This window comes from Anabrus simplex, chromosome 7 (assembly GCF_040414725.1).
Source record: "Anabrus simplex isolate iqAnaSimp1 chromosome 7, ASM4041472v1, whole genome shotgun sequence".
Classification (NCBI taxonomy): domain Eukaryota; kingdom Metazoa; phylum Arthropoda; class Insecta; order Orthoptera; family Tettigoniidae; genus Anabrus; species Anabrus simplex.
Genome location: NC_090271.1, coordinates 166701272 through 167234261, shown reverse-complemented (window position 1 = coordinate 167234261; position 532990 = coordinate 166701272). Strand labels below are relative to the sequence as shown.

Below are 532990 nucleotides of genomic sequence, written 5' to 3'. Positions count from 1 at the left end.
TACGTAAAAGAACTCCTGCAGGACTAAATTCTGGCACCTCGGTGTCTCTGAAAACCGTCAAAGTAGTTAGTGCGATGTAAAGCAAATAACATTATTATTATTATTATTACTACAACCCCTAAATATAACCATATCAAGAGATCTGTAAGCTTTAATTACAATCATGTTATGTGATTACCTCAATGAAGATTTTCCCTTACATTAACACGAAAGTACTTACAGTGACCCCCTGAGGTATTTCCACTCCATTAACCCTTGAGCGGGTGTGTGGCACACTTTACACATTTAAGAATAGCTGTTTTTATGCTACCAAGATAAACATTTATGAGCTAAATCACACTTTCATTAAGCAATGAAAAATCTTACATTATATGAGCTAAATTATTGTTTAATTAACCAATAATAAAATAAACTCTGATTGTATCACTCTGCTGCTGTGGCTGACATGTTTTCTGGCCCAACACTTTTTGCAAGCACACTCTATACAACAACAATATAAAATGACTTAGGCTATCTATATTGAGGTAGTATTAGTTATTGACAATTTCTTTGATTTGCACAGGTAATTGTCTTGCACATTTTCAAGAACTACTTGACACTTGTGTACATTGTTTAGTGAGTGCTAGAGGTATTTTTTGCTCATTCACATGTCACACACTGTCCTCTCTTCTTGGCAACAGACTCCTCAATTCTTTTAACCCACAGTTCTTTGCATTTCTCGAGGAATGTTGCTATGTTGGTAGGAAGTGAAGGAATTTTAGCTCTTTCCACCAACTGTGCCTTCATAAGAGAAAATATGAAGTTTTTCAAGAAAATCCTTCTCTTTTTTATTTTTTTATTTTATGGATTTGCCTCATTTGGATGAAAATGATTTGAGCATCTGTAGCTTTATCAACTGTTCCAGTATCGTGCATAGTTGAAAGTAGTAAAACTGCCTTGTTTTCTTCTGCTTCTTTTTTCTTCCCAGTACATACAAAACTAACGTCATATTCTGGAAACCAAATACAGAGGAGTGAGAGCCCCTACCTTTCTGAAGCAAAAATTCTTGTGGGATCTTGTATTTGTTTTTATTCAAAGTACCGATGCATGTTAGCCATTTTTTTCAACACAGAGGTGGCTAAGGAATAGCTGGTATATCAGTTACCCATCGTAACATTTCTTTCAGAGCCTCAATATGACTAACAAGCCTTCCTGCAACATCACTGTGAGAATAGGAAGCATCATATGGTCCTGTAAGTTGTTTCCCACAGTACATTTCAGTATTACCTGTGAAGAATGTTTTAATACTGTTATTTGCTTTACGTCCCACTAACTACTTTTACAGTTTTCGGAACTGCTGAGGTGCCAGAATTTAGTCCCACAGGAGTTCTTTTACATGCCAGGAAATCTACCGACATGAGGCTGACGTATTTGAGCACCTTCAAATACCACCAGAATGTGCCAGGATCGAACCTGCCAAGTTGAGGTCAGCGCCTCAACTGTCTGAGCCACTCAGCCTGGCTAAGAATATTTTAACATCTACTAAAACAAAAATATTTATCCCATACTTCACTGGTTTGTTTGGGATATACTGAAGATGAACAGCGACCCGGAAAGCTTACAACTTTTTGTCTACTGCCACAAATTCACCCATACTGTAGGTGTTCTTGCAGTTTACCACAAAGTCATCTAATATTTGCCTTATTGCAGCTAGTTTATCACTTACTCTTCTTTCTGGTCTTGTGCTCTTGTTGTTGAAGGGGATACGTAAAAGAAACAGAAATCTTTTCGAGCTCATCGCAGTTCTCATGATCTCCATACCTGTGCCATTTGGTGTCCATAGTTCAATGACATTAGCGTGGTTTGCTTTCTTAGTCCCGATGAGATACAGCAATACTAACAATGCCATTATTTCACACCTTATGGTTTCTTTAGCATCCCTTACATTTTCTTTCTTGTACTGAATACATAAGTTTGTGTACCTTACTACGTATTTTGTCAATCATTTCCAGGTTAAGTATTGTCCAGAAAGCCTCTCTTTCACTTGTGGCCCCTCTGGCAATAGGTTTAGGCCCAGGAAATAATTTTACAATATTCTGTTGTTTTATTTTTGTGGTCACACCAGCACATATTTTATTCCATTTACATGGTTTATCCCTTCCAGGGTCCGGTTCCATGGCTAAATGGTTAGCATGCTGGCCTTTGGTCACAGCGGTCCTGGGTTCGATTCCTGGTGGAGTTGGGAATTTTAACCATCATTGGTTAATTTCTCTGGCATGGGGGCTGGGTGTATGTGTCGTCTTCATAATTTCATCCTCATCACAATGTGCAGCTTTCAATCAAATTCCATTATCTTCATCAAATTGTCATATGGAAGTGTAACTATGTCATTTCTGTAAGTTGAAGGCTTGCTAAGAATATAAATGCTTTCAGTGAATATTTATACAGCAAGATGTTACCTTTACTCAACCCTCTGTGATTGGGAACTGTAGAAAAAATCCACATTATCTCCTGCCTTTCGTAAGAAGTGATTTAAAGGAGATCCCACAGGATCTCGACTTGGAAACTTGGGTTGGCAACCACGGGACCTCTAGCTGAGACTGGGACTGCCTCTACTTACTCGTTCCTGGCTCCTCACTGTTGTCTTCCATGTGATACCTTCCTCGGACAACTCTTGTTCCTCCAACCCAGACGGTGGTTTGTGGGGCCTAGGAAGTCTTTCATTTTCACACCCTTCGTGGGTCCTTTCTTTCTTTTTCCAGTTTTTTGAGAGTCAGATCACTTCCTTTTTTTTACTCTTATTAGTGTTAACGTGTTCAGTACCTGCTTCTCCGTAGGACACTTGAATGCCTGGACCAGCCATTTTCATGCCTGGCCCTCTTAACATGCATCACTTAATAAAATTTACCATTACTCCTGAGTTATAAATGTTAGAAACATGATACTTTGTGCTTATCTCTAATAGATATTGAGGGTGTGATATCTGGTGTCACAGGTTCATGGGTGGTGAGGAACACCACACTTATTGCAGTACCATATTGTTTCACTTCTAACTTTGCTTTTTATGCACTCTCTACACTTTCTTGAGGGGGTCATCTTACTTTTGACAGGAGGAAATTTAACAAGAATATGCTGCTTCCTTTTTCCATCAAGCCAGAAAATTGGGTCCTTTGTTAGTGTTCATCATGGGGGTGGGGATTTAGAGGTGTTCATACTTGATGAAGATGCATCAGAAGGAAGTGGAGATACTGACCTAATTATTTGCGTATCTTGTATCAGATATCTACAGGCTGTTTGCATGAACAACAGAAATGAGAGGGATATGTTTCTAGTGTTATTTTGATGAAGCCTAAATGCATTGAAGGGGGCACATTGTAAAATTAAAATGAAAACCTTTTTGGGCCATTCAACTGTTTTCCTCATGAATGGATACATTGAAAGATACTGATCAGCAGTATCCACTCCATACATGTGTGGGTTATAATCAACAGTATATTCCAGCTTCATTGCAGGCTTTCCAAATCTAGGTACCTTTTGGTACTTCCGCCATTTCTGCTGAATGCGTTGTTGAAATCGTTGTTATGATCCTCTTGTTCATCCATCAAAGAAGAAGAATCTCACCATCTCTAATAAAAGTTATTTCTCCCCTCTTCAGACTTTTCTGTCGTTCCCTGACTTCTTTAGGGACCCCCCTGTTTTGCCATATTGTTCCACAAACAGTAGTGTTGCACTCACGCAACTCCTTAGCCAAACCTTCACTGTTATAGAAATTATCCATATATACCACATACCCCTGGTCAAGGTAGGGATTCAGTAATTCCAACACTGTGCCTCTGAGTGAAATTCCACTTCCATCATAAATTTTGAGAGTGCAAATATATCCTGAACTAGACTCGCAAACCATCCTGACTAAAATTCCATACTTAGCAAGTTTTCCAGGAGTGTAGTCTGAAATTTCAAATGCCCTCGTCAAACTAACATCCCCTCATCCAATGCAATCCTTTTGCCTGGAGTGTATACGGTTGAAAATTTATTGCTCAATATTTCCAAAATACAGTAGGTCTAACTTCATACAGCCTGTCTGTACTATCAGCACAATGGTTACTGTCACTGAAGTGAAGCTTTTCGGTCCAGTACATTTTTATATCAGGCTTTTAGACTATACCTGTGATGGACATCAACCCAAAAAAATTTCAACTCGGAGACATCAACCGGTTTCCAGGATCACATGATCGAGTTCTTTGTGAAAGGCCGGGGCGCCGCACTTATCAGTTGACTCATGTATAGATTCGTCTGCTCACACACATACTGATAAAATTTGTCATTCATGAAAATACTCGCGTAACTCATAATATCCTGCTCATTTTTTATTTGAACATTTAGACCTGAATTCCCTATAGATGGTGGAACAGGTGGACAATAACTAGGATGATATGTATGTATCAGGCACTTAACTTTCCACTATAATCCTATCGGATTCGGGAATCGGAATTTCCTCGTCACTCTCATTATCTGAATCTATTTCAGGAATAAGTTCATCACCAGAATCATCATTGTGAACAATATCTAACAGTTCTTCTTCTGTAAGAAACTTTGTTTTATAACCCATTATACTACACTCGGTAAGAACGACACGCACTGCATCGGAATCTTAAGTACGAACTTGAGGTGCGAGGAAGTGCTGAGATTTTTCTGCTAAAACAGCTGAGATAAACATGAGCCCACTCAACGTGAGGGTTATCTCAACAAGGTCAACCAACTTCCTGTTACCACTAATAACGCTGACTAAGGTGCAAGAATGCATAGATGATGAATATAAACAGCATTGCTTTGCGCGGAACATTAAACGTCTTACGCTGTCCACAGCCCACAGCATAGGAGCAAGCTTAAACGTCTTACACCGTCCACGGTCTGCAATGAGTTAAGAGTCGATAGTTGCCGAGTTGTACTCTACAGGTTTGGGTTTAGGCAACAATGGTGAATTATGAAGCTGATGCTTTCTGAGCACTGCGGGGTCATGACAGAGAATATGTCTAAAATTCCAACTCTTGTTTCATGCATGATTACTTACTACAACACTTAGCCTATGCCTTGTTTTATGAGCTGTAGGCATACAGACTCAACAGACTGACCATCAGCCTAGTCATAACCAGAAAGGATGCTATGGAAATGAGGAGTGATTTAATTTCTCATTGTTTCCCTAATCGAGCCAGAAGGTGCTCTTTTGTGTCTGTTATTATTGTTTATTATTTTTCCTATAACTTTTAGTGCCAGGAGTGTCGAAGGATATGTTCGGCTCGCCTGGTGCTGGTTTTTATATTTGACGCCCATGGGTGACGTGCATGCCTGGATGTGGGATTATGATGAAAATGAGGTAAGGAGAGAGAGAGAGAGAGAAACTCAGTGTCGGCACATAGCCTACTCCTGTCTAATAATACCAAGCAGTCTGCTCAAGGCTTAAGATCTCCATCAACAGCCTCATATGTCCTCACTCAATGGAGAGGTTTGGAATTGAATCTAGCTTTTGTCACACAATGTAGTGATTAGAAACCATATACCACCCCCTCTCGTAGCCTGTCGGCAAATATTCTGATATTGAATTTCGTCGCTGCTGGGACAAAACCTCCTACATTATGTGCAGCAATGGGTGAAAATGAGATTTTGCTACTAGTGGAAAGCCCAGACCATGCTCTACAATCTGACCAAAACATCCTATGTGACATTTCAAAATTATAGCTGCTATTCCAGAAAATATGACCTCCTTTGTGACACTGCCTTTGGAATACCAGTGAAATCTCCTATGTGCATCGCAGCATACATAGGAGCTTTACCACAACTGCAACTCATTAAAGTTGCAAGTACAAAAGCTCCTATGTGTTCTTGCTATTCACATAGGAGATATTGGGTATATACGACAGTCTATTAAAATGCACTTAGGTGCTTTGTATCGAATAAAATTGCAGAAATTTACCACAAAAAATATGTGGCAAGTGAAATTGGGTCGGGAAATGCACGAATAACAAAGCAAACTACCGTGAGGACTAGGGGATACAGAAGCATTTATAATCTTTTGTTGGTTATATCTTTATTGGTATGAGCTAACAGTGAAAAGGTAAGTAACTATAACAACAGATACATATATTCATGAAGTTTTAGGCGGCAATACACACCACGGTAATTGTTTACATGGGATATCAGCAAGTGGGGTTTCTGATTCTAAATTGTTGCTTTAGTGCATTAACAGTCTGTTATTGTATCACAGTTTTCATTATGTGTGTACTGTACATGGATTATTAGTGTTTCCATGTGGCTTTAAGGGAATTACAATTTCACTTAAGGTAAAATTGCTTTTATTTGTATGTACTTCGTATCAAGTGGAGGATCATGTTCAGCAGTGGGGAAAAAAAAAATAGTTGAAATGGCTCTACAACTGAGACCAAAGCCACTTCTGGACAGAGGTAGGTATAAATTCAATCAATCAATCGATCAATCAATCAATCAATCAATCACTTGAGCACCACTCTGTTTTTCCGAACGGTATCATTATATTGTACAGTGCTTGCATGCAATTGAGCATTAAGCTGAATATCAATTCTAGATTTCCCAAACGTTCTCAGCTCTAACAGTGCAGAAATGTGTCTCTGCGATTTCTCATGCCATTCTCAAGCTGGCATTGTGCAAGTTACTCAGGACCAAACAGTTCGTTCTTTTGCAAAGAGTAAACATGGCCAGCAAAACAGTTTATTAAATTTGGAACGTCCAGCAATCCATTCTGTTTTATTGTATTGTGAAGTTTGAAATGACGATCGTATTCTTGAATTTTGTTTTATGCATCCCTTTAAAGTTGGACATATCTGAAGAATGTTTTCCGGATTGGAAAATTTCTAGTTTCTCACATAAGCTCCTAAAACGAAATGGTTTGTCCAACAGTTGATCAATCGCACAAATTTAGTCTACCATCGCAAATATTACGATAGTTGAAACAAGAAGAAATTATATTTTACTAAATACTTCTACACAGATACACAATTACGCACTCACGACACAGGCTAATTATAAGCACTGCCCACGTTGCATGTTATTAATATGAAAATCATTAGAACGTACGCTCCTACAAACATGCCACATGGTCCACTACAACGCTGGTACCTACTAGTAGGCAAGTTTTTCTCACACTGTACGGCCTACATTTAAGAAAAAAATAATTTTCAATTCTAAAAGGGACTGGATACTCGTAATTTTAAAAAGCTGTTCACTGTTGTCAGTTGTCACTCGCAACAGCTGTTTCAGCAATAAGCCAAATCATAGTAAATGAACGTATCATAAACTCACAAAGCTGCTTCACACTGTTACACCGTGCGATCTAGCTGGACAGCGTTGAGTTGTCGGCTTACCAAGCTCGCTTACTGGCGCAGTTACTACGCATGTGTCACTTTGAATTCTACGCTGGGTGAGCCAAGTGGTAGGTGAGTCGTGCACCCTCACTACTGCAGAAATTTGCACTGCAGAATTTGTTTCTACATACTGCAGTAAACTACACTGCAGCAAATGTGTTATTTAAAAAAACAGTATTGCTAACTGACAAGATAAAATGAATTGTTGCACTTATAGTTGCATTAGAGCTTACTTTGCTTCTCAAGTCCAACGGGTAAGCCCGGCTTACCCTGCATACCCACAATGCACGCTACTGGTATTGTGCAAGTAACATGCTGAGTGTGTGCGTGTGTGTTTTTGTACCATTATTCCAGCAATTATTGTAATTTGAACTATTAATTTGGTAAAAATTTTAAAATAATAAATGAACTATGTAATCTAATGAAAAAAATCTCCTATGTAACATTTTACAAAAACCGAAAACTCCTATGTGCAACATGTAAAACATTATGTTAATTTTTTAATGAATGTCTACATTCTGCAGATGTTTAAACTTCAAATACTTATACTTATGTTTACATGCTATTATATGCATTACATAAAATAAAACAAATGAAGAATTGTTCATAATCTTGGTCATTAACTTCATCTCTTAAAAATGAAAGAGTTTTTTTGTCTCTCCTGTAAAATTTTATGTTTTACACATGGGAGGTTTCTTCCCGACAGTGACAATTTCTTTTACACGAACAGGACTCGAACCGGCTAACCATGATGTTAGACCCTATATACTTGACACCTTAATGATTATCGCCACTATGCGGACTATTATTATTATTATTAACAATAATAGTTCCCTTTACAATGCCTTGATGCTAATATTGGCCAGCGTTTCTAGATATAAGCCTGAAAAATAACATACCATACATAAAAGAGCAATATATTTTCAGGGCTAAATAATTAATGCAGTGAGACTGTTACCATATCTACTCTTTTTTACAATAAAAAATCAATAAAATATGTAAGAATGGGCAAAGTATCAGCAATGTCTTAGATTGTGGTGAAATAGGCAACTTTTAGCAGTAGGTAGCCTAAGTATGTTGGTCCTGTACATGGAAGTTAATATTTTGTATTGTTAAACATCACAGAAATGTTGTCAGAACCAGAAAAAGCAGAATTTTATTTTACTTTTGCATGAACATAATTAAGTAAAGTACCTACTACATAACAGATTTAAGTAAAATTAGAGGAAAAGGTTTAACTTACTTGATTCTTAATATGCAACAGTTACACAATAATAAGGGAACATACTATACCATACATTAACTGATTATTATGATGATGATATGTTAATTACTTATAGCAATATCCACACACACAATATTAATTTAATTTTAACTCCAGGACTTGATTAACATTATCAACTATAAATTGTTATTTGAATGAAACAAACATGGAATCAAACTAGAAAATCAATAAAAATATTGGGAATTTAATGCAGTCATCCTAAAGAACATTTCGTTTGAACAAGTCTCTTTATAATACTGAGGGCATTGTTACACTCTCTGTCTTTCCAATTACTTGAGACAAATTGTTAGTATATGAAAGTTATTGGAACTCATTTTAACAGTAACAAATTCCCAACATTATTTTCTTTGTAGTAATACAAATATTTTCTACTAATATTATATTTTAAAAGAATATGCTATTATATGCATTACATAAAATAAAACAAATGAAAGTATAGTACCTAACGTAATACTACAATCTTAAGAGAAATTATAAATTACATATGGTGCTTTCCTCATTCTGTGAAATAATGACAGTTACTTGAAACCAACAGTAAAGGGAGGAATATGAAACAGCACCATGTCAGACAATAAAGTAATATTTTATTATAAGACTAACTTTTACCAACATATTACATGAAATAGCTCATGTGTGGCATAAAATAAAATCTGAAATAAGCTGATCTTATGCTAGACTTATCATGAATGAAGTAAAAGATAAAGGAAAGAAACATCCAGGTAAGACTGAAGATGATTCATATTCCTTCTAGTGCCACTCATGTTACATGCTTGCAGGCACGCTGGTGGGTGTTTCGCATGAGGACAGTGCCTCCATTGGCACATTATAATAAGTGACGCTGTTTACATAGTATGTAGACAGGCGATACTCTTGATCTGGACGTACTCCGCAGGTCAGGAGGCCATAGGTGCCATCTTCACGGTGGCCTACCGGTAGTGACATCATGAGACGATAGCCACTGGACTCGGATATGGGCCTGTACACCATGTTGGGTTGAGGCTGCGGGGGAACCACGGGTGTTATCGGTGTTGAAATGGCTGGTGGTGGTGGTGGAGATGGTAGTAATACCTGACTCATAGCCGGAAATGACGGAAGACGCTGACAGGCTCCCAGGGGTTGCGCGAATATGTTCGGCAAGGAATTGTACCGCTTGCCTGGAGACCTGGGAACACCGCTACGATGATTCTGGATGGTTCCCTCACCTAATGCCGGAGTTGCAGATCCTTCTCGATAACACCTGTTTCTAGCCGAGGATCGCCGTGAGTTAGCCTCCGACACAGAAGTTGCCATTCACTATTTGACTGCCTCCGTAAGAGCCAGGATGATGGTTTGAGTGCCTAGAAATATACACAAGTACTAGAGAAGAGTAACAAGCAGCATACTTATGTTTAGAGACAGGCTACAAGTGAGATGGATGTACTACCCTATGTGCACTTTAATGTTGAATTTGCTCCTCTTTACATATAAGTGTGAACTGAAATAGATAAGGACAGTGGTCTGAAATACTATTATAAACTTTGACAATAATCTTTTTTTCATGATGGTGATTAATGTGTTGTTTATTTTTCATCTTTATTTTATTCCTTGTATTATACTGAGTAAATTCAAAACTATCACAAATTTGTGTAACAAAGTAGGCTACCACTATCATCAGATTGATTTTACTGGCTAATGTCTTAAGGTGAACAAGGTAGAACAGGCAACCTTCTGTGAGAAGACAGCTCCAGAAGAATAACTATAAGAATAATTTCATCATCATCAATGTCCCACTCCAGTCGCCTGGGTGTGATTAAAAAGAATTTACTTTGTAAAATATTTGTCTACTAACTACATGAAATTTTTAAAATTATAATTCTTCCTTTTTGATGGTTGCCAACTTTATGTGAGGAGACAGCTGCAGAAGAAGAAGAAGAGAACTGATTTTTTTTTAAAGAGGGTTGTCTATAAACTACACAGTACTTATTTATTATAATTTTTCCCTGTTAAAAAATCCTTTTGAAAGAGTTTCAGCTCCTTTTGTACAGCATCAGTGGTGGAGGTAAAGAGTCTGAGCTTAAAAGAAACACTGAAGAAAACAAAGTTAACGGTAATGAGAAAGCAGAAAACCATTAATGCTATTATCACCCTGGACAGAAACATCATTGAATAGGTGTCACATTTTAAGTACACAGGAATGTTGGAATCAAAACCAGAATCATCAATGCAAGAAATTTGTTTCTGAAATTCAAACATCTTCAGTGCAGTTTTGACCTCTGATTCCAAACTCATTGGCATGTCATGAAGTGTTGTGAGTTACCAGTACTGTTGTATGATGTCGAAGGATAGACACCAAAGGCTTTGTCAGGGAACCGACTGCAGGCCTTTGACCTATGGATGTATCATAGGATGTACAAGACCCTATGCATAGACTACATCACCAATGAGGATGTACTCCTTCGTGCTAGGAAATCATGTAAAGTCATAACCGTTACGAAAAGCTTCCGAAATTACAAATACAACCTGATACAACTCATTAATAGAGGGAAACATGGATTTGGGTGGAGAGAATTATCTCGGGCACAGAATCTTCAACAGGTTTGGCAATTCTGATATGGAAAACACAAAATAGGAAAAAAAAAAAGTTACTCCATGATGGTTGCCAGCCATCTGTGAGGAGACAGCTCCAGAAGAAGAATTCTTTGTAAGATAGTTGCCTACTAATTACATATATGGTATTTATTTATGGTATTGTCTATTTATCTATCTTACACCTCCTATATCAAGAATAAAGCTTTATTAAATGAGTATGGATGCCTACCTCACTGATGAAGCTGGAAAGTGAAAATGAATTTATTACAGTAGAAAAGTAGATTGGGAAGAAGGGGAATAGATGACATGAGAGCTTATCTCGAAGATGGTAAAGCAAAGCAAAGTCATCTCCATGCAATCAATGAAGGCCCTGGGAGGGGTGGAAGGTAAAGGCTTCCACTATCCGTAACCTCAACTCTTGGTGGGGTAGAGTGGTCAGCTCTACGCCCGGCCACCTTTGTCCCCAGGAATTAAGCTGGTACTCATTTTTGGTGTAGGCTGAGTGAACCTCAGGGCCATATGTACCTCTGAAAGTGGAAATCTCGTTTTTTTTTTTATTTTTCGACTTCCTGAACCCACATCCTTCCGGGTGAACCGAGCACGCCTTTACCACCTTGGCCAAGCGACTCCTCTACAAAGATGGTAGCAGATGTAAAATCTGTCCTTATCCCTTCGTGCTTTCTTGTTTGGTCTCAACTTCTTTTCCTCTGGTCGCTCTATCTTGGTCAAAGCGCAAAGCGGCAGCGATAGAAAGAAGAGACAAGGACAAGCATGAAAACACATGGCAAGGACAATCTCTCAACTTCATCCACTGCCGTCCCTTCTCATCAGTTCCTGTTTCCTAAATCCATTTTTTTTGCCCATGATGAACTTGTTTCTGCTTCTCAGCTTCACTGAGAGCGGACTTCAGCACTCTCCGAGAGGCCAGAGAGACCATCATAAGAAATTTTCAGTCTCGATGTGGGAAGTGTAAGATGAAAAGAAAGCTGCGTAGCCCGGGAGAAGTCACATTACATTTGGTATGCCACAACTCGCACGCAGTTGAAAAGACCGCACCTATATTGATCTCAGCTAACTCCATGTCACTTCATTTTTTGCATTCCTTAGCATTGACTTTCATGACTTTGTTTCTTGTTTACTTTGTTCTTATTATTAAATAAAATACAAACTTATATGTGTAAAAAAAAACCATCTTTCATGTTAATAATTTTGAAAAGTTAGCACTTCACTTAATAAACTCAATACATTAACACACATATTATAAACATTACCCTACTTTTATAGCATACATAAAGATTACAGATTGATTATCAAAACTTTTAGCAATATCTGTTTGTTTTTGTTTTTTTGTGTGTGAATTTTAATTCACTCCTATATCTTTCATGTTCACTCTGCCACTGCACTCACTACAGGATTGCTTCATTCTGCATCATCTACATTACTTGAGCTTTCCCTGAGACCATCACAGCAAACACATTAACAAACAGTGTGCTCTCAGCAGACAAATGTTCCACACTGTGCACAGATGATCTGCATTTTCTGATTTATTTTTTTGGCGGTAACAGAAGCTGCACCACGAATGCATTATTGTCAGGCGAATCTCTATGATCCTGTATAGTTTCATGTGTATATCTTTAAAATACTTTCTTCTGGTACCTAGCTCCATATTGATTTTCAAAATGATGTAGGCATTGATACCTGTAATGTTCACTAGAGTGTACAATAAAGTGAGACTCCATCAATTGCTCACTCTCACAACATTGTATAATTGTTTCATTTCATCAACTACATCGACACTGCCTGTGGTTAGGTTGTAGAACGTGAGAATTTCAGGTTTGTGAACATCATCTGAGTCTGCGTTGATTCTATCTATTTCGTGCATTTGGGAAGAAGCAACACAACTTTGTTCCTTGTAGGAACATACGAAACCAGCTTCCCTCTTACTTCCTTGAAGAACTGAGGAATTTCTGATTTATTTTTTCAAATAGTTAATCTGTGATCTCTCAAGGGAGTTTTTGCAAGGGAGATGGAAGTGTACTAATTGAGGCATTCAGAAGCCAAGCCGACTAACTCCAATTTCTTTTACAAGTGTGAGTAATAACATGGTTAGGTGGCATCAATGAATATTTGTCAGTAGCCAAAATGACTAACTCCACAGTTAAATGTTTCACCATCAGAATGTGCTATCTGCCCTGGCAATGGAACATTTTACCAGTAGTTTCAGTGGCCAAAGTGATTAACTCCACAGCTCCACGACGGGTGAACCAGTGCACGACAGGCGATGTTTAACTGACACAAGAAATGTTCTTGACTGACTTAAGGTGACCACTTTTTGGTTTCAGTCAAGAAACAGCCTACAATGTATGACCACAGCAGTGAAAGTGACATTTTTTGTAATAACTCAGACTCTGATCCAGACTTTGTACCCAGTTCAGATTTTGATGTAAATTCTGATAATTCTTCATGCCAATTAGGTCAAAAACAAGACGGTTTAAATAATTTAGGCTCTAATGAAGTTCATCAACTGAATAATAATGATGTTTTAGTTGAGCAACACAGTGACTCTGCTCTTTCAGATGTTGATATTAGGCCTAGGCCTAGGTAAACGTACAAGAAACCCTGGTAATTGGAAGAGGGCACTTCAGAAGAAAAAAGAGACTTTCTGGTGTAGAGTATAAAACTAGATCTGGCAACACAGTTACCGCAAAAGTCTTTAGTGATAAACAGTGTAAGTGTGCAAGAAAATGTAACAACAAAATATCAGCAGATGAGAAGGAAACCCTTTTTAAATCATTTTACAGTTTAACTAATCAGACTGAGCAAAACATATTTCTCAATGGGTGTATCAAATCAAGAAGTATTATGAGACGTCGACCTACTGATCAGTCTAGACGTCCAAGAAACCACACTTTTTCATTTTTTCTTCGAATCAAGAACAATGATATTCAGGTGTGTAATACATACTTTTGGCAAACCTTTCAAGTGTCTGATGGCCGAATTCACAAGTGCACCATTAAGGATGCTGTAAGCTGTATGATAGTCAGAAGGGGAAAGTCAACCCCAGGAAATAAAGTTGGCATTTCTGATGTTGTAAACCACATAAACTCATTTCCTGCTTACTTCAGCCACTACACGAGAGCACATAACCCTAATAGAAAATATTTGAATCCTGACCTTACTATAAAGAAAACGTACAATTTATATGTGTTGTGGTGTGGTGAAAACCAAAAAGCTCCTGTTAAAGAAAAAAATGTACTACCATGTATTTTTTACTAACTTCAATCTGCATTTTAAGCCGCTGCTTAAAGACACATGCCAAGTGTGCGACAGTTTCCAAAATAGACTTTTACTGATAAATGAAGATGAGAGGAAGTTCATAGAAACTGAAAAGGAGCTGCATCTAAGAAAGGCGCAAAAGGCGCAAAATCTCTAACACTAAAGGGGAAATGTAAAGTATTTGCTGATGATATCTTAATAACTTACAAAGGACTATGTGAAACGCGAATTATGGAAGACATAAATTGTGACTTGGACAAGTTATCGGACTGGGCTTTATCTAAAAAAATGATCATAAATGTGACTAAAACAAAATACCTAATCTTTCATAAAACAGCCCATAAGATAACAGCGGCTAACACTGTTATCCTAAAGGACCAAGTAATAGAGCGAGTCAACTCAGCTAAGTATCTTGGTATAATATTAGACTCAACACTTTCCTGGAAAAGCCATATTGATTATGTAATCAGCAAAATTACCCCTTTGATAGGAATAATGCACAGATTAAGATACAGTAATTTTTCTCATCAACAATTGAAGTGTATATATTATGCAATGATCCACCCACATCTAACATACGCAAGCTTTATTTGGGGAAGATGTAGGAAAGATTACATTAATAATTTGGAAATCCTACAAAAAAGAGCCATCAAAATCATGTATGGATTCCCCTTCATCAAACCATCACATGAAGTTTTTTCAGAGTCAAATATTCTGCCATTCCATAAACAAATTGCATTTTCATCAGCAGTCTTTATGTATAAGCTAGACAGGAAATTAACCCATTCTACTGTTAACTTCTCCCATTTTAGTGAAATTCATGGATATGAAACTAGAGGATCATTAAGGATATATCCCTCTCATTCTAATTCAGTAAAGTACGGAGTGAAAGGCATAGAATCATCAATGTTTAGGGAATATAATGTGTTGCCTCCTGTTATAAAGAACTGTAAATCGGTTATATGTTTTAAGAAAAAACTGAAGGAATATTACTCTTTTACAGATATCTTAATATAATCTCTATATAACTTGCTTTAATTAATACAATAATATATATATTGTCCATATTTAGTATATTACAGCCATGCAATATCTGAATATACTTCTGAAAAATTATGATCCTAACATGTAAAAAAAAAAGTACTTGTCACTTTACAGAAAAGCCATTGTATATGAAATGTAATTATTGTGTTGCCTTAAAAAAGTATGTACTGTATTGTCCCTATCACGAGCCAGAGGCTCATGGGACCTTTTGTCACCAATAAATAAATAAATAAATAAATAAATAAATAAATAAATAAATAAATAAATAAATAAATAAATAAATAAATAAATAAGGCCAGAGAATGTTTAAAAGAAGACCAGGGCAGGTGCACTACGGATTACTATGTGTTAACGTTTGATCTACAGAAGGCTTTAGCTTTCCCAAAACTGTTAACATCTGTAGCTTATTACAAACGTAACATGTATGTCTACAATTTCGGTGTTCATGTTTTTAATGATAAAAAATGTATGTATGGCCCGAAACTGAGGGTTCGAGAGTTTTGCAGGAAATAAGCTCTTGTCTAACAAAACATCTGACTGTCCATGGCAAGAATGCCAAACATATTGTCATGTACTCTGACTCATGCGAAGGTCGAAACCACAACATCAAAGTTGTTCTCCCTCTTAAAAACCAGGGCGGTAACACTGAAACTATTGACTTAAAGTTCCTTATGCCAGAACATAGTTGTCTTCCGAATGATACAGATTTTTCTTTTATTGAATAAAGAGCAAAAGCTAATAGCAACATCTATTATCTAAGGGATTGGTATGATATCATCCTTGGTTGCAGGAAAACAAACAAATATATCCTCACAGAAACGAACCATGAAAACTTGTATTCAATGGAAAACTTAGAAAAGTGTATCACCAGAAATGCCTTTTGGAAAAATTAATATCCAGAAGAAAAATGGAAACGGACGTCCTTTAGAAAGCCTAGCTAATGTTCCACAAGATCTTCTTTATAGCACATCCAGAACGATCTCCATGGCAACTTCTTGAAGTTTATACCTCCTATTCATCACCACTATTATAAAACTTGCAGACTGCAAGAGATGAACCTGTCAGTGATGACGACTGCATCACGTATGCAGAATAGAGGCAACAAATAATGTTTTATTTGTATTTTAGGCACTTTTTTGCTTTTTAAGTAAAATTACTTACAATAATACTAGTGCCTTTTTCATGTAAAAGGTTTTGTTTGTGCATATTTGTTTAATAAAATGACTTGTATACAAACCACTCAGAATACTGTGTCAATACCTTTCAGTTGGCAATGTGACTAACTCCATAGAAAGTGGCTTCTTTAGGGGGGACAGAGACACTGAAATGCTTTTATATATTTATTAAGTGCTGAAAACATAACCTTAATTGTAAGAATATAAATGTGTGTAATGTAAGTATGCTGAAAAAGAAATTGAGTTCGATACAGATATAGCACATCCAGAACGATCTCCATGGCAACTTCTTGAAGTTTATACCTCCTATTCATCACCACTATTATAAAACTTGCAGACTGCAAGAGATGAACCTGTCAGTGATGACGACTGCATCACGTATGCAGAATAGAGGCAACAAATAATGTTTTATTTGTATTTTAGGCACTTTTTTGCTTTTTAAGTAAAATTACTTACAATAATACTAGTGCCTTTTTCATGTAAAAATATTCAACTGTTTGTACTGAACATTTGCATTTGATGGAGTTAGTTGTCATGACTTCTGAACACCTGAATTATCGGTAGTAATATTAAGCCCACTGTTTGAAATCGGCTGAATCAAATGTTTAACAATATTCTTTGCACTATTGTTCACTTGGAAAGGTTTGGGATTCTCTTTTCGCGTATATACCTCCCTGTTTAGGTATAAAAAGTATGTGCATTGGCTAGACTGAAGATTTTTAGTCCATAGTTCGTGGGCTTACTGAGGATAAATTGGTGGAAGGAACATTTACCCCAGAATGCCTTAAGCATCTCATCGATAGTTACATACTCACTAAGGGAGTAATTATTTCTGCACTGAATAACAAAACCCTCAAAAATGTCTCTGATAGGTGCCATTTTTTCAACCAATTTTCTTCCACTACGATCATCAATATTATCGAACCTTAATGCTCATAGTAGAAACTGAAACTTTCATAATATTAATTGTAATTCTGAAATATTCAATTCCTGTTCCATTGTTTGAGCACAAGTCCTTGAGGTTTGTATGAGAACACTTCATTGTTCCAACCAAGTATAAGAGACCAATCACAACTTTTATTTCTACCAGTGTTGCATCACTAGCATCTCTCTCCCTAGAATAAATTTTGCTGGTTTTTCTTATCAAAATATCTGGGAAGTTAACAATTTCCTCCAAGATGCTGTTATGGAAAAATAGCTCTCAAAATTTCAGTAGAGTAGTGGCATGTCAAGCTTGGCCTGTTGGTCCTGGCAGATGCATTACAATGTTCCTCCTTCTAGCCCTTCCCCTACCAGCACTAGGATTTGGAAAACAAGTCCATCTTGTTTCACCATTTTCACCAATATACACCAGTAACGATTGATCTTATTTGAAATTTACTTGAGAAACTTCATCATCAGATTCTGTGGACTGTTCAGAAGCACTATCATGATCACGAATCTCTATATTATAAGTCTCATAATTTGTTTCTTCAGATAAATTAACATCATCTTCAAAGCCCTCTTCACGAAAGGGTTTTCTAAACAAATCCTGTTCAATATGCAGATGCTCACTCTCCTGCAGCTATTTTTCAACACTGTCCAACAATTTTTGTATGTTATCTTCTCCTGTCAATAAAACCTGTCGCTTTCGAGGTCACACACGGTGTAAATAACCGCAAAAAGCAAATAAGCGGGAACTTACATGCATTGCAAGTGACTAATCTCATGACTAATCTCGGGCATACTGGCAGACGTATATGTGGATCTTTTGGAGCAAAACAAAATAAATACCAAAATAAATGAACTTTGTCTTTGGATCAGGTATGTAGACGACACCTTTGTCATAATAGATAGCCAAAAAAATGATAGCGAAAAAATCCTAAAGTTCTTAAATAATATTGACCCAAATATAAAATTCACAAAATAAGATGAAACTAACAACTCAATAAACTTCCTGGATATTAATGTAACACGAATAGGAGATAGATTCGAATTTCAAATATTTAGAAAACCATCATATGCTCCTCTGACGATAAAAAATGATTCTCTTCACCCAAAATCACATAAACAGGCAGCTTTTTACAGTTTAGTGTATAGAGCTTTCAAAATCCCCCTTTCAGATAGTAACTTAAGAAATAAACTCAATTTTATAAAAGATCTGGCCTCAATTAATGGATATAAAATAAATATGGTCAATCGGATCATCAATAAAGTAAAACAAAAATTAGTAACTAATCTAACTAAGCAGTCCAAATTCGCAACATTTACATTCACCAATCCAGCCATTTTTCAAATAACTAATCCTATCAAAAAACGAGATGTTAATATAGCATACAAGACACAAAATACAAACAGAAACATTTTTTTCAACCACAATAGTATAAATTCTAACAATAACCCTTATCTAAGTTTTGGCATCTATAGATTAACATGTGTAGAATGTAAATGCTCATATGTTGGCCAAACTGGCCGTAGCTTTCTCACAAGATACCTGTAGTATAGTATAGCTGTAATCGCAGACCATCAGCTATACTACACACACCGCAGCGCGAGGTCCAATTTGGTTTCCGCTAAGAACTGAGAATTAATACATCCACGCGCAGTATCCACCTTCTTCTTAACCAGAAATTCAAAAGTAACTTCACGTCCTACAATCAACAACGCAGCCAGTCAACACAGCTTTAATACACCAAATGCTTAATTTCTCTGCTTAAGCTGATCAGTGTCAAGCCGACTCGGCATTAAAAGAGTATCACTTTTTACTCTCCAGACTTTGTACATACTTGTATATATGTTTATATGTGTTATTTTACATTGTATTCTTTAGTACGAGGACTACTGATATCCATGAGTTTATATTTTTACAACACTAAGCACCCCACTTGTACTTTGTTCCAAACTTCTTTGTATATATATTCCTCGTATTATTATTAATTACTACTCACCTGTACCATACTAACATTTCTCATCTCATTACCACACTTCACTTTATAAATTATTACAGTTAAAAATAACATGTTTTAGGATTTGACAAAACTTATGTATGCTTTAATATGGCTGATGATGACCCCTAGGTGGGTCGAAACTAGTTCCATGTAATTTATAATATTGCAAATACATATTAGTATTGAATAGGTGGAAACCTTTGCTGTGTTACTATTCATATGTCATGTGCAGGCGAAAGATCAGACTTTTGGCTGTCATGTGTGATATATATATGGCGTGTGTTCAAGGATATTTTTTTGTTAATGTTCTCCTACAGGTCTTTAAGTACAAGCCATAAGGAAGAAAATCACATGAAAAATGAGGTGTTTGAAGCCCCTGATTTTCCCGGATTTTATCAATGAAAGGATGATTGTGTTGTGTTTGAAATGGCTTGTTAAATAATTCAGAGGCAGCTACGTGTACAAAATGAAAGCTGGCATCAGTGTTCCTCCTGTTCTTTAAAGTAGTCCTGTGATAAAGCTTGCCTTCATTTTGTCCGTGCGGGGGCAAAATTATGTCCGATTCATATTTACATGTGGAATTTTTACCATGGGATGTAGTTAATTTTGTACATCATGAACAACTCACGGGCAGATTTTTGTTTAGGACGTGTGTTGAGATGTCACTGGGAGCTGTAATCATTTTCTGTGTGTTATATATGAAATGTTCGTGGGAGATAGTGAAGTCCATTCATTTTTCTATGTCATTCTTGTGTTATTCAGTTAGGTGCCGCAGAGCACAGATTCGCGGACATATTGTGGAAGTAAGGGTTTTTTGTGTATGTCATGTATAAGAGAGATGTGAACGTGTCAGAGCAAGGTATTTCATGTTTTTTTTTGTTTTTTGCTAGTGGCTTTACGTCGCACAGACACAGATAGGTCTTATGGCGATGATGGGATAGAAAAGGCCTAGAAGTTGGAAGGAAGTGGCCGTGACCTTAATTAAGGTACAGCCCCATCATTTGCCTGGTGTGAAAATGGAAAACCATGGAAAACCATCTTCAGGGTTGCCAACAGTGGGATTCGAACCCACTATCTCCCGGATGCAAGCTCACAGCATGGCCAACTCACCCAGTATTTCATGTTTGGATGAAGAATCAGGCATCTGCGTGTGTCAGTCAAGATTTGGGGTTAAATGAATAATATTAATAATGGCTGTAGTAATATTTATTCTACTGGGGAATGAGGCATGTCACAATTTAGGTCCATGTATGAATTTTTTAAGTCAGGAAGAAGTCATCTAGAAAATTTCAGTGGGGAGGCAAAGTACTAGAGTTTAATCTGATAAGACTTGAGATTTTGTGTTGGAAGGAAAATGTCATATTTATGCCTGGAGTACCGTCATTTCAAAAGCAGAAATGGAGAGAAGTTCGTAATTGTTCGAAGTTGATTCATGTGTGTGAGACTGTGAGACATAGTGTTGTTCTTTTGTGAAGTGATTCTGTGGATGAAGCTAGAAGTGTTGTATTTCTGGTGAAGGAACTTTAATTTCACATTAAAGGGTGTCGATGATCAGTTCCTGGTGGTAACTGAAGGTTACTCAGTTTAATTAACTGTCCATGTCGCTTGTCCTATGTGATCGTCTGCTAGTGGACAGCCTTAACTTAGGAGAATGTCTGGAAATCAGCTCGTGATGTTTAGGCATTCCAGGAATTGGAGCATAACCTGCAGTTGTTTACCGAACCGAATATTAATGCTTCCAGATTGTTGTTGATGTACTGTTAGTGTTGGAAGTGGTTTTGTTAAGCGATAGTCCTTCAGGCAACAAGTAATTTTCTATCATTTGGGGTGACAAAGGGTTCAATACCGGTACCAAAATATCATATCGAATGTGGTACTGCTATGTATCCTTGGTTTTATAGTTTATACATTGGCATGACACCTTACAAGTGCTCGGGGTCCAGCATTACAAAATTCTCAATATCAGTATCAATTAATAGAATGTAATGACTACAATTTAATTTCAAGAAATAAATTATAAGTAAAAGTTACATTTGGTAAGATTACAATTACAAGTAAAAATTACAAAAATAGGTATTTAATTACTTTTACTGATTTACAATATCTATGTCATCCATCTCACTTTTAAGGACCACATCATTTTAAACATTATACTACTTACCTTGGTATTCTTTAAGATTCCTAACTCTCTTACACTTCACATCTCCACCTGGTCAAACAAAAAGGAAACATTCACTTTAACCTTCTCAATCATCTCTGAGGTAAATTATAACCTAGAGCTTTTAACAATAACAATGTAGTGTTTACTATGGATTTAAAAATCTAGTTTTAAAATATACCTCACTGCCTTAAAATCTCTAAGTTCTTTTCAGCGCTATTTAACGTTATCAGTAGAGCACCAAGTTAGCATTTCATCTATTATATGCCATTCTGCCGCCAGACTCATCTTTTCCTCTTCTTCAGTGTGGACATAATATTAATGCTTTGCAGACTGAAACCAACTTTTTCTACTTGTGTGACAGTAAATTAATTATCACAGTGGAGTGCCACTTGCTGTGTGGCTGACCTCAGCTGAAAGAAGTGAAAGTTAATTTAAGATCATGAATTCCATTCCTTCTTATGTTTACAAAATACCTACATTAGTTTCACTGCTTGTGAGAATGAGTCTAATCAATATAATCTCTTTGTGTGGTTTTGGAAGTTGAGGGAGTTAACCACATAAAGTTGGAAAAAGCAAGAGATTATGTGGATAACATTTGTTTTGAAATGGGTTTCATTTCTTATCTCAGTTGCTTACTTCTTCCTCTTCTGACTCATTATCCTCATACCTGAAGAATTGTGGTCCTATGACTTAGTTGCATCTCCTGACTATCCCTCTCCATTTCAGTGAATCTTCTGCTTCCCTGATAGAAGTCTGTAGAGTTATTCTGGTGAAGCATTTAATCTGGTCCAACCATCTAATTGCTGTTCTACTTCTGCTCTGCTTTCCATCTACCTTTCTTTGGACAACTAGTTGCTTTAAGCCCATCTATTTGAAACATCACTTAACAAAATTAATGATCCTACTTCTGGTGAAGTAGTCTTCTTCTTCTACCACTTTTTTCACACCTGTGGGGTTGTGCGTGCTCCTGTATCACACATGTGGATTTAGCTCTCATGCAAACCCTATGTGGAGGGACGTAATCACTATCCCAAGTTTCTGTGGTGGTAGGTAGTGTGGTGTGTTGTCTGAATATGAAGATGAGAGTATAATTGGGACAAACACAACCACCCAGTCACTGAGCCAGAAGAATTAATCAGGTGCAAATAAAATCCCGGCCGGGAATTGAACCGGGACACTCTGAACCGAAGGCCTCAATGCTGACCATTCAGCCAAGAAATGAAATGGTGTATGGCTTTTAGTGCCAGGAGTGTCCGAGGACAAGTTCGGCTCGCCAGATGCAGATCTTTTTGATTCGACTCCCGTAGGCGACCTGCGTTTCGTGATGAGCATGAAATGATGATGAAGATGGCACATACTCCCAGCCCCCGTGTCAGCAAAATTAACCAACCCTGCTGGGAAGAGTTCAAGATGGCGACTACTGTGTGTGAGTCTGTGATATCCGTAGTAGATAATGGTGTAAGATGCAGTGAAAAATGTGGCAAATGCAGAAGAGTAGTTGAAAATGGGATTCTGTGTCGTAAGTGTGATGAATGGTACCATTTTCGTTGTGCAAATATTGTAAATAGGACTGAATTTGAAGAAAGTGAGTGGCTGTGTCCCGAGTGTAAACAAACTGAGAGTGAGGCAGAACAACAAGAAAGAGAGACTTACGAAACTATAATTAAGATTTTAGGAGTGCTACAAGAGGACTTATGCGCTCTGAAACATGAAAATGAAAGCTTAAAGGACAGAATAAAGAAACTGGAAGATAAAGAAGACATTGGAGAAGAAAGATCGCCGTGGACGGAAGTGACGCGTGGCCATTTTAGGCCTAATGTTAAACATATGGGAGAAACTACGTACAACTTAAAACCGGGAAAAAACTCTTTGCAGTGCCAAAATAGATTTCAGTTATTGCAGCAAGTTCCAGAAGAAGACACACCAAGTTTTCCAAATAATTTTAAATCCAGTGAAGGTAAGCTACAGAAGAAGAAAACCAACCGAAATTCAAGATCGCCAAAGATTCATCTCTACGCAGACAGTCAAGGGCGGGGTATGGCAGAAGGCATCAAGGATGAGCTGCAGAATCCAGAGACTGAGGTTTTAGGACTAATAAAACCAGGTGCCAAAACTGAAGACGTCCTTTCAAGTTGTGATCCTGTGTTAGAGAAGGACAATTATGTGGTGATTGTGAGTGGTACAAATGACATTGCTGCAAATGAAGGTGAGGAATTAATTACGACTCTCAGAGGTAAGATTTCCAAACTACCTGACTCAAAAGTAATTGTAGTAAATGTGCCACCCAGGTTTGACCTCTTAGAGGACTCATGTGTGAACAAAGCTGTACATGATGTAAATATAAAAATCAAGAGATTAAGTAAGAGTTTTAGAAAAGTCTATGTAGTAGATACTTTAGATCTTGGCAGGCAAATGTTCACTAGACTTGGGTTACATCTAAATGGTAATGGAAAAGCAACTCTCTGTAGACAAATTGCTACAATTATCAACAGAGATTTGCAAACTAATCTGTACTTAAGAAAACCCATACCACTAAACTGGCACATACAGGGAAACTTGCCAGAAAACCCAGACCCTTAAATCAAGATCTATGTACAAGGATCTGGGTTCCAGGGAAGTTCTCAACTCATGAGTCAAACGTTACCCAATTGCAACAGTCAAGTTTTAGGGAGGAAGGAGGTCTGAGATTGCTCTTGGTAAACTGTCAGAGTGTAGTAAATAAACAATTAAAATTCGGTACATTGATGGAATCTTATGAGACGGATGTGGTGATAGGAGTGGAATCGTGGTTGAGAGAAGGGGTGGGTAATACAGAAGTATTTCCAGAAGGGTATACAGTCTATCGTAGAGACCGAGGAGATAAAAAGGGAGGAGGGGTATTTATTCTGGTGAAGGAAACTTATTGTTCGCATGAATGGTTTACTGATGAAAGGGATGAAATATTAGGGATAAAATTAGTTTGTGATAATATAAAGGAGGAGGAACATATAGGCCTGGAAGAGAGGAAAGAGACATGGAAATATTTGAGAAAATAATAGATTATACTCATAAAAACAATAATGATACGGTAATAATTGGGGGAGATCTAAACTTGCCTGAAGTTGAATGGAATGGAGCTGCAAGTGAAGCCCATGAACAGAAATTGGCAAATAAGTTAATTTGGGAGGGAGGATTTACACAAGTAGTACAAGAACCAACTCGCCTCAATAACTTGCTAGATGTATTCTTGGTTAAACCATGGGAAATTGTTGATAAAACTGAGGTAATTGAAGGAATAGGAGACCATAAGGCTGTAATAATGGATTTGGACTTGTACCAAAAATGCTTAATAAGAGGGTCACAAAAGACAAGAAATTACACAGAAAAACTAAAGTTGATGAATTTGGGACTTACCTTAAATCACAATTCAGTCGTTGGATAAGTGAAGGGAATAATGTGGATACACTTTGGGCTAAATTTAAAGGAATCATTTGGGAAGGAGAGAAGAGATTTGTACCTGTTAAGAAGGGTAAAATGACCTCAGACCCTGTTTATTACACAAGGTAAATAAGAAAATTAAAAAGAAAATGTAGAATAATAAACAGGAAAATCAAAGAAGGTAGGGAGAGTAGAGAAACTAGAAAAAAGCTAATGAGGGAACTGAATAGAGTGAAAGAGGAAGCAAAAGAGAAGTATATGAATGGCATACTTCAAAAGGGTAACGACCACAAAGGGAAATGGAAAAACCTGTATTCATATATTAGGAATCAAAAAGGAAAAGGAATCCAAATTCCTACAATGGTGGGAGAAGGGGGTGAACACTATTTAACAGATACTGAGAAAGCAAACCTCTTTAGTAGGGAATTCCGAGATTCAGTAGAAGATTGTCAGGACTTGGAAACCGTAACAGAAGATAGAGAGGGAGAGACACAGAGGGAAACAAGAAGCTTCTCATTCACAAATGAAGATATTTTCAGAGAAATCCAACTGCTTCAGCAAGGAAAAGCAGCAGGAAGTGATCAAATTACTGGGGAGGTATTAAAGACAATGGGGTGGTATATAGTGCCTTATTTAAAATTTCTCTTTGACTATGTCATAAATAATAGTGTGATACCAAAGGAATGGAAGGAAACTATAATAATACCAATTTATAAAGGAAAGGGTGATAAAAGGAAACCAGAGAACTACAGACCAATCAGCCTGACCAGTATAGTTTGTAAAATACTGGAGAGTTTAATAGCAAAGTACATCAGAGGGATATGTGATGATAAAAATTGGTTCATGAGGAGCCAGTATGGATTTAGAAAGAAATTTTCTTGCAAGGCACAACTGGTGGGATTTCAGCAGGACATATCAGATCAGTTAGATTCAGGAGGCCAGTTAGATTGCATAGCCATAGATCTTTCCAAAGCCTTTGATAGAGTGGAACATGGAATATTATTAAAGAAATTGGAGGGAATAGGATTGGATGTAAGGGTTATACGTTGGATAAGAACATTTCTAAATTCAAGGGTTCAGAAAGTCAAAGTAGGAAATAATATATCACAGGAAGAGAAAGTCTGGAAGGGAATTGCACAGGGTAGTATAATCTGTCCGTTACTTTTCTTAATATATGCAAATGATTTAGGGAACAATATAACATCGAAAATAAGATTGTATGCAGATGACATAATTGTTTATAGGGAAATAAATAACATTGAGGATTGTTCAGAATTACAAAGGGACCTTGACAGTATCCAAGAATGGGTTGAAGAAAATAATATGAAGATTAATGGAGGCAAATCAACTGTTACAACATTTACAAACAGGAGCTTTAAAACTGAATTTGAATATACTTTGGATGAGGTAGTTATCCCAAAAGATGGCAAGTGCAAATACTTAGGTGTGAGATTTGAAAGTAATTTGCACTGGAAGGGTCATGTTGATGACATTGTTGGGAAAGCATACAGATCGTTACATGTCATAATGAGGCTACTTAAAGGATGCAACAAAGAATTAAAAGAAAAAGTTACTTAAGTATGGTTCGTCCATTATTGGAATATGCAAACAGTGTTTGGGATCCTCACCAAGAATACCTAATAAAAGAACTAGATGGTGTGCAGAGGAAAGCAGCAAGGTTTGTAACAGGGGATTTCAGGAGAAAGAGTAGTGTATCAGAAATGTTAAAGGAACTTGGGTGGGAAACTTTAAGTAAGAGAAGGGAGAAAACTAGACTTATAGGATTATATAGAGCCTATACAGGAGAAGAAGCATGGGGAGATATCCGTGAGAGGCTTCGGTTGGAAAATAATTATATTGGTAGAACTGACCACAAGTACAAAATTAGAAGGAATTTTAGCAGAAGCGATTGGGGTAAATTTTCTTTCATTGGGAAGGGCGTGAAGGAGTGGAACAGTTTACCAAGGGTAGTGTTTGATCCTTTTCCAAAATCTGTACAGATATTCAAGAAGAGAATAAACACCAACAGAGATAATAAATTAAATGTTAGAGGGCATTCGACCAGTGCAGGATATTGTAAATAATAAATGTGTGTGATTAAATTAATTCCATCCCCTGGTCTAAGGAGTTTGGACAGCCCAAGTAGGGGACTGCCTGTAGGGGTGAAGTACAGTGGGGACTTCGAGGGCCCTGGGACCGCTACGGTAGCTGTGAAGGCCCTTCAGGAACTCTGAAAAGTGGTGGCAAAAGGGGCTCTGGTTAAGACGCAGCAGGTCGTTATGCTACTTAGGTTCCAAAATGGGTAAAATATAAATATGTAAATAAATTCAGTGTTAATTTTAATCTTATACCAGTTGTATAGTATTATTAGAAGTAATTTCACATACCATACTGTATATGAGTTGACTATGTTTGTAAGATATTATAAGTAGAATTTTGTAAACAATATAAATTTATTAAGGATGATGTGTGTGTTTAATAGAAAAAATTATTAGCGTAAATTGTATAATATTGTATTCTAGGAAAATTTTCTTTAGTGCTTGACAATAATGTATTTTAGTGTACCATTTGCCACCGAGGTAGACACCTCATTTGCAAATAAAGAGATTTTGATTTTGATCTGATTTGATTTGAATCAAACCTGGAACCCCTGTGACCAAAGGCCAGAACGCTAACCATTTAGCCATGGAGCCAGACTCAGCCAAGAAGTCAGACTGAGATATCAATAAAGTATTCTATAAAATAATTCTAAAGAATCAAAAGGGTGTAGAATCCCCTACTTGTCACAAGAGGTGACTAAAAGGGACTCCCCAGGGGCTCTGATACATCAGGTGTTTTATCTGGCCCAGACAATAAGTCTAACTTGCGGTGACCTGTTGTATCATATTTGATACCGTACACTCTGCGCTTTGTATTTGTAAACTTTTTTCTGTTTTCCATTCAAAAGTACAGGTTGCAACACTATTTAAATGTAAAAACTCGGTATAATCCTGGCGTATCAATGTATATCTATACTATTAATAAAAATTAGGGGATGTCTGTTTGTTTCAGATAGGCTTGCAAACTACTGGACCAATAGCACTAAAATTTCGTAAGAATATAGCTTGAAATCCTGAGTCACGCAAGGGATACTTCGATATATTTAACTGTTTTGAATTAGGGATTTTACAGGGGTGTGTCCTAAATTTAGGCAATTATTGCTCTACATCAACTAAAATAACGGGTAAACGGTTGGCCCTATCGAATAATGAAGTACCGAGTGAGTTGGCCGTGCGGTTAGGGTCGTGCAGTTGTGAGCTTGCATTCGGGAGATAGTGGGTTCGAATCCCACCGTCGGCAACCAAGAAGATGGTTTTCCGTCATTTCCCATTCTCACACTAGGCAAATGCTGGGGCTGTACCTTAATTAAGGCCACAGCTGCTATCTTCCCAATCCTAGCCCTTTCCCATCCTTCCATCGCCGAAAACCTTCTATGTGTTACTGCGACGTTAAACAAATAGCAACAAAAAGAAAAAAGTAGTTGTACAAGAAACATCTTCATAACTCTAACAGTTTTCAAGAAAATTCATTTTGTGCATAAGCAGGGGTCATGTGAAGCCACGTTTGTTATCAACCGTGTTAAGTCGTTGTTCGTTTGTTAACAGGCCAGCTGAAGAATGAATGCACCATTCTGCAGAAAGGTTTTTTTTTTTTTTACAAGGTGCTTTACGTCGCACCAACGTAGATAGGTCTTATGGCAATGATGGGATAGGAAAGGGGTAGGAGTGGGAAAGAAGCGGCTGTGGCCTTTATTAAGGTACAGCCCCAGCATTTGCCTGGTGTGAAAATAGCAAACTATGAAAAACCATCTTTAGGGCTGCCGACAATGGGTTTTGTATGGTTGAGAGTGCCAAGCGGGCTTACCATATTTGAGAACTGCTGTGAGCAGTAATTTGTTTATTCAGCCATTTGCCAGTGAGTTTATAATTCACATTCAATCAATCAATACTGATCTGCATTTAGTGCAGTTGCCCATGTGGCAGATTCCCTATCTGTTGTTTTCCTAGCCTTTTCTTAAATGATTTCAAAGAAATTGGAAATTTATTGAACATCTCCCTTGGTTATTCCAATCCCTAATCCCCTTCCTATAAAAGAATATTTGCCCCAGTTTGTCCTCTTGAATTCCAAATTTATCTTCATATTGTGATCTTTCCTACTTTTATAAACGCCACTCAAACTTATTCGTCTACTAATGCCATTCCATCCCATCTCTCCACTGACAGCTCAGAACATACCACTTAGTCGAGCAGCTCGTCTTCTTTCTCCCAATTCTTCCCAACCCAAGCTTTGCAACATTTTTGTAACGCTACTCTTTTGTCGGAAATCACCCAGAACAAATCGAGCTGCTTTTCTTTGGATTTTTTCCAGTTCTTGAATTAGATAATCCTGGTAAGGGTCCCATACACTAGAACCATATTTTAGTCGGGATCTTACCAGAGATTTATATGCCCTCTCCTTTACATCCTTACTACAACCCCTAAACACCCACATAACCATGTGCAGAGATCTGTACCCTTTATTTACATTCCCATTTATGTGATTACCCCAATGAAGATCTTTCCTTATATTAACACCTAGATACTTACAATGAGCCCCAAAAGGAGCTTTCACCCCATCAATGCAGTAATTAAAACTCAGAGGCCTTTTCCTATTTGTGAAACTCACAACCTGACTTTTAACCCCATTTATCAACATACCATTGCCTGCTGTCCACCTCAAAACATTATCGAGGTCATGTTGCAGTTGCTTACAATCTTGTAATTTATGACTCTATTCAGAATAACATCAACCGCGAAAAGCCTTACCTCTGATTCCACTTGTTTACTCATATCATTGATATATATAAGAAAACATAAAGGTCCAATAATACTGCCTTGAGAAATTCCCCTCTTAATTATTACAGGGTCAGATAAAGCTTCACCTACTCTAATTCTCTGAGATCTATTTTCTAGAAATATAGAAACCCATTCAGTCACTCTTTTGTCTAGTCCAATTGCACTCATTTTTGCCAGTAGTCTCCCATGATCCACCCTATCAAATGCTTTAGACAGGTCAATCGCAATGCAGTCCATTTGACCTCCTGAATCCAAGATATCTGCTGTATCTTGCTGGAATCCTACAAGTTGAGCTTCAGTGGAATAACCTTTCCTAAAACCGAACTGCCTTCTATCGAAACTGTTATTAATTTCGCAAACATGTCTTATATAATCAGAAAGAATGCCTTCCCAAAACTCACATACAATGCATGACTAACTTACTGGTCTGTAACTTTCAGCTTTATGTCTATCACCCTTTGCTTTATACACAGGGGCTACTCTAGCGACTCTCCATTCATATGGTATAGCTCCTTCAACCAAACAATAATCAAGTAAGTACAGTACTTCAGATATTGTACTATATCCCAACCCATAGTCTTTAGTATATCCTCAGAAATCTTATCAATTCCAGCTGCTTTTCTAGTTTTCAAATTTTGTATCTTATTGTAAATGTCATTGTTATCATATGTAAATGTTAATACTTCTTCAGCATTAATTTCCTCCTCTCTCTGGATATTATCCTTGTAACCAACAAGCTTTACATACTGCTGACTGAATTCTTCTGCCTTTTGAAGATCCTCACATGCACACTCCCCTTGTTCATTAATTATTCCTGGAATGTCCTCCTTGGAACCTGTTTCTGCCTTAAAATACCTATACATACCCTTCCATTTTTCACTAAAATTTGTATGACTGCCAATTATGCTTGCCATCATGTTATCCTTAGCTGCCATCTTTGCTAGATTCAATTTCCTAGTAAGTTCCTTCAATTTCTCTTTACTTCCACAGCCATTTCTAACTCTATTTCTTTCCAGTCTGCACCTCCTTCTTAGTCTCTTTATTTCTCTTTTATAATAAGGTGGGTCTTTACCATTTCTTACTGCCTTTAAAGGTACAAACCTGTTTTCACATTCCTCAACAATTGCTTTAAACCCATCCCAGAGTCTGTTTACATTTTTATTTACCGTTTTCGACCGATCATAGATACTTTTTAGAAAGTGCCTTATGCCTGCTTTATCAGCCATACGGTACTGCCTAATAGTCCTACTTTTAAGACCTTCCTTTCTATCACATTTATTTTTAACTACAACAAAAACAGCTTCATGATCACTAATACCATCTATTACGGTACTTCAGTTTCTCTATAGAACTCATGTGGTTTCACCAGCACCACAAACAGGAAATTTTTCCCTCTTGTTGGTTCCATCACTTTCTGAAGCAGCTGTCCTTCCCATAATAACTTATTTGCCATTTGTTGGTCATGATTCCTGTCGTTCGCATTTATTTCCCAATTGACATCTGCTAAATTCAGATCTCCCGCTACAATCACATTCCTTTCCATGTCATTTCCCACATAGCTGATTATCTTATCATATAATTCTGAATCCATGTCAGCGCTACCCTCTCCCGGTCTGAACACTCCAAATATATCAAGTTGCCTATTATCTTTAGAAATGAGCCTCACACCTAGAATTTCATGTGTGTCATCTTTAACTTTTTCGTAGCTTACAAATTCTTCTTTCATCAGAATGAATACTCCCCCTCCCACCATTCCTATTCTACCCCTATGATACACACTCCAGTTCCGTGAGAAAATTTCTGCGTCCATTATATCATTTCTCAGCCAAGATTCAACTCCTTTCACAATATCTGGTAAATGTATATCTATTAAATTAATTCTATTCCTTTCTTTACAATACTTCTACAGTTTAACACTAACATTTTTATGTCATCCCTACTTGATTTCCAGTTCCCTGTTCTCTTATCACTGCTCCCTAGGCCAACCCGTTTCCCTGAATGTACTTCCCTATTACCCTTCCAAACAAATTTCCTAACTTATACATACCACTGTGGTTTAAGTGAAGGCCATCTGAGTGCAGATCCCTTTCTCCTACCCAACCATTAGGATCTAGAAATTTCACTCCCAGTTTCCCACATACCCACTCCATAGTCTCATTTAAATTCCCAATCACCCTCCAGTCAGTATCCCTCCTGCACAGTATTCCACTAATAACAATCTCCGCTTCCTTAATCTTTACCCATGTTGCATTTTGCAGACCCCACACATCTCCAACTATGTTGATACTTATATCAGCTTGCCTTATGTTGTTGGTACCAACGTGAAACACTATCACTTCTCCTTCCCGTCCTCCCTTTTTTCTACTTTCTTCAACATCTGCCTCAACCTAATTCCTGGATAATACTCTACCCTGGTTCCCTTTCCTCCACACACTTTGATGATGATGATGCGTGTTGTTTTAAGGGGCCTAACATCGAAGGTCATCGGCCCCTATCCACACACTTTCCCCACATGTCTAATGATGGTATCCCCCATGACCAGAGGCTCAACCCTACTCACCTCATTTGATTCCCTCCCCCCCGGTCAGCCCTATCTTTCCTGACAACTGCAGAAGCTATTTCCTCCTCCCTTTTCTCCTTCCCATGACCCTGTTCCACCTCCTATTCTCTACTCTACATTTCCCTTTCCTACCTTTTTACCTATCTTCCTTCCTGTCTTCTGTGAGAATCCTAATTATCTCCCTCAAACTCTCCAACTCCTCCCTCATACCCCTCAATGCCTTGCCACACCCACAGTTCCTACACTTGTACTCCTTAGCCATTATTTACGGAAAAAATGAAAAGAAAAGGAAAAATAAAATAACTTATTTGCAAAAAGGAAATGAACTGAGGGATATATTGTCTGGGATATTTCATTTCGCATCATTAACCACTAATCCTTGCAAAGAATGGGCACTTTCACTAGTACCGTATGAGATAAACACCCGACCTCCCACCCAAAAAAGCCTGTATTTCCCTAAAATACACAAAACAAATGATGTCTGTGTCTAAATTTCTTCCCTCAAACGCCCCATAGGCCCCCAGGCCAACTTTTGTTCCCTCTAAAAGTTTTCAATTTTTTTTTATTTTTGCAGATGTCATATTTTGTTCTAATAAACAATAAACACTAAAATAAAAGATTTTAAAATGTCTACATTTTGCTTTAGATCTCTAGAGAATAAAGACCAAATATGCCTCAAGCCCGTAGGTCTATGTAAATACTTTGTTCGCAGAACGAATCCGTGATAGTTCGATTTATCGTCCATATGCGCATACGCGGTTGGCAAATAGTTTTAAACGTGACGAGCTAATTTCTACTACGAACGAAAGTGGTTGAAAACGTCAGCTGTTTTGAAAATGAAATGTCGTATGGCTTTTAGTGCCGGGATATCCCAGGACGGGTTCGGCTCGCCAGGTGCAGGTCTTTCTATTTGACTCCCGTAGGCGACCTGCGTGTCGTGATGGGGATGAAATGATGATGGAGACAACACATACACCCAGCCCCCGTGACGTAGGAATTAACCAATTGAGGTTAAAATCCCCGACCCGGTCGGGAATCGAACCCGGGACCCTCTGAACCGAAGGCCAGTACGCTGACCGTTCAGCCAACGAGTCGGACAGCTGTTTTGATCTAACGTGCTGTGTACTCTGTGAGCTTTAGAAATGAATTAGGATTTTATTCGTAACTTCAAATTTAAAAATGGATGAATACGGTAAGATAACAACGTGAATGACTAAATAGTAGCCTATTAGTTGAAAGTCTGAAATATATACTTAGACATACATTTGCCTGTACTACTCGTGTACTACGAACAAAGCTTATACTAGCCAGTATGTACCCACCGTTGACAGGTTATTTTCTGTATTTACAGTAGTACCGTCATCTAGTTGTGATGAGTGGTAGTAGAAAAAAGCACACCTCAAATACGAAAATATAATCCACGATAAAAACGTGCTATGAGATAAAAATCTGAAGGGTACCGGTATAGAAAAAATTATGTTCAAAAAATATATATTATATACAAATTACGGTAGGTGTACAAAAGTCGAAAGTAGGCTCAGTTCAACGTCTCTCTGTTACATCGCGGGGAAATGTCTAAAAAGAATTTCTCAAATCTCGTTATTTAGCTGAGGGATAGATGGTGTGCAGGCAATGCGATTAGTTTAGAGTGAAAGTAGCAATATCAAGGGGATCAAATCAGGAAATGTCACATTTCTCCGTTGGTATTAGCAGGTTTGTGCGAGCTAATCATCGAACGGATAGGCTACTGACGCGGGTTTCAGCGATGTGTAGAGAATTTGTCGGGAAGGTTTGGATGTATAAAATAATCTACGACAAAAGGGATCGAGTAGTGGTAATTATAGGAAATAAAATCAAATAAGAGATGGCTATCCCCTAGTATGTGTGCAGTGATTATTGAGCATGAAAGGTTCTAAAAGAAACGTCCGCGACGGTATTTACCTATCTGGAAAAAGTGAGTCCCTACTGCCGACGGTTTCAACGGATGGGTCCATGCCAACCCAAAAATCTGTGATTTTCACACTTCGAGAAAATATAAATTCATAAAAGATTAACGACGATAGAAAATATAATATCACCACGATGAGAAAGTACCGGTAATATAATTTCACTTTCCTTCCCTCGAGATTATCTATCCATCTCCTTAAAGCAGAATGTCTGTATGACCGTCTGTTACTTATACAAATCCGTACCGTTCCGCCAATCTGAACCAAATTTTGTATACTTACCTTTTAGGACCCTGCGGGTAACCCCATCTACAACAAATGTTAACATCCCTGTCCAATCCCTAGATTTAGGCCCTTTGGCACATTAACATAGGCTAATATAGCCGAAATATCCGATTTGTCGTACAAGGACGAGACAAAGCTCAATTTCAACCAATCAGTCACTATTGATCTGCATTTAGGGCAGTCGCCCACGTGGCAGATTCCCTATCTGTTGTTTTCCTAGCCGTTTCTTCAATGATTTCAAAGAAATTGGAAATGTATTGAACATCTCCCTTGGTAAGTTATTCCAATCCCCAACTCCCCTAACGCCCCAATTTGCCCTAGTGAGTTCCAACTTTATCTTCATACTAACATGTGCCCGCCGCTTCGCCCACGTTTACTAATTAAACCGCGTTAGATGTCTCTAAACCGTTTATTAAAAAGTAAAAGAAAAATATATTTATTAAAACACATCATTTTCTCTTTTAATATTAGTCTTTTTCTATTATTTTACTATTTCATCCCTTTTTCACCCCCACCATTAGGGATATCTTACCTCATAGTTTTCTTTCCCAAAGAGTCATATGTGTATCATGTTTGGTTCAAAGCTATGCTGGAACATACACACGTATATCCATAATCTCGGTCATTTTGGATATTCTTTCTTCACCCCTCCTAACCCCCATATCGATTGGGAATGAACTTTGACTTAAACGGCATCGAGTGTGTTGCAGTTCCTCTCAACTACTTCAAATATTATATATCACCACTCATATGGGTCATTTTCAAGTTTTTACATTTCACCCCGTTCCTTTAGGGGTGCTAGAGGTTTCTTGCCCCTACAGTAATTTTTCCAGGTAGTACTGTAAGTTGTATGTGTAACCGGTATCAAGTTTGGTTGATTTTTTTTGCTATTTGCTTTACGTCGCACCGACACAGATATGTCTTACGGCGACAATGGGATAGGAAAGGCCTAGGAATTGGAAGGAAGCGGCCGTGGCCTTAATTAAGGTACAGCCCCGGCATTTGCCTGGTGTGAAAATGGGAAACCACGGAAAACCATCTTCAGGGCTGCCGACAGTGGGGCTCGAACCCACGATCTCCCGATTACTGGATACTGGCCGCACTTAGGCGACTGCAGCTATCGAGCTCGGTCAGTTTGGTTGAAAGTCATGCTGAAACATTTACACATTCACCCATAATATCTGCAGTAACATTGTAGTTACAATCAATAAGCTATAAGTACTGACTAAACCTTCTTTCTAAGTTATAACTTTGAAAGTTTCTTGACAGTAAATAATTTGCTTTCACAGTTCCAAACGAAACTTTTTGAGTAGGGTCTAACTCTTTTTCCCTTTAGTACAAATAATAATAATAATAATAATAATAATAATAATAATAATAATAATAATAATAATAATAATAATAATAATAATAATTGCTTTACGTCCAACTAACTACTTTTACGGTTTTTGGAGACGCCAAGGTGCCGGAATTTATCCCCTCAGAAGTTCTACGGACACCTACAACGAATGGACAGCAACAGGCTTACCAAAAAGATCTTCTCTTTGGTTAAAAGCAACAAGACTGGAAGCTTCTTAATGAAGTACAGAAGGACTTGGATTCGGCTGGGATTTCAGATATTGATATAGAAGATCGTTCCAAATTTTGTGCTATGGTACAGTCTTGGACCCCACCACCTAGAGTCCCTAGAAGTCGGAAGCCCCTTTCACAGGAGAGAAAGGAGAAATTATCAGCAGGGCTCAAGAGGTATTGGGATCGAAGAAGAGCATCGAGGAAGAACTAGTCATCAGCGCTCCTTAGTGGGCTTAAATAATAATTATTATTTCTTGATTGTTAAGCTTTGATTTATTTAATCTGTACGTGTACAGGGTACTTTTGAAAAATTATTTCAAGTAATTGGGAACTGTAAATACTCAAATTTGCGGTATATTGGAACATTTAAGAACGATTTTTAAACATACTGGCAAAACGTATTATTATTTTTTAAAGTAGGATTGCAATATTTACTAAAGCACACAAACAAAATAATAAAAATAATAGTTTTATGCAATACCTTAGTGGTTTTCATGTGAAAATGTTATATTAAAACGTAAACGTGTTTGTGATAAGTGGGGCCTCGGCACACGGATTTGCAGTAGGCTACAGCGCCTGGCAGACTAGAGTCCGCTGACGTCACACGCTCCTGGCCGGTTGCGATTGAACACCTACCGTCTCTTTTTAGCTACCGTGCCGCCGACAACAATATTCACTCAGCGAAGGCCTATGCATATGTGTGCGTATCGAAACATAGACTAAATACTAGTAGCAACGAGAAATGATATGTTCAAAATGTCCTAAGTGGGTCAATACTCTCTTTAAATGCTTTCCGTTACACTTTATATTTTGCTGTTACGATACTCCTTGATATTTTATTTCAGCACGTGTAGCTGATTGAGATGAAGATATCTTCTCCAGTTTCAAACTAATCGTTATAGCAGTCATTATGTAGCCCTACTAATGAACACCTTTGGGCATACATTCCAGCGCAGTGTTTTGTTTCACCGTGATCAATATTAATGTAGTCAGTAATGAGAAGTCATTATTCTCTATGTTGAGAGATTTAAAGATAACGTCGGTGTTGAATGGCTTAGAGAAATATTGCCAACGAGATCCATACATCATAATTTCAAGGTGAATCTGAAGAAATCAGGATGAATATGAAGTAGCAGGTGTGATGCGGCGAAGTTCCTCGAACGACTCAAAATTATTTATTTCCTAATCCAATATTGTCTCTAATCTAATTTCATTTCTAAATTTTCCACAAGATTCAGTTAGAAAATAGTTATTTATTATCACTGTAAGGGAAAACTTTTAAATATTTGTCTTGCTTTATCACTATTATAAGATCCAAAAGAAAGCAGCACGATTTGTTCTAGGTGATTTCCGACGAAAGAGTTGCGTGCTGAAAATATAGCAAATTGTGGGCAGGGAAGACTTGGAAGTAAGGAGACGTGTTGCTCGACCAAACTGAACGTTTCGAGCTATCAGTGGAGATATGGCTTGGAATGACATTTAGTAGACGAATGAATTTGAGCGGAGATTTATGAGTAAAAATATCATAAAATGAAGGTAAATTTGAACTTCAAGAGGATACATTGGGGTGAATATTCGTTTATAGGGAAAATGACAGATAGAGAATCTGCCAACTGGGCGACTGCCCTAAATGCAGATCAGTACGGTAATGATGTGAATTTCTAACTTCAGTGAATGCATTTACTGATGCGTGATTCTTAGTATCATTTTGCGAAGAGTGTGCATTTATCGTAATCTTCGTGTTGCTCTGAATGTCCTGAATATAGGTGAAGTCACTGAAGAGGACACGGCCCATTTTCTCTCAGCCTCCGCTTGACAGATAGGCAGAGCGTTGCTAAGTTGCTACCGTCGGCTCTGAGTAGAATGCATTTACGAAGCGAGTCCTAGGGAGTCTTCCAATTTCAAACCTTTCATAGTATTTCCCTGTTGTTCAAAGGTCAGACCTCTTCCATTTCCCATGTTATTTAGTTTTAAGAAAGAATGATTGCCTAGTTGTCATTTTCCTTAAAACAATAATCACTGCAGTGCTAAGGGGGTGCTAACCACCGTAGCAACATTTGGACATTGTTGGGCAAAACAGTTAATATCTCTGGAATCTTATAATTGATTTGCATTGCATGTTTACCATATAGAGTGCATTTATGAGGCAATTAGAAGCTTAATTTGCAAAGTTATAGGCCGATCTTAAGGTCTTTCTTTAATATATTTTTTCCGCGTGGTCGCAACATTGACTTATGGTACTACACTGACTTAGAAAAATGTCATGGGATAGCCACATAATAGCGTGCGGGGCCTCCTCTTTCCCTGCGAACTGCAGTGAGACGCCGTGGAAGTGAGTCGACAAGTCCCTGGTAGTCCTCTGGACGCAGCTGACACCAAATCGTTTGCAGAGCGGCCGCCAATGCTGGTCTGTTCGTGGGTGCAGGATCCATGGCACGGACATCCCAGATATGCTCGGTAAGGTTGATATCGGGGCTCCTGGGTGGCCATGACAGTCGTTGGACCTCCGCTGCATGTTCCTGGAACCATTCCCGGGCGACGTGGGAGCGATGTGGCGGCGCGTTATCATCTCGAAACACCGCAGAACTGTCTGGGCGCTGGAAGGCCAAAAATGGGTGGAGATGGTCTCCGAGCAGCTCAACATACGCCTACCATTCAAAGTCTCTTCCAGAACAACTAGGGGGCCCATTCCATACCAGGAAAATGCACCCCAGACCATAACAGAGACACCAGCGCCTTGGACCACACCTTCAAGGCAGGCGTGATCCATCGCTTCATGTGGTCTGCGCCATACACGGTGCCTCTCATCGGCAGGGTGCAGTTGAAATCGTGATTCGTCCGACTACATCACGTTACGTCATTGTTCCAGTGTCCATGCCTGGTGACTGGCGACAAATGCGCGTCGTTGTGCCCGATGGTGTAGGGTTAACAGTGGCACCCGCATGCGGCGCCGGCTCCCATACCCCATAGAACCCATGTTCCTAAGAATTGTCTACTGAGAGACGTGTCTAGCACGGCCTGTGTTGAATTGAGCCGTGATTTGTTGCACGGTTGCCCGTCTGTCACTATTGACAATCCGTCTCAGATGTCGCCGGTCACGGTCATCGAGGGTGGCTGGACGGCCGGTCGTTCGTCTGTTGAGGACGGTGACACCCGCATTCAACCATTCACGATACACCTTGGACACGGTTGATCGTGTGAAGCCGAATTCCTGCACCACTTCCGAAATCTCACTTCCCATCCGTCGGGCACCGACAACCATACCCCGTTCGAACGGTGTCAGCTCACGACGACGTTCCATGTTACACCTGTCACATGCACAGCCACTGCTCACAAGGTCTCCTGTACAACTGCCGCTGGTACAGGGGGTGTGTGGTGCGCTATCCCATGACATTTGCTCAGTCAGTGTATATTACAAATGATACAGCCATGATACAGATCACAAATATTTGCTTGCTATATCCTTAGGGTGCGGGAAGTAATCTTATCGATCAGAATGAGTTGTTCCTTAATCAATATTTTTTAAAGAATATATTTTTGTTGATTCTTACGGTATTTTATTTTCTGAGTGGAAACGTTTTATTCTACTTGTATATTTTTAGTTCAGACTGATACGTGACCATGAAAGAACTCGTGCTGAAAATTTCTTGTTTAATGAACTGATACTTCCGGAGAAAATGCACCTTTTGTACCACCACTACTAAATGGAAACAGGGGGTAAATTATATAATGTATCGTGTAGATGGAATCACTTAAGGTCATACATTATTATTATTATTATTATTATTATTATTATTATTTAACCTTGTCAGTTTTACATTGAAACTAAACCTGTTCCCCCCTGTGGCTAGGAGCGGTAGAATCCATTCACAGATTCCCCTGCTTGTTGTAAGAGACGAGTAAAAGGGGACCCCAAGGGGATCTAAATTGGGAATGGGGTTGATGGCCTAGATGTTAGAACCCTTAAAGGAACCATCATAATCAAACAGGAAGCTTGGGTTGGGGACCATGGACCCTTAGCTGAGTCTGATATTTTTTCCACATATTTGTCCAAGTCTTCACTTTCAGCTTGCCTATCCGACCTGCCTTAGTCAACTCTGCTTTTATTCCGAACCCAACGGTATTAGGTTTGCGAGGCCTAGGGATTCCTTCATGCTCACGCCCTTCGTGGCACTTTCTTTTGCGACACCTTCATTCATCGAAGGATCGGACCTCTTGCATTTTTTTCCTTTGTTTACAGTAGCGTTAAGAGAGGATGTGTCTAGTTATACTTCCTATTAAAACAATAATCACCGGGCGAGTTGGCCGTGCGTGTAGAGGCGCGCGGCTGTGAGCTTGCATCCGGGAGATAGTAGGTTCGAATCCCACTATCGGCAGCCCTGAAAATGGTTTTCCGTGGTTTCCCATTTTCACACCAGGCGAATGCTGGGGCTGTACCTTAATTAAGGCCACGGCCGCTTCCTTCCAACTCCTAGGCCTTTCCTATCCCATCGTCGCCATAAGACCTATCTGTGTCGGTGCGACGTAAAGCCCATAGCAAAAAGAAAAACAATAATCACCATCAAAGTAGCCTGCCTGGTGACCATGATCATCAAGGCGTCAAGCCTATATGATCTGACAGCATGGTTAGCCGGCTCGAGTCCCGTTAGTGGAAAAAAAATATCACCATCAGAATGTTGCCCGTCACATCTCTTAGTGTTCTTCGACAGGAGTTGGCTATGTGCCGACACCGGGTGTCACCCTCTCCCTAACTCACGATCATCATCATCTCATCACACCCAGACGCGCAGGTCGCCCGTTGGCATCAAATAGAAAGACATGCACCAGACGAGCGGAACATGCCCTCGGACACTTCCAGCATTAAAAGCCATACGCTAAATAAACATAATAAATCAACCACCAAACTAAATCTTTAGTTCCTACATGACTTTTCAAAAACCTCACTAGCATTGACCAGGGCTCGATCAGCAGCCTTCTTGATGACGAGGTAAAAGGCGAAAGATTTATGTGATTTGAAGGGAGTCCAGAGTGGTCCGAGTACGCCCGGTACTGTTGAGAATTGTGGCTACGAGGTCCATATCCAAACTTGCAAAATACAAATGGTCAACCAATTAAACCTTCATGGTTTTACTGGACGTGTCCAATTTTGTGAATCCTTGCTGGAAGTGATAAACACGAAGGAACAGTCAGTTTCTGAATGAACTAATGACAGACAAGGCTGTCCACTTGAATGGGTTAATGAATAAACAGTAGATACTTCAGATACTGGGCAGCAGAAAATCCACGCCGTTTGTATCCAAGACCTTTGTGTAGCGACGAAGTCACAGTATGGTGTGGAAACAGTGTGCCTGATGCAGTAAGTTCCTACATCTTTCGGGTCAGTTATTGACAGTATCTATGATCGTCCCATTACGTGAATTTTTGTAAGTTGAACTTCATCACTGTTGTACTGATACTTGTTTGATATGGTTTTAACAGGATGATCTCACCACCCACACAGCAAGTAACTCCATCCAGGCTATAAGATAAATTTTTCCGGAATATGTTATTTCTCGCGGCGGTCCCCTAACCCGCCTAGGCAACAGCCTTAGTGGTGATGACTGGTGGTGGTAGTTGAATTATTGTTTACAGAGAAAGTAGACCTACAACTGGGCAAACGCCGAAAATATTTCGAAACATCAAGCTAGGCTGGCCAGCATTTACTGTAAGAGGCACTCAGCAATCTTCAGATCTGGATAAAACAGCTGGACACACAGCTGAAGGACGTCCTAGAGAGAACAGCTACCTTGAAATGGTAGTGGTGGTGGTGGTGATTATTGTTTTAAGAGGAAGTACAACTTGGCAACCATCCTCTATATAACACTAATCAGAAAGAAAAAAATAGAAGGGATCCGACACTTCGAAAATGAAGGTATCGGCCAAAGAAAGACAAGGGCCACGAAGGGCGTGAAAATGAAAGACCCCCTAGCCCTCGCAAACCTAATAGCGTCGGGGTCGGAAAAGAACAAGAGTTGACCAAGGGAGGTCAGATAGGATAGATGAAAGTGAGGAGCCTAGCACAAGTAAGTGGAAGCAATGCCAGGACTCAGCTAAGGGCCCCGTGGTCGAAAACCCAAGCTCCAAAGTTCAGAGCCCCTGGGGACCCTTTTAGTCGCCTCTTACGACAGGCAGGGGATACCATGGGTGTTATTCTACCGCCCCCACCCACAGGGGGATGAAATGGTAGTGAGCCGGTCATGTCGTTCGAATAAAAGACGATGATGATGATGATGATGATTGTTGTTTTAAAGGGCCTAACATCGAAGGTCATCGGCCCCTAATGGAACGAGATGGGTGACACGATATATGATAGTTAAAATTTTAAAATGAGTCCACTGAGTAGAGTTAAAAAAATTGTGATGAAGAAAATGAGTATGAGATTAAAACAATCAGTGGATCTAATTCGTAATGCCTTATTTTCTAATAAAATAAGAGAAAATACAGGAAACAAAGGAATAAGGCATTGCCTGGTAGTACAGATATACACTGACTGAGCAAATGTTATGGGATAGCGGAGCACTGGTGCGCAGGTGTGTTGTCTGCGCACCACACGCCCCCTGTGCCAGCGGCAGTTGTATAGCAGACCTTGTGAGCAATGGCTATGCATGTGACAGGTGTAACATGGAACGTCGTCGTGAGCTGACACCGTTCGAACGGGGTATGGTGGTCGGTGCCCGACGGATAGGAAGTGCGATCTCGGAAGTGGTGCGGGAATTCGGCTTCACACGATCAACCGTGTCCAGGGTGTATCGTAAATGGTTGAATGCGGGTGTCACCGTCCACAACAGACGAACGACCGGCCGTCCAGCCACCCTCGATGACCGTGACCGGCGACATCTGAGACGGATTGTCAATAGTGACAGACGGGCAACCATGCAACAAATCGCGGCTCAATTCAACACAGGCCGTGCTAGACACGTCTCCCAGTGGACAATCTATAGGAACATGGGTTCTATGGGGTATGGGAGCCGGCGCCGCACACGGGTGCCACTGGTAACCCAACGTCATAGCGCACAACGACGTGCATTTGTCGCCAGTCACCAGGCATGCACACTGGAACAATGGCGTAACGTGATATGGTCGGACGAATCAGGATTTCGACTGCACCATGCCGATGGGGGGCACCGTGTATGGCGGAGACCACATGAAGCGATGGATCACGCCTGCCTCGAAGGTATGGTCCAGGGCGCTGGTGTCTCTGTTATGGTCTGGGGTGCATTTTCCTGGTATGGAATGGGCCCCCTAGTTGTTCTGGAAGAGACTTTGAATGGTACGCGTATGTTGAGCTGCTCGGAGACCATCTCCACCCATTTTTTGGCCTTTCAGCGCCCAGGCGGTTCTGCGGTGTTTCAAGATGATAACCCGCCGCCACATCGCTCCCACGTCGCCCGGGAATGGTTCCAGGAACATGCAGCGGAGGTCCAACGACTGCAATGGCCACCCAGGAGCCCCGATATGAACCCTATCTAGCATATCTGGGATGTCCTGGAACGCAGGCTCCGTGCCATGGATCCTGCACCCACGAACAGACCAGCATTGGCGGCCGCTCTGCAAACGATTTGGTGTCAGCTGCGTCCAGAGGACTACCAGGGACTTGTCGACTCACTTCCACGGCGTCTCACTGCAGTTCGCAGGGCCAGAGGAGGCCCCACACGCTACTAGGTGACTATCCTATGACATTTGCTAAGTCGGTGTCCGACTCGTTGGCTGAATGGTCAGCGTATTGGCCTTCGGTTCAGAGGGTCCCGGGTTCTATTCCCGGCTGGGTCGGGGATTTTAACCTTAATTTGTTTATTCCAATGGCACGGGGGCTGGGTATATGTGGTGTCTTCATCATCATTTCATCCTCATCACGACGCGCAGGTCGCCGAACCCGGCCTGGGATATCCCGGCACTAAAAGCCATACGACATTTCATTTTGCTAAGTCGGTGTAGGCCTATATACCGTACATAATTTACGTTAGACGTTAAAATAACACATTAAAATACGCAACACAAACTACTGTAAAATGAAGTCAATGGGATAAAAGCGCAATTGACACAAAAACTCTAGGACAAAGGATATCATTACACACGATAAAACAGACCAATATCCCTCATAAAGCGGATAACGAGGTCTGCTGACTGCTCGTCATCACGCAAGATAACGGAGATTGTACTTGGGAGCTTAAGACTACGGCGCAGATCGACCAGGTCCACACACTCCGTAAGGATGTGTACCACGGTAAGATGATCACCGCAAGTACACACCAGAGGGGGTTCTCCTTTCAGTAGATGGAAGTGAGTCAGGATACCGTGGCCGATCCGAAGACGACATAATACCACTGCTTCCCTCCGAGAGGCCCGATGGGAAGTTCTCCCCACTCCGTAGTACCCTTAACCGCTCTCAGCTTATTTTGAAGAGGGTTGGCCTGCCACTCCATCTCCCAATGGGACATAACCAGATGTTTGAGCTGAGAGCGAATATCACTTGTTGGAACCTTGAAAGGCAAGGGGGGCAGTGTTACTGCCTCTTTGGCAGCCTTATCAGCTAACTCGTTTCCCTCTACACCCATCTGGCTTGGGAGCCACAAAATAAAAGACGACAGATGGACGAAGCTGCTGTTGGAGTGGAATAAGACCTGACCACCTGGCCGATGGGATAGCGATATTCCGAAGATCGCTGAAGTTCACTGGCAGAAAGAGCTTCTTCTCTTTCTGTGGGTTTTAACGTTGTACTAAAACATAGGTTTCTGGTGACGCGAGGATGGAAGGTACAGTAGTGTCAGTGGTCTTCCAGCATTTTTATGATGTGAAAATGAATGATCCCATAGGCCTCGCGAACTAAATATCGCCGAGGTTGGATGAGAACAAGAGTAGTCCTAGGAAACTCAGATAGTAAAGATGAAAGCAAGGAGTCAGGCACAGGTAAGAGGAAGAGATGTGAGACTCAGTTAGGGGAACCATGGTCACCCATCCACGTTCCCAAGTTGAGAGATCCCAGAATGATTACCTATAGTCGCCTATTACGACAGGCAGGGGATATCGTGAATACACTGTGTTCTATCACCCGCACCCATCTGATGCGACTTCTTCCTGATGAGTTACCTGAAGGGAAAATATCAAGAACGATCTCGAACAACCGGGGACGCCGGCTTTTGAAAATTAGTGAGGTGCTCTAACAGTCCAAGTGGCTGCGCGGTTTGGGTCAAGTAACTATCAGCTTGCATTCAGGAGCTAGACATAGATACTGTCGACAGCCCTGAAGATGGTTTTCCGTTGTTTCCCATTTTCACACCAGGCTGTACCTCAAGTAAGGCCGCGATGGCTTCCTTCCCCACTCCTAGCACTTTCGCCATCGTCGCCGCAAGACCTATGTATCGGCGCCGGTGTGGCGTAAAGCAAATTGTAAAAGTTCACAGTCGAAAAAGGAAAGGCCCCGGATAATATCGAAATTTAAACTACATGAAAATGCAGTTTTAGGTGTTTTTGAAGAACAATACTCGATGGAAAACATAAACGATTGTTTTATTAGCCGCTTTTTCAACAATAATGAATGAGTAAAAGTAAATTCCACAAACGACATAAAATCCACATAAAAGGTAAAGTTGTGTTTTAATCACGAAAAAAGTAAGACATTTTATATGTTAAATATATATGAATTAAAAGGAAGGAAGCTAAAGAAATACAAATTATGTATCTAAAATCTTAAGGTAAAAATATAATAGTCTAGTTTTCTTGTAGAATGATACCAAAGAGAGTTTTAAAAAAAAGCAAATTTGGCGTTTATTGTTAGTATCTTTTTTCTATTTGCTTTACGTCGCACCGTCACAGATGGGTCTTATGGCGACGATGGGATACGAAAGGCTTAGGAATGGGAAGGAAGCGGCCGTGGCCTTAATTAAGGTACATCCCCAGCATTTGCCTGGTGTGAAAATGGGAAACCACGGAAAACCATCTTCAGGGCTGCCGACAGTGAGGTCGAACCCACTATCTTCCGGATGCAAGCTCACAGCTGTGCGCCCCTAACCGCATGGCCAACTCGCCCGGTATATATAATAATAAAAGAGAAACTGAAAGTCTTAAGTCTTTAGTAAAAAATATAAAATCTTTACTGAATTTCTAATTCTCACTCATAAAGAGAGTGTTCCTAAGAACATTCGATCGTTTGATGAAAAATGTTCGTCACAGTTTTGATGTTTAGTTTTTTATCTCTTGATTATGAACGTGCATGATTCATTGTTCAATTTTCCTTGCGTCATGCTACTGCACAGATAAGTGTTTAATCTTCTCAAGAACGTTGTGATGTAAAACCGGATATAGTATTAGCAAACTACCTCTGGAATCAGTGCCTCCTTATGAAGTTTTGGATGAATCAGATCTAATTAACAACTCAAGATTTGTAGATCAACATTGGGTATAAAACATAATTAATTCCACAGCACGTGCTGAGGAAAGAGCATAAAGCGCCTCTGAGATTTGTGCCAAGCCTCCTGGACCTCAATGAAGTTGTACTATACTTTTAAAACGAGCATAACACAGAATGTTTTGCTTTGTACAATATTTTTAACTCAGATGCCCAGTATACGATTTCAAATCAGTATTGTAATCCATTTTGAGAGACGGCTCTCAAATTTCCCACGACCATTACCTCTCCTTCCGGGGTCCTACTGATTTTATAGCTATTTTAGCGTACCGGTGTCCTGTGATAAGAACAATTATGCAATCTAACCAACATGGATTTCGGAAGTCAAAATATAAATTTAAGTTTTAAGTTTTCCTGTTGGTTTTTTTTTTTTTTTTTTACCAATTGGCTCAGACGGTTGAGGCGCTGGCCTTCTGAGCCCAACTTGGCAGGTTTGATCGTGGCTCACTCCGGTGGTATTCGAAGGTGCTCAAATACGTCAGCTTATTGTCGGTAGATTTACTGGCACGTAAAAGAACACCTGTGAGACAACATTCCAGCACCTCGGTGTCTCCGAAATTCGTCAAAATTAGTTAGTGGGACGTTTAAAAGTAACATTAAAACATTATTAATTCTAGGTTCTTCGTAAAATATAACACAGCAGAGAAATTATCATATTCTCTTCATTTTAGTGCTTTTGTATTTTATTTTTCTTTCGGGTTTTCCTTTTAAGTTTTGCTGTGGCGTGATTGAAAACATTTTAAAAGGAATTAAGTCCAATAACAAGCAAACAATGAAGAATACTGAGTTCAATTTAGCCTAGGATTACCATTCGTCCCGTTTCTTTCTGGGACAATCCCTTTTTTGATAGAATGTCCCGGTGTCCCGACTTTTTTCAAATGTCCCGCTTTTTATGTTTTATAAGTATCTCCTAAAATAAGTTCATTAGACTTACGGAATTTATTCCATCTTAAATATGCAGCACTCTTGGTGACGAATCTTTGACGAGAAGATGGTAATTCTAATACCGATGCTCTTTTCGTTTCTCTTTTGCAGATCGGTTGCTACTCAGTGTTGCACGTAGTTTGTATCATGCCGAAAAGTAAGTGCGGAGTTAACAATAGTATTAGAAGATAATTTCCCTTCATTAAAGGGTTAGCAGACGACAACGTGGGATTTACATTATACAGTACAGTGCTAAATGTTTCATTTCACATAGAGGTCGGTCAGACGTAGTCAACCACGTGAGTACGTTAACCCTTCGAGTCCCAACAGTACAGAAAATGAAAAATGGCATTTTTGTCTCCTTAAAGGTTTGAAATACCATTAAAATAAGACATACAAGGAATGTTTTCAAAATGCAACAAGTAGGAAGTCCCCATTTTTTCATGGTACGGTACTCTGAAGTACCCTCAGTCCACTAGTGATTGGAAACACAATCTAGCAGTTGTACTTGTAAGTACCGTCAGTCCTCTAGTTACCCCTTCTATTCAAGTACATCAAAACTGCTGAAGGTCAAACATTTTTCTAAAAGTATTCTCAAAATGAATGTGAATAAATACTAGTAGTATAAAATTCACAAACCATTGTAATATGAACATAATAAAGAAGAAGTAAAATGGAAAGCAAACAATCCGTCTCATAAAAATGCCAATTGGGAATGTTCAAAGTGTTCTACACGTCTACTTGGTAATATTCCGCAAAGGAGTTCATCTTCACGTTGACACCTTGCAGTGGCTGCATTGAAAACTTGGACGTGACTGGACCTTCTTCTCACTGCACACCTCACATCGCTCACAACCCTCCATAAATTTAGGCCGATGAATACCCCCTAGTTCCCATTCTGGCATCTTTTGGGACAGACTACTCTGTCTTCCTTCTTTTTCCAGGCAGGGATGGAGATGACCCACGTGTTGTCAAGGAATTCGTCTTGCTTTTGGGCTTTTTCATTGACAAAAGTCCTTGTGTCACCATCCTTTAAAACTTGACTGTTGTTTTACTAAAAATTTCACAGTAAATTACGTAGGCATTTACAAATATATCAAGAAAACCCCGGAACAGCCTCATCCACCATTTCTTCGACTTCCTGTCAACATCATACAGATCTTTGAAATGGTTGGCAAGGTCAACTCCTCCCATACACTGATGTAGTCATATACAACTACGGGGCATGCTGCAATCGGTTTGGATCCATCTTTCCCAGTTCGTTGCACGTAAGTTTGGGTGAAAAATGTACAGATTTATTGTCCTGTCACTTAAAGAAGCCCAAACCAATATTAGAAAATCTGTAATCATACTCTCTTCTTATCAGGCTCTTCTCAGTTAGGACAACCCTGCCTGTCAGGTCTTATTGTGCCACATGCCAAGGTCTTTTATAGTTTCAACCTTTCTAAAAGTCGAAGAGAGGTAAAGTAACTATTAAAAAAATACAATTTTCTTCTTGCACCACAGAAGTTTTGTCAGAAATAAAACCGCCCTCCCACCTAACCTGTGCTCTCCAAACTCATCAGGATCCTCATTCTTCCCTTGATACGTTTAAATGCAAGAATGAATTCCTTCTGGTCAGCTACACACCAGAGTTTGTAACCCCGCTTGATGGGCTTGGCAGGATTGTACTGCTTTAGGGAATTGCGTCCTTTGAATAGAACAACAGACTCCTCCACGTGTACTTCCCGAGTCCCTTCATATACAGATTAAAACTTCTTATTACTATGAAAGGTCTTATTTTGTGCAGCCTGTCTGGCTTCTTTTTTCGATACTGCACTGTTATCATTCACATGAATATATGTATGATCTCTTGAAATCTTGCCCTCGTCAATGCATCTGCAACTAAATCCACACCAAGGTCTCTAGCAGATGACCAATTTTTTGGTAATATGGTACTCTGTGTTAACCCATCATAAAATTAAGAACAATAAACGCTAAGAGCACACTGTCCTCATCTTTTCTGTCCAGACCACGTGTTTTGCACAAGGTCTTTTCATCACTATTGCAATCACTCACATCAATAATGCTCCAGTATGTGTTATAACAACCAATAAATTGCTAATATCATCCACTGATAAGTTCTTACGTTTACTCATGATATCCTGTTTTGCAGTTCATGTATAATTAACGCAATACAAATAAAACACAGCCTGTAACAATCATACCTAATCAACCAACGACATTAAAGATATATAGACTGCTAAACAATCTCGTTACAGCGCCCCTGTTTGAAGCACAGCGAACTAACTTTTGCCTACAACTGTCATGGCGGCTGCCACATCTTGGTTTTGACAGTTAGCACTTATCAGTTCAATGAATTGATGAGATTATATGTTATTGCAAATTAAAGATATATTTAAGAATAAACACGACATTTTCGAACATGCTTAATGTTGCATTGATGTTATAATGAAATAAGCGCAGTGAATATGGTGAGCATTTGCTTGTTTAAAACGAGAATTACGTATGTAGAAGAATGGATAATTCGGCGTCATGCACTAACAATAAAGTCATTCACTACAGAGAGACATGTTATACGTACAGCAGTTCACTGAGGATTTCACACGCGTAGATAAAGATACCCTGCCTTTTCATGACATACCTTCAGTGTCATTCTGGTATAATTTTTGAATTTTGCTTCTTTGTCTGGTTTGTTACGTTTTATGCTTTTTGCTACTTATGGCTACTTTCTAAGAACTGCTGTGCGACATGTAGCACAGACGTCCGTTGGTTGCGGTGTACAATATCTCTACGGCATATTGTAGAGATATGGAGTAACCCCAGATTCTAAAGTTGAGAACACCTGACCCCTGGTTGAGTGTAGCATTCCTTCCACGTACGGTATCCTACCAGGTTTACCACTTTAATATTTCTACCGGACCTCTCTTGGTCAAACTTCGCCTGACTTCATTCGACTGAATTCATAGCCTACGTTGGCTGAATGGTCAGCGTACTCGCCTTCGGTTCAGAGGGTCCCGGGTTCAATTCGCGGCCGGGTCGGAGATTTTAACCTTCGTTGGTTAATTCCAATGGCCCGGGGGCTGGGTGTTTGTGCTGTCCCCAACATACCTGCAACTCACACACCACACATAACACGCAGTTATCTACATATGGCAGGTGACGCCCACCCTCACCGGAGGGTCTGCCTTACAAGGGCTGCACTCGGCTAGAAATAGCCACACGAAATTATTATTATTGTAGCCTACATTTATTTATTTATTTATTTATTTATTTATTTTAACCTTGCACACCTTCTCAAAGACCGTACTACATCACACAACAACTTCTGCAGAGCCTTTCTATGGCAGATTCAGAGGAAATAAGCATATGTTTTGCCTACAAGTGTCATGGCTGTCAGTGGTTCAAGTAGATTCAAAGATGGCCATCAGATTAGCAGTCTATATTTTTAATGTCGTTGAATTTACCATGTCTCACACAATAATATATATAATATTTTTTACATATTTCTGCCTTCCATCAACTAAAGGGAAGTAAAATGTCAGTGCTTGGATACCAGATGAAAGTTTGAGTAACACAAGTCAATTTAATGCTTCTCTCTGGTGTCATTATTAAGAATCACACAACCTAAGACACACTAATGTCTTCTGTAGATACTGGAGAGTACACACAGAATATAACACAACTGTCCTTGCCTACTATAGTTTTTATATAGCACTAAATATGAGCCGGTACTTGAAAATACCGACATGACACAAAGGGGTAAAGCACAAAAGTGATGTTCAAAATAAAGCTTCCAACATATGGATAAAGCATTATGTGACTGCGAAAACTGAAAGTAAAATGGAAAAACAGTTATAACTGGCAGCACAGGAAGCAACCTCCGCTGTGTTCGGTTACCGTATAGCTTTAAGTCCATGGACCGAGTGAGTTGGCCGTGCAGTTAAGGGTGCGCAGCTGTGAGCTTACACTCGGGAGATAGAAGGTTCGAACCCCACTGTCGGCAGGCCTGAAGATGGTTTTCCGTGGTTTCCCATTTTCACGGCTTCCTTCCCACTCCTAGTCCTTTCCTATCCCATCGTCGCCATAAGACCTATCTGTGTCGGTGCGACGTAAAACAACTTGTAAAAAATTGCAGTGATGAATTCAGATGTTCTCAAAGTCCAAGGCAACAATCACAAATGTCATTGCGCTATTTTCGGCAAATCAAATCAATGAAGAGCTAAAAGAAGTACGCTTCATATCAATGTTAATTTACTCGTCCAACTATTTGGATAAAAAGTTGGTGCCTCTTATCGTGAGAGGTGGTGGTGGTGATTATTGTTTAAGACAAAGTATTACGGGGAAAAAATCCTTTATTAACATTAAGCAGGGGTAAAAAATGGAAAGGGTCTGACATATCGAAAAATGAAGATATCGGCCAAAGAAAAAAAGGGGCACGAAGGGCGTGAAAATTAAGAGACTTCCTAGGCCTCACAATCCTAATACCGTCGGGGTCGTAAAAAACAAGAGTTGACCAAGGGAGGTCAATAAGATAGATGAAAGTTAGGAGTTTGGCAAAAGTAAGTGGAAGCATGACAGGACTTACCTAAGGACCTCGTAGTTGCCAACCCACGTTCCCAAGTTAAAAGCACCTGTGGCCCCTTTTAGCATCTCTTACGGCAGGCAGGGAATACCGTATGTGTTATTCTACCGACCCCATCCACAGGGGAGGGTGTTCTTGTGGTGAGATATTATTATCCGGAAAATAGTGTGAGAGTGAAGGTGTTGGACTTCGTAAATGTAGCTGGTAAAACTTCAGAAATTCTGTTTTCTTACGTTTTTGATATACAGAAGTTAAATCTCCATCAGAAGGTTATTGCTATATCAGCATACAACGCAAATACGAACTTTGTTGGAACGAAGAGGAAGGGAAAGAATAATTTGTTTTCTGAAAAGCAAGAAAAACGGCGAATGATTTAATTAGCATCGGTTGTCCTACACCTGTGATCCATAATGTGTGCATACTGCTGTGGACTTCTATCGATTGTTCAATATACGTATAATAAACAAGATTTATAAGCATTTCTACATTTCTTGTGTTAGAGTTGAAGAACTGAAATCCTTTTGTGAATTCACCTAAATAGAGTCTAATACTAATCGGAAAGGAAAATATAAGAGATCAACAAAAAGAAGGGAAGGCGGTGATGGTGGTTGTGATCATTGTTTTAAAGGGAAGTACAAATTGGTAACCATCCTCATAGGAAGAAAAATGTAAGAGGTCCAACACTTCGAAGAATGAAGATATCGGCGAAGGAAAGAGAATGTGACGGTCCATCGTCCCTCCCGGGGCGAACCTTCCTTTTATAGGCTTTGAAGGCTCGCGTGTACTGAAGTCAGCACATCCCGGGAGGGAGCGTCCGCCTGGTTCTTCGCGGAGGCGACGGGCCGCCACGAGAGGGTAGTCCCTCTTCGTGCGCATATCTTTATTAAAGAAATATACATGGCAAGAATGTACGGAGTAGCATGCAGCACAGCTCCGCGGCCCGAACTCAAAGTGTATCAGGCCAGGAGCTGCCTGTGAACCAAGAAGTGTGCTAAGAAGTGATGAGCTCCAAGGATTGTCGCCGCCGTCTCTGCCACGTTGATCCGGGTGGACTCGGCGAAAGCCTAAGCCCAGGCCTAATTAAACCGTTGAGCCACCGCCGCTATGGACCAGGGTGTGGCATACGTGGAGATCTGCATAGGGTGATGACCAGTCTGCATAGAACGTGGAGTTACAACGAAGTCAGGGGTGAGCAGACGTCGGACCCAGAAGAATTCGCCTGCTAACACATGCTTGGGCAGGAAACTATGCCATCCCATGACCCATCCGAGCCATGGGAAGTACCCAGCCGCCTGTTGGAGCTGATATTGGGAGAGTGTTGGCAGCACGTGCACGAGAGAGAGGGCACGCTGCCTGGTGGCATGATGCACGGTGATCTCTTGGCTGGCAATATCCATGGTCACCCCAAGGTAGGTGAGAATGGGAGTCGGGTGCAGGACCGACTTGGCGTGATTAATGGTAATACAAAGGATCACCGTGAGATACAGCTCGATATGCTGCATCGTGTCAGAAATGAGCTCGGGACTGTGGATTAGCCAGTCGTCCAGATAGAGGATCATCTGGACGCCGAACTCCTGGGTCAGAAGTTCCTGCAACGGCCCAGCGTTGCATGATGGATGGGGCCAGACTATGCCCCATCGGCAAGCGGGCCTAGCGATACCAGCGCCCCCGATAAAGAATACCATAAGGGTGTCGAGTATGCTGACTAATGGGTATCCGATAGAATCCTGATCGCAAGTCAAGCTTGCAAGCCAGGTGATGGGGCGGAATAGAAGCTAACACCTGCGCTGGGCCACGGAGAGAAAGGTAAGAAAATGAAAGGCTTCCTACGCCTCGCAAATCAAACAAGAAGAGTTAAAGGGAAATCCGATTGGAAAGATGAAGGCGATGAGCCTGGCACAAATGGAAGGAATATGAGATTCGGCTAGGGGCCTCAGAGTGGTCAACCTACGCTCCCAAGTTGAGATCCCCTTTTACGACAGGCAGGTGATATCGTTGATGCATTCTATCGCTCCGACCCTCGGGGGAACATATTTTTGTTAAAGTTGGTGACAAGTAATCCGAATGTTTATAGACAAATGAAGGATAACGACCAAAGTGTTTAAGTTATACTACGAAATGGTTCTTGATTTAGATTAGACATGTTAATAACTTAGTTTGCACAGCAAATTAATTATATTTGTTATTACTCGCCGTTAACTCAGTAAGTCTGGTTTTGCAGAGGTTCGATGTAAAGTATACTGGTGAGGAATGTGTATCCTACGTATTAATCTGGAAGGAACGAGGGACAAAACTGTCAAGAACTATTCGGATATAGCAACAGCATATGCCAAAAACAGTATATGAATTGAATGTTTTCCTATCGGACTACTCCTTACAAATTAAAGTCTAGACACCATCATGGCTGACAGCAGAGTTAAACTGTGAATGAATGAGTTCAAAATTATTTTGGCCATGCAGAGTTGCCACACGTCTCGGAATTGAGCTTAATGGACCGTGTCCCGGGCCGTAAAAGAAATATTCCAGAATTCGGAGAATGTTATACTGTATGGAGTAATAAATAACTCAGAGGATTGTGAGCAACTGCAAAAAGACACGTCAAAGATGTCAGATGGACAGAAGGCAGGTATGATGGTAAACGAAGTGAAAAGTCAGGTTGTAAGTTTCGCTAAGGGAAAAGTCCTCTCACTTTTAATTACTTTGTTGATGAAGTGAAAGTTCCTCATGGGGACCACTGCAGATCTTCATTGCTGTAATCTTCGAATCGTTATTATTTTATTCATCGTACAGCTTTTAGTGCCGGTATGTCCGAGGAGATATTTGGCTCACCTGGTGCAGGTCTTTTATTTGTTCCCTCCAGCTGTCGTTGGTGTGGGGGCTTGTGAGATCGTTGATCCCGAGAGCTGTGGATTGGAATTCCCCGAATTGCCTGACATGCCTCTGTGGTTTTTTCTTCATTTCTGTTTCTCCCTTTCCTACCCGCCCCTCCCCGCTCGTGGGTGGGAGCGAAAGAATAACACCCACGGCACCCTCTGCCTGTCGTAAGAGGCAACTAAAAGAGGCCCCAGGGGCTCTGAACTTGTGAGCGTGGGCTGGCTACCACGGGGCCCTTAACAGACTGCTGGCATTGCTTCCACTTACTTGTGACAGGCTCCTCACTTTCATCTAGCCTACCCGGCCTCCCTTGGTCAACTCTTCTTTTCCGATCCGGGCGGTATTAGAGCATCCGAGGCCTAGAGAGTCTTTTATTTTCACGCCCTTGCTTTTCTTTGACCGATACATTCATTTTTCGAAATGTTGGATGGCTTCCATTGTTCTCTCTGATTAGTGTTGTATAGAGGATGGATGCCCAATTGTTCTTCCTCTTAAAACAATAATCACTACCACCACCTTTCCTATACTATACTCCATTTTAATTTCTCTGACTGTCTAGCCAGCCTATCTGCCACCACTCTAATTCTTGATGCCCATGGGTGAGCTGCGCCTTTGGGATGTGGGATGGAAATGATGAGAAAGGCAGAGGGTGAAACCCGCTGTCGGTACATAGCCTACTTCCGTCAAATAACACCAAAGGGTCTAAGGCATTAAGGTCTCCATCGGACGGACGAGTCACCATCAGCAGCGGCATATGCCCTCAGACACTGCGGGGAGGCTTGGAATTGAATCCAGGCTTCTGGCATATAATCTAATGATTAGAAATTGTATACCATCACCTCTCCTACTTTTTTCTTACAATTTGTTTTACGTCGCACCGACACAGGTCTTATGGCGACGAAGGGACAGGAAAGGGGTAGGAGTGTGAAGGAAGCGGCCTTAATTAACGTACAGCTCCAGCATTTGCCGGATGTGAAAATAGGAAACCACGGAAAACCATCTTCAGGGCTGCCAACAGTGGGGTTCGAACCCACTATCTTCCGGATGCAAGCTCACAGCTGCGCGGCCCTAACCGCACGGCCAACTCGCCCAGTCTCTCCTATTCTGCCGGCCAAAATTCCAATGGTGAATTTTTTTCCCAACAACGTGACTCCAACTGCTTATCCACGATGCCAAACCATATAGACTTAACGATTGTGGCTTCCTTCATATGGTTATGAGTACGGCCGGATGTTACTGAAATCTCATATTGCTCCGTAGTATAGACATTCGCTTTGCGATATAACGAAAGATAATTACGCGTTTTTATTTGGCATTGTTTTGCATTTTTGTACGATTTGAGCTGATAAATCATTATTTCACCTATTCACTATTTCATGCATGTATAAAAACATAACAACATATATTTTTCTTACATATAGTTGAAGTTGTTAAATATGTTTCATGGCCAAACAAACCAGCAATTGTTAGTAACTAAGAAAGGGTAAGGAAAGTGTTTAGACATACGAGTCTTGTGTTGCCGATATATGTGCAGGAACACAATACGGAACTCTGATAGTTAGCAGAAAGTAGCCTATTTCCTAACGTGTCACAAGCACAAAAAATACACCAGCCTTCGCACCCGCCCCTGCAGGCAGTCATTTAGTCTGGCGCACATCAAGGCCAAGAAAACAATCGAAAAGAGACGGGTTTGGAAACAGTAGTTAACTTTCCGTTTCAGTACAGAATTTATCCTCCCAAGTGTTTACTGTAATACTGGGCAAGAAAAATGTCAAAAATGAAACCGCTGTAATGTATATTGTTAAATCAGCTAGAAAATTAATTTGGAAGAAACGTGTTTACGACGGGGTGGCGTATTTTATTGTGCAGTAGGCCTAAATTAGCAGATAATTTATTTCTGTAAAAACACGATCTGTGCAGTGAATAGAACGGGGATAAACCACTGTTACCCAGTCACCAGAGTTCAGTTTGGTCAAATACTTTTATGTCATTTTGCATTTACTTTGTAGCATTTTTCCGTGAATAAAAGGACATTTTATTGATCACTTTCAGTGACTTTTTGGTCATCAAAATCAGCCCCCTAGTAATAATAATTTCGTGTGGCTATTTCTAGCCGAGTGCAGCCCTTGTAAGGCAGACCCTCCGATGAGGGTGGGCGGTATCTGCCATGTGTAGGTAACTGCGTGTGATTGTGGTGGAGGATAGTGTTATGTGTGGTGTGTGAGTTGCAGGGATGTTGGGGACAGCACAAACACCCAGCCCCCGGGCCATTGGAATTAACCCATGAAGGTTAAAATCCCCGACCCGGCCGGGAATCGAACCCGGGACCCTCTGAACCGAAGGCCTGTACGCTGACCATTCAGCCAACGAGTAGGACCGCCCCCTAGTTATGAGGGTATTTAAGATTTGTAGCAAGGTTGTAAAAGAGAGGACGTATAAGTCACTGGTAAGACCTCAATTAGTGTATGGTTCCAGGGTATGGGATCCTCACCAGGATTATTTGATTCGAGAACTGGAAAAAGTCCCAAGGAAAGCAGCGCGATTTATTCTGGGTGATTTCCGACAAAAGAGTAGTTGTGTCGGAACTATTGCAATCTTTGGGCTGGGAAGTCTTGGGAGTAGGGTGAAAAGCTGTTCGACTATGTAAGCGGTATGTTCCGAGCTGTCAGTGGATTGATAAAGAGGAATTACATTAGTGCACGAAAAAGCGTGAATGGAGTAGTTAAAAGTTGGAAATATCATAAAACGAAGATACAGATCGAATTCAAGAGGGCAAGTTGGGGCACATCTTCGTTTTTGCTAGCGGCTTTACGTCGCACCGACACAGATAGGTCTTCTGGCATATAATCTAATGATTAGAAATTGTATACCATCACCTCTCCTACTTTTTTTCTTGCAATTTGTTTTACGTCGCACCGACACAGGTCTTATGGCGACGAAGGGACAGGAAAGGGGTAGGAGTGTGAAGGAAGCGGCCTTAATTAAGGTACAGCTCCAGCATTTGCCTGGTGTGAAAATGGGAAACCACGGAAAACCATCTTCAGGGCTGCCGATAGTGGGATTCGAACCTACTATCTCCCGAATGCAAGCTCACAGCCGCGCGCCTCTACGCGCACGGCCAACTCGCCCGGTAGAAGAGGAATTAGGGATTGGAATAATATATCAGGGAAGATGTTCGATCATTTTTCTACTTCTTTAAAATCATTTAAGAAAAGACCGGGCAAACAACTGATAGGGAGTCTGCCACATGGACGATAGCAGGTCAGTGGTGATTGACTGATTGTTGTTAATTGAGGTGTACTGGGGTCCCTTCTGTTGCCATTTATTTCGGCTAGGTGTCGATTTTAGTGTTAAATGTAGAATCATTGTCAATGTTACTGTATTTTATGACTACATGGGATAAAATATATTCAAAAAAGATCGAATATTGAGTGCACGCACACTGCGTCACGGAGTGGGAAATATCATCACAGCATTATAGTTTTTACTCAGCGATGTGCGATACTTAGTGTTATTGAAAAGAAAAAGAAAGAAAGAAAAATCATGTTTCTACTACTCGCAAACATACAGTACATAAAACATTATAGTGAGTTTTTCCAATACCAAAATAACTTTTCGAGTTCAGGCCTATACATTATCACAATTATACTACTTTTCAGAACTGTGTTTTTTTAAAGTCATAATTTATCAAGCTCTGTGTGTGCACTGTTCAAAAATCCCTAGTTATCTCACGCCTATCTCATAAAAGAATTGACCATATTTCATGTTTCTAAATAAACATCGGTTTGCGGTTCGGATTGCTATTTCTTTTTTTGCTATTTGCTTTACGTCGCACCGACACAGATAGGTCTTACGGCGACGATGGGATAGGAAAGGCCTAGGAAGTGGAAGGAAGCGGCCGTGGCCTTAATTAAGGTACAGCTTCGATATTTGCCTGGTGTGAAAATGGGAAACCACGGAAAACCATCTTAAGGGCTCGAACCCACTATCTCCCGATTACTTGATACTGGCCACACTTAAGCGACTGCAGCTATCGAGCTCGGTAGTTCGGATTGGTACCCGTTAGCATGCTGGCCTTTGGTCCATAGGGTCCCGGCTTCGACTTCCGGCCGGATCGAGGATTTTAAACTTCATTGGTTATTTCCTCTAGTGTTTGTGCCGTCTTCAACATTAGATTTCATCGTAGGTTGTGCCCCATCCTCATAGACACGCAGGTCGCCCATGGGTGACAACTCGAAAGACCTACGCTAGGGCCACAAGCTAATTCAATTCAGTAGCCTACAGACTATGAATATTCCAAACACTGTCATGATTTTAGTATTGTTAAGAAGTATATACCATATTTATTGAACTTCACAGGTTTCCACCCGATGCATGGTTCAAATTTGGTATAGCTTTATATAAGAAATTGTACGTTTTTCCCAAGTCAAACTTCTCACTTTCGCATTTATCTCTCGGAGATAAGTGCAAGGTACAGGGTATCGTAGGCCAATAAAAAGCAAAGGGGTGGAAGGTAAATGCTTCCACTATTCGTAACCTCGGCACGTGATGGGGGTAGAGTGGTTGGCTCTACGCCCGGCCGCCTTTGCCCCCAGGAATTAACCTGGTACTCATTTTTGGTGTAGGCTGAGTGAACCTCAGGGCCATATGCACCTCTAGAAGTGGAAATCTCGTTTCTTAAATTTGACGATTTCCTGACGGGGATTCGCACCCACGTCCTCCCGGGCGAACCGAGCACGCCTTTATCGCCTCGGCCAGGCAGCCCCTATCGCAGGCCAATGCTGCCCGTTAATGTTATATTACTTTTTCTTTTTCAACTCATTGAAAATACGCATTAAAACCGTTGGCCCGGAATTGGCATTTCAAAATGTGACAATCCTGTTGCCATGGTATGTGAGCCATTTATGGGGTCTGGCCAAGTGTTGACGGTGGTGATTATTGTAAGAGGAAGCACAACTGGGCAACCATCCTCTGTTAACACAAATTAAAAGAAAAAGGGAAGAGATCTGATTCTTCGATGAATTAAGACATTGGCAAAAGAAATGAAAGGGCCACAAAAGGCATTCAAGTGAAAGACTTCCTAGGCCTCGCAAATCTGATTCCATCGGGGTCCGAAGAGATAAGAGTTGAGCAAGGGAGAGTGGTGGTGGTGGTGATTATTGTTTTAAGAGGAAGTACAACTAGGCAACCATCCTCTATATAACACTAATCAGAGAGAAAAAATGGAAGGGGTCCGACACTTCGAAAAATGATGGTATCGGCCAAAGGAAGACAAGGGCCACGAAGGGCGTGAAAATGAAAGACACCCTAGCCCTCGCAAACCTAATAGCGTCGGGGTCGGAAAAGAACAAGATTTGACCAAGGGAGGTCGGATAGGACAGATGAAAGTGAGGAGCCTGGCACAAGTAAGTGGAAGCAATGCCAGGACTCAGCTAAGGGCTCCGTGGTCACCAACCCACGCTCCAAAGTTCAGAGCCCCTGGGGCCCCTTTTAGTCGCCTTTTACGACAGACAGGGGATACCGTGGGTGTTATTCTACTGCCCCCACCCACAGGGCGTAAAGAGCAAGGGAGATCGGATAGGAAAGACTGAAGAGCCTGACACACGTAAGTGAAACTAATGCCATACACAGCTAGGAGCCCCGTGCTCGCCAACCCAAGCATTCAAGTAAAGAACTAGGAGTCGCCGGGGAAACTGAGGGTACATTCTATCCCCAACTAATGGAGCGAGAAAGAGTGGTGGTGGTGATTATTGTTTTAAGAGGAAGTACATCTGAGCAACCATCCCCTATTAACACTAATCAGAGGAGAAACGGAAGAGGTCCAACACTTCGAAGAATGAAGGTATCGGCTACAGAAAGACAGGGGCCACGAAGGGCGTGAAAATGAAAGACTCCCTAGGCTTCGAATGCTCTAACAACGTCGGTATAGGAAGAAAACAAGAGTTGACCAAGGGAGTTCGGATAGAACAGATGAAAGTGAGGAGCTTGGCACAAGTAGTAGAAGCTATGCCAGGGCCCCGTTGTCGCCAACCCACTCTCCCAAGTTGAGACCCTGAGGCCCCTTTTAGTCACCTCTTACGACAGACAAAGTTATACCGTAGATGTTATTCTACCGCCCCCCACCCACAGGTGGTAAGAAGAATTCACTGAAAGATATCAGACAGAACTTGATTATCGTTTAAAGAGGAAAAGATTGGACAGGAAAGTTGCAAGAGGAGGTGTTTAGCTCAGTGGAAGCAATGTCATCTCTCACAAGTTGTAGGCCTAATTCCTTGGAAAAGGTTACGACCACTTTTCAGATCCTCTTACAAAAAAAGAAATGACAATCTTCCACGCGACAGGCACGAAATATGTGCAAATGTCAACATTAAGTAAATATTTCATTTTCCTGTTAATGAATTACTTTTTCTCTCTTTAGCATTATAGGTTCTTTTAATAACAGCGCTTTGGAGATTTCCAGTCTAGACGAGACAACCATTTTAATTATAGACTTTTATTCTATTGAGCGTTCATGTTCAAGCCTCTATTAATTAACCAAGCAACTCCATAATTCTCCTTTTGCAACTAGGACTGTGGCCTCGTTTAATTCACACCCCTTATTATTAAAAATTGAGCGTAGCCATCGTCGCCTTGATCTCCCTCTACTTCTCTTTCCATCCAATGCCAAGCCCATTGTTCTCCAAGGTAACCTACACTCCTCCGTCCGCCTCACATGATCCCACCATCGAAGCCAGTATACAGCTTCACCATCCAATTTATTACTAACTTAGTCTATCTCCTTATTCCGAGTACCCTCCTACCATTGTACATGTCTGTTACTTCCAACTTATAAATGAGAGATCCTGAGTCTACCTAGCTTTCATTACCGGATACCAAAGTCTATCTGAAAATAGACCTGTGCAGTTTCGACCGAAAGCTGACTTCTTTCTTATAGAATGCCGTTGATGGCAACTGCGAGCTCATTGCATTAGCTTTACTGCACTTTAATTCAGTTTCACTCAGTATGATACTATAGTGGGAGAGTATACATCCTAAATACTTAAAATGATCCGCCTGTTCCAATTTTATATTCCCGACCTGACATTCAATCCTCTTAGGTTTGATTACTGCATTTGTTCACATCTTCTTACTCTTCACTTTATTTTGCACAGCTAACAAATCACAATCTTGAGCGAAGTGGTGGGGATTGTTGCTTGCAGTGGCACAATAACGGACTGGAGGGAAAAATGTCATTCTGATAAAGTGCCCATGACAAGTCTGAAAGCTCCGCCGAGAATTTCCATTACTTCAGGCCAGCTAATGACATAACTAGCATTTAAGGTTAGAGGTTCAGTTCATTTAACAGTAGTTCTGAAAAGTCACGAATGCTGACGATGAGTGACTGATGTCCCAACCCGTTCCCCCAGGAACATTTGTTATTATAGACTGCGTGATTCATTGCTACTGGTATGAAAATGTCTTGGAAAGACAATTCTGCGTCTAGATTTAAGACAAGTGTACAGTGGACTCTTGATAGATCTCCAAGTTGGCTCTGTATTGATTTGGTATAAGATCTCCCGCATACGTTACAGAGTCTGACGTGTTACTATTACAGTAACTGGAGTATGCTGCACCAAAAGCATAAGAATCTGTTATTTAAAGTTCGCTGAACAAATTACTAGGTTTCTGAGTAATGATATCTAGCTATTGAACATTATTATTATCACAACCTTATAAACAAGATAAGATACATAATTATTATGAACGCTACAATGGCAGACAAAAGAACTTCACTGGCCAGAGTATTTTACATAAACACAACAGTATTTTGTTATTATGTACTTTCCATGTGACAACACTCGATATTTCGCCAGATAAAGAATTTAGACAGAGGATTCTATGCGCCTTATAGTTAAAAATCTACAAGTCTTCAAATAGTAAGCATGGGCTCGAATGTGAAACTCTTCAAACAACCAAACGACCTCACAGCATAAGATCCAAAAGCTTCAAATAGTAAAAATAAAAGAATACAAACCACGATCGTAGTCTCCTCACGATTGATAATTAGTTTAATTTGTCGATAACGTCAGTAAAAAGGTGATGGATTTCTCAATCTGCTATTATGTTGTTAAAAACATAAACAAGGAATACAACGGAGCATTGTCGCCATACTCTATTCTCGTGAAAACAGTGTTGCCAATTCATCAGGTGATCCAAGGTCAACATCAACATTGTAGCGTATAATCAGAGAAGTTTTCCCAAGTATGTGTGGAAGTATTGTTGAACATAAACAGCTGCATGAGAAAGTACGTGACGGAATATGCTTATCTGTAAAAGGGTACCACTCAATAAGGATTTATATGCTTCAGTTGGCCATAAAATATCAACTTCAAAATTAGAAATAATTAAAGTGATGCGATCCAGAAAACCATGCCCTATAACGCTAAAATCATTTTTCTGTTTTTTGTTCCTTACAACAAGAAACAAGAAAGCTGAGAGATAAGCTAGGCGGCCTCGGAAACACGCCGCACTGAGCTATTTATAGTCACTCAAAAAAGAATGAGCTCATAGTATTTTATGCTCATCGGACGCAATATTTTATCAGACTTGATTTTAACTATTATAAAAATACACGTTGTATCTAGGCCTATAGGTTCAATTGTTTATGAGAAAAGTGCACCCGAGATAAACTTACAAAAAAACAACACGCTCATTCTTTATTTGTATGACTACATACATTATGACGAAAAACACAACTATTAAAACGTATAGAATGAAATCTTATACTTATCACCATGAATCAAGCATTGCTCCCGTGCAAAGCCGAAGTGGGTCGCTAGTACAGGGGTTTCAAATTAAAACGCTGCCGCTCTCAGAGACCTCTTAGTGAGCGAGCTCCACCCGGTCGACGACATAGTGAGTGGCCTCGGGGTGCATATTGTAGTTTATCTGCCATCAGTCAGCACTCGGGCCACTTAGTGGCCGATGGCCATTGTGTCGACCGAGAGGTCACTATGAGGTGGTGGAGGTTGGTGATTATTGTTTTAAGAGGAAGTACAACTAGGCAACCATCCTTTATCTAACATTAATCAGGGAGAACAAAAATTGAAGAGATCCGACACGTCGAAAATGAAGATATCGGTCAAAGAAAGACAAGGGCCACGAAGGGCGTGAACATGAGAGACCCCGTGGGCCTTACAACCTAATACCATCGGGGTAGGAAAAGAACAAGAATTGACCAAGGGAGGTCGGATAGGATAGATGAAGGTGAGGAGCCTGACACAAGTAAGTCGAAGCAATACCAGGACTAAGCTAAGGGTCCCGTGGTCGCCAACCCACTCTCCCAAGTTCAGATCCCCTGGGGCCCCTTTTAGTCACCTCTTACGACAGGTAGGGGATACCGTGGATGTCATTCTACCACTCCACCCACGGGAGGGGGTCACTATGAGGCTTCGGAGGCCGGCAGCGTTTTAATTTGAAAGCCCTGTACATAAAACATTGCGTATTGCATGTATTAAGGTGAAAACATTACCTTGCTGAGACTTGCTAATGTTTACTGTAGTAGCCTAACTAAATTCATTGTAATTAATTTATTATATTAGATCAATTAGAATATTTTATAAAACACTAAGATCAGTTAGAGAAGTTGAAGACGAGTCTGCATCAGGTGGATCAGTTGTAGAGTAACGACCTTCGAATTGTAAGATCGTGGGTTCGAACCTCGGCACAGTTATTCGTATTTTTGGAGGGCGAATAAAAGGATTTTCGGCAACTTATGCCGTACAATGTTGGCATGAAAATAATCTCTGGTGACACGTTTGGCGTTCACTCGACAAAATAAATTTAAACAGCCTAGATACCCCAACAGAGAACCGGTTTCTCTGTCATCTGGTAGAGTAAAATGGAACACGAAATTGACGCGCGTCGTCATCGTCACGAGGTATTCAGTCTTGCGACTAGTTTGCCTCTATGATTTTTTTTTATTTTATTGACTCGGTCTTGGGCATCACTTTTCTCGTCTTCATAGCTTCGTTATTCGGCGTTCTCAAGGAAGGTCTTCGCGAAGATCTGTCTTGATCTTCCTCGGAGGCGCTTGCCTTGTTATTTTACCTTCCATGACTTTACTCATCAAACCGCCACGACGAAGTCTATGGCCTATTCAAATGAGCTGTCACATCCTAATTCGACTCCTAAGCTCCCTCATCTCTTGTACAGTACCTCAACATTGGTAATCTTCTTTGTCTAATTTGTGCACTCGGCGATAACACATCATCTCGAATGCTTCCAGCCTCTTGACATGTTATTTTTACTGAGCGTCCAGGTTTTAGCCGAGTACAACGCAACTGGCCAAACGTTTGCCTTCGTTATCCGCTTATGTAGGCTGGCTTCAACTATAGTTCAATCCAAATCGCGTCAGATTAAAAGTGTCTGCACACGTTACCTGAAGCCATGCATTATTATTGATTTTTCTTCTAGTGGCGCGGAAGGTTGGCGACCATCATGGAAAACGTTTTCCTATTTTGTGTTTTTTTTAAAATCAGAGTTGCCATATCGTGGATGTCTATTATTATTATTATTATTATTATTATTATTTATTCACAACGATGTGCCCAACTAAGGAGCGCACTTGATTTTATTTACCAGACGAATTTCCTTTCTTCTCCTCCCAGAATCCCTTCATTTTCTCGCTGTGTTTTTCTTCCGTTCATGAAAGGGTGGTTCTTATTTTCCGGTTTTCGGCAAAATGATGTTTGCTCAGCAACGTTCTAAAGCTAGGTCTGTCCCATATAAGTTTCTTAGGTCACGCTCGATTTGATTCATCCTGGTATTCTTGGATGCTGCCCTTTGAACCTTCCATTGTGCTAGTCGCTGCCGCCAAAGAAATCTGTATGGTATTCTGTTCTTATCCAGACGGCAGACGTGGCCAAACTACCCAAGTCTCCTCAGCTGGATTACTTCTTCAATAGCTTTTTCATTTTTAGAAGTTACTTTACGTCGCACCGACACAGATAGGTCTTATGACGACGATGGGATACGAAAAGGCTAGGAGTGGGAAGGAAGCGGTCGTGGCCTTCATTAAGGTACCTACAGCCCCAGCATTTGCCTGGTGTGAAAATAGGAAACTACGGAAAACCATCCTCAGGGCTGCCGACAGTGGGGTTCGAACACACTATCTCCGAAATGCAAGCTCACAGCTGCGCACCCCCTAACCGCATGGCCAACTCACTCGGTCAAATAAAAACGCCTTTCCTCATAATGGAATCAGTTATCATACTGAAGTGATGGGAAGACATCACCTTGATGAGCTCCTGATTCGATATCAAACTCTATTTTATAGTTCGTTTCGAAATCTCGCGCTGCAAAATCAATTATTGTACGAACCCTGTAGGATATAAATAAACTTTTGTGGCACAGGCTCAGCTTTCAGAGTTCACCACAATGCTGGCCAGTGTACGCTATCGAACGCCAATTTGAAATCTGTGAAGACGGCTACCATTCTTTTCCTACATCGGATTCTTTCTTCCATTATTTGCCGGGTAGAAAATATTTGGTCAAACACGCAAGACTTGGCCTTAAATCTGCCTCTTTCTCGAGACCCATTTGTCCTCGATGTTCCGTGAGCCTTGCTTGTTGTATTTTCATAGACATCTTCCAAAGAATGAAAAGAAGACAAATTCTACGGTAGTTTTTACATTCCCGGCTATAACTTTGCTTCATGATTGGCACAATTATGGCGTTCTGAGTGACAGACGAACGTCATGATTCTGTATAATCGTTCCAGCAAGAGGTCTCCTCCAGCCTTGATCTCTTCAGAAACTGATCTGGTTAACTCCTGTTGCTCTTTTTTTCCGACAAAAGTCCCACTTGGAAATGGCATATAGAACAGGCCCTGCAACGAGCGTGGTAAAGAGTGGCTTGTCGGAGGCCGCTAATTTATAATTTAAAAATATCTCTAATAACGTCAAGAGAAATTTATACTTAGCGTGCATCAGACCCATTCTGTATACGGTTGCGAGGCCTGGGGCTATATTCCAAAAACTCCATTTGGTAGAATTAAATCGTGCCAAAACAAAATTTTACGCAGAATGTCAAAAGCCCCGTTGCTGAGATCGAATAGAGAGATAAAAAGACAACTTCAAATCCCTACTATTGGATATCAGATCCGCAAGATAGCTGAGATGACCAAGTTCAGAATACTCTCAACCCAGTCTAACGAACGAGGCATCCCCATTCTTAAACAGGTCATAAGGACCAAGAAGCCCACACTTGTCTGAAATACAGAGGCCTTTGGCTCACTTATGATCTGGTTTCAGCACCATTTCGGTCTATTCCAAATTCACAAATAATTGAACACAGATCGCTGAATGAACATCAAAATTTAACTCTGAAATCGCCCGTTTGTTAAGAAGGTAGTTTCCCACTACCCATATTAAATCTAACTGAAAGTTTCCAGATTAGTGATGAGGGGGTTTCTCCTCTGGCTAGTGGGCTTTTTAGTCCACTGTCAGATCGCTTTTCGCCCATTAGAGTAAAAGAACAGTGACTTTCCGACTCATCAGTCATTCTCCCAAAAAAGATGAGTTTTCGGCCTGGGACTCTCCATTTACTCTACCACAGAAACAAGAAAACCTGCTGCTTTTTCATTTTTCAGCGACTTTATGGCATACCTGATTTCATCAGCAGAATATTCCTTTTCTGTCAAAATATTATGGTTCTTCCACGGTCTCTTGGCAATCATAACTGTTGCTCTTGAAAGTACTGATTACATCGTTGCAGGCGTTCACTAGTTCACCACAAGAACAACACATCCATTTTCTTGATGTTTTCATTGATTGACTCATTTTTTCCACCCAGTCTTCGCAACGTCTGGTAAAGTGCTCGATACTCATGTCTGGAAGTCGCTTCCTCAAGATACAATGCCACGTTGTTCCAATATGCCTCCCTCTCGGCCTTCAGCTTCCTCTTAGCCTGCTTATTAAGTTCTCAATACTTTTGTAGTCAACAAGCTTCATCTGTTTTCGTCTTTTAATAAGGTCACAACATTCGTCAGAAAACCATGGCTGAGTTCGACGATGAGAAGTTGAGCATAGTGGGATAGCATATTCCAGAATGGATGGATTCTGATGTGAAGTTTCTTACCGCATATGCATCATCTAATCGATCTAGTGAAGCAAATTTTTTGGACAGTGCAACCTCGAACTTTCGCTCAACTTAACAGTCTATCAGACGTGTCCAGTACAATTTGGTTGACGGAGAAACTCTTCGCTCTGCCTGTCGGAGAAGCAGTTGCAGTCTCGCACGCACACTCGTGAGGGTGATAAGGAAAAAAGGGTAACGTTTGGGAGTAGATTTTGTCCAACCCTGAGGATGAAGGAGTAACAGGCAAGGCAACATCACATGCGTTCGTCTTCCACGAGGTGTGGCTTGTGACATTACGCGCACAGAGGTCACTCCCAACTCCATGTTCTAGGGAACTGATTATGTTTCTGTGGTTAAACATTCTGGCTATACTGGCTTTTTCTAATCAAGGAAAACAATTCATTAACTGAAATTTAATTGTGAAGAAATGTGCATGATATAATCTCGCCACAAAATGTATGGTATTTCTGTGTTCGATCAGTGTTGAAAATAATGCCATAGGAACGGTTTTTCAAACACACTTGCGTCTCTAATGATCATAATCATTTAGTGGTAGGTTATTTTTAATTTGGTTATTGAGGATAATATATGATAATAATAGCGCCTTTTAGAAGGCCAACTGTAACGTGAACCTTGAACTGTGTATCATAAGAAGTTTCGAACTTTATCTTCAGACGTCTCTACTGTCGACTTATGTGCCCCCTCTGGTGGGAGGATGGACATTTAATTTTCAAAAGAATTTTTGTATTTCGAGGTTTTCTAAACTGAAATGTTTGTAGATTGTCTTTTGTGTTCTAAGGTTACGAGCACTTCTGTCACTTCATTCTTCACCAAATGATTAGCCAATCAGAAATTTTGGATATTTATTAAATTAGTCAGTCAGAATTAAGGGGGTGTATAGGGCTTCGGCGTAGAGAGTTCTGGAACCTTCCCCTCCGCTATAAAAGCTGGGGGGAAAGGGCTTTTGGGCCATGTGGTCTTCTTCATCGCTCCGGTCTACAGTGCACAAATAGTAGAGGCAGGGCAAAGCCTTGCCCGCCGTTGGAAGGCCCACCAGCTCAAGGTAATGGCAGACATCATTTAAATATGTAATAGTCTCTGGAAACTGACTTGAGGGGAAGGTTGCAACATTCGTTCTTAATGTAATGTAAGTTTAACATCATCCTTTAAATGTACATTTTCTAGCAAGTCTAAGGAATTTATTCAAATCCTTGCGGGGGAAAATGTCACGTAGGGAATAAAGAGTGTTCACCCTATTTTACCGCCTGTTGCAATTTCTTGATGGATGCAGTATTTTTGTATCCGTCTCTTAACACAGGCCACAGCAAAGTGTAGCTTCCCCCGAAGTCCCAGTCTCATCCATGGCTGTGACAATATGGAAGCTGCTGGGGGTATGGGTGGTGCTGAGTAATGGCATTTGGAGCACGACTAGTGTCGAGTGTTATGAAAGGTGTTGCTCATTGGATCAGTCGTGCTGCAGTAGCACCTTCTGGACCAGTGAGGAAAGCAATGGCAAACTACCTCACTCCTCATCTTGCCTAGTACGCCTCATTTGGGCTCTGGCATTGGTTTTTGCGGTTTCCTTATAACTGCATAGCCTTTGGTGGTGCTATTTGAGGATCCAACCAGCCTCTGGGCTGATGACCTAACAGATAGACCCTATTTTAATTCCCATTCAGCTTGGTATTGGGGTGACTACGATTTTGTAAAACTTTAAAGTTCTATCTCTTCGTTTGGAACTTAATATTTTCACCATCTAGTCACTCTCTGTAGTACAGGCTTAGCCTCTGTAACTTCGGGCCATACGCCTAGATAGGGTTTTAAGAGTTTTCTAGTGTATTTCCAAAATGAGTGCAAGTGTTTCCTTCTCCTAGCAATTTCTTTATGATTGTTTTCTCAAACCTTTTCTTTTGACTACTAAGGCCATTTAGAATGGGCACTCTTTGCCCGTGTTTACATATTTTTTATTACTCATAGTCTATTGTGGATCAGACTGTCGAGCAGGAAAGACAGGGAACTCTGTTTTCTAGATTTATCTAGTATTTGGAAAAGAGAATTGTGCCTTGCAGAGCCTGGAATGTTGTAAATTTTGGAGCTCAGTCTCCTAGAGGGTAACTGTGAGGAGCAAAGGTGCTCTTTGAAAATAGTGTAACTTTAAGCTACAAGCCAATTTTGTAACTAAGTTTCGACTATGAGTCAATGTCGTGACCAGAGCTGACGAGCTCTGCATTCAGCTGTTATTTGGTGTTATTTGCCAAGTTTAAAGTCAGGAAAAAAGAAATGAAAGGAATACAATTTCTGATTTTAGAGTTTTAAACTATAATTTGATATTTTCTCTGTCCAACAATTCAAGCCCGCACCTTCTTACACCTCTGCGTTCCACGATATCCCCGTAATAACAACAACAACAACAACAATAATAATAATAATAATAATAATAATAATAATAATAATAATAATTCACACTATGGCAAATGAAGTCAGCAGTTATTTAAAATTCAACGGCTTTATAAAGGTGAAAAATGTTCATAATACGAAGGAATATTTTATACCACATGGCAGTTCGTGAAAAAAGAAAAGGAGAAGAAAAGAAAAGACTGACCTACTTAGCACGTTTTCCCCTGTGAATAAATTCTGGACCTGTAATGTTTTTTAGCAATATAGAATAGCACTTAGCTGTCCAACTCACTGGCTGAATGGTCGGCATTGAGGCCTTCGGTTCAGAAGGTCCCGGGTTCTATCCCCGGCCGGGTCGGGGATTTTAATCGCGTGTGATTAATTCCTCTGTCTCGGGGACTGGGTGTTTGTGTTTGTCCCAACACTTTCATATTCCCTTCATATAGGGTTGGCGTCAGGAAGGGCATCCGGTCGTAACACAGGGCCAAATTCACTAGAGTAGTGGAGCAAGTGAGATCCTAAAACAATGGGTGCTGAATCAGCGCTGCGTCAGCATTTTCCCACGAGGTCATTGACCACTGGCAAGGTCATTAACCCCTAGCACCACGTGCTTTTATTAACCAACACAAGCACGTGTGAGGTGTGGATTTTGAATAGGAGAGCAAGTCTAACCTCACAGACGCCGTCTTGGAGAAGCGTAACCTCACTCCACATGCTGTTGTTTACCAACAAGACCACGTGCTCTTGATTACTAACATAAGCACGGTGAGGCGCAGATTTTGAATAAGAGAGCAAGCCTAACCTCACAGCCGCTATCTTGGAGGGGCTTAACTATTCAATTGACATCTCTGGCGTAGTTTTTTACAGTTATATGTCTCCCCTCCTCACGGGCGATATTTTGGAGCGGCCTAACTACACAGTCGCCATCTAGAGCCCTGTTTTACGGTTAGATACCCTTCCCGTCGCCATGTTGGAGGGCCTAACTACACTTGGGTCCTAACCTCACTTTTACGGCTAGATGCCCTTCCCAACGCACCAGTCGCCATTTTGGAGGGGCTTAACCCCACTTCTATGGCCAGATGCCCTTCCAGACGCTGTATTGGTGGAGCCTAACCTCACAGGGTGGCCAGATGCCCTTCCCGACACCATCTTGCCAGATCCCCTTCCCGACGCCATCTTGGAAGGACCGAACCTCACAGGGTTTAGTTTACGGCCAGATGCCCTTCCCGACGTCATCTTGCCAGATGCCCTTCCCGACACTATCTTGGAGGGGCCTAAACTTACAAGGCCCAGTTTTACAGGCAGATGACTTTCCCGACGCCATATTGGAGATGCCTAACCTCACATATCCCAGCTTTACGGCTATATGCCCTTCCCAACGCTATCTTGGAGGCGTCTAACCTGACAGGGCCTAGTTTTATGGCCAGATGCCATTCCCGACGTCAAGGGGTAGTTCTATGGTCAGACGCCCTTCCCGACGCCATCTTGGAGGTGTCTAACTACACCGTAGCTATCTTGACCTATTTTACGGTCAGATGCCCTTTCCGTCATCATTCTGGAGGGGGACGCTTTACGTTTCCATCCGACGGACAACCAACCAGATAGAGAGGGTAGAAATGCATTAGATAAAACACTATTCCTACTGTAAAATTCAGGAAGTTGGAGATTGCTCCTTTTGATACAAATAGCCCCAATTGAGTTATATTGACACATACACACAATTGAAAACTTACTATGTTACGGTGAATGGCTCGGACGGCGCTTGCCTTCTCGTCGCAAAACTGTTCGGATTCAATCCTGGTTTCAGCTGTGTACATGGAGGTAGGGTAGAGGACCGGAAATGTATTTGTGCAGTAAGAGCAAGGTGATCTGACAATTTTTTGAACGCATACAACATATATATATATGGTGTTTAGAACATACAGTACATTGTCTGTTGTTAACTTACCTTGTTCATAAAAATAAAATGATTTAACCCTTTTAGTCACTACTTACGACAGGCAGGGGATACCGTGAAGAAATCTCTTACCTGGCTATGAATCGAGCATAGTCACAAAAAGATTACTGAATAAACAGAAATCGTAAATTTAGTAATTACAATTGATGCGCTAACTGACAGTATGTTGTTGACATGCACGCAATCTAGATTGAGCCAAATAAGTGTACATGAGACAACACTATTATTATTTTTTAATATTATTATTTTCGCCACGGTAGTATAGTAGTTAATGTGATTATCTATCATGGCCAACCCACGCACCAAAGTTGAGTGTCCCTGGGTCCCTTTTAGTCACCTTTTACGTCAGGCAGGGGAGAGCGTAACGCGCTATTGGTTTTTGATGTTTAGAACACCGAATTTTAATTGTAACATTTCGAGCTTATAGATTTGAACTCTATAGACTTTTAATTGTCTACTGTAATGTTGGCATCACTTAAAGATTAAAAACTGCGTTCAGAACCGAAAAACCTCAGCGTCATAATCGTTAAAGCGTCAAATCTCTCTGGTCTTTCGTTGGTAGAAAAAACCTACAGAAGTCATAGATAAACGGAGATAGTAGGTTCGAACCCACTGTCAAAATGCCAAGCAATTGCTGGGGGCTGTATTACTGAGCTTATGAATTTATTATCCCTAAGGCCTAGGAATGGGAAGGAAGCGGCTGTAGCGCTGTTTGGTAAAAGCTGGATTGTTTGGCACTGACACTACTGGAGTTTCTCGATAAATTGAAGTATTATACTTCTCTTAAGGAAAATGTCAGTCTCCTAGACAGCTTATGGCTGCACAGGGAGGTTCATAAAGGGCAATGGCGAATCATTTCACAGGTATGTGTATTTCAAATTAATTTTCGTGCGAATATAATAATAATTTGTGTGACACTTATCATAATGTGGATTTGCCTACTTGTGCTGACTTCGCGGTTTCTTTCCTGTTGGCGTGAATGGGAAATATAAGGGAAGACATTTTTCTTTCACTGAATGGCAATGTATATGAAAGCGAATATATAGAAAATCCAGTGAAAGAGTATACGAATATAGGCCTGTGTATACATCGTGTTGGCAGATCATGAATGATCCCAATGTTAGAAGTAGGTTTACCAGGCGAGTGGGCCGTGCGGTTTGGGGCGCGCAGCTTTGACCTTGCATCCGGGAGATAGTGGGTTCGAGCCCCACTGCCGGCAGTGCTGAAGATGTTTTTCCGTGGTTTCCGATTTTCGCACCAGCCAAATGCTGGTGCAGTACCAAGGCGACGGCCGCTTCCTTTCAATTCCTAGGTCTTTCCTATCCCATCGTCGCCATAGGACCTATCTATGTCGGTGCGACGTAAAGCAATTTTTTTTAAAGAAAGAGAAGTAGGTTAACAAAGACAATTTTGTTTCGTAACCAATAGGCTGATACACTGTTATTATTCATTGTAATCAGAAAGTAATGCTGATTTCTCAGCATATTTCTTACAGCGCTGATTATATTGACGGGTATAAAATTGGCTCCTCATGGCCATGATTACTCAGTGTTTAGAGGTTAACCTGATGTATTTATTTCCCTTTCTTGTAATACCACTGATGTGCAAGATACCGAGCAAGTGGTTGCGGGATTTGGGCCGCGTAGCTGTGAGCTACCATTCGAGAGATACTGGGTTCGAACTCCACTGTCGGTAGCCCTGAAGATGGTTTTCCGTGGTTTCCCATTTTTACACCAGGCAAATGCTGGGGCTGTATCCTAATGAAGTCCACAGCCGCTCCCTTCCCACTCCTAGACCTTTGCTGTCCCATCGTCGCCATAAGACCTATCTGTGTCGGTGCGACGTAAAGCAAATTGCAAACAAACAAAGTATTATTGTGAAGATTTTTCCAGTTCTCTTCAATCATATCATTTACCACTCTCACTTTCCATTAAAGGAAGTCATTATGCCAACTTAAAATCTTAGAGAAAATCAAACATTTCACGAAAAGCTAAATAAAAAAACCTCCATAATAGACTGAAACCACAACCAAGTGTCATATTTCCACTTGTAATCACATTTAGAAAACAGCGATGACAATGATGACGATAACAATAACGTCCCACTAATTGTTTTTATGGTTTTCGGAGACGCCGAGGTGCCGAAATTTTGTCCCACGAAAGTTCTTTTGCTTGCTGGCATATTTCCGACACGAGGCTAACATATTTGAGCAAATTATCACCGGACTGAGGTAGGATCGAACCTGCCAACTTGGGCTCAGAAAGCCAGCGCCTTAAGCGTTGATAACTATATTTTATCTACTTTGCTCCAAAATCTCACCAACGCTTTAGGATTAAAAACTCGCTCATTCGCTTCGTACAAGAGGGGATGTTTTCGGTTGTTGAGCGGAATTATGCCGAAGTCCTGTCCATTTATTACATTTACACGACAGATAGCGAAATATATGTATCCCCATTCTAAAAATATGTTGTTAGAAGACTTAATATGAACAGTACATTGATTGTGTTTACTTAACTGCAATTGAACACCGTTCTCTCTTATCAAGCATTTGTCCTGTATTTCTTCTTTTTGGGCTTTCTTTCTACTGGAGAGAAACGTTGGAAGGATACTGCAGTCTCTGAGAATATTTATATGTAAGAATTTAAAACCATATCAATATCCACACCGTTTTAAAAGTCCCCTATTTACATTGATGAGTACAGCGGAGCGAGCTTTTTGCCAAACAACTAAGATTTCAACATGCTCCGCTCGCTGCAGTGGTTCTCTCGCAGACGCAAGGTCTGTCTAGGGAGGTCAAGTCACGAATGCTACTTATGGAGCCGCCATATTGGGTCTTTAAGCGAGCGTAACCAAAGGCAAGTGTATTCGAATTTAGAGGATTTCGGTACCGTACATTGAAATAAAAACAAAATAACAACTATTTTTCATAAATAATTTAATTGGGCATCTACTAGTCATGTATATATAAGTGTATAACACTTAAATGATATGAATTCACAGCTATTTGAATAGGAAAATAATTAACAGAGCCTGAAAGTCTTTTTTTTTTCTTTTTTGAGAAACAAGAATCAACAGAAAAGCCCATGTTCTTCTCTTTTACTTCCTTACAACTTGGTCTTACTGTGTTTCTTATTAATATAATCTGTCAAATACGAAATCTTATTGACAGACACATAGAAATCTGTACAGTACCTGTGTCATATTATGATTACCGGTACATGAAATACTGAACTTGAAGTACTGTATTTAAAGTACTAAACGACGGTTGTAATAAATTACCTTTAGCGTTTTCTTTATTAAGAAATTAATTTCCGATACTGCGTTTCTAAAAGGTTACTCCAGTAGGGCCTATGTTGACAAACACTGAATGCATCTTGAGTTGAGTGCATTAAATTATGTATGGTAACTGTTGATATCCATTCATGTGGTATTTCTTTGGGTTCTAAGGCAAAAATATTCTGCACATATGAACAAGTATGATGTTCTTAGCTACACTTAACTAGTTTATTGATAACCCATGCAGCTATATAGTACAAAGTGGTGGTGGTGGTGATTATTGTTTTAGGAGGAAGTACAACTGGACAACCATCCTCTCTAAACACTAATCAGAAGAAAACAAATGGAAGGGGACCAACACTTCGAAAAATGAAGGTACCGGCAAAAGAAAGATGAAGGCCGCAAAGTGCGTGGAAATGAAAAACTTCCTAGGCCTCGAATGCGCTAATGCCGTCGCGGTCGGAAAAGAACAAGTGTTGACCAGGGGAGGTCGGATGGGCTAGAATAGTGAAAGCAATGTCAAGACTCAGCTAAGGGCCTTGTAGTCACAACCCAAAATAGATTTCTCCCCGTGGGTGGGGGCAATAGAACAACACCCACGGTCTTCCCTGCCTGTCATCAGAGGCGACTGAAAGGGGCGTCAGACGCTCCTAACCAGGGAGCGTGGGTTGGCGACCACGGGGCTCTTAGCTGAGTCCTAATTATTATGCAAATAATAATAATAATAATAATAATAATAATAATAATAATAATAATAATAATAATAATAATAATAATAATAATAATAATAATAATAATAATAATAATAATAATAATGGTTAAGAAAATTAAAGCCATTGGTAGACATGATTCCATAAGAAATAGAAATTCAGTCATTATTAAATTGAGTTAATCTAAGTTAGGCTATTTTAGGGATTACATTAGGATATTATGTTAGGCTACGGTACATTAAATTACGGTAGTTGGTTAGTGCGAGTGAAGCGAGTGTTGTGATCTTTAAGTATTTGTCCAGCCATATAATGTACCCTATAGAGCATTTAAGATGAATGGAATTTTGCTGTAAATAATAACTACAGTACAGTATAAGACTGCTATTATTAATAAAATTGTTGTAATGATGGCTAGCTGGACATAAATTGTTGGTTTGAAGTGATAGGCCTATTGTTTGTTGTGATTATAATTGGTAAATGAACAGGAACAAGCATTTCAAATATCTGTGAAACATTTCTACGTTCAAAACAAGCAAGAAAAGTAACAGGAAAAGTGTAATAGTAGTTTTCTACTGTCTGTAGTTTACATGAAAAGGAATGGAATGAAATGGCGTTTGACTTTTAGTGCCAAGAGCGTCTGAGGACAAGTTCGGCTCGCAAGGTGCAGGTCTTTTGATCTGACTCCCGTAGGCGACCTGCGCGTCGTGATGAGGATGAAATGAAGATGACGGCACATACACCCAGCTCCCGTGCCAGCGAAATTGACCAATTATGGTTAAAATTCCTGAACCTGCCGAGAATCGAACCTGGGACCCCTGTGACCAAAGGCCAGCACACTAACCATTTAGCTATGGAGCCGGACACATGAAAAGGAAATTTTCATAAACATCAATACTACTATTACACTTTTCCTGTTACTTTTCTTGCTTGTTTTGAAAGATAATTCTCTTCCTTTGGGAGGTTTCCTATTATATGTCAGAGACTTAGGTGGATTAAGGACGTTGGAAATTATTGGGATAAAATTCCACTTGAGTAGTTTCCGTCCATCTGCCCTCTTTAGTTCAAATTGCGATTCTTCAAAATGATGCTAGAATGAATACATAATAAGACCTATACATATAAAACGTTCATATAAACATACTATTATTCAGGAATAATTCGAATGTATAACTTCACTAACCTCTTACAAAAAGCAATTATCTGTACAGTAGGTTGCCATTTGTCACGCCTACAGTTTTGTATCCACTGAGCTCTCCTTTGCTTATCTCTCGGGAAGCGAAACACTCTGATTCCGTCAGTTGTCTTATTTTGACAATGTGGTGCGGCGCAGTAGCCCGTTTTCCTTCAAAATACAAGTAACAACTCACATCATTACATCGGGCACGCCCACATAACAACGATATTTGAGACCCAATATGGCCGCCACCGCAAAGCATTGTGGTAGCGTGACCAGACCTCCCTAGACAGACCTTGCGCAGACGGTGGCGCCGCTGCTACCTCTAGTGTATTGTTTACTAACTCTATGGGTAAAATGAGTGTTCAACAATCTTATGCCGTGCGGTTTCTAGCCTTTTTTCCCCAGTTTCCTAGTTCTGGTCACCACGATCCTCATTTTTCAGCCGGGGTTGGACTGTCCTTGGCGGAGTTCTTCACCTTCTACAGAAGAAATTCGTACTTCTTCTTCTTATTCTTGTGCTGTCTCATCACAGGTTGCGACCGTTATGAAAGGAGTCTTACCTTTTTTGTGTTTTCCACATCAGAGTTGTCTTGGCGAAACGAACCACTGTCAGATGTTGCGCACCCCTGCGCTCACGTCCTCGTTTTCCTTCTGTAATCAGTTGTATGAGGCTGTATTTGTCATTTCGGAATATGCAACCGAAATAGGCCGATTTCTTGCGTTTGGCAAAGGTTAAGACTTCAGATAATTTCCCGGCATAAAAGAGTAACGGAGTATCTCCTCGTTTGTGACATGCTCTATCCGTGGGATCTTGAACATCGCGATAGATCCTCGTTTCAACGGCCTGCAGTGGGTTCACTGGTTTTTTTTAATTTCCTTTACGTCGCACCGACACAGATAGGTCTTATGGCGACGATGGGACAGGGAAGGTCTAGGAGTGGGAAGGAAGCGGCCGTGGCCTTAATTAAGGTACAGCCCCAGCATTTGCCTGGTGTGAAAATGGGAAACCACGGAAAACCATCTTTAGGGCTGCCGACAGTGGGATTCGAACCTACTATCTCCCGAATACTGGATACCTTTAGTGTCCATCCTTCGGCAACATAAAGCAAGTTCGGTGACACATAACGCTTCACGACACGTCAACGAGTTTCGAATTGGACGTCACGCTTGCATACAAAATGTTTTAATTTCAGAAACGCATTTATTGCCCTGCCTATTCTGGTTTTTTAAATTCTGAATTTCATTGTTGTGCTAACCAGGCTTGTAGTAGGTAGTTAAAATGCGACACATTTCAGTGATGTTTCCGTCCAGGATTGGTGATTGCTTGCTTATTACCATGAATGCCACGTGCTCAAAATGTAACGTAAACTTACACATCTTTGAAACTCATGAAGAACACAATTTCTACTGTAGTGACCGAACCTTTCCGAGAGGTGCAGTCAAAGATCACATTTCATGTGGTTACAACATATTATGTATTTTCAAACAGTATGGCTATATAAAGCTCAAACATATGCCTGTCCAGAAATCTCAGAACTTTCCTGACAACGTAATATGTTCTCATTGTATAAAATTAGCTTCGCTGATAGAGTTTTGTCGCAAACTTTACAAACTAATTGAGCTCAGAAGTTACGAAAGACAATTTATTATTGCTTCCTCGTCTGTGAATATCTACGATGATGATATGACTAATACCAGAAATGCTGTATTGTCTAACACAGGCTGGAAAAGGCCGCATTGCCTTTGTTTACCGAGCAATCCATACGTTATCTATCCGGTCGACATTTCACTGTGTTCGTTTCGTGGTTGCAATTTTATTATTGAAACATGATCTTAAAAATAATGTCCCATAACCGGTTGACTGGGAAAGCAATATTCAAGAGGCAATTGCTTGTGCTGATAAGATGGTACAAATCTTTGAGTAAATTGATTTCTTATATGTAGTGCTGTATCTTATTATTACTTTAGTTTATCTTGTTCTAAAACGGCACCATTATACAAGGAGGATTCAGGGTTCGAATTAACGAGTGGATTTTCCCCGACTCGTCAATGAAGAATTCCTTTCCTGCCAGAGAAAAGTAGTTGCCCTATTTTATGATTTATCACCGTGAGTACAAACATTTATTCACCTATGAATCACCTGCATAAGGTGCATTCAATGTAAATCATGGAGGATTAATGAGCGCTTATGAACTACGCGTACGACAATCAATCAATCAATCAATCAATCAATCAATCAATCAATCAATCAATCAATCAATCAATCAATCAATCAATCAATCAATCAGTACTGATCTGCATTTAGGGCAGTCGCCCAGGTGGCAGATTCCCTATCTGTCGTTTTCCTAACCTTTTCTTAAATGATTTCAAGACACTGGAAATTTATTGAACATCTCCCTTGGTAAGTTATTCCAATCCCTAACTCCCCTTCCTATAAATGAATATTTGCCCGAATTTGTCCTCTTGAATTCCAACATTACCTCCACATTGCGATCTTTCCTACTTTTAAAGACGCCACTCAAACTTATTTGTCTACTAATGTCATTCCACGCCATCTCTCCGCTGACAGCTCGGAACACACCACTTCGTCGAGCAGCTCGTCTTCTTTCTCCCAATTCTTTCCAGCCCAAACTTGGCAACATTTTTGTAACGCTACTCTTTTGTCGGAAATCACCCAGAACAAATCGAGTTGCTTTTCTTTGGATTTTTCCAGTTCTTGAATCAGGTAATCCTGGTGATGGTCCCATACACTGGAACCATACTCTAGTTGGGGTCTTACCAGAGACTTATATGCCCTCTCCTTTACATCCTTATGCCTTTGCTGGCGAGATGAAGTGTTTACAGTGCACTATGTCTTCTGGTATGGGCTAGAATAAATTTGTTACTTTCATTGCCCCGTCTCAGTCTCATCCTTGGCTTTGACAATATGAAAGTGACTGAGGTATGAGCGATGCTAGTAATGCCATTCCTTATGCAGCCAGTCCCTGTTATGAATGGTGTGAAAATATCGCTCGTAGGGTCAGTTTGTGCATGCATTTCAGTGGGCTTGGCAGACTGATATGTAATAGCAACTTCTGGCTCGGTGAGGAAAGCAACGGGAAACTACCTCACTCCTCATTTCCCTAGTATGCCTCTTCAGTGATGCCTAGGCTGTTTATGACAGCTGTTGGCGGAGCTGTAGAGGATCAAACCAGCCTTCGGGCTGAATACCCATCATACATTTACATCCTTACTACAACCCACAAATACCCTCATAACCATGTGCAGAGATCTGTATCCTTTATTTACAAAGTGCAACGATGGAAATCACGCTTTTAACATTCTATAAGGTTCATATTACTGCTGTATGCCCATAACTGCTTTATCTAAACACTTCTTACGTGTCAGTAATGCTAGATCTAAATCTAAATGTGTGCTAGTCTTAGCTGCTCAGTAGTCGTTGTCAGTCCAGTTTCTCTAGAGAAAGTGGATCAGTGAATATTAGGATTAATTCGTCATTTAAAAAGTGTTTCAATAACAGAACCGAATGATGTATCGGAGTCTCAAGCTGTAAGTAATAGGCTTCCTTTTCATTGGATAGAAATTCCAGCAGTGTTCGTCGAAATGAAACGTGCAGTAGGCCCTAACAGAGGACATTGAGTGATTTAAGTGCGGTGGCCTAATCGAGGGGAATGAACAGAAGAAGCGAGGTTTCATCAAACAGAATCACGGAGTTGAAATGCTTATACATTTAGAAATTAAAAATCACGGTATTCTTAAAGAAAGTACAATGCGGATTCAGAACATTTGCATTGATAAAAATAGATTTTCTTTACTGTTATTCATCAAACTGACTGGTATTATTACACTTATTTTTACAGGAGTTTGAATATAACTTTAAGTATATTACAATAATATGTAACTCTCCCTTGTCAAAAGTATGATCCGAACACTGAGTCAATGCAGATTTACCTTCGGAGGATTTAAGAGTAGGCCCATCAGAAAATACCACTGGGAAAGAACGTAGTTCATTGACACAGAATGAAGTCTGGTAGTCAGTACGTTGACTTGTGTAGAAATAGCTAGTAAAATGCTGAAGTTTATGAGATATGTCAACACTAGGAAATCCACTAGCTCATTAAGGGTCGTTAGAGTGGTACTTAAAAGGGCCAGCAACATATTCAACAACAGTCTTGTCATGAAGATACCGGTAGTAGTGGTGGTAGTCGTGGTGGTGGCGGTGTACGTTCCTCCAGCCGTGTCTGAAATCACAGGTAAAGTCCCTTCGGTACTTTTTAGAGAACTGTAAATTTGTTGGATAGCGAACCTTAGTTTCGAGGACACCTAAGAAAGAGAACCGTTTAGAAAACACTCATTAGAAGGCTTCATTGTTAGAATGTTAAATGTCCTATAATGGCGAGGAGAACAACTGTGGCAGTGATATTACGATAGCGGAAGTGGAAAGGATGGTAAATAAACTACAGTACATTTTCATAAAAAAATAGGAATATATTCAATTATTTATGTATTTGTCTGCCTTAGTGGCAAAGTTAGGATTCATGGTCCTCTCTTACACTTTAACCTCTTAGATCAGAACATGAAATATAGCCGGAAGGCAGGGATGAAATGGCTTCATATATTGATAGGATTAGCAGGAAATGAGAATAATTGCACCTATCTGTAAGCAGGGAACAGAAAGGATTATACAAAAAAATATTGAGGTATTTCATTGATCGGTGCTCACGGGTATTTTGGAGAAGAGGGTGCGATGAGTGATGGAGAATAAGTTGGATGAAAGCCTGTATGGTTTCAGACCACAGAGGGACTGTCAGGACCAGATAGTAAATCAACAATGTTGTGAGAGGAGTAAACAGTTATGTTTATGTTTCGTAGATCTAGAGAAGGCATATGCCAGAGTATCAAAGGAAGGTATACTGTTAATATATATTGTGGGATTAGTGGTAGGTTATTACAGGCAAAGGTAACATAGCATTATGTTGACAATTGTACGTATAGGCTAAACATGCTTCGGTTGTGGGGTCGTCTGGGGCGAATGCAGGAGAATAGGCTATCTAAGAGATTAATAGACTCGGACATGGAGGGTAAGAAAGGTAGAGGGAGATCAAGACGACGACGGTTAGACTCAGTTTTTAATGATTTAATGATACGAGACGTGGGACTAAACGAAACCACAAAGCTAGGTGACAATAGAAGCTTGTGGAAGCGTATAGTTAATCCACAGAGACTTGCAGACTAAACGCTGAAAAGAATAACAGTCTGTAATGAAGATGTACAGTGACGGTATGTATGTACATTTCCTGACAATGACATAATTGCATACTTGACGTTGAATTTATGCCTGCACTAGTCTAAAAAATAAATTGTATGGACTCAAAGAGTATATCTTGTTTTAGAATCTCTGTTTTTGCGACTATTTGTTAAGTATGATAGTTGACGCAGGCCTACGATTTAAAAACAGGACGTCCTCTATACGAGAACGTTAACCGGTTCAGCTCTTGCCCCACTGACAAGAGAAAGTTCTGTCAGAGGCCCCTTCCCCAGTCTAATTTCTTTAACAAAATAGAAGTTTTACTTTCAATTGTTATTTATTTTAAAGTACGTTTCTGTTTATAATATTTAGTAGCTTTTAACTCACCAGGCCTTTTCATAGCGTAGACTTTGGCTTTTAGTTCCGGAAGTGTCCGAGGACATTTCGGCTTGCCAGTTCCGTAGCTGCTTTTCCCGGTACACCTCCTGGGGGTGAGCTACATGTAGCGCTGTGTCAGTGAGTGAAGTTGTAATTGTATGGGGCTATGCATGGGAAGGAAGCAGCTGTGGTCTTGAGTAACGTACCACCCAGGGATTTGCTTGGAGTTGAAATGACAAACCACGGAAAACATTTCGAGGATGGTTGACGGGGGGATTCGAACCCACCTGTCTCCCGAGTACAGAGCTGGCAGTGCAGCAACTCACTGAGCCAACTTGATCGGTACTAGGCATATTCAAGTATCAGCATATTAGGCCTACACTTAAAAAAAAAAAAAAAAAAAAAAAGACTTTTAGTTGTCCAATATAAATGTAGTCAAATGAAACAATATTCAAGTAACATTCAACTACTCTCTGGCGTGATCGAGCAATCAGTAAAAACACAAAGAAACGTATGTTTTGTGTCTTAGTATTTTCAGTCTTCTTCTATGGTTGTGAATCATGGACAATGAAGGCCAAGGACTAAAAGCGTATCGACACATATGAAATGTGGTGCTGGCGGAGGATGTTACGAATACCTTGGACGGAGAAAAGATCTAACTCCTCCATAATCGAAGAGCTTGGTATCTCGAATCGACTTTCCACTCTTGTTAGACGGAGAGTCCTGGAGATCTTTGGACATATATTAAGGAGAGAAAATAGTCTTTAAGAACTAGTTGTTCAAAGAAAAGTAAATGGTAGACTATACGGCCGCGTGGAAGAACTCCCAGAAGACCAGCTTAAAGACGCGACTCACGCACCTCTTCGAGTAACAATCCGGAAAGCGGAAGACCGCAGACAATGGCAATTGCTGGTAGACATCGTAAAAAGTTAAGCAGGAGATCACGATACTCAGACATGAGTTATGAGGCTGAGAATGATAATACAACTATTATATTTTTATACAATATAAAGAAAATCAAATATTTAAATGTACAAGTTCAAAGTTATTCATCAAATGCTGTTCTCTTTACCTGTAGGTACTTATTTTTATCTGATGTGTTTTTTAATTTCGCTGGCACGGGGGCTGGGCATATGTGTCTTCATCATTATTTCATCACCACGACGCGCAGGTCGCCTACGGGAGTCAAATCAAAAGACCTGCACCTGGCGAGCCGGACATATCCTCGGACACTTCTGTCATTAAAAGCCATACGCCATTTCATTTCTACTGTAATTTAATTTAATCGGACCAGGTTTAAGAAAAATATGCTGCACCCCCCCCCCTCTCCAATATTTAAATATATAAGTTCAAAGTTATCCATCAAATGCTCTTCTCTTTACCTGTAGGTACTTATTTTTATCTGATGTGTATTTCTACTGTAATTTAATTTAATTAGACCATGTTTAATTTTTATCTGTAAAAAAGTATGCTGCCCCCCCCCCCCCACCGCGGGGATCAGGCTCGTTAGTAGGATCCAGGCACGGCAGACCCTATGAAGTCACTTTCTAGTACGATAAAAATCGTAGGCTATTTAGATAATATCATCCTTGTTTTTCACACTAACGACTTCTTCTACAGTAGTGCTGTATCCTCACAGAATTTTGTGACCATCATGGAGTAATATTTCCTATTTTGTGTCCCGTATCAGAGTTGTCGCATCGTGGATGTTGAGGTTCCGCGATCAGGATAATTCCACCCACCTCTACCTTTCCCTTCTACTATGTATCTTCCCTTCTATGATCTTTTGTATCCGGCTGAATGTGCCATTTCGGAAATTTTGACCGAAATAGGCTGTTTTCCTGCGTTTTGCTGGGATTAAGGTGTCACATGATTTCCCGGCATGATAGTGTACCTTCAACATTCTGCGATACATCCACATTTCAAGGGCCTGTACTCATGGGCGCCCATATGGCAGTTTGTATGGGGGGGGGGGGGGCTAGACCTGGGGGTATGTAGTATTTTTGGAAGATGAATGGCGGTAGAATTACACCCACGGTATCCCCATCCTGTTGGATAATAATGTTATTTGTTTTACGTCCCACTAACTACTTTTTAAGGTCTTCGGAGACGCCGAGGTGCCGGAATTTAGTCCCCGCAGGAGTTCTTTTACGTGCCAGTAAATCTACCGACACGGGGCTGTCGTATTTGAGCACCTTCAAATACCATCGGACTGAGCCAGGATCGAACCTGCCAAGTTGGGGTTAGAAGGCCAGCGCCTTAACCGTCTGAGCCACTCAGCCCGGCCCATCCTGTTGGGCGGGGGGGGGGGGGGGCAGTTACCACTTCTACGTAATACCGACTTTAAAATCATTTTCTTGAAAGAAAAACACCTGACTACATTAGATTTTTGCCTTTCTCTGAGAGCTAGAGGGGGGCCGCGGCCCCCCTTGCCCCGGGCATGGGCGCCCGTTACTTGGTTCAATTTAGAGTCTATCCTTCGACACTGTAAAGCTACAGCGGTAACATGCAACAATTGGGATTAAAGGAAGACAAAAAGAAATTCATTGAGCTTATAAAGTTTCATTTTAGAAGTATTTTCTAGGTGGACAATGCCTTTGCTGGCGAGATGTAGTGTTTACAGTGCACTATGTCTTCTGGTATGGGCTATATCAAATTTGTTACTTTCAATGACCTGTCTCAGTCTCATCCTTGGCTTTGACAATATGAAAGTGACTGAGGTATGAGTGATGCTAGTACCTAATACCATTCCTTATGCAGCCAGTCCCTGTTATGAATGGTGTGAAAATATCGCTCATAGGGTTGGTTGGTGCATGTATTTCAGTGGGCTTGGCAGACTGATATGTAATAGCAACGGCTGGCTCGGTGAGGAAAGCAACGGGAAACTACCTCACTCCTCGTTTCTCTGGTACGCCTCTTCAGTGACGCCTAGGCTATTTATGACAGCTGTTGGCGGAGCTGCAGAGGATCAAACCAGCCTTCGGGCTGATTACCCAACATACATTCTAGGTGGATATTTCTTTCAAGGTATACTGTTATCGCTCAAAACTTTGCTCTTGATACAATTTAAGTCCTGTTTGGTCATCTGTCTCGAGTGAGTGTATGTGTGTAAGTTGTCTTTTTAACGTGTATCATTTTAGTGTCTGTGTGGTGTCCAACACCATTCTGTTCCCTATCAAGCAGGTTATAATGAGTCTTATGAGGCTAGTCAACTCTGTTCCAGACCCTATGAATAGCTCTAAAATTACTAACATAGTTGGAATCGAACACAAGAGTCTCCTAATGAGTAGTCTTTTGTTACAATCACTTCACAAAACAGTGGTGTCGAGCTTGGCGTCCTCATGAACTTAAGGTAATTTCCAGAACCTGAAACGTTTTCGCTACCAAAAATTGGAACCAATAGCGACTCTAGTGTAAAAATAAAAAAGCATCATCTGTAGAACTAGCGACCCGGCTTGGCAATCTTTAATTTATGAGGCAGGCCTTGTATTCACAGTCGAGAGCACGGAATCCTGCCAACATAGAAACAGAGGTTTATATTGGCAGTGGAACGTTACAACGGCTGTTCTAACAATTCCCTTGTGTTCATTGGTATCCTACCCGTAAGCCGCTTTTAGACAGTGCGTCCTTTGGTGCCTCTCCGCATACAACACCGCATGCTTCAAGTTGCAAGAATTGCATGTATCTTGCCCTGTGCCTTTTTCAGCTTAAACGTGCTGACGAGAGGCGCATTCAGTAATACAGGAAAATACGTTTTGAATCACCTCAATGTGTGGGTGTCACTGCGCTGCCACTTCTATCATAATTATTGAACTCCAAACAAAACGAGATCGAAAACGATGGAGGTCAGTATCCTAGAAGTGGTCGGAATTGCTAGCTGGACAAAATAACATTAAACTCATACTGATTTTCTTATTATAGCACATAGAAGAAAGTATTTTGTTTGATGTGATTGTGTTTCCTATTGGAGGAGATTCATACTTATCTGCGGATCGAATTTTCCGGCGTATAGGAAAGGACTATAGGAATTATGAACATCTGATAAGTCTTAGCAGATTACAATAACATTCTAAACATTTTGGTAAAAGTAGACTTATTCAACTTTGTTTCAAATGTGACACTGATTTATGTGGGTGTTTTTTTTTTTTTTTGTTAGTGCTTTAACGTAGCACTAAAATCGAAGGTCGCCTGTCAACTGGCGGCCCCGGGTTCGATTCCCGGCTGGGTCAGGGGTTTTTAATTGTAAATGGTTAATATCCCTGTCCTGGGGACAGGGTGTTTGTGTCGTCCTTAACGTTCCTTTCCTCACATTCAACACTCTACACTTCCTCCACTCCAATTACACGCAGGTTCATATCACATGCTGCAAGTACGGGTAAAAGATCTCTATAGGCCGACGCCCCACATCAAAGGTTTTCGGCGACGCAAGCATCGAAAGGGCTAGACTTACGTGTGAAACCACGGAAAACTATCTTCAGGGCTGCCGACGGTGAGATTTTTTTTTTTTGTTAGTTGCTTTACGTCGCTCCGACACAGATAGGAGATGAGAGAGGGAAGGCCTAGGAATGGGAAGGAAGCGGCCGTGGCCTTAATTAAGGTACAGCCCCAGCATTTGCCTGGTGTGAAAATGGGAAACCACGGAAAACCATCTTCAGGGCTGCCGACAGTGAGGTTCGAACCCACTATCTCCCGGATGCGAGCTCACAGCTGCGCGCTCCTAACCGCACGGCCAACTCGCCCGGTGGCGGTGAGATTTGAACCCACCGTCTTCCGATTACAAAGCTCACAGCTACGCGACCCTAAACGCATGGCCAACTCGCTCGGTTTTTATAATATAGGAGAACATGTGATGCGTCTGAAGAACCGATCTAAAAAGGAGGAAGGCAATGAAACAAAGTTTTCGCAGTACTTGATAATGCGCTAGGTATCCAAATCGAGAAATAATGGCTACAAGTGATCATACCAAACCCCATGGCGCAACAGGCCCAAAGAGCCCGGGCCTACCAAGCGACCGGTATTCAGCCCGAACGTCTGCAGATTACGCTATATTTTTGCTAGTTGCTTTACGTCGCACCGACACAGATAGGTCTTATGGCGACAATGGGACAGGAAAGGGCTAGGAGTGGGAAGGAAGCGGCCGTGGCCTTAATTAATGTACAGCCCCAGCATTTGCCTGGTGTGAAAATGGGAAACCACGGAAAACCATTTTCAGGGCTGCCGACAGTGGGGTTCGAACCTACTATCTCCCGAATACTGGATACTGGCCGCACTTAAGCGACTGCAGCTATCGAGCTCGGTCTGCAGATTACGAGGTGTTGTGTGGTCGGTACGCCGAATTCTCTCGGCCGTTATTCTTGGCTTTCTAGACCGGGGCCGCTATCTCACTGTCAGACAGCTCCTCAACTGTAATCACGTAAACTGTGTGGACCTCGAACCAGCCCTTAGACCAGATAAAAATCGCTGTCCTGGCCGGGAATCGAACCCACTACCCCTACACCGCGGGGCCGGCGCTACAAGTGTAATCAATACTCAGTATATTTTTTGCTGATGTTGAAGTTCATTGTAGTGAAACACAGACATGTGTAACTTATTTCTACTGTTACTTCTGTGAGCATTCATTCATAAATGTGCAATTAATTAGGTGGATTTTGAAAATAAACCTTTGTGCCCGAACCGGAAAACTGGCATTTCCGTAATTTTAGTTAGTGTCTTATAAACCAATATCTACTGGATACAGTTAAAACAGTCCCAATTAAAAATATAATAAAATAAAATATGGTTTTGTTCCTCCTGTAAAGTTACTAAAAATGTGCGAGGTGGAGTTTGGAAGAAAGCTCTTCAATTGTTTCTAATGGACAGGACGAGCTACTTTACTTCTGGAAACAGGAAACACTTGCTACATTGATTTAATTATGATAGTGCAAACAAGAGAGCATTTTCTTTATTTCAGTTAGCATGACATTACACTCACTCATTGGCTCCGCTATACTAGGTGAGGTGAGGTGAAAACCTGCAATCTTGGAACATGAAAATAGGTGCAATGAATAAGATATAAAAATTATTTTTACAATGTGATGTCAATAGGGAAGAAACCTAAGAGAATTGAATGTCAGATTGCAATTACAAAACTGGAACATGTAGATCATTCCAAGTACTGTAATTAGAATGTGTATTCTCCCAGGAAAGTATTATAGTAAGTGATAATGAATCAAGGTGCAGTGAAGCTAATGCAGTGAGCTCACAGTTTCGATCAATGGTATTCTATAAGAAGGAAGTCGGCTCCTGGATGAAACTGTCTGCAGAGCAACTTTGCTTTATTGGAATGAAAGCTGGGTGGACTCAAGATATATCATTTGTAAGTTAGAAGTAACAACATGAAAGTAGCGAGAATGATTGCAGGCACAAAAAAAGTAGGAACAATTGCGAGAAGGTACTCGAAATGAGGAGTTAAAGGCTAAGTTAGGATTGAACTCGATTGATGATGCTGTACACATAAATCGAATTTGGTGGTGGGGTCATGTGAGGTGAATATAGGAGGCTAGGTTACCTAGAAGAATAATGGACTCGGTAATGGAAGGTAAGAGAAGTAGTGGGAGACCAAGACGATGATGGTTATACTCAGTTTCTAATTATTTAAAGATAATAGGTAGTAAACTAAATGAGACAACAGTGCTAGTTACAAATAGAGGAGTGTGGAGGTGTTTTGTAAATTCAGACAGGCTTGCAGACTGAACGCTGAAAGGCATAACAGTGTATAATTATTTTGTATGTATGTATAGTATAGGGTCTCCCATATAAACTAAGACTGTCCAAGTGGCATCTTTTACTCTCCGATACGTAAGTTGCAGTATTGGAGGCGTGCGCATAGTTCTTGACCTTGCAAGCAACAGTCGCCAGTCTGAATCTCAGAGACTTAACATAGTGAGACAGTTATCATTGCAATACCGTATTTTTGCATGTAAAAGTTATTTTAAATAGGCCTACGAGTCAGCTCGACAGGTACGCAATACATTTGTTCAGCAATTTCCTGGTGAGTCCAGCTCCATGGCTAAACGGTTAACGTGCTGGCCTTTGGTCACAGGGGCCCCGGATTTGATTCCCGGCAGGGTCGGGAATTCGAACCATAATTGGTCAATTTCTCTGGCGCGAGGGCTGGGTGTATGTGTCATCTTCATCATTTCATCCTCATCACGACGCGCAGCTCGTCTACGGGCGTCAAATCAAAAGACCTGCACCTGGTGAGCCGAACATGTCCTTGGACACTCCCGGCACTAAAAGCCATATGCCATTACATTTCATTTTTTCCCTGGTGAAGTGCCACCTTCACAAGCACAGATTCACGTAACTGTTAATAAATTTGAAACTACTGGGTCAGTGCTCAATAAAAAACATGCGCGTATACAAACAGTTTTAACAGAGGAAAAGCTAGATGACATTCGTGCGAATCTTGAACGATCATCGAATAAATCACTCACAAAATTACCACAAGTAGGGGTTTCGCAGAGGTACAAAGCTGCTACACATTAAACCGTACAGGTTTACACGGACCTATTGTTTAAAACCTGTTGATCCAGCCACAAGAGTAAAATACTGAGAGTGGTATCTTGCATCATTGAATGATCGTCTATTTGACCCACAGTTTGTGTTCTTTTCGGATGAGGCCTGGTTTCATCTTAATGGTCATGTGGACAGTCATAACTCTCGCTATTGGTGTGCAGAAAATCCTAATGGTGCTTATGAAGTTCCTCATTATGACAGGAAGATTGGTGTTTGGTGTGCTTCGTCTGGTGTGAAAATGGGAAACCACGGAAAATCATCTTCAGGGCTGCCGACAGTGAGGTTCGAACCCTTATTTATTTGTTTATTTATTTATTTATTTATTTATTTATTCACGAAGCACAAGATACAGCTACACTGAGCAAATTTCACTTGCACTGTCAACAGATGCTGTTTTGCATCTATACGTTTATTAGGCTGATGACGACAGAAATCACTAGCTTCTACGTGAACAGAGACTGGACGTGCGAGGTAGCTAAATTACCTAGTTGCTGATTTCTCACCACGGTGACCACAGTTTGAGTCCCGACCAGTGTTTGTAAGGGTTTTCAAATGTGATTTCCACATACAACTTGGAAGTCCCGGAAGTAATGTTACGCGCCATCCCTGTGGTAGCTCCTTTCGGTATTTCTTGGAAGGCATTAGTGAGTCAGATGACCGGGGATCTCCCAGCCGGCCTGTAGGACGGGGTCGGTCTTTCCGGGTATTTTTCTCGTTGGCTGGTTTACCTGCGAGTTTCTGGTAGATGCGACGAGAATGTTCCACCTCTAGCCACATCATTCGAACTATAAAAAGGGAGGTGGAAAATCAGTGTTGGTGCTGGACTCAGAGTCAATGTTGGATTTCGTGGTGGAGTCAGCGTGAGACTCAACGTGTTGGGGTTCGGTGGTTGGGCTGAAAACGACAGAGGTGTTGGCTGTCACTAATGTCCCACCGAGGTCTGAACGAGGAGCTGTAGTTGTTGTGTCGGATGTCAAGCGAGCTGCAAACGACATACAGGACAGAAGACTGTGTACTGCCGCAGAGTATTGTGTGTGTGTGTTTCCGTGGATTGAGGACCACCATGAGTCAGCGATTGAAGCAGTCATCATGAGTGTGAGGGTAATTGGACCTGTGTTACTATTTGCTGTTGAATACTACTGAGCTGTTGCTGTTTAATTGTTCACTGCATGTGGCTGTGTGAATTAGTAGACTGTCCCTGGAGTCGAACCAAGGAATAGTCCTCGTGTGTTGTATAGCCAGTGGCACAGTGTTCAAACCCAGCGGTCTGCACACAGCTGCTGTATGGGCCCGGACCACCTGCTGTGTAAAAAAGAAGAGAGAGACTTGTAAATAGAAAGCAATTAGTGAATGTAGTCATTCATGGCTGAATAGAATTGTGCATACTGTATGTATATAAAAATTCAAGATTAGTGGTATTATTCATATGACGATAAAATACCTACTTCAGCCGATGTCTCACACCATCTGTTAGTGAGGGCATTTTCTACCTGCTGCCAGGTTCTTTTTTTAGATGGTCCCTAACGTGGGAGCAGACGTCATTCGCAGCCTCCCTTAAAATGGAGTACAGACGCTGCCCAGTGGATGGCCGTGGAATTTTCTCCACTGAGCGTCCACTACCCTTTTGAAAGAGCTCTGGGAATGCATTCCTTCTGATTATATGAAACGTATTAGCAAAATTACTAACTGGTTTGATAGGAGGCAGTTCGGGATTAGGAAAGGTTATTCCACTGAGGCTCAACTTGTAGGATTCCAGCAAGATATAGCAGATATTTTAGATTCAGGAGGTCAAATGAACATTATCGCTACTGAACTATCCAAGGCTTTTGGTAGGGTAGATCATGGGAGACTACTGAATAAAATGAGGGATACTTGAATAGATAAAAGTGTGGTTGAATGGGTGACTAAAATTCTAGAACACAAAACTCAAAAAATTATAATGGGTGAAGCATTAGCTGCTCCTGTGACGATTAAGAGGGGGCTCCGAAAGCCAGTATTACTGGACCTTCATGTTTACTTATATATAAAAATGATATAAGTAAAGAACTGGAATCACAGATATCTTCAGTAGCGGCGATTGGCGGGGTGAGGGGGGGCAGTCGCTCCCACTTTGTGGAGAAAACATTACATTTTTATTCCATTTTAGCTGACTGAAACCAGAAATTATTAAAAAAGGCGATTTGTACAAGCCCTTTTGTCTAATCAGCTAATTGTCTTCTTTATTTTTTTAATTATCAACAAAATTATTAGACGAAATAGGCACAAAATATCGTTTGTCCTGGCTAACCGATGTATATAGCGTCACAGCAAGTTGTGGAGACTTTGCATGTCCTGTGAAGAAGGGTAGCAGGTACATATACATACATTACTTTTATAGACCCTTATGCCTTTCAGTGTTCAGTCTGCAAGCCTCTGTGAATTGACTAAACATCGCCACAATCTTCCATTTGTAACTAGTGCTGTGACCTCATTTAGTTCTATACCTCTTATCTTTAAATCATTACAAACTGAGTCTAACCATCATCATTTTGGTCTCCCTCTACTTCTCTTACCATCCATAACAGAACCCATTGTTCTCCTAGGTAACCTATCCTCCTCCATTAGCCTCACATGACCCCAACACTGAAGCCAGTTCATGCGTTCAGCTTCATCCATCCAGTTCTTTCCTAACTTAGCCTTTATCTCCTCATTCTGAGTACCCTCCTGCCATTATTCCCACCGGTTTTACCAGCTATTATTCTTACTACCTTCATGTCTGCTACTTCTAACTTATGAATAAGATAACCTAAGTCAACCCAGATTTCGCTCCTGTAAAGCAAAGTTGGTCTGAAAACAGACTGATGTAAAAACAGTTTCGTCCAGGAGCTGACTTCCTTCTTACAGAACACTGTTGATTGCAACTGCGAGCTCACTGCATTAGCCTTACTACACCTTGATTTAATCTCACTTACTATATTACCATCCTGGGAGAACACACATCCCAAATACTTGAAATTATCTACCTGTTCCAGCTTTGTATCACCAATCTGACATTCAATTATGTTGAATTTCTTATATACTTACATCAATTTAGTCTTCAAAAGGCTAATTTTCATAGGCTTACCATACTCATTGCACCTATTTCCAAGTTCAAAGATATTAGACTGCAAGCTTTCGGCAGAATCTGCCATTAAGACCAAGTCATCAGCAAAGGTAAGACTGCTTACAACATTTCCACCTAACTGAATCTCTCCCTGCCACTTTATACCTTTCAGAAGATGATCCATGTAAACTACGAACAGCAAAGGTGAAAGATTACAGCCTTGTCTAACCCCTGTAAGTATCCTGAACCAAGAACTCATTCTGCCATCAATTCTCACTGCAGCCCAATTGTCAACATAAATGTCTACTCCTCTCGTAGCATTTTTCAGTTATCTGGAGCATACTGAAAATCTGATCCTGACAGCCCCTCTGTGGTCTGAAACCACACTGGTTTTCATCCAACTTCCTCTCAACCACTGATCGCACCCTCCCTTCCAAGATGCCGGTGAATACTTTACCTGGTACACTAATCAATGAGATACCTCGATAGTTGTTGCAATCCTTCCTGTTCCCTTGCATATAGATAGGTGCAATTACTGGTTTTGTCCAATCTCAAGAGATCTTACTAACATTCCATGCTAATCTTACTACACTATGAAGCCATTTCATCCCTGGCTTCCAAATATACTTCACCATTTCCGGCCTAATTTAATCTATTCCTGCTGCTCTATGACACTGGAGTTTATTTACCATCCTTTCCACTTCCTCAAGTGTAATTTCACCAACATTTTCCTCCTCCCCATGAGCTTGGTTGTTCGCAACACCACCAGGAAAATTTCCTTTTACGTTGAGAAGATCTTCAAAATACCTAGATTGTAGTGGCTCATCCCCCGACTTAACATACCGATTTTCATGCAATTCTCATCAGCCGTTTTCTCGTGATGCGTTTACATACATACATACATACATACATACATACATACATACATACATACATACATACAGACAGACAGACAGACAGACAGACAGACAGACAGACAGACAGACAGACAGACAGACAGACAGACAGACAGACAGACAGACAGACAGACAGACAGACAGACAGACAGACAGACAGACAGACAGACAGACAGACAGACAGACAGACAGACAGACAGACAGACAGACAGACAGACAGACAGACAGACAGACAGACAGACATTACGGAAGAGTAAAAAGTGCATTTCCTGGATCTGGTACCTCTAGCCTCCCATGTGTAGCAGTGGATGGCCTTATGCTTGAAGAATGTATTCGTAGCTGCTAAACCCATAATAGCACAGAAGTCCAGCAAACACTTCCTATTCCCATTAGCTTTCATATCTTCCCCACAATTACCAATCACCCTTTCGTATCTTTCAGTTCTATTTCAAACTCTTGCATTGAAATCACTCATTAGCACTATCCTATCCTTGCTGTTGACCTTGACCACAATGTCACTCTCACATGGTGAGCACACTGAGACAATTCTCGTCCTAATTCCTCCAACTGCCAAATCTACCCTCATCATTTGCTCGTTTTTGTGCCTAGAAGAAACTATGTTGTGTGCAATAGTATTCCTGATAAACAGTCCTAGCCCATATTCTGCCCTTCCCTTTTTATTAACCATCAAGTTCATTTTATTATCTCCTATCTCTTCCTCGTTATCTCCCCTTACCCGAATATCACTTATTCCTAGCACATCCAGATGCATTCTCTCTCTTCTATTTTCTTTCTGCCATAAGCCCCATTAGTATTGATACTCCCCATCGAATTCCACTTTGTTCGCCAAGTTGTTTCCAAGGAGTCCCTCGCCTGTCAAATGGGAGGGGGACTTTGTTATTCCCACAGGTCAGAAGCTTGCTTAAAAGTTTCTGAGGTTGGTAAATTCATGAAGCAGGGTGCTACCCTACTTACATATAATCCAAGTGAGGATCTCTCCTCTAATGGGTTAGGGACCACCGGTGGATTGTATAGCCCTAGCCGTCTGAGCACAAGGAAGGCCATGACTCGGAATATGTCCGAGATGCCCACTCCCATTCCATAGCAACTGATATCCCGACTTTCAGGATCACTTACTAGGCCACTCAGCCGTTGCCCATGGTTCACGAACTAGGATGTGACTACAGTAACCCACACCATGAACCATATACAGTATATATATTTTGCCAACGTCATGGGCGCTGAGGTATAAATTTAAAAAGAACTATATTTACCGCACTTAAGTTGGTAAACTGTCAACTTTTACCTCTCTGTCGAATTTCACTCAGAGAGCATCAAAAAACGTACCATTTTGTAGCAGTCTTCCAGTTTTGATGTATATACGCCCCCTCCTCCCCAACTACTATATCCCACAAACCCGGGTACTGTTTGTCGTCTTTACAATTTTTGCCCCTGCACTTTTAATTCCCAATAGCCGCCACTGGATCTCTTTGCGGGTGATGTTACACTCTAGATTCTTAGAGAGTAATAAATGTGAACTGGAAAAGATCCAAAGGAAAGCAGCACGATTGTGAGTGACTACAAAAAGACTTTGAGAATATTGTGAGATGGACAGCAGACAATGGTATGATGGCAAACGGGATGAAAAGTTTGGTTGTAAGTTTTATCAAGATAAGTTCTCTCAGCTTTAATTATCACTGTGTTAGGGATCACTGTAAGTACTTGGTGTAATACAAGGAAGTATCTTTATTGTTTATTGAGGTAATCACATTAATGAGGTTGTAAATGAAGGCTACAGATATCTTCATATAGTTATGAGGTCATTTAGGGGTTGTTGTAAGGATGTAAATGAGAGAGTGGAGAAGTCTCTGGTAAGACCCTAATTAGATTATGGCCAATGTACGGCTCTGGTAAGACCCTAATTAGATTATGGCCAATGTACGGCACCTTCACCAGGATTACTTGATACATGAACTGGAAAAGATCTTTAGGAAAACAGTATGATTTGTTCTGGGTGAGTTCTGACAAAAGTGTTGCAAACTTCGGGCTCAGAAGACTGGGGCGTAAGGAGATGAACAGCTCGACTAAGAGGAATGTTCCAAGCTCTCAGCAAAAAACCAGCATGAAGTGACAATTGTAGACGAATAAGCTTGTGTGGAGCTAAAAGATAATAATATGAAGAAGATCGGATTGGAATATTTTATCGAGGGGAACGTTCAATAAGTTTCCAAGTTCTTAGAAATCATTTAAGAGAAGACTATGTAAACAACTGATTAGCCACCTTCTCCAGCATCGTGCCGGTTTTTATCATGAGTTCTCACGCAGCTCTTGTTACTGTCAAAAAGAAGGAAGGAAAGAAAGCGTCCTATGTTTCATTCACATCCTATGTTGAAAGATCGTTTGGGAAAAGGACTGTTCTATAAACTATTTCATGACTTATCTGATGATTTTAGTTACTACGGAGAGGTCTATACTGTAGTGTCGTTCATACACAGCCGCATTTTAAAAATTATTGGTTGATTCACTTCAACCCTCATTTTAAAAATAAAATCAAGAGCGATGCAACAAGATGCCTTAAATATTGTTCCACCACGTCTTAATTAATAATCATATATATATTGGTAAAATCTCCATTATATTCTGTTTAGTCTGCCAGGCCTTTTCCCAATCAGTTGTGGTCAGCCAGCACCTTACGTGGATCTAACCTAATTTTATGGAGTGATGCATTCACTACTGCACGTATCTGTGATGGTTAGTAGTGCGGTGTGTTGTGTGTATACACAAACAAAAGAACCCAGTCTCCGAAGCAGTGGCGTTAACCATACGTAATTAAAAGCCCCAACTGAGGAAATGGCTGTGGAGTTTGAGTCAAGTAGCTATCATCTTGTGTTCGGGAGATAGTGGGTTAGAACTCCACCATCGGTAGCTCTTGACATGGTTTTCCGTTGTTTCCCATTTTCACATCAGGCAATGCTGGGGCTGTATCTTAAATAAGGTCACGGTTGCTTCATTCCCACTCTTAGCTCTTTCGCCATAAGACTTATCTGTGTTGGTGCTACCTAAAGGAAATCGTAAAAAAAAAAAAAAAAAAAAAGGACTCGACGAGAAATCTCACTCAGGATCCTCTGGAGCGAAGGATGTTGTGCTGAACATTTAGCTAATTGAGTCCGACGACAAAATGTCAATTATATTGAAGACTTAAAAAAAGTGAGGTCACTTGTATTTGTAAAACTTTACTTACAGAGCTCGTTTCTTTCCTGGGATGTTCTTCCTCAAATTCTCTGAAGAACTGTGTCATTACTTCAGACCATGCATTTCTCCTCTCAATTTTATTACTACATTCGTCACAGTTTAAGTTCCAGTGCCGGCCCCCCAGTGTAAGGGTAGTGCGCCAGCCTCTTACCCGGAGGCCCCGGGTTCGATTCCCGGTCAGGTCATTGATTTTTACCTGCATCTGAGGGCTGGTTGGAGGTCCACTCAGCCTACATGCTTACAATTGAGGAGCTGTATGATAGTGAGATGGCCGCGGTCTAGAAAATGATAACAGCCGAGAGGATTCATTGTGCTGACTACACGACACCTTGTAATCTGCAGGCCTTCAGGCTGAGCAGCGGTCGCTTGGTAGGCCATGACCCTTCAGGGCTGTTGGACCATGGGGTTTGGTTTGGTTTGGTTTGGTTTGGTATGCTTTGGTTTGGTTTTTAAGTTCCAGATGGACGCTGCTCAATTTGTATAATTAAACATTCCGTGTTTATTTGGTCCACTTGTTTACATAGATCATTCATACTGAATGTAATATACGGTACTTGTTTAGTGCAGTTTACAGTATTCTGAAACGGAATACGTAACGAGAAATGCACGGTGACACTGAGGAGTGTTCTGAATGGAACATAGCACAACTGAAGGCGAGTAGCTGGGCTACACAGCATAGACGACTAGATCCCTCATTGCACTCCTTATACCGGCCTTGACAATCGCTTGTGAAGCCCAGCATAAAGCTGTAATTGGAAAGTTTCACCATAATGCCACTGGAGCACTGGCCTCCTAGTCACTGACAGGAAGCAGAATACCGCAAATTGCCGCATTTCCAGTTTTATTTATATTGTTTTGCTGCCGTAAATGTTGGCAGTGTGTTCGCAATGAGGTGCTTGTTGGCTTGATAATTTGAGCTGATAGTTGTGCGCTAGTGAGTTAAATTTTTTATTGCGTAGTATGGTGATTATATTTTTTGAATTGTGTTTACAACTCTTGGAATTTGTGACATTATTGTGCGCCTTTCTGTACTTCGAGCAGAAATTTTCTGCAAACAAGAACAAATGTAACTTCTCACTGTAACTTCATCCTAAATAAGAATTTTAATGTATGCGCTAATTTGTTTTTCTAATGGTGTAATGATTTGCTTTTCTTTAACTGTGTTTGGAAATATTCAAATATGTATTGCTGTGTGCCTTTTTGTATTTTGAACAGGGAAAAAAAGAGCAAAGGGACACTATCATTTCAAAAATTCTCTGTAGATCAGGACAAAACTACGGAGTGGCTCAAAGCAGTTAGCACTTTCATCTTAGATTTCCATTTCTATTTCGGGTATTTATCTTCTTTCTTTCTTAATCTGTTTACCCCTCCTGGGTGGGCTTTTCCCTCAGACTCAGCGAGGGATCCCACCCCTACCACTTCAAGGGTAGTGTCCTGGAGCGTGAGACTTCGAGTCAGGGATACAACTGGGAAGGATGACCAGTACCTCACACAGGTGGTCCAATAATGTCACAAATTTCCAATTACAACGTTAATAAAGAGACTTCAATCCAAACTTCCCTTACGACTCTACACAAGAGACTACAGCCGTTCCTTCCTGCTAACATTTAACACAGCAACTTATCTTCAAGCACTCTTCTTCTCTCATGCTTCCAGAAAACTACAGTTTTATCATTTCACATTTATTACAAACCCCACTTGATGTGATTATTATAGTGACATTCAATCTGTTTAAGATCCAAAAGTTTCCTCTAGTGTATAAACTCACGACTACTTGTATTTTAAACTTCATTAAGGCCTCATTTCAAGAATTTCTTAACTACATTCAAGAAAGTGTATAATTTTACGAATATTTGTATTTTAGACTTTATTAAGGCCTGATATTAAGAATTTCATTACTATTGTCAACCATTTCACACATTTCCAACATTTCCTTCACATTCATATGCAAGTTAATTACAATCAGGTACCTGATTAATCAACTTTCAGTTTGAGATTAAGGCTGAAGATGCCCATAATTAAAGGGCAAAACATGTCCCTATAATTTTATTTAATTCATTATCTTTTTTATGTATTGAACAGGTGGAATAAATAAATTTTAATATTTATTTGACTTCATTGTACTTTTCAATACGGACCTAAACATGAGAATTATAACATGTAAGTGGTATGTTCGGAGCTGTCAGTGGAGAGATGACGTGGGAGGACATCAGTAGACGAATAAGGAAAACAACAGATAGGGAATCTGCCACCTGGGCGACTGCCCTAAATGCAGATCAGTAGTGATTGATTGATTTCTTTAACATTTAAACACTGACAATTAAGAACCATTACTGTGAAGCCAACGTATGAAGTGTTGTTACCTGAGCAATGAACATTATACAATGTATTTACTGAAAATACATTCCTCTCACTGAATTAAAAAAAAAAAATTCTTTTTCTTGCTATTTGTTTTACGTTGCACCGACACAGATAGGTCTTATGGCGACTGTGGGATAGGAGATGGCTAGGAGTGGGATGGAATCGGTCGTGGTCTTAATTAAGGTAGAGCCTGATGTGAAAATGGGAAACCATGGAAAACCATCTTCAGGGCTGCCGACAGTGGGGTTCGAATTCACTATCTCCCGGATGCAAGCTCACAGCTGCACGCCCCTAACCGCACAGCCAACTCGCCCGGTATTTAAAATTCTAATGAAAGACATGAATGAAATGTAATCTGAAACTGTATATATTGAAATTTAAATCTAAACATCCTTAAGTCAAAATAGCGGTACTTATGTTATCCATACAATGAATATAGAAAAAAGTAGGATTTTTGTGTTATGTCCAGCCCCCTTCCTGCGAGCAGCACTTGAAGAATTTTAAAATTCTAATTGAACAATGACTCTTAATCTCAAGATTAAAATCAGTAGACAAAAGTCTTGGGGTAAGTTCTGCTATGTATCTACAGTAAATGCCATGATAATAAAAGCGATTACTATTATTCCTCACATTAAGGAACGTCAGTTAGACTACGCTATCTTTCCGCAGTTTCATTTCACAATGTTATTTTGGCACATATCAATGAAAGTAGCCTTTAGGATTAATCATTTTAACAGTATTAGTCAATGTAACATACTCCATTATTCCCTAAATTAAGATAAATCGGCGATCAGAGTCAATATCAGATCGTCAGCTGGACTACTCCATCTCTCCGCAGTTTCATTTCACAACATTATTTTGGCAAATATCAACGAAAGTAAAGATGAATCATTTTTAACAGTATTAACCTATGTAACATACTCCATAACTCTAAATTACGATAAATCGGCAATCAAAGTCAATATCTTTTCCATATAGAAGTATGGATTTCTACCACAAATAGATAGGCTGCCAGCACCATATGTCGAGCTGTGTAACTACTCTGATTACAGTACGCGAACCCGATTGTCAAGGCCGGTAAGGAGCTAGTTAGAGCGACGCATCAAGTTGGAATGTAATATACGGTACTTGTTTAGTACAGTTTACCGTTTTCTGAAATGGAATACATAACAAGAAATGCACAGTGACAATGGAGAGTGTTCTGAATGGAACGTAGCAACTGAAGGCGAGTAGCTGGGCTACACAGTTGCCTAATGTGAAGACCTCACACCAGCTGACGCCAGCCGGGCTTGCGGAATCTGCCTCGGCTGCCGGTAGCGGGAGTCAGCTACTGCAAGGTCGGTCGCTGGACTTCTTTCTGTAGCTTGGCTACTCAGTAACGGGTAGCCTAGTGTTAGGGGCTCCATTTAAAACAATGTTTCCCAAGCACGAACGGCTGGCAGCCGATTCTAGTCGCCTAGTATGAAGCGGCCCTCAGTGGAATTACATTAGTGGATGAATAAGGCGTGGTGCTTTTAAAAGTAAAGAAAATCATAATCAAGAGGAGAAATGGGGGCAAATATACATTTACAGGAATATTACTGTAGGGATGGGAATAATTTATTAAGGGAAATGTTCAATAAACTTACAGTTCTTTGAAATCATTTGAGAAAAGTCTAGGTAAACAGTTGGTAGGGAATCTGCCACCTGGGCGACAATATTAAAGGCCGATCATTGATGATTTGATTTACTGATTGATAGTAGGGTGTTTTGGAGAGTTCTGCTGCCGCTACCACCACCACTCGCCCCTGGGAGAGGCCTGATCCGGTGGGTGACATAGCAGCGTGGAGCAGGCTGCTAGCTAAGAGTGTGCCGTTAACCTTATTTGGCTAAGAGCACACTCTTAACCTCACATGACCTTGCGCTGGCTATGTGTCCAGGCTTAACTTTAAAGACCAAAGTTCGATGCCAAAAGTGCAAGCTTACCCTAACAGCCAACGTGATTATGGCAAAGAGGGCAAGCTTAACCTAACAGGCATGACGTGTCTAGACTTAACCTCGCAGTCCCGGGTTCGAACCCAGGCCTAAGGGCGGTAACCCTACAGACTTAAGTTCAATGCCTAGGCTAACCACATAACAGTGTAAGCTTCAATTTACATGATGTTAATGGCTAAGAGTGTAGGCTTAACCTTATGCTGACCAGGCATTAACCTAACCGGTTGGCCTTTCCTACACCCTGGCTAAAAGTGCAAAAGTGCAGGCTTAATCCTCCGCTGACCACATGTCAACCTAACTTAACCTCCCTGGACTTGAAGCTGAACTTGGGACAAGATGGCGGCTATAAGGCTTAATACTATGCTTATGCATAGGGGTGTACCATTGGAAAGCGACTTAAGGGGGCTTGGAACAAGGTGGCGGCTACCAGGCTTAATACGTATGTTTTATTCATAGGGGCGTAATGTCGGAAGATGACTTTGGGGGCTCAGAGCTGAACTAGGAACAAGATGGCTGCACACAGGACAAGGGAGATGGTGTAAGGCTTAATACATGTGCTTTATTCGTAGGGGCCATAACGTTGGAAGGTGTAACATTGGAAAGCAACAAGGGAGCTTGGAGCTGAACTTGGAACAAGATGGCAGCTATAAGACTTAATATGTATGCTTTATTCATAGGGGCATAATGTCAGAAGGTGACTTCAGGGGCTCAGAGCTGTATCAGGAACAAGATGGTGGCTGCACATGGGAGTAGGTAAAAGTGTGACTGAATGGGTGGCTATATTTCTAGAAAATAGAACTCAGAGAATTAGAGTAGGTGAAGTTTTATCTGACCCTGTAAATACATTATAAGACCATTTCAAGGCAAATAAAAATAAAATAAAACAAAGAAAAACACAATAAAACCAATATACCGGTAATGCTGTAATAACTGATGCACTCTTAGTGTTCATATTACGAGATAAGGAACACATCTGTAAATACTTCCATATCAATAATAGTTGTATTTAAATAAACTACTTCTTACAAAAAGACAAAACATTGGGTGGGAGAAATCCACAGACTTGACCCTTTATGTGCAAACAACTGTGCAACCACAGACATGTAAAAAATACGCCTTGTTGAGAATGTTTTGTCTTATGTATCAAAGCAAAGTTTCATTGAAATTGACCATATCTGTTCAGATACAAGCTCTCAAATGGCTGGTAACAAGTGGAAAGTTTTCTCATTATTTCTTAGCAAAGCTCCTATACCTGGCCTGGAGATCCCAAGCAGCTGGAAATCATATGCGACCTCTTACAGTCCATGGATTTCCCCAGTGAGTTCCATTGTACTGGCTGGTGCAGGTCAGCTGTAACAGTGTCCAGTGCTACAGAAATTAATAAAACCAAACAAAACCTCATGATGCTGCAGCCCTGAACGTCCTTGGCCTACCAAGTTGCTGCTGCTCAGGCTCTTGCAGTAGCCTGGACAGATCCATGCCACTGAATAAAGCAGTGTCACCTAATTGACAAGTTAGGGCATGCAACTTTTTGATAGTGTACTCCCACAAATACGTTAAAAATGCTTTTGTAAACACTTGTCTTATGAATTCCTCTGTAAGAGGTAGGCCTACAGTACATCTCAACAATTTACTCAGCGGAATATTTAACCATGAAGGTAATTTAATGAAGCTTGCTTGACTATGCATTTTAATGATAGCGTATATCTAGTCGACACGTATCACTCGCATATAGGGCAAAACTCTACTAAGCCAAGAGGGAGCAATTTCTGTTTGGAGCAGGCAATATGCACTTCCACCAGCACTCAGTCCTAAGCTCTAGGATAGATGTGGTGGTGATGATTATTATTTTAAGATGAAGTACTACTAGGCAACCATCCTGTCTTAACACTAATCACAGGAAAACTGGACGAGGCCTGACGCTTCTAAGAATGAAGATATCGGATAAAGAAAGGGACACGAACGGCCTGAAAGTGAAAGTCTCCCTACGCCTCGCAAACCTGATTATGTCGGGGTCATAAAAGAACAAGGAGTTGACCAAAGGAGGTCAGATAGCAAAGATGAAAATGAGAAGCCTGACACAAGTAAGTGGAAGGAATGCCAGAATCAGGTAGGGGAACCACGATCACCAACCCATGCTTCAAACTGAAAGCTGCTGGTCCCTTCTTGTAGCCTCTTATGACAGACAGGGGATGCTGTGGGTGTATTCCACTGCCTCCTCCCATAGGGGGATCTTGGATAGAGGGCGCTGTATTTGAGGGTTGATTTGAATACATTTGGGGTGCTTAGCTGAGCTCGGTTCACTTGTGAGGAAGAACATAAATGAAGCATCAAGACTTCTAGATAGGCACTTGGTCCTGGAGTTCATTCAACCTGCTAGAGAAATTAATAAAACCAAACAAAACCTCATGACGCTGCAGCCCTGAAGGACCTTGGCCTACCAAGTTACTGCTGCTCAGGTTGAAGACCTGCAGATTATGAGGTGATGTGTGGTCAGCGTAGACTCGGTGGACCTTGAACCATCCCTCAGATCCACATGAAAATCTCGACCCTGGCCAGCAACTGAACCTAGGCCCCAAATGCGAGAAGAAAGCATGCTAACCATAGACCATGGAGCCATCTCAGAAATGAACACCAGGTTAATTTCTTCTTTTGAGTTCATCCTGTGTACCCACATCTTTTGCCATCTGTTTTCTGTTTTCTAATTTCTCTAGCAGGTTGAATGAACTCCAGGACCAAGTGCCTGTCTAGAAGTCTCTTTCCTTTTCCAATCCGTCTCCTATTTCTTCTTCTTATTCTTCTTCTACTCCTTCGTACACAGCCATTTTCAAACAGATGGCCTTTTTCGTCATCAATCCATGCTTGTCTCTCTATTGCTCCCTTCTTCCCACACTGACATGTGATTGTGGTTTTCCTGTTATGTATTCCTTTTCATGTTACTCTCTCCCGTGCAGTTAGGGGCGTGTGGCTGTGAGCTTGCATCCAGGAGACAGTGGGTTCGAATCCCACTCTCAGCAGGCCTGAAGATGGTTTTCCGTGGTTTCCCATTTTCACACCAGGCAAATGCTGGGACTGTACCTTAATTAAGGCCACGGCCGCTTCCTTCCAACTCCTAGGCCTTTCCTATCCAGTCGTCGCCATAAGACCTATCTGTGTTGGTGCGACGTAAAGCCATTAGCATGTTACTCTCTCTGTATTTAAGATTTAATTAATTAAATTGTGAAGATAAGAGATGTGCTGGTACACATGAAAAATAACAGAACAAACAAACAAACAAACAAAATCATGTATACTGTTACTTACTGTACTAACTATGAACACCTTATGAAGTCTCTGATGTAGCCTCAATTTGTGCTGAAACGTATATGAACAATGAATTAGAATCAATTTACAAATGCATAAAATGATTTTTTTTTGGAAAGTTACTCATGAAATTCAGCTATCACATTAAAAGTTTTATTCATACAGATATAATGATGTAGTATTCTGAATCCTGCATGTTTACTTCTTACAGAGTGGCCAGTATGTGAGTTAGGAGGAACATACAGTGTAGCTCACAAGATCTACTGTGACAAGTATTTTACATGCCGGCAAGGCAAGCCCTACCTTGAGCAGTGTGTAGAGGGCCAAGGGTTTGTGCCCTACACAGGGTGCAAACCACTGTCGTTTGTAGACTGTGCTGGACGGATCAAACTACGTAAGTATTGGTTGATCACCATCAATCATCATCATCAAAGACTATTTAATCACTCCTCTCTGTGGCCAAAGGTCTCCCTATCTTCCTCCAGTCTCCTCTATTTTGCTCTATTTTGTGTGGTTCTCTTTTAGGAATTGATCATTACTACCTTATGAATGCGAGACATGTTTTGCCTTTCATAGAAGGCATCTTCAATCACTGTACCTCCTCAAGGTTAAATTAGGCACCTGATTTATTATTAAACTATAATTACTAAGATTTAATATTAACATATTTACACTAGGAGCAGTCTAAGGAAAAATAATATAATATTCTGTATTAATGTGTATAACAACAATATCAGCCATTGGCTGTTGATTACTAGTTGTGACAAAGGTACGTATACAGTGCTTAGCAGCAGTGGTCTGATTTGAAAATTTAAATATTAGATTATTTGGAATGTTAGGAAAAATATTCCAGCAATTTGAGAGGATGTTAAACGAGACATTATTCATAAGTAAAGTCGTAAAACATTGGAAAAATTATCTGGTTGAAGTCTTAGGTTCAAGAATTTTGGCTTGCAATAAGTAATTGGTGATTGAACTTCGGCAAAAAAGGAAAAAGAATACAGTATTTGGTATTAATGTGTATAACAACAATATCAGCCATTGGCTGTTGATAACTAGTTGTGACAGAAGTACATATACAGTGCTTGTGGTATGTTCCGAGCTGTCAGTGGAGAGATGGTGTGAAATGACATTAGTGGACGAATAAGTTTGAGTGGTGTCTTTAAAGGTAGGAAAGATCACAATCTATATATATAAAATAAAAGTTTTGTCTGTACATTGCTCAGAATTTAAAAAGGAAGGTATTTCTGTATCAGTCGAGTCCACAGCAACAAGGAAATGCACTTTTTAAATTTCTGTAATTTCTGTCTGTCTGTCTGTCTGTCTGTCTGTCTGTATGTATGCATGCATGCATGTATGTACACACATCACAAGAAAATGGATGAAGAGAATTTAATGAAAATCGGTATGCAAAGTCGAGTAATAAGTCACTACAATCTAGGCTATAAATAACTTTATTCACGCTGAGTGAAATGGTAGTTTAGGGGAAGGCCTAAAATTTAATTCTCAAATATTTATTTTATTAGTGGTCTATCTTAATGAAAATTGGTATGCAAAGTCAGGGAATAAGTCGCTATAATCTAGGCTATAAATAATTGTATTCACGCTGAGTGAAATGGTAGTTTACGGGAAGGCCTAAAATTTAATTCTCGAATATTTACGTTATTATTCTTCATATCTTAATGAAAATTGGTATGCAAAGTCATGGAATAAGTTGCTATAATCTAGGTCATAAATAATTGTATTCACACTGAGTGAAATGGTAGTTTATGGGAAGGCCTGAAAGTTAATTCTTATATACAGTATTTATATTATTAGTGCTCGTATCTTAACGAAATTTGGTAGGCATAGTCAGGGAATAACTCACTACAATCTAGGTCATATATAGTTGTATTCACGCTGACAGAAATGGTAGTTTAGAGGAAGGCCTAAAATTTAATTCTCAAATATTTATGTTATTAGTGGTCCTATCTTAACGAAAATCAGTATACAAAGTCGGGGAATAAGTCGTTATAATCTAGGCCATAAATAATTTTATTCACAATGAGTGAAATGGTATTTTATTGGAAAGCCTAAAATTTAATTCTCAAACATTCATGTTATTAGTAGTCATATCAATATAAATACATCACTAAAGTTATATAGTATATAATTTCCGATCATTTATGTCTTATGCATTGTTACCATATTGTCTATTATCACAGATATATTCACAAATTTGAATTTTTGCTACTAAGTCCATGTCAGCGCCGAGTCACGACAAAATGGGTAAACAGAATTTAATGAAAATCGGTGTGTAAAGTCTGAGAATAAAGAACTACAGTCTATGCTATAAATCATTTTATAAAACACCCTAATATCACAAAGTCGAGAGAAAACTAAATGTGAAGGCCTACAATATAAAAAGCTAATAAAATTGATCAACAATAACATTACACTGACCATTGTTTGTTATGATGTGCTTTGTGTCTTCTGTTGCCACTCATATCCAATAGCTAGGATTACTGCTGCATACAGAGCATATTTTTTTAAATTTGCTTTAAGTCGCACCGACACAGGTAGGTCTTATGGTGACGATGGGATAGGGAAGTGCTAGGAGTGTGAAGGAAGTGGCCTTGGCCTTAATTAAGGTACAGCCAAAACATTTGCCTGGTGTGAAAATGGGAAAGCATGGAATACCATCTTCAGGGTTGCCGACAGGGGGGTTCAAATCCACTATTTCCCAGATGCAAGCTCACAGCGGCGCGCCCCTAACCACACGGCCAACTCGCCTGGTCGTACTGAATGTAACAGCCTTCCTGAATATTGGCGGGAAGTAGCTGGGAGTTAGATAACTTTCTTCTTTAGCATGTCATTCCTCTGTTTCATACTTTTTCTGATACTACTGGTGCATAACACACTGGTTCATCAAAGCATTCAAGCTATTCAATACCTACTCTGAGGCACTGATTGGAATAAGCAGAGTGCATATTTAATGGAATAAAGGCAGAGGAGTGTTCACTGCTGTCTGCGGCCTGGTCACTCCAGCTCTGGAACTTCGGACTATTAGATCAGCGCCATAGTACTGTTCGTTAAAAGTGAGAAAATGTGTGGTTTGTCATTTGATCGAGCATTTTATATGATAACATTGCTTTTAATCGCTACTTTCCTACAGACGTTTTTGTAATGTCCTATGATGACTTCAGTTAGGAAAACCACAAAGTCAGTCTTTCTGAAAATCCCATAGCGATCCCTGACCTGGCCGGGAATCAAACCCGGGCCTTCAGGTAAGAGGCAGGCACGCTACCCCTACACTGCGGGGCTGACACTGGAGGTAATACTGGTCAAAATAAGAAGAAGGAAAAATAAACTGGAAAATTGGAAGACGAGTTAAAAAACAGAAAGTTTCCGGGTAAATTGGAAGGGTTGGCAGGTATGCATTAATGATTTCTGGAATGTCCTTTCTGGAACCTGTTTCTGCTTAAAGTTCCTATACATACCCTTCCATTTTTTACTAAAATTCATATGATTACCATTATTTGTCATACTTTCTATCATTCACATTACCTATCCAGTTAACATTTGGTACGGTATATTGAGATCACCTGCTACAATCAAATTCCTTTATGTCTTGTTTCTCATATAGCTGATTACCTTATCAAATAATTCTGCATCAGCCTCACCCCTTCCAGGTATGTACACTCCAAAAACATCAAACAGCCTATTATCTTTAGAGATGAGCCTTACACCTAGAATTTCATATTTCTCATAACTTAAATTATTCTTTCACCAGTATGAATACTTCCACTGGTATCAAATCTATCATGTCTCTGTGATCAACACTCCATTTCTGAGAGAAAATTTCCATATTCAGGAAACTTTGCATCATTCTGCTGCTGACAAACCTCCGGCTTTCCCAACTTCAGAGTGAGAAGCCAGGTGACTAGTGATAAAATATGCCAGCAATTAGTTGCTTCTGAGAACTGTACCGGAATGAATGTGTGACTGTTGCTTGTGTATTATTATGTATATTGTTTGCATATTAAGTAATCAATTGGAAAATGAAGTATTCGGTGAACAGCAAATTTATTTGGTGGAATTCTTCTTCTTTCCTGGCCATATATGTACCCATAAAACTGGAACTCCCAAGCTCACTGAGGGTCGGCTCGTCTGACTCGGAGACAGTATGTCCGACGTTCTTGCACCAGATCTAATGGCACTTCACTTTTCCTTAAGGCAGTCTCAGCAGTTAGTTTCCATGTTGCCTTAGGGTGTCCCCTTCCTCTCTTTGGCTCTTTGATGGCAAGAGCTTGCTGTACTAGATGGTGTTCATTTCTTCTTCTGACGTGACCAAAACAGTGGAGGTGTTTTTCCTCCATCTTGTCGTTGATGGGCAAAACTTTAAAAGATCTTTGCACATGCTCAATGCGCACTTTGTCATGCAGAGTGATGTCTGCTGACCATTGCAGCATCCGTATCTCTGTGACATGCATTCGCTGGTCATGCCATTTTCTGTCTTGCCCAACATTCGGAACCGTACATTTATTTGGTGGTATATATTAAAAAAAAAAAGAAAGATAACTATAGAAGGTGCATCTCATTCAGAAGTTTATTCATATATATTCCGACATTAGCATTCCTACAGAATCTTGCGTTTTGAAGTTGGCGAGAAAGGGGTGTATAACAGGTTCAGTTTGTGATGTACAGAGAAAAGGGAAAGAGGCATGTTTTAACTAAAGATAAATTTTGGGAGTAGTTAGAAGCAAGCCCTAGAAAATCAATTAACCCCTTAACTGGGTTTGACACCTAAAGGCGTTAGTAGCTATCAAACATGTATTGGGTTTGTCGCTTTTGGGCGTTCTTGTAATTCTTATAATGGGTTAGCCGTCTACAGGCGTGTGACTATTCTTAATTACTTCTGCCATCTACTAGCATATTTTAAAACTAACTTCCTTTATGCTAGATATGATTATTGCTGCTTTATTCATTTATATTCTGTGATCATGGAGTTCTCTTATGAAACTCTCATCATCCCACTGCTAGATAACCCATTACCAAAGGAGAAGGGATTCAACATCTGTAAGAAGATGCATGGGCGCTCTAACATTGATAGCAATTAATGGGCAGATAGCATTACATTTAGACCAAATTCTCCTCATTGGTGCCATGAAGCATGTCTACAAGCAAATTATCAATTTCTTTTCAGAAACGTATAATCTCAAATCAGTTACTGTGACTGAACTGATGATAACAGCCAGAGGGAGGGACCATCCCTAAATTTTTACTGACGTCTAAAAGCAGTTTGGTCTTATTAAAGGCTTTATTTATTTATTATTATTACAAGTTGCTTTACGCCGCACCGACAAAGATAGGTCTTATGGCGACGATGGGACAGGAAGGGGCTAGGAGTGGGAAGGAAGTGGCCATGGCCTTAATTAAGGTACAGCCCCAGCATTTGCCTGTTGTGAAAATGGGAAACCATGGAAAATCATCTTCAGGGCTGCCGACAGTGGGGTTCGAACCCATTATCTCCCGAATACTGGATACTGGCCGCATTTAAGCGACTGCAGCTATCGAGCTCGGTATTAAATGCTTCATAAATATACCTGTCATAACAGTGCTTAAAGGTTCCATTTATACATTTAGGAACCCTGTTTATGGGCCTTAACATATGTCACTGTAGGTCAATTTTACCAAGATCTGTTTAAGATTTCTGAATACCAATATGTAATTTTACAGAGTAGTTAATTAATAGGACATATTTTAAGGCACCTAGGACTTGTTCAGTTGTTTATTATTATTATTTTTCTTTTTACTATTTGCTTTACATAACACGACACAGACAGGTCTTACGGCGATGATGGGATAGGAAAGGGTTAGGAGTGGGAAGAAAGCAGCCACGGCTTTAATTAAGGTACAGCCCCAGCATTTGCCTGGTGTGAAAATGGGAAACCATGGAAAACCATCTTCAGGGCTGCTAACAGTGGGGTTTGAACACACTATTTCCTCCTGGATGCAAGCTCACAGCTGTGTGACACTAACCACACAACCAGCTCGCCCGGTTAGTTGGTTTTTTGAGGGAAGTATAAGCAGTAAGAATGATAGGGTAGACCAAGGTATGAATATGACAAGCAGATTAGAACAGATGTAGGATGCAGTATTTACATAGATATAAAAAGGTTAGCACAAGATAGGGTGGCATGAAGAACTGCATCAAATCCATCGAGAGAGGGAGAGAGAGAGAGAGAGAGAGAGAGAGAGAGAGAGAGAGAGAGAGAGGGAGGGGTAGGTCATCCCCCCTCCCAGGTTTTCTGTTAGGATTTTCCTTTCCCTAGATTGACTGCTTTCACTATAGCTAATGAGTTCTGTCTTCTCCATCCCGAGGGTGTTTGTAGCAACTCCTAACATGGAGTACAGAGCCTCATGTGTTTCAACATAATTTCCTACACTGAAGGATCATCTGCTGTTGACTCCCTTAGGGTGTCAGGTTATTTCCTGCTAGCCAGCTCTTGGCGCTGAGTCGCTGCCTGTACAGTCCATTCTATTACCCTAGTAGGAGGATAGTTTGGCCAGATGTCTATAATGACTTAGGTTGCAAAACATGGACCCTGAAGAAACATGACAGGTAAAAGATTGGGTTGTCTTTGGGGTTGGCAATGTCTGTTAAGAGTACCATGGACAGTCAGAATTAGTAATAAGGAAATCTAGGACCATGTCAAACCAAAAATCTTCTTGGAAGGGAGTATAGTGAGACAAAAATTATCCTTATTTGGCCATGCAATCAGAAGTTCCTCCTTGGAAATGAATATCATGCTTGGAATGAGGATGGCAAAAGAGGAGCTGGAAGGCCAAAATTATGTTGGTTAGATACTGGCATAATGATCACTGAACAAAAAGAATCTCTTCGGAAGAGAGCTGAATGGAGACACATGATCCAGAGAAGGGGGGAGAGAGAGAGAGAGAGAGAGAGGGATGAGGGGGTTCTTTTTGCCATAATGGCAACCTGAAATTACAGTGGGAAGATATTTTATAAAATTCTTCACTTGGAGCAACACATTACTTAAAAATAAAATATTGAGACCATTTCTTGACAAAATAATTAAGGAAAGTACTGGACTGTTGTTAAAACACATATTATTAAAGTTTTAAAGTCTTTTGAATAGATTTAGAATGTCTGTTATTGGGTGTTATGAAGTGTAAGTTTTGTTCCTCCTCTTCTTCTTCTTCATTTGCCTTTTCTATTCAGGATGTTGGCGGTCATCATGGTTACTGTTTTGTCAAGTGGAATTTTTAAGTGTTGAGCAAAGTTCAAATTGTACAATTCTCTCAGATACACCAACCAAGAAATTCTTCTACCAGATTCTCTTCTCCCTTTTAGTTTTCCTTGTATTATGACTTGTAAGATCTGATATTTTTGCTCAGTAAGTTTTGTACATTAAATTTTAAAAATAAAAATATAAATCTATCATCTAGATCTTAGGTTTACTGTCTGTCTGTTAAGGAGAGCCTGTCAAGCAGCCAGGGCGCTGTCCATATCTCTATGGCCTGTTCCCTGATCCAAATGGATGTTACACATTCATAGACTGCTATGATGGTGTCGCAGCAGTCAAGGACTGTCCTCCAACTCTGGTGTTTGATAGCTATCAGAAGATATGCCGATTTCCAACAGACCAAGAGAAGATCACGTGCCATCCAGCTGTCAGTAATGCAGTTACAGGTATGTTGTAGGTTGCCGTAAGAACATTGGAAGTAGACCACGGTATGAATATATGACAAGATTACAGCAGATGCAGGATGTAGTAGTTACATAGAAATGAAAATATTAGCACAGGATAGGGTGGAATGGAGAGCTGCATCAAATCAGTCTCTGGACTGATGACTCAAACAACAACAACAACAACAACAACAACAACAACAATAATTACAACAACAAATAGTTTGGTATTCTTTCATCCGTACAATATTTTGACACAATATTTTGACAGAATATGGTATCAGGGTAGGTAGTTAGGCCAGTGCTGTTGTGACCTTTCTCTTTGAGTAATTTCATTCCTTGCACTTTGAGGAGTTTTTAGGCATATAAAAATGAAATTTCAATATGTTTGGGGTGTGATCTTAGCAGTGTATTGTTTGACCTTGTTATTCATGTACTTGATGACTCTGGTATTAGGTTACAATCAGTGACATACAAGAAACCACCAATGATAACCCCAAACAACAAATTCCTCTGGGCACAATTTTCTCATATATGTTTTTCAGGTTTACATATTTACATAAAATAAGTTACATTAAATGATAAGTAAAAATAGTAAGTAACAATTTAACTCAGTATATACTGTAGCTGCCCTGGGCATTGACAGAGTACTAAGTATAAAATCCTGCTTCACAAATATGTCACGGGTGGAGATGTTATGGATGAAGAACTTCGGAGAATCAAACCCAGGCATCAAAGTCCCGTCCTCCCTACTTTCATTCAGAGCAACAGCTATGCTTGAGAGCAAATGGGTCATGGTTCTGTCAGGTAAAATAAAATGGGCATGTAACATAAATATCTTGAAAGTAGGGCACCATAGTAAGAGGAATACATTAATCTAAGAAATGATAAGAATGGATTTTTACCAAATTCAAAACACAATTTTGTTCACTGAGAGATCATTGGTAAAAAATTCTATGCACACATGAGATGTCAAACAATTGCCCGCATGGCAAATTTTAAAATCTACTACACTTAACTTATCGCATGGGTAACATGAGTTACAGTACACTTGTAATTTAAATACCCTTGATAAGTCCACTGTCACACATAAAGCGGATGACGAGATCAGCAGTAGTCGCGTCATCGGCTAGTATGCGTTCGAGTGTTTCCTGCAGGCCGAGGCTCCGTCTTAGGCCAGAGAGATCGGCGCACTCTGTGAGGATGTGGGCCACGGTGAATTCGGCACCACAAGAACACACTGGGGGGTCTTCCCTCTTTAGGAGATAAGAGTGCGTGGATCGTAAATGACCTATCCTCAGCCTGCACAGTACTATGGCCTCTCTCCGTGAAGGTCGGAAAGAGGACCGCCACACAGTAGTTGTCTTCTTAATTGCTCTCAGCTTGTTGGGAGTTCGGATATCTAGCCACTCCGATTCCCAGAACGCCAAGATGGTTCGACGTAGCTGAGAACAAATATCCTTAGCAGGTACATTGACAGGTCTTGGAGGTAAAAGTGCAGCTTCCTTTGCTGCTTCATCCGCAAGTTCGTTTCCCGCAATCCCAACGTGGCTTGGAAGCCACGCGAAAGTAATTCTGGTGCTAGCATCGCTTAACCTGGCTAGAAGGTCCTGTATCTGCTGCACCAGTGGGTGTTGCGAGAAACAGGTTTCAATAGACTGCAGAGAGCTTAACGAATCGGTACACAACAGAAAGTGGCTTCTTTCGTCACGCAGTGAAAACTGCAGAGCCTCTAAGATGGCATAAAGCTCTGCAGTATACACGCTACATACTTTAGAAAGCGAGATCTTCGTACTCATATCATCAATGACAAAAGAGCAACCAACATTATCTCCGATTTTAGAACCATCCGTGAAGATAAGTCTCGCAGCCGGATATTGGTGAACAAAGTCCTGGAAATACCTCCGATAAACGGAGGAATCCATGTTCACCTTGGGTCCACGGAGCAGATCTAGATGTATATCCGGTCACGGAACCAACCACGGAGGTACCTCGCTAAGAGTTCGTTCAAGACAACCACCGATATCAATATTCAAATCATGACACAAGTTATCAATCCGAAACCCAACCGGCCGTGTGGCATTCGGCCGGTCTTGGCACCGCTGGTGGTATTGGGTGCGATAGATGCATTGATAGCTTGGATGTAGCGGCATTTCACGAATTTTGGCAGCGTACGTTAGGAGTAACTGCTGCCTCCTTATCCGTAAAGGTGGAACTCCCGCTTCAGCGAGCAGGCTGGGAATGGGGCTAGTACGGAAAGCACCCGTTGCCAGCCTTACTCCACTATGGTGAATACTGTCTAAAAGGCTCTGCGTAGATTTTGATGTTGAGCCATAAGCCGCACTTCCATAGTCAATTCGGGAGAGGACCGTCGCCGTGTAAAATCGTAGCAGTACCGCACGGTCAGCCACCCACGAAGTGCCGCTGAGAAACTTAAGCATGTTAAGTCTCTTCATACAGGCAACCTTTAACTGACGGATGTGGGGCTGCCACGTAAGTCTCTTATCAAAATGGAGACCCAGGAATTTGCAAGTGTCAACCACTGGTAAGACACTGTTTCACAAGCGGAGCTCTGGTTCCGGATGCACAGGCCGACGTCGACAGAAGTGTACAACTGAGGTTTTCGCTGCTGAAAATCGAGAACCATGTTGCAGGGCCCATCTGTCGACTCGGTTAATAGCTTGCTGTAGCTGTCTCTCTGCAAATGCCACCCTTCCGGAGCTGTAATGTAGAGCTAAGTCGTCTACATACAGCGATGGAACGACTGCGGGCCCAGCAGCGGCAATTATGCCGTTGATGGCGATTGCGAACAGCGTGACACTCAGTACCGATCCCTGAGGTACTCCATTTTCCTGAACGTAACATTGAGAAAATGCATTCCCTACTCGGACTCGTAAGAGGCGGAGGGACATGAAGTTCCCAATAAACGTTGGCAAATTTCCCCGAAATCCCCACTGGTGTAGAGTGGAGAGAATCCCATATCGCCAGGTAGTATCGTAAGCTTTTTCCAGGTCAAAAAACACGGCGACTAGGTGTTCCTTCCAGAGAAAGGCCTCCTGAATGGCGCTCTCCAGTCTGACCAGATGATCAGTGGCAGACCGATGAGAGCAAAAACCACACTGGTAGTTAGACAAGAGGCCCTCCCTTTCCATGGCCCACACAAGACGCCGGTTAACCATCCTTTCAAATAGCTTACATAGGCCAAATGTAAGGCATATTGGCCTATAACTATCCAGAAGTTTTGGATCTTTACCTGGCTTGGGAATTGGTATTACAATTCCCTCACGCCATTGAGATGGAAACACTCCCTCACTCCATATTCTGTTGAATAGGGTGAGGATATCCTTGAGACATCTGTCACTCAAATGCTTAAGCATTTGAAGCATTTGATTATGGATTTTGTCCGGTCCAGGAGCCGTATTTCTGCATAGCGCAAGTGCACTTCGCAACTCCCACTCCATGAAGGGCACGTTGTAGGGATGCGAAGCACTAGAGGCAAAAGAGAGATGGTGGGCCTCTGCTTCGCGCTTAATTGGAAGAAATGCAGGGTCGTATCTCCTAGAGCTGGACGTATCTGCGAAATGTGACGCGATGTGGTCTGCAATGACTGAAGGAATCGTAACTATATCTCCATTAATGGAGATTCCGGGTACTGAGGGCACATTCTGTACTCCGACAATACGGCGGAGTTTTGTCCACACTTGTGATGACGGAGTATGTGCCGTGATGGATGACACATACTTTTCCCACGTAGCTTTCTTACTTTCTCGAATCAAAAAACGGGCCTTCGCACGCAGACGCTTAAATGCGATATGATTGGCCATCGTAGGATTCCGACGATAATGCTTAAAAGCCCGTTGGCGATCACGTATGGCTGCTGCAATTTCGTCCGTCCACCATGGGACCTGTTTCCGGCGACGAATACCGGACAAGGAAGGAATTGTTTCCTCTGCAGCAGCCAAAATTCCAGTAGTAATGGAAGAGACGGTGTCGTCAACAGACTCCAGCATATCATCAGCCATCACTGCGCGTTTTGTAAATTCTGGCCAATTTGCCCGCCGAAGTAACCAGCGCTTGGGTACTTCGGACTGTCTTTGATTCAAGAGAGACAGAATTATCGGGAAGTGGTCACTATCACAGAGGTCGTCGTGAACTTGCCACTGTAGCAGGGGAACTAGCGCACGGCTACACAAAGTGACATCCACATGTGAGAATGTGCCATGCGCGCTACTGAAATGTGTCGGTTCCCCTGTATTGAGCACACAAAGATCAAATAGGTTGATCATTCGCTCGAGCTTCCTCCCCCTAGAACAGGAAGACGGAGAACCCCATAGTGTGTTACGGGCGTTCACATCCCCCAGCATGAGAAAAGGAGGAGGCAACTGAGCGATCAAATCTTGTAGTGCGTGCTTATCAAGGTTATAATCCGGTGGAAAGTACACGTTGCAAACCGTTGTCATTACTGGCAACAGAGTGCGAACTGCAACTGCATCTAGCTGAGTACGGAGCGGTACTTCTTCGCTGAAGATGTCGGAGCGAACTAGGGTACAAACGCCCCCAGTTGCCGCGCCATCCACAGCTACTCTGTCTTTGGAATAAAGACGATATCCTCTCATAGTCGTGTCGTGTCCAGGTCTCAAACGAGATTCCTGTAGACAGACTATGGAGGCCGCATAGACGGATCTCAGTTGACGTAACTCAGCTAGGCGGCAGTGGTAACTACTGCAGTTCCACTGCAATAGTGCCATTGTGTGGATTGGTAGTGTTGCGAAATTAGGACAATTGCTTGCCCTTCTTTTTGTCAACTACCTGCCATTTTCTACCGTTGTTGTCGGTATTGTCGTCACCATCCACGACAATGAGTGGTTCAGTCTCCATTGTCTCCGAAGAAGAAGGAGGCGCGGTGACTGGACCCTCCGCGGACGGTGATCTCATTGGTCTGGAACAGTGGGCCTTCTTCCTGGGAGAACTAGGTTCTCCAGAAAGTGATCGAACAAGAGGGCATCGGGGCCTCTCGCTCTTGCCCACCATTTCTCTCGTTTTGGGAGGAGAGCCGGCATGTGGCTTGCCGGATTTCTTCGGTGATCCTGTGGACCCCGACTGAGTTGGAGAAGGCTTCTTCTCCAATTTTTTGAGGGAGCTCTGTGGCTTCACCTTCTCCTCCTTTATGATCTGGGCATTGGAAGGAGGGCTGGACTTTCCAGCCCTGTTTGGGGAAGTCTTTCCCCCCGCCCTGTTGGGGGAGGACTTCCCAGCCGAACGTTCCTGGGAAGGGCGACAGTAACGCTCTTTTCGGTGCTTCATATGCTGAATCTCCAGTTTCTTTAGTTACTGAATTTTGTTGCTGGCTTTGACTTTTCAATGCATTTTCAGTACCGGTGTTCTGTACAAAACTCTGTGGAGTGATCCGTACGTTTGCGACCTTTTCCGCGAATGAGATGGAGAACTCCGGAGCAGCCATGGACTTGAACTTCCTCCGGGCGTCTGGATAAGATAGCTTATCCAGCGTTTTTATCTCCTGGATCTTCTTCTCCCGCTTGAATGTGGGGCACTCCTTGGAGATTGGAGCATGCGTACCCGGGCAGTTGACGCACACAGGTGGTGGTGTGCATTCAACCCCAGCATGCTCGCACTTCCCACACATTTTGCAGGTCGTCGAACCTGTACATCGCAATGAGGTGTGGCCAAACGTTTGACAGTTATAACACCTCATTGGTGCCGGAATGTACGGACGAACAGTCAGACGATACATAGCTACTTTTATTCGTTCAGGTATGGTCTCAGCGTCGAAGGTAAGGATGAAAGCGCCCGTATCGAGTAGCTTATCACCCACACGCCTCTTCAACCTCTTCACGTCGGTTACACCCCGACGTGCTAGGTACCGGATCATTGTATCATCGGAAGACTTAACCAAATCCCTGTGGAATATAACTCCCTTGCAGGAGTTAAGGGTTTGGTGCTTCTCGATTTTCACCTCTACCTTACCGAATAACTTGGCTTTAAGTAGCCGTCTGGACTGTTCAGCCGTAGATGTCTTGATAAGTACGGATCCATCTCGGAGCTTGCGCATCTCGTCGACTTCACCAGCAACAATTTCTTCGATGGAATTGCTTATCATAAAAGGACATTCGTCAAGGAAACTTTTACCATCGACCCTGGAAGCAACCAGGAATCAAGGAAGACGTTCGTCACTCATGTAGTCTACAGGAACTGGAGTATACCGCTTACGTTTTTTACCAATATTTGACGCTGTTTTTGGAAGGGTGCCACCCTTTGTAAAAGAAGGAAGAGAAAGAGGTTCCGTCTTTTGTCCCACGAGTACTCACGGAAATATGAGGTCGACCTCCGGCAGAGCCAAGGAGATTTACCGGAGGCAAGGCTATATACTCCAGAGGGCGCCCGGTATCTGGAGGGGGTCGCTCGGAACTACTCTCCTACTCTCCCAGTAGCCATGCATCACCTCGCCACGACCCGAAACTTGTGATTGGGGGAGGATAAAACCTCCATACTAACGTATTTTTTAATTTTTTTTTGCTTTTTTTATTATTTTGTTTTTATTTTTATTTTTAAATGTCTAACCTAATCTACCCGAGGCAGAGAGGGTGGCCAGACAGGAAGAGGAATGAAATTAAAGATGGTGAGAATAGAAGGATAGAAATAGTGATGAAGAATAAAGAGCACAGACACCTCTCAAGCAACTCGGGGGACACCTTGTTAGTCTGGCCCTACACCGAGGCCTATCCAGCATGGGTAACCCTGAGCTGGCACAGCCCTCGGGATCAACAAGCACACAAGCCCCCACACCGACTTCAAGGTCATGGTATCCCTAGAGGGGGGATGTCTATAACCATGCAAGATTTTAATTTGTGAAGCACCTGGACAGTTAATAATCACAACTTAAGAAGATCCTACCAGCTGATTTAAAATGGAAATACATAGTCAGCTAAATTACTATTATTATTTTTTTTGCTATTGGCTTTACGTCGCACCGACATAGACAGGTCTTACGGTGACGATGGGATGGGAAAGAGCTAGGAGTGGGAAGGGAGCGGCCGTGGCCTTAATTAAGGTACAGCCCCAGCATTTGCCTGGTATGAAAATGGGAAACCACAGAAATCCATCTTCAGGGCTGCCGACAGTGGGATTCAAACCCACTATCTCCCAGATGCAAGCTCACAGCTGCGCGCCCCTAACCGCACGGCCAACTTGCCCGGTGCCAAATTATTTAAATCCACCCATCTACAGGGGCTTCACTAAACACACATAACAACTTATAGGACAGTAAACACTAATTCATGCATATTCCTGGGGATAGCTTTGGTGATTAACCACTAATCACCCAGAAGACAAGAAAAATAAAGCTAATAAAACAACTGTACCCCTTTGAGAATAGCATATCTTGCTATCTACACACTACACATGAAATCAAAATGCATGCTGCTGAATTTATCTACAAAGTTAGATTATCATATTAATGCAACCTTTGACAGATTTTCATGCTAAGACATCATTGGAATGTACTTATCATTTTGGTGCATAACCTGCTGTCATCTGGTGATACCCATATGGATTTAGTTATCCATGACCACCATCTCGCTGGTAGAAAGACCTGGGCTCATCTGGCTCCGCGTTGACTCCATGATGTACTGGAAACTGCCACCTCTAAGCCTCACACTGTCCTTCCACTCAGGAATACCGCTGGCCCATAGGCGCTATCTTGCAGCTGTAGGTACTGGGTTCAAGGGGCTCTCACATACATGTGAAACAGAGGTAAGTCAAGTTATTTGAGGTACTGTTTATCTGACTTCAAGATAAATGCAGCAATGGTAGTAACCACTCATAGGCTCAAGATGGTCTACCACAAGTTGCGATTAATGTCCCTGAAGATCGCCACTCATGCGCCGTTCGTTACAGATAGCAATACTTGAGAATTTTCCTATCCTCAAGCTGAATGTCGCTCTTGACTTATTCATTCCTGGCTAATATGACTACATTTATTTGGTAGTGTTTATAGTATCTGATAATTTCACACGGGCTAACTATAGCACACTGATCTTTAGCTCTCCATACTCACTGTCTTACTACACAGTGATGATTACAGATAGCTGTGTCAGAAGGCATGGTTAATTTACAAGGTTTCAACTTAAGAACTGTATATTACCATCACTTCCCTGCCTAATGAAAATCATTTATTTAGGTTGTATAGAATATCACAATAATATCTTGTATTCACTCTATCAACAAGAATAGTACCGATCACATGACCTTGATGTAAATATCACATACACTGTGACGTGAACCACACAAAAACTGATATAGAATAAGCCTCAATGTGCAGGGTGAAACGCCTTATATAGTCGACTAGCGGACTTCGCTATGGAGAGGGAACGCCCCTCCCACTTCAACATATTCGCTCCGCTAATAGTCATCTTCCATAGTCGAACAGATGCTCAATTTGTAGTTCTTTACATCCTCTATCTACTGAACTATATTCATTCAGATCAGATCGCACGTTTCATGGTAATTACGAATGCGTCCTTTGGATTTTAAGGGTGCTGGGTGTGGATAACGGGGACTCCCTGCTCTCTGTTAAGAAAACCCCCAAAGGCCATCTGGTCTTCGTTACTGCGATGCTGTCTCAAGTGGCGTCATTAAGAATGCGTCGAGAAGTAAATAATATTTTTACATCACTAAATACTGCAAATTATGAGTTCATTGATCCCTTTCATGTAGTTTTCCTAGGCTTGTGACGAATTATCATTATTATTATTATTAGTGAGCCCGCAAAATTTGTGGGTTGGTATCTAGGAAATAGGCAGAGAAGTGATGGTAATATACAGTTCTTACGGTGAAACCCTGTAAATTAACCATGCCTCCTGACACAGGCAGCATTTTAAGTCTAGCACCATATCGCTAGCTCTCTTGCACTATAGAGAGGGTAATACCAAGGTCACGCGGTACTTGAGCTTCTCACTCTCGTTACGCGTAATTAGGACTCCTGCCTCTGAACTCGCGTAGTGTCGTTTGTATCCCGGACAGGGCAAAAATGCTATTTGCAACCAAATATCCCATAAACTGATACGGAAAATGGCACACATATCTTACTAGGCTTCCCGACATGTCTAATAATGTGGTAATGAAGAGAAAATATCCAATGGCTTAAAAATATATTTACTTTATAGGGGATTTGTTGGCTTAAGCTTTACAATAAAATTCTCTTATTCACACCTTATATCTGTGATCATATTCCAAAATGCCCCATAGTCACATTCAGGCACTCATTAAACCGCAAAAATATTCTCACTCACTATGAACCACATCAATACCCACCGCTTTCCGGCTCTTTTCCCTAAGAACACATTCATTGTAAGGCCTACCCAGCACCACTTTCACCAGTAGCATCACCAACAAGTCTTACCCCATATAAGGTCATCATGACTGCACTTCAGTGCAGACTCTGTCTGGCTTTCTACACTGGCTTAACTTCCAACACTCTAGCCAAACAAACATGCAGCCACAACAGTAACTGAAAAACCCGTAACACCCCATTAACACCCGCTACCATCAAACCATATTTGACTATTATTCCACATTTAAAGCCCTTAAGGACATTAACCCCTCACTTCCTACACTCTGAGGTTTAGGGAAGCACCTGACCTTTCAGATAACCACACTTTTTTCCCATTCTCTTGTCTTGCCTATTTCCCTTTGCTTCACAACAGCATCTGCCAGTCAACAATGACCACGACCATTCTTATTGTATCCTCCACTGACGAAGGCTGTAGCTGAAAGTTTTGGACCTACGTCATTCTTTTGGGTGTACTCTATGCACGTGTTCTTACACACTAATTCGCTACTCTCCATCTCTTTCCTATATGTATATAGAATAAAATATTTGAGTTATTGATGAGAAACTTAAGCTAGCTGTTTCTTAGTGGTGGTGGTGGTGATTGTTGTTTTACGAAGAAGCACAGCTGGGCAACCATCCTCTGTTAATACTAATCAGAGAGAAGAAATGGAAGGGTACAAAACTTCAAAAAATGAAGGTATCGGCCAAAGAAAGACGAGGGCAATGAAAATGAAAGATTACCTAAGCCTCGCGGCCTAATAACTTAGGAAAAGAACAAGAGTTGACCAAGTGAGGTCGGATAGGATAGATGGAAGTGAGGAACCTGGCACAAGTAAGTGGAAACAATGCAAGGACTCAGCTAAGGGCCCCATGGTTACCAAACCACGCTCCCAAGTTAAGATTCCCTGGGGCCCTTTTCAGTTGTTAAGAAGCAGACAGGGGATACTGTGGATGTTATTCTACTGCCTCCACGCACAGAGGGATGTTGTTTCTTACACAAAAACTTGATTCATGATAACATTTTAGACAAACACATTTCCTGTTCAACTAATATAAGTCTCTCATATTTCTTTGTCTCCATTGTTTTCCTCTACACTGTCTACCTGGTGGCTGTGATCGTTAAGGCATAAAGTCTATATGATCTGACACCATGGTTAGCTGTTTGAGTTCCGTTGGTAGAAAAAAATGTTCACCATCAGAATGTTAGTCGGTAGGGTATGAGGGATGGTGCTATACAATTTCTAATCACTAGATTGTGTGCCAAAAGCCTGGATGTGTTCATACGGACTGAGGGCATATGATGCTGTTGATGGAGATTTGACTTTACATAGACACCTGGTAGCACTTTGCAAATTAAAAAAAGTCTTATAGTGTCCCCCTTTCCAATACAAAAATCCATCTATATAAGATGGGATAATGTCTATGTTTTTATTTGCATATACATGTAATATTTTAGCTTCTACTACAGATGGCCTTTAGATAGGCTGAAACATCATCATCCCATCTGATATAGATGGATTTTTGTACTGAAAAGGAAAACAGTATAAGACTTTTTATTTTGTAAAGTGAAATGAAATGGCGTATGGCTTTTAGTACCGGGAGATCCCAGGATGGGTTCGGCTCTCCAGGTGCAGGTCATTTGATTTGACTCCGATAGGCGTCCTGCACGTCGTGATAAGGATGAAATGATGATGAAGACAACACATACACCCAGCCCCCGTGCCAGGGAAATTAACCAATGATGGTTAAAATTACCAGTCCGAACCCGGGAGCCCTGTGACCAAAGGCCAGCACGCCAACCATTTAGCCATGGACCTGGACATTTGTAAAGTGATAATAAATAAATAAATAAATAAATAAATAAATAAATAAATAAATAAATAAATAAATAAATAAATAAATAAATGAATGAATGAATTAATCTTCTATACTGCTTTGATTACTCTTATGCTTGACATTGGTTTGTTTTGATTTGTGTTACTGTCTAATTCTATCATTGAATCATAATAACATTTTATTCCATGTCATCAGAAATGCATCCAGTCTGATCTTAGGTCAAAAAGAAAGCAAAATATCACAATAATGAATAGAGCACAAGCCAAATTAATGATCCCAAAATGTGCCAGAATACGGATGAAATGGCTTATGCAGGATCGAGTTACCTACATTCTTGTCAACTTGTACACTGCCTGACAAAAACTGAAGCACCCAGAAGGGGAGACGAAATGAAATGAAACTTCGCATCTTGAGAGGGTATTTGATGTTATTTCAGTGATTTCAACGTCTACGAAAAACTTGGCAGTACAAACCCACTTATCATTATGATGTTGCAGCCCCTCTTGTCTGGATTCATGCATTGATTCAGTTGGGAAGGGTGTCAATAAGCCATTGTATCCTTTCCTGAGGCAAGATGGCCCACAACTGTGTAACTGGACCTTGAAATCCTGGATACCTGGCAATGCAATAGAATTGACGTCTGAGCTGGTCCGACGCATGTTCTATCGGTGACAGATCTGGGAATCTTGCTGGCCACGGGAGTACCTCAATATCAGGCAGACAGTGGATAGAGACAAGTGCCATGTGTGGACGAACATTGTCCTGTTAAAAATGGCACCACAATACTGTCGCATGACATGTACCACTGAAGATGCAGGATGTCCACGACATACTATTGTGCTGTCAGAGTTCTCTCAATCACTACCAGACGTGACTTGAAGTCATACCCGATGGCTCGCCACACCATGATGCCAGGAGTAACACTGCTGTGCCTCTCCAAAACATTGGAAGAATGGGACCTCTCCCCAGGTCGCTGCCATACTCCGGGGTAGTGCAGAACCGTGATTCATCACTGAACACAATGCGATGCCAATCATCAGCAGTCCATGCTTCCTGGTCATTGTACCACTCCAAACGCAGCCATTTGTGTTGTGGTATTAACGGCAGCCTATGCATGGGACGGTTAATTCCCTAGTCATGCTGCTGCTAGTCTCAGACCAATGGTGCGAGATGACACAGAATATTGCATGGAGACCATTACTTGTTCTCGGATGGCAGGTGAAGATGTGAAGAGGTTACAATGTGCTTGATGCACAATACGGTGATCCTCCCTTGTGGTGGTCAGATGTAGTCGACCGGAACCTTGACGACAAGTATGCCTGCCCTCACATTCCCATGCAGTTCAACATCGGGCCACTGTGACATATGACATATGAATGCCCCACAAAACTGGATATTGTACAATTCGACCAGCCGGCCCATAGCAATCCACAACGAGGCCCCTTTCAAACCCTGTCAGGAGCTGATAATGCTGTCTCACACAAGTACGTGGCATCTCCGTGTTCTTCACAGTGATCACTCAACATATGACGCTGTTCATGCCTCTTATATACCCTAACAGGCCTGGTAACAATGCTAAACATGAACAACACTAATGCACTCTGGTAGCTGTTCTACCTGTCACAGATAACTGCAACTCGATAATCATTTACCTACTAGCCGAAGGTGTATAAATGTACGAAGTTATGTCATCTGATTATTTCTTCTGGGTGCTTCAATTTTTTTTGTCAGACATTGTACATTACTGTGCTGAAGGAACTCACTACAAAGGATAATGTGCAGTGAAAATAGTAGACTGAAAACCACTGCAGCACATTGTTTGTAACATTGTGTCAATTCTCATTAGTATAAGTTTGCTTGGCTTGTTAAGCAGAGTCCTGGTTGGGGAAGGGAGAGAGATCAAATTCAAAGCCAACTCAAAGAAGTTTATGTATTGCATGTGATTTTATATGGTCATACAATGAACACATAATAGTATAAACATAATTACAGCATTGGGAGAGGAAGAAATAGAAAAGGAGACAAGGATAAACATGATACTAAGATAAACATAACATAAAAATGACAGAGACAATATCCACATTTTTATGCAGCACTGTCTTCAAAACGATAGGCTCTCTAAACCTCTGACAAGAAGAAACATATATAGAAGAATTGGGATTGATGAGGAGAGAGCCTGTCTATCAAATAGGTAAGCTCTCTGAACCTCTGGAGATTGTCCTTGTCCTTCTGTGTCTCTTTTCCTATTGCTCCTTTTTCCAGTGCTGACCTATCCTTGTGTTTATCTAATTGTGTGTTCGTATACTTCATGTTTCTACTTTTCTATTTATGACTAAATTCATCACCCGTTTGCACCTTTCCATTATTTAAGAAATAAACGTACCATCTGCACACCAATAGAGTGACAGCCTTTTCAAGACAATGTTGTTACTTTGTTACAGGCTTCAGATGTCCTATTGATGATCCATTCAAGTATGGTGACCACTCAAGACACCCATATCCTGGAAACTGCACTCAGTTCATCATGTGCCTGCGGGATGGTTCAATAAAGATTGGTAGTTGTGGTCCTACAACATCTTATAGCCCGGTGACAGAGAACTGTGAAAATGCTTCGTCTGTGCAAGGATGTGGCCTCTTGCAATAAAACACAATTTTTTAACAGTGACTATTAGCAAAATTGATCCAAAATTAATTTCTACTTGCTGATATCAATACAAATAAAACATAAATAAAAACAACTTCACTACTACCTTATAAAACCTCATTCATGTAAAATTGTTGTTACCAATATGTATACATATTTTTTACAATTTACTTTTTGTCTCGCCATTGATAGGTCTTATGACAATGATGGGATGGAAAAGGGCTAGGAGTGGGAAAGAATCGACTCTGGCCTTGATTAAGGTACAGGTGTGAAAATGGGAAACATCATTACGTGATGGGAGTCAACATTATTTAAATAAAACTTCTTATAGAACTTACAAGAAAGTATATTTCTGTAAGTCTCAGTATATTTTTGGCTCATATTATATACTCTTCTTGATCTTCAATATTGACTAGCACTGATAAGAAAACTGGAGATTCACCTGAAATGATCTTTGTACAATTGAACAAATATTTGAACCCAGCGTAGAATCTATTTCTAATTATCCATACTAAGGAACAGCCTTGACATTAAAAAATCTGAAGTTAAAAATATCTTCCCAAAGTAACTTTTACGGTTTTCTTCGAAGTTTTTCTACATACTTGTCAAGACCTTTCCTTCTTATTTAATACTAGCTGATGTACCCATGTTTCGCTACGGGATCCTCAGAAAGACTGTCTTTGTGGTTTTTATAATTGAAGTCAACATAGGTCATTACAATAAACGTCAATAGGAATGTAGCGATTAAAAGCAGTGTTATCATATAAAATACTCGATCAGATGAAAAACAGCACATTTTCTCACCTTTAACGATCATTACTACGGTGCCTATATAACAGTCCAAATTCCCAATGCTGGAATGACCAGGCCGCAGACGGCCGTGAACACTCTTCTGCCATTGTTTATGTAAGTGAGCACACTGCTTATTCAAATCAGTGCCACAGAGTAGGGATTGAATAGCTCGAATGCTATGATGAACCAGTGTGTTACGTACCAGCAGTATCAGAAAATTTATGAACCACAGGAATGGCATGCTAAAGAAGAAAGGTCTCTAACTTCCCAGCTACTTCCCACCAATATTCAGGTAGGCTGTTATACTCTGTACGACCGGGCGAGTTGGCATTGCGGTTGGGGGTGCGCGAATGTGAGCTTGCATCTGGGTAATAGTGGATGTGAACCCCACTGTCGACAGTCCTGAAGATGGGTTTCCGTAGTTTCCCATTTTCACACCAGGCAAATGCAGGGGCTAAACCTTAATCAAGGCCACGGCCGCTTCCTTCTTACTCCTAGCCCATTCCTAACCCATCGTCACCATAAGACCTATCTGTGTCGGTGCGACGTAAAGCAAATTAACACGTTCCGTGCGGTTCGGGTCACCATGTGCCCCGAAATATGTTACTCTTATCCGTCGGTGCGAACTTCCCAGAATTGCGAAGTAAGTAACTACGTCCTAGTTACGAATTTCCGTTAACTAATGGCAACATAGTGTTCCAATTGAAGCAAAGGATCGAGGCATACTGCTAGTTTTGATCGGCCCACCGGTGACCCGAAAGAAGTTTTTTTCATCTTCCATTCATATCGCTTCGGGTCACCCTGAGTCCCGATTGTTGTCTGACCTAAATTTTTACGCGGGAATCGCTTGGCGCGGTTACGGTGAATGAAGAATAGAGTGTTGCTGCCCGCAGATAGTAGATTGTTGTTTAAGGAGTACCACCCTTCTGATATCTGCTTTCTACATTGCTCTTAGGAAAGCCAATAGAGGTTATTGGAATAGTTATTGACATATTTACTATCTTCCGTATATAATATTTACAAGCAATTTCAAGTCCTTTTTTAGGTATGGAGCTTTCACATTCTGACACTCCGGTGGCACGGAAAAGAAAGAGGGTTAGGACAGCACTGGGGTGGGCCTATATTACGTTCCGTGCGGTTCGGGTCACCATGTGCCCCGAAACATGTTACTCTTATCCGTCGGTGCGAATTTCCCATAATTGCGAAGTAAGTAACTACGTCCTAGTTACGAATTTCTGTTAACTAATGGCAACATAGTGTTCCAATTGAAGTGAAGGATCGAGGCATACTGCTAGTTTTGATCGGCCCACCGGTGACCCACGGTATCCCCTGCATGTTGTAAGAGGCGACTAAAAGGGGCGACCAAGGGATGATTGTCTTGGAACCATGAAACTACTTGTGATTCGTAACACCACGCAGGGTGCATCATGGGTTGCTTTTACTTGCCCGTAGTACCACTATATTAGGTACCAAGTAGGTTTGTGATTAGTAGCACACAGGAGCACCGTGCGGTCGGCTTTTGCAGTACCTTTGATTAGTACCACCATATGAGCAGGACCATGGGATGATAGCTATCATGGTTCTACCTTGCCTATGATTAGTACCCACTATATGAGGAACACCACGGGATAGGGGAAGGTCCCTGTGGTTAGTACTCTTATGTGATGAACACCATAGGTTTGCGTTGCCTGTAAATGGCGCCGCAAAGTGAGAAAAACATAGGTCTGTATTATATGTCGAATTTCATAACCTTTGAGTTGTACCATAATGTGTGCAATACCGCGAGTCTCTGCTACTTTTGATTAGTACCGCAACAGGACAAATACCATGGCTCTACTTTCCTAGCGATCAGTACCGTTATGAGGGGCCGATAACTTGGATTTTGGACCCCCTTTAGACTGCAAGCATCATCGATTCAGTGTTATGCTGTAGCAGCAGTCCCTTGGTCAGTAATCCTATTCTTTTACGTCAGTTTGTGTGAATGTAAAGCATTGTGGGTCGCATCCACTGATTGTTTTAAATTCATTCATTCATTCTCATGCTTTGAATTCTGGTCAGTGGAGAATTTTAGACTTTTAATTTGTCATTCCATTTCGTCTCATTTGGTACCATTAGGGGCCAATGACCTCGATGTTCATCATCATCATCATCATCATCTAAAGGCTTCGCCTTGTCGCTGCAACCATTGATCTCTTCTCTCTGCGATCCTTTTCATCTCTCCATAACCTTGGCATCCCATCATCTCAACTACCTCTTCAATGATCTTCTTCCGTGGTTTCCCTCTGCCTTTCTTTCCCATCACCTTGCCTTCGAACAAGTTCTTTATGTTAGGCCCCTTTAAACAACAACAATCATCATCATCATCCTTGTTCCCCAACTTTACATACCGATTTTCATACAGTTCTGTTCACCCATTTTCTCGTGACTCGGTGCTGATATGGACTTCTGTCTGTCTGTTAGGTCATCAGCCCAGAGGCTGGTTGGATCCTCAAATAGCACCACCAAAGGTTATGCGGTTATAAGGAAACCGCAAAAACCAATGGCAGCACCAAAATGAGGCGTACTAGGCAAGACGAGGAGTGAGGTAGTTTGCCATTGCTTTCCTCACTGGGTGAGAAAGTGCTATTACAGCACGACTGACCCTATGAGCAACACCTTTCATAACACTCAGATGCACTAGTCGTGCTCTGAATGTCATTACTCAGCACCGCCCATACCCCACCAGCTTCCATATTGCCACAGCCATGGATGAGACTGGGACTTCGGTGAAAGCTACACTTTACTCTGGCCTGTGCCAAGAGATGGATACAAAAATACTGTATCCATCAAGAAATGGTGGCAGCAGGCAAGATATGGACTTAAGCAACAAAAATCCAAATTCATGAATATCTCTGTTATCATAGCCGGTATGGTAAAAATGTATAAGACATAAATGTTCGGAAATTCATTACTATATAACTTTAGTTATGTAGTATTTATCGACAGGACCGCTAATAACATAAACATGTAAGAATAAAATTTTAGGCCTTTCCCTAAACTACCATTTCACTCAGTGTGAATAAAATTATTTATAGCCTAGATTGTAGTGGCCCACTAATAACATAAATATTTGGGAATTAAATTTTAGGCCTTCCCCTAAACTGGCATTTCACTCAGCGTGAATAAAATTATTTATGGCCTAGATTATAGCGACTTATTCCCCGACTTTGCATTAAGTTAGGACCACTAATAACATAAATATTTGAAAATTAAATTTTAGGCCTTCCCCTAAGCTACCATTTCTATCAGCGTGAATAAAATTATTTATGGCCTAGATTGTAGCGACTTATTCCCCGAATTTGCTTACCGATTTTCATTAAATTCTCTTTAGCCGTTTTCTAGTGATGCATGTACATACATACATACAGACAGAAATTACGGAAAATTTAAAAGTGCATTTCCTTGTTACTGTGGACATGACCAATATAGAAATACCATCCTTTTTAAATTCTGAGCAATGTACAGACAAAACTCTTATTTTATATATATAGATACATACTTTCATGTTTGGAACAGAATATATTTTTTCTTCAATCAATCAATCAATCAATCAATCAATCAATCAATCAATCAATCAATCAATCAATCAATCAATCAATCAATCAATCAATCAATCAATCAATCACCATTGATCTGCATTTAAGTTTGCCATCCAGGTGGCAGATTCCCTATCAGTTGTTTACCTAGCGCAGTGATAAATTCCAATATAGTTGGGTATGTGTGCGATCTGGTTAATGCAGCAAGGGAGAAGTTTAAGGGAGTAGAGATGGTTATCAGTGGAATACCATGTCAGAGGGATGCTGACTGGAAGGTGATCAGGGATTTAAATGAAACTGTGGAGTGAGCATGTGGGGAACTGGGAGTGAGATTTGTAGACCCTAATGGGTGGATAGATAGAGATCTGTACTTCATTATTCTTGTACTTTCTTCATGTACAAGGCTTGTTAAAACCAAAAAACAAAACAAAACTGAATTTAGAAAATAATTCTTTAAGGGGTTTACCTGCAGCCAAGTTAGTTTTGGCTTCTTCAAAAATCTCCTCTCCTCTATTAATAAAATGTTCCCAATGCCATCCCCTCTTACGGAAGCAGTCCTAGTACACTGTTTGGGGCACTGCGAGCAGGTCCATCTGTGATATCAGTTTGATCTCTTCAACTGACTGAAATTGTCCTCTTGGGGTGAATTTCAGTGTGAGGAATAGAAAAATGTTGGCCTGGCTTAGTCAGGTGGATGGAGAACCACAGTAGTTGTCTTCATGTTCGTAAAAGAATCATAAATCAATTGCGATGAGCGATGTGTAAGTTGGCACATTTGTCATGGTGGAGGCTCAATGAATTTTGTTTCTCCACAAGGCTGGTCTTTTCTCTCAAATTTCTCAAGACTTCCAGATAATACTAACAACACACCGTTTGACCCCCAGGTAGGAATTCATGGTGCATAACACCATTAATATCAAGAAAAGACTGTCAACAATATTTTCACATCCGTCGCGCAGCTTCTACATTCCTTTCACTTCACCAGCAACATCTTCAACTGAATTACTAATAAGGCAAGGAATTTAATTTAAAAAGCTCTGCCCATCGACCCTGGAAGCTATCAGTAATCGAGGGAGGTTATCGTCATTTGCACTCCCAGGAGCTGTGGGAGTATATCTTCTCCTCTTCTTACCTTTAACAGACTCCATTTGAAGGCCGGCAGCCTTAGATGAGTTAACACCAAAAAGACCAGATTCCATGCATGATCCCAAAAGTAGCTAGGGAAACATTCAGTCAACCCATGTACCGAGTTAAGACTTAATACTCCAGAGGATGCTTGGTATCTGGAGGTGAGCCACTAGGAACTATTCTCCCAGTAGCCACGTATCATCTTGCCATGACCCGAAACTTATGATTGGGGAGGGGAAATCTGCATACAAACTTTTACTACCCGAGGCAGAGAGGCTGCTAGACAGTAAGAGAATTAAAAAATTCAGGAAGTTAGAACAGGAAGGAAAGAAAAAAAAATGAAGAAAAGAAAAAAGAGCAGACACACCTTTCAGACAATGGGGGACAACCTTGTTAGTCAGGCTCTACATCGAGGCCAATCCAGCATGGGTAACCCTGAGCTGGCACAGACCTCGGGATCAACTAGTATATAAGCCCCCACACCAACGTCAAGGTCACGGTGTCCCTAGTGGGGGACAGACTAGATGACCAGCGGAAATTATAATATTTAAAGGGATTGGCTGAGAATATTAAATGTGTGGCACTGGGAAGAAAATGTGGGTCATAAAATAATGAGAATGAGACAGTAAACTTAAATATATGAAATTCAAATCATACACGAGATGGCATAATTTTAAATTACAGGTAGTTCAAAATGACAACTATGGAAAGGATGTGGAACTGGCGTGGAAACCCTATTGAGGTCCGTGGGATCATAGGACGTTATGGGGAAGAAAAAGTTCTCGATATTCACCCTCGACTAATATATTACTAATGAGCAAGATGATATAAGATACAAAAATCAAATTAAACAAAAACAAACAAATGGCATAGCAGATGAAATTTACGAACACTTGAATCAAAGGACATTTAAATGAACCTGTAAAGCAAGAACCACAAACTTTTCAAACTCTTTGGACAATAGGAGATAAAACTTTAACATAGAACTGACACAGAATGACCGGAGGCAAACTCAAAGGAAATAAAAATCTTCATGTGACATAGAATGTCGCTATTCAAGAAAGAAAAGTCCCAAATACATTTTGTTACAAAATACTGGACAAGGAAATATAATTGCCTCCAAATTAGAAAATGTGAGTGTCGAGAATAAACTCCACCACGCTAAAGGAAAATTTACTGAACCACGAAAGTTACATTAAATAAGATAAAAGCCAAAACACAAGTATGAATAGTGCGTACCCCTGGAGACTGGAGCCCCAAAAAGGGATGGACACTATAAGCGTCCAGCCGCTGAGCAGCTAAGTCGCAAAGAAGTCTGCTCTCTTCGCTGGTCAAAAATAAAAGATGCGAACCACAACCTTGGCTCTGGCAAAGTCACCAGAAGTCGGAAATCGTGCAATCAGGAGATAACCAATTAGAGCACGGGAATATACTCGCGACTCTCACATTCACCAATAGAAAAGGTCGTTATTCCGACCAATGAAAATACACTTCGATTTTAATCCCGTAAGTTCTCGAATGTTGCTGATGCAATTCAAATTGCATCAGCTAAAAACTACACATGGCAGTACACCCTGCCACAAAAGTTAGTTACCAATATTAAATGCACTGTTGCTCAATATTACAAAACTCCTTCAATCAAACATTAGTCAAAATCAAATTTCAAATTCTTCATACACCGAAACTTCTTCATAATTATTAGTTCATAGTGTCTCTCCTCTTTACATTTCCAAATTTAGATAACAATATACATAACAAAGATTTTAATGATGTAGATATTCTTCCTTAATGTCTTTTCTCGAGGCTTCCAAAATTAAATTAAATATACTTGAGGGTCTTGATAGCTTCCCCATTTGCCATCCCAACACAAGTCACAAAGTGGTAAACTCCTGAGTGTTCATTAGTTGTTTTTTCTGCTGTGCTGTTTCCTGTTTCTCTTCTGGAAGCGCACTGCAGCGTGGCTTCATTCTGATTTTTGGGATCCTGTAGAGCAGACACGTTGTCTAGGAGATGTGTGCTCATGGGGAGTTCTAGCTTCTCTTCGGGTAAGCAACTTGTAACTTTTCTGATGTAACTTCAATTAACTTGGTTTCCAGTTTATACTAGGCACAAAAGTTTACCCATTGATTTTATTAACCTAAAGGTTATAAAAGAAATGTCAATGATGGAGTAATATGTGTATTACAACCATAATTTGTAAGAGGCAAGCTTTATCCAACAGTTTTCGAATCTTTAAATTAACGTGTCCATTAAGCTTGTCCTCCGTTATTATGTTAAATTCTTTTTAATATATTCAACGGAATCTGTATTTTCCTCAGTGAAGGTTGTTTCTTCAATTTTTACACTTTGCTGCTATCTTCGACTAACTAGATCGATTGTGACTTTCCTTTAAATACTGATCCAGTCTGTGCAGTGGAACAATCTGCAATTGTTTTCTTTAAATTTAACTTTCGGCATCATGATTTTATAAACCTAACTAATTTATATTTAAGCATCAAGACTAGCACTATGTAAGGAAGTACTAAAAATGTCCTATAAATCATTGTTCATGTTTTGGTTTGAAGACTATGTAAGTAAATTCTCAAGTATTGCAGATTATATTCATCACAATGTTCCAATTTTAGGACTAGCGTTATGTAAGTGTTCTCTTTTTCTTTTTTCTATTCTTTTGATTTCATAATAAATAAGTGTTAACTAAGTTAATCTTTAATTGAGGTTCAGTCCACAAAAGTCCTTCCTTCCATACCTCTTAGGGACCCTCCCACTTTCCACATCCTTGTCATTAGTTTTTGTTTTGGTCATTGATTTTTTCATTTGAATAATTTTATCTCAAAACTTTATATATCGTTAACTCGTGCATGGTTACAATTATGAAGACTCGGAACACAGATTTTGCTTCATTGGTCCAATTTTACCAAACACACCTTCTGTTTACCTAACCTGCCATGATAGTCAGCATACATCCATCTCTGTTACACACTTTCACCAAATATTGCAATGGTGGGCAATAGCTGTGACTTGCTAGATGTTGTAGCACTTCTTGGGTGCAAGTCTTGGCCTCCAATGTACTACACTAACCCAGTAGGTATTACAAAGTTTAATTCCTCTCGAGATGATGCATTCTGAAATAATATGCTGAATAGATTGGATAAATGACTCACATTTACAACTTTTCATCTATCACAAAAAAATTGGTGCACATCAACATGTATACTGTTAGGTAATTACAGTACAATCTAATGCACACATAAATGTTATCCTTTGATCAAAATATTTGTTTCTCTGATACATGTGTGTACTACTTCTTTTCTTTCTTCTCTAGTCTGACACAATGATATAAGGAAGATTTCTGTGAGAGCTTTCAGTTATCAGTATATAAGATTAGTACTTTGTTGGAAGACATTCATTCACTTTAATAGCTTGCTTGTTGTTTAAAGAGGCATAACTTCTAGGCCATCGACCACACTTCAAGAGCAGTAGAAAGAACTGCCCAAGCAAGGGACAGTAAGTTTTATCTTAGAAAACAAACCTTTGAGCTGACAATTGAAAGAATATGCTTGAAACCTTTATATAGAAGTTAGGAAATGGGAAAGGAATTCTTCAGTATTCTACTTTATTAATAATAACAATGACGAAACACGCTGTACATATTTAATGATATTATTTAACCAACATGAGCAAATGTAATTACAAAAATATACATACAAATAGCTTTCATACACTGATTTCTGGTGCAGGTACTGCATAACTGATAAATCAGCCATGAACTTCACAAGTAGAATGTTCAAAATCATTCTTCTTCCGTACTCAAAATTTAACTTCCCTCATTTTTTCAAAAAAATCTCTTTTTTTCTAGGTGTCACCATCAAAACCAAACATTAAAAATAAATCTAAGTAGGAAGGTCTTATAATAATTGTATATCAATGAACTGCAAACTCTAACATTGTGATGGAAAACTGAGAATAAACAGATTATGTCTTCACAGATAATGATGATGATAGACATGATAACTTTTTATGTTGAAAGAACATAATTTCTTTAAATTTCACTCAAAAGGCCTTTGAATTGCTTCTCTCTCACATAACCATAATAATGACTACAATAAAACAGCTTAGAGTCTGTGCATTTGAATAAAAGATTTTTAATGATTCCTTATATCTCTTACAAGAAGGCTTCCAAACAATACCTGTTACAGAAAAACTGAAAGAAATAGGCATTCTCAATGAGGATCCATAACTAATATTTGATGTAAAAATAACTTTTCACATCAACAGAACAATACAACCATTGCAGATAAAAACATATATAAATGTATTTCATGTGGCTTCTGTGTGCCAAATTCAGATTCTCTTAAATTATGAAAACTGATGTTCAAAACAAGTAGGATTTTCAACATGAATTAAAATGTATTAAATTCTGTCACACAGTGAACATTGAAATACATTTTTAACAGATGCTAATATGATGAATAATCTATTCATAAGCTAGCATTTTACATCTCGGCTTATCGTTATCCTAACTCCAAAGTTTGATATAAATTAAAACAGAAATTAAATCCTTCGTCAGTACAGGTATCTAAAAAAGTGTCTTTCCAAGAATAACAACAAAAATGTAGCACATAAAGAACAAAGGACATTTTAAAACTTTTATCAAATCACTATGCAGAGGAAAACATACCGAGGTATTCTATAAATTTTGACGATAACAACAAAGTACTTCCTCAACGTCGTCATTCAAATCAAACCAAATCTCTCTCTAATCCTCCAATAATCTTCTAAACATTTATGCTGCTTAAGCCATACACATATCCCCCCCCCCCCTCCCTTAATCTATAGATTTAAAGAGCTAAATCTTTGACATCACAAGTTCCATTAGCTTCTTCAAAAAAATTTAATATCTTTCAGAATATTTTTCAACTTTCATCACCAACAAATGCCTTGGGTAAATGTAATAATTTTCATAATCAGTTCCAGAGAAGGAATTATATCATAAACTATTCAACTGATTCTAGAAAGTTATATCACTTGTACTTTAAAACTCAACCAAGTACTGTAATTCATTACTTCAATGATGTTTCTGAAAGTAACATCGTACAGTACAGCACACCAGTCCTGTGACATAATGGGAGGAAATTAAACCTAGCGAGTTAATGCTGACAACCAGACAGAATCTATTAAACGTGGTTTTGTGAATTACATGACATTTCTGTACGAAAATGAATTGAAAATTCAGATACTTGCAGTATTCTTACTCAACATTCTCAGTTTTCGAAATAGCCACAATGCCATTTTCACGACAACTGAACTGCTTAACTTTTTCATTTGATGATGAATGAAGCTGAGTTTTCTGAGGAAATAATATATGAATACATCAAATGTTGTTTACAAACAAAAATATTTAAAACATCTCTTGCAAAGTAAACAGTTTATCATACATATTTTGCCTGGAAGATTTGTTCCAAATAATTACAGATCCTCGTGCAGGCATCCGTTCTTATTGCAAGTGATGCCCCATTTCCTACAATGTCCCTCTTTCCTGAGAGGATAACATTCCTTGACAGTTTCCCCATAATTAGCTGTTTCTTGATCCCTGCATAAGTTCTTGGCATAAGCCATCCTTTTCCTGCCTGAACCCCACAATTTGCTTACAAGAGAGGCAGTTATCCCTAGGTCTAGACCATTAATAGCAATATTTTCAGCAAGGTCATCCGTTTCTGTGGTGTTCAGTTTAGTATCAGATTTTATGATTTCAACAATGTCTGTGAGAGTGTATGGAATGTTAACCTTTTCATTGTGCTCCTTACAACAATGGCTATGATGAAGATCAAATATATCTGATATGCTTTCCTGAAGTAAATCTCTTCGAAAAGTGTTCTCACCTATAGTTTCATCCTCAACCTTAGACATGTTATGAGGTATCAGGAGGTCATCTTCTATCTCATAGCTATACTTGAGCATCAAACAGTAATCTTCACTCCAATAAATGTAGTATGTTAACAAATCAAGACCTTCACTAGAGACATCACTTGTAGACACAACAGAGAGATCTTCATACTGACTGTTGTTATCAGATAGCAACCAGTGATCTATAGTAGCCCCATAATTGTTCTTGGGAGTGCAGTAGGCATTTTTAATCTGAGAAATGTCCTCGGGAAGGAAGCAGCAATCTTTAATCTGACAACTGTCTGCAAAGAGGAAGCAGTGACTGTCATTTTGATGACTGTCCTTGGGTCGAACTTGGTGGTGTTCAGTTGGATAACAGTTCTTGTAATGCAAAGAAGGATCTTCAGTAAGATACTTGTTCTTTGTAAGGAAGTACCTCCCTTCTGTTTTCTTAGAGAGTAAGCTGTCTTTCACACAATCAAGAGACTCCTCAGAAAGTGAGCAGATATCATCTTCATCATCATTTTCATCATTCTTGGGAAGCAAGAAGTTTTCTTCAGTCTTTGCATTATTCTTGGAAGCAAAGCTGCTATCTCTAGTCTTTGTATGTTCCTTAGAAATCAAGCAGTTATCTTCAGTCTTTGCAGGTTTCTTGGGAACCAAGAAGTTTTCTCCAGTCTTTGAATGTTTCTTGGGAACTAAACGGTTATCTCCAGACTTTGCATGTTTCTTGGAAAGCAAGCAGGTATTTTCAGACTGGCAAATGCTCTTAGAAAGCAAGCTGTGATTGACAGTCAGGCAGCTATTCTTGGAGAGCGTGCAACAATCTTCAACCTTGTAACTTTTCTTGGGCATCAGATAATGATCTTCGGGCAGAGTATTGCTTGTGGGAAGTGAGCAGTGATCCTCTCTCTTGTATATTTTTCCAGGGAATAGCCAGTGATCTTCAGTCTGGTAACTGTTTTTAGGAAGAAGGAAGCGGCTATCTTCAGGTTGGTAACTAATCTTGGGAAACAAACAGAGATCATCAATCAGGAAACTGTTCTTAGGCAGAGAACAATGCTCCTCACTTCGAGAAGCAATCTCTCTGTCCTTTGTTTGGTACCTAGAAGGCTTCCAGACTGTTCCAGTGTTCTTCTGGGCAACAGCTGCATAAGACAGACGGACTGGTTGCTTTTTTTCACACTCAACAGCAATCTCAGCTCCAAAGATTACTTCAAGTGACAGAGGCTTGTCTGGAAATAAAGACCTGAGATCTACTTTTCTCCACATCTTCTTCCTTGATTTAGATTTGCTTCCTTTGTTTCCAAAGTGGCAACTATCTATATCCTTTTCAGAGCTTTCCAAATCCACCTTTGCTGCTTGGGCTTTGATTTCACTCACTGGAGACTCACCTTGAGACTTCACACTCATAACCCTGCCAGTTGTATCATTGGAAATTTGCTTGAGTATGGGATATCCATCAGACCTTTCACCTGAAACCAGTGTTGTAACCTGAAATGAAAAACAAATTTCCAGTGGTATAATTTCATTTACACGAGTACAAATGATGACATAACATAACAGATAAATGAGAAATACCACTCCCCCACTCATTCATTCGCTCGCTCACTCACCCACTCTGCATGGATATTTCTCTCAGGTCATAAGCAAGAGCTAAAAAACCCTTAAAAAATTCAAACTATAAGAGGTAAAATTACGGCAGTAAAAACATAAATAATGGACAAGGTTTCAGAGTTATAGGCTACTATAATAGTTCATTTTTATGCCACTTGGTAGTGTTAATTTCTCTTGTTATGACTTTCTTTGCATTGTGGCAGACTAGGATGACCAACTCTGCCGCATTTTAGATAATTTTATTTAGATCCTCCTGACTCCCGTATTACAAGATTAGAATCAATATTACAAAATTGATATTACATATTATTATTCCTGCCAAACATATTCTGATAGTCTCTCATTATTGAGTATCGACAGTTTAAACTTACAGATAAATATACGAAAACAACCTACAACTGACAAAGTCTAGGCTACACTAGTTGATAGTGGAATATTCCTTTCTGGACTGTGGTATTTTGCATTCTTCTTCCTTATTGTCAAAGCTGTGTGTGACGTGTACTCAGTTCATCCTCATGATTTCTTGTATGAAATTGAATCTATCAAGAGCAGTGACAGTGAAAATGAATGAAACAATGCAAAAACTCCTCTGAATAAGAAAATACTTGTGCACTTATTTGAGAATGGGAAGAACAGTACTGATGCGTTCTAACCAAAATGTACACGGCTTATTGCATACTTTGTAAATGTGAGTTCAGCACTGTCCATGAGGTGAAACTGACTGTACACAACTTTCTTCCACAGAAGGACATAAAAAAAAGTTGAGAGATGTGAAGACGTCTTCAAATTTACATCAATTTTTCAGGAATAGCAAGGACTTAAATATATATTTTTTAACATTGCACTAACACATTTGAAGGTTTTCGGCAACAAAGGACTTAACTGACACAGATAGGTCTTATGGCGACGATGAGATAGAAAAGAGCTAGGAGTGGGAAGGAAGCAGTTGGGGCCTTAATTAAGGTACAGCTCCAGCAGCTACAGAAGTTTGAATTATCAAATTAAATTAGTAAAAACAAAAGCCAAACAAAGGCAGAGGCCAATGTGAAAAATGTTCTAGTACCAAACAGGTGTGCAAGATCTCATCGATATATTGTAGGATCCAGCAAAATCAAGCAACTCTTCCTCCACTGTAGTTGATGCCTTCAACCACAAAAATAAGATGTTTCCACCGGTTATGAGGTACTTTGACCCTTTTCCCGGCAATAAAAATAGACTCCTGGAATTCAATGAACAAGATGATGGACAGCTAATGCTATCCATAGTTTAATCAAGTCTTCACTTGACACAACAGGTTAGATCTAGAACATGTAACTTCACATTGTAATCCTAATGTGATTATAGGAAACATAATTGTGTATCAAACTACTTCAAGAAGATAATACGCACTTAAAGCAAATTGGTCAAACCACTTGTTGCATTATGCTACAAAACGTATGTCTGATGGATTAGATGTGGATACTCAAATGATCATCCTAAAAATTTATGAACATTTATTAGTACTGGCAAAAGGAAGAGCAGAATTGAAGTTGTTCTTTAATTTTGTTGATGCAGAATATTGGAGATAGTTTGTTATGTGCCCATTCATTGGCTATCCCTAACATCAGCTGTAGATGGATCACATACCACCGGATTGAGCCAGAATCAAACCTGCCAAGTTGGGGTCAGAAGGTCAGCGCCTCAACAGCCTGAGCTATTCAGCCTGGCGAAATTGCTTTTCTTAGCATCATGTAATGTTACAATGTAATGCAATGCTTGGATAGAAACATTCATCAGAGGACAGAGAACAGATTTTTTGTACTGACTCTGAAATTAAAAAAAACATTTTGAATAAAACCCTTCAGAACTGTGTTAGAGATAATTTTGTTAATTTCTACCGTTATCTGCAAAAGTACATTTCAAAGAATTTTGAGTTATCAAATGCATATCCTATACACTGTCTTTTGACATTAAATTTAACTCTTTCCTGCAGGTTGCATGGTAAAGCGTACTGGGGTCGCACATTGTTTCCCGTGGGCTGCGTAGTAGAGCGTACTCAACTTTCAAACCGACTTCCTCTGCCATCTGTCTGCTAAACATAGAACTTTTTGGAACCAGTGAATTTCGTACGCTTCTTAGATACAACTGCCATGAATGGAATGCTAAAATAAAGTGTTTTTGTACACATTTTCTAAGACAGAACAGACAGCTGACTGAATGTAAACACATTGCAGCAACGTGGCTGCACATAACCAGTTGAGTGAAGAGGATATTTGTTACAAATTAGATTAATATGTTGACGAATGCAATGGCAGTGAATTTGAAGTTGTAGGTATGATAATAAAAATGGTGTGCGAAGCAGTTGGGATAGAAGATGAAGCTGAGGAAATTGAAATATGGTATACTGGACAGAATGGGAAATACTTTCAGGTACAGTCTCTCTTTAAAATATTAGGCCTACTTGGACAAAAAATAATTATCAGTTTTAATCCTCCAGTTTATTTCGGACTATGGGCCCCTACAAAATTAAATAATATTCCAACTAATGTCAATTTATCTTCCAATCCCATAATTTATAATTTGTACGTCTGAGGGGGAGTATGATTTGGTATCTGACGGATCACGAAAATGAAATAAATGGGGAGAATCCTGTGTTCTCTACATTACCAAGAAAATAAGAGCCCCATAAGGTCGAGCAATTCAGACTGACTTTGAGAACAAGCAATTTAACATCAATGCACACCATGTTGGATGCTTCTTGATGTCATCATCATAAGTCGTGTAACTCATTGCTGAGTGTCGTGACCCCATTTGACTTCACACAATACTCTTGATTAAGCGGCGCCAACTCTGACGATGTTCAGCTTCTCTTAAAGCCTGCTGAAGAGCCAGACCGGTGGTACGCAGAACTCGATCAATCCATCTGTTCGATGTCCTTCCTCGTAGTCTTCTGCCGACAACTTTGCCTTTCATGATACACTTCTCCAGATTTTCACTATCCCTTCTTACAATATGTCCGAAGAATTGGACGATTTTCCTTATGACACGAGAAGAGAGACGTTCGGAGATATTCAGTTCTTGAATAATAGATGCATTAGTTCTTCTTTCCGTCCAAGGTACACAGAGAATTCATGGCTTGGCCATGTGGAAAGAATGGAGGAAGATCGAATGCCAAGAAAAATAGTTAAATCCCGAATAAATAAAAGACGGTGACAAGGAAGGCCCTGTAATAGATGGAGCAATGAAGTTGAAGCCGACCTGAGGGCAATGAACATCTGTCCATGGAGACCAGCCACTCAGGATCGAAGTAGATGGCGGGACCTACCGTAGAAGAGGCCAAGGCTCACACAGGGCTGTAGCGCTGGATAAGTAAGTAAGTAAGTAAGTAAGTAAGTAAGTAAAGTAATAACAATTAATATTTAGTAATTTAGCATTATTAATTAAGCTGGTAATCAGTCTTTGTATTGGTGTTCAATATTTAGTTACCTGTGTTAAGTTAAACGTTTCATATGCTTTTACTTTAAATTTCAAGTTTATGTCTCGTACTTGTCAACCAGTGCAAAACTGGTATTTACTGTTTTTTTTCAAAATGGCGTCCAGTAATGACGACATAGTGTTTTATTCTCCGAGTAAATTAACCGTAAAATGTGACGAAAAGTGCGGAAAATGTCGAAGATTAGTGAAAAATGGAATGTTGTGTGATTCATGTGATCGATGGTGGCATTATAAGTGCAAAAAATTGCCCTAGAGACGTAAAAACTAATGAAAATATTGATTGGACTTGTGAGCAGTGTTTTCGGAATGTTGTTGTTGGGGACGGCGTTGACGAAGCATCAAAAACAGTCGATGAGGAATATAAAAGTGCATTAGAAATTATAAACATTCTAAAAAAAAAAAAAAAAGACAACCGGGCAAGTTGGCCGTGCGCGTAGAGGCGCGCGGCTGTGAGCTTGCATCCGGGAGATAGTAGGTTCGAATCCCACTATCGGTAGCCCTGAAAATGGTTTTCCGTGGTTTCCCATTTTCACACCAGGCAAATGCTGGGGCTGTACCTTAATTAAGGCCACGGCCGCTTCCTTCCAACTCCTAGGCCTTTCCTATCCCATCGTCGCCATAAGACCTATCTGTGTCGGTGCGACGTAAAGCCCCTAGCAAAAAAAAAAAGACAATGAGACATTTAAAGTTGAAAATCAAGAATTAAAAGAAAGACTGCGATCGCTAGAATTTGGGACTGACCATTCTTCGAGTGATATACCGGTACAAGTAACAAACTCGAGCACGTGCTGTCAAGCAGTTCGTGGATGGCCGGCTAAGAAGAAATCTACAACTGAATTTCCGGAAATAAACATCAGAAATAGGTTTTCTGCCCTAAATAATTTAATTCTGGAAGAAAGTGATCGCGCGCGTGAAACCAAATCATCGCGGTCCGCTGCCGTTGCCGTGCCGAATTTAAAATTTAGGCCTAGAATTCAGATTCAAGACCCAGTTAGGCCTAAATCAGCGAAGGTAGCTGTGTTTGGTGATAGCCAAGGAAGGGGAATTGCGGGAGTGATTAACGACGAGAATATAGCAGCAACCGGAGAAATATATCCAGGAGCTTCTATCAGCAGTGTTGTGGAAAACGTAGAAGCAGCAACTAGGAAATTCGGGAGCGGCGATGCAGTGCTTATCATCGGTGGGACGAACGACGACGCCAAGAATGTAAGATCACAACTTAAACATTACACTAGGGAAGCTGACCCACACTAACGTTTTTGTAGTGAACGTGCCCCTCAGGCATGATTTGAGTAGAGACTCGTGTGTGAACATTGAACTGGACAAGGTCAATACAGATATTGTTAAAATTTGTAAACATTTTCGGAATACTCAGGTTATTGAATGCAGCAGTTTTGAGAGATACTGTTATACAAAACATGGCCTCCATCTAAACAATTCAGGTAAACAAAAGATAGCAAATATTGTTCTAGATTTTATTGATCTTAAGATATGTACTGTAAAACAGGCAACTCCCTTGACTTATAATACTGACCAGGAAAACTAGTAGAAAGAGCCAGCTGTACTTCAAGCTAGCTCAGTCAACTAGAAAAAGAAACTCAGGATAGTAAGGAATTTCAAGTTACCCAATTGCAACAGTCAAGTTTTAGGGAAGAAGGGGGTCTGAGTTTGCTCTTGGTAAACTGTCAAAGTGTAGTAAATAAACAATTAAAATTCGGTACATTGATGGAATCTTATGAGACTGATGTGGTGATAGGAGTGGAATCGTGGTTGAAAGAAGAGGTGGGTAACAGAGAAGTATTTCCAGAAGGGTACACAGTCTATCGTAGAGACCGAGGAGATAAAAAGGGAGGGGGGGGTGTTTATTCTGGTGAAGGAAACTTATTGTTCACATGAATGGTTTACCGATGAAAGGGATGAAATATTAGGGATAAAATTAGTTTGTGATAATATGAAGGAGGTGGGAATTATAGGAACATACAGGCCTGGAAGAGAGGAAAGAGACATGGAAATCTTTGAGAAAATAATAGATTATACTCGTAAAAACAATAATAATGATATGGTAATAATTGGGGGAGATCTGAAGTTGAATGGAATGGAGTTGCAAGTGAAGCCCATGAAAAGAAACTGGCAAATAAGTTCATTTGGGAGGGAGGATTTACACAAGTAGTACAAGAACCGACTCGTCTCAATAACTTACTAGATGTATTCATGGTTAAACCATGGGAAATTGTTGATAAAACTGAGGTAATTGAAGGAATAGGAGACCATAAGGCTGTAATAATGGATGTAGGACTTGTACAAAAAAGGCTTAATAAGAGGGTTACACAAGACAAGAAATTGTACAGAAAAACTAAAGTTGATGAATTTGGGACTTACCTTAAATCACAATTCAGTTGTTGGATAAGTGAAGGGAGTAACATGGATACACTTTGGGCTAAATTTAAAGGAATCATTTGGGAACGAGAGAAGAGATTTGTACCTGTTAAGAAGGGTAAAATGATCTCAGACCCTGTTTATTATACAAGGGAAATAAGAAAATTAAAAAGAAAATGTAGAATAGTAAACAGGAAAATCAAAGAGGGTAGGGAGAGTAGAGAAACTAGTAAACAGCTAATAAGGGAACTGTATAGAGTGAAAAAGGAAGCAAAAGAGAATTATATGAACGACATACCGGTACTTCAAGAGGGTAATGATCACAAAGGGAAATGGAAAAAGCTGTATTCATATATCAGGAATCAAAAAGGAAAAGGAATCCAAATTCCTACAATGGTGGGAGAAGGGGGTGAACACTATTTAACAGATACTGAGAAAGCAAACCTATTTAGTAGGGAATTTAGAGATTCAGTAGATGATTGTCAAGAGTTGGAAACCGAAACAGAAGATAGAGAGGGAGAGAGACAGAGGGAAACAAGAAGCTTCTCATTCACAAACGAAGATATTTTCAGAGAAATCCAATTGCTTCAGCAAGGAAAAGCAGCAGGAAGTGATCAAATTACTGGGGAGGTATTAAAGACAACGGGGTGGTACATAGTGCCTTATTTAAAATTTCTCTTTGACTATGTCATAAATAATAGTGTAATACCAAAGGAATGGAAGGAATCTATAATAATATCAATTTATAAAGGAAAGGGTGATAAAAGGAAACCAGAGAACTACAGCCTGAGCAGTATAGTTTGTAAAATACTGGAGAGGTTAATATCGTAGTACATCAGAGGGATATGTGATGATAAAAATTGGTTCATGAGGAGCCAGTATGGATTTAGAAAGGAATTTTCTTGTGAGGCACAACTAGTGGGATTTCAGCAGGACATATCAGATCAGTTGGATTCAGGAGGTCAGTTAGATTGCATAGCCATAGATCTTTCCAAAGCCTTTGATGGAGTGGAACATGGAATATTATTAAAGAAATTGGAGGGAATAGGATTGGACGTAAGGGTTACACGTTGGATAAAAACATTTCTAAATTCAAGGGTTCAGAAAGTCAAAGTAGGAAATAATGTATCTCAGGAAGAGAAAGTTTGGAAGGGAATTGCACAGGGTAGTATAATCGGTCCATTACTTTTCTTAATATACGCAAATGATTTAGGGAACAATATAACATCAAAAATAAGATTGTATGCAGATGACATAATTGTTTATAGGGAAATAAATAACATTGAGGATTGTTCAGAATTACAAAGGGACCTTGAAAGTATCCAACAATGGGCTGAAGAAAATAATATGAAGGTTAATGGAGGCAAATCAACTGTTACAACTTTTACAAACAGGAGCTTTAAAACTGAATTTGAATATACTTTGGATGAGGTAGTTATCCCAAAAGATGGCAAGTGCAAATACTTAGGTGTGAGATTTGAAAGTAATTTGCACTGGAAGGGTCATGTTGATGACATTGTTGGGAAAGTATACAGATCGTTACATGTCATAATGAGGCTACTTAAAGGATGTAACAAAGAATTAAAAGAAAGAAGTTACTTGAGTATGGTTCGTCCATTATTGGAATATGCAAACAGTGTTTGGTATCCTCACCAAGAATACCTAATAAAAGAAATAGATAGTGTGCAGAGGAAAGCAGCAAGATTTGTAACAGGGGATTTCAGGAGAAAGAGTAGTGTATCAGAAATGTTAAAGGAACTTGGGTGGGAAACTTTAAGTAAGAGAAGGGAGAAAACTAGACTTATAGGATTATATAGAGCCTATACAGGAGAAGAAGCATGGGGAGATATCCGTGAGAGGCTTCAGTTGGAAAATAATTATATCGGCAGGACTGACCACAAATATAAAATGAGAAGGAATCTTAGCAGAAGCGATTGGGGTAAATTTTCATTCATTGGGAAGGGTGTGAAGGAGTGGAACAGTTTACCAGGGGTAGTGTTTGATCCTTTTCCAAAATCTGTACAGATATTCAAGAAGAGAATAAACAGCAACAGAGAAAATAAATGAAGTGTTAGAGGGCATTCGACCAGTGCAGGTTATTGTAAATAAAATAAAAAATGTGTGTGAATAAATTAATTCCATCCCCTGGTCTAAGGAGTTTGGACAGCCAAAGTAGGGGACTGCCTGTAGGGGTGAAGTACAGTGGGGACTTCGAGGGCCCTGGGACTGCTACGGTATCTGTGAAGGCCCTTCAGGAACTCTGAAAAGTGGTGGCAAAAGGGGCTCTGGTTAAGACGCAGCAGGTCGTTATGCTACTTAGGATCCAGAACGGGTTTAAAAAAAAAAAAAGTAAATAAATAAATAAATGCAATGTAACTATTAATCTTATACCAGTTGTATAGTATCATTTGAAATAATTCCACATACTGTATATCAGTTGACTATATTTGTCAGTAGTACAGGAGATATTATAAGTAGAATTTTGTAAACAATATAAATTTATTAAGGATGAGCTGTGTGTTTAATAGAAAACATTGTCAGCGTAAATTGTGTAATATTGTATAATAGGAAAATTTTCTTCTCTTGTTAATTTAATATTTAGTGCTTGACAATAATGTATTTTAGTGTACCATTTGCCACTGAGGTAGACACCTCATCTGCAAATAAAGAGATTTTGATTTGACATCAACTTTCATTCACAGTTCGTTCAATCTTATTATCATTAAAACTTCTCTGCACGGGTTAGACGATAACATGTAAATAATTACACCTACATCTATTGTTATTGCTTTATATCCTGAACTGTGAGCACTGCTTATACTGCACATCCTCAATTTTCATTCACTATTCGTCCAATCTTATTACCATGCATAATAATTTTACCCGAGTTGCACGAAGATATACTATAATTAGGTCTTTCTATCTAGTGTCATTGCTTCTGACTTAGTCACTACTTGCACTTAACCTCCATTTACATCCACGTTAGTTCAATCTTATTATCACACAGAATATTTAAGAATATTAAAGAGTCCTTTACAAAAAGGGAAACATTTGATAATTACTCATATCAGCAATGTTGCACACTGTCTCATTTTTAATTCTTCTGTATAAGTAAGAAAACTTCTTGGGATGGGCTGCTAGGTCCCTGGCAAGCTACTTCAAACTGCAAAACACCATTTTTCTACGATTCCAAACATTTGGTATGAGTACCAAAGCACCACCCTATAAACTGTTACGGTATTAAAAAGCAGCTGTGTTTAATTGTATTTTAAAAGATGTTGTGTATCACTTTATTTTATTTCAAAAACATCAAGAAAGGACAAGAGTCATTGTTTTCATTTTGATTTTGTTCTATTTGATTTTGTTCTATTTGATTTTGTAAAATATGTTCATTTGTTTTGCCTTGAAAAATCGACTGAGGACCAAGAAGAACTTTTGGAAAATTGTTTTATACAGTAAAATTTGTCTTACCATTTTATTTTCTGTATGTCAAGAACAGCGTTTTATATTTAGGATTATTTAATTATTCTGCATCTCCACTAAATTAATCTGGTTATTGTGTCAAATTTTATAATGTAAATAACAGTGTAATTAGCATATAAGGCAATAACTTTTGAGGCAAGGTGTGCCACATGTAAGTGGTCTTTTCCAGTCGTTTCTTTATATCTGGTAATATGTTGGTTAAGCAGAAAAGATTGTTTCAGAACTGTTTTGTGATAGTCCAAAATAACAAAGTTTCTTATTGGCCAGTTCATTAACATTTTTCATTGATGAATGTGGAGATCTGGAGTGTTGTTATTGGCTACTTGTGATCGCTCGATTTCCGGTTTCGGGCTTCTCGCGAGAGCGAAGGCAACTGTCCGTGTCTTTGAATTCCGATCGCCTTTGCGTCTGTCCCGCCTTGGGACTCCAACCTTCTGGGGGTCCCCAGTCTCTCATGGTAAGCACTATGTTATTGCTTTTTGTTTAATTTATATTCATTCTTGTGTTTCGGCCTTTTCTTATTTATGTAACTTTTGGTGGTAATGTAATTTTCTTTAGCGTAATGGAGTTTTCCTCTAGTCTTCCACATTCACCAATTTTGGGGTTTTCTGAATGACTGTACTTTGACAGTCATAGCATCCTTGTTGGAGGCAACTCTTCTTTTGTTCTACATTTGTAACCTATGTAAATTGTAATTAATGTAAATTTAATGTCTTCGAGTTCGCCTCTGGTTATCCTGCCTCAACTTCTGTGTTAAAGCTTGAAGAGCTGTAATATTCTATTGTATGTCAGTATGTATATTATTTCAGGGTACTTAAGTTTTATTTCTTATATTACTTGCTGACTTTTCTTATTTTGTTATACTTTAATTTCTTTAATATATATTTGTTTTTTGAGGATGTTTGCGGTGTGTCTCCCTTTCCTCACAATGAGGTACGATCTCATGGCCTAGTAGGGTTCCTTCCACGTTTCCACAATCCTTCTGTAGTTGTTGTTTGTTAGACCTGTAAGTCAAAGTTGTCGCAACGCGAACTTGTCGTAAATTTGATTTTTATTTCATATAGTTTTAATTTCATATTATTTCTATTTTCCCCTTTATTATTATTATTATAAAGTGTAGACGCAATGAGTGCTGTATAAGTTACAAGTAATAGGACAACAATAAGAAAGCAAACTGATTTTAATATAAATTTGAATAATGGACAGCATGTAATAAGAAGAAAATAAGTAAGACAATTGATTTTTATAATAGATATTTATTTTAAAATCAACTGATTCAAATGATAGAGTTTTATTATAAAATCAACTGACCACTCCAATTTAAATCATTGCACCCTGGTTGATCATCATCATCATCATCACATCATCATCATTTCTTCGCTCCAGCAAGCCGGGTGCGGTTGTGTATGAGCCTCCTTCAGTTTGTTCTATCCATCCACAGATTCTGCTCATATATGCGACATCAGTTCACATCTCTAATTTCAACGTCCTTCATTATCTGTTTTTCCCAGACATCACGAGGTCTTCCTCTTGGTCTCTTCCCGGGAACATTGTGGTCAAAGTATATTCGAGGAGTCCTGTGAGGGTTCATTCTTTTCATGTGACCATACCATTGCAATCTCTTCACTTCTAGTCTCCAGCAAGCTTCTTTCCAATCCAAGCTGTTGTCGGATATCCACATTCCTTATTTTATCCATTTTTGTTTTTTGTAGACAAGAACGGAGAAACTTCATTTCTGTTGCCTGAAGAGGACTCTTTGTTGGTCCAGTAAGTGTTGCTGCTTCCAGGCCATACCTCAGTATAGGTACTAGATATATTTTGTACAAGCTGATCTTGGAAACTAGCGGAACTGTTTCATCCCAAAGTATTTGACATCTGTTACTAATCTCTTGATGTATGGTATTGTCTGATGACAGAACCCTACCTAAATACTGGAAGTTGTCTAAAATATCTATCTCCTCATCTCCAATTCTTAGATGAACAGTTGGAGAGTTTCTACTCATCACTAAGCCAACTGTCTTCGTTTTGCTGATTTTGAGACCTAAGGTTGTAAAAGCTTCATGCCAGAGATCTAGTCTAGTTTGTACTTCCGCTTCTGTCTCATCCCATACCATTACATCAACAACAAAAACCAGGGCATTAGTTGTTGGATCCTTTCTCTTAACCACTTTTAAAACTTCACCCATTATGATTATGAAGAGAAGTGGTAAAAGACAACTTCCATGCTGGACTCCACTCTTCGTTTCAAACCAACCTGACCTTCCATCCTGGACCTGGACACAACACTTGGTTTCATCCAGTTGAAAGTGTTCAAAATGTACGTATTGAATGCGGTGATCAGATTTTACTAGAATTATATAGTGAGAATATCACTGATTTTGAAGATGCTCCAGACAATGTTAATGAAGTAAATTTTGTTGAAGAAGATGATGTGGTAGAAGATATATTTTCTTCCGATGCTTCAGAAAAGTAAATCCCAGGATCAGATAGAGAAAAGAAGGAAGCAGAAAAAAGAAAGAACAAGTTATGCTAAAGAGCTCTCAGATTGGTATTCATGTATTGAAAAGGTTCCATTTCACTTATTCATGTGAACTTTAAATAAATGAACTGCATTTCTTTTGTGGGTACATAGTACCCCAGTGTACTATGATACCGAAATATAGGTGTATGGTTCCACGGTTAAATAAACTTAATACATTCATTGCTGAAGAAAGTCAAACAATGCCACAACATGTACTATTAAATGTAATTCATCAGATTATAACTTGTTCAGTATTGAATTGTGGAAGAAATATACTACCGGTATTCCATTTAAGGGAATAAATTATGTTATTAATCAAAGTCAATACAGGATTGATATGAAATTAATCCATTGTAGAATATTTGTAACTGGGTCATCTGTCTTGAAAGCTGAGTACAGTAATGGAGTTCCACAAGAAATTAGGTGATCTCCAAATTGTTGTTGCAGAACGGTACGCGACGCTTCTGTTGTGTTAGCTGTAGCTCCATCTTGCTGCATCCGTTTTTGTTGGAGGGATAAGTTTTTGACATGACAAAAGAACATGCAAATCCTGCATGAATGGGGTAGTAATGATGTCTTTGTAGATCATCTGGTCCACTCTCTTCAGATTCGAGGCAGCATCCTCGATGAAGTTAAGGGCCCGATATTCCATGACTGGACATGCTTTGGAACTGAAACACCTGTTGGAAAAGTCATACTTGATTCTCATTTATGCTAATGGTTCTTAGGTACTCTGCTGTCCATTTTTCATTGACATAAGACTGATCCTGTATGATCTAACTTTTCAACGACAGCTAACATTTTTCGGTCATTTGGCGCCTTCTTATTAAATTTGAAACACTTGAAATTTATATGCTCTTGATTAATCCACTCTCACACATAAAACAAATGATGAGATTAGCAATATTCTAGTCATCGGTTAGTATGAGTTTGAGTGTCTTCTGAAGGTTGAGGTTCTGTCTTAGGCTAGGGAGGTTGGCACACAATGTGATGATATGGACCAGGGTGAATTCAGCACAACAAGAACACACTGGTTGGTGACCTAGTTCCCTCTTTAGCAAGTAAGAGTGTGTTCATCTTCCATGACCTTTTCTTAGCCTGCAAAAAATTATGGCCTCTCTTTGTGAAAGCTGGAAAGAGGACCACCACATGGCAGTTGTCTTCTTAATTGCTCTCAGCTTATTGGAAGTTCAAATAGCTAGCCACTCTGATTCCCAGGATACCCAGATGGTTCGATATACCTGAAAACGAATATCCCTAGCAGGTATGTTCATAGATCTAGGTGGTAAATGTGCAAATAGTTTGTGGTTGGCATCTCAACTGTGGTCCAGCCAATTTATGCAACAGGTTATTTCAAGTGGGAACTTCTATTCTGCAATTCAAGCAGTGCTTCTTAAATGTGAAGGTATACGAGAATTACTCCCAGATATTTAAGAGCGCCATGGGTCTGTAGTTCAATACCTGACCATGCTAGTTTGAGCTTACAATGTGATTTCTTATTTTGCAGGTGAAAGGCAGACACATTGGTCTTTGCAGGGTTAGGTGATTTGTACAGTAATAGCTTGACAGGCTTTCAAGGAAAGTAGATTTCTTTCCACTGTTTCAAACTCTGTGCCCTGTGTGGCCAGGGCAAGATCACTGGCATATAAGAAGCTTCTGGTAACTGAAAATACTGTTTGGTGATTTTATAGATTTTTTTTTTTTTTTTTTTTTTTTTTGCTATTTGCTTTACGTTGCACCGACACAGATAAGTCTTATGGTGACGATGGAATAGGAAAGGCCTGGGAATTGGAAGGAAGCGGCCGTGGCCTTAATTAAGGTACAGCCCCAGCATTTGCCCGGTGTGAAAAAGGGAAATCACGGAAAACCATCTTCAGGACTGTGGACAGTGGGATTCGAACCCACTATCTCCCGGATGCAAGCTCACAGCCGCGCGCCTCTAACCGCAAAGCCAACTCGCCCGGTTTTTATAGATGTTGACAAGGACTGGAGCCAAAGTACTTTCTTGAGGTAGACCATTTCTCAGCACCTTCCATCGGCTACGCTGCCCTTGGAAGTCAACGATAAACCTATGATTCTGGAGAAGAGCAGCGATGAACTTGGCTAACCCTATGTCCCTTTTCAGATCATCGATCTTGTCTAGAAGAAGTTGATGGTTTGATGGTTGACAGTATTGTACTCTGCTGATAGATCAACAATTGTGGTGGCTATTGTTGTAGGGATTTATCCACCCTGTATCCGTAGAGAAGTAGCTGCGAACACGGAGAGGACTAGATTAAAACAAGAAAGTGTTCATCTATTGCATGGCCATGTCTTCCCATTTCATAGATTGAAGTCCAGGAAAAGTTTCCTGCAAACATCATGGGAACTAATTGGATCACCTGAAATGGCAGGAGTACAGCTGTGGAAAATCTAGATCCCTAAAATCCCAGGACAGATGACTAGTGGAATGTGAAGAAGTGCTGCTACTAACCCAGCAGAACACAGTTACAGTTCACACTCCATTGCCAGTAATGACAATGGTGTGAAACGTGTACTTTCCAATAGACTATGATCTTCACGTACATGAATTAATTTGATTGTTCAGTTACCTCCTTCTTGCCTTTTGCTTGGAGACATGAAGGCCCGTAATTTCCTCTGGGGCTCTCCGTCTTCCTGCGCTTCCTGTGCAGCCGTGCATTACTTCTTGTGATGGTGGCAAGTACACGATGATCTCTGTAATAATGACCATTTCATGATACTTCTCACACTCTTGAATCAAACTCAGTCCATGCAGGGGTGAGTGGCTCAGACAGTTGAGGCGCTGGCTTTCTGACCCCAACTTGGCAGGTTCGATCCTGGCACAGTCCGGTGGTGCTTGAAGATGCTCAGATACATCAGCATCTCACTGAAGATGTTCAAATTGACTAGGGTACAAATGCCCCCAGTTCCCCACCATCCATAGATACTCAGTCCTTGGAGTAAAAACGGAATCCTCTCATAGTAGAGTTGTGTCCTGGTCTTAGACAGGATTCATGTAAACAGGCTATGGTGGCCGCATTGACAGACATCAATAGACGTAATTCAACTAGGCAAAAGTACCACTGTGTGGATGAGTAGCACAACAAAATTAGGACAACTGCTTGTCCTTCTTTCATCCAGCTACCTGCCATTTCTGCCATCATTGTCATCATCATCACGGTGATGAGTGGTTCAGTTATCCTCAAAAGACTGGTCATTGACTGAGGACTCTGTGGATAGTGAGCTCACTTTTTTTTTTTAAATAATTGGCTTTATGTCACACTGACACAGATAGGTCTTGTGGCAACCATGGGATAGGAAAGGGTTAGGAGTTGGAAGAGAGCGGTGTGAAAATGGGAAACCATGGAAAACCATCTTCAAGGCTGTCGTCGTTGCCAGTTACGTGTTTCTGAGTTTACAGATTTCCTGGCTAGTAGCTCACTTCACTTCACAGCAGTTTGTGTTTAAACTTCTGGTGACTTACAGGCCAATTCTTGCGTAGAACACACGTCCACACATCGCACAGCTGAGGGACGTGGGAGATCTTGGCTGGGTTTGGTGAAGTTTGCGTTCCTGTCGCTTAATAACTTCTCAAGGCTGTAAATGTAATTTAAGAGCTGTTCAGTCCGTCGAACACACTAGTTAAATATAAATATTACACTCTAACATACCTGTAAAAAACCACATTATTAAACAAAGAATAAAAATACACACTATTAAACAAAGAATGACATGTTTAAGAGTGGTTTTCTTTGCAGGTACGTTAAGTGTAATATTTATAATTGAGAGTGATCGACAGACTGAAAAGTTTTAAAGTTAGATTTAATTGAGTCAACACTGGAAAGTATGGCTTCCTTCTTACGAAATTACAAAATCTTCAGGGCTTATTATTACATGTGATAAATATCATTTTGATCCGTATTGATATTTGATTGGAATAATAATTATAAATTAACTTATTGTTGTTATTCCAATCTTCAGGATTGTCGACAATGCGGTTCAAAGCCACTATCTCTCAAATGCAAGCTCACAGCTGTGCACCCCTAACCTCACGGCCAACTTGCTCGGTAGTGAGCCCGATGATCTGGAATGGTGAGCATTCTTTCTCTTACAATCTGTTTTATGTTGCACCAACATATCTTCAGGGCTGCCAACAGGGGGGGTGTGAGCCTTCTTCCTGGGAGAACTAGTTTCCTCAGAAAGTGATCAAGCAAGTGGTCATCAAGACTCCTCACTCTTGCCACTGTTTTCGCACTCTTTAGAGGAGGGTTGCAGATAATTTACCAGGCCTTTTTTGGGATGCAGTAACTCCCGATCATGTTAGAGAAGGATTCTCCTACGATATTTTAGGGGAATATTGAGGCTTCCCATTCTCCTCCTTTTTCAATGCATACCGAAAAAAAAAAGTTACATTTAACTGAGTCGACACCGGAAAGTATGGCTTCCTTCTTAACAAATTAAGAAATCTTCAGGGCTGCCGACAGTGGGGTTCAAAGCCATTATCTCCCAAATACAAGCTCACAGCCTGGCAAATTTGCTCGGTAGTGAGCTCATCGATCCGGAACGGTAAGCCCTTCCCACATGCTTTGGTAATAACGTACTTACTGATGGCTGAACCCATTCTGTAGAGTTGAGAGTAATTTTCTGGAAAATTGTTGGTATTATTGGATGGCTTGCTTGTGGTGCAGAAGGTACAAAACTTGAAGAAGATAGGCCTTTTCAAAGGAGACAAGAGAATTCCAGAGGAACCATGGATTTGAACTTCCTCCATGGCTTTGGATAAGAAAGTTTATCCAGAGTCTTAATCTGCTGTATCTCTTTCTCCTCCTTACATATAGGGCAGTCATTGGAGTGAGGGGCATGCTCACCAGTGCAGTTAAAGCACACGGGTGGGGGTGTGCATTCCACATCGGCATGCCGCTGTTTTTCATATGCCCCACATGTTGCTGATCCCTGACAGCACGGTGAGGTGTGGCCAAACCGCTGGCAGTTGTAGCACCTCACAGGAGAAGGAAAGTACGGATGAACGTTTAGGCAGTACAAGGTTACCTTAATACATTCGGGCAGCGTCTTTGAATCAAAAGTTGAGACAAAAGCTCCCGTGACATAGCGATCATCACAGATCCACCCTGTGATGCTTAATGTCAGAAATACCTCAACGAGCAAGACTCTGGATAAGTTTGTCATCCGAGGCTTTGATCACGTCTCTATGAAAATTAACTTCTTCACAGGAGTTAAGGAAAATGTGCTTTTCAATCTTAGCAGGCACTGGTTCGAACATTGTGGCTTCAAAGAGCTTCCTACTCTGCTCAAGTGTTGCAGTCTTAAAAGTACGAATCATCCCACAATTTCTGCATTTAATATATTTCACCAACAAGACATTCCACAGTATTACTGATCAAGAAGGGGATTTCTGGAAGAAAGCTCTGTCCATCAGCCCTGGTTGCAACCAAAAATCAAAGCAGATGATCTTTAGATACTTCTTTGTTGTTCAAGTAAACTCTGTTGAAACTTTTATGTTTCTTTACACCACTTCTGAAAGATGAAGTTTGAAGGGTGGCACCCTTAGAAGAAGAATTAAAATTGCTTGGTTCAGTTTTTGGCGCTGCGAGCTGCTAGGGAAATATGAGGTCAGCCCTCAGCAGAGCCCCGCATGCCAAGATAAGGCTTAATACTGCAGAGAGTGGGCGGTATCTGGAGATGGGCCGCTAGCGACTACTCCTCCCAGTAGTCACACATCACCTTGCCATGACCCAAAATTTGTGAGTGGGGGAGAATGAAAAGAAAAAATAAACACCACACACACCCAATCTCTTTCTCTAAAAACAAACATACTAACTACCCAAGACAGAGAGTCAGAGAAGTGAAATTTAAGGAGGTGAGGAATGGAAATGGTAGAAGAAGGAATGAAGAAAGAGAGTACAAAGGCCTCACAGGCAACTTGAGGGAAAGCTTGTTAGTTTGGCCCTACTTCTAAGCCAATGCAGCAAAGATAACCCTGAATCTTGCACAGGCCTCGGGATCAACGAGTGCACAAGCCCCCCTCCCCCACATCGACGTCAAGGACATAGTGTCCCTAGAGGAGAGGGGGAGCCAGAAAGCCAGCGCTCTACCGCCTGAGCTACTCAGCCTCATTACCATGAAGGATCCTAGATTCAATCTGCCTAGAAAGCTGTACGCTAGGCTGAAGAGAATTCGGATGAGTCATTGTATATGAACTGATGTGTTCAACTAGTAAAGCAAGCTGCCATCCCCGAGTGCGACTGTGGTGCAGAGTGACAACTATTCAACATACTCTATCTAGGTGTTCCCCCCGGGTTTGACATGACAACCCTGAAGATTTTGTCAACGTGACACTTGACTCAATGGATTACCAAAGGAACTTTAATCTTAATATATGAATTGTGTATATATATTTATGGATATATCTGTGCCATACACTAAACAGTAACAATCCCACTATATTGCAAGACATGTTTGAAATTTGATTGTAATGTAGAACTAAGACCAACAATAGCTATGATGATCAATTTCTAAACTGGATCACTGAACACTATTTCATTACTAAAGAAAACAACAATATGCGACAGTTTGACAATCCATTATTCATACCTTAGGAGAATCTGCCATTGCTCAAACTGATACCAGTGTTTGCCAACAATCAAACAGCACAGTGCAGCAGAAAGATATAACACCAACTACAGCAAGATAGAACTGATCAAGTTATGTTCAGGAAGTTGCAATCACCTATGACTCATCTAGATCAGGTAGCTGTACTGAGAAGAGAGAAGTTTCAAATTACACTGTTGTACATCGACAGACAATGATTTCACCAAATACTGCATACAGTTTTCAATTTCTCATTTAACAGCAATACAAATAACAGATACAAACAAGAAAGAATGTAGACTGTTCATTAAACTATAGACTGCAAGCACAAAACATACCTTATCTAGTATGTAAGTAATTTTATATGATTATAGTGAATTCAGTATTCAAGTCAGTTTCCTGTTTTCCTCCTCACCTTACCTAATACATTTCTAGCTTTACTGAAATCTTCAGTTTTTGCCAATATTTGCCCCTTGATCTTTCAGTTTCTTAGCTAACAATATTGTATACAGGCTACATCAGTGCTTCAGTAGCTGAGTGTTTTTTATTAGCCCTGAAAAGGGCCTAGAATTATTTATTTATCATATGACTTTAGTGCTGGGAGTGTCCAAAGACATGTTCAGCTCGCCTGGTGGAGTCTTTTTATTTGATGCCCATGGGCAATCTGCACGTCTGTATGTGGGATGATGATAATGAGGTAGGAAGAGTATGAAACCTGGTGTCGGCATGAAGTCTTCTGTCAAATAACACCAAGCGGTCTGCTCAAAGCTTTACATCCTCATCTGATGGACGAATCACCTTCAACAGTGTCACATGCCCTCACTCCATATATGAATACTGTGGAGAGGTTTGGAATTTAATCCAGGCTTTTGGCATGCAATCTAGTGATTAGAAATTGTATACCACCACCCTGCCGGCCAACATTCTGACGGTGACAATTTTTTCAATCCAGGGGAGTTGAAGGAAGCATGACCAACAAATGGCAAAGCTAATATGGGAAGGACAGCTGATTCAGAAAGTATTGGAACCAACTAGAGGGAAAAATATCCTGGATGTGGTGCTGGTAAAACCAGATGAGCTCTATAGAGAAACCAAAGTAATAGATGGCATTAGTGATCATGAAGCTGTTTTTGTCGTAGTTAAAAAAAAAAAATGTGTTAGAAAGGAAGGTCTTAAAAGTAGGATTATTAGGCAGTACCATAATAGGCAACTTGATGTCTTTGGAGTGTACAGACAGGGAAAGGGTAGCGCTGACACGGATTCAGAATTATTTGATAAGATAATCAGCTATGTGGGAAGTGACATGGGAAGGAATGTGATTGTAGCGGGGGATCTGAATTTACCAAATGTCGATTGGGAAGGAAATGCGAATGACAGGAAGCATGACCAACAAATGGGAAATAAGTTAATATGGTAAGGACAGCTGATTCAGAAAGTGCTGGAACCAACGAGAGGGAAAAATATCCCGGATGTGGTGCTGGTAAAACCAGATGAGCTCTATAGAGAACCCAAAGTAATAGATGGCATTAGTTACCATGAAGCTGTTTTTGTCATAGTTAAAAATAATATGTATTAGAAAGGAAGGTCTTAAAAGTCGGACTATTAGGCAGTACCATATGGCCGATAAAGCAGGCATGAGGCAATTTTTAAAATAATTATGATCGGTGGAAAACGGTAAATAAAAATGTAAACAGACTCTGGGATGGGTTTAAAGCAATTGTTGAGGAATGTGAAAACAGGTTTGTACCTTTAAAGGTGGTAAGAAATGGTAAAGACCCACCTTATTATAATAGAGAAATAAAGAGACTAAGAAGGAGGTGCAGACTGGAAAGAAATAGAGTTAGAAATGGCTGTGGAAGTAAGGAGAAATTGAAGGAACTTACTAGGAAATGAATCTAGCAGAGACGGCAGCTAAGGATAACATGATGGCAAGCATAATTATTGGCAGTCATACAAATTTTAGTGATAAATGGAAGGGTATGTATAGGTATTTTAAGGCAGAAACAGGTTCCAAGAAGGACATTCCAGGAATAATTAATGAACAAGGGGAGTGTGTATGTGAGGATCTTCAAAAGGCAGAAGTATTCAGTCAGCAGTATGTAAAGATTGTTGGTTACAAGGATAATGTCCAGATAGAGGAGGAGACTATTGTTAAAGAAGTATTAAAATTTACATATGAAAACAATGACATTTACAATAAGATACAAAAGTTGAAAATTATCATTTAATTTTCACTGATAGAGACAAAAAAAAGCAACTGATAGTGTTCAGGCATCATAATCACAAAAAAACAGTGTTTCATTACAGTACGGCAGTGGGTTAATCAGTTGGAATGTTACACCTTCCCAAGACACTGGGCAGTACACTGTTAACACTGTAAGCTTCTTAGAAAGCACACAGTCCAGTGACAGTGTATATGCCTGCCTAGGGATTCAACATTTTAAAAATTAAGTTCCTATTGGAAACCATTCTTTGGTTATAAGTTTCTAAGCAGCATGATAAGTAGTGTATTTGAAATTCACTTCCATAACATATTTCTAATATAGCAGTGGATGGTTTTTTGTCGCACTAACCACTTTTTTGGTCTTCGGAGATGCTGAAGGGCCAGAAGTTTGTCCTACAGGAGTTCCTTCACATGATGATAAATTTACCAACACAAGGCTGACGTGTTTCAGCACCTTCAAATACTACCAGCATTATACTTTCTGAGCCACTCAGCCCAGCAGCACTCAAAGCCCAAGGAGGAATCAAAGTACAATTACGCATACCACCTGCCAAGACCTCTATGACATCACGTTTAGATTTGACTGTCATGACTACTGTGAGTTTGATCTATGAAACTCGATACAGTAGCTGTCATGTGAAAATCATTACAGAAATAGCAACAAACAATTTTGTTGATGCCTATTGGACCATTAGGAAATTACTAGGAATAAGATGTGCTGAAGTTGTTAAAATTCTATTAATAACAATCTATATAAAAATTATTATTTTACCATAAATCATACAAAGGAACGTCTAGTGAAATGTTTCTTACAACGAGATTATTTATAATATTAAAAAATGAAAATAATATATGGTATATAATTTTTCTTTCCTCACTTATTCAATCAATCTGTTGATCTATACAAGACTCATATACAAAATACTTAATGATGATGGTAACAACTCGTTTGAATAATAATCAAAATCCTAATATAATTATAACAGAATAGGCATGGGAAACAGATAGAGAACAGTGATTTACCCAGTAAACGTGCTCAGAGAGAGCACACAGAAAAGTCCAAAATGTTTGACTTCACTAATGAAGGCTGCATCAAATTTTCTTATACTTCAACACATTTTTTACATCTAGATTTGTTTTCTTGGTAAGTTACTGTTTTTAATCTGTTTCGTATACAGGCATATTGGACAATGTCGTTAGACAATTCTGGGAGCTAGAGTCTATCGGGATACAAGAAAAGGCCACCAGAGCACCCCTGGTGAAAAGTAAGCTAATCCTTCAGGACTACAATGAAAGTTACTGCATTAAAGATGGAAGGAGAGTAGAGTCACTTCCTAGGAAGAAGAATGTTCTGTTTTCAAGTATTCTCCCCTCAGCAAGAAAACAGTTTCAGGTCCTAGAGATGAGACTAAAGAGAGAGGGAGATTTTCATGACATGTATCACTTTGCTAAAGACCAGGTAGAGAGCGTGCCTGCAAACGATTCATCTGAAAATGTGTCCTACTTGCCACATCATGCCGTGAAGAAGAAAAATGGTGATGTTACTAAGTTGAGGATTGAATTTGATGCATCATCGAATGGAAAGGGGTCACCGACCTTAAAAGATGCCCTAGAAACTGGACCAAACTTACTGCCCGAATTTCTTTCTGCCATGTTACGTCTTCGGCAGTATCCTAATGCAATCATTTCAGATGGAAGCCAAGCATTTCTTCAACTTTATCTAAATGAGAAAAACCACAACTTAACTAGATTTCTGGCGTATTGCATAAATTCAGATGACCCCGAAGACTATCAGATGATGGAAGATATCATGGCGTTCCATTTTAAAAGTCTTCCCTTCAGCCTCGCAAGCAGCCCATTGCTATTATCTGCCACCTTAATGGAACTAGCTTCACTTAATTAGGAAACTTACCCATTAGCGACAGCTCTTATGGACAAATCAACCTTCATGGATGATTTCAAAGCCAGCCTAGAAGATAATAATGAAGTGATCACAACCTAGTATGAGTTCTGAAACTAATAAAACTCCCCTTTCAAAATGGGCTAAGAACCACTTAAGGAGATATGGAAGGCAGAGGAAAAAAAAAAAAAAAACAACTATTGTACTTGGGAGTTAGTTGGGATACCGATAGCAAAATACTATGATCCCTTAGGTCTACTAGCACCTGTATGCATCATGAAAAACATCTTTCGAGACAATTGGTGCCGGGGACTTGCATGGAAAAAAATTCTCCCACCAGATTTGGTGCAAAGATGGCAACGTTGGTTGTCAGAACTGCTCCACTTATCATCAACATATGTTTCCCGATGAATTGGCATTTCCAAAACAAAAAACAACACGAGATACATTTATTTTGAAACGGAAGTGAGAAGGCATATGGTGCTGCACTATATTTGAGGTCAGAGTTTGATATGTTATCTTTCGTATGCCTTCTTTGCAGCAAGGCACGACTAGCACCTGTGAGGAAAGTAACGATTCCCAGATTAGAACTGCTTGCTGCTCTAAGTGGTACAAGTCTCCTCTACTACTTCTGTATGGAGACTGATCTCAGTATAAAAAAGGCCACGCTATGGAGCGACAGTAAAATAACGGTTGGTTGGATTTGCAGTGACCCAAAAAGATGGAAACCTTTCGTTGCTAACAGGGTTAATGAAATCTTAAGCTACACATTCCCTAATCAATGGCGATATTGCTCCGGTGACACTAATCCTGCAGACTAGCTCTCGTGGGGACTGTCGAAAAAATGATTTACACTCAAATGATACTTGGTGCCATGGTCCTTCTTGGCTCATTGGTGAACACACATCATGGAAATTGGAAAACCCGTCAGATGTAACATCCCTATCAGATGCGAAGAAACCAACTAAGCAAATTCTACTAATCACTTCGCGTGAATCACTGCTAGACACAATACAATTCAATTCATATTGGAAACTGATACGTGTTACTTGTTGGCTTCTATGTTTTATCAGTGTGATGAAGGAAAGAGTACGATACTCCAAGTATCTCACAGAAATAGAAATAAATACTGCTCGACTTTACTGTATACATCATACTCAAAAAGAATGTTTCGATATGGAACTCACAGCCTTGAAGGGAATAGATGTTGATTCCCATAGGGAATCTGAAATATTTGTCCCGAATGAGTAAATTTATAATACCAATATAAATGGTCCCGTTATTGGACATTATAAATTTTCCAGCTCATTCCTGGTTGCCAGCGTTTCACTCCAGTGTGCTAAGTTAGGCTCATCAGTTGGTAAATAGCACACCCATCAAGACACATGGCTAGTGCATACCGTGGAGGGCACTGCATAGGCTACTTGAAGCCGCCGGCAATGCCAATGCACTATGAGAGACTTGGTCTCAATACCAAAATATGATGCCTGCCTGGCCATCAGATGTTATAGATGTTGATTCCCATAGGGAACCTGAAATATTTGTCCCGAATGAGTAAATTTATAATATCAGTATAAATGGTCTGTTAATGGAGATTATAAATTTTTCAGCTAACTCATTCTTGGTTGCCAGCGTTTTGCTCCAGTGTGCTAAGTTGGGCTCATCAGTTGGTAAATAGCACACCCACCAAGACACATGGCTAGTGCATACCGTGGAGGCCACTGCGTAGGCTACTTGAAGCCACCGGTAGTGCCAATGCACTATGAGAGACTTTGTCTCATTAAAAGAAAAATGATGTCTGCCTGGCCATCACATGATATAGATGCTGATTCCCATAGGGAACCTGAAATATTTGTCCTGAATGAGTAAATTTATAATACCAATATAATTGATTGATAAATGCATATTTTAACAGTTTATTTAGTCAGTTCACACCTGGACTTCTCTGAAACATAAGCCGCACGGAGCCAGGTCAAGCGTGGGGCAGCGGAAAAATCTAACAGAGATGGCTGTGTGTGCAGATGCGTTGTCGTGGTGGACGAACCAGTCTCCTGTCTTCCACAAATAGGGTCTTTTTTCGACGAACACTGTTGCGCAGTCTTCTTAAAACTTTCCAATAAAAAGTTTGCGTGTTGTTCATTTAAACTTGCTATAATAAAAAAAGAAACAAGAACAAAACAGCGCTAGAAAAAACAATCACTGCAGATGAACAGAACAAGCCAGGTCGAACAACACAGGCGGCACCGAATTGGCAATGAGTTGCGCCATACATGCCTAGCGGCAGAAATGCATACTAAACAAGCTTCGCCCACGGCAAAGTTATTCCGGTTATTTCTGGGTAACCCCTTGTATACTAATAAGCAGGGCTCAGATTTTTAGGTAAATAAATATATTTTAAATGTAAATGTGTTTTAGGTCATTTTTCACTAAATACATAAATTCTTATGAAAATAAATTCAACAAAATCTTATATCACATTAAATCAACACACAAATGTAATGTGCACAAAAATTGATGAGACATTTCATATAATTCATTGAAAAATGCATATTTTGACAGTTTACAGAGTTGGGTCATACTCTGGACTCCCCTAAGATGAGTTAATACTCATACTTCTGATTGTCAATGGAATTTAACAGTTGCGATGACACACTTGTATGCTGGTTGCTTGCCTATGATGGTGCAATGATCACATGATACTAGTGATTCTGATGGCTTCACTTTTCCATTCTTCTTGCCTTGGTTGTTCAGCTGCTGGGTGCAGGCAGTTACAATTTATTGTGTTGACTTACATGTGGTTCGGAAATGGAAAAATGAAGCGTAGTGACTTTGTTCATTTACGTCAATAACTAAATGAATTCAAGGATGTATTTTTTTAAATAATTTGCTTTACGTCGCACCGACACAGATAGGTCTTATGATGACAATCGGACAGGAAAGGCCTAGGAGTGGGAAGGAAGTCGCCGTGGCCTTAATTAAGGTACAGCCCCAGTATTTGCCTGGTGTGAAAATGGGAAACCATAGAAAACCATCTTCAGGGCTACCAACAGTGGGGTTCGAACCCACTATCTCCCGGATGCAAGCTCACAGCTGCGTGGCCCTAACCACATGGCGAATTCGCCTGGTCAAGGATGTATTCACAACTGATGGCAAAATGCCAGTACTTATCTGCAAGGCATCTGAAAAACATATAGTTGCAAATTAATGTTCGCAACATTTCAGTGAATATAAGCATACGGCAGCAGTTTCAACGAATTGACCAACCAGACAATCTCTCTTTTTGGAGAATCTTCTTCTTCTTCTTCTTCTTCTTCTTCTTCTTCTTCTTCTTCTTCTTCTTCTTGTTCTTCAGAACCGTCAACATTTGAGAAATATTGAATAGATAAGTGGAAGGTGTTTATTTCACTCTCAAAAATAAAAAATCCTGAACTCAGAAATATTCTTTCAAAATGTAAACAAATAGATCCTCCAGATGAGTCAACATTATAAAAATACTACTTGCCTAAGTACTATGAGGAAACATTAAATAAAATGAGAAAGTTGTGTGAATGTGGTGGTGGTGATTACTGTTTTAAAGAGCAAGAACAACTGGGCAACCATAATCTATAAACACTAATCAAAATGAAGATGAAAGAGTGATGAAGGGCATGAAAATGAAGACTCTGTAGGCCTCGGAAATCTAACACCGTTGGGGTCAGAAAAGAACAAGAGTTGACCCAGGGAGATCGGACAGGAAGGATGAAAGGAGCAGCGTAACACAAGTAAGTGTAAGCAATGCCAGTTTCAGCTAATGGACCCAAGGTTGCCAACCCAGGCTCCCTTTCAGTAACCTTTTATGGCAGGCAGGGGATACCGTGAATGTATTCTACCACCCCATCCACATGGGGTAGTTGCAGGAGAATGAAAGCAACAGGTGACATCAGTGGAAGAAAAATAATGTGAATGATGTAATTGGTATTCTGAAAGACAATGAAGCAATGTCGAAGAAATATTTTCTTTTAGCATGAAAGGAAATGTTTGGAGTGAATCACTCAACTGTAGCCTGTGTTTTCAATGTTGTTATGCATATTCTCTGACCAGGAGGTGTGAAATATGCCAATGTGTTGTTACTACTTACTAACACCGCTCCATATTTTCTGATTAAAACAGGAGAGGGACTAGGAGTAAGCTACCCTCAAAGGATTCACATTACGTGCTTGCTCTGCACAGTCCATGAAATAATTTATGTACTTTATCCAAACAAGATAAGCTGACTGATAGTCGAAAGAAGGTTTTTGTGACATCATAATGTAGAACAGAGCTTTTTAAAAAGAAATCACTGATTATTTCACTACCTCCTACTTCAATCACATGATTTGGTACTTCATTAAGCAACAAATTTTGAAATGGTTTATTCTGTGATAAATGAACTTTATGGAGAAGATGCATCTTCTATTGTAATTCTGCAGGACACATTTCAGACTTCAAGTGACATAACCACACTTAAAGCTGATTTGGCTTTTGTAGTCGAAAGTTGTGTTTTCTCTTGCAGTGCATTACAAAGTTGGAAATATCTGAACAATTGCTGACAGAAACAACAAGAGAAAATCAACAACACTAAAAGTAAGCTCCATGAAATCAGTACCGGTAGTTCAAAAACGAAAAAACATTAGAGAGAAATTCCAGTTTTGTTTAAATGAATAAACGAGTACAAGTGATATGTAAAATCGCACATAAAAGGGGACAATGTGGAAAACTTTGAAGAGATAGAACATATGAGTGTTGGTGATAATGCAAGTTACAAATATGCAAGACTAACATCATGAGATGCTGAACATGCATTTTCAAGGTACAAGTGAGAGTACTGTGATAACTGTCATAGCTTTAAGATGCTCAATTTAAGCTCAGTGTTTGTGATTCACTACAACAGCATTTTGCTCACTGACTAGAGAACTTAGGTTAAGAACTAGTTTTAGCTTAAATAACCCGGTCTCGAAAGCCCAGAATAACGACCGAGAGGATGCGTCGTGCTGACCACATGACTCCTCGTAATCTGCAGGCTTTCAGGCTGAGCAGCGGTTGCTGCGCAGGCCAAAGCCCTTTCAAGGGCGTTAAGTGCCGTGGGGTTTGGAGTTTTTAGCTTAAATAATTTAAAGAAAATATTTTGATTCTTTTGAAACGTATTTTGGACTTTTCATGCACATAATAAATAGCTTTTAATTGTTAAGCACTTAGAAGTCCAAGTTCTACCAATAAAAATGATGTTGAATGTAGGCATTGAGGTTACTGTGAATAGTGCATATACAGGGCAAGCAAGTTGTACAGAAGAAGAACAAGAATTTAAGAAAATGATGGAAGAAGTAATGAGAATTGTATGAATAAAATTATAATTGTCTTGGCTTTTGGGTGAAATTTCACCTTATTTTCCTGACACGGCATAAGCCCAAAAGCCAATACAGTATCATGTCTATAAGTACGGGCCATGAAAGCATCAAGGGCAAAAACGTGATGGAATCTACAAATGAAAAACAGGTGTCAGGGTGATGAAGATGATGCCACACCTGGACACTGGTTTTGTTGTACATCATATGATGGTTGATCACAAATTATTATTCACTTCACTTAATGGTAAGGCCTCCTCGTCATCCTTCAGGTTCTGCAATAGAGCATAAACAATAGTGAACTTCTATGCAAATGATACAAACAGGAAAGATTTAGAAATGGTTGTACACTACTGAAACATTCTAGAAGAAACGCTAGACAAGATCACACAACATACCACCACACTCATGGGTGATTTCAAGGCACAAGTTGGCAAAGAGAAAAAAATATCATAGGAAAGTTGGCCACTACCAAGTTCGTAAGAGAACAAACAGAAATGGAGAACACTGAGCAAGTGGCTGCATGGTTAGGTTCACGTACCTATCAGCTTGTATTCGGGACATAGTGGGTTCGAAACCCACTGTCGGCAGCCCTGAAGTTGGTTTTCCATGGTTTCTCATTTTCACACCAGGCAAATTCTGGGGCTGTATCTTAATTAAGAGCACAGTCACTTCCTTCCTACTCCTAGCCCTTTCCTATCCCACTGTCGCCGTAAGACCTATCTGCGTCGGTGCGATGTAAAGCAAACTTAGGAACGGAGAACACCCCATAGACCTTTGTGCCAAATGTGATTTGGTCCTAAAGACAACAGCCTTCAAACACTTACCTAGGAAGTATAAAACCTATGCTATCCCATGCTAGATGAATTTCACATAGATCATGTGGCCAACAGAAAAGAGGCAACACATGGAGATACAGAATGACAAAGTATTACGAGGAGCTAACTTACAAGGAGACACTATGCTTGTCTCATGTAGGATTTGGTTAATTTTTTGTAAGGTTTTAGAGCATGGTCAAAAGCGTTACAGGTCAAAGTATTAAGACGCAACTCTCTCCCCCTCCCCAATTTTGGGGAAAAATTGACTTTAAAATTTTGCTTCAGTTTAAATAGACTAAAAATTACACATACAGTATGTGTTAGAGTATGCTTAGTGCTTGTGGTGTCCTGGAAGTACTAAGCATATTATAAAACATACAACATTTAGTCTATTTAAACCAAACCAAAATTTTAGAAACAACATTTCTTGAAAAATGCAGGGAGGGGAGTGGCATCTTAATATTTTGACCTGTAACTCTTCTGACCATGCTCTAAAACCCCACCAAAAATGAACCGAATCCCAGATGACACGTGCGTAGTGTCTCCTTGTTGGACTGACCTCTCCCTAGTAAAAACCAACTTACAACCATTGAGAAGATCATCCAATACCACAAAGAGCTCTAAGATACCCAAGTTCAACATCCTATGACTACATGATGAGGACTGATTTCAAGACAGCCCTAAGCAAAAGCACGCAGAAACAAGAGTGGCCCATTCTACAAAAGGCTCTATTGGATTCTGCACAAAAAACCATCCTTGCCTCATCCAACAAAGGCTAGCATCCTTGGTGGACCTCAACATGTGACCAACCTATAGCAGAAAGGCACAAAGCCTGGGTCAGATGGTAACCAGAGCAAAGATTGGTCCAATTACTAGGTCTTTCTAACACAAAGAAAAGTAACTGCCAACACTATCTGCAAAACCAAGACCTCAGAATGTGACCAACCTATAGCAGAAAGGCACAAAGCCTGGGTCAGATGGTAACCAGAGCAAAGATGAGTCCAATTACTAGGCCTTTCTAACCCAAAGAGAAATAACTGCCAACACTATCCGCAAAACCAAGAGGAACTACAACAGGGAGAGAAAAACTTCAAGAACAACAACTCAAGGGACCTCTACAGGGAACTCAAGAATTAGACGTTGCAGTGCGTGGCCCCCACCGTTCATCTTTGTAGATCTGATAGAAGGCTTCAATTCAACAATAAGGATTGCACCATTACCCTTGCAGGGCATTTCCAAAAGCTCCTCAATGCAGAAGAACCTAAAGACAGACTCACCTTCCATGAGCCCCCTGCTAGGAATCCAGACTTAATACCACCAACCAAGGAAAGAGACAGAGGATATTATCAAGAACCTCAGGGACAACAAGACCTCGGGTCAAGGTGCCAGTAGCGGAGATGTGGAAAAATGCAAATGAATGATCTCTACAGAGCATCCAACAGATCATACAGGAGATAAGGGTCACAGAGACCTTACCAGAAGGGTGGACCTCAGCTGTGACCCATCATCTACACAAGAAAGGTAATAAGACTGACCTCAACAATTACAGATAAATCTCTCTAATATCTGTCACATACAAGATCCTCTCTAAAGCCCTGCAAACTAGAGTCACCAATCAATTGGACTCCTACCTAGGAGAATATCAGGCTGGTTTCCACACTGGTACATCCTGTGCAGAGAAAATATAAAACCTCAAAGACCCATGCTTGCACATCAGAGTCGTAGTTATAGTGAACTTAGTGGATTTCCAGAAGGCATATGATTCAATAGACAGATACTTTTCTGCACCTTATGCCTAGATGAGAAGACCTCCAGACTAATTCAGGCTACTTTGAGAAACACCACCTCCAAAGTCAAGTTCAGAGGTGAACTCTCTGAAAGCTTCCCCATCCAAACGGGAGTGAGAGAATGTGACAGACTCTCTTGCAGCCTATTCAATTGTATACTAAAGAAGATTATTAGGGAAAGGACTACCATCAAGAACTGGACTACAGATTAGATACAGGAAAAATAACCTCAATTTATAATGCCTAGACTTTGCTGACAACCTTACCTTGATAACCAAAAACATACAGGATGCTACTCACCAACTACAGAGCCTTTACAACACTGCAGCTAAGACTGGTCTGAGGGTCAGTATATAAAGAAACTGAGTTCATGATTAACATTAAAGGAGCCCCATCTACAATCCCACAAGAAGGCACAACCATTCGTGAATTCCTGCAGTAAAGTACGTAGGAGAGTGAATATCAGCCAATGAGAGGGAAACACTCGTAACAGACACCAAATGTGCCAAGTTGGAGTGGGTGCACCACTCCTGCAAGAGCATTATTGACACATATAAATACCTTTCCAAAAATCTTAAACATGATAACTCAGTAATAAGACCCTCTGTGCTCTACTTCTCTGAATGCCTCTTGATGACCAGGAAGGGCCTAAGCAAGAGAAGAGAAAATCTTTAGGATATTAGGACCCATAAGAGAAAAGGATGACACCTATAGGTTCAGACACAACAATGAATTCTATGATCAGCAGGAAGACATAATCATATCCATGAGGAACATGTGACTAGCCTTCTAAGGCCACTTGACCTGCATGGACCCCTGCAGGTTCACCAACAAGATCTTCAGGACATGAGGTAGATGGAAAGCCTCCAAGAACAAATGGATCACCACAGTGAAATCAGACCTGAAACAATTAGAAATTCCACTAAACACCATACAAGACTGATCCCAAATCTGATGGAACCCTATGCAGGGTGTGTTCCCAGTGTCCCTCACCAGCAAGGAGAACACGGGGACCACCAGACTGAAGTGGACAAAGGAGAGGAAACTGGCACACAGCCAGAAAATGGAAGCTTTCTGGGCCAAGAAGAAACAGCAGACCCATGTAAAGAGTAAAAAAAATGAGCCCCATGGTCCTAAGAACACCCCCCCCCTCCCTAAGTGATCTACTTCTTTTTCAGGTAGTTTATAAATGTGTTTGTTCATAAATTAGTTTTTACAGACTGAAAACCTAACATTTATAAAATAAAGTAGTTGTGCACTAAATATCCAAAGCCAGGCTTAAGGAACAAGATCTCGGAAGTGAGTGTTTCAAGGGAGTTAAAAAATGTCCAGTTACGATGGGAATATAATGCAAAGGTTATATGATCCTGTGTGGTAGATATACTTGGAGAAACGCCAGGAAAGCAAGATACTGAAAACAAATGTAAGAGTTATTTTGAAGAACTGCTGAATGAAGAACATGGAAGGAGGTATACAGGCGATGAGTCAATCAACTAAGGGGTGACCGGAGATAACGAGGAGAGGAGATAAATGAAGAATGGAAAAGCAGCTGGTCTAGATGGGATCACAGTTGAGATGTGGAAGGTACTAAGTGGAGGGCATTGAACTACTGTGCGACCTGATGAGAAAAATTGACTAGCAAGAAGAAATTCACAATGAATGGAGGAACAGCAAAATAATAACTTTTGAAACTGTCATTGTAAACTCATTCTTAAAAAATTCACCAGAATATTTTATATTATATAAAAGTGAAGGGAAACATCCCAGATTGATTACATTCTTTAGACAGCTTGAATTAAGAAGGTTCAGAGCTGCAATGACATGCCTGGAGATAATGTGGCACCACAATGTAATTTATTATGCTTTGGGATGCAAATCAAAGAAATTAAGGTGAAAACAAATGAGATCCAGATTTAAGGAACAAGTTCTCCTAAGTGTCTGGAAAATGCAAAGGCATGCCCAAAATTGCAGAAGAACTTACATATCACACTATCAAGTTATATGTGAGAATTATAGATGGAAGAGAGAAGAACAATTTGGCCTTATGTGGCAGGAGCTCAACACACCCAATATTTGGACTGAGGCAAACTATGGAAAAGTTTTGGGGAAAGAACAGACCTCCAACTCGTGAAAAATGATTTGGAAAGTGCCTATAATACGAGTGCTGAGACAACAGGTGTGGAAAAGTCTTAGGCAAAGGAATTTCCCAGAGAAATATTTCAGATCAGTGCAGGAAATGTACACATATGCGAGAGTGAACATCTGCAGAAGTACTGGAGAAAGAGAAACCTCTGAAAGAATAGTTGGATTGCACCAGGAATTTCCTTTGAGTTTGTCAATAAAATAATGGATGTGATAACAGAGAAAGTGAGATAAGTGACATCATGGTGTATGACGATGTGCAGTTTTAAGATAATAAGGAATGAGTTTTAAAGAAACTGGAACAATGGGCCTCAGCACTGGAAGAGAGAGGATTAAAGATCAGCAGTACAAACACAAATTACCTGTGGCATGCTGGAAAAGAAGGTGGAGAAAATCTGCAACTGAAAGTTGAAGGCATCGAGAGAATGGGCCACTTCAGATACCTGGAGTCAGTCTTAGAAGAAACTGAAATTGGAAAAGAATAGGAACTCACTAGCAGAATTTAGGCAGGCTGGAAGAACTGGAAGGAGACAGCAGGGGTACTGCATTACAGAAAACCAGCCAGTCTTAAACAAGAAGGGTACAAGACAGTGGTGAGCCTCTGAATAAGGAACAAATCAATAGAATGAGTGTGGCAGAAATGAAGATGTTAAGATGGATGTTTGGAGTCACCAGACTGGACTGAGACCAAATTTTATACACCACATTATAAGATGTTGACCCTAACAACATAGCCATACTGAAATATCAGACCTAACTGATCTCTGAAATTAATCAACATGGGGGTTTGTGACTATATGTTGTGGCTGGGAATGAAAGAAGAAAGGTCAGCCAACTGCAAGAAAATTCTGAATCAGTATAGTTTTCTGACGTCAAAACATGTGTCTATAAGGTAGAACAATCTTTTCCTTAACAATATTGAAATAACAAGAATCATAGCATAGGTTAAGATGAATCTCTGTAATTTATGCAAAATTTGAATAGACCCTAAGATTTTTGTTGGTAACATTTTAAGCCATCTCTTTTCAGTTTCACTCCGTTAATTTTTAACTGTTAGGTTCTTCAGTCTACCGAAACAAATTCTGAGTAAATTTATGAACTACAGTACCTGAAAAAGAAAAACATATGGGAACAGTATTACACAGTCGAACTTGCCCTAACGGACACCTTTATTCAGCGGACACCTACCTATGTGGACATTTTTCCACAAAAATGACTTTATTTTACATAAGACACATGTTAAATAGCCTCATTTCAGTGGACACCTTGAATTCTGGACATCGCCATTAGTCTTGTCCACTTGTCTTAAGTGGACACTTTGCATGTTCAAGGACACTTTCTTTCAGTGGTATATTGTACGGGCTACTGGCGGTAGCCTAAGAAAAAATGCAAAATTTGAATAGACCCTAAGATTTTTGTTGCTAACATTTTAAGCCATCTCTTTTCAGTTTCACTCAGTTAATTTTATTTATTATTATTATTATTATTATTATTATTATTATTATTATATTATTTATATTACAGTTTCAACAGAGCAATAAAAAAATCATGAAATTCATGCGCATTCTCCTTTATCGAAAGAAATGATTGTTTGTGGATAGTGAATGTGGCAACACAGTAGAAACCGTGACTGCAGACCAGCAGCCTTACGCCCCTCTCCCCCTCCCTTCTCATCCATACTCGTTCACAGCAGGCTCAGCACTGAAAGAGAGCCAGTTGCCACTACAGCTAGCAGTTTCTTACCTAGTTAAAAGCGTTTAAAAAAAACAAACAGCCTACAATAAATATATACTTTCGATTTATGATCTGTTTAAGTGTGTATATGCTGAAGAAATGTATAATTTTACTTATAGCATCTTGTTTTGTCTTGCTTTGGTTTTGTGAGATGATGGAACAAACACCTGTAGGGGCTTTAAATGCCAATGACTGTATGACAGAGAGTTTGTTAAAAGTCTCTTTCAACCGTCGCCCATACAGTGGCAAAGCTCAAATTATGAATATGACAAGACCTATGTCTGAACAGCAATTGTGTGCTGATGTAAAAAAAAAAACCAGCATGACTATGCACGTCATTTCACATCACCAGAGTATTCCATGATAGATGGAATTGGTTGTCAGGTAATTCTAAGCTGTTTAAACTGTAGTGCTGGCCATGCTGTTATTAAGTCGTGAAGATAGTCATAAAAATATGAACTCTTTGGCAGTTCAAAAATATGATACTTCGAAAGCTCACATTTGCAGTAGCATGGACTTTGCAAACTTTGGTAATACAAGAATAGATTTCTAACTACGATAAAAAACATGCTCTGCTCACTGCCCAACATAATGTTCCTGTAAAACAAATTGTAAAATTTGACTACGTATTCGATTTATGGAAAAAGCAGTCCATAAAATTCCTTCTGCCATATAAGAAAACAGACTAAACCAAGTGATTCTTGAAGTAGTAATATTGGCAACATTAAACTGTAACAATACCAGCAACCTTAGCATCTGTAGAATGTCATAATGCTGTTCAACACAGACACACGAACGTTTATGCGATTTGGCATTAATATCAACTTAAAAGTATTTTCTTCAGAAACTTTGCAAGTGACCCGACTACAACTTCAATGATGATATCATCAAGGCATTTTCATCCCAAACCAGATATCTTGATTTCATATTTTTAAAAATTAGATTTATGAAAATGTAATTTAATGTTTTGTATATTACTAGACTGATTGCTAGCCCAGATCTTCAGACCAGTATATGCCACTGCTTTCTTTACACAGGGCTGTCATACTTTATCTTAAAAATCATTCTGAAAACATACGGGAATTCCTTTTGAATGTTCGTACTATTTTGTTTCCAAGGATAACGGAAGGAAACGTACATAGGAACGCTGAAGTATCCGTGAAGTTAATTGTTCTGTACAGGACACTTTTAAAACCTTTCGTTAGGGTCGTTTTGTGTTCTAATTAGTGTACTTTCTGAGAATTCTAGTTGTACGGATATGCCACTAGTATCTGTTTACTCACAAGTTACTGATGGATTTTCCAGCGTATCTTGCATCATTCTATTCATAACTCAGACTGCTGCTGATAAGGTCGAGGTAAGGTAATTCAGTAAAATTTGACAAGGAAGAGACTTTATGATTAATGAGGTAGAAATACCATAGCATTTCAACCACCCAGTAAACATTAGTAGGAGGGACAAGCATGTTTAGATGTCGAGACAAGAAATAATATAGTGTGAAAAGACTTTGTGTGAAAAGTTGCCTGAAAAATTAAACTCGGGGAAAACACAATTGTGAAGAATAAAAATGATATTTTAAGTGAGTGGGAGGAAAACAACCGGTCTACAAGCCAAGTATAACGACCGAGGGGATTAGTTGTGCTGACCACATGTCACCTCATAATCTGCAGGCCTTCGAGCTGAGCAGCGGTCACTCGGTAAGCCATGGCCCTTTGCGGCTGTTGCGCCATGGGCTTTGGTTCTGGGAGGAAAACAGGAATCGAGGAATGAAAAGAAAGTGGGAGTTAATTCCTGCAGAAATAAGCACTGTGGTAAATGAGTGGTTCAAATGTATTTGACAAAAAAACTGAGTTGTAAAAAAAAGTGCGAGAAATCGCAAATAACCTGAAAGTTGAGGTTAACTGAATTTGCGTCACGCTCGATCATCATTCCCTTTTCGACAATGTCGCAGTAAAATGTGCTAAATATTTACACCCAGCTGAATGATTACTTCCTGAAGCTGTAATGCTAGGGGCTTTACGTCGCACCAACACAGATAGGTCTTATGGCGACGATGGGATAGGAAAGGCCTAGGAGTTGGAAGGAAGCGGCCGTGGCCTTAATTAAGGTACAGCCCCAGCATTTGCCTGGTGTGAAAATGGGAAACCACGGAAAACCATTTTCAGGGCTGCCGATAGTGGGATTCGAACCTACTATCTCCCGGATGCAAGCTCACAGCCGCGCGAAGCTGTAATGAATGTAAAGGCTGTAAAAATCACTTGTAATATATCCCAGGTAAATATTTACTTAGAAATTATTTAGAATAATCAAAGTAAAGATGTATGCTTGTATTTAAGGTGGATGTTCTTTGCCGTTAAAATGTTCGATTAATTTTTACAACCTTCTTTTAGCGGACACATCTCGTAACGGACATTTTCCCACGGAACCGACAGTGTCTACCGAAGAGAGGTTCGACTGTACTTCTGTCTTAAGTTGTTTCTTTTTCAGGTATAATACTGTTACGATATGTTTTTCTTTTCCAGGTAGTTTGTAAATTTATTACTCAAAATTAGTTTCGGCAGACTGAAGAACTTAACACTAAAAAAGGGCCCTAAGAGGCATAAATGCAATAAAATGCGTAAAAATAATATACAAAAAATATAACATGGGATCGTTTTGGTTCTAGACTTTTCCTAACCCAATCCCCTTCTGCCTTGACCGTAAAATTGAAAGGTGAACTTATTCACGAGAATTCGCGAAAGGGTGATTTACACGACACACTTTTAGCAGGCTGAATTTTGTTATTCGACAGAGTTATTCATTCCTTCATTTATGGTAACAGAATCGTTGAAATTTATGAAATATTTGAATTTTCAAAATAAATTACAAACACCAGGCGTCAGAGGAGAGATTTGATAAGTCATTACCACTAGTCTGTTAATAAAACGCAAATTATATTTAGTGTAACACTAATTAAAACTACTTATGCCTGCCAATTAGACATAGACAGATAGTACTACTGACAGGTGAATATGACAGAATGTCTCCTGCAATGATAGATATCCTGTCATTCACTTAAAATGAGCAGCCAATCAAATTACCAACAACTTTGATTTCGTAAGAACCACGGGTCGATCAGTTGGCAAATTTAATATGGAACGTTGTGTCAATAGTCTATGTTGACCTACGAAAACGATCGTTGTTTTCAAAGGGCCTTTCTCAAAGGTCATCAGCCGCTGCGAAAACGCAAGAAGAATGCGTTAAAATATGACTTACTTTACAATAATTTACTCTTTTACCAGTTGCGAGGTCCTGAAAATGCATAACTTATACATCAACTACTACTTAGGCTATACTATATGGATTACGTACATTCCTCCGCTTCGGTGGTACAGTTGCTTACGTCCGTAGCATTCTTTAAACCACACGCGCCGCCTGGGTGGTACTAAATGAACAGCAGTGATACAGCAGTCAGTCTAACTCACCATCTCCCGATTCTTTTCACAACTTCTTAAAGACAAACACTGGATTTTCTATCTACATTTTACTCGTTCCCTTGTACAGAGGATTTAAAACTAGTTAACTGTATTCCAGGACAGGACTCAAGTAATGAAGTAATGGCAAGTAATGCTAATACACCAGAGTGATAAATGCTGGAGTGGTTTCTAGTCAAACGAATGCAAGACATTTATGTGGCAATTGCAACCCCTACGATAATGAGGGTGGTGAATACTGTTTTAAGGGGAAGTACAACTAGGCAACCATCCTCCATCTTACAATAATCCTTCTCTGGTAACATGCGAATATCCTAAGAGAGAGTCACTGTAATCGAATTTGCTTTCAACATAACATTTACAACAACCCGCAAAAGGCAGTGTCACGCACTTCGCACTCACTTGACTATACAATGAGAATTGCTCCCGCCATCAGAACTATAATACCCGTAACAAGAGAAGGTTACGTACGACCATACACCACCACAAAACACGCACTTGTGATTTTTACAGGAATACCACAACTTTACTGTTCACTCTATGGCAGCCATTTTACATTCCTTAAACAACCTGCATTAATAAACAATAACAGCTGATTCAGACAAATGATAAATGTTCTATCAGGCTATGATTTTACGTACCATAGTGCTCTTCTTAAAAGTAGGCTTATTTGCTTGAAGATTCAACGCTTCACCACTGTTAAAAGAAAACGAGAGGAAATCTTCAAGACAACCACACCGCTTTAGATACGAACAGCCAACTGCCATAAAAAGCGTAGTTGTGGTGTTTCTTTGAATATGAATTCTGTTAAATTCAAGACAAGAAAATTCTCAACTGCTGAATCATCTTTTACGGAGAATATGTGGCCACGGTCCCCTTAGCGCAGCAAAAGCACACTTGGCGAAACTAGGCGCACATTTCGTCTACTCAGTGAGGAACTTTCTTTCGATATTTAACGAGGAAAGACAGGCTTAGGGTATTCAATTTCACTACAGTTAGACTGATATTTGGGAATACAACAGTCTAAGTAATGAAGAATTAAAAATATATAGCACTAACATAGTCATCGTACCTCCGTCATTGTTAAGAAAAGGTTTCCAGCATGATGTCCATTCCTAGTATATTTTAAGTTTTCTTTCTCCGTTAAACGAATGAAAAGTACGGGAATAATTCTGCGGGTTATTAATAGCAATTTATCAGTCACTTTATCACCAGAACGACTAAAGAAACTAACATGGACGAAGTGCTTACAGACGGGGTACTCAAAAGCACAGCCATTGGCTGGGGCCTACCCCGCCAATACAGTGTTACTAACATAAGGACCGCCCCCATTCAGCTTTTAATAATAATAATAATAATAATAATAATAATAATAATAATAATAATAATAATAATAATAATAATAATAATAATAATACTTTTTGTTACAAATTCTTCCTTCACCTACAGGCTACCCGAAGATAAAGAATATGCAATACATTGAATATTGATTAAAAAAGAAATAGTTTGTAAAGAACTCGAAACATTATTAATTATAATAACTAAGGTTCGGATGTTAAGGGAAGGTCAGGGTATTTCATTCCTGAGCTCATTTTACCCGAATCTGAAACATAACTGTGAATGTTGGGTCTCTGAACCCGTTGAAAGCCATTTTAAATTGCATATACATGCATATTTCGCCTATTTTTACTTCTTTTGTTTTGCTCAATTTAGTGATATAATAATGTCATATTCAGTTAAATTTTGAGCACTTTTTTGCATTGAGGCGTCGTTAAAAAAACAAGGTACTTGCTATCTGCGCCAATTATGAAGCACAAGATTTCAAAGTATTACTGTGGTAGATGTATTTTTCTTTATTTTTCCCGAAACAGGTAGGTAGGAGGTTTGGAAGACGTGATTCCGAGGAAGAAATGCTGTACGAACGTACGCCGACAGATACCAAAAAGCATGCGGATACTTCAGTTTTGTTTTATCGGGCGAGTTGGCCGTGCGGTTAGGGGCGTGCAGCTGTGAGCTCGCATCCGGGAGATAGTGGGTTCGAATCCCACTGTCGGCAGCCCTGAAGATGGTTTTCAATGGTTTCCCATTTTTACACTAGGCAAATGCTGGCTGGGGCTGTACCTTAATTAGGGCCACGGCCGCTTCCTTCCCATTCCTAGGCCTTTCATGTCCCATCGTCGCCGTAAGACCTATTTGTGTCGGTGTTAGTAATACTATGATACTTGCTACCCATTCCTAAAATGCTGAAGTCATATTTTACCCTTTTGTAGGTCATATTTAGCTAGGTTTTAGGGCATATTTGCTTGCATATTTTGTATTTCTTAAGGTCATAAACTTCCGAACCTTAATAATAACAAAACCATTCTTTCATTTTGATAATGGCATTGCTGGGTCAAATAGAACCACGATAAACTACTGTTATCACAAAAAGGCTGAGTCAATGTACTACTTTATATCCGCATACTTTTGCGGTAATTCAAACAGTTATGTTAAGGAATGACCAAAGTTCTCAAACATGTACCTTAGAGCAAGGTACGATATTTACAACTAAAGGGTCATACCTACTCAGCTATAGTTAGGTTCTTGTGAGTGTTTGTTTGCTTCTTAATTACTGCATCTGTATGGACGTAATTACGGGGGAGGGCGGGGTGTCCAGAACACATTCGAAATTCCCTCTGCCTTTCAGAATGTTCAATTTATTTACGAATATTTCACGTCATAAATTGAAGTCCTTAGAGTCCACTAGAGTTGCTGTTTAAGCAAAACCATAATGACGTACAACATAAATATAACATAAACATTGAATTTATAGAGTAATTTAGAAATTTAGTTTAAACTTCTACTGAACCCCGCAATGTCCTGGACACAAGCTGGATAGCTTGTTATTTTGGCAGGTAGGAATGCAGGTCAGTAAGGAGGAGCTGGCAAGGAATAGAGAAAGTGCCGTACTGATAAATTTACTGAGAATATGCACACACAGTCTAACCATATGTTAGCAGTTACAGTGTTAGTTATTTTAAACCATTTTCAACAACTACAGCATAATAATAGTAATAGTGAAATGAAAAATAATTTTTATAACAAGAATTTTTACAACAAGAAATGCTTATCTAAAAATCTTAAAATAGGCTAAGGCACTACAATACGGTGTTGAAACCAGAATGTCTTTACACAAGTGAATGTCTTGTTTTGAGCTATAGTTTAGATAAACTGGAAATACTAGAAAGACGAATCATGAGATAAATCTTAGAACCAATGAAAACAACAGAACAGTGGAAAATAAGTAATAAAGAAATATACCACAACATAGAACGGATAACAGATTGACAAAACAGACACTCAAGTACCGTTGGGAGAAAAAGTCAACAATGAGCTGGATACAAGGGGTCAAGAAAGAAATAATATTAATTCGGCGGTGATTTTTTTGACTCCTTCACGCATCCGTGAATTTACGATAGCACTAAATGTGATTTTAAAAAGTTGTTCCGATTAAGCAAATGTTATAAGAATTATCAACCCATCGCCAAATGATCCCGGATCCTTCCGAAACAATTATCATTACCATTCCTATCCTCTGCCTCTGTGGATCCGTGGTAGAGTGTCGGCCTCCGGATCCCAAGACAGCGAGTTCAAACCCGGCAGAGGTAGTCGGATTTTTGAAGGGCGGAAAATAGTTCATTCGATACTCCATGTCGTACGATGTCGGCATGTAAAAGATCTCTGGTGACACATTTGGTGTTTACCCGACAAAATTAATTAAATCTCAGCCATAGACGCCCAAGAGAGATCCGGTTTACTCTGTCTGCCATCTAGTGGGCCTAGAGTAAAACGGAACGTCGAAATTGACGAGCAGACAGCCAGATGGCGTCAAATCGAAATGTCTGCACACGGTAGCTGAGGCCATACGATTAAATAAATAAAATTCCTATCCTATCTCTACGATACACCCTCCAGTTCCGTGAGAAAATTTCTGCATCCATTATATCATTTCTCAGCCATGATTCAACTCCTATTACAATATCTGGTAAGTATATATTATCTATTAAATTACTTAATTCTATTCCTTTCTTTACAATACTTCTACAGTTGAGCACTAACAGTTTTATGTCATCCCTACTTGATTTCGAGTTCCCTGTTCCCTTAACACCGCTCCCTAGCGCACCCTGTTTCCCTGAATGTACCTCCCTATAACCCTTCTAAACAAATTTCCTAACTTATACGTACCACTGCGGTTTAAGTGAAGGCTATCTGAGCGCAGATTCCTATCTCCCTATCGATTTTTGACGAATGAGTTTCCTGAATTTTATTTTTAGCTATCTCAATCGGAAGCCATATTTTGGTTATGCTAGCCCGGGAGGGCAATGTAGAAGTGGAGATGCAATTCTCCCCTAGTACGTCGGCACTGCATTGTGGTTATCACATGTATGGCTTGCAGTGGTGTCGCTACCGGCGTGCTAGCCAGCCAGTGTCTTGGAAAAGGTGCGGTATCCAACTGATGAGCCCATGCAGCACTCTGGGCGGAACACTGGTAACTTTTGACGCCTTTTGACGATTGAGTTTCCTGAATTTTATTTTTAGCTATCTCAATCGGAAGCCATATTTTGGTTATACTTTCAAATTCGTCACACTTCACGTTTAAAACACTTCTCACGCGGTCTCGTTTTACTCTGATGGTAACACGACCGGTGGTGGTGGACAATTCTTTTTGTGCAATGTAAACACTTGAAACAGACACACACCGGCGAATTCGGATATTATAGTTTTGCGATACAGTAAAACCTCGTTAATTCGAAGTCTTTGGAACGCAGAAATCGGGCTTCCAATTACGTTATTTCGAATTAACCGTCAACTTGTAATTCAGAAATGCCAACCCTCGCCGCGTCACAAAACATTCTAACACCCATTACTACATGTAATTAACATTGATTCACTTTCAAATGCCATGAAAAAAAAAAGAAAACTATTTCCAAAATGTATTCAACAAGGTGCATTTACGGTGTTGGATAAATCACTGGCAAACATAACATCACGCAACAAAAGAAAAATAATTATTCACAGGTGAGGACAAATCTATGCTGGCTCCCCTGTGGAAGTGGATTCATTGGATTACTGTAGGCCTACTGTATGTATTTTGGATGCCTTGTACTTGCACGGAAAGTATCCGATACCATTAAAACATTGTGGTTTGTCGAACTTTCCTACGACAAGGGGAGGAAGCAGGAAGCCTCTCGCATCTTGTTCTCCTTCTTCCTCCTCTTCTTTGTATTTGATGGACTTCGCTCGCGCGTTACGTCCAGCCACCAGTTTTATATATAATAAAAGGGAAGTTTCGTGAATAAATGAGGGTGGGACAAGTTTATGAGTGGATTAAGCCTGTAGGAAATCTCTCTCTCGCTTCAGTTTGCACTGCACTACAGTACAGTGACTACTTGTACGATTTCCCGCCATGGCACTTATCTCGTGTAACAAAGTATTCTATTTTCCCATTAATGCATTAATACGCGCAATCGCCTTGATTCACAGTTTAAACCTTTCAAATGCCACGAAAAAAAACCATTTCCGAAATGTATCCAACACGGTGAATTTACATTATTCAAATAATGCACTTGGATAAACCAGTGGCAAAAATGACCTCACGCAACGTGAGAAAAAAAAAAAAACCACGATTCAAGGACGAGGACAAATTATGTTGGCTCACGTGTGCAAGTGCCTTTTTGTTTTGTTTACTATACTGTTTGCATTTTTAGATGCCTTGTACTTGTACGAAAAACGCTCGATGCCCTTAAAACATCGTGGCTTATCGAACTTTCCTATGACGAGAGGAGGAAGTCTTTCGCTTCTGTCTGCATTGCAACACAGTACAGTACCACAAGTCCGTTTCGGCTCGGCATTAAAAAAGAAAGATGCAGTTTCATCGGCATTGACAATAGTGTTCGGTGCGTACGAATTGATTATAATTATGAGCCACGGATTTTCGCCAACTGTCGGCATCGCCAGTTTTCACGGATTCTGCTTCTCTGCACACTGCCTGCTACGCGATATTGTGGCGTTCCTTAAAACGCTGAATACAAAAGAAACACACCACAGACACACCGAATTGAATGAAAGTGCAGAAAGCTACCCCTGCACGTTCCGGAAGACGCGTTCTATCGTGACACGGAGAAATTTTGAATTTAAATTGCTCTATAAAATACTATCTTTTAACATGTACAGGCAGTTTAGATTTAAAAGTCTGAATTGTTTTCCGTTTAAATTTGACATATGAGGACAGTTTTCTTATATCTGCGAGTGCACAAAGCATAACTGTTCACTCAACATCGAAAACTAGGTGAGCTAGGAGCGTGCTGCCAACATTGAAGCAAATAAAACCCACACACCAATTTCATGTCTCGAAATGTTTTAAAATATATGCGGGGATTATTCGCGTAAATACGATTTTGATATTATAAATTAAACATCAAGTTAGCTGCTCCCTAAACTTCGTAACACACGAATGTGAGGTGAACAATTAAAACGTAAGAGAATGTATAAGTATGTCGAATACCGTTGACTTCAGTAGCCTTCTGTTCTCATGACAGCGAGATAGAGGTTTATTATTATTATTATTATTATTATTATTATTATTATTATTATTATTACTATTACTGTTACTCGGCCCCTATCTCAAATAGTTATCTTAAGATCTGTTTATCCACGTGATCGCTTCTGGAGTTGCTGCGTGTACGCCTCCAGGTCTTCCAGGAAATGCATAACTTACAGTGGGCATTCCTGCACGATAATGGTGACGGTCTGCATTTCAGCACCGCAGTCACAAGGAAAGTCTATACAACCCCAATGACGTACTACTGAGGCAGTCCTGCCGGCAATACACATGATTTTATTCAGCTTGGACCAAACAACCAGACAATAAAGCCAGCTGGTTTTATGTTGGTACCAGAGACGTGTTTGCGAAATTGATTATTGATTCGATATAAGGCAGTTCGGATTTAGGAAAGGTTAATCTTCTGAAGCTCAACTTGTAGGACTTCAACAAGATATAGCAGACATCTTACATTCAGGAGTTCGAATGGACTGTATCTATCTATCTATCTGACCTATCTAAGGGGTTAGATAGTGTAGATCATGGGAGACTAGTGGAAAAAATGAGTGCAACTGGAATAAACAAAATAGTGTTAATATGAGGAAATGTTCAGCTACGCTGTAAATGATAAATACACACATTAACTGGTTTAGAAAAGATCTACTGAACCATGCATAGCTAGAGGAAGGTCTGGTCTCCTTCCCTCTCCACTTTACTTTATCGAAAGCTTTACACCCTTATTCAAAATTTTATTACTTTTCTTCAACCTGCATTGAAGGTAACAACTGATGTACAGGCCACAGACGATCGAGATTATAGGAATAATGTAAACGTTATTTTGGTATTGCTAATACATTTTCTTATTGCATTTCAGAATCAGTAGTTAACAAAGATGGATATATTAGTGATTAACTTCGAATTATGCAGGTTACAGGATCGAAAGGGGGGTTCATCGAAAGGGGGGTAGCAGCCTTTCGGTAGTTGCAAGGGCGGCAGTCTAGATGATTGACTGATACGGCCTTGTAATAATACTCAACATGGCTTAGCTGTGTTGATACTGCTACACGGCTGAAAGCAACGGGAAACTACAGCCGTAACTAACTCCCGAGGACATGCAGCTCTCTCTGTATGAATGATGTACTGATGATGGCTTCTTCCCGGGTAAAATATTCCGGAGGTAAACTAGTCCCCCATTCGGATCTCCGGGTGGGGACTACACGAGAGGGGGCGATCATCAGGAAGATGGATACTGACATTCTGCGAGTCGGAGCGTGGAATGTTAGAAGTTTGAATCGTTCTGGTAGGCTAGAGAATCTGAAAAGGGAGATGGATAGGCTAAAGTTAGATGTAGTTGGCATAAGTGAAGTACGTTGGCAGGAAGAACAAGATTTTTGGTCAGGCGACTACCGAATTATCAACACAAAATCAAACAGAGGAAATGCAGGAGTTGGTTTAATAATGAATAAGAAAATAGGACAGCGGGTAAGCTACTACGACCAGCATAGTGAAAGAATTATTGTCGTCAAGATAGACACCAGACCAATGCCCACCACAATAGTGCAGGTCTATATGCCTACTAGTTCAGCGGATGATGAAGAAATCGAAAGAATATATGAGGAGATAGAAGATTTAATACAATATGTAAAAGGTGACGAGAATCTAATTGTGATGGGAGACTGGAATGCAGTGGTAGGCCAAGGAAGAGAAGGTAGTACAGTAGGAGAATTTGGATTGGGACAAAGGAACGAAAGAGGAACTCGGCTGGTTGAATTCTGCACTGATCATAATTTAGTCCTTGCCAATACTTGGTTCAAACACCACAAACGACGGCTGTATACGTGGACGAGACCTGGAGACACTGGAAGGTATCAAATAGACTTCATTATGATTAGGCAGAGATTCAGAAACCAGGTGTTGGATTGCAAAACTTTACCAGGAGCAGACGTGGACTCTGACCACAACTTGTTGGTCATGAAATGCCATCTGAAGTTGAAGAAATTGAAGAAAGGAAAGAATGCAAAAAGATGGGATCTAGACAAGTTGAAAGAAAAGAGTGTGAGGGATTGTTTCAAGGAACATGTTGCACAAGGACTAAATGAAAAGGCTGAAGGAAAGACTGTAGAGGAAGAGTGGGGAGTCATGAAAAATGAAGTCAATAGGGCTGCTGAAGAAATGTTAGGAAGGAAGAAAAGATCAACTAAGAATCAGTGGATAACTCAGGAGATACTAGACCTGATTGATGAATGACGAAAATACAAGAATGCTAGAAATGAAGAGGGCAGAAAAGAATACAGGCGATTAAAGAATCAAGTGGATAGAAAGTGCAAGATAGCTAAGGAAGAATGGCTGAAGGAGAAGTGCAAGGATGTCGAAGGCTGTATGATCCTGGGAAAGGTAGATGCTGCATACAGGAAAATCAAGGAAACCTTTGGAGAAAGGAAATCTAGGTGTATGAATATTAAGAGCTCAGATGGAAAACCACTTCTAGGGAAAGAAGACAAAGCAGAAAGATGGCAGGAGCATATCCAACAGTTGTATCAAGGTAAAGATGTAGATAATTTGGTTCTGGAACATGAAGAGGATGTTGATGCTGATGAAATGGGAGACCCAATTTTGAGGTCAGAGTTTGACAGAGCTGTGAGTGACCTAAATAGGAACAAGGCACCTGGAATTGATGACATTCCCTCTGAATTACTGACTGCCTTAGGAGAAACCAGCATGGCAAGGTTATTTCATTTAGTGTGCAAGATGTATGAGACAGGAGAAGTCCCATCCGATTTTCAGAAGAATGTTGTTATACCTATTCCCAAGAAAGCCGGTGCTGACAGGTGTGAAAACTACCGCACCATTAGTTTAGTATCTCATGCCTGCAAAATTTTAACACGTATTATTTACAGAAGAATGGAAAAACAAGTTGAAGCTGAGTTGGAAGAAGATCAATTTGGCTTCAGAAGAAATGTAGGAACACGTGAAGCAATCCTGACTTTACGTCTGATCTTAGAGGATCGAATCAAGAAGGACAAGCCCACGTACATGGCATTCGTAGATCTAGAAAAGGCATTCGATAATGTTGATTGGACCAAGCTATTTATGATTCTGAAGATGATGGGGATCAGATACCGAGAACGAAGAATTATCTACAATCTGTATAAAAATCAGTCTGCAGTGATAAGAATCGAGGCCTTTGAAAAAGAAGCAGCAATCCAGAAAGGAGTGAGGCAAGGCTGCAGTTTGTCCCCTCTCCTTTTCAATGTTTACATAGAACAGGCAGTAAGGGAAATCAAAGAGAAATTTGGAAAGGGAATCACAGTCCAAGGAGAAGAAATCAAAACCTTGAGATTTGCCGATGATATTGTTATTTTATCTGAGACTGCAGAAGATCTCGAGAAGTTGCTGAATGGTATGGATGAAGTCTTGGGTAAGGAGTACAAGATGAAAATAAATAAGTCCAAAACAAAAGTAATGGAGTGCAGTCGAACGAAGGCAGGTGATGCGGGAAATATTAGATTAGGAAATGAAGTCTTAAAGGAAGTAGATGAATATTGTTACTTGGGTAGTAAAATAACTAACGATGGCAGAAGTAAGGAGGACATAAAATGCAGACTAGCACAAGCAAGGAAGAGCTTTCTTAAGAAAAGAAATTTGCTCACTTCAAACATTGATATCGGAATTAGAAAGATGTTTTTGAAGACGTTCGTGTGGAGCGTGGCATTGTATGGAAGTGAAACATGGACAATAACTGGCTCAGAAAGAAAGAGAATAGAAGCTTTTGAAATGTGGTGTTACAGAAGAATGCTGAAGGTGAGATGGATAGATCGAATCACGAATGAAGAGATACTGAATCGAATTGGTGAGAGGAGATCTATTTGGCTAAATTTGACGAGAAGAAGAGTTAGAATGATAGGACACATCTTAAGACACCCAGGACTTGTTCAGTTGGTTTTTGAAGGAAGTGTAGGGGGTAAGAACGGTAGGGGTAGGCCAAGGTATGAATATGACAAGCAGATTAGAGCAGACGTAGGATGCAATAGTTACGTAGAAATGAAAAGGTTAGCACAGGATAGGGTGGCATGGAGAGCTGCATCAAACCAGTCTATGGACTGATGACTCAAACAACAACAACATGAGGAAAGATCTTCCCTGAGCTAATCGCATAAACGGGATTATAAATAAAGGATCCAGATCTATGCACATAGTTATGAGGGTATTTACGAGTTTCAGTAAGGATGTAAAGGAGAGGGCACGTGCGACTCTAGTAAGACCCCAACTAGAGTATGGTTACAGTGTATGGGACCCTCACCAGGATTACTTGATTCGAGAACTGGAAAAAAAATCCAAAGAATAGCAGCTCCACTTGTTCTGGATGATTGCCGACAAAAGAGTAGCGTTACGAGAATGTTGCAAAGTTTGGGTTGGGAAGACATGGAAGAAATGAGACGAGCTACTCGACTAAGTGGTAAGTTCCGAGCTGTCAGTGGAGAGATGGTGTGAAATGTCAGTAGTAGACAAATAAGTTTGAGTGGCGCTTTAAACGTAGGGATGATCACAATCTATATATATATAAAATAAGAGTTTTGTCTGTACATTGCTCAGAATTTAAAAATAATGGTATTTCTGTATCGGTCATGTCCATAGTAACAAGAAAATGCACTTTTTACTTTTCCGTAATTTCTGTCTGTCTGTCTGTATGTACACGCATCACGAGAAAACGGTTGAAGAGAATTTAATGAAAATCGGTATGTGAAGTCGGGGGATGAGCCTCTACAATCTAGGCTATAGATCATTTTACTCACGCTGAGTGAAATGGTAGTTTAGGGGAAGGCCTAAAATTGAAGTCTCAGCTATTTATGTTATTAGTGGTCTAATGAAAATCGGTATGTGAAGTCGGGGGATGAGCCTCTACAATCTAGGCTATAAATAATTTTACTCACGCTGAGTGAAATGGTAGTTTAGGGGAAGGCCTAAAATTGAATTCTCAACTATTTATGTTATTAGTGGTCGTATTTTAAAGAAAATGGGTATGCAAAGTTGGGGAATAAGTTGCTACAATCTAGGCTATCAATAATTGTATTCACGCTGAGAAAAATGGTAGTTTAGGGGAAGGCCTAAAATTTAATTCTCAAATATTGTTGTTATTGGTAGTCCTATCTTGATGAAAATCGGTATGCTAAGTCTAGGCTGTAAATTATTTTATTCACGCTGAGTGAAATGGTAGTTTAGGGAAAGGCCTAAAATGTAATTCTCAAATATTTCTTATTAGAGGTGTAATCGATGAATGCTACATAACTAAGGTTATATAGTATTAAATTTCCTATTATTCATGTCTAATACATTGTTACCGTACTGGCTATGATCACAAACATATTCATGAATTTGGATTTTTGTTACTAAGTCCATATCAGCGCCGAGTAACGAGAAAATGGGTACACAGTAGGCCCTATTTAATGAAAATCGCTACGTAAGTCGTAGAACAAGAAACTACAGTTTACGGTATAAAATATTTTACAAATCACAGAGTCGAAAGAAAACTAAATGTGAAAGCTCCTAACATTGATCAACAATAACATTACATTGACCATTGTTTGTTGTGATGTGCTTTGTCTTTTCTGTTGCCCCTCATCTCCGGTAGATAGGACTACTGCTGCGTACAGAGTATTTTTTATTTGATTTACGTCGCACCGACATAGATAGGTTTTATGGCGACGATGGGATAGGAAAGGGCTAGGAGTGCCTTAGGCCTTAATTAAGGTACAGGCCCAGCATTTGATTGGTATGAAAGTGGGTAACCATGGAATACCATCTTCAGCGCTGTCGACAATGGGGTTCGAATCCACTATCTCTCGGATGCAAGCTCACAGCTGCGCACCGCTAACCACACGGTCAACTTGCCCAGTCGTACAGAGTGTAACAGCCTGCCTGAATATTGATGGGAAGTAGCTGGGGAGTTAGACAACTTTCTTCTTTGGCATGCCATTCCCCTGGTTTATAAATTTTCTGATACTACTGGTAAGTAACACACTGGATCATCATAGCATTCGGGCTATTCAATCCCTACTCTGAGGCACTGATTGGAATGAACAGTGTGCATAATTAGCGGAATAATGGCAGATGAGTGTTCATGGCAATCTGCGGCCTGGTCATCCCAGCTCTGGAACTTTGGGCTATTAGACTGGCACCGCAATCTAACCGCAACACTGTTCGGTAAAAGTGATAAAACATGCGGCTTTCCATTTGATCGTGTATTTTATATGATAGCACTGCTTTTAATCGCTACATTCATACTTACGTTTTTGTGATGACTTATGTTGATTTCAGTTAGGAAAACCACAAAGTCAGTCTTTCTGAGAATCCCGTAGCGAAGCACGGGTACATCAGCTAGTATGAAGATAAAGTTGGAATTCAAGAGGAGAGGCAAATTTTCGTTTATAGGAAGAGGAGTTAGGGATTGGAATAATTTACCAAGGGAGAAGTTCAATGAAAATCCACAGCCTGTTTCCAGTCATTCGACCGCGTCAGGAATGGAAGGGATGATGCCCTCATCTAGCGGCGATGATAGGAATTGTGCCGGTTGCCGGAGCCTCAATAAATTTCCAAATTCTTTGCAATTATTTAAGACAAGACTAGATAAACAACAGGTAGGGAATCCACTACCTGAGCGACTGCCCTAAAAGCAGATCAGTGGTGATTAATTGATGGTGAATGAGGCCGCGGAGACTTCGACCGTTCCTTCTCTCCAGGCATTGATTTCTGAGGCTGAAATGAGACATGAGATTCGAAGCTGTTCTCCAAGCTGGTTTTCGAGACTTCAATCTAGTTATAGTGGGCTGTATTATGTCCTGGCATATAGCCATAAGCGGGCAAGAGCTTCCTGTCTCCTGATGTGAGGAGATGCAATGTTGCTAGGTATTGGTAGCCATTGGACTGAGGTGGAAAGGAGCGTGCAAGAGATGGCACGCATTGTCTGTCCGACCTTCTGGCAATGTGAACTATCCAACTACACACCTGCACAGTATTCAGCCGGAGAATAAACGAGGGTCAGGGCAGTTATTTTTAAGGCGTTGGCGTCAGCACCTCTTTAGCTAGCCTGCTCAATAAATTATTGCAGCCATTTAATTTCGCAGCCGTTGTTTTCCAGGTGACTTCAATAAGTCAAGGATCATCAGCACAAATACATTTTTGGATATAGTTTCGGGCAGATCATGGACATACATGTTGTTGTTGTTGTTGTTGAGGATGATTATGATGCTTATTGTTTAAAGGGCTTAAAATCTAGGTCATCAGCCTCTAATGGTACAGACATGAAATGAAATATAATAACTAAAATTTTAAAATGTATCCACTGACTAGAATTTAAAACAAATGATGAAAAAATGATTAAGAATTTAAAATAATCAGTGGATCTAATTCGCAAACAATAAAAAATAAAAAAGATAGCAAACTCATTTTTATACACGATAAAACAGGCCACTATCCCTCATAAAATGGATGACGAGGTCCGCTGACTGCTCGCCATCTCGTAGGATGACGGGGATGGTACTGGAAGTTTTAAACTACGGCGCAGATCAGCCAGGTTCACGCATTCCGTAAGGACATGTACCACAATGAGATGACTGGGATAAGTACACACTGGGAGGGCTTCCCCCTTCAGTAAGTAGGTGTGCGTCGCTATACCGCGGCCGATCCGAAGACGACATAATACCACTGATTCTCTCCGAGAAACCCGAAGGGAAGTCTTCCATACCTTCGTAGTTCCTTTTATCGTTCTCAACTTATTTGGAAGACGAGTGGCCATCTCCCAATGGCACATAACCAAATGTCTCAGCTGAGAACGAATATCACTGGCTGGAACCATGTAAGACAACGGGGACAATGTGACCTCCTCGTTGGCAGCCCTATCTGCTAACTTGTTTCCTGCTAAATCCATGTGGCTTGGAAGCCACAAGAACGTGATTCTGGTACTAGCACTTCAACACCCGGCCAGCAGGTCCTGGATCCGCTGCATCAGACGGTGCCGAGGGAAACATGCATCAATAGATTGTAACAAACTCAAGGAGTCGGTACACAGCAGAAAGTGCCAGTGTTCATTGGACAGCGCGTACCGCAGAGCTTCAAGGATAGTATAGAGCTCTGCTGTGTACACATTACAAGTTTGGGGTAGAGGAAAACGAAACCTCTTATCATCGACAACGAACGCACAGCCTACTTTCGCTTCTGCCCTCGAACCATCAGTGTAATCAGCTACAGAATCTGAATACCGGTCGTCGTATTAACCACGGAGATACTTTACTGTACTTGGTCGTCTGACAAGACAAGAAACCGAAGGCATATCAATCTGTGACTGCTATTGAAGCGTATACCAACCGGCAACATTGTTCGAGGATAAGCAGCGTATAGCCGACGGTTTCCATTGTGGAATACGCAGGGATATGACAATGTTTTGACGCCTCAGGTGTAAAGGCCGCTCAGCAGATTCGGTGAGCGGGCTAGCAATGGGGCTTGTACGGAATGCTCCCGTTGCTAACGTAACTCCGCTGTAGTGGATGCTATTCAGTTTCACAAGGATGCTTTGCCTTCCTGATTCATATGCTGCACTGCCGAAGTCTAATCTGAATAAAATGTGTGCCCTACAAAATCGTAGGAGGACCGTGCGGTCTGATCCTTCCCCCCCCCCTCCCCAAATAGTGCCGCTAAGAAACTCCAAATATTCAGTTTCTTAGCGCATTTGACTTTTAATTGACGAACGTGTGTGTTCCACGATAATTTACTATCGGAAGGGAGCCTAAGAAATCGGTGTCAACTACAGGAAGAGCGACATCCCCTAAATAAAGATAAGGGTGGGAGTGAAAAGTGCGTTTCCAGCAAAGTGAACAATAGAGGTCTTTGCAGTTGAAAACCGAAAGCCAGGTGCCACTCTGCTAAGCTGGCCATACACGGAAAGATTTTTTGGCAGGCCTCGCCTTTGCGGCCAGATCCGACAGACCGCCTGCCAGGCGTGACCTTCACAGACCCGGCCTGCTGCTCGCCACCAACTGTGACACCCAGCCTGTCGTATTGTGCAACATGATCTGTCAACATTCCAGACCTTCCCGTTAATGGGATGATTTGTGTGTTCTCGGCAGGCCAAGTCTCATCCGCTGGCCTTTCAAACTAGTTTGAAATCCTTGCCGGTCGGGCCTGCCGTACTTAGAACTGTGCGATGGACATCGAAGCCGACAGTGTCCAGAGAAAAAGAAAATTTGCTGTTGCGCTACACTGAGGACGATCTTGATCTTTTGTGGACCATAATACCTACGTAGTGCAATAATTATTAATTATTAACCGATAAATCATGGCCTCTTATTTTCTATAAAACTATAGAACTATATACTTGGAAGCTGCTGGGGTATAGGTGGTGCTGAGTAATGGCATTCAGAGTACAAACAGTGCGTCTAAGTGTTATGAAAGGTGTTGCTCATAGGGTCAGTCGTGCAGCAATAGCACTGCCTGGCCCAGTGAGGAAAGCAATGGCAAACTACCTCACTTCTCGTCTTGCCTAGTACGCCTCATTTTGGTACTGCCATTGGTTTTTGCGGTTTTCATAAAACTGCATAGCCTTTGGTGGTACTATTTGAGGATCCAACCGGCCTCTGGGCTGATGACCTAACAGACAGACTTAGTTTCAAGTGTACTCGACAGTAGCAGTCAGAAATTTTTCGTATCGTAATCTGTTTACCCTCCAAGGTCGGTTTTTCCCTCGGGCGCAGAGAGGGATCCCACCTCTACCGCCTCAAGGGCAGTGTACTGGAGCTTCAGACTCTGGGTCAGAGGATACAACTGGGGAAGATGACCAGTACCTCGCCCACACGGCCTCACCTGCTATGCTGAATAGGGGCCTTGTGGGGGATGGGAAGATTGGAAGGGATAGACAAGGAAGTGGGAAGGAAGCGGCCGTAGCCTTAAGTTAGGTACCATCCCGGCATTTGCCTGGAGGAGAAGTGGGAAACCACGCAAAACCACTTCCAGGATGGCTGAGGTGGGAATCGAACCCACCTCTACTCAGTTGACCTCCCGAGGCTGTGTGGACCCCGTTCCAGCCCTCGTACCACTTTTCAAATTTCGTGCCAGAGCCGGGAATCGAACCCAGGCCTCCGGGGGTGGCAGCTAATCACACTAACCACTACACCACGGAGGCGGGTCTGTAATTTTTACTCACCATAATGTTGGTTCATAGACGTCATCTGCTCCCGCTCCACTTTTCTCAGAGGATTCGATTTTCTTAGTTTCTTTTCGGAAGCTGCTTCTTCAATTCTGAATTTTCTTCTTCACAAAACTATGATCTGCGTTAGGAAAGGTTTCCGCACGCATTCAACTAGATCATTGTATGCCCTACTTCTTAAATTTGTATTCATGTACGCCTCATGTTTTAAATACCAGAGACACGGCCGCTCTCTGTACATTTCAATAAATTTCTCTAGCAGTGCCTTTGTCCACTCCATGCGTTCCTTACAAGAGGCTTAATCTGTGAGGCGAGGTCTTTCCGTTGAGGTGCTGACAACAGATATGGCCTGTAGCAGATTACGCCTCAAACTGACGTTGCTCACTAACGAGCAGCCCTAGCCTGTCGGTACGCGTCACAAAAGACCTCGCCTGTCAGAATTCCTTTCCGTGTATGGCCAGATAATAGCTTGCTGTAACTGTCGCTCTGCGACTGTCATACCTTGTGATACTGCAGAGCAAAATCGTCTACATACAGCGATGGTATTACTGCTAAACTGCATTCGCAAACAGAGTGGCACGGAGAACCGATCCTTGTGGGACTCTTATTTCCCTGAACACGATACTGTGGAATAAGTCCTCCCTACCTGGACATGGAATAGACGGAGGGACAAACAATTCGCAATAAGAACCGGAAAGTTACCCCGGAATCTACACTGATGCAGGACTGAAAGGATTCCATATCGCCGTGTGGTGTCTTAGGCCTTTTCTGTGTCAAACAAAATAGCAACCAAATGCTGTTTCCGGAGACATGTGTCCTGAATAGAACTCTCCAGGCGTACCAAATGGACAGTGGTTGAGTGGGCGGCTCGAAAAACACTTTGGTACTCGGACAAAAATCCTCCTTTCTCCAAACACCACACAAGACGGCGATTCACCATCCTCTCAACTAGTTTATACAGACAGTGAGACAAACAGGTCTGTAACTTTCTGAATACTTGGGATTTTTGTTAGGTTTGAGGAATGGAATTACTATTCCCTCTCGCCACTGTGACGAAACCCACCCTCTGTCCAGATTCGGTTGAACACCCCAAGAAGATATAAGAGGCTATCCTCGTTGAGATGTTTCAACATCTGGTTATGGGCATTATTTGGTCCGGAAGCCGCCAAGTGCCAAGGCGCTGTGGAGTTCCCACTCCGTAGCGGGCATGTTATAGTCTTCTGAAGATACACTGGCAAAACTTAGATGACGACGTTCAACCTCCCAACTCAGAGCCGGGAAATCAGGATGGTAATTCCCGGAACCAGACAAATCAGCGAAATTCCTTTTTTAGATGGCTGGCAACCGTGGATGGATCAGTGACGACACTGCCTGCAATATAAATTCACGGTACTGAGGATGAACCTTATACACCCGCAATGCGTCTAAGTTTCGTCCACACTTGAGATGACGGTGCATGTGACGTCATCGACGACATAAGTCTGTCCCCTGACGCTTTCTTACTCTGTCGAATAAGAACTTACGCCTTAGCGCGAATTTCTTTAATTATTACCAAATTGGCCACAGTAGGCTGCCTACGATAGCGTTTATGAACGCAACGTCGTTCTTCTATAGCTACTGCAATGTCTTCGTTTCACTAAAAAACGAGTTTTCGTCGACGAGTCAAAAATGGAATGGACTCCTCAACAGCAGCAAGAGTAGCTTCTGTTTCAATGACGTAAGAATAATAGAGAAATAGTTACTGTCATAGAGATTGTGTACAGCCCACAGAAGCAAGGGAACGAGCGCACGGCTGCAGAGACTAACGTGAATGCAGGAGAACGTAACGTGCGCTACGCTGAAATGTGTTGTTTTATTAAAAATGCATAAATCCAGCACTCCTATTAACTGTTGAAAGAGGCATAGTTTCACCTATACCAATAATAAGATTTAAGAAATCGCCAACATTTTTAAGAAGCATAAGGTCAACATTGCCTTTAAAACAGTTAACAATAACATTAATCTCTTTTACAACCGTCATAAAATCAACAACACTATGAACAAATACAATAAATCAGGTCAATAGGATTTCAAATGTAATGCCTAGTTTCTTTTAGTTGTAATTTCAGAGTTTTATATTATCATTAAAATTATTGCAGCAAGTCTCACCCTTAAAATTTAATATTTAAAGAATATATTTTGTTCAGTATCAAATACAATTGTTTTATTTCCATGGTAGATCAGGTAACCTCAAATTTCAGTTGGGAAACCAAACTTCAATGTCCTTTCCCCAGAACCTATATGTTATGCTGCCAAAGTAAGCTTATTACCTCACCCCTAGATATATTCAAGATTCTCATTCTGTTATCGTTACATTTATTTGTAGCTGGCGCCCATCAACAATTGTAGTGTAAGTAATCAGGTAAGTACTAAGTGAGACTACAGAGTCTGACGATGGAATATTTTATATTTTATATTTTAACTTTTTTCATTCTAAATTAGTGAGCAAGCACAGCCTGTCTCACATTAGCACACACAGCAGTGGTCGTCACAAGTCACAAATCGATTACTGGATGGTGAAGAGGAAGGATCCACAGCTAGTAATGGATACCATCACAAAACATTGCTCTTCAGCACAGACTACTTGTTCTTGAATTTCAGCTTCACTTTCGCCCACCTGTCCAACATGTCACCACCACAGAACGCATCAAGTGGTGGAAGTTTCGTGATAAACCAAAAGTTCTAATGTTCACCATCTGTCTGCTAGTGAAAACTGACCACCTTGTGAAGGATAAATGCAATGTGATCCCTGCACAAATTAGAGCGAGTGTGAAATAAATAAAAGGAATGACAATAGCAGGAAAGCATTTCGTGGATAAACCGGTCTGGGGTGGAATGATGAGGTTCAGCATGCAGTGAAGTCCAAGACCGCCAACAAGAACCAATATCGATCTGGTCCGCAATAGGGAACTCAAATCTGTCACCAAATGAACAGTAGCAACTAGTGAGGACAGTTACTTTCATGACCTCTTTGAATGATTAGATCAACCTGGAGGAGCCAATAGTATCTATAGGATCACCATATGTCGTCAACGATCCGTTGAAGATATTGGTCATGTCATCCGCATCAAGGACAAACATGGACAGCTCGCTTGAAACCCAATGGATATACATAGATGCTGATGTGAACACTTTAATGTAATTTGTAATGAGGAATTTTCACATCCTACTATCCCCACAACCAATCCAGTGCAGTGCGCAGTTCCACCCATCACGCCTGCCGAGGTTGCAGTTGCCATCTGTGCAATGAAAAACAGCAAAGCAATTGGACCTGATGACATTCCTGTTGAAGTTTGGATGGAGATGGGGCAATGTGGGACTGAATTTCTAGCAAACATCTTCAACAAATTGCGCCGTTCCCGGCTCCCTGGACGCATAATATCCAAGCTAGCTTAATTATGACTTTTCCAACTAAATAGTTCTATAATTTGGGTGGTGAGTTCCGAATCAGAGAAAGATATACATACGGAGCCAAATAAGACTTAAATCACCTATAGAAACGACTTTCATATGTTGCTTATTCTAATTCTTATGCTATCAAGATGTTACCACTCTCATTTACTTAAATCTAGGTCTCTATACTACGAACACATTGAAAGAACTGTTTAACATTTTACATATTTGTTTATTATACAAATGTTTCAATCCAGAATTCGAATATCGAGCTATCCTCCACAAGAAAAATCTGGTAAAGGAAACTGTATGATCGACTGTTCACTTGGCCTATTTCTAGGGAACATGGACTTAACCTCATAAGTCTACCTATTTCTCCATTCAATATTTAATTAATCATTTCCTTTTCTCTTCTAATTGCTCTATATCATTCCTTCATTCAGCACTTCCACATTCTGGGTAGAAAGAAGAATCGAAGAAAGGGCGGTATCGTGCAAAAATATATGTAAGCAATGTTTATGGAGAATCTACCGGTATTTGGCACATCCGGCGCCCACTATACATTCTAAAGTAAAAGTTGTTTGATTTCGTCATCATCTGTAATAGATCTACTGGAATCCACTACATTAAGTGCTCAGGTCATGCTTGCCCACAAAATCAGGGACAGAATACAGTGTATGGTAAGGTATTAAGTTCCGCATAAGCCATTATTAAGTTGAATACCATTATGCTCCAGCTCATAATTATCAAATTAAAAATCATAAGTCCAAAAGAAAATGTCAAATTCTCCCTCTTAGGCCCTTAAAGCAATAATCAAATTGGAATAAAGCGTTCAATTAATGGATTGAAACGAAGTCAAATATGTTTGAATACTTAAATTAGTGAAATATTTCCTAACATAGGTAATTAAAGATTCGTATAAGTAATTGAAAACTTACTTGGACAACTAAAGAAAAACTTATCTGTATAGTTAGTAACTTATCTGGGTAACAAAAAAAAATTATTTTGTTTGGGTGCACCCTAGCAAAGGAAAAGAAAAATATTTACAACATGAGTTCCAATAAGCAAAAATATAGACTGAGGGTGTCTTCTTCATGGTATCCAGGACGCATTTTGAGACTTATAACCATATCTCATGAATTGGAATTTTTCCCTACTATATATCAGGTTTTGAATTAACTGTTAGCTCTCCCTCGGAGCTCATATTCATTTACTGCCATAGAATCATCCTATCCTTCTCAACATACTAATAAATACCTATGGGTACTAACCTGGGAGAGAGTTCCCTAATGCTTCCATACATAATTAAGTCACAATGTTGGATATGGAATAATGAACACTGAATATTGAATGTTGAATATTAATGCTTCTTTATTTACGTCATTTTATTCTGCGTGAAGTCCGACAAGTCCCCCTTTCAAATCAATGTAGTTCTCATAAAAAGTTCAATCAGAACCAATAAGATACATAAACCATTTAAAGATCCAAATCCTCTCGTCATTTTAAGCTTAACATAGGTGCGATATTATACTTGTTAATGACTACTCTACTAGTCTCGTCTGAAATATGCTATCTAGAGTGGTGCATGGTGTGAAGACTTGACCGTTGAATATCATCCCTACATTTCCATTCAATCATCAGTGATAGGATGTCGCCTAAGAAGTTACTACGTTCCTCTTGTCTGAGAATAGATTGGTATTAGAAAACATTTGTGACAGCACATGTGTTTAGTTCGTCCTCCTAACTGAGATTTTGTTGACACTACCAAGTGTGCGTTCTAACCAACAGATGTCACTCCGATCTCATTTGTATTTCTTTATGCTTGCTCGTAAGATAAACAGTACATGAAATTGCTACATGTTCATTTTCCTAATTAGCAAAACTCTACATGAAAACCATTAAGTGCATAGCCACGTCACCGTGCTCATCCTCGCGAAGAATCAATAACTATCATTATTCTCGATCATCAATCACGTATCAACTTCTCTTAAAATATTATTATTATACTTTCAAAACCATAATCTGTCTCCTTACTAACACGGGTTCACTTCTTACAATCGTGGCCCTTATTATTTCAATTACGGTTCATGGCCACATTTCCAGATACTATGACCTTCATTCAGTCATAACCACCATTTATCATAAACAGATTTGTCTATCTAGCAAGCATATCCTACTGCTGGTTCCTAACTTGACATTCATTGACTATAACCAATGTACACACGTATCTATATCGCTCTTTTACATATCATACAACTTACTGTCACCTTGACTAACTCAGAATTTCACACTACATGGATCACATTTCGAACGTAGGCTTTCATCACTGAGTGACTACCTATCTAAGGATTTGCCATGCATATCTGAAGATTACCTATCCACCTTTATTCTAACTTATCACACCACTCTTGTCGTTTAATCACTTCGCACGGAACAAATTAATAACTCATACTACACTTACAGTTGAACATAAACATTATTACACTGATTTAAAAGTAAGACTTATCTGAATTCAGCAGCTCCAGTCGCCGTCATATGTCCAGCTGACAGGACATATTGAAACGTCGCTTCTTATTTCCCTGGGTGGACGGGAAATATTCGCATATTCCTCCTCTGGGCTCAATCATCTCGGTCGGCAACGTCATCCTGCGGCACCCATTTGGGCAGTCTGGCTTATCATCTCCTTAGAGCATCTTGTTCATCTGTGGTCTAGTTGGAATAGAATAACATATAAGATTAATTAGCATTTCCATTGTGAATAACTGTGAGAAACTGTCTAATGCGAAGATTGTTCCCTTTGAAAGAGTTGATTTACTTGTCGAATATTCTCCTTAGGGTGATGTAATTTTATAATTTGAAATGATTAATTCCCCTTCTTCACTCAATTTCGAGTTGTTGTAGGATTCCCTTTTTGTAACTCTTCACTTCGGTAATATCGTGAAGTACGTCAGCAGGAACTGCAGTGACGTAAGCTTGTTGCTGTTATTTTCCTCTCTTCACGTCTCTTGGAGTTCGCTGAATGAAATTATTAGTCTCCCACTCAATTCACAATGTAGCTTCTAAATATTCATTCTTTATCCCGCTGAGCTGATTTCTTGTTGTACCGTCCTTAAAATTCTGGTGCAGTTACTTCCGTCTTCAACTCGTATATTTTTAGGTAGTAATCCAACTTCGTTTTTCTAAATTTTTTTTTCATAATTGTTAGTAACAATATTCCCGTTCGATCCTTTTCACTGCCTTCTGGATCTTAATTCTTCTTCTCTCCCACTTGATGTGAGTACTCTCGCCTTCACATGCGGTATGATCAGACCTTTCGGCGTTAATTATTCCAAGATACATGGGTTCCATCTTTGTTCTACTTACGGTCGTAACTTCTCATAACAGTGAAATGGCACAAAATGCATCAAAGACAATGACATACCATCCACCTGGAAGCCCAATATCGCCATGCCTATCTGGAAAGGCAAGGGTGATGTTACTATGTGCACCACCTGCCCAACCACAAAAATCATTGAGCGGGTGAATAACGCATGCCTAGAAGAACCATTACTTTCATCAAACTAATGTGGTTTCATTAAGGACCACAGTACAACAGATGCTATTTATGCTGCCCAGTTGCTGGCAGAGGCACAGCGAGAAGAACGGTCCATATAGCCTACCTAGATTTAGGCATTCAACCGGGTCTGCCGTGAATTTATCAGGTACTAGCAGGCTTTGCTCGCGTGGATTTTGTAATTTGTTAAAAGTAATCGTTCCTCGGTACTGTACTAAGACATTATCTGAAAATCCCTAAAGAATAAATGCTCACCAAAACACTGAGTTTCATTTACCACAGAAACTCTTCGCAAATCACGTTTGTGATACTGCCTATTGGGGATAAGATGACCATGCGACATAGAACTGTAGTGAGAAACAGTCTTCTCTCAAGTCGAAAACAAACAAAAAAACATGTTTCTTCATTTTTAAAAGAGATCAAAATACCTATTCCCACGTCTATAACATTTTCAGAATTTGAGATATAGGTATCCCCATAAAAATAATTCAACCCCTTTATCTGTCCTTCCCCCATCCTCACCCCTCCTAAGTGGATTTCCGAAAACAAAACAAAAATACATGTTCCGTTATTTTTAAAGAAGATTCCAAATACCAATTTTCACGCATGTATCACGTTACGTTTTTGACATATACTGTAGATATACCAGTACTCATTTAATTCGCCTGCTTTTTCAATTCTTTTCACCTCTTAAGTGGATTTTCCAAAATCAGAAAAATACTTGTTTGTTTATTTTTAAAGGAGATTCCAAATACCAATTTTCATGTCTGTAACATCTTCAGTTTTTTAGATATAAGTATCCTCACAAAAGGTATTCTCAACGCCTATTCTCCCTTTTAATACTCCCCTTAAGGGAATTTTCCAGAAACAAAAATATGTGTTTCTTTATTTTTAAAGGAGATTATAAATACAAATTTTTACATCTGTAAACTTTTAAATTTTTGAGATATAAATATGCTCATTGAAACAATTCCCCCCCGATTTTCACCTACTTAGAGACGGAATATCCTCCCTTAGTGAGAACCTACACTCTAATATAAATGTATCCCCAAAATTCCATTTCGTTCTGTACAGTAGTTTAGGCTCGGTGATGATGAATCAGTCAGTCAGGACATGTTATTTTACATATATAAGTTTAGATTATTATTACATCTATAATTTTGTCACAGATCAACTCAGCAACCTTTAAAACTATGGATCGACACTAATATTGGTCTTTTTCGATAATCTAGAATCCTTGATTTAACGTTGCCATGGTTACGGCGGATCACTTCTTCAGCTGATTCCTAGAGCTGGGGTACTGAGGTGCCAATACCTCAAAAACAGTTAGTTTTAGGGCCTAAAAAAAAAAAAAATTAAAAAAAAAAAGTTTTCGGATCCTGTAGGGACATACCGAGGTTTGTTCCTCGCTTTGCGAGGCTTCAAATGAACTCTGTCTCGTCCTTGTATGACAGATTTGATATTTCGCCTATATTAGCCTACTGTGATGTGCCAAAGGGCCTAAATCTAGGGAATGGTGAGGACTTAACATGTCAAACCACTACCATAAGAAAGTATGAAATTTTTAACACAAAATCAGTGCAGTAGTTTTTGAGTCTATAGAATACGAACAAACAAACGTTCATTTTTATATATAAGATTTGCTCCACACTCATGGTGTTCAAGAGCAATATGGCTGTTGGGCTCAGCTCCTCTACCACACCTCTACAAGCTCCGTCACTATGGAGCTGGCATCTCAACGCCATTTGATATTCGAGTGGGAGTTTATTAAGGATCCGCCCTGTCACCATTACTGTACATCCTTTGCATGGACACAGTAACTGCGGACCTGTAAACACTTCATCCATGGACCCTTTTCTATGCTGGCTAGCGACTCAAGGAAGAGGCTTAATGAATTGGTTACCCAATGGAAAACAAGGCTAGAAACATATGGACTGCGGCTAAACCTCGCAAAATCAGAATACCTGGTGTTCAGCATCCAGACAAATGGAACAATTTGGTTGATAACATCTCACTAGCAAAGATATCTACGTTCCGTTACGTTGACTCCACGTAAAAGTTGACGGTGTCACTTGTAGACACTCAAGCACAAGTTAAGAGCGCCTGGTTGAAGTAGCACTAGTAATACTGTATTGGGTGGAATGTTTGCAAAAAACAAAAAGATACGAGCAGATCCTGGATATAATGGAGATGCGCATGCTTACATGGACGCTGGGAGTCACGTGACCAGACCACACTAAGATCTACGAGGTCAGGAGCACTTTTAGAGTTGCCCCAATTCCCGATAAAATGAGAGGCAAGATTGAGGTGGTCAGAGCTGAATCGCGAAGCGAGCACTTAAACTTAGCCCAGATATACAATTGTCTCAAGGCTAACCTGGAAAGTGGTGGATGAACTGTCTGAGGTGTTTATCTTGTGGATACCAGGCACAATGGAGGGCGAATTACAAGAAGGCAGACTCCAAATAAGATGGGAAGAAGGAGAAGATAAATTGACTACATCTGCCAGTTTTGAACTTGTGATCTTAGGATCCAGTGGCAGACACTCAACCAATAATCTAGTGAAATATTGGGTAGGGTGAATAAGTCTCAACTAACATCGAGGAAAAGGAACTTGCCGGTTGTGACGATAATTAATGAACACTAGAATGGAAAACCAGAGAAAGCCTGTCCATCCTCCCCTTTATCCAGCACATGGAGTCACCAGGTTTGAATCCAGGGCTAGTGATGTCTAAATGTTTTAAACATGAAGGGCCATTAGAATGTGATGAAAATTAAAAAATCAAAACACTCACTTTATTGGCCACACTGGACCACTTCAGTCATCCCTTTGAAGGTTGTACTGCTTGGGTCTTGTGATCTGCCCAGTACTTTTTCATTCATTGTGATTGTAATTTTCTCAATTTGTCTGAAATTGTTATAGCTTCTATGTGTCTCTCCTGCTGAAAATTTTTGAGTCTTAAGAAGGGTATTAATTTTATTTTTTGTTCTTTGCATCTGCTATTTTGAGTCCACAAGTGCTTTGAGATCTTGCTGAATTTCGTGGCTCCATTGTCCTTCAATCTTCTTTCCAGGATTTCTCATCACTAGTTGTAAAATCCAGTTTCCTAGCAGTCGCAAGATGTGAAAGATATATGAGATTCTTTTCTTCTTCATTGTAATAGTTATTGAGCCAATCTCTCGATAGTTTCATTAGGAAGGATTCTCCAGACTACTTCGACCTGGTATTTTTAAATTTTTATTTATGCAAGTTCTGATGATTCTTCTTTCAGTATAGAGGAGATGATTAATTCTTTTGTTTTTAATTTTCATTAATATAGGCAGTGTGTGCTACAATGTGCCAATGGTAATAACTAGGGCTCAGATGTTTAAGACCTAAAAATAGCCCAAATAAGCAAGCAAATATGACCTCAAAAGTGACCTAATAGGACCTCAAAAGTGATTAAATATGACGTAAAAATTACAAAATATGTCTTGAAAATATTGGCGAGAGTGTTTTGAAGATTCCGTTTTACACTCTTGCCAACTATTCTATATGATTGTTGTACTGGATTTCAATACTTGCATGAATTTCTAAGCTAGCAATTTCTAAACGAATAATTGCGCTTGATATAATTCGAAAGTTCGACTATATACCGTATATATGCCAGACTTTCTAACAAACTGTTGGAAAACAATTCCTGTCCAATCTTGATAGAAGAGGCAGAGTATTCCACTTGTATTAACTGCAGATGTGATACCGAGAAGCAGTTTTGTGAACACTAGTTCACATTCGGTAAGTTGAAGATAAGTTGAAGATGATTTTGCACAGCTACAGCTGTCATCAAGCCGCCAAAATATGACCAAAATATGACGCTTCTACGAAAATAGCTCAAAATATGACCTTATGACAATAAATGGCCAAAATATGCATTTATATGACAAATAAAAATCACTTAATTGTGATGATAACCATCTGATTTGCACCAACATACAATCAGGCAAGAAAATAGAGGCAAAGAAAAATATGACTTTTCCTAAACATCTGAGCCCTAGTAATAACAGCTAATGGTAACACAAAAACTAAGAAAACAGACACGCACAGTTTGGTTTATATATTTTCACCGAAATGGCGGAACCAGAATCATGGAGCACAGCTAATTGTGACCATAGTTTGTTACGTATATCATTTCAGTTTGTAAAGCCACAATGTGTGACCTGTTGATATGTAAATTATATATTCAATACAAATCACATAGAGATAGTTACTTGTATATTGTCATATCACCTAGACAGTGACGCTCTTAATTTTTAAAAATTTTGGTACATTTAAAATTTGTTGTTTTTCCATCGGACTATTTAGGGGGAGGGGGGATTTACCCCATTCCACCCCCTCACCCTCCTGTGGATCTACTCCCTGGCTGGAGTAATGAGTTAAAGAGCAATGACCTAAACATCAGCAAGACAGATACAATGGTGATGGAGGTGTAAAAGGAAGGAGGCAAACCATTGTTAGGCTTAATGAAGCAAAACTGGACAGCGTCTCAGACTTCAAGTACTTTGGCAGGCAAAACAAGGGGTGAACAACTGAATCAACAAGACAATACAATTCTACTATCAAGTAAGGTGGCTTCAGTGGGATGAACATGTATCCCTGCAAACAAAGATGATACTCTAGAAGTCATTATATACAGATAATCACATACAGATTTGAAACCACCACAATGACCATAGGGATACCAGTATTGGCAAGTAAAGTGTTTTTAAAAAAGATATACATAAACTCCCTCAGGCAGTTTAAATGAAGTTCCTTGCACCATGGTACACAAGACCAAGAAGAACACAATCAGAAATGAGAAGACTGCTTCTCAGCAAGATCCAAGAATTGAGGCTGAAGTGGTACGTGAAGAGTATGCTGGCGAACATAACTACGTGTACATGTCCCCTCCATCTCATCCTTGTACAACTCTTCTTCCACTAACTTGTTCCAATCATATCCTCTCTGCAGTACATTTTTCTTCACTCAATCAAGCCACTTTCTTCTTGGTTTTCCCACAGGTCAACTTCCTTTCACCTTTAAATTCATTTGGTATCACCAACATGTATTCTAATATTCCAGTTAGAGAGACCCTTGACATAATCAAGAAAAACTTAGTACAAAAAACTGAGCATCCAAGAAATTGAGGGATTCAGGTCAATTCTGGACTTAACTCTTAATAACAATTACTTCTCATTTAATAACATAGTATACCAGCAGAAAGGACTCCTATTTAGGAGCTCCAGCTTCTGACATCCTCACCGAAATTCACATGGACCATTTAGAAAACAATAAAATACTAATAATCAATAATAATAATAATTATATGGCCTCAGCTACCATGTGCAGGCATTTCAATGACGCCACCTGGCTGTCTGCTCATCAATTTCGATGTTCCGTTTTACTCCAGGCCTACTAGATGGCAGAAAGAGTAAGCCGAAACTCTCTTGGATGTCTACGGCTGAGATTTAATGACTTTTGTTGGGTAAACACCAAATGTGTCACCAGAGATCTTTTACATGCCAACATCTTGTGACATGGAGTGTGAATGGACTTTTTTCTACCTTTCAAAAATCAGACTATCTCTGTCAGGTTTGAACCCGCTATCTTGGCATCCGGAGGCCGACACACTACCACTGATCCACAGGGGCAGCTTAATCAAATACTAAATGATGCTAAAGGAAATGTTGCATGGCTGAGATACTGAGATACCAAAGTTTCACTGTTCAGTTAAATCTTGTCCCACACTACAATAGGGTACAGCGGTTAGGACGAACAATAGAGCAAGAAGGAGCAAGGAATGTAGGAATGTGACTACACCACGCAATGGCAGTAGGCCCTCCCTCCTATGCTAGCTGTCAGAACGCTTCTTTCCATGGCTCTTGTAATTCGTATCCTGCAATGATATCTAGTGTGTAATATTATGTAATCAAGTAGCTGCCAGTGCTCTGAATTAGGGTGTTGCCATGTTGTTTTGAATTTATTATTTTGCTTAAGAGAGTATTTTTGTAATGATAAATATCGTTGTCTAGATGATGCTTCCTGCTGAGAGTGCAAGATCTCTACCCACCTGGGCAGTAAAGTCTCCAAAAAGTTGAATTTCATCAAAGTGAGTTATATTCGTTAAGACTTCATCGTGTCTTCTTTCTGATCAAAATAGAACACAATAATCATATGGCCTCAGCTACTGTGGGCAAGCATTTTAATTTGACATCATTTAGGCTACCTGCAGGTCAATTTTGACATCAGGAGCCTCTCACTTATTCTGGAAAGGGAATTTATCAAGGTGATCACCAAATTAGTTCTTTATTGCAAATCCAACTCTGTGAATACGGGGTTCATTTCCATATTTCCCCTTAGAAAAGAAGGTGCTGCAACGTCAATGCTAAATATTTTCAATGCAAGAACCACAATAAAATTGCCATCTAATGTTAAGACTGAATGTCAGAGTCCATCAGATATATGCAATGGAACCCTCCCAACTACCATGACGAAACAGCTCTTATGGACCTTGGCCTATCAAGTGACTGCTGCTCAGCCTGGAGGCCTGTACGTTATGAGATGATGCGTGTTAGTGCAATGAATTCTCTCAGGCGTTATTCTCGGCTTTCTAGACTGGAGCCGATATCTCAACGTGAATCAAGGAATTTGATTTGGATCCACCTAGTCAATATTAAATATAGTGTATAAAATAAACAATGTTTATTTCACACCTTACATGTTTCAAGAATCATAATTCTCTCCTTCAGCAAAAAGAATGTCTTCCAAAATACAATGACTTGATTATAATGCAAACTTAATAAGATGTTCCAACCATTATCAAAACATTATACAAAAACAAACAAATCAGCACAGATACAGTATAATAAAATGTCTACACTAACTAAAGGGTCCACTCAGATAACACTATGACAACAGGAATGAGAACAAAAAGTTTTAAGGAGTCTTGACTTACATATATCAATTGAAACTGATGTTCATTGGAGACAGTTGACTAGTCGGTGTACTAAGATCAGGCATCTTAGGTCGAGGTCGTGAGATAGATGCCAGTCCTTCTTCTGCCTATGAAACAAAATAGAACTTCATCTAACTATGTATATTAAGACAGATAAACTTTTGAAATCCTCTGCTCCCTCCCACCACTTGAGGAAAATCCAATACTTTGCTACAACAAAACACACGTACTCAAAAATACACTCAAAATAGACAGGTGGGTGCCTCTACAAAACAAATGAGGTATAATTAATATGAACCCAAAACACTGCACACACATACACTGTGGACACTTCCTGGATGATGACTACTCCCAATATTAGCATGGTATTCAGAATCACATGGACTGACCTTACGAGACCTTACACTACAATAATTACACTACCCACTACCCACAATTAAGCAACATTGGCTGTGGTACAACATGGAAGGGTGACTGCTTACATACGGCACGGTACTTGTTTGGAGCAGTAATATGACTCACCAAATAATTAAAATTACAATAATCACTCAGATACTGCGGTGCAGACCCAAACTAGTTGGCAGGAGGAAACAATAATATTTTCCATACTCAAATATCAGAAGAGGAGCACACCATGTACTAGGCCCAGAAATAAAACACCACCTCCTATCCTCCCTTCAGAAAGGCACAGGAGAGGTAAGTCATGGTGCCCACAGTACTGGCAAGTTTGGCAATTTGAAGCCTGATAATGTTAGAACATAATAATTAAGTGCAAACATGATAAGCATTGTTTTTCTGTCTACAAATCTATTTACCAGGTGTATGCATAAGTCTTTTCCGGTTTCACTGAGAGGTGGCGTTAGCAAACAGTATGCAGCATATGAATTTGACACGTCAGTTTGTTCGTCAGACATTAACGTACCAACAAACACAAGTTGAGTCCGTCAAACTAGAGGTGTGATGGTCCAGAAATAATGTGTCACTGCTGCAGTGACACGACTGGGGCAGTGACACGTTGCCGGTCCAGTGACAAACCGGTCCAACCACAGATGGAGCTGAGGAGCATGGCATAGCATGCAGAGCGCAGTGACACACTGCCGGTCCAGTGACGAACCGGTCCAGCAACAGATGGAGCTGAGGAGCATGGCTCCACGGTGACACGCTACCGGTCCAATGACAACCAGTACAAGCACAAATGGAGCTGAGGAACATAGCATAGTAGGCTTACGTAGTCAGCAGTTGCATGATTTGCTCTGTTCTTCGATTATGTCATGATCACGCCTCTCTTATCTGTTTCGATAATGGCACACTAGTGGTAGGTTGAAAGTATCGAAAATATTTTTTATCTTCAATTAATAAATACATACATAATAATGTTATTTGTTTTACGTCCCAATAAGTACATTGCGCAGAATATCACTACAGAACCGTAGAAAAATATATTAAAACAAGGATCACCATACCTGCAATATTAGCCGTCAGAATAAAAAGAAGGATGGCAGTAATGGCAGAGTTTAAATCTAATAAATACCCATCTATAGCTCAGAAAAGCAACTCCGATCGGCGAGGAGTCCATTTTATATTCCTCTCTCTCAACCATAACAAACATCGGAGTCAAAGAGATAAAGTTACAGTCTCGCCTGAAAGAATGACCCTCCGTGTCCACAACTGAGGGTGCTGCCCTCTCTAGTACAACCTTGGAAATAGTTGTCAATCAATGTTAAGCCGCAAGAGGCCTTTAGCAATAATAGAATGGTGACTTTTATGAAACTGCCATTCAAAAATGGCTCACATGTTCTAATTGATGGAGCGTGTTCACCATGTGTTTCTACCCGCAAAGGTTCTTTTTCAGGAACAAAACGTCGACACGATCACCGAACGATATAACACGTGCTAATGTTTGGCGTAGATGTGTGTCTGTACTGGCGTACCGGTACACGTCACCTATTCTCCTAATGGAGCAGTGACAACCTGCAAAAACTTATGCATATATCTGGTATAAACTTCCTAGAGTCCAATTTCTACATACGTCTTCATTACAGACTGTTATGCCTTCCAGCATTCAGTCTGCAAGCTTCTGTGAATTAACTGAACACCACAACAAACCCATTATTTACAACTATATCTATGGCCTGGTTCAGTTCCACACCTCTTATCATTAAATTATTACAGAATGAGCCTAACCTTGATGTCCTCCTGCTTCTCTTACCTTATTGGTTTTACAGCGTACCGACTCAAACATGTCTTATGATGATGATGGGATAGGGCAGGCCTAGGACTTAAAAGGAAGTGACTGTGACCTTAATTAAGGAACAGTCCTAGCACTTGTCAAGTGAAAATATGGGAAACCACAGAAAACTATATTCAGGACCCTGACAGTGGAGTTCGAACCCACCATCACCTGAATGCAAGGTAACAGTTTCATGGGCCGAAACGTGTAGCCAACTCGCTCAGTGAGTCAATTAATCTTCTAGGTAACCTATCCTCCATTTGCCTCACAAGACTCCACAACCAAAGCTGTTTCATGCATACTGCTTCATCCATTAAGTGAATTCCTAACCTAGCCCTTATCTCCCCATTCAGGTTAACCCTGTCATTGCTCCCACATCCGTGTATTAGTAATCATTCTCACTGCCTCCAATTCTGTTACATCAAACTTGTGAGTAAGATATAAGTCCATCCAGCTTTCACTCCCACCAGCAGTCTGTTGACCATATCAGGTCTCCCTGATGCTGGCTATCAATATGGTAAGTTCACATTTGTTTAAGAAATCTATTCTGCAGACTGAACTCCTGTCCAGTCCTTGATATTGTGCAGCCAAGATATTCTCATCTTTTCAGGTCTACAGTGATCATCCACTCAACTCTAAAGTACGACTTGTAGCAACTTTGAATAAATAAATGTCCAATGTAAAATGAGATATTTTCCAACATTTCACTGTTCTTAGAAGCTCATGCATTGCATTAGCTTGTAGCAAAACTCTATTATTTGAAACTTTGTCAACCCAGAATATTCAAAGCATTCTTCAATACACCCACATTTCAAATGCCTGCAGCTGGCTAATTATGCAAAACTTGAGTATCCATGTCTATCCTCCATATAAAAGCACTGACCACATGTAGCACTTAACCATTCTACAGCTCAGCTTGAAGTTGAGGATGTCACTGCAAAGGAGTGACCTCATTCTATGGAATGTAGACTGGGCTATTTCAATGCAAACATTTATTTCTCCACCAGGATCAACATCTTCAATAATGATGATGACCTCTTAAACTTGTTCTCTCCATTTAGTTTCAGACACACACTATAATTCATTTAATAGTTGAAGACCATTCATTTGGTTTACTGGTGTTGATAATGAGATTCGTAGCTTCTTCACCTGCAGAAACTGTTTGAAAGTAACTATAGTAGATCTTCAATATACAGTTGAACCTGACTTACACGTATATCAAAGGGAAGAGAAACAACTACTTGTAACTGAGAATTACTTAGAAATCAGACTTACACAATACATCACATATTTACTGAAAAACCAATGGAATAGACCTACATGTGTAAATCCTTGCAAATAATAAATACATTTACTGAAAAACTAAATCCTTGCAAATAATAAATACATTAAGACAGAAAATATTATTTTGAACTTGGTCCAGCCTTAAAGAAATCAGATAGTTTGGCTTGTTTCACTTTTCTTGCATTAAGAGTATAAACCTCCTTTAGCAAACTTAATAATGAATTCAAAGCATTTTCACTACAATATTTCGCACTGATGTAACGCCTACACACATCGATTGCATTTAACACTTCACTCAGTTGAGGTGTTTCGAGATTCTCAAGTCGTTATCTCAATCTCCATCACTGTTACTAGCGCTTGTAGCTGGTCCATCACCACTGCGTTGTTGGCATACATCAGCAATAATCTCTTCATCCAGTAGTTCTCCACATACAGCCAGATTAACATCAAAATGCACAAAAGTATTGAATTCTACACCCTCCGGTAGCTTTACCTCACTGCCAGACAAAACTTCGTCCCCATAACCATCACTGGAGGCAGCCTGTTCTAGTAAAACACCAGCTTTGTTGAAACAGTTGCTGATTGTGGAGGATGACACCTGCTTCCAGGCAGCCGAAATAAAGTCTATGGTTTGTAGCAAATTAATGAAGAGAGGTTCATTTCCTGCATTAGTCAGTGTTATCAAATGTTGAACCAGCATTTTTCTATAATGCACTTTGAAATTTGTAATGATGCCCAAATCAAGCGGTTGTAGAACACTGGTACAGTTAGGAGGGAAGAATTCCACTCGGACACTCTCCAGAACGATTTGAGGTGGATGTGCTGGACATCGATCCATAACAAGAAGGATCTTTTTCTGTTTCTTTTTCATTTTAATGTCCAGTTTTTCAACCACTGTTCCATTAGAAGCATAGTCATCCAAGAATTTCTGTTGGATTCATATTCCGTAGATTTGTTTTCGTACCCTTAAAACACATCGGATTCTTCGATTTTCCTATCACAAGTGGAGGAAGTTTGTCAGGTCCATCTGCATTGGTGGCGAGAAGTACTGTTACACGAATTTTAGTTTTCTTCCCTCCATGGCATGAGTCACCTTTTTCAGCTAATGTTTTACTGGGAAGGAGATTGTAGAATAGGCCGGTCTCATCACAACTGTAGATGTTTGAAGGCTGATAATCTTTTACGATACCCGGCAGAACCTCTTCTTTCCAGTGTTGCACCGCGACGTCGTCCACAGCTTTTGAGTCACCGCAAATTGCTTCCCCCGTGATTCCATGACGATCTTTAAATCCTTGCAATCATCCTGATGAAGCCTTGAGATCAACAGTGATACTCATCTTTTTAGCTAAATCTATCGCCTTTGCCTTCAGCATGTCACCACTAACTGGTAGAGCTGCAGTCCGTTTTTGCTGGAACCATGTGAAAAGTGCTTTCTCCAAACCTACGTATCTTCCTTCTTGCTGATGGCTGCGCTTTACTGATTTTGAACCCAGTTTGAAGAACTCATCCAAAATAGCGTTTCTTTTACTGATGACTGTACATAGTGTTGTATAAGCAATCCCTAAGTCTAAAGCAATTTCAGTTTTTGTTTTGTGTGGATTAGTGTCCACTTCTCATATAAATTCTACTTTTTCATCTAGGGTATAACTTTTCCTTATTCTGTTCTCCATGGCTAATCAAAAGTAACTGAATGACAAAACTACTGTTCAACAGTAAACACCAGATACCGGCACCATGGACATTTTACTTCTCTGTTGTTCCCATGAAAGAAATTCTCATATTCAAACAAATTTACTGTATTTTCTTTTGTTTCCGCACCGAAACCGCCCACTTTGCTTGTAATGTAACTTAATCTTTGGCGGCATTGCGAAGGTCAAAAACGACGAAGGTTGAGGAGGAGCGAGATGGAGAGCAAAGGGGACTCGCTTGGTTGGCCTTTGTTAAGCTGCCAATAAGTAAGTGTCAATCATGTCATTCAGCAAAACTCTTTGTGTTCTGTTTCAGCACCAAAACCAGACCGCTCTACTTCTGCCTACGCAATTACGCAAAACTCAGTTATATTTCACCGACACTTAATACTTATAACAGCGAATTACATATAAACAGATTACCTATAAAAAAAGGTTTAATTAACATGCCTTTAAATTACATTTTGCCGGGACCTAAAGAAAATTACGTACAAATACGAATTACGCAGAACAGAGTTACGTATAAAGCAGGTTCAACTGTAGTTGGCTAATAGAACAGTGTCATCTGCCCGTCTGATTGTGCTGATATGCACTTCATTGATCTTAATCCTAATTTATTTCTAATTCATATAAAGCTTCCTTGAACACTCTGTCAGAATGAAAGTTAAATAATAGTGGGGAAAGAATACATTCCCGTTTGACTCTCCTTTGGATTTCAATGTCTAATGATGTCAGTCCTTTGTCACCAGTACAGGTTCCTGATTATTTGCACATCTCTGATGATAATACCAGTTACCTTAACACATTGGTGACAGGCTCTGAACAGAGGCTGCTACCACCCTGTTGACTGGATAGTTCAAGCCTGTGAGAATAAAATTATACTGTTGCATTCAAACTACAGCCACTTGAAAAGTATTCAAGATATCAAATTCAAACTTGGATCATGTAATCATCAATTTGTTTAGTAGCCCTGTTCAGCGTGGTATCTTTCAAAAGAGTACCTTTTGCAGCTCCATCTGATAAACCTTTCTCAGCATGGTGTAGTTTGAAACATACTGATCTGCCCTGTCTACATCTTTTAGGTACTTACTGTATTCAAGTATCCAAGTAGGTTTCTTTACGGATATTTCTGTTCAGTGATAGTCGTTCATAATTTAAAATATCCAATTCATTGTCACTTGGTATATCTGATAACCAGTCTGCACCCAATTTATCACAAATATCTGTATCCATTAGTAAGGAATAGCTCAAATTTTCTGATATTATTTTGTTGCAGCAACGGCTGCCTTACACTCTATATTCCACGTTTGAAACTTACACCTCACCACCAAGATTGTAGCAGCGATCAAGCAAACACAAGAATTCTCATAGCCTGTCCCCGACTGATTGGTGGGAAACTACGAGAATTCTCGGGGCCTGTCATCCATGTGTTAAGTATGTCTACTGTTGTGGTGCATGTTATCCAATCAAATATTTCTCATACCTGATAAGGCATGCAAAAACATCTTTATGCAAGTCTCAGCATTTTTTTAATAGGATGTTTATACCAAACAGGGCTTCCCCTGTGCCCAAACCTTTTCTGAATACAAATATTTGAAATGATCTACTTGTTCCTTGAACACACTTCTCAGAATGAAGGTTAAACAATAGTAAAGAAAGAATAGGTTCCTGTTCCACTGAAGCTGAGGATGTCATTGCACAGGAATGACCTCATTCTATGGACTATATACTGGACTATTTCAATGCGAGCCTTAGAATCATGGTCTTCTGTAATGGTGGTTTGTTTTCTTGAGTTGACATTCAATCCTCTTAAGTGATATCAGTGGGGAAGAAACCTAAAGTCCTATTTCCAAGCTACAAGATATTACATTGCAGGCTTTCAGTATGGTCAACAATTACAAAGTCATTGGCAGCGGCTAAACTGCTTATTACATTGCCATCAAACTGGATTCCTCCCTATCATTTATATACTTTTTAGTACATGATCCATGTATACTATGAACAACACAGGTGAAAGATTACAACTTTGTCTAACACAAGTTAACTAGTCTGAACAAAAGAACTCATTCTATCATAGTGTGTGGGACGTAGTTGATCCCTCCAAATAAGTGATAAAAATAAGTGATCTGTGTATTTATGCATCACTGTGTAGATTTGATGTAGAACAAGATTTCAACTGTCACTGAGACTGTCACCAATTAGCCTAGCGAACCCAAAAACTGTGAATTCAACACTAATCTTGATCATTTTTGGACATTTTCTTTCTTGCCCCTTCCCTCCCCCCGTGCTTCACTCATGCTGATGGAGGCTGAACTTCAATTTAAACTGCATTTAGAGGGTACAATTCATTTCACCGAACAAGAAAAGAATGGAGTCAAAACTAATATTGGTTGTTTTCGATGATTTTTATATGTTAATCCCTCCCAACTCCCAACCATTGGGGTGCTAGGGGTGTCTTACCCTCACCGTTTTTTTCTCCAGATAGTAAGTTATACGTGTACCATGTTTGGTTGAGAGCTATGCTGGAACACACAGTCCAAGTTCAACCACCAATGTCATGGGGAGAAAAATAAAATGTAAATGCCCAAAATGACAGAGATTATGTATGTGCATATGTACCAGCACTTTGTGGATAGATAATTTTTATAATTCACCTCTTTTGGCTCATTAGTTAAAATCATTGAAAACTGACTGTAAGAACTTTGCATCTCAACAGAACGAACGTCCTGAAATATGTGATCAACACAAAACTAAAGGAGGAGGAACTGACAGCTTGGCATTCCGACCAGGTTTCTATCCTAAAGAAAGATGTCACAATTATTTCTACATTCCACAGAGCAGAAACTGGCACAACGAAAACGAAGCAAGGTCAGGAAAAAGAAAAGCCTGTTTTAGTTGTCAACTGTAATGATCACATGGGTGAGTCGATCTGAAAGACCAGATTCTTCATGGCTATCTTTTAGAGAGGAAAAAGATGACCAAGTGGTACATCAAGTCACTCAGGAGGTTAATGAATGTTGCAATTCTAAACACAATGATCATTTGCCAGAGAATTCACCCAAAGCTAGAATAGATCATTTGAAATTTAGAGTGGATATCGTCCAGGCACTGATTGTGGAACATTGAGGTTCATTTGAAGGAAAAGTGCCTGGATGTCGTAATTCTTCGGATAAAAATGTGCCCTGTCTCACTGAAAGGCATTTCCCTGAGAGAATCCCACCAACTGAGGGAAAGAGTAGGTCAACCAAACGATGTGTCGTTTGCTACAAACAGAAAATTCGGAGAGAGACAGTGTTTTGGTGTCCAGACTGTGAAGCAGGTCTCTGCATTGAAGGATGCTTCAAGATGTTCCACACCAAACTCAACTATTAAGGTAAGATACCGTCATATTTTCCAAAAGAATGGAGTTTTCTAAACATGCTAAACATACATGTGAAAGGTTAACATTGATGCTTTCATGGCCCGTACTTGTAGACAAGATATGGGCTTTTGGGCTTATGCAGTGTCAAGAAAACAAGGTGAAACTCTTAAAACGGTAAAACAATCCTAAATTCAAACCCTCCTTGGGAACAGTAAAGATTTTCTTCTGAAGACGCGGAGCACAAGTTCTCTGTAAAACGTAAAGAGTTTTGCCTTGTTTTCTTGGCACAGCATAAGCCCAAAAGTCCATATCATGTCTTCATGCATGTGAAAGTTATTGAAATCCGTAAAATAGTACCAAAGTTGTGTTGCTTTGAATAAAGCCTTGCACGAGTCTGAGTAATTTTAAACACCACACTCAGAACTCCCGCAGCACAGAGATGACCAGGCATTTAAATCCACTGCACTGAGGGGTTAAGAGGTAATACAGATCCTAAAAGTAGACATTCAAAATGTAGCCAGGAAGCACATGGAGCAATTTCACATCAAGACACGTTATCTGACCTATTTATAACGAATGCTGTGGACCAGCACGGGTGCTCCAGTTACTATCATTAAGCAATTTTTGTCTACCTTGTGCCTCCAGATATGCCAAATTAGCCCAATATATCTAGACTTTGAGAGTTGCTCTTAATACTGAGAAAGACTACGGTATACATTTTGAATCGTAAAGCGAGGTTTGAAAATTAAATGTATCTTTAGCAACTATATGGTATTGTAACAATTATCCACCTTAAATCTGTTAATCCATGATCCCCACACTGCTAGACACGGCTTCTTCACTTCACACTGGCTTTGAACTTCCTGCCTGGATATGATACCATTTGCACAAATGAAAATCTACACATAATGGCCGCTAACAGCATACTAAGTGTCTGCAACTTTCTGAACCTTCATCTGGTGGTCCTGACATCACGCTATATACTCGCTGCTAAACATCTGGAACACTCCATTGATGTGTGCTTTGTTCATTGGTGGTCACATATTTTTTCTCCACCTTACCAATATAGTATTTTAAAGACCTGCTATTGATTTCAAAATCATTTACCACTTTCAGCGGCTTAAGATCATGGACGGTTGGAGACCAGCACATTATTCATGGCAGGCAAGGCATGCATTTCAATCACTGAGGTATCTTACGCCTGTTTCTTCTTTAGCCACCACCATGGACTTGTGTAAAACTTCCTATGTTTTCTGGTCCAGTCATGGATCCATCACCAGCTTAATGTAACTTTTCTTTGCTATATAAATTGTGAGTTTATGGCTTTGTGGATTATCACCTTGGGAATTGCAGTGGAACTCTAGAACTGTGTTTTATTAATCTCGGACTGCTCAACTTTCCGCCTTAATGTTTTCATGAATTTATTCTGTCAAAAGTGCCTTACGTGTGAGAACCTTCTGGCAGGACTATGTTGACACGAGTGCTCTGACTTGCTCAGTAGATGGTTTATGTTCTGCATGAACACTTACCAGGAACTCTCATGGATGCATGAATGGGCTTAGCACCTCGAACTGTATAACTGAGTGAACTGTGAACTTAATCCTCATATTGAGAAAAAAATTTAGCCATCTTAAGGAATGTGTGAATCGTTCTTTGTTCTTATCCTCTCAATGAAATTACTTCAATCCCAGTTAGCTGGTCTTTTTCGTGCGGCCTTATCTTATATTCTATGAACTTAGTGTTGTGGTTTTTTTTATGGATGTTTTAGGGTTAGGTTAATTTTAAGATATTTTCTTGAAACTAATCATTTCAGTTCTCTTTGAAGGTACTTAGGTCCTTTTATATTCTCCCCCTTTGCCCCTCCATGAATACCTTAAGTAGATTGTATGTTGGATGAAGTGTTTATGGGCAGTGTTTTATGTTTTTCCTATGATATTACCAATAAAAAGTGTTATAAAATTTGTTCAGAATGTCACTGATTGCTGGTCGTCATAGCCTTTTTATGCAATCTAGGTCTCTCCTTGTATTAGGTGCCCTAGGTCCATACTGGTGTACGTTAGAAGTCTGCTATGGTGAGAATCTCGCTGTAACAACAGTTTTTTTATGTCCGCTGAAAATTCCTATATTAAAATGTTTATTATCCTTCGGTTACAACAAAAATTCTTTCAACGATGCAACCATTATTACGAGTGATTTGGGGTGCATTATTTTTTCCGTTATTAATATTTATGCATTCCAGCGATTATACTGAATGTGACTGATCATCTTCAGTATTGATTTCTCGCTACATAAATATTTTGGTGACCTATTTCTTGTATTACAATTTGTTTTAAGTCTTTGTTCCTTTTTGGAAGATACATTATGAGGAAGTTTTATCTAAGGGCTTTCAAACTATATATGCTCTTAGGTGTTTACGTTATCTGCAGAGTGATATTTCATCCCAACTTTGTTTACTCCGCTTCGATCCACTTAATATTTATGTAAACATCTTTTCCTGCTTCGATGCACCCATGATAGATAGCAAATCTTGTTGGACAAGCGCTTGGACATTTTATAGTCTCCTTTATAGGGTGGATTCTTGATTTGTTTTCTGCCCCTTATTATCCCTTTACAATGTCCGACTCGTTGGCTGAATGGTCAGCATACTGGCCTTCGGTTCAGAGAGTCCCGGGTTTGATTCCCGGCCGGGTCGGGGATTTTAACCTTAATTGGTTAATTCCAATGGCCCGGGGGCTGGGTGTTTGTGCTGTCCCCAACATCCCAGCAACTCACACACCACACATACCACTATCCTCCACCACAATAACACGCAGTTACCTACAAATGGCAGATGCCGCCCACCCTCATCGGAGGGTCTGCCTTACAAGGGCTGCACTCGGCTAGAATTAGCCACACAAAATTATTATTATATCCCTATACAATTTGATGCACCACATCATAAGATTTATACATTTCAAGTGAAACCCCTTGTGATTCGAGTTAGTTATTTCCCTCTTCTTACCACACAATTAAATAAATAAATAAATAAATAAATAAATAAATAAATAAATAAATAAATAAATAAATAAATAAATAAATAAATAAATAAATAAATAAATAAATAAATGATTGATTGACTGACTGACTGATTAATCTTCTCTTGTCACCACATTACATAACCCATTCTTTTATATTAGATTACAGTATGTCCTTATGATGTAGGACCTGCCAATAAATTTGCTTCCCAAACTGTTAGTCACACCACGTTCTCACTCATCCATAATGGTGATGCTAGTGAAGGAATATAAGGCTATCAATATGAGATTCACATTTCTGATGACAGACATCATCTCAATTGAAAATGAGAATTTGCTGAAAATTAGTTCAACCACCCCTGTGTAATGGTGTTTAGCTCCTGGTAGCTACTTAATGCTTACATGCAGGTGGTAGTATGCAAGCCATAGTGCCAAGGGATTGATTGCCACCTCCCGATTAATTATCTGAAATGCAGCTCCCATTCAGTTTACCAGTAGATGGTAGAACCAGCCCATAGAAGAATACAAGAGTTCAATAGTATCCAAAGAGTTAATTTACTTTCATCAGCCTGTACACAGCAAGATATTAGAGTGGCTAGGCTTCATTCAAGATGATGAGTTTAAGGTGTGGAACAAGTACAGAAGAATGAGCAATGAGACCATTGGTAACTCAAAATTTTGGCTTGGAGGCAACTAACATCCACTGCCATGTCTCTTAGACCTGTTTTCTTCCAAGCTGCAGGGCTTCATATCTTAGGTCAATCAGCATATTGAAGACTGTAAGAGGTTGGTCTCCTCTCCAAAAGGCCTGTTCAATGTTTTGCAAGGCACTATGCGAACCGAGCGCATTAAAGGAACTGGGCACTTGCTTATCAAGATTGGACCAATCAACAATAGTGAAATGAGATGTTCTATGATGAAATGAACGCTATTAACAAGCAATGAATTCTACCATCATCTGCCCATTTTTTTTTTTTTTTTTCTGGACTGCCTTTCTTCTTCATTCTACGACCATCCAGCCACTATTCAGGTGATGCATTCTTCAAAGCCTCAGTGACGTCACTACGATTATTCTACGATGTTCTTCAGGCTTCTAGTGTCCGACTCGTTGGTTGAATGGTCAGTGTACTGGCCTTCGGTTCAGAGGGTCCTGGGTTCGATTGCCGGCTGAGTTGGGGATTTTAATCGCTTCTGATTAATTCTTCTGGCTCGGGGAGCGGGTGTTTGTGTCCGTCCCAACACTCTCCTCTTCATATTCATGCAACATATCACACTACCAACCAACACAGAAACACGCAATAGTGATTAAATCCCTCCATGTAGGGTTGGTGTCAGGAAGGTCATCTGGCTGAAAAACAGGGCCAAATCCAGATGTGCGATACAGTTCGTACCTGCGACCTGACAGGTGTGGGAAAAAGCGGTAGGAAAAGAAGAAGAAGTTCTTCAGGCTTCTAGTGTGTTCTTCTGCAGCTTTGCGCATGTGTATGTGTGTTTTCTCTACGCCACGCCTCCTCTCTCCAATGGCTATTTATTTGGTCTTGAGCCAAGTGTTCACCGGAGACAATTTCCTTGGCCTGTTGGAGAGAGAGCTGCTGCATTTCAGTGCCTAACGTATTTGTACGAGTCTTACTATGTTGGTGTACATAAACTTTCTTCGGTAAGAAGCGATCATGAAGTATGAACATTTTTGGAACTATTATTATTCCCATGGAGAGTTTGATTTTCCTTGTCTTGGAATTGAGTGCCTTGTCTTTTATCTTGAAATGGAATTTCATTTTGAACAAAGTGTTGTCCCTGGACAGACATGTTCGTGAAATTAGTCTACTACATTACCTAACTTTGAACTGAACTACCGGTTTTATGGATGATTATCCGAGTAAGATCGAGTATTCCAATGCAGCATTCTTCACGTTTGTATCCATTTCTTGTTCAAGTGCTATTTCTCTTTTATCAATATTATTTGCCCTTGGTGTATTCTGAGTATCTTTCATAAGTTACTATATATTATAATTGTTTCTCATGTAAAAATTCACAGTTGGGATGGCCTGAAGATACTGGAGTGTAAAGTTGTCAGTGTGATAACACACTCTGTCATATTGCCTGGATTTTGTGACCGGATCCACTGCCTCTCATTTCTGACACCTCCTCAGTCTGACAAGTCTGGGTGAAATCTGATCTAGCCCTCAGTCCAAATCCCTGGACTGGCAAGGAAACGAACTTGGGATCTAAGAGTAAGAGGCAGGCATGTTACCCCTACATCTCAGGATTGGCACTATTAACATTTCAAGACATGCTTAATAATATAGCCAGGGGCTGTTACCGATGAGAACATGGACTGTAAATGAATGCTTCATGATAAAATAGTCTACTGGAAGTTTACCTGCATCTCTCCCTCATCCTCTTCACTTCGTTTCTGAGCAATGGTCTTCAGCAAGGCTTTCCCTTCTTCTTTCGTCTGGAAGATAAGAAAAGACATTCTTAAGGTACACTACAGTACTACTTGAAAATAAAAATTTGGGCATAAAACAAGCAGGGATAGAATCATATCTACTACCCTTAATAAACTCAGTACCTGCAAATTTATAGAAAACTAAAAAAGATTTTGTGGTTTCAAGCTTGATTCTCAAAAAATCAGAATGACAAAATTATAGAGGAGACTTGCTCATTTCATCTTACACTACCTTCAACATTTCATGAAAATTAAACTGATAACCTCTTACTTACACCAAACATTTCTCTGCTTTGCAAAAATAGGAGGCTATGAAAGAGGATAAGAATACAAAGATGGAAGAACACAACTGCAGCTTAGTGTGGGCAGATGAAGCAATAAAAATGAGAGACAAGGAAAAACATGAAAACACAGAACTCCAAATCTTCACATATAGTTAACCTCACAACTGGAATCTTCCTTCAGCAAATCCTGTTCTTCCTGACCTATATTTCTTCTCATCCAGCTTTGTGTCAACACATTTACTGGTATATAAAAACATTCCAGTGGGAAAACTGGGACAGTACTTTGGGGTTTTGAGAACCATGAAAGTATTTAGTGGGACCAATAACATTATTATTATTATTGTTATTATCATCCTCATCGTCTTATTTTCAATTCCCAATGTGCTTATTTCTACTTCTCACCTAAGTAGTACTTGGGAGTATTCTTGATTTTTTTTACAACTTGCTTTACACTGCACCGAACTAATGCTGAAAGAATGTGTGGTCTAAGATAACATCTGGAACATATGCCTATATGTTAAATACTACAAAAGAAGTTGACTAAAACTTGCAAACAACTGTAATCCACTTTAGTATATTCTCTCCTGGGTCAACACAATACAAAATAGTTTTCTTATGTCTACTTTTGGAACATTCACACAGTGATAATGGCTGATCATCTGAGCAGCTTTATCTTCATGAGCCAACATTCTGCTCATAGAGTGTGATGAGATGGACAATGTTGTGATAGATCCTCTTGTGTATAGTTGTTGTTCTTGACATGGGGAACTTCCACAATCCTTGCTCTATGGAATTGTTTCTTTCCTCTTTGTTCCCTCCTTTTTTTCCCCCCACTTCATTCAGACTGCATTAATCCTCGTATTCCCCTTTTGAAGAAGTTATGTCAGCAATCACAAACCTTAGATTTTTAAACTCCATCACCCATAGCAGATTCTTGCCATAAAATTCACTCATTCCAGTTTCTAGTGAGTCTGATGTTATAAATTTTGTCTTCTATTTGCTGAATCACAGGGCAATATAATGCAGGTTGATCATTCCATTCCTGGGTTTAGCATTGAAGATCAGGCTTGTTTTCGGGCAGTCTTCATCTCGAGGGTGAAGAGATGTGATGTTACAGCCGAGCCCTGGTGGATACGACTATAAAATACTGTAATAATTTGGACACTGTATTGAAAAAAAATAAAATGCAGTATCCTCATGATACTGTCAAAGTAGTAGTCAAATAATGCAATGTTGTATGGAATCAAAGGCCTTGCCATGGTCCAGTAAAGTAAACTGGAATGGCTTGTTCTCTGAACAATGTTTCTTACTTAGAAATCATGTACTGAAGCATGATTGTATCTTTTGCTAGTGGCTTTACATCGCACTGACACAGATAGGTCTTATGGCGACGATGGGATAGGAAAGGCCTAGGAGTTGGAAGGAAGCGGCCATGGCCTTAATTAATGTACAGCCCCAGCATTTGCCTGGTGTGAAAATGGGAAACCATGAAAAACCATCTTTAGGGCTGCCGACAGTGGGATTCAAACCCACTATCTCCTGGATGAAAGCTCACAGCCGCATGGCCAACTCGCCCAGTCATGATTGTATCAGCCAGCTCTAATGTTTCACGATTCTAGTTATTCCCCTGTAATTCTGAAGATCCTGCAAATCTATTTGTCAAGAATGAACTCAAAGACATTCATCGGAATGCTCAGAAATTAGATTAGGTTAGTTATTATAATGATCTGTTGGAGTTCTCTTCTTTTTGAAGATGGTTAAATACGGTATGTTATCTGTCAATCTGAGTTCATACCTCAATACCAAATTGCTTGAAAGAAAATGAAAACCAGAATGCAGCATCCTTTTTTAAAATCTTCTTTTCAAGGTCTCATCTAGACCAGTGTTTTCCTCTCGCTTAATTTGTTTCAGGGCAGTCATGACTTCACCAACACTGATTTGATCCATGGATCCTTCAACCGGATTGACTTATGGAACTGGCGAGTGTAGGAATAACTTAACTAGGTCATCTTAAAGTCATTGCGCAATGATTCTTTCGCTTTTCTCCAACTATCAAACTGTCGTTTTGTCACTGATGTGGCAGAAATACTGTACGTTTCCATTCCTGTGATGTCTTGATTTGACTAATCACTACAAGTTCTACTTGTCTACATGCCTTTTGAATTTTCCACAGTGACTTGTAAAGATTATTTGAGTAATTAAAAATAACCAATAGGCTACAAGACAATGTATGAGACAAAGAACACTTTAGTTACTAGCTTGAAATGTAAATTTAATTCCCTATGATGGCTGTTACAAGTTGGGGTGAGTGTAAGAAAGCATATTTACAGCTCCTGATTTCTCATCAACAATTTCTATTGTTTTACAGCAGCAGAATATCTGAACTCGCTGTAGTTACTGTATCGTTATATATACTAGTGATCCAACCAGGCTTTGCACAGTAGTAATTTTGAATTTATGATGATAGGCCTAATAAGATTTCCTTGTAGACATTATCGTAGATGTTTTTCCTCCTGTACATAGCTTAACAAGGCATTCTTCCAACGTCCTTCTGCCCGCCTGCCTGTTACCTTGCCCCTTCCTCCGAGTGGATATTTAAGCTATTCCTGCCATTTTCTTTTTTTACGGTATTTGCTTTACGTCGCACCGACACAGATAGGTCTTATGGCAACAATGGGATACGGAAGGCCTAGGAGTGGGAAGGAAACGGCCGTGGCCTTAAGGTACAGCCCCAGCAGTTGTTTTCTTCTTCTGCTCTCTTCATTAGTGACAATCTTGGTCAAGCTGGCACCATCATCTACGGTACTAGTCTCATTAAGGCCTTAGAATTCAGTCCTGAACAGTACTGCAAATTACTCGGTCATGGGCATCGTCTTTGTCCTTGACTTCGTCGCCCATAATTTTTTCTTGCTTTAGGAGATAATATTTCTTGTTTCTGATGATACATCATTATTTTATTTTCTTGATTGTGCTGATTTTTTCTCAATCGTCCTTCATGTGCTTCAGTACCTCTGCTTTGGAGACATGATCAGTCCACAAAATCCACAACATCCTTCGAAAGATCATCATTTCAAAGGCTTCCTATCTCTTTAGGGCATTGATTTGAGTGTCCATGTCTCAGCATTGTAGACAGGGAATGAATAAATGGAACATTTGACAAAAGTTGTATCTTACATCACACTGAGGTTTATGCAGCACAGCAAGTTCCTACAAAAAGCTTGTCCAAGCCATTTTTGTTCGCACAAAGATCTCCAAGTCTGGATCTAGATCTTCAGAGATCCAGCTTTCTAGGTATTTAAAGTGTTCGATTTGTCTGCCATAGATATTCAAGTGAATCTGTGTTTCTCGAGTTCTACGCATGGCCATAACTTTTGTCTTTTCAGTGTTAATTCTGAGTCCAAGTGCATTACCATAAGTCACCACCTTGTCTATCTGGCATTGTAGACCCTCAGGACTGTCAGCAAAGGTGACAATGTCATCTGCGTACTTTAAGTTACGCATCAGCTTACCTCTTCCCGTGCACGTTATATGATCTGGTCAAAATATGTTAAACAAAACAACAATGGTGGGGATAACACACAAACAGCCCTGCCCACTCCCTAATTTATAAGTTACCTGTGTCTCACAGTGTTCAATCCTTAGTGAAGCCTCTTGACGTTTATGAAGATTGCTGATGGAAGTCAGGTCTTCATTATCTATCTCTTCAATGTACAACATTTGCATAAGATAAGAATGTTTGACGCAGTCAAAAGTGCGAGCATAATCTATAAAGTAAATGTCCATACCTTTGTTTGGTCTCAGGAATTTTTCAAAAGTGTCAGTAAACTGGATAAGGCCTCTCATGTTGTATCAAAACCCTTACAGAAACCAAACTGCTCATCGCCTAGGTCTATTTCACGCTTCTTCTAGATTCTGTTAACAGTTTGAGAATTCGGTTCAAAAGACTAATTAGTTGGAACTGGTTACATTTGTTGACATTTGGTTTCTAGGGGATCGGTATGAAAACTGACGTTAGCTGCTTTTTCAGACTATTGGCGGACTTGTATATACTGTTGAATACGTTCACCAGTAAGTCAATATTGTTTTAATTAATCAGTTTTAGGATTTCAGGTGTTGAAAATATAACCCAACTTAACAAGCAGCCTTTGATATTGGTTACATTATTCATATTTGAATACACTGAGTATTGACATAAAACTTCCACACCGTTTGGTGAAATATAGTATCAATGTGAAACTTTTCTAGCAAACTGTAGTAGTAACAAGGCTGTTTATTATTGTTGTGCATTGTCTAATGAAACAACAAGATATTACTGACACCCTAAATGACATTTCAGACAATGAATCAGAGGGGGAGCCTTTGAACATTACATCTGATGAAGAAATACATCAACTTCCAGATTTGTCATCCAAAGACTATTCTATCCTGGTAGAAAATTTATTTGAATGCTAGTACTTCAGATATGTATCAATATTTACTTAATAGCTTTTATTCTACTCTATGCTGTTGCAATGGTGTTCTGTACTAAAATCCCCAAGGTCCCGGTTTCGATTACGGTTCCGGCAGTAAAATTTGCTGTCATAGAAGTGTCTGTAACAGGACCGCACCTTCCTTGTGATGCCGATGGTTCAATATAAGATGAGATAAAAGGAATTAACCATCCTGTCTCCACAAACTCTTGGTTTAGTATATCTCCTTGAGATTCCAGCCCGTCTTCAGGCTGAAGGCACAACATACAAAAGATGTTAAAAAATAAACCAAACTTTTGAAATAGAATGCCAACCGGCAGAGGGAGCATGCTGTGGCTATTGAACATATGTAGCGGCAGATTTGGACAACAAACTGTCATTTGCCGCATTTCGCTCTGACCATTAGTTGGCGAGCTACAGCCACTGAAGTGAGTATGTGCACAAGCTGTTCGTTGGATTAATGCCAAAGTGAAAATAAAAGAGCTTGAAGAGAGTGTGCGCATATGTGTGTGTGTGTGTGTGTGTGTGTGTGTGCATGAAATGTTGCTACAAACTTGGCAATATTTTCACAGACATCATAACATCACAAGCAATAAGTTTCATATTGATCCATATAGAAATACAAATTACAAACTAGAAAGCGAAAAAGCTAAAAATGGTTCCATCTATTCTCCGGACCACCTTTTGAGCAGACTAAAGCGGAAGTGAGTGTATGCACCAGGGGATGGAGCAGGCGACAGGGGCAGCGTCTACGGTGTTGTCACATGGTAGGTAAGGGGGCTAGGGGGCGTGCTAGTCAGCGTGAGTTTTGGTAAAGGTGCCGTCAATGCGGAGCTGCCGTGTTTACTTACTCAGTGGATGTCTTGAACACGTAGGTGCAATTCCAATCATAGTCTATTTAAAACAGTAGTGAGAGAATTTTATTAGTGTATGTACGTATTGAGTACTAATTCATAATTTTTGTAGTCTCTTTTGTAGGTTTCTGCTCAATCATTATTGGATATTATTATGCAATGGAACTGAACAAAAATTCACGAGACTGTTATCAGTTGAAGGAGAAACGCAATATTTTTACATCCAGCGAGAAAAAACATAATTCTGTCTGTTTATAAGCATTTCCGAGTGAAAACTACTGATGGTGGGATTACTACTGTTCATGAAGCAACAGCGAGACAGGCAGCAGAAGCAGTGGGAGCTCCATATACAACCGTGCTCAAGGTAAAAGCTGGTTATAAAACCGGAAATGGGCAGGGGACACCTCGGAAGCAAAGAAGAACAGAAAGGAAAGTAACTCGTCTTCAGAAGTATGATTCCTTTACTCGAGCAGCAACAAGGAGAAAAATCCACATCTCGTACAGGGAGAACGATCTACTGATATTAAATAAAGTGGTATCAATTGTTAATGAGGACAAGGAACTTCCAAAGTTCTCTAAAACAACCATGCGGAGGCTACTTTTAGATATGGGGGTTAAATACATAAAGCGAAGGAGAGAATCATTGCTAATCGACAGGTAAGACACTGTTGCTTGGCGTCATTGGTATTTACGCACTAGTTCAACAATGATAAAGGTGTTCTAATTTATTCCACCTATTCAATACTTATATTTTCACGTATAGTTGTTACATAATTAAATTATTAGTTACATGGGACATGTTTCACCCTCAATTAAGGGCATCTTCAGCCTAAATACAATAATCAAAAATACAACTAAATTAAAAGTGGAAGTTAAATACAATCATCAAAAATACAACTAAAATAAAAAGTGGAAGTTAAAAGTTTAGTCTGTTATTAAAATTAGGAACAATAAAATTGTGAAAAATGATAAAATAAAAAGATGCTAATGGAAAACTGTCTTATGATTAAACTATAATCTTGTCGGAGACTAAAACTTCTATTAAAGTTCTAATTAAAACAGTTCATATAAAATATTGGAAAATCAAAGTGGTAGTAATAAAAAGCCAACGACATGAGGGCGTGTACACAAGCATAAACTTGATTGTCATGAATACAATCTTTTCAAGGCCGCAGATGAAATTCCTAGTAAGTAAGGCAGAAGCGTCTATTGAAAAATTGTAAGAGGCCGTTAGCACCGGTAGGTAATAAAATGGCTGAATCCTTGCCAGAAAATGTCAACAGATGCAGAAATAAGTTTTCTGTAAGAGAAGGAAAAGAAGAAATAAGAAATTGAACGTAAGGAGAGAATTCAGTCTTACATAATTTTGAAACAGATGAGGACTTACATGTAAGTGGAAGTTGTTATTTGTTAACTACTGTTGAGTTGGTTGCTGCCCGTCTGTTGGCTCTAAGTCTGGTGTTATAACTGTGCTGCAGAGGCGGTAGCGAACTCGGAGGGGAAGGAATAGGGGAGTGCGGAAGGGAAGAGAGGATGGGTGGAGTCAAATGTGACGAGGCTGACAAAGGGGCGGAGTCAACTGCATTGCTGGAAGTAGGCCTAATATCTGTAGGTATGGGAGGAGTATTAGGGTTTGAAGAATTAAATATATTAGGTATCCTAAATTTATTCGAACTAACTGTAATAATTTCGGCATTAATTCATGTAACATACTTTTATTGTCCGTGGTTTCATTGAGATTCTTTTGCTTATTGTACGTCTGATCTAAATAGATGTATAAACTTTCTAATTCATTCAGCATTCTTCCTTTTTGTATGTTTCTAATTATCGTTAAGTCTTTCTCAATGGATTCAAATCTGTGGCCAGTCTCCCTCATATGCAAACTCATCGCTGAGTATTTCCTATGTTTTTCCGCGTTAACATGTTCCATGTATCTTGTCATAAAATTTCTCCCAGTCTGTCCAACATATGAAAAATTACACTGAGTACATTTAAGTCTGTATACTCCCGATCCTAAATAACGATTCTTATCATAATTAACTTTTTTATGATTAAAGAATATGGACTGGTTAGTATTAGTAGTTTTAAAAGCTATATTAAAATTATGTTTCTTGAATACGCTAGTAATCTGGTGTATAGCTGGATTATTAAAAGTGAATGTAGCATACTCAGTTTTTTTGGTCTTTTCTGGTATCAGATTCGTAGATAATTTGTTCTTAATTTTATTGATTAATTTGTTGATCATTTCTATTTTGAAACCATTTTGTTTAGCGAGGTATCTAATATAATTTAATTCTTTCTTCAAATTCATGGGAGATAGAGGGATTCTAAATGCTCTATAAATTAGACTGTGAAAAGATGCTTGTTTATGTGAACTCGGGTGTAAAGAAGAATTGTTTATAGTTGTAGATGATTGTGTCGGTTTTCTAAATATTTGGAAATCATAAGTGTTAACCTTACGCGTAACTGTTATATCTAGAAAATTCAATGAGTTATCGACTTCGTCCTCTTTCGTGAATTTCAAATTAGGTTCGATTTCATTTAATTTATTTAAGATTTCTTGACTATTAGTGACATCTTTGTTTATGATTACAAATGTATCATCTACATATCTCAACCATAAATCTATTCCTTTAATTTTTGCTATTATTTCATTGTGTTCGATTGAATCCATAAATATGTCGGCAAGGATGCCCGATATTGGGTCACCCATTGCTAATCCATCCTGTTTATAAATATTATTGTTAAATGTGAAGTAGTTATTGTCTAATACGAACTTTAACAATCTAGTGAATTCTTCTACTTCCATTTTACTAAGATTACTGTGTTTACAAATATTATCATGAATGATATTAACAGTTTTATCTGTCGGAATATTCGGGAACATATTCACTACGTCATACGAACACATCATCTGGTTTGGAAGTACGCCAAATCCAAGCAAAATGTCACACAAGTCAATGGAATTCCTTAATGGTTGTTTATTATTAAAAGTGTAATGTCTTTTCAAAAAATTGTGAATGTATTTGGAGACTTTACACGTGAGAGAATTACGGCAATTGATAATCGGACGAATCGGAATATCTTTTTTATGTATTTTGGGCATATCTCTAGTTTCCGGGAGCCTAGGATTCATATTGACAAGTTTTAATTGTTCTTGTTCAGTAAAGAGAGATGTGGATCTTTTAAGTAAGGCTTTTAAGTTGCGTTGAATTTTAGTTAGCGGATTTTTTGTTACTAATGTGTATTTGTTATTATCAAAAAAATTCTTCAGTTTTCTTGATATATGTATCTTTATCCATCAAAACGATCGCACCCCCCTTGTCAGCCTTGGTTACTATAATATTGTTATCTTCAATTTTCGATTTCATGTTTTTTATTGTTTTCTGTTGTTTGGGATCAAAATTGGAATAAATTTCTTTAGCCAGTCTGGGTAATTTCTTCTTTAACTCCAATCTTACTTCATCTTGTACATCGCGTGGGAGTTTTGATATGTTCACCTCCGCTTCTGCAACTGTGTTAATGATATCTATTTCTCTATCTTTATTAGGCCAATTGTATTTTGGACCCCTTTTAAGTAGGTCATTCTCTCCTTCCGTAAATTTTACCTTGGTCAAGTTAACTACCGTGGGAGTAACATTGTCCGATGGGCCCTTAATTTGTTCTTGTTTCGTTTGTTTACTACGACGTATTTGTGTGTCTATTAAATGATTCAATTTCTTATTCAATGTATCCTGTTTCTTACTTACTGAACAAGAACAATTAAAACTTGTCAATATGAATCCTAGGCTCCCGGAAACTAGAGCTATGCCCAAAATACATAAAAAAGATATTCCGATTCGTCCGATTATCAATTGCCGTAATTCTCCCACGTATAAAGTCTCCAAATACATTCACAATTTTTTGAAAAGACATTACACTTTTAATAATAAACAACCATTAAGGAATTCCATTGACTTGTGTGACATTTTGCTTGGATTTGGCGTACTTCCAAACCAGATGATGTGTTCGTATGACGTAGTGAATATGTTCCCGAATATTCCGACAGATAAAACTGTTAATATCATTCATGATAATATTTGTAAACACAGTAATCTTAGTAAAATGGAAGTAGAAGAATTCACTAGATTGTTAAAGTTCGTATTAGACAATAACTACTTCACATTTAACAATAATATTTATAAACAGGATGGATTAGCAATGGGTGACCCAATATCGGGCATCCTTGCCGACATATTTATGGATTCAATCGAACACAATGAAATAATAGCAAAAATTAAAGGAATAGATTTATGGTTGAGATATGTAGATGATACATTTGTAATCATAAACAAAGATGTCACTAATAGTCAAGAAATCTTAAATAAATTAAATGAAATCGAACCTAATTTGAAATTCACGAAAGAGGACGAAGTCGATAACTCATTGAATTTTCTAGATATAACAGTTACGCATAAGGTTAACACTTATGATTTCCAAATATTTAGAAAACCGACACAATCATCTACAACTATAAACAATTCCTCTTTACACCCGAGTTCACATAAACAAGCATCTTTTCACAGTCTAATTTATAGAGCATTTAGAATCCCTCTATCTCCCATGAATTTGAAGAAAGAATTAAATTATATTAGATACCTCGCTAAACAAAATGGTTTCAAAATAGAAATGATCAACAAATTAATCAATAAAATTAAGAACAAATTATCTACGAATCTGATACCAGAAAAGACCAAAAAAACTGAGTATGCTACATTCACTTTTAATAATCCAGCTATACACCAGATTACTAGCGTATTCAAGAAACATAATTTTAATATAGCTTTTAAAACTACTAATACTAACCAGTCCATATTCTTTAATCATAAAAAAGTTAATTATGATAAGAATCGTTATTTAGGATCGGGAGTATACAGACTTAAATGTACTCAGTGTAATTTTTCATATGTTGGACAGACTGGGAGAAATTTTATGACAAGATACATGGAACATGTTAACGCGGAAAAACATAGGAAATACTCAGCGATGAGTTTGCATATGAGGGAGACTGGCCACAGATTTGAATCCATTGAGAAAGACTTAACGATAATTAGAAACATACAAAAAGGAAGAATGCTGAATGAATTAGAAAGTTTATACATCTATTTAGATCAGACGTACAATAAGCAAAAGAATCTCAATGAAACCACGGACAATAAAAGTATGTTACATGAATTAATGCCGAAATTATTAAAGTCAGTTAGTTCGAATAAATTTAGGATACCTAATATATTTAATTCTTCAAACCCTAATACTCCTCCCATACCTACAGATATTAGGCCTACTTCCAGCAATGCAGTTGACTCCGCCCCTTTGTCAGCCTCGTCACATTTGACTCCACCCATCCTCTCCTCCCTTCCGCACTCCCCTATTCCTTCCCCTCCGAGTTTGCTACCGCCTCTGCAGCACAGTTATAACACCAGACTTAGAGCCAACAGACGGGCAGCAACCAACTCAACAGTAGTTAACAAATAACAACTTCCACTTACATGTAAGTCCTCATCTGTTTCAAAATTATGTAAGACTGAATTCTCTCCTTACGTTCAATTTCTTATTTCTTCTTTTCCTTCTCTTACAGAAAACTTATTTCTGCATCTGTTGACATTTTCTGGCAAGGATTCAGCCATTTTATTACCTACCGGTGCTAACGGCCTCTTACAATTTTTCAATAGACGCTTCTGCCTTACTTACTAGGAATTTCATCTGCGGCCTTGAAAAGATTGTATTCATGACAATCAAGTTTATGCTTGTGTACACGCCCTCATGTCGTTGGCTTTTTATTACTACCACTTTGATTTTCCAATATTTTATATGAACTGTTTTAATTAGAACTTTAATAGAAGTTTTAGTCTCCGACAAGATTATAGTTTAATCATAAGACAGTTTTCCATTAGCATCTTTTTATTTTATCATTTTTCACAATTTTATTGTTCCTAATTTTAATAACAGACTAAACTTTTAACTTCCACTTTTTATTTTAGTTGTATTTTTGATGATTGTATTTAACTTCCACTTTTAATTTAGTTGTATTTTTGATTATTGTATTTAGGCTGAAGATGCCCTTAATTGAGGGTGAAACATGTCCCATGTAACTAATAATTTAATTATGTAACAACTATACGTGAAAATATAAGTATTGAATAGGTGGAATAAATTAGAACACCTTTATCATTTTTGAACTGTTAAATTTTCAATACAGACCTAAAATGAGGTTTATAACATGTAATTTACGCACTATTCGCAAAGTAAGCACCAAGGGAAAAGCCGTAGTGTACACAGATGAGACATGGGCAAACGCCGGCCACACTAAGTCCAGGGTTTGGGTTGATACATCTATTAAGACAGCCACGAGAGTGTGCCCATAAAAAGTGCCATGAAACCTGTTATTCAGGCTTGGTTGACAGATAAAACTATTACTTGGGAACCCTGTATGAAAAAACTTGAACTTGTGGAAATACTCAATAAAATTCGAGCAAATTATTATGCCAAGTATCGCATTGACAATCTGGCAGCAGCTGGAGGTCACGAGGTATTATGTCTCTCTCCATATCACTGCGAGCTAAATCCCATAGAACTTGTGTGGAGCCAAGTGAAGGGATGCATTGTGGCTAACAACAAACATTACAAGCTTCCAGAAGTGGAGCAATTAATGCGAGAGGGAATACGTAAAGTGACTTCGGAACAACGGTGAAATTATGTAGAACACGTGAAACTGACGAAGAATTGCATGTGGGAAGCTGATGGCCTCATAGAACGTCTTCACGACAAGATTGTGATCAATCTCAATGATGACAGCTCCAGCTCCAGTGATGGTACCTCGTGTGCTGACCCCGACTCTGATTACAACTCGGGCGTGCAGCCCTCGATAGCGATACACATTAATTACTGCGGCACAAGGTAAGCTGACGCTGAAACCTCCTGCATGATAATACAATAATATTTTTTATAAAAATATATTTGTAATAATTAATTTATTGAAACTGTTCTGGACAAAGCAGAGGTAGGACAGGTTTTTGCCTGTATCCCGAACTTCCCCTGTCAGTTTCAAGTTAATTCCAGTATGAGTAGATAATTATCTTCATCAATCGCCCCTGAGTAGCGTGACAGACCTCTCCAGCAGGCTCATTTCAAATACTTCGAGCTAGATAGGGCATCATTCCATTTCTGGTCCAGTCTTCAAATGGAATATTTTAGATAATAATAGTGAATGATAAATAATAAAATAATGTTATATATTGATGGTGATGATGATGATAATAATAATAATAATAATAATAATAATAATAATAATAATAATGTCCGGCTCCGTGGCTAAATGGTTAGCGTGCTGGCCTTTGGCCACAGGGGTCCTGGGTTTGATTCCCGGCCAGGTCGGGAATTTTAACCATCATTGGTTAATTTCCCTGGCAAGGGGGCTGGGTGTATGTGTTGTCATCATCATTTCATCACCACCACCACCACCACCACCACCACCACCACCACCACCACCACCACCACCACGAAGCGCAGGTTGCCTACGGGCGTCAAATCAAAAGACCTGCACCTGGCGAGCTGAACCAGTCCTGGGATCTCCCGGCACTAAAAGCCATACGCCATTTCATTTAATAATAATAATAATAATAATAATAATAATAATAATAATAATAATAATAATAATAATATCATGAATATAATGCTTACTGCGTATGTCAAAAGAATTCGTTCGCAATGCTTTATGTATGAAAATGTAGTTAGAATATTAAAAACGTAATTCAGTAAATTAATTGTTTAAAGTGCTGGAGTACAACTTTGAATCGTGGGCCGGTTCATTTGGCAACTACGGCGAGTGTGATGAGGCAATGACGTTACTTCCACTTTAGTCTGTTCAAAAGGTGGTCTGGAGAATAGCCAATACTTTATTCCTGCACTAAATTGGGACTAGTTTCAATCTTCCCATGAGATCATCTTCAACCAAAAATTATAAAAAAATTGACAAGTTATGATATAGAAACATGAATTTTAAAAGAAGGTTATACAACAAAATTAAAATTGATAGTCTTAGCTATACATCGTCGAATCAAAATTACGAGTATTTCACAATTCTGCTAAAATATTAGGTGGAAGTTTCACTTTCTTGGGGTTGTGGTTTGAAATAATTTAGTACAGAATCATATAAATGAATATTTGCTTCATGATACATAGCTTATGGAATTGGCTGTTGCTCATTCAGAGTAGAATTAAAATTACATTGCAGTACTGCTAAAACATTAGGTGAACTTTCACTTTCCTAGGCTTGTGGTTTAAAATAATTTAGTACAGAATCACATTGAAATTGACTTTGGTATATTGTTGTATATATTGGTACCTCTGACACAAATAAATAATACAGAATCACATGAATGAAAAATTTTGCATCGTAATACATAGCTTATGGAATGCAACTGTTGCTCATTTAGAATAGAATGAAACTATGCGGCATGCCATTAGGGACGTCTTAATATGTTGGAAGAAAGTACAAAATCGAGTGAGGTTTGTTTTCCAATTTGGATCACATTCATAAATTTGTCCCTAGTTGTGAAGCCCAAGATATGTTGCAGGTGCCGTGATACAAACCACATTCATATGTTTCTATATCGTGTCTTGTCAATTTTGTAAAATTTTTGGCTGATCTCATGGGAAGATCGAAACTAGTCCCAATTTAATGTAGGAATAAAGTATTGGCTATTCTCCAGACCACCTTTTGAACAGACTAAAGTGGAAGTAACGTCATTGCCTCGTCACACTTGCCATAGTTGCCAAATGAAGCGGCACGCGATTCAAAGTTGTACTCCAGCACTTTAAAATGTAGCTCTTCTATATACTATATAAAATAGGAGTTTTGATGATGCTTGATGATGATGCTTGTTGTTTTAAGGGGCCTAAGATCGAAGGTCATCGGCCCCAAATAGGAGTTTGTCTGTAGATTTCTCAGAATTTAAAAAGAATGGTATTTCTGTATCGGTCATGTCCACAGTATCAAGGAAATGCACTTTTTACTTTTCAGTAATTCTTGTCTGTATGTATGTACGTACGTATTTACACACATCACAAGAAAACGGCCAAGGAGAATTTAATGAAAATCAGTACGTAAAGTCAGGGAATGAGCCACTACAATCTAGACCATAAATAATTTTATTCACGCTGAGTTAAATGGTATTTTGGGAGAAGGCCTAAAATGTAATTCTCAAATATTTATGTTATCGATAAATACTACATAACTAAAGTTATATATCGATCATTTATGTCTTATACATTTTTACTGTACCGGCTATGATAACAGAGATATTCATGAATTTGTATTTTTGTTGCTAAGTCCGTATCAACACCAAGCCACGAGAAAATGGGTAAACAGAATTTAATGAAAATCAGTATATGGAAACAGGGAATAAGAAATTACCGTCTAAGCTGTAAACAATTTTATTCACCCAGGATGAAATGGTAGTTTAGGGGAAGATGACTAAAACTTATTTTTTAAATATCCATGTTATTGGTCCTATTGAAAAGTACTACATAACAAAAGTTCATAATTTCCGATCATTTATGTTTTATTTAGTTTTACCGTTCTGACTTTGATAAGAGTGGTATTTCAGAGTCAGAAGAAAACTAAATGTGAAGGCCTACAATATCGAAAGCTAATAAAATTAATCAACAATAACATTACTGTACATTGACCGTTGTTTGTTGTGATATTCTTTCCCCTTATGCTGCCACTCATCTCCGATAGATGGGATTACTACTGTCTACCGAGTATAACATCCTGCCTGAATATTGGTGGGAAATAGCTGGGGAGTTAGATAACTTTCTACTTCAGCATGCGATTCCTCTGGTTCATACATTTTCTGATACTGCTGGTACGTAATACACTGGTTCATCACAGTAATCCAGCTATTCGATCCCTACTCTGACGCGCTGATTGGATAATCAATGAGCACACTTAACAGAATAATGGCACATGCTCACTTATGACCTGGTCTAGAATTACAATATCGGCCTATTCCAAATTATAGCACCACAATTCATTAAATAATTAAAAATTCAACCCTGAAAAGAGCCGTTTCTTAAGAAAAGCTCCTTCCTTTTCACTTTTATTAAATTCTACGTTAATTTTATTCCAAATCAGCAGCGAAGAGGGAGTTTCTCTTCTGGCTTGGAGGAAAATATGCCTCCAAGTCAGATAGTTTTTTTCCCCACCAGTGTAGTGAATTGAGATTTTCTGACTCATCACGTAGTCCTATTAAACAGATGAGTAAAAGGAAAATAGACTTTGCCGTGGGACTCTACACTATTCGCCCCCGCCCCCTTCATCCCCCGAAACTAATGTGCGTTCACGGCTTATGACTGTCTGCGTCCCGGTCATTCCAGCTCTGGAACTTTGGACTCTTAGATCGGCAGCATAGTAGTGTAAATACTCTAATATTTAGGCCCTATTGAAATTTGTTATAAAATAATACAAATATTTATTTGTTTTCCACCTATTCAAAGCATAAAATGTTTTTGTTGTTAGGATTTTAACCCTGACATAATACTACAGGTGGGACATGTTTTGCTCGTCTACCGAGCATCCTCAGCCATTACAATGTCTCAAGGTTAAGTTTATCATTCTCTATATGCAATTTTTTATTTTACGAAATAAAAATATCACACGAGAACACATTTACTTATGTCTAGCGACCTGAAAAATTAGCATCTATTTGTTTCAAAATTAGCATCTATTTTTCCAAAATTAGCATCCATTTACAAAGTTAAAATAATTGCACGGTATTATTAATTTTAACGATTCCGAGTTTATGAAGTGCAATTATTGTCCTCGGTTCACACACAATACAAATTCATTGTTCAAACGAAACCACTGTCAGTACTTCGGCATTGCTTTTTTTCAAATAGTTTGTCTGTAACCACTGTGTTGTAATGAGAAAACATGCACTAGCTATCTACATTGTTCGTTGGGGTCCACAACAACTCAAGACACTGTCTGAACTGCAGTTAATGCAAGCATGACATCACATTCTTCACTTTCTTTCATCTGGGTTTGAATTGCATGTTTCAGAGAACAGTAACCAGACCAGATATCGTTTTGTGAGAGATCTGTTACTCCAAACAATTTCTCAAGCTCATCTATTTTATCAGTGTTATTCAAAATTATATTTTTTGGATACAAAGCTTGAGAAATTGACACAAAATGCTTATGGTTGGGGTCCTTAGCTTTCAATGTGGCTAGCTTGCACTGTGAAGAATGAGCAGCTTTGACAAATGTATCTCTACATGCAGCCTGCTGTAGAGGAGTGAGCTTAATCAAAGCATCATTAGTTGCCGCAGAAAAATTCCTCTCACAAATTAAGGTAAAACTAGCGTCAAGGTATGCAGTTTGGGGTAAAGGAGATGAGAGGTAGGATACAGAGATCCTTCAGGTTCAGTAAGGAGGTCAACCAATCCAGCTGCATGATCTGTGACACAAACCATGTGCGAGTAAAGCCTATTTACTTCTCAGTCACTCAGATCAGTCAGGTACTTAATACCACAGCTGTTGATGTCTTTCATGTCAGACATCTTGAAAAATGTAACAACATCAGTAAAGTAAACTATTCCATCGGGTTATGACAGGTGCAGGAAAAAGCTTTGCTTCCTTTGAAGCACCAATGTTAAGGATTGTAAATAATTATATTTTCGCTTTCTTAAAAATGCAGACTTTACCATCGCAACCACATGATTTAAATCTGTCATCAATGTGACCCAACTATCGCCAACCAAGCTGATCTTATGTGTCCAGCACTGTACATGCATTAAATGATCCCCTATGACCACACTTAATGTTTCATAATGCCGAGTCATGTCACTAACAAACACTTTAACTGCATCATATGGTACACTATAATTGCGCAGAGCTTCTAAAACAGCACGTTTTTAACATTTGTAACATTTCCTGCATCAAGATAGTTCACGAAACAACGTGCAGCTCTCTTTTCGATCTGGCTGGGACTTGGAATATGATGATAAAAACCCAACGGCCCATTCTATCTGTAGTTTCATCACAGAGTATGTTGAACTTCTTCCCCATGAGAGCCTCTGCTGTTCTTTTCTGGAGGTCAGATGCAACTTCTAGAAAGGAAGAAAGAAAGACCTCAAATTATAACAAAATAATTTAAAATTAGTGGATCAATTGGGTACGGGTAAGATAGTTCGATATAGAAATCGCACTCAAATTCGGTATCCTTCAATTTTGCACATTGTTTCGATGTCATAATACCTGAACCGTACCCGATCAATGAAATTGAAACTTACCCGGTAAATATACTTCACAAAGAGTTCTCACACATGGCAGCTCTTCATTTGAAAACTCAGTAATCCAGGCTTTTAGCTCTTTGCTTTCCAGCTTTTCCAGAGTTATATTTGCTTTGGCAAATACTTCAACTGTGCATTTCGAGAAGTTATCTCTGGTAATTTTTTGTCTTTTACAACTATCTGTGTAAGCACAGAAGATTGCTTTCCTTGAGACGTACTAGCAGCAGGGATTGAACTTCCATCATCGTGTTGCTTACCCACGTGCTTTTCAGATTTAACATGTTTCACAATGCTATCCTTTTTTTCCCACCCAACTCGGCAATTACAATACTTGTAAAACACCGTCACTGAATATGTGGCATATAAACAATCCTTTACATATTGCTGAGCCCTTTCGTGCGTAGTTTTTGTCGTGCGCCCCATAACCTAAACAACTGCCCGACTTTCTACTCTTCAATAGTTTCAATTTTGAACAACAGGGAAACAACGCTGCGTCTATCTTGTTATTTCCATGACACTTGATTTACATTTCGATAATAATCGATACAGATCTTATTCCCCTTGCTACTCCCATAGTAAATATTGATTAAAGTCAGCAAACAGCAATCAATCGGCTATTTTTCTTCATCGATCAGAACGGTCGAAAGATTTATGCATCAAATTTTGAGTATTTCTGACAATTTTGCCGAAATACGTTGTTTTCGCCAGTAAAATAGCACATTTTTGCAGAATTAGCACCAAAATCGCATATTCATACTAATTTCGCATTTTGGGCGACAATTTGCATTTTGTCGCACTTCTATTTATGTGTAAAAATTATTTTATTCCACATTAGAATTACTGTAGGCTTGGATTCAGTACAAGATTCAAAAATTTGCATTTATCGCAAATGCGATTTTTTCAGGTCCCTACTTGTCTAAATAACTTTATTGTCATTACGAAACTTAATCTAGTCTCATCGATCTCTCTTTTTAAACACCAATGTGCTAACTTTTTTATTCCTCTCCTTAAACAATCTACAAAGAATATATACAGGATTCATCACCAGAGACCTAATGGTGATGTATCTTGATGCCATATTGGAAGTCTGCGTGTCCATGCGTCCGTTGTTAAGTTAAGTAGGATAAGCATAGGGACGTTATACGTCCAGGGATACAATACATTAATATACTAACGTAATACTTTCGACTCATCGTGAAACTTGAAAACACGATTATTGAAGGTTTTATCATAATTAACACATCTGTCCTACGACAATTTTTAAGAAAAGGCTAGGAAAATAACAGATAGGGAATCTGCCACCTGGCGACTGCCCTAAATGTAGATCAGTAGCAATTGATTGATTGAATTTCACTATACTGAAAAAACAAGAGATAATATGATCTGCCTTGTAAAACATACACACACACGCGCGCGCGCGCGTACGCACACTCTTACTCTCTCTCTCTCTCTCTCTCTCTCTCTCTCTCTCTCTCTCTCTCTCTCTCTCCACCCCACCCCCCCACCCCCCCTCTGTGTTTAATACATATTTATTCACACATGTTTCTGAGAAAACATCATTCTCATTTTCATTTTCAGCGAAAAAGTATTTACCAAAATTCAGTGACTTGATTATGACAAATTAATTAGATGTTCAACTATTTCTTACAACAAACAATTGAGATACATCTATTACATCTTCAAAGATCTTAAGGAAATAAAAGGTTTCACTCAGATAACACTAAACAATTATTCTTCAGTACCGGTATGTTATAGTTGTTGCTAATTAAAATAATGCTTGTTTTTGACGCAATATTTTTCTAGGACTGTGAATGTAGATTACCTATGGTTAGCAATGTATTTCAGGCAAAAAGGAACTACAACAGTAGGGTTGTGACCTTGTAACTCTTATTGTAAGAGTGTTCGAAACCTTGACAGAGAGAAAGGTCGTGCATTCATTATTATTTAGTTTTCTCTTTTCTTTCTTTAATATATATAGTGAGATTGTCACTGTAAGTAGTCAATATGGACTACTATAGGCTATTAATATGGTCAAGTTTATAGATCTTGTTTCATGTCACACATGTTCAGTTTTCTCTGCTAGCATTTGGAAACTTGAGTCAAGAGAATGGCCACTGTCTGATCACCTTCCCATTGCTTTGTATTGTATGATATTTGAGCGATAAGCATTCCATTGCTAACAAATACTGTTTTGTCTCATTAAATTCTATTGTGGTAGTCTTCACTTCTAATGTCATACAGACATCAGTAAACTCAAAAAGTTCTATTAGTTTTAAAACTTGATTTCTATTCCACTCAGACAGTATGAATCAATCAATCAATCATCAATCAATCAATCAATCAATCAATCAATCACTCACTCACTCACTCACTACTGATCTGCATTTAGGGCAGCCTCCCAGGTGGCAGATTCCCTATCTGTTGTTTTCCTAGCTTTTTCTTAAATGATTGCAAAGAGATTGGAAATTTATTGAACATCACCCTCGGTAAGTTATTACAATCCCTAACTCCCCTTCCTATAAACGAATATTTGCCCCAATTTGTCCTGTAGAATTCCAACATTATCTTCATATTGTGATATTTCCTACTTTTAAAGACACTACTGAAATTTATTCGTATACTGATGTCATTCCACGCCATCTCTCCACTGACAGCTTGGAACGTACCACTTAGTTGAGCAGCTTGTCTCCTTTCTCCCAAGTGTTCCCAACTCAAAACTTTGCAACATTTTTGTAATGCTACTCTTTTGTCGGAAATCACCCAGAACAAATCGAGCTGCTTTTCATTGGATTTTTTCCAGTTCTTGAATCAAGTAATCCTGGTGAGGGTCCCATACACTGGAACCATACTCTAGTTGGGGTCTTACCAGAGACTTATATGTCCTCTCCTTTACATCCTTACTACAACCCCTAAATACCCTCATAACCATGTGCATTCATCCTGTAATAATCAAGAAAACTTTTAACAGCTGATCTATGAATCACGTTTGAGTGCCATTGGTTCAGGTCGTGTCATTTTGGCTAAGGTTAAGTGAATGCTTCAGCTTGGCACAGTAACACAGACAAGAGCTCATATCAGTTTAGTAGCATGTGTAGTCTCTACAGTGTCATCAAAGATTACCTACTTCTATTCATTGTTACAATAGCTTGCCTACCTCGTCGCCATAAGACCTATCTGTGTCGGTGCGACGTAAAGCCCCTAGCAAAAAAAAAAGATAGCTTGCCTTATAGTATTGTTGGCAAACTTTAACTCTGCATTATCTTCAGGTTTCCAATGAAGAGTAAATAAGTGTGGCAAATAACAAAACAATGAAAAACCTGAAGCATGTGGATTCAGTGTGGAAGTGAGATGTTTTTCCATCATCCTTAAATATGACTTTTAGTAAATGTAAACTGATTGAAACAGTTTCTCAAGAAGGGAGAAGGGCTAAGAAAAAACCTAATCACCAGCGTCAGTTTTCAGAATTAGTAGTACCATATTTACTCGTGTATTAGACCCCCGCCCTGTCTTTTTGAGATGAAGAAAATGAAAAGAAAAAAAAAAAAAAAAAAAAGAAAAAAAAATCTTGCATACAAGACCCCCAACGTAATTTGTCAGAGTAGAACAACGATTCCGCTTTGAATTGGGTGCAAGTCTTATTGCAGCTCTGACGACATCGCACAAGTTTGTGAATTGTTTCACCCGTATGACCCACGCAATTAAAACATGCGTCGAAGTCATGCTGTACATCTGTGTTTCGTAGTTAAGAATGTCTGCCTCCGTAGCATAGGCCTACTGCAGCTCTGATGACACTGCACAAATAGGTGAATAGTTTCGTGTCTGAGCCGCACATTACAAGCATACATCACTCATGCTATATGTTTGTGTTTTATAGTTAAGAATGTCCGCCAGCGTAATGGCTAGCACACTTAGCTGCCGTTCTCGGAAGTCTGAGTTCAATTCCTGGTACCATACTGCCAGAGATTGATGAACGGCAGGCAGGTTGATACATGGTAAAATGGTACATGTAACTCCCCTCCACTGGGCCGTGTCTAAAAAGAGCTGCAACACCTCGGGATAAGGAAATGAGTTTACTTTAGTTGAGAAATTTTCACGGTTGTTGCCAAAATCTAGCAGGTGAGATCATTAACAAAGTGATCGTTTAATATCTCGAAACTCGGGCCAATATACAGTAGGTATTTGTTTTGGAGAGAAGTAAATTTAAAACGTGATAAAAACTATCCAATCATAACAATTGTTTTACTTGTCAACGTACCTAACAAATAATAATAATATTTCCACCTAATCAATACTTTATTTTGTCTCAATAATATACAGGACCTCCTCATAGGAGGTTGAAACCGGTCCTGTAATTGTGTATATTGAACATCAATACGGACATGAAACTAATAAATTATAATACTAGGGTATGCGTTAATAAAAATATGAAGAAAACGAATACAAAGTTAAACATTATGGTAATAAAATGCATTACCGCCACACCTGTAGATATCAAAAAATGCGGCAAACTTTCCATTTATTTATTTTTATTCTTTCCGTCATGGAACTTTTGCCACTATCTGGGTGATGGCATACCTAACCTAAACCATGCGGTCTCTCTTATCTCATTTACAGCTGTTTAGGTAAATGCTGATGTGATAAATGTAGAGAACAATCATGAAATATACTTAAGAATTAGTTATCAAAAGACTGCTTCCAGTCACTATGTATTACATTTCGAAGTACAACTTGTAACATACGCTAGTTATCAGCTGGTGGTTTGGCACGTTTTCTACAGCACGGCTTTATTTGGAAGGAGTGGTTTCTGATACACACACACCAACTGGGAATATCAGATACCATCTCCAGGAACTATTTGGGAAAAGATTCACACTATTTGGACTCTATATAGTAATCGGGAATGAAACTATTTTTAAAAGGTTCAAAAAGACGGTACCTCGAATGCTCTCAATTGCAGTACATGGCTGACAAGGTGGCAGTGAAGATGACATCACAGGGAAGTTGGCGGCGCAAGATGAGAATTCAAATGAAAGCAGTGATCAGATTTACAGCGTGGTAGGCTTACTGCTCATCAACCACTGCCAATTCAAGTTGGCCGTGGATCAACTGACAGACACAAATGACTGGCTATTAAATTGTTTTGTATCAATATTGCATAATACGATAATACAATACCCTTATCTCTTTTCTCTACGGGATTGAGTATGAAGTGGGATGAATCTTCGTAGCGAGTTTTTACGACCGCATGCCCTTCCTGACGTCAACCTCATCAGAGGAATTAATGAGATGAAACAAATGACATGATATGAGTAAAAAAACTTACTAAATTTACTTTATACGTAGGCCTAAAATTCGTGTTCAGCATTTATTGTCTTTTTACATTTAGAAATAGTGCCTTGCAACGAAAACAGCCAGTATAACTCAAATACATTCATAAATTTGTTAAAGAATAGTGTAGAATGTTTATATGTACATGTAGGCTCTTGATAGCCTAGAAGTCATGTGTTCAATGCACAAAATTTGAGGTTATCGCATATTGGACCCTCCTTTACTTTTCTTGGCTGTGAAAGTGGGGGGAAAAAGAGGTCTAGCATGCGAGTAAATAGGGTCATTCTTTTAAACTGGTTTATACAAGTGTGAACTTTAAACATGCTGTTAGACAGTACTACCACGATATTTAGCATAGGAGATGGAACTTGATTTTTAAAGCATTCAGTGGCTGGATTGATAGATAGAATTGACAAGACTTATTTTATAGATGTGTGCGAGGTGAGCTACTGTCCTGAATAACTACACTGCCCAAAACTACTGAAACGTGGAAAACTACAAGGCTTACATCAATTAAGAAAGACAATATTTTTAATGCAAATGGAAGGGGGATATTTTTTCATCTTCAGCCTGATAAAACCCTAGATTTTAAGGGCATGAAGTATAACGATGATAAACTTATCAAGAAAGGCTTACAGTTCTATGTACTGTGATTAAAGTGGAATTGGGAAATTGTAACCACTGGTTAATGGAAAAGCAGGCAATCTGCTATGCTTCAAGCACGTGTAATCTTTTCCATGCAAGTACAATTCCAACACAAAAACATAGATAACATTTTCAGTATTTGAAAATTTCATACTTGCATGGAACGCAGGGCTTGGTGAAAAAAAAAAAAAAAAAAAAAAAAAAAAAAAAAAAAAAAAAACCAGAAAAATTGCACTCTTCATTCATCAGTGTGTTGCTTATCTCCCAAATGTTTCTAATTTGAGAAACATAAAAATATGTTCCTCCCAGCACAAACTGCACAAGCAAGCTACAGTCATTAAATCAAGGAATAATATGGTGCATGAAGCACAAGTATCATAAGAGGCTGGTACAGAGAAGATTGGCTGCACTGGAATCAACTATGAGAAAAATCACTGTCTTAAGCCGCATACACACCAGCAAACAAAATGCCGAACCGAGTGGTATGCCGAGCGATATGGCATGCATTTCAGCGATTCTACAATAAAACTCCGATCCACTGACAGTCGGTATTTCAACAAACCATCAAAGTAATTTGAACTCACATGTGTGGACGGGTTCACAATGTCAGTATGCTTTTGAGTGTAGGACAGGGCAGTCAATACTAATTACCTTTACTTTTAACTGCGAGTGATATTTTTATGTCTTCAGTTCTTTAGTTCACAGTGCAAAGCAGAGATCAAAATAATTAATGGTTAAACTGAGAGAACTCTGTAGGAGTGTGAAAAGTATCTGGAATTGGGAACATAAGGACTACAGTATTTCCATAAAATTAAAAACAATGATTCTTGGCACGAAACAGCGACAGAAATATTGGTCAAAGCATCGTATGAGATACGAATCGATGAATGCAACAAGAAGATGGAATATCTTCTGACTTCGAAAAGAGTGGGCAAAACAGAAAAGAAATCTAGGAACCGGAATGGGTACGTACAAACGTGAATGTTGCAAGTAATAAATTTCATGTTGGTTCCATATTGACTTCTAAAACCACCCAGTCAATACTAATACATAGTCCAATTTAACTAAAATCGAACATTCTCAAAACATATTTCAGTTCAAGGTTTTAAAAATAATTCTATAACCTTGAATAGTAGGCCCTACTCTTTCTTTATTTTGTAATTACCATCATTTACAGTAGAACCTCTACTTAACGTTTTTACAGGGACCTAATTCTTTTAACCTTAAAAGGGGGTTTATCTTAAATCAAGGTTTCGGTAAAAACACACCTTTTCCAGGGAGCTTTGCCAGTATTAACATAAATTGTACCATCATACTTTATTTACACAGTGACAGCAATAAAACAAGGAGATATATACCCTACACACTGTACTGTAGTTACGGTTTGTGCTTCATTTTGACAGATTTTTGTCGGTGAATGCGAAACTGCTTCAGTCTAAGATTGTTCTTATAACGTTATACATGATAAAATTCGGGAAAGATACCAAACTCACACAAGAACACCTTAAAATCGGTATGAAACAGCAATTGGTTTGTTTAAACATTTTCGCGGATGTTTTCGAAGCAGTGGCTTACTCATTAGCATGTATTTTCTAATTCCAATAGTCTGAACATGCATATTCAGTATCATTCTTATAAACTGTAATAGCATCACTCCAGAGGCTTGTGGCAAACATTTCCATTTTCTTACGTCAAAAGGCGTCACCTAACCTAGGTTTACTGCACACGTATTATGAAAACATATTTCAAACTCCCTATAGAATAATTATAACATTTTCAGTACAAATTTACATGGGAACAGCCTTTCTGAAATTTAACAAGATGAGAAAGTACATAGCCTAACCTCTGAAATTTTATGCACACCGCTGTATCTTGAGAAGAAGTATCACATTCTTATTTTATTTCAGTACATAGTATTAAAATTAAACAATCGTTTACTTCAGCCTTTATTTCAAAGGAGTTAACAACTGCTGTCATTGCACTTATTGCAAAAACATGTTATCCCGATGTTTGTTTATACCAGTCAGAGTTGTGAGGAGACCTCAGGCTCGCTCAAGAGCGACTTGCTCGCATGTAGTGAGAAATCTATACGGAAGATGATCGATCACATTCAATATAAACGTTTGAGTAGTGAGCATGAATACTGATAACGAATAAAAACTAACATGCCCAAATGTTTATCGTAATAACGGATGAATCAGTAAAAGGGTTCTCACCGTAACCAAAGGATAATGAACAGATTAATATGGGAATTTTTGAAAATTATAATAACACTGTCATTAAAACAGGGGTTCTCCTCTATTGCAGCGACTGCGGTCGGATGTGCATCCAAGTCCGACATTTCTCTTTAGCCCTATGTGCCTGCACTCTAAATTCCTCTTCTTCCATGAATGATCCTTAGCAAGCTTATGATGTTTTTTCTAGGTTCTTAATGTCCCATAACCAAAACGAATATAAATAAATATTTTCATTTTCAACATTTCCTTAATGCTAAATGTGGGTTTTGCTCTATTGTAAATTACATTAATTACATTACATTAAATTACATTAATTACATTAAATTACATTAAATCGAATATTGCCCTTACGGAATAATTTTCAGAACTGGAAATTTCTTCTGTTAAATGCGGATTTACGCTAAATTGAGGTTACGCAAAATCGGGGTTATACTGTAGTCGGTTAACTAATACAATAACAATATAAATCAAATGGCAATAATTTGGGCAAAGATTTTCTCTTTAAGGGTCAGACGAGATTCACACATCGATATGGTTTGCATTTGATAGCCTGCTATTTCCTCTTCATACAGGACTCCATTCTCATAAAATTATGGATCTGTCCACTCATTCCTTATGCTCTCGAGTGATTTAATAATGAACTGCCTCCAAACACTCATCTACTTGCATATAATTGAGTCTGCCACCATCTTCTTTGTTTCTTAACAATACATTTCTTCTTCGCTGCTAGATCAATATAAATACTCTATGTGTTACAGCTTCCAGGAACATGTCCATTTGATGCAATGGCTTGGTTGAACTAAACAGAAAACAGACAAACCATGCACTGAACTTATCTCAAACGTCTGTCCTTGGTTCACTGTTCCGTTTACCGTACCGCCCGTTGTTTTGTACATTGGTGTGTACACGACGTTATATGCCATGCATTTCATTAAGGCTGCCTGGGATTCTGTGGAGCGAAACACCATTCAGAACTGCTTCAATTAGTGTTTCTTTCCCTTTTATTGGATCTGCCTAGTCAATACCTAAATATACAATCACAAATTGTTGTCTAAATTCATTTTAATACTACATCTTTCAAGAACCTTCAATTTTCTTCATCAGCTCAAATTCCAAACACTCTTAACATTTCGAGACCTTTAAAATTACATTATAATCAAGAAATGTGCTTAAAATATATTCTAAAAATTATGGGTATAAGATTCTTAGGCTTCACAGTGAGTCACAAATTTGATGAATGACTTGTGATGATTTTATAGAGAGATATAATACTGCAGTTGTAATGTCCCATATTTGATTATAAATCACAAATTTAAATGTAAAAAACACAGGTAAGTTAGTTCTGTTCACAAACTCTGAATCGCCAGTTTGATATACAGATACAACGTGATGATCCTTAGGAAAGTTCTATTGGTTATCTATATTACATCTGTGTTTGGCTTCACACTTTAAAACAAACATGTCTATTAATTTAGTTGGAAAATATCCATCCTATCCATGTTTAAATCATATTGTGCCTCAAAATTCCATTATCGTTGATGTAATATACTGACCAATTTGCCTAATGACCTCGTTTGTGCTAATAACACAAATCATATGGTCATAGCTACCGTGTGCAGGCATTTTTTTGAGTTGACACCATCTAGGCTGCCTGTAGATCAATTTCGATGTTCTGTTTTACTGTATCAGATGGCAGAAGAAGAGTACCACCGATTCACAGAGTGAGTTCCCTCACCTGTGATGATCACTTGAACATAAAAATGTGAGGATATATTAACTATTTTATTCCAGTCTTTACGATGTTCGAATCATTAACTGAACAGTACGCAATGAGGTCTTCGGTTCAGAGAGTCACAGTTTAGATTCCCAGCAAGGTCGGGGATTTAAATCGCATCTCATTAATTCTTCTGGCTCATGGACTGGGTGTTTGTGTTTGTCCTAGGCCTTCCCCCCTTACATTTATATGTTAAGAAAATAGCAGGAATGAGTGCTTACCGCCTCTGGTCACTCGGAGGATGGTCTTTCAAGAATCCGAACAGAGGTCACGCTTCTATTCTTACAAGGCTTCACCAGACCTGCCCTATGACAATGATGATCAGGGACCTGATGAAGCCTAGTTTTAATCTGTATTATAAGTTCACAGTGGTGATACCCACAAGGGAGGTGTGGGCTACGGATGCTGGGGCCCGTCTTAGGTCTGGGGGCTGTACATGGTACACAGATGGCTCGCGGACAGAGACGGGCGCAGGCGCTGGGGTCTGGGAGCTAAGACAAGGCTCTCCCTTCCCATAGGTAAATATGCTACTGTTTTTCAGGCCACAGTATATGTGACACTGGCCTGTGCTGTATATATATGGAACATGCCTGGACATAGAAGTTGCATCACCATTTGCAGTGATAGCCAGGCAGCGTTAAAAGCACTATGCGCAGTTAGAACAACATCAAAAATAGTATGGGAGTGCCAAAGAATGTTAGATCAACAGTGTGAATTTAGCTCAGTTACCCTATTATGGGTCCCTGGGCACACAGGAATCATTGGAAATGAAAAAGCTGACAAACTAGCAAAACAAGGCTCAAAAGGTCCTTTCATAGGACCAGAGCCCTTCCTAGGAGAGTCACTCCGAAGTGTGAAACTGGTAATATCCCAGTGGATGAACCAGTCTCACCTAGACATTTGGAAGAGGTTAACCATAGCAAGGCAGGCACGTGAACTTATCAAAGGGCCTAGCCAAAGTTATAAAAAGGTCCTGATAAATTTGAATAGGACCAGAACGTGAATGGTAGTTGGACTGTTAACAGGTCACAATACCTTACAGAGACACCTACACATCATGAAAATCAGTCAGGATCCGATGTGTAGAAGATGCGGTAGGGAGGAAGAGACCTCCGTGCATGTGTTGTGCCAGTGCGAGGCTCTTGCAAGCACTAGACATCAATATCTTGGTTCACATTTTGTGAGCCTGGAAGACATCAGGAATACAACATACGGACACTGGTATCCTTTATAGGAGCACTAGGGCTGGACTAGGCAAACCCGTTTAAGGGACACACAGGGTCTTCACAGACCTACGTGTGGAGCCCTGAGAAGGCAGGGCTCACCCATTCCTTATCTATCTATCTAACTATCTTGTCCCAACAATTTCCTCTTCATATTCAGACAATGCACTACACTACCAACCACTACAGAAGCATGCAATTGTGATCACATCCTTCCATATAGGTTTGGTGTCAGGAAGGGTATCCGACTGTAAAATAGGGCCAAATCCGCATGTGCGACAGAGTTTGCACCTGCGACCCCATAGATGTGGGAAAAGCGCTATTAGAAGAAGATTCTAGTCTTTACAATGACCAGGAATGTATCATACATTTTGTTCAGGAAGCAAGGATACTATGTTCAAACGTTTTCAGTTAGAGGAAGGTTGTTTTGTATAGTTCTGACAATCAGAAACTGCACTACAACTGTTATGCTCACCTCTTCATACTCCAGGCACTTTTGAGCATAGGGGTAAGCATCGTCCAGCTGCCCCCGCTTAACGTAGTAGTTAGCCAAGTATCTGAAGGCTTGACTCAACTCACTCTTGTCTCCAACTTGCCGAGTATCACAATCTGTCACATACTCTGTGTATGCCAGTGCTGCAGGCTCGCTCTCATTCTGCTTGTCATACAACCTGTGAGAATAAGAACAACTGAAATCTCCACTTCTCTCCAAGAAATATAAACTACAAAAACTCCAATAACAGACAAAATACTAAAAGAATGTGATATATCGATATATCTGTATGTGGGTCAAACCTTTACCCCATTTCTCTATTTGGTTGAGTAAGAAGTGAGATGAATCTTTATAGTAAGTTTTTATGATTGGATGCCCTTCCCGACATTAAGCTCATCAGAGGAGTTAATAAGAATGATGAAAGAATGACGTGATATATGATAGTAAGAAGGGAGAGGGTGAAACTCGATGCCAGTAGATAGCCTACACCTTTTGAATAGCAACAAGGGGTCTGGTCAAGACTTAACGTTCCCATGCGATGGATGAATCACCACCCACAGCCTCATGTATTCTCATCTCACATGAACACTGCCAAGAGGTCTGGAATTGAATCCAGGCTTTTGGCACACAATCTAGTGATTAGAATATGTATACCACCATCCGTCCTACCCTGCCGGCCAACATTCTGATGGTGAAGTTTTTCTCGACCAATAGGACTCAACCTAGCTATTCAAGGTAACAGACCACATAGTCTTGATGCCGTAACAATCATGGTCACCAGGAAGGCTATGCACGGGTAGTCTGATAAGGAAAAAACAAAACATATACAGTGTATCACAGGAAAAGATGTTGGCCATATTAAGGTATTATGGGATCAGGGGTAGATTGTTACAGGTAATCAAAAGGCATTTATGTTGACAACTGGGCTAGACTGAGAGTTGGTGAGTTTTTGGCTGACAGTAGTCAGAAGGGCAAGGCAAAATCATAATCTTTCACCCTTATTGACCGTAGTGGTGGTGATTGCTTTTAACAGGAAGTAAAACATGGCAACCATCCTCTCATGCCAAATTAAAGGGAAACAAAAATAAACTTAAATTATACATTCAACAAACAACAAACATAAATGACCTTAAAAAGAAAAAATGGACATAAACACATCAAAAGGGAATGCAAGTTCCCCAAGTAACAGAAGACTAGAAATTTATATGTGCTTGATTAATTCACTCTCACACGAAGTGAACGATGAGATCAGCAGTATTCTTGTCATCAGTATGAGTTCAAGTGTTTCCTACGGGCAGAGGTTCTATCTTACGGTACGTTTATGCTGCAGCTTCACTGCTGGCACATCGCCAAGCCTCGCTGCTCGATGTTAGGTGATGATGAAACAAACCAATGGATCTCAATCGGTGCTTTTACCCTGGAGCCCAGCTTTAGCTGCGCTGCTGGCTGCTATCCTCGCCACATTAATGGTCTCAAACACGTTTGATTTTTGAGCCTGGCACATCATCAGCTATCCTGTAACTTGGACTGTAATTGGTTCTTTCAAGGTCACCCGCTCTCCCAATCTTCTTCTCTTCGCATTCTATACACGTTCAGTGATCACTTGCTCGCTTCCTATCTGAACCTGTCTTTGAACGCAATGTGATTTGGAACCAGTGGCATGCGGATCATCATGAAAGGTTCATATGGGATAAAAGGAGTGACGAGATGGCGTGCAGCCAGTAGATCTCGCTCCCTGTTTTATGAAGGATAGTGGCCTGTTTTATCGTGTTTAAAAGTGAAGTTTCCATTGTTTTTAATTTTTCTTTTATCCTATTCATTATCTATCTTTGTGTATTTTTAATTTGAATTAAATATATTATTTTACTTCTATCACAGTGCCTTATTCAATTTTATTACATTTAATTCTTTTTAATTTTAGAGGAAAATAAGTCATTGCGAATTAGATCCACTGCTTATTTTAAATTCGTAATATTTTTCCCCATCATTATCATTTTTCTAATCCTAGTCAGTGGGTTAATTATAACTTTTAATCCATTTCGTCTCATCTCGTACCACCAGGGGCCGATGACCTAGATGTTAGCTCACTTTAAACAACAAGCATCATCAAACTATGGAATGAAGTGGCAAAAGAATGCGGAAGGATTACATCAAATTTGTTCTTTTATTCTTACAAGCATCTGTTTTTTATGGTAATTTCAACAGTTTTTTTTCAAACTGTAAATAAATTTACTGGGCGAGTTGGCCGTGCGGTTAGGGCCACGCAGTTGTGAGCTTGCATCTGGGAGATAGTGGGTTCGTACCCCATTATCGGCAGCCCTGAAAATAGTTTTCCGTGGTTTCCCATTTTCACACCAGGCAAATGCTGGGGCTGCACCTTAATTAAGGCCACGGCCAATAACTTCCGACTCCTAGCCCTTTCCTGTCCCATCGTCGCCATAAGACCTATCTGTGTCGGTGGGACGTAAAAGAAGTTAAAAAATATGTGAATATATTTTGTTTAGGAGACCCAACTAAAGTCAAAATGAGATACTCCATTACGTTATTAAAAAGTACACTATTAAATTACGAAATGAAGCATTTGTTACTTCATTCTTCAATCAACTCCCGCAGTAGAAATGCACTGAAAAATCCAGGCGAGGCATTTTACACTTTTGATTACACATTCAGTACACCAAATTATTGTAAGATACACTCGCCAACAGAACTGCGACTCACTCCTTAAAAATATCTTCAAATTCATTCCTCACTTCAGCTGGAGCTGCATTATTTCTCCTCGACGGGGTAGCCCTTGGAAGTACGCCTTCGTAATATAAGTGTTCAGCCCTTCTATATCTATAATCAAATTATGCAAAATACAAACAGCCTTAACTATCAGTTCTGCTGTCTTGAATTATCGACTACACCTGAGAGCTGCCAGCAGCGAGCGCGCTGGACTGCAGCAGGGTGAAAGCTCCATGGCGAGCAGCCTGGTTACAGCCAACAGCGAGGGGCTAGGGCAAGCATCCATGTGACAGCAGCGAAGCTGCAGAGTAAACATACCCTTAGGCATTCTGCAGGGAATTGATCCACAGTGAATTTATTATTTTTTTTACGTCGCACTGACACAGATAGGTCTAATGGCGACGATGGGATAAGAAAGGGCTAGGAGTGGGAAAGAAGTGATCGTGGCCTTAAGAATTTGCCTCGCGTGAAAATGGAAAACCACAGAAAACTATCTTCCAATATAATGTTAAAAAACAATGCGTTAGTTTCAAAGTTGGCAATCTCCATGTAGCTTTGAGTTGCAGGAATGGCCATCTCCATGTTGGCCAATTAGAAGTGAGCTAGATGTTATGTGACTGATTGTTTATGACTGACTCCATTCGTGCGTGTGGAATATTTTTTGGTGTTTATCATTTAAAGTTACTATAATTTAATTAGCTTTACACAAATTCTGGACCATACACATGTTAGAAATAGAAATATAGATACCAGTGTAGAGCCTATTTTGCCGAGAAAAGCAAGGAAGGGAAAATGGGACCAACACATGGAAAAGGAATGCAGCGGAGAAACTGAGGTTAATTTCGTACATTATAAATGCAATGTTTTACTGTGTGTGGTTTATTTTTTAATCGGTGCAGAAAGGCTTTTAAAATATTAAGCCTACACAAACCTATCAATTTTGTGAGTAGCTGTGATAGAAGTTTGGTATTTTTGTGTACTCTTCTTCACTCCTGCTGATTTTTTCAAAGTGTGGGCATTATAACAAATCCTACTGCTGCACAATAGTAAAAATGGGCGAGATTGCAGACTTCCATAAGAAGTTTTATGCCACACCGGACAAACAGATGTAAGACGCATTCTTGACAAGATGTTGCTCATGTGTTGCATGCAAAGGAAGGCATCCAAAAAATGAAATACCAACTCCTAAGACGTTCACTGTGAAGTGTCATTTTAGGAATAGCCTAAACGAACTTATACCTGTCTGTCAAGCAGCATTCCTGAACATACTACACATAACTAAACACAGACTGCAATTTGTAATGAAAACTGTATGGCTATACAGGGAATTCACCCGAAGGAAGAAGAGGAGGAGATTGCATCAGCCACAAGTATCTCGCTTAGAAGGAATCTGCGATGAACTTTTTAACAATATTTATATTTGTTGAAGCTTATTACACAAGGTCAGCAAGAAGCATCATGCAATTTTTACCCTCCGACTCGACCATTCATAAGATGGCAAGAATGTACAATCAGGAAACCCAAGACAAGAATTTTGAAGTCATAGAATCTTATTTTCGGACTGCCTTCAATAAAAATTTCAATTTGGGTTTTGGATCCCCTTGCACAGATGTATGTTCAACCTGCTTGTCTCTGGATGAAAAAATATCGCATGAAGTAGATCCACTGAAGAAAAGTAACATTCTAATTGGGAGCGTGCAAGTGACTACTAGTACTAAAGGTGGCAGAACAGAGAGGTAGCGAGCAGGCCATGCTGGTATAACTAACGCACAACTGTGCTGCTCATTCACGGAAGGATTTGTTATTAGTCAGTATAACAGTATATTGTAACATGAAATTTACACGGAGGCAATATGGAATGTCGTCGTTGTGCTAAACGATACTGTCATGTAATGAACTGCTATAATTCACAAAGTTATAGCGATCCCAGCATACTCAAAAAGTTTTTCGCATTCAATACGAACAAGGAAAGACAAAAATGGATATTGGCAATGAACCAAATGGAATAAGTATAGTTAAATAATACCAGAAGTATAATTCAAACATAATTGACACCTTGCGAATGACAGTGGTATAAGTCAGTATTAAAGCAGGTGTTAATAACATCTAACGAGTTCCTGGTCCTTGCTTATTACAATGCTAAATTCATATCATACGATAATTAATTTTGTGCTGATTCCAAATTTCACACTTCCTGTAAATAAATCCAAATTCTTTCCTGCGAAAAATATTTTGAAACTTCATCAGTTTTAATTCTATTTAGTAATTTTTGCCAGGCTAAGTGGCTCAGACAGTTCAGGCACTGATCTTCTGAACCCAAGTTGGCAGGTTCGATCCTGGCTCAGTCCAGTGGTATATGAAAATGCTCAAATACGTCAGCCCCGTGTCGATAGATTTATCAGCACGTAAAAGAACTCCCACGGGACGAAATTCCGGTCCCTTGGTGTCTCCGATGACCATAAAAGTAGTGAGCGAGACGTAAAACCAATAACATTATTAGTAAAAATGTTTTGAAGTACATCAAATTTTGACACCTAGGATGTAAAGAATAACCTTCTTGTAAAATTACAACTTTGTAGTCATACGGTTTTGGAGGGATGAATATTTTGTTTCCGGAGCTAACCTCAGGTAATCCCTTAAGGGTGGAATGTTTTAAAATATTTCCTATTTTACATCTAGGATTTACAAGTATATACCGCCATGTGGAATTTCTTCTTTGTACGTAAACACTTTTGGAGGTAGGAGTATGTTTGTTTTTGGGTCTTAACCTCCATTTAACACACTTGGGGATTAATCCTTTTTAATAATAATAATATTATTGACTTTATGCCCCACTAACTAATTTTTCGGTTTTCGGAGACGCTGAGGTGCCGGAATTTAGTCCCATGGAAGTTCCTTTATGTGCCACTAAATCTACCAACATGAGGCTGACATATCTGAGCACCTTCAAATACCACCGGACTGAGCCAGGATCAAACCTGCCAAGTTCGGGTCAGAAGGCCAGCGCCTCAACCACTTGAGCCACTCAGTCCAGCTTATCTTTTTTTCACACCAGGTAAATGCTGAGGCTGTACCATAATTAAGGCCACGGTCGTTTTCTTCCCGATTCTAGCCCTTCGGAGAAGGTGAGGGAATTGGGGGCCATAGCCTATATAGGAACTGTCCTGGCATTTGCCTCAGTGCAGGAGAATGGAACCATTCTCAGGACAGCCGACAGTGGGGACCAGCTCCTCTCCATCTCACAAATACAGAGGCGTAGAGCCACGGGAGAGCCGCAGCCAACCCTCCTCTGTTCAGCTGGTGGGGTCGGAGTGCAGAGCCATCGAACCATGGACCAGCCAAGGCCACCTATAGACCGAAGCCCACTCTGCATCCGCTGACGCCTAGCCCTTTCCTATCTCATCATCGTCAATAAGAGCTACCTATGTCGATGCAACATAAATAAATTGGAAAAAAAAATTGTGTTATTTAACATGTATAATATAGTTTGAATTAGCATGCTCTTTCGTGGTATTTTTTAATTCACTTTTGGGTATTATATTCACTACATTAAGTCCATCATAAATTTAAATGTCCCTCAATGATTTATTGCTCCTTGCTCACTATTTGAATTAACAACTTGCAGCGCTAGCCTGCGCGGTAACTCATGGAAGTCCACTAGAGCGCCCTGAACCTTGTGACTTGCACATTCCCCATTAATAAATTAGTTCATAAATTGATGGCAAGAGCCTTTTATTCATTACTTCGAGAGAAGAAAAATACTACACTTACTTTGAGTTTTGACTGTCAGAAGAAACAAGTACCGTACTACCAAATTTACCTGATCAATCTGCATATTTCAGCTGTCAGCTGTACATCTACAACCTGTGCTTTGTACAAGGGTCATCAAGAGAGAAGCGGACTAAGGATAGGACTTTCATGCATACATGGGCAGAGAACAAATATCACAAGGCCTCCAATGAAATTGCTTTTGCTATCTATCACAGACTCAGCCAAACTGACAACACAGGAATACAAACACTGCGACTAATGTGTGACGGGTGCAGGGGCAAAATACAACCTTTGCTAGATGGTTTCTAAATGCTCCCAACACACTGTCATCAATTGAGGTGATATACAGTAGAACCTCGTTTACCCGGATCAACTGGGACTAGGGCCGATCCAAATTAACGAAAATCCAGGTTATCTAGAGAATAACGGAAAAACGATTTAAAAAAAATGTACATCTCCAAAATATTTTTAATGGAGCTTAGAAATTATCAGCACACTTTCACCTAAAAACACATACTCTGTATGTACTGTAATAGCCTATGTATTTGTACTGTAAACAATATAGTTAAAACTAGTCAGTAGTAAAAAAGGCAGTGAGCTTCTGCTGTCTCAGTTTAGTGTATCAAATATGAGCAGCGTGATCTCCCATCCGCTTTAACATTAGAAGTTCATTTGGGAATGTTATGGCTTGACTCTCGAAATAAACCAGCAATTTCTCCAAGTTTGCTAATGTTTCTGCACGTGTCATAACAACAGCTGGTTCAACAACACTGTCTGAATCTGAATCCACTTCATTTTCATTTTCAGTAACACTGCATGATGCTATAATGTGTTCCTCGGTAATGGGTTTATAACCTCCGCCATTGTTGATTTGCAAGCAATATCGGAACAGCCAACAATACTTTTTTAAATTTATATAAAATCTTCTTCCACACTTACTTTTTCCTTCTTCTTCAATCTTGTTTTCTGGCAAGTCACACACACCAGACCACAACATTTCCATGACTTTATCAGTTTCTCTTCCAACCTCGTCCCAAACTTCCGCAATAATATAAATAACAGTCTTTACGTTAAAATATTTCAGCACCTCTACCACACCATGCTCTCCTTCGTTCTCTACCAGTTGACTTACCATTTGCCTTTTGTACACTTTTTTAAATTCTTTCTAGAACTCCTTGGTCCATCGGTTGAACAAGAGAAGTTACATTAGGTGGTAAAAAGTCACTGAAATATCATCTTTGACTAGTTCAATGACAGACAGATGCGAAGGTGCATTGTCAATCAGCAAAACCGCCTTGTTGGGAAGGCTGCAGTTCGTCAAATATCTTTTTACTGACGATACAAAATTCTGGAAAAACCATTGTTTGAAAATGTCACTAACCATCCAAGCACTTTTTTGTGAGCTGTACATGACAGGCAATGAATCTCGTTTCACATTTTTCAATACACGAGCGTTTTTAGACTTCCCAATTATAAGGAGAGGAAGTTTGTGCTTTCTTGATGGATTAGTGCAAGCCATTGTGGTGAGGCGATCTTCCCCTTTTTATACCCTTCACTGAATCTTGTACTTTTGAGGCTAGCATTTTACTCGGCAACATCTGGTAAAATAAACTGGATTCATTGGTATTGTAAACTTGACCTGCCATCAATTCTTCCTTTTTAATAAAGTCTTCAAACTCTTTTTTAAATTTTTCTGCCACTTCAACATCACCTGACAAGCATTCCCCAATGATTGTAAGTTGACACACTCCATGCCGTTTCTTCCATCTGTCAAACCATTCCTGGCTAGCTGTAAAACTTAGATGTCCATAGGGCAACTTTTTGTTCAAACTCAATGCTTTCTGTTGGAAGATGGGTCCAGAAATCGGCAAACCACGTTCTCTTTCAGCACAAAACCAGGCAAACATCGCTTCATCCAGAGTTTCTACTTTAGCAGTTTTTGCTTTACACTGATTATGCAAACTGTCCTTAGAAAACATGTTGAAACAAAAGTCTTCAACGCATTTTCTGTTCTTTTTCCAATCAGATACGGTCAATGTTCCTACTCCAAACTCAGCAGCTATGTTCTTTAACGATTCTCCCTTATCAATTCTTGTCAATGCTTCCATCCTTTTTTCCATAGTCACAACAATGTTTTTACGTTTTGTCGCCATCGCAGACAAGCAAATGAAACAGCACAACAATACTGTACCTTGAGCGTGATGCTAGGAAATCTAGTGAACACTACCGAGATTGCAGTGCATCTGAAGAACATTGTTCCTTGGTCAATGTCAAGTGAGAGGCGCGGGTTGGGGAAGGAGAGGGTTGAGTCACCAGTCTGCTGCATAGCAACAGTAGGTGGGGTGAGTGCAATGAACTTGTCTACTGGCAAGAGAATTCAACTAAAGTACCTACTGAGAATAGCTAATTATCGTCTATAAAACAAGTCTTCATTTACTATGCTAAACAACATAATTTCTTTTTCAAAACTGGTCCGGGTTAATGAGGTTTTACTGTACCTGGTAACAGGGCATTCCTTTTGACGAGTGATCAGGTTTTTGGTAGAATCGAGCAAGTTTTGAAGAAACAGGAAACAATCATAATCCCAAAGATGTTTTCAAACAATTTGGGACCGTCATTGAAATGGGAAACGATTTTGAAACTGCTGGCTGGAAAACCAGAGGCATATGATGTGTTGAAAAGTACTGGTGCCTGGCATCGACAAGTTGTTTGGCTAAACATTATGGCAATCAGTTGCAAAGGTTTGACATCTGCCAATTTTACACAACTTTGCTGGAAACAATGAGGAATGACATATGTGGGTCGACCTTTGCATAACATTTCATTTATGACAAGACTTTTTATTTATTTGAGATTCTTACAGTTCTAAGTCGAACTCAATACTTTCAAAGTTCTAACTTGAGTGAAAAGAATTATATTGTGTTAAGTGTCATTCTAAGTGTGACTTCAAGATTTTGAAATTGTGATTATTTGAAGTTTTATTCTCCAGATACTTTTTGGGGCATCATAAGTTCCATATTAAGAGTGTTTATATGTGCACTGACTTAATAAAGGTATGTATATTTACGATTGTCTGTTCTCATATTTCGTTGAAGATGAACGCTTACCAACGTAGAAACTAGTTCCAAGTAAATGTTATAATTTACTGGCTGATATACCCGTGCTTTGCTATGGAATTCTACATTGTATACAGAATTGTACGTTAGCTAGTGTACACGTTGTGAGCAAGACTGTATTAAATTGCATAGCTCTTAACGTTACCCTAGAAACGCGACGGAAGAATCACCGAACACCTTTTCTTATATGAAGACTGCGTTAGGGAATACTCATTGTAATGGTAGGCCCACTTGCCTACCATCAGTCACAATCAGGTTGGAGAATTTCATTATAATAGCAGACACTCACTCACTCACTCTCACTCTCCATCCTCAGAAAGACTGTTTAAGTGGTTTTTCCCAACTGAAATGAACACACAGTAGGTCAGTAAAATGACGTCAGTAGGAATGGCGCGAGTAAAAGCAATCATTTCACATGAAATACTCGATAAATGAAAAACAACACATTTTCTCACTTTCAAACAATAATACGCTGCCGCTCTAACAGTCTAAAGTTCGAGAGCTAGAATGACCAGGCCGCAAACAGCCGTGATCTGTGAACACTCTTAAGTCTTTTTTCAGTGGGGGGGTGTCGTATAGTGGAGAGTCGCAGGGCAAAAACTATGCCCATTTACTAATATGTTTCCTAGGAGTACCCGATGAGTCGGAAAATCTCAATTCACTACACTGGCCGTGGAAAAATCTATCTGACTTGGAGGCAAATTTTTCCTCCAATCCAGAGGAGAAACCCCCTCTTCGCTGCTAATTTAGAATAAAATGAATGTAGAATTTAATAAGAGTGAAGAGGAAGAAGCTCTTTTTAAGAAATGGCTGTTTTCAGGGTTGAATTTTGAGTTATTTAGTGAATTGTTTGTGCTATAATTTGGAATATGCCTAAATTGTAATTCTAGACCAGGTCATCATACTACTGTAGTAGTAGTAGTAGTAGTAGTAGTAGTAGTAGTAGTAGTACAAAACAAAAGTTATAGAGAATACAATATAGGGCCTTTTATGTTTTATTCAGTTTTACTGTAACGACTATGATAAGAGTGATATTTCAAAGTACGAAGTACTACTACTAGTACTACTACTAGTAGTAGTAGTAGTAGTAGTAGTAGTAGTAGTAAGAGAGGCTCTGCCTTAAGTGTGCACACTGCTCATTCAAAATAGCGTGTCAGAGTAGGGGTCGAATAGCTGGAATACTATGATGAACCAGTGTGTTACGTACCAGCGGTATCATAAAATGTATGAACCAGAAGAATGACATGCTAAAGAAGAAAGTTTTCTAACTCCTCAGCTATTTCCCACCAATATTCAGTCAGGCTGATATGCTTGGTACACAGCAGTAATCCCATCTACCCGAGTTGAGCTGCAGCATAAGAGACAAAGAACATCACAACAAACAATGGTCAATGTAATGTTATTGTTGATCAATGTTATGGTCTTTCAATATTGTAGGCCTTCACATTTAGTTTTCTTCGTACTTTGAAATATCAATCTTATCATAGACGTTACAGTAAAACTGAATAAAACATAAAAGGCTCTATATTGTATTCTCTATAACTTTTGTTATGTAGTCCTTTCCGACAGGACCAATAACATAGGTACCCGTATTTAAAAATTAAATTTGAGGTGCCTTCCTTTAAACTACAATTTCATCCAGGGTGAATACAACTGTTTATAACTTAGACTGTAGTTTTTTATTCCCCGACTCTATATACCGACTTTCATGAAATTCTGTTGACACATTTTCTCGTAGCTCGGTGTCGATATGGACTTGGCAACAAGAATACAAATTCATGAATGTATGTGTTATCAAAGCCTGTACAGTAACAATGTATGGCATAAATGAACGGAAATTTAATTCTATATAACTTTAGTTACGTAGTATTTATCGATATGACCACAAATAATATAAATATTTGAGAATTAAATTGTAGGCCTTCCCCTAAACTACCATTTTACTCAGCGTGAGTAAAATGATTTATAGCCTAGATTGTAGTGGCTCACCCCCCCCCCCCGACTTCACATACCGATTTTCATTCAATTCTCTTCAGCCGTTTTCTCGTGATCCGTGTACATACATACAGACAGACATTACGGAAAAGTAAAAAAATGGACTTCCTTGTTACTATGGACATGACCGATACAGAAATGCCATTCTTTTCAAATTCTGAGCAATGTACAGACAAAACTCTTATTTTATATATACTGTATATATATAGATATATATATAGATTTGGTTTAATATTAGTATTGAAAAGGTGGATTTTAAATTTTACCTATCTATTCTTCCCGGTTCAATGCAGACTTAAAAATGAAATTCTTAAATTTAAAGGACATTATGTCGATAATGGTGTCTTACTCAGGCGCATAAGGAGAGAACAAATGTTGGTGCGCACAATCAAGAAAAGAAAGACAGACCTTGGGAATATTATGAGGAATGATTAGTACAACCTATTACAATTGATCATCCAGGATAAAGTTGATGGTTATCGAGGTGGCGGTTGAAGGAAGCACTTTTGGCCGAGGAACTTACGGGGCTGGACAGGACCAGATTTGAGTATACTGGTGATGACAGCCGAAAATTGTGCAGACTTCGCTGTCACCAGTAATGGAGAAGGCACTACAAGAAGAAGAATGTGTAAAGTTATGGATCTTTTAACTGAGACAGAGTCATAATTGTGACAATTCAATTTGGGTAGATAATCTTCTGAATTGAAAGACCGATATGTGGAAGTGTATTTATTTATTTATTTATTTATTTATTTATTTCAGAATGGGAATGGTTAAGTTCTTACACATTTTTTACTACGATCTTCAAATGAAAAGCTGTGGTGGAAATGTTGAATTAGAACTTGCCAGGTATTCGAGATACATGCAAATTTAAGACCATGAGTAGGTTATACTTACGGCAGGATTATGAGACATGAATAGTAATGTAACTGGGACACATTTCTTCAGTGACTGATAAAAGGTTTACCGGTATATATGTGGATTGCATATAATGTCATTTTTAAGAGTTTCTGTTACACAGATAGAGTCTTCGAATAACAACAACAACAACAACAACAATAATAATAATAATAATAATAATAATAATAATAATAATAATAATAATTACAACAACAATAATAAAGGATCATTCTTGAGTCTACAAGGATATAATATAAATGCAGAGTCCTCAAACAACAGTAAATGGTTACAAAAGGGCTCTTTGATGATATAGTATATGGAGTAATATCTTCTAATAATAGACTGTGGTTAGCTGGTTCGAATCCCATTGGTCGAAAAAATGTTCACCATCAGAATGTTGGCTGGCAGGGTAATCACTGGATTGCATGCCAAAAGCCTGGATTAAATTCCAAACCTCTCTGCAGTGCTCATATGGAGTGAGGGCATATGATGCTGTTGATGGTGATTCGTCCGTCAGATAGAGACATTAATTTGTAATAACAAAGTTTTAATTCTAATCAACCTGTTGAATACATTATAATGTATTATACATACATTATTAAAACATGAGATTAGCCACTTGCAATGGAGACATTAAGTATTGAGCAGACCCCTTGGTGCTATACAACAGGAGTAGGCTATGTGCCGGCAGCGGGTCTCATCCTCTCCCATCTTATTATCATATATCACGTCATTCATTTAATCTCAGTAACTCCTCTGATGAGGTTGACATCAGAAAGGGCATCCGGTCATAAAAACCTGCCACGACAGATTCGTCTCACCTCAAACCTGACCCTGTAGAGAGAAAGGACAAGGGTTGGACAAACAACATTTGAGAGAGGCTAGTGAATTCTGGAAAACATATGAATGTTTGAATTAATAAGGGAATGTATGATGATAGATGAACAGATAGGATCTTCGTACACGGAATGTGAATGTAGGTAGCACAGATTCTTCTACTGAATTATGTGCAGTATATCGCGATGTTTATTGTTACAAGTGTCATTGGATATACTCATTAAGTGGTCGTATGCCGAACTCATCTCAGTGATTTAAGTCTGCTTATTGATTAAACATGCTGTTCCGTGTTTCATCTTTTGAGGAAGGCACATTAGTATTGAGCATAGACGTTTAGTGAGTGCATGCTGGTGATAGAAACCGCAGCTTATATTTGTGCTACAGGATACCCGAGATCATGATGCACAAACGGATCTTCAAAATTGTACTAAGTCAATATTGAATCTATTACTTGTACATTATTACAGGAAGTGCATCTTTGGTAAATTAGAAAGCACGTGATTTGAATGTCCATTCCTTATTGTGTGCTTCTCCGACTCCATGGGTAAATGGTTAGTGTGCTGGCCTTTGGTCACAGGGATCCTGTGTTCGATACTTGGAAGGGTCAGAAATGTTAACCAAAATTGGTTAATTTTGCTGGCATGGGGGATGGGTGTATGTGTCGTCTTCATCATAATTATTTCATCCTCATCACGACACGCAGATCGCCTACATGCGCCAAATCAGAAGACCTGCATCTGGAGAGCTGAACTTGTCCTCGGACACTCACGGCGCTAAAAGCTACACGCAATTTCCATTTCACTGTGTGTTTCATATCTGAGCATTTGCAGTCCACATCTTTTTCAGATTGAATGCTGTGTACGAGGCACATTCTGTGTGTGTATATTTTAGTTGTCAATTTAGTGAGCTTTATTTTGGTGACAGCGTTGAATCATACTGTGTCTAGACTTGCCGTCAGCTGTCATGGTACTGTTTTGCTTACGTGTATTACTGAATTCATCAGATTTTAGTAGGCAATTGAAATGAAATGATGTGCGGCCTCCAGAGAGGCCTGGTGCAGATCTTTTGATTTGACTCCCATAGGCGACCTGCACATCATGATGAGGATGAAATGATGATGAAGATGGCACATACACTCAGTCCCCGTGCCAGGGGAATTAACCAATTATGGTTAGAATTTCCGACCCTGCCGGTAATTGAACCCCGGATGCCTGTGACCAAAGGCCATCCTGCTAACCACTTAGCCGTGTAGCTGGACAGTAGGCATTTTACATTCATGTTATGCTTTAGCCGACTATGTTATTTTATTCCTTGACCTTGCAAAGAGCAACTGCATTAAATGACCGATTTATACCCGTGTTATTTTTCACATAATAAAGCAAGAAATTATTAATAGTAATAATGTTATTGGCTTTATGTCCCACTCATTACTTTTTCGGTTTTCGGAGGCGCCGAGGCACCAGAATTTAGTCCTGCAGGAGTCCTTTTACGTGCCAGTAAATCTACTGACATGAGGCTGACGTATTTGAGCACCTTCAAATACCACAGGACTGAGCTAGGATCGAACCTGCCAAGTTGGGGTCAGAAGGCCGGCACCTCAATAGTCTGAGCCACTCAGCCCGGCAAAGAAATTATTAATAACAGAAATACATATTGTACCTTGTAAGAAGAATGAATGTATGAATGGTGGGTGTACTGATGATGGCTTCCTCCCAGGTAAAATATTCCGGAGTTAAACTAGTCCACCATTCGGATCTCCGGGTGGGGACTACAGAAGAGGGGGGCAATCATCAGGAGGACTGACATTCTGCGAGTCGGGGCGTGGAATGTTAGAAGTTTGAATCGTTGTGGTAGGTTAGAGAATCTGAAAAGAGAGGTGGATAGACTAAAGTTAGATGTAGTTGGTATAAGTGAAGTAAGTTGGCAGGAAGAACAGGATTTTTGGTCAGGCGACTTCTGAATTATCAACACAAAATCAAACAGGGGAAATGCAGCAGTTGGTTTAATAATGAATAAGAAAATAGGGCAGCGGGTAAGTTACTTCAGCCAGCATAGTGAAAGAATTATTGTCATGAAGATAGACACCAAACCAATGGCCACCACAATAGTGCAAGTCTATATGTCTACTAGTTCAGCAGATGATGAGGAAATCGTAAGTATATAAGAAGAGATAGAAGATTTAATACAATATGTAAAAGGTGATGAGAATCTAATTGTGATGGGAGACTGGAATGCAGTGGTAGTCCAAGGAAGAGAAGGTAGGAGCATTTGGATTGGGACAAAGGAACAAAAGAGGAAGTCGGCTGGTTGAATTCTGCACTGATCATAATTTAGTCCTTGCCAATACTTGGTTAAAACACAGCAAACGATGGATGTATTCATGGACGAGACCTGGAGACACTGGAAGGTATCAAATAGACTTCATTATATTTAAGCAGAGATTCAGAAACCAGGTGTTGGATAGCAAAACTTTCCCAGGAGCAGACATGGACTCTGACCACAACTTATTGGTCATAAAATGCCATCTGCAGTTGAAGAAATTGAAGAAAGTAAGGAATTCAAGGAGATGGGATCTAGACAAGTTGAAAGAAAAGAGTGTGAGGGATTGTTTCAAGGAACATGTTGCACGAAGACTAAATGAAAAGGCTGAAGGAAACACAATAGAGGAAGAGTGGATAGTCATGAAAAATGAAGTCAGTAGGGCTGCTGAAGAAATGTTACGAAGGAAGAAAAGATCAACTAAGAATCAGTGGATAACTCAGGAGATACTAGACCTGATTAATGAATGACAAAAATACAAGAATGCTAGAAATAAAAAGGGCAGAAAAGAATACAGGTGATTAAAGAATGAAGTGGATAGAAAGTGCAAGGTAGCTAAGGAAGAATGGCCGAAGGAGAAGTGCAAGGATGACGAAGGTTGTACGGTCCTAGGAAAGGTAGAAACTGCATACAGGAAAATCAAGGAAATCTTTGGAGAAAGGGAATCTAAGTGTATGAATATTAAGTGCTCAGACAGAAAACAACTTGTAGGGAAAGAAGACAAAGCAGAAAGATGGCAGGAACATATCCAACAGTTGTATCAGGGTAAAGATGTAGATAATTTGGTTCTGGAACAAGAAGAGGCTGTTGATGAAATGGGAGACCCAACTTTGAGATCAGAATTTGACAGAGCTGTGAGAGACCTAAATATGAACAAGGCACCTGGAATTGACGATATTTCCTCTGAATTACAGACTGCCCTAGGAGAAACCAGCATGGCTTGGTTATTCCATTTAGTGTGTAAGATGTATGAGACAGGACAAGTGCCATCAGATTTTCAGCAGAATGTTGTTATACCTATTCCCAAGAAAGCCGGTTCTAACAAGTGTGAAAACTACCACACCATTAGTTTAGTATCTCATGCCTGCAAAATTTTAACACGTATTATTTTCAGAAAAATTGAAAAACGAGTTGACGTTGAGTTGGGGAAAGACAATTTGGCTTCAAAAGAAATGTAGGAACACGTGAAGTAATCTCATTTTGGTTCCGTATTGAAGATGACGTATATCACAAATATCTATATATATATATAAAATAAGAGTTTTGTCTGTACATTGCTCACAATTAGAAAAAAATGGTATTTCTGTATCAGTCATGTCCACAGTAACAAGGAAATGCACTTTTTACGTTTCCGTAATTTCTGTCTGTCTGTCTGTCTGTCTGTCTGTCTGTCTGTCTGTCTGTCTGTATGTATGTATGTGCACGCATAGAGAAAAAAGCTGAAGATAATTTCATGAAAGTCGGTATGTAAAGTCGGGGGATGAGCCACTACAATCTAAGATATAAATAATTTTATTCACGCTGAGTGAAATGGTAGTTTAGGGGAAGGCTTAAAATTCAATTCTTAAATTTTTATATTATTAGTGGCCCTATCGATAAATATTACATAACTAAAATTACATAGAATTAAATTTCCGATCATTTATGTCTTATACATTTTTACCCTACCAACTATGATAACACAGATATTCATGAATTTCAATTTTTGTCGCTAAGTCTACATGAACGCCGAGCCACGAGAAAATGGGTTAACAGAATTTAATAAAAATCAGTATATAGTCTTGGAAGAAGAAACAGAAACAATCAAATCAAAATTTTCTTTCATAACGTCTCTTAAAAACCGGCAGCGCCACATCACAATATCACTTCTCTCCATTAACACTCGCCGACCGTTTAATTTCTTGTAACGGAATCCCAGTTCCTTTACCACAACATTCAGTGAAGTCTTGCTTCTATTAAACAGTTTGCTTCCCTTCAGAGACTCACGTAGCTTCGCAAGAGTAGGGTGGTCTTTTCTGCGGAAGTAGTCATAAATATGACGACGAATGGCATCTTTCTCCAAACTGTCCAAGTTCGTCACTGGTTTGGCCCGATTCATTTTCTTACCCGGCGTTTCAAACTTAGAGGATCCAGGAGATTGTTCCTCAGCCTGGTATTTCTCCTTTCCAACTGCCACTACTGTGTATTTACTTACTTTGGTAGCGTCGGCAGTTCTCTGTACAGCTTGTGCTAAAGGAAGAAATGTAGCACCGTTCTCCTTTTCTTTCTCAAAGTACTCGCGCACGTTGGACACAATTTCACGGGCCTGGCTTCTCAAGGGCGTGCCTTGTCCCACACCTCTCAATTTCTTGCCACTTGTCTTTCCCGAACTACACTGAGACATGGTAAACACGACGAACTAAGTACACTGATACATGGACATCAATAAAACTACAGCTATTTAATAATTAAACCTATACTGTACTTATGCTATGCTAAACTGTAAACTACGCTATACTATACTATTCTAGAGAGATAAAACTTATATGAAAAAACACTAATTACTGGAGGAAAATGCTGATGATGATGCTTGTTGTTTTAAGGGGCCTAACATCAAAGGTCATCGGCCCCTAATGGTACGAAATGAAAGAACAAAAATTGCAAAGGCATCCACTGACCAAAATAAAAATAAAATATGGCATGAAGAATGAATGGATGGACAGGAACCCAACAAAACACAAAACAAACAAACAAAAACCAGTGGATCGGACTCAATACAGATCGAAAATAACATTATTACCAACCAAGGAACCACTTATAAAGCACAATGATGCTTGGTGTCTAAAAGGGGTGCAAAATCCACGTCTAAGGCCCCACAGAATGGTACATGTCGCGAGTAAAATAGAACCATGGTATGTGTCATGTTGGGGTATTAATCAGAAGTAGCAAAGACTCACAGTGTTCCACAAAAGATGGTACTACTCACAAGTATTGCAATACGTACAAGTAACGCAGACCTATGGTGTGTCTCACACAATGGCCCAACTCAGAGTCAACGCAAACCGAGAAGGTTCCCCACCTAGGTGTACTAAACACGGGCGCCGGTATTCCCGTGGTGTTCCTCACATAGTGGGTACTAATCACAGGCAACGCAGACCCACGGTGCTGCTCATATAGTGGTACAACTCACAGGCTACGCCCAGACCCGCGCTGTTGCACACATGGGTACGAGGCACGCGTACTGGAATCCACCAGGCCAGGCTTTAACTGCTACTAATCACAAACCTATTTCGTACCGAATTTAGTGGTACTACTCGCAAGTACAGGCAACCTATGGTGTTCCCCGCGTGATGGTACGATTCAAAATTAGTTTCATGGTTCTAATTCAGTCAGCCCTTGGTCGCCCCTTTTAGTCGCCTCTAACGACAGGCAGGGGATACCGCGGGTGTATTCTACATGTGCGTCCCCCACCCGCAGGGGGTAGTGTGTTTGGTCCACGAGAGGTATTTTATTTCCCTCAAGTCCGCCGGCAAGCCGGTTAGGACCCCCCTATCCGCCACCTGGGACGCGCCACGTGGGAGTTGCACCTCTCCCCCTGCTACGCCTGCGTGGCAGGTTCGTGGGGAGGAAAATGCAAAAGATCGTGAAACTACCGAATACCATACACGTTGAGCGAGATAGGTTAACCACGTGGTGAATGTAAATATCAGACTTGGCAACTAAGTTTCGAGATCGTGCTCTGCCGATATAAATCGATATAAATGGCAGGTTGGGATTGGTTGGATGTCTATGCTTCGGTACACAACCACCAGGCAGAGCCAAAATCGGCCTAAATGTCAATTTAGAAGTAGAGCCATGCGGAGTATACCTCATCAATCTCCACTTCTTCTGTAGACAGCTATCCTCTTATACGGTCCGGACAGTAGGTCCTCTTTCCAATCTGCTGTAGTTCCTACACCTTAATCATAGATAATTTCCTGGTTGTTATCTTTGATACATTAATTTCTTTCAGATCTGCTACTAACAACCGGTGGTCGCTATTGAGGTTCTCACTTGGAATCACCTTGACATCAGTCAAAAGTCTACTTTTTCTTTATCTGTAATGACATAGTCAATGACATTCTTGCTGTGTCCATCCTAGCTGTATCGGGTAATCTTGTGACTGACTCTTGTTGAACCAACTATGTTATACTACCAAACAGTTTCTTATGTGAAGTCTAGGAATGTTCTCCTCTGAATTCCTTCTCCCATGCCTGTGTGGTCCCATCACTTTCTCATAGTTATTCCTGTCTGTCCCGAGCTGTGCACTGAGGTCCCCGATGATGACTGCCCTCTCTTCACTGATGGTCTCTTCTAGATCTTCAAGAAATTTGTTCTTTTCATCTCGACTGCAACCTGCCTAAGGGACATACATTTGCATCAGTGTCAGCTTCTTTTTCCCTAGGTGACTGTTGCCTTTATAATCCTCTCACTGGTGTACTGGATCTCTGTAATACCATCTAATTATTTTGTTGATAGAAATCCTACTCCATTTCTCATCTCTCTGTTGTAACCAGTCCAGTGAAGGGTATAGTTCTTCTCCAACTCCTTCTTCCCTTTACCTTTCCATTTAGTTTCACTCAGTCCTAGGATTAATATTTTCCTTCTCTCCATGATGTCTGCTAAATCTTCACATTTCCCAGTCAAACTCAGTACACTGATTGTATTTATTCAAGTGTGTTGTCTTCTCCAAATTTGTTGTACAATCGCAAGGCCTGGCCTATCAACAGGCTGTAAGCCATCATACCTGGCATTGGGTCTGTGGGTGTTGTTGTCTGCTCTGAGTTCTTTTTTGCAATACCAATATAAATGGTCCGCTATTAACATTACAAATTTTCCAGCTAACTCATTCCCGCTTGCCAGCGTTGGAAAATTTATAATGTCCAATAGCAGACCATTTATATTGGTATTATAAATATACTCATTCAGGATGAATATTTCAGGTTCCCTATGGGAATCAACATCTATATCATTTTTTTTTTTTTATCCGAGGCTATCCTACTTGCACAGAGTCACAGTGAGGATCTCTCCTCTAATGGATTACGGACCACCGGTGAATCATATAGGCCGGAGCACACAGAGGGCCATGAGTCGGGATATGTCCGAGATGCCCATTCCCATTTCATAGCAACTGGTATCCCGACTCTCAGAACAACTTACTAGGCCAATCAGCCATTGCCCATGGTTCACGAAAAAGGACACGACTACAGTAACCCACAATACGATTGATATATTTAAAATAGAAATCATAAATCTTGTGTATAAGCTCTGAAAGTGAGGACATGACTTTCCCCGTGTTTTATAGGTAGCATAAAATGCTGAATAATTCTGAGAAGATTGAGAATGCTATGAACAAATCAGTTGCAGATGACATTTCGGATGATGAAGGTATGATGCTCATTAATGCAGTGACAGTGGAGGTGATGAGGAAATTATTGCATTTATTGTTGCTTGCAGGCATTAAAAACAAATCTACTTTAGAAATGTATTGACCTACTTCAGATTTTTAAATAATTTTTTTTTTTTGCTAGTTGCTTTACGTCGCACCGACACAGATAGTCTTATGGCGACGATGGGACAGGAAAGGCCTAGGAATGGGAAGGAAGCGGCTGTGGCCTTAATTAAGTTACAGCCCCAGCATTTGCCTGGTGTGAAAATGGGAAACCATGGTAAACCATCTTCAGGGCTGCCGACAGTGGTATTCGAACCCACTATCTCACGGATGCGAGCTCACAGCTGCGCGCTCCTAACCGCACGGCCAACTCGCCCGGTAATTCTTGATTTTGATATACAGAAATATCTATGCGACGATTACGTGGTGAAATTTTATGAAGTGCTGAACAGTTTATATATAAATACAGGTGCAATTATTACACAATGGTGACAACTGCGTAATGAAATATGTTCCATAAGAATAAATCTAAATTACAACTAGCCACTTCTCAACTCGACACTCAACATACTCCTTTAAAATTACTCCTCGAGTTTTCATTGTTAATGTCACAGGTTTTTGTCCAAATCGAGTAAAATTAGTTTATTTTAACAGGGTAAAATATCTGATACATAAAATATTCATCTTTAATTAAAACTGGAAGTAAGCAGTTTAAAACTACTACAATAACGGTGTTTGAAACAAGGAAATATTTCCAAGATAACAAGAGAAAAACTAAATTATTTAAAAGAAAAGAAGAAGTACATGTTTTTTTTACTATTAATCCAATCTAGTTACTCACTTGGCCAGTTTTAGAAGTGCCGTCCCTTCAATGTCTCCAACACTGCGAGCTCTAAAGTAACACTTAAGAGCATCGTTAATTTTGTCCATCTTCTCGTAAGTCTCTCCAAGGGCTATAAGCATGCGGCTATCATTGGGTCGCAGTTGCTGGGCCTGTTTGTAATAGTACAAACTGTAGAAGTTCATTTTAAGTATTTCATAGGTCTGTCCTAATCCATACCATGCTCGGTAATCTCGTCTATTTACCTCTGAAACAGTAAAGGTACAATCCATTAGGTAAGATGTAAGCTGACTTAACAACCAGGTTATAATCCATACAGATCTGAAATATAAATAAATAGGATTTTTGTTGGTACATGGCTCAGAATTAAAAAACAAATGGTAGTTCTGTATAGGTCATGTCTACAGTGACAAGGAAGTGCACTTTTTAATTTTCCATCATCTCAGTATATGTATGTATGTATGTATGTATGTATGTATGTATGTATGTATATAGCGAGAAAATGGCTGAAGAGAATTTAATGTTCACTGGTATGTAAAATTGGGGAATAAGGCACTACACCTTAGGCTATAAATAATTTTATTCACGCTGAGAGATGGTAGTTTAGGGGAAGGCCTAAAATTTAATTTTTAAATACAATACAAAAATTATAGAGAATGCAGTTTTTGATCATTTATGTCTTATACAGTTTTCCATACCAGCTACGATAATAGAATTCATGAATTGAATCTTTTGTTGCTTACTCCATATCAATCCCAAATATCGCTAACATGGAAATATTGTTCAATCGCATTAACTGACAATGGTTTTTGTCATGATTGTCTTAAGGTGTAAAACCGCATGGTCATCAGTCTATACTGAGAAGGAAAATTGAGAAGATGATTACAAGACTGAGAAGATAATCATAAAGGAACGATTGCTTGAATAATAAGACAACAGGCTGTCATGAAAGAAGGACTTCCTTTTACATCAAATGCCCTAATATCACAGAGTCAGAAGAAAAATAAATGTGAAGGCTTACAATATCGAAAGGTCATACAAATGATCAACAGTAACATTAGAATGACCATTGTTTGTTGTGATGTGCTTTGTCCCTTCTGCTGCCACTCCTCTCCGATAGATGGGTTTATTATTACAAGATATTAAAATGATTCTGTATTGACGGTTTTCACTTTACAAAGGAAAGGAATGATTGCGTCATCCTATTCAATAAATTTATATCAATCTTTAGATGGAGTAATTCTAATCAGACATGTTTCGGCTCACTTTTGAGCCATCTTCAGTGAGAATGTCAAAAACTAAATGACTAATGTTAAAAGAATGTTATTAAAAAAACAATGAGAAAGAATGTATAAAAATATGTGCAACGTGATGAAGTTCATACAATGTGAGGTAGCAGAAAGGTTAAGAACCTCTTAGTCTGAAAATTCAGTATGTCACACATTTTCAATGAAGATGACTCAAAAGTGAGCTGAAACAAGTCTGATTAGAATTACTCCATCTAAAGATAGATATATATATATGTACTGAATAGGAGGATGCAATAAATCCTTTTCTTTGTAAACATGGGTTTGTTGTTATGTTCTAAATAAAACAGCCTGCCTGAATACTGGCAGGAGGTAGCAGGGGAGTTAGATAACTTTCTTTTTTTAGCATGTCATTTCTCTGGTTCATAAATGTTCTGATAATTACTGGAACGTAACGCACTGACTCATCATAACACTGCAGCTATTCGATCCCTACTCTGGGATGCTGATATGAATGAGGAGTGTGTGCACTTAACGGAATGCGGCAGAGAAGTGTTCACGGCTGTCCGCAGCCTGGTCATTCCAGCTCTGGAACTTGGCACTGAGAGAAAACCAGCACAATGCTGTTCATTAAAAGCGAGAAACTGTGCTGTTTTCCATCTGATTGAGCATTTCAAATGATAGCATTGCTTTTAACTGCAACATTCCAGTCAGTTTATATTGATTTAATTTTTTTTCTTACATTACAGATAGGTCTTATGGCGATGATAGGATAGGGAAGGGCTAGGATTGGGAAGGAAGTGGCTGTGGCCCCAGCATTTGTCTGGCGAGAAGATGGGAAACCACGGAAGACCATCTTCAGAGCTGTCGACAGTAGGGGTCGAACCCACTATCTCTTGAATGCAAGCACACAGCTCCACACCCCTAACCGCAAAGCCAACTCGCTCGGTAACATTGTATTCTGATAAGAATACTGACATCATTGTAATGAACATACCTAGGATTTTTAGGTACTAACATTTTTATTTCAGGTGCCTAAAATAGGCTCTCAAAAGTGAAATAAATAGGTTCCAAAATACATTTTAGGCAGATTCAATTTTATATATTTTAAGACATTTATCAATTAAAATGCCATTATTATAATTATGCTAAATTGATGATAACTCTTTAGGGGGGAGTGGATACATAAAATAAATTTCACTCCCCTCTTTGCTACAAACGTCATAGAATACTGTAGACATGATATTGTATAGGCTTTTGGGCTTGTGCCGTGTCAAGAAAATAAGGTGAAATTCTCAACGTTTCGCGAAAAACTGTACTCTGCGTCCGAGACAAAATAACACTAGTAAAGAGGCAGGGAAGGGAACTACCTACGTAAATTCTTAATGGCTGGCAACCAGGTATTACTTAATTGATAGCTGGTGTCCTTTTGAAATTGTTAGGATTCTGCGTATTTCCACAGCTTCCCGTATAATCCTGGACCTGTAGTGTCTAGTGTGGGTAAGAGCTCGAGCATCTTGGAACATGAGATCATGAACCGACGATAGAGCATGCTCAGGTATTGCCGATTTGTCAGGTTGGTTGAGACAAATATTACGTTCATGTTATTTGACACGGGCCCCAATGGACCGGCATGTTTGGCCGATGTATACTTTACCGCACGTACAGGGAATTTCGTATTTTAGTGGCACCACTAAAATTGCTCACAGTCTGAGTAAGACCAAGGACAAATTGTCCCCACTTTTACATCCAAATTCGTACGTTCCTCGTCGCCAGATGTTTCATTCCAGGCTTATGTCTATGTCTTACACCTGTCATATGTTACGCAAACACATTATGTGAACCGCTTAGTCTGGTTGTGATGGTTCCGTCAGCTTCTGCTTCCAACGCTAGCGTTGTGCCACGTCCTGGGTGCCACCTGGTGGTGAATGAACGTACCATTTCCACTTCTATTTCTATTATAACGTTCCAAATTCAAAAGTGTCATTGTTTAAGAAGCCTTTCTCATGGACAGTCGAGAATTCTTCTGAGGACGCAAAGCACAGTTTTCTGCGAAACGTTAAGAATTTCACCTTATTTTCTTGACATGGCACAAGCCCAAAAGCCTATATAATATCATGTCTATAAGCACGGGCCGTGAAAGCATTAATGGCAATGTCATAGAATACTATTTTACCTTCCGATGTTTAGTGGGGAAGCTCCTGTAACCTTTGAATTAAAGACGACTTGGAAGCTGACACTTTCTTATTTTCAGCAGGTGAATGGAAATTTATGACACAGATTAGGCTCACGTACAGTGGGAGGTCCTTAAGGACTTCCGGATGTACGGTGTACAGCTTCCCGATGTTAAGATTTTGTATGAAAAGTATTTCAAGTATATACTGTTCAAGATACTTAAAACAAATTGGCAAATATATTAGTTTCTCGGAATAAACTGAAAGTTTTTTAATCGATTTAGGGATAAAAATAGGAATTATAGGAATGTAGGCAAATATAAATTCTAACAATAATTTAGGCATTTTTAGGCACTATAGAATAACCGTTTTTAACCTTATAAATACATGAAATGTGTAAATACAACTTCATTTAAGTAATTTCTTAAGGAACAAAATAGGCTTTTGCCTAAAATCCAAGGTCTAGTAATGACTTATGTCGAGTTCAGTTTAATATTTGTCTACGTTTGTTACAGCATCTCTGGAAAATGGATGGGTGATTTTAATGAAACAAGGTATTTCAATTATTAAAAAAAAAAAAAGGTTGAGAAGGATCTTAGTTATAAGTTGTCCAAAAATTTTATCAGGAGGGGGTGCTACACAAGGGGCCTGAAGAGTAAAACTAAATGTATCTCTCTTATGGTTAGTTGGTTTCACACAAAAATAGCTCATGGTGAATTACTGTTCTATGTGAATTACTGTTCTATATCTTTTCCCAGTAATATTTGTCTGTCTGTCTGTCTGTCTGTTACAGCATCAGAGGAAAAAAGATGGGTTTATTTTTTAATGAAACTTAGAATTACAGTTTCAAAATAGGTCAGGTAGAATCTTAGTTACAAGTTGTCCAAAAATGTTACCGGGAGTGGGTCCTTCAGAAGGGGCCTAAAGAATAAAACTTGATGTATCTCTCCTTATGGTTGATTTTAGACAAAAATATCATATGGTTAATTTTGCTCTATACATTTTCCCAACACAGTGAAAAATAAGGCAGCCATATGAAGGTCCACGAACTGGTAACTTCCTTGTAGATTGGGAAGAGGTCGCTAACGGAAATCAATACAAAAATCACTTGAAAAAATTGTTTTGAAGAACTCCAGGTCCATAAAATTGTCAGGATTTTATTTTTTGTTCATGGCATTGATCTCCGCAGATCTTTTGCCACTACTTCCACAATATATAGGAACCTGCGTGTAAGTGTAATTGCAGAAGAGTAGAGTGTTGAATGTGAGAAAAGGAACGTTAAGGACGACTCAAAACACCCAATCCCCAGGCCAGGGATATTAATCATTTACAATTTAAAACTCCTGACCTGGGTGGAAATCGAACCCGGGGCCGCCAAGTGACAGGCGGACGTGTTGCCCCCTACACCGCGGGGCCGGACAAATTGTCAGGAATATCTATTTTCAAATCTGTTTGCCCAGTAAATTGTAGTTTATCAGGGATAGAATGAGAATCTACAAATTTGGGGGAATTTATGGTAACATAAAGTCCCGTCACCACCACCTGTTGTTGGTAAAACAATACCGCCACTGTCGTCATGAACACGATTGATATTTTCATCATCACTAGGTTCACTTCAACTCTTACTTTGACTAAATAAATCATTATTGATACAATTCTGTTTCAATATCAACATTTAACAGAGAACGTGAAGCACTGCATAATGAGGAAGCCATAGTGTAAACAAATTGCAGCTGGCATCATTCTTTTGTCTCTAGTTCAGCCATGCAAGGAGAATAAATACTTAGAGCAGCGCTATTGCAAAGAGAATATCTTTGTGATTCCAGTGATGTGGAACAGACGCCGTTTGCATTATTTTTTGCCAACAATCGAAGCAATTAAGGCAAAACTGTACAAGCCCAGGTACGTATTTGGACTGACACCGTGCAGCGGTAATGGGGAGCCTGAGTATGTACTTGGGCAGAGAGCGAAGGAGTTAAAGGCTTTGTACACCAGTCAATATTCTTTCAAATACTAACCCGATACTTGACTTTCTTTTATACTGGAAGGAAGAGATCAAGTCAAGATCAGCAATAATGGGGGAAAAAAAAAAAAAAAGTGAAAATGCAAAGGGCCCCAGAGAACAAGAAAGTAAGTACGTCAAAATAAGCTGCTGAGAGCGAGAAGCATGCCCACTTATGTGCCTCAGAATCTGAAGAACAATGTCAGGGGTGTGATCATGCAAATGCTAAGCGATTGTCCCGTCAATGACACATATTAGTAAATATATAAATACTGTATGCAGAATATAGTCCTTATTTTAGCATGGATGCTATAAATGGTATTCAGAGGGTAACAAGGAAATTAGCAGAATTAATTGGAAAATCAGATTTTATTCTCAAAATAGGTTTTGTTGTATCTTGTTATGTGGTTTCTCTTTTCACAATAATATATAGGCCTAACATAAAATGAGGTGATTCCATGTGAATCAGGGGCTGCCTGACCGAGGCGGTAAAGGCGTGCTCGTTTCGCCCGGAAGGACGTGGGTTCGAATCCCCATCAGGAAGTCGTAGAATTTAAGAAATGATATTTCCACTTCCGGAGGTGCATATGGCCCTCAGGTTCACTCAGCCTACACCAAAAATGAGTACCAGGTTAATTCCTGGGGGCAAAGGCAGCCAGGCGTAGAGCTAACCACTCTACCCCATCACGTGCCGAGGTTAACAATGGTGGAAGCCTTTACCTTCCACTCCTCCAAGGGCCTTCATGGCCTGTACGGAGGTGACTTTGCTTTGCTTTTGATTCCATGTGAATCTGATCATTGTTTTGGTCTATAACAATGGTAAGTAGCAGCGCACAGCACCAACAACTGCCATTGTCAGCAGATGTTTCTAATGTATGCTGCACTTGTAAAGATATAAGTCTGATAACTGATGCTGTCAACAAGTACCTCAGTGGCAGAATTGTTATGACATCTTTACTCTAACATGAACATCTTAAATTCTACTCATCATTTATATGTCCCTTCTTAACACCGTTTTGAAACTATCCATATTTAATTACAATATGCAACTTTGCAGAATGAATCAATCATGCGAGTATACATGGAGGTTCTGAGACCAACTAGAAAAATTAATATCATAACATAACTATTCAAACAATTTGTGCTTCTTTTTTTTTTTTTTTTTTTTGCGCCTCGGGTGTATGTTCCATTTTCCAGAGAGACAAAGTAAACATTAATATCAACAACTTCCTTTCTGAAATAGGTCATTTTATATGTTATCTTCAACGCTGTCAAATAGTATAACTCTCTTTTTCTAGGAATTTTTACGATGGTATAATTATTTACTTTTAATCCTGCACACTCTTCTTCCTCCTCCATCACTTTCATTTGCCTCATGCTCCAGTTGATCTTGGTTAGATGATACAGAGGGAGAACACATGGCAAATAAATAAAGTCATACATCAGTGTTCTCCCCAGGAGCCTCCATAGCTCAGGCGGCAGAACGTCGGCTTCTCACCGCTGGGTTCCCTGGTTCAAATCCCGGTCACTCCATGTGAGATTTGTGCTGGACAAAGTGGAAGTGGGACAGGTTTTTCTCTGGGCTCTGGTCTTCCCTGTCATCTTTCATTTCAACAACACTCTCCAATATAATTTCATTCCATCTGTCATTCATTAATCATTGCCCCAGAGGAGTACAACAGGCTTCGGCAGCCAGCACATTTCCCATCCTCGCCGCTAGATGGGGGCTTCATTCATTCTATTCCTGACCTGGTCAAATGACTGGAAGCAGGCTGTGGATTTTCATTTTCATCAGTGTTCTCCCCAGAAATTTTCGCCAGCCGGGTGGTAGGAATGAGTAGGCAGGTGGGGAATACGAGCACAGAATAACATAGAGTCGTCAATACGCTGCGAGAGTTGAAGCCAGTGGACACGCGCAGCCACCATATTTGTTGTACCAAAACATTGGAGACTAGCTGCTATATACGAATACAATAACTACTGTATATTGTATTTATTGTACATTTGGTGTTGCGTCGTGTGGATGAGAGAATAGGCTGTGCCATCAAACTTTACCATATATTTCCTTTTTCAGATAGTTTATAAATTTATTTATTCAAAATTAGTTTTGGCAGAATGAAGAACCTAACAATTATAAATTAACTAAATCAAAACTGAAAAGAGATGGTTTCAGATATCACAAACAAGAATGTTTAGAAGGCTGAAGTTTTCACCAAATATGGGATAAAAGAAAAATACAATGAAGACAATCATACTACGACAGTTTAGTGAAAAATAGCCTTCTATCAGGGCAATGAATGAATCTTCACCATTCTGGTGTATGCAATGAAATTACCTCCATCTATAACCTTGAGAAAGAGCTCTTCCCGCCAAGTTTGGGTAGAGACATCTCACAAATTTTGATTGTGAATATAATTTCATTGTAGGTGTTTCAATGGTAGAGATATGATATGGGCCAGGTGGAATTTTGCATGCTCAGTTCTTTCTCAATAACATGTCTCTCATACCATGAGGTAAAATTGTCATATTAGTGCAGGTACATTAACATCAACTCCTGCAGTAATTCTGACGGTTGAGCCTATGTAAATTTTATTCATAAAACACATTAATATGAGCATTTCAAATTTTCTATTGTTTTTCACATTGTAATTTCAGCTGTCGAAGGGTTATATACCAGTCTACATGTACTGATACTTCCTAAATATTTGTGTATAATGGATGTTCTAAAAATTAAAAAAATACATGTGATACTATATCTTAAAAACTGAAAATGGTCTGTTGAGAGCATAGATGTTACACTTCATGGAAGAGAAAACACTAGTTTTGCTTCACTGTAGATAGGTGCTGTATGTTGTACGCACTAAACTTTTTTCCAGGTAACTGATGAGAGTTCACTTTTAAATTTTTGAAACTTTCATCTATGACATACTATGTCACCCTTTCAGTATCATGGAAATTTATGAATTTCTTAAAGCAAATAATCAAATGGGCATATCTGCATAAATATTTAAACATTTAAAAAATATCTGAAATTCCTTGCATATTATTGAACTAATATTTTGTCACTGCTATTATTTTACTGATATATACACTCCGGGAAAATGAAAAAAAAAAAACACCTTGAAGCAAGTGAATAAGGCCTGCGATACTTGCACAGGACACTACGAGAGGGCAGTAAATGCAATGGTCAAACACGCAGCACTGCGGACACACCAGGAACTGCATTATCAGCCGTGAAATGTTACAAGCTGCGAAGCAGTTGTCACGCTTGAGCTAGTGGCAGCCATTTTGCTGTGGCATGTGTAGATCCGTCTGTGTCTGCAACATCGTTAGCATGCCGCGACAGCGTGTACACGAACCGTTTGTGCAACTGACACACTTTGAACGAGAGCGTATAGTGGGCCTACGGGAGGCTGGGCAGTCATACCGCAGAATTACACAACATGTGCGTCGAGGTCTCCACAGTGCATCCATGCTGTCACCAGTGGTCAGCAGAAGGTGCACATGCCCGTCGGCCTGGATCCGGAGAGGGGTGATGCACAGATACAAGTCAAGACCGTCGCATCTTACGAAGTCTCATATTGGACCGCACAATGACTTCACAACAAATTAGGGACACTGTTTCTCCGGGGATATTAGCGAGCACCATTCGCAATTGTCTCCGTGAAGCAGGGCCACAATCCTGCATGGTGTTATGGCGTCTTCCACTCACGCCCCACCATCGTGCAGCCCGCCTCCAGTGGTGTTACGATAGGCACTTATGGAAGGACGAATGGAGACGTGTCGTCATCAGCGATGAGAGTTGTGTCTGCATTGGTGCCAATGATGGTCGTACGCATGTGTGGCGTCGTGCAGATGAGCGCCAACGTCTGGAGCGTATACGACAGACACACACAGGGCCAACAACCGTCATCATGGTGTGGGGAACCCTGTCCTACAATGACTGTTCGCTTTTGGTGATCATCGAGGGAACACTGAAATGTGCACGGTGCATCCAAACCATCATTAAACCTATTGTTCTACCGTTCATGCACCAACAAGGTGATGTGTTTTCCAACAGGACAATGTACATCCACATGTATCCCGTGCCACCGAATGTGGTCTACAAGGTGTACGTCAACTAACCTGGCCTGCACGATCCCCATATCTGTCCCCCATTGGGCACGCCTGGGACTGGATGAAACATCATCTTGCGCGGTCTGCGCGAATAGCAGGAAATATGGCCCAACTGAGGCACCAGGTGGAAACTGCATGGCAGGCCATTCCTCCAGACTACATTCGTCACCTCTACACGATCATCTGTATGGCTGCAAAGGGAGGGTATACACAGTACTAGTGCTGATATTGCGCACATCCCGTCAACTGTACTCAGATGCATATGGCTCTGTTAGTGTGATCGTGTGTTGTATACGTCCTCATGAGTGTGTCAATAAAAGTTGTCAACGAATTCATGGAGCTCTTTTTTTATTTTCCCAGAGTGTATATTCAAGAAAAATACTTTTTTCAAATTGAAGATGATGTGTTGGAAAATGTGTGTATATTTATTTGATTTGATACGGTACATTCTAGTCTTATATTCCATGCATGTCCATCCCTTGTCCCATTTCTCGTAAGGGGTCAGGTATGAAGCAAGATGACCCTTTGTTGAGAAGTTTTACAACCAGATGCCCTTCCCGATGTCAACCTCATCAGATGAGATGAAATGAATGACATGATATATGATAACAGGAAAGGAGAGGGTGAAACCCGGTGTTGGCACATAGCCTATTCCTGTGGAATAGCACCAAGGCTCTGCTCAAGGCTTTACGTCTCCATTCAATGGATGAAAAACCACCAACAGCCTCATATGCCCTCACTCCATATGAGTACTGCAGAGAGGTTTGGAATTTAATCCAGGCTTTTGCCATGCAATCTAGTTGTTTGAAATTGTATACCATCACCTCTCCTACCCTGCCAGTGAACATTCTGATGGTGAAATTTGTTTCGACGAATAGGATTTGAACTGGCTAACCACAGTGTCAGACCATATCAGTGTTCTCCCCAGAAATTTTCGTCAGCCGGTGGCAGGAATGAGCAGCCGGGCAGGGAATACTTGTAAAAAATGAATACGATAAAATTTCAATTTATTCTCTCAGGACATTAACACATTGTGGACAGGAGATGAGTTTCGGTAAATATAGACATACTATTATCCAAGCTATGCTCTCTGCATATCGGCCCGATAGCCCTTAATTTCTTGAAGTCGTACCTTACAAATCGTCGCCAGTGCGTAGTGGTAAACAATCAAAGATCCCAATGGGGTGAAAAATCATCCGGTGTCCCTCAAGGGTCTGTTCTAGGGCCCTTACTGTTCGTCTTGCATATTAATGACATATCTTCCACACTTCAGTGTTGCAACTACCACTTATATGCTGATGATATGCAGATATACAAACACACCACTACAAACAATTTACATGAAACAGTTCAGCATATTAATTCGGATATTGAATGGCTTACCACATATGCTAAAAACAACCACTTACTCCTAAATCCTCCTACAACACAAAGTATTATCATAGGAAACTCTAAATTATTACATGTAATAAAATAAGCAATATCAATCCTCCTCCAATCATAATCAATGACATTGCTGTACCATACCTTAAAAATGTAACTAATCTTGGAATCTCCATCAATGAGAATCTGACCTGGAGTGGACACGTAACAAATGTATGTAGAAAGGTTCATGCAGCTCTATATCCCCTGAAACGTCACAAGAATTCTTTTCCTCAAAAACTTAAATTAAAATTAATCCAAGCACTACTATTCCCAACTTTAGACTACAGTGATACGGTACTAGTCAATCTAAATGCTGAACAAGCTTTGAAACTTCAGCGAGCACAAAACTCATGCATACGATATGCCTTCCAACTGCGACATGATGCTCATGTTACACCATATTTCAAAACATTGGGATGGCCATGCATAAATGAACGAAGGAATTTTCACCTAATGACAATTGTTTACCAAGTGCTCTCGACGAACACTCCTACTTACCTCTCTTCTAATTTTAGTTTCCTTTCCTCATTCCATGAAATTAGTACCCGTTCTGGTTCCCTACTTGAAATTCCACTAAGTCGAATGAATTCCTACAATCATTCCTTTTTAGTTACTGCATCGAGACTCTGGAATACACTCCCAATGGACATTCGGCACCTTACTTTGCCTCATAAATTCAAATCTGCCTGCCGAAAGATTTTCCTGGGAACATAAAACTGAGTTGTGTGAGTCATTGTGTGTATGTTGTGTGAATGGGTTTTCTTCATTTATTATTATTATTATTATTATTATTATTATTATTATTATTATTATTATTATTATTATTATTATTGTCACATTAATTGCTGTATTGATATGTAGGCCTAACTTAGTCTTAGAATTATCTGTTTGTAGTATTATTTCTTTTTAAAATTTCTATGTCTTACTTGTATGTTTATATTTTTAAATTTTATTGTTTATAGTGGTTAAGTGTAAGAGAGGGCCGTGAGCCCTAACTTTGCCACAAATGTAAATAAATAAATAAATAAATAAATAAATAAATAAATAAATAAATAAATAAATAAATAAATAAATAAATAAATAAATAAATAAATAAATAAATAAATAAATAAATAAATAAATAAATAAATAAATAAATAAATAAATAAATAAATAAATAAATAAATAAATAAATAAATAAATAAACAAACCTTAGTTTGTTCGTTATGTGCGTTTTGACTGGTTCAACTTGGACTCGTGATCATTCAATGAACTCTATTTTAACTCCTGCTTTACGTCATTCGAAGGAACTCCATCCTCACAATAATCAATTCACGCTTCACACATTGATGTATATTTTAATGTCCACAATGTCTACTGTCATACTTTAACAACCTCATGATTGTTTTTAATTTCACAGATTGCCATCATTAATGCATTCCACGACAAATACTCGTTTTGAACTTGCAAATATTTTGTTGCAACCTAAGTCTAATGTTATTATACTATGTTGATCGTTGATTATCACTTTTTTATTATGACATGGTTACTCTTTTGATGTGAGGATACTATTTTGATCATTTTTAAGCTCAGGACCCTGACCTAGTCTGTGTCCATTAACGGCAGATGATGTTCACTATTTCGAATGAAATATGTCCCATTATTTGAGACACTTCATGATTATACGATAATTCAATGAGTGTATTGTAATGTATTGAATAGGTGGTTGTAAATAAAAGAATTTTACAATTTTAATATATCATCTTCAATACAGTTCCATTATGAGATTAATACTCGTTGGCTGAATGGTCAGCGTACTGGCCTTCGGTTCAGAGGGTCCCGGGTTCGATTCCCGGCCGGGTCGGGGATTTTAACCTTCATTGGTTAATTCCAGTGGCCTGGGGGCTAGGTATTTGTGCTGTCCCCAAAATCTCTGCAACTCACACACCACACATAACACTGTCCTCCACCACAATTACACGCAGTTACCTACACATGCCAGATGCCACCCACCCTCGTCGGAGGGTCTGCCTTACAAGGGCTGCACTCGGCTAGAAATAGCCATACGAAATTATTATTATTATGAGATTAATTACATGTAACTAAGTTTACTTGTCTTGGTATTCTTGAAAACATATTAAAGTTGGTGTCAAAATGTAGTGAAAATGGCAGATTAACTGTGTTCTGAGCTTTGATGAAATGCACATATACAGCAAGGTTGTTTATGATGTTGGCATGGATCAAATTCTCGGACCCCATTTGAAAGTTCAGGTAGCACTAGTCAAAGGACTGAGCGCTCAATGGAAACAGCCTGCATATTTTGATTTCGATAAGGCTATAGAGCGATCATTACTTTTCAAGACCATCACTGCTACAGAATCCTCATGAATTAGCCATTGTTTCTGATTTAGAAGGCTGCAGGACACTGTAGTAGGAACTCAAAATATCACCACAGAACACATACTTTATTAATCCCGCAGACTCTGAAAGGAAGTTATGGGTTTTGCTGACATTCCTCGCTATAACAAACTTTTAAGGAACCACTTACTGGATGAAGTACTCATATTGGAAAACGGTATGTGAAGTCAAGTCATCTTGCGTTTATTGCACTGTAAGCAGATACAAACAAAAGTATATACTGTATGTTTATGAACAGCTTATATAAACAGCTATTAGAACGAAGGCTATGGTACCATAATTCATTAACAGTATTGTAGTATGATGTGGTAATAACAGGAATCATGCCAGATCAGAAAGCATTGTACCTGGTTTACAAAAGCGCTGCTCAGTGCTGTCTAGCTCATTACATTGCTTCAGCGAGGTAACACATTCCAGGCCGCAGTTAGCCAGCCCTTATTATAACATCCTGAGGTGGATATACAGTTGGGGAAATATCAGGCATTTTTCCAATAGAGACGTTCATGTCCAGAACAAATTTTCATCCTCAAATCATTGATCAAGATTAGGACAATGAAGTAGAAAAGGACGAGTATGATCTTTGTGAATTTCAAGAAGGTCTATGATTCAGTGGACCATGAGACTTCTGTAAAAAAATTTGGGATTTCAGAATCGATAATAAATTCCTTATTTTGATCCAACAGATCCTAACAGACACACATTAACAAGCCCTGGCGTGAGCTGTCGGAAACATTCAAATTAAAACAGGAAAGACAGGCAGATGGCCTCTCCCCACTCCCTTTTCAATTGTGTTCCGGAGAAAGTCTTCAGATAAGGGAGAAAAGAGTTGGCAACAAATGATATCTAAAGCTTGATGATGAAGATGCTTGTTGTTTAAAGGGGCCTAACATCTAGGTCATCGGCCCCTAATGGTACAATATAAGACAAAATGGAATGACAAATTAAAAATCCAAAATCCTCCACTGACCAGAATTCAAAATGTGAGGACGAAGAATGAATGGGTGGATATGAATTTAAAACAATCAGTGGATCCGACCCGCAATGTCTCACATTCACAGAAACTGACGTGAAACAATAGCATTACTGACCAAGGGACTGCGTCTATAGCATAATACTGAATTGATGATGCTTTTAGTCGAAAGGGGTCCAAAATCCAAGTCATTGGTCCATCATAATGGTACTTATCGCTAGGAAAGTAGAACCATGGTATTTGTCAAAAGTAGCGTAGACTCGCGGCATTCCACACAGTATGGTACTACTCACAGGTAATGAAATTCGCACATGGAATACAGACCTATGGTGTTTCGCACATTGCGGCACCATTTACAGGCAACGCAAACCTATGATGTTCATCACATACGTGTACTAACCACAGGGATCTGCACTATCTTGCGGTGTTCCTCATATAGTGAGTACTAATCATAGGCAAGCCAGAACCATGGTGTCGCTCCTAAAGTGGTACTAATCACAGGTACTGTAGAAGCCTGCAATGCACTCTGTTGCTACTAATCACAAACTTATTTGGTACCTAACATAGTGGTACTACATGCAAGTAAAAGCGACCATGGTGTTCCTCGTGTGGTGGTACTAATTACAAGTAGTTTCATGGTTCTAATACAATCTTCCCTTGGTCACCCCTTTTAGTCACTTCTTATGACAGGAAGGGGATACCGTGGGTGTATTTTCTGTCTGTGTCCCCCACCCACAGGGGGTTGTGTGTTTGGTCTGCGAGAGGTATTTTATTTCCCTCAAGTCCGCCAGCAAGCTGGTTAGGAACCCCCCCCCCCCGTCCCCCATCCACCACCTGGGAGTATCGCCTCTCCCCCTGCTACGCCAGCATAGTAGGTTCATAGTGATATCCAAAGTGGAGTAAGAGTAGGCTACAAAAACTGGTATCACATTAGATTGCCTGGCCATTGTTGATTCTTGAAGGCAACCTCCCGACAACAGTGAAACAAACAGAAGTACTACAAGATGTACCTACTGCGACTGGTGCAAGGATCTCATTTGAAAAGACAATGTACATGCACTCAGCTAAAACGGACCCTATCCGCAAACTTGGAACAATGTATGGAAGTATCCAGAGGGCTGAGAAATGTAAGTACCTCGGTGGGATCTTTACTGCCAATGGCAATGATGGAAGAATCACTCAGAGAAAGAGCAAGGAGGATGCAAATGGCCTTTTAACTGAGCCATGATACCTACAAGTCCAGATTAATCTCCTTCCAGGCAAAACTTAAGCACTACTGCACAGTAATCAGACAACAATGACTCTACACTGCAAAGACACTAGCCAAAATAGACAATCTCACAATTAAAAGAAAAGGAAGTTTCTCAAGAAAATTCAAAGACCCAATAAAGTGTTGGAGGGTTTTACATTCCATCTCAGACCCAATATGGAATTATGAATATACAGAAAATTACCACCAAAACTAGATACAGGAAGATGACCTTTTATAGACACCTAAAGAGAATGAACTTGGATAAATGGGTGCATAGAATACCAACTCTTCAGGAAAAATGGAAAACTCATTCCTGTTGACTTAAAGAAGTGTGTAAAGATCTAAAGGAAAAAGGAATAAACCCCGAAGAAATTCAAGACAGAACCATTGTAAGGAAGAAAGTTGAAGATTTGAGGGAGAATAAAGAGAAACATCTTGCTAAACTGTGCAACATATCAGCAGAAAAGCGACAGTAGAGAGGCCTGAGATTGAAGAACCTTTGGCTACAATGTAAAGAAAAAGGTGTAAGCCTTCTAATAATAATACTTTATTAACGGAAATACAATTTTACATAACAGTAGAGAAGAATAAACAAAACAAAACACACTAAAAAGAAAGTTCAATGGACTATAAGTAGAAAAACATGTACAGATATATACACAGGTTATATTACAAGTAAGCACAGGAAAGTAATAGTCAGTTCTGGAGATTATGTAAGTGATTTCTAAATTTTGACAATGAGCAGTTAAATATATCAATATCCACTTTGTTTAGAGATCTTGACATTTGTTCAATTGGCCCATCGAATGCGTAGTTAGTTCTAAGCCAATTTGTAGACAATGTATTCTTGAACCTTGTGTGTCTGTCTGGTACATGTACGTTTATTTTTGCAAGGAGTTGTGGACAATTCACCAAGAAATGAAGCAATTTAAAAATGAAGAGTGTATCCAATAATTCACGGCATTGTGACAGGCTATGCAGATTTAAGGACTGTTGTAGGGATGTATAATCAAGAATCAAGAATCCTGCTCTAAATGAATATAGACGAAGAAATTTATGTTGTACTGAATCTAATCTATGGATAGAGGTCTGATGTGAAGGGTTCCAAACAGGTGTACAGTATTCTAGTATAGGGCGTACCATAGACACATACAGCAAACGATAGGTAGCTAAGTTTGAAAATTCTCTAGAATATCTAGTAATGCAACCCAATCTTTGAAATGCTTTCTTACAAATATTTTCAATATGTTCATTAAACGATAGGTTATAACTGAATAAAACACAAAGGTCATTAACTTGTGAAACAGGAGTTAGAATGTTATTACTAAATTTGTATTGAAATGATATTTTCTTCCTGTTTTTAAAAAAATGATATTATTTTACATTTCTCATGATTAGGTTTCAACCCATTTTGAATACAGTACTTTTCCAGATGATGTAAATCTTCTTGAAGTTTTAAACAATCAAGTGGACAATTAATTTGCATAAAATTTTTTGCATCGTCAGCAAACAAAAGCAATTCAGAATTCTTAAGTATATTTTAAATGTCATTTATGTAGAGAGTAAAAAGTAGGGGTGCAAGGTGAGATCCTTGAGGAACTCCACTGGTAACAATAATAGGCGCAGAAATATGATTCCTTATTTTAACAATCTGCAGGCGATTTTTAAGATACAATTCAAACCATGAGAGGAGAGGCCCATTAATTCCATAGCCCGTTAGTTTTTGCAGCAAGATATCGTGGTCGACAGTGTCAAAAACTTTTGAGAAGTCTGTATAAACGCAGTCCACTTGGGAGTGGTTCTCTATTGCATCCAAGAGGAACTGACAGAATAAAAGAAGATTGCTACAGGTTGACCGTCCTGAAAAGAATCCATGTTGCTCATCAATGATGATGATTCTAAAGAGAGGTGTGAGTTTGTCAAGAATTATTGAGTCAAAAATTCTGGAAATATGAGAAGAAATTAGAACTGGTCTATATTGTTTTGTCAGTTTTATCACCATTTTTTAAAACTGGACTAACAAATCCTTTCTTCCATTCCACTCGAAAAACACCTTGGTTTAATGATAAGTTGAACAGATAAAAGAGTGCTTCACATAAAATAAATGACCAGTATTTGAGCAGGTAAGTTGAAACACCATCAGGTCCTACAGTTTTCTTTAATTCCAGAGATATCAGTTTGTTGTTAATTTCTGCCTTACTAATGTTTATAACTGATAGATTGACAGAGAAAGGATAATCATATGACTTACTACTACTATTCTGAGAAGAAGAATAAACAGATGAAAAGTGGTTAGCAAAAAGATTGGCAATATTTTCTCCAGTATCTGCTGTAACTTCATTAAGATGCATTGTTGAAGGAATATTATTACATGACCTTTTAGAACTTAGATATTGCCAGAATTTCTGTGGATTGGAAGTAATACTTCGGTCACAGTTGGAGACATACATTGTATAGCAAGATTTAGATTCAGACTTACATTCATTTCTTGATTTCGAGAAATGCTGATAATCACTATTGAGGCCTGATATTTTGTATCGCTTGTGTACATTCTTCTTTTCAATAATCAGTGACTTCAATTTATGATTAAACCACTTTGAAAATTTGGGAGTCTTAAAATTCCGTATAGGGATGTAAAGTTCCATGCCATAATGTAGTACTGAATAGAAGGTTTCTACTGCTTTATCAATTGATACATTTTGAAACAGGTCTTTTTGGGACACCCTTCTGAAAGAAAAATAGCATTTAGCTTGTGTAGCTGTAGCCCACAGTTGGCTGTATCAATGTTTGTTTTTTTCTCTCCTTTAGAGACCACGTCAAGTAACTACTGTATAAGGCATTTCTGGAAGCCCTTTTGGCAGCCCAATATCATTACTTTCTTTCTCTGGCCGCCTGTCTTCTCTCTTCTGTCCAGCCGCTGTTCTGATTTTGCTCATCATTGTAGCCCTTAAAGTTGATAATTACTGATCTGTATTTTGATTCGTTAGAGATGTCCTGATTCAGTCCCATAATTTTGAGGTCCTTCCTTTCTTCCTTGAACCATTTATCTGAGACGTTGGGTCTAATGTCCAATAAATTAAAAATCTGCTTTGTTAGTCGGGTTGCATCCATCCTGAACAGTTGTCCGTAGAACTTCAGTTGCTGTTTCCTTAATGACTCCATCAATGTAATAATAATAATAATAATAATAATAATAATATGAAGAAGATGAAGAAGAAGTAGTGACAAGTGCTAACTGTCATCATAAGAGGCCAAAACAATATGTTAAAATAATAACATCATAACATTCTTTTAATTTTTACAAATTCTTAATAAATGCCGGAAAGCATTTCAACTATTGAATTTCATTTTGGCTCTGTATTGACATCATCATCATCATCAGTCAACCGCCTCCAGCTTCCCAGGTGCGGTGTACTTGGTTTCAATCCACTCCTCTATGTCCTAGATCTTGTTTGACTTACTCGATACATCTCCTTCGAGGTCTGCCTCTAGGACTTTTGCCGAGTAAGGTTTCCACCAACCATTCCTTAGCTACTGAGCAAGAATCAATTCTCATTACATGCCCATACCATTTCAATCTTGATCTGATTATGGTATCACATAACAATTCTCTCTCTTGGCGAATCCCCTCGTTGCGGACCTTATCTCTGCCGGTTTATTGTAGTAATGTCCGGAGGAATTTCATTTCTGCAGCTTAGAGTCTACTTTTATCTCTGCCTGTGATAACACGAGTTTCAAGGTCATAGCTTGTTATGGGCAAGAAGTAAGCTTGATAAAGTGTTTGTTTGGCTAGTATTGGAATCTGGCTGTCCCAGAGAAGGCTTCTAACCTGATAGTAAAGGACAGCTCCTCTTTGAAATCTGTTTGCGATTTCAGCATTTGATCGGTTATCTTCAGTCAGGACACTACCGAGGTACTGGAAGTGGTTAACTTCTTGCAATTTCTGTCCGTCTACTGTGATATTTGCTCCTGACTTTTGCCTGTTGATTGTCATAACAACTGTTTTCCTAAGGCGGATTTTAAGTCCAAATTCCTTAAAATGACAATTCCATGCATTAATCTTTCCTTGAACTTCTTTCTCATTACCTCCCCAAATCACCACATCATCTGCAAATACCTTGAATGCACTGTTCTTGCTGTGGTGTTTTACTCTTTTCATTATCTCATCCATCACTGTGATAAATAGTAGAGGTGACAAAGTGCTGCCTTGTTGCACTCTTTTACTTGTTACAAACCAGTTGGAATAGCCATTTCCTATCCTTGCACAGCTCTGGCAGTGTTTGTACAACATTTTTACTTTACTGATGAGAGATAATGGAACGTTTCTCCTTCTGAAGCAATTCAAAAGTTTATACCTCAGTATGATGTCATAGGCTTATTCTAGGTCCAGAAAGACAAAGATGACATGTTGTCCCTTTTCCCAATGTTTTTCCACTATCATCCTAACAACAAAAATGAGATCTGTTGTTGATCTGTTACTTCGTAACCTGTATTGTTCTTTCTCAAGCTGTGGTTCGATTATCTTTTAAATTTTTTTCTGTCACTTTCTCTATCAACTTAAGTCCATGAGACAGGAGTGTGATTTCTCTATAATTGCCACATATCCCTCAATTTCCTTTCTTGAATAGGGGGATACACAACCCTTAGTCCAGTCAGTCGGGATTTTTTCTTCATTCCACACAGCATTCATCAATCTAAATAGCCACTGAAGTCCATGAGTTCCAGCAGCTTTAATCATGTCTGAGCTCACTGCATCAAGGCCAGATGATCTGCCTTTGCTCATACTGTTCAGAGCATTTTCAATCTCAAACCAAGTAAATGGCGATTCACTTTTTCCAGCCTTGTTCCCAGTATTCAATTCCTAATCTTCTTGAGGATTTTTGTTGGGTCTATTCCTTTATACAAGCAACAAAAATATCTTCTCATCTCTTCCCGAATGTCTTCCTCTCTCCATGTTATAATTCCATCATCTCTTTCCAATGCTTTAATTGGTACATGAATAGTTCTTTTGTTTTTCACAATTCTGTACAGAAGTTTATTTCCTTTACTGTCTTCTACTAATGCGTCAGTAAATTCAAGCCAGTTTTTCTCTTTCTCAGATTTAATTACTCTCTTTGCTCTTAGTTTCAGGTCTCTATACTTCTGTTCTAGTTTTCTCAGTTTTACGTAATCCTTATCTGCGCCTTTTGGATTCTCTTTATCTCTTTCACGTCTTGCCATATTCCTATCTTTACCTTTTATGGCTTGCTGAACAGAATCATTCCACCAAGAAGTTTCCTTTTCTTTTGGTATACAACTTGCTTTTCCTACAATATCAACAGATGAGCTGACAAGTATTTTCTTGAATCGAGGTGCATTGCTTTTCTCTTTTTTCTATCTCATCTGTTGGGAGCTGGTCACCAATCCTTCTTTGATATTCTTCCTTTTTTTCTTCTTTTTTTTTTTTTTTTTTTCAGGTTCATCCAATTTCCACACCCTTATTTTGGGTTTTTGCCTGGTCTTCACATTTTCCACTGGAATGTTTCTAAAGGTCGCCATCAGCAATCTGTGGTCACTGGCCAACCTTTCTAATGGCAATATTTTCACATCGGTGATAAACGAACCGGCTTCCTTATCAGAGATAATATAATCGATTAAAGATTTCTGCTGTACATCCCAGCGGTATCTTGTTACTTTATTGCTGGATCACTTCTAGAAAAAGGTGTTCTTAATTGTGAGGTTATTTCTTAAACAGAAGTCCAGCAGATCTTCACCTTCTTGGTTCCTGTTTCCAAAGCCATTTGGAACAAACACATTTTCATACCCTGTTCTTCAACACCAACTTTGGCATTCAAATCTCCCATCACAATGATAATATTCCCTTCAATATGCTCCTCCAGTTCATCCAGGAATGTGTCTTTCTCCTCTTGGGTACATCCAGATTGAGAGGCAGAGTCCTGCAGCCAGACCCACCGCACAGCACTTCAAACCCACGGGTTCTGGCAGCTCAGCCCGTGCAGTGCTATTCTCTTCTGACGCGGCAGCGTACTGGCCCACAGCACTGGGATCATATAGCCCACCGCAGTCCACCGCACTGGGCGGGCCCAGTAGAATAACCGTGAGTACTTCTCCACAATAACATGTGCGCCGTGCACATCACACTACTATTCGGATCATTCTCTCTATGGATTCCCGTACGCTAATAACATATTTTAAAGTAGGCTAATCGCATTTGGAAATTAAACGATAGAGATTTCTCCTGCACTGTAATAATAATAATAATAATAATAATAATAATAATAATAATAATAATAATAATAATTGTACCGGGCGGTACACCTCTACACCATTTATTTAAAAGTTGCGCCAGTTGAAACTCCTCTTCTGGAGGAAGGTTGAACTTTATCTATTCTATTAATTCTCTACTTTCTCAGAAGATGTCACCACGTGGAAAATTTTGAGTTTTTGAACTGTGTCACTTTTGATGTGTTTTTGTTTCGCTTGAAGTAAGAAGTGTGACCTTTCTCTTCTAGAGGACACTACTGAAGATCAACAATAGTGCAACCTAGTGCGGAGTCAAAGAACTATTTTGTTGAAGAAATTTTTATTTCAAATGTTTGTTCTTTGTTAAATTTCTTTCTGCCATTGTTTATGTTGGCTGTATACCCCTCTCTTTCCCCTTGTTTTGCATGTAGCCAATCCCGAATTTCTTAAATTAATTTCTATCCAATCAGATGTATCTTCCCCCAACTTGAATCGATTGTGGGATCCTATCCAATAAAAACATTGTGGGCGGGTGTTTTCTTTCCCCTAACGCCTAGAAACTTCCGCGAGAGTATATAAACTGCTGATTTTAGGGTCTCCGGGCCACTTCTGTTCCATCTTTCAGTGTATTAAGTACATAGCAGGAGGCGGGAAGCGCCTCTTTCTTCTTCAGCCGTTCAACACCAGGTAATGGCCTATTAATAACTTCTTTTCTTGCTAGGTCGGCAGTTTAACACTCGCGGCGGGTTCGAAGCATTTCCATCATGTAACCTTTTCCTAAAATGTAATTACTCTTTTCATCTTTTCTTGTAAAGCTACATATTGGGATAGAGAGTGCTAACCCTCTCGAGCTCCCACTCACATTTGTTTTGAGGTGAACTTATTTTCTCAAACTATTCTTCGTTTATGTAATGTAAAGCGTTCTTCTCTAAGTCACCTCTGTAGTATGGGATTAGCCCTTGCGTTAGCGGCCCAGAGCCAGATTAGGTTTTAAAAACAAAGTGTATTAGGAGTGCAAGATCGCCTCCTCTCAAATTGTTATTTTAGAGGTCATGTAATCAACCTTCTTTTCATGTAATAGACCTCCGTAGGTTGGGTATTTTACCCCTGTGAATACGTCCTTAGAAGGACAGCTTGAAGGTAGAGTTTGGTGTGGCCTTGTGATAGGCTTACAATTTTGAGAGCGGATCGCTCTTTGAAATTTGTTTCTGTATGCCTCGTGCAGGCTTTATGTGTAATGTTTGGAGCCAGTGCTCCTGGGCATGAATGGGGTTTTCTGCCCCTTGGCTAAAACTATTTTTTTGGAGTAAGGCGGGGCTGATTGCCCAAGAGTTATGAAGTAAGGGCACTGAGCCCGAATCCAATAATATTGTACCTACATTTTTGCTACTCTGTACCTGTTATGATTGTTATCTCTTGTTTTTGAAAAGAAAATATAACCTAGTTAAATTTTAAATTAATTTTACATTGCACGTTAATTTCGTAGCTTGAAACCCATTCACACCCGCACCTTCTTTCACCTCTACCTACCACGGATATCTCCGTAACAAGTGGTAGCAGAGCGTGGTTGAATGGGTCTCAATTTAGCCCCTTTTGACGGCTAAACATTGCTTTGATTCGAACTCTAATAATTTTCTCAGTTGCTGGAATTTTTTGAGTTTTTCAAAATTGTTCTGTCATCATGCCCGGCCCTCGCGATGTTCTCCTCCTTAACTACTTGCGCAAAGAGGAGTTGATATACGAGTTAACTATCAGAAATGTTCAATCTGGAGGCACGGTTGCAATAGACACTAATAAGCTTAGAGAGTCCCTTGATTTGCCCATTTCCATCCCCAATTTGGGAGAGAAAGAAATTGACGACTCTCTTTCCACGATCACGGAGAATATTACTGGGCTAGCTTCCGTAGTTAGTTTTTTTGATGAAAATGATCCGTCTCCTAACCAAATTAAGCGTGTGCAAGGCAGATTATATCACTTTTCAAATAGAGTTAATGATCTGTTGTCTCTGAAGGTGAATGACGTTCAGAGGAAGCAAGCTAATACGCTCTTTGAAACTATTTCTGAATTGTCTAATAAGGTCACTCAATTGCTAACCGGCGAAGTTCCCCCCAAATCTGATCAGCCCACCATTGTGAATGTAAGTAGTGAGGAAGAACCTGCTAAGGGAGAAGGCAATAGGATAACCGTTGCTGCTCAAACTATCTCTGCCCCATCGAACAACGAATCTGAACGCCGTGCGTCATTGAGTAACATCCGCTCTGAATTAACTTCTTTGCCATTGAAACCTTTAACGACTATGTCACCTGGGTTCAGCAGCTTGCCTCATCCATTGGCAATGTTGCTTAGGGGTATCTCTAAGTTTTCCGTAAACACCACCAGTGACGTAATTTCATTTTTAAGATTTCTAGTGGAATTTCAGGATCATGCCCTTGTGTTTTCTCTCTCCCCATGTCAAATTTTGCAAATTATCTATCCTTATGCTATTGGTGTTCTATCTGACAAAATAGTTAGAGCCATTGCCGAGCAATCATCTATTGAGGATTTCCATGCCCATTTGCTAGCTAACTTCATCCCGGCTAGGGCCAGGTCCTCCCTTATTCAGAAGTACTATTATCGTGTACAGCGTTTGGATGAAAACTTGGCTGATTTCATACAGGACATTAAGTTTTATACTAGGGTGTTTGCTCTTCACTTCCCTGAGGATCAAATTGTACAGGCTATTGTAGAAGGTATTTCGCCATCCTACAGGTCATATTTGTGTTTCGCGGCGTGCCCGCAAACCTTCTCTGAACTGGAAGCATTAGCCGTCTCTGCGGAAGGAGTTAGGTATGCCGATTCCTTGCGCGTGGCAAAAGAACCCCCGCCTTCTTTTAGTAACACTCGGCCTCCACCTCGCCGACCAGTCAATCCCCGTAAATGTTATGCGTGCGGGTCGCCTGACCATCTGCGGAATAAGTGTCCTCTGATCAAATCAAGTGGGACAAGGAATGGAGCAGGGTCATCACAAGGCTGTTTTAAGTGTGGGGCCTTCTCACATATCGCCAAGAATTGCCCAAACTCAAATAGCACCCCCTCCTGCTCAACTTCTGGTGCAAATTCCATCTATGCCAATAATAAAAAGTGACTAGTGGCTTCGGTTGAGTCGACTAATCCATCTTCCCGAGACTCAGCCCCTAGTAAACAGATTGTAAATGCAGAGAACGATCAGCCTTCAAGTTCATCTTTTGAATGCCCTAAAGAATGTCTTAGGATTGCGGCGGATACCCCCGCACCTGTTCCTTTTCTTAAGATTGAGGTAAATAACGAGCCTATAACAGCTCTCTTAGATTCAGGCAGTGTTTGTTCCATTATTTCGGCTGATTGGTATTCTAAATTGAAATCTGTTTGTAAACTCCCTGACTATGACTCATCTCCTGTTAAATATGTTTCGGCTAATTCATCTCCATTAGAAATTCTAGGTTCCTTACATGTCAAAATTCGGGTTTTTAAATTTACATGGAAGATCAAATTGTTTGTGGCCAAGCGTTTGTCTTGCCCCATCATATTGGGAGCGGACTTCATTTCTCACACTGGTCTTGTGCTCGATCTCCAGAGTAGGTCGTGCACATTCAAATTTGCGTCCAATTGTAGAATTCCCTTGTTAAAGTGTAATTCTGTATCATGTTCATCTATTTCGCCTACCCAGGATGAGATGTTGTTAGACCTTAGACATCTACCTGAGGAGCAGGCTGATAGTATTCGGAAACTGTGTCAGTCGTTTCCCGAGGTGTTCTCTGATACTCTTGGTGTTACTGACCTTATTGAATACAAAATTGAGGTTACGGATTCGATTCCTGTCCGTTTTCCACCGTATAGGCTATCTCCACCTAAAATGAAGGCTCTGAAAGAAATCATCGATCAGATGTTGAAGGATGGTATTATTAGGCCCTCTAAGTCAGCGTATTCTTCGCCTATTTTTCTAGTCCCGAAACCCCAAGGAGGCTTCAGGCCTGTCATTGATTACAGGGCTCTCAATCGGAAGGTGGTGTTGCAATCTGTGCCCCTTCCCGACCTTCATTCTTGCTTTTCATGGTTTCGTAAGGCCAAGTTCTTCACCATCTTGGACTTGAATCAGGCCTATAATCAAATTCCCCTTGCCGAAGAGTCTAAACATCTTACAGCGTTTGCCACGGACTGGAACTTATACGAATACAACCGCGTGCCTTTCGGGCTCCCCACGGGGGCAGCTGTGCTCACTAGGCTACTAGATAGGGTCTTTTCTGACATCAAATTTGAGTACTTATATCACTACTTGGATGATGTCGTCGTATTTTCCGAAACCTTTGAAGAACATCTAGATCATCTGCGAGAAGTTCTCAATCGCCTTCGTAAGGCTGGGTTAACTGTTAAGTTGTCCAAGGTTGCCTTTGCTAAGCCCTCTATGTCATTCCTAGGGCATATTGTGTCACCTGATGGTGTAGCTGTCGATCATTCTAGAACACAGGCCATCCGTGATTTTAAACCTCCTAAGGACATCAAAGGTATCGCTAGATTCATTGGTATGGTGAATTTCTTCAGGAAGTTTATTCCTAACTTCGCTAATAGAGCGGCGCCCTTAAACCTTCTTCGTAGGAAAGGCATCAAATTCGAGTGGGGACCGTCTCAACAAGCCGCTTTTGAAGACCTTAAATTAGCTCTCTGTAATGCCCCTGTACTTGCTATGCCGGATTTCTCGAAGAAATTCATCGTCCAAACCGACGCGTCGTCGTCGGCGGTAGCTGCAGTCCTTCTTCAAGAGACTGAACTAGGGAGGCGCCCCATCGCCTATGCATCTAGGTCTCTCTCGGCTCAAGAAGCAAAGTACTCCATATATGAGCTTGAAGGTTTGGCAGTTTTATTTGCCTTAGAAAAGTTCCGTCTCTATCTGGAACATGTCAAATTCGACTTGGAGACAGATAATCAAGCCTTAAGCTGGGTCTTAGGTAGGCCGCGTCGTACTGGTCGTATAGCCCGTTGGGCCATCCGTATTTCCGCCTTCCAATTCGATGTCAGGCATATCAGAGGTACCGAAAATGTTGTGGCTGATGGACTCAGCCGTATGTTTTCAAACGAGGTCGAGACCCATGAACCGGTCGACAGTTCATCACCTTCCGAGTCCATACTATCTGAGGTTAATGCCATCCTAACAGATGCTCCCATGCTCTTTAGGGATATCGAGAAATACCAACGTGAAGATCCGACGCTGGGTCCGATAATGGAAACCCTTTCTTCTGGGGAACATGTCGTCCCTTATGTTCTGAGGAATGGTGTTTTATGTTGCCCATCGAGGCATGATAAGATGATGAAGGTTGTCGTGCCAGCGGTTCTTGTGCCTATGATCTTCAAGTATTATCATGAGACCCCATTAGGAGGGCATCTTGGAATCTTTAAAACCCGTGAAAAAATTCGTGAAATGTTCATTTGGAAAGGTATGGACGGTGAAATCCGTGAACTTGTAAAAGCTTGTAAATCTTGTTTGCTTAGTAAACCCACCATGTCCACCAAGGTAGGCCTTTTGTCTTCGCATCAAGCGTCGCGCCCCATGGAACGCCTGTATATCGATTATGTAGGACCCTTCCCCCAGTCAAAGGGTAATGCTAACAAGTTCATCTTTGTGTGCGTAGATGGCTTTACTAGATTTTCTTGGTTATTTCCGACTAAGCTGGCTACCGCTCAGTCCACCATTACTTGCCTAAATTCTATTTTTGCTTCTTTTGGTCCGTGCCAATATATTGTATCTGATAATGCTAAGGCGTTCACATCAAATTTATTTCGTAAATTCTGCTATGACTTGTCCATCTCTCATGTAACTACTTCTGCTTATTACCCTCAACCATCTCTGGCTGAACGGGTTAACCGTAATCTCAGGTCCGCACTCATTGCCTATCATCATGAAGATCCTTCCAGGTGGGACACGTCCCTGCATTGGATTGCTTTTGCTTTGAATTCGGCGGTTCATGAATCTCACAAGTTTACTCCAACTTCTTTGATGTTCAAGTTTGTTCCCAACTCGCCGCTCTCTAACCTCTGGTCTTTGAATGACATTCTCCCCGAGACAATAGATCCGGATAACATTAAAGATCTTTGGAAGAAGGCTAAAGCCAATCTTAAAGTGTCTCATGAAAAGGTTAGGGAAAGGTATGATCGTGGACGGAGACCCACCACTTTGAAGGTAGGTGACCAGGTTATGGTCAAAAATTTTGTTCCCGCGGGCAAGCTTGCCCCCAGATTTCATGGGCCTTGTATCATTCTCGATTTTCTTACGCCGGTTACCTTATTGCTAAGTAATCCAGCCACCGAGAGGATATTTAGAGATCACCTGTCCCAGGTGAAACCGGTGTAATTTTGTGTTAACTTGCTTCATATTATTTTGAAAGGATATGAAGGTTATATTTTTTTTGAGTTTCACTTTTAAGGCATTCTGCCCCTTCTGTAATATTTTGGTTTTAGATGTAAGCCTTTTGTAAAACCCACCCCGATCCGTTAAACTGCCATCCTGTTCTTGCCACGGCCATTACCACGCTCCCGTCTCCTGCTCCACCTTACACTGTGGCTTCATAATAGTAAATGCCATGGATATCTACACGCCGCTGGCCCCTCAACCTCTCCACAAGCCTGTACCCTCAAAGAAGATGATAGTCCAACACAATTCTGCCGCCTAGCTTTAATGTTTCAGCGCCCCCGCAGCCGCGCAGCGCCGTGCAGCGACTGGGGAGGGGGATGGGCCCCCTCCTCTCCAGCGAGGACGACAGGTGCACGGCGAGCCGGAGCTCTCCTCCCGGCCAAGGCTGACGTGCGGCGCACGACCTGCTACATGCCCGCAGCCTGTATCTGTTCACTGCGGGCGCGGCGTTCTTCAACACCTCTGCTCCCCTCATAGTGCGGGCGAGCGGTATCTCAGGGTACTTGAGGGGTCCGAGCGGCCTCCGTTGGACGCAAGCCGCAACGGCCGGTCTGGCCATCCGACTCAATCTACATCAACTACATGGACAGTCACCATAAGCAATAACTACACTTCGGAATTCCACAACAATATTTGGTGGACATTGCAAAATTTTTCTTCAACTTTAAGTATTAAAAGTTTATCTTCAGAAATTCAAATTCTACAAACATAAAGACTTTCATTCACCTGCAACAACAATATTTTGAAACTGAATTAAGAAATCTTGTAAATGCTTCTGCTATCTATCTTCGTATCAACATCATTACTTGGACTTTGTTTCAAACTGATTTCATGTGTAACCCCTGGAGGAACTTTTGGGGGGGGAGGTCTGTACCGGGCGGTACACCTCTACACCATTTATTTAAAAGTTGCGCCAGTTGAAACTCCTCTTCTGGAGGAAGGTTGAACTTTATCTATTCTATTAATTCTCTACTTTCTCAGAAGATGTCACCACGTGGAAAATTTTGAGTTTTTGAACTGTGTCACTTTTGATGTGTTTTTGTTTCGCTTGAAGTAAGAAGTGTGACCTTTCTCTTCTAGAGGACACTACTGAAGATCAACAATAGTGCAACCTAGTGCGGAGTCAAAGAACTATTTTGTTGAAGAAATTTTTATTTCAAATGTTTGTTCTTTGTTAAATTTCTTTCTGCCATTGTTTATGTTGGCTGTATACCCCTCTCTTTCCCCTTGTTTTGCATGTAGCCAATCCCGAATTTCTTAAATTAATTTCTATCCAATCAGATGTATCTTCCCCCAACTTGAATCGATTGTGGGATCCTATCCAATAAAAACATTGTGGGCGGGTGTTTTCTTTCCCCTAACGCCTAGAAACTTCCGCGAGAGTATATAAACTGCTGATTTTAGGGTCTCCGGGCCACTTCTGTTCCATCTTTCAGTGTATTAAGTACATAGCAGGAGGCGGGAAGCGCCTCTTTCTTCTTCAGCCGTTCAACACCAGGTAATGGCCTATTAATAACTTCTTTTCTTGCTAGGTCGGCAGTTTAACACTCGCGGCGGGTTCGAAGCATTTCCATCATGTAACCTTTTCCTAAAATGTAATTACTCTTTTCATCTTTTCTTGTAAAGCTACATATTGGGATAGAGAGTGCTAACCCTCTCGAGCTCCCACTCACATTTGTTTTGAGGTGAACTTATTTTCTCAAACTATTCTTCGTTTATGTAATGTAAAGCGTTCTTCTCTAAGTCACCTCTGTAGTATGGGATTAGCCCTTGCGTTAGCGGCCCAGAGCCAGATTAGGTTTTAAAAACAAAGTGTATTAGGAGTGCAAGATCGCCTCCTCTCAAATTGTTATTTTAGAGGTCATGTAATCAACCTTCTTTTCATGTAATAGACCTCCGTAGGTTGGGTATTTTACCCCTGTGAATACGTCCTTAGAAGGACAGCTTGAAGGTAGAGTTTGGTGTGGCCTTGTGATAGGCTTACAATTTTGAGAGCGGATCGCTCTTTGAAATTTGTTTCTGTATGCCTCGTGCAGGCTTTATGTGTAATGTTTGGAGCCAGTGCTCCTGGGCATGAATGGGGTTTTCTGCCCCTTGGCTAAAACTATTTTTTTGGAGTAAGGCGGGGCTGATTGCCCAAGAGTTATGAAGTAAGGGCACTGAGCCCGAATCCAATAATATTGTACCTACATTTTTGCTACTCTGTACCTGTTATGATTGTTATCTCTTGTTTTTGAAAAGAAAATATAACCTAGTTAAATTTTAAATTAATTTTACATTGCACGTTAATTTCGTAGCTTGAAACCCATTCACACCCGCACCTTCTTTCACCTCTACCTACCACGGATATCTCCGTAACAATAATAATAATAATAATAATAATAATAATAATAATAATAATAATAATAATTGAAAACAAACAGAAACTTTATTATAAACTAATATTCGTCTGCAACGGACACCAAGTCAACTGAAAATGAATCTAAATAACACGAAGCATATTCATAAGACTTCATTCGCGTTTACCTCTAAATAAAATACAAACAGAAATGACGTGCAATAAGCCAACAACACAAACAAACCTGAACATAGCTTTTACTTAGTGTGTGTAGTTTATTGGTCATTGTTAATTGTGGTGGAATGGAATTACTGTGAATGAAAAGAAGAGCATCAGCAATCGTCTGGTTGTAGAAGAGAATGAAGCCCGCTGAACTGAAATTCATCTCTGAAGCTGAACTTGATGCATGCATACATATTACTTTCTTAGCGATCTGGTGAAATTTTGAATAGTTTTGTCCATTTGTTCTCCAATAGGACGCTATATCCATCTTCTTCCATTCCACAATTTTGCTTTAAATATCTTTCCAGCTCATCTGTTGGAATAGGAGCATCATGAACGTCAGTCCACGAAGAAAACTTCATTACTTTGGCAGGTTGTGGCATAGTGGTGGAGTGTGATGACACGGAAGCATTAGAATGCTCGTCATTCAAGCACACATCGTTCAACGTAAGTTTTTTATCTAATCATAAAAAGACAAAATCAGTCCGACTCCTTTAATCTATACTAATATAATAAAGATAATAATAATGCTATTTGCTTTTACGTCCAACTAACTACTTTTTTGGCCACCGGAGACGCCGAGGTGCCGGAATTCAGTCCCGCAGGAGTTCTTTTACGTACCAGTAAATCTACCGACATGAGGCTTACGTATTTGAGCACCTTCAAATATCACCGGACTGAGCCAGGATCGAACCTGCCAAGCTGGGGTCAGAAGGCCAGCGCCTCTACCGTCGGAGGCACTCAGCCCAGCATATAATAAAGAGAGAGTGCGAATTTTGTTAGTTTGTGTATATCTGGAGGGTAATCTCAGAAACTACTGGACTGATTCTAAAAACCCTTTTTTAAAATGTAAATATAACTTACATTATCCCTGAGAGACATGGGTTGTATTTTATTTTCAAAATAATTCAAGGTGGGGGGCGACGGGGGGAGATATCAAAATACTAGGCTAATATAGGCGAAATATCGAATTTGTCGTGCAAAGACAAGCCCCTTGACCCAAAGAACAAATCTTGGTAAGCCTTATGGACCCGAAAACCATGTTTTAAGGTCCTAAAACCGACTGTTATGGAGATATTGGCGCCACACTACCCTGCTCTCGGAATTGGATAAGGAAATGAACTGCCGTAACCATGGCAACGCCAGTTCCAGGATTTGACAGCAGCGAGATTATGCGTGTACGTTTGAGCATAGCTGCCAACTAAAATTTGTACACATAATCCCTGAGCATATCTACAATATATCTCGAAAACTTAACATGTTACAGACATGAAGTGGTATTTATAATCTCTTTTAAAAATAAATAGACATGTATTATTTTGTTTTCGGAAAAGACACTTAAGGGGGGGGGGGGGGGGGGGAGGAGGACTGAAATGTGGGCTGGCATGAATTCTTAAGATGAGAATATCTACAGTATATCTCAAACACTTAACACGTTACAGATGTGAAAATTGATATTTTTAACATTTAAAAAATAAAAAAAACAAGTATTATTTTGTTTTTTTGAAAAACCACTGAACGTGGTGGTAAAATTAAAATGTAAATATAACTTACATTATCCCTGAGGTGAGGGTTGAATTAATTTTATTAGGGTACTGATATCTCAAAAACTGAAGTTGTTACAGACGTAAAAAATTGGTATTTAGAGTCTCCTTTAAGAAGAAAGAAATATGTATTCTTTTGGTTTTGGAAAATCCACTTAAGGGGGGATGAAAGGACTGAAATATTAGTTGAATTATTTGTATGAGGATACTTATATCTAAAAAACCTAAAGATGTTGCAGACGTGAAAATGGGTATTTGAAATCACCTTTGAAAATAAAAAACACTCATTTTTGGGGGTAAAATTAACTTCGGATTGGGGGGGAGGGGCGGCGTTGAAATCGGTGTTGAATTCCTTTCATGAGGATACAAATATCTCAAGAATTGAAGATGTTACAGTCGTGATAATTGGTATTTGCAGCTCTTTTATAAATAAACACGTATTTTTTTGTTTTCGGAAAAACCACTTAAGGGACTGAAAAGAACTGAAAAAGCAGGTGAAAGCAGGTACCGGTATATCTACATTGTATGTCAAAAACTTTACATATTACAGACATGGAACTTGGTACTTGGAATGTCCTTCAAAAATAAATAAACATGTCACTCATTTTTGTTTTCGGAAAATCCACGTAGGTGGGGGTGGAGGAAGGGCTGATAAAGGGGTTGAATTCTTTTTATGCGGATACTTATATCTCAAAACCTGAAGATGTTACAGTTGTGGAAATATGTATTTGTAATCTCCTTTAAAAATAAAGAAACTTTTTTTTTTACTTGAGAGAAGATGTTCTCATGTGTACAGTTCTATGTCGCATGGTCATCTCAGCCCCAAAAGGCAATACCGCACACTTGGTTTACAAAGAGTTTCTGGGGTAAATGAAACTCAATTTTTCAGTGAGGTTTTATACTTCAGGGATTTTCAGATAATGTCTTAGTACAGTACCATGGAACGATTACTTTTATCAAATTACGAAATTTATGCGAGAAGCCGCAGGTAATTGTTAGTGTAGATAAAATTCATTGCAGATCATACAGCACACAAAATTAACGTCTTTCCCATCACCCTCAACTGCAGGCATGAATACCAACCAAATACGACTTTTAACTTTAGGATCCGGTTCAGAAGTTTTGTATTGTACGGTTTTTAGTTTGTTTGTTCCTTCTTTTTTTTTTTTTTTACTTCACAATTTTTTGCCACGGTTTCCTTTCTTTAGGAACTATAGTCCACATTCGTTTCCGATAACAGGATAGACGGAGAAGTCACACTGAAAGTCACAGCAAATTTGATCGGCTCCACTCGACCGTAATGCAATGTGCTCCGCTGACACGCAGTACACTGTACACATTGAAGCAGTCAGCCCATAGAACTACCACAGCGCTGTACTTGGCTCACCGCGTACAAATGACAGAGCGCTGGCCCAGACCGGCCCGTGCGATGACATCACAGGCTTCTTATGTTCGAGCCTTTCAAAGCCCATTGCAGCCTACTGCCAAAGCAGCTCATTGGCTGGGCCTCTCTGCAGGACTCTGTTGAGAGGTATATATTTGGATTATGGTTAGGACCTCTTTCCTTATTTTCCATCTTAGTTTAATTATTCTATCATTGACATGTTCAACATCCGACACTATGTCAATGTTCTTACTGATGACAAATGCTACGCCATTACGGGGTTCCTTTTCGTGTCCATGCCAACAGATCTTATTACCCTTCCTCAATGATTTTACACCTTTCCCTTTCCATTTTGTCTCACTCAATCCTAGAATATCAAACTTTCTCCTTTCCATGAGGTCCACTAGTTCTTCATATTTTCCTGTCAGTGTTATAATATTCAATGTTCCAATTTTTGTATTATTCTTTCTCATGTAGATTTGACCCTTAGCATATCTTTGCTGATTATCATCGGGCTGCCAGCCGTCATACCTGCAGAAGTATGTGAGGATGCTGTCATATTTGGGACTTTAATTCCACTGCATCCGAGGCTCTTTTAAGTTTAGAAAGCGGACACAATTACTCTCCTGTTGACTTGCTGGGCCTAATACAAAAGATTGTTTTTTTCTGTCAGGGCAATCTCCCTTAGCCTTTAGCAGTCCCCTGCAATATCTACAAGGCAGCACCTTTTTAGTGAATTTATGTGGCATATCCTCCACAAAGGTTTCACTCAACCTCCTAAGGAGATCTCCTCTGCCCATAGTCGTTGGTTCATCCTTAGTTTACCAGATTTGGTATTAGCCACCTGACCCTTGGCCAGACAGTCGTAGGTTGCACCGTCTACTGTCACACATGGTAGCGGATTACTCCTGACCTGACTGACTTCTGTATTAACATGTAACGTTAAAAAATTTAATTCTTTTTCTCTTTAAAGAATTGAATCTTTCTAATGCCAGAAAGTAAGATACTGGTCCTATAGGAGTATTCTAACATGCCTTAGAGCAACAACACAGAGTAGTCACATTTAATCACCCTCAAATGCCTCCAACCTACTTTGGAATGAAATTCCCTATCATGGGAACAGAAGGACCACGACTGACTATGTCACTAAGGTTGGTATATTGAGATATTTTAGTAACTGAAAAAAAGAGAGGGGAAAAAAAAAGCAGTGAGCTGTAATTGAAATTTTTCAAACTATTACCGAGTATCTAAATTAACTCACCTATGGCCTGTCGGTAACTCTGTATTGCAGCATTTGTGTTCTTCATTTCCATAAACTCATGACCCATCAGAGTCCAAGCAGATAAATACTGAGGATTCAACTTGAGAGCACGCTGAAAATATAGCACAGCCTTCTGATGCTCTGATCGTAAGCTGTAATAATTACCTGAAAACAAGAGCAAGGCAAGCAAATTATTAAAAAGGAATTCTATGGTCATTCAAAACATACATCATTTGCCTACATGTTAGAGGGCAGCTATAGCATCTATGTGGATGGAGCCCTACCTAGGATGAAATCTAATGTTAAAGAAAAAACAAACGCCCAGTTCAGAAGCCAGAGGAATTAACCAATGAAGGCTAAAATCTTCAACTTAGCCAGGAATCAAATCTGGGACCTCTTGAACCAAAGTCCAGCGTGCTAATTAGTTAGCCACACAGGCAGACTCATATGTCCTTATATGAAATAATAATGTCTTGTTCTCATTATCTCTCCCTTCAGTTGTTACAGTTTCTTCTATTATCTCTGCAATTACTTAACGGTAAAAAATCACTTGTCAAAAAAAGAAAAAATGTGTAAATAAACTCTTCCCTTGATTTTATGCTTAATAAGGGCACCTGAACATGAAATCTGGATATTTTAAGGCTCATTTTGTAGGTACATATCTAAGAAATTATTTATTCTCAGACTACCAAACCCTTGCTCATTTTAAAATAATAAACTAGGGCAAAATACATCTAAAGATAACTATGGCATTACATCACAAATATGCATTCTTACAGGAGAAATAAAAGAATATTTTTCAATGTTGGTTCCATATACCCATCTTCTAAGCCTTCATGTACTTTGCTCGACCAAGTGGGGCGCACATACAATAGGATTGAGGACATTTGCTTTGGCTCTCAGCTTCTCTGCAGCAGAATACGCAAGCCCTGTGTGGTCCAATTCGGTTCATACAAAGAAGAAGGATATAGTTTTGAATAAAACCTGTAGAGTAGTTGCAGGATGCCCGAAAGCAAAACTTTACTGCCTGGCTGGGATCACACCGGTGATATTCGGACGGAAGTGGCACCAAGATATGAGAGGACAAAGGCGGAGAACAACAGGAGTCACCCACTATTTGGACTTGACCACCTCCTAAAATATTAAAATTAAAAAAGAGCTGCCTCAGCACCTCTACCACTTTAAACCAATCACCAGCAACAGAGTGCCAAGACCTATGGCAAAGTAGAACACAATACCTTTCAGAGTGGATGGTACCTCTTGAATCGCCAGCTTCTGGACATCAGCTCACCTGGGCTATTTGGAGGTCACTTAATCGTTAGAGGAGTGGTATTGGAAGATTTAGGGACAATCTCAACTGGTGAGAGTATTTAGAAAAACAGATAGAACTTTGTAATCATGAGGAAATACAAACTGCCCCAAGCATGTACAACTGTCAAATATGCCCAGTCCAATGTATACTTCAAGATCTCGTACAAGCAACCAAAGAGGGAATGGCCGTCACTGATTATTGGATGAACTCGGTATGACCGCACAAGTACATCTGTAAAATACCATGCCTTTTGTGCAATTGTAATGTGTATGTTATGTTTATGTATACAGTAGAACCTTGATTCTCCATTTTCAAAAAGTACGACACGGGAAAACGGAATATCCGGTAACGAATAAACTATCAACAATTTGGCTAAACATCACAAAAATGAAATATGTAGGCCTATAATTATAATTTTACAAACACTCCTACACCAAACCAAACTACAGCCCCAATTGGCGTTCGCCTAACATGCGAACGCTGCTCAGTCCGAAGCCCTGCAGATTACGAGATGAGCATGGTCAGTGTGATGAATACTCTAGGCCCTTATTCCTAGCTCTCTAGACAGGGGTCGCCATCTCACCATCATATAGCCCCTCAATTAAAGGTAATCGTAGGCTCAGTGGACATGGAACAAGCCCTCATTTCCAGGTAAAAATGCCTGATTTGACTGGATATCCAACCCAGGCCCTCCAGGTGAGAGGCAGGCAAGTTCGATAGCAGGGCAAACTTCAAACATTAATTTCCAGTACGTGATATAAAAATCTCAAAACTTTACATTCAGTTTTACTGGGAAACTGCATCAGTTTCGCGTGAAAACTTCTTTCAGTTCAGCAGCTTTGATGAGCCAAACTCTTCAAAAAATCAAATAACATCAAATCAAACAACAATCGACCACAAGTAGTGTTTAATTTTCTAATGTAATAAAATAAAGCACATTAGAAACAAAAACGCCGATCAGGGTGGTGAAATCCCTTTTTTTCCATTGTCACCGGTACACTGTTCGTAGTCAGTTTCTGGAAATCTTGTATCACGTAAATTAGACCTACATTGACTTTTAAAGGTAATGTTAAACTCAAGAATATGGTTTTGAATGTAAGTATTGACTCGAAAGTTTTCGAATGAAATATATTCAATGCTATATAGACATTGACATAGGCTTTTGGGCTTGTGCCATGTCAAGAAAATAATGTGAAATTCTTTACATTTTGCAGAGAACTTTGCTCTATGCCATAAGAAGAAAATCTTGACTGTCCACGAGAAAGGCTTCAACAACAGTGAGGTTTGAATTTAGACGTTAACCAATAGAAGTGAAAATGGTACGTTCATTTCGTCACCAGATGACTCCCGGGACGCGCTACATCGCCAGCGTTTGAAGTGGAAGCTGATGGAACCATCAGAATCAGTCTGAGAGGTTCACATAACATAACAGGTGTACGTACATATGAAGGAATGACATTGACACAAGCCTGAAATGAAACATCCGGCGATGAGAAACGTACAAATTTGGAAAAACCGAAACAAAATAACAATAGTGAAGGGACAGGGAAGGGAACTACCTACGTAAATCCTTCATGGCTGGCAACCAGGTATTACTTAACCAATAGCCAGTGTCCCTGTTGAAATTGTTAGGATTTCTACACATTTCCACAGCATCTTGTATAACCCTGGTCCTGTTGAGTGTAGTGTGAGTAAGAGCTCAAGCATATTGGAACATGACGCCATGACCCAACGATAGAGCGTGCTCAGCTATTGCTGATTTGTCTGGCTGGTTGAGACGAATATTACAATCATGTTCCTTGATACGAGTATCAACTTTTACTTACAGATATTTAACAAAAAGCAACAAGATATCTACATTCCTACTATACAAATATACAAGTCTATTATACAATCACAGATAGAGCAACAATATTCGAGAGCTAGATGATGCTTGCCCAGTATTGGGTGACGTCAATAGCGTTGGGGGAGGCTGCAATCAAGTCTTTCATAGTGCACATTGAAGGACATAAAACACACCGACATAGATGTTGGATTGTCTGCTGCTCTGCGCAATCACAAAGTGATGAATCGTTTGAGAAGCCCCACTTCCGCAAATTTACTTTTGTTCTGCCGACTTCCGTACGGAGTCTGTTAAGGGCTTTCCATACTGTCCACTTCTCCTGGTGTCCACATGGAAGACTTTCCTTCAGCTCTATCCAGTTGGAAAGGTGGTGGATTCTTTCTTTTCACATTGTAACTCTAGCATTCTCTGCTTTCCCCTCAAGGTTAACTGATGTGCGGAGAAAACTTTTTCTAGATTTTAGCCTCTGTGTGGCTGGGTGGTATCCGTAGAGAGGATGTGCTTCTGAAGAAGATGACTGGAGCCTTTCTTTGTTAGCTGCTACCTCCCTACGAATCTCACTGGGAGCAATACCAGCTAAAAGCTGGACCTTCTCAATGGGTGTAGGTTTCAAGCATCCAGTAATGATCCTGCAGCTTTCGTTTAAAGCGATGTCGACCTGCTTCGTATGAGCTGACCTGTACCAAACCGGGGAGGCATATTCTCCTGCAGAATAGCAGAGAGCTAGAGCTGATGTTCTAATTGTTTGTGGTTGTGTTCCCCAACTTGTTCCTGATAACTTTCGCAGAATGTTGTTTCTGGCAGCTATCTTTTGTTTCAGGTTTTGGCAATGTTTCTTATATGTTTTTTTTTTTTTTTGCTAGGGGCTTTACGTCGCGCCGACACAGATAGGTCTTATGGCGACGATGGGATAGGAAAGGTCTAGGAGTTGGAAGGAAGCGGCCGTGGCCTTAATTAAGGTACAGCCCCAGCATTTGCCTGGTGTGAAAATGGGAAACCACGGAAAACCATTTTCAGGGCTGCCGATAGTGGGATTCGAACCTACTATCTCCCGGATGCAAGCTCACAGCCGCGCGCCTCTACGCGCACGGCCAACTCGCCCGGTTCTTATATGTTAATGTGCGATCCAGCATAACTCCCAGGTACTTTGGTGTAAAGCAATGTTCCAGTAAGTTTCCCTTCCATAGTACTTTGAGTTTCTGAGAGGCCTGTGCATGCCGCAGATGGAATGCACAAATTTGAGTCTTAGCTGGATTTGGTTTGAGTTGGTTTTTCTCATAATAGGTACCTAGCTCTTCTAATGCAGCAGTTAAAGAGATCTCTGCTTCATCAAAGGTATCAGTTTGAGTAGTAAGTGCAAGGTCATCGGCATAGATAAAGCTTTTAGTATTTTCTGGTAATGGCTGGTCATTAGTATAGATGTTGAAAAGAATAGAAGCCAGTACACTGCCTTGAGGTAGTCCATTCCTTTGATTCCTCCATCTGCTTCGGCGTCCTTGGAATTCGACAAAAAAGCGACGATTTTCCAGGAAAGTAGCTATCATCTTGGTTACCTTGATGTCTGTAATCATTCTATAAAGTTTGTGTAATAATATCCTGTGATTTACTGTATCGCAGGCGGCTGAGAGGTCCACAAAAGCCACACCAGTAATCTTCATTTCAAACCCGTCCTCGATGTGCTGGGTTAGATGTAAAACCTGTGCTGTGCAACTCTTTCCTGGGCGGAAGCCACATTCCTGAGGGATTAGGACTTGGTCTACTACTCCCATTAAGCGATTGAGCAACATTCTTTCCATTATTTTGTATAGGTGGCAGAGTAAGGAGATTGGTCTGAAATTTTTGGGGTTCGAAGGTTCCTTTCCAGGTTTCAGAAATGCGATCACCTTGGATTTTCTCCATATTTTTGGAATTTTTAGGGAAGTAAAGCAGTTGTTGAAGAATTTTAAAAGCCATGCCTGTGTGGTTGAACTGAAGTGTTTTATTTGTTCTATTGTGATATCATCTAATCCTGCCGCTTTTCCATTTTGGGTACATTGAATCGCTTTCTGTAATTCCGTTATTTCAAATGGCCGGGATAGGTTACTGGACTTCATTAACTCGCTTTTTAGGATATTATGTTCCATCTTCCTTATTGGGTGATTTGTTTTCCCATTGATGACAAGGTGATTTGCGATTTGGTTTGCCGTAACATCTGCATGGACTGGTCCCTTGGTTGGATCGTTGCTAAGTCGTTTGAGAAGCTTCCAAGCCTTTCGGCTATCCCTCGACATGTCTGTTTCCTCCATAAGTTTGATCCAAGCATCTTTCTTTGCCTCTGCAATTGAGGTAAGCAGTTTCCTTCCAGCTGAGATAGTGTCTTCACTTAGCGGATCTTCCTGAAACAGTGAAATATGTGTGTTCATTTGGGCAGCTGTGTCTGAAGTTAGACCTTGTATATAGTTAACTCTGCATCCTCGTGATATGGAAGCGCGGGAAGCTTTCTTCACAGCTTCAACAAACTGATCATAAAACTCTGGTGTTGGGTGGATATCTGATATTGTTTTATCAAGGGTTGAGCTGAACTTCTCCCAGTCTGCTTTTTTGAAATTATATCTCCTTCGAAACAGAACCTTTATTGGTTGAATTGCAGAGAAAAGTTGACACATTATGGGCCGATGCTGGGTATTTGGAATGGGACTACACACTGATTTCACACATTGCTGTGCCACGTGTTCACTCACAAATATCAGGTCTGGGTTGAAGCCTCGTCGCCATCTACTGCTGTTAAAGGATGGAGGTAGTTTGGGGTCATGAATAAGTTGTAATTGGTAATCATCAGCCCATTCTAACACAGCTTCTCCATTATTATCATCATCTATATATCCCCATGCACTGGTATGTCTGTTGAAGTCTCCAACGACAAAGATTGTCTTTTGCTTGAAGTAGTTATCTGGAATTTTAAAGGAGAAATCTACATTTGGTGGTTTGTAGACACCCGAAATGGTGCAGTTACTGAGTTCCACAGTTATTATCTCGATTTGATTTTCATTGGTGGCTGCAACAGACAAAATTTGTAAATTTGGTTTGGCAAAAACAGTGCTGCCATACTGTCTGTGGGGAATCTCAGCCACAAGTCTCATTCCCGCTATTTTTGGTTGCAGTAGTTACTCGTCCCTGTAAGTTTCCTGAAGGCATAATATATCACATTTGTAAGTTTGACAAAGCTGGTGTAACATTCCTTCTTTAGATGGAGATAAACCTTCAATATTTACAGATATAATGGTTACTGTTGGTCTTGATAAAGACCGTTCTGAATATTGCGATTGGGTCATATTGACTGGTAGATACTTCTGGAATGCTGACGTTCAGTTCAGTACTGGAATTTTAATCCAGGTACCTATGCAGGGGCACCACGAGCAGGAATCAGCTTCACCCTGTACCTTACCGCAAGTACAGAGAATTTCGTAAAACCCAGTATGTAAAAGTGGGGACAATTTGTCCTGGGTTTTACAAAGATTGTAAACAATTTTAGTGACAGTGCCAAACACGGTCATTGCGGAGGACCTTGGCAATTCGATCTGTGGTGTTATGAATGTAAGGAAGGAAGGAAGGCAGTTCCCTTCACTTCTTCCTTCTGTGAGCTTTGCTTGGTCTTTTCTCTAGGATGCAGGGTTCTATGAATCTGCAAATCCCTGTAAACATTACCCTTGAACGTGACTTTGAGTGTGTCCATCTTAACCTGGATAATTGATGGCTCACAAATTTGTCTCGCCCTCTTCGTGAGTTTAAAGATAAAAATTTCATGATGTTCCGTACTGAACTGTATCACAATTAAACTGAAATAACAAATAACGTAGTTCAACCTATTCAATACAAGTAAATAAGAAATGTAGTGTTACATTCTTATTTAATTATAAGCGGAAGCGGTACCGGTTCCGACCACCAATCTGGGTCATCATCAGCTGAATAAAAATACAAAAACAATGCATAGGAAAACAAGAAATTAAAGGATGAGTCTTTCACAAAAACAGTTGAAGAAGCAATATAAGATAATGGGGATTAGCACTGCGCGATTTTAAATTGTAAAATCTAGAAGAAGTAGGAGGTCAGTCACTTATATGAAGTAAAGCGCAATCTGCTGAAGAGTAGCACAACACACTCAATGTTCGGCACTGTGCTTCAAAATGTTTACGAGAAGAGGTGAAAGGTTAAGTGAGCCAGCCTGCATATAATATCAGGCACGAAGTCACAACACAATTTACTAAATATGAAGTCCCAAAATTGTGTAAAAGTTGAAGACGAGTCACTTGATTGAAGCAAGATGCTAGCTCCTGAAGATCAGCGCAACATACTCGATGTCCGGCACTGTGCTTTCAAATGCGGACGAAACTTGGTGAATAGCTTAATGATCACACCTGTAATTGTTTCGGTTGCGAAAATGTATGTATATAATACAATTTAATATAACTGAAGTATGTAACTAGAATCTTGTACATTCTTTAGAACAGTTGACGTAAAAAACAATTGTGAAGAGAAAATTGGTAAAAAGCGCAATACCGGAAACAAATGAAAACGCATATCCACAGTGCACTACTTCTTGAAGATAAGAATTCAGGTTGTAATTGAGGTAGTCCAAGGCAGCGCAAGGCATGAGTTTAAATTTGAATGTTGCAAAGACCCAAAACGCAAGTGGCACTATAGTATACTAGTATACAGTTCAATTTGGAAAGTAGGTGGTTGTTGTTGTTGTTTTTTTATCAAGAGGGGAGGTGAAAAGAAATGATAGGATAAGTTAATAAAGGAGAAGGATTAGTAAAAAAGAGAAGATTAAAAGGATTGGAAGTTAAAAAAGGATGGGAAAGGATAGGATAGGGAAATAAAAGGATGGGTAGTTTAGGGTGGGTTAACAGGGAGGTAGAAAATGTGGGTAGGAACTGTGTAAGGCATGGAAAATTGAATTCGGATTTAGAAATTTAGTATTTTTGAGAAGAAGAATTAGGAAGTCAAATAGAATATTTTTCAGAAATGTCGCTTAAATTGAAATTAGGGTTGAAGTATTGGCCAAGGTGAATAAAACAATTTTCAGTAGTGTTTAGATGGGGAGGAGGAGGCCTTTGTTAATGATTTTAAGTATTTTTATGTCCTTTTCAATATTGGTGAAATTATGTTTGGAGTCTTGTATGTGTTGTCCTACAGCAGAGAATCTGTTGTATTTAATGGCGTTGATATGTTCGGAGTATCTGATGTTAAAGTTGCGGCCAGTTTGTCCGATGTACGAGCAGCTGCAGTTGTTACATTTGAATCTGTATACTCCAGATTTAGAAAAAGCATTAGATTTATTTAGTGATTTAGAGTTGTGTAATATATCAATATTTCTGTTATTGGTTCTAAAACAAATTTTCATGTTGTGTTTTTTAAGAACATTAGTTATTTTATAAGCATCTTGAGTGAAAGTAAAAATAGAAAATGCAGTGGGTTTGGTTTTGTCTTTTGATAACGTAGTTTTAGGATGGTGTTTGAATTTGTTGATGATACGGTTTATGAAAAAGTTGTTAAAGCCATTAAATTTAGTGATAGTACGCATGGTGTTCAATTCGTTATTTAAATCTGTTTTAGACATAAGGGTGTTGAAGGCACGAAAATTTCACCAATATTGAAAAAGACATAAAAATACTTGAAATCATTAACAAAGGCCCCCTTCTACACAGTACTGAATATTTTTTTATTCACCTTGACCAATACTTCAAACCTAACTTCAATTTAAACGACATTTCGAGAAAAACCCAATATTCTATTCGACTTCCTAATTCTTGTTGCAAGTGATAAAAATCATTGTTATCCGTATTGAAGATACTGAATGTAGGATGCTAAATTGTTTATTTTGTCACCTATTCAATACATATAAAATATTTTACATTTAGGAATTTATTTTAATTCCGCTTGAGACATGTTTCGCCCTTCATTGAGGACATCATCATCAAATTACCTTCTCAAGGCAAAAATCAGGTACCTAATTAGCATTTAACTGATGATGCCCTCAATGAAGGGCGAAACATGTCTCAAGCGGAATTAAAATAAATTCCTAAATGTAAAATATTTTATATGTATTGAATAGGTGACAAAATAAACCATTTAGCATCCTACATTCCTAATTCTTCTTCTCAAAAATACTAAATTTCTAAACCTGAATTCAATTTTCCATGCCTTACACAGTTCCTACCCACGTTTTCTACCTCCAATAACCCACCCTAAACTACCCCACCTTTATTTCTCTATCCTACCCTTTCCCATCCTCTTTTAACTTCCAGTCCTTTAAATCTTCTCTTATTTACTAATCCTACTCCTTTAATAACTTATCCTATCTTCTCGTTTCACATCTCCTCTTGATTAAAAAAAAAAGAAAAAACTACTTTCCGAATTGAACTGTATACTAGTATACTATAATGCCACCTGCAGTTTGGGTCTTTGCAACATTCAAATTTGAACTCGTGCCTTGCGCTGCCTTGGACTGCACTGTGGATATGCGTTTTTCATTTGTTTCCGGTATTGCGCTTTTTACCAATTTTCTCTTCACAATTGTTTTTTACGTCAACTGTTCTAAAGAATGTACAAGATCCTAGGTACATACTTCAATTATATTAAATTGTATTATATATATACATTTTCGCAATCGAAACAATTACAGGCGTGATCATTAAGCTATTCACCGAGTTTCGTCGGCATTTGAAAGCACAGTGCCGGACATTGAGTGTGTTGCGCTGATCTTCAGGAGCTAGCATCTTGCTTCAATCAAGTGACTCGTCTTCGACTTTTACACAATTTTGGGACTTGATATTTAGTAAATTGTGTTGTGACTTCGCGTCTGATTGTATATGCAGGCTGGTTCACTTACCTGTTCACCTCTTCTTGTAAACATTTTGAGGCACAGTGCCGAACATTGAGTGTGTTGTGCTACTCTTCAGAAGATTGCACCTTACTTCATTTAAGAGACTGACCTTCTACTTCTTCTAGATTTTACAATTTAAAATCGCGCAGTGCTAATCCCCATTATCTTATATTGCTTCCTCAACTATTTCTGTGTAAGACTCACCCTTTAATTTCTTGTTTTCCTATGCATTGTTTTTGTATTTTTATTCAGCTGATGATGACCCAGATTGGTTGTCGAAACCGGTACCGTTTCCGCTTATAATTAAATAAGAATATAACACTAAATTTTTTATTTACTTGTATTGAATAGGTTGAACTACGTTATTTGTTATTTCTCTTCGTGAGTGTTGTGAAAATGCCTTGTTTTTGTGCTGGATGGTGGTGAGAATCTGCATGAAGATAGCGATTTGTATGGGTAGGCTTACAATAGACAGTATGTCCTAAGGATCATTAAAAGTAATAAACTTCATTGTTAGGTTCCGTATTGAGTTGAGACTATGCTTAAAGTAATACAAAATTTTAATATTCCACCTACTCAATACTAAAAGATCATGTGATGTTTTTTACAAAAACATTACAATGACATTAAAAGGTACTAGTTTCGGTCCACTGTGGACCATCATCAGCCTAGCCAAATTACAACAGTAAAAGACATGGTGATAAAAATAGTATGGGGAAATGAGAGGATCTAAAAGGATGGGATGGTGGTGGAATGACAGATAAAAGTGAAAAAACCGTATTTGCGATAATGATAAAAGTAACAGAAGTGTTCACAATGACAAGTAAAATCTTGTGAAGTCACAGTAAAAACTCTTGATGAGATAGTCAGGTTGGCAGTTGCTCCTATGTTGCACGATTGACATATAACTACGTATATGCTTCTAGAAAGTTGTAGATGCAAGTTCCACTTTTGCGAAGAGGGAAGAATTGTCCAATGAGACTAGCACCAGATTAAAATTGACAAAGTTGAACCTGTTCTATGGTGGAATTAAATTAACGAAATAACTGAGAAACCCAATATTTTATTTGACCTTTTCATTACTTATTACAGAAAAAACAAATCGGTCGTTCAAAATTCCTTCTTTAAGTCAATTAAGGGTCCCCTGACAGTACAAACACCTTCACTTCCTCTCCCGTCCACCCCGCCTTGAACCTTCCCATCCCTCCCACCCTCCACCACTTACGTCATTCCTCCCCTCCGTATTCACCTACCCCTTTCCTGCTGATCTACTCCGCGCCATGCTCACTCCGTAAGTTGCATTCAATCCAGCAAGTTTGTTCCACGCAGCGCAAGGTGAGTCATCGTTTATATTTTCCGGTGCCTCGCTTGTTCTCCATTCGATTACCCGCGTTAATACTATCTTCTTTCCCCAGGTTCATTGGGGTCCCGATTGATCTGAGACTTCTGTTCAACATAGAAAGCCTTTAATTCCACCATAGAACAGGTTCAACTTTGTCAATTTTAATCTGGTGCTAGTCTCATTGGACAATTCTTCCCTCTACGCAAAAGTGGAACTTGCATCTACAACTTTCTAGAAGCATATACGTAGTTATATGTCAATCGTGCAACATAGGAGCAACTGCCAACCTGACTATCTCATCAAGAGTTTTTACTGTGACTTCACAAGATTTTACTTGTCATTGTGAACACTTCTGTTACTTTTATCATTATTCGCAAATACGGTTTTTTCACTTTTATCTGTCATTCCACCACCATCCCATCCTTTTAGATCCTCTCATTTCCCCATACTATTTTTATCACTATGTCTTTTACTGTTGTAATTTGGCTAGGCTGATGATGGTCCACAGTGGACCGAAACTAGTACCTTTTAATGTCATTGTAATGTTTTTGTAAAAAACATCACATGATCTTTTAGTATTGAGTAGGTGGAATATTAAAATTTTGTATTACTTTAAGCATGTCCTAAGGAGCCGTCCAATTTCTTTCTTACTAGAACATCCAAGAAAGGAAGGCATCCATCCAACTCCATCTCCATAGTGAATTTAATTGAAGGATGTTGCTTATTTAGGTGGTTTAGAAATAGATGAAGTTTCTCAGGACATAACACCACAGATTGAATTGCCAAGATCCTCCGCAAACACAACAAAAAAACCGTGTTTGGCACCATCACTAAAATTGCTCACAATCTGGGTAAAACCAAGGACAAATTGTCCCCAATTTTACATCCTGCGTTTTACGAAATTCCTTTTACTTGCGGTAAGGTATACATTAGCCAAACATGCCGGTCAATTGGTACTCGCATCGAGGAACATGACCGTAATATTCGTCTCAACCAGCCAGACAAATCTGCAATAGCTGAGCATGCTCCATTGTCGGGTCATGATGTCATGTTCCAAGATGTTCGAGCTCTTACTCACACTACACTCTACAGGTCCAGGATTATACAGGAAGCTATGGAAATATGTAGAAATCCTAGCAATTTCAACAGGGACACTGGCTATCCATGAAGTAATACCTGGTTGCCAGCCATTAAGGATTTACGTAGCTAGTAGTTACCTTCCCTGTCCCTTCAATATTGTTATTTCATTTCGTTTTTTTCCAAATTCGTTCCTCATCGCCAGATGTTTCATTCCAGGCTTGTGTCAATGTCATTTCTTCATATGTGCGCATACATGTTGTGTTATGTGAACCTTTCAGATTGATTCTGATGATTCCATCAGCTTCTGCTTTGAACGCTAGTGCTGTACCGCATCCGGGGATCCATCTGGTGATGAGCGAACGTACCATTTCCACTTCTATTGGGTAACGTCTAAATTCAAACCTCATTGTTTTACAAGCCTTTCTCGTGGACAGTCTAGATTCTCTTTTGATGGCGCAGAGCAAAGTTCTTTGCGAAACGTAAAGCATTTCACTTTATTTTCTTGACACGGCATAAGCCCAAAAGCCTATATCATGCCTATAAGTACGGGCCCTGAAACATCAATGGCAACATTAAAAACCTCTATGGGGAGGATACTTTTAAGAAGGCTTCAAAATTCAGCAAATTAAGGAGGAAGAAGTCTATTCATTTTTCTTTATGCTTTCTGCTGAGATGCAGGGATCATATCATTCCCAACTGTGTAAAACTGAAGCACACGTTAAATACTCCGAAGGCCGGGAGAAATATATCAATGTACTAGCAAGGATCTTGTGATCGAGAGAGTTGTTTTGTTTACACACGCTGTTAAGCAACACTGTTTCACAGGAATTGTGGTTGTCTTTCGATCGCATTACTGCTAAACAAATTCAACCAGGTGTCATTCAGACAGAAATCTAAGTTCCTCCGACTAGCTCAGAAACAGGCGGTCTCTCGCATGAACCCAGATGCTAGTAAAAATGTCGTCAATCTTTCCAAGAAATCCTAGGACGAGAACCAAATGGCAGTTCTAGCTAGGGGTCTTAACTTCACTGTCGCTCCCTCTAAAATTCGCACAGAAGAGTTAATTACATCCGTTTAGGCAGCCATCCACAAACTACTTATGGATGAGGCTGAGGAGTTAAGACAGAAACGTGTGAGACTCATAAGGTCCGCTGTTGTACTCGCACCCAATTTAACAAGAGGCGAGAGCAGAGCTCTGAAGGAACTTACAGATGATTCTGAACTGACCGTTCTCTCAGCTGATAAGGGTAATGCGACAGTGTTTATGGACACTGACGAGTATAAGAATAAGATCTCGGCTATATTGTCAGTGCCTGTTTACAGACTGAGCTCACGTGACCCTACCACTCGTGTGTCCACCGTCACCATGAAGCTCTTAAGGCAATCTTCAATTCCAAAGGAGGCTAAACATCTGTCCCCGGGGGACGCAGTGCCACCTAGATTATATGGACTTCCTAAAATCCATAAAAAAAGATGTTCCCCTCACACCTATTGTTGGTACGATGGGTTCTCCTACGTATGCTCTGGCTAAATACCTAAGCAAGCTGCACCAGCCACACATAGGACGTACTGAATCATACGCCAGGAACTCTCTGTATTTCGTCAACAAGCTGTCAACCATAACTCTTCAACCTAATGCACTTTTGGTTAGTTTCGATGTGGAGTACTTGTTCACTAAAGTGCCGGCTGACTCGGTCATGTCTCTCATGAAGTACCTGTTCCCTGAGGACATTACTAAGCTATTTTACCACTGAATGACTTCCAGCTATTTCTTGTGGGGTGGGAATTTTTATGAACAGACGGACGGAGTGGCAATGGGAAGTCCACTTCCGCCCGTAGTGGCTAATTTCTTTAAGGAGCATTTTGAGGAGGAGGCTATTGCTTCAGCGCCATCAAACCTATGATTTGGTGGAGGTATATTAATGATACATTTGTGGTCTAGAGAGAAAGTCCTGAGAAACTTCATCTAATTCTAAACTACCTAAACCAGCAATATCCTTCAATTAAATTCACTATGGAGATGGAGTCGGACGGATGCCTTCGTTTCTTGGATGTTCTAGTAAGAAAGAAATTGGATGGCTCCTTAGAACATCCTGTCTATCGTAAGCCTATCCACACAAATTGCTATCTTCATGCAGATTCTCACCACCATGTTCCATGTTTCCAAGATGCTCGAGCAATTACTCACACTAGATACTACAGGTCCAGGATTATAAGGGAAGCTGCGGAAATACGTAGAAATCCTAACAATTTCAACAGGCATCCATGAAGTAATACCTGGTTGCCAGCGATTAAGAATTTACGTAGGTAGTTTCCTTCCCAGTCCCTTCACTATTGTTATTTCATTTCGGTTGATTCCAAATTCGTACGTTCCTCATCGCCAGATGTTTCATTCCAGGCTTGTGTCAATGCCATTCCATCAAATGTGCGTATACCTGTTATGTTATATGAACCTCTCAGACTGATTCTGATAGTTCCGTCAGCTTTCGCTTCGAACGCCAAAGCTGTACCGCGTCGGGGGAGCCATCTGGTGACGAATGAACGTACGATTTCCACTTTTATTGGGATGTTATTATTATTATTATTATTATTATCATCATCATCATTAACATCGTATGGGATTTGCAAGCATAATGTGTAAAAATATACAATGAACATATAAATTAAAATATAGAAGTATTTAAACTAGAATGTCCAGCTTCGACAACCAGTCCACTGTACTTGGCGTCAATTCATGCACAGCCCGTGAACCGTCCTTAAATGCTGACAGTGGACAGCTATCAACAACATGAATCCATGTCTGCTTCTCAGCACCACACTCACATGCAGCACTTTCACAACATCCCCACTTTTTCATCATATGTTGGCACCTGCTGTAGCCTGTTCTGAAACAGTCGAGTTTTGACCACTCATGTCAAGGAAGATCAAAACCTGGCACTTTCTTTGTTGGGTCTTTAATCAGAAAGGCGTTGGTGGGTGGACATTGTTCCCATCGCTGTCTCCATTCTGCTGTTACACTGAATTTTTCATAGGAGTGTAGATCAAGTCCAGAGTGGATTACGGGATTTTAACCTCATCACAGGTGGTTCTCGTAAGGCATTGAATAAGAGTGAGTTCCTGTGTGCAAAGGTCTTCTTGAGCAACTGTACTTTCGCTGCTTTTCTACTCAGATCTGGAGGAGCAATGTTTGCTAAAACAGGAAGCCACTGAGTAGGAGTGGACCTCACTGTACCATTAATAACTCTCATGGTTTCATTGAGCTGTACGTCAGTCTTGCTCGAATGTAAGCTGTTTTCCCACACAGGAGCGCAGTACTCACTAGCCGAGTATGCTAGAGAAAGTGAAGCAATGTGAAGAATGTTTGCATCTACACCCCAGTTGCTGCCCGCTAGTTTACAAAGCAGATTTACTCTTGTACAGAGCTTACTTGACAGATTCAAACAATGCAGTTTCAACGACAAAGATCGATCCAGTGTGACACCCAGATATTTTGGGAAGGAGTTGTGGGAGACTTTTGTTCCGTTAAAAACCACATGTAGCTTCTGATTAGCTTCCATGTTATGCAAGTGGAATGCTGTTACTTCTGTTTTACTAGGATTTGGCTGGAGTCTCCATTTGTGAAAATAGTCACACATGGTAGTTAGGTCCTCCGTAAGTACATCCTCACAGTGTGCCAAATCCGTACTCTGAATAACTGAAGCTAGATCTTCTGCAAACTGTACCTTCTTTGAAGTTGATCTTGGCAGGTTATGGATGTAATGACTGAATAGAATGGGAGATAATACTGACCCTTGGGATAAACCATTATTTAGAGATCTCCACCTGCTTCTTGCACCGTTCAGAAATACAGCAAGTCGATGGTTGGATAACATGTCGTTTAGTAAGCGTGCTAGCTTCTGACAAGGGTTGACTTGAACAAACTTGAGCAACAGTCCCTCTCTCCAGACAGTGTCATAGGCTGATGTAAGGTTGAATAAAGCTGCAGCAGTTTTCAGTCTTTTCTCGAATCCTGCTTCAATCTGTGTTGTCAGTGTTAACACCTGATCACAACAACTACAATTCTTTCTGAAACCCCGTTGTTCGACTGGGATGACTCTTCCTATTGCTTCCTGGATACAGTTAAGTATCATTCTTTCGAGCATCTTGTAGATTATGCTAAGGAGTGAAATTAGTCAATAATGTGAAGCATCAGTTCTTTCCTTTCCTGGTTTCAAGACTGCAATTACTTTGGCTTGTTTTAACAACTTAGGTAATTTACCAGTTCGTAGAATTTCATCGAAGAAGTTGACTAGCCAATGTTTTGTACCAGGGTCTATGGCTTTCAGAAACTCAGATCATCAAAATTTCAGAAATTACGGTTATTCGTGACCATGAGCTCAGATGGAAAGTATGCTTGCTGTACAAGTCAGTATGAGTGGGAAATGCTACAAAAAAAAAAAAAAAAAAAAAAAAAAAAAAAAAAAAAAAAAAAAAAAAAAAAAAAAAAAAAAATTGCGGTTTTCATAATATTTTAACACATAAAAGTAAAATTCCCAGTCGTATATTGGGACCAAAACAGTAAGAGGCAATTCCAAAACTTCCCATAGCTTTATGCATGTAAGGTTGAATGTCTGTTCTGGCCTCCATACCAAGTGCGGTACGGACCATGAAGCTGATTTTATGTAAAACATAATCGTATACGATAATATTAAAATAATAAATTTGTGTTAAGAAGCAGCAGTTTCGATTCCTGCCTGAAAGGCCAGTCACAGTGCCCTGAGGGAAGTGCTGAAAACCTCTTTGGTGGTACAATCGAAAAAAGTAAAAAAAATTAACTTCTAAACCTGTAATGTAGACGTTCTACAGTACAAGTACGAACATATGACAAAACTCGTTCCGTCTTCAAGTAGAGCTGTCAAAATGCGCTCTTTCTCCTCCCAATTGTTGCGGCCACTCTCTGCTTCATGATTTTGAGGATTCTCTAAACAATACCACCCAAATCCGATGCTAAGATGATCCCTTATGCAAGTTCACAACCGATCACTTTTCCAGTACAGTACTACTTGTCCTAAGTATCGCAAAGACAGGATGTTAACACCAAGATCCATAAGTATGCTGTTGCCGTACTTTCGTGAGATACAGTTTCTTGAAAAACCCTTCATCAAGGTCTTAGTGTTGATGGGACTCAAATTTCTGGACGGTTGATCCGGAAAATAATTTCTTTGATGAACGGATATGGCGGGATTTTACAACATGATTTAATTCGGATGCACACAGTACTACGTAATTTGAACAAATAATCCGGGAAAACATAGTTTCCAGGAACGTAAAACTGAGGCTCTACTGTATTTGTATTGTATCAATGTTATGACATGAATTATTAACAACATGATAAACTGTATTTGTGTTTCAGAGCAAGCTGGAACCTGTAAATTACCCTTACAATTTATGCAATTTCCAAATAGCTTGTGTGAACGAAATAAATGATCTTGGTGTGACACTTTCAAACTGCTACGGTCTTTCATTCAAGAAACATTTAGACAAGATTTCTAGGAAAGGGTTTTAATTACTTGGCTTTCTGAAAAGAAACTGTGGCAAATTTGTTTCTCCTATGGCTTTCTGAAAAGAAACTGTGGCGAATTTGTTTCTCCTAGAACTCTAATAACTTTGTTTTGCACTCTAATCAGGCCATCGCTAGAATACTGTTGCGAAGTGTGGCTACCTTCTCAGCTGTATTTAATACAGAACTTGGAAAGAGTCCAAATAAGGTTCATGAAATGGATCAGCTACAAGGGTTTGGGTATTTCTCTCTCTTCGTCCAATTACGAGTCTTTGTGTGAGACTATGAGCATGAGGACATTGCACTCACGCTGCAGATGTGCCAATGCCCTCTTTCTTTATAAGCGTCTGACGAATGGACTGGATAGCTCAACATTACCGGAGCTGATTCCATTACATGTTCCTCGTCACAATACTAGGCAAAGGAATATTTTTCATCAGCCTAAAGTGAGAACTGTGGCTCGGGCTAACTCATGGCTTGTGAGGGCACTAACATCACTGAATGTGGTGGGTGAATCAGTGGACCTTTTTCACACACCCCCGTCTAAAATCAGATGTGCCCTAATGACTTCATGAATATAAGGCCCTATCTGTAAGATATGTAAATGTTACTAGATGTAGTTTAATAATATCAATTATTTAAGGAGATTTAGTTTTATTCATTTACTTATTTTATTTATTTATTTATTTATTTAAGGTGTTGTAAACATGCATATATAAAGGTCTCTAGATTTAGTTTGAACATGGTTATTATTTTTGGAAATTAGTGTTATTTATTTAAGGTATATTTGTAGTATATTATGTTTTATTGAATTATCTTTAATTTGGAAACAACCTGTTGATGATAAATAAATCTATTCTATTAGTGTTGTCTATAAAATTGTTACTTTTATAAGTGTCAGGTATCGGCTGCCTCTAGATGCACGTCTTGCCTGCCGGCTTCGTCTGGCGTCAACGGCTAGTGATGTTTAATAAAGACACGGAAGTTAAAGATCAACGAGCTTTGTAAGCTGTGTTGTGGCCATTCCGCCCTTGCATTTTACATGCACACACCTCACAATTTCATCTTCGACTTCTTTAAAGCATTTTTTCGCAGGCCACTGAATGCACTTTTTTTGTGCAGTACGCATTTTTAAAGCTACTGTGTCTTCAAGCTAACGCAGAACATTGGCTTTAGTTATGCCGTATTTTCTTGCGGCTGAACATTTATTCTTCATTTCCGCGTGTGTAACAATTAAATTGAAACAACCGTTAACTTAAAATTGGCATCATAATACAGACGAGAACCCGCTGAAAATCTGCCGGCAATACCTGTTCTGTGTGTCTCTGCAACACAACGATCCATCACGAAAATATTCCTGTTGTCTATAAAACTGTTACTTTTATTAAGCTTCAGCTACAGTAGACGCGTTATAACTGTGCCACTGAGTAATCGTGGCCTTGTTAAGAATTCTGAGGGTCGCATCCTTGCTATCCCAAGCTGAATTACATTTCCTGCACGGATGGGGCTCAGAAGTACATTATGATCGACCTTGCAATCAGCTCTAGGGAGTAATGTTTTGATGCCAATCTGCGGATTTGAGAAACATTTTTATAGAGGCTAGTAGAATGTAATTCACTCTTCTCTTTTTTCTGAGAACCAGTGACACTACACAGAAGCACTGTACAACTGGCTACTGAGGCTAGTGATGTATGCTGAAGACGCAGATGGACATTGATTGTCAAAGAATTTAATGCGCGCGTGTGTGCAGCGGGTGGAGGGAAGCAGCAGGGATACCGTGGTAGCAGCTAGTGGTGCTCATTACTGTTAGGTCGTGAATGCAAGACGAACGTTGATTTATCACATGCGATTCTGAGAAAAAACGTCACCTTGGATTCGAAGAAATACAGTAAGTGGAAGGAATGCCAGGATTCAGCTAATGGCCCCATAGTTACCAACCCAAGCTCCCAAGTTAAGAGATCCCGGGGCCCCTTTTAGTTGCCTCTTATGAGAGGTAGGGGATTATTATAATCTATAAATTTCATTTTTGTTCCGTACTGAAGTGCTATTTGACATGTAATATAACTTATTGATATAATGTATTGAAAATTGTCAATTTATTTCTTAAAATATACAGTTAGGGGGTATTGTGGATGTCTTCTACTGCTGCCACCCACAGGGGGTACTCATTTACAAGTTAGGTAGATTATTAAAGATAAAAGCACTAAGTATAAATGACATGTAATACAATACAAACAGATAATAATAATAATAATAATAATAATAATAATAATAATAATAATAATAATAATTGTCACCGGTCGGTGGGACGGAGAATTGGAATTACAGTGTGTTTAGAAATATAAATTTTAAAGTTTTTGTGTGGCTTATCTGAAGGATTTCATTTTTGTTTGTAATATTTTGAGAAATGAAGAAATTGAACTCTGGACTCTGCTGGAATATTTTTTTTATGTAACTGAAATATATTTGTAAATTTTTTTAAATATGGAAACATCACGATAATATGGAACTGTAAATGAACATTGCAAGATACGAGAATTGTTTTCACGATAATATGGAACTGTAAATGAACATTGCGAGATACGAGAATTGTTTTCGAAGTGATTTTTTTTGTATGTAAATTTTATGTAATTTATAATTTAAATTAATGTCAGCAAGGGTGTAACTTGTCCAAAGGTTGATTTGATGTTTGTAATGTGATTTAAAGATGTAAAAGGTTATTTAAATTGAGTCACCCTGTACCACACGTGTGGTTTCCTATGATGAAATTTTGGTGTTGTAATCGTAATGTTTCAGAACTTGTGCAATTGTTAACGATGTTAAAATGACCATATATGAACACGAGAGTTCCTATTGGCAAAAAGGTCCACGAATCTAGGGTAAGTTTGATTTTATTGGTTGATTGTAATCGGGCCATATCCGGTCTTCCTACCGGCTTTGGAAAAATGATGCGTGAGCTCGGCGTCAATTTCCATCCGACCGCCCAAGCGAGCGTTCGCGCTCGAGGGCTTCCCTTGGGAACTCCTGCCTTTCCGAAGTAAGTGTTATTTCAGTGTTTTTGCAATGTTATTCTCAATGTTTTCTGGTTTCGTTTTATTTAGTTTAATTCCTTTTGTGTTTCATTATTTCTTTGCTTAATGTCATTTTAAAAGTTTAATTTAATGTGTCCGAGTTTACCCTAGGTTCCAATTGCCGTAGTTTCAATTCTTTCATCCATTAGATACTTTCGCTTTAAACTATACCTTTAATGTAGCATCACCTTCATTGTTAAATCAAATTTTATGTTAAGTTACTTAAGTATGTCTTGTTTCCATGTCATGGAACTGTATTTTGTAAGACTTTGTCATTTTTAATATAGTTGAGCTAGAGGGTGTTTCTTGCAAGTCTTTTCTCCCCCATAACGTCATACGTTCCCATGGACCTCATAGATAGGGCTTCCCAGCACGTTCCACTATCCTGTCTTAGTTGTCATTTTTAGGCCTGTAAGTGTTCCCTGAATTTGGTTTATATGAATTCTCCGCCACTGCGTCATTTTCCTATCTCATTATCATTATTTTATTACTTTATTATTATCATTATTATTTCTATATTATTGTTATTATTATTATGGTAACTGTAGTTGTTCCCAAAGTACGGTTACATTTGTTATCAGAGCGTGTGTTATGTAAGGAGCGAAGACTTACAATGATCATTCTCGGCTAACTTTTATGAAATTAATTTTAGATCTTAAGTTTAAATATAGGCCACGTGTTTTTCGTTCCGCGATGTGCAGTCTTGTGTTACTGTGTTTCTCTTAATTAATGGTTGAAGGAAATGGTGCGTCACTATTTGTAACAAGATTCTTTCGGTTTCGTTAATTTTAATAAATTTTCTTGTGTGGCAAGGTTTCGCTTGACCACGTGTTTTGTAGTAAAATGATATCTTCACATTTCGTGTGCTATATTCGCCTTCCGAAAGTCTTCTTTGATAAATTTCAATATGTTTGATTATGTCTAGTTTTCTTCCATTTGTGTTCCGATTGTAACATTTGTGTAATTTCCGGTTGTTTTAAACTGCGTCGTAATATCGTGTTAAGTTTTGTCTCGATACTGTAATTGGTACTGTACTCCCGTGTTTGAATTCGTGTTATCTCTTGAACAGCTGAAGTGTGTTGAAAACAGCTGAGCGTTTGACCCACTGCGAAGTGCACACCCTACATCCTTAATAAAGTTATCGAGTGTCGCGTTCTGCTTGTTTTCCTTCTAGACCACGTAAATTGTAGTGTGAATTGTCAGAGTGATCATTGTGTTCTGGTCAAATTTTAGCACGGAGTTTTAGCTTTTTTGTAATTTCTCTTTTGGTAAATTTTCGGCAACAATTTTGAGGTTATGTTGTAAAGTTTTGTATATTTCTTAGTGTTTTCCTGTTCGTAAATATCGTGTTTCGGCAAATTATTTTCTGAATTTTGTTTCTTGTCGCCTGGAATGTTATATTTAGTACTATTCTACGTGTGTGATCTTCTAAAGTAATTTTACGTTGTATTTTAGCTCAGTATATATTTAAATTTCCGGTCATGTGTTGTTTTTGGTCTTCTGCTGGATCTGGGTTCGTTTCCAAGTAGGTATGGGACTATTTTGGTGATTGTTTCCCAACTAGCTGCTAAATTCGAAAGTTTCCTAGTTTGTTTGGTGCTTTTCCATCATGTAAGTGTCTGTTTCCTTGTCACGTATATTTATTTACCCGTGTATTCCTATATTTGCTAGGGAGGGTTCTATGAGGACTTGGATAGGCTCATAGGGTGACACGTATTCACCATATCTTTAGACCAGGTAATGCTGAGGCTTATTTTGGGCAAATTTGACGGGCATGACATTAAACTGCGTCTACCGAGTGATCACCGGTATAAGTGGTCCCCCTCTACCAAGTGCCAACGGCCTCCCCGGAGGGCGGACGAGCAGGTAGAGGTCCAGGGCACCCTCTTGTCCTTGGGGTGGGAAACTGCCCCTAAAGGCGGAAGAGCCACTTGATGGCCAACGGCATAGGATCAGGAAGGCAAGGGGAAACCACCTGATTATCATCCCATGAGCGCATCATGCAGAGTCAAGAAATGAATATTGGTATGCTGCGCGACCCGAGTAGCGATCGGCGTCAGTTTGGGTCCGGGCCGAACGATGTGAAATGTGCGACCGGACGTGCAGAGGTGAACGATCAGGCCTCGCACGGTAAATCTGCTACTGATCGACCAAATACAGACCAACTTCGCAAAGGTAAAGCAATAGCTACATGGAATGTGAGAGGGTTACTTCAGACAGGAAAACTTCGCATTGTAGAAACAGAACTAAAGAAACACCAAATAGACATTTGTGGACTGTCAGAAACTCACTGGAAAGGATGTGGGCATTTTGAAACAGATGACCATGTAGTATACATCGCCGGGGCAAATGATACAGGTCAGAATGGCGTCGCGTTTCTTGTTGATAAGCGGATATCCAAATATGTTGAGGAATACAGACCTATCAATGGAAGAATACTGACCCTCACTCTCAACACTAAACCATATAAACTACACCTGATCCAGGTATATCTACCCACCACCGCTGCAGACGACCAAGAAATCGAAGACTTCTATGCAGACATGGAAAATACAATAGCATCACTTAAACCAAAAGGTATTACCGTCATATTGGGAGACTTCAATGCAAAAGTAGGAACCACCTCGATGGACAACCACTTGCGAGAAACTATAGGACAGTATGGCCTGGGTGCACGTAATGAGCGAGGCAACCGGTTGATACAGTTTGCAAGCGAAAACAATCTTTCCATTATGAATACCATGTTTAAACACCACAAACGCCGTCTCTTTACGTGGACCTCTCCGAATGGGCATGTTAAGAACCAAATTGATTACATCCTTGTCGATAAAAGATGGAGAACCTCCTTCCGTAATATGAAAACAAAACCTAGTGCCGAATGCGGATCGGATCATCGTTTACTCTGGGCCTACCTCAGAATCAAACTGAGCAAACCAGTTGTCAAAATAAACTCGAAAAAGTTAGCGGCCCCTGAGCCAGTTGCTTTCCAAGAAACACTACGAAGCACTGGGCCACCTGACCTAGAGGGAAATTGTGACATGGCTTGGAAGAGAATTGAAAAATGGATCACAGACGCAGCGAGCAAGGTCCCAAAAATGAACACTATAGTGAAGCGACAACACTGGATGACTGACGAAACTTTGGCACTAGTTGAAATGAGACTTAACATCCGGCTCACAGTTACAGATCCAGAACAACAAGGACGACTAATGAAAAAACTGAACAGTGATATCAAACATGCTTGTAGAAGAGACAAGAATGAACACATTAAGAAACTGTGTGCAGAACTAGAGGCGCATGCGACCAAAAATCACAGCACAGAACTGTACGACAAGGTAAAATACTTAGCACGAGAGTTTATGCCGAAGACTCAGATTATTAAAGATGACCAGGGGAATATCATCACAAATGCAGCGGGCATTGCCAAAGTATGGAGAGAATACTGCATCAAGCTGTTCACTGATGACCCACAACCAATGCCAGGTCACCAGAACCCAACAGACTTTGAACCAATGATCCTTAGAGAAGAAGTGGAACATGCAATAAAAAAGCTCCGGAACAGGAAAGCACCAGGCCAAGATGGAATCACTGCTGAAATCCTAAAGAACATGGGTGACCTAGGTGTCGACATCCTGCACAAGTTATGTAAGAAGATATGGACATCTGGAAATTGGCCGGACCAGTGGTGCCACTCCGTCTTCGTACCACTGTTCAAGAAAGGTTCTCCACTTGACTGTGCAAATTATCGAACGATAGCCCTCATCTCCCATGCAAGTAAAATCATGCTCACGGTGCTGAACGAGAGGCTGAAGACCTTCTTACTTCCACAAATCTCAGAGGAACAAACCGGGTTTGTTCCAGGCAAAGGAACTCGTGAGCAGATCCTAAACATCCGGCAGCTCATAGAGAAGACAAGGGAATATAATATCAAGATGTTCCTGTGCTTCGTGGACTACAAGAAAGCCTTCGACAAGGTAAAATGGTCAAAGCTCTGGGCTATACTCACTGAGATGGGGACGCCAAGACATTTAGTGTACCTGATCCAACAATTGTACTCTTCGAACACTGCGACAGTGAAAGTTAATGGCGACCTCTCAGACGTCCTTTCTACTTGTGCTGGTGTGCGACAAGGTTGCATTCTTTCCCCCCTCTTATTTAATGTATACAGTGAGTATATTATGAGGGAGATCCTCGAGGACTGGAGTGACGGCATCACAGTTGGTGGCAGGAGAATTAACAACCTCAGATATGCAGATGACACCGTGATTATTGCAACAGATGATCATGAATTAGAAACCATCATGCGGAGGCTAGACGAGCGAAGCAGAGAATATGGTCTTGAAATCAACAATAAAAAGACCAAAGTGATGATTGTAGACCGTTTTAATAACAACAGACCTGCCATCACAAGAATTGCGGATTATGAGGTTGTCAGTCGCTTCGAATATCTAGGATCTATTGTCACAAATACTGGAGACTGTGAACCTGAGATCCGCAAGCGCATTGCAATTGCGAGAAATTCAACAGCAAAACTTACTCGCATCTGGAAGGACACCTCCATCACTTCCAAGACAAAGCTCACCCTCATGCGAACTCTGATCTTCCCTATCGCGACCTATGCAGCAGAAACTTGGACGATGAAGACGGCGGATCGCCGCAGGATTGATGCTCTAGAAATGTGGTGCTATAGGAGACTACTGCGAATACCATGGACAGCACACCGTACTAATGAATCGATCCTGCAACAGCTCGGCATCAGAACAAGACTGTCGACCCTTATCAACCAAAAACAACTCGGATATTTTGGTCATATTGCCAGAAGGCAGGAGGCAATGGAAATATTTATCATAGAGGGAAAAGTCGAAGGCCGAAGACCTAGAGGACGTGCGCCATTACGATGGATGGACCAGATCAAGAACTTAACCAGGATGAGCTTACAGCAAGCAAGTCACCATGCCCAAAGCAGAGACTCCTGGAGGAAGATCACCAAAAGGATTGTCGCGTGATGCCACTACACCCTTACGAAGGGTTGGACTAAGAGAGAGACGAATCTACACTTGTGCTCGTGACATGTTGGAAATCTAGTGTATCTGGTATGAGATTCCTCGTAATCTTTTTCTTGGTATTAGGTGCCTAGATGGAAAATGATGTCCCTTGTTATTGTAGAGTGATTGCTAGGAAGATTTTCTGCAAATGTTCATTTTGGTGTCCTTATGCTGAGCAATAAATTGTTGTTAAATTCATAGTAGGTCTGCAGATGGCCAAGATTTAACGTGCTGTTAGTTTAAATTTGTTACTAGTGAAATTTTGAAGGTATCGTGATTTAGCTAAGCCATTCAGTTAATTTTTCTGCTTGTTTTCTTTTGTTCGATTTTATTGATATTAAAAATTTCTTGCATTACGGGTTCGTGTCTTCTAAATTTATGTACTCAATTTGTAGAAGTATGGGATTCTCTAAACTGAGTACGGTTCGAAATTGGGTAGCCATGCTGCATCTGTCCTACCATTTTCGTGTAGTTGTATTGGGTGCCTTGGGTAGGCTCGTGTGTGTGTGTGTGTGTGTGTGTACTGAGACTTAGGGTTTTAGGTGCTGAGAGGCCATTCCTCTTTTGGAGTACGATATTGGCCTTAAGAGTCCCATTGTCGTGTGGTAAGTTCAAGCGTACTTGAGGTCATGTTCTGATGTTCTGTCCTTTTATTTTGTGGGTACTTCTTGATGTGTCATCGCACGGGTGTTTTTGTGTGTGTGTGTGTGTGTGTGTGTGTGTGTATGTGTACTGTGTTCTTGTGATGTGAGGTGAACTCAGTATTGAGGTCGTCCGTGCCTTTTACCATTCGTTGGTTATGCTGATTCAGGGATCGTCGCACTTGTTTTGGTGGTTTGATGTTGTCTGTGTGTATGTCGAAGGACAGATAAGCTTGGTAGTCTTGTGTGTCGTGCGGTTATCTGGTAATCTCTGGTATGAAGGTTGTTCTTGTACCTTTTTATTTCTTATATCAGTGAGTTGGATGTCTGCATGTGCACTCTTGCATCGCTTTTGTTTTTCATATTTGAGTTCCTGTTGATAAAGTAATATGATTTTCATTTGGTATTCCTGGCTTTATTGCGCCTTAATTTGACTGGTGTGACACGTAATACGTAATGTGTGTTTATCTATGTAAAAATTTCATGAGTAGATGACATGGTAATAAATAGTAACTTACTAACGTCAATTCATTGAAAGTGGTTGCAAGCCAACGTAATTAATTATTTCACGGTTTTGAGTTCCCTTGTAACATTCTAATCTTCCTTTTATTTGTTTCGTTCTGTTCCTTAATGTTGGGTGATTAAGAATGCACACAGTAACTTAATTTGGTAGTTATAAGGAATTAGTTGTAAGCAAATTTTAATTAATTGGTGCGTACCATTTTACGGGTTCTATAGTTAATAATTTAGTTAAGTCACTTTAGTTGTAATGGGAAGGGTAATTTATAATCATATTAGATATAATTTAATGTAATGTCTGTTGGGGTAAGTTTAGAAGTTTATTCATGATTAGTTAGGGATTTTATAATGTTTTTGGCACTAGGGGAAACTCTGGCAAATTTTCTTTTAGTTTTTTTAATTTTCCTAAATTTTGAAATTCTGAAATAGCACTTGCCAGGAGGGCTGGGGTTTCCCAGAAACATGAGAGGGAATCTCCCTAAGGAGGCTTGTTATTGTTAATGAAAAAAACACAAAAAACCCACCCTCGAAACTCAAGGCTGCTTTTAAAGTCATCAATAGTTCAGGCCAGTGGCCTAAGTTCTTCAGTTCAAAATTTCTGCTGCGTATGTTTATGTTCCAGTTACTGCTATGCCACTGACTTTTCGACCTGGGATATCTATTTGGAGTTTGCAACGCACCTATTGGCCACTAATGTCTGATGGTGGAATGGAAAGCTGTTTAATGGTGGCAGTAGTCTGTGCTGTGCCACCTACCTTCGCCAGTTATGGACCTGTTCACTAAGTTGGGTGGGCTGTGCTGAGGCTGTAAGTGAGCAATGGTTGGACTGCAATAGGGATGGAGACGTTGGCAACGGCCATGGTCAGCGACTTCGTTTGACAGCGATACCAACGCTCTACTGGTTTTTGCCTGTAAGGACGTTCCTGAAGAGAACGAAGATAAAAAGGCGCTGTGGTGCAATTTGTGGCGTTGAGAGAATCTTCAAATCTCCATTAGGCCTCCCATTTTAAGTTCATTTAAATTTTGTTATTTTGGGTAAAAAATTTTTTTGTCGAGCTGAGCTCGACTTTGGGAGGAGGAGAATGTCACCGGTCGGCGGGACGGAGAATTGGAATTACAGTGTGTTTAGAAATATAAATTTTAAAGTTTTTGTGTGGCTTATCTGAAGGATTTCATTTTTGTTTGTAATATTTTGAGAAATGAAGAAATTGAACTCTGGACTCTGCTGGAATATTTTTTTTATGTAACTGAAATATTTTTGTAAATTTTTTAAAATATGGAAACATCACGATAATATGGAACTGTAAATGAACATTGCAAAATACGAGAATTGTTTTCACGATAATATGGAACTGTAAATGAACATTGCGAGATACGAGAATTGTTTTCGAAGAGATTTTTTTTGTATGTAAATTTTATGTAATTTATAATTTAAATTAATGTCAGCAAGGGTGTAACTTGTCCAAAGGTTGATTTGATGTTTGTAATGTGATTTAAAGATGTAAAAGGTTATTTAAATTGAATCACCCTGTACCACACGTGTGGTTTCCTATGATGAAATTTTGGTGTTGTAATCGTAATGTTCCAGAACTTGTGCAATTGTTAACGATGTTAAAATGACCATATATGGACACGAGAGTTCCTATTGGCAAAAAGGTCCACGAATCTAGGGTAAGTTTGATTTTATTGGTTGATTGTAATCTGGCCATATCCGGTCTTCCTACCGGCTTTGGAAAAATGATGCGTGAGCTCGGCGTCAATTTCCATCCGACCGCCCAAGCGAGCGTTCGCGCTCGAAGGCTTCCCTTGGGAACTCCTGCCTTTCCGAAGTAAGTGTTATTTCAGTGTTTTTGCAATGTTATTCTCAATGTTTTCTGGTTTCGTTTCATTTAGTTTAATTCCTTTTGTGTTTCATTATTTCTTTGCTTAATGTCATTTTAAAAGTTTAATTTAATGTGTCCGAGTTTACCCTAGGTTCCAATTGCCGTAGTTTCAATTCTTTCATCCATTAGATACTTTCGCTTTAAACTATACCTTTAATGTAGCATCACCTTCATTGTTAAATCAAATTTTATGTTGTTACTTAAGTATGTCTTGTTTCTGTGTCGTGGAACTGTATTTTGTAAAACTTTGTCATTTTTAATATAGTTGAGCTAGAGGGTGTTTCTTGTAAGTCTTTTCTCCCCCATAACGTCATACGTTCCCATGGACCTCATAGATAGGGCTTCCCAGCACGTTCCACTATCCTGTCTTAGTTGTCATTTTTAGGCCGGTAAGTGTTCCCTGTATTTGGTTTATATGAATTCTCCGCCACTGCGTCATTTTCCTATCTCATTATCATTATTTTATTACTTTATTATTATCATTATTATTTCTATATTATTGTTATTATTATTATTATGGTAACCGTAATTGTCCCGAACAGCGGTTACAATAATAATAATCAGCATCATCATAATCATCATCATCAACGTCCCACTCCAGTCGCCCAGGTGTGGTTAACAAGCCTCCTCCACTCCTTTGTCCTTCCACTTTTCCTGCTCCATTCACTTCCACTACACAACATATCAGGTTCCTCTTCTGAATGGAAAATATTCCTTTTCTTTGCAGTCAAAGTTTTAGATTCATTATTTCCTTTCATATTAGACAAGTTAGGTTGGGGATCATATTTGTCAGGAGTAGCTGTTAGGATTGTTCATTTCCCTTTTGTTCTTCCCCTGGTGCTCCCTGGTTTCCTCTCTTCAGCTGTGGGGAAGAGCCTAATAATTTGAAGTGATATGAGAGGACATCTGTTTTGATCAAGAGAAGATCAAGATCTGTAGACAACTTCAGATTATTGGGTCTAGATCTATTAATACTGAGTTGGATTCAGCTGAATACAGACTAAGAACAAGATAATGTTTCAAAATAGCATCTAAAAGAACGTAGTGTACCTTGGAACATCCTCCAAGGTACAATAGGTGTGCGTATTCCAAGGTACATGATGTAGCCATTTCAGAAAAAAACATGAATTTTTTTTTTATAGGTTAGGTAGGACAAAAATGTAACCTGTGTATAAGTTAGCCCATTTACATACTAACTTAGTGTAAATATTGAAGGAATCTCTTTTACACTGACTGACAGTGACAATGCAACACCAAGGAGGAGTGGTTCGAAAGGGATGAAAGTTGGAGAAGAAAGAGAGACGGCACGGATGAAAAATTGATGTTTATTTCAAACCGATATGCAGGTTACACAATGCACACGGCATCGACTCAGCAGGATGTAGGACCACCGCGAGCGGCGATGCACGCAGAAACACGTCGAGGTACAGAGTCAATAAGAGTGCGGATGGTGTCCTGAGGGATGGTTCTCCATTCTCTGTCAACCATTTGCCACAGTTGGTCGTCCGTACGAGGCTGGGGCAGAGTTTGCAAACGGCGTCCAATGAGATCCCACACGTGTTCGATTGGTGAGAGATCCGGAGAGTACGCTGGCCACGGAAGCATCTGTACACCTCGCAGAGCCTGTTGGGAGATGCGAGCAGTGTGTGGGTGGGCATTATCCTGCTGAAACAGAGCATTGGGCAGCCCCTGAAGGTACGGGAGTGCCACCGGCCGCAGCACATGCTGCACCTAGCGGTGGGCATTTAACGTGCCTTGAATATGCACTAGAGGTGACGTGGAATCATACGCAATAGCGCCCCAAACCATGATGCCGCGTTGTCTAGCGGTAGGGCGCTCCACAGTTACTGCCGGATTTGACCTTTCTCCACGCCGACGCCACACTCGTCTGCGGTGACTATCACTGACAGAACAGAAGCGTGACTCATCGGAGAACACGACGTTCCGCCATTCCCTCATCCAAGTCGCTCTAGCCCGGCATCATGCCAGGCGTGCACGTCTATGCTGTGGAGTCAATGGTAGTCTTCTGAGCGGACGCCGGGAGTGCAGGCCTCCTTCAACCAATCGACGGGAAATTGTTCTGGTCGATATTGGAACAACCAGGGTGTCTTGCACATGCTGAAGAATGGCGGTTGACGTGGCGTGCGGGGCTGCCACCGCTTGGCGGCGGATGCGCCGATCCTCGCGTGCTGACGTCACTCGGGCTGCGCCTGGACCCCTCGCACGTGCCACATGTCCCTGCGCCACGCCACAGGCGCTGCACCGTGGACACATCCCTATGGGTATCGGCTGCGATTTGACGAAGCGACCAACCTGCCCTTCTCAGCCCGATCACCATACCCCTCGTAAAGTCGTCTGTCTGCTGGAAATGCCTCCGTTGACGGCGGCCTGGCATTCTTAGCTATACACGTATCCTGTGGCACACGACAACACGTTCTACAATGACTGTCGGCTGAGAAATCACGGTACGAAGTGGGCCATTCGCCAACGCCGTGTCCCATTTATCGTTCGCTATGTGCGCAGCACAGCGGCGCATTTTACATCATGAGCATACCTCAGTGACGTCAGTCTACCCTGCAATTGGCATAAAGTTCTGACCACTCCTTCTTGGTGTTGCATTTGCTCTGTCAGTCAGTGTACATGTGAGAACTACTAATGTGCCAATTTGAAATCACTTTTAAAATACTTTCAAGTACCAAAATGCTTTACACTTAAATAACTTGGAACAGAAACCACAATGGATGCCACCAGACAAACTGTGCTGCCCAGGGTGGCAAAGTAATGAAATCAACTCAACTGATCCAAAGAATGTTTACTAAGATCAAATATAATGCAACTGTTCCAAGGTACAACACTCTCCCGTACTCTTATGTCGAAAATCACTCAGCACAAATCGAGCTGCGTTTCTTCAAATTCTTTCCAGTTCTCGAATCAAGTACTCCTGGTGAGGGTCTCGTACACTGGAACCATACTCTAGTTGGGGTCTTACGGAGACTTATATGCCCTATCGTTTACATCCTTACAACACCACCTAAATACCCTCATAACCATGTGCAGAGATCTGTACCCTTTATTTACAATCATATTTATGTGATTAACCTAATGAAGACCTTACCTTATATTAAGACCTAGGTATTTACAGTGATGCCCAAAGGAACTTTCACCCCATTAACGCAGTAATTTAAACTGAGAGGACTTTTCTTATTTGTGAAACTCACAATCTGACTTTTAACCCTGTTTATCATCATACCATTGCCTGCTGTCCATCTTACAACATTATCAAGGTCACGTTGCAGTTGCTCACAATCTTGTAACTTATTTATTACTCAATACGGAACAACATTCTGCAAAAGCCTTATCTGTGATTAAACTTCTTTACTCATATAATTTATATACATATAAGAAAACATAGAGGTCATATAATACTGCCTTGAGGAATTCCCCTCTTAATTATTAGAGGGTCAGATAAAACTTTCCCTACTCTAATTCTCTGAGATCTATTTTCTAGAAATATAGCAACCCATTCAGTCACTCTTTTGTCTAGTCCTATTGCACTCATTTTTGTCAGCAGTCTCCCATGATCCACCCTATCAAATGCTTTAGTCAGGTCAATTGCGATACAGTCTATTCAACCTCCTGAATTCACAATATCTGCTATATCTTGCTGGAATCCTACAAGTTGAGCTTCAGTGGAATAGTGTTTCCTAAACCCCAACTGATTTTTATCGAATCAGTAATTAATTTCGCGAACATGTCTAATATAATCAGAAAGAATGTTTTCCCAAAGCTTACATGCAACGCATGTCCAACTTACTGGCCTGTAATTTTCAGCTTTATGTCTATCACCCTTTCCTTTATACACAGGGGCTACTACAGCAACTCTCCATTCATTTGGTATAGCTCCTTCCTGCAAACAATAATCAAATAAGTACTTCAGATATGGTACTATATCCCAACCCACTGTCTTTAGTATATCCCCAGAAATCTTAACAATTCAGGTGCTTTTCTGGTTTTCAACTTTTGTATCTTATTGTAAATGTCATTGTTACCATATTTAAATTTGAATACTTGTTTAGCATTAGTCACCTCCTCTATCTGGATATTATCCTAGTAACCAACAATCTTTACATACTGCTGACTGAATACTTCTGCCTTTTGAAGATCCTCAGATACACACTCCCCTTGTTCATTAATGATTCCTGGAATGTCCTTCCTGGAACCTTTTTCTGATTTAAAGTACCTATACATACCCTTCCTTTTTTCACTAAAATTTGTATGACCGCCAATTATGTCCTCAGCTGACTTCTTTGCTAAATTCAATTTCCTAGTTTCCTTCAATTTCTCCTTACTTCCTCAGCCATTTCTAACTCTATTTCTTCCCAATATGAACCTCCTTCTTAGTTTCTTTATTTCTCTATTATAATAAGGTGGGTTTTTACCGTTCCTTACCACCTTTTAAGATACGAACCTGTTTTCACATTTCTCAACAATTACTTAAAACCCATCCCAGCTCAAGGAGTACTGGAAAACCAGAAAAGCTCAGAAGTGTTAACCACGATCCCAAGAAACCAAAACGACTTTAAAAAATGCTGGATTAATTTTTCTCTAAATGCTCATGATCTTTACAAATGATAGGTTGTCATAATACTGACAGAAAGAAAGAAGATCTTTAATGTGCTAGTAAACTTACTGATACAGGTCAGTCATGTTCAAGCACCTCAAACTCCAATTCAAGGACCTTAGATGAAAGAGACAATTTTCTAACCAGCAGTATCACACAGTGAGAAACTTAAAATCTATGGTGAATGGAAATTATTGTCATACGTACCAATGACACAACAAGTCTCAACACGGAACCTGTCTATTTCGCACACCTTTTGAGCCAGATGCGCTAATTCGACACGCATCTCTCTCACATATAGAAGGTTAGAGTATGTATCCAGATTATCAAGTCGATATGGGTCAACTTCTTGTAGTCTACGAAATGTTGCAATTGCCATGTCCACATCTGCAACAGCACATAATGCTATTGATAAATCTGCCGGTAACAATAACTCCTTTGCATAGATATGAATACATGCCAACCTTACAAAACCAAAAATTAGGAGATTTTGATATGAAAATCAAGAAAAAGCAGGAGATACAATTGGTTAAAACTGCTTATTATACATGTCTTGTACAATACAGTAGTATTATGGTATATAACACTTATAGTCTCAAGACTAGACTGTTGCTATAAGAGGCTACAAGGCTAAAAATTACACATCTCTATTCCCTCAAAGGAAGTATCTGAGTGAGATGATCGGTCTCTGATAAGCCTTCCGAAAATAGTATGAACACATGCTCCACATATGTGAATTAGTCATGCAGTTAGATGCCATTACTTAGCAAATGCATAGATTAATATATTGCATCATGTGCCCACATGATTATGCAAACCAAGTAATAAATTAAAATTCACCAGAATTGTCTCCAAATGGTTCCTAAAATCTCTAGAAAAGTCACTAGTCACTATCTTTGAAATTCTGTCACTAAATTACTAAAATAGACTCCAAATCAAGCGACTACTAGACTGATGTGTTAAAATTATAAGATCCTTTTATTTACAACTACCTACTAAATACAATACAATACACTCATTGAATTATGAAATAATCATGAAGTGTCTTAAATAATGGGACATGTTTCGTTTGGCATAGCGAACATCATCAGCCATTATTGTACAAAGACTAGGTCAGGGCCCTGAGCTTAAAAATGATCAAATAGTGTCCTCATATTAAATGAATAACAATGTCGTAATAAAAAGTGATAATATAACATTAGACTTAGATTGTAACAATATGTACTGATTAACACAGAGAATTTGTCGTGGAATGCATTGAACGATGGTAAACTGTGAAGTTAAAAACAATCATGGGGGTGTTAAAGTAAAACAATAGATATTGTGGACATTAAAATATACGTCAATGCGTGAAGCGTGAAATAATTATTGAGGATGGAGTTCGTTCAAATTATGTAAAAACAAGAGTTGAAATAGAGTTCATTGAATATTAAGAGTCCAAATTGAACCAGTCAAAAGGCGCATAACGACGAAACTAAGGTTGACATGTGATGTGAACTCCGCGAGAGTTCACTATACTGAACAAAACATGTCCCATTATTTAAGACACTTCATGATTAATTCATAATTCAATGAGTGTATTGTATTGTACTGAGTAGGTGGTTGTAAATAAAAGGATCTTATAATTTTAATATATTATCTTCAATAGGGTTCTATTATGAGATTAATTACATGTAGACTGATGTGAATGAACAAAAACATGGCACGCAAGAACGTGAGATTTACAATCGATATGCGCATCGCAATATACAGGTTTCAATAAACATCGCACATTTGCACTTTTTTCTCGTATTAATAAACATTGATATTTCATTTGAAAGCAGCCAATGAGCGAAGGACTTCCAGCCACTGGCGGAAAATGCTGAAATAGCAGAATTTTAAAACAAATGTTTGAAGTTCACCAAAAAATAAGCTAAAATCGGGAGAAATAATAGAATAATTGGAAGGCGGGAAAAACTGTCGAAAATCGGGAGTCTCCCACCTAAATCGGGAAAGTTGGCAGGTATGGATATGGATTACATTGTAGAATATTTGTCAAAAAAGCAATTGTTAATGTTAAATATTTAAAATAAACAATAAAAAGACAGATGAAGTAAGATCCCAAAATTGCGGGTTCAAACCTGGTAGAAGCAGTCCGATTTTTGAAGGGCGGAAAAAAAGTCCATTCGACACTCCATGTCATATGATATCAGCATGGAAAAGATCTCTGGTGACACATCTGGTGTTTACCCAACAAAATTCATTAAATCTCAGCCATAGACACCGAAGAGAATTTCGGTTTACTCGGTATGTCATCTAGTAGGCCTAGAGTAAAACGGAACGTCGCAATTGACGAGTAGACAGCCAGATGGCGTCAAATTGAAATGTCTGTCAATCTTACAGACCATGAAGCTAATTTTATGTAATGATGAATAGAGTCGTTCAGACCAAGGAATCACTACAAAGTACTCTTGCAATAATGAACAATAATCCTGTGGAAGTTTTAAACAATGAAGACTGGTACATAATCGTCAATCTTATGTTAATTTTAAGGACACTTCCTCCAAAGCATTACTTTGTCAATTCATATATTTTTCATCTAAACAGTGTTATGTGGCTGAAGATGTTGATAATATATGAAACATGTACCACTTTTAACCATTAAATTGCCTTAGGCAATCACTGTATCGACTAGGTGGAAAATAAATAAATACTTAGTTGTGAATCTATTGAAGTGCGATACGGACCATGAAGCTAATTTTATATAATGATGAATAGAGTCGTTGAGACCAAGGAACCACTACAAAGTACTCTTGCAATAATGAACAATAATCCTGTGGAAGTTTTAAACAATGAAGACTGGTACATAATTGAGAAATCAGTTGAAATTCTACGATGCTTCGATGAAATGACGAGGTAAGTCAGCAGTGAAAAGCACGTTGCCCTTTCAAAAATTGGATTGATGTGTAGGAACCTTCGAACTCATTACCAACAGCTGCGAGAGATGGAATATGACAGTCCGGCCATTTCTCGACTCCTTGGCAAGATATATGAAGAACTGACAAGTAAAATTTGCAACAAGTACCACAATATAAATATATTGTGGGAAGCAACACTTTTAGATCCAAGATTTAAGACATATGGTTTTATGAAGGATGAAAGCAAACTTAAAGAAATAAAGGAAAAACTTATTAATGATGCTGCTACCGTTACTGGCACTGCACACCAACAGACAGCTGTTAACACATCAGGTGGAACACAAGAGCCCTCATCAAATGAGAATCAGGCATATGGGTCTACAGTATCATTTTCGAGCATACTACGAAAAAACTTCGATGCAGCCGTTGAAGAGCTCGTTCAAGCGCCAACTGTTAATCCAAAAGCAGCAAGTATCATACAGATGGACATGTATTTAAATATGCCTCTTCTGCATAGACTAGAGAATCCTCTTCAATGGTGGAATGACAACAAAGATACCTTGCCAGCCCTCTATGACTTAATGAAGAAGAGACTTTGCATTATAGCGACATCAGTTCCCTGTGAACCAGTGTTCTCAAAGCAGGGACAGACCATCACAGAAAACCGTACACGTCTAAAATGTGACAAATTTTCTAAAAACATGTTCCTGAATGCAAATATGCCGTGAACTTTTTTGAGCACCATTTTAAGTGTAGTATTGGAAGATTAACATTTGTCGGTAGTTTCATTTAATTTTTATTTTCGTGTTCTCCTTGTACAGTATATAGTGTTTGATTTTTATTTTTGTGTTCTCCTTGTACAGTATACAGTGTTTAATTTTTATTTTGGTGTTCTACTTGTACAGTATATAGTGTTTAATTTTTATTTTGGTGTTCTCCTTGTACAGTATATAGTATTTCATTTTTATTTTGGTGTTCTCCCTGTACAGTACAATATAGTGTTTAATTTTTATTTTCGTGTTCTCCTTGTATAGTATTTAATTTTTATTTTCATGTTCTCTATGTACAGTATAGAGTGTTTAATTTTCTAATTTCCATTTTTCCTTGTACAGTATATACTGTTTAATTTGTATTTTAGTGTTCTGCTTGAATATTGTGTACGTAAATAGATACTGGTACTGACGAATATTTCTTCAATTGTGCAAGTATATGCTTAATTAGTGAAAATAACATTGTGACATTTGTAAAGACATCTACTGCCAGTGTAATTATGACAGGTGTATTTCAGAATGAGTGAAAACATTCTTATCCATAAAAACAACATTTTAGACATGATATTTCTGGGTGCATATTTCAGATTTCCGACTGGTTTCTCATGTGCCGTGAAGTTTTATCCTGGCCCTAATTACAATACCGACCGATACACTCAACTGGTGAAAGTATCCTTGGATTAGTTACTTTTAAACACCTGTACTACCACTGTAACCATGTTATCTGTATTTCGTATTGACCGAAAAAATCTTAACCGAAACACAGCCTTTAAACGTGATTATTGGGTGCAAATTTCAGTGTTCCGACTGTTCGTTCACGTTCCGTGCAGCTTTATGCTGGCCATGGCCATAACTACACACAGCACGTTCGATACAGGCATATTCCCGCTGGCGCGGAGCATGTAATGTTGCCTCTCGAAGTTCTCTCTACTGTGCAGTTACAGTCTCGTGTCCCATGTACCCACTGCACACAGCCAAGGCCAACTAGTCTATCTAGTGCGGCCTTCAACACAGCACATTCGGTACAGGCACATTCCAGCAGATGCGGAGCATGTCATGTTGCTTCTCGAAGCTCTCTCTCTCTCTCTCTCTCTCTCTCTACTAAGCAGTTACAGTCCCGTGTCACGTGTGGCAGCACTCTGTACCAAAACACTCCACTTCAAGCTCCTAATGTTGCGGAACTACTAAATGTTCCGGTCTGTCCAACCCTAGTATGATGGAATTCAATCCAAAATAAGAACAAGTGTAGGACCCACAAGAAGCTTCCATGTGTGCTAGATGACCGGAGGATTGAGAAAAGGACGAAGGGAAAGGTTTTCAATTTGGTTGTGAGGCCAGCCATGATTAATGGTAGTTAAACATGAAGAAAGTCCATGAGAATTATGATGATGATGCTTGTTGTCTAAAGGTGTTTAAAGGGGCCCAACATCTAAGGTCATCGGCTCCTAATGGTATGAGATAGACGACATGATATAATAATTAAAATTTTAAAATGTATCCACTGACTAGAATTTAAAATAAATGAAGATGAACAATGACTGTGAGTTTAAAATGATCAGTGAATCTAATTCGCAATGCCTTATTTTCGGTAAAATGATAGATAATGGATTATGGTAGAGTAAGACATTGCCTTAAAATGCAATAATATATCTTGCATATTAATATTTTTAAAAACGCATTAATATACAAACACAAACTAAAACAGAGTCAAATTAATAAAACGTAGTGAACAATAATACAAAACAGTATGTTTATTGCGATAAAACAAACCACTATCCCTCATAAAATGGATGACGAGTTCTGCTGACTGCTCGTCATCTCGCAGGATGAGGGAGATGGTGCTCGGGAGTTTCAGACTACTACACAGATCGACCAGGTACATGTACATGTACTCCGTCAGGATGTGTACCACGGTCAGATGATTGCCTCAAGTACACACCGAAGGGGGTTCTCCTTTCAGTAAATAGGAGTGCGTGGTTGATCCGAAGAAGATATAATACTACTGCTTCCCTCCAAGAAGCCTGAAGGGAAGTCGCCCATACCTTTGTTGTACCTTTTATCGCTCTCACCTTATTTGGAAGTGAAGTGGCCTGCCACAGCAAAGTCCATGAGAAAAGCTAAATGTGGTGGAAATGACAATGTTCAGGTAGATGTTAGGAAAGACAAGCCTAGACAGAATATGAACGAGATGATTGTATGCGTTATAGAAGTATCAAGAAAGATACAAGAGAAAAGACTGCTATGGTTTGGACATATCGTGAAATAAGAGGACTGTGTGGGTGGTGGGATGACAAGCAAGAGGGAGGCCAAAGAAGAGATGGAAGGACTGTGCAGCAGAGGACATGAGGGAGAAGGCACTTTGTGAGGTGGATGCACTCAATATGAAGAAATGGAAGAGTGAAGTCAGGAACAGTTACCCCTAAATAAGAACAGGGAAAAGCTGAGGAGGAAGAAGATGTTTGGTAAATTTCCAACTTCTTTGATATCACTTAAGAAAAGACTAGGTAAACTAATAGGGAACCTGGCACCTGGGCAAAAGCCCTAAATACAGATCAGTGGTGGGTGACTGACTGTTGTGATATCAATATTTGTCCTTAGTCCTTTTTGTTTCCTTTTTTTTCTTAGGTTATGATAATATTGTGCCCGTTCGCATCTCGTAGACCAGTTACAAAATGGCGGCGTAGGAAGGTATGGCCCATGCGATCTACTAAGGCAATGAACTTCTTATTAATACAGCGTATAGGAGGCTATGTACGTCACGGAACGGACTTGATTTGGAAGACACTGCAGAACAGTAGAGACTCATTTTGAATTGTTTTAAAAAAAATATAGCAGCGGAAGGATTGTTTAAGAATATACTCAAAAAATTGCATCCGGAGAAGTAAGACGCAGATACGAGCGAAGCTACACATTTGAAGAATATTCTAAACTACTAAGGAGGGTATTAACTATTTACAAACGGCGATAGCATACGATTAAGTAATTCACCGGTGTATGCTAAGAAAAGAGGCGAAAAATTATATAAATAAATAATTTGTGGTGAGATACGACTGACTTGGATTCGTGAGCAGCCACTCTACGATTGAAGGAAAAGGAACTCACCATTTTACAATATTGATTATTTCATACGAGAAGATAGTTACTACTGTGGCAGTAAACTTAATAACTATTTACGGAGAAATTTTTCCAACCAAAGAAAACTTCGTCGTTTACTATAAATAATAGAAATATGGAATATATCATGACTGATTGCTCCGGAAAAGGAATTTTCTTCGTTGTCTACAGATTCGAAATGATGACTGTCTGCTAAATCAACATGATGGACTGAACTGGGGATATGTACCATCGAGCCAGAGGACCAGCTGATGATGATTGGACCGGCCAACCAGTGGACATGATGACGTGGATGAGCACCGGCCAGCCAAAAGACCGGACGATAACGAGTGAACCGGCGAGCCATGTGACCAGCTGATGACCAGAAACATGCAATCCAACCAGAGATCCAGATCCGATCGGAGGGTCTAACTGCAACCGAGGGATGAAGCAACAACCAGACCAAACGTAGCAACTGACGTGCTAAGTCCATACATTTCATTAGTAGAGTAGTTTCTTGTAATCTGCACCCTCAAACTAACTCGGCATGTGCTGAATATTTGGTGATATTTATGAATTAATTAAGAACGCGTGTGTAATATAAAGTGAAGTGTGAGATATTTAAGGCTATAAGATAAGATGGAAGTGTAGAATTAGAATGCTATTATGACATATACAGGCTACCGCACTTGCATACATACAGTGGAAACTAGTTTGGATAAAAGAAAGAAGTGTTACTTGTGAAGACCTAGTAGCAATGAGTCTATTTAACTAGTGAAATTTCGATTAATCTCGCTTACCTGTACATAGATTACGTCACGAAATTACCTGCGCGATACGATGAATGTTGTCAAGTTAAGTATTCCTTTCTTCATAGAAAGAGGGCATTGAACTCGTACTACTGTTTTTAAGATAAAGGTTATTAACTGCGTATTTTACAAGGCAATTCTAGAATGTTTAGCATATAGTTTTGGGTGTAATGGCTATATGCATACGGCAATATGTATGCCGATGTTATGTTAATGTATGTTGGAATCGCGTTGAAATGTGATTATTTATTGGAGTATATTGATGAATAGTGAAGCATAGAGGTTTGTATATGTTCTACGGAAAGAGTAAGAATTGCCATTCGATGAGGAAACGTGTGTTAGAATTACAAGGTGAGTTTCTGTGCCATATTGGAGAGAATATGTCAAAGTGTGAACATCGCGCAGATGACCATTTTAAGGTAAGATTGACATGTATTATGGTAGAATTGTGTATCGTGACAGTTGTATTTATGTCTGACATTGGTGAATAACGGGTACTGAGTATAAGAGAGTGCTTTAATATACGGTTCAATAGCTTCACGACTAGTATACATCGGATATTCTTTAGTGCGGTGACGTTACAGTATAATACGTAATAATTTCATTCTATACTATCCATACGAGTTGAGTAGCTCGTATACATATGTGATATTGAGAAAGAGCAGATTGCTATAGCACATTGAGCCGTTAATAGAGGAGTGTGTGGATTGGAAACTACTTGAATAGATAGATATATATTTTTTTTTTTTCATGCAGTAGTGATTTCAATTGGAGTATTTTAAATATGAAGAATATTATAATGGTTAGTTAGGAGCCATATGTCGTAGGCTTTAGGGAGGTATTGTCTTAGCCCGTAAGTTGTTACTTGTGCATACCCGAAATATGTGACCAAATAATCAGAGTTCAGATCTATGAGTGATTATAATTTATGAATGGAAAAGTTGGTGAACACTTTTACGATTTAATTCTCATGCAAGAGTTTGTTTGGGAAATACTTACGTGAAGATATGAGCAGATTTACATTTACAATCTAACTTTTCCCCATGTAATTTTATTACGTTTCAAGTTAACAAACCATTCATTTTATCTCAGCGAGATGACTTAAATGTTGTGAGAATAATTTAAATAATTAACGTGACAGTATTCATAACGTGTATTTTTTACTGATACCGTGATTGCTCAGTGATCTCTTGAATATATTTGGAGAAAATGAAATACTTTTCGGAACATGGCTACGAATATTGAGATATATATTAATATGAATTTGAACATTAATTAAGAAAGAATGAAAATATTTTAAGCCTTAATTATTTTATTTTATTTGAGCCAGCGCTGACTCTAATCCTTCATGTTTAAATATTACTCAAATAATACTACCCAGATTTCACTTTATCTTACATTGAACATTATTTATTAAATAAATAATCTTATATTTTTCTTTTAGTAAGTGACTGTGTCTTAATTTCTGTTTGGGTAACGGCTAGTTTGTAAGTTAGTTAATAAGTTTTGTAGATATAAGCGATTGATTTGTTCTACAAGCGGAAAGAGATTCCTTTGAAGTTATCGGCCACAGGTTCGTACTTGTGCGTGTAGGTACTCCCGTGATGCGTATCCCAGCGGACTGATTTCCATCCGAAACCACGTAAAATAACTATATATAAAATCACAGATTTTATGAGCGGAAAAAGGATACCCTGAGAAGAAATCAAGAGCTACCGGGATAACTTGGCACTGACCGCTACATGAGCGGGTGCAATATTAATGCTATCTACTCAACATCCTCTGAATTATTATAGGTTTTAAGAGAAGCAAGGATGTCAGAATTTTTCTTTGTTGTCAGAAACCAATGACTGGAGATGTCACACTGAAACACCTTCAAATATCATCAGCCTCAGCCATCTTGGTAAAAGAAAGACTGGTTAACTGACAGTGTCCCTGCATTCCAAACAGGGGACCAATGCTTTACAAAAAGTCTAATAAACTGACAATCAGGCTTAGTGCAAAAAATTTCAGTATTCAGTCCAAGGAATGCTGACACCCTGAATCGCCTCAGCCTATTATCTGAAATGGACACTTCACCAACTTGCTAGCACCTTCCGTAGACAAATTAATAAAATGAATCTAGTGCTACTATAATTAGAATGTTCAAAGTGACACTGTTCCATATTGTTATACTCCTGATAGATTTGTTAACAAGAACAATACAGATATTTTTAAAAAAATACTGGACCTCTTCTGTTGTGGAATGCAATGGCTGTTTGAGCCAATATGTAATTGCTCTTCTCAAAGCCATTCTGACGCAGCATCCAATAAATCTCTAGAGCTTCATCATTCAACTGCTGATCTAGATAAGTGTGGCCCAGGAAGAAGTGTTTCATCCAATGGTCTGGCAACATCAAGGAGCTTAGCTGTAACAAATATGGCAAATTTTAGTCAAATATTATCTGAAGTCGAAGATTTTAAAATGATGCTTGTAGTTTTATGTGACTGTTCATACCCAGATCATAACTATGAGAGCTCTAGTTTTATGAGGAATCCAACCACAGGAAAATATTTCATTTCAAAAAACCCCTGCATGCACTGATTGTGACACAAACTGCAGAAAGAAGAAGAAGAAAAGCTAACTCATGGCACACAGAGCCCCTTACAGGCCAATCATTGCTGACCAGCCAGATAGTCTGTTAATATTACTGAGTCGTATGGTTAACATGATTTACTCCCCAGCCATGCTGCTCTCATAACCATGTCTGACAGTCCAGGATTACTATCCTTGTCTTTCCCTACATCGTAGGGCTGGTGGGCTATCACACCCATCCTCACTGCTTTTTTTCTTTCTTTTTTTTTTTTTTTTTTGCTAGTTGCTTTACGTCGCACCAACACAGAAGATAGGTCTTATGGCGACGATGGGACAGGAAAGGGCTAGGAGTGGGAAGGAAGCGGCCGTGGCCTTAATTAAGGTACAGCCCCAGCACTTGCCTGGTGTGAAAATGGGAAACCACGGAAAACCATTTTCAGGGCTGCCGATAGTGGGATTCGAACCTACTATCTCCCGAATACTGGATACTGACCGCACTTAAGCGACTGCAGCTATCGAGCTCAGTCATCCTCACTGTAACCAACTATGATTTACAGTGAGTGAGGTTAGTTCACATAGTTCCTCTCTACTTACTATGATGGACCAAAATATGAATTTCTTTTTCCGGTAATGAAAAGCTACTTGAAACCGATCAATTGTCCCAATCAAACGTTCATGATTTCTAATTATTTAATAAAGACCAATAATAAAGCTGTGACAATTTAACATTCCTTCAACTAATATTAGTAGTCAGAGGTCTCAAGAGGATCAGAATTCAGCTCTGAAAAGGAGTTCTAGCTTTTGTTTGCCGCACATACATGTAAACTACCAATACTGATCCAGTCGTATTTAAGCACTCGTGAAAAGTGCCTCAGTCCACATCTCAAGTCACGCAGTCCATCAAGACAGCTTAAACTCAAGCTATATAACAAATTACTGTATTTCTCCGAATCCAAGACAATGAATTTTTTCTCAGATTTTCATGTGAAAAATCAAGGGTCGTCTTGCATTTGCGATGTAACAGTAATAAATACTACCGGCAGCTACCACAGTAACCACAATGCTTCCCTCCACCGCCCACGTACGCATAAAACTCAACCTTCTTCGTCCACGGCTTTATTAAGGTGGGGCCACACAGAACACTACGTACACGATGCACGCTATGAACGCAATGGTCGCTATGCGAACAGAAAAATAACTTCCTTTGTTGACAATGTGAATGGCCACACAGAGTTTCATGCACTGCGTTCGTTCTCTTCACTATGTTAGCAGCGTCGCCAAACATGTCCTCGGACACTCCCAGCACTAAAAGCCGTGCATTAAATACCCACTTCCTTTTACGCTTACATACGGAAAGTAACAACAATAGCTCATCGTCGGAGTCATCACTGCTCACCCATGGCACACTATCTGCCAACATCTCGGCCCAGACTGATGTGTCTCATACAAAATATAGCTTTCTGTGTGGCCACATGGGGTAGCGACTGTAGCATTCAACCTGTATGCAGCATTCATAGTGAACATAGCGTAGCATTCTCTATGGCCTCAGCTTTAATCTATATATCACTAGCTGCAGCTGTCAATTGTACAGTGCCTCTGCGCGACGTCACTGGTTTTCGTAAAATAGTGAAGACAGAATGACATTCTACTAGCCTCTACAAAAGGCGTTTCTCAAACCCGCAAAATGGCATCAAAATATTAGGCCTACTCTTTTGAGCTAATTGCAAGATTGAACATAATATATCATACTTCCCAGCTGCATAGGAAATGTCGTTCTAATTGGAATAGCAAGGATGCGAGTCTTAGAATTCTTAGAAAGGCCACGGTTACTCAGTGACAGAGTTATAACGTATCTACTGTGCCTGATGCTTAGTAAAAGCAACAGTTTTATACACAACAGGAATATTTTTGCAATGGATCACCGTATTGTAGAGATATGTAGAGCAGACTTTCAATAGTCCTCGTCAATATTATGATGCCAATTTTAAGTTAATAATTATTAAACACGCGGAAATGAAGAATAATTGTGCAGCTGCAAGAAAATACGGCATAATTAAAGCCAATGATCGGTGTTAGCATGAAGCCAAAGATAGCTTAATAAATGTATTCAGTGGCACGCAACAAGGTCGCTATACAGAAGTCGAAGATGAAATTGTAAGATGTGTGCAAAAAAAAAACGCACGGGAGGAATGGCTACATCACAGCGCACAAAACTCATTCACCTTCTACGTCCTCATCGATAATATACTGTACATCGCTAGCCGCTGAAGCCGGAAAGTGAGATGTGCGTCCAGCGGTGGCCAGTTGTACCTGACACTTAGTAAGAGTTTTATAGACGGCAGGAATTCTTCTGTGATGGATCGTTGTATTGTAGAGACTTGTGGAACAAGTATTGCCAGCAAATTTTCAAGGAATTCTCTTTGATATTATGATGCAAATTTTAAATTGAAAATCTAACTTCTGAGAACAGGATCCTGCTGTATGTTATATGGCTGATTCCAGAGAATTGTCAACCCAAGAAGGAAAATAGTAAAGTTTCAAATAAAACTCAACAATTGGCTTTTATGATAGAAAAAAACATTAAATTTCATTAATTTTATGGTATGTATTCATTTATTGATGTCTTTCAATTTTTAATTCTGTGGTTAAATGAACCTTTTATGTGCAGGTTAAATTAATTTGATATATCTCAATGCTTTAGGAATTACTGTTTATTATGATGAAAAGGTATTAAAATAATTATTGTAAATGTTAATTTTGATACTCTTTCTCTTCATAGTAAAGTACTTATTTAGGTTATTAACAGTTTATATAAGGTATAATAAGGCGACAAATTTATTGCTGCAGGCCGTGTAAACACGCGACGAAAAAGGTATAAAAGTTTCTGTAGACGAAAAGTGGATGGCTTAATTTAAATAAAATTTGGTATGCAAAGCCAATACTGTACACTCTTTCAAACTGCTATATCATTCGTTTAAAATTTCAAATGGATTCATACGAAACTGACAGTAAAATACGTCGCGTGTTTACGATGTTCTCGCGAGTGCGTGGCCGGGGAGTTCCCTGTCGCATGGAGCCATGTGTACAGGAATGCTGGAGACGAAATTGAGTAGTACCAGTGGCAAAGTGATGATGAAAATCACGTATCCCGAATTCAAGAATGTGGCACACTTCAAGAGTGTTTTAATAAACTAATAAAATCGTGTCCCTTGTTTATGAAACACAAAGCAAAATGATTGAAGTGCAGAAAAAACAAACGACTGAAAATTCAATGGTTTTGCAAGTGGATTTTGCGGAGAATTTCACTATTCTTCCACAAGATGAAATTCAGAGTTGTTACTGGCATTACCGACAAATTACGATATTTACTCCTGTTGCGCGATTTGTGCGAAGAAATCATGCTTCATATGCGATTATGTCTGACCATATGGAGCATGACAAATATGCCACGCACTCATTTTTAAGCAGAGTATTAAGAGACATCAAGAAATCAAGGAAAAACAACCAGAAATCACAAGCGTGATTTTCTGGACGGGGCGGCGAACCAGTTCAAGCAAAGGTTCATGTTCACAACGCTAACGATTTTTAAGGAAAGTTTTGGAATGAATGTAACTTGGATTTTTTTTTTTTGGCGTCTGGTCACAGGAAAGATGACCTTACAAGTAACTAATCTCATTTTGTTCCATACTGAAGATACAATAAGTAAAACTCTTTCAAGATAAAAATTATTGTGTCCACCGATTCAATACAAATATATATTTTTAGTGATTAAATTCTACATGAATTATTGAATAGGTGGACACAATTTTAATCTTGAAAGAGTTTTACTTAAAGGTGACCTTGACGGTGTTGGCGGAACACTAAAACTTAATTTGACTGTTGCTCTATGTGCAAACAGAGACCATGTAAACGTCCACGATGTCGTGAAAGTAGCAAAAAGAAATTCAGCAAACTAAAGTTCCTTCTGAAGATGTTGAAAGGAGTAAACCCCTTCTGAAAAGCCACTTCGCCTATAACTGTGCAGTACCAGGAACACATGATTTTCACTATGTGCAGTCATTAAAAAAATAGATAGTTCAGGCAAGAAAATATTATTATTCAGAAACAACTGCCACGCACTCTCTACATCCAGACTACAAGATCGAAGCAGATGACAAAAATCCACCCCATGATATGACTTTTGAAGTAGAAGAGACTACGTCCTTGGAAAATACAGCGGAAAGAAAAATTCAAAGTACCATAGCTGAAAGTGATGATGTTTATTTTGTAACCAATTTTTGCAAGTGCAACGACGAAGCTAAACTTGGTTTGTAAACCACCGACGAAAGACGAGAAAATTACCAGTGCCTTGTTTTACTCGTGGAAAATGGTATTTTGATGAGTCTATACCAGAAGCAGAATGAACATACAGTAAATTGTCTTTTCATTTTATATTTTTTTCCTGATCAAGCATTCATTCTAACTGTAGGCTACATACCGGTAAGCGCTGAATGACCGGATATTTTTAAATATTTTAGTTCATTTTACATTCACTGTTATTAGTGTTAAATAAATGCATGACAATTCATAAAAACAGTTTGGTAGGCCACATGTCCGTACCAGTAGTTATATATCTTCTTCTTATTATTATTTATTGGGAGGAAGGAAGCTTGTAGTTTTACGTAACCACCAATCACACTATCATAAGCGATGGAACATCATATTTTACGTGAAATCCAAACCACCGGACGTGACTTTCATGTCAAAAATCACAGATGCATTAATCGGGACTCGAACCCAGTCCGGCTTGATGGTTGCAAGCAGTTTAACCTCTGCGCCATCTCACCCCTTATTTATTATTATTTGCTGCGATATTAAATATACATTTTATCATTCAGTGATTGTGTTTGATGCAAAGTTAAAGATTTATTACCCCCTCATGCCATTTCGCCATAGCGCAGATTTGCAAGTGTAATCCCAGATTCTAGAGCTTTGCATGAACTGTCAGATTCCTGGTATTTATAAGCTAACTTGTGCTCAATGTAAAAAAACTTACGTAGGACAATCTGGAAGGAACTTCTTAATTAGATATGAAGAACACGTCAATGCTGAAAAATACAAAAGATTCTCTGCCATGGGATCCCATATGAAAGAGTCCAACCACAAATTCAACAATATCAAACAGGACCTTCAAATTATCTGTATGATAAATAAAGGAAACCTAATGAACAACCTTGAAAACATCCACATCATTCTTGATAAATTAGAAAACGGTGAAGAGAATCTTAACGAAAACAACGAGCAAAAAAACAACTTATACAAGAACATTAGTAAATACTTGGAATGGGTAGACATAAAACAGACAAGACGGACAAGAGATCAGACTGTGTCACATCGTTACTTCACCAGGTCGCGCTCAAAGACAAACCCTCTAGACAGCACAGAATAAACATCTTTTCCAAACAAGAACGAGAGGCAAGATGTCCTGTTCTGATGACCTCCATTTTTTAACAAAGGAATCTCCAAAGAGCTTTTATTATATGTGCTTATTGTCCTAATGTTTTTTTCTTCTCAAGTCTTTCTTTAGACAGCTTTAGAGGACCACTAAGTGGTCGAAACATGTCCTGTAAGTGCTAATTTATATTCAATTATGCCTGAGGCAATAATAAAGTATCGATTAGGTGGTTATTTTACTAACTTCTTGATTATATTCATCGATACGGTCATGAAATGGACAACTTGTAATGGCATGTCAAGTCTAATCCGAAACCAAAAACCAAACCCCAAACCCCATGGCACTACAGCCCTTCCAGGGCCTTGGCATACGAAGCGACCGCTGCTCAGCCCAAAGGCCTGCAGATTATGAGGTGTCATGTGGTGAGCACGACGAATTCTCTCGGCCATTATTCTTGGCTTTCTAGACCGGGGCCGCTATCTCACCGTCAGATAGCTCCTCAATTCTAATCACGTAGGCTGAGTGGACCTCGAACCCGCCCTCAGGTCCAGGTAAAAATCCCTGACCTGGTCGGGAATAGAACCCGGAGCCTCCGGGTAAGAGGCAGGCACGCTACCCCTACACTACAGGGTCGGCTCTATTGTCTAATACATTACATAATATTAAGCTTCATATTGCCTGTTATTTCAGAACTTTCGCATTCGTATTGCCCAATAATTCCAATTGGAATCACTTTTCCATTTTCCTTATTTTTCCAAAAAATGCAAGGATTTTGACACACAAACTTTATTCATACCTACTTAAAGGGGAATTTCAAGAAAATTTTTTTTTCCTCGGTCAAATAAATTTGGGCTGGAGAGGATTAAAACTCCATCCCATGTAAACACCGATCGCTACGTTTAAAAGTTTATAAAATCGTCTACATCAGGTTTATAACAATGAAACTTGTGGGGATTATTAAGCATCATCTAGACGTTATTAGACATAAATCTCAATTTGTTTAGGTGGTAAGTTTCATATATATGTTAAAAAGAAATGTACAAATGTAAACATGCGATGCCATTGACCATAGAAACATCTTTAAACCATCTAATGATGCAACACCACAGCCTCCAGCAACCATTTAACCCAGTTATGAACAGTGTGTGAACAGACATGAAGTTCTGAGTATGTGCAAAGAGTGCAAGCGTGTAATAAGATTGGGAATGTCAACTGAACAATACCAATGTGCTACACGGAGGTGGCATCTATATACATATACAAAATAAGAGTTTTGTCTGTACATTGCTCAGAATTTGAAAAGAATGGTATTTCTGTATCGGTCATGTCCACAGTAACAAGGAAATGCACTTTTTTTCTTTTCGGCAATTTCTGTCTGTCTGTACACACTGGAAGAATACCACGAGAAGACAGCTGAAGAGAATTTAATTTAGAATTATGTATACAATGTAGAATTCCGTAGTGAAGCACGGGTACATCAGCTAGTTGTAGGATAAAAGTGAAGTATGTAAAAAAAAATCAACAGTTCCTGTAATATAATGCAGGTGGTACTAACATCAGTTGTGGTGCTATTAGTGATCAGGGGCATTGAATTAAACCCTGGTGGACTGTCTTGGGAGGACATCGAGAAGTTCAAGGAGAACATGAAGGATGTATGCCAGGTGGGTGAGACCAAGGCATTATTAATGGATTAGAATAAGGAAATTATGGATATGAAAACCTACTTAAAAACTGAATTAAATTAAATGAAGTAAATAACCAACTTCTGGGCTTGTAAGTAAGGGTAAGGAAGCTTGAATTAAAGGAATAGACATGAGATAGAGAAGGTAGGAGGAGAAATATAATCACACTGTCAAACCGGCACCACCCTCTAGGTCCCCGGTACAACCTAGGGATGATGGGTTTATAACCTTACCCACCAGAGTGAGAGGAGAAGAGAGAGGGAAAAAGAGCGAGAGAGAGAGAAAATTTTTTTTTTTTTTTTTTTTGCAAGTAGCTTTACGTCGCACCGACACAGATAGGTCTTATGGCGACGATGGGATAGGAAAGGCCTAGGAGTTGGAAGGAAGCGGCCGTGGCCTTAATTAAGGTACAGCCCCAGCATTTGCCTGGTGTGAAAATGGGAAACCACGGAAAACCATTTTCAGGGCTGCCGATAGTGGGAGAAAAAAGAGCGAGAGAGAGAGACAGAGAGAGACCCTGGTGAGAAGGTTGCTAGCGTGTCCGCCCCAAAATAGAAGTTTAAGCGAACACGAGGGAGAACAATGGGCACAAGTAAAACAACCAAACAAAGGTCCAAGCACAATAAAATAACATGAAACCTTAGAAATTACCCAAAGGATAAAGTTAGCACACTTACTGAAAGCAGTGGAGGAAGACGACTTAAGGCCGTGGAAGCAAATACTCAAGAAAATTGGTGACAGTGCTCCACCGAACGTGGCGAATGAAAACCAACACTTTAATGGAATCAAAAGAACTTTAACTGAAAAGTAAATTGGAGGTAACAAATTAAATCTTTAAGCTGAGAAAACCTAGGTTTATTATAAGAGGAAAAACCATAATCAGTAAATAAATCCAACGTAAAGCTGAAAAGGGTGAAATGTAAATAACAGTTAAAGATAATAAAATTAATCAGAAAATACCTGGTATAGTTTGGAAATAATTAACACATTAGTAATCAACAATTAAGAAAAGTAGATATTCTTTAACAAATAATAAATTATTATTATTATTATTATGAAAACAACAAAATAAGAAAAGAAAGGGTTGACCTCCATACCTTAATGTTTGGTTAAAATAAAATGTGATTTGAAAACAACAGCAAACAAGTCGACCTCCTTACATTTTGATCACGGATAATTAATTAATTAAAAATACCATACTCAGTTAACAAGGTTTTCAGTTAAATTAATGGTCAACGCGGCCGCTTCTCATGATTACCATAATTAATTTGTTCAATTTCCACCGAGGACAGTTTCCAAGATATATAGAAATTTTACATAGAAATTACACAACCACCCGGACCATGAAAAGGGTAAAACAACATTAAAGTGTGGCCAAAATTAATTAATGAACTTTTAAAAACAGCAAACGATACACACAACACAAAAATATATAATTCAAGATCCACACAGGATCCATGCGCCTGACAACAACATCAAAATCCCGACAACAATTACCCACACAAAACCGTTGCCAAGGTAACAACCAAACAAAAGCAACGCCTCCAAAAAAGCAAGGAGGAAAACAGGCTAGAGAAAATAATTCACAGAAAACCCCGGGGGGGGGGGGGAAGAAAACATACCCAACAAAGGGGAAAACAAATCACAGGAATGCAAACAGAAACCCCGAGGAAAGCTAAACCCGCTATCTTGGAGACTGTACCTTGGTTCACAAGGAAAGTTACAAGTTAAGGTGCAAAAAAACTTTTATTTTAATTTTAAATTAAATATCCCAATTCAGTTCACTGTGGACCTTCCACGTTAGTGTGATTAGTTGCCGAAACTGATTTTCAGACTTTCATAACCGCACATGCCAATAAGTACCAATTTAACGACGAAGTTCAAATCGTTATTATTATTATTATTATTATTATTATTATTATTATAATATTTCCTGAAATCGTCGAAAATACCAAAATCCTCTTCTGGACGGGGCTTAAGATGTTTCAAACGCTGGTACATACCTTTGGTGGTGAAGAAGTTTTGAGAAATCCAAACCTGGCCATTGTTGATGAAGGAAGCCACCACGAGGCCAGTAAACAAGACCTTGTTAGCAAGAATCCAGGAGAAATATAGTTGCAAAAATATAATCCAAGCAAATGGTAGGAGGTCTCCAACTAGTCCAACAGGGGTATAACCCTGTTAATCAGGTATTTACGGTGGTTTTAAGATAATCCACCACTGCATGGCGTAACACACACACACACTCCCGTCCATGATGGCTGCCAGAAGCGAACTAACTCTCGCGTCAGGAAGCGAGGTGGAGGCAAGTCTCCTTGGTAGCAGGCGGACGCATGCGCAGTTATGCGCAGCCATACACGAAGTCAGAACGATGGCGCGCTGCGTACAGTAACTTAAAAAGGTATATTGGCGAAAAGCCGATTGACACAAATTTCCCATGGTACAAGACCAGTCCAAAAAGGTTATAAAGGGAGGCTCACACTACTTAATACTGTCTCAACTGGACTGGAATATTCTAATAAGGAGAAGTTAAACAATACACTAGACAAAATAACTTTGTGAAAGTTGACTGTAGCACGAGTGACACTGATAAACATTTCAGAATTGGGAAGAACACTGGAAGAATACCAGTAAAAGATTCTATGGTGTTGAGCATAGTAAAGACCCGGAAAATCTTGGAAAATGTGCGTTACATGAAATTAACTAAACTATGGATCAAGAAAGAATTGGATCACGAAGAAATGAAAAACATAAGAATGGAACATTTTCACTTAAGGAAAGCGTGGCCTGGACTCAGTTCCACACCTCTCCGTAGTGCTCATATGGAGTGAGGACATGTGACGTCGCTCATGGTGATTCACCCATCGAATGGAGACATTAAGAAGGTTATATTTCTTTGACTTCATAACAACTTCCTACTAAAGTCGGATAAATGCTTGCCAGCTACTACACTCACACTGTCTTGGAAATAATAAAATAACAAATTAAATTTGCAACAGTAAATTTAATAATTAAACTACCTATCCAACACCACCCCCGCATGCATGCCATCTACAAGTGATATCCAGTTTTCCAATTTATTTTATATCTTAACAAAATTGGTGGCATTGATTACGTAGATAAACTTTACTTTATTAACTGTAATACCATTTTAAAACACAAGAGATTCTCTCGCATTTTTTCAGGGAATGGGGCCACACTAAATGCCATCCGAACATCATCATTTCTGATGTGGTCCAGTCAGCGAAGCATCTCCATGACATGCAACTGTTGTTCATGACTCCTTGTGACTGTCCAACACTCAGTTCCATACAGCGCCACTGGTCTGATGATCGTTCTATAGCTTTTGGATTTACCGGGCAAGTTGGCCGTTCGGTTAGAGGCACACGGCTGTGAGCTTGCATCCGGGAGATAGTGGATTCAAATCCCACTGTCAGCAGCCCTGAAGATGGTTTTCCGTAGTTTCCCCATTCTCACACCAAGCAAATGCTGGGGCTGTACCTTAATTAAGGCCACGAGCACTTCCTTCAAACTCCTAGGCCTTTCCTATCCCATCGTCGCCATAAGACCTATCTGTGTCGGTGCAATATAAAGCCACTAGCAAAGATTTTGGATTTCACACACATTGGCACCCTCCAATCAAAAAGAAATCCTGTGACTTGGTGCCACTTCATCCAGGCTGCGCTGATTCTGCTTTGAATATCTGGGAGCAAGCCACCACCGGTTGGATATATTATCCCAAGTATAAATTGAGGTGTGTTGAGAATCTCAATGCCATTGATGTTAATTCATCTATCATTTTGTAAACGTGGAAGATTGGAGGAGAATTCACAGCAGAAACAATCCACCACATCATACAAGAAATCTGGAAAACTGAAGAGTCCCAAAATACTGGAAATGTGCTCTCATGCACCCACTTCATAAGAAAGGTAACCAGACAGTCATGAAAAAGTACAGAGGGGTCTCTCTATTCCAATCACACATACACGATACTCTCCAAAGTCCTGCTGAACAGAGTTGAAGAGCAAACAGACCACCTCGTTGGTGAATACCAAGCTGGCTTTAGAAATGGGAGGTTAGGTGCAGAATAGATATTCAACCTCAGAAGCAATCTGAAAACAAGAGCTTTGAGAAGCCAGAACACTATGATAATATTTGTTGACTTCAGGAAGGCAAACTACTCACGTGATACACTAACTTTATTCAACGCCCTAGACACCATCTTATTCGTCGTGCTGAACACGCAACACCTCATAATCTACAGGCCTTTGCACTGAGCAGCGGTTGCTTGGTAGGCCATGACCCTTCAGGGCTGTTGCGCCATAGGTTTTGGTTTTAGACACCATCTTGAAAATAAGTTCTTCACAGAAATCTCTGGTCCCTCTGAAGTGAAGACAGAAATCGGACAAGAAGATAGCCTATCACAGATCCTCTTCAACATCATTCTGGAGAAAATCATGAGAACCTGGGAGAAAGGTTTTTAAGTGGGATGAAAAAGGGAATACACCTTGGGAGGAAAGGACAGAACCTGGAAGTTACATCTTTAGCTTTTGTTGATGATCTTATCATCCTGGTCAATATCCGAAAACATAGCTGAAAAATGCTGGATGGTCTTCATGATATCGTTGAGAAAACCAGTCTTAAATTCTTCTATGAGAAGACAGAGTCCATGGAATACAGACACCAAGGAGGAAGAGACATGGAAGTAAAAGGTAGGACCATCAAAAGAACAGAGAAGTTCAAATATCTGGGGGAATGGATAAAACCAATTGGGCTGGATAAAGAGGTAAATAAGGCACGGGCTAGAAAAATGGAACTAGTCTACAGACTAACTCATAACAGTTCCAAGCGAGCAATACCTACGAGGCTAAATTCGGGTAGTACAACACAGTAGTAAAACCAGAAGGTCTGTGTATGGGTCAGAGTGGTTAACACTGAATAAGAAAGGGGAACTGCAGGAGATCCAGCAGGGGGGGGGGGGGGGGGAGGGTAAGAGGAATGGAAAATCTTGAAGAAAATTCTAGGACCATAGAAAGACACTGATGGGATAACAAAGAAAAGAAAAATATCACTGTCTCAATGCAGAAAGGAGGGTTGAAATTCTATGGACATCTAGCGAGAATGGAGGAGAAGCGATTGATAAAGAAGATCTTTAGGTATATTGTAGAACTAAAAGCTACATAGAAATGGGTGGAAGAGGTCAAGAAAGATGCTGAGAAAATTGGATTTGCAGCAGAGATCAACAACAGAAAGGGGTTCAGAAGCAGAATTGATAGCATCAAAACATTTGCAGAGAAACCCCCAAAATGTAGACCCAAATTTATAATATCTGAGGAACAGAGAAAAATAAGAAGTGAAAGAATGAAGAGGTTCTGAAGAAGAAGAAGAAAAATAGGAGACTGACCAAGTTTTACACGGTCCATAATTGACCAAATATAACAGATATCTATTTCCATAGGGAACCTGAAATATTTGTCCCGCATAAGTAAATTTATAATAGCAATAAAATTGGTCTGTTATTGGACATTATAAATTTTTCAGCTAACTCATTCCTGTTGCCAGTGTTTCACCCCAGTGTGCCAATTTGGGCTCATCAATTGGTAACTAGCACACTTAACAAGACGCATTGGCTAGTGCATACTGTGGAGGCCACTGCGTACGCTACTTAGAGCCCCAACAGTGCCAATGCATTATGAGAGACTTTGTCTCATTTTCAAAATTTGATGCTTGCTAGGTCACCAGATGTTACAGAAATCGACTCCCATAGGGAACCTTGAAAAAGTCTAATAGTGCATTGGCACTGCCAGTGGCTCAAGTAGCCTATGCAGTGGCCTCCACACTGGATAAAATGGCGGTTAGAGTAGACACGCGCAAATTTAGTGCTGCTGCAGTTTGTGTTGTTTGTGTGGTAATAATCAGAGCTGTTGTGCTTTACAGTTCTCTGTATGGTTCTATTCGAGTTAAGGAATCAGTGTGTGTATGTGGAAAAGTGAGTTCTCCTTTTACATGGCTACTAGCAGAGAAAAACTACTACATTCCGGCATTCTCTCTGACTGGATGTGCCATTTTCGAGACATATAGGCACATCCCTACTCTCTCTGAGCTGAATGAGCCTAGGCCTGGTCGCTCAGCGATTAGGGGTTTGCTTTGTCTCCTACTACTGGTGGGAGATATCCATTTAAAACCCGGTCCCACCACTCGTGAATTGAAGACAGATCTAAACATCTACTGTACTGTCAGAACGTGCAAAGTCTAAATAATAAGCTGTCTGACTGTGAACTATCCCTGCCAGACTTAAGAGAAGTTGACATGATCGGACATGGCTCTCGTGTGCTAGTGACAGTGAACTAGCACTCAGCGCTAATTACAGCATATTTTGCCGAGATCACGCTACTCTGGGTGGTGGAGTAATGCTAGCAGTGAACAGTGTGTTACCGTGTGAATGAAGGACAGATCTCGAACAGAACTGTCAGTTAGTGTGGGTGGAGCTACTCTTTCCTCGATGCCCTGTACTTGTGGGATGTTACTATAGACCACCAAACAGCCGATTCTGTGACCTTGAACAGTGAATGGACTCAGTCGTTGCAGCTCTCCCTCACGGTGAAGTAATTTTAATGGGTGACTTTAACTTGTCTATAAAGTGGTCTTCTCCAACTACTGGACTGTCAGCTAACAACTGTGACACATATTTTATAGACAGTTTTATTAATGCCCTCTCGGACTGAAACAGTTTAATATGTACATAACCCGTAGACCCAACACCCTGGAACTCATGCTCTCATTCTTACAACTTAAAACAATAAACCCAGGCAAAAACCTTTTCCTCTGCGACCACCAGTCTCTCGATGCTACATTCCTCTTACCCCACACCTCCTCAAAGCCTCACAGCAGGATATCCTCCCGCCCTACCTACATCTGGCGCCGTACCGACTAGCCTGCAATGTGTTGTGCCCTGGAATGCCTTCCCTGGAGCCTTCTCGAAATAGCTGATATCAAATCGGCTCTTGACCTGCTGTACGACTCGCTGCAAGCTGCAATTAAAGAGTTCATACCTGCACAACGGGCTACTACCAGCAAATATCAACAATGGTTATCACAAGAGACCAGACTGATACCATTTAATAAGAAGAAAGCTTGGCGCCTGTGGAAAGACTTCCCTAACCCACACACTCACAATACCTTAGTTAAAATCCACCGCCACGTGAGGTTTATAGTCAGAAAATACTACGCAACTCACGTAGACACTGTCACTGAAAACGTCCGCAGCAATCCCAAACGCTACTGGAGTCTCATCAACACAAGGATAAGGACGGAGCGGATTCCTGTCAGTGTGAAATACGACAATGCAACAGCAGACGGCGCCAATCGCAATGAACTGTTCAACAGGTATTTCTTCTCCAACTTCTCCCCTCCTTTACAAAAGCGACTGCTCCCTCCCGTAGGTACAGTTTCAAACAGAACCCTATCAAGCATAACTGCCACACCAAGTGAAGTTCATAACTTTCTTCAAACTCTTCGTACCAACAAAGCTACCGGTCCCGACACTATAGGTCCTCGTTTTCTAAAAAATACTACCAGCACCCTTTGTTTTGCCGTGGGCTATTTCCCTACTACCTGGAAACAGGCAAATATTTTTCCACTTCTCAAATCAGGCAACAAATGTAATGTTTCATCTTACCGACCAATTTCTATTCTCCCCACACTATCCTTTATCTCTGAAAAAATTATGCACCAGTGTCTCCTCACATTCACCTTGCCCTATATCCCAACAAGTCAGCATGGTTTTCAACCAGGTGGCTCTAGTCTAACAAACCTGGCCATTCTGCATAGCTTTCCATTATATGTCATTGCAGCTGAATCACAGCTGAATATCTGCGACGTAGGCATTTCGAAAGCTTTCGATTCTGTAGACCATACTCTGCTCCTCCATAAACTCTCTGAACGATATAATATACATGGCAGTCTTCTCACCCTTCTTGCTAGCTTTCTACATAACTGCTGGCAGAGTGTGGTAATATCAGGCCCTTCATCCTCATGGTCACCAGTCACCTCTGGTGTCCCAAAAGGCAGTGCTCTTGGCCTCTTGCTGTTTTCCTTGTTTATGGATGATCTGTCATCCAAACTCAACGAAACAGAAAATACCCTACGTTTTGCTGACAACTGCAAGAAATTTAGGGAGATCAGGAATCCAGCAGATGCAGCTCTGCTACAGTCCTCACTCAACGCTCTCTCGAACTGGTGTTGTACTCAGAAACTTATCCCCAATCCACAAAAATGCAGCCACATGACCATAACACAACGTAAATCTCCTCTATCGACATCATATTACCTAATCAACAAGCCCATTACTGTAGTTATGCAACAGCGTGACTACGGTGTAATATTCAATACAAAATTACATTTTAAGAACCACATAGAAACATATACAACCAAGGCTATAAAATTATTAGACATTCTCTACTGCTTCTCAAAAATTTCTGATCCCACTGCTCTTTGTCACAATCATTCAACCTCTCTTGAACTACTGCTCTCCGATTTAGACAACAGCTTTTCCCTCCAATATTAATCAGTTAGACAGAGCAATATCCTTCTTTGCTGATTTTGTTAGGAACAGAAACCCCAAGCTCAGAAATCTGTCTACGCAGCAGGTATTAAGGGCAATAAATGTGTCACTGCTGCACATCAGGCGACAGGTAGCTGACCTAAGTTTCCTCCACGGGATCTTAAATGGGCATTAACGCTCGGAACATCTTGTCTCACTCTTCTCTCTCTGTGTTCCTTCCCGCTTCACCTGAAGCAAAGACCTTTTCCACGTTCCCCAAACTCAGCACTCAATAGTTCAACTATCCTTCCTAATCAGTCTCCCAACTCTCTTTAACAATATTAATAAGAGACAAGAGCTTGGTATAGCATCAAGTAAAAGTATATTCGGGAAGGGTGTAAACAGTCTCCTAAGAACAAGTTGACTGTGAAGAGGTTATACTGCCATTTTGACCCACGACGACTTGGCTATGAACATGGACATTCTCATGGTTTTCGATTCGGATAGTCGTTATTAGTAGGCCGTGTACGTGATATTGTTATCTTTGGGTATGTTTGTTATATTTTATCATGAAAGTTTACATTTGTTAATTAGTCTGTTGACAGTGCAAGTGAAATTTGCTCAGTGTAGCTGTATCTTGTGCTTCGTGAATAAATAAAATAAGTATGCACTAGCCATGCGTCTTGGTAGGTGTGCTAGTTACCAAGTGATGAGCCCAAATTGGCACACTGGGGCGAAACGTTGGCAACAAGAACTAGTTAGCTGGAAAATTTATGATATCCAATAATGGACCAGGCCAAATTCGGTGTTATGTATTGTCAAACCTCACGCTTGTTGGCATAGCAACAGGACTATTGTCGCGGCCACCAAATTAGGAGGGTCAGAGAAATTACGCTGTTACCAAGGTTATGTAGCAACTGGTGAATAAATGTCTAAGTGAACACATAATTTCGGAGTGCGAGGCAAGTTGTTCTCTCTCAAGATCCTCAGGTTACTTCATATAATGCTTCAAAACAAATTATACCAAAAGCTTCAGTAAAGACTGCTAATTTCAATAGTATAATTATTTTCCATGTAAACCACTTTAAATAATTATTAAAAATAAAATCTTGAACGAGTAAATTTAAACTCGCAGAATCATGTATTGAAAATTTCAGTAAGCGGCCAAATTTTTATTTCTTCAGCCAATAAAATTTTGTCTGCAGGAAAAATGTAAACAATCGCCTGACTTATATTTTTTATCTGAAACATATTTCTGTGAGTCTTGTAATTTTCCTGGAAAATGGCCTGGAAAGTGATCATGTAAATGTCGCTAGCTGAGGCAGTTTTGGGCGAACGCGCCAGCACAGGCTGCAGCACGCCGTAAATACTTTCAGATTACATATTAATCTGTATCAGTATTATTACATTATAACTTTAAATATTTGAATACGGAATATTGTACTTAGTAATATAGAAAAAAGAACTACTTTAAAGAATAGGTTTACATTAATGTACAATGAATTAAGAATCAGTTTCTAGCTTCAAGGCAGTCTAAGATTTCTTAGTCACCGTCATCACTCATCTCACTATCTGTCGAGTCGTCATTTACACTGAGGATGAATGGCTCCATTCCTTCGTCCCTTACTATTTCCTTGGCCCAATCGTCTGTTTGAAGATTTTCCGTGCAATTGACGCACTTTTCCCAATCTGCAGCAGTCACACGGTCGATGGCTTCTGACGTGAGTTTTTCTACGTCCTTTATTTTGAATGTCTTGTTCCTCTTTGCCACATCTCTCTTGATTTGAGCCCAAATCAATTCACATTCACTATACATCTTTAACTGCACCATCGGTGCGAGCTCAACAGCTCCATGACTTACTCGGGTAAGGTGGCATGGAGCGGATGGGCTTCAACTAGACAGCACTGCACAATCAGCGTTGCCAATCCATGCTCACAGGTAAGCAACTCTCGACCATCTGTCGCTTCGCCGTTCCCATATCTGACGACAGCGCAGTTTTCCTCACCCGCCTAATTTGGTGGCCGCGACAATAATAGCATTGCAGGTTAAATATTTTTAATATGATTTAATATTTCACTGCAAATTAAAAACTATTTTTGTTGTATGATTAAATTATCTTCTTCCCATGAAGGGTTGAAGCAAGTTGCATCAACAGCTTACATACATTATACTAACTGTTTTCTGTTGTGAATGAAATCTTGTGTACCATTCATGGTTGAACATGTGTGGTGTGAGAATAACATGGATCACCAATGAGCATTGAAACACGAGATCACAGTCCTCCATTATGTTCCTCACTCTGCTCTTCCCGCCTCCCCAAAGCGCTAAGCAGACTCGTTTCAAAGGTATCTTGCTACGAGTTGATGATACCTGTCTTAGAAGGTGTGAAGATACTTTTGGAGTGAAGAACTTGTGGACAGTTGCCAAGAGCAGGGAAGCTTGGAGGAAAGTTCTATGGGAACCTGAGGCCCACACTGGGTGGTACAGCTACTGGCGATGATAATGATATTAATTTTAAGTATACTTCAAAGAAGTCGTACAATTTGTAGTACTAACAATATCCATAATAAGGGAGTAATAAATATGTACCTTGACTCTGTCTGTTATGAGAGCTGCCAGCTCAAGCCAGGCTCCCCAGTGAAGAGGTTCCTTTGTTACAGCCTCCACCAGTACATCAACAGCTTCTCGTAATAAGTTGAGCCTGACAAGCACGATACCATACAGATAAAGACCATAGCCATCTAGATCTCTTAGCAAATAGTCACGTTTCAGCTCAGACATTAAGAGTCGGAGGTTCGAGATATAAATTGGATCTGGAGTTGTGGTATCTTTCATGTCATCAAGTTTCTTCTTCTCCCATGAGAGGTAACAGGAATACAGGTGCAGGAACCTATTACGGGGTGCTTGACATGAGTCTGTGAAGTAGGCACACCTGAAAGTACAGCATACAGTGTAAAAAACACATCTCTCATCCACAGGAATAAAAATTTAGAGGATTAATAACATATACTTAGTTGCCACTTAGCAGCTCATGTATACCATCTACAGAACTGCCAATTTTTGATGTGGGAAATCAGTAATCAGGGTATTCATAAAATAAAGGGAAACAATGACATGGGCACCACATATTTTCACTTTAAAAAAATACTAAACCAACAAGAAAAGTTCACATTTAAATTTGAAACATACAGCACTGTCTGGTACCATCTTTAGTTTCTCAATGAGTGGTGACAATGTATTTGTATTTAATGAGGACATGAATTCAGTTTGATTTTTCTTACAATGCTATGACCACTTTCATTCTTTAAATTTGCAACTTTACCTCAACAAACATCAATCCAAGTACATTTTTTTTTTTGCTATTTGCTTTACATCGCACCGACACAGATAGGTCTTATGGCAACAATGGGCTAGGAAAGGCCTAGGAGTGGAAAGGAAGCAGCCAGGGCCTTAATTAAGGAACAGCCCCAGCATTAGCCTGGTGTGAAAATAGGAAACCACGGAAAACCATCCTCAGGGCTGCTAACAGTGGGGTTCGAACCCACTATCTCCCGGATGCACAAGTACAATTTAAAATGTCATAAAATATCACATTGGTAAGTTGCAAATTCTAAATCAAATTTATCATGTCTGAATTTGCTATAATTTTGAGAAATCTATTGATCAAATATTCTATGGATAAAAATAACACATTTTGTCTCAGATTTAAATTAGCAGCCTCTGCATGTCTCAAAAATTCATCATCATGAGGAAACTTTATCACAATGTAATCACAAGCTGCAACGTAAAATGATCTTTGACTTACTTATTTCCTGTTGCTCCCTCTGGAGCATAGGGCCTTGGAGAAATTTCTCCACACAGTACGGTTCCTGGTCATTCTCTTCACTTTGCTCCAGGTCTTGCCAACCACTGCGATTTCCTTTTCGATCGTCCTCTTCCAGGTCTTCTTTGGCCGACCTCGCTTTCTGGTGCCTTGAGGGTTCCAGTCCAGCACCACCCTCTCAACAGCTCCATCCGGCTTCCTTAATGTGTGCCCGATCCAGCGCCATTTCCTGTCCTTGATCTGGATGTCAATCGGCTGCTGACTGGTCATGGTCCAAAGATCTTCATTAGAGATTATTTGTTATGCGACGCAGACATCTATTTATGAACACCTGTAGCTGGTTATTGATCTGTTTTGTAACTTTCCATGTTTCACAGTTGTATAAAAGAATCGACTTTACATTGCTGTTGAAGAGGCGAAGCTTAGTCTTCCTTGAGATATTTCTATTCTTCCACACGGGATAGAGCTGGACAAACGCACCATTTGCCTTCCGGATACGGCTTCAAACATCCTCTGCTCCCCCATCCGTTGTAACTATACTTCCAAGGTAGAGAAAGGACTCAACTCGCTCAATTTCCTTTCCATTTACTGTCAAGCTCATCTAACAGAGGAATATTGAGTTTGTGACCAATTTTTATAGGACCTTTTTCCTTCGTTTATTGTTTGCTGCCTCCTCTGTAAATATTGGAACTTATTTCAAGGATACCCTGTATGCCTGGCTGTCTTTGCTTTCAGAAATTAATCTGGTTCACAGTTTTGGTGTGGGCTGAGTGAACCTCAGGGCCATTTGTATGCTGATGATGATAAAGCTTGTTGTTTAAAGGGATCATCGGCCCCTAATGGTACGAAATGAGACTAAATGGAATGACAATTTAAAAGTCCAATATTCATCCAATGATGATGAAGAATGAATGAATGAATATGAATTTAAAACAATCAGTGATTCTAACCTGCATGTCTCACCTTTCCAGAAAATATTACTGACCAAGGTACTGCTTCCAAAGCAAAATCCTGAATCGGTGATGCTTGTTGTCTAAAGGGGTTCAAAATCCAGGTGAACAGTCCCTCATAATGGTATTTATCGCTAGTAAAGTAGAACCATGGTATTTTTCAAGTTGCGGTACTAATCGAAAGTAGTGTAAACTCACAATGTTCGTACAGGTAACGCAGACCTATGGTGTTTCTCTCATAATAGCGCCACTTGTAGGCAATGCAAACCCATGAGGCTCCTCACATAGCTGTACAAATCACAGGGACTTGTACTATCCCGTGGTGTTCCTCACATAATGGGCACAAATCACAGGAAATGCAGACCAATGGTGTCGCTCATATAGTGGTACTAATCACAGGCAACAGCCAGAACCGCGGTGTTTCTCACATAATGGTACTAATCACACGCAACGCAAGCCCATGATGTTCTTCATACAGAGGTACTAACATAATGGTACTAATCACACGCAATACAAGCCTGTGATATTCTGCATACAGAGGTACTAATCATAGGTACTGGAAACACACAGTGAACCGCTCTTTGCCGCTACTAATCACAAACCTATTTTGTACCTAACATAGTGGTACTACTCACAAGTACAGGCGACCCATGGTGTTCCCCACGTGATGGCACTAATCACAAGTAGTTTCATGGTTCTAATTCAATCATCCCTTGGTCGCCCCTTTTTGTCGCCTCTTACGGCAGGCAGGGGATACCGTGGATGTATTCTTCGTCTGCGTCCCCCACCCACAGGGGGTAAAACATATGTATACCAGACAATGTTGCAGAAATAATGATAACATTAAAATACATATAATAACAAAAATTATGGTAATGATCTTCTTGTCATAATACTGCATGATGTCTTTTAAGTTGACTTAGGACCTCAGGCAAAGAAGTAAATCTGGAAATGATAGCCAGAATTAGGGAAGAATAAACATACAGAAAGGAAATTAAAAAGGAGAAAAATTATTTATGAGACTCGCCTCTATAATGAAACGTACAGTATATCTAATGTCCGATGTAGAACAAGCACTGACTTGCATATTATGACAAGAAGATCATAACCATAATTTTTGTTATTGTATGTATTTTTATGTTATAATTATTAATGCAACATTGTCTTTGTCAGGTATACATATGTTTCAGTTATCACATAATCTGTTAATGTTTATTTGGCTGAAGATGGTCACTAAGTGGCTGAAACTAGTCCCAAGACTGATGTAATATTATTTACTCGATATATTGTATTGAAAATACATAATATATATTGTCAATTTATTTCTTATGACTTGCAGCAGCAGCAAAGTGGTCAGCATCTGTTCACCAGAGGTGCGGTTGGAAATTCATTTTCTGGAACTCGCCATTCCAGTCCTAAGAACTGGACCTTGGTCCAAACTTGTGATAATCAAGTATCATGAGGCATATTAGAAATCACACTTTTACTCCGGTTGGTAACCAATCCACTGCTGTCAAGAACAGTACGAACAGCTTGTCGGATTCTGGGGAGTCTGGACTGACACACAGAGGGAGTCAGAGACCTCTGGTCAACTTCACCCAAATAACAAAACCTTTTTTTTTCGGAACACTAAACGTAAATACTCTCATACGAGCAGGAAAATTGTATGAACTAGAACAAACCTTAAACGAACAAGAAATACAGTTACTGGCACTACAAGAAACAAGACTGACTGGTGAAAAAGCAATGGATTTTGGGAACTACAGACTCTTCAAAAGTAAACAGACAAATGAATTCTCAAAAACACACAACTTTTAGGAGTCACTTTTGCAATCAAGAAAAACATCCCTTGCTCGCCCCTTTTTGTCGCCTCTTACGACAGGCAGAGGATACCGTGGATGTATTCTTCGTCTGCGTCCCCCACCCACAGCAAGACATTGATCAGCCTGTAAATGATAGACTAATGACAATCACCGTAAGGTGTGCAAATAAAACATAGACACTGATTACTGCACACATGCCAATCAATGAGCACAATAAAACAGACCGCAAAAACGTAGACAAATCCTGGGAAACTCTACAAGAAATAGTATCCAAAATATCCACAAACCACCTCCTCGAAATCTTACTAGGCTACTTCAATACACAATTAGTGACCACGCTCCAAACTCTTATCCAAACCACAGAGAAATGATAAATGTCCAAGTCAGAAAGGGTGCAAATATAGACTCAGATCATTACCTGGCAGGAGTCAAACTACAGTTGAAACCTCAGAGATAAAATAAAAATAAAAAAATAATAAACACACCAACACAAACCACTAATCCCAAAATTTGCCCCTACAAGGATCCAACCATCTCTCACAGAAGAATTAGGGAGAAATGAGGCAAAAAAATTGGCAACAACTCAAAAGCAAACTGATTACAACAGCACAAACACTAATTCCTCTGCAGAAAAGGAAGAGACACCGTTGGTGGAATGAGGAATGTGAACAAGCAATCCAATCTTGACAGAAGGCATACAACAACTGGAACAGCAAAAGGATGGAGAATAACTACAAAACATTCCTGGCAGTGAGGAAAGAGACAGCTCAATTGATCAGAGAGACCAGAAGGAAATTTGAAAAGGATCAATTACTTGAAATTGAGAAATGCTTTGAAAGAAACAATACAAAAAAATTTCTGTAAGAACTTCAAAACTAAGCTTGCGGGATATCAACAACAAAGTCTCCGCTTCAAGAAAGAAAATGGACAGTTTGTGCTAAACAACCAATAAAATTGCCAGGAACTCACCAGATATTTTAAAGAATTACTGAAAGATTTTCGCCACAAGAACCTGAAGATACTCCTCCAAATTCATTACCCCCACATGAAGAAGAAATCACAAGACAGATCACAAGACTTAAAATTTAAAAAGAAGCATTGGGTGAAGTTGGAATCATAGCGGAAGTCCTCAAATCAGCAGGCCCAAACTCCATAAAAGAAATCAAAAAAATCAAGCAATACATTTGAAAAACAGAGCAAATCACAGAAGACTGGAAAAATGCATTAATCCACCCACTACACAAGAAGGGAGACAGAACAGATGTAAACAACTACAGAGGAATCTCACTGGTTTTGGCTGCACACAAAATTCTATCTTCAATGTCTTCTTGATGGAGCACAACAACTAGAAACACAAATCGGAGAATATCAGGCAGGATTCAGACCAGGCCGATCGTGACCAGAGCAATTCTTGAACCTAAAGCTAATCCTAAGACATCAGAGAATTTGTACCAAAAATTTAGTCTGCACATATGTTGATTTCAAAAAAGCCTATGATTCAATTGATTGCAAATCACTCTTCCAAATATTAAAAGAACAAGGTTTAGGCATGAAAACACTTGCAATCATAAAACAGACACTGAGAGACATGAAGTACACGGTCAAATTGATGAGGAAAACCTCAAATCCCTTTGAAATCAAAACAGAGTAAGACAAGGAGATGAAATTTCACCTTTATTCTTCAACTGCATCCTTAAAAAAGTGATACAAGAACGGCGCAAACAGAAATTGGTCCTCAAAATTCACCAGTCAATCACTTTAGGCAGAGGAAAACTAGCATTAGAGTGCCTGGCATTTGCGGACAACCAAGCAATATTAACACGTCGTCACACACCCCCTTATTTTTACATGACAGCACGCCGCACGGCAATTTGCTCACGCATGTTATATATTGTTGTTCTGATTTTAAAATGAAGAAAACAATCATAAAACTTTAACAACATTGTAAGAAAGATAATTTACTTACCAAAACATCATATTTAGAATTATAAATCATTATTAATCATTTAAAATATTGTACAACACCAGAACACGCTATGTTAGCAAACTGCCGCAATTCCAAGGCTGTGACCTGACATCAAAGCATGCCCCGTTAGCAAATTGCCGTATACTATATTTTAGGCATTTTCAAATAAGATGCATTAACACAAGTCCAGTTTAATTAGTAAAATATGAAATATAAACAAATATGATCGATATAAGAAACATCGTAAGCATATTACTTCTGTCTAACAGCAGCCAGTCTAGTCATTTTCAGCTGGATCCTTCTGTTGGGTTGAGCATCTTGAGCACGTTGACACTGAATGTTCTCAGCAGATGGGAATGTTACATGCGCAACACAAACCTTTGTTCTATTTTTTCTTTTGGGGCAGATACCACAGATAGCATATTGACCTGGTTGCAGGGGCCTCGCATATGGTTGTTGCTGTCTCACTTTAAAAATTTCCTTGAGTCTGTCTGTCATTGGTCTAGGGATAGGAAATTCTGTTGCAGTTCTTCGTTCTGCATTATCAACAAGAAGTTGACGAGCAAGATTGAATAGGAAGTCCTTTCTTGCATTTGTAGCAAGTCCGTCATTGTTTTGATTGTTTGCTTTCCAAATAACATATGCATTTATTCCTCCAACATTAAGTTCAAAATAAAACATTGTGAGTGGCCATCAGTTTGAGATCCTAGCCACACTGTACTCTCTTTGCATACCGTCACACACATCAACCCCACATTTGTGTCCATTATAAAAAGTGATTATGGAAGGTTTATATTCTTCGCCACTTTCTTCCTCGATGTCATCACTGTCATGCAGAGTGGAAAGCAAGAGCACCAGCTTCTTAGGCTTTGACTTGTAGGAAACTAAAGTTTCAGTCTGATTAAAGGCAAATATCGAACTCTTTACTGGTCTTCGATTGTCTTTGTTTCCAGTGACGAGTTCCACAGGTATTTCCCTTTTGTTTTTCCTAATGGTCCCAAAAAGTGTAAGTCGTTTTTCTAAGAGATCATGCATGACAGGTATTGAGGTAAAGAAATTGTCGCAGGTTACGTTTCGTCCAGTATTCTGTACCCCTGAGACCAGTCTGTTCACCAACGCACGGGTTGAGTTGTCTAAATAGTAAGGTCCTGGATGCTAATTTCGTATATACACTTCCAGTTTGGACGTGTAAAATGTTTTTGAGTCTGTTACAGCCCACACCTTAATACCAAACTTTCCAGGTTTTTTGGGCATATAAACCCTAAGACTGCACCTTTCACGATAGTTTTGAAGCATTTCATCAATTGACACATAAGCAGAGTGGCTGTAGTTTTCCTGGCAATGGCGACAAAAATCCTCAAAAAATTCCTGTAGGCAGTAGAACCTATCTTGTGATTGTCGTTGTTGCCTATCTTCACTGCTAACATTGTCAAAACGAAAGTTTTGTAATAGAAACTTGAATCTAATCACTCACATACTGAGCCTGCTAATTTCTACCCCTAATCCGTCTGCTCTCCATAGATCTAGGGTGTTTTGTTTTGATGATTGACAAACACCAGCTATATAAAGCAATCCAACCAGTGCTTTCATTTCAGTAACATCAGTTTCCCTAGCATCCCTAGTGCGACTGTACCTATTTTGAATTTGTCTTATTTTTATATTGGTATACTTAACCAGTTTCTCCATTATGTAGTCAGGAAAAAATAAGCTCCAACACTCTGATTCAGTCTTTGCCTCTTTCGGCCCTCTTACTGGACCCAGAAGTTGTGTGACGAGGTTATGCCTTCTGGTTCTGGATTGTTTCCTCTGTGGCATGTTTGACCATATGGTTGGATTTGGTTTGTCCCTACCAATGTAGGTTGGATTGATAAGAACAGGTTCACGATGTTCACATTCTTGCTGAGCGCCTACTGAAAGGTTCAGTGCCTCTTTGTTGGACGGTGGGGTGTGTTGTTCGTTACAAACCTCACACGGTTGCATTATTTCTTCTGAAACACTCTCCTCTGAGTCACTATTAACACGCTCTAAAATATCTGTTTCATCAACATCACTATAATCAGAAGTATCTTCACCTAATTCACTTGAATGACATTCTGGAACACTGTCCACTAAATCTCTCACTGTAGCTTGTCGTACGTCGTACGGATCCATTTCCAGGTAATGGCGCAAACAATAAAACAGAAATATTACAACTGTATCATATTAAATATACGCGAGAACTCACCCGTTAGCAATATGCTCACTTATGTTTGTACGCGATAGCACGCACGTTAGCAATCTGCTCACACAACGTGACATCACCAACACAAGTGTGAACTGACGTAGAGAGGAGGCAGTGAGGAACTGAATTGGGCTATGGTCATTATACATAGATATGGGGGGAGGAATACCTGACTGCCCGCTCATTCTTGGAGACAACAAAGGAAGATATTAGCATTATTGTTCATACGCGGCAAACTGTTGATGATGTGTTAACCCAAGACATTTCAACAGCCCAAAATCAGATTGAACTCCTGAAATAAACTGCGGAAAAAGGTGGCTTTCAGATATCTTTTGAAAAGACATAATACATGACCTACAACAAACATGAACCAAAATGCATGGAGACAAAATATGGCAAAATTAAATGAGTATTACAATTTAAATATCTTGGTGAAACAATTCAAGAAAATAGACTCGAAACAAATTAGATGCCAAAAGATGGAAACTGCATATCGACTAACCCAAAATACCTATAACAAAAAATGTATCACGAAGCACACAAAACTAAAATATTACAATACAGTCATTAAACCAGAATGTCTTTATGGATCAGAGATGCTAATTTTGAACAGGAAAGCAGACACTGAAAACACTGAAAAAATAAATAAATGCAAAACTCACCAACAGACAATACCAACTTAGAGGCAGACAGGCAATCAAACAATAACACAAATATTCACAGTGACATTAGAGAACACAGGGTAAGATTTTATAGGCGTATTAAAAGAATGCATCCAGACAGACTTACCAAACAAGTAGTTGAATTCTATGAAAACAGGAGTAAAGCTAAAACAGACACAATGAAATGGATTGGCAAAATCAAAACTGATTTGAAACAGGCAGGAATTACACCAGCAGATGTCCAAAACAAGGTGATCTTCAGATCCAAAGTTCACTAATGGTAAGTTGACCAAGAGGAAAAAACCAAAGAAGAAGATTGGCAACAATCTTGTCTGAAGCCAGAAAGGGAGCCCACAGTAAACGAATGAAAGAAATATGGGCAGAGAGAAATGCAAATGCACACCTGTAAGTACTTAGTGTAGTCCTAATGAATAATAATAATAATAATAATAATAATAATAATAATAATAATAATAATAATAATAATAATAATAATAATAATAATAATAATAATAATAATAATGTATCACATCTGACACAATAAAAATTGAATGTGGTATATTTCAAGGAGATTCGTTAAGTCCACTGTGGTTTTTCCTTGCAATGAATCCCCTATACAATCTTCTAAAACTACTGGTTTTGGATTTGATACTAAATATAACAATAGGAAAAAAAAGAATATATGGATGATCTGAAAGTACATGCCTACAACGAAACACAAATGAACGCCCTGCTGAATATAATAGACTCCTACTCATCTGATGTGTGAATGACGTTGGGAGTAAAGAAGTGTAAGCTGCTAACAATTGAACGTGGTCGGTACGCAAACTCCCAACCATGTGAGTTTCATACTGGATCTTTAATTGAGGGAATGACACAAACAGAGACCTACAACTGCGGAGCACAAGAAAATCAAACAGGAACTCACTGACAAATATACATCGATGTTGCATCAGATTTTGCGTAGCAACCTACAAGCCAAGAACAAAATTAAGGCAATAAACATGTACGCTATTCCACCTCTTGTTTATTCGTTCAGAATTCTGAAATGGTCTGCTACAGAAATAGACAGCATACATAGAAAAACGAAAACTTTGCTCACCACCTATAGATTATATTATCCAAATTCATGCATGAAAAGGGTCACACTTCCACGAAAATTGGGGGACCAAGGAGTACTGGATCTTCAAGTCATGCTCCTGAATCAGGTAAAGAACCTAACAAGATACTTCCATAAAAAGCAAGAAAACAGCCTTCTCCATAAAGCTGTAGTATAGCTGACAAGTACACTGTAGACTGTACTGTATCCATATAATACCTCTAACATTCATACAAATCAACAAGTATGCCTGCAGGAGAAAAGAACTCCACGGAAAATACTACAGCAATCTAAACCAACAAAGCATAGACAAGAATGCGCCATGCGTGTGATTACAAAGTGGGCGCTTATTTGGGGAGACAAAGGAATTTGCAGTTGCTACACAAAATCAAGTAATAGCCGCAAACAATTACAAAAAGTACATCATCAAAGACACCAGCATACTCTCCGACAAATGCAGATAATGCACTGTTCATCTCGAGACCATCGACCATATTACTGCAGGCTGCCCAGTACTTGCCTGTGTAGAATACATAAGACGTCACAATCATGTCTCGGGAATTATATACCAGGCACTTGTTCAGGAAAACCAATTAACTCAGGAGCATATCCCTTATTACAAGTACCATCCAATACCACTCCTGGAGAACAGGTTGATTAAGCTTTATTGGGACACTGCTGTAGTGACAGATAAAACAGTCAACCATAACAGACCAGCCATCAGACAGGTAAACAAGAAAACTGGGACAACTTTCATTATTGACATCGCAATTCTGAATGACACCAACATCGACAGGAAGTACCATGAAAAATATCTACAAATACAAAGAACTTGCAGAAGAGATCAAGAAGATCTGGAAGATCTGGAAGATGAAACTGGTACGGATAGTCCCTGTGATTCTTTCACTCAACAGCCTCATTCCACACACACTTCACAAGAGTCTGCAAGAACTGGGTCTTCCACCGAACATCTTCAAAATTATGCAATATTCTGTCCTCCTGTCAATATGCAACATTGTGCGATAGTTCCTCTTGCAAGAATGAACGTCTAGAGTTTTGTATGTACCTGTACATCAATGTTTGTATTATGTGTAAATACTTTAATTATGGTAACGCACTTGGTGCATCCCTTGCCCCGTTACTACCCATATTTCCTGTGGAGAAGTGTATGTATTATAATAATAATAATAATAATAATAATAATAATAATAATAATAATAATAATAATAATAATAATAATAATAATAGCAATAAGAACAAGTGTATGGCCTCAGCTGTGTGCAGATTTTTAATTTGATGCAATCTAGGCTGCCCACGCATCAGTTTTGACGTTTCATTTTACTCTACTAGAAGACAGGGTAAACAGGTTCTCTCTTTGGAGTACTATTGGTGAGTTGTAATTTATTTTGTTGGGTAAACACCAAACGTGTCACCAGAGATCTTTTACATTTCAACATCATATAACATGGAATGTTGAATGGATTTTTTAACACTCTTCAAAAATCCGACAAACTGCCGGGTATGAACCTGCAATCTTGGGATCCGGACGCCAACACTCTAATGTTGATCCACAGAAGGAGCTAGAATAGATGGTAAGATAGTGGAAACAATTGAAACAGCCAAAATACAACAATTACAAATCTCTCTGGTATATGTACATACCTATCATATTCTTTAAGATCAAAGTAACTCTTGGCCAATAAATATGCATCTGTTTCATCAGGTTCTTCTTTACATGTAGTTTGAACTATTTCTGATGGACTAATTTTAACATCTTGAAGTGAATAGTTCAATTCAGATAACCTGAAACAAAGGAAAACAAATTAATTACTGGCAACTACTGAAACCAGTACATTCTTGCAAATGTTAAAAATAGATTTAGGTCAATAAAATATATCCCAATTCTATAGCTTAATAAAGATGTACACCCAAAGTCTATATACATTCCACCAGACTGTAACAGATGAGGGAACAAGATTAATACATTCCCTTCAATTCTATTTATACAGAAGCTATATTTCAAAAGAAAGTAAGCTAGCTTACGTCAGGCCCTGCGGCGTAGGGGGTAACGCGTTCGCCTGACACCCGGCGGCTCCGGGTTCGATTCCCGGCCGGGTCAGGGGTTTTTAATTGTAAATGATTAATATCTCTGGCCTGGGGACTGGGTATTTGTGTTGTCCTTAACGTTCCTTTCCTCACATTCAACATTCTACACTTCCACAATTCCAATTACACGCAGGTAGGGGCAAAAGATCTCTATAGGTTGATGCCCCGAACAAATAGCATTTTAAAAAAAGCTAGTTTATAGTCTTACATAACTGCAGACATACTACAAGCCAAAGGATCTCAAGTTTTATGTGGATGTGAACACAGAGTATGGCTTTTATTAATGAAGTGATCCCTGTTTCTTCATTTGAGTTCCCAAGATATTATATTTCTAGTTTTTTTTGGGCGAGGTAAATACAAAATTTACAAATATACCCTCTTTTATATAACAAGAGAAATAAAATTAATAAAATAACTACGTCCATACTCACAGCTTACCATGTGAACCCCTTACTTTAATTTCAAACTGCTCAACACTATGTCCCTTGTTCACTACAGATACAGCAAGTCAGAAGTTCAAACTTTGGCACTATGACACCTCCTGCTGGTATTGATGATCAGCACTCTACATCCAAACATGAGCCATTATGGGAGTGGATCATGATACTACCATGCTCACCATAAGCACAACATTAGAAATATTTTAGACATTCAAAACCGACTTTCAACCTTTTAGGTCGTGTTACGTACATTTAGTACGTGTTGAAGAGATGTTAAGTACAGAACAAAAATGGCCAACCAGACACCAGTGGGATCCGAACCCACAACCTCCCGATTTCGCGTCGGTTTGGCCATTTTTGTTCTGTACTTAACATCTCTTCAACACGTACTAAATGTATGTAACACGACCTAAAAGGTTGAAAGTCGGTTTCGATTACAATGCGGTCGTGAAAATTCAATATTCATTTTTGACATTGTTTCAAAATATTATTAACCGAGCAGGTGGCTGCATGGTTTACATCACGTACCTATTAACTTACATTTGGGAGATAGTGGGTTTGAAGCCCACTCTCGGCAGCCCTGAAGATGGTTTTCTGTGGTTTACCATTTTCACACCTGGCAAATACTGGGGCTGTACCTTAATTAAGGCAATGGTTGCTTCCTTCCTTCTCCTAGCCCTTTCCAATCCCATTGCCATAAGACCTATCTGTGTCAGTGCGATGTTAAGAAAATTGTTAATAAACAAAACTGATCGACGTTGAGGTTCATTGCCTGCACAGGGTAGCTCAGGCCATGAAGCCATTTGATTATCATTATCATCATTATTATTACCAAGTGATGGTGGTGGTGATGGTGATTATTGTTTTAAGAGGAAGTACAACTAGTCAACCATCCTCTATATAACACTAATCAGAAGGAAAAATGGAAGGGATCCGACACTTCGAAAAATGAAGATATCAGCCAAAGGAAAACAAGGGCCACGAAGGGCATGAAAATGAAAGACTCCCTAGCCCTCGCAAACCTAATAGCGTTGGGGTCGGAAAAAACAAGAGATGACCAAGGGAGGTTGGATAGGATAGATAAAAGTGAGGAGCCTGGCACAAGTAAGTGGAAGGAATACCAGGACTCAGCTAAGGGCCCCGTGGTCGCCAATCCACGCTCCAAAGTTCAGAGCCTGAGGCCCCTTTTAGTCGCCTCTTACGACAGGCAGGGGATACCGTGGGTGTTATTCTACCGCCCCCACCCACAGGGGGGTTACCAAGTGATGGGAAATTAACCTTCGAGAAGTTGCATAGTAAAAGGCATATTACCTGAATGAAAATATGCGATGTAAAGTAAATTGTAAAAATATGATCAATGTTGAGGTTCATTGCCTGCACAGGGCAGCTGAGGCCATATGATTATCATTATTATTATTATTATTATCATCATCATCAAGTTAAGTGAAAATAACCCTTGAAAGGCTGCATAAAGTTCGACCAGGCACTTAAAACTTTCAACTTGCTTGTAAATGGCATATTACATGAAATATAATATTCTAGGGTCTCAAATGAAATAATGCTATACTTAGGAAAGTGCACACTGAACACACACGATAGTCCATTGAGAATACCAATAAGAAACACAAAAGGAATATCCATCTCAACTAGACGCACAAATCTACAACAGCCATGCATCAATGATGCAGAGTGACACACAGCACAGCACTCCCAGCCCACTTGCTTTGGCAGCCCAGTTCTCCAAGCATAGCCACTTTCCAGCCTGTAACACTGGGCTTCTCAGCCCACCACACAGCACACGCTACCAAATGACCTCAATGCACTTTTATGCAGACTGCTCCCTATGCACACTGCTTTATGCTCACTAGTGCATTCTCCTGGACATGTATTTTAAAATCTGATGAACTCAGGTTGAAAATAAACACCAATCCTGAACTCTACTAACAATTTCAAAAACAGACAGAACTTTCATACAACATCATTTTACAGTTCCAGTTTCCCGGGTACTGTTGCCGAGCCTCTTCCTCTCTATCTTATTGAGATACGTTCTGTTGTTAATGACGTCCTCAAGTGTCCTTCCCCGATCTGCAATATCCATCTTTATGACGTCCATCCAGTGGGTTCATGGTCTTTTCACGTCTCTCTAATTTAACATTCCTTTCTAACCATGTCACTCCTTAACTTGTCCAGTTTTGATTTTTCAAATGTGGATCTCAGGAACTTCATCTCAGATGCCTGCAACCCTGATGAGTCCTCCTTAGTAATGGTGCAGGTTTTGACATCATAGGTTTAAGATTGGTATAAGTACTGATTGAACATCACCAGCTTTGATTTGGCTGGTACTTTGGAATCCCAGAGGAGTGTTCATACACACTGGTAAAAGTGAGAGCTCTTCTGCACTTTGTTTGCCACCTCCTTTGTAGCTCGTGTGTCTCAGATATTACACAGCCGAGGTATGTAAAGTTTTCCACACTTTCCAGTAGATAGTTTCCTAGCATGACATATGCTAGATGCCTCTCTCTGTTTATTGGCATCACTACTGGTTTGGGTTTGCTTATCTTGAGACTGAATTCCTGGAACTTAACCTTCAATTCATTGAGGTTCAACTGTTTTTGTTCCTCAGTTTCTCCCCAGATCATAATGTCACCAGCAAAAGCCATTGCATTTAGTTCATCTGAGGTTTTCTTGATTTCTTCATTATATCATCCATGATGGTGATAAACAATAATGGGAATAATGCACTGCCTTGCTGGACTCTATTTTTGGTCTGGAACCAGGATGAATGTCCGTCTCCCGATCGCACACAGCTGGTACAATGCTCATACAGCATCTGAACTTCTCTCACCAGTCCCTCTGGTACATTCCTTTTTCTCAGGCATTCCCATATCTTCTCTCTTGCAATGCTGTAATATGCCTTCTCAATATCAAGGAAAACCATAAAAAGATCTTTGCTCTTTTCCTAATACTTCTCCACTAACATACAGACACTGAAGATTAGAACTGTTATGAACCTATTAGGCCTGAAGCCATAGTGTTCCTCTTCTAACTGTGTTCTCTAAGATTTTTTGAAGAATCTTAAGCCCATGAGAATGGAGTGTTATTCCCCAGTAGTTGGAGCACTTTTGGTGATTTCCTTTCTTAAACTGAGGGATAATGACACGCTTGCTCCAATCAGCAGGTATCTTGTCATCCTTATAAACTTCATTGCGCACTCTGTGCAGCCATTGTAAACCCTGGACTCCCGCTGCTTTAATCACGTCCGTGCTGACTTCATCGATTCCTGGGGATCTCCCTTGTGGCATCTTCTTAAGGACTACTTCTATTTCATTATATACTGTAATTAATCTAAATTTCACATGAAAGAAAACATTTTTGACAACCCTTACTCATTGTAAACAATAGAAATATATTTATGTGAAAAGGAAAGAGGGTTTCAGTCAAGGTACAGTCACTAAAAAAAGGAATGAGATCATGGTATTGTATGGTCCTTCCTATTATTTATTTTACATCGCACTGACACAGGCAGACCCTACAGTGATGATGGGATAGGACAGGGGTTAGATTAGGAAAGAAGGGACTGTAGTCTTAATTAAGTATTTGCATGGTGTGGAAATTGGAAACCTTGGAAAACCATCTTCAGGTCTGTCAACAGTGGGTTCAAACCCATTATCTCCCAAATGCAAACTAACAGCTACATGCCCCAAACCATGTAGCCAAAGTCACTTGATAGAAGTGTAATTAGTTTGTTCATCAAGTTATATCAATTTCATCAATCTGATCATGATTTCCATCTCACTAAACTTTTTGCACAAAGCTGAATATTGACAATGTACAGATTCTAGCATTGTTAATCGAGTGCTGCAGTGAGTATCTTTGATCGTTCCAACAGATTTTTTCAAGGGCAATAACTAGGTCACTTTACTTAGCGTAAGTAACAAGTTCATTCATCTAAATCATAAAAATATCAATCTGAGAGCAACTGCCAGACAACAATGGGGTATTAAATGGAATTCATAACTCTTTACTGAGCAGGTGACAGACACAATTCAGCCTCATATAGTGACGCAGAGCAGTGGTAACTTTGGCACCTTGATTGGTTGTGAAAGACACTTGTTTCAAAAAGATAATAATCATCGTGGGTTGATGACCACGGTGCCCTTAGCTAAGTCCTGATATTGCTTCCACTTACTTGCGCGAGGCTCCTCACTTTCATCTATCCTATCTAACCTCCCTTGGTCAACTTTTGCTCTTTTCTGATCCTGACGCTATTAGGTTTGTAAGGACTAGGGAATCTTTCATTTTCATGCCCTTCGTGGCCCTTGTCTTCCTTTGGCCAATACCCTCATTTTTCAAAGTGTCGGTCCCTTCCATTTTCTCTCTCTGAATAGTGTTATCTAGTTGTACTTCCTCTTAAAACAATAATCACCACCTCCACCTTTATATCCCACTAACTACTTTTACGGCTTTTGGAGGCGCCAAGATGCCAGACTTTAGTCCCGCAGGAATTCTTTTACATGCCAGTAAATCTACGGACACGAGGCTGACATATTTGAGCACCTTCAAATACCACCGGACTGAGCCAGGATGGAACCTGCCAAGTTGGGTCAGAAGGCCAGCGCCTCAACCGTCCGAGCCACTCAGCCCGGCATTTCAAAAAGGCCTCTAGGACAATATTCTAATATTATCTCCTAATATTGTCTGTTTTAGATTTTTCTGGAAACAAGGTTGTGAACAGGATGTGACATTTGAGGTCCCAATCAACAAAACAAGAAACAGATGATGCTAAGTAATGGTTCTTCCTTGTAGTACAAGTCCACATATTCATGGTCGCTGAGTACTCACCAACGGTCATGCAATCTGAAACCTCCAGGGTAATTTCATCTCTTAATCTTAAAGCATTTTACAGCAAGTGTTGGGACACTGTTTTTGACGAGGTATAAAACTTTGGTTGATACTTTTCCACAGGTAACTCCAGTTTCGGTCAACATCTGCACAAGATCCAGAAATTGTTCACCTCTAACTGTCCTATATGACATTATGTCTCACACATTTAACAACAACCAAATGCCACACAATTTTAAGAAGACTTTTTCTCATACACAAAGTGCTTTGTTGATGAAAACGCACGGATGACAAGAAATATGTGACATCCCAGAGGAACCTACAGCATGTACATAGTTTGTTGCAGACCCTATGACAAAGAAAATTTAGGTTTTGTCAACTGCCACCGACCACAAGCTGAAACACCTACCAAACAGGACTTCATAGGTTCAGATCTGGCTTAGCTGTCTTGCATTGCCCAGAGACTAGGTTTTTTCCCTTTCTTCTCTTTTCCTGGACAAGAATCATTATAAGCACTAATCTCCAAGGAAAACGTTAATGGACAAAGCTGAACAGTCAACCATAGTACAGCTCACATATTAACACACGCAGATGTATTCACAATCTGATGAGCCACATTCTACCACACTACTTGGACCAACACTAAACCACAGTTCCAACCAGCCAGCCACTCATAGACAATACAGCACAGTCCAGCCTATGCAATGACACAACGGGCTGATTTTGTCCAAGAGTAGTGAGGCTCAGTGCAGTGCGGCTGTGGCCCATTCATGGGCCGCTGTGCAATATTCTGCCATGTACATCCTCTCTTTGGATCATAATGTCAAGTTACAAGATGTTCAGGCTTTTACCCACACAGGATAATCAATCTAGGATCTCACGATAGGCAGTAGAAACTTACAAAAATCCCAGTAATTTTAACAGAAACACTGACTACAAATGAAGCAGTTAACTGTTTGCCAATATTACAGATCTGGGTAGGTAGTTAGTTCTCTTCCCTGTCCTTCACTGATTCCAACTTCTTCCTTCAAAATTCATCCTGCAATTTAAAAGGTGTTAGGTCTCTCCTCAGTACAAGACAGTTGATTCAATGTGTCTGCACACACAATATGATGAAGTACATTTGATACAAGGTGATCAGACATATGCTTTACTCTGGTCTATGATGTATTTACTATACAATACTAGTACAACAATTTAAGTTCATTACTCATCAAATTATGATAGTAGGTGTTGAAACTGCCCACCTTCAATCCCCACACAGTTTTGACACCTCATTAGGAAATTATTAATCACCGCTGCAGTTCATGTAGAGGAATCCCAGCCATTTCCTGATTAATATGTTTTGTGTGTGGGTTAGTCTTATACATGGCATTTTTAAATTTACCTCAGACATAATAATCACAGGAAGATATACTGCAGGACTGAGAGGGCCACAAATCCCTACTAACAACTATGTTCCATGGAAACACTTGGTGAATTTCTCTCATGAAATTATTTGCAGTGTTTTCAGAAACAGAGTCCTGTTGAAAACTGCTAAATTATGCTCCCTGTTGGTTAGTTCTCTGAAAAAGGGGGTTGGTATGATATTCACATAAGTAGCAGAATCAACCGTATTCTCAAAACAAAAATTGGTCCAATGATTATTTCACCCTGATAACATACAATACACCAATTTTTGCTTCATGGAGGGGCACTTCATGTACAAAGGTAGGTTCAACAGCACTCCTGTAACAACTGTTTTGTTTCCACACAATCATGGAGGTGAAAACAGGCCTTGTGTGAAAAGAATATTAAATATGGGTCTATTTGTCCACTGCATACATTTTCTAGACTCTACTCACAAAATATGGACTTCGCAGTTATTTTATGTGGCTTTTAAATATAATAATTTAGTAGCCATTTGCACACAACCATATGAAATTCACACTTGTGCAAGACAACAAAATGACTTTTTTAGGCGAATTTTCCAAACGACCAACCTATGACCAATGTCATCTAGCTGTCTTTGGTGATGGCCCTACACTGCTTCTTTGGTTTCATAGGCTTGATATTTCCAGCTTCCTTAAGTTTATTACATAAATTATGGACTGTTCTACAACTTGGAATATCTACACCCAGGAATCATTCTTGAAACCAACTCTGAACTTCACAAGCTGAGTAAACACATATGAATAGTACATTCGTAAAAAATCTGTACAATCATGGAAGACCCTAACTTATAGGAAAAACTTGTTGAAATTATTATAACAACAACAACAAAAAGCAGGCATATGTTCAAAGTAGTTTATTCACAATTTCTTGGAAATATTTAGGCCAACATCTACATGATGATGATTCTTCTTGTTTAAAGAGACCTAAAATCTAGGTCATCAGCTCTCACAACCATCTACAGGGAAGGAAAGAACTCATCTTAACCCCACATAATAATATACGTTGTTTCTTGAAACACTTACAAAAAAGGGAAATTTGATTGATCCACCTTTTTTCAAAACATAATATGTTGTTAATATAATCACAACATTTGTTATTCAAAACCAGTTTCGGTGTCTATGGACACCATCATGAGCTGAAACAGGTTGCATGAACAAAGATATACAAGTATGTAGAACATATAATAGACCCTTAGTAATAAGTGACATTAATAGGATGAAGTAAAAATACAATGCTTAAAAGAACATAAATAAATTATGTGCTTATTGGTCAAAGTATAAAATGAAAGGGAACATATTAACAAATGTTTAAAGACTTGATCACTTTGGAATGGTTAAAAAGTCTCAAGCGTAGCACTGCTAAACACTAGGTGAAAATAAAACACGGACATCTAAAAACTGACATAGGATGCAGTCCTTCCACAGAGTATTGATAATAAAGTAACATAAGTAGGTTTGATGGTGCCTTGCAACATCAACTCATAAAAAGAAGCCGTCAGTTATGAGGAACTCAAAGAAGTGGATCATATTGCAGGCAAAGAGAAAGTGATAATATGGCCAGAAAGTTCTCGATCCAATTTGGAACCTGAAGTATGAAAAGAAAGTTAAGAGTTAAAATGAGATATTGGAAATAGGGCAAAACCTATAAAGTAGGAGACTCACCTCAAACGGCCTGATGTATGTGCGGAGAGTGGCAAGAAGCAAGTGCTAGAGTTTGCTAGAAGCACAGAACATCGTTAAGGGAGGGAATGGGGTAGGTCAGGAAGGGGGAGAGGAGGGGTGATGGAGGGGACGGAGTCAGGTGGGCGTGGTAGGGAAGGATAACGTGATAACGTGTGACGTATAATCTGAAAAAACAAGCTATTTTTAGGGAGTTTAATACTGTTGAGACTGAAACAAGAGAATCAAATAAAATTCTGGGCTTTTCAGAAATGTCATTCAAGTTGAGATTAGGATTGAAGTATTGGTCTAGATGTATGTAACAGGCTTCCGTGATATCTAGTAAGGGGCCTTTGCACAACGTGTCTAATATTGTTAAATCTTGATCTAATCCATTAAATTTGAGTTTATAATCTTGTATGTGCTGACCAACTGCGGAAAACCTATTGTATTTAATTGCATTGAGATGTTCGGCATGTTCCTGCCAGTTTGTCCTATATATGAACTGTTACAGTCACCGCACTGAAAACAGTAAACTCCTGACTTAGTAAAAGGGTCCGATTTGTTGACCAGGTTGGAATTGTGGAGAATATCCATATTTCTGTTGTTGATGCGGAAAGTAATATTGACGTTATGTTTCTTGAATAGGTTGGTAACGCTGTAGATATTTTGATTGAATGTAAAAGTTGAGAATAACTTAGGCCTGGGATTATCTTTCATTAAGTTAGATTTAGAGCGATGTCTGAATTTGTTGATAATACATTCGATGAAACTTTCATTATAACCATTAAACCTGGCTATCACACGTATAGTTCTTCATTTAGGTCTGCTCTCGACATTGGAATTTTGAATGCGCGATCAACTAAGCTATTGTAAGTAGCACATTTGTGGGAATAGGGACGCACGGAATCTTGTTTTATTGTTGAGGTTGCATGGGTAGGTTTTCTGTATATTTTATAAAAGAATGAAGAAGGGAGTCTGGTGATCGTTATATCTTCCCTTTCATTTTATACTTTGACCAACAAGCACATAACTTGTTTATATTCTTTTAAGCATTGTATTTTTACTTCATCCTATTAATGTCATTTATTACTAAGGGTCTATTATATGTACTACATACTTGCATATCTTTGTTCATGCAACCTGTTTCAGCTCATGATGGTGTCCATAGACACCAAAACTGGTACTGAATAAAAAATGTTGTGATTATATTAACAACATATTATGTATTGAAAAAAGGTGGATCAATCAAATTTCCCTTTAATGAATGTTATCTCCTTTCAATATGGACCAGATATGAAGTTTTTAATCTTGAAACACTAATGATCGTATGGGAGCACAACAAAGCACAGAAAAATTAGTAAATATTTTGTTGAGTTGTTGTTCAGTTGTAGATTACCATGGGAGATACAAGCAGCTACTCTGCTGAAGAGCAATTAGTGGCAAGGAGAATATATGAGTAAATGAGACTCTACAAGGGTCAAACAATGCCACATATCATAAGTTTCAGATATAGTTTCAGAAGACATATCCACGGAAAGCAATGCTACTGCATTGGGAGAAAAGTGTGTTCCTTCTTGGCTCAGCTAAAGACAGGTCACTGAGTGGATGAAAAGAATCATGCTTGGAAAGACATGAAGTGGTAAGCCTCTCCTTTAAGCATTCTCCCTGTTCAAGGAGACAAGCTGCTCGACTAAGTGGTATGTTGATAAAGATGTTGATTCCCACAGGGAACCTGGCAACCGGGAATGAGTTGGCTGGGAGATTTATAATGTCCATTAACGGACCAACTATCTTCTTATTCTATTCTCTTCTTCATCCATTCCCTTTTCCAGATTCTCTCTGGGTAGGATAGTGTACCAAAGCCCTCCACCTTACTTGATCTTTCCACCATTCCTCTTCTAGTACTTTATTACTATCGACTCCTATATTTGCAATACAGTCCACAACAGAGCTCCTCCATCTCATTCTAGGATGTCCCTTAGGCCTCCTTCCAGTCCCTGTATCCATGAATGTTCTCTTTGGTATTCTCTCTCCTGGCATTCTCATCATGTGTCCAAACCATTTTAACTTTGCTCTATGAATGTCTTCTTGAAGTTTACACACTCCAATGCTTCGCCGTTTATCTGTCCCTTTGCTTATTTTCTAACATGTTTGAGGAACACGTCACGCATCTTCACGAGTTCTTCACTAGACTGAAGAAACATGGGTTCACTGTCAACTCTGAGAATGTGTTCTAGGCAGATCATGTTCTTAGGGCACATTGTCTCCAGCTCTGGCATCTCCGCAAATCCTGAAAGAGTGAAGAGTATTCACAAGTTTCCCAGGCCTAAATATCTCTGACGTATCCGCAGGTTCCTTGGCATGGTGGGATTTTACAGTAGATTCATCCCCCATATTTCCGATATTTCAGCTCCGTAAAACATGTTAAAGAAAAAGAACACTCGTTTCTGTTGAGGTGATGCTCAAGAAAACGCTTTTTGTAGACTTAAAGATGCTCTTTGTCAAGCTCCCATGTTGCACAATCCTGATTTTAACGTTGACTTTGTTCTTCAATGCGATGCCATGTGACAATGCTGTCTCTGCCGTACTAAATCAGAGGTTAGAGGATAACAGTTTGGCCCCCATCGCACACTTCAGTAAGAGGTTGCACGACTCTGAAGTCAGATATTCTACGTACGAAAAGGAATGCTTAGCTGTCGTCCTAGGCGTTGAAAACTTCTACTCGTATCTAGAACATTGTCATTTTTGGGTTCACACGGATAACCAAGCACTGTCCTGGATGAGCGCTAATGTCAAAAAACTAGGAAGTTCGGCCTGTTGGATTCTTCGCTTATCATCTTAAATTTCACCGTGGTACATGTAAGAGGAGAAGACAATATTATTGCTGATTGCTTATCACGTATGTTTGAAGGCATAGAAACACCTGATTGTGACATCGGATGTAGTCCTGACGCTCATCTTCCCGTCTGTACTCTTCAAAATTACCCCTTTAGCTTTACTGATCTGGCTGAATTTCAAAAGAAGGGTGATGAATGTGTTCATATAATGGATAGAATCTCTAGGAATGAACAGGATTGGGAATCTTTCAAGATGAAGAAAGGTATGTTATGTCATAAGAGTCCTCGAAACAAAACTTCAAAGATATTCGTTCCCCATGCCTTTTAAGACCAATGATTTTAAACTATTATCATGTTTCTCATTTGGGTGCTCATCTTGGGCAACTTATAACCTTCCATAAAATCGCTAGGATCTAGAAATCCAAGTACTGTGTTGCTGTTAGTAACGTGGGAGTCTAAAATAACAACGCGTCATCTACAAAGCGTGTCCAGTGTTGAATGCCATTGATCTTGCCAATGATGTGAGAATGCTCTAAATGATCAATGTAGATATCTGCAAGGATTCCTGAAGCTGGTGACCCCATGGGTAGACTCAACTCCATTGACCCACATATAAAATTCACCATAGAGTCAGAAAACAATAAAGCCCCTAATTACCTGGACTTAACCATTATGCGCAACAGCAACAACACGTTATCCTTCAATATATACAGGAAACCCACCCATACCATCAATACCATCCATCAGACTTCTGTGCACCCAGACATACATAAAAAAGCAGCTTACAATAGCATGATTCTCAGAGCATTAACTGTCCCTTTATCTCGCAAGAATTACAAAAAAGAAATTAATACCATTTACAATATTGCAGAACACAATGGTTTCAGTAGAACCTTCATCAGCAGAATCATCAACATATATAAAAGCAGACCCAAGACTACCCTAGAAAAAGATTCCCCTCCTAAAAAAAAGTCTTCCACATTCACTTTCAATAATAGTAACATTTACCAAATTTCTAATATTTTTAAGAAACACAACATCAAAATAGCTTATAGAACCTCCCACACCAACTCCAAACTCATTTTCAATCTACACACTGTCAACAATAACTATAACAACATTAACAACAAATATTTGAACTCTGGAGTTTACAAATTAAAATGCCAATCCTGTAATTCCAGCTATATTGGACGAACAGGCCACAATTTTGTCATAAGATACGCCGAACATCGCAACGCTCTCAAATATAATCGTTTCTCAGCTATGAGTGAACATCATAAAGCATCCAGCCACGAATACACTTCAATAGATAGAGACCTCAAGATCTTGCATTATGAGCAAAAAGGCACCTTGCTCAACATTTTCGAGAGCATCCACATCGATTTAGATCAATTTATGAACCTCTCTCACAATTTAAATGAAGTCAGCATCCATAACACAAACAAACCCCACCTCCATCTTTCCAACTCACCACCACTACCCCCTCCTCACACCAGCCCTGGACCACCCCTTCCCCCTCCGCTCCTTCCATCCTAGCAAACACAGTCGAACCAACAATAGACTCGATCACGCGAATGAGACCGTTACTTTGAGAAGGCTAGGCCATTTGAGAGGACAACCACCTGTTAAACACCGTAAGTTTATGCTTTCTTCACACCCATTCTACACTTTTTACTTATCACCCCACGTTTCTCACACAACCTCATTTTTCCATTACAGATTAGAACTTCATTGACGGTTTCCACTAGATCACTTACAGTTTACTATGCATCTGTCTTCTACCTAACACAGCTTCTCAATTTTATATCGCGGCCCTTCCGACCCTTTATAATAAGGCAAGACACCAGCGAACATTATGAAACAATCATCAAGAAAGGGACCGCTAGATTGAGAAGATATTGAGAATGCTGCTGTTTCTAAAGCTGTAAATTTCATTGGTGTTTTTTTTTTTTTTTTTTCTTGTCACAGGCTTTTCGCCTGCACGTTATATCAGGCTTGGTTTCTCAAAAACGTTTGCTCCCGCTCCCCTCCTCACCATTTTAATGTGATGGGTTTCTACAAGGATGATTTTCGACAGTGATTTCAACCTGTTTTGTTATCGTTACTAAACAATATTTTGTAAACTATGAGGTCCACAACCTCACCATGTGCTACTATTGTTCATTTCCATCTGCATCATTTGTTTTTTCATTCCTTTGTTTTCTTAGGTTAACACAGTTTTTAGTTTCAATTATTATCATACCCGATGCATTTACTGAACGTATTCCAAAATGGCGCCTACGGAAGGTAGAGACCAGCCAAGGCAAAGGAATGTATAGCAGAGTATCGATATTTATGTATGTTAGAAGGCCATGACTGATTAAACCTACCACTATGAAGGCAATGTACAACAGAGTAGAATCGATTGGATTGTTTTTTAAAAAAAATAAGAAGGATCGAACGGATTATTATAAAAACTTACTTAAAAAATTGACTTCGTAATGACAAGACGTGCTGAACATAGCTCTCAAGAATTAAGCAAGATTGATAGTTTCTAATGAGAATTTAAGTTGAGAAGACGGTAATATTGAAGGAAACGAAGTGCTAAACCTTGAAATACAGTAAAGAGGATATAAACCCTGGAAATTCGGAAAAGTTCGTCCGGATACTTATACGCTAATCGTCTTGAAGCAAAAGGTTGACCGAGACGCGAGAGCTGGAGATTGAACTACAACAGGAGAAAATAATAGCAACGATATCGTAAATAAAGAGGCGATCATTGAAAAATTATACTTCACAAAGGAAAATAAGCTAACTTTGAATATACGATTAGACGAAGCAAATAATCCTCTACTGGCCTCAACGAATAAGAAAATATTTCTGCATGGGAAGGCTAGCAAATATATATATACAGTTATCAACGATAAATACTAAGACTTCACAGAACCATGATGAATACATATGTTTCAGAATTGATGTATATTATCTACAGTATTCCTGAGGAAATGATGGCTTGCTAAATCGGCATAGACCAACCTGGAGAGAGATGTCGTCCTGGCAGTTAAAACCACCCGACCCGAGAGGAGGAGATCACTCAACCCGAGCTACCAGAGATGAGGGATCCGTCCAGTTGTCGATCCAAGGACTGTGACCAGACCGTGGAGCAGTTGAAGAAGAGCAACTAAGGCCCGAGATATTGAATGGCGAGCTAAGTAATCGTAATAAGTAGTATAATTTCTTATGTAGAGTATTACCAGTATATGCAATAGAACTGAATAGCCTAAGCATGAAATAATTAAGTGTGCAGTTAATATAAGGAAGTGCAGTGTGAAATATTTAAGAAGGTATTAACATATATTAAGTCAGTGTGAACTTAAGACTATATCTCGTGACATAATGGTTACGTATTTACTATATTATCTTATCCAGAGGAGTGAGAATACGATTTAAAAAGTGACATAATGTAACAGATATTTTCAAAGAATCCCGGTTAGCTAAAAAGATCCATGAATGATATAGTACCATCCGAACCCAGATTACGTCATAGAGGGACGCATGTTGAATTGTTTAATTTAAGTTACCATACTCTTTGCTGAATGATTATATTGGAAGAGTAGATACCGTATTTGGAGTTATGTGTTGAATTGTACGATAAATCGTGTTGTAAGAAATGAATTCTGCGCTAAAAGAATGTCACGTCTCGTTATATTTAATGAATATTGGAGGTTAAACGCGTTAATTGTAGATGTTGAATAAGTTAAATATAGGTTGAAATGAAGATTATAGATGAAATAATGGAAGTGTATATGGTGCTTTAATGAAATATTGCACAGATTAATAAGAAATGAGACGTATATGATATAAATAATGTGCGATATGAGGGCACAAGTAAAGCAACTACGGAAAGGAAATATGCCCCAGGGAAGAACAATAGCAAGGTATGGATAGTAAAATTATATATATTTAGATGAAGTTTGAGAGTGGTTTGACAGTAGTAACAACTGGTGATGGGTAGATTTATGCATGATTATGTCGTATTCTGAATGAATGTTGATTGCATGGAAGATGAAACTAGTATGTAACCAGTATGATAATATAATATTGAGATATCGTAATGAAGGCACTTGCATATATATATATGATAAATGCTTATTGGCTGTGTGCATATTGAGCTGGAATACGTTACATAAGAAATTATCTAGCTAGAATAGGGAAATAATATGAGATTTACATAGGATATCATCGATGTTTTTAATTTGAAATACTATAAGAGCGAATATTAAGCTAGGAGCCGTATGTTAAATGGCAATCGGACCAAGAAACTTAGCACGTCATTCGATTTCTCATTTTCTTCACTTTATTCAGCACCAACGAACTCAGATAATTTTTAATTTGATTCAGATCACTGATATTAGAATTCAGGACACTTTTATTGAAGTTCAGATCATTCCTACAATAATATGAATACTGTAATGGTAACATTTTTGATGATGGTGAATAGTTCATACCGCAAGTGATAGAATTATTTATTGAAATACTGAACTTTGACTGTGGTCAGAAGATTATGATATATTTGTGTACATAAATGACCAAACTTAAGTTTTGATAGGAAGATGAAACAGAATGTGAATTCATTTCAGGAATACTCAACCCAGAGTGTTCTGATATGCAAATTTAGACTAGAAATAAGCCAGCGCTGACTTAATTGATTCAGGAGTTAAAATACTTGTTTATTAGGTTAATGATTGGAAGTTCACGAACTATTTTTGACATTTAACCATTTCTTTCGCGATTCTCAGTAATTTAATAAATATGTTTCTTGATTATGTTTTATATAATTGAATGAGTTCTCACTTGTAGTGATAGACTGTAGTTGTATTTAGTGAGTAAGGTACCCGATAAGCGGATATGCCTTAGGAAATGTTGATTGAAGTATACGTATGCGGAGTTCACAATTGAGCGTTGAATTACAGAATTTGAACTGCGTAGGGTGTCATTATTTCTCTTTGGACGCACGTTAAACGGAGTTATAGAAAAATTAACCATTTTTCTGGAAACATGGATACCCTGAGACGTTTATCTGACTAGTTGGGAAAATAACTGTGGTCACCCTGACCCGAAGGGTGCATTATTTTAAATTAACACCTTTTCACTGAATTTTGTCGCAGTGAGTTGTTTTTTGCTCCGCATATTGATGTAAATATTGTACATTTGTGCTAATTTTGTTTCCGTCTAGGCTCTCTTTTGTTTGTTTTTTCATTTGCTCCTTCATTATGTTTTTTTTAGCATTTTTTCAACTTATATTATGTAAATTATTTCAAACTCCCCTCATTTTTCACTGAAGATGGCTCAAACGAGCCGAAACATGTTTGAATTTGTTTACTCCGTCTAATGACAGAATATTTATTGTATTGAATTAGGAGGATATTCTCATTTTTCACCTTTGTATAGTGAAAACCGTCAATACAGAATGATTCTAATATCTTGTAAGAGGTGAATAATGACATTCCGGATGATTTTGAAGTCCACGTTCAGCCCCCACTGGCATGAAGATGAGAAGGGGTGGAAAAGAAAATGACCAAAATTACGGATGTATGTGCGTTTCGTCCAGCATAGCCTTCATACAAAATTTGTAAACATATGACTTACTATCTGAAAACAATACTATTGGAGTAAAACACTCCTAGCACTCTTAAGGGAGGTGGTGAAATATAAAAATAAACGAAAATGACTTGTCGAATACATTTTTTTACGAGGTCGCTGAGTTGAACTGTGACACTTTGGATGGTTAAGTCATATTTCAGCCACAATCAGTCTGGAAGTTGAGAAGAGATGAAAATTAATGTAAAAATAACCGAGATTATGGATGTATGTGGGTATGTTCCTGAATAGCGCTCAACATAACTTGGTACACATTATGACTTACCATCTGGAAAAAAATACTATGGAGATGAAACATCACAACCCAAGCCAAAGGTGGGGAATGGGAGGGGGTAACATGTAAAAATAATGGAAAATAATCAATATCAATGTCGAATCCATTGTTTATGTGTCATTGAGATGAATTGTGATGCTCTGGATACAGTTTTAAGTCCATGTTCAACCTCCACTGAGACAGGTTGAGAGGGAATTAAAAGTAAATAGTCTAAAATGACCGAGATTAGTGTTGAATCCAAGGTTTTTGGGGGTCGCAAGGCTGATTGATGACAGTCTCAATGACAGTTGAAATAGTGTGTACATCATATCTATAGCACGATGGGTAAACACATATAGTTATCACTTTTTTTTTATAGGATCACATACTTCCCAATCAAATCGAGCTTCAACAAATCAAAGTTACGCTCCAAAATTTAAAAATCTAAAACTTGAAATCAAACACATCTAAATAACTCTACACAATAGATCATAAAATCTACATCTCAAAAAAGATTTCTATAAAATTTACTTCACACATAACTGATAGGCCTAATACAAATCTTAAAGGTAAACATTCAAAAACTATCCAGGCAACGCCGGGTACTACAGCTAGTCAACAATACACAATGACAACTGGTTTTTTTTTTCCTAGTTGCTTTACGTCGCACCGACACAGATAGGTCTTATGGCGACGATGGGACAGGAAAGGCCACTATCTCCTGGATGCGAGCCCACGGCTGCACGCTCCTAACCGCACAGCCAACTCGACCGGTGGCAAATGTTTAGATGCCAACAAATGACAACTTGCACCATAAAAATTACTCCAACGTATGATGATCAACAGAAACACCAACTTTAACAAAAGAGTCGTCCTGAAATACAGTTTTAGAAAGCTGTTGTTTTCAGGACTGCAAAATTCAAGTCTTTTTTGCTTATAATACATAAAAAACCATTTATCATATCAGACTCACTTCAGAATGAAATCGCCCTACGAATTATACGCAGGGGTATGGTGACTTCTCACCCACTCTGCATAATGAATGCAGCATCTCTGCAGCTACAGGGTGCAATATCTTCCTTAAAATCTAATTTCTTCATTCCCATCCAAATTTCAGAAAGGTTTCATCAGCAAAAATCTGAAATGGAAATGAAGGAAGTGGCCCTTCAATAAGCATGTGAACTATATTGTTGGCTTCTTGCGAGAGTTCTAGGCATAGCTATACAAGGAAGTGTTCCAGAAAAAGGTCCTAAAACTGTAATCTTATATTGATTTATTTAATTTCCTTCTTTTCTTTTTAACCATACAAATGTTACACCAGTATTGTTGCTTATTCTGCACATCTTTTTTTATGATAATAATAATAATGAGAAGAAGAGTCGCAGCATCTTGGAAATCTTGAACAGTCACGAAAGCTGAAACCCATATCTAAGACTTTTTTGGTAACGTTCAACATAAACAGTCTAATACAAACTGGTAAGGTGAAACAGCTGACCAATGCCCTCCACAAAAATAAAATCACAGTAATGGCCCTACAAGAAACTCGTTTCACTGATGAAGATATGTTTGAGTCTGAACGGTATTGGTTCTTCAAGAACAAATCCCATAAGAGGGTAATGAAAAACACCCATATCTTCAGTACAGCCTTTGCTGTCATCACCAGAATCCTTAGGTCAGTCTCAAATTTTGAAGCTGTTAATGATAGGTGATGCCTATTATCCCTGCATTGTGTAAACAAAACATATACGTTAGTCATTGCACATGCTCCAACTAATGAACAAAATAAAAAAAAGACCTGGAAGACAGACAGATTCTGGAACCTCCTGGATGCCAGATTAGCAAAAATCTCGAAACACCACGTCAAGATCTTAATGAGCAATTTTAATTCACAGGTAGGATGTGAACGGGAATACAGGAAAGTTGTTGGACTCTACCAGCACATTTATTTATTTAGCGTATGGCCCATACAATCAAGTTTAGTACAGAAATAAATTATATACATATTTACATACAAGAAAACAATGAACAAGAAAAGACTCCTTACAACTGAATGTCAAGATCATTGACCCACTGTATTGCTTCTGGAGTTGCCATCAGAAAATCCACTTTGCTGCCTGTGTATGTCCGCGTTTCACACTCTGAAAATATGGTGTATGGTCTGTCGTGCAGCTCCGCAGTCACATGCGGGTGTCGGCAACTTGTTCCATTTAAACAGCATGTCTCTGCATCTGCCATGGCCTGTTCTTATTCTGACCCAGCACACAAAAAAACCAACAACATACCTGCCAATTTTACAAAACCAAATTCAGGAGATTTTGATATTAAAATCAGGAAAAATCAGGAGATACAAGTGGTCAAAACTGCTTATTCCACAGGTCTTGCGCAATACAGTACTATGATATGTTTATAACACTTATTGTCTCAAAGCCCAACTGTTGCAATAACGAGACTACAAGGCTAAAAATTACTCATCTCTATTACCTCACAGGAAGTATGTGCGTGACATGATCGGTCTCTGATAACCCTTATCAGGCTGAAGATGCCCTTAATTGAGGGCGAAACATGTCCCATGTAACTAAGAATCTAATTATGTAACCACTATAAGTGATAAGTATTGAATAGGTGGAACAAATTAAAACACCTTTATTATTGTTGAACTCTGATAACCCTTCCGAAAATAGTATGAACTCATGCTCCACATGTGTGAATTGGTCATGCACTTAAATGCCATTACTTAGCAAATACATAGATAATAATATATTGCATCAAGTGCCCGCGTGATTATGCGAAGCGCAATGCTATTTCTATCAAATAACTACCTGTTGTACCCATGCTTCGCTAAGGAATTCTCAGAAAGACTGTCCTTATAGTTTTTGCAACTGAAGTCAACATAGGTCACTACAAAGACATCAGTATGAATGTCACGATTAAAAGTAATGCTGTCATATGAAATATTCGATAAAATGAAAACCAGCACATTTCCTCACTTTTAAAGAAAAGTACTACAGTGTCGATCTAACAGTTCAAAGTTCTAGAGCTAGAATGACCAGGCCGCAGACAGCCGCAAACACTCCTCCTCTGTCATTATTCCATTTAAGATGTTTGATGTTTAAAGGGACCTAACTGATGAGCCCAACTTAGCACATGAGGGCAAAATGCTGGCAACCAAGAATGAGTTAGCTGGAAAATTTATAATGTCCAATAACAGACCATTATATTGGTATTATAAATTTACTCATTCAGGACAAATATTTCATGTTCCCTATGGGAATGAACAGCTATATCATCTGATGGCCAGGCAGGCATCAATTTTTGGAAGTGAGACATAGTCTCTCATAGTGCATTGGCACTGCTGGTGGCTTCAAGTAGCCTATGCAGTGGCCTCCACGGTATGCACTAGCTTTGCGTCTTGGTAGGTGTGCTAAGTACTAACTGATGAGCCCAACTTAGCACACGAGGGCGAAACGCTGGCAACCAAGAATGAGTTAGCTGGAAATTTATAATGTCCAATAACGGACCATTATATTGGCGTTATAAATTTACTCATTTCATATTTCATGTTCCCCATGGGAATCAACATCTATAAGACCTTAGGGGATCATTTGAATGCCTGGAAAAAGTATTACACCTCGGAAAAAAGAAGACGATTGGAAAATATACAAAACACAACAAGCACAAACAACAAAAATAATATGCAGTGAGAAAAAAGTATAAAAAGGAACTAATGGACAAGACTGAACAAGACTTTCATGGAGGTGAGACCCTTGAATACTTCAGGAATTTTAAAAAGAATGTACAAGGATACAAGGCACCTTCCCTTTGCTTTCTAAGGAAAGATGGAACTCTTGCAACATCAAATGAAGAAAACTGCGAAATCTTAGCGAAGAATTTTAACAACCTTCTTAACTGTGAAAAACCAGCCAATCCCATCAAAACAAACCAGTGAGCCCAAACCTGCCATCTTCTCCACCAAATAGCGAGGAAATCAAATGCCACATAAAGAGACTGACAAATAACAAGGCTCCTGGTGAAGACTCCATGATTGCAGAACTGTAGAAACATGCCCCAGAAGAAGCAATTAACATCCTACACCAAACCACTGTAGATATACGGGAAAAAGGACAACTACCCGAGGGGTGGAAGCTAGCTTTGATCCATCCTTTACAAAAGAAAGGAAATATAAGAGATGTGAAAAATTACCGTGGTATTTCTCTTCTGTCAGTAGCCTACAAGATCCTGTCACTATCCATCCTTGAAAGACTAGAACAGAAAGTTGAATATAAACGCGGGGAATACCAAGCAGGTTTTCGGAAAGGCCGATCAAGTGCAGAACAAATCCTTAACCTAAAAACCGTAATAAGATACCATACGCTGAGAGGTCGAACCTATGTATCGACATTTGTAGACTTCATGAAAGCATATGACTCTATTGACCGTGATGTGTTGCTTAACATATTTGCAGAAATGGGAATCGATGAGAAACTGCTGGCAACAAGGGCAACGCTAACTAATACTAAATCCAAAGTAAAATCCCAAGGATGTTTCTCTGAACCCTTTGAGATCAAGACGGGTGTTCAACAGGGAGATGGGCTGTCACCTCTTTTGTTCAACTGTGTACTTGAGATGGAATTACAGGAGTGGCAACAGACGTTAAAAGAAAGAAACCTTTACAAACTCTTGATTAGGACAAAGAAAAACGGAGTGGAAATAGATTGCTTAGCGTTTGCTGATGATGAAGTGCTGATGACAGAAAATTTCGAAAGCGCAACAGAACAGATCAATGTATTGAAAGAAGTAGCAGGACAAACAGGATTATAAATTTCCTTTCAAATGACAGAAGTAATGTCGAACATCAAAGATGATACAGCACAACTAAACACCAAATATTAAACGATAAACTGCGTTAATAAATTGAAATACCTGGGGAATGGATCCAGCAAAATGGACTTGACAAAGAGGCCATGGCAGCAAGAATCAAGAAAATGGAAGTCACTTTCCAAACCACCTGTAACATATACAACAAAAAGTGCTTTTCTCTAAAACAAAAATTCGTCACTACATCACTATTATCAAACCAGTATCGCTGCATGCACCTGAATGTGGCAAAAGATCTCCATAGGTCGATGCCACGAACAAATATCATGTTTAATAATAATGCATAAAAGCAGAGTTCACTTCTACGGTCATTTACGATGGATGATCGACTCTCAATGGACGAAACGTGCCATGGTACGTTAATATCAAGAAATATGTTAAAGAACTGGGCATAGTAGCAGAAGATGCACAAGACAAAAATCTTTTCAGAGCAGCCATCAAGACTTTTCGGGACAAAAAACGGGCAACTGGTGCAAAGTGGACAGAAAAACGTCATGCTAAACACAATGAGCTAATGAAGATGATGTGGATCAAACCAAAAATGAACAAATCCCAGAACGTAAAGTGAGGCTTATCGTAGTCCCTACTTGGCCGATTAGCGAAGTTGAATGAATAATATTAAAGATTTTAAATCCCACTAACAACTATTGATGGTTTTCCGATACGCCGAGGTGCCAGAATTTTGTCCCGCAGGAGTTCTTTAGATGCCAGTAAATCTAGACACGAGGCTGACGCATTAGAGCACCTTCAAATACCACCAGACTGAGCCAAGATCAAACCTGCCAAGTTCAGGTCAGAAGGCCAGCGTCTCTGAGCTGACACGTCACATCCTTTTAATTTAAACGGGTCCTTTGGAATGCTGCACATATAGAGACATTTAACTTATGAAAGTTTGTTTGTCCAACCCTTGCCCCGTTTCTCTATCGGGTCGAGTATGAGGTGAGATGAATCTGTCGTGGCAGAATTTTATGACTAGATGCCTTTCCTGACGTCAACCTCATCAGAAGAGTTAAAGAGATGAAATGAATGACATGATAAATGATAGTTGGGAGAGGGTGAAGCCTGGTGCCAGCACATAGACTACACCTGTCAAATAGCATAAAGGGGTCTGCTCAAGGTTCAACGTCCCCATTCGACAGACGAATCACCAGCAACAGATTCATATGCCCTCACTCCATATGAGCAATGCAGAGAGGTTTGGAATTTAATCCAGGCTTTTGGCACGCAATCAATTGATTAGAAATTGTATACCACCAGCTCCCCTAAACTGCTGGCCAACATTCTGATAGTAAAATTGTTTTCCGACCAACAGGACTCGAACCGGCTAACTGTTTAGACTTCAGCGCCTTAACGATCATGGTCACCAGGCGGGCTACACTGCACTTACGAAAGTAAAATTACAAAAAAATACAAATACAGCAAACTTTTGATTATCCGGGTAATTGCGGATCCGAGACAGCAAGGGTACAATTTACAAACTTCATCATATGGATCCGTATTAATATAGTTTAAATTACGAACTAGTGTTAAGTTTAATGGTCCACCCAATCAATACACTTCAAATATTTGTATCCTAGCTGTGGGGTCTTTATTAACTCTGGAAAATGACTCGTCGGAAAAAAACTTTTCTGTCTTTTCAATGTAATCTTTTCTATCCAATATGGCCACACAATTACCTTTATCAGCCTTAGTCACGATAACATCCGTGTCTTTTATTTTATTCCTAAGATCCTTGTTACATTTTACCTTGTCTAATGGAATATTGGTTTTAAGCTGACTAACCGAGGGAGTCTTTTCTACCTAAGTTCGTCTTGAGAGTCCACAGGAAGTTTATATTAGATTCTGCTTCGGTGATAGTTGTAATTGTACCGGGCGGTACACCTCCACGCCGCTAGTTCAAATATTGCGCCAATTTAAACTCCTCTACAGGAGAAGTTTGGAACCTTGAAAACTGAATTCTACTATTTCTTAAAAGATGTCACAACGGTAAATGGTGTAATTTTGAAATTTTCTGAACTGTGTCTATTTCGACGTGTTTTGTTTACTATCTAGCAAGAAGTGTGGACGTCCTCTTCTAGATGTCACTGTCTAAGAACTATAATTATGCACCCTAGTGCGAAGTGAAGGAACTGTTTTTTGAAGAAATTTGGTATTCATAAGTTTGTTCTTTGTTAAATTTCTTTCATTCATTTTTTGGGTTGGCAGTATAATCCTTCTCTTTCCGCCAGTTTTGAATTTAACCAATCAGTAATTTCTGTAATTGATTTTCCTCCAATCATAGCTTTCTTCCTCAGGTTTCCATGTGTAATTCCTAGTCTATCAATAAAGTTGAAGGGGTGTGTCTATTCATTCTTGAAAGGTCTCAAATTTTCCACGAGGGTATAAAAACTGCTGATTTTCTTGTCTCCGGGCCACTTCATCGACAACTTGCTTAGTGTGTGATTATGTAGCAGGGGGCGGGAAGCGCCTCTTTCTTCGGGCAGCAGTTCATCAACAAGGTAATGGCCTGTTAACATCTTTATTTCTTGCTAGCTCAGCAGTTTTAACCCGCGGGGGAAGGTTCGAATCCTTTTCAATGTAAACCTTACTATATTCATGTAAATTAACCGCAATTTGGGATAGAGAGTGCTTAACCCTCTCGAGCTCCCACTCATGTTGTTTTGAGGTGACTACGTTTTCATACCCGATTTTCTTCTCTTCTTAGTGTAATAAATTATTCTTCTACGAGTCACCTCCCTAGTATGGGATTAGCCCCTGTATAACTGGCCGAGTGCCACCTAGGTTTTAAGAAGTTTCATGTAGGAGTGCAAGCTACGCCTCCAGTCAATTTGGTTTTTTGGGCCATTTAATTAACCCAGAGTTTGTTTTCTTCATGTGAAGGCCCTGTAGGTTGGGTACAAGATACCCCTGTTTCACTGTATGTGTGCCTTAAGGGCAGTTAGGAATGAAGATTGTTGTAGCCTTTGATAGGCTTGTAAAATTGAGAGCGGGTCTGCTCTTTTTCTCTTAACACATGGGTGACGGGCCCTGAGAAATCTCGTAGTACGCTCGCCAGCGGCAGGTGACGGGCCCCGAGAAATCTCGGTTTTATTCACGACATTGTTTTCGGTCTTCCCGTGACATCTCTCGACCATATATTGAACTATTTCGAACTTGCACATTGAGTAGAATAAATCGTAGATGTATATCTGCCACTTTTCTTTTATTCACGGCCTCTTTTATTCTTTGATTTAGTTTCGAAACGTCGACTTTCTTTCTGCCGGTTCAGTCAATGACAAGATGGAGTGCCCGCAAAATACGGTGTTAGCTGACGACGATAAGAATTATATGCCGATGGTCGTTCAAATGGATATAGTGATAATGAATTAGTGGAAACTGAATGTGAGAGCGATAGTGTAAGTGATATTCAAGGCTCTACACGCCGTAATTTACCTAGTGTGCTTATTTATTCAAGTGACTCAGACGACGACAACGATGTAAACATTAATGATGTGTTGTTGAATTAACACGCATTCGCTTGCTTATCTTAGATATGTTGAGGTACTACTAGGGGTATTGGTTGAGTACTCATACCAACTTTAAAGATAAAATCTTGACTGGTTTAATATTTACGTACATTTTTATAATCAAGTGCACCCTAGTATGCTTAGTAGAAAGATGTCCGGTCCACAGGGTATGTGACAAGCTCAAGCATCCGGTCAGCAATGTGTTAACATTGTAATTAGGAGCAAGTGCTCCTCGTACTTAGGGGTTTTCTGCCCTTCAGCTAAGGTGGTTGTGAGCTGAGAGCTCAGGAATTAAACTTGGGGCTCGAAGCCCAAATCTTGTAACGACTGTAATCTGTAAATTCTTAAATTTTTGATCTGCTACTTGGTACCTGTTACACCTTTGTTATTTGTTGTCATTTGTTGATTTTGGAAAAGAAAATATAACCTTTGTTAAAGTTTTAAATTAACTTTAATTCTGTAGTTGAGACCTATTCCCGCCCACACCTTCTTTCACCTCTAACTACCACGGATAACTCCGTAACAAGTGGTAGCAGAGCGCGGTTGAATGGGTCTCATTTTAGCCCCTGTTGACGGCTAAATATTGCATTTAATTCGAACTCTAACAATTTTCTCCGTTGCTGGAAATTTTTCTTTTCTAAATTTGTAAATCATTCGTCATCATGTCCGGCTCTCGCGATGTCCTCCATCCCTTCTATTTGTGTAAGGAGGAATTAATTTATGAATTATCTATTAGAGACGTTCAATCTGGAGGCACGGTTGCGGTGGATGCCAACAAACTTAAAGATTCCCTCACTTTGGCAATTAACTCCCCAACTTTGGGAGAGAAAGAGATTGACGACGCTCTCTCCACGATCAATGACAATGTTACTGAACTAGCATCCGTAGTTTGTTTTTTTGAAGAAGGGATTCCATCACCTAACCAACTTAAACGTGTGCAAGCTCGATTATTCCATTTTTATAATAGGCTTCATGATCTATTGTCTCTCAAATTGAGTGACATTCAGGGAAAGGAGGCTAGTGTCCTCATTGAAAACATTTCTAATTTGTCCAGTACTGTTGGTCAATTGTTATCGGGGGTAACGGCTCCCAAGACTGACCCGCCCATGGCGGTAAACACTGTCAGTGAGGAAAATTCTTCCAAAGGGGAAGAAAATGGAACATCTGCAGTTACTCAAAAGACACCTGCCCCTCTAGAAACCGAGCCTGATCGTCGGCCCTCAATTCCGCCCTTCTTTTAGAATAATGCTCCCTCCGAGCCTCCGTCACCCTCTAGGCAGTTCCCTACTATGTCACCAGGCTTCAGTAGTTTGCCTCATCCATTATCAATGTTACTTAGGGGTATTTCCAAGTTTTCGGTTAACTCTACCAGAGAGGTAATTTCATTTTTGAGATTTTTGGTCGAGTTCCAAGATCATGCCCTAGTATTTTCCCTCTCTGCTTCCCAAATTCTTCAAATTATTTATCCGTATGCCATAGGTGTCCTCTCAGACAAAATAGTTAGGGCAATTGCTGAACAGTCATCTAATGAAGACTCTCACGCCCACCTTCTCGCAAACTTCATTCCGGCTCGAGCTAGGTCATCTCTTATTCAAAAGCACTATTATCGTGTACAGCGTCTGGACGAAAGCCTGGCCGACTTCATCCAGGATATCAAATTCTATACCAGGGTGTTTGCTCTTCATTTTCCAGAAGATCAAATTGTTCATGCTATTGTGGAAGGAATATCACCATCCTATAGATCATATTTGTGTTTTGCGGCGCGCCCGCAAACCTTTTCTGAGCTTGAAACATTGGCCGTATCAGCCAAAGGGGTTAGATATGCTGATACATTACGTGTCGCGAGGGAGCCACCTCCGTCATCAAGTACCTTTCGGTCTACTCCTCGCCGAACCGTCACAACCCGTAAATGTTATGCTTGCGGGTCGCCTGACCATCTTCGCAATAAATGTCCATTGATCAAATCTAGTAGGACAAATAATGGAGCAGGTTCATCCCAAGGCTGCTTTAAATGCGGCGCGTTTTCACATATTGCCAAGAACTGCCCTAATGCTAGCAGCACTCCCTCCTGCTCAACTTCGGGTGCAACTTCCACCAACAATCAAAAATGACTAGTGGCTCCGGCTGAGTCGGTAGATTCATCCTTTCAAGGCTCAGCACAAATTAAATCTGATGAAAATGCAGGAAAAAGTCAGAACAATTTTACATTACCATTTGAATGTCCCAGAGAATGTCTTAGGATTGCGGCGGATTCACCCGTACCGGTTCCATTCCTCAAAATTGAATTAAATAATGAACCTGTAACAGCTCTGTTAGATTCTGGTAGTGTGTGTTCCATTATTTTGGATGAATGGTATTTGAAATTGAAATCTGTTTGTAAACTTCCTGACTATTGCTCGTCTTTGGTTCAATATGTTTCGGCTAATTCTTCTCCATTAGAAATTTTAGGTTCCTTAAATGCCAAAATTCGTATTTCTAAATTTACTTGGAAGGTTAAACTATTGGTGGCAAAGCACTTGTCTTGCCCCATTATATTGGGAGCAGACTTCATGTCCTATACTGGTCTAGTGCTCGATCTTCAGAGCAAGTCGTGCACTTTCAAATTTGACAGTATTTCCAAAACCCCTTTGCTAAAATGTAGTTCGGTGTCATATTCATCTATTTCGCCTACCCAGGATGAGATGTTGTTAGATCTTAGACATCTACCTGAGGAGCAGGCTGATAGTATTCGTAAGCTGTGTCAGTCGTTTCCAGAGGTTTTCTCGGATACTCTTGGTGTTACTGACCTTATTGAATACAAGATTGAGGTTACGGATTCCATCCCCGTTAGATTTCCACCTTATAGGCTATCTCCGCCTAAAATGCAGGCTCTGAAGGAGATCATCGATCAGATGTTGAAGGATGGCATTATTCGGCCCTCTAAGTTGGCGTATTCATCGCCTATTTTCCTTGTTCCGAAACCGCAAGGTGGCTTCAGGCCCGTGATTGATTATAGGGCTCAATCGGAAGGTGGTGTTACAATCTGTGCCCCTTCCCGACCTTCATTCTTGTTTTTCATGGTTTCGTAAAGCTAAGTTCTTCACCATCTTAGACCTCAATCAGGCTTATAACCAGATTCTGCTAGCAGAGGAATCCAAACACCTGACAGCTTTTGGCACAGATTGGAACTTGTACGAATACAACCGCGTGCCTTTTGGACTCCCCACGGGAGCAGCTGTACTCACTAGACTGCTAGATAGGGTCTTCTCCGACATCAAGTTTGAGTACTTGTACCACTGTCTTGATGATGTCGTCGTATTTTCGGGGACCTTCGAAGAACAGCTAGATCATCTGAGAGAAGTTCTCAATCGCCTTCGTAAGGCTGGGTTAACTGTGAAGTTGTCCAAGGTCGCCTTCGCTAAGCCTTCCATGTCATTCCTAGGGCATATTGTGTCGCCCGATGTTGCATTGGTATGGTGAATTTCTTCAGGAAATGTATTCCTAATTTCGCTAATAGAGCGGCGCCCTTGAACTTACTTCGTAGGAAAGGCATCAAATTTGAGTGGGGACCTTCCCAACAAGCCACTTTTGAAGATCTTAAATTAGCTCTGTGTAATGCCCCTGTTCTTGCCATGCCCGATTTCTCGAAGAAATTCATTGTCCAAACCGACGCGTCGTCGTCGGCAGGGGCTGCGGTCCATCTTCAAGAGACCGAACTAGGGAGGCGACCCATCGCCTATGCATCTAGGACTCTTTCGGCTCAAGAAGTCAAGTATTCCATCTATGAACTTGAGGGTTTGCGCTAGAAAAGTTCCGCCTTTATCTGGAACATGTCAAGTTCGACTTGGAGACTGATAACCAAGCCTTAAGTTGGGTCTTAGGTAGGCCGCATCGTACTGGTCGTATAGCCCGGTGGGCCATCCGAATTTCTGCCTTCCAATTTGACGTTAGGCATATCAGAGGTACTGAAAATGTTGCGGCAGACGGACTAAGCTGCATGTTTTCCAATGATGTAGAGACCCATGAACTGGTCAATAGTTCTTCACCTCCCAAGTCCAAACGACCTGAGGTTAATGCCATTTTAACTGATGCTCCTATGTTGTTTAGGGATCTTGAGAAATATCAACGTGAAGATCCGACGCTGGCCCCTATCATGGAAACTCTTTTTTCTGGGGAACATGTTGTCCCTTATGTGCTGAGGAATGGTGTTTTATGTTGCCCGTCGAGGCATGATATTAAGATGAAGGTGGTGGTTCCAGCCATTCTTGTGCCCATGATCTTCAAGTACTATCATGAGACCCATTAGGGGGGCATTTAGGTATCTTCAAAACTAGAGAAAAGATCCGGGAGATGTTCATTTGGAAAGGTATGGACGGTGAAATTCGTGAACTAGTTAAAGCTTGTAAAACTTGTTGGATTAGTAAACCCTCCATGTCCACTAAGCAAGGGCTTTTGTCTTCTCATCAAGCGTCGCGCCCCATGGAACGTCTTTACATCGATTACGTAGGACCCTTCCCCCAGTCAAAGGGGAATGCCAACAAGTTCATCCTTGTGTGTGTAGATGGCTTCACTAGATTTTCTTGGTTATTTCCGACTAAGCTGGCTACCGCTCAGTCCACTATTTCCTGTTTAAATTCCATTTTTGCTTCTTTTGGTCCATGTCAATATATTGTGTCGGATAATGCTAAAGCTTTCACATCCAATCTCTTTCGTAAATTCTGTTTTGATTTGTCCATCTCTCATGTGACTACTACTACTTATTATCCTCAACCATCTCTAGCTGAACGGGTCAATCGTAATCTGAGGTCGGCTCTTATTGCCTATCATCACGACGATCATTCTAGGTGGGACACGTCCCTGCATTGGTTAGCTTTCGCCTTGAATTCGGCGGTTCATGAATCTCATAAATTTACTCCAGCTTCTTTGATGTTCAAGTTTGTTCCCAACACGCCGCTCTCTAACCTTTGGTCTCTTAGTGATATTCTACCCGAGACAATAGATCCTGATAACATTAAAGATCTTTGGAAGAAGGCTAAGGCCAATCTTAAAGTGTCTCATGAAAAGGTTAGGGAAAGATATGATCGTGGACGGAGACCCATCCATTTGAAGGTAGGCCACCAGGTTATGGTCAAGAATTTTGTTCCCGCGGGCAAGCTTGTCCCCAGATTTCATGGGCCGTGCGTCATTTTAGATTTCCTTACCCCGGTGACGTTGTTACTAAGCAATCCAGCCACCGAGAGGATATTTAGGGTTCACCTGTCGCAGGTGAAACCTGTGTAATTTCCATGCTAACTTATTCCTTATAATTTTTTAAGAATCCTGAAGGTTATATTTTTAATTTCATTTTAAGGCCTTCTGCCCCTATTTTTTTACATTTGGTTGAATCTGCCTTGTATAAATTGTGTGAAACCTTCCCTGAGGTTACTCTGCTGTCCTCTCCGTAAGGCCATTACCAAGCTCCCGTCTCCTGCTAAACCACACCAGTGGCTAATTAAAATGAAATAAAAACTTCCACGCCGCTGGCCCCTCAGCCTCACCACAAAGACTGTACCCTAAAACCATTATGGTCCAATAAAATTCTGCCGCCGAGATCTTAATGTTTCAGTGCCCCCGAAGCCGTGCGGCGCCGTACCACCACTGAGACGGGGTACGGGCCCGCTCCACTCCAGTGAGGTCAACCAGTGTACGGCGAGTCGGAGTCCTCCTTCCGGCCAAGGCTGATGTGCGGCACACCACCTGCAAACTGCCCGCGGACTGTAAACAATCGTCGCGTGTGCGGCGTGCTTCACCACCACTACCCCTCTCATAGTAGCGGGAGAGGTCTATCTCAGAGTACTTGAGGGGTCCGAGCGGCCTCCTCTGAACACAAGCAGCGGCGGCTGGTCTGGCCGTCAAACTTAATCAACAGCTAAAGTTCTTCTTCAGCTACATGGACACCTTATTGCTACAATTAATGATTTTTTGCTTCAAATCAACCTTTGGTGAACTTAAGAAAGTTTTTTTCTTTCGAGAATTAAAGTGTTTTTTGAATTCAACTCCTACAAACAGAGAGACCTTTCATCAAAATCTACTACAAAAGTTTAAAAACTGGACTTAATCTAGTCACACCCACCAATATCAAATCTATTAAGAGATCTCTGACTACTGAAAAATTGGTATTTTCTCTGCTAAATTTTTCTTCATCCAATCTGCAAAAGACTTGGACTTTGTTTTAAAACAAATATTTTTGTTTTCTTCGGTGTCACCCCTTGGAAGGACTTTTTGGGAGGGGGAGGTCTGTACCGGGCGGTACACCTCCACGCCACTAGTTCAAATATTGCGCCAATTTAAATTCCTCTACAGGAGAAGTTTGGAACCTTGAAAACTGAACTAATTCTACTATTTCTTAAAAGATGTCACAACGGTAAATGGTGTAATTTTGAAATTTTCTGAACTGTGTCTATTCCGACATGTTTTGTTTACTATCTAGCAAGAAGTGTGGACGTCCTCTTCTAGATGTCACTGTCTAAGAACTATAATTATGCACCCTAGTGCGAAGTGAAGGAACTGTTTTTTGAAGAAATTTGGTATTCATAAGTTTGTTCTTTGTTAAATTTCTTTCATTCATTTTTTGGGTTGGCAGTATAACCCTTCTCTTTCCGCCAGTTTTGAATTTAACCAATCAGTAATTTCTGTAATTAATTTTCCTCCAATCACAGCTTTCTTCCTCAGGTTTCCATGTGTAATTCCTAGTCTACCAATAAAGTTGAAGGGGTGTGTCTATTCATTCTTGAAAGGTCTCAAATTTTCCACGAGGGTATAAAAACTGCTGATTTTCTTGTCTCCGGGCCACTTCATCGACAACTTGCTTAGTGTGTGATTATGTAGCAGGGGGCGGGAAGCGCCTCTTTCTTCGGGCAGCAGTTCATCAACAAGGTAATGGCCTGTTAACATCTTTATTTCTTGCTAGCTCAGCAGTTTTAACCCGCGGGGGAAGGTTCGAATCCTTTTCAATGTAAACCTTACTATATTCATGTAAATTAACCGCAATTTGGGATAGAGAGTGCTTAACCCTCTCGAGCTCCCACTCATGTTGTTTTGAGGTGACTACGTTTTCATACCCGATTTTCTTCTCTTCTTAGTGTAATAAATTATTCTTCTACGAGTCACCTCCCTAGTATGGGATTAGCCCCTGTATAACTGGCCGAGTGCCACCTAGGTTTTAAGAAGTTTCATGTAGGAGTGCAAGCTACGCCTCCAGTCAATTTGGTTTTTTGGGCCATTTAATTAACCCAGAGTTTGTTTTCTTCATGTGAAGGCCCTGTAGGTTGGGTACAAGATACCCCTGTTTCACTGTATGTGTGCCTTAAGGGCAGTTAGGAATGAAGGTTGTTGTAGCCTTTGATAGGCTTGTAAAATTGAGAGCGGGTCTGTTCTTTTTCTCTTAACATTGTAATTAGGAGCAAGTGCTCCTTGTACTTAGGGGTTTTCTGCCCTTCAGCTATGGTGGTTGTGAGCTGAAAGCTCAGGAATTAAACTTGGGGCTCGAAGCCCAAATCTTGTAACGACTGTAATCTGTAAATTCTTAAATTGTTGATCTGCTACTTGGTACCTGTTACACCTTTGTTATTTGTTGTCATTTGTTGATTTTGGAAAAGAAAATATAACCTTTGTTAACGTTTTAACTTAACTTTAATTCTGTAGTTGAGACCTATTCCCGCCCGCACCTTCTTTCACCTCAAACTACCACGGATAACTCCGTAACAGTAATGATGTCATCATCTCTGTTAGAAGTTGGCCAATTAAATTTAGGTCCTCTATTAAGAGTGTCTATTTCTTGGTCTGTGAAATGGATTCCAGAGAGGTTTTAGACCAAATTGACTGAACTTAACTTCTCTTGAACCGTTAACTGATTGATTACGGATTTTCTATTATTGTTGAAGTGTACTGATTGGGTGGACCATTAAAGCTAACACTAGTTCTTAATTTTAACTGCATGGGTAACCGATGAAAACAGATAATCCATATAACTTACACGTGTTCTTACCAGAAACTGTGCATTTACTGTATTTAAAACTGCATACTACATATTACGTTTGAAAGCCCACTGCAATACTTACCTGTAACTCCCCAGAAACTGACTACTTATTCACACAACTAGCTGATGTACCCGTGCTTCGCTACGGGATTCTCAGAAAGACTGACTTTGTGGTTTTCCTAACTGAAATCAACATAGGTCATTACAAAAATGTAAGTATGAATGTAGCGATTAAAAGCAATGCTATCATATAAAATACTCGATCAAATGGAAAGCCGCACGTTTTATCACTTTTAACGAACAGTGCTGCGGTTAGATTGCGGTGCCAATCTAATAGTCCAAAGTTCCAGAGCTGGGATGACCAGGCCGCAGATTGCCATGAACACTCATCTGTCATTATACCGCTAAATATGCACACTGTACATTCCAATCAGTACCTCAGAGTAAGGATTGAATAGCCCGAATGCTATGATGTTCCAGTGTGTTACGTACCAGTAGTATCAGAAAATTTATAAACTAGGGGAATGGCATGCTAAAGAAGAAAGTTATCGAGAGATAGTGGATTCGAACCCCATTGTCGGCAGCGCTGAAGATGGTATTCCGTGGTTTCCCACTTTCACACCAGTCAAATGTTGGGCCTGTACCTTAATTAAGGCCTAAGTCACTCCTAGCCCTTTCCTATCCCATCGTCGCCATAAAACCTCTCTATGCCGGTGTGACGGAAATCAAATAAAAAATACTCTGTACGCAGCAGTAATCCTATCTACCGGAAATGAGGGGCAACAGAAGACACAAAGCACATCACGACAAACAATGGTCAATGTAATGTTATTGTTGATCAGTGTTATGAGCTTTCTATATTGTAGGCCTACATATTTAGTTTTCTTTCGACTCTGTGTTTTGTAAAATATTTTATACTGTAAACTGTAGTTTCTTATTCTCCGACTTTACATACCGATTTTCATTAAATACTGTTTACCCATTTTCTCGTTACTCGGCGCTGATATGGACTTAGTAACAAAAATTCAAATTCATGAATATCTTGGTGATCATAGCCAGTACGGTAACAATGTATAAGACATGAATAATAGGAAATTTAATACTATATAACCTTAGTTATCTAGCATTCATCGACTACACTTCTAATAAGAAATATTTGAGAATTACATTTTAGGCTTTCCCCTAACTACCATTTCACTCAGCGTGAATAAAATAATTTACAGCCTAGACTATAGCGACTTATTTCCTGACTTTGCATACCGATTTTCATCAAGATAGGACTACTAATAACAACAATATTTGAGAATTAAATTTTAGGCCTTCCCCTAAACTACCATTTTTCTCAGCGTGAATACAATTATTGACAGCCTAGATTGTAGCAATTTATTCCCCAACTTTGCATACCCATTTTCTTTAAAATACGACCACTAATAACATAAATAGTTGAGAATTCAATTTTAGGCCTTACCCTAAACTACCATTTCACTCAGCGTGAGTAAAATGATTTATAGCCTAGATTGTAGCGGCTCATCCCCCGACTTCACATACCGATTTTCATTAGACCACTAATAACATAAATAGTTGAGAATTCAATTTTAGGCCTTCCCCTAAACTACCATTTCACTCAGCGTGAGTAAAATGATTTATAGCCTAGATTGTAGCGGCTCATCCCCCGACTTCACATACCGATTTTCATTAGACCACTAATAACATAAATAGTTGAGAATTCAATTTTAGGCCTTCCCCTAAACTACCATTTCACTCAGCGTGAGTAAAATGATTTATAGCCTAGATTGTAGAGGCTCATCCCCCGACTTCACATACCGATTTTCATTAAATTCTCTTCAACCGTTTTCTCGTGATGCGTGTACATACATACAGACAGACAGACAGACAGACAGAAATTACGGAAAAGTAAAAAGTGCATTTTCTTGTTACTATGGACATGACCGATACAGAAATACCATTATTTTCAAATTCTGAGCAATGTACAGACAAAACTCTTATTTTATATATATAGATTACATTTTAAAAACACTATTTCGTATGACCTGCTTTCAGTTCACTTTCAGGAAATAGTTGTCTAACTTTTTTTCTGTTTCTGTTTTCCATTCACAATACAAATACTTGCTTCACGCAGATAGGTCTTATGGCGACGATGGGACAGAAAAGGGCTAGGAGTGGGAAGGAAGTGGCCGTGGCTTTAATTAAGGTACAGTCCCAGCAATTGCCTGGTGTGAAAATGGGAACCACGGAAAACAATTTTCAGGGCTGCCGACAGTGGGGTTTGAACCCACTATCTCCCGAATACTGGATACCGGCTGCACTTAAGCAAATGCAGCTATCGAGCTCGGTACAACAAAAATATGATACAGGTTAACACTCGCTGTCAATGATTAATTTTAGAGGCTACTTACCGAGATTTCGATGGCGGGTAAAAAAAAGTACGATCACCAATGCATTCCTCCTGCTGATGTTTAAGAGTATGCTTTCACATCGTATAAACACAGAACAAGAATTCTAAAGCAAACAAAGAACCGTCCCAGAACCAAAAAAAAAGTTCTTTTGCTTTCGGTTTTAGGGGCGTCGGAAATTATCTACTTTTAGCTCCAAGGGAAATGGTTTGACAAAGATATAGACAGAAAATAGGCCGCGAACATGTTATGAGGTTAGAGTCACGGCATTCTTATGAAGATAAAATGGGAAACAATAGAAAATATTTCAAGGATGGCCAATGGTGGGAATGGTGTCAACAGCATCTTCCGGCTGTAAAACATGAGTCACAATCACAATAGAGCATTCTAAACAAAACATTTGTACAAGAGAATACAGTATTTCAAGCTTTGTTCTTTATTTTTGTAATCGGCAAAGATGTACAGATAATTTGCAAACCGGATGATCCACACCCGGCTAAGTAGAGTGTTTGCCGTACTTACAAAGAAACATGCTATGTGGCTGCCTAAATAGCTGGTAGTTAAATGCTAGCAGATATTGGATTTCAGATTCAGGACACCCAAAAATCAATAATGACGCCGTGCTACCCAATACTCACTACATTCAGCTGAGCACGGAATGACCGTCATTTGTTTACTTTTCTCATGGCCTTCTCGCTGACGATGTGAATACGTGCTCAAGCGGTCAACAATGCTGCCAACAGATTAGTCAGGAACTAAGACTAGTGGCAAAACCATTGGACTGTGACCAAGCAAACGGGGTCCAGGTTAGGGTCGTTTAACAGCTTTTAGGTATCTAACATTCTGTAGGGCGATAGGAACACACTGCATGTTGGACAGTGACGAAAAGCTGAATTAATTTATAATTCGGGTCAGTGACAAAGCGACTGGTCTTGGATTGGTTAGGTCCGGCTAGTGACAAAACCACTGATCTGCGTTGGTTAGGTCTGGTTAGTGACAAAACTATTGGGCTGTGAGCAAGCAGCACAATTTGTTCTAGGTGATATCTGATGAGTGTTAAGAAAACGTTGCAAACTTTGGGCTGGAAAGGCTTGGGAATAAGGAGACGAGGTGTTCAACCAAACAAAATGTTCCAAGCTATCAGAGGAGATATGGCGATGAATAACATTAGTAGACAAATAATCTTGAGGTGGTGGTGGTAATTATTGTTTTAAGAAGAAGTATAACCAGGCAACCATCCTCTATATAACACTAATCAGAGAAAAAAGTGGAAGGGGTCCGACACTTTGAAAAATGAAAGGCATCGGCCAAAGTAAGACAAGGGCCACGAAGGGCATGAAAATGAAAGACTCCCTAGGCCTCCATACATAATACCATCGGGATTGGAAAAGAACAATATTTGTCCAAGGGCGGTCAGATAGGATAGATGAAAGTGAGGAGCCTGGCACAAGTAAGTGAAAGCAATGCCAGGACTCAGCTGAGGGCCCTGTGGTCGCCAAAAAACGCTTCAAAGCCAGAGGCCCCTTTTAGTTGCCTCTTACGACAGGCAGGGGATACCGTGGGTGTTAATCTACCACCCCCACCCACAGGGGGATGAATAATCTTGACTGAAACTTTTAAAAGTAAGAAAGATCATAATAAGTTGGAAGTCAAGATGACAAACTGGAGCAAATATTCATTTATACAATGAGAAAAGGGACTGGGTTAATTTATCAAGGGAAATGTAAGTGGAAGCAATGCCAGGACTCAGCTGACGGCCCTGTGGTCGCCAACCTACGCTCCAAAGTCAGAGCCCATGAGGTCCCTTTTAGTCGCCTCTTACGACAGGCAGGGGATACCGTGGGTGTTATTCTACCGCCCCCACCCACAGGGGGATGATTAATCTTGAGTGAAACTTTTAAAAGTAGGAAAGATCATAATAAGTTGGAAGTCAAGAAGACAAACTGGTGCAAATATTCATTTATACAATGAGAAAAGGGACTGGGATAATTTATCAAGGGAAATGTCCAATAAATTGCCAAGTTCTTTGGTAAAATTTCAGAAAATATTAGGTAAACAACCGATTCAGAATCTGCCACCTGGGCGACAGCCCTAAATTCAGATCATTGATGATAATGGGTTTGAACCCCACCATCGGCAGCCCTGAAGATGGTTTTTCGTGGTTTCCGATTTTCACACCAGACCACTACCTTCCCAATCCTTGTGCCACCGAAAACCTTCACTGTGTTAATGCAAAGTTAAACCACTAGCAGAACGAAAAACGTGAGGGTTTGGCCCAGTTTTTTGAACGGCCGCCCTTCCTAGCGCCAACCCAATAAAAGGGCTGTAATCACTATTGCATGTTTCTGTGGCTATTAGAAGATGTGTAGGCTACTGAGACGAATACAAACATCTAGTCCCTAAGGTATGGAAATTAATGATACACAGTTAAGATCCCCAAACCAGCTGGGAATCATATCTATTCTTTATGATCCTGCAGATGCGGACAAACAGGCCATAATTTTGCAACAAGGTAAACTGAACATTGCAATGCTCTTAAATATAATCGCTTTTCAGCTCTGAGTGAACATCATATAGAATCTAATCACGAATACACGATGATTGATCAAGATCTGAAGATCCTACATTACGAACAAAAAAGGCCCTTGCTTAGTATTCTTGAGAGCATCCATATCAAAACTGACCAATTCAGGACCCTTCTCACAATTTACATGAGATTAACGATTAACGAAAAGAATACATTACTTGAAACGTTCATTCTATTTATTTGCCAATAATTTTATAATAAGAACAAACCCCGCTTGCAGCTCATCAACACAAACCGCCCCTCCCCTCCCTTTCCCCACCTGCATAGCGCCTCCCTTCCTCACTCCCTCCACTCTTTCCTCTATCCATACCAATATAGCTGAACAAGCGATACACACGTCTAGTGGAAATAAGACCTCCAGACCAACAAGGTCAGGCCCTTCCAGAGGGCAACAACTCGATAAGTAAGTCACACGTTTACTTGTTCCTGTCTCTTAGCTTCAGCTTTCCACAAACATTCATTCACCTTCTTTCCATTACAGATCATATCTGGACTTCATAAGATCAACATGTTGATGATTTCCACTAATTAAGTCACAAAACACTGTATCAGGCCTGTTTTTTTTTTTTTTTTTCCACATATTCTACGTTCACTGGCTTCTGTTGCCCTCCAGATCATGTGCATACATGACATATTGAAGATAAACTGTTCCCACTTTACAATGAAGATTTTATCCTCGTTTTAGAGTGATATAAGAAAAATTTTTAGACTTAGAGGTTTCCAACCTCGCTATAACCCTGCTTGTTATAGATATATTAATCATGTTCTACTCGGATTTAACACATTCCTTCACATTGTTTTTAGTGCTACTTTTTCAACATTAATTCATCTAACATTTTAATATATTTCACTAAAGATGGCTCAAAGATGAGCTGAAACATGTTTGGTTAAAAAAAATAATCATTCCATCCAAAGATAGACATGTATTGAAAAGGAGGAAGTAATAAAAGCTTTTCATTGTAAAGAGTAAAAAGACTGCCGGGCTGAGTGGCTCAGACCCCAATTTGGCAGGTTCGATCCTGGCTCAGTCCGGTGGTATTTGAAGGTGCTCAAATACGACAGCCCCGTGTCGGTAGATTTACTGGCACGTAAAAGAACTCCTGCGGGACTAAATTCCGGCACCTCGGCATCCCCGAAGACCCTAAAAGTAGTTAGTGGGACGAAAAACAAATAGCATTATTAAAAATTATTAGTAAAAAGACTAACTGAACCTATCTGTGGTTTTTGGTGGATCACAACCTAACCTGCAACTTTAATTGGTTTTGGTGGACAAGTTAATGGTCTTGTCACTAGCCAATATTGTCGCAGGGGATACTCGAGGCCTGCTGGCCGCTTCGCTGCCTTGACCTCGGGGCTTACGCACCCAGATCCCCCTTTGCTTAACCCCAGCCTTGTAACTAGCTAGATCTAACCTATCCACACCAAAGGTCTTGACAATAGCTGGACCTAATCAATCTAGACCAACGATTTGGTCACTTGCTGGACGTATCTCATATTCTTTCAAGTTGTTACTAGCCATGGTCATGGCTTTGTTATGTCATGTTATCCACGCTATGAACCACTCTTTTACACACCTGTTATTAACGTTTTACCCTATCAAGATACTAGGTTGTCAATCTCCCTTCAAATTATCCGCCATTAGTATAAATCTCAACCTCCCAATGCGTCACCCATGACGTCACACAAACGCACGGCTGACAACTGCGGAGGCCATGCCAGCGCACCCTACACTTTTACAAAAAAATAGTTTTGTTCCGAAACTTTCAGTTTCAGATCTATACGACACACTCTACCAGGAATAAATCCCTTAATTAAGCAATGGCTGATTAGATAGAAAGTCAGTGAAATTTGGTTTGTCGGTACTCAACATATTCAAATCAAATATAGTGCAATGACAACCACCACACGCCAAGACTGTATCTATCTCCACACTTTTCTTATTTTCACCAAACGTGGTAAATCTGTGGCCATACACAATGCGAGCTCTATCAGAGACAACATGAAAATGGCCTTGTTCACAGATGGCCAACATCAACAACAAAAAAATGTATGCATTTTCCAGCTTAAAGCCCTTGTTTTTAATTTCTTTAAATAAAAATACTTTTGGGGCAGGTTGGTGGGTCCCTGGCAAGCATCAAGGAGGGATCCCTCATTTCTACTATTTTAGGTATTGTAAAACATTTTTCTACGACTGCAAACATGCAGGATGAATACCACAGCTTCAACAAGATCATTACAGTAATATGAATTGGCACCCACTACCCAAGAGTTCAGTATCAGTAAAGATGTCCATCAATTTTGCTTTGATTAAGTTTCAAGCAAGTTTAAAGCTTTGGCTGACCCGATATTGTGATTAGCCATAAATTTTATACGGAACCTGAATAATAGGGACGAAGTTTTCACTTCAAAAACTCCACATACATGGACAGGGATTCCAACCACAACAGTCTCTGTGCGAAGCCAGCGACGATATAAATCTGATTTGTATGTAAGATGGCTAGATGTCATGAGCCAAAGATTATGCAGTTGCAGAACAGTCACATAACCAACAAGCCTGATTGTTAATGACAGTACAAGTTACTTTAGTCTTGTCTACAGAAGAAATTTTGTAAAAACCTATTTTCAAAGGTTTGAAATTTAGGAGTATAGTACAATTTTCATATATATTTTCTTGCTGATTCTTGGAAGTAATGCAACCTAGAAAAAGGCACAGAATATATCTAAGCACGATGCACCCGAGAATATGTTAAACCTTATCATACATTCATTATCGACCGGTAAGTTCGTCTTAAAATATTGGCGTTCAAAAAATTAATTCGTAATATGCAAATGATAGTTATAGTAAGAAACTTACCACTTTGTACTATTCATCAATCCTCTCTGAGAACATTCCCGAATAGCTATATGCAATTCAACTTTGATTTTTTTCAGATCGAAGCTGAACGAATCCCCAGACATCTTGCGGATGGATAATACAAGATGAACCGCAATAATTCCTAAATTCAAAATGCAATCAACAAATACACTCAACTATGACATTAATTCATTCCAAATCTTCCTCCTTGTTTCCAAACATATCAAGGAATAACAAATCCATAGAAGTTTTACTCAATCTGAATGCGCTAATTTCTTAGAATCCATTTTCCCTAATGGCGCATTCTCAATAATTGTTTATTTCCCTTGTATTCCAAACTTACCTTCCCTTCATTTTAGAAAATTATGATAATTACACTTTATTGAATTGTGGCAAATTTTAATTTTATATATATATATGAATATCATATACTCTACACGTTTTATAAATAGTCCTTGATTTATTCGATTTAATTTTATGGAAATTCCGTGATTGTTATGTATAGAAACACGTGGGGAACAACAATAACAACGAAATGTCAACATAGGGCAACTTAACCTAATAACGTAACGTTAACTTAAGATTCTTTGTATCTTGAATCGTCAATCCCTTATTATAACTCGATGAACTGTTATGCTTATAAGCCTTACCTGCGTTGAAGGCAGTATTTCCGATAAAAGAATAGCATCTTCGTTCCGAAAGTTATTTAATTGATCCATATGAAACTTTTATCGTGGGTGAGTGATCGAGCTATGTTTACCTGTTCATATAATGGAGATAAATGTACCGAGAGAAAGTGCTCAGTTAGTGAATGGGTTAAAGAATGAATGAATGAATGAATGAATTAACTGATCTAAGTAGGCACAGATGTAACTTGTATAATTATCTCATTGTGCTTTTCGGTTTCTTACGGCCATTGGCTGCATTAAATCATTGCTTTTATATGCACCTGTCATGTAATCTCTATACAACTATATTGTAATCTGAATCTTCTCTTATCTAGGGAGCGAACTCATATAGCCAACTTGGCCATGGTCTAAAATCTGAGCAATGTGTTGTACCATTGGAAGTAGAAAGTGGGGATACTTCCTTAAAGCCTTCGTTCATTGTGACAATCACTGGTGGTGGAGGGCACAGTTTGGTCCTTGATAGATATGGACAAGTTTTTGGTTGTGGCTGGAATGCAAGAGGGCAACTGGGATCTTCTGTCAATTTAGATATTTTAACATTTAAACAGTTGGAGTTCCTGAAAGATTATGATGTTCAACAAATATTTTGTGGATGGGAGTCGAGTCTGGCAATAACCCATTCCAGAGAAGTATTTGCTTGGGGTTCCAATGCATATTGTGAGATAGGTACAAATAAAAACAAGGTGAGTTTATTCATGATTCAGTCTAACCTAGAATGTAAAAAATGTTTTGACTGCTGTTTAATTCAGTATAGCCTTTATGGGTCTTTTAGTCCATGTATCTACTGTTTTTATCTTGATCTCTATCCAGAATGTTGCTGTAATTTGTTGTGTGTCATTTTATTCAGTCAGTTTTGAATTTGCTGTACTATTCTTGGCAGTTTATTTACCACTGGATGGTGTGTTGGTGCATTATGCATGTTGTGAATCAAAAATGTTTTATGATACCTGAATTAGTAGACAGGAGAGGTCCTTCCTTTATGTTTGCCAGGGATCCCACTATTACAGATGTATACATCTCACTGTCAAGTTTGAAAAACAGGAAAGGATCTGGACCAGATGGGATTTTTAGTTAACAACTAAAGGCATCAAGCATTATAAACCTCTTGAACCTGTGCCTGCGAATAGGAGACATTCCAACCGCATGGAAAACATCCACAATTAAGTTATTGAGATAAATCGCATGACCCGAATTCGTACTGGGGGATTGTCCTCAAGAACAAACTGTTGAAGCTCCTCACAAAATTGATGACAAAAAGACTTGCTACAGAAATTGATAACAAAGTACCTGAAGAACAATCCGGCTTCAGAAAAGAAAGAAGTATGACGCAAGCAATACAAAATCTACTGGACAACATCGGAAATGCTTTTGACTGCCCCAAGGGAAGTTTCATGCAGTATTTATAGACTTTTCAAATGCCTTTGACCGACTTCACAGAAGTATCATTTCCTCAAAACTAGAGTTGTTGGTGGAGGACAATCAAGTACTCTTTGTCCTGGTACTGAGCATGCTGAGGAACAACAGAATCATAATGGGTGGTGTGAATAAAAATGAGTCTAAACGAGCGAGCGTGTCCTCTCTGAGTGCCTGAGTGTCTCCCTGCCGATTAGCTTCCACCCAGCATTTGCAGTGAGTAAAAATGTAGAGCGGAAGTACAGCGTAAACTCAAGTGTCTGGAGCAGCCACTCAGTGTCACCGATCAAGGTCGCACACATGCCATGTATATAACACCTTAGACTGTGATAACACTTCGATGACTTCCGGATAGTTCAGTGCTTAACATGGCAGACAACAGTGTGGAATTCCAGTCCGCTTTTATCTCCATTTTAAAGGAACATAGGCTACAATTATGTTGTTTTTTTTGTTTGTTTGTTGTTGTTGCTATTGGCTTTATGTCACATCGACACAGATAGGTCTTATGGCAACGATGGAACAGGAAAGGGCTAGGACTGGGAAAGAAGCGGCCGTGGCCTTAATTAAGGTACAGCCCCGGCATTTCCCTGGTGTGAGAATGGGAAACCACGGAAAACCATCTTTAGGGCTGCCGACAGTAGGGTTCAAACCCACTATCTCCCGAATACTGGACACTGGCCGCACTTAAGCGACTGCAGCCATCAAGCTCAGTCAATTATGTTTTCAAAGTCACAGTTACCAGATAAGAAGCACAAGAAAACAAGTGCAATAAATGCAGTTCAGTGTGAACTATACATTTCTGTCCAAAAACTATCTGACTCATTGGCTGAATGGTCAGCATTGAGCCCTTCAGTTCAGAGGGTCCCGGCTGGATCGGGAATTTTAATCGCCTCTGATTAATTCTTCTGGCCCGGGGACTGGGTGTTTGTGTTTGTCCCAACACTTTCCTCTTCTTATTCACACAACACACTACGCAATCAACCACCACAGAAACACGCAATAGTGATTACATCCCTCCATCTAAGGTTGGTGTCAAGATGGGCATCCGGCCGTAAAACAGGGCCAAGTCCACATATGTGTGACACAGTTTGCATCCGCGACCCTACAGAGGTGGGTAAAGTTGTAGAAGAAGGAGAATAATTTCTGTCCAACAGCTGTTGGTAAAAATTACAAAACATGAAAACAAGACTGAAATATAAAGCGTACGGGTAACAAATGCATATCATTAAAATAATGGGAGAGGTGGCTGATGAATCTGATGCGGGGGGGAGAATAACCCTACCATGGGCCCCCTGAAAGGTAGGAAACCATAGCCTGAATATTACGACATTAATAAACTGAGGAAAATGATATAACATAAATAACAAAAATTCATTATGATAAAAATAATATATATTAACAATTGAATGTAGTTTTTAAGGAGCCAGATCTGCAGGACCAGACGAGTTGGCCGTGCGGTTAAGGGCGTGCAGCTGTGAGCTTGCATCCGGAAGATAGTGGGTTTGATCCCCACTGTCGCCAGCCCTGAAGGTGGTTCTCTGTGGTTTCCCATTTGCACAGTAGGCAAATGCTGGGGGGTTGTACCTCAATTAAGGCCACGGCCACTCCCTTCCTACTCGTACGCCATTCCTATCCCATCATCGCCATAAGACCTATCTGTGTTGGCACGACGTAAAGCAAGTTGTAAGATCTTTGGAAGTTGTCATCCCTTCGACTTCCAACAGAGGCGTCATAACTCTGCAAACATCGGAGTTCCTCCAAATTCGGGAGTCATAGACAGAGACAGGCCGCGATACATCTACACTGGTTGAATTCTTCCTTTTCAATGCAAGTGGCCTGTACATTAATATCTGAATGTAGTCTTTCCCATGAACATATGGCTTTTGAATTTGTACACGAGTACAGTCTACAGTTCCGACAGCATAAGGGAAGCTAAAACGTTCTTGCCACGTAGCCCATGCTTCCTGCATCTAAGTAACATTTTTTGGAATTTTATCTAATAATCTGCTCTCATTCCTGTTCATGTCAAAACCTGCAAAAATGTTTTTGACACAGTGCTCCGAGATGTCTTCATCTCCACTCTGAATCCCAGGGTCATCAACACAATGCAAGAAGATTTACATGTTTTTTTTACATTTGTTAGTGCACCACCTCTTGTTTCTTTGGAGTTCACAAGAAATGCTCCGCAAACCATTCAGCATGTTTCTTGAAAATCCACAACCTTTTTCCAGTCATCTGACTGGGTCACGAATGGAACTAATGAAGCCCCCATCTAGCGGCGAGGATAGGAATTTTGCCGGCTGCCAAAGCCTGTCGCACTCCTTTGGCGTAATGATTAGTGACTGACAGATGAAATGAAATGATATTGGAGAGCGTTGCTGGAATGAAAGATGACAGCAAAACCTGGAGTACCCGGAGAAAAACCTGTCCCGCCTCCGCTTTGTCCTGCACAAATCTCACATGGAGTGACCGAGATTTGAACCACCGAACCCTAAGGTGAAAGGCCGGCGCGCTGCCACCTGAGCCATGGAGGCTCTTCAGCGTGCTCCTTACTGGACCTTTTTATAACTCTCTGTAATCAAGTTGAGATGATTCTCTCTGAAGTTAATATAATTTTCTTTCCTGATTAACCACCACCATAATCTCTGCCATGCCACTGAACTTGACACTATCATTTGGAGTCACCTACTGAATTAGCTCAAGGAAACATGAGCAGGCGCTTAACGAAAAGAGCGCCTGCTTTATCTTTATTCACCAGAAATGGAGCGCCCACCGCTGCTCGAGCAACTGAAGTGTGTGCTCAAGGTCAGTGGTCTGATGTGAGTGACTGCTACCGACAGGCGGTTTTTATTCACCTCATTGCGATTGCCTGCTCTAAATTTGCGAGTAAAGAGTGGGTGCTCATTTTTATTCACACCACCCAATGTATCAGTCTCAAAATAAATCATGCAGACCAATGATGTACTACTGGGTGATCTACTCAGTCTTTTGCTGTTGTAGTCACTTTATGACATAGCTTGAGTAATAAGAGAAGAAGCAAAAGAGGTAAAGATGTATGCTGATGACATGGTTATCGGTTCTCATAACATCAAAGATCTACAAGCGGCAGTAGATGCATTGGAGAATCAGGAAGGGTGGAAGAATATCCCCTCATGAGAAAGTGATCTTTAGGCAAGTGCCTTTACATACTGTCAGTGATTTCAAATACCTTGGTTTGACCCTTCAGACGACAATAAAATTATTGGACCCCACATAAGACTGAGCGCAGCAGCAGGAACAAGGGCAAACTTCAACAGCAAATCCATAAGCAGACTATCCCTGAAAACTGCAATTACATTATTCGAGGAAACAATAATCCCTATTCTTACCCATCGGATAGAGATTATCTGGAAAATATTATGTAAGAGCAACCTGATTTAAATGGAAAAAGTTAAGGCGCATTTTTTAAAAGCAAGCCTTGCGTGTCGAGATACACACACTCAAGACTAGTGTATGAACTTGCAGGGGAGCCATTCGTAATTGAAGATCTAAGAATCATATTTCCCCTTCCTTCTATGGAGAACTGGAAGAAGCTATCTGAAGAAAGAAAAATGAAAAGAACGCAGATCTGGCCTGAATTTTACACGACAGAAACCATGAAGAATAAGGCATGGACAGATGCAAACCAAGACCTACTACATTTTATCAGTTCCTTGGCAGTGCATGGTTATCATCAGCAAGTCAAAACTTTTCCACAAACCCGAATCCAACTGTGTCTTTGAACTATGTGATCGACTTTGTGGCCGCTACCACATTGTCAAGTGTACACAACAAGAGAAACCCGTACCGGTACTAGCGTTTTGCTCTAATTTACAGCATTTGAACTTTTTTTTAATTTTTTTCTTTTTTAAATGTTTCCTTGTGTTTGTAGTTCTTCTATTCTACTTGGTAATTTCTTGTAGACTTTGATGCCCATATAATAAAGACATTTCCCTAGTAAAATCTGTGGGATAAGGATTTTAGTATAATACAGACTTTTTTGCTTGCTTGTTGTTTAAAGGGGCCTAACATCTAGATCAATCAATCACTACTGATCTGCATTTAGGGCAATCGCCCAGGTGCCAGATTCCCTATCTGTTGTTTTCCTAGCCTTTTCTTAAATGATTGCAAAGAAATTGGAAATTTATTGAACATCTCCCTTGGTAAGTTATTCCAATCCCATCTCTCCACTGACAGCTCGGAACATACCACTTAAACTGTATATAGGATAATATTTTTTGTTTATTTCCACCTATTCAATACATTACAAGATGTTGGCATTTACTTTAAAACATTATTCAGATGAGACATGTTTCGCCTCCTACTGTGAGGCATCCTCAGTCATTATCAAAAACCTTATTATTTTACCAGGCATATGGTTAAAGATATTCAAAAATGTGTTTGATGATTATAAGAGAGGTAAGATTTACGTCTGTTATAAACATGTTCATGGAGTAACTAAAAATCTAATATATTGATAAAAACATATGTAGTTCTTTGTTGAATAGGACTTGTTTGATTGTACTATAGTAAAAGAAGGTGGCTTGAAGCCGTAGTCATTAATAGATGTCTAATACATAGTGGAAGGCATATGAAATCAGTTCAATGAGAATATATAATACAATCAATTGATACATAAAAACTGGTAGATTCATAAGCAGTACATTTAAAAATGAAGGCGTCATGTGACTATAAATGACAGTTGATGGCTTAAAGCCGTGGTCAAAGTTTGAAGTATAGGTCAAATAACTGCTAATATATGGTAAAAAGATATAAGTCAAAATATAAAGCTTAGTATAAAAAAATATATGAAGGAAAAACATTCCAATTGCTTGACAAAAGTTACTTGACGTTGGCATGCATTTATCCGTGATATTTATTGGTCAACAGTTCGTAGGTTATATTTATTCGGCAAGATTGCGTTGACAAGACGTTCACCAGATGTTTATAGTTGGCCCAATTTGTATTAAGTCATCAAGAAAGTTGCAGAGATGATGATGGGTGGAAATTCTCAACGTTGGTATGGTTTTTTTGACGTGAAGGTTAAAGAGATGTTGTGTTCTTCTTCGATGACAATATATTTTATAAAACGTTGATTTTAATAATGTATACTATTGAAGAGTATTATAGAAGTTTGATGAGGCTGTTGAATTATTGTTGTTATAGATTGGTTCTGAAATGAAGAAAAAACTGTAGTTAATTTTGACGAGAATGAAAGAAAACATGGGAAGGTTTTGTTTAAGTGTTGTTAGTGAGAAAATGTTGGTGCTTACCTATGGCGTTGTAGGCCCGTTTGACAAGCTGTGTGAGGCGCTATTAGGATACTAATGGTCACTAACGGTTTTTACTCCTTGTGTTGTACGTATGTCGTCTGGCCAGAGGGGGCGGAGTTGTAGGCTTGTGATTCGTGAACGGGGGGAGTTGTGAATAGTAGGGGAAGCGGAGGGGCGTGTATCATTTATTGGTTTATGAATGGCGCGTGGAGGGGAATTAAGTAAGATGGGAGGGGGGTATGATGTATTTGTTGATATTGTTTTGAAAATATTAAAAAACTTTTTGTCCTGAAGGTTTACATTATTGAATAATGTTACTATTTGTTCATATAAAGGGCTTCTATTGTCTATTGGATCATTTAAATTCTTATTAGCATTGAATTTTTGGTCCAAAAATATGTATAAATTTTCGAATTCGGTCATAAGTCTACCTTTTTTTATTGTTTTTAAAATTTGAAGGTCCTGTTCAATTGTGGTAAAGTTGTGCCCCGTTTCTTTCATGTGATTGCTCATTGCTGAGTGTTTATTATGTTTCTGAGCATTTAAATGTTCTGTGTACCTAGTTATGAAGCTTCTTCCTGTTTGTCCGATGTATGAGCTGAGGCACTCATTACATTTTAATCTATAGATACCGGAGCCTGAGTATTTATTATTTTCTGAATTTATTGTATTATGGTTGAAGAACATTTTTTGGTTTGAATTTTAGGTTTTGAAAGCTATTTTGATCTCTTGATTTTTTAAGGTGTTGGTTACTTAGTGTATGATTGGGTTGGTGTATGTAAAGGTTGCGAACTTTGATTTTTCATTTTTTATTGGGGAGAGGTTTGCGGATAGTTTCAATTTAACTTTATTAATTTGTTTGTCTATGATAGAGGGATTATATCCATTAAAAGTGGCTATTTCTTTTATTGTATTTATTTCTTTTTTAGAATTGGTCGCTGAGAGGGGAATTTTTAGAGCTCTGTACACCATACTATAAAATGAGGACTGTTTGTGTGATTGTGGATGAAGGGAACTTTGTTTAATAGTTAAAGGTGTGAATGAGGGTTTTCTGTAAATTTGGAAATCAAACTTATTGGAAGTTCTTGTTATTGTGATGTCAAGAAAATTAATTGATTTGTGGTTCTCGTCCTCTTTAGTGAATTTAATATTGTTATCCAGATGATTTAAATAAGTTAATATGTTTTCACTATTGTTGAGATTTTTGTCAATTATTACTAGCGTGTCATCAACATAACGTAGCCAGAGATTTAATCCATTGATGTTATTTATTATGATAGAGGGATTATATCCATATAAAATATATTGTCATCGAAGAGGAACACAACATCTCTCCAACCTTCACGTCAAAAAAACCATACCAACGTCGAGAATTTCCACCCATCATCATCTCTGCAACTTTCTTGATGATTTAATACAAATTAGGCCAACTATAAACATCTGGTGAACTTCTTGTCAACGCAATCTTGCAGAATAAATATAACCTGCGAACTGTTGACCAATAAATATCACGGACAAATGCATGCCAACGTCAAGTAACTTTTGTCAAGCAATTGGAATGTTTTTCCTTCATATATTTTTTTATACTAAGCTTTATATTTTGACTTATATCTTTTTACCATATATTAGCAGTTATTTGACCTATACTTCAAACTTTGACCACGGCTTTAAGCCATCAACTGTCATTTATAGTCACATGACGCCTTCATTTTTAAATGTACTGCTTATGAATCTACCCGTTTTTATGTATCAATTGATTGTATTATATATTCTCATTGAACTGATTTCATATGCCTTCCACTATGTATTAGACATCTATTAATGACTACGGCTTTAAGACGTCCTAATCAACAAAGAACTACATATGTGTTTATCATTTTATTAGATCTTTAGTTATTTCATTGAACATTTTATATGTACTACCTATGAATCCACTAGTTTTTAGTATCATTTGAATGTAATATATATTCTCATAGAACTGATATTTTATGCCTTCCACTATGTATTAGACATCTATTAATGACTACGGCTTCAAGCCACCTTCTTTTACTATAGTACAATCAAACAAGTCCTATTCAACAAAGAACTACATATGTTTTTATCAATATATTAGATTTTTAGTTACTCCATGAACATGTTTATAACAGACGTAAATCTTACCTCTCTTATAATCATCAAACACATTTTTGAATATCTTTAACCATATGCCTGGTAAAATAATAAGGTTTTTGATAATGACTGAGGATGCCTCACAGTAGGAGGCGAAACATGTCTCATCTGAATAATGTTTTAAAGTAAATGCCAACATCTTGTAATGTATTGAATAGATGGAAATAAACAAAAAATATTATCCTATATACAGTTTATGAAACTTTCAATACGGACGAAAAATGATTTTCATCACTTGTAATAATAAAGCCAACCAGGCTAATAAAAACAAGTATCTAAACCTTAAAACAAAAATTAGCAAGATCTCAAAAGATATTCAATTCCTAAAAGAATGTGTAATATCCAATCTAGTGCCGAAATTTCTAAAATCGACTCAAAGGAAAAACATTCCAAAACATAAATCTAACGATATTCAAAACAAAATCAACAACCTTTGGCTCAAAAATGAGATAAAACTATTGTATAGAAAGAAATCCTTATTAAATACACAACTTTATCGCGAACATTTGATTATCGTGCAATCGTTATCACCGCTAGAATGGATTTCTTATCAACAACACATTACATATAAAATACAGAGTGCATTGAACAAAAAACAAGAAACACTAAATCGTAAATTGACACACTTAAAAGAAGAAAAAGCAAAATCAACAAACCGGAACAGTAATATAAAAATATCCCCCTCTCCATGGAACAATATTCCAACTACAATTAATCTATCTGACGTCACCTTCACAGATAAAGAAACACGTTTATTCAACCAAGGCTTAAAACATAATTGGCCCAACCCACATAAAGCAGAAGATATAATCACTACAATAGCCGAAGCTGAAACAAACATAAATAAACAAATTCCAACAGACAAACAAAACGACATAAGATACAAAATTAAAAAGAAATTATCTGCCCTTGTAAAAGAAAGTTTTAACAAAAATAACTCGTCCTCACTAAAACAGATCCAAGAATTAAGAAAAAAAGTGGACACTAATAACATAATAATAACTAAAGCCGACAAAGGCAATACTGTAGTCTTAATGAAAAAACAAGATTACATTCATAAAACAGAGGAGTTCTTCTCTAATGAGACCTACACAATAATCTCAAAGGATCCCACTACAAAAACTCAACGTAATCTAAAAACACTTTTAAAAAACTCTTCATTTTTATTTAATGAACATGAATACCAAAGTCTCATTAATATGAACCCCAAACTACCCACCGTCAGATCACTACCGAAGGTACATAAAAAGGACGTTCCCATTCGACCAATCATAAACAGCCAAAATAGCCCGACATATAAAACCTCACAATTCCTCCAGAAATTTCTCAAAAAACATTTCAAATTCCATAACAAACACCCCAAAAATTCAATAGAACTATGTGAAACTCTCAAAAAATTTAACTTAAAACCTAATCACACAATGTGCTCTTTCGACGTCATTAACATGTATTCAAACATTCCCGCTAAAAAAACTATAGAAATAATTTAAAAAATCTTTCCAAACATAGCAATTTAAGCAAAATAGAAATAGAAGAATTCTTAAAAGTACTAAACTTCGTCTTACAAAACAACTTTTTCACTTTCAACAATAAAATATACAAACAGGAAGGCCTAGCCATGGGAGACCCTTTATCCGGAATACTTGCTGAAATTTATATGGAAAACCTCGAAAACAGCAAAATAATAAATAACATCAATGGATTAAATCTCTGGCTACGTTATGTTGATGACACGCTAGTAATAATTGACAAAAATCTCAACAATAGTGAAAACATATTAACTTATTTAAATAATCTGGATAACAATATTAAATTCACTAAAGAGGTCGAGAACCACAAATCAGTTAATTTTCTTGACATCACAATAACAAGAACTTCCAATAAGTTTGATTTCCAAATTTACAGAAAACCCTCATTCACACCTTTAACTATTAAACAAAGTTCCCTTCGTCCACAATCACACAAACAGTCCTCATTTTATAGTATGGTGTACAGAGCTCTAAAAATTCCCCTCTCAGCGACCAATTTTAAAAAAGAAATAAATACAATAAAAGAAATAGCCACTTTTAATGGATATAATCCCTCTATCATAGACAAACTAATTAATAAAGTCAAATTGAAACTATCCACAAACCTCTCCCCAATAAAAAATGAAAAATCAAAGTTCGCAACCTTTACATACACCAACCCAATCATACACTAAGTAACCAACACCTTAAAAAATCAAGAGATCAAAATAGCTTTCAAAACCCAAAATTCAAACCAAAAAATGTTCTTCAACCATAATACAATAAATTCAGAAAATAATAAATACTCAGGCTCCGGTATCTATAGATTAAAATGTAATGAGTGCCTCAGCTCATACATCGGACAAACAGGAAGAAGCTTCATAACTAGGTACACAGAACATTTCAATGCTCAGAAGCATAATAAACACTCAGCAATGATTAATCACATGAAAGAAACGGGGCACAACTTTACCACAATTGAACATGACCTTCAAATTTTAAAAACAATAAAAAAAAGGTAGACTTATGACCGAATTCGAAAATTTATACATATTTTTGGACCAAAAATTCAATGCTAATAAGAATTTAAATGATCCAATAGACAATAGAAGCCCTTTATATGACCAAATAGTAACATTATTCAATAATGTAAACCTTCAGGACAAATTTTAATATTTTCAAAACAGTATCAACAAATACATCATACCCCCCTCCCCCTCCCATCTTACTTAATTCCCCTCCACGCGCCATTCATAAACCAATAAATGATACACGCCCCTCCGCTTCCCCTACTATTCACAACTCCCCCCCCCGTTCACGAATCACAAGCCTACAACTCCGCCCCCTCCTACCCATCCCCCTCTGGCCAGACGACATAGGTACAACACAAGGAGTAAAAACCGTTAGTGACCATTAGTATCCTAATAGCGCCTCACACAGCTTGTCAAACGGGCCTACAACGCCATAGGTAAGCACCAACATTTTCTCACTAACAACACTTAAACAAAACCTTCCCATGTTTTCTTTCATTCTCGTCAAAATTAACTACAGTTTTTTCTTCATTTCAGAACCAATCTATAACAACAATAATTCAACAGCCTCATCAAACTTCCATAATACTCTTCAATAGTATACATTATTAAAATCAACGTTTTATAAAATATATTGTCATCGAAGAAGAACACAACATCTCTCCAACCTTCACGTCAAAAAAACCATACCAACGTTGAGAATTTCCACCCATCATCATCTCTGCAACTTTCTTGATGACTTAATACAAACTGGGCCAACTATAAACATCTGGTGAACTTCTTGTCAACGCAATCTTGCCGAATAAATATAACCTACGAACTGTTGACCAATAAATATCACGGACAAATGCATGCCAACGTCAAGTAACTTTTGTCAAGCAATTGGAATGTTTTTCCTTCATATATTTTTTAATACTAAGCTTTATATTTTGACTTATATCTTTTTACCATATATTAGCAGTTATTTGACCTATATTTCAAACTTTGACCACGGCTTTAAGCCATCAACTGTCATTTATAGTCACATGACGCCTTCATTTTTAAATGTACTGCTTATGAATCTACCAGTTTTTATGTATCAATTGATTGTATTATATATTCTCATTGAACTGATTTCATATGCCTTCCACTATGTATTAGACATCTATTAATGACTACGGCTTCAAGCCACCTTCTTTTACTATAGTACAATCAAACAAGTCCTATTCAACAAAGAACTACATATGTTTTTATCAATATATTAGATTTTTAGTTACTCCATGAACATGTTTATAACAGACGTAAATCTTACCTCTCTTATAATCATCAAACACATTTTTGAATATCTTTAACCATATGCCTGGTAAAATAATAAGGTTTTTGATAATGACTGAGGATGCCTCACAGTAGGAGGCGAAACATGTCTCATCTGAATAATGTTTTAAAGTAAATGCCAACATCTTGTAATGTATTGAATAGGTGGAAATAAACAAAAAATATTATCCTATATACAGTTTATGAAACTTTCAATACGGACGAAAAATGATTTTCATCACTTGTAATAACATATCACTTAGTCGAGCAGCTCTTCTCCTTTCTCCCAAGTCTTCCCAGCCCAAACTTCGCAACATTTTTGTAACGCTACTCTTTTGTCGGAAATCACCCACAATCATCGGCCCAGGGAATTTTTTCTAGTAAAGTATGTGGGATGGGAATTTTAGTACCATATGTGTTTATTTTTGGTATCATAATTATGATTTGCTTACATGCTCCCATAGTGTTCAGTATTCTTCTGGTCAACATGATTCAGAAGTTCATAGAGGAAAATTCGAGGTAGTGTTAGTGTTTTCGGTGAGCAACATAAGGATGTAGGCTACTTGAATCCTGAAATCCTGAAAATATCATTATATGTAAGTTTTTTCTTAAATTTTTAGAAGTTTTAAGTATTCTGGTGTATTATCCCATAATATAAGAACTGACTGAAAGTACATAATTTTACCATTTATTTAAAAAAACTCTGATTTCATACTTGTTACTTTTACTGTCCATACCATGTTAAAACAAACTGTTTTCTGTTGTTTAGTAACAATGGTAACATGATCATTCCATGTAAGATATTCTCTGACATATAAATAGATGGTTTCAAAAGAAAAGCAGTAAGAAGATAACCAGGTATAGCTGGAATAACAAAATCAGAACCCCGATAGATTTCATTTTGGTCAAGAAAGGGAATGGAAAAATGTTGGTAGATGTTACAGCACCCCACCCCCCAGGTGAATCTTTTGAAGGAGATAACAGAGTTGTGGTAGCAAAATTAACCCCCAAGTACCGAGGTCTGGGCACCGAGACCGCTTCTGCATTGTTGACTTTAAATATCTCGAAACTCCAGTATTGCAACAGGCCCTAACTTTATTGTTACGTTCTGATAATAAGCCCCACCCCAGTAGTATGACTGTAACAGTTTCAAGGGTTACACACAGTCATGATTGATCTTCTGGAAGTGGCCTATATAATGGACCTTGGTATTTATGTTAACATTGGGTATGAAGTGAAATGTCTCAGCAATCAGCCATGATTCATCTCATGCAAGAAGCGTGTGAGACCGGATATCAGTGTTTACTTTATCATTGGGTGGGAAGTTCATAATTTTAGTGATACCGTAACTCTTCATGAAGGGGACTTATGCAGTGAACAGTCATGCAGGCACTAGTGTCACAAATAAGACTACTTTGAATACCTCCAGAACATGTGTTACAAGTGAAGGCTTTACTGAAGTTCTGCAGGAATGGCTTAAAGAGGACTGTAGTGACGGAGGCAATCGTGAAGACAATATTGCTATTTATAGCGATCATAGTTCGGACTCCAAAAATAGTTAAAATAATGAGGAAGTGGCAGGTAGTGCAGTGAATGATGAGATAGAAGCAAATAGTATGAGTGAATCTTCTGACAAAGGTAATGATTACATAGTTCAACCTTGTTATTATTATGGGAAAAATTTATATAAATGATCATCAAAACTCTGCTTCCCCAAGCAGTCTTAGACACTGAAACATAATCCCAGCTTTACAACGTACAGCTCAGATTGGTAGGTGATCCCACATCTGTATGGAATCTTTTAATAACGGATTGTGATCTCGGTATCTTTCTGTTATGGGAAAGTGTAAAACTCACCAGACAGAGAGAAGCAAATTCAAATCACAAACAGACTTGAGAAATGTAGATATGCTGGAGCTGAAAGCCATGATGACAGAAGTGAACACAAAGCAGCAATTTCTGAGGTATTTGACTCATTTGTCAAGAACTGTTGGAGTGCGTTCATTGTTGGGTCCTCTGCATGTATTGACGAGATGAGTTTCGGTAGGGAGGTGTAGATTCAGGATGTATGTGCCTAGTAAGCCATCCAAGTAAGTACTAAAATTGATGGGTCTTATAGGAATAACTATTTCTACTGCTTCAACTGTGGTATGGGGCAAAATGCTGGCAACCAGGAATGAGTTAGCTGAAAAATTAATGTTCAATAGTGGACCAACTATATAAGACGTACAGACACAAGTTGATTTGTGGAGTGAAGATTGGTGCTGTGAAAAGCAAGACTTTGATCGTGACAAAAGGTAACAGAGCAGCCTGGGGAGTGATAAGAATAGGAAATGAATCTCTCAAAATGGTAAAAGCTTTTAAGTATTTGGGCAGCACAATTTGGTTGGGGAAATCAGTTTAAGAGTACAACAATTGACAAGTTTATACCCATGTGTGAGAGTTGTATGGAACAAGGATATGCCAGTGAAATGCAGGAAGACTTTAAACTCATACTATTTTAGACCTCTATTGACCTATGCATCAGCAGTGTGGATTGTAACTAAGTGAAATCAAAGTAAGGTCCAGACTTGCAGGAGCATACAGTGAGAGACAAGACGAGATAGAATATGGAAGGAGGAAGTAAGGAGAAGAGTAGGAGTTTGTAAACTTCACGGAGAGATTGACATATCAAAGCTGAAATGGTTTGGACACATGATGACAATGCCAGGGGAGAGAATTCCAAAGAGAACATACATGAATACGACTGTAAAGAGGCCTCGAGGACGGCCTGGAATGAGATATGGAGGAGCTGTGTAATGGACTGTATTGAAATTAGATAAGTCGATAGCAGTATATTGCTAGACGAGGAGGAGTGGTGGAAATTTCAAGCACTACCCTCCCAGAGAGATTCTGGAAAAGGGAATGGATGAATAAGAAAATATAAACCTAATATTTTGGAGGATTATGCCCTCACTATATTTATGTTGAACTGTTTTATATCCTGTTGCCTAGAATGTTTTAAATTGTATTTATTTTCTAGGCTTCCAAAATTGTTGTTGCTTATTTGAGCGTTATTATTATCAGCATACATTATTTACAGAAAGGGCCCAAGGACTGAACCTTGCCACCTACTATAATATCACTCCACTTTCATTGTACATCATCTTTTTTTTTTTTCAAGTAAAATTTTTTGCTTTTGGACACTTGAGTAAGATTCAACCATTTTAAGTTAATTCCTTTTACACCATAAAACTGAATTTTTGCAATAATATCTAATGACTCACACATGAAATGCTTTGGGTATGCTGCACATTAAGCCTGCTGTGGAATGTCCTTCATATAGTACTGTAGGTTAGTAGGTTAGGAGACTTGATTTATAGTGTCAACTAGAGTAGTAAATGTGAAGGATTTCTTTTTAAAGCCATGTTGAGAAATTGTTTATTTGTAATGCCTCTGTTCTTAACATGATGGCAAACAACACTGAACTACTTTTTCAACTATGTTTGAGAAACTACATGATACAGATACCAGTCAGACATTTTTGAATTCCAGTGGTCCACATTTATGAAGAGACTTTACAACTGTATAGTTCACTGTTTCTGGAAATACTCCTTTTTTAAACAGCTGGTTTATAATAATTGCTAGAGGTCAAAAATTTAGTCACTGATTTGTTTTAGTGCAAAAGATGGTACTGGGTGAGTTGGTGTGCCGTTAAGAGCGCGCAGCTGTGAGCTTGCATCTGGGAGATAGTTGAATCAGGCTCTCGACAGCCCTAAAGATGGTTTTCTCTGGTTTCCCATTTTCACACCAGGGAAAATTAATTAAGGCCACAGCTGCTTCCTTCACACTCCTAGGACTTTCCTATCCCATCATTGCCATAAGACCTATCTGTGTCAGTGCAACGTAAAGCAAATTGTAAAAAAAGTAAAAGATGGTACTTCATCCCATCCAAGGGATTCATTTGGTTTTAAGGACTCCATCACTTCCTTGACTTATTTATAATTTATGGTTTCACTTCTAAAGGAATTTTCTAATTGCATAATTTCATTTTCATTTTCTTTATCTGCTATTTGTTTTACGTCGCATCAACGCAGATAGGTCTTATGGTGACAATGGGATAGGAACGGCCTAGGAATGGGTAGGAAGCGGAGGTGGCCTTAATTAAGGTACAGCCCCAGCATTTGCTTGGTGTGAAAATGGGAAACCACGGAAAACTATCTTCAGGGCTGCCAACAGTGGGGTTCGAACCCACTATCTCCTGGATGCAAGCTCACAGCTCCGCGCTCCTAACCGCACAGCATTTTATTTATTTATTTAAGGCACTCTGTATATAAGGTGGTACCTGACGAGAATTTCTTGTTAAATTTGAAGAATGGTTATATTAAAAAGTTCTGCCATTTTATTTTTGTTAGTTATAATTCTTTCTGTGGTTCATGGTGTGGGTTACTGTAGTCACATTCTAGTTCGTGAACCATGGGCAATGGCTGAGTGGTCTAGTAAGTGGTCCTGAGAGTCGGGATACCAGTTGCTATGGAATGGGAGTGGGCATCTCAGACATATTCTGAGTCATGGCCCTCCTTGTGCTCAGGCGGCTAGGACTGTACAATCCACTGGTGGTCCATAACCCGTTAGAGGAGAGATCCTCACTTGGACTATGTGCAAGTAGGGTAGCATCCTGCTTCATGAATTTACCAAGCTCAGAACATTTTAAGCAAGCCTCGGACCTATGGGAGTAACGGAGTCCCACTCCCATTTGACAGGTGAGGGACTCCTTGGAAACAACTTAGCAAACAAAGTGGAATTCGATGGGGAGCTATCAATATTAATGGGGCTTATGGTAGAAAGAAAGTAGAAATGGCTGAGTCAGCTAAGAGGATGCATCTCGATGTACTAGGAGTAAGTGATATTTGGGTAAAGGGAGATAACGAGGAAGAGATAGGAGATTATAAAGTGTACTTGACGGGTGTTAGAAAGGGAAGGGCAGAGTCGTAGGGCTGTTTATCAGGAATACAATTGCACGCAACATAGTTTATGTTAAGCACGTAAATGAGCGAATGATGTGGGTAGATTTGTCAGTACCGAGCTTGATAGCTGCAGTCGCTTAAGTGCGGCCAGTATCCAGTAATCGGGAGATAGTGGGTTCGAGTCCCACTGTCGGCAGCCTTGAAGATGGTTTTCCGTGGTTTCCCATTTTCACACCAGGCAAATGCCGGGGCTGTACCATAATTAAGGCCACGGCTGCTTCCTTCCAACTCCTAGGCCTTTCCTATCCCATCACCGCCATAAGACCTATCTGTGTCAGTGCGACGTAAAGCAAATAGAAAAAAAAAAAAGATTTGTCAGTTGGAGGAATTAGGACAAGAATTGTCTCAGTGTATTCACCATGTGAGAGTGCAGGTGAGGATGATGTTGACAAGTTTTATGAAGCATTGAGTGACTTCATGGTCAGGGCCAACAGCAAGGATAGAATAGTGCTAACGGGCGATTTCAATGCAAGAGTTGGGGATAGAACTGAAGGATACGAAAGGCAGATTGGTAAATGTGGAGAAGATATGGAAGCTAATGGGAATGAGAAGCGTTTGCTGGACTTCTGTGCTAGTATGGGTTTAGCAGTTACAAATACATTCTTCAAGCATAAGGCTATTCATCGCTACACATGGGAAGCTAGGGGTACCAGAACCATAATAGACTATATCCTAACCGACTTCGAATTCAGGAAATCTGTTAGGAATGTACAAGTTTTCTGGGGATTTTTCGATGATACAGACCACTATCTGATCTGTAGTGAACTAAGTATCTCTAGGTCTAGGGTAGAGAAAGTGAAATCTGTTTGCAAACAGATAAGGGTAGAAAATCTCCAGGACATGGAAATCAGACAGAAGTACATGGATATGATTAGTGAGAAGTTTCGAGCAGTAGACAGTAAGCAGGTTCAGGATATAGAAAGAGAATGTGTGGCATACAGGGATGCTGTAGTAAAAACAGCAAGGGAATACCTAGGAACAACCGTGTGCAAACGTGGGAAAAGGCGAACATCTTGGTGGAATGATGAAGTGAGAGCAGCTTGTAAACGTAAAAAGAAGGCTTATCAGAAATGTCTCCAAACAAGAGCTTAGGCAGACAGGGATTTGTACGTAGATGAAAGAAACAGAGCGAAACAAATAGTTGTTGAATCCAAAAAGAAGTTGTGGGAAGACTTTGGTAATAACCTGGAAAAGCTAGGGCAAGCAGCAGGGAAACCTTTCTGGACAGTAATAAAGAATCTTAGGAAGGGAGGGAAAAATGAAATGAACATTGTTTTGAGTAATTCAGGTGAACTCATAATAGATCCCAGGGAATCACTGGAGAGGTGGAGGGAATATTTTGAACATCTTTTCAACGTGAAAGGAAATCTTCCTGGTGGTGTTGCGAACAGCCAAGCTCATCTGGAGGAGGAAAATGATGTTGGTGAAATTACGCTTGAGGAAGTGGAAAGGATGGTAAATAAACTCCACTGTCATAAAGCAGCAGGAATAGTTGAAATTAGACCTGAAATGGTGAAGTATAGTGGTAAAGCAGGGATGAAATAGCTTCCTAGAGTAGTAAGATTAACATGGAGGGTTGGTAAGGTACTTCAGATTGGACAAAAGCAGTAATTGCACCTATCTATAAGCAAGGGAACAGGAAGGATTGCAACAACTATCGAGGTATCTCATTGATTAGCGTACCAGGCAAAGTATTCACTGGCATCTTGGAAGGGAGGGTGCGATCAGTCGTTGAGAGGAAGTTGGATGAAAACCAGTGTGGTTCCAGACCACAGAGAGGCTGTCAGGATCAGATTTTCAGTATGCGCCAGGTAATTGAAAAATGCTACGAGAGTAATAGGCAGTTGTGTTTATGTTTCGTAGATCTAGAGAAGGCATATGACAGGGTACCAAGGGAAAAGATGTTCGCCATACTGGGGGACTATGGAATTAAAAGTAGATTATTAAAATCAATCAAAAGCATTTATGTTGACAATTGGGCTTCAATGAGAATTGATGGCAGAATGAGTTCTTGGTTCAAGGTACTTACAGGGATTAGGCAAGGCTGTAATCTTTCACCTTTGCTGTTTGTAGTTTACATGGATCATCTGCTGAAAGGTATAAAATGGCAGGGAGGGTTTCAGTTAGGTGGAAATGTAGTAAGCAGTCTGGCCTATGCTGACGATTTGGTCTTAATGGCAGATTGTGCCGTAAGCCTGCATTCTAATATCTTGGAACTTGAAAATAGGTGCAATGAGTATGGTATGAAAATTAGCCTTTCAAGGACTAAATTGATGTCAGTGGGTAAGAAATTCAACAGAATTGAATGTCAGATTGGTGATACAAAACTAGAACAGGTTGATAATTTCAACTATTTAGGTTGTGTGTTCTCCCAGGATGGTAATTTAGTAAGTGAGATTGAATCAAGGTGTAGTAAAGCTAATGCAGTGAGCTCGCAGTAACGATCAACAGTATTCTGTAAGAAGGAAGTCAGCTCCCAGACGAAACTATCTTGACATCGGTCTGTTTTCAGACCAACTTTACTTTACGGGAGCGAAAGCTGGGTGGACTCGGGATATCTTATTCGTAAGTTAGAAGTAACAGACATGAAGGTAGAGAGAATGATTACTGGTACAAACAGGTGGGAAAAATTGCAGGAGGGTGTTTGGAATGAGGAGATAAAGTTAATTTAGGAATGAACTCAATGAATGAAGCTGTATGCATAAACCGGCTTTGGTGGTGGGGTCATTTGCAGCGAATGGAGGAGGGTAGGTTACCTAGGAGAATAATGGACTCTGTTATGGAGGATAAGAGAAGTAGAGGTTAGACCAAGACGATGATGGTTAGACTCAGTTTCTGACAATTTAAAGATAACAGGTATAGAACTAAATTAGGCCACAGCACTAGTTGCAAATAGAGGATTGTGGCGATGTTTAGTACATTCACAGAGGCTTGCAGACTGAATGCTGAAAGGCATAACAGTCTATAATGATAATGTATTGTAACCATAAAAGTTTGTTTCGATGGCTAGCTGAACACAAGACTCGGCCCAGGGATGAGTGGCCCTTATCTGAATTGTTACAGAGGAGAGGGAAGTAAGATAAGTATAATGGAACGCTAATTATTTTAAAAAGTTTATTCATGAAATAAAGTCAGATTTTAACATCACCTCAGCACAGCAGTTACAATGAGTACTTCTCCTTGGGGCTGAATTGGTCCTGATACATTGCGGGTCGCAATGTCTGCTCATGGCACCACCATCTTCCGAGCCAGTCTCGAATATCTCAGAGGTCTGGATGGTCTAGGAGCACTCAGAGTCTTGGTTGTAACGTGGCACTGGGGCATGAAATGGACTCAAAGTCTGCACAAATGAGATAATAGTTAGTAGAGATCTGCACTCAATTGTCTTCACAGTGGGATTTCACTTAGTTAGACAAACACAGACATTGCTGATAGATTAAATTGAACTCAGAATCAAACTTGTGATGTATTAATCACGTAAAACAAAAGTCACCTTATTAAAGTTAAGTGTGAGAATATTGTTCAAATAACGATGTAGAAAACAAGGTATCCCGTTTTAATACTTCACACAACATCAAATGAAAAAGAATAAGTTCCATGAATTTAGTCCCGTTCACTATCGAAAATGGCAAAAGAAAACACTGTCCTTCCTGGAACCGTCCTGGGTTTGACGCAAGTCTTATTGGAATAATTATGGAAAAACATATCAGATGTAAGGCTTTTCAGTCGTTTGCTCTATTAACCAGCGTTTTGTCTTTTGTCTGACACTAGACTCATCAGAGTAGGATGTGTCAGACCCTACCCACTGACGCTGGGGTGTATGCAGGTGAACTTATCAGAAGCCCTTATAAGAGGCATAGTCTGATAACTGCATATGGGAGATAAATCTCCACAATGGAATTGTTGCCCGCCTAGCAATTCTGAATGAAAAATTCTAAATTCCCATGGAGGGAATTAGATCTTTTTCACCAATAGAGCATGTCAAAAACATATCAGATGTAAGGCTTTTCAGGCGTTTGCTTTAAAGCCTTACATCTGATATGTTTTTGACATGCTCTATTGGTGAAAAATATCTAATTCCCTCCATGGGAATTTAGAATTTTCCATAATTATGGAATGTTAAATGCACCAGATCGTTTAAATATTGTATTGAGTTTATGCTCACTTAAGAATCTGGACACTTGTAAAAGAGAATCAAAGTTTGACAACACTGTTAAATATGATTAGTTATATCAGTCGTTTGTAACATAGACATACAGTTTGAAAAATGTTCTAACACCTTTCGTATAACAACTATGCAGTGTGATGCTTCACTACCGTAAATTCAATAACCTGAACAGTCTGAAAATATTGGATTATATTCCACTACTAGCACAGTTTATCATTTATTAAGATCAAATAGAAAATCATGGACAGTTTGACGTCTCACTGACAATCACGTTTCAACACTTTCAGTATTCAGTGTAAAGTTAGTCACTTTCATTCAAATGCGAACATCAAATTATATTAGCGTAACATTGTATTGGTGAAAGAATGTAAGTTTCAGTTACACTGTTCTCGTAAATGATAATGCTCCTCAACTGTTCACATTTCCTCAAAGGCGCAGTTTCTGTCATCACACACGCGACACTGAAAATATTCTAAGTCTTGCAGTGCGTCGTAATACGCGGACTTAAACTTTCGCAGAGAGTCGAACAGACGACTTACATTGTAACTGCAGAATACCCAACAGCTGGCCGTCCAATCTTGACTGTGGTACAAGGTGAACTGGCTTGACAAGCGAAATGCCTGCCTTTTTATTCAGTATCCCCAAGAAATTGTAATGGTTAATATCTTCCGTAATTTTCAACAGATCTCCTTGAAACTTGGGAATCCTGATTATAAAAAATTAGGCTACACGGTGATGTAGTTCATTTCTTCATATCTTAATTCGTTTAGAAGAAATTAATGATGGAAAAGAATAGAACATTCCGTCATCTGACGTAATACAACCTTGACCAAGTTCTCCAGTTGTGACGTCTCACTTCCCCGCTGCTCACAGCTGACATGATCGCAGGGGAAGCGTGCTCGGCGGGTAACATAACTCCACACACATCGGGGACTTTAACTTAGAACCATGTTATGGGTGTAGTATGTATGTATAATTCTTTCTTCAGTGAGTGTGTTTGGTATTTGTTCCCGTCATCATAGTATGACCCAAAATGCCTTGAATAGCTTATTCCTGGACAAATATTAGAAAGTAACAACAAGTGTCAAATCAAGTCATATATTCTTGTCCTTATTCCTGGACAAAATAAACAACAGATTTATAGCCTAGGTGTGAATATGCCCTATGTCCTCATTTGATTAGTATTTTATTGTAATTAGAATATACTGTCATTGAACTTCTGAACCTCTTTTGTTACAGGTGAAGTACTCGACTGAACCTATCTACATTCCAGTCCCTGACATACAGAGCATATCATGTGGACTGAGACACACAGTGTTTGTTTCAGGTGCCGGACAGGTGTATGTGTGTGGGACTGGTAGGAAAGGTCAGCTGGGACTGTCTGCTAAAGATGGTAGTATACAAAGTGAGGCGGATAAACCCATTATTGGTAAGATTCAGTTGTGTGGGTTTTTTTTAATGTGTAAGAATGTAAACACTGAACACACCTTGAAAACCTGGGTGGAAGTAATAGAGGTCTCAGAGGTTACCGAGGCATGCTACTCTAATGCTTTGCATGATATTAAAGTATACAGGATAATTAATAAGTCCCTCCAGGGTTTTGAAACTTTGATAGTGCAATAATAATGTCTGATACAGCAAAACAACTCCTATCAACACAAACTTACGTAACTTATAGATGCTCAAAATGTACAGCCTTGGTAATACAGCAGAAAACAATCCTGTATACCCGTTCCTATCACATGTCCCAACATCTCACAGTCAATACCAACGAATGCATGTGTGATCCTTTCTCACAGTTTTGCAAAATTATGTGGCACAGGCAACATGTATACACGATCTTTGATGTAAACCCATACAAAAAATCAAATGGGATTAAGTGAGGTGACCATGGAGGCCATGAAACTAGGAAGTAATCTCAAGTAGCACACCCTATCCAGTGACGTGCAATTTCAACATTGAGATGATCACAGTTGCAGCTGAAAATGTGGTGGAGCCCTACCCTGTTGCAAAATGTCCTCTCTATCTTCCTATAATTGTGGCACTTTGTCAGCATGGGTAGATATACTGTATCAATAATAGTTCCTTCTGCAAAGAAAATGACACATAGACCTTTGATGAAGAAACTGCACAAAACACATTCACTTTAGGTGAAATGCGGATCTCTGTAATGGTTCGATGTGCCAGACATATGAAAAGTGGGTTCGTCACTAAAAATCTGTTTCTCAACAAAACCATTGTCTTCTAGCTGCTCTTGAAAATTGACACAAAATTGCAAATGGCCATAAAGATTACAAGGTCTGCAAGAGCTGCAGCCAGTATGGTTTCCTTCATAAACATTGAATAGAATTCGCCAGGCAATTGACTGAGACATCTGTAATTCCTGACTTGCACTCCTGGCATAGGCTTCTCTCACATGTTCTGCAGTCTCAGCCAATGGTCCTGCCCAGGTTATTCATTTAGCATTGCACAGGCTACCAGTCTCCTTGTATGTCTTCAACTACACATGAATTGTGTAGTTTATAAATGTATTACTCAAAATTAGTTTCGGCAGACTGAAGAGCCTAACAGTTATAGATTAACTGAGTCAAAACTGGCAAGAAATTACAAATCAGAAGTTGTCTTACCATTGTCAGTTTATTATACATAGGTACTCCCATTTCACAGCAATTTGTACTTTTTTATATGCTTTCTTTTATTGGTTCCAATTGTATATCCTGGATGTCATTGTTTTCTATGAAATGAAATGGCTTATGGCTTTTAGTGCTGGGTGTTTCCAAGGATATGTTTGGCTTGCCAGGTGCAGGTCTTTTGATTCAACGCCCATAGGCGACCTGCGTATTGTGTTGTGATGAGGATGAAATGAAGACGATGCATACACCCAGCCCCTGTGCTAGCGAAATTAACCAACGATGGTTAACGTTTCTGACCCTGCCGGGAATCGAACCTGGGACCCCTGTGACTGAAGGCCAGCACACTAACCATTTAGCCATGGAGCCTGACATTGTTCTCTATTATTAGCAACCTTTTGCTAACAAGTTTGTGTTTTTTCTAATATACTTTTCCTTAATTTGCTTAACTTATGTATCTGCTGATTAAGGCTTAAGGTTCAGTTGCGTATTGCTACTCAAACTGTGTTAAGCTCTTGCAGCTTTCAAACTGATGATGGAGTCCATGCTGGAAGGGTTCACGCATGATGCCTGCCTGATCTACCTACATGACATCATTGTGACAGGAGCACCTGAAAAACCTCCAGAGACTTCAAGGTGCTCGCCTAAAACTGGACCCTGAGAAGTGCCAGCAGTTCCACCAAGAGATGTGCTACCTATGGTACATTGTGTCATTGGAGGAAGTAGCCACTGACCTGGAAAATCTAGAAACCGGTTGAGACTGGCCTGTGCCAAAAGACAACATCTCAAAGCCACTCTCTCAGCTCACAGAAAAGAAGAAGCCGTTCTGTTGGACACCAGAGACAGAGGCCACACACATTGGAGTCACTTAACCTTTTCACTCCCACGCCCGAGTTAACTCGTACATCCGAGTGTCTTCCGCTGTCCCAACCACGAGTTAACTCATATTTCAAATGCCCCTCTCTCTCCCGGTGCTGAATTTGGTCGTATGTTCCAGTTCTGTCGCTGAACGTGAGATGGCATCATCTGACAATGCTCAGAGAAGAATACAGCTATCTCGATACATCGCAAGCGCCGTATATTTAGTCTCGACCTTTACACTATACTTTGACAGCTGTCTTGAGTCATCCAACATGGCTGCATCCACAAGCACTAGTAAACAAAGTTTGACGGAAAGTGATATTTTAGATGTTTTAGGTAATGATGACGAGTCTGAGTATAACGAGGATAGTGTGGATGATATATTAGTGAATGATTCTGTGGAAAGTGATAGTAGGAGTGATTTATCTGAAGGTGGGGAGGAGGAGGAATTAGAAATAGAACTTGATCACATGGTACAGAAATGACCGAGGTTATTGCCACCACATACAATTTCTCGTAGAACCTGGATAAATGACGCAAATTTTACACCAATAAAACATGATTTTGACCCAACCTAGTCTGGCATTAGGGACGAACTTAACCTCAACGAACATTCTACCGAATACGAAATATTCATTACGTTATTCACATAGGACAAATAAGACAAGCCATAAGAGGAAGGAAACTAGATATGAATGTGTCAAGTGTAGTGCTTCACGTTGTGTACACCCCTGCATGGAAATTTACCCCACAGTAGTGAAGTTTCGATGAAAATGTGAAGGGATAATGTTTTAATTTCATTTTTGGTCATAAAACTTTGTAAATAGTTGTATATATAAAATAAATATTAGCTTATTTCAGCTAGTGTAAAATTATCCAAAATAACCCGGGATGGGGCATGCATAAGCAGAAAGATCCTTTGGAGTGAAAAGGTTAAGGAGTACCATAGGTAGCATATCTGTTGCTGGAATTGTTGGCACTTCTCAGGGTTCAGTTTTAGGTGAGCACCTTGAAGTCTCTGTACCTGTTTTGGGTTATCTCAAGCCTGGAGAGAAGTTCATTATCAGCACCAACACCAGCACTGTGGGACTGATGGGGTGCTATCCCAGATCCAGAATGGAAAGGAAAATATGATGGCACACTACAGCATGGCATTAGCCAGTGCCAAGAGGAAGTACTTCTGCATTACCTTCCTTGAACTACTGGCCATTGTCAAGATGCTGGAGCACTTCCACAAATACCTGTTTAGATAGCTGTACCATCTTGAGCATCCACACTGACCATTCTACCTTGACGTGGCTTGTGAACTTGAAAAATCTGGAGGGACAGACTTTTTCGGTGGGTGCAATGCCTTCAGGAATATGACTTCACTGCCGGACACCGACTGGGAAGGAAACACTGCAATGCAACTTCCTGTCCAGGAGACCCTGTCCTGAGAACTGCATCCACTGTCAGAAGTGTTGAGAGGCAGGCAGATAAAGTGGACATCTGAGAGATGAGAGCTGTTGCCACATTTAGGAAACAGTTCCAGCAACAGAGAAGGAGAGAGAAAGTAAAAAATCTGGAAGAGGAAGTGTCGAAACTGAAGAAAGAAGCAGAAACCAGCAACAAGGAACGCATGAAGAAATGTGTATTTATATATGGTGTGCAGGAAGACAAGAAAGAAAACAAAGTGGACATAATTTATAAAGTGGTAGAAATTATACAGAACAGAATGAAAATTAATTTCAGTGAAGTGGACATCAATGACGCAGAAAAGATAGACAAAGTGCGAGGATACAGACAATAAAAGTGAAGCTGTTATCTACCTTGATGGCTGACATAGTGCTAAGAAACGCCATTTACAAGGGGAGAAAATTTGGGTCAAAAGAGACATGGGAAGAGAAGGGAGTGAGAATTTGAAAATTTTAAAGACATTTAATGAGAGTCAGACATCAAGGGCTGAGGGTGCACATAAGGGGCCAACAGCTGGTAGTATCCAGTGGCAGATTGGTACGAGTTTGGCCAGTGACGAAACTGCAAGTAATGGAAGAGAAGCTCAAGCAGGAAGAAGACATGGTGACAAGGCAAGAGGGAAGGCAGGTTGCAGATCGAGCGGTGGAACGAGACAAGGTAAGAGTCGAGCTCAACGCAGGGGTCAGTGGCCTGTGCAGTGCGGGAACAGAAACGAGGATTCAAGAGGTGGTGGTGGAGGGAAATTCTCAAGAAACGGCAAGTACAGAGTGCAGTGGACACGTGCATAACAAAGGTGAAGGTTCGAGGGACGAAATGAAAGGAAGAGAAGCTATGAACAAAGGGAGAAGTCTGAGTTTAAGAGACCTATGGGGTAAGAAAAAAGGTAAGGAGGGCAAAGAGCATCCCCAAATGTCCAGAAAAGAGGGAATGGAGGTAGAAGTAGAGAGGGACATAGTAACAAGAAGTAAAAATAAGGGAGGAAATGGAGAAGTACGGGAGGGCAAGTTATAACTAGATTGGAATAGGGTTTGTAAATATTGAAGGATTGTTAAGTAAATCAGGTAATAAGGAGGTCAAAAAAGTAGTGGAAAGCTTTGACATTGTGGCGCTCATAGAGACGTGGTTAGAAATAGGAAAGGAGGTAACATGGAGGGGGCTTGTGGTCAAGTATAAGTCCAAGAGAAAAGAGTGCAATAAGGGTAGAACGCCAGGGGAGATGGTGTTAATAAAGGAAGAGATTAGTGAATTAATAGAGGACATTGAGAACGAGTTGGAAGCAGTGGTCTGGCTTAGGTTTAATATGGGGAGGGAAAATGGGAGACTAAAGAACGTATGCTTGGCTTTTACATACTGTCACCCCAAGAGTTCCTTATATGTTAATGATAAATTTTTTGAGGATTTATTATTGGAAACTAGTATCATAAGTGGGAAATTTGAAGAAGATGGAATGTTGCTATTTGTGACTGGAATGCTAGGATAGGTGAGCAGAGCCCAATGTTCAGCAAAGAGGATGAGATGAAAATGAGGGGAGGAAGATGAAGTGAAGATAAAGAAAGAATTACGGAGTAAAACAATTGTGCACAGCAGGAAAATTCTACATTCTGAATGGTTGGTGTGATGAGGATAGGGAAGGGAAATTGATGTATATTACAGCTCAGGGAGGAAGCATTACTGATTTAGTAATTAGCTCTAAGATATGTTAGGGAGAATCAAACGGATGAAGGTAGGAGACTGGGTTGTATCCCATCATGCACCGTCCTGAGTGTTGATAGAAAGAAGTGTGGGAGAGGTAAGTGATGAAGAGAAAAAGAGGAGTATTGAGAAGGTTAAAAGTTACATTAAATATAAATGGACAGAAAATACAAAACGGGAATTAGATGCCCTTATGGAAAAAAAGCTACAATTAATTAGATGTGGTTGGGAAGTAGCTTTGAGTGAAGACAACATTGACAGAGAGTTCGGATTAATTGAATACTCAGTTAAAAGGGTAGCTCAAACAGACAGAGGCAAGAGAAGAAAGACTAGAGGGAGAAAGGGTGGTATAACAAGGAGTGCGAAGAATTAAGGAAAATAGTCATGAAAGTGCAGAAAGAGAAGTTTTCTGTAAATTAAGGAAAGAATACAAACTTAAAATTGTTGAGAGGAAGAAATTATGGATGAAGGAAGAAACAGAGTTAATAAATAGGGAGTGTAGGGTGATTCAACCCGAGAGAGTATGGGATAGAATAAACAAAATTAATAAGGGAGGGAAGAGATTTGATAAACCGAGCAATGATTACAATCAGTGGGTGAACTACTACTGCGAATTATTAGGAGTGAAGGACATATGGAATTATGTAGAGGGAGAAAAGGTGTTATGGAGAGATATAGAGGTAACGATATATGAATTTGATAAAGAAATTTCAAAAGAGGAAGTACTAGAAGTGATGGGTAAACTTAAGGGTAGGTCGGCAGGGAGAAGTAATGGTATCAACAACTTGTTTTGGAAAGAAATAGGTAAATACAGGCAGATTATAGAGGGCATAGTAAAATTATTTAACAGGATCTTCGACAGCGGTAAATTTCCAAAAAAGTGGGAAGCAGATTATATGCCCAATCATTAAGATGAAAGATAACAAAAATCCCCCGAGTAATTATAGAGGGATAACTGTACTGGACTCCTTAAGCTAGAATTATACAGGCATTCTAGCAAATAGATTGAGGGACTGAGCAGTAGAGAATTCGGTATTGTCACTTTTTCAGGGTGGTTTTAGGAAGGGTAGAAGGACAACAGATAATATAATGACAGTGAAGATGATCCTAGAAAAGTACCTGAACAGGGAAAGAGGTAAAATATACTTAGCTGCCATAGATTTTGAAAAAGCATTCGATACAGTGAGTAGAAGAGCATTAATAAAAAAATTAGGAAGGTTGGGGGTGGCAAGAAAGATTATCCGAGCGATTGAGGCCCTATATCAGAATGTTTATTGTTGCATTAAACTGGAAGAAAATATAATAAGTAGTCTGATAGATTGCAAGATGGGATTAAAACAGGGATGCAAGATCGCCGATTCTGTTTTTATTATTCATAAGCGACATATTGCAAGGGCACGGAGGAAATAACTAGGCAGTGAAGGTAGTAAACGAGTTACAAATCCCAGCATTAGTTTTGACTGATGATGTGATTCTACTGACCTTAACGGGGGGGGGGAATGCAGAGGAGTTTGAATACAGTCTCAGAATATGCCAGGAAGTGGTCCCTGAAAATTAATGGAAATAAATCAAAGGTGATAGTAATGCGCAAGAATAGGGGAAGAAAGAATGAAGTGAAATGGGTGGTTCAGGGGAAGAGGATCGAACAAGTAGATAAGTTAGAATATCTAGGAGTGATTATAAACAGAAGAGGTGGATGGGAAGATCAAATAAAGAGAGCAAATTGGAAGTGGATTGCAGCCCTCTCATTTTCTTAAATTCTAGAGATGAAGTTCCTGGGGATAAATGATAAAATATCAAGGTTAGTGTTAAGTAGAGTACTGTATGAGGCTGAATTATGGGGTCTTGAGGAAAAAAGAGATATACTACATCAAATTATTTGTAAATTTATCAAGGCAGTAATGCGACTCCCACAATGCACAGCGAATGCTGGGGTGATATTAATGTGTAGGGAATATATCAAATTGGAATGTGTAAGGAGAGTTCTTAACTATTGGATGCATTTAAAAAGAGGGGAGGGGGTGAAGTGCTGCAAGCAGCTTACCAACAACAACTGAAAAGTATGTATGCTGAGAGCTGGCTATCAAAATTTAAATTTCTTAGTAAGAAGCAAAAAAATATTATGGACACTATGTTAAGGAAATGCCATGTAATATCTCCCAGTTGTATAAGGTACAGTAGTGACTTTCTTTTAGAGAGTTTATTACTTACAATAAAATCACTTAAAGGATATATGCACTGTCTGCAGCATAATCTGTTACCTCTTCCCTCATAAAACGATTTGAGGAAACTCTGCCAAGGACTTAAATTTCCTTACGGTGTAAAACCTCATTGTATAAGTGCTATTTCAGATTATTTTTAGGACTAAATAAAACCTAATCCCATGGCACTACAGCCCTGAAGGGCCTTGACCTACCAAGCGACCACTGCTCTGCCCGAAGGCCTGCAAATTGCAAAATTTCATGAGGTCAGCACGACAAATCCTCTTGGCCATTATTCTTGGCTTTCTAGACTTGGGCCGCCATCTCACCGTCAGATAGCTCCTCAGTTCTAATCACGTAGGCTGAGTGAACCTTGAACCAACCCTCAGATCCACGTAAAAATCCCTGACCTGGCCGGAATCGAACCTGGGGCCTCCGAGTAAGAGGCAGACACTCTACCCCTACACCACGGAGCCGGCTTAGTAAGAAACAGACGTGAATAAATGGCATGGAGCAGTTATATTCAATGAGGTTAAAATACGAGAAAAGATCTGATTTAATGGTTCTGCACTGAAAGTAGATAGTTTGGTCAATTTTAGGTGAAAGAAATCAGATGGTAAATCATGCATTAGTTTTTATGGTTGTACGGTATTTACAGAAGTCGGTGTAACCTATCGCCATTTGTGCAAGCAGAAATGCTACTCCAGGATATATCCTTGATAAAATTCTCATTCAGGTTACACTGCAACTAGAGAACTCTGGAGCGAGAATGGTAGGTTTCATGTGTGGTGATAGTCAGTCAAATGAGAAAGCCTGGAAATATTTAGGAATTAATGAGAAGGGAAATCAAGCACAATGTGATATTTTGAATCCATCAGATGTAAAATGGAAAATCTGGGCTCTTGCAGCTTTTTTTGCATACATTGAAATGTATAAGAAACTTTTTCCATGATAAAGTAGGACTATCATACAATAGCAAAAATATGAATTGTGACTTTTATAGGGAACTGTTTAAGGAAGATCTCTTTGCATATGCAGGACTTAGGGCTTCTCCCAAGCTGACAAGAGCTCATTTAGATCCTTCCTCCTTTCAAAGAATGAATGGCATGCTATCATTCCAACTATTCAGCAATAAATTTCCCAAAGAACTAATATTTTGTCGAGAAATAGGACTGACAGGATTTGTAGGAAGTAAGGACACTGAGGCATTTATAAGTGACTTGAACAATATTTCTGATCCACTCAATGCATTCATACCTTCCAAGGCTCTCTATAAAAGCTCATCACCCCACAGAACTGTCTTCACTTTCCTTCAAACCCTAACATCTGCAGACATGTGTGCCTCATCCAGGACCATGGAATTCTTGATGGTAACACTTCAAAGTACATTAGAAATGAGCGAGTGGCTCTGAAAAAAGAGGTTATGCATATGTATTGACAGGAAAGCACACTAAGGATCCCTAGGAGCGACACTTTGGAATCATGCATTCACTCAGTTCGGATGACCAGGCACTATCACCTGAAGGAAACTGTGAGCCGAAAAGGAAATTAGTGCTGACATTTGGGTGTTGTATACGAGTATTTGCGTATCAGCGTAACCTCCATTAACACAGCTGACCAGGTAGAATTGGTGTTAGGCTCCACTAGCGCCACTCTGCGGTAGCTCACTTGAACTCTGTATTTGAATTAGTTTAATTTACTAATGTCAATAATGCTGTGATATGGAGTTTATCTCTCTGCCCGGTTAGTCCCCTGGGATGCTGCTACATTTCAGTAAACAGCATAGACTCATGCAATGGGTTATACTTTGAAACTTGTATTAAACAATAATATTATCAGTTCTGTGCAGATAACTTTCCTAATTTTAGTTATACTTTTAATAGTTCCAGGTGTGAATAAAGTGCAGAGTATCGCCTGTGGCCAGCATCATACCGTCGCCGTGACTGATTCTGGCCAGTTGTATGTTTGGGGTGATAACAGGCATGGACAGTTAGGACTGGATCCAGTATCATATCCTGTTATTCTCAGCCCTGTAGAGATCCAGCCCTTCTCAAAAGAAATGCTACCCACAGGATGTAAAGTTTATTGTGGTTGGTCTCATACAGTTTTGGTCACAGGTAAGTCCTTGTCTTCCTTTGTTATTGTTACTGACAGAGTTAATGGGATGGATTGTTGTTTAGTTTAGTTGAAGTATGGACAGTCACTTGGGTATGTGCAGGATCACATTATCGATAACCGAGTGAGTTGGCCATGCACTTAGGGTTACGTAGCTGTGGACTTGCAGTTTGGAGATGGTGGGTCTGAATCCCAACGTTGGCAGCCCTGTAGATGGTTTTAGGTGGTTTTCCATTTTCACACCAGGAAAATGCTGCTGCACTTGAATTATCAAGGTCACGGCCGCTACCTTCCCAATCCTAGGCTCCCTTCCTTGCATCAATGAAAACCTTCAAAAGGTTAGTGTGACATTAAACCTTTAGCGAGAAAGAACATTATCCATATTTAAATTATAGTGGTAGAGAGAGAGAATATTGTAAATTGGAGGTGTTCATTGCTACAGAAAATTAGAAAATTCAGTCGGGAAGTTATGCCAATATTATATCTAGCTAAAAGATGGCCTGTTACAAATTTGACCTTTATGAAATACTGATGATGTGGTGATGTTAATAAATATAATGGCTTCCAACAGACTTACATTTGTGAGTTTATTTGTTTTTGGACACTAATCTCAAGAATCACTCAGCCAAATTCAGTAATTTTTTCACCATTAGAAAACATATTTCTTCTTAATTATTATAGGCTATATATATATACATGCTGAAAAAATATATAGTGAGCAGTGACTTACTGTATTGACATGCATGTAAATCTTTCAGTCAATCAATCAATCAATCAGTCACTACTGATCTGCATTTAGGGCAGTCGCCCAGGTGGCAGATTCCCTATCTGTTGTTTTCCTAGCCTTTTCTTAAATGATTGCAAAGAAATTGGAAATTTATTGAACATCTCCCTTGGTAAGTTATTCCAATCCCTAACTCCCCTTCCTATAAATGAATATTTGCCCCAATTTGTCCTCTTGAATTCCAACTTTATCTTCATATTGTGATCTTTCCTACTTTTAAAGACACCACTCCCATGCCATCTCTCCACTGACAGCTCGGAACATACCGCTTAGTTGAGCAGCTCGTCTCTTTTCTCAGAAGTCCTCCCAGCCCAAACTTTGCAACATTTTTGTAACACTACTCTTTTGTCGGAAATCGCCCAGAACAAATTGAGTTGCTTATCTTTGGATTTTTTCCAGTTCCTGAATCAAGTAATCCTGGTGAGGGTCACATACACTGGAACCATACTCTAGTTGGGGTCTCACCAGAGACAAATATTCCTTTCCTTTACATCCTTACTACAATCCCTAAATACCCTCATAACGATGTGCAGAGTTCTGTACCCTTTATTTACAATCCTATGTATGTGATTACACCAATGAAGATCTTGCCTTATATTAATACCTAGGTATTTACAATGATCCCCAAACAGAACTTTCACTCCATCAACACAGAGGACTTTTCCTATTTGTGAAACTCACAACCTGACTATTATCCCCGTTTATCATCATTCCATTGCCTACTGTCCATCTCACAACATTATCGAGGTCATTTTGCAGGTGCTCACAATCTTGTAACTTATTTATTACTCTGTGCAGAATAATATCATCTGCAAACAGCCTTATCTCTGATTCCACTTCTTTACACATATCATTGATGTATATATATCAGAAAACATAAAGGTCCAATAACACTGCCTTGAGGAATTCCCCTCTTAATTTTTACAGGGACAGATAAAGCTTCACCTACTCTAATTCTCTGAGTTCTATTTTCTAGAAACAGAGCCACCCATTCAGTCACTCTTTTGTCAAGTCCAATTGCACTCATTTTTGCCAGTAGTCTCCCATGATGTACCCTATCAAATGCCTAAGACAGGTCCATCGCGATACAGTCCAATTGACCTCTTGAATCCAGGATATCTGCTATATCTTGCTGGAATCCTACAAGTTGCGCTTCAGTGGAATAACCTTTCTTAAACCCAAAATGCCTTCTATCAAACCAGTTATTAATTTCACAAACATGTCTTATATAATCAGAAAGAATGCTTCCCGAAAGCTTACATGCAATGCATGTCAAACTGACTGGCCTGTAATTTTCAGCTTTATGTCTATCACCCTTTCCTTTATATACAAGGGCTACTATAGCAACTCTCCATTCATTTGGTAAAGTTCCTTCATGCAAACAATAATCAAATAAGTACTTCAGATATGGTACTCTATCCCAACCCATTGTCTTTAGTATATCCCCTGAAACCTTATCAATTCCAGCTGCTTTTCTAGTTCTCAACTTTTGTTTCTTACTGTAAATGTCATTGCTGTCATAGGTAAATTTTAATACTTCTTTAGTATTAGTCACCTCCTCTATCTAGACATTATCCTTGTAACCAACAATCTTTACATACTGCTGACTGAATACTTCTGCCTTTTGAAGATCCTCGCATACACATTCCCCTTGTTCATTAATGATTCCTGAAATGTCCTTCTTGGAACCTGTTTCTGCCTTAAAGTACCTATACATACTCTTCCATTTTTCACTAAAATTTGTATGGCCACCAATTATTCTTGCCATCATGTTATCCTTAGCTGACTAGAGTACACATAAGAGAAATATATAGGTCTATAATTTTTGACAGCACCCTTCATCGCTGTTCTTCGTCTATTTCCTATACATATATGTTTTTGTTAGCTTTATTAATTGAGCATTTACACTCCGTAGGCCCTATATAATTTTGCTGGTTTATGGGGAGGAATTAGTGTAAATAAAAATAGAGCAAGTCAAAAAAACATGTTTCTGGGACACTTAAAAGTGAATATACTGCTTGAACTGTAAGTCCTATTAAAAGAGACCCTCCAAGTCTATTTAGAATTCAGTTTTATATAAAAAGTTCATGTAAATTTTCATGGTAACTCTGGAATTTATCCAGGGAAAAGAATATACCTTCTAAGTTTTGGCGCATGCTTTATCCAATAAAAGCCATAATGATGGGTTAGGTGTTAATCATATAAAAAAGGAAGCAGACAAGCAGGATTTAAAATTAAATTTCCTGTAAGCCCTATGATGCCAAATGTAATTTGGAGCTTTACTCTGAAAACATTTAAGTAAGCAATAAAAATTAGATATTGATTTCTACCTCAAAGAATGTGATTTTCTTCTTAAATAGAAATTGGAAATCATTGAAAAGTAGTATTTTAAGAATATTATTGACACTCTGTAAGAATATGCTGTAAAAATAACCAGCAAAATATGGAAAAAATACAAAATTTATTCTTGTGATAAATTAATGGTAACTGATTGTTCTTTTTGCAAAAATTACTGTACTATGTTTGTGTGAAGAGATGGCCAAGCAAGCACTCGGACGTGTAAGTGGGTGTATTTAGACATGTATTTATCAGTGTGTTATAGGGAGTAATGTTATAATTTGTAGTTTTTATTATAGGCCATAGTGAACTAGGTATACATAGGTATGCATCTGTAATATGGTGGGAAAGAGACTGAAGGTAAAACAATTTACAGTGAGGCTAGAAAATTGCAGGAATTATTATGTTATTTGATGATGAAGCTCAGAATAAATGTCTCCCAGTACCTACAACCAAACCTATACTTAGGGCTGCGAAGTACTATAATGTTTTAGAGTGAACAATATGGTATATTAGAAACGAACTTAGCAGTAGTGACAAGGACAGTATCTTGTCCACGCCAGGCAAGAAACAGCCATGGCCTGAGTCCTTGAGACCAGAAATATATGACTTGGATTGTCTGGTGATCATCATCATCATCATCATCATCATTTCTTTGCTCCAGCAAGCCAAGTGCGGTTGTGTACGAGCCTCCTCCAGTTTGTTCTATCCATCCACAGATGCTGCTGATATATGCGACACCAGTTCACATCTCTAATTTCAAGGTCCTTCATTATCTGTTTTTCCCCAACATCACAAGGTCTTCGGCTTCCTCTTGGTCTCTTCCCAGGAACATTGTGGTCAAAGTATGTTCGAGGAGTCCTGTAAGGGTTCATTCTTTTCATGTGACCATACCATTGCAATCTCTTCACTTCTAGAGTCTCCAGCAAGCTTCTTTCCAATCCAAGCTGTTGTCGGATATCCACATTCCTTATTTTATCCATTTTTGCTTTTTGTAGGCAAGAACAGAGAAACTTGTTGCCTGAAGACGACTCTTTGTTGGTCCAGTAAGTGTTGCTGCTTCCAGGCCATATGTCAATATAGGTACTAGATATATTTAGTACAAGCTGATCTTGGAAACTAACAGAAATCTTTCATCCCGAAGTATTTGACGTACAGCGTGATAGAATTTGGAAGCTTTCTGTATTCTGTTACTAATCTCTTGATGTATGGTATTATCTGATGACAGAACACTACCTAAATACTGGAAGTTTGTCTACAATATCCACCTCCTCATCTCCAATTCTTAGATGAACAGTTGGAGAGTTTCTACTCATCACCAAGCCAACTGTCTTTGTTTTGCTGATTTTGAGACCTAAGGTTGTAAAAGTTTCATGCCAGAGATCTAGTCTAGTTTGTACTTCTGCTTCTGTCTCACCCCATACCATTACATCATCAGCAAAAACCATGGCATTAGTTGTTGGACCACTTTTAAAACTTCATCCATTATGATTATGAAGAGAAGTCGTGAAAGACAACTTCCTTGCTGGACTCCACTCTTTGTTTCAAACCAACCTGACCTTCCATCCTGGACCTGAACACAACACTTGGTTTCATCATATAATCGTTGTACTCATGCTATGATGTCATCGGGCACTTTCTTATGTCTCAAACATTCCCATATATGCCTGCGTGGTACATGGTCATATGCTTTCTCGATGTCCAGAAAAACAGTTATAAGTGTTTTAACTTTCTCCCAATACTTCTCATAGAGCATTCTGGTGGCAAAAATGAGGTCTATAGTTTATCTATGAGGTCTAAATCCATGTTGTTCCTCCTCAAGTGTAGGTTCAACATATTTTCTAATCCAGCTCTCAAGGATGGATTCGTAGATTTTGAGGCCATGTGACAGCAGAGTTATACCTCTGTAGTTGGTACATTTCTTTCTATCACCTTTTTTCAACAATGGGATGATGACTCCTTGCTTCCAGTCATTGGGTATTACATTCTCTTTCCAGATTCTATTTAGTACCCTGTACATCCACTGTTGTCCTACTTCTCCTAGTGCTTTGATCATCTCAACAATTCATCTGATCCAGTTGATGTGTTGTTTTTCAGCTTAGATATTGCTGTCTCTACTTCCAACCATGTCAGATTAGTGGTATTTGTGCTGCCAAAATCATAAGGTTTGTCGTCTAATGGGGTGACATTTTCATAACAGTTCTCCAAAGTTTCAAAGTGCCTTTGGAACTCCTGTAATATTTTGGTCTTATCCCTAGTCACCTCACCATTAGGAAGTTCTACAGATTGGATAGATTCATTTTGAGTTCTTCTATTCTTAACAATACTGTATAACAGGTTTTTTTTATTTCCATCCTGCGTTATTTTGGTAGCCAGATCTTCCTTGCATTTCTGCTTTTCAGCTACAACCAACTGTTTGACCTGTAATTTTTTCTTTCTGTAAAGTGACAGCTTCTCCTCTATTTCATGTTGATCTCCCCACGTTCTTGCTTGATGTAAGGATCTTCTTGCATGGTAGGGACCCTTTTCGGAGGCAGCCCTGCCCAGGGAGTGGCACCCCTGCCTGTGAGAGTCCCAGAGCACACTGACCCGGTGTGTAGCATCTGGGAAGGGTCCCAGCTCAGGGTTACGAGTGAAGACCTCAACGACTTCTACATTGGAGAAGGTGGACTTCGGTACGGTGGAGATGGCGGAAGAGGCAGCCCTGTATTCAGGGATTAATACGAGTACAACCTGCTGCCTTGCAAGTTGAGGTGACTGGACACCAAAGGCTAAGGGAGAAAACCCTGAAAGAAAACCTCCGTCTGTGTTAGGCTCAGCAGGTCAACAGAGGGATTACTGAAGAAATTGCCTTCAAGAATAATACGAGTCTGGTGATGAAAGATACAATTTAAAAAACTTTTATTTATGACAGAAGGTAGTGCCTTTGTGTAAGAAATTCCTTTCTGTATTAGAAGAACAGATTGCTTTTAAGTGGAAGACGACAGCATTAAGGCAGATATTGAAGGAGATGGGGCTTAGATGGAAACAGTGTGCAGCATGGTGAATACAGTACTAGTGATAGAGAGAGAGAGAATATTGTTAATTGGAGGTGTTCATAGCTACAGAAAATTAGAAAATTCAGTCATGAACTTATGCCAATATTATATCTAGACAAAAGATGGCCAGATGCAAATTTGACTTTTAGGAAATACTGATGTTGTAGCAGTGTTAATAAATGTAATGGCTTCAAACAGACTAACATTTGTACATATTGGAGGTGCACCTGGTTTTATAAAAGGCTGTGAGCTGATTTACAAGGTAGATAACACTACGGGTGACTATCACGGCCAGATGAATTCAGAGAATTTTGAGAAGTGGGTCAAGAAGAGGGCAATTCCCAGCCTCACAAAAATGGATATGTTTTCTTTCATCATAATGGACAGTGATTCAAAACAACAAGTACCTCCTCCAGCAGCTAATCATAGAAGGCAAGATCAAAGGCTGGTACAGACTGACTCAAGAATTTGCGGGAATGGTTTGAACTTGACTCAGCATCTCCGTTTCAAATTGGGAGCCTCGAAAGAAAAAGGATTGCATTGATGATCGCTAATCTCCAACACAGAGACAGCACATAATGAGAAAAAATAATGGACAATGCCCCCTACCACTGGAAACAAGTTGACAAACTGCCTCCACAGTGGTCCTTAAAAAGGGAGATGGGATACATTAGACTAACTGACTAGACATAACATGCCCTGTTACGACAATATGAGAAACACTCTTCTCTCTCTCATTAAAAAATATGACCTAAAGAAAAGAAATATTATATTGATAATCTATTTGCCAGTTCTAGACATACTGTCATGGGATTACTACCCTACATGTGCGACTTGAATCCAATTGAACTTTCTTGATGTAAAATAAAAGACTATGCAAGGTTACACAATGCAACAGGCAATATTTCCTAACAAGAATCCAAACATTGGTTCATAAAGAAATAGCGGCCATTACAAAAGCCTACTGGGCTACTTTCTGTCGTAAAGTGCAACAAATACAAGGCTGTCATTGGGGAAAAGATGGCATAATGGAAGATGTCATAATTAATAACTCTGTAATAAATCTTGGCAACAGAGAAGACAGTGGGGTCAAGTGATTGTAGTAGCGATGATGATATGCAACATGCATATCTGACACTGTGGAAAATATACCTATCTTCTTCTTCTTCTTCTTCTTCTTCTTCTCATTTCTCCACTGGTGCAGGGTCCACTATTTTAATCTTGGCTTGCCATTTTGCATAATCTTGGGCATCATGTGGTCTTAAGTTGAAAGTCTTCATGTCAGCACTTACTGGTGGATCATGCCAGCATTGCATTGAACATCCCCGTGTGGGTAAAATCGGCATCTGTTCCAGGAGTAGCATGCAATTACAGGTCCATATCACTGCAGACGTTTTTCCCATGCCTTCTCAGTGATGGATGTGATGCCCATTTGCTGGCATACTCCAAAGCATCGTGGCTGTTTAAAAGTAGCCAGGACCCAATGAGCCAGATGTTCTGGTCATTATTTTGCTCATAGATTGTATTTTTAGAGGGCAGGACAAGTTGGTTCAAAATCACTAGTGGGCTGAGACAGGGAAGTGTTCTATCGCCAATCGTGTTCACAATAGTAATGGATGACATCATGAGAACAGCAAAAGCAGCATATGGAGGAAGAGAAATGGACATTTTATTTTCAGATGATATTTCGATTTGGGGAGAAGAGGACATGGATGTTCAAGACCAGTTAGATGTAGTGAATGGGAAGATCGAAGAATGTGGATTGAAAATAAGTGTAGAAAAGAGTAAAACTCTTGTTATGACTAGAGGCGAGAAAGAAGGAAAAGGTCAGATTAGACTTGCAGACAAGCCCCTGGAAGTAGTGGAGACGTTCAAATAACTGGGGAGTGAATTAATGGAGAATGCTCAACTGGATGCTGAAATTAGTAAGAGGATTCAAGCTGGAAGCAGTTTCTACCTTAGTGTAAGAAACATGTTATGGGACAAAAATATGCCAAGGGAAGCAAATGATACTATGTACAAGATGTATTACGTACCCATAACAACTTATGGAGCAGAAACTCGGACAATGACAAAGAAGGATGAGGATCAAATACAGGCAGCCGAAATGTTCTTGAGGATTATGATACAGAAAAGTAGAAGAGACAAAATAAGGAATGAGAAAATCTGAGGAGAAATTGGAGTGGAAAAAATGAATGATAGAATTGAGAAGAGCCAATTAAGATGGTTTGGGCACATAAAGCAAATGAGTGATTAAAGAATGCCAAAAAAAGTTATGCAAATGCAAGGAAGGAGAGGCCGCAGAGGACCACGATTGAGATGGAAGGACACAATCCAATGCAGTATTAGAGAAAGAAACCTGGACTGGGACACAGTGTTCGAGGAGGAGTGGTGGAAAGACCGAAGAAAGTGAAGAGGAACCATATTTGCCCCTACCAGGCTACAGCTGGATAATGGGAAATGATGATGATGATGAGTGTATTTTATCATTGACTCTGCAGAATATATATTGTAAAAAATAATAAAACATGGAAAAATTATGACATTGTTCACTGGTATACCCTTTAACACTAAGAAGTAATATTGGAACATACGTATTTGACACTATGGAAATGATGTTGTATATACACCACCATAAAAACAGTATAAATTATACAGTTTGGGAAATAATTTCAGAACCTTTGGTTTCTACTTTCTTTTACCTTCTAAATTAGTCTGACCTCAAAATGGGTTTTCTGTTTACACCACAGAAATACACTGCAAAAACAAAAATTGTGAGGTTATTTTTGGTGATAAATCAACGTTAGTGATTTATTTCATCACAGAATTACTCAGCAGCTCTGAAAATCAGTACTTTAGTGGCACATGCATTACTCTTTGTAATGTTTCAGAGTGTGATACTTCAGCACAATACACAAGGGCAGATGCTCTAGACAATTTTCACAAAAGTAGCTTGTTTGCTTACATTGGTACCCTTTCACTTTCTAGTATTATAGAACTCACAGTACAATTAGGTTTGTGTTTATTGTCCTAAAATTGTTTTGGAAAGTGCCTCTCTTGTCATTCTGGCTACCAAAGTAGGGATTAAGTGTTTTCTTCCCCTTTTCTTTGGTATTCTGTGTGCTCATCATTTTTCAGGAGGCTGTGAATAATGTTCTCCAAAAATATTCTATGGGATAACCCATTTTTCTGGGTTCTGAATGTTATTAGCAGTACATCTGTTTGTGAGAGCAACTTCAATAATAAAGTGACACAGTGCCATGTACCACTTCAGGGTACATGTAGCAAGTGGTTAAGTAGAACAATAATGATCAAAGTGGTCAACACCTTGCATGCTTTTATTGTGCATCACCTGAATGTTTTCCTTTCTTTGAATTCACCTGCTCTTGTTGTATCCCAGCACTACCTACTGTATACAGCATGTTAACTCTCACAGTAACTTGCCAGCTGTAGGCCAGCATCTTTTCATTTTGTGTTATCCACACTTTTGGCAAATTTGCCCACGTCATTTTCACTACCTTCATACGCTCTGACAGTCACACACACCAATGCATGAATCCAGTAAGTCATTAAAATCCTGCACACTGGTATAAAAATTGTCCATGTAAACAGCATTTCCCTTATGTTTGAGACCAGATGTCAGTTCCTTTACAATGTGCAAAGATAGCCCATCACCTTGGTCTACCTGTGACTCACATTTACCATTGTGTACTGTACATTACATTTCAACAAATAATCTGTACATGAGTTGCATAATGACCAAAGTTTCACTCCCCACTTAGATGATGGTGTACTGGGTAGATCTTGCTTGTATGACAGCTGACCACACTGAAAAATATCATTGTAATTGTCCTTCGTCAAGTCCATAATTGTTCTCATCTTGAAAAAGGGGTCATTTCCATCAAAACTTTTGTTACTTCATTAGAAATATTGTTCAAAGGCAAAAATTACCTCATCAGCTGGTATTGATTTCATGAGAAAACATCAGAAAATCAGGAGTTGTTTTTAGCCAAAAACTGTCTCCATTTACATTTTACTCTTCTTATTTAAGATTATGGATTGGTTCCTTAGAATAGAGATAGCAATATGATTCTTAGAGAACTGAGATTGTAACATAGTAATATTCAGTTTATTTCCTTTTGCCTCATATGCAAGAGAATAAGTTTCACTTTACGCTAATTAGTAGGTACTGTAGTATTAACTCAGACATTCTTAAGTAATGAATATGATATTTTTCTGTTATTGTTTACTCCCTATTTATCCTTTTTTCCTGCATTAATTGTAATTAATTGTATTATTGTCTACTCCTTATTTGACTTGTATACTTTTTCTCATTAATTGTAATTGATTACTACAATATTTAAATTAATGCAGTAAAAATCTAAAAAAAGAATCATTTGCCTAAGAGTTCTTTGTCACTTTATAAAGACGTAAATACATAATTTCTTTCTTTTTTTCTTTCTTTCTTTCTTCCTACCTTACAACCTCATTTTATCTTCGCTAGTTCTTTTTGCCAGTGATGCTATTTTATATTGAGTCTCATTACAAAGCTCTTGTTTAGCACCTTCTTCAGAGAAATAGACTGCCATTTAATCTGCAATGAGCCATATGACATTGATCCAAACTGTAATAATTATTTGGTAATAATATTGCCTGATGTAATTTACTGTTTCAGAAGAAGGAGTAGTCTACAACTGGGGTAGGAACACATATGGTCAACTTGGATGCTACGAGTATGAGAGGCCTGATCCTTGGAAACCTACAAAACTTGAAGGAGTTTGCAGTGTGAAACAGATGGCAGTAGGATCAGAACACAACGTAGCATTAGTTGGTTTGTATTGAAGTGAACTTACTATTCCTTCCTCATTTCTTTCATAAATTTTTATCTTGTTCCTTGAATGGTCATTGGTGTTCTCGCTTTCAGAATACCGTATTTACGCGAATAATACCCGCACATTAAAAAAAAAAAAAATTGAGGCCCGAAATTGGAGTGCGAGTTTCATTTGCGTCAATGTTGGCATTATTTTTTCAAAATCAGCCTTCCTAAATTTAGGGTGCGGGATTATTCGGTGGCGGGTATTATTCGCGTAAATACGGGTATTTACGCGAATAATACCCACACATTTTTAAAAAAATTTGAGGCATGAAATTGGGATGCGTTTTTTGCGTCAAAGTTGGCATTTTTTTTTCAAAATAAGCCTACCTAAAGTTAGGGTGCGGGGATTATTCGGTGGCAGGTATTATTCATGTAAATACGGTATTCTGTATCTTGCTGGACACACAAATCAAATCATTGAAGGTGCTTCTTTGTCCAAAGAAACAATGCTCCACGCCCATTGAAGAGGAGACCTCTTACTTCCCATGTATAGTGAGTTGCGTTGTCTCTTTCACTTACCCCAAGTGAGTTGGCCATGCAGTTAGGGGCATGCAGCTTTGAGCTTGCATTCATGAGATGGTGGGTTTGAACCCCACTGTCAGCAGCCCTGAAGATGGTTTTCTATTTTCACACCAGGAAAATGCTGGGGCTGTGTCTTAATTAAGGCCATGGCTGCTTCCTTCCCACTTCCAGCCCTTTCCTATCCCATCATCACCATAAGACCTATCTGTATCAGTGTGACATAAAGCAAATTGTAAAAAAATGTGCTTCTGGTTCTGTCCATGTGATAAGGTGCTCCTCTGAGCAGGCTTCCTCATCTAGCTGTATGTTTCTCTTTTCCTCTGATCCATTCATCAGATGGATGAAGTAGTTTTTCAAGACCTCTCTGATATCATTTTCCTTTTGGATATTTATGAGAGTGAATCAAAAAGTAAGTTACACTTCCAAGTTATGGCCATGTATGAAACGTGTGACAACGTGTGATGTAAAGTTCACTTTTCCACATAGTCCCCAAAAGACTGTAAACATTTCTCGGAGCGGTCTGCCAACTTTTCAATTCTGGATGCGTAAAAAACACCTCCAATGCTCTGTAATCACCTGGAGACAGCTGCTTTCACCTCCTCATCATTTCGGAATCGTCGTCCACCGAGATCCTTTGTCAGCTTACCGGACACACGATAATCACATTGCGCTAAGTGTGGACTGTATGGAGGATTTTACCATACCTCCCACTTGAATCGCTGTAGTAGTTTGGATGTTTGGCAGGCCATGTGAGGTGTTGCATTATCATGCAACAAAATCACACTGGCACTCAGTTTTCCCCGCTGCTTTTCTTTAATTTCCTAATGCAACCGGTTCAACGTTTGACAATACGAAGCTGAGTTGATTGTCTTACCTTTCCTGCTGAAGGTTGGACCTTGGCCTTCTTTCGCAGTGGTGATGTGATTGCATCGATGTTCTCTTTGTTTCAGGGGTGAAGTGGTGAACCCACGTTTTATCCCCTGCGATGATTCGCCACAGAAACTCTTCGCCCTCCACAGAATACCATTGTAAAAGTGCCAGTGATGATTTGAAACGTTGTCCCTTGTGAACATTGGTGACTAGACCTCGGATCCATCTTTGACAGATGCTGGTGAACAATGGAGAACACACTCCCATACAGAATGCTTAGTATGCTGGCAATTTCCTGCAGGGTTATGCGCTGATTCTTTCTAATTATCCCATCCGCACGGTCAACATTTGCAACGGTACTGGATGTTGCAGGTCTGCCTTCGTGATATTCGTCCGTGACATCCGTGCATCTGGCATCAAATTTCTTACACCACTTTACAATACATGGGTGAGAAATTTCAACCTCACCACATACAGCAGTGATTTCACAGTGAATGTCCATGCAATTGAGCCATTTAGCGCATAGAAATCTGATCGTTGCACGCACCTCCAATTTGGAGTGAACATCCCAGTTCACTGGATGGAGGGGGTGTTTATTCTGGTGAAGGAAACTTACTGTTCACATGAATGGTTTACCGATGAAAGGGATGAAATATTAGGGATAAAATTAGTTTGTGATAATATGAAGGAGGTGGGAATTATAGGAACATACAGGCCTGGAAGAGAGGAAAGAGACATGGAAATCTTTGAAAAAATAATAGATTATACTCGTATAAACAATAATAATGATATGGTAATAATTGGGGGAGATCTAAATTTGCCTGAAGTTGAATGGAAAGGAGCTGCAAGTGAAGCCCATGAACAGAAACTGGCAAATAAGTTAATTTGGGAGGGAGGATTTACACAAGTAGTACAAGAACCGACTCGTCTCAATAACTTACTAGATGTATTCTTGGTTAAACCATGGGAAATTGTTGATAAAACTGAGGTAATTGAAGGAATAGGAGACCATAAGGCTGTAATAATGGATGTAGGACTCGTACCAAAAAGGCTTAATAAGAGGGCTACACAAGACAAGAAATTGTACAGAAAAACTAAAGTTGATGAATTTGGGACTTACCTTAAATCACAATTCAGTTGTTGGATAAGTGAAGGAAGTAACGTGGATACACTTTGGGCTAAATTTAAAGGAATTATTTGGGAAGGAGAGAAGAGATTTGTACCTGTTAAGAAGGGTAAAATGACCTCAGACCCTGTTTATTATACAAGGGAAATAAGAAAATTAAAAAGAAAATGTAGAATAGTAAACAGGAAAATCAAAGAGGGTAGCGAGAGTAGAGAAACTAGAAAACAGCTAATGAGGGAACTGAATAGAGTGAAAAAGGAAGCAAAAGAGAATTATATGAATGGCATACTTCAAGAGGGTAATGACCACAAAGGGAAATGGAAAAAGCTGTATTCATATATCAGGAATCAAAAAGGAAAAGGAATCCAAATTCCTACAATGGTGGGAGAAGGGGGTGAACACTATTTAACAGATACTGAGAAAGCAAACCTATTTAGTAGGGAATTTAGAGATTCAGTAGATGATTGTCAAGAGTTGGAAACCGAAACAGAAGATAGAGAGGGAGAGAGAGAGAGAGACAGAGGGAAACAAGAAGCTTCTCATTCACAAACGAAGATATTTTCAGAGAAATCCAACTGCTTCAGCAAGGAAAAGCAGCAGGAAGTGATCAAATTACTGGGGAGGTATTAAAGACAATGGGGTGGTACATAGTGCCTTATTTAAAATTTCTCTTTGACTATGTCATAAATAATAGTGTAATACCAAAGGAATGGAAGGAATCTATAATAATACCAATTTATAAAGGAAAGGGTGATAAAAGGAAACCAGAGAACTACAGACCAATCAGCCTGACCAGTATAGTTTGTAAAATTCTGGAGAGTTTAATATCAAAGTACATCAGAGGGATATGTGATGATAAAAATTGGTTCATGAGGAGCCAGTATGGATTTAGAAAGAAATTTTCTTGTGAGGCACAACTGGTGGGATTTCAGCAGGACATATCAGATCAGTTGGATTCAGGAGGTCAGTTAGATTGCATAGCCATAGATCTTTCCAAAGCCTTTGATAGAGTGGAACATGGAATATTATTAAAGAAATTGGAGGGAATAGGATTGGACGTAAGGGTTACACGTTGGATAAAAGCATTTCTAAATTCAAGGGTTCAGAAAGTCAAAGTAGGAAATAATGTATCTCAGGAAGAGAAAGTTTGGAAGGGAATTGCACAGGGTAGTATAATCGGTCCGTTACTTTTCTTAATATACGCAAATGATTTAGGGAACAATATAACATCAAAACTAAGATTGTATGCAGATGACATAATTGTTTATAGAGAAATAAACAACATTGAGGATTGTTCAGAATTACAAAGGGACCTTGAAAGTATCCAAGAATGGGTTGAAGAAAATAATATGAAGGTTAATGGAGGCAAATCAACTGTTACAACTTTTACAAACAGGAGCTTTAAAACTGAATTTGAATATACTTTGGATGAGGTAGTTATCCCAAAAGATGGCAAGTGCAAATACTTAGGTGTGAGATTTGAAAGTAATTTGCACTGGAAGGGTCATATTGATGATATTGTTGGGAAAGCATACAGATCATTACATGTCATAATGAGGCTACTTAAAGGATGCAACAAAGAATTAAAAGAAAAAAGTTACTTGAGTATGGTTCGTCCATTATTGGAATATGCAAACAGTGTTTGGGATCCTCACCAAGAATACCTAATAAAAGAAATAGATAGTGTGCAGAGGAAAGCAGCAAGATTTGTAACAGGGGATTTCAGGAGAAAGAGTAGTGTATCAGAAATGTTAAAGGAACTTGGGTGGGAAACTTTAAGTAAGAGAAGGGAGAAAACTAGACTTACAGGATTATATAGAGCCTATACAGGAGAAGAAGCATGGGGAGATATCCGTGAGAGGCTTCAGTTGGAAAATAATTATATCGGCAGGACTGACCACAAATATAAAATTAGAAGGAATTTTAGCAGAAGCGATTGGGGTAAATTTTTATTCATTGGGAAGGGTGTGAAGGAGTGGAACAGTTTACCAGGGGTAGTGTTTGATCCTTTTCCAAAATCTGTACAGATATTCAAGAAGAGAATAAACAGCAACAGAGAAAATAAATGAAGTGTTAGAGGGCATTCGACCAGTGCAGGTTATTGTAAATAAAAAAATGTGTGTGAATAAATTAATTCCATCCCCTGGTCTAAGGAGTTTGGACAGCCAAAGTAGGGGACTGCCTGTAGGGGTGAAGTACAGTGGGGACTTCGAGGGCCCTGGGACCGCTACGGTAGCTTTGAAGGTCCTTCAGGAACTCTGAAAAGTGGTGGCAAAAGGGGCTCTGGTTAAGACGCAGCAGGTCGTTATGCTACTTAGGATCCAGAACGGGTAAAAAAAAAAAAAAAAAGTAAATAAATAAATGCAATGTAAATATTAATGTTATACCAGTTGTATAGTATCATATGAAGTAATTCCACATACTGTATATCAGTTGATTATATTTGTAAGAAGTACAGGAGATATTATAAGTAGAATTTTGTAAACAATATAAATTTATTAAGGATGAGCTGTGTGTTTAATAGAAAACATTGTTAGCGTAAATTGTATAATATTGTATTATAGGAAAAATTTTCTTCTCTTGTTAATTTAATATTTAGTGCTTGACAATAATGTATTTTAGTGTACCATTTGCCACCGAGGTAGACACCTCATTTGCAAATAAAGAGATTTTGATTTGATTTTTGAAATATCGAAGGTCCCGTCATACCAATGGTGTAATGTATATAAATGTGTCTTTGTGTGGGAGAAATAGTAAATATCATAGCACTATAATAAAACTGAAAAGAATATGTTATTAAAATGACACATCCAATGATCAGAAGAACCAGAATTGGAAGTAGCGACTAAGTAACGACAGGAAAACCACACAAATAAATAAAAAAACTGATCCGTCCACTACGACTTATGGTACATCTGTACTTCGTTAGCGGTACAGCATCCCTACTGCTCCTGTGGCGGCCATAGTAAGAATGTTCTTGATGGTCCTTTACCATTTCAGTCTGTTTTGGGTTGCTTCCTTTATTTGTTCTGTCGTTGACCTCAGTCGCTTTTTCTCTGCTTCTACTTTGCTAATTCACATTTCCTTTGGAGCATTTTGTGCGATTTTCCAACCAGAAGATGGCAGTGATCTGGTAGTTGTTACATTTGTTTATACCAGTTTTTACTAGTTAAAAATGGTGTTGACAGATTTGGGGTTTTAACAGTAATATATGTCTCCAGTAACTCTTGAAAATTACTTTGTGGATAGAATACCCTTCACTTACTGCCATTTTAACCATTGCATACCCATGCACTCTTTATTTGTTATATAAAACTAACACTCTCAGGAGGAAGCCCACATTTGTACCTGGCAGTTTTCATTATATTAAAAAAAATCCTCCTCCTTACCTACTTAGTAGATCTTAACATGTAATGCATCACCTGAAAAGTGTGGTCTTATACATTTTTATTCCACTTACTGCATTCAAATAGTCCAATTAGTGCATAAGTATTGCTATGTTCAAAATACACTTTCATCACTATTAGGGAACACTTAACCTGAATGGGTGGACTTGGTTCCCAATAATGTCCAAATACCAGATAGGTGTTAGGGGTTGGTGCACTGGAATAATGGGCCCCTGTGTGTCCCATGTAAACATCACCCAGATCATCATACCTCCTCCACCAGCTGTGTCCGCCCAACAGTGTAACTATGTAACAGTGTAACTTTGATAAAAACTGGCGTACATGCACTCAGCTGTCGATGTGATGAACTAGGTGACCTTTTCCCAATTATCCCAATTATGATTTTGGAGTGCACTCAGCATTCCCATGTGCAGCAGTGTTCGATGAACCGTATGCTGGGAAACATTGGTCTGGTCTTCACCGCTGTACCTGTTCGCAATTTCTTGAGCTGTGGCACCGCGGTCACTCCGGACAGTGTGCGACAGCCTCCGTTGGCCTCTGGCATGAATGAGCTGCTTTTGACACATCGTTGTTTGTGCATCATTGCACCTCTTTTGATACTTGTTCATAACAGTGGCACGAGAGCAGTCCATCGGCTGCCCTGTTCCAGAGATGCTGGTACCTAGGCGCCTTGCCGTCACAATTTTCACTTTATCAAACATGGAGAAATCAGACACTTTCCCATTCTGATGTGAGAGACATGACTAAAAGCAAGTCTGTAGACCTGCCCAATATATACCATGCTATCAGCGTGCCATTTGTTAGTCTCCCTGCTCTAGACACACTAATTGTTCCGAGGTTGGGGTGGTCCTAAAGCATTGGCTCATCGGTGTAATGTTTGTTTGTTTTTTCTGTTCATTATGTTCATTATGAAGGGCTTCATTAATTTCTAAAAACTCTTGTTTTTCTTTATATCAACATCATTTTGATTTAGAGTGCAAAAGAGGTATTTTCAAAAATATTTACTTCAAATATGGATAATCTTCCAAGTAGGGGACCAAGATTAGATTGATGTTAAAATTTTGATACACTGCCTGACAAAATAAGTTAAGCACCCAGAAGGAGTGGTTGAAAGGGAATGAAACTACATATGCTGAAAGTCTGTGTGCCTTTATTGAACTGATTACAATATGGGATGAAAGAGTCAAGGCCGTTGTCAGTTAGAGGTGGAATGTTGGCGCCAGGTCAGTAGGGTGTCGCCCCCCTCCCCCCCCCCGGCAAGGCAAGTTCATCCGTAGTTGTTGCAAAGGTCCCTCCAGATCCTGCAGGTTGGTACTGGGACAGAGTCCCCTTCCAATGTCATCCCACACGTGTTCAATGATTGAAATTCCAGAAAATTTGCTGGCCACGAGAGGACCTCAACATGCTATAGGCAGTCCATAGACACATGTACTGAGTGTGGAAGTCCATTATCTTGTTGGAACACTGTCCAAGGGTGCTGTGCCATAAGGGGTAGGACGTGTGGATGCAGAATGTCTGTTACATATCTCTGTGCCATCAATGTCTGCCGAAGAACTATTAGAGGTGACCTGAACGCATATCTTATGGCCCTCCACACAATGATGCCAGGGATTACGCTTGTGTGTATTTTCACAATATGGGCAGGATCTGCCCTCGATGCCGCCAAACCCTCACACGATGGTCATCGGAGGTCATGGAGAAGCGGGACGCATCACTGAACATGATGCGACAGCAGTCGTCCTCTGTCCATGCCTCCTGGGCAAGGTATCACTCCAAAAGAAGGCGTTGGTGTTCTGGTGTCAATGGCAACCGACGCACAGAGCGGTCGGACTTCAATCGGACGGATGCGAGTCGTCAAGACACTGTGCGGGAACTCACAATATGTTGTAGAGTCTCCAGTGCATGTTCGCAGATGGCAGGTACCGAAGTATTAGGATCCTGCAATGCTTGGCGCACCATACGATGATCCTCCCTCGGGGTGGTGTTTCTTGGTCGACCTGAACCTGCACGATGTGATTAGGTGCCCTCGTGTACCCATTGAGTCCAACATCAGGCCACAGTGACATCTGAATGGCCCACATGCCTGGCAATTGCACGATACAACCAACCAGCCCTATGCAGCCTCTGTCAAATGCTGTCAGTTGGTGGATAGGCTGTCTAACGCGTCTGCGAGGCATGGCGGGTGCTTCGTACTCTACATAGCCCTCTCTGCACGTCTGACTCACAGCAGTTGACTGGTAACAACTTATCAACAACAGGACACTGCCATCACAAATGCACTCTGGTGGGTGTTCTACATATTACAGATCATTGTAAATTTAATCATTTACTCACACATCAATGGTATGCATGTATACCAAAATGGGATAATATTGGGCCACTCCTTCTGGGTGCTTAACTTTTTTGCCAGGCAGTGTAAATACAGATCTTGTTAACTGTAATCTAGTTAGCAGATCTGCTGAGGTTATGGTGTGAATTACTATTTATTGGTAATGTTCATTTTATATTTTATTGTGTTTACAACAGGAATTTCCCACCACTTACAAAAGCATTGTATTTAAAGTGCAAGAATTCAAGAGTTAATTATGTTATGTTCCAGATAGTGGTGAAGTTGTCAGCTGGGGCTGGAATGAGCATGGCAACTGCGGTACTGGTACTGAAGAGAATGTGTACCATCCTACTCCAGTTGGTATTGATGGTGGATATAAAACAGTTTTAATTGGAACTGGTGCAGGACACAGTTTTGCTTTGGTTGAAAATTGATGTATATTTGTTGATTATTTTATTAATCTGTTTTCATAAGCACAGATATGGTTACAATAAAGCATTTTATATAATGATTTGTCTTTGTCTAGAAAAATATCCTTTTCAAATTGAAACCTTCTTCTTTTTCTCTCCAAATTGGTTATGCCTTCTCTTTCTCTGTTGTTTAGCAAAAGAAAATGGAGAATTGCATGTTTCTGATAGTATTTGTAGTCTGAAGTCTGAGCATGTGTTTTCCCTGGGGATCATCCTCCTTCTTCCAGACAAATATTATACCCTATATTTAGACCCATGGCTCCCCTACACTTAGCCTCAAATAATTTACAGTTACTCCTGTTTGCACAGATATAACTAGAACAGAGCCATTATCCAGATAGACAAGTTCTATTGATTTTATACTGATCCATGCTTTCCTGGGCAGTGTCAACTGACATTCTTTGACTATTTTCCAGGATATTAGATCATATTGACATGTTTAAATATGTCAGTGTTTTGACTACTCTTTGGTAGCCCTTCTAGGTGGTGGCACCAGCATTGACTTGCCTCTCTCCCAGATATGTCACTTAATGTTCTTTCAGCCTGGTGTTAATGCTGCATTTGGTGGCCCTGACATAAACCGTCCCACTCAAATGGGGAATAAGCTACATATTGCACTGGCGAAAGTTTCTCTAGGGTCCTTACCTAAGTGTAATTCCTGGACCCCCTGTGGGTGGGGGACACAGATGAAGAATACACCCACAGTACCCCCTGCCTGTCGTAAGAGGTGACTAAAAGAGGCGACCAAGGGAAGCTGAAATTAGAACAATGAGACTACTTGTCATTAGTACCATTACGTGAGGAACACCATGTGAGGAACACCATGTGAGGAACACCGTGGATCTACGCTGCCTAGGAGTAGTACCCACGAGGAACACCACGGGTCTGCGTTGCCTGCCATTCTTTGATTATTTTCCTGGATATTAGATCATATTGACATGTTTAAATATGTCAGTGTTTTGACTACTCTTTGGTAGCCCTTCTAGATGGTGGCACCAGCATTGACTTGCCACACTCCCAGATATGTCACTTAATGTTCTTTCAGCCTGGTGTTAATGCTATGTAAGGAACATCACAGGTGTGGCTCTTGCCCATGATTAGTACCACTATGTGAGGAACACCACGGAAATATCGGCGCCCATGAACAGTCCCACTATGTGAAGAACATTATGCATCTGCGTTGCTTGCAAGTGGTACCGTTATGTGAGGAACACCATGGGTCTCTGTTGCCTGCGAGTGGTGCTATTATGTGTGACATATCATGGGTCTGCGTTACCACTATAGGGGGAACACCATGGTTCTGCTTTACCAGCAATTAGTACTCTCATAAGGGGCCAGTGACCTGAATTTTGGACCCCTTTTTATAACAAGCATCGTCTCAGAAAAGACGGCATTGTGAACTGGATTCACTGATTGTTTTGGATTCATTTCATTTCGTTGCACGTCGTATCATTAGAATCCAATGACCTAGCTGTTAAGCCCCTTTAAACAACAAACATCATCATCATCATCATCTATGTAATTCCTGGAATATTTCCTTTGTTGTTGTAAGGCAGTCTTCATGTTGAGACTCTTTGAAACCTTATCAATCGAGTCAGTATGGAAGGAATATCACCCTCTTCCTCTCTTCCTGCTTCTCTTCATATCATGAAGTAAACTCAACTGTCCTCTTGATTTAATTTTTGATGTACAGTATATGTTAGCTTGTAAAGCCAAGAAGAGATGCTCCACTTATTCTGGTACAGATCTGGCTGACTGAACCTACTGATATTTTCTGTGACCATGTTACCCAGATATCTGAAATGATCCTTGTCAAGCTGCTTATGTTCACCCAAGGTGATGTTTGTTAGCCCCTTTTGCCAACTAACTGACAGCACACTGTTTTGGAGTCTTATTTTCAGATCAAATTCCTTAAATACATCACTCCTGTCATTCAGTTCTTGCTAGCTTAAGCTTCTGTGTTATTTGCATTTTACTATACCTACAAAAGCAAGAACTGAGTAAGTTGTCTATAAGGTTTGGGTTACGTAGTTGTAAACTTACATTCAGGAGATGGTGGGTTTGAACTGCACCATCAGCAGCCCTAAATATGGTTTTTCATGGTTTCCCATTTTTGCATCAGGCGAATACTGGGACTGTATTTTAATTAGGTCCACATTCACTTCCTTCCCACTCCTATCCCATCGTCGCCATAAGCCTATTTGTGTTGGTGCGACGTAAAGCCACTTGTAAAAAAAATATATTGTACCAGGAAGGCCTAGGTCCTGGTCCATATTAATTGAAAGAAATGTTATTTCCAGCATTAAAGATCCGACCGACGTACGAACATCCATGTAAAGAATGTTCCAGTATGTGCCAGACCCTACGAGTACGCTAGGCGGAGTCAAGTGACGTCACTTGTCGCTCGAAGCTCACCTCCCCTAGAGATATTTCTCGAAAGAATTTTTCTTTTAACAGCTTTTTAACACCTTAACCAATTTCAACGGGACAAACGCTGAATTATAGCAAACATCATAAAAGTTAATCCCTGTAAATTTCAAATTAATTCATCAAACGGTTGTTGAGTTATAACAATTTAAAGTCTCAACGAAATTACGTAATCACGGTCACATGGCCGGGAGAGCCGTCACCCCTCCCTGCGCTGGCATCTATATATGTCAAGGCCAGATAGCCCGCAAACCAGTGTGTGCAGTACAGTGCAGTACAGTATGTTCGCGCAGTCACGGTAGAAGTACTTTCGTCGTATCTCCAGAACGCGAAATTCTATCGCCGATAAAGGACGTCGCACTGCAGTTAGTATGTCGCGTCGCGATTACAAAATAATCCTAAAAAGACATTTAAGACTGTAACACGAGTGAACTTATTGGAGTACAAATATTAACTATTTCATTACGTGTGGACTTAGGCAACGTCAAGTAACATTAAACTTCTACAGAGCCTAATACTTAAGAATCACCAGAACTTATTTTTTTCTCTCGAGTATTGCATTATATTTCTTTATTCACGTCACATCAATATTTTGAATGAAAAAGTAAGAACTTTTCTGAGTTAATATAACAGGATTAGCAGAAAATCTAACTTAATGACTGTGTTCACAGACTGTGCTTATCGACTTGCTTTCTTTTTCTTTCTTCAAGTGTGAACTGTGTGATTAAGAACGTTTCAATAACGACTGTAAATAGTATTTAGTACAGAAAGGACTGTGATTCTTCATACGCCATAAATAGTGTTCAACAGTGTAAGTGATAACCAGTCGCACTAAATGAATTTTCGTGTGCGAAACTCAACAGTTCCTGCTGTCATCACCTCATCGGGAACGTCAACATCGCCGATCCTGCTTCTACATGGAACATTCCAGATGTCCATCTTTCGACATTTGGTAACAACAGTTCTTGTCATAAGTGAGTAACAAACTGACTAAACTTTTTCATTTATTTTGAACAGTGAAACTTCAGTGTCGCGTGTGAACAATTTCCATAATTTCTCAAAAGTGATAAATTTAATTTCAATTTCATTTTTCGTAGAAAGACTGTAGGATTTCAAGTGTGATGTATAACGAGATTGACGAACTGAGAACTGAAAACTTTTAATAATTTCTCATATCCATTTACCATTATAAAAGTGTGCTTAGGTTTAAAAAGACTTTAGGTGGAAATTCACACATATGAAAGACTTTGAAACCAATGATATTTATGCCATTTTATTTTCAAGAAGATTATTTTCAACATTTAATTTCAATATAAATTTTGAGTCAACAATCATACCGCAGGGTGAGAAATTAATAAATTGTTTAAAAAAAAATTATTTACCATCTATTATTCGCTCTGCGAGACTATCCTTCTCTGTATCGGCTCCAAAACCCAGTTCCACTCCCTGAGGTCCTACTCATGCCCTTTGCCCACAACTTTTCCTGGTACAATATATATACAAAAGCAAGAGATTTGAAGTTGTCACTGTTCATTCTCTTTTTAATTGAGGAGATAAAACCACTTTGCTGCTGTACTCTATGTCTAATCAGGAAGTCGGATACCAGTCTGAACAACGATCAGTTGTTGGAGCACAACTCTGACACATTTTAAAACTGTATTTTTACTTTATTAATAATAATGATAGCACATTTCTTCTGTGCTGGCATTTCTACATTTTTTCCCTCTGTATGATTTTGCTTTGTTTTTTTACAGTTTGCTTCACATCGTACCTATACAGATAGGTCTTACAGCGACAATGAGATAGTAAAGGACTAGGCGTGAGAAGGAAGCGACCGTGGCTTTAATTAAGGTACAGCCCCAGCATATGCCTGCCGTGAAAATGGGAAACCACGGAAAACCATCTTCAGGACTGCCGACGATGGGGTTTTTTTTGCTAGGGGCTTTACGTCGCACCGACACAGATAGGTCTTATGGCGACGATGGGATAGGAAAGGCCTAGGAGTTGGAAGGAAGCGGCCGTGGCCTTAATTAAGGTACAGCCCCAGCATTTGCCTGGTGTGAAAATGGGAAACCACGGAAAACCATCTTCAGGGCTGCCGATAGTGGGATTCGAACCTACTATCTCCCGGATGCAAGCTCACAGCCACGATGGGGTTTGAACCCACCATCTCCCGAATGCAAGCTGTTAGCTATGTGACCCAAACCACACAGTCACTTGCTCAGTTCTGTGCACAGTCATTGGCCTTTTCAATCTTTGGGAAAACAAAGTAGTATCTTTTCTTTCCTTGCAATGTTCTCCATGGCTGTCCTAAATGTAAAACTCAGGTCTGTTGTTCCCCTGTTATTTCTGAAGTCATGATGTTCTTCTTCAAGCTATGGTTCAGTAACCTATCTTAGTCTTTCTTCAATGATATTTTTCTATAATCTTAAGCCCACGCAACAAAAGTGTAGAGGCCGATGACCTAGATGTGAGGTCATAAACAACAAGCACCATCATCATCATCATCATCATCAACAAAAGGGTAATACTCCTGTAATTATTATATTTCCATTTGCTTCCAATCTTCTGGGATATCCTCTTCTTTCCAAATGGCATGCAATACTCTATATATAACTACTGCAGACCCTATCCCAGTTACTTTGATCATATTAGCACTCATTTCATCAAATGCAGGTGCCTTAGCTTTCTTCATTTTCTTCAGAACATTTTCAACTTCTGTCCATGTTAATAGAGACTCTCATCACTTGTAGAAACTTTGGACCGTGGTATTTCACATGGCTGCTCTGGTTAATCTCCTCCACTCCACAGGTCATTAAAGTACCTTCAGGAGGTAAATTGAGGTGATACTTGCACTCAATACTGGTAGTTGGATAAAAATTGCTAAGTGTGTACGGTACCAGAAATTTCCATACATTAGAACATGGTGGTATGTTCCGGTACTCATGAATTTTCTCTTGATGAATGTCACTTTCCCTCCCCCACATTTATTGGTTCAGATTTTTCTTTGCAGTCCCTGACACTCTTCCATGGTCTACCCTATCAAATGCCTTAGAGTCAATCGCAATACAGTCCATTTGGCCTCCTGAATCCAGGATATCAGCTATATATTGCCGAAATCCTACAAGCTGAATTTCAGTCGAATAACCTTTCCTAAACCCAAACTGCCTTCTGTCAAACCAGTTATTAATTTTGCAAACATGTATAATATAATCAGAAAGAATGCTTTCCCAATGCTTATATACAATGCATGTCAAACTGACTGGCCTGTAATTTTCAGCTTTATGTCTATCACCCTTTCCTTTATACACAGGGGCTACTATAGCAACTCTCCATTCATTTGGTATAGCTCCTTCAACCAAACAATAATCAAATAAGTATTTCAGATATGGTACTATATCCCAACCCATTGCCTTTAGTATATTCCCAGAAATCTTATCAATTCCAGCTGCTTTTCTAGTTTTCAACTTTTGTATCTTATTGCAAATGTCATTGTTATCATAGGTAAATTTTAATACTTCTTTAGTGTTACTCACATCCCCTATCTGGACATTATCCTTGTAACCAACAATCTTTACATACTGCTGACTGAATACTTCTGCCTTTTGAAGATCCTCGCATACACACTCCCCTTGTTCAGTAATGATTCCTGGAATGTCCTTCTTTGAACCTGTTTCTGCCTTCAAGTACCTATACATACACTTCCATTTTTCACTAAAATTTGTATGACCACCAATTATGTTTACCATCATGTTATCCTTAGCTGACTTCTTTGCTAGATTCAATTTCCTAGTAAGTTCCTTCAATTTCTCCTTACTTCCATAACGATTTCTAACTCTATTTCTTTCCAGTCTGCACCTCCTTCTTAGTCTCTTTACTTCTGTGTGATAATATAGTGGATCCTTACCATTCCTTACCACCTTTAAAGGAACAAACCTATTTTCACATTCCCAGAGTCTGTTTAAATTTTTATTTACCATTTTCCAGCGATCATAGTTACTTTTAAAAAACTCCCTCATGCCTGTTTTATCAGCCATATGGTACTGCCTAATAGTCCTAATTTTAATATCTTCCTTTCTTTCACATTTATTTTTAACTACGACAAAAACAGCTTAGTGATCACTAATATACTCTATTACTTCGGGTTCTCTATAAAGCTCATCTGGTTTTATCAGCACCACATCCAAAATATTCTTCCCTCTAGTTGGTTTCATCACTTTCTGAATCAGGTGCCCTTCCCATATTAACTTATTTGCCATTTGTTGGTCATGCTTCCTGCCATTCACATTACCTTCCCAATTGACATTTGGTAAATTGAGATCACCTGCTACTATCGCATTCCTTTCCATATCATTTCCAACATAGCTGATTATCTTATCAAATAATTCTGAATCAGCGCTACGCTTTCCCGGTCTGTACACTCCAAAGACATCAAGTTGCCTATTATATTTAGAGAAGAGCCTTACAAGCCCAGGATCCCTTGGACCAAAAGCCAGCACACTAACCATTGAAGCTGGCCACAGGTAGTCATATATTCCATTCTTCATGATATAAAGCAACGTTGAACTAAAAATTACTCGGCTAAAATATCTGGATTCGTAAAACCTTGAGCGTCAATTTGTTATGGTATGACATCGCGGTATGTCTTAGTGGTGGTGATTATTGTTTTAAGAGGAGGTGCAGCTGGGCAACCGTCCTCTATTAACACGGAAAAATGAAATGAAATGTTGTATGGCTTTTTGTGCCGGGATATTCCAGGACGGGTTCGGCTCCCCAGTTGCAGGTCTTTCTATTTGACTCCCGTAGGTGACCTCCATGTCGTGATGAGGATGAAATGATGATGAAGATAACACATACACCTAGCCCCCGTGCCGTTGGAATTAACCAATTAAGGTTAAAATCCCCGACCCGGCTGGGAATCGAACCCGGAACCCTATGAACCGAAGGCCAGTACGCTGACCGTTCAGCCAACGAGTCGGACTCTATTAACACTAATGAGAGGGAGGAATGGAAGGGATCAGACACTTCGAGAAGTGAAGATATCGGTCAGAGAAAGACGGGGGTCGCGAAGAGCGTGAGAATGAGGGACTCCCTGGCCCTCGTAACCCTGGTGGCGTCGGGATCGGGAAAGAGCAGGAGGTGATCAGGGGAACGTCGGGTAGGATACATGAAACTGAGGAGCCTGGCACGGGTGAGTGGAAGGAATTCCAGGACACAGCTGAGGGCCCTGTGGTCGCCAACCCACGCTTCCAAATTGAGAGCCCCTGCGGACCCTTCCAGTCGCTTCTTACAACAGGCAGGGAATACTGTGGGTGTTATTCTATCGACCCCATCTAGAGGGGGAGTAGAATACATCTTCTGCCAGGGCTCCTGGCTGAACCTGGCATTTGTTCTACTGCCCGGCCTCTCTTGGTCAATTTGTCTTCTCTCCCGAACCCGACGGTATTGGCATTCCGAGGAGTCATTCATTTTAAATCCCTTCGTGGCTCTTCCTTAACTAACAAGCCTCTTCGTTTTTTCACTGATTAGTTTTAGTCCAGTTGTAGCGCCGCGGGCTGATTTCTGGTCGTTTAGCCACGTTCGCACTGAGGAGCGAGATCATACTCTCTCATACAAGATGTTCGAGAGATAAGTCCAAATCATCTTACGGAAGGTAGCGATGAATACCTTCCATTCATAAAACATGATTTAAAAAAATAGCGAATGGTTTGTCCGAGGAAGGCGATGTTTGTGAGGTAGGTAATAGCTTCCTTTGTCCCTCAGCTTATACAACCCGCCGTACCATGCTTCAGGTAAATTGTATGAAACCGTTCTACATACAGTACAAGAAGCGAACGTTTTCATACTGGTAAATATTGTAATGTACGTCACCAAAACCATAAGTCGTTTATCATTAAATACTACCTGAGCTACAAACATCAAACTGTCAACTGATTTTTTAATAAGACATTATTTTGACATTACATGTATTCAGCGCTCTATCAATAACCAACAGGAAAAAAAAATATTTATTCTCATCTCCCAAACACCTGTTTTCACAGATTCGTTTTCGAAAAATAATTCCTTATAATAAGAACAGTTATGTAAGTACTTACGCCATCACGTCATCATTCATCAAACAGTAGACGTAAGAGCTAATTGTCAGTATTTTTTTTTTCGTACGAGTATATTTGTTTTAATCTGGCAATTAATAAGAAATGAATAGTCGTGTCTGATACGTTTCTTGCCATTTCACTACAAGAAATACTGCGAAGTATGTAGCTCCACAATTCCGGTCCTACTGTTTATGTGTAGCAGAGCAGGTGTTTGTTGTGTCCGGCAGAGTTACATTTACACGATGCGGAAAAATCGACCGAATTATTAGTTTTGTCTCTGACGGTACTGCGTATGTATTAGTCTACAAAGTTTTGTTGAGTTGGCGAAACCTTCGCCTCTATGATGTCAGCCTACAGAAGTGATTAATCGTGTATTCTTCTTCAACTACTAACACCGCTATTCCCATACCTGTGGGGTCGCGGGTGTTAATTGTGTGGGTGGTGTATTGTCTGAATGAAGAGGAGAGTGAGTGTTGGGACAAACGCAAACACCCAGTCCTCGAGCCAGAAGAATTAATCAGTCTTGATTAAAATTCGCAACCTGGCTGGGAATCGAACCTGGGACCGTCTGAACCGAAGGCGAACGCTGACTATTCAGCCAAGGAGTTTATTACTTCGGGATATACCCATCTTACGGGTTTGCTACTCGTCTGTGAGTGAGAAGTTCCATTTTCCTTTGTGATGCTATCAACAATAAATATTATCTACAGACCGCTAAATGACGCTTGCACGTAGCATTTCGACACTGCCTTCTTGTAAACAGGTCGTGATACAGAGAACAGTTACTGCTCTTGTTGGGGGAACTAGGAACTCAGAGCAGATAGATTAATATTCAAAAGATAAAACGAACGTCGAACGGAGAACCGGGGGTTAATTTCAAGTTTCCATCGATCTCTGTTGGAGTCGAGGCCGTGATTTTAGGGGCAAAGTGCCATGAGGGTAACCATTCTACCACTAACAGTGGCTTCTTCATTTATTATTATTATTTTTTTTTTTTGGGCAGAACTATCTAAGAATATTCAGAGGTAAATACTGTGAAATGCGAGATATTCATCCCTCTAACTTCAGTCCGAATGAGAAGGTACTCCAAATGCGGTGATAGAAGGCGTCGTAAGAAAAAATCCCCTTACACTAAGCATAAGTGTAACTAGAACTTTTTCGTTAGGGTATGCTAATATTTGAGCCTTATAATCTTCTTATAAATAAAGTTGTTCGTGTCTGTTTGTTTGTTTGTTCCACCATCACGTTGAAACGGCTGGATAGATCTCAACCAAACTTCATATTTAGAGTATACTCACCCCTGGGAAGGTTTCGATATGCATATCATTTTAAAATCTTTGAAAAGACGGGGGTTTTATAGGAAAACCACAACAGTTTTATACTATTATAGGCAAAATATCGAATTTGTCGTATAAGGACGAAACAATGCGTCAAGAGGATTAAATTGAGCTAAGAACAAAACTCGGTAAGCCCGGGCCCGAAAACCATGTTTTAAGGCCCTAAAACCAACCGTTACGGAGATATTGGCACCACACTACCCCTGCTCTAGGAATCGGATAAAGAAACGAACTGCCGTAACCATGGCAACGTCAGCTCCAGGATTCTAGAGTAGTGAGATTATGTATGTACGTTTGGGCATAGCTGCCAACCAACATTGGTACAAATGAGACTTAATATCTGGAAAAAATATACTGTTGTGTAAGGCACTCATAGGACTCCTTTGGGCGGGGATGGAAAGGGGGTGAAGTACGAGTATAAAAATCTTACTATATATAGAAATGGAAGTGTGTGTGTAAATGACACATCTCCTCCTAAACCACTGGAGCAATTTCAACCAAACTTTGTACACGTATTACTTACTATCGGGAGACGATCACTGTGGGGGGTAAGCCATCCCTAGCGCCCTTAAGGGAGTGGGTCAGGGGGGGGGTAGTTACAATAATAATCGAGAATAGTGTCGAATTCATAGTTTTCAGGGTTGCTGAGTTGAAAAGTAATACTCTAGAATTTTTTAAAGTCCAGCCCCCTTTTAGGTGGGGAGCAAAGGGGGGGGGGGGGCGAGATATAGAAATAATTAAAAACAGTTTCAAATCCATAGATTTCAGGGTCTCTGAAATGAATAGTATTACTCCGGATTTTTTGCAAGTCCAAGTGGGGAGCGAAGGGGGCGAGATAAAAAATTAATCGGAAAACTACATATAAAAATATTATCTTCTTCTTACTATATATAAAAATTGATGTATGTGTGTGCATGGGTGTGTGGGTGTGGGTGTGTAAAAGACACATCTCCTCCTAAAACACTGGAGCAATTTCACCAAACTTGGTACACTTATCAATTAGTATCAGGAGACAAACCGCGTGAGCACCCTTATGGGCAGGGGGCAAGGGGGGTGGTATAAAAATAATCTAGAATATTATCGAATCCATAGTTTCCGTGGTAGCTGAAATAATTAGTGACACTCCAAATTTTTAAAAATTCACGTTCAGCCCCCTTTGGGGTGTGGGTGAGGGGGAGTGAGATATAAAAATAATCGAAAACAGTGTCGAATCTACAGTTTTCTGGGTCACTGAGATGAATGGTGACAATCAAGATTTTATATTGCTTAGTGGTGGAGGGCGGGAGGGGGACAGTCTCTTTGACAGTTGAAATCCTGTACATCGTATCTATAGTGCGACGGCTAAATACATATAGTTATCACTTATTAATTTTTGACAGGATCAAATACTTCCCAGTCGATTCGAGCTTCCATAAGGACGAAGTTTTACTCGAAAATTAAATAATCTAAAACTTGAAATCAAACACATCTAAATAATTTTAAAACTACATAATAGATCATAACATATTAATATGCAAGTCAAAAAGGAATTCTATAAAAATTCACATCACACAAACTAACTGGTAATGCAAATCTTAAAGGTAAATATTCAGAAACTATGCGGGCAACGCCGGATACTACAGCTAGTTACTAATAAAACTTGATGCGGAGATTGAAATATACTGACATTAAGAAATGTTGTATGCATTCCACCTATCAAAATCTTCCATGACTGCCATTGTGTTTCTACATTAAAATCGTGAATAAAAATTTTAAGGAACCATCTTCTGCGATTTTCTTTAAAATCCAATAGATTGTTCTTTATATTTTCCATTACACACTTTTAGCTGGCAATCTCTAAATTCAGGAAGTATTACAATTTAACATATATTATAACTGTATTGTTGCTAATATAGGCTACATTATATCACAAATCATGCAAATTTTAGTTTCCCATTGTACACCAGGTTTTATGTTGAACATACCTGTTAGTTTACCTTTTGATTTTAATGAATGCAAACCTATTACAGCAGCAGGATTCTCTGAGAAGGAGACTACAATTTTAAATTTATCGACGGCTTCACTGAAATTGTTCGATGCTCCTTGTAAATAAATAGCAACCCTTCTAACGTATCTTGTTCCAGATTTGCCCTTGAATTGGTTTTACCATGTGTAAATTTAGAGCAGAAACTCTCAGAACTGTTCGCTGGAATCGTGGCAAACTTCTTAAGGGCATGACAGAACACACTGCCTATTTTATATCTGCCGTACTTCTCCACTGAGTGAAGTCATAACCGCCAAGCGCGCTGCCCACTTTTCTATTCTTCGTAGGGCTGTGACTGCTTTAAAGTTTAAAATTAAATTATTTTAATAGTCTTACATTTTTAAGAGAGGAGAATCATTAGGGTGCCAGGCACACCCCTTAATTCTGCCTATGGACTAGATACGTTGAAGGACGAAGAGATCAACATTGCAGTGGCGAAGCATGAACTAAGTAAGGGGGTAGACAGAGATTTTTTTATTTAGTATTTTAATCATATTATATTCAGAATTTTGTTTTCGACGCATACAGATCTATATTCAATATTATATTAATGACTCTGAAACTAAGAAAAACCCTATAAACAACCTATAACCCCACGTGCACTCGTTAAAAAAAATAGACTAAATAGGCAGCGGGAGTTGTCAAATAACATACTTTTAGAATGAGAATTTTTTTTTTTTCTATTTGCTTTACGTCGCACCGACACAGATATGTCTTATGGCGACGATGGGGTAGGGAAGGCCTAGGAATTGGAAGGAAGCAGCCGTGGCCTTAATTAAGGTACAGCCCCGGCATTTGCCTGGTGTGAAAATGGGAAACCACGCAAAACCATCTTCAGGGCTGCCGACAGTGGGGCTCGAACCCACTATCTCCCGATTACTGGATACTGGCCGCACTTAAGCGACTACAGCTATCGAACTCGGTGAGAATGAGAAAATAGCAATATATTTAATTGTTATGTAGATTTAATAAGAGACATAAGAAATAAATATATTTTCGTACAAGTCACTTTAAACAATATTCAGTCCGCCTGTCCTTGAAAAATGAAAACCTACAACCTGTTTTCCAGTCTTTGACCGGGTCAGGGATGTAATGAATAAAGCATATATTATAGGCTTTTATTACAATGGAGTCGCCACTCTCAAGGTGATTTATTAATGACTGATAAATGCTATGAAATGATATTGGGGAGTGTTGCTGGAATGAAAGATGACAAGGAAAACCGGAGTACCCGGAGAAAAACCTGTCCCGCCTCCGCTTTGTCCAGCACAAATCTCACATGGAGTGACCGGGATTTGAACCACGGTATCCAGCGGTGAGAGGCCGACGCGCTGCCATCTGAGCCATGGAGGGTCACCCGCCTGTCCTTCAATTCAGCAAGTATATCTATTACTTTCGTCTTGAAGTCAGACGTCTTGCTAAGATGCCACAGTAATTCCTTCTCTATAGCTAAAGTTCCCAAGTTAGACAGTCTCTGGCTGGTCATCGAAGGGAAGGGAGAGGGTGGAACCTGGGGCCGGGACTTAGCCTACTCCTGTCGAATAGTACAAAGTGGTTTGCTCAGTGCTCAACATCTCCACAGACAGATGAATCATCATCATAATCATCATCAACAGTGTTGTATGCCCTCACTCCATATACAGAGTGCAAAGAGGTTTGGAATTTAATCCAGGCTTTTGGCTTGCAATCAAGTGATTTGAAATTGTATATCACTAACTCCTCTACTCTGCTGGCCAACACTCTGATGGTGAACATTTTTTCCACCAACAAGACTCAAACTGGCTAACTATGGTATCTGACCATGTAGACTTTTAGCTTTAACAATCCTGGCAACCAGATGGGCACTAGTAATAAACATATATAAACTCTTCCAATATACAGTGGAACCTTGGGTTGCGAGCATAATTCGTTCCGGCAACATGCTTGTAATCCAAAGCGCTCGTATATCAGAGCAAGTTTTCCCATAAGAAACAATTGAAATGCGGATGATTCGTCCACAACACAAAAATATTTATTCGCATACCATTTCTAAAACAAAATATAATGTACAACAAATTAAAATGCACTTTTCCTTACAATAGAATTATTGTTGGTGTGAGGGAGACGAGAGATGACATGAGAAGTTTCACTGTGTAGCACATATTTCACTAACGGAATCACTGCTATCTGTTGGCTCACTGGAATTCTTTTCGTGCAACTTTAATGAGGAACCTGTCCAATGACTGTTGCTTTTGCCTCTTTTTGAGAATTTCACAGAAATGTGACATTGCATTGTCATTTAACTGATTCATCACTCGCACTGCTGCAGCCTTATTCAGGTGGTGCTTTTCTACAAAATTTTGCACCGTTTCCCACATTTAGCACTTCTCTCGAATCTCAGTTGAAGTGAGAGATTCCATTGGCTTTTCCTCCTGCTCTTCCCCAGATGAGATCTCCATAACCTCCTCCTGTTGTTCACGATGCAGGTCCATCAGTTCGTTGGTGGTCAGTTCCTGGCTATGTTCTTCCACCAGCTCATGAATGTCCATGCCATTCACCTCCAGCCCCATAGTCTTCCCTAAGGACACAATTTCATCGACAATCGGCGGGTCATTGTCGCCAACAATCCCCTCAAAGTCACGTCCAATAACACATTCAGGCTACAGCTTTCCCCAAGTGGAAGTGAGAGTTCTCTTGGTGACTCCATCCCAGGCTTCATCGATGATCTTCAGGCAGTTCACGATGTGGAAATGATTTCTTCCAAACTCTCGGAGGATAAGGTTTGTTTCTTCGGTCACTTCGAAGCATCGCTGAAATAGTGCTTTGGTGTATAGCTTCTTGAAGTTCGAAATGACTTACTGATTCAAAGGCTGGAGTAGTGGAGTAGTGTTGGGAAGAAGGAAGTTAACCTTAACGAACTTGAATTCCTCCAGTAAGTCGTCCTCGAGGCCTCTAGGCCTATGCCCTGTCCATAACCAGCAAGACGTTGAGCGGCAGATTATTTTCTGAAAGGTATTTCTTCACTACAGGACCAAAGACCTCGTTCATCCATTCAACAATCGAACAGGGGAGGGGAAAACGTAGGCATACGTGACGCTCGTATTGCAGAACCTCACTCGCTTATCAAGTTACAATTTATTTAAAATGTTTGCTCATCTTGCAAAACACTCGTAGACCAAGTTACTTGCATTCCGAGGTTTCACTGTATACTACTTATTAAACGGACAGTAAAAGCAAAGAGAAAACTTCTGCATACAGGCCAAGAAGGCCCTTGGAGGAGTGGGAGTGAAAAACTTCCACTATACATAACCTCTATGCACTCTTTATATGGAGTGAGGACATACAACACTGTTGATTATGATTATGATGATGATTGATCTGTCTGTGGAGATATTGAGCACTGAGCAAACCACTTTGTACTATTCAACAGGAGTAGGTTAAGTGCCAGCTCAGGTTCCGCCCTCTCCCTTCCTGTTATTACATACTGCATAAATACTGCATCTACTCTAGCTGATAGTCATTTTCTTCACTACAGGCAAGAGCCAGCATTACCAACAGAGAAGACTTGCTTCACTAAAATTACAGATACGTTTTATATTTACAGAGATGGCCTGCCTCTCCAGGTGGCTTGTGCTCTTGGTGATAGCTGTGGTCTTTGCTGCAGGCCAGCATCAGTGTCCAGAGCCTCAGTCAGCTCTCAGACTTCCTGGTCATGCTACTGTCTATGGTGAGTAGACCTACTAGGCAAGTATCGTAAGAAATACAGAAAGGTTGCATTTTGTCAATACTGAAATTGGTAAATTTTGTCAAGGAATTTTGTGGTAATCAAATTGTAGTAATAATTTCTAAATACTAAAGTGAATACTGAAAGATATACTCCTATGTTTATTGCAATTTTCATTTTTTCATCATATTTTTCAGATTACTGAGAAAATGGTAACTTTGAAACAACCATATTCAACAATTGCACACTGATGTTGAAGTGAAATTATTGGAAACCACACTACATTTGAGTCTTAGCACTTTAAAATTTGAATTAAAAATGGTTGTTCTTGCTCAGAAATTGATTCCAAAACCCCCTATTTACAAACTAGTTGCACTGCCATTGTCATTACAAGTTGAAAGCAGATTGACTTTGCTAATCTTTTAGTAAAGACTATCATAGAGAGCTAAAAAATTGAGTGAGATTCAAAAAGTTACGTAATGCAAGCCCTTGTTAACTTCCAGATTACTTGGTTAACGATTCTTGTATCATTTTCCTTGTGGTCAGATTATTACTTAGAAGTATACAGAATTCTGATAATAACGTATACTTGCTCTCAGATAGTACAGCACATTTTCAGTGATGTCTTAGGTTGAAACTGACAAAGGGAGAAACATCCTTTACAGTATATTATTTTAAAGTTCATACACAGGGGTTGCTACTTTAATAGTGGCTACTATTTTTTTTACAACCCATACAAAAGAGATACCTCAATGAAACTACTCAGTCCCTCGGTACAGTCACCAGCATTGTGTAAAATCCATTGCCAGCAACATGGTAAGTTTACTATGTTCACATCACAGTACCTTTTCTCTGGATGGTGTTGCATGAAGAGTATCTGGAACATTTTAGTACCTCAGATGCTTAACTCTGGAGAATAATGGTAATGGAAAAGTACTTCACAGCCATATGGAGTATACAGCTCCACCACTGGTTGCACCACATGCACCCAAGCATTGTTCTACAAAATGATTGGAGGAATGTACAGAAAGTGTCCCTGCTTGTTTAGCAATTCTGGTTGCAGGTTATGTTCAAAAAATGAAGTTTATCCACCCATTCATGGTTTGTCCTTGGGGTATGGTAAGTGATAGGATAATGCTTTCACAGTCACACACAAGGACCGATATCACCTGCACTTTGCTGGGGTTCTGGCGAACTACTGCTTTTTATGAGGAGCTGTAATGATACCACTCGTTCAATTGTCATTTCATTTTTGGCTCATACAGTTGTACATATGTCTCATGCCATACAATGATACTGTGTAGAAAAGCTTGCTATTCATACTGTGTGTCATTGCCATTTCTAAAATTCCATTGAACGGTGCAGAACCTGTTGGGTTTGAATGTTTCTCCTGCTTAGAGGGTTCTTCAGAATATAAAGCACAGTCTTAGGAATTATTCCTCTCACTCAAATTAATTCCCAAATCGTCTGGTTGGTATTAATCGCCATTAACACGCCAACAACATGCAACGTCCTCGTGACTGACCAGGGCAGCCTGGCTGAAACAGGAGACATGATTATGCTACTGTGCTGAAAGGTGTTGCAGGTTCCTAGTTCTTTTTCTGAGCACCTTGTTGGTACCACTGTACCACAGGCACATTTAATCTTTGTCCAACAGAGAACTTCTTTCAAGAACATCGTGGTTACTTACCTTTAGGTCACCAGTTCACAGGCAGCATTTCTTAGCAGCATGGTGAATGCAAGGAGTGCTGGATGGGAGAGTCCCTGTACTATGTATATATAGGTACTTTAAGGCAGAAACAGGTTCCAAGGAGGACATTTCAGGAATCGTTGATGAACAAGGAGAGTGTGTATGTGAGGATCTTCAAAAGGCAGAAGTATTCAGTCACCAGTATGCAAAGATTGTTGGTTACAAGGATAATGTCCAGATAGAGGAGGTGACTAATACTAAAGAATTATTAAAATTTACCCATGATAAGAATGACATTTACAATAAGAAACAAAAGTTGAAAACTAGAAAAGCAGCTGGAATTGATAAGATTTCTGGTGATATGTTAAAGACAATGGGTTGGGAAATAGTATCATACCTGAAGTACTTATTTGAGCTATACCAAATGAATGGAGAGTTGCTATAGTAGCCCCTTTGTATAAAGGAAAAGGTGATAGACATAAAGCTGAAAATTATAGGCCAGTCAGTTTGACATGCATTGCATGTATGTTTTGGGAAAGCATTCTTTCTGATTATGTAAGACATGTTTGCAAAATTAATAACTGGTTCAATAGAGGGAAGTTTGGGTTTAGGAAAGGTTATTCCACTAAAGCTCAGCTTGAAGCAGGATTCCAAAAAGATATAGTAGATATCTTGTATTCAGGAGGTCAAATGGACTGTGTCATGATTGACCTATCTAAGGCTTTTGATACGGTAGATCATAGGAGACTACTGGAAAAACAGAGTACAGTTGGACTAGCCAAAAGAAGAGTGATTGAATGGGGGACTTTATTTCTAAAAAATAGATCTCTGAGAATTAGAGTAGGCAAAGCTTTATCTGACTTTGTAATAATTAAGAGGGGAATTCCTCAAGGCAATATTATTGGACCTTTATGTTTTCTTATATATATAAATTATATGAGTAAAGAAATGGAATTATAGATAACGCTTTTTGCACATTATGTTACTCTGTATGGAGTAATAAATAAGTTACAAGATTGTGAGAAACTGCAAAATGACCTCGATAATATTATGAGATGGTACGATGGTACGATGATAAACGGGGTTAAAAGTCAGGTTGTGAGTTTCACAAATTGGAAAAGTCCTCTCAGTTTTAATTACTGCGTTGATGGGGTGAAAGTTCATTTTGGGGATCATTATAAGTACCTAGGTGTTAATATACAGAATGATCCTCATTGGGGTGATCACATAAATGAGATTGTAAATAAAGGGTTCAGATCTCTGCACATGGTTTGAGGGTATTTAGGTGTTGTAGTAAGGGTGTAAAGGAGAGTGATAAATCTGTGGTAAGACCCCAATTGGAGTATGGTTCCAGTGTTACTTGATTACTTTATTCAAGAACTGGAAAAAATCCAAAGAAAAGCAGCTAGTTTTGTTCTGGATGATGTCCGACAAAAGAGTGGCGTTACAAAACTATTGCAAAGTTTGGGCTGGGAAGACTTGGGGGGGAAGACAAGCTGCTCGACTAAGTGGTATGTATGCATCTATCAGCTTGACTATGATTGCCACCAATGTTCCGTATTGAATTACTGTTAATTATGTCAAGGTCCACCTTGTCAATACAATTCAAAATCTAGTATATATACTAAATCATAAAATACATAAATATACATAAATTCAAGTTTTGAGAATTAAAATTCTTTTCTTAATCTTGTAGATTAAAATCACACGCATGTTAAAGTCCTTATATAAAACTATTTTATTTTATGTCCTAACAAAGAATACTGGATAAAAACAATACAATACAATACAATAACATTAAAAGTTCAAACATGAATATCATTCATGTTGTGTCTGAAGTCCTATAAAAAGTTGTGTATGGTACTAAAGTTGAGCTAGTTTATAATTATCTAATGCAGTGACAACACGTGACGTTTTGAGAAGTGTTACCACACTCCTTCTGAGAGTATATTGTCGCTCGCACTGCAGCATTTTTATGAGCAATATAGATCTCATTTCATAAAAGTGAAGGACTTGATAATTGATATTATATTTGTACAAGATAACATTATTTGAAAATGATGAAATGGCACATAATATATTGAACACTAGTGAGCATCAACATCATAGAAACTAGCAGTCTCGATCATGCACTAATTGAAAATAGTTCACATCATGTTAAATGTATGGCAGGCTGCTCTTGCACTCATAAAGTTTAAAATTAATTTCCAACGGAGCTTCAAGGCTTACCTCAGTATTTCCTATTTGTACTTAAGGTTGATACAACGGCATGTTGTGGCATCGAAAATATCTATCACAGCATCGTAGAAATTAGGCCTCTTCATTAAGTCACTCAGAAATTTCTTCTCAATTGCAATCAAAGAAAGTGTAGAGAGCATGTCCTGTACTTGTGAATATCTTTGGAAGGTGTGTATCCTTTTTTTAAGGCTGAGAAGCTTCTTTCAGCAGATGCGCTAGTTGCCGGGATGGTGAGAATGAGGTCAATTAATTTTGTTGCTTCTGTGTATGCTTTTTTAAGACCACTGGTGTGCAATATTAAATTGGTATTGTAAATTTACTCATTCGGGACAAATATTTCAGATTCCCTATGGGAATCAACATCTGTATCAGTTTAAAAATTTCGCAAAGGAGTGCCTATCGGTCATTAGTGAAGACCTATGAATGAAATTTTGACTGAATGAAACTTAAAAGTGAAATATTTCAGATTCCCTACGGGAATCAACATCTGTATCTTCTGGTAGCCAAACAGGCATCAATTTTTGGTAAAGAGACGAAGTCTCTCATAGTGCATTGGCACTGCTGGTGGCTCCAAGTAGTCTACGCAGTGGCCTCCATGGTATGCACTAGCCAGCATCTTGGTAGGAGTGCTAGGTACCAACAGATGAGCCCAACCTAGCATATGAGAGTAAAACGCTGGCAACCAGGAATGAGTTAGCTGGAAAATTTATAATGTCCAATAACGGACCATTTATATTGGTATTATTGTTAAACTGCTCAATATCAATTAACTGAAGGAACTCCAGCTTGTTAATATCAGAAAGTCTATCTGATAGTTGCACGGATATGATGTCAATTATTTCCAAATACAATCGGAGATAAGATGTTTTCTTAGTTCCTGTAAAATCAATTCTCTGGTGCTTTTGAGGGTAATCTTGCCTCCCTTCATAAGTCTTGCAACTTAGATCATATAGTTTAAAAATTAGATAGTTTAGATAGTTTATTGCTTCCACCATCAAGCACAGGAATTGTGCACTAGGTATTGTCAGTATTAATAAAAATAATCTATAGATAATCTCAGCCATAATGCCTGAGTCATTAGAAAATACATTATTTGATGTAGAACAATTGCCCCATAACCTGATCCCATACAGCATATGAGGGTGAAAGAAAGCATTATAGGATGCAAGTAGCACATCCCGACTGAGGCAGGTTTTTAGTTTCTGCATCAGATACCACACCTTAGCTAATCTCATACAGAGTTCTGATGTATGTATTTCCCAGGTAAGTGTTGTATTTACATGTAGGCCTAATAATTTAACAGAATTACAGCTGCCATTATTTACAGTGTGATCCAAGGTAAATAGGATATTTTCTGTTTTAGTGACATTAATAGTTAATTTATTGTGATGAAACCAGTTTTCAGCAATTTTAACAGATGTGTTGACTTGGTTTTGTAGTGTTGTGATATCAACATTACTATTTAGTAAAGTTGCATCATCAGCATATAGAACTGATGTGCAGGGAACATTACATGCTAGGTCATTGATATAGACCAAGAATAGGGAAGGTCCCAAAACCGACCCTTGTGAAACACCTGCTTTAACAGTTTCCATACCAGATTTTTTTATCACTTATTACCACCATCTGTTTCCTTTGAAGATAGGATGCCATTAATTTCAGTTCATGACACCTTACTCCATAATAACTGAGCTTATGAATTAAGATTTCATGCGAGACACAATCAAAAGCTTTTGTCAGGTCAATTAATGTAGCACCTGTGACTATTTTATTCTAAAATTATTTAATATGTCTTTGATGACACATTTGACTGCTTTTATCATCGAGTGACCCTTTTTAAATCCAAACTGTTTGTTGTACAGCAAATTGTTTTTGAAGAGGTACTCATCGAGTTGTATAAATGAAGACATGCCCGAAAAAAAAAAAAAAAAAACGGGTTAACCCACACTTATTTAAAATGGAGAAAATTTGAGGTTTGTGAATGAGGCTGAAAAAAATATAAGACATTATCATCATTCATTTTTGTAAACAAAAGGTTCAAGCAGACAGTATCTTTCATATTTTATTACCCAAAACAAGACATTATCAATAAACAAAGAGAAACTTTACATTAAACTTCTTCAATCCTTTACACACCTATCACAGATGGTAATAAATTTTTTTTAACACTCCGGTGGTCGCACAAAGAAAAGTCACGTCAGTGGTCGTGCAGATCACAATTGTAATCCGTACTTTCTTTGTGCTGTAAGGCTATTATATGCTTATGATTATGAATATGATTATTCATTGTGAAAAGAACCTAATTTTCTGTACAATATAATATAATTATGAATGCATTTGTAAAAAAAATCTTGAAAAATTACCGGACATTGTGATTTGTCTCACTCCCTCGATAATGTTTCTGAGGTACCTCACTGTCTGGTTCATTCAGCCATCGATTTATATTCTCATAGTCATCCATTTTGTACTTATATACCAATAATTAATATAAACTCATAAAACGGAGTAGATATATGCGTATGGGCTGAGATTAGACACTGTAATAAGAAAACAAAGTCAAAAATAAGTCACGCTAGTGGTCGCACTGATCACAGTTGTGATCCACAAGAATAAATTGCTTTATAACGCAACAACTATCAGTTAAGGTCAGCAGACTACTGCGTTATAAGAGAGGGGATGGGGAGCGAGGAAGGTACACAGAGGCTCAAGGTCAACAGTCATACCAAAAAACAGGAGCGAAAAAAAAACGAAACGGCTGGATCACTATTGTGATCCACGCGACCACTGGAGTGTTAATATCTCAAAAGTAATCCTACATCTTACATTTACCCTCTTTTTAACATGTTATAATTTGTCGATTGCATTTCCCAAATAGAATAACAGTATCTCATCCTGGAAATTTATGGTTAAAGGTGTTATTTAACAGTAATCCGTGTTATGGTCAAAAAATGGTTCATCAGGAATAGTCTCAGATTTTGTAACAGATTTAAGATTATGGTAGTATTCATGATAAATTGGTGGAATATCCATCATTTCCTGTAAATCTTTCAGTTTTGCAGGATTTATAGCTCTTGGACCATGATATTTGAGGGGAAATGTCTCGCAACTAAGTGAAGGTGTACCAAGTAATTTTTTTTCTAATATCCACAGAAGCATAACTCTCAATTTCAGCATAGCTATACTTAAAAGAAGAGCTTAAAAACTTGGTTTTTAGTTATTTTCAAACAAGTAATCTTGCTCGGCAGTACCTTTTGACCAAATTTTCTCACTATTTTTATTTGGACTTTGTTGAGAAGAGGTATTGCTGTGATAAACATACCAGCTTTGACAACACTGAAAGGATTTTTAACTCTAGTTTCTTTAACTAGCTCCATCCATTGAGCAGGAACATGAATATAAGACACTTTCCTCTATTTTCTCTCAATGAGACCAAAGTCCCGGTCACATGGTAAAACCGGGCGAGTTGGCTGTGTGGTTAGGGGCATGCAGCTGTGAGGTTGCATTCTGGAGATAGTAGGTTCGAACCCCACTGTCGACAGCCCTAAAGAAGGTTTTCTGTGGTTTCCCATTTTCTCACCAGGCATATGCTGAGGCTGTACCTTAATTAAGGCCATGGCTGCTTCCTTCCAACTCCTAGTTCTTCCCTATCCCATCGTCACCATAAGATCTATCTGTGTCAACGTAACGGAAAAGAAATTTTAAAAAATTCACCTGGTAAAAATGTATGTCCGGGTACCAAATAATGATTGGACTCAGCAGGAAAACTGTTGGTGTGAGCTCGAGCAAATGCCCGGTTTTCATCGCTGCATTTACTTGGGTGATTGCTGTAATGTCCTCTTTTGTCCACTTTTAATAAGTAAATAATGAATGTGGTATTTAATAAAAAAACTTGGGTTGTATTGTAAAACACTGCAGAATTTCCAGTAATGTGAATTTATTGCTTTACCTAGTGGTACATAATAAAAGTAAAATATCCAAGCTCACCTGAGGAGAACCTTATGTTTCTTCTGTTGAATTACTCGAGACATTCGCCCACTGCTTATACCAAAGATGTCAGTTGCAGCACTGGGTTAGCCATTCTTGACATTACAGATAGATCAAATCCAGAAATGCAAGAACATTTGCCTTTTGTATTTAAGGTAATATGATACCTGGAGGATAGCCAAATATCACAAAGGATAGCTCTTGTATCAGACAACAGATAGCAGCGCATAACTCAAGTATTTTAATTTTGAGGCTCAACCAGTTTTTCTGGGCATGTCTTCAAATATACAGGATTCAATCATTTTGCTCAGAATGGGCTGGTTGTCTGCTAAAATTCTTTAAATTGGTAGATCTCTTTGGAGCAGAAGGCAGTATCGCTTATTTTCTTCTGAAGGATCTGATACAGAACATCAGATTGAGGAAGCACTTCAGCAAATAAATTTAATAGGAAATAGAAATCAGAGTCTTGCAGGGTAACATAGAACCCTTAGCTTGAATTCTCGTTCCATTCATCTGCGCTATCTTACATTTCTCTGAAGAATTCAAGGAGATCTGTATAGAGAGAGGATACAACTTCATTGAGCCGCATATATCCACCGGGTAGGTGCTACTGTTGGTTATCGTCTCTGTATTACTTTATCAAGAGTAGCGGCACTTTTAGGGGATGATGAAAAAACCCCTGCTAACCCAGACAAGGTCTGAAAAAATACTTTGCTTTCCTTGATGGGGTTAACAGATTGCTGTAATACCAAGTTGAGCCTATGACCATAGCAGTGAGCAAATATAGTCTGGTCATATTTATCCCTGAGTATCTTCTGCAACCCACTGTACTGTCCCGCCATCACTGCAGTGCCATCAAATGTTTCTGCTACTAACTTTCCACCACACTGAAATTCTTTTAACACTCCAAAGAGATGTGTAGAGAGAGAAACAGCATAATGGTCACCGCGTACATCACTGAATCTCTCTCTCTTGAATTTCGCCTTCGGGACTAACATATCTAAATACAGTCGAGAGTTGTGCTCTGTTAGAAATGTCTGTACTTTCATCCAAAATAATGGAAAAAGTTTGCTTTCTTAACCTAGTCTTTTTAATTTTGCTGGTCATAAAAGTAGCTATGGCTTCAATAATATCATTTTGCATATCACATGAAAGTCCTGGTGCCAAAATATGCCATCTTTCTTAGCAATTAATGCTAGTAACTCTCTGTAATTACCTCTTATCAGGTTCTTCAGTTTCTCAATGACCCCTGAAAGGTAATCCTTGCTTTGAAAGAAAACGCACAGTAGCTATTTTTTTACTAGCTTTTTATGCTTGTCAATTTTCTTTCTGCAAGCTGTAATCCAACAGAACTCTATTCTGGACCTTCCGAACTGAATCATATCGGCAACAGCATTGATGTGTGCTTGAGACACCTCATGGCGCCTTTTTAAAACTCTGAATCTAAATTGTCCACATCGCCCGGTCGCCTATATAAGGAGCCGGGTAGGAAGGCGGGTGAGCAGTCTTCAGCAGGCGGGAGAGAGGCCTTCTTCTTCAGTACCACGCATGGCAGAACAGCAACAGATCAACGAGTACTACAAGGAAACCAAGAAGCTTACCAAGGGCAAAACGGCCGCCTCCTCCACCGCAAGTACCATATCATCGGCTGGCACCCCAGCATTCCCATATCGGACCCGCTCCATGCAGGATCTCGCTCGCACTCAGCAACAGGCCACCATGTCCGAGACTGAGCAGAATGATGGCGCCGGCACCCCGGCAATCCCTGCGAACACAGACTGGCAGGCACTCCTGCAAACTGTACAGCGCCTAGAGCAACATTTGCTTTGCCCAGCTCGCCATGCCGACGACCAGCAGCACGACACCGAGGATGAAGAAGACTACGACGACAACCCACCGGAATCTCTTCCTGTTCGCCGCTCACCTAGTCCAACACGATGGCGTGCCTTGGTGCCTCAAGAATACGCTAAAGCCTTACCTGTACCATCCGACAACAGAGTTTATCGTCTTGCTGAGGCTCTCCGTCAGAAGATTCCTGTAGACCCACAAGGTCGAGATCAACACGAGGGCCATGCCCTCCTCTGGGCACTCTCAGCCTGGCCATAATACGACGCTGGACAATGACAGTTTATCTACACCAGGGCCTCCTTGGTCTACATTGCTCTCACACATGGTTGGAACTGCGCCATCCCGTTGGATTCAGCCATGAGCGATGACGTCATCTCTCTTCCCCCTGGCTTCCAATTTCAGACGCCCACCAGGGCGCCCATGGTCCGCCACAGCTCGTCACGACGAGGCAGAGGTCATGGCACTCGTGGAGCCCCAGGGGTGACAGCAGCAGGAACAACTACTTGACGCTTCCTCCAGGATTTGCTCTGCCCATCCTCTAGAGGATCGTCCTTCTTATGTTTCTTTGTTATGGCATAGTATCTTGTTTATTGGTGTATTTGTACTCATTCTTGTATTGTTCTCTGTTTTGTTTTGACCCACAATTAGTGGAGTTCCTGTATGATTTCTTTGAAATAAATGAGCACTGAGGTTTCGCTGGGTTGGGCAGGCTCCTCCTGTAGCCTGGGGAGGGTTTCTTCCTCAGGCTGGACGGGGGGGTCCACCGGCACAGCGATTCCTCGCCGGCTCCCTCGGCCGCTGTGACTCTCGCCCGTGCTTCCATTACACACATCGCCCGGTCGCTATATAAGGAGCCGGATAGGAAGGCGGGCGAACAGTCCTCAGCGGACGGGGAGAGGCCTTCATCACCATCATCATAGAATACACGGTCAATAGTACAATATATTCATTTTTACACAACCACATAACCAGTCCAGATTTGTGTATTTATGTACCATAAGTCATAAAAATATCGTACTGTTCTTTTTGATTCCTTGAATACATTTTTAAGAGAAGGCATGGGTCTTTTCTTCGAAAGTTCTTAATGAAAATGGCATGTTCATTAAGCTTTCTATTGTACATGAATATTCTGGGCCCGCCAACTCACTTATTCTCGAGGTGGAAGAGACAGCACTCATTTTAATATTTAATATGTTGTGCAGTCCTTTTTGCTATTGCTAGTTGCTTTACATCGCACCAACACAGATAGGTCTTATGGCGACGATGAAACAGGAAAGGCCTGGGAATGGGAAGGAAGCAGCCATGGCCTTAATTAAGGTACAGCCCCAGCACTTGCCTGGTGTGAAAATGGAAAACCACGGAAAACCATCTTTAGGGCTTCCGACAGTGGGGTTTGAACCCACTATCTCCCGGATGCAAGCTCACAGCTGCACACTCCTAACCACACGGCCAACTCACACGGTTGTGCAGTCCTATAGGCTATCCTTACCTAAAATAAATTAAGTATAAATTCACACTTTAACAAGAGAAGTCGCATCATATTATAATAGAAAACAGTAACACAATAATATAACAATGCACTGTTGAGCGCGGCGGAAGGAATGGACGGAACAGCTCAGCACCTATTTTATAAGCTTTTGTTTCCACTTTCCACTGTGGTAACATGACTGGAGAACGTAGTAGGATACATCTCAGTGTTGAGGGGAAAGGGGTCTTGCTTGGTGCAGGCGCAGTAATACTCTCCTAGCTGTTAGAAGAGATTCAAGTGTAACCACTGCATGGAGTGATAACAACCTTTCGCCCAGCTTTGACGGTGGCAAACTGCTGCAATAGAGTTCTTGCGACACGTCCAGGCGAAGAAACAAAAATAGAACGGGTGTCAGACAGGGAGATGGACTATCCCCACTCCTCTTCAACTGTGTTTTGTAAAAAGTCATTTGAGAGTGGAGGAAGTTGTTAGACCAAGAAGAAACAAAGGAAGATCAGTTCAGACTTGGTCCTAAGCACAAAGGGGTGTACGTAGACTGCCTGGCCTTTGAGGATGATCTGGCCATTTTTGCTAATAACATAATTTCAGCAGTCAACAAGATCAATAGGCTGTCAGAAGTTGCTGAAAAGGGAGGACTCCAGATTTCTATTCCGAAGACAAAATATATGACAACCATCTGTGATGGACCTGAATGGATGATCAATAATCTTGGAAAAATTGGCCGTGTCAAGAATTTCAGTTATCTTGGTGAAGTCATCCAGCAGAATGGATTAGAAGAGGAAGCAATCAATGTTAGGATGAGGAAGTTAGACCAGGCATACCAAATGACAAAGAATATCTATAATAAAAAGTCTGAGTGTAGGGGCCAAGTTCCGACACTATAACACAGTTGCAAAACCTGAGGGATTATATGTGTCTGAAACTTTGACCTTAAGCTGACTGGCTGGAAAAAAGAGAGCGCAGGATACTAAGAAAAATCCTAGGTAATATGTGGGTTGATGGGACAGTGGCGAATGAGACCAAATGAGGATTTGTACAGCAAGATAGAACCTCTCACAGCGTCAATTAAGAAGAGACTGCTATTATTTTATGGTCATCTCTTGAGGATGACTGATGATCGACTAAAAAAAAGAATATGTAATTCTATTCAATCTAAGGCAACAAGGCCGAGATGGTTCTAGGAATGTGAAATAGATCTGAGCCAGATTGGTATTTCAGACTAAGAAATTCATGACAGGAACACATTCACAAGATTGGTGAACTATCAAGGTTTCCAAATGGCATCAACTTCCAGAAGACGGAAAGGAATTTTGTCTGAAGAGCATAAACAGGCACTCGTCACTGGGCTCAGAAGATACTGGCAGGAAGTAAAAGCAAGAACAAGACATAGACACTGAAATGAAGTTGGTTGTTACCATGCAGACCATAGAGGCTCAACTCGATGTAAAAAAAAAAATTAAAAGAAAGAATTTACCAAGCTCAGAACATTTTAAGCAAGCCTCGGACCTATGGGAGAGTAACGGAGTCCCACTCCCATCTGCAGGTGAGGGACTCCTTGGAAACAACTTGGCGAACGAAATGGAATTCAATGGGGAGCTATCAATATTAATGGGGCTATGGAAGAAAGAAAGTAGAACTGGCTGAGTCAGCTAAGAGGATGCATCTCGATGTACTAGGAGTAAGTGATATTTGGGTAAAGGGAGATAACGAGGAAGAGATAGGAGATTGTAAAGTGTACTTGATGGGTGTTAGAAAGGGAAGGGCAGAGTCGTAGGGCTGTTTATCAGGAATACCATTGCACGCAACATAGTTTATGTTAAGCATGTAAATGAGCGAATGATGTGGGTAGATTTGTCAGTTGGAGGAATTAGGACAAGAATTGTCTCAGTGTATTCACCTTGTAAGGGTGCAGGTGAGGATGAAGTTGACAAGTTTTATGAAGCATTGAGTGACATCGTGGTCAGGGTCAACAGCAAGGATAGAATAGTGCTAATGGGCGATTTCAATGCGAGAGTTGGGAATAGAACTGAAGGATACAAAAGGGCGATTGGTAAATGTGGGGAAGATATGGAAGTTAGTGGGAATGGGAAGTGTTTGCTGGACTTCTGTGCTAGTATGGGTTTAGCAGTTATGAATACATTCTTCAAGCATACACTAAGGCTATTCACCGCTACACATGGGGAGGCTAGGGGTACTAGATCCATAATAGACTTTATCTCAACCGACTTTGAATTCAGGAAATCTGTTAGGAATGTATGAGTTTTCTGGGGATTTTTTGACGATACAGACCACTATCTGATCTGTAGTGAACTAAGTATCTCCAGGCCTAGGGTAGAGAAAGTGAAATATGCCTGCAAACGAATAAGGGTAGAAAATCTCCAGGACGAGGAAATTAGACAGAAGTACATGGATATGATTAGTGAGAAGTTTACAACAGTAGACAGTAAGCAGGTTCGGGATATAGAAAGTGAATGGGTGGCATACAGGGATGCTGTAGTAGAAACAGCAAGGGAATACCTAGGAACAACTGTGTGTAAAGATAGGAAAAGGTGAACATCTTTGTGGAATGATGAAGTGAGAACAGCTTGTAAAAGTAAAAAGAAGGCTTATCAGAAATGACTCCAAACAAGGGCCGAGGCAGACAGGGATTTGTACGTACAGTAGATGAAAGAAACAGAGTGAAACATATAGTTGTTGAATCCAAAAGGAAGTTGTGGGAAGATTTTGGTAATAACCTGGAAAGACTAGGTTAAGCAGCAGCGAAACCTTTCTGGACAGTAATAAAGAATCTTAGGAAGGGGGAAAAAGTGGAGATGAACAGTGTTTTGAGTAATTCAGGTGAACTCATGATCCCAGGGAATCACAGGAAAGGTGGAGGGAATATTCTGAACATCTTCTCACTGTAAAAGGAAATCATCCTGGTGGTGTTGTGAACAGCCAAGCTCATCAGAAGGAAGAAAATGATGTTGGTGAAATTACGCTTGAGGAAGTGGAAAGGATGGTAAATAAACTCCATTGTCATAAAGCAGCAGGAATAGATGAAATTAGACCTGAAATGGTGAAATATAGTGGGAAGGCAGGGATGAAATGGCTTCATAGAGTAGTAAGATTAGCATGGAGTATTGGTAAGATACCTTCAGATTGGGCAAAAGCAGTAATTGCACCTATCTATAAGTAAGGGAACAGGAAGGATTGCAACAACTATCGAGTTATCTCATTGATTAGTATACCAGGAAAAGTTTTCACTGGCATCTTGGAAGGGAGGGTGTGATCAGTTGTTGAGAGGAAGTTGGATGAAAACCAGTGTAGTTTCAGACCAAAGGGAGGCTGTCAAGTTCAGATTTTCAGTATGCACCAGGTAATTGAAAAATGCTACGAGAGGAATAGACAGTTGTGTTTATGTTTTGTAGATCTAGAGAAAGCATATGACAGGGTACCGAGGGAAAAGATGTTCGCCATACTGGGGGACTATGGAATTAAAGGTAGATTATTAAAATCAATCAAAAGCATTTATGTTGACAATTGGGCTTCAGTGAGAATTGATGGTAGAATGAGTTCTTGGTTCAAGGTATTTACAGGGGTTAGACAAGGCTGTAATCTTTCACCTTTGCAGTTCGTAGTTTACATGGATCATCTGCTGAAAGGTATAAAATGACAGGGAGGGATTCAGTTAGGTGGGAATGTAGTAAGCAGTCTGGCCTATGCTGACGACTTGGTGTTAATGGCAGATTGTGCTGAAAGCCTGCAGTCTAATATCTTGGAACTTGAAAATAGGTGCAATGAGTATGGAATGAAAATTAGCCTCTCAAAGACTAAATTGATGTCAGTAGGTAAGAAATTCAACAGAACTGAATGTCAGATTGGTGATACAAAGCTATAACAGGTAGATTATTTCAAGTATTTAAGTTGTGTGTTCTCCCAGGATGGTAATATAGTAAGTGAGATTGAATCAAGGTTTAAAGATAAAAATTTCATTGTTCCGTATTGAAAGTATAAACGTTAAAAATTAAATAATTGAAAAAGAGGTTCAACCTATTCAATACATAAAAGAAAGAAATGTAGTGATTACATTCTGGACTAGGGTCGAAACCGGTCCCATTTATAGTTACTATTAAATAAGAATGTAATCACTACATTTCTTTCTTTTATGTATTGAATAGGTTGAACCTCTTTTTCAATTATTTAATTTTTAACATTGAATCAAGGTGTTGTAAAGCTAATGCAGTGAGCTCGCAGTTGCGATCAACAGTATTCTGTAAGAAGGAAGTCAGCTCCCAGATGAAACTATCTTTACATCGGTCTGTTTTCAGACCAACTTTGCTTTACGGAAGTGAAAGCTGGGTGGTCTCAGGATATCTTATAAGTTAGAAGTAACAGACATGAAAGTAGCAAGAATGATTGTTGGGGTTTCCCAGCTTTGGCAATTTGCGACAAACATTTGTAGCTCACTCTCCTCAGTCTCCTGTGAGACAAAAAAAAGGCAAGTCACAACTTTAATGTTCTTCAGATAATTCAATCATTTATTCATTCCCGTTTGTAAACAAGTATTTAAAAATTAAAACAATAATACTTACAGAACAGTGCTGCTTGAAACTTTCTTTCAGTTCTTCCAACTTCGATTGGCGACTGGCGTCTGTCAAATCACCATAATCATCCCTGTGGTTGGCACTGTAATGCCGTTACAAATTGTGTTTTTTAACACATAAAATCTCAGTGGCACACTAAAAAATCAGCTGCTCTCTTCGGCACGGCGGGCAGACCACTCGCTCAGCTAGCCAAGCTCCTCCCACCACTACCGAAATTACCTTCCCCCAAAGCGCTCGGAGCACTGGCTCTGGGAGCGCTGTTTGGATGGCCCTGATCTAAATGGACACACGGCAGAGGATACTCAGTTATTTTTCCGGCTCCACGGCTAAATGGTTAGCGTGCTGGCCTTTGGCTACAGGGGTCCCAGTTTCGATTACCAGCAGTGTCGGGAATTTTAACGATAATTGGTTAATTCCACTGGCACGGGGACTGTGTGTATGTGTTGTCTTCATCATCATTTCATCTTCATCACGACGCGTAGGTCACCTACAGGCATCAAATCAAAAGACCTGCACCTGGCGAGCCGAAATCTTTGGACACATCCCGGGACTAAAATCCATACGCCATTTCATTTCATCAGTTATTTAAACTAGCAATCCAATATTCTAGAAAGAGAAAGAAAGGGGAAGGGCAGCAAGAGTGGGGGACAATGAAGAAAAGCGCAAATGGGCAGTGAAAGGTCAACTCCCCTCCTGCGCTGCAGACTCCTCCCACTCTACCCCTCCAAATGTTCAACCCGCAAGTCACTTTTAATTTCAGCATTGGTTTATCATTTTGTTATGTTGCCTTAGAATCATTACATTTTAGTTTTGTCTTTTTCTTTAATCTGGCAGGCTTGATCTCCGAAAAAGGATACAATCATTTCTGTTAGATGCTTCGAGATATTGTTTTGGTTAAGCAGACCCATACTGTTTTAACTTCCCTATGACCGGGCAAGTTGGCCATGCGGTTAGGGTCGCGCAGCTGTGAGCTTGCATCCGTGAGATAGTGAGTTTGAATCCCACTGTCGGCAGCCCTGAAGATGGTTTCCCATTTTCACACCAAGCCAATGCTTGGGCTATGCCTTGATTAAGGCCATGACCGCTTCCTTCCCATTCCTAAACCTTTCCTACCTCATCATCGCCATAAGACCTTTCTTTGTCAGTGTGACGTAAAGTAAAAAAAAACCACTCATGAAGGGTGGTGGGACTATGAAGGTCATAAATGATACCACACCACAATAACATTAGATAATTATCAACCAGTTCAATTTTAATACCATATTCAACTTTTTACAGGACTTTGGACATAACATGAATGGTAGTCATGTTTGAACTTTTAATGATGTTATTGTATTGTTGCTTTTATCCAATATTTTGTTGGGACTAAAATAGTTATCAAGGTCTTTTACATGAATGTGATTTTTAATCTATAAGCTGAAGAAGAGAATTTTAATTCTTGAAACATGTATTTATGTATATATTTATGTATTTGATGGTTTAGTATGTATACTGGATTTTTAATAAATTGACAAGGCTGATCTTGACATAATAATAGTAAATGATATGTTATGATCTGTCAGTGGAGAGAGGGCTGGAATGACATTAGTAGACGAATAAGTTTGATGTTTTTAAAAGCAGGAAAAATTGGAATTCAAAAGGACAAATTGAGGAATATTTATTTGTAGAAAGAGGAGTTAGGGATTGGAATAACTTACCAAGGGAGATGTTCAATAATCTCTTTCTCTTTCAATTTCTCTGCATTCACTTAAGGAAAGGCTAGGAAAACGACAGATAGAAAATCTGCCACCTGGGCAGCTACCCTAAATGCAGATCGGTAGTGAGTAAGTGAAGCTTCCATTGCATTATATAGCAATTACTCCATCCACTTGAGCTGTTAGTGGCCGAGTTTAAACTCTGCTTTCATTGTCGTTACATCAGCAAGCAGTAGATATGAAGCACAGAATGCAGAACTCTTTGAACGTTCATCAATGATGCCAATGTCTGTCTTTCTATTTGGCAGAAGACAAAAATGCTTTTTTCAAGAATCTTTCTTGTAATGAACAAATAAAGGCATCCAGAAACTATATGACTATGTGCACACTTTATAATATGCTTTGATATCATTGGTACCGATTATTTGTGCAGTGTGCTTGCATGGTTATTAAACTGTATTGGACATTGCAAATTTCTTGTCTTCTAGGAAAAGCAGACTGAAAGTGACATTTATACTGTTTCTCTCACTGGTAGTAATTCCTGTTGGACATGTTAACAAACATTGCAAAATCAATATCTTTGCATGGTAGTTGACAGCATTGTGAGAAGTTTTGAAATGACAAAATATCCCTAGGTGATTACAGCTGACAGAATCGTAGTATCACGTGATGTTACCTTACTGTCAAATTCTTGAATTTTCTCCAGAGCCACAACAGGACATGTAATTCCTACAGGGGTTGTGCACTGTGAAGTGCCAAGCAGAGCAGTGCATTTCAGACTCCTAGCTCGAATATCTCTATGATTTAAGGATATCATTTAATATTTTCATACACTGTTGTGGGCCAAAACAAGTAGATAAGGTTTCCATTGTTCCCTAGGAATTCCTTATAATGGCAATGTCACATGCATTGGAAACTACAGAGATGAAACTGGGAACTGCACAGTGAGAATATATCACCAATGGATTGTCGTCTTGTATGATTCTATGCTTAATCCCAAAATTCAGAACTGAATAATGTATTTATGAACTCCTTCGAAGGTTGTTCTTAGGTTTGTCATATTTTGCTTGATATTTTAGAATGACACAAAAGTTATCAGTGTTCTTCCTTGTAACCCCTCCTGTCCACTTCAATAGTCCTGAAGTCCCTATGTTCCCTTAATGCAATCTCCTGGCATCCATATATAATCACCTCCTTGATGATGGGAACTATTCATTTTTTCTATTTTTACACTTGCTCTCCCAACCATTTATCCAGCTGTTTTACATTTTTTTCTTGTTCGCCATCATGTGTACTAAATTTTCTCTTCCCATGCCAGTCTTATAATAATTGTTACTTGCTTGGGTTTTGAAATATTCAGGAGTATGCTTCCACTTAGAGAATTTTCAGCTTACCAGAGGTCTAACACTTGGATACCCAACTGTACCTGAATTAGCCTTACCAAAAATCATACAGTACAGTACTTATGAAATGCACCATCTTGTTTGAGAGAAATTAAAAAGAGCAAGGCATTTGGAGGAGTTGAGGTAAAGGTTTCCACAATCTTTAATCTTGGCACTCTCTAGAAGTAAAAATTGCATTTCTAAGATTCTTGATTTCCTGGTGGAGAATTGAACCAGTGGGCTTCAGATTGAACCAAGCATGTGTTTACTGCCTTGCCTAGGCACCCCGTTTGGGAGAATATGGGGACCAAAAACACTTTTTGATCTAACTCAGATTGAACATAGGATATTGAGCACTCTACAAAGTTAGAGGAGATATGTTTGTTGCATCAGGCACACAAATATTTTGTAAATACTGTAGTTTCATGTGGTCATCATAATGTTCTCTGGCCAATATTAGACTACTTATGTTGTGTATACAAGCTGGTTGTGGATTCTCAACCTTTGATGTTGATGTGATAATGATAACAGATGCTGAATTTTCCTCACAATCTGGAGAAAATGACAGTATTTTGAATTATCAAATGTGCTTCTGTTATTTGAAGATGATGCCGACGTTGTCAGGCTTGTTCTCCATCTGTGAGGCAGAGGATCGAGGTTCCTCTAACTGCAATATTTTCAAAATATTTCAACTATTTCATCAGAGTCCAGCTCCTTGGCCAAATGGTCAGCTTAGTGATCCCTGCTTCAGAGGGTCCCAGCTTTGATTCCTGGCCATATCATGGATTTTGACTGTCTGGTTAATTTCCTGTGTAATGGTCTCCAGCAGATGGCAGCAGCTGCTTGGTTAATCGGTATACTCAACCATACTGTATTTGCTTGGAGTAAAACTTGGTGAATAGTGCACTAAATCATATCCCTGTATAAAAGTAACTTCATTTGATTATTTCAATATGATATATTAAGGGATGGGTATTTGTATTTATTGTGTTACAAATCTTCATTGTACAAATCACACTTCCAATATTTCAATATGATATATTAAGGGATGGGTATTTGTATTTATTGTGTTACAAATCTTCATTGTACAAATCACACTTCCAACCACTACAGAAAAACACAATTGTGAATTCATCCCTCCTCATAGGGTTGATGTCAGATAGGGCATCCAGCTGTAAAAGTGTGCTAAATCCAAACAGAGTGAAAACCCCAGGTAACTGGAAAAAGGCAAACAAGCAGCATCAGCTCATGGACTACTGTACACCATGATGAATTATTCGATCAGTGCATGTTCAGAGAGTAAAACTAACCACTCACATGTAACATGATATGCATGTGCATAAACCATTACCTGCAATTTCACTTTTGTGTGGAGTTCCATCCACTGACAGCATACAACAGCCTGCATCTTTGTACAACCTACAACTAGCTTGTTCACATAGTAAAATGGCCTGATGTTACTGCTTGTTTTCCATTCATTTTATAATATTTAAATTTATTGTGATTATGTGGTTTGTTGCCACAGAAAAAAACTGTCCCTTATTTTGGAGGGGGCTTGAGACTGGAAGCCTTCCCATCCATCCCCTCCCCCCTCCCCTCTCTCTCTAAACAAGCCACTGCAAAGAACTGACTTTGTAAGAGCCTACTTGTTAGTAAAATACTGAGAGTAAAGCTCATTTGTTCAAACAAGGCATAATATGCAGTTGGTAGAATATTAATAATTTTACCACTAAAAACTCTACTCAAAACAAAATGTCTAGATAATATTCAGTTTTCAAGACTGCATAGTATTTTAAATCAACTAGCAACTTATTAGATATTTAGTACATAATAATAATAATAATAATAATAATAATAATAATAATAATAATAATAAATGCCAAAGACATGTTAAGAACATAACATATATTCCGAGCTATTTCAACTTAAATATCTAGAGTTTATGCATTAGACAATACCTGCTATATTGCATGATGTGCTGATTTTTCATCATTGTGCATTGGTAATTAGGATTAAGAGTTTGTCACACATTGAGACAATGCAATATTTATACTGTATGTGTTTCTTTACCTCCTTCTAATTAACCTTCCTTGTTACAAAAAAAAAAAAAAAAAAAAAAAAAAAAAATAATATCTCTCTATTTTATAGTTCCTGAGCAATGGTGGTGTCTTAAATTTGACCAGACATTTGTCATGCAGAGGCTGCCAGGGCACTTAAGGTGTGTTCAGGAAACTCAGAAAGCCATGGGTTTGATTGACTGTCAGGAAGTTGAAAAATTTAGAAGTGAAATTTCTCCTTGCGTAGTGGCACATGGCCCTGAGATTCACCCAGGCATTACCAAAAATGAGTACCAGATTTATTCTTGAGGACAAAGGAAGCTGTGCACAGAGCTAATTACTATGTCCCTCCCTATTTCAAGGTTATGGATATTGCAAGTCTTTATCTTCCACTCCTTCAAGAGCCCTTGTGGCTTTTACTAACATTGATGAGCTAGTTTAAGTAGAAATGATTTGGTACTGTATTTTTAAGAATGCTCTGCTATGGGATATAGTTAAATGGAAGCAGCCATGGTTGTTAAAATGTTATAACCCTTCCTATATTTACAGAATGACCGTAAAAGTAGGATGCTCTCTGAAATGATAGAAGTGAAAATAATCTTTTTTCTATTATGAATTTATGGAAATACAATTTATGTTCAAAGAGTCTGAAAAGTATATTTTAAAACAGATAGAGGGTGCATGTGGTTGTGAATTGTGTTACATCTTATAAAAACAGGAATTCTTTGAGTATAAGTGAAAATTTCGTAAGTTAGAAAACTTGGGTTCTGCATCAGGTAATGTTACAAAAAATGATTTTCTTGTCTTTGTCTGAGCTCTTACAATGTAATTTTGCATCAAAGTACCAGTGTTTTGTTAACGATGTGCATAAGCTAGTCAATAAGGAGTTTCTGGTATTTAGTTTACAAAAATTTCTTGTAGCCTATTCTTGGAAATAGATTGATTGATTTTCAGTATACTGGTTTTCTCGTAGGTTTATTTGATGCACACATGGGAGACAACTGTTCTGATCCATCTGTGTCTGGTCTCCAGCAGATGGCAGCAGCTGCCTGGATGATCAGTACACTCAACCATATCGCTTATGTGCCTGGAGTAAAACCTGGTGAGTAGTGCACTAAATCACAGCCCTGTATACATGTGAAGTATCTTTATATTCCTAGCCATGACATTACTGTAATTGAAATCAGATTAAAAGTGAAAATGAAATGGCGTGTGGCTTTTAGTGCCGAGAGTGTCCGAGGACAAGTTTGGCTCGCCAGATGCAGGTCTTTTGATTTGATGTCCGTAGGCGACCTGCGTGTTGTGATTATGATGATGACGATGATGAAGATGACACACACCCAACCCCCGTGCCCGTGAAATTAACCAATTAAGCTTAAAATTCCCGACCCTTCCGGGAATCAAACCCGGGACCCCTGTGACCAAAGGCCAACATGCTAACCATTTAGCTATGGAGATTAAAAGTAAAAAAGGCAGCATAAAACAGCAGTTACAGGACAGGCCTGGCCAAATAGTACTTGATGTGGAGGATAGAGGAGGAAGGAAAGGATAAAAATTTCCTTGGCTGGCCTGTCAGCTGATCTGATTTTGAAGAGATTTCCTGACTTTGAACAGCTCAAGACAGGTTTATTTATCACATATTTATTGATTTTGGCCGAGAATATTCCCCATTATTTCCAGATTGAGCTCACAGATCTGCAGTGCAACACCTGGCTCAAGGATGTATTTCTGTAATCCTGAATGTGTACGATATTTATAAAATATTGCCTCAACAGGGAAGCTGCTAGAGTTCTATCAATATTCTATTCTGACCATGTATATGAGCAGTAGCACGGCGCTAAGAAGTTCAGCCCCCCTTCCCGCAATAATTGAAAATGGGCCCCTTCTTTCCTGATAAGGAAAGTTACAAATTTATTTCGTAGCACAATTACAATAAAAACCACAACGATGATAATTTACACAATTTAGTTTTTATCTCCAAAAGAATCAAGATGATACATGTATCTAGTACAAAAACACACACACAAGAAACGCATATTCCAATAATAGTAACCAAAACATGCTGACTGGCACAATGTTGAGAAATAATCTCCTTCCTAGGACCAAATAATTTAAAATTCAACCATCCATAGTAGGCCAACTTAGCTACACTGACTGCTGAGAGTTACAAACTAGCTTGAAACTTCACTATTTAGAGTTTAGATAAGGAGAACGTCTTTATTATCGCGTCTTCGCTGACTACTGGGTTCTCAGAACTGGCCGATTACTTCAAAAGCCTTATTGATTGTTATGAGCAGCAGCAAGGGATGATTATTATTGGTACAGGTTGGAAAACCCACATTCTTTCAGAAATAACTACCATACTCTTCTTGATGAAAGACGCTCTGTACTACAATGGCATAACTTTGGAATAACCCTCTGTAATACAAATAATACTGGGTTTTGTGCTGTAGCTTTATCATTATGTAAAATCACTCTTCAGCTACTGAAGTAGGAAATAGTCATGGGCCCCACCGCCTCGGGTGTCTGCGGGGTTCTTATCGCTGCCACTGTATGTGAGCACTTTCCGCCACTTGCGTTATGAAACTGTCTTGGCAACATGCAGGTTTACAAACTTTAACCGGTATAATGAATCCTTATTTTAAAAATAGAACACATTGTAGCCTGAAGTCCAGACCTACATTAAAGAGAAAAGCTCCTCAGGTCAGTGTTCTTTGTTTTACTGAAAAAAGTGAATACATGTGCCTGTTTGCAAAGTGTTGTTACAAAATGCAAAATATTTTTGTATTCATGTGCTGAAACTATCAACATGTGTCAGTCTCTCTTACACACTTTCACAAACTTCATATCCAAATTCTATCTAGTTGCTGACAGCAGCTAGCTCACTTCTCTTTATTTCTCCTCATTTTCTTCATCTGAGCCCTTGGAGTCCGAAACTGTATGGATCACGATTGTTAGGTGGTGCTCAGCTCTGCACTTCTGAAAACTCTCATCATGGATCACAAATCTTGTGCTTTCAGTTTAGGAGAAGTAAGTTACTGTAAACTAGGGTGAATTGGTCCAAAAATTGGAAATTTAAAAAAAAAAATAGTTGATTGCAGTTAGACCACAATGTAAATTTGAAGTGTTTACTATTTAACTTTGATGATGTTAGATCCACAAATTAATTTATATTTTGTTCATTTTGCACCTATTGTTTCCATTTGAACTTAACTGTTCGTTGGTTTCACATCACAAGGTGATGTGAATCTGATCACAACATTAACTTGCATGTAATAATGGAATCAATCTATCAATGTGTGACTGATCACTATTTAAGAGTTTAAATTTTTCTAAAGTATTTGTAACAATGTATAAAATTTAATTAGGGTCTTTATTTGTAACATTAATAAAATATACTTCAATTGTAACAGTAGTGCTATACAAAACATTTTAATTATGAATGATTTCCAAACATATCTAAATTACATGAATTCTAAGTGGTAAAATGATACACGGTACTGTCAACATTAAGGATGATTTAATAGTGTATTGTAACCATTTATGCAATTATATTACTTCCTCTTCATGGATTAGGCTAATAGCCTGTTCCGACCTCAGATTTCATTCCATCCCTTCACTGGACGACCAGTATCTCTTCTTCCCATAGGATGGTATTCCAGGGCAAGTTTTGGGCTTCTGTTGTTATCCATGCTCAGAACGTGGTTTTTTCAATTTATCCTGTTTTGGAATATTCTTTCATTCACTGAGAATATATTTGTCTTATATCTTCATTTCATATTTTATCTTCTAGGGAGTATCCATTCACTGATCTTAGGAAGGGTATGTATAGGTATTTTAAGGCAGAAACAGGTTCCAAGAAGGACATTCCAGGAATAATTAATGAACAAGGGGAGTGTGTATGTGAGGATCTTCAAAAGGCAGAAGTATTTAGTCAGCAGTATGTAAAGATTGTTGATTACAAGGATAATGTCGAGATAGAGGAGGAGACTAAGGCCAAAGAAGTAATAAAATTTACATATGATAACAATGACATTTACAATAAGATACAAAAGTTGAAAACTAGAAAAGCAGCTGGAATTGATCAGATTTCTGGGGATATACTACAGACAATGGGTTGGGATATAGTACCATATCTGAAGTACTTATTTGATTATTGTTTGGTCGGAGGAGCTATACCAGATGAATGGAGAGTTGCTATTGTAGCCCCTGTGTATAAAGGAAAGGGTGATAGACATAAGGCTGAAAATTACAGGCCAGTAAGATTGTCATGCATTGTATGTAAGCTTTGGGAAGGCATTCTTTCTGATTATATTAGACATGTTTTTGAAATTAATAACTGGTTCGATAGAAGGCAGTTCAGTTTTAGGAAAGGTTATTCCACTGAAGCTCAACTTGTAGGATTCCAGCAAGATATAGCAGATATCTTGGATTCTGGAGGTCAAATGGACTGTATCGCGATTGACCTGTCTAAAGCATTTGATGGGGTGGATCATGGGAGACTGCTGGCAAAAATGAGTGCAATTGGACTAGACAAAAGAGTGACTGAATGGGTTGCTATATTTCTAGAAAATAGATCTCAGAGAATTAGAATAGGTGAAGCTTTATCTGACCCTGTAATAATTAAGAGGGGAATTCCTTAAGGCAGTATTATCGGACCTTTATGTTTTCTTATATATATAAATGATGAGTAAAGGAGTGGAATCGGAGGTAAGGCTTTTTGCAGATGTTATTCTCTATAGAGTGATAAATAAGTTACAAGATTGTGAGCAACTGCAACGTGACCTCGAAAATGTTGTGAGATGGACAGCAGGCAATGGCATGTTGATAAACGGGGTTAAAAGTCAGGTTGTGAGTTTCACAAATAGGAAAAGTCCTCTCAGTTTTAATTACTGCGCTGATGAGGTGAAAGTTCCTTTTGGGGATCATTGTAAGTATCTAGGTGTTAATATAAGGAAAGATCTTCATTGGGGTAATCACATAAATGGGATTGTAAATAAAGGGTACAGATCTCTGCACATGGTTATGGGGGTGTTTAGGGGTAAAGGAGAGGGCATATAAGTCTCTGGTAAGACCCCAACTGGAGTATGGTTCCAGTGTATGGGACACTCACCAGGATTACCTGATTCAAGAACTGGAAAAAATCCAAAGAAAAGCAGCTCGATTTGTTCTGGGTGATTTCCGACAAAAGAGTAGCGTTACAAAAATGTTGCAAAGTTTGGGTTGGGAAGAATTGAGAGAAAGAAGAAGAGCTGCTCGACTAAGTGGTATGTTCCGAGCTGTCAGCGGAGAGATGGCGTGGAATGACATTAATAGACGAATAAGTTTGAGTGGCGTTTATAAAAGTAGGAAAGATCACAATATGGAGATAAAGTTGGAAATCAAGAGGACAAACTGGGGCAAATATTCATTTATAGGAAGGGGAGTTAGGGATTGGTTTAACTTACCAAGGGAGACGTTCAATAAATTTCCAATTTCTCTGAAATCATTTAGGAAAAGGCTAGGAAAGCAACAGATAGGGAATCTGCCACCTGGCGACTGCCCTAAATGCAGATCAGTATTGATTGATTGATTGATTGGAATCTCATTTCAGATGATTGTATTTTATTCCTATAGCTTGTTGTATCCACCCATGTCTCACTACATTTTATTATATGGTATATTTACTATGCCTTCTACCTCCAAATTACGGGACTGATTTAGAGGAGCATGAGACAAATGAAATTGAAATAGCAGATGAGGAAGAAAAAGATGGTGCAGAATTAAGAGAGAATGATTTTCCCGTAACATTTTTTACAAAAAAAGTGTGTTAGATATTTAATTGGCAGCACTGAAGATGATGCTTATGAAATTACATTGAGAAAGGAAGTTATTGATAGTAATGTTTACTTTGTCTTTCTGGAAAATGAACATGTACCTGAGGCAGGAAAAGCACAAATTGTTTGAATGGTTGTGCTAAGATAATGATTTTAAATTTTGTCCTAGAACCTTCTTATAAATTTGTACAATTGCAGTATTATGTTAGATATGGGTCAAAATGGTAATAAATGGTTTTAATGATTCCCAAATGCAAACAAATAGTAGTATTTAAGATGTTTGTATGAGAGTAAAAATCATAACTTCAACAATTCTGCAACTGAGGTACTTTTCTTACCGGCAACAGAAATTATCTGACAGATGTGTTAACTTCAAGAGTGTAACACACATGAGAAACATCTGCTGACAATGACAGTTGTTGGTATTGTGTGCTACAGTTTACCATTAGTGTAGAGAAGTTTATCTAGCACTCAAAACAGAGATCAGCTATAGGTCTGTTGCTATAGTGACATGCCAACATTTCCTATTGTTGAAGAATACATGAATGATCGGATTCACATCACCAGATTGGAATCTCCTCGTTTTACAGTAGTTCTTAGCAATCTTCATACACCACCCTTCAGCAGCATCCTCCTTTCCTCATTGCAACTATTTACTGCTCATGAAGGCATAACAGTTTTCTGGCTCATAGTCATTCTGCACCTTCTAGTCTCTCATGATGACAACATGCTTGTTTCCATCCTGAGCTCTGTTGACTGTAGTCTGCAAGGCTTGGTAGAAGTAATCTTGTTCTGCTAGTCCCGTCTTCCAAGGTGGCATTTATCTGGATCAATGAAATGTCTTCTTCGAAGTTCGAGGTCCGCTCTAATATCCTGAAATTGACTGCCTCCCAGTACCACAATTTCTTGAGTGGTGGACTTAGAATGATGCAGACTCCCTTCATGGCTCTTTGATTCTTATCTACACCAGAGTATCCCTGTCCATTGCAATTTCTTCACTACATCTATTATTTGTCTAATTCCTGTTTCTCCATTTCTTATGACTGCATAGGATTACTTAGTCCATCATTCTGGCCTCTTTGAAGGGATTGTTTGCACTTTGCGGTCCTCCCAGTACGTCTTCAGACACTCCGATCTTCGTGCCCTTTCCTCTTTTCCTGTTTCAGGTAAGGGTAAAGCAGAGGTTTGTATTCAATTTTATCTTATTTGTGGTGTCACTGGGCGAATTGGCCGTGCGATCAGGGGCGTGCAGCTGTGACCTTATATCTGAGAGATAGTGGGTTCAAACCCCACTGTCGGCAGCCCTGAAGATGGCTTCCCGTGGTTTCCTATTTTCATACCCCGCAAATGCCCGACTGTACCTTAATTAAGGCCATGGCTGCTTCCTTCCCACTCCTAGGCCATTGTCACCACAAGACCTATCTGTGTCAGTGCAACAAAGCAGATAACACCAACATAAATGGTCTGTTATTGCACATTATAAATTTTCCAGCTAACTTATTCCTAGTTGCCAGCATTTCGCTCCCGTGTGCTATGTTGGGCTCATCAGTTGGTACATAGCACACCCACTAAGACGCATGGCTAGTGCATACCATAGAGACCACTGCGTAGGCTGCTTGGAACCACCAGCAGTGCCAATGCACTTGAGAGAGTTTGTCTCATTACCAAAAAACTGATGCCTGCTTGACCATCAGGTTCCCTGTGGGAATCAGCATCTATATCATAAAGCAGATTATAAAAATATTTGTTGTGTCTTCTGTTGTAAGGCCTATTTCCTTCAGATCCTCTCTTACTTCTGATCCATTTACATCCTTTTGTGGTATTTTTTCTACTAGTTGTTTCAGAAGTCTCGAATCATGCATCCTCATGATGTGACCAAAGAACCCCAGTCTCCTCTTATGCATAGTATCTGTAATGGGTTCTAGCTCTTTGTACAAGACCTTGTTAGGCATTATCCACCACTGTCCATCTTTCTGGTATTTTTTTTGTTGATTTAGGTTCTTCCAATCCTCCTCTCAATTTTCTGAAGTCTGTCAGTCTGATTGTTTATTCAGGTGAAAATGTGTTTCTGCTGCATATGTAGCTTCTGGTTTTATAATGTTGTAGTGGTTTATTTTTGCATTTATTGATTGACATTTCTTTTTGTAGATGTCCCATGTTCATTTTCGTACTTTAGTTAATCTATTTGTTCTTGTTTGGGTTGAGATTTTTTTATTTAGGTTGTGTGTTATTACTTCTCCAAGATATTTAAACTGACTTACTATTTTGATTTTTTTACCATTTATGGTAACTTCTTTTAGTTATGTTGATTTTTGGGGCATAATTTCTTGTTTTCTCAAATGATACATTGAAGCCAATTTTATTTGCAGTGTTTTTAAGTTCTGATATCTGGATTTTTGCTTCTTTTATGTCGACTGCTAGTAATGCAGGTTGATTTTTCGGCCAATCCTTATTTTGGGGGGACATTTCCTAAACCATTCCCTTGTTACAATTTCTAGAGCACAAATAATAGTGGTGAGATCCTATCTCCCTGTTGTAGTCCAATTTTAATTTCAAATGACATGATATTTCATCCCTAAACTTTACTTTTGATTTGGTGTTAGTGAGAGTCAATTTTATCATGTTTATTAATTTGGGGTGTAGTCCAAAATGTCTTTAAAATTTTTAACAGGGATTTTCTATGGATGCAGTCGTAAGCATTTTTTGAAATCTACAAATGTTTTCACCATATCTCTGTTTCTTCTCCTGTTATATAATAGTCCATTATTAACTTAAGACTCATGATCTGATCAGGACAGCTCCTCCAGGGTCTGAAACCACCTTGATATTCTCGAAGTTTTTTCTCAAGTTGTAAACTTATCCTATTAATTATTATTGGAAAGATATTTCATGTTTTGTCAAGGAGCGAGATTCCCCTGTAGTTATTAGGGTCAGTTTTGTATTTTTTTTGTGCAGTGGGTGAATGAGGGATGCAGTCCGTTGTTCTGGTAGTTCTTCTTTAATCCAGATAGACAAGTTGTTGATGGAGGGCAGCTTTTGCTGATCTTCCTGCATATTTCCAGATTTCCATAAAGGTGTGATCTTCTCCCGGAGCTTCATAGTTTTTAAATTTATTCAGTGCTTGATAGACTTCCTTTATTATGGCAGGGGTATTGATGTTCTGTGGTGATGTTTTTATTGGGGTGTTGGTGTCCAAATGAAGGATTTCTGTAGGTTCCTCACAATTTAGAAGCTTGTTCAAATATTTAGGCAGAATTTCTGCATTGTCTTTATTGTTATGAGCCAGCTTGCCATTTTCATCCTTTGTCAGTAGGGTCGGAGGTTCATATTTTCAGAGCTGTTTTCTGAAGGTTTTATAGTAGGCCCTCGATCGAGTTTTTTGAATCCTTCTTCAGTTAATGGCAGTGTGTCCTTATGATGTTTTCTTATTTTTCTTAAGACTTGGGAAGTTCTTTACTCTGTTTTACTAGATTTTGATAGGATATTTCTGATTTTTGGGACTGATGGAATAGCCATGCTTGATGTTTTTTCTCCACTGTTTCATCACATTAACGGTTCTACCGTTGGTTTTCTTTTATATGGTGTAATTGGAGCTAGGTCTTCTGCAGCTTGTTTAAGGTTGTGTACCAAGTCTTCAAGTTTATCTCTGATTTTTATTTTGTCAGTTGCTTTTTGGTGATTTTCATTGTTGATTAGCTGGGTAGGATCTATTTTTCTTTTAGTTTTAGGGGCTTGCCTTTGTTGTCTCCTCTGGGGAGTGAGTTTAATTTTAACTACCGAGTGATCTGAAATTGTGTCTATTCCTCGGAGGACTTTGACATTACAGATCTCTTTGGGGTGGTATTTGTCCATGCAGATGTCATCCAGTTGCCATTCTTTTTTAGTGTGGTCAGGGTGTTTCCATGTTTTGAGTTTGAGGTTTTCTCTTAAAACATGTAGAATTTTAGATTAAGTTATGGTTTCTACACAGGTCAACCAGTCTCTCCATTTCTGGCCATTTTGTGATGTCACAATATTTTTTTCTCTGCCTAGTTGAGTGTTGGTCACCTATTAATAAGTAATTTTACATGGTGTTTGGGGATGTTACTAAGGTCTGGTCCAATAGGTCCCAAAATTCTTCTGTTTCTTCATTGTCTTTTGAGGAGGTTTTTTAAATCATCAGTGGGAGCATGGGTATTTGTTATAGTATGGATTTTATTAAATGCCTTTAAGGTGAGCAGTGAGTCTGAGACTGATTTGAATTTTTGAACTGAGTTTATTATTTTAAGGCTGACCAAAAATCCTGTTCCAAATCGTGGGACATTCATCACTCTCTTCCTGGGTATACCATTATAAAGTCTATACCCTTGAGATTCTAAGCCATCCTGGTCAGTGTTTCTCATTTTCTGTAATCCGATGATCAGAATTTTGTGTTGTTCCATTATGTCGGTGATCACTTTTAGTTTACCAGTTTGCATGAGTGAGTTTATATTGTGTGTAGAGAAGTAGGTTATCTGCTTTGGTTTGATTCTTGATTTCTCGCTCGTGTATGCGGTACTGGGGTATTTCCGACTTCACGGTATCTTTCAGGTGGCAGCCCACCGTATCCGAATGCTGCATTTTCTGAACACTTGGTTCAGCTGATAGAGTATTCCTTAAAAGACCTCTCATGGTTGACCGTCAAGGTGTCGCCTGTATGGGACTAGGTCCCGAGTTACAACTCTGGATGTGATCCAGTGAGGAGATGAGGCTGCTCCTCTGGAATACAGATGGCTTGTACTGCCCCCTAAACTGGAGAACAGATGTGGCATAATGGTTTCCAGTGGCATTTTCTCTACTATAGGGACTATCACCCCACCTAAAGGGGCTCATTCGCCTTAAGCCATTGACTCCCCTTCGGAAGTCAGGTTATTTCCCGCTGCCCAACACTCGGTGTTTTTCTCCATTTACATAATTTAAAAGTTCAATACTTTTCCCATCAGGGAGGTTATGTTCCATGATGCTCATCTCGCAGTCCTTTTCTTGTGAGGTTGTCATTTTTAAACATCCTGCTCTTCTTTGTTCTCTGAACTTAAGAATTTCACAGAATGTAGGCAATGACATTTACATGGACTAATATAATATAGGACCTTTTCTTGATGCATGTTTCTCAGAGTTGTTCCTCTTAAGCAAAGTTCATCCATTTTTAAATCTTGACTAGGCAGCATATAACCATGATTGAGTAATACTACCAAGAACAGTAAAATACAGCAGTTCTGTTCACACTTTAATGAAACGTTCATTCAGTCAAGGCAAGTTGACCATGCAGTTAGCTGGTTTTTAGTGGTTCCCATTTTTTACACTACGCAAATGTTGGGCCTGTACCTTAATGCCATGGCTACTATCTTCCTATTCCTAGCCCTTTCTCATCCTTGCATCACCAAAAACCTTCACTGCATTAAATCACTAGCAAAAAGAAAGGACCATTCATTTTAGCAAATCTCAACATTTTTGTGAAGTATACTTCTCCCTATTAAATTAACTTCATTTCTACGTCTACCAAGCAAGTTGGTCATGCAGCTAGGGGTGTGCAGCTGTGACCTTGCATTTGGGAGACAGTGGGTTCAAATCCCACTGTCGGCAGCTCTGAAAATGGTTTTCCGTGGTTTACCATATTTACACCAGGCAAATGCTGGGGCTGTACCTTAAGGCCACGGCTGCTTCCTTTAGACTCCTAGCCCTTACCTATCCCATCGTCGCAAAAGATCTGCCTGTGTCGGTGTAATATAAAGCAAATTTTAAAAAACATTCTAGGTCTAATGCAAGATGGCACAACCCTTAATGTTTTTCTTACTTTCCTCAGTCCAAATGTAGGTGGCTGGGCAAGTTATAGCTCCTTGTTTTCCAGTCGCTGTAGAATTACCATACTTAGCTGCACAAATGTTCAGTATTGCTATGGCTAACTATATCTTACTTCAAATAAACAAGAAAATATAGAAAGCTAAGGTTGAGAATAGGAACATATACAAACAATATACTTAAACACAAGTCAGAGTGGGAAGTGGAAAGAGAAGCCTAAAACAAACTTGAAAATAGAGGAGTTGACAGTTATATTTGTTTTGTAGTTCTAGAGAAGGCATATGGCAGGGTTGTACCGAGGGATTATGAGATTAAGGGTACATTATTACAGGTAAATGCATTTATGTTGACAGTGGAGCTATGGTGAGATTTGATGGTAGAATGAACTCTTGGTTAGTTACAGTAGTCAGACAAGGGTGTAATTTTTCATCGTTGTTTATAGTTCACATGGAACATTTACTGAAAGATATAAAATGACAGATTGTGCTGAAAACCTTGGCACTTGAAAAGAGGCGCAGTAAGTGTAATATGAAGATTAGCGTTTCCAAGACTAAGATGATCTCAATAGAGGAGAAACCTAAGAGGATCAAATGTCAGGTTGAAAACACAAAACTGGAACAGGTAGATCATTTCAAGTATTTAGGGTGTGTATTCTTCCAAGATGATAGTATAGGAAGTGAAATTGAATCAAGATGCTGCAAAACAAATTCAGTGAGCTTGCAGTTGCAATGAACAGTATTATGTATAAGGGAAGTAATCACTTGGATCTTTACATTGGTCTGTTTTCAGACTGGCTTTACTGTACAGGAGTGAAAGATGGGTGAACTCAGGGTAACTTATTCATAATTTTCTTTTTTTTGCTAGGGGCTTTACGTCGCACCGACACAGATAGGTCTTTTGGCGATGATGGGATAGGAAAGGACTAGGAGTTGGAAGGAAGCGGCCGTGGCCTTAATTAAGGTGCAGCCCCAGCATTTGCCTGGTGTGAAAATGGGAAACCATGGAAAACCCTCTTCAGGGCTGACGATAGTGGGATTCGAACCTACTATCTCCCGGATGCAAGCTCACAGCCGCGCGCCTCTACGCACACGGCCAACTCGCCTGGTTATTCATAAATTATAAGTAACAAGATTTGATAGTGGAATCATGTGAGGTGAATGGAGGAAGATAGTTACCCAGGAGAAGAATGGACTTAGCCATGGAGTGTAAGAGGAGTAGAGGGAGATAAAGGTGACAGTGGTTACTCAGTTTTTTATGATTTAAAAATAAGAGGTATGGAAATAAACAAGACCACAGTGTTTGTTAGAAATAGAGGATTGTGAAGGTAATTCAGATTCTTACAGGCATAAGTCTATAATGAAGATATGTGTGTGTACAGTTTCTTCTTTCTCTTGTTCCTTCTTCTCGCACTGATGTTATCTTTATCATTCTTAGCTTTCTACCTTAAATTGTACACTGACTTAGCAAATGTCATGGGATAGTCACCAAATAGTGTATGGGGCCTCCTCTGGCCCTGCGAACTGCAGTGAGATGCCGTGGAAGTGAGTCGACAAGTCCCTGGTAGTCCTCTGGACGCAGCTGACACCAAATAGTTTACAGAGCAGCCGCCAATGCTGGTCTGTTCGTGGGTGCAGGATCCATGGCACGGAGCCTGCGTTCCAGGACATCCCAGATATGCTCGATAGGGTTCATATCGGGGCTCCTGGGTGGCCATGGCAGTCGTTGGACCTCCGCTGCATGTTCCTGGAACCATTCCTGGGTGACGTGAGAGTGATGTGGTGTGCATTATCTTGAAACACCGCCGAACGGTCTGGGCGCTGGAAGGCCAAAAATGGGCGGAGATGGTCTCCGAGCATCTCAACATACTATGTTCATTCAAAGTCTCTTCCATTCCATACCAGGAAAATGCACCCCAGACCATAACAGACACCAGCGCCCTGGACCACACCTTCGAGGCAGGCGGGATCCATCGCTTCATGTGGTCTGCGCCATACACGATGCAGTTGAAATCTTGATTCGTTATGCCATTGTTCTAGTGTCCATCCCTGGTGACTGGCAAAAAAAATATGTGCGTCGTGCCCGATGACGTTGGGTTAACAGTGGCACCTGTGTGTGGCGCCAGCTCCCATACCCCATAGAACCCATGTTCCTACGGATTGTCCACTGGGAGACTTTTCTAGCACGGCCTGTGTTGAATTAAGCCGTGATTTGTTGCACGGTTGTCCGTCTGTCACTATTGACAATCTGTCTCAGATGTCGGTCACGGTCATCGAGGGTGGTTGGACGGCTGGTCGTTCATCTGTTGTGGACGGTGACACCCACATTCAACCATTCACGATACACCCTGGTCACGGTTGATCGTGTGATGCTGAATTCCCGCACCACTTCCGAAATTGCACTTCCCATCCATCGGGCACCGATCAACATACCCCGTTCGAACTGTGTCAGCTCACGACGACGTTCCATGTTACACCTGTCACATGCACAGCCACTGCTCACAAGGTCTCCTATACAACTGCCGCTGGCACAGGGGGCAGGTGATGCGCAGAGAACACTCTTGCGCATCAGTGCTCCACTATCCCATGACATTTGCTCAGTCAGTGTATACTTGTGCAGTCTTTCCTTTAAATAAGAGTTCAGTTTCTTTTGTTTCCAGACTTAAAGATGTCATTAATATAATCATTCTGCATGGTAGGTCTGATAAGGAAAATTTCATGGTTTTTATTTTCTGATTTTGCTGATACTATTTATTTCTAGTTTTGTCCTGTAGTAAAATTACAAAGGAGATTGTAATTTAAAATGACATTGGGATACTGTCCTTTCTTCCAGGTCTGGCCCTATATGATGGTTGTTCATCAGCAGTGGTTGCACAGAACTCTACTTGCATCTGTTGTAGACATGGGATGTGATAACTCCTATGTGCTAGGTAAGAATATGTATATGATAGCTACGGTTGCCACATTATACCAGCCATGTCTTCTTCCAATGAAATATTGCATGAAAATCCACAAATGTCTTCTTTAAAAAATTTACAATTGAGTTAAAGGTTATTTGATGACACTTCTCCATAAGCGATAGAAAATTACCTGTTACAAATCTTGTACTGTATTCAGCTTTATAAGAGTTGTTTACCACCAGTGCAACTGCTACAATACACAGTGTCGTTTTTTGCAGAGAAGAATTAGAATCATTTAGGTTTAAACACTTCAGTAGACAGTTGAGACTGACTGGTAAGCAGACAGAGGACAACTATTTCTATAGGAGTATTCAAATTTATTCTCAGTGTTGATATTTGTACATAGATGCGTAGCTTTACAGACTGTTTTATTTCTACACAGAGAGAGTTGGTTATGTGGTTCAGGAAATTGTGGGTTCGAACTCTGCCCTTTGTAGCCCTGAAGGTAGTTTTCCATGGTTCCCCACTTTCACACTAGGCAAATGCTTTGTCTGTACATGAAGACCACAGCCACCTCCACCCCAGTCCTAGCAGTGTCTTATTGTAATACTGCTACAACACCTGAGTTAGTGCAACATTAAAACAGCTGCAAAAAAGTGTTTCTTTTGTGTTGTACTATCACAACCATTAGAATTAAAGTACATACTGAACCAAGACTGTTGACATTCCTTGTACTTTATTTTTTTACAATTTTATTTACGTTGCACCCACACAGGTAGGTCTTACGGTGATTATGGGATAGGAAATGTCGAGAAGTGGGAAGAAAGTGACTGTGGTCTTAATTAAGGTACAGCATTTGCCTGGTGTATAAATGGGAACCAATGGAAAAACAGAGGTGCCAACAGTTGGGCCCGAACCCACTATATCCTGAATTCAAGCTGATAGCTACATGACCCAAACCACGCAGCCACTTGCTCAGTGCATTTTTTGTACAATTACCTTTTGTAACTAATGTGTCTTTAAAATATCGCTCTTGACATTGCAACATTTAACTGGCCATGGCTGAAAACTGGTCAAGGTGAGACCTTCACGCCCCTTGAGGTTTGATTGTGGTACAAAATGCCAAGCAGATTGGAAATTGATGCCTCTTGAAAGAAAATGGAAGTGTTTTATCAGATGTTAAGTCATTTCGAGGAATTAGAGCCCCCTGTCCAGCTTTATCTACCCTTATCGTTTCCCAATCTAAGCAATTTTTTTTACACTTCTATGAATTGGGCCCTAATCTAGTTCCGTTCAGGAGCCATTGGGAAACTGATTTCGAAGGAGCATAAATATAGCTGCAATTTTTAGAATAAGAATATTTGGAGGTAAATAATTAATTATAAGGAACCAGGCCGAGTGGCTCGGATGGTTAAAGCACTGGCCTTCCGACCCCAACTTGGCAGGTTTGATCCTGGCTCAGTCTGGTGGTATTTGAAAGTGCTCAAAAATGTCAGCTTCATGTCTGTAGATTTACTGGCACATAAAAGAACTCCTGAGGGGTAAAATTCCAGCACCTTGGTGCCTCCGAAAACCATGAAAAGTAGTTAGTGGGATGTAAAAACAATAACATTACAGTAGAACCTCGACTATACTTTCCCAGAAACTAAGTTTTCCCGTATTGTTCATTCAAATTATGTGGTCCCCCAAGCACCCTAATCAAATCATGTAAAAATCCTGCATTATCCGTTCCTCGAAGAAATCGATTTCCCGGATCAACCATCCAGAAATTTCTGTCCCATCAACGCTAAATCCTGGATCATGCGTTTTTCAAGAAACTGTATCTCACTAGAGGACAGCTGCGGCATACTTACGGATCTTGGTGTTAAGTGTTCAACAATGATAAAGGTGTTTTAATTTATTCCACCTATTCAATACTTATATCACGTATAGTTGTTACATAATTAAATTCTTAGTTACATGGGACATGTTTCGCCCTCAATTAAGGGCATCTTCAGCCTAAATACAATAATCAAAAATACAACTAAATTAAAAGTGGAAGTTAAATACAATCATCAAAAATACAACTAAAATAAAAAGTGGAAGTTAAAAGTTTAGTCTGTTCTTAAAATTCAGAACAATAAAATTGTGAAGAATGATTAAATAAAAAGATGCTAATGGAAAACTGTCTTATGATTAAACTATAATCTTGTCGGAGACTAAAACTTCTATTAAAATTCGAATTAAAACAGTTCATATAAAATATTGGAAAATCAAAGTGGTAGTAATAAAAAGCCAACGACATGAGGGCGTGTACACAAGCATAAACTTGATAGTCATGAATACAATCTTTTCAAGGCCGCTGATGAAATTCGTAGTAAGTAAGGCAGAAGCGTCTATTGAAAAATTGTAAGAGGCCGTTAGCACCGGTAGGTAATAAAATGGCTGAATCCTTGCCAGAAAATGTCAACAGATGCAGAAATAAGTTTTCTGTAAGAGAAGGAAAAGAAGAAATAAGAAATTGAACGTAAGGAGAGAATTCAGTCTTACATAATTTTGAAACAGATGAGGACTTACGGCCTCTTACAATTTTTCAATAGACGCTTCTGCCTTACTTACTACGAATTTCATCAGCGGCCTTGAAAAGATTGTATTCATGACTATCAAGTTTATGCTTGTGTACACGCCCTCATGTCGTTGGCTTTTTATTACTACCACTTTGATTTTCCAATATTTTATATGAACTGTTTTAATTCGAATTTTAATAGAAGTTTTAGTCTCCGACAAGATTATAGTTTAATCATAAGACAGTTTTCCATTAGCATCTTTTTATTTTATCATTTTTCACAATTTTATTGTTCTGAATTTTAAGAACAGACTAAACTTTTAACTTCCACTTTTTATTTTAGTTGTATTTTTGATGATTGTATTTAACTTCCACTTTTAGTTTAGTTGTATTTTTGATTATTGTATTTAGGCTGAAGATGCCCTTAATTGAGGGCGAAACATGTCCCATGTAACTAAGAATTTAATTATGTAACAACTATACGTGATAATATAAGTATTGAATAGGTGGAATAAATTAAAACACCTTTATCATTGTTGAACTGTTAAATTTTCAATACGGACCTAAAATGAGGTTTATAACATGTAATCTTGGTGTTAATGTCGCGTCATTGCGCTAATTTGAGAAAGACTGTACTGAAAAAGCGATCGGCAGTGAACTTTCATAAGGGACCATCTTAGCATCGTATTCGGGTGGTATTGTTTAGAGAATTCTCGGAAACCCTAAAGCAGAGTGTGTCCACAACAAATGGAAGGAGACAGAGCGCATTTCGACAGCTCTATAAGAGGACAAAACTAGTTTCATCAAATGTGTGTACTTGCAAAAA

At 39.4% G+C, this 532990-nt stretch overlaps 3 protein-coding genes across 5 annotated transcripts; 2 read left to right on the top strand and 1 right to left on the bottom strand.

The window, feature by feature from the left end:
- The first annotated feature begins 82103 nt into the window (after nucleotides 1-82103).
- LOC136877759 (uncharacterized) lies at nucleotides 82104-127499 on the top strand. Its single transcript, XM_067151965.2, has 4 exons — nucleotides 82104-82179; nucleotides 106189-106371; nucleotides 113458-113673; nucleotides 127297-127499. The coding sequence occupies exons 1-4, from the start codon at nucleotides 82104-82106 to the stop codon at nucleotides 127497-127499; spliced, it is 678 nt and encodes a 225-aa protein (XP_067008066.2).
- A 6295-nt stretch (nucleotides 127500-133794) lies between these two features.
- Cdc23 (cell division cycle protein 23) lies at nucleotides 133795-425430 on the bottom strand. 3 transcript variants are annotated; one of them, XM_067151429.2, is made up of 11 exons: nucleotides 425257-425430; nucleotides 383474-383614; nucleotides 371857-372199; nucleotides 353264-353441; nucleotides 343672-343851; nucleotides 309704-309868; nucleotides 274708-274954; nucleotides 252777-252972; nucleotides 223083-223157; nucleotides 209126-209232; nucleotides 140239-140371 (listed from the first exon to the last, which is right to left on the bottom strand). In XM_067151429.2, exons 1-10 carry the CDS (start codon nucleotides 425358-425360, stop codon nucleotides 209131-209133), a joined length of 1731 nt encoding a protein of 576 aa, XP_067007530.2. In that variant the 5' UTR covers nucleotides 425361-425430; the 3' UTR covers nucleotides 140239-140371; nucleotides 209126-209130. The 3 variants fall into 3 exon arrangements, with proteins under 3 accessions (XP_067007529.2, XP_068084737.1, XP_067007530.2); XM_067151428.2 differs by lacking the exons at nucleotides 223083-223157; nucleotides 252777-252972; nucleotides 274708-274954; ... (4 more) ...; nucleotides 383474-383614; nucleotides 425257-425430 and having other exon boundaries at nucleotides 133795-140371; nucleotides 209126-209224; XM_068228636.1 differs by lacking the exons at nucleotides 209126-209232; nucleotides 223083-223157; nucleotides 252777-252972; ... (5 more) ...; nucleotides 383474-383614; nucleotides 425257-425430 and adding an exon at nucleotides 158961-159068 and having other exon boundaries at nucleotides 133795-140371.
- A 345-nt stretch (nucleotides 425431-425775) lies between these two features.
- On the top strand, nucleotides 425776-478578 carry LOC136877002 (secretion-regulating guanine nucleotide exchange factor). The gene is made up of 6 exons (XM_067150787.2): nucleotides 425776-425993; nucleotides 426260-426628; nucleotides 449064-449253; nucleotides 458547-458780; nucleotides 469613-469768; nucleotides 478338-478578. The coding sequence occupies exons 1-6, from the start codon at nucleotides 425976-425978 to the stop codon at nucleotides 478499-478501; spliced, it is 1131 nt and encodes a 376-aa protein (XP_067006888.2). The 5' UTR covers nucleotides 425776-425975; the 3' UTR covers nucleotides 478502-478578.
- Nucleotides 478579-532990: the final 54412 nt, after the last annotated feature.

Excerpts from the sequence above, each read along its gene's own strand:
- LOC136877002 (XM_067150787.2), top strand. Across the intron at positions 426,629-449,063 it reads TAGGTACAAATAAAAACAAG|GTGAAGTACTCGACTGAACC; the intron begins GTGAGTTTATTC and ends CTTTTGTTACAG. Across the intron at positions 469,769-478,337 it reads ACACAACGTAGCATTAGTTG|ATAGTGGTGAAGTTGTCAGC; the intron begins GTTTGTATTGAA and ends GTTATGTTCCAG.
- LOC136877759 (XM_067151965.2), top strand. The coding sequence starts at position 82,104 with ATGAAGATACCGGTAGTAGTGGTGGTAGTCGTGGTGGTGGCGGTGTAC. Across the intron at positions 106,372-113,457 it reads TGCTGGACGGATCAAACTAC|GAGAGCCTGTCAAGCAGCCA; the intron begins GTAAGTATTGGT and ends CTGTCTGTTAAG. Across the intron at positions 113,674-127,296 it reads TGTCAGTAATGCAGTTACAG|GCTTCAGATGTCCTATTGAT; the intron begins GTATGTTGTAGG and ends ACTTTGTTACAG.